Source organism: Astatotilapia calliptera, chromosome 5, assembly GCF_964374335.1.
Source record: "Astatotilapia calliptera chromosome 5, fAstCal68.1, whole genome shotgun sequence".
Taxonomy (NCBI): Eukaryota; Metazoa; Chordata; class Actinopteri; order Cichliformes; family Cichlidae; genus Astatotilapia; species Astatotilapia calliptera.
In genome coordinates, this window is record NC_137426.1 from 2,496,500 (window position 1) to 3,073,215 (window position 576,716).

A 576,716-nucleotide genomic window follows, 5' to 3' on the forward strand; every position below is an offset into this window, starting at 1 on the left:
ATATCATTCATGAAGCACCATGAACCAGGAAAAAGGATTCATGCCCTCGCTGTGCTTTTTACTTGAATCTTGTTTCCTTTCATGGCATGTAGCAGTGGTGCTAACCACAACAGAAAGTTCAGAGTTCCTTTAAAACCATTTCTTTGACTTAACTTTTTTACCAGCAGGAGATTTTCTTTCTGTCCCTTTTTATATGTTATAAAATATATCGGACTGTTGTTACTGGACACGCAGAGAAAAGCTACTCGTGTTTATGCAGCTACAAACATATCACTGGGTAAATTGTAAGGGTTTATTTTTGAGGAATGAACTTTAAAGTAACCTCATGTCTGATTGGCTCTTCCTCCTCTGAACATACATGTGATTAATAATGATTTCAGAGCTTCTCTTAAATGTTACATAATAGTCAGTATTTATTCTCACCTTTGACTTTGTGTTTTACTACAGCACGCACATCAAACTTATTTTAGTTGAGACCCAATCAGAGTGAAAATAAGACGGCAGCCTCTTTGTAACTAGAAAAAATTTGTGAATGTTTACCGGTGTGGTGACCGATTACTTACGACTGCACGGGTCACCTGGTGAGGGATACTTAGGCTACGTTCACACTGCAGGTCTTAATGCTCAATTCAGATTTTTTGATCAAATCCGATTTTTTTGTCTGCTCGTTCACACTACAAATAAAATGATGTCACACACAACGCGCTCTGTTCAGACCCAGAGCAAACAATATTGTTTGACTGATGGCCCTTAATATAAAGACTTCGGACTTTACGTTTCCCAATTTTTGCTTTAAGTTATTTTGTTATTCACATAATAATGTAAATAACCTAATAATGATCCTTATTGCTGTTTTAGAGGAGCGGTGCTTCAAAGGATAGCTGCAGATTTCTGTCAGAATCTGCAGATTATACAGTACAAATAAAATGTTCACGTTTCTCCAACGTTGTCTTGTCACTAACATCTACGCTGGATGTCCAGGAAGCGTTCGCGGTGTCTTCTCCGGCGCTGATAATTGGCGTCTGTCTTGTGTCGGTGACGTAAAAGACGGATTTAATGCGACGTGACCATCAAACAGCAGTCGCTTTCTGAAACATCGGATAGGTATCGGATTCAGGACCACATACGAAAGTGACCCAGATCGGATTTGAAAATATCGGATTTGTGCCGTTCACACTGTCACACCAGGATCGGATATGGGTCGCAGAGGGTCAAAAAAGTCGGATTTGATGCGCTTTCGCCTGCAGTGTGAACGTAGCCTTAGTATCCTCGTCAGTTCAACATAAGGAGAGACTGAGCATGAGCATTTCTGCAGGATGCGGTTAAACCAGATGCAACCTTCAGTCTATTAACACGATGGAAAAATGATTTGGTGGAAACTTTACCAAATTCGCAGAGATGTTTCTTCCAAAGCATATTTTCAGTTTTCTATAAATGTCATTAATGAAAGACTAATTACAGTGAAGAAAGGGAGGAAACACAAAGTTAAAGGAGAGGTTTGACTGCAGGGAGCTGGAGAGCGTGGGTCTGCATTAGTATGCCGGCTGCGGCGCCGCGACATTGACCAAGCTTAATGAAGTACTTCTGTTCACAAAGCTCTAATAGGGGCTACATGCCCTTCGCATCCCTCGCTTTAATCCGACTGTCTTTTCTCGCTGTCCTGCTGTAATTCTCCTCATCCGTCCGGCCTCTCGTCTCTTTGTCCTTCTAATCGTTTCCCCCTCGACCTCCTGAATCCATCAGGGCTCCTCTCCTGTCTTTTTTTTTTAGGATTTAAATCCATCCGTACGAAGGCCTCTGTCACGTCCAGTGAGCACCACTAACTCGATAAATTTGATTTGACAAGCGATTTCACCGTGGAGGCTACAGTGTGGTGTGAAAAAGTGCCAATATTCCTCTTCGTCTTTAGCTCTGACTTGGCAGGTTTTATGGTTTTAAACATCTTTACGTGTTAGCTTTGTGCAAATATGCTCAGTCAACTCACAATATGAAGTTATATGGATGCATTTAAAGTGGGAAGTTATACGATATGTGTTTGGGTACATTAAGGTTTGTTAGGACAGACTGAAATCTACATCCAATCTGTTTCCATTTTAATCCTTTGAAATGAAAAATTTTAGGGCGTAAGTTTGGACGTTTCTAACAGCTGCCGAGCGGGACGCCAACATAAAGATGTCTGTGCTGTTTGATGAAAAGTTTTATCCATCTGGCCTCGCAAAGGCAGCGATGTACCCTCAAAGAAGCAGATTTGAGTGCTGTTATGTAACACTCCAGCAGCGCTGCGGTGCTAACTATAAAGGCTGCTTTATTTAAACACACAAGCTGCTCATTTAAATGCCATTAACCCTCCTAACATGACTCATAATGGGTCGCGCGGAGGCCATTCTGCTCCCCAAAGGGGCTTTGGAGTCCCCCGTCCGTGACCTCGCACCTCCAGCTAAAAAACACCGCTGGGACATCCCGACTGAGTCACTGTTTATCCAGACGCAGCTGAACATTTATACAGGCCTGCTTTAAGCCCAGGCAAACACAATGTCCCTGTTTTATCTTGTTCCTAAAACACTTAATGATGTGATTCCTGCACAAGTAGGTGCAACAAACCTACTCGAGACCCCAAACATTTAAAAAGCTTTCCCTCTCTCTACCCTGCCTTCGTCGGCTCATCCACAAAGCTCTCTGTCCTGCAGTAATTGAATGTGTTCGCGGCGTATATCCTTGCAATTACTCGCTGCTGTCGAGAGCAATTCAGCACACGCAGCATTCAGCACAAATCGATGGCGTTCAATACCCCGCAGCACTATTTCGACTAGGTTGGAAAAGTGCATATCTGTTCCTTGAAGGTGTCCAATAAATGCAGAACAAGACATTCTGCTGCTTTTTTACCTTTAAGCCTGTTTACAGCATGCAGAAAAAGTCTGCTGGGAGGGTCGTGTAGCTAACGGAAACACGAACGTCTATCCAAAGAAAATTGCCTCCAGGACCAAACGCGTCTTTTCTCTTTGTGCTTTCTCAGCTCGATGGTTTGAACAGAGCTCCTCGGCGGGTGAAATTTAAAAAGAGGAAAATTGAAAAGCTGCGCTCTGAAAAGTAATGAGAACGACGGGGTCACGTGTGCTGTCATCAGTAGGTTGGGTGTTATCGGAGATTTCCATGTACAAATGCTGCAAAAGCAAACACGGCGGCTCCACTAAGAGTTAGAAACGATCACCGTTCTCACAGGCGTACAAGAAACTTTAAGGTTCAGAACGTGAACCAACTTCAGCGGCTGTGCGCCGACAGTTTGACTGCTTTTCTGTTGGGATATCACGAAGTACCGCAGTCGTGCAGAGGACAAACAGCTGGCTGTACAATGAACAGAAGGTTAACTTCGATACTTATTGATATTTGGTCAGATGACTTTATTTGTCAGTTCTTGATGACCAAAAAGGTGACTTACTGTTTTTCATGGTGCACTTCTGTGTAAAAAGAAAGCAAAGTTTCTGATGGCTGCCCGGGTTTGACTCGTGCAGACGTTTATGCTCCTCGCTGTGACCTCAGTAAACACTTTGTTGTTGACTCTGTGGTCACTCGTCTCACGTCTGAGTGATTAAAACACGTTATGGTCATTATATGGGTCACGTTGTTAGTCAATAACATGCAGTCAGATCCTCCTCTTGTTGGTCAAAACGTCTTGATAGCAACGAGGAAAATGCTCAGCTTGAGGCTTTTTCAGCAGGTCAGTGTTTAATACTGTTGTCACACTGAAATCTTAATTTTAAAAACGGAGCTTAAAGACATGCTGCACATGAACAGAGCTGATGAACTGTAAACTGCTTCGACGGGTATATTAGCTGGTTGCCTTCCTGACTTTTCTGGAGGAAACGTGGGGCAGATGTCGTGTGATCCTCGAGCTTGTTAAGCTGGTAGTTGGCTGTTTGTTGTGGTTTGTAAATAGCGTAGCTCCAGGCTCGGCGCTGTCATAGCTGCTCTGAGAGACGAGGAGGAGATAGAGAGTTGTAGTGTTCTTGCAGTGTCTTCACCTTGAGGGAGTAAACATTTCATGCCGCTAACACTAACGAGGGGTTCCCACCCCGCTTCAGCGCACACGCGTGTAATAATAACGGTCTCCTACGTCATTCTTCTCGCTCTCGGTGCTGATCCGCAGTCTCAGAGTGCTGTTATTTAGCTCGCACACAGCATTATTACTAATGTCAGTGTTGTTGTCATGTACTTACTGTATGTATGACGGTAGCAGGCAGATTAAAAATCTCTTTACATCTTCTTACATGTCGCAGGCCGCCGAGTCGCTGCACCGATGCAGTTGGGGATTAAGTGCCTTGCTCCAGGGCACTTCAGCAGTATTTGTTCATGTTGAGAGAAACACTTTTCATGCAGTTCTTGGTGCTGGTTTTTCAGCACTTTTCGGGTTAAAGCTGCCAGCTTTACGGTGGGTCGCTTGACTCGTATTTCTTTTTCAGGCTCCTGTGAAGGTTGACATGAGTGACTGAGGGCTGGTTTCACAAAGACAGACTTGTAGTCTGCTTACCTTTAACGTCAGGCTCAATTAGACCTCTGAATGCTGCCTCTCAGTCGGACTAATCAGATGTGAAAGGCTGAAAACTTTTAAATAAATAATAAATATTCTAATGTAATATTATGAGGTCAGTGAACGTGTCCATTTGAAATAAAGTCATACTGACACTAGCTAGTTTAATTTGCTAAAATTTGTAATTTAAAAATTCCTAAAATTAGATTTGTATTTAACTATTAGAGTTAATGTTCTGATCCTAAGAACAATGTTTTAGATTTTAAAGTCTAAGTGAAATATTTGGTTTAGTTAAATCTGCTTATTGTAATTATCTGGTGTCATTCCAGTTTAATTTTACACTCATGTTTATGGCTGTACTGTATTTACAGCTTTGTCTCAAAAGGTAAACTATGCATTAATGCAACGATACTTTTTATCTAAAAGTTACCTATGACTGTGATTTTACTTTTTCAACCACAATAAGATGAAATTTGCATCAGGCTTATATATACTTCTACAGTATAATCTCAGATTTAGCTTTCAGATTACTACAGAGTGATAGTCTCAGTAACTCAGATATTGTACTTTTTTAAATTTTCTGACAGGTATAAGGAGGTTAATTTGGATTTAATTAAAACTGGATCAACAGCTAACCTTAACTAGCTGAACAGTGAAATTTAAACGTTTGTAGATCTCATAGATTATTTTTTTTTTTTATTTAAAAATACAGATTTTACACTTTAACCATAAAAAAAGAAAATCTAACTAAAATCTCTTTGTAAAACCAGACCTTGTGTTCATTCATCCTCATCAGGTTGGAATAGTTGTACAAAACAAATTTTTATGGAGGTTTTTTCTCAGTTAAGCAGCAAGTTCAGCTTTTCGAGTGGCCTGCAGTACTTCAAGAGAGGATTCAGTTTTCACACAGGAGGGGTGGTGAGCTGGTAAATTTTCCATCGTATTTTACATGATTTAAAAATAAAGATATTTTTAAATCATGCACTCTTTACTAAAGTTTCACCACCACCTCTACTTTAATCCTCTGGGAGAAAAGTCTTTGTATATATTTACTGAGATTTACAGAAGAATAGCTGTTTACAGTGTTCTCAGCAGATGTCTGTTTGTGCAACGTGAAGAAGGATACAGGAAGAAAACATGCTGTTGTGATCAGATTATTCATATTAGTTATGGGACATGCATAGAGACAAGATATATGTACATGAGATTTTTAAAGTATGTGAAGGACACTGTCTGTCCACAGCTCTTTCAGTTTGAAACGTATTTATTCAGCTCAGTTCTGTGTTTGTCACAGAGGGCGAAAGGTCCTCTTTTATGGATATGCAGACCTGGGATAAACTGTCTTTGAATTGTGTCTCATTTCTGCTGCCGTTGTTGGATTTGTCAACTTTGGCACCTGGTTTCTCTTCTTTCCACATTCCTACTCTCATGACTGTCTGTGTGTCAGCTTCAGTTTAACAAAAGGAGAAACTTGGTCGCCAGGAATGAAAAAAGATCAAAGAAGTGAACAGAAGTCTGTGTCATGTTGTCCCAGGTCTGCGGACGATGTTCTGGTGGCTTCGGACAACAGTGAGTTGCCTTTAAAGGTAGACTTAGTTATCTGACACCGCCACTCCTGATCTGGGTGACACTCAGAGATGGTCGTTCAGAAGAAACGGCAGCAACGAGACGCTGCAAAGCAACATCTTTGATTTTTTAAAACGTTTCTGAGAAATGCAGCTATCGTGGATGTAGTAACACTTTATTTTACAGGTCCAACGGTTTCCTAACATTCCCTGAAATTAAATATAATCTGAAGATTTCAGTGCTGTACATATCAAAACACTGATACACTGTCTAACAACAAATCTATAATAATCTTCATATACAATACATAATAAGTATATCATTGCCTACTTATACCTCAAATAAAATCCAGGTCCGTATGCAGTATGTGTTGAGCATCAGTGTAAAAGTGGTCAAAGATTTAGACCAGGAAAAGCAACTGGTTAGAAAATCTGCCCACTTAATGGCTTAAAAGTAAATAATGAAACCTTAAAATTAATTTTAAAATAAACAGGGAAGTAATAAACTGATGCTGATGTAACAACATATTGAGACCTCCCTGTAGGCCGGTACACCACAGCCAGTGTTCGATGGTGGCGTCTGTGTCGAGTGTCAGCACACTGGCTGAAGTCATGCGCAGGTTTTTATTGCATGTTTGTTGAGTTTAGATCCTAAAAAATCTAAAAGCAACTGCAAAGAGTTTGGGTTCCTTTTGTGGAACAGATGATCTTACATTAAACACTGCCTCGATCCAGCTGTAGTTGTGATTTGGTGCTATATAGATGAAACTGAAAATTATTATGAGCTCTCCAAAAGTGGATCCCAGTGGGAGTGGGTGTAAAGAAAATCGAACCAGGCCAAGAATAGATCCTTGAGGGACACCACAGGTGACGGAGAACTCACCAAGGCTCACGGCTTCTTCAAATCAACGTCACAATATATTACAAAAATAATATTAATATATAACTTGAGCTAGAAGATGCTAAAGTCAGCAGGGGCCTTGCATATACTGATTGCACGAGGCTTTCACCTGCTCATTGACCTGTTTAAGTAACAAATCCACAGAGGAGGCAAAAACATAAGAAACACAGTAAATCGGTGTGTTTTTGCACCGAGCACACAAAGCTGTGCAAATATGCGACAGTTCAGGGACTCCAGACACACGGGGAGCAAAAGGCTCCTGAATTCACCAAACGCTCAGCAGATTTCAAACCCAAGTGCTGCAGCACCTCACACAAATCCCATTATAGGCCCAATTATTATAATGACCTCTACATGTTATCCATGCAGCAGTGCTTTAACTTAAATTCTACATTTGAGAAATTGAATAACAGGGAAGGCGGTTGGAAATTACGCAAACAATGCTATGCACAATATTTTCAATACATTATAAAAATATGGTTCCAAAGAATATCCATTTATTATCCGTACAGTGTGCAGCAGCTAAGGTGAGAGAACTGGCAAAGATGGCGATAGATAAAAGATTTTTTAAAAGATTTTTGGGGCAAAAATCATGAAACTTTTTGATTATTTTAGTTGACTTTGTCCCAACGACCATTAAAGTGATGTCAGATGTGTTTCAGCATGACTGGCTCCCAGAATAGCTTTGGTTTGGTCCACATGCCGAATCCTACAGAGTCCACGGCAGCAAAACAAATATGAGGAGCTGTAATAATATAGAAATGTACTCGGGTTTAAATCGATCTTTGTGTTTCCGATCAATAACACGTTAGCTGCTCTTTCTCCTGGAAATCAATCACAAGCTTAACAGCTAATGAGCTCCACTGTAATCCTCTCTGTGCTCCATCCTGACCAGCAGGAGAAGCCGAGGCTCCGATGAAGCTCTGAGTGAAGATGATGGATGGACGCAGTAACCACAGACAGCCTCCAGTTCCTGATTACAGGTTTACATCTACAAAGTCCTGTTTCATGACACGAGCAGAGGTTTAAAAACGTCATGGTTTATAACCTCAACCTGAAACTTTTTGATTATAAAATCTCATTTGTCAAGTTAATAAATAATAATGAGTTTAGATATCTGAAAAAGGATCGTCTTTATCCAAATATATATATTTATCTCACAATCTTTAATTACTTTGAGCAAACAGGTTTACATTGTAGCTTATTTTACATTGTTTATAATGTCAAAAATCAGCAGTTCTGTAAGACACTAAATGCTGCTTAGAAAGCAGCTGCAGTGAAAATACCTCAGAAAGGACCTCAAATATTTTTTATTTCTTTTATTCAATCAGATAATCCCATCGAGGCTCAGCGCACATTTACAAGAGCAGTTTCAGACAGTATAACAAAAAAGTTTGTATAATTAAATTCATATAAAAGGAAAATAATTAGCTGAAAATTACTCTTATTGATGGTGTCAAATGCGAAAATTAATTATAGATAAATATAAATCATATTTTTTAGTGCTGCTAACTTACAGGAAGTAGGAAATATTTATTTTGCTGGATTTCATATACATACGTTTATTCAAGTCAAATGTTTTTCATTCAGTGCGGCGCCTACAGCGTCGGATACGCCGCAGCTGATTAAGTCAAACCACTGAAATAGTTCAAAACAACCAGATAAATAAAAATAGGATGAAGTCACAATAACACGACGATGAAATGATGTTTGTTAGTTATGCTCACCTGATCTGTTCAAAAGAAAATGTTACAGAAACTATGAAATCTTTATTTTATGTGAAATATCTATTTAAATCGTTTCCATTGCAGATTCTTTTATATTTCTACTTTGAATGTTTCAGTGTTTGATTGACTCAGAATGAGCTGAACACACTTTATGTTGTGATTGAGACACAAATCTGAGTCGTATGAAGCTGTGGAGCCTGTAAAATCCAAAACAACACGTTTTACTGCATCCAGAACCGTTTTTATCACGACGAATGCAAAAACCTGCTTTCTTAAATTCCACCGACACAAACGCGTCGCTGAGGTCTGGGAGTGGCGTCACGTGGCTGAGTCTTCCTTTAACTTGCCTGTTGTTGCCTTTAGTTTCTAACGTTGTCTAAAAAATGTAGGAGAATAAAAACATATCAAAGGTAGTCTGGCAGACTTTTTGAAGATATACTGATGTTCTCTGGATAGTTTCACTACTACTATTACTTCTAGGGAGATTTTATCAGAAATAGCTTTAAGAGAGATTCGCTTCAGTTTGTTTTTCTTATAGAGAAAAAGACGTTTTCTGTAAATACAGTTTGGTTTTTCTTTGGATTTTTGGGTTTTTATGACTAAATGGGTTGATTATAAAATTAAAATGAAAAAAATCGGACCTTGGCTTCACTTCTTTACAAGCGAACTAAAGCACAGTTTGGTTTCTCTCGTGTTCCAGTCGGACATCCTGTAAATAGAACCTTTTCTATCTTTATTTCTCTCTTATTTAAGATGAACCTCATCATCCTTTGCACACGACGTTGTACCATTTTTATGACGATGCTTATGTCTGATAGGCATGTTTACGTTAATGACTCGAGAAAATTATAATTGCGGTTTTCTTATTTAAACACTTGACTGGAACAGAGATGTTTGTTGTTGTTTTTTCTATGTTTGCTTTGGTTTTATTGTCCACGCTGGTCATATACCAATAACACCTGTTCTGTTAACAATGAACTGTCAATAAAAGTGAAAACTTCATCGTCTAAGACGCGTCTTTTACTTTTTTGCAGATCAATAACTCGTCATGAGTCATGGATTACATCTCTGATGGGCCCAGAGTTACATTTGAAACCCATGAACCCTGCTTCTGCTTGAGGTCACTTCCTGTTAAAAGGGAGTTCTTCCTCCCAGCTGTCACCATTGGGGGATTGTGTGATTGTTGGGCTTGTCTCTCTGTTGTGAGCTTTTTGCTCTATAAAGCACATTATGAAGATAATGTTTGTCTGAGTTGAACTGAAATGAGCTGATTGGTGGACGCCCGAGTTTCCCGTGAACATGGTAACATTTCTGACTAACTGTGTCGCTGCCCCGCAGGCTGTTTGAGGGCATAATTTAATTTTTTCCTGCTGTGCTCCTTTTCCTTCTGTATATCAGGAACGTCGTTAATCTAACTTTTGATCTTTCTGTGTTCGCTTTAATGCCGTTTCCCTGCTTCATCACGACTGTGTCAGACAGCTGCTGCATAACAGACATATTTTTATTGATCTAAAAAGGAAAACAAGCCTTTTCCCTGTGTTTTCTGTACATGCATTAATCTGCACATTTCATTTTTTTTTAATAGTCCTGATCGGGGATGAATTTTTCGCAGGTTCGTTAACTGCTCCGGAGCATCTGCAACACGAGCAGGAAAAATCTAACAGATGTGCATCATAAATCTGCCTTGTGGTATTTTGCAGAAATGCCCCTTTAGGGACACGTATGCTGCTCTTCTGATGAAATGCAATATGTTCAGCCACCTGCCCAGTAATGTGACGGAGCAGACGAGCTCAGACACTGATGCCTTCCAACTCCGTTTTAATTTCATGGAGATTTAATGTGTCATTTGGAGAAAATTTGACTTCTTTTATTACGTCCAAATGGATCATTGGGTCGTTCATATGCTTTTGACTTCATACGCTTTATGGCTGAAACTGTAATTGCTCGAAATGGGTCAGTGCATCACCATTTAGCAAGTTAAGGGTTCCCCTCGGAGTCGACCTGCTAACGTCTCACAAGGACACGCGTCCACACTCTGCTATGGAAAGACTTACGCTCTGTCCTCCTGCCTCACTGAACAGCTGCTATTTTTCTCATCTTGAAGGTCAAATGAAAAGATGTTTCTTTAATTGTAAAATTAACTGAACCCACCAGGAGAACGTGAAGAAGCAACATCCATGATGTTCTGTCTAAAACAGATCCCCAAAGTTAAAACAGCACCAGGATTCTCTGGTGTAATGCCATTTTGGACCACAAGAGGAAGTAGTGAGTAAGTCTGCCCAACATGAGCGTTATCAAAGTTATTGTTAGCTTATATTTGTGCAAAATTCACATTTCTGTTATTTGTACCAGAACCGTGACACGTGAAAAGGGCGTCTTCCTGTCGTAATGTCTGTGATGTAGAGACACAGAAGCACGCGTTGCTACGTTATTGATCTGATTTCTCATAGTTCAGCAGAGGAAACCAAAAAAGTGCATTCTGGGTAAACTTTAAAAGTTCTACCACCATGTGAGACACTGTAGGCGGCTGCTCAGGACGAGTTAAAGCGCATGAAAGGACATTTTAATACCAGGCTTATCTTCTAGTCCTGATTCCTGCTTTCTGACACAGACTGGACCCATCAGCTGGGTGGGTTATAAAGCCTGTAAACCCCGTACAGGGTTAGGAAGGAGGAATCGATCCATAGCACAGAGTTTACAGGCACTGAGTCACTGCTGGAGCCTCAAGTGGTCACAGGAGGAACTACAGTTTAAGTTTGTTCATTCGTTTCCTTTTCTTCCTCCCTTCCATCATCTTCTCTAATGTCTTTCCTTCATCCTTTCTTTCCTCCTTTCCTTCCATACTTCTTTATTTCCATCACTGATTCTTAATTCCTTGCTTCCTTTCCTTTTTCATTTGTTCCTTTCCATTTGTTGTTCCCTTTTCAACTTCTTCATCCTCATACCCTTTCCTTTTCATATTTCCTTCCTTTCTACTTCTGTCATTCTTCCTTCTGCTTCCTTTTCCCCTCTTTTCTTCCTTATTGTTTCCTTCTTTATTTCCTTTACTATTTCAGTCGAGCTGTAATATCTGATATAATAACCAAACTGAGGCTCATGTTGTCTCCGGCTGGGACGTCATCCGTCTTGTTTCCTGTAAAATTCCCCGTCTGTTCACACCAGTCGGGGCTTTTGTGACGTTCTCCGAACGACTTTGTTGAAAAAAAGGAAAAAGGAGCCACTTGTGTTAGAACCCGAGCTCATATTCATTAAACTTAAATCATTCGGCGCCCCGTCCTCTCAAGCACAGATGATTTATAACCACCTGAAGACTTTCTCATAATTATGAGACAGTAAGTGTCAGATATGCAGCATTAATCTTATCACAGACTTGAATAATGATGTTCCTGATGAATCCATCACGTCTTCAACTGAAACGTCTTTAGGTCTGCTGATTAATGTCGTTCCTGCTGAACTCTGAACACGCTGCAGTGTGTTTGCATTTTTACAGCTCTGAGTGAAACAAATTAGACCCAAAGGTCTCCTTTTCTTTGTTCCCTTCTTTTCTTCCTTCTTTACTTCCTTTCATATTTGCTCCCTTCTTTGATTTTCCCTTTCCTCCTTCACTCCTTAATTCATTTGCCCTTTCTGGTCTCATTCCTTACTTCTCCTTTGCTATCCTTATTTCATCCTTCTTTCCTTCCTTTGTTCCTACCTGCTTCTTTGTTCCCTTTCCTTCTTAGTCTTCTTCTTCCCGTTTCATTCCTTCCTTAGGTACTCTCATTTCCTTTCCTTTCTTCCTTCCTTTCCTCTCTTTCTGTCATCCGTTTTCCCTTCCTTCCTGCCTCTTCCCTAACCCCCTTTCTTCTTTCGTTTTCTTCCTTCCTTTCCTTCCGTTGTCAGCTTTCTTCCTTTTTATGCCTCCTTCTCCTTTCCTTACTTCCTTCCCTTTCCCAATCTCCTTCTTTCCTTCCTTTCCCTCTTCCATCCTCCTTTCCTTTCCTTTCTAGTCTAATTCTTTTTGAACATCAACAGCTGAAGTGAGCAACCTTAGTTCAGCTCTCGCGTCTCTCTGACCCACAGAGCATGACGAGCAACACTTCTTTACTTTTGTTCAGTCTTTATTGGCATGACCAGAAATCCAAGCATCTCCCACACAGTCCACGACTCTTGTGACCCATCGTTTGAAATCCTTTTCCATCCCTTCCTCTTATCATTAGTCTTGTTTTCGAGTTGAAGGAAAGTGAAGTCCGGTGCATTTGTTGTTGTAGCAGCACAGACGCAGACAGATCCTCCAGTGTGCGTCTGTTTCATCACGAGCCCAACACACGGGGACCAGTTCAGTACCAGTTAGTGCACGAGATCATGAAACACATGCTGTCCACCCTCCTGTTTCCCATCCTGCACTGGGGCAGCTCTCCTGGCACCTCTGTGGAAGAGAAACACGTTTCAAAAATGTTGAAATTTGCATGACATTTCAGTGCGCGGTGACATTTTACTCCTGTAAAATGAAAATCTGAGTACGACCTCTTCTGAAAGGAAACAATCTTTTTTATAATTACAGGTCAGCAGTTACTAAAAATACACCAGATTCTTGGCGTGAACGCAGGAGAACAAACACATCGCTGTGCTTCCATCGTGGAGTCGAGCGTTTACCTTCAGGAGTCGCGTCCTCAGTTGTGTCACACTGCTCGTGTTTTTCAGTTTCCTTCTCGGCCTCCTCAGCCTTCCTCTCGTGGCTCTGATCACTTCCCATCTTTAGTCATGAAAAAGAGTCCCGCCTGAGGAAAAACACACAGGTGGAAGCTGAGGTTAAAGGACTTACAGAAGGAAAACACTAAAAAGATCTTTTGGTTTCAGTCAGAGCCGAATGAGAAGACGGAGCAGTGACTACCTGAGAAGTTTTATCATTTAATTGGGGTTAATAAATAGCAAATATGGCAGGTTGAAAGAAACCGCAGAATGAAGAGGGTGAAAAGTCAAAGGCTTGTTACCCACAAACTCTTCTTCTATCTAAACTGAAGAGGCGGTGCAATGTATGCAGTGGAGGGTGAAATGAGACGGGGAGAGGACAGAGATAGAAAGGCCTTGATAGCGAGGAAGAGAGCTACAGACGGAGAGGAAGCGGACAGCAGACATCACCGCCACTCCTGGTTATCAGCTCGGACATCCCTAATCCCGTCCAGGACACCAATCCAATCAGACAAACACAATCAGCTCGCCGGACGCAGCTCGAGGGATCATCTTACTCTGCTCAACACGATCGCCGCGAGCTGCCCAGGCTTTCCCGGCCATGTGTAATGCATGCTGGGAAATTACACATAACCAGAAGGGCTTTTCAGCATCGTGTTACCCTGACGATAAAGCACACGAGTGTGTCGGTGCTTCACGAGCTGGAACAGTAAGAAAACACCGCCATCATCAGCTAAAAGCATAAACGCTGCTAAGTTCATTAACTGTCTGAACAGAAGCTGTTTGGAGAGTCTGAATAAATCATGCAGTCTCATCCACTCAGATCTGAGAGTTCCTCTGCAGTCCTCCCCTGAAGGCCGAACCAGAGCCAGTTCTGTCTGGTAACAGGAAGCAGCATCTACACCTGCTGCTGACGTCCTGTGGAGCCACAGCAGCGCTGGGATGTTTGTGCCCTGGTTTGTGACGGTTGCTGGAAGCTGCTGGAGGATGGTGCTGTACCAATAACCTCCACCCGCTTGCTTTGGTTGGTGTCACCCAAATAAACTATGGGCAACCGCTGCAACGGCCGGCGGCTGCCAGATGTTTGCAGACCGGTCTGTGTGACCGAGTCCTACCGTTAAGAAGTGCTGATGTTAAATATGATTCAACCTTAGAGAAAAACAACTGAACTAATCGTTCAGCTTCTGATTGGTCGGCCTGCGGCTCCAGACGCTCCAGACTCAGACGCATGAGCACCAGCTCGGGGACAGCTGGGACGTTTCTGGAACAAACGAGAACAAAATGCTGCTGAATATTTTCACACTTTTCATTCAAGGCACAGAGACAAACGGAGTCTCTAACACCGCCGGCGAGCCAGTGGAAGAAACGGCGGCAGTAAAACAAGAAGATATTAACTGCCTCACAAATGTGTAATGACTGTGGCCTTCTGGCCGGACCCCGAGGCAGTAACTTGTGATAATTTTCACATAAATGTGATTATGAGCCTCTCCTTTGGCCCAGATCTAAATCTAACACCAGAGGAGGCTCATCTGCTGGATGAGCGTTAAAGTGGAGCACAAAGAAAGAAAGAGAACAGCTGGATTGTTTTAACAGTAAAAATGCTGATGGCTTCGTTTCAAACACCTTTCATCTGAACCAAGTAGATAAAAAAGAGCTTTACTGGAGATTTGTGTACTTTGGTTTGTTTTGCATATATTAAGAGTTGCTTGCTGCCATCAGGCGCCTCATAAAAGTTCAAAACGTGACTTCAGAAACCAACAGGTGACATCATGGCGGCGACCTCCATCAAAACAGCCATCGACTCCAGTTGGGCCAAGACATTCAGGCCCATTTCTTAAGTGATGGCAGCTCCAAGAAACAGATGTTTTGGGGACATGTTGTTGGTCAGTGAGGAAGCGGCTTCGAAACACAAAGTGGAAAATGCCCAACCTGAGTCTTCATATTAGGACGCCACAAACCAACAGGTGATGGTGCGGCGGCCACGTTCCATTTTTATAGAACTATACCACAAAAAAAGGATCATGATACTTGTTCCTGGATAAATAAAGATATTCATAAATCTGCTGTTTACTGGCTTTATTCACAGAGCTGACCTGACGATTCAAATAATCTGGCAACCCCCAAAGTTCTTCTCATTAATGGGTTAGAAATGAGTCATGTCAGAAAGCAGTCCCGTTAAAATGGAACAAACGAGCACCGAACAAACTCATCACAGCGACGTGTGTTTCATAGCTGAACTTCAGAGTGTCTTGATCAGCATTCAGAGCGGTCGCCTCGCTTCCCTCCTCGACTCTGTGCAGCACGGATCACAGCCGGAGAGAAAGCCGAGCTAAAAATAGCTCCCTCCTCTCAGATATTGTTTTGTTTTGACTTGTGCGCCTCCTTATCTCTGCCGCTGCCCTCTTCAGCTCACGACAAACCGATTCGGCTTTTCCACAGCCCGAGGGCTCCCATCTGAACACAAAACTACATGTGACCCACAGAAAGCAGCTGCTGGCTGCAACAGCATAACGCTGTGGCAGGTACCTCCGATCTGACAACTCCACAGAGACCAACGGTGAATGCAAAATGATTTTAAATGAGCACAAAGAGGCAAGCTGACTGAAAACAGACACAAAACATGCACAAAAATGATCACAATGAGGCACAAAATGACTAAAAACGGACAGAAACCAACATCAAAGACGACAAAGTGACATCTAGGAGACATAAAATGACAAAATGCAGAAAAACCACAAAGATTTTCTGTAAAACAACTTAAAAAAGAAAAAATGACACAAAACAGGTGCAAAAAGACCACAAAGAGACTGAAAATGACTGTGACGAAATGCAAAAAGACTCAATATTTCTACAAAACAACAAAAAATGAACAAAGTGACAACAAAGAGACCAAAGTTACACAGAAGGCCGTCTCTCTGAATGCTGCTATACTCGAACAAACCACGCTGACTTCAGTTCTCGCTTTTTTTCTGTCAGTAATGAAAGACTTTTGGCACGAATGGGGTCCACCCACTAGGAAATAATTAAGATAAATAATCTCTCAGCAGCAGATTAATTACAGCCTATCTGCATTACTGATTCGATTAAAGCCAGAGTGAGTTTGCCTCAGTTTTATTCTCTCTCTGCTCTGATGAACGGCTGTCACCGATTCAGGACTGTGTGGCGTTAGCTGACAGACGTTAGACGCTGCTTCATGCGTAATAGATCCACGACTTTAATATTTTTACTGTAAATGTGCTGAATGTTTCCAGCTTCTTTATTCGCTGATATACGATACGCAGGTTAAAATCCCACATCAGCCTTTTCTGTAAAAAACAAGACCAGAAATCTCTGATGTCTACTGGAAATACTGCAGCAAAGGTTTATGATTATAAAAGTGCTTAATGTTGTACATGATCAGATTAAATCACACATGCTGGCTTTGGCTCAGACTCGAACTGTCAGCCTGCCAGTTATCTCAAAGAAAGCAGTCTGTGGGAGGCAGAAACAAATGACTAAGAAAAAACAAAAATGATGACTCAAGAACTGAAAATGAGATGAAAAAGACTTTAAATCAGTATAAAGAGATACAAAAACAACTTAAACTGCATACAAAACAGCCAGAAAGAGCCTCAAAATGACTAAAAATTGGTAGAAATGACGTCAGGGACACAGAACAATTAAAAACTGGTGCAAAATCTGCACAAACAGACACAAACCGAGAACAAAGACACTCAAATGTCTAAAAATAGGCTTGAATGACCACAAATAGACTTAAAATACACGCAAAACAACAAAAACAGACCGATGACTGAAAAGATGCATGAAAACTAAAGGCGCGCGAACTCAAAGACCACGCCCAAGCTGCTGCAGGTTCATGTTTCCCTTCTGCAGGAACACCTGTGCAGATGTGGGCGGAGTCTAAGAGGACAACCCCGGAACCAGAAGTGTGTTTGTTTGTGTCTGTGTAGCTGTGCCTCATCAGACCTCCACGGCCTGCTCCTCATTACAAACACCAAACATGTCCTGACTGTTTAAGCATCGTGTGTCACCCATTATGAGGGGATCACGCGTGTTTCAGGCTTTCTAACTCCGTGTTGGTGACACGTGTGGGTCCGCTCCAGCCTGCAAACATGTTTACATCTGATCGCTTCGCCTGCAGAGAGCACAGGAGCTCCGACAGCCGCTCGGGGAGCACAGATTAATTTTAGCCCACCTAATCGACCCCCACGAAGCCCGCGAGACCGCTCCGTCTGTGTCGGCCGCCGGTTCCGATTAGTTTGCGATGTTTCCAGGCAGAGAATCCCGATCGACGTGTCGGCGGAGTGAAGGCTGTGGAGATCCTGATGGAGGAAGAAGGATCACTCCGCGGAAATCTCCAAGCCAACGCGGAAGTGCCGCAATCTGCAATTCCTCTTACGTCCAGCAGAGGCAGCAGCGTGGCAGCCCCATAGACTTCCACAGTAAAAGACAGAAAACGTATTGTTGTGATCAAAGATACAAACAAAGAGAAAAAAAAACAGACCAAGCTGAACACACAAAACACAAACAACAAAGTAAAGAACAAAAGGTTTCTGCAAAATGATCACAAAGAGACCAGAGTGATTGAAAATAGACAAAAATAGAATTTATGACAAGGACACGCCAACAACAACTGACATCAGACACTGAGTGATCACAGCAGTAAAACTCCAGACGAAAAATGACCACAAATAGCAAACCAGAGACCTGCAAAATGATACAAACAATGAGATGAAAACGGTGAAAAAATAGATGCAAAATAAGTGAAAATAGAAACTTAAAATATCCATAAACAGAGAAAAAGCTCTTTAAGCTCCTCTAACGTCTGCCTGGGCGTGTTTATTCAACCCTTCAGAGGTCCAAAGAGAGACTCTTCTCCAGAGATGGGCAGTAACGATGTAAGGGATTACCATTGCACAAAAGGTAATTAGATTACTGTTACTTTCCCGTAAGCACGCTGCGTTACTAAAACCGTGATTTTTTTTTGCAAGAGTGTCTGATGACAGTGACGTAAGCGAGTGGTCGTTCGTGACAACAGCTGTGTGCAGATCAACAATGGATCACATATCGATTGTGGGAGAGAGTATGAGCGTGCAGCGTTTAAAGCGTGGAAGTACTGACCTTACTTTGAGTTTGATTCCATAAAAAGTGACAAAAACATTAGTGTCCGCTGTGCGTGGGAAGAAAACTTCTTTTTACAGCGGAAAAAAAACCCCTAAACTTCCAAGCAAGCACCGAGTAGCTACGACGTAATGGGAAACTCACAGAGAAACTCGCGGATTCTTCCACTGACCGCGGCACACCTGCACCAGGGTAAACCTCCGCCTGCCCCACTCCTGCTTTACAGGTGAAAATAGAGCAACAGGACCGCTGAGTCTTTGACTTTATTTATTTTCTGCTGTGTTTTACTTGCATCTATTTGAAAGACTGAGTGTAAACACACAAAATATTTTATTTTATGAGCTGGAATGTGCAGAAAATAGGTTTAAATGTTAAACTAATTTCTTCCAGTCAGAGAATGTTGCATATAATTAAATGTTTGCTTGATGCATAAAGTTAAAAGATTAAAACTGATAAAACAAGTTTTAAAAAGAGACTTTTCCATTTGATTACATTTTGTATGATGGATTATGTAGAAAAAGTAGAATTGGGCTGAAAGATCTATCACTTTATCACCTCTTCAGGTTGTAAATCGTGTTTTTAAAAAGTAACTAAGTAACTAAGTAATTAATTACTTTTGAAAATAAGTAATCAGTAAAGTAACGGGATTACTTTTTGGGGGAAGTAATCAGTAATTAGTTACTGATTACTTTTTTCAAGTAACTTGACCAACACTGCTCTTGTCCAAAGATGAGGTGGATCGTTGGCTGTGACAGGTCCTCGGATGTTTTTATATTTCTGTGAGGAAACTTTTGGAAACACTTCACATGAAGATGGAAGTCTAAATGCACTCTGTGCCCGCATCAGGCACACTGGGCGCACCTGCGCAGGTATAAACAGACTTTAACGCTGGGGCGGAGTGATACCTCTTACTTCTCTCTGCCGCTCTTTGTTCCCTCCGCCCTGGTAACCCACCCCACACCCATCTCTACCAACCTGCTGCTGTGACGTCACGCAGGTGGTGAGCTAATGGAAGTGTCACCAAAACAAGACGTCACGCGGAGAGGCCGACGTGATAGGCTGAGAGAGCAAACCACGGCGCAGCACGAGGACGGAGGAGGAGGAGGATGGCGGTTGCTATGCAGGTTGTTGAGGAAGAAAAAACAGTTTAAAGATTTTTTTTCATGTTGCCTCCTCCTGTGCTCGTGCACGCGCTCGCAGGCACAGAGACATGGTGTAAAAACCTGCTGGAAAAATAACTAAATAACTTAGAAGGCAGAACACCTTCATTTCAGATCATCCAGAACAGCACAGATTATTAATATGAAATTAAAAAAACAAACCTGAATGTGTAATAATTTAGTGTCAGAAATGAATTCATAATTGACATGATTTTGTTTCTGTATAAAAACAGCTGCTCATCATGGGATGGGAAGAAGGGTCCACACTAAACACTGACTCTGCATACATTTCATTTAAATGACAATAAAGTTCTTTTTAAAAAAGACAATCATGATTATTCTTTTGATATCTCAGAGATGTATCAGAAACAATCTAGATTTAAAAGTGAAGCAGCAAAGTGTCTGAAACATAGAATTTGTGCCACCGACAAAACTTTAGCCCAAGACTGTTTAACCACAGAGCCTCGCTCTGCGTGAGGCACGGTGACAGTATGAGACAGTAACAGAGGTAATAATTATCATTTTAATACCACACTTATTATTTTGAATGTATCTTTCGGTGTAGTTTTGCATTTAATTTTGCAGTTTTCTGCATTTATTCCAGTTTTACATCATTAGTGTATTGTAGCTTTACACGACTAAAACTTCTCAGGACTTTAATTAATGTATTTAACGAATGATGGCATGTATGTGTATGTATATATATGTATGCGTGTATGCGGAAATATGTGTGTGTATGTATGTACGCATGCATACATGTATATATACATATGTATGTATGTGCGTGTATGTTTGCAGGTGTATGTATAACTTGTCCATATCTTTCTTGTGTAAATGTAAATTTGTCTGTGATTGTGTAAATACTTACGCTATTGTGTACTTCCCACACATAGAGAAATGCCAAACAGCCTTTCATTGTTCTTGTAACAGTGACAATGAAAGCTATTCTATTCTGTTCTATTCTAAAAGTAATGGGTAAAAGTCAAACTAGGGTCAAAGGTCAGAAACTAGCAATATTTATAAAGCAACAGATAATTTCATGCTTTGCATTGGGACCATAATAAAATGAATCGTCACTTTCAAAAACAATGAATAAAAAAAAAAATAATTTATTGTGTTTATTATTAACAAACAGCAGTTTGTGGACGTTCGGGAACGAAAAGAGACACGTCAGTGTTTTTGGACGGACTTTATGAATGAGACATAAAATAAAAAAATTAAAACGAAACAATAAAAAAATATTTGAATCCAGCTTGACAGTAAATAAAAACAAAGATATATTAAGATTTTTAAAGAGGGAACCGCTGTTTGTTTTAAAAGTGAAAAAAAAAAACACATGTGTTACGTCTTACGTCACCACGTTAACCCCGAAGCGGAAGTGAACACGTGGGGTTGAGGCACGGCACCACATCGCATGTTTGGAGGCCACGAGTCTGTTTCAGGTGATTTCTCCTCTTTTCACGTAAATTTTACCAAGTTATTGAAGAACTGACGTCACGGCGTGTGACGTTTAGGGTGTCCAGTGATTTTAAAAACGTTTTAATGAGACCGTTTCCGGTCTGAAAGCTAACCTGAGGGAAAGTAGCCGGTTAGTTAGCCAGTTAGCTGGTTGTCAGCGCTCGTAAATATCCAGGTAAACAGACAGACAGGTGTGACTTCGGGCTATAAACCGTCACTGCTGGTTTTCAGGTGTTTCACAGGTAAATCATCCACCTCTTCCTCCGTCTTCATCATGGCTGTGAGAGCCGCCTTTGAGAAAAACAACGAGATCGGCTGCTTCGCCAAACTGACCAACACGTACTGCCTGGTGGCCATCGGCGGCTCCGAGAACTTCTACAGGTGAGTTCACCTTTGAACAAGCGCCACACTTTGATAACTTTGAGGTGAAGTTGGGACCCAAAGTTACAGCCAGATGTCATCAAGGTGCGTCACATTCCTCAGCCTTTATATAACGAGGTGTGTTTCCTGCTACCGGAGTCAGTCCAGGTGATCCGGTCTCAGTCAGCTGTGTTATAATAATAAACTTAATAATCTCCATCCATCACCACTTTGGTAAACACCTAGGCGTTCCCTGGCTCCGCCCCCAGGCCTCCTCCCTGTAGAACGCCTCACCTGGCTCCTTTCAATGAGGAGGAACAGCGGCTCTACTCCGAGTCCCTGACCGTGTGACAGTGTGATTCTTTCAGTCACTACCCAGAACCTGTAGGTGAGGGTGGAGGTGTAGATCTGCCACCAATTCAACAGCTTCACTTTCACACTCAGGTCTCTGTTCACCAGAACAGACCGGTACAGCATCCACGTCGCTGCTAACGCTGCGTCAGTCCATCTGTCATCTCCCACTCCTCCCTCCTCTCACTTGTGAAGACCCTGAAATATTTAAGCTCCTCCAGTTGGGGCAGTAACTCCTTCCCGGAATGGGCACTCCGCCCTTTTCTTGCTGAGGACTGTGGCTTCAGACTTGGAGGTGCTGATTCTCATTTCTGTTGCTTCAGACTCTGCAGCTAACGCTCCAGTGTGAGCTGGAGGCCACCAACAGAGCCACAGCATCTGCAAAAAGCAGAGATGAAAGTCCAACAAAGTGGAAGCCTCGTGGCTTCTGATGGTGATCACTGATATCAGTGTTTCACTTGGTTCTTGTTGACGTATATTTTACTCGTCTGTTGGAAGTAATCTGATGTTGTGTGTTCAGTGTGTTTGAAGGGGAGCTGTCAGAAACCATCCCAGTGGTTCACGCTTCCATAGCAGGCTGTCGCATCATCGGGAGGATGTGTGTGGGTGAGTAAAGCTGGATAAATGTGTGCAGTGTATGCATCCTTCACAACACACCACTGCCTGCCTTCATCTTTAAACATGGCCGTCGCACTCCTCTGTGCTCGGACCGCTGCAGTCAGACTCACTCGACTCGTTCCCGTTTGTTCAGGAAATCGTCACGGCCTCCTGGTTCCCAACAACACGACAGACCAGGAGCTGCAGCACATCAGAAACTGCCTCCCAGACACCGTGAGGATCCAGAGAGTCGAGGAGAGGCTGTCCGCGCTTGGTAACGTCATCGCCTGCAATGACTACGTCGCGCTGGTCCATCCCGACCTTGACAGGGTGAGACAATCAAACGCGCCCCATCCCTCGGCTGTTCTGAGGGTTACATCGTTTTGTTTGGCTGGAATAATTCACGTTTTACTTAAATTAGTGAAGTAAAATATGAAACTCTTCTGTACTCGCCTGTGAAGCTTCTAACAACCTCATTCAGTTCACTCAGATATTTTTTTCAAGCTGTTTCGGTTTAATGTTTCAGGCTGTGCATTTACTCTACAGACACTGTATTCAAAATATTCTTCAGCTCATCCTCTTCCTTAAAGGTCACCACCTGCCACACTGCAGCAGGTTTAGTTCACTAAATGATTTTTCCAATTAGAATTAAAGCTTAAATAAATTCATTTAACTCTTTTTAAAATTTCACTAATTTTTCCAACTTGGAGGACAATCGTCATTTCAGTCCTGACCAAAATAGTCAAGCAGAAAAACACTTTATTGAAATTTAGCTGAGTCAGAGGTTCTTAGCTAACAGCCAGGCAGCTGGAAGTCCCGCCTCCCACAGCCCAGTCTGTGCACAAGCATCTTCCTCTGTTTCATATCGAGGATCCTCGTTTGGCTCTGAGCAGATTTCACAAGAAAGAGTCCAAAGTTTCCAAACCGGAAGGTTTCAGCTGAGGAGGGAGGCCAGGAGGAGGGGGAGGCCAGGAGGAGGGGGAGGCCAGGAGGACACCCGCCGTTTTTTATCTTTCCTCTGGGTTTGCATCATCGATTGAAGATGACAGTGTGCCGTTATCACTGTGTGCTGTTTGGTCTTTGTGTCCTGCCACACTGAGTGAAATTGAGTGGAGACTGACTCAGAGTCTGAACTCTGTCAGAGCTTCAGACACCGTCCGAAACCGTCACATTTACTGAGGTCTGCAGCAGCGGTCCCCGGGCCCCGCCCCCTCTGTGAGTCGTTTGGTGCCGACCCGCGAGAGTTGAGAGGTGTGAGATTTATGGGTTTCAGGGTTTTTATCGTTAACTCGGTTTCCCTGGGTCTTTTCCCGTGTTGTCTTATTTTGAAAGAAATATTCACATGTTACCATAGCGACCAGAGAGCATTAAGGGGCAGAGAGGAGGATGTTACCCTCAGTGTTGTTGGTGCGTTTCAGGAGGGCGCTGCTAATAAAGTTACAGTGTTTATTATTATATTTACAGAATACCACAGCTCTTGTCTCGGTCGTATCATTTTGTTTTGTTGTAATTATCCGTGACACCTTCAAGGCCGGTCCGTGAAAATATTGTCTGACATTAAACTGTCTGTGGCTCAAAGGTTGGGGACCGCTGCTGTACATCCTGTAGTTTGGTTTCTGGAGGGCGGACGTCTGCGCTGTAAATAAAGCGTGAGAGTGAGACATCTGAGGCATGTGACCTGAAACTCTGGCTCGTGCTTTCTCAGCCGGCTCAGTGCAGGAGCTGTGTCACGGTCCTCGCTGACGTCTCGCCGTATTTGTCCCCGTGCAACTTCATCCACTTCCCAAAAATGAAAATCAGTTGAGGAATCAACACTTGGACACTGGAGGTGATCCACTTCCTGTTGCAGAGGCGCAAGTACAAGGGTACATAACAGGACCTAAAAAATGTCTCAAGAGAGGCCTGATTTATCAGATAGTGTGAAACAGGTTTGCCTTGTTTTTAGCCGCCTGATGGGGTGTAATGTGCTACAGCTGCCAGAAGGTGGAGGTAATGCACCTGAAAGCTGCTTGTATGCTGCTCACACTGTGTGTTTGTACAGAGAGAGATTCAATAATGGCGCACTGAGGTCATTGAAAAAACCAAAGAGGACGACAGCCAGCGTTTTATGTCAAACATTAAATTAAAGCTTGAGAGCGAACAGCGCCGTGTTTGTGTGTGGTGGAAGTGAATACAACAATCTGTGGCTGTGAGAGCAGTATGGTTTTCCCCGGGTTCATGCTGACACTCACTCTGTTCCCAGGAGACAGAGGAGATCCTGGCGGACACGCTGAAGGTGGAGGTTTTCCGTCAGACGATAGCGGAGCAGGTCCTCGTCGGCTCGTACTGCGCGTTCAGCAACCAGGGAGGCCTCGTCCACCCGAAGACGTCGATAGAAGATCAGGACGAGCTGTCGTCGCTGCTGCAGGTGCCCCTGGTGGTGAGTGCAGCCCGCACGCCGTCACGTGAACTCGACGGTACGAGACGCATTGTAATTTTTGTCACCGGCTTCCTGTTCAGGCGGGCACGGTGAACCGGGGCAGCGAGGTCATCGCGGCGGGGATGGTGGTCAACGACTGGAGCGCGTTCTGCGGCCTGGACACAACCAGCACGGAGCTGTCGGTCATCGAGAGCGTGTTCAGACTCGGTGACACGGCGCAGCCCTCCGCCATCGCCACCAGCATGAGGGACTCGCTGATCGACAGGTAACGCACAAACACACCTGTACTCACACGACAGCGAGGGCTGGTCCTGCGCGCTTGAAGCAGGATCACTGCCTGCAGCTGTTCCTGCCTCTGAGGGACAGTAACTCTGATTCTGGAGCTCGCAGGTGGAAATGAGGTGACGTGTAAACCTTGTAGTCTGACCTTCCTCCTCTCTGCTCTGTTTCCCATCAGCATGGCGTAGACCCGCCTCCCGTTTGCCATTGAGGAGCTCTGCTGCCTGAAGCTCTGCCGCCGGACTTCATTTCTGCACCTCAAACTTCTCCTTCCACACAACACGACTCCCTTTAACTCCAACAGCCTCCTTCTGTTTCTCCTTTCGTACTTCCAACACCTTTTCCCGGGTAGAGTAAAACATCCTGGCAGCTGAAACGGTTTCACAGGACCGGGGACGGGCAGAGAGGGAAATGATGCAGAAATAATAACCCTGTGGTTACACAGTGACGATGTGCACCTGTGCTGGATGTGATTATTGACCCTGATGCTTCAGGTACAGAACGGCTCGATTAGTCTCTTAAAGTCAGTCAGAACACATTTGTATGACGTGTTTCTGTGCACTTACTCTGAAATGATTTCTGGCGGTAACGATGAGAGCGCAGTGTAATTAGCAAACACAGGAAACGCTCCTGCAGAGATGGATGTTCTTCCTCAGACTGTGTGACGAGACAAACTAGACACGGAGGAAGTTTCTTAATGTCTTGTGTGTCTTGTATAAAAAATAAAGCCCATCATCTTTTTATCTGTTTGCTGCTTTTTCTGTTTCTCCTTTCAAAAACTCACAGTGAGGATTAATAATAATAATAATAATAATAATTGACCTCACAGCTGCAAAACCTCCATAAGAGGTTTGTAGGAAGCCGGAGATGATGTGCAGCTCCTGGAGTGCATGGAAGTGAAGATTGTTTTAGAGGGCAAAGGTCCAAGAAGTCGAAGCTTTTCCCTCTAAAACGAATCTGATGACCCTCAGGAGGGACTCCACCCTCAGTTTGGACAAAATTGTCTAACAGGAAATGAGGGCGAGCTTTTATTTCTGCACAATGATTGCTTCTGTTTTTTAATACTTGGACTCACTACAACACACGAAGGTTTCTCAACAATGTTTGCAGATTTTTTTTCTTTCCTTCTCTAAAGTTTTCAGGAGTTTCGGTGAATTCTGACCTGAGGTGTTTACACCTGCAGCAGCAGACTGTCCAGCCTGAACCCTCAGAGCAGCTCGTTGTTCTATGATACGTTTCTGTTTTGTAGAGGTTCACACATTCACCTGATTCAATCCCAGGAGGAGCATCTGGTGTAAAAATCTGCTGCATCAAACATGGAGCCCCCTGCTGTGGTGACCCTTTCTAATAAAGCCATGCACAGCGTTCCCTTTATAATATGAAAACTGTGAGTGGGAGGACCTCGAAGTGCAGACAGGTTAGTTTTTCCCAGCTTTTTTGAGCCTCTGGGAATGTTCACAGTATGAGGCCAAATTCTGACTCGGGTGGGAACTTCCCTCTGTACAGAGCCCCCCCTGCAGGCTTAATGGTGACATCTTGAGCAGTTTATTATCATTATCAGTAGTTTGCTGTTACTTAGAGATGATGTGTTTTTCCCACTCGTCTCTTTAGTTGTTGTGCAGATGGTTTCATGAGGTTTGTACCTGCAGCTCATCTGTGAGAGGATGAATATTACAAACACTTTTTCAGCCAAACAAAATGTTTCGGACGATTCTGTTGCATCACTCCTAAAGGTGTCAGGTTTCTTGAAGTTCATCTGACGATGTCAGTGTTTCACCGAAGCTGCTCTGAAGTCAAACGTAAGTGGTCCTAATGAGCACCATGACATCACAGCTGTGTCGATGGAAGATGTAAATAGGGCTGGGCTATATCATACCGTTCACGGTAATACCGGTGTAATTTTGGGCAACGATAGGAAAATGAAATATCGCGATAGAATATGGGTAAAAAGCGCATGCGCAGTGCCTTTGTTTACATACGCACATTGCGGCGACGCAGAATGAGAAGAGCGAAAGCGGATCATAAAATGAAACGTTTTTTATTTTATTTTTTTATTAGTAATATAAACATACAAACAAAATGCACCATATATTACAGATTCAGAGAACAGATATTTCTTACATATTAGCAACTTTCATACATAGTGAAAATAAAATATAAAGATGGGGTCACATAATTTAACAGGTTATTAACTCACTAAATCAAAATCTCCCATAAAGGAAACAAAAAAAGCAGCCTTTTTCTTTTTAACTAAAGTCAAAGATTTAACCAACAAGTTTAAGTCGTTTTTCCAGTAAGCTTCGTAAAATGAAACGGATGAACCAAAACTGGTTTGTAAAAATGATGCAGCTTCAGTGGTGTGGAACTGGTTTGGCTTTCGTCCGTCAGATACACAACAAAGCACTATTTTTGGTAGCGCATGCTAGCGGGCCGGTATTACCGTATTGTTTGGAAAATACGGCGCACTTAAAATCAATCCTTTGATTTTTCTGAAAGTCGACAGAGCCCCTTATAATCCCGTGTGCCTTATGTATGAACTCTGGTTGTGTTTACTGACCTGGAAACGATTTTATGTGCACGGCGTTCGAAAATCTGTCAAATGTTTCAGTACGACTTTGCTGAGCTACGAAGCCGCACCGCTTGATGGATTGTCGGAGCATTACGGCTATCGTAGGCGGAGTGATACGTACCGTATTGTGTGTGTGTGTATAACCTCTTTTTAAGTTTTGTGCATATTATACATGGTTATGCTGAGGACATGTCGGCCAGTTTCCACTGAAATGCCTTTTGGTTAAACTGTCAGCGAGAAATTTGCACTGTTACATTTTTATATAACTTTAATGCACATAAAAAACAGCTGCTTGTTTAAGTGAAAATACATTGATGGGTTTTTTTTGCACTAATAAAGTTGTGGAGTTGTAAAGTATTTTGTCTGGTGTCAATTATATTGTCAGTTATATCGTTATCGCAAATTTTTAAATGTATATCGTGATAAATATTTTTGGTCATATCGCCCTGCTCTAGATGTAAACATCGCTTTAAAGGAGGCTCTGAAGTGAGGAGGGCACCACAGCGACTCATCTGCCTCCACCTCCTCCTGTCTCAGCTCATTCATCGCACTGACCCTCTGCATGTCCTCCTTCACTACATCCACGAACCTCCTCTGAACAGCTCCACCCTCTCCAAACCATCACAGCAGGTCTCAACACCATCTTCTAAACCTTCCTTTTCACTCTTGTTCCTCTCCTTCTGTCACAAATAACCCCTGATACTTTTGTGGACTTTTCTTTGGCTTTTAGAAATCTGGTACAAAGCAAAGACAGCACATCTCTCCTGTCTGAGCTCAGCTGCTTTGACTGACTGTAAAATAGACAATATGTGTTTTAAAGCCTCAGTTCCATTATATACCACAGGGTCGCTCTGCTGTTGTCCCCAGACTCTGGAATGGTCCAACAATTAAGTCAAAGCAGGTGGAAACAGGTGTTGAGGAACTTAAAATGACAGAAGTGAAACATGGTTTTTGTCCTTTGTGGATGTTTTCTTGAGGATGGGTGGGAGTCAGACGTGTCAGGATTACTTGACTATTAAGGGTAACTTTCCACAGCTGTGACAGGTTTAATTATAAACGGTGCTTCTGTGTAAATAGTCAGTGGCTGCTGAGCCAGGAGACAAGAACAGAGCTTCACGAGATGAAGTGAACTGTAAAAATCAGACAAAGGATGTAAAAAGTAGAGTTCAGTGTCTGACGAAGGAGTGGAGGATGAGTAGTCCTGCTGATTCCAAACCAGAGTCAGAGTAAACACAGTCAGACGACAGAGTACTGATGTTTCTGCCAGAAAGCAAAGAAAACTTCTCAGGCTACTTCAGGTGAAACACAGACTTCACAGCACGAAAGCAGCGAGATGGTTTCAACCCCCGCACAAGACGAGCCTCCAAACTTCTGCACCAAAGTGACGAGACCAGAACTGAACTTTGAGATGAGTCAGCACAGGCTGGAACAAAGCAGGGAGGTGCAGCATGTTATCAGACACTGCTGCTGGACGAGCCACAGTCCTCGGCCTGAAAGCTGCACGTAGCGGTGACACTGATCCAAAGCACGCAGCCGAGTCGACCCTTCAGTCGCTGGATCTAGTACGATGGAGACAACCCAGGACCTGCAGGCGAGTTCTCCCACCTGAGAAACTGATGCACAACTATCGCACAAACCTTTGAAGGGGGGTCGTCTCATCATTTATTGCTCTCAGGAGGAATAACATCACACAGAGACTGCTGGTGTCCTTCTACAGAGCCACCATTGAGAGTGTTCTAACTTACTGCATATGCATCTGGTACACTAGCTGCACAGGGGCTCAGAGGAAAGCACTCCAAGGGATCATTAACACCGCCCAAAAGATCACTGGCTGCCCTCTCCCCACACTGGAAGTTCTACACAACGCCCACTGTTTTAAAAAGGCCCAAAACATCATAAAAGACACCTCACATCCTGGCCACTCCCTGTTCGAACTGTTGCCCTCAGGCAGATGGTACAGGGCAATCAGAGCAAGGACTAATAGACTCAAACACAGCTGTTATCCAACTGCAATAACACATCTGAATACTACAAAAATGTCCATCACGCCACTCTTGTGTTAATCTATGCACGGTCTGAAGCATGTGTGTGGGAATGTATGTGAATGTTTTACTGTTATATCTTATTAGTATTTTAAGTATTCTATTTTATTTATTGAATTTTATTGTTTTATTTATATTTTGATATTGCTAGGGATGATGCAATGATCGGGGACCATTCTTCATTTCGTTGTTCTCATGACAATGACAATAAAGTTTCTGATTCTGATTCTGATACAGTCAGGTCCACAGTTTGGTGTCCAAAAACAGTTTCTATAGTCTTGCCTCTGAACACCATCGCAGTCAGCAGACGTCTGAAAGTGACTTCACACAACAAAGCAGAAAAAAGCCGAGTCATCATTTTAAAGGCAACTTTTTATTTATTTATTGGCAAATAATTTGAATTAGGTTGTAGCAACGCATCTATGTACACCCTCAGTACAGTGACAACGTCAGAAAGCCTAAAGAAACACACACTCTGTAATACAGCTCGATTATACGATCCTTTAAACGAACACGGGTCTTTTTTTTTTTCAGTTTCAAACATATTTTCACTTACTTTCAGTTTTTGGTTTGGGAGACATCAAAAAGGACTAAATGGAAACAATACAATCACATCCAGAGCTTAAAATCAACAAACATTTATAAAAAAAAAAGGAAAGTAAAACATGCAGGTTCGTAGTGCAGAACTTTTTTTGTCAGTGAATTCCTGTTAAAGACGGAAACGAGGAGCAGATACAAAAAGAGAGTTGTTATACAGCAATTACTAAAAAAACCTACACCAAGTCTTTTTTTATATATTTGTATTAATCGATGTGCAAAAGAAGCTCATTCAGATCCTACATTAAATACATTTATTATGTGAATGCTACCGTGGTGTTCTTACAGGGAGGAGGCGCCGCCGCAGCGCCTCAGCGTGTCAAAATAAAAGCATAACAGCCTCCCGCCGTGTCGTCCCTCCCGTCAAACACACCCTACTCAGAGTGTCTTCGGGACCTCGCGCCGTTGTGCTTACGGGGTCGTGAATGAAGACAGACGATATGAACGGCGAGTGTTTTTCAGCGTTAGTGTCAGGAGAAATATTGCACATGGAAAATTACTGTGAATGCTAACAGCTCGATGAGGATCACAGTAATCTTGAGCCCGATTGTCAGCCGATGGTTGGCCAGCGGCGGCGCGCTGAGCTTCGGCTGACAGGAAACAAACTGGGAGCTACAAACACAAACGAAACTACGTTTCAAACAACAAAAAAACAGATTCAAAATGAGTTTAAAAAGGAAAAAATGAAACTTCTCAGACTCTAATCTTCTAGCTTACACATCTGCTGATGCACTGATCAGCTTTGACTCCTTCAGGCTACACCCTGACCTCCGCCTGCCTGGTTTCAAGTTTGATACGTGTGTAGCGTAACGGAGGAAAAACCGATCGGTTAATCAATCACGCATCATCGAGACATCGTTTAAAAACTTCTTTATCACTAGTCGGTTTGTGTCACCCTTTCAAAATAAGAGAACTCAGCCTGTGGGGGGCCAACAGAAGAAGGGAGGAAAATCCGATCGGATTTTTTTTTGAAGGAGACACAGGATATTCTCTGGGTTTCGGAGCTACTGGCTGACCAAAGTGAAGAAGGTGCTCGACTACGACAGAGAGAAAGAGAGGGGGGTGGGGGAGAAAAGGCGCTGCTGGAGGCGGAGTTTCTGGTCGTCCGCCCTTTCTTCTCTCACAGCACCCGAGGACGTCCCCGCTCTCCCTCCCTAGCAGCGGCCGAAGGTCTCCTGCGAGGCGTAGACCATGTAGAGGAAGCCGTCCTCGTCTCTCTCCTGCTCGTAGATCTCAGAGATGGACGTAGACACCGACACCATGCTGTGCTGGTTGACCAGCAGGAAGAAGGCCTGCGTGGGGTTCAGCTGCAGTCGGCGCCTGGAGGAGGGAGAAGTGGAAAATTTATCCACCCATCACTTCACTTTTTAAGGTCAAGCTGGAGATAAGATCAGTTATCTGAACTCCTGCAACTGACATATCCTTCAGCCCTGCAGTGGGTCACAGAGGTGTAACCAGTGGGTGTGGCTTCACCTCTGCAGCAGGAATAGAAGTGAAACTGGGAGATGAAATGATCTCTGCGGGTTTTCCAACACTCGACTGTTTTTTCCAGCTGTGGCAGCGCCTCCTCCTGCTGCTGTTTCATAGAGACTGAGGGTTCAGAGGGTCGTACTACGGAGCGCGGTTAATGGCTCGCTGAGCGGTGCTGAGGTCAGAGATTTGTTTCATGAAAGCGGCTCTCCTTTCACCTGGCTAAATCACCATGGTAACTGATGCTGAGCACACCACCTGGTCAGCAGCAGGTTGTGTTCATAGTTTGGGTTCCTGACATGATGTACGAGGCACCGCCGTATAAAACGTCTACATTCTTGCCTCTGAATGACACGACCACAGCCGCCGGGCATAAAGCGCACACTTTAATCCCCGCCTTCCTCTCCCATCCGCTCGGCTCAAAATAAAGAGCGCCTAAAATCACTTAGAATTGATTGAGAAGTCGATCACGTGAGTCCTGAGAAGGTCCAGGATGAGCGAGCGCATTTTTCTAAAGGTCTTACATCGGCCGCCCGGCTCTCTGCGTATTGATTTTAATATCCTTTTATGTTCGTTTAGAGCTTTTAATCAACAAGCAGCAGCCGATTCACCGAAGGCTGAACCACAGATCACTTTCACCATCGATTCATCCGCTGATTATTTTTAAGATTTATTTTGTCCATAAAAGTCTCCAGTTAGTGAATTATTACTCAAACTTGCTGGTTATCATTTCCAAGACTCTTTAATCAAAAAACCTGCACATACTGAGTCTGCATCAGGAGCAGCTTCACACATCTGAGCTGCAGGTAATCAGCTGTTATCTCTTATCTGTGGCTTCTGGCTCTTTGATGAACCCATCTGACACTTCTGACTTTGTTCTGCTCGGTCCTTCGCACAGCTTCGCATCACACCACATCGTTTCACCAGCAGAGCTTTTAGGCTGCAGACTCTTATTTTGAAAATTAACAGGCTATATGCTGTTCCTGTGTTGGACCTGTCGTCATCTGCGGGGCTTCGGGCAGCACAACATTACAGTGAAATGAAGAGCCGTTGTTTCCTGAGCAGAGTCTCAGAGGAGATCGTCGAGGACCTCCCCGCTGCACCAAACCCCTACAGCGCCCCCCTTGGGTGGTGGGCCCACTGGGGTGCACCAAGCCTTCTTTAGGCTAAGCCCAGCTGTGGCTCTAGGGTGAGATCCTGGTGACCTTGTCCTGGGTGGAGTACACTGCACGCTTGATATTTTAGTCATCACAGGATCTCACACCGAGGCTGAGACAAACGTGTGCTGAGCACTGAACTGAACCCTGCTTCATTACAGAAACTCTGACGGAGCTTTTTCTAAACACTGAGGATGTTGAATCGAGGAACACTTCTGCATTATCATTTTTCACCTCCCTCCTCTTTCATTTTCCACCCTCAGCCTTCACTTTAGAGGCCAACACTTTCATCTTGTACAAACTCCAGCACGCTGACCATCTGTAAATCCACTGATGCACGACGGACCTACAGCTAATTCACTCTTATGGCTGATTGACATTAAAAAGATCTTATTTCTGCCTCCTCAGCATTTGGATGATAATTATTACCAGTGGCCTCACAAACCACAGATATATTATGGTTTATTATATGTCTTTACTGCTGGACTGTAAATTTTTTAATTTATTGGCCCATTATTCTGTGAACAGAATGAGCCTCTCCTCCTCATCAGGCAAACTGAACTGTGCCAGATCCACCGACCTGAAACTGCAGTAAATGTATTTTAAACACTACAGACTACAATGCACGCTCACTGACAGCTGCACACATGGCAGCTAATAACCTGCAGTGCTGATGCTGGTGCAGCTCTGCTTACCTGATGATTTTGACCAGCTCGCTCATGTTGACGTGGTCCGGTACCAGGAACTTGGTCTTGTCCAAAACGGGTAACTGTTTCTCTCCCTTATACCGTTCAATGATCACCTGCAGGCACAAAGCACACAGACGAGTGTCACTAAGACAAAACCTGCCCTACAAACATAGACTGTATACAAAAGATGCACACGGCCACCATGAAGTCTCTGATTGGTTTAAGTTCTGCTCTGTAGGCTTGATTTTAGCATTTTAGCTGCTGCCATGTTCTTTAAAACTACACATGACCGTATTTGAACTGAACCTCAGACTTCTTCTAGTCTAAGCATGTCGGACATTTTAACGTGTTCTTTCTAATGGCCAGCAGAGGGCGACTCCCCTGTTTGTCGCGCTTGCTAGCCTCAAGTCTGTCTAAAGAAAACACAATGTTCATTTTGTAAACAACAGTTGCACTTTGCTTGCAGACAGTAAAGACGGAAAACACTCTGCTTTAAAGTTTCAGAAATAGGACTCAACAACAGGTCACATGACGTTAATCATGTCCATCTTTTATGTACAGTCTGTGGTTGAAACCTGATTTTCTGGCTTTTTTCCTGCTGTATGGAAATATAACGGCACACAAATGTGTAACTACAGAGGGAGTCTGTGAGCTGTAAGACTTTGAGGTAATTATTTAAAGTCACATCTGAAATTTTAGCTCACAAAGACAAAATTTACAAAACTTGATTTCAGATTAAAACCTGTTCTGGGAAATATGATCTAAATCTTTAAATATAATCTCTGACTGGAAGACATTTTTAGTACAAGGTCAACTGTGGACCGAAGCATCACATCGATCGCTCTGAAGTGAAGACTGGTTTGATTCGCTGCTTTCAGACACTGCACCCTCTGCTTCCTGCACTCCGGTAACCTCCGGTTCATCCCAATGGAATCATCTTTATTTCCACTAACAAAGCTCAGTGAAGTGTGGTGTGATTCAGTGTGAAGCAGCTTACGGGGATCTTGTTGGGGTGCTGCTCGCGGATCTGCTGGACCTCTTTGCACCGGTCAGCTGTGGAGAAAAGACACAAATGGTCACAAAAACAAAGTTCATTTCTTGTTCAGTCGAACCAGGAACCATCCTCGCTCTTATTTTGAAAGTCCAGCCAATAACAACCAGCTAACTCTGACTTCATGTCTGCTTCCCTACAGTGAGGCTGGACATGTGGGTGTTGCCTCGAGTCCTGTAATCAGACAGACTCCAGCTCTACCAGCTGGTGATGGCAGCCATCCGTCACCTCTGTAGGGTCAGTTTAACCAGAACCTGCTTCATGTGCCGCTGCGCTGAGCTCACCAAGGATACTGTGGCCATGATGGTGAGTTCATCAGCGGGGCAGCTGGTTCCTGCTCTGTTGTGCTCCAGGATTCTCCTGGCTCAGTATGAGCTTTTATGAATGCACTGCACACATAAGCACGAATTCATTTATTATCTAATAGAATGTGACTTTGTGGAAAACACTGGATATTTTCATTATCTGTATTATTTAAAGTTCTCTCCTCTCCAGATGGAGACTGAGTTTGTGTTTTGTCAGAAAATCCACAAGATGTGACAAATGTTGCGTTCCAGATGAGGGAAAAATGGAACCGCAGCTCTACAAGGCTACAAGTTTGTGTCCTCGCTGCATCCCTGTTGTGTACTCTAACCTCCTGCTTCCTCGCCATATTGTAACGTTTCATTTCTAGTGTGATGTGTGAATGCATTCAGAGATCACAGAGCTGTTTAGTGCAGTGCAGAGAGCCATTCCCCCACACAGCTGCAACAATTAGTCAGTGAACAACACGGTTGTCAACTGGGAGACAACGAACCAGCGACTGAAAGATCATTTTAGTCGGTTTTCAGGTAAAGACCACTTAAAGCTTCTTAAAGTGATGAAAAAAAAATGACATGAGAGTAAACTAGGTGTAGTCAGAGAGGATCTGTTTAACCACGTGGTTAATTAGCATCAGTCTCTTTGGCTTCTTCTTTCACATTAAGTCTCTTTTATTTTCAAGGCAGAGCTCTGGTGTTTGCATCTCTTCACAGCTTTGCATATTATTATTATGTTAAACGTCTCCTTTAATGCCCACAGGCTTTCCTTTCAGTACCCATTTCAAGCTTTGCAATGTTTTTTTCTTTTTTTACTGCCTCACTATCTAATTTTACAGCATGTTGCCCTCTCTGAACCTCCTACTGGCCTATTTCAGAAAAACTGCTTTTCCTTTTTCAAATACCGGCCGGGTTCAAAGCTCAGGTGGCTCAGAGCAGCAGCAGCTGAGTGTGAATGGCTCCTTTGTTTATTGGGTGTTTATTGGAAGCCAGCTACAGTCTTGCTCCAGGTTCTGCAAGATCACCTGTCTTTAGTTTGAATGTAAATATTCGTACTCACTTGGCTCCTGGAGAGAGTCACACCTCCCACCTCTAAGATCAGGCTTCACATTTTCCTTTCTGATCAGTTTTATGAAGTTAGGGCTGGATCAGGTGACCCCGAACGATCAGCCTCGACTATACTTTTCACGTCCACGAGGACACAAGTGCAAAAAATTTTGGTATCAGACGGTGATAGTTGATTTTTTGTGATCGTGAAGACTCGTCCACAGAGAATTTGCATTACAATGCACCAACTACCATGCACCCCAGGCAGCGGCACAACAGGAATAATTACTCAGCCGTTGTGCTTCCAGCTGTGTCGGCAACTGAATACAAACCAAGGCTGAAGTCTGTCTTTATTAATCACATCTTCTTCTTTCTTCGTCTACCATCAAATTTCAGGAAGAGGATGCTGAAATAATGATACATCCTTTTCTTAATGGCTAGCAGAGGGCGACTCATCTGGTCGCAGATTTGCAGAGGTTCATGGGGAAACGGCCTGCTCCCTTGCTGTGACCTCAGTAAACTCTTTCCTGTTGATAGGCTCAATCCAAACAAGATGGCGACGGGGCAAATGCTCAGCTCAGGGCTTCATAACAGGATTTATGATGCTGCAGTCGCGACGCCCGTCTTCAGTAATGTTTACACTGAAATCTTAGTCGTCCGAGAGCGACTCTTTAATGACGCGTTTAAATATTTGCTGAGTGACTTTTTTGAAAACATTATTGTATCTGCTGCAATGAACAGACGACTGGCTGTTCTCTCTTCTGTGGTTTGCTTTGCCTTCCATCAAAAGGTGGAGGCAGATGGCTGCTTCTCCCTGAGAATGGTATCTTCCCGTTAAATGGGTGTTCATTCTCCCCACTGTCGCCATGTGCAATTCACAGGAGATCCTCTGATTGTTGGGGTTCTGGGGGTGTTTACCCTAACATGAACTGGTGCTATATGAATAAAAGTGAACTGGAAAGCGTATTATAGTAACTCCAAGTGTGGTAAACATGTCCCCTGTTGTGTAACACTTCTGTAATGTGTGTCAGTGTGACACAATTCAAACAGCTGCTAAACAAACAGCACGCACAGGTCTACGAGAGCGGCTGAAAGCAGGTTATAAGCACAGAGCAGAAGGCGGTGAATGCAGCGTTTCTTGCATCTCTGCTTCTCTGTAAATGGAAAGATTATGCAACGAGCCGGACTCCGGGCTCCTCCCTGCCCGGCTCTGGGGGGCTGTCTCTCGACCTCATATTTCAACATAAATCGCTGAACACGTGTGTTGGGATAATGTGTCAGCACATGTTGTTTTTCCTTTCAGCAAACACAGACCAGTGAGGTGATCCGGCCGTGTAAACGGAGGCCTAGCTGGCTGCGAGCTAGCCGGACAGTGACCCAGATGGCCCTTTAACACCTCTCGGCCCGGAGGCTGCTGCCTCACACAGTAAAAACGGGATTTTCACCTTTGATTCGCGAGTAAAGAAATACTCTGTTAGCCTATCCACCCTAGCTCCCGGACACTTGTAGCAGCTACAGTAACACAGCACCGACACCCTTTCACTGCACTTTAAATACAAAGAGCTGAGCTAGGCGGCTAACGGGCTAGCAGCTCAGCGGCTGTTTGCAGGCACTTAAGCCAGCTAAATAACACCTTTCCCGGGGCTTTCTTACCAAATGTCCTCCTTTGTTTGAAGGGTCTGTCGGACGGCATCTCGGTCCGGGTTATTAAACAGTTATACACAAATGAATAACGCAGTAGTTACAGCCAACAGCGCAGGTCCGTCTCTTCGGTTCGAGTCTCTGGTTCGTCTGAAGCCAAAACAGCTCCGGACAAACAAAGACAGTAAACCGAGCCTCTGACGTCACCCGCTGCATTTAAAGGGGCCGTGCATCGATCCCTGAACCCAGAGAGCAGCTTTGCATTCACGTTAACAGAAGTGCAAAGTTTAACTAGTTATACAAACCAGCCCGTGATTCACACGGTGGTTTAGAGTTTAACGCGACACAGCAGTGTTTTCATTTTGTACTGAGAGGAAATGACGAAAGGTTCGTGAATCAGCTGTAATGTCAGGCTGTGTTTTGCTTCAGCAGGGGCGTTCCTAGGTTTGTTTTAGAGGAGGTGGGGGGATGGGGTGTCTCAGTGATCTCTGATGGTTTTGTTTGTGTTCATTGACATTTTCATATACTTTTCATCAGCTGTGTTGATTTTATCCATTATTCTCCATCTATGATGATCCTCATCTCGTTGTGATTATGACTATTTTGTGTTCACTCGCTGTTATTTTTGGATGTTTTTTACTTTGTTTATACTTTGTTCCTTTGATGACTGTTTATAAAGAGAATTAACGAGATATGTGCTGTAGTGGAACGTAACTCGAGTATTTTACTAAAGTTTTAAAAGTTAGAATATAAAACCCCAATTAAACAATAAAATAAAATTGAATAAAACGTAAATTTGAAATAAAGAATGCAATCATTTGCAGATCTCATAAACTCGTACTTTATTCGTCCATGGGAGATGAGCAATGAAAGGCTGGGAAAGTGAGCGGTACTAAAAACACAGCTGGAGGAACATTTAGCATGTCTGTGAGTCACTGGCAATAGATCAGTAATATGTTTGGGTATAAAACAGCATTTAGGGAGGCAGAGGTTTACCTGCAACAGAAACTGCATCATAAAAACGTGGAACATTTTCAGAATGTTGCTCCTGATGTAACATTTGAAAACACTGAATATCTCCTCATCTAGAATACATGATATCACTGAAAGATTCTGAGAATCTGGAGAAATCTTTGTGTGTGAGGAACAAGGCTCGGAACATTTTTTCAGTTAAACCATATGACATGTTTTCTATCTTCTATTGTACAGAAAAAATGGGTTTGTTAGATCTGCAAATCATTGGATTTTACAGTTTCCCAGATTTTCTGGAACTGAGGTCATGGTTGAAGTCAAAATATTTCTATTATGTTGCTTTTGACTTTTCTTCTGTTATATTTTAGACGCAAATATTTTACTTTGTACTGTGTACAAAGCAGTGTGTAAGAAACGAATCTTGTAGCTGAGGATGATTTTAAAGCGATGCACAAAAAAATGAAAGGACTGTGAAATGTGAAAATGATTGCTTTTAGCAAACGCATCAGCTGAAACCTACCAGCTGACTCTGCAGTTCTTCTCTGCAGTGATCTGTCAGACATGAAGACTGAAACACGGCCTCAGAGTCCTGAAATCAAATCTTTGGCAGAACAACAGCAGCAGACTTTTAACTTCCAGAGGTTGAAAAAAGCTTTTTTTAAACTCTTGTTTTGAGGCACATCGAAGCATTTTTAAACCAGATGTAATTGCTGACTCTACACATGCACTCATGTCCTGTTATTTTCAATAATGATTCAAAATTAGTGTCCCTCCTACATTGTAACCCTAACACCAAGCATCATTCAGCTGCTGTTTTTCTGCTGGGTTGTTTTTGGATGTTTTTCCTTGAGGTGACACGTCGACCTCTTTTTGTCTCCTGAATGTGTAACCAAGCAACTGGATGATATTTCAAGTAGTTTTATCTGCTTCCTCCTTTTTACCAAAACACTCAAATGAAGCACTCTTAGCTGATGATAGATGCACGAGTCTCTTATTGAACAAGAAAAAAAAAACAACCCAAAAACCAGTAACGAGACAAAGACACAGGACAGTTTTCAATTGTTGTATTTCTTAATTGTTACAAATGAACAAACTTGACGCAAGAGCAGGGACGTGTTTGTAGTGTCGCTCTCTGCTCACAGGTGAAATACTGCTCCTTAACATTTTAACCATCAAAACAATAAATAACAATCTGCAGTTTTCCTTTAAGGTGAGCTAAATAAAACAAAGCACGTCCTTCGTTCTGCCTCGTATACTGGACCTGCAGACCAGCGTGCTCTGCTCCAGTCATGTGTCTGCGACTTCACTGGTTACTCGTGTATTGGCGTGCACGTCTGGCTGCTTGCTACACATGAAATAAACGGTGACATGAGACGCGCGTGCACGTAAACACACACACACACACACACACACACACACACACACACACACACACACACACACACACACACACACACACACACAGAGGAGCTGGAATGCTAAAACATGGAAAAAACACACAACCCAAAAATCCTCTGCAGGCCGACTGACCGTCCTCGGGATCACACATCCTGACCTTACAACCTTACTTCCCATGAAAAAGCTTCTGCTAAACACAAATTTTGATTTAATGAAAAAAAAGAAAAGAAAAACTGGGCCGTTTAGATGAGAGTGATAAAGTGAGCGAACAGCCAGACGTCAGCTCCTTCATCTTCAATCTGATGGATTCTGGATGACGATGAGGAAAAAGTCTTTATCTGTTAAGAAAAGGGCAAAAAAATTAAACGACTTCAGGAACAAAAGCATCTTAAATGTTCACATCCAGCCTTTTTAGCCAGGAAATAATCTGAATAATGGGCATTTTAATATTTTAAAATGTAGAGTTTTAATAAAAACAGCTGATCTCGAGTTTTACTAAACTGCTGCTGCAGCTGTAAAATAATCTTCACGGCCAGATGCCGACCTCTCTGGACTTGAGAAGTTTAGAAAAAAATCCTGCCCATTTCTGGTTCACATGGCAGGTGGCAAAACACAATTCTTATGGAAAGTTATGTAAACAGATAAAAGGCATCATTTGAATGCCCGACTTTCCCCCAGAGGAGGAAACTTGTTTCCCAAAAGCAGCGACTGCAGGGCTGAAAGATGAAACCGACACTGAAGAGCCACAAATTGCAGCTCACGTCCACCAGAGGCTCCAGCATTGAGTCATCCCGATACGAAAACCACTTCTATGGATAACTGTGGATTATAACAGCTGAACGGGGGCTGAATTTTTCTTATAACACTTCCATTTGGACACCAGTAAGACTCAAAATTAGGGCTGTGGCCTCTTTGACAGACAGGTAGATGGTGGCTGTCTGCTAGGCTTCAGCTCAGCTAATGGGAGCGTGTTTGAGCCTTTTGAAGCATTTATAAGTCAGGTTAACTGGAATAACAGCGTTTCATTTTTGGTGAATGGAATTCATTTAGCAGTAATTCCCAGCAGATGCTCTCACCTGGAGCGATCATGATCTCGTTCTTCTTGGAGCGCACGCGCATGAAGGTGAGGTCGTTCTGGGGGTCGATGTCTCGGATGGTGCTCCTGGCCTTCATCACCAGCTGGTGGATCAGCCCGGCGTACTGCACCGTGCTCGAGTTGTCCAGAGTCGACTTGATGGGGATTCCTGAAGGGAAAACATTTATGAGATGGACATTCACACGTGGACCCAGTAACCACATCACACCTTACTTTACTGGTTCTCTGCTGCTGAAACTGAAGCGTGACAGTAAAATAGATCTCAATTACTCAAAAAAAAAAAATTTTTTTTATTAAAAATGGGACGAAGAAGGAAAATACTTTTGTCTTCGGTAACATTTTGTCCTGTCAAGTTACAGGTAAAGTATTTAAATTCATAATTTGATGGGATTCCAGCTTTATTATGTACCAAGGAAAATGTAAGTGTGGTAAATTAAAGGAACAGGGGTGAATAAAAACCAGCAGACAAAAACAAACACATCATCAATAATAACGTCATTTCACAGAGTGAAAAACGTGCATGTGAAAGTTCATGTATGAAACAAGCATTCCTGGTTTTTATGGGATTGTCACAGCTCGAAGGATTGTTTTCCACGAATGACAATTATGTTTTCCTTATAAACTAAATGTTGTTTAACTTGTTATTGATCAGGTAGTGAAACAATAATCAATATGTGGAAGGTTTATTTTTAGTATTCGTGAAGATGAGTGAATGCTGCTGCAGCACTAAGGATGCTTCTCGGGTTTATTTTGCACTCTATGTGATGATTACTGTAGTGTCTGCAGACGTTGTGATGTTATTATCAACATACTTTAGGTTGTGCTGCTTTTAACATATGAAGGCAGTTTATTCAGGACAGAGCAGTGCACCATGTTTCAAGGTGCTGAGAACATTATTTAAATGTTTGAATTGAGTCTTTTACTCATCAGTGTGATAAAATCAGTCCCAGAAAGGTCTCTGCCAGTGGCCTCTGTCTCCATGCTGGGGGTCTCGGTCTGTGAGGGAGTTTCCTCCTCCTCACTTTGTTTCTTTCACTGTTCACTTCTGTTTTCTTGGGTTTGTATAAACTGATCATGAATCTGCTTCCCACACACGGCAGTGAGATTGCTCCTTTTTATCTCTACAGCCTACATGTGTTTGCTCAGCACAAACGGGTCATGTGACGGCACAACAACAAAACACAATGAGACAGAGAGGAGGAGGAAGAGGAGGAGCAGGAGGACCCTGTTTGTAAAGGGATGTCTACTTTCTGAGGAAGCACTCTGAAACTAAGTATCACGATCTGATACTGACACTGGTACCGATATATCAATATTTGGATCGATCCAGGGTCAGTCGGCTGTTTCAGGTGTAACGGGAGGGGAGGAGCCAGAGATAACACGTGCAGGGAGCAGGTTAGGACAGGGTCACACGGTCTGTTACCATGGTAACCGATTAGGGAAGGGTCACAGTGTCTTATCATGGTAACCGACTATAAATTTAAGTTAGGTTTTATTTTTCCCGATAGAGACCTAAAGTTTGCCTCAGTTTTAACAAACCCGGAGTTTATTAAACCTGAGTTCTGGATCAGACCCCGGAGGACTTATAGTTGCTAAACACACGGTGGCAGTCACAATAAGAAACACGCAAAGAGCGGAAAGGTCTTTAAAAGAGGGGATGAAATGACATCATTGTCGTCTCACCCTCTGAATTGGCGACGATGATTCCCTGAACCCCTTTCTGGCCCTGAATCCTCTTCAGGGTTTCTTCTACTTCAGCCTGAGGGACGGAGACAACAGTGATCAGTCATTTCATGTGAGCTGATAAACGGATTTAAATCGTTTAACACCGCAACAAACACAGAATTAAAATAATCTCCCAGCGAGCGCGTTTAAAGGTAACACAAAGGGAGAAACGGTTAAAAATAAACCGACAACGCCCGACTAGCAAAAGCAAGCTAGCTTCAGTTAGCAATTTATTAAATTCTGTCCTGTAAAACTGATAAATTACAGTATGATGGCCAAATATGTGAACAGTTTCACCAGATACTTGTCAAACTGTCCTCTTATCCTACCATTTTCGTTTTTTTGTGGAGAAATTCGTGCCAAAAAACCCTCTCAAAGCTCTGCAAACTAGCAGGCAGCACTCCGGTTTTGTTGACGGCAAGCGAAGAAGAAGAACCTCCGGGGCAACTGCTACGTTTACTGTCCAAACCGAAGAGTCGGATTTCTCAACTATATTTTTCACGGGCTCTTTTATTCCATTTCGCCTCGATAAATTCCATTTTTAAGCCCTTGTTTTTCTTTGTCATATAAAAAAATAACATTAAAAAAGTGGGACGGTCTGCATCGATACCATAAAAAAATCACACTGTTTAGTCACTTCGGTTAAAAACATAGCATGTGATTTCAAAGTACCGGGGCATCCCAGGTTAGATAAAACCGTAAAGTCACGCGGTTCTGATGACTCTGGTTAAGAAATACAGACAAGATAAAGCCTCTAATTCAAAATCATAATACAATAAAACAACAGAATAACTGTGATAATAAACTAACGAAACTAAACGCATTCGCAGTGCAGAAATGTCCCGTGTGAGAGACATGTTACTGATTTATTTCTAATTAATTAAATAATTGTTACCGTACTGTAGTTCAGTGCTAAAAAAACAAAAAACAAAAAAAGAGAAACATAGGTTATAGAATTGTACTGTACTCATATTTTTCTCACTTATTTTCATTAATTTAATCTCAGAGCGTCAGATTTAGTAAAGTTTAAACAGCAGATGATAATAAGCTGATAATAATAATAAGATAATAAACACATTAAATATTATATCATATATACTGCATATACAGTATTTTAGAGCGCTTTATAAACATGGGCTCAAAATGTATTAATTAATAAAGTAAAACTTGAACTTTAGTTTTTAATGTGGTAAAAACTACATATTCATATCCCTGTAAAATGTCGTGCAGTTCAACAAAAAAAGTATAATCTAGTTGGAAAACTCTGGAAAACTCTTTTATTCTATTTTATTTATTTATTTCTGAATGGTTTGCATATCATTGGTGGGCGCGGCCACCCTGTTTACAAAATGACAGCGTAAAGTGAGACCTGAGCAGCCAAGACTGGACCGGAAGCTCACAGAAGTAAAACCAACAGGAACGCGATGGACGAGTTTTAGTAGAAAATGAGAAAAGGAACTTTAAAAAGGCTTTTTGAGACCTTTGGAGCAAAGTCATCAAACACTTTAAGCATTTTCAACAGATTTGACTGGTGTTGTTATTCATGCCTTTATATAAAACAGCAGATCACTATTATTAAAAAACTAACTAGATAAATAAAGATAGATGTGGAAAACATTTTTATAACCAAAAACGATTTTGTGACGTATGCTCTCCATACAATAAAACCCACAAAGTTTAAAAGTGACACTGGAGCCAATAAAACGGAACTAAAACTAAACAGTTCAGACAATAAAAACTAAACTGAAACAATGAAATTTAACTGAAACTAAACCGACTTTAAAGAAAAGTCAAAACAGAATAAAAAACACTGAAATTATGAAAAGAAACACCTCTAATAAATCCGGCTGTAGTTCACACACTGAGCGCACACCTCACAGGAAACGTGACACACTGTATCCCACACAGAAGCTTTTCTCTTTGAAAACTGTAACCGGAAGTTGTGGTATATTGTTACCGTGACCGCGCGCGACTTGTTGTTAGGCGCTTCATTCACGTTTAACGACCGTGAGCAGCGGAGGAATGGACGAGAAAGAAGAAGATGTGGGTGAGCATGTTCAAAGGGAGCAGAGAGCTGCTTTTGTTCCAGCGCTCTGCTCCTCTTCAGCTCTTTGTGGTCTTTAAAGTTGTCAGGAGCGTCTGCAGGCTGAGAGCTCAAAACGCTCATGATTACCCGGACCTCTGCACACTACACACACTCACCAGTCTGCTCATTATCAGGGTTTGAAGATGTACTTGGACAACTCACGATAATCCAAATCTTACAGTATTATCGCGATAAAAGTAGAAAACAAATTACAAAACAAAACAATGCATCGTGTCTGATTCGTGTAAAAGTTTTACTGGGACAGGAAAAAAGTAAACAGGAGCACTGGGAGTGTTGGGGAGGAGAGAGGTGGAAAAGCCAGAGGCTTCCTTTCTGCTGCAGCGTTGGTGTCCGTCTGTAGAGAGGTGCGCCCCTACTGTACTCCAAAATCCCAACCACATGGTGCTCGACATGGATGACACTGTGTGCTGATTGGCTGATAAGTGGGCAGAACAGGGAAGTGAGAGACAGTGGAGTTAACCAGCAACGGGAGAAGAAAGATCTCAGATAAAAAGAACACACAGCAGGATGGCTGACAGCGGCTTTGGTTTGAACAACCAGCTTCACTCCAGCTGACTGATGGTCCATCAGCAGCTCAAGCAGCACATATTTCTGACACCACCTCCATCAATGACGGATGCGGACAGTCCAATGCTGCCCAAGGACAGCCCATAACCTCCCATAAATGACTCGTATCTATTGGCTCGATAGATGATTGAGCTTGAAAGGATGTGCAGCAGGTGAGGGTGATAACAGACTGAGCGTGTTGAAGAAAATCAGGAGGGAAGATAGTAAATTTGGAAGTGTTAGTAAAACTCTGAATTAATAGGGAGGAAGTGAGGTCAGCTATGAAGAAAAAGAAGAGTGGAAGGGTGGTTGGTCCATACAACATACCTGCAGAGGTATGGAGATGTAGGAGAGAGGGCAGAAACAGAAAGTTTCTGTTATTCTAATTTAAAGTATTTAAGTGCTTTAGATTAGAATATGTTGTGACACGGTAATAGACTGTTCTGTGGACGGTTCTAAAACTAGATGAACTTCAGCCTCCAGTTGGAGAAGACAACTCCCTTTACAGGTGCTGATAACGCCAAGGGCACAAAACAGCGTGGTATGATCAGTTTGTAACTTCCTCCCTCTTCCTTGGAATACATAAAGCAGTGGGAGCACCACTTCTGTTTCAGAACGCTCATCACTGTGAACCTGTGATGTTTTGGTGTCTGGGATTACATCAGGATCTGAGCCCCTTCTTGTTCGCAGTGATGATGGACAGGCTGACAGATGGAGTCAGGCAAATTAAAGAATTAAATAAATAAAAATAAATATGGTCATATTTTAATTTTTAATTACTTCAGGTTGTGTCAGATTACCACATGGACCTTTAGATTAGGTTTTGGATTAGATGTTGATGTTGCTGTGTGTCGCAGCTATAAAATGTTACTGGCGCATGTTGTTGTGCCATCAAACTATTTGCACGAGTATGACACTGTTATCATATGTATAGGGCCCGTGGTCATAACCATACATCCATGATAACACTGTTAAAAAAGACACAAAGTATCAAAAGTGAAAGTTCTAAAATACAAAAATAAATGTAGTAAATGCAGGAAATTAGGAAACTAAACTGCTTTTCATCAAAGGGTTTAAAATTAAAAATCATGTAAGGATGGTCATAAAAACAAAGAAAGATCTGTCATTATTATAACCATCGAAAAAGTGTTGTTTTTCTTGCTCCTACGTGACTACCAACGACTGCAGCAAAGGTCACGGGGACCTGCCTTCTCTCTAATGGCCAGCAGGGGGCGACTCTTTGGTTTGGACATTCCTGTCTGCCATATTGGATGTGATGCCATGAGCTTTGACATTGTCCTCACACATTGTTTACATATGAATTATCACCGTTTTTCATGCTAATGAATCTTTTTTTATTACTTTCCTACTGATCTGGATAGAAGTTTACGGTACGTTATGAAGAATGTTATCCCATTTATATAACCTGTACTTCATCAGTTACTATACTTAGTAACCAGTTGGCCCAACACAGCTGTAGGAGCCATATGAGTTTTTCTTGTTTTTGGATTACAAGGGTTGGTTTAGATCAGGGGTCCACGAGGGCCGGTGTTCCTGCAGGTTTTAGATGTGTCCTTGTTCCACCACAGCTGATTTCAATGGATAAATTACCTTCTTAACATGTCTTGAAGTTCTCCAGAGGCCTGGTAATGAACTAATCACTCATGTGATTCAGGTGTGCTGACCCAGGGTGAGATCTAAAACCTGCAGGGGCACCGGCCCTCGTGGACTGGGATCGGGGACCCCTGGTTTAGATGCACACTCTGTATTGGTGCATGGTTTTGAGGCGTGACTCATGGGTGTGTTTTAGATGATAAATATGGTTGCACACACCTGTTCACCACACCTGATGTTGCTGAGCAGAAAGGTAGGGTCAGCATGAGGGGAAACCTTCTGTTGACTGCAGCTTGATGTATAGCAGGGGTGGGCGTGATGAGGTGTAGACCCCAACTGGTCTCCTTGTTATAACTACTAGTCAAGCCATAGTAAAAGCCTGACGTAAGCCTTCAAAATAAAGGTTTTTCATCTGTGCTGTAGCCCAGCGGTCTCCAACCTTTTTTGCGCCACGGACCGGTTTATGCCCGATAATATTTCCACGGACCGGCCTTTAAGGTGTTGCGGATAAATACAACAAAATAAAACTAGTACCGGTACCGAAAAAAATAAGATTTATTCATAACACACGTGAAAAGACCCACGAAAACCGAGTTAACGATAAAAACGATAACAAAATAACGCTGAAAACTGATAAAAACCCTGAAAACCACACATTTCACACCTGAGCCTCAACTCTCGCGGCCCGGTACCAAACGCCTCACGGACCTGTACCGGTCCGAGGCCCGGGGGTTGGGGACCGCTGCTGTAGCCAACATGCTTTGAAAGGCAAACTTTTATTTTGAAGGTGAACCCTCCCTTGCACTGACTGGTCTCTTAGTGGATGCGAGTGATTTTTTATCAGTGTACTTCACAGTGACCGACGTCAACCTCCAGCAACCACTTTCAGTCGGATGGGGAGTACGTGTTTTTTCTTGTTAGATGGTTGCAGATGGTCTCTATTGCTGCTTATTGACCTGCAGTTATCAAGACGTCCTACCTACCCAGGAGTCTGGCAACAAGGCATAGGTTGCACAGCCAGTATAGTAACTGAATGCTTTTGGCATTTAACTGGAGAAAACGTCCAAGTTTTTGAAGCTTGTTTTGCGTCTCTAGTTTGGCTAACATTCTGCTACTTCAATGTGACAACATGTAAAATATGACCAGGCAAAAGGTTTTGGTCACAGCCTTGGTCAGGCATCATTAAACGAGCTGTAATAATGGAGCCTTTCAATCTGTGTGTGGGAGGTGTCGGATGGTGTGAGGAGGCCACGCTGAGCGGCGCCGTGTCACGAGACGCGCAGTGATTACGTCTCGGTGTTTATCTCACTCTGAGTGAGTTCATCTGTCTGCCAAAACCAGTTTCACTTTATCAGATTTACGAACCTAAACAAATTTTAATGAACCAAGCCGAACTGGTGAGCACGCGCAGTGTGGTATTCACATAGCTGAAGATAAACACGAGCTTCAGATCATTTAAATGATCATTAAAACACCAAATAAAGCATGTAGTAACTTTACTTTTGGTTCTGTGTGTGTTTCTGCCCCAAAGACAGATTGACTGTTTGTTAAACGTCGCCCTGAGACCAGCTGTGTGTCTTTGACGGACGATGTCACACTGGGAGCGTTTGGAAGTGGAGCGTAAAGCATTTATCGCCTCTGAAGAGTTCATTACCAGAGCTCATTATTTAGGCCTGCAACATTGTAACAGTTTAAACCGTATACGACAGACAGTAGGGAAAATCAGAGGAGCTTAATGAATGATTTATTTAAATGCTGCTAATGAATTCTGTTTTAAGGGTCAAACTGAGGAACCATCGCAGCTCCAGTCAACAGTAAATTTGTCTATTAAATTAAATGATCTGGAGTTAAAGCAGACTTTTAGAAACTGAGCTTCAGAGAAAGAAAAGGAGACGAAGGGGCTTTGGATGCATTGTCCAGCTAAAGCCTCAGTAATAAGTTGGCTTTGTTTTCACATTCCTTCTCCCCCTCTCTGACTCTATTTTTATTTTTCTCTCTCCTGCCTCCATCACCCTCCCTCCATCCTCCCTCCCTGAGAGCGTTCTCACACACTGAGACCATCTCAGCCCAGATCTTTTCGTGGCGGGAAACACCTTCTCGCTGATATTTTTATCCCTCAGCCAGAGGTATTGTGTACCGCTCGCCACGAGCTCGCTGCCTCTGTATTTTTATCTGGAAGCAAACCCGGCTCGTGAAAAACACTCAGAGCTGTTGGGTTGCTGACAAAGTGTTTGTGTCGGGCGACATCGTGACGCACATGTTAAATGGCTGCACGGTGCCGTGGAAGTGGTTTAATCGCATCTATTGTGTAAAAATATGCTATTTGTGCTTCTCATGGGGGTTATTATTGGTTATTATACTACCAAATACCAGCGTGGACATAAAAACTAACTTTAGCTGTGAACAGTAAATCTGAAAAACAGATGTTTAATTGGCTCCGTGTTTATAGATTTGTCTGTGTTTATATCTCTGCTGATTTATTGTTGTCCTATAAAAATGTAATTCTCTGTAGATCAACTTTAATTGATGAGATTTTTGAATTTTTGAATTTTTGAATTAATTTTCCCCGTGGGAAAATTACTCTCTCTGCATATGACCCATTCACTCAGTGAAGCAGTGGGCAGCCACTAAGGCGCAGCGGGGAGCAGTGTGTAGGGATTCAAACCCCCGACCTCCTGATCATGGGGTGACCGCTCTACCTGCTGAGCTATCCCTGCCCCCATCAATAGAAAACTGAGAATTCACATTCATAGTTTACTGATCTGCATTATTTAATGAACTTTGCATGTGTCATGAAGTTGTGTCATGTACAACATGAGTCCTTAATCAGTCGACTAAAAGGTTTGATAGACTTTAAAACATTTAGACAGGAAAAGGAAGAGCTCTGTGATCGTGTGGTTCACCTGTAAGAGTGAAACCATCACTTTGAGCTGAGATGTGCTGCTGTGACGCTTCCACATCTCTGTGCTCGTCTGTGGCTCCATATCTTGCACACAGCATGTGTGACTGTACAGTCAACAGCTGTGGCCATAATTAAGAATATAAAGTGGGCCAAATTTAGCCCGAGAGCCTTAATTTTGCGGCGTCATTTAGCTGAGCGTGCAGTTCACATATCCTAATGTGCATGAATCTGTTTAATAGTCACAGCTGTCAGGTCAGTAATAAGGGCACAAATGTATTTCTGATGAGAATAAATCAGAGTTTTCTGTGCTGAGTTCAAATGAGACGGTTTATTCAGAGAGACCTGTTTTTGAATCAGAGTTGATTCTACCTGAGGCTTTATGCACTGTTTAGGTTACTGATACTGAGGAACTGTGTAGAGTGAAGACAAACACTGAAGGGAATCACTAGATGTCCCGAGTCGGTGTGTTGACAGAAATTAAAGTGATCCGTTCAAAGCCAGGAAAAGATTAGCAAACCAGGCTGTGTTCAGATGGTGTTCATAGTGAAGCTGCTAGTTTGTCCTAACTTGCTTAAACTGTAGGAGGGAGACTTATTCCCATCAGCCACTTTGTTTCTGTTAGATAATGCTGATGTGCACAGCTGTGTGTTGAAATGGCACAGCTGCGTCTCAGTCGTTTCAGTCGTTTCATGGGCCGAAGCAGCTAAACTCTGTTATTCAGATGTTTTTGGTACAATTCGATTTCTATAGTGAGAAAAACCACGACTACACATGAGACAGATGCAGGCAGCAGTCTGAACACAAGGTTCAGACAGGAAGAGAGCCAGAGAGTAATAATAACTAATGATTACATACAGAGTGAAAAAAGGAGTGAAGAAGAAACACCCAGTGCATCATGGGAATCCAGCCTACGTCTATTGCAGCATAACTACCCATATGGAAAAGAAATAGTAAAAACTTACATGATTTACTCATGAAAGTGGCCACTTTCTCATTACTTTCATACATTGTTTTAGTAAGTATCCAAAACATACAAGTTTCATTATATAATTTTTCAAGGGATCTTATATCTGTTTTCACTCTTGTATGCTTTTCATACAAGTTTCACACAAGACAGATACAAACTTTATAAGATTTATAAATATATCTTTTCCATATGGGTAAGGGAGGATTCAGGGTCACCTGGTCCAGCCCTAACTATATGCTTTAGCAAAAAGGAAAGTTTGAAGCCTAATCTTGAAAGTAGAGATAGTGTCTGTCTCCTGAATCCAAACTGGAAGCTGGTTCCACAGAAGAGGGGCCTGAAAACTGAAGGCTCTGCCTCCCATTCTACTTTTAAATACTCTAGGAACAACAAGTAGGCCTGCAGAGCGAGAGCGAAGTGCTCTGATAGGGTGATATGGTACTACAAGGTCATTAAGATCAGATGGGGCCTGATTATTCAATTATTCAATTTCACACCTGTGTCCAGTTTCCCCATTATCCCAGTCTGTTAAACGTTTCCAGATTCACTGGATTTAAACTGAAGCCCTCCAACACAAAGCCTTTGCAGGCTCACTGACCTGCTCTGTGAAGCTGCAGCATCACTGCAGAGTCACAGATTTTGTAGCTGTTTCTACATTTTCTTCTGTTTTTGGTAGCACTTCATAATACAGAGCTCAGCTTGTAAGTTCTGTACGTTTCCTCAGGGAAAAGGACCACGAGGAGTTGCTGTGTTATTGACTATTCTAACTTCACAATATGTTTTGGGGAAGGAAGGAATATTCCCAATAATTAGTTTTCCACATTGTGCTTCCTCGTTGCCTTTGTCCTCCTTCCTGTCAGCTGAAATTTGAGTTTTAATGTATTAGCAGGACCGTTTCGTCACGTTCTCCCACCGATGGCTCTACGAACAGATGAACAGAATAAACTTTCTGGGATCATTTGTGGGTGTGAGCAATACAAAAATCTGAATTATGACATTTATTTTCTATTTCAATTAAAATCTATTTTAAAAGCAGCAGCAGACTGTAATAAATGATGTAAGTGACACTGCTTTAAACAGACAGCTCAGGAGGTGTGCGCCTCCATCCTCGTGTCTTTGAAACAGTTCAGACACTGATTGATCTTTAATCTGATTTGGTGGAGCCGGTCAGTCCAGCCTGTATCATTGAGATGTCTGCTGGAGTTCTGTGGAGGATTTTACCATCACATTTGTTGGGAGCTGGTCTAAGCTCCCACAATTATGAAACCCCATCTTATAAACTTCCGTGAAGGATTTTTAAGCCTTTCTTTATCCTGAACTTTCACAAAGAGAACTTTCTGAATAGTATTTCCTGTCTCACTGGTACCTGAAGCCAATCTCCCCCAACACTGCATCGCTCTAATGTTTTAATTGTTTGTGATAGACTGGCCTCTAACAGGAATGTGACTGCAAAGACAGAAGTGCACCAGTGTGCACACTCTTGCTGTAAAACCATAGAAGTGCATCCATCTGATGTACTGGCAGTGGAATAATGAGTTGGTGTGTAAATATTTATAGTGATATTTAATAATGCTCGTGTGAGCTGTTTCCTGAGGCTGGACCAGTTTCCTGACAGCCTCTGCTAAAGAATGCATCCTCCTTTCCTGCCACGCGGACAGAAACACTGGCCACTCCCTCGCAGCATGTTGCTCATTTTTACTCGAGCGCTCCACAGTCCAGAGCTTTAATCCAAAAACAGGCTTAGATCATTAACAGGTGATCAGTCAGTGAAGCAAACTCTAAAGGCTTAAATAGAAACAATCCCTGACGATCTACGTACACTTGAGGAACTCACTGACTGCTTGGAAACAGGTGTGACTAGAACAACACAGGTGAGACTAATCAGGTTAGAGCACAATTATCAAGAACCTGAAGACACCAAAGCAGAGAAGTAAACTGGCACCAGAATTTATGTCTGGCATAAAACCTCCCAACTCAAACATCACCACCACGGGACTTTCAGGAGACAGGCAGTAACTCTGGGAGAGCTGGGCGGGGTTGTAGAAGGCCTTCAACCCATCAGCAGGATGAACACTGCAAGAGCTATAAAACAACCTGCAGCAGGCTGCTGGGGTGAATCAGTAACAGCCTTCATGAGGGCCTCATGTCCTCTAGCAGGCCCTGTGCTCGCTGCCCACCACTGTGGAGCCCAATGGCCTTTGCCATAGAATACCAGAATTAGCAGGTCTGCCACTGTGCTTCTCAGAGATGAGAGCAGCTTCACCCAGAGCACAGGTGACAGACGTGAAATGCTTTAGAGAAGCCGTGGAGAATGTTATGCTGCCTGTAACATCGCTCAGCACGAGCGGTTTGGTGGTTAGCATATCCATGGAGGGACGTCTACAGGCCAGGCCTCGTACAGGCCACTGTACGAGGCCACGCTGCTGCACTGGGTCCTGGCTTCCTGCTTGTGACCAACAATGCTGCAGGCAGCTCCTGGTGAATAAACACTTGATACCATCAGTCCCATGCTAGAGAACAGTAGAACACAGTAGAAACAGAACTCTTCTGGCACTTGTGGTGTGCAAGGACACCATCCATCGTCTCATTAAGAGCATGCTCTGACGTTGTGGGGCATGCGACATATCATGTGGTATCAAAATGGCAACAGAGGAGTCGCCCCCTGCTGGCCATTAGAAAAAATGCAGGGGCCGGGGCACCTAGACCCGGTTTGTAGAGTACGCTTGGGGAGTGTGATCGTGTGTACAACGTCTCTTTATTTCTGTCTCCACGTTGGTTGAGTGTGGAGTAAGTGCATATGAGAGCATGAGGGTGGGAATGGATGTTTGTATATGTGTGTGCCTGTATGTCTGTGTCTATATGTCAGGTTGGGTGTCAGGCGCCACCTCTCTGGGGACATCTCAGGCCCTCCAAGGTTTGGAGGCCTATCTCCCCCCACCACCACTTCCCCTGCCAGTGGCGGACCCCCTCAGACATCGGTGCGTTGGTGGTTCTTTGTGTCCGGGGATGGGCGTCCAGGTACACACCGGCTCACTCCTTGGCGGCCGCTTATCGGGGCCTGGAGCCTGGGGCTCGCTCGGGCCACTTCGGAGGTGGGGTGCCCCCGGCCTCTCGGCCTGGGGCTCGGTCACTCAGGCACAGCTGGCTGACGGCGGAGCTCACGGGTGCGTCACTGCACCCCCCCCTGGCTTCTGCTCCGCGGCTGCTGAGTGAGCCCTCATCTGGGACTCTCCTCAGCTCTTTCTGGGACAGTGGTGCGGCTGCCCCTCTGTTGGTCTTCCTTGGTCTCTTGTGTTCTGGGGGCCTCTGGATGTCTGGAGTTTTGATCTCCTCCATACCTGCTTCATGCCCTGGAGGACGGGGCTGTGGCCCCCCCACACCCTCTAGCAGATTATTACATGAAGGAACCTTTTAAAAAAACAAAAAACAAGCGCGTCCATGCTCACAGGTGTACACACGGGTGATCACACCCACAAACTACACCCTTTTTGGCTCCTACCTCAAAGCACACTGTGTTCTGTTGATCTTATGTGCTGCACAATAATGTTTAACATTTAGTATTTACTGTCATATTCCCATATATCATTGTGATGTTGTTTATTCTATTACTCTTGTTCTCTTCTGCTTGTTTTCTTTTTTCTTTCTCAGCAGGTGACCCAGGTGATTGATATATGCTTTTTTTTTTCTCTGCCCGTTCTGTTGGTTTTTGTCTTTTGCCCTTCTCCCCCGTCCCTCTTCTCAGCTGTTTCTCTTTCCCTCTTTCTTTCTCCCCTTCTTTCCCCCAGTCAAGTCTGTCCCGTATTCAGCAAGTGAAAATAAAATAAACAATAAAAGGTGAATCAAATGGACCATTACGGCAAGGCTGGGATGGTCAATTTGGTAAAGTAAATCCGTTGGGCATCTTTCTTTGCCTTTAGACAACAATTCTGATGCAAAAGAGCCAAACGGGACAGGCAAAAAAAAAAAATAAATTAAAAAAAAAAAAAAAAATGCAGGTTTATGACACTTTTCAGACCTGATTTTTCCATGATTTCTACTCAAACTGTGACTTTACCACAGAAACAATCTTTTCTTCCCATCTTTTCAGGTACATTCGATCCAAACATACCAGAGGAGGGACCATCAGCGCCACCTCCTGGCTGGCTGGATGATATTCATGGGTATCAGGGCCTCAAAGGAGGAGGTGAGCCTTCTGTTCTACTCTGAGGTTTCTGTACACCAACACCACCTTCATTGCCTTTGTTTTTGTGTTTCTGTTCATGCGTTTGTCCAGATGACGATAACCCGCTGTACCCACCGCCCCCTGCCTACAATCCCCAACCTGAACAAAACAGAAGCACATCAGTGCCCGACGTCAGGTAACTCCTGCAGGTCATCTTTTTATTAAAGGCTTTGCAGATGATTCTTTGCTTTATCTCAGCCAAAATAGTCGCTCGACAAACAAATGAAGGCCCGGTGGGATGAAAGATATTTTTCTCCAGGGTCCCTTCGGTGTCAGAGGATGTAGCCAGAGATGCTCTGCTCAAATTTGTGGAATCCAAATGGAATTACAGCTCCAAACCTGCCAGGAACCTCACCTTCAAAGATCTGCAGCCCATCACAGTGTACAGGGTAGGTCTCATACCTGTGGCTTTATGTTTCCCAAAACTAACTCACACCAACATGACATCTGCAAGAAAACTGCTAATGATTTTAACTTCACTCATTAAAACAGTTTAACAACAACGATGCCTTTAAGAATGAATCATTGACCATAGAGAAATGAAAATGGTACATCTGATAACAAGGGGGAATAACAAAGTCTGGCTTTGATTTGTGTTGGGATGTGGAGCTTTAGAAATAAGACTCAATTAAATTGAACAACAGAGCAAAAACAGAGTTCAGATGTGACTGATGGCGTGTGTTAACCTCCTGGAATTAGCAGTTTAAGTGCCCCCTCCCACACGTGTTTCAGTAATTAGATATCAGTATAAGGGTGGAGGAGTGTAGAAATCTAATAAGTGTAAATAATACAAGAGCGTCTGCCAGTAATGCAATAAAAATGATCATAAAATAACATAATAAACATTTAATATACTTAAGACATGGTGGTGAAGATGGCTCTCAACTTTTCTGTAAAAGAGCTACTTGACAATTTTAGACCTCAGGTGTAACATCCACCCACCCATCCATCCATCCATCCATCCATCCATCCATCCATCCATCCATCCATCCATCCATCCATGCATGCATGCATCCATCCATCCATCCATCCATCCATCCATGCATGCATCCATCCATCCATCCACCCACCCATCCATCCATCCATCCATCCATCCATCCATCCATGCATGCATCCATCCATCCATCCACCCACCCACCCAACCACCCACCCATCCATCCATCCATCCATCCATGCATGCATCCATGGTTGCTGGGGGCGACTGGAAGTTATCTCAGCTGTCATAGTGGGAGAGTATCCTAATGCAGTGGTCCCCACGGACCGATTTAATGTCAGACATGGACCGGCCTTTAAGGTTTTGCGGATAAATACAACAAAATAAAATGATAGGACCGAGACAAAAACTGTGGCATTTTGTAAATATAACAATAAACATGAGTTCACTGTGTAATTGTGTAACTTTATTAGCAGCGTCCTCCTGAAATGCACCAACAACACTGAGAGTAACGTCTGCCTCTCTGCCCCTTAATGCTCTCTGGTCGCTATGGTAACGTGTAAACATTTCTTTCAAAATAAGACACACAACTACAACACGGGGAAAGACCCAGGGAAACCGAGTTAACGTTATCTCTCACAGCTCGGTACCGGCCTGTGGCCCGGTGGTTGGGGATGGCTGTCCTAATGCATTTCTGTTTAATCTCCTGAGACCTGAACTCTTTCATGGCACTTTTAATTTCGCTTTGTTCTTTGGGCTGATTGGAACCTGATGAATGTAAAAGCAAAGAATTACGTGATTTATTTTTTTTACCTGATTTTTGTTTCTGAGAAAAATGGGATCCACATATGAGGACATTCGCTTTAAATTTCAATAGAACAGTGACAGTACAACATCCTCGTAAGTGCACATCAGGCCCTTGTAGAGCAAAACTGAATATTTTGGTCTAAACAACCCAAAATGTGATGTCCACATATGTGGACGCCAGGTCCTAGGAAGTTAAAGAGGAGCTATTCTGCTCAGTTCCAGGTTCATGTTTTTATTATTTGCTCAGCTTAGAGCAGCTTTGCATGAACCCTGAGGTCCTCTTCTGTGTGAAACAAGCTGCTTTAGCTCCTCCCTGTTTAAGACAACTCCTCCTGATTGGCTGGCTGCCATAAACAGAAGGTTTAAACAGCAGGTGGTTGGAGCTGTACACCTAAGATAACATGACAATATTAGGATGACATCATACAGAGCCAGGGGTAGAAAAAACTCCTGGCTCTGAGCTTTTGGCTCACAGAGAGTGCCTGCACAGAAACCAGCCTCATTATCAGAAACTTTGATCATTGAACGTCCGCCTCTGAAACAGGAAATAAAGAACAACACCAAAGCTCCATGTTAAATGAGTCGGTGCTGTTCAACTTTAACGGAGTTTGATGTAAGGAAGCAAAGCTTGTCCAGGATCCACGGCAGCTTTAACAGCTCACAGCAAACATGATTTTAAAGCTTTTTAAGTTTCTCTTTAAAACCCAGTTTACTTGGTTTTGAATCCAAAGTGCTGCCAGTGTTTCCAGTCTGCCTCCTTTTCTTTCTGCAGTATCGACTGGAGACCTACACCGAGACCAGAGCCAGCGCCTGGCAGTTTGAGCCCTACAACGGTAAAAACAATTCCTCACATGATGTGTTTCCTGCATGAACAACAGGATTAGATCCACGTCTGTCACGATACAAAGGCAAGAGACCAGCGAAATGCAGAAACCCTGCGACTGCTGGCTGTATAACTAACTGCTGGAGTCCAGTAGGTGGTGGTAATGCAGCAGCTGACTACTCACCTAATCCAAGTTTCTTTATAGTTCCTGTTCTTCCTGTTTAAAGGCAGTTCCTCTTACATGCAGGGATTTTTTTAAGGTGGTGGAGTAATTTCCCGATCCTGATTCCTGTGCTGGAAGCAGACAGAGTTCCTCTAACGGTTCTTAGTTCCTGGGAAAAGTTCTCGAGGTGGGAAAGCAGCAGAAACCTGAAAACTTTCAGTTTGTTATCATTTCATCTTGTTGTTTCACCTCCTGTTGTATCTGTCAGAAGTATTGATTCGGGGGGAAAACACATCAGAAAAGCTCAAACTTGATGATTAAAATCTAAAGTGGAGAAATGTGGTGACACAGGATCAATCGGCTGAGGGTGAGGAGCGGTCGGTCACACGAGGCGGGATAACTCTTCATCAGTTATGTTGTCCTGGTGTGAAACAGGTCAGACGGTGGACGGTCCTCAGTACGGTATGAGCCCCGCGCCGTGGGACATCCCGGTGTCGCTGCCTCAGAGATACACCGACAAGGTGGAGAAGATCCGAGTGCCGCACTCGTCGTTCGTGAAGGTGCGGCTCTGCGCCTCTTAGTCTTTTTTCAGCTTCCTGAGCTGCTGTTTTATCACAGTAACACAAATTTGTGTTCCAGGTGTGTCACAAGTGCAAAGGCTGCGGGAGAACTCGCTGCACCGCCTGCTTCGGCCGAGGCCAGGTCCGGCTTTTAAAGCGTTTCATATTTTATTAAATTAACAGAACAAGTAGAAATGGGAGAACGTTCACGATTCGCTTCCAGCTTTAACTGCGAATTATGACACATGAAAAATATCTGCTGGTTGTTGATTTTTATCTCACTTATTTTCTGTTTGTTCATCTCTGCTTAAGATAAAACAGAAACTCTGAATGTTCAGACACATCCATCATAGTTTAAAATGATCAAACATAGTTTGCAGTGAATATGAATCTTTTTAATCTGTTCTTCTCGTTCTGCAGAAGCGCTGCACGTTCTGCCACGGCCGCGGTCGTATCAGGAACAAGCACTGCACTTCCTGTCATGGCAGAGGTCGAAAGAGGTGAGAGCCCAGTCTGCTGCTTTTCTGCCTCTTTCTCACTAAAATGTGCAGATGATCAGGGACAGCTAACAAAAGCACTTTGTGCTGCGACACACGTCTCTGCTTATCGGAGGCACGATTTCGTGTCAACCTGTAAAAGTCTGAGCTGCTTTCCCTGGACTGAGGGGAGACATGATGATGATGAAGAGCAGGCAGGAAGTGAGTGTTGATACAGAAAGATGTCCAGCAGGAACTGAGGACTCCAGTGGAGGGATAACTGTAACATACATGGGAGGTGTGGCAGTCAGGAGGCCGTTGGAGGCCACGCCTCCCCGAGGGTGTACTGTGCCTTTGACACAAACTGAGAGAGAGAGGGGAAGGGATGGTGAGGGTCATGTTTGTGGCTACGATGCAGCATCCGTGGATGAGCCTGCAGGATACAGGACCAAAGAAAGTCCACCATCTCGAGGCGTCTGAAGGAGAACCTCCTGGTGCTTGATCATGCAACAAGCCTGTTCACAGATTTTTGGCCAAACCCAAACAGTCTGACCTCCCTGTGATTTCATCGTCCTCCCTAAATGAAGTTGACATGATGAATGGGGAGCAGGGAGAGCACACAGATGGAGCTGCACGGAGCCTGCAGGCAGCCGTTGCAGCTCTGCTCTCTTTGTTTTTCACGCTGTCTCTGACTCTGCTGTCGGTCTCTCGCTCCTGAAGGTGTTTGAGCTGCCACAGCCACGGCTACAAGACCTGCTCCGTTTGTCTCGGCAGCCAAAACCTGCTGCATTTCATCCAGCTCACAGTGACGTGGTATCAAAATCACTCAAAATGTTCCCACGGCCCTCCGTATGACATCACTGCTTCAGCCGTTTGTGTTTATTTTTTAAATGTGTAGGAAGAACAACGTCAGTGAGTTCATTCCCGACCGCCAGCCCGACTTTCCTGACAGGAAGTTCGAGAAGGTGTCGGGAGACGCTTTCTTCGTCGATGAGAGTTTGCTGGTAACACATTTATTTTTCTTTCTTTCATTTGTGTGTTGGATCCACACCGGCTGCTTCCTCTGTCCTGCTGTGGGAGAGAGTGCAACCACACACCTGGATGTTTGGTCAGCGTGTGGATGAATATGAACTATATGAATGCATTTATAATAATACAGACTTCCTGCTGCTGCCAGGTGTATCCTATCCAGGGTTTCCCGGATCAGGAGATCTGTGAGGTTTCAACAAAACTGATTAACGAACACCTCGAGCGCTTCACCGCCACCAGCCGCATCCTGCAGCAGGTACAGATACGCGCACGCGGCCCTCTCGGCCGATCTCAGACACCTTCTTTGAGGTTTGTTGCTCTGTGTCGACTCTGAGCGTCCGATCTCCCTCCTCAGCGTCAGAGCATCGAGCTGGTGCCCCTCACTCATGCCTATTACACCTACAGCGGGAAAGACTACAGCTTCTTCGTCTACGGGCTGGAGAACAAAGTGTTTACCTCCAAATATCCCTCTGCATGTTCCATCCTGTAGGCAGCACGGTATCGATATTTAATCCCACGACCCATATAACCATTTTTGTTTTGTATGTTTACTTAAGAATCTTAAGCTCAGCTTATTTTTGACAGGATTCACCTCCAAATCACAGGGAGCCAAACTTTTAAGATAAGTGGCCCCAAAGCCGTCGCAGGTGTCGGTTCAGTTAAACATGTTGATGGATTTTCACTAGAAAAGTTTCCATATATCCGCAGATAAACTTTGTTATGCATGTTAGTTATTTTAACCATGAATCAGTATGAATTATACCTCTTTCTCTAATCTGCTATAATCCACCCACTGTGTGTGTGTGTGTGTGCCCTAACATCTACTTCCTGTTTACCAACCTGGTTATTTCCTGTTGCTGCTGGTGCTTTCTTTGTGGCATTCAGTGCTAAATGCTTTTGTTCAGTACATCATCAGGTCAGATCACAACCTGGAGTTTAGTTGTTTATATGTTCAGTCTTCAGACGTCCTGCAGTCACGCTCAGGGTTTATTCTCTTATTTTCTGCACGAACCTCATTTTACTGCTTTAAACACCTGAAGTTGCTGCTTTTGGTCTCAGATGCAGTCAGACTCGTTGCCACACTGTTACTCTCGTTACTGTTAGTACGAGTGCACTTACAGCGTCAGGTTCGACTCGAGATCTTTCTTGGTAATTCTCATTGAGTGATGTTTTTAAAAAAAAGTGATTAAGTGAGAAAATAACTGGCAGAATAATCAATACTGAAAGTCATTGTTAGAAGGAGCACCGCCCAGAACATCACAGAACACGAATGACCAAAGATTTTTAACCTTTCTGGACGTTTCATTTTGGTGTCTCGCTCTCAGTCTCTCTGTGATTGGTTTTGGTTTCTCTGATGGTTTTTTTGCATATTTTTGTCTCTTTGTGATTTCAGTCTGTTTTTTTGTGTGTGGTCATCTTTTTTTTATGTTTTTGTCATTATCAATACCCTTGTTGAAATATTTAGTCACGTTTATTCAGTTTCTCGTTATTTTCATATTTTTTTCTTTGGATTTTTCCATATTTGTCATCATTTTTTTTGTCTTTGTTGTAATTTTTAGCTTCTACTTTAAGTCTCTTTATTGGTGTTTTGAGTGTTTTCAGTCTTTTAGCTGAGCTCGGTTCAGGTTCAGGGTCTTCCTGCCTCCTTTCTTCAGCCTGTCCAATCATCCATCCAACGGTCCAGGTCTTGTTAGGCGAATAATTACAGGGATGGAATCGCTGTTATATAAATATGAATGATGGACTTCAATAGTAAAGTGTAAAGTTTTGCTTGATGGATAAACATCATTGAATTTAATCTGGTTGAGGATTTTTCTGGAGCTGTAAGGTGATTCGGTGCAGGTTCAGCGGGTCGAGCAGGCGACCCGTGTGTCGTACGGCTGTTGCCTTAAAGTTGTTGTTTTTTTTAAGTCTACATGTAAAAGAAGAGACGAATCTTCTTCGGGGCAGAAAATGAACTCCAGGCCAAATTCCTGGAAGATTAAGTGCAGCAGTTTACTGCCAGCGATGATAAAATGCAGCTTCCTGTCTGAAGCAGTTTGAACCTGCTTGTCCATTTCTAATGATGTCATTAGTAGGGACTGTTCGTACGTTTTCCCCTTACAGCTTCTGTAAAACCCGTCCAGTGTTTGGACATTTTTCCTGAAGTGACACAGAAAACATGTCTCATGCTGTATTTAACATTTGTACATCCCTACAGACTCTCATGTGTACAGCTAAAATAACATTTTGATATCTTTTATTGTTTTAAAAACTATAAATCACCTGCCGATGTTTGCAGTAAAGTTATCACACAAATAAAAATGTTTTTATCGTTACCCTGTGGTGTCTGTGCAGTCCCTGAACTAGAAAACCACCAGCTTGGATCCAAAAACATGTTTTATTGAAATTATTTATAAATGTTTTGGTATTTTATATTTTTAGAGTCAGATTCCTGCTCAAGAACTGAAGGTAAAATCACGTGGCTACAAACGGTTAAACATTGATGCATTTTATTGATCCGTTTTAGATTTGAAGCGTCAGGGCGGGAAACCGGCTGCACGAGAGGTATAAAGATCCGACATCTAAACATAAAACTGGAGAAAATGTCGTTTTTATTTCTGTGCTGATAAAATAACACCACAAGAGGGCGCTGCAGCGTGTCAGCCCAGGTGTGTTTACTGACACCGAGTGCTGTGGGAAAAACCACGATCCAAGGTTGACGGGTGAAAAAATGTGACATGCGTGCTGGAAAATATTTTAACTCTGGCAGAGATTTATTTATAATATATTTAAGTGTTTAAACTAGTGTTTATGGCTTTAAGTTTCATTTTTGTGTCATTTTAAGTCTTTAAGTCTGTTGTCCCTCTTTGTTGACGCCTTGGTGTTCATCTGAACAACAGACTGGACTGGGCTCATAACTCAGACGCCCTCTACAGGAAAGGGCAGAGCAGGCTGTACCTGCTGCGGAGACTCAGGTCGTTTGGGGTGGAGGGCCCACTCCTGAAGACCTTCTATGACTCTGTGGTGGCTTCTGCTATCTTTTATGGCGTGGTCTGCTGGGGCGGCAGCATCTCTGCTGGGGACAGGAAGAGACTGAACAGGGTGATCCGAAGGGCCAGCTCTGTTCTAGGATGCCCTCTGGACCCAGTGGAGGTGGTGAGTGACAGGAGAACGGCGGCTAAGCTGCCATCCCTGATGGACAACATCTCCCACTCCATGCAGCAGACTGTGACAGCACTGAGCAGCTCCTTCAGTGGGAGACTGCGGCACCCACGGTGTGGGACGGAGAGATTTCGCAGGTCTTTCCTCCCCACTGCTGTCAGACTCCACAATAAAGACTTTAACTGAACAAACACACACATCCACACATGTGCAATAACACTAAGTGCAATAATCCTTTCTGGCATCGTTGTATTTTTACTCAGTTGTATATATTATTCGTATTCTATTTTTATCTTATTGTATATTTTTATTCTATTTTATTCTACTGTATATAGTATATTATTTTATTCTATTCTGTACAGCTGTGTACTGTATTTATTCTTATTGTATTCTAATTTTTGCGTCATAACTTTTGCACTGTCCACTTCCTGCTGTGACAAAACAAATTTCCCACGTGTGGGACTAATAAAGGTTATCTTATCTTATCTTATCATTTTTAATTCAACCAAACCCTGAGTTTGTTTGTCTCTGTCCGTTTTTTGTTGGGTTTTTGAGTCTTTCTTAATGTTTTTGACTCATTTTGCATTTTTTCCTCTAACTGGCCTCCTTGGGCTCATTGTTCCTGTCTCATAAAGCCTCTTCAGACTGAGCTCGTGGACCGGGGGCCTTGGCCCTGTGTAATCTAGTGTGATAGCCAGAGGGGTGTGATTCATGGTGGCAGATATTAACTGAATTCTGGGAAAGAAATACTTTTTGCTGCATATTGCAAGTTATTAATTTTATTTTAAAGCTCGAACAGTATCTTTTCTAAAAACCGGATTTGCCATTATGTAGTTCTGCACTTTTATTGCTTTTCTTGTTGTTTAGAGTTTTGAAGCCGTTTGCTTTTCTTTCCGGTCAGTTTGCGTCTGTTTGTATTAATATTGCGTCGTATTTATTTTAGAATATTAAAGTGTTTTTGGTTGTTTTGAGAATTTATCTCTGTGTTTTTACTGGCTTGTGTCGTTGCGTTGTTTTCAGTGCATCAGTAATTAAACCCCTTCAGGCGCTGCCCGTCAGTGTGGATGGCAGATAAAAACCACAGACTCCAATCACTGTGAAATGTGGACGTCGAACGTTCCGAGTTGCACGTGAAGGCAGCACGTTCAGGGCGGGTGGGTTGAGGGTGCAGGAGTGGCTCAGCCTCCAGCCCGCACGCGCTCAGTGTGTTTATAACGTGTGAAGCCTTCAGGTGACCCGTCCGGTACCCGCTGCATCACCACCGGGATCTGCGGCGGCTCTGCGGAAGCGGAATAAAGTGAGACGGAGACAGATCCACGCACACAGAGAGACTTCTGCTCGGTGAGTTTGTGAAAGTTTCATTCTGCGTGTGGATGCGCTGCTGCTGTCTCAGGAGGAAAGCTTTTTTTAAGTGTGTGTTTTTAATTTTTACTGTTCTTATGATTTATTCCTGATGCATCGGTGACGTGTTTGGTCCACAGAGGACACGTGTGTTAAGAGGAGACTCATCCTCCCGTGTCTCCGCTCAGGAGGTTTGTGGGAAGTTTCCAGCAGATTTTAAGCTGATGAAAAGGTTTAATTTAATCTCATTCAGTCCCGGCAGGACTAACGACACCCGTTTAGAAGGTACAGTTCTGCTTATATAAATATCTTCTGGTGATGTGAGGAATCCTTGATGGGGAGGTTTCAGGCTGGGCACTGTGGAGGAGTTGTGCTGGTGCCTGAGGTGGCCTTAGTGCCCACAGAGGAAGAGTATTTTTGTCACTGGGGAAGTTTATAGGGTTTTGTTGGCATTTTGGTGGCAGCTGAGGAGGATCCAGGGAATTTTCATGGTCAGCGAGGACACCCCGTCTTGTGTCTTTGTTGGAGCTTTGGCCACTGAGGGTTGCAGAGTAGGAGCTACAGCCCATCATACAGGTTCGATGTGTCTTCTGGATGACTTTGCAAAGTGTAAAAATTGCAGACATAATTTATGGACTCTTCACTTTATTTTTACTAAGAAAGAGAGAATTTTAAGCCCGAGGCAGAGTTACTGCAGACTGAAAGTGGAAAAACTGAGACATGTTGTTGAAACTTCTTATTTCTGCTCAGCAGGCTGTTCTCCACCTGCTGGATGACTCATTACATATGAATGAGCTTCTCTTTACACTTAAAAACATCATTTAATGTCCATGAATTAACATGAGTGTGACAGCTCTGAGTTAGAAGCTTTTAGGGCTAAACTAAAGGAGCCCACAGGAGTTTTTCATGGACATTCGAGCTGTGAGTGGCCCTGTGAGCATGTTTGAGGCACCTGCAGCCGAGGCTGTTAGAGGCAGAACCACAGAAGGATCTGACGGTACAGTGGCTCCGTGTCTCTGCCGTGGGTAAACCTCCCCCCATTGTCCCGGCCTTTCCTGTTATGGACTTCACCCCCTCCTCTGCTGTACAGTGTGACCGTGGGGCTGCTGCTTCCTGTCCTCTGTGTGTGTTTGTTGTTTCCTGGCTGCTTTGTGTCATTGTGTCGCCTCTCAAACTGCAGCGCTGCTGCTGTGCAGATATCAGACACCTGTGTGCTCTGCGTGGGAGCTCGCTCTGTGACACATGACCTGCAGCGTGTCAGTGACCGACTGAAAACGCGACATTTCAGTTTTCTGGTTTTTATATTCTGTCCTGAAACGATGTGATTAGAGAAAATGATCTGTTCACTATTTTGTTTTTTTGTGCATTAAAATGCAAAAATTCTCTGATGTGTTGATTTGAGTGTTTTCTGCTTCGTTTGGTCGTCGGACTCTTTGCTGTGGGAACTCGGTGTTTGTCTGGCTTCCACAATAAGACGTCATCAGCTCATTCTACAGAGTCACCTATTCATTCCTTATTTATACCAATGGAGTCGGTCCTGAAACCAAATCAAACTGAAGGTGAATAATTCTCAGCAACAATAAATCCGAATAGACCCAACGATCATTGGACCTTAAGCAAACATGCAGACTGACCACCGACCAGAAGAGGAAACAGCTGCATGATAATCTGTTAATGAACTTAATTAAGAAGCTGAACATCACAAGGCTTTGCTCTGCAACAGGTAAGTCACCTGCAGAGACCTCAAAACCCCCAAAGTCCTCAGTGATGATGGGACGCAAGCGCTGACCTTTGTCCAAAGTTTTCAGGGGGACAGAGAGAATCAGGGGACAAAAAACTATTTGGACTTTTTTCTAGAAAAAGTTTAATAACTATCCCCCAAAAATCAAATCAAGTTCGGGTTTCTTTTGTGGGCCACGAGTCTGAGGTGACCAGAACAACACAAAAGCTGGTGGAGACGGATGCAGGGCTGAAGGAAGACGTGCACTGGCTTTGGTGTCCTTCTAGTTTCCAGTGTTTTAATGCATTTCCTTCACTCCTTCATATTTTTAAAAGAGGCTGACATTGAGATTAGTTGGGGGATTAAACTGTGAAGACTCTTGACTTCAGAAGGAAGAAATCTAAGTGGCCTAAAAATGAGCACAAATAACTTGTTTCTGCAAAATTAATTGGTTTAATTTAAAGGAAACTTGAGGAAGAGCCCTTTAAATCTGCAGGTTCGCTGAATCTGTGAAGCTCCTGAGTGGAGCCCGTTGAAGCTACTTGACTCCCTCTCGGTCAGGAGAGGGTTTTACTCTGTTTGTATCAAGCTGGCTGCTGAGTGAAAGGAGAGAAAACGAGGAAAAGCTCATGTCAGCGTGAGGCGTGGAGGAAAACTGACAGCAGGTTTTGGCCCAGAGATGGAGATCGGCGAGCACGCAGCGGGCTTTTTGCTCGTGTTCTTAAAAGCCGAGTCAAGCTCCATGAGTTGAATCAACAACGGCTCCTGATAAGTCTTATCTGATGGCTGCCGGCCAAAGAGCAGTGAAGTTCAAAGCTGGGCTGCAGCACTTAGGAAGAGCCTCACTTTCACTCGTGGTTGGAGTTTTTTGTTTTCGTCAGTCTGGAACATTTAAAATGAGCAGCAGAGAAACATCCAGAGACAAACAGGCAGACGCACTGATCCCAGCGGGCACTCGAATGACAAAGCAAGATGTCATCCGTGCACGTTACAGCACAGCGTGGAGAGCAGAGGAGAAAATCACAGTATTAGTGCAACCTGCAGCTGGTTAGTGAAAGTTACACATGTCAGGCTGCTGGGGGCTGAGTCAGCATCACCCAGAACTGAAACAGCACTTATTCCAGACTGTCCTGTCCTCAAATATCCTGAATTTATCTCTCTTACAGTTTGTTGAACTTTAAACATAATTAAAATGAAAAAAGTCCGAAAAGGCGAGGCCGAACTCTGACCTCAGGTAGCTGCCAACACGCGCGGAGACAAAGACGATCATTAATAATCCTTCCTCCAGAAACCTGTTTAGAAATGAGAAAACCACATGAAGGGTTTCATCCTGCATGGATGCTTCTTTCTGTTGCCTCTAACTTTTCCACGTCTGGGAATCATGTGAGCAGATCTTCTTGCTTTCACGGCGTGACAGGATGCAGCGTCCTGCGCTCTTGCTGCTGGACTGAAGGTGTAATCTGTCAAAGCATCCGTGCTGCGCGGTGCTTTCCGTGGTTGAAGCGGGCGTTCCGATCCTTTCTGTGTTTGATGCTGAAAATCAGTTTCTGATCCATCAGGGGTGTGTGTGTGTGTGTGTGTGTGTGTGTGTGTGTGTGTGTGTGTGTGTGTGTGTGTGTGTGTGTGTGTGTGTGTGTGTGTGTGTGTGCTTTTGTACATGCTGGTGTGTGTACTGTTGCACTGAGGCTGCCTCGCTGCAGTTTGGTATCAGCGTCTGTGCTCCTGAGCCTGCGGTGGGAACAAACTCATCAAAGCTGCACCAGGTGTCCTCCTCCCTGCATTATATCCCTCCTGCGTCTCCTCATTACCTGCAAAGTGTTCTTTACTTTTGGTGCTGAAAGTTTCATGTGGATCTCCTGAACGTCTAAAGTTCAAAGGACTCAAAAACGCTGGAGCAAAATGACTCGAGTTAAAGAGTTAAAGAGTCAAAGAGCGCCAAAGCTCAACTTTGAGGGCCTGAAAGGCAAAAATATACAAAATATACATGGTAATATGTTTCACATGGCTTCGTTCAACAAAATAGTAAATTTATTGTATGCAAAATAAATCTGCTGCTCCCGAGGGAGGCAGGTGGGACGTTTCTCAGATGTGGGATAATCCACATGTGTATTTGCTGTACTTGTAGCTACATTATGTTTAATGTTTTGGCTGCTGTATCAGAGGAATTTGGGGGCTAAATAAAGTTTATCTTCTCCTAAATTGTCCGAGAACCTGAGGGACTAAGAGGGAGTTTCCATCCACATTTCTCAGCACTCCCGATGCTTCTGTCTTATTTTTCCCTGCGATAACGTCAACGTGTCCTCTGAGGATGGAAAAAGTTTACGAGCCACGTAGCGAAAAGGCAACGTCGCTCATCCAGACTCGACGCGCGATGTCAGCTCCTCCATTAAAAGTGATGGAAAGTCTCCTTTTGTCCGCGGCCCGGCTCGGCCTCAAAGAACCAGACTCACCGGCCCTCGAGTCCTAACTCACTGTAACGGCCCACGTTAGTCTTCATCCCGAGGGGGGAGGTGATGAGATGTTTATGCACGGAGCAGGTCGAAGGTCAAATGAAAGCTTTGTGTAGATTTGCATTTTGTTATCGTGCAGTTGTGTTTGCAAATTGGAAAGTCTGTCTGTGCCAGTCAAAGCGTGAGCGCACACACATAATTATTATAGTTATTTATTATTATTTAAAGTGATTTAATGAGTCATATTTACCTGGAGACTGACTTCAGCTTTAAGTAAACTCAATATTTCTGCAGTTTTGACTTCGATGTGTCAAAAGAAGCAAATTAAAGATTTAATCTTTGGCTCCAGGAACTCGAGAACCTGTCGCTGTTCATGTGGACGAGAACTGGGGCGGCGATTAATCATAAAGCAGACAGAGGGCAGCTCCTTGTGTAACGTACACGAGTCATGCAGGAATATTATTTCTTAATCAGACGGATGATAAAGCAACATGAAGTGTTACACCCTGATCCAGCTGCACTCGCTCTGCTAATGAATGAAATAAGTGACATGAATTTTTCTCTCTTATTGTACTTTATAAAGAAGTCCAAGCTTCCCACCACGTGGCCTCCATGGACCCATGCGCACGAAGTCCTGTCCGCACTTTATGTCTGTATTTGTCGCTGAGCTGTAGTTTGATTATTCCCAAAGCAAGAGTCGGAATGATCCCATAAAGTTCCCTGATCAGGTTTTCATTCGTTTGTGCCAATCCCAGCAGCTCCTGATGTTTGTGTCACCGGCCGTCCTAACGAGGTGTTTCTGACGTCTGTCTCTGCAGCGGCCTCCACGTCTGTGCAGCGCCGGCTGGATTCTTTCTTTCTGTTGTAGTTCTGCTTAAAAGTAGTAGTTCTGACTTTCCATTTCTCCTCACCGTTATCACTTTTCTTTCTTTTATATTTTTCTGCCCCGCCCTGGTTAGTTTTGCCTGTGCTGTCTCACCTCTGACAACTCCAGGCCTCGAGGGCCGGTGTCCTGCAGGTTTTAGATCTCACCTTGGGTCAACACACCTGAATCACATGATTAGTTCGTTACCAGGCCTCTGGAGAACTGCAGGAGCTAATTTAGCCATTTAAATCAGCTGTGTTGGTTCAAGGACACATCTAAAGCCTGCAGGGACACCGGCCCTCGAGGCCTGGAGTTGCCCACCCCTGTCCTAAACCAAACCAGCCCCGTGGTGTTCAGCACCAGTGAGTGAAAATAAAATAAAATGTGCAACACAAAGCTCTCACCGCCACACTAACTTTGATCTCTGACTCACCGATCATCCTCATTTAGACTTTGTGCTTCTCTTGGAGCCGTTAGCGCTCGTTAGCAGCACTGACGAGGCTAACAACCAGAGAAACTGAACCCGCCACACAGGGCAGCACATGTGTGGCTTGAAGGCAATAAGACTTTTGGTTAATATTGAGATGATGATTATTTCAGAAAATTACCCAGACTTGTAAAAATTGTGCATTTATTAAGTTTAAAAAGAAGAAATGAGTTTTCCGAAGGAGGTGAAGTAAATAAACTAACCCTGCCTCCGCCTGGTGGGGAACAGAACTGGGTTTGATTTTGATTGTCTCATTTTAATAATCGTTGGAAGCCAAAATGATAAATTCAGTTAGGATTCAGCTGTGCTGTATGCTGGACCTCGGCTTGTGGGGGAAAAGGCCTGAAAACGAGCTTAAATGTCGATAACCTGTTCATTCCCAGCCACTTGTCAGGGGAGCAGTTACTCCAGAAATTCCCCCTAGCTCCTCTTGCCGTGGGGCATTCCCAGCCACATGGCATAATTAATCTATCCAGCATGTTATGGATCCGCACCGGGGTCTGCTTTCAGCGGGACGTGCCTGAAATACCTTTTGTCCAGGAGGCATCTCCTGCTGCTTTCCTGTGGTGAGGCAGCGCCGCTGCTTTTCCCTCATTTAAACCCATTTTGGTCGGACGCAGTTAATAATAGGTCCACTTTGGGGCAGTTTTGGGTCTGTGGTTTTGGAAATTGCTGAGAGCTGGAGTGAGTTTGGTTGCATATTAAACACACAGGTCACAAAGGCTGTTTTATATAGCTTGCTTGGTATAGCGTGGCTCTGAGTTCTCACCGCAGGGGTCCTGGTTTGATCCCACTCTCCGCTGTGTCACCCCTCCACTCGCTCCCTTTTCTTCTCTGCTATTGTCTCTTTAACACAAAGGTTAGACGCACAGAAGAAGGAAAAAGACCGTCCATGCGCTCGTGCATTTCTCTGCTGCTCGCTTAAAGCGCATTATCTGAAAGTGTTTATTTCTGTGCAACCTTTCATTCAGACTCAGACTTTTTAAATGCTTCCACTGATTTTGTTTTCTAAACTGCACGTTTTTGCATAGCTGAGAGCAAAAATCTGTCAGGCTAGAATAAACTGGTAATGTACCTTTTCACCCACTCTCTGCTGTGCACCACTTTAGCTCCACTGGGGAAATTTACAGTGTTTTGCTTTAGCAGTGTCTCAGTGAGGACTGTTCCCTCCTTTCCTCATTTTGGAAGCTTAAACTAAACCTGCACCATCACAGCAGGGGCCTGAATGGGTGGAGAAGTCTCCGCCCACTGCCGTGTGATTGTTGAATGAATGATGGCAGGTGAAGTTTTTTTTAGAGTTGCTCAGAGTTTCATCATCCCGCTGATGCCAGTTTAGGCTGATCCAGGGTTAGCATCACAAAATAAAACATTCAGGGCCGCGATTAAAATGTCAAAAATCTTTGAAACCACTGCTAAACACACAAATATGCAGACGTTGATGAAGAGCCCAGAAAAATATCCTCGTCTTCATCCGTGAAGGGTTTTGTATCATTAAACAAACCCCTTGTTCTTCCTCTGTTTCCTGCAGGATCCAGCTCTCTGGACACAAACACGTTTTTTTTTAATCTTTTTTTTTTTGTGAAGCTGAGAAATTCCCCACCTTTCAGTGCCACAGAGGACACAAACCACACAGCGAGAGAGTCCATTCATTAGTTCGTGTAAAATTTTATGTTGTTCTGTGAGCTCGACCCAGAACTCCCAGCCAGTCCCTCAGGTCAGGGCCGGGCTGCTGTGGTTAATGGACTCACTGACTCGGTGCTGGGAAAGTTCTCAGCCCTGCAGAACATGCAGAGCTGGTTCTTATACCCACTGTGCAGGCGGATTTACAGTACGCTGACCCAGAAACCACAGTCAGGTCAGCCTTTTATGTAATTTGGGCTGTTTACTGAGCTCCGGGGAGTCTGGCTGCCTTGAAGGGAATTTCAATTTCTCATTTCAGCTCCGTGTATTTATTCTTGGACTCTTCTAGAGTAACTTTGCATGATTCACAGTTTCAGATTTGCTCTTATTCATCTTTATTCTGCACTGGTGCAGGCATGAGCAGCATTAGCTCCTCCCCCTTTAAGTCACCTTTCTTCTTATTCGCTGCCATAAACATAAAGTTAAAGCAGGGGTGGGTGGGGCTTCTGTGCTTGGACTGTCTGATTTCTATGACATCGAATGGATCCAAGAATTAAAAAGTGTCAAAGTTCGGTTTACCTTACGGGAAAATTAAAGCTCATGGCGAACTGTGATTCTTTGCAATGACCAGCAGGGGGCGACTCTTCTGTTTGAGAAATGAAGCCTTTGGCACCTTAAGCTTACCGTAACTCTGTTTCCACGTTGAATGCAAGGAGATTGTTGTTCTGTAACACCTGATTTTCTCCCTTTGACTTGATCCGCTTCCTTCCTGTTCATTGGAAAAGTGGCAGCAGAAGAAGACGTGGCGTAGAATCATGCGTAGGATGAAACTGATCCGTCAGTATGGCTGTAGTTGCTTTTCTGTGGAGGTGCACATGGTGCAAGTTATGCCGTCTGATGTATATATTCAAATATTTTAGTTGGGTTTTAGCTGTCACCACCAGAGATGGGCAGTAACATGTTACTTGTAACGTGTTACTGTAATTGATTACTTTTTTCAAGTAACGAGTAAAGTAAGGGATTACTATTGCAAAAACGGTAATTGGATTACCATTACTTTCCCGTAGGAACGCTGCGTTACTGCGTTACTAAAACTGTGATTTTTTTTTTTTTTTTTGCAAGAATGTCTCATGACAGTGACGTAAGCGAGTGCGACGTTCGTGACAACAGAATCAGAATCAGAAAGGGTTTTATTGCCAAATGTTGAGCGGGTTTACAACATTAGGAAATTGCTGCGGTGCTTCAGTGCAAACATACTGTTATAAATTAAGCTTAAATAGACATGAAAATAAAAATGAGAATAAGAGTTAAAAGTGCTAAGTATATATATATATATATATATATATATATATATATATATATATATATATATATATATATATATATATATATATATATATATATATATATATATATATATATATATATAGTGCAGGTGGTGATCAGTGCCAAACATGGAATGATGCAGTGAGCTGTGTGCAGATCAACAGTGGATCATATATCGAGTGCAGAGAGAGTATGAGCGTGCAGCGTTTAAAGCGTGGAAGTACTGACCTTACTTTGAGTTTGATTCCATAAAAAGTGACAAAAACATTAGTGTCCGCTGTGCGTGGGAAGAAAACTTCTTTTTACAGCGAAAAAAAAAAACCCTAAACAAGCACAGAGTGCGCAATGATGTAATGGGAAATTCACTCGCAGATTCTTCCACTGACCGCTGCGGCGCACCTGCACCAGGGTAAACCTCCGCCTACCTCACTCCTGCTTTACAGGTGAAAATAGAGCAACAGGACCGCTGAGTCTTTGACTTTATTTTCTGCTGTGAGTGTCAACACAAAAAACATTTTATTTTATGTGCTGGAATGTGCAGAAAATAGGTTTAAATGTTAAACAAATTTCTTCCAGTCAGAGAATGTTGCATATAATAAAATTTTTGCTTGATGCATAAAGTTAAAAGATTAAAACTAATAAAACAAGTTTTAAAAAGAGACTTTTCCATCTGATTACATATTGTATGATGGATTATGCAGAAAAAGTAGAATTCGGCTGAAAGATCTATCACTTTATCACCTCTTCAGGTTGTACATCGTGTTTTTAAAAAGTAACTAAGTAATTAATTACTTTTGAAAATAAGTAATCAGTAAAGTAACGTGATTACTTTTTTGGGGAAGTAATCAGTAATTAGTTACTGATTACTTTTTTCAAGTAACTTGACCAACACTGGTCAACACTAACTGAAGTTTAGCCAGATGAGATCCTCCGTCTCTTCAGTTTAATAGAACCAGAGACGCTAACTTGTCTCGTGTGGTTTGTAAGATGACAAAAAACTGAAGTGTCTTTCTAGAAATGGTTAAACTGTCCGCTTTTATTCTAAACACCAACATGGGAAAAAATCCCAGCATCCGCCCATCAAATCAAACTTCTGTGAATAAATTCAAATTTTTTAAAAGGGACAAAAGTTAGATCACATTGTTCCAACATCACTTTCCCATATATATCGCTCCAGTCCTCCCCAGGTATCTCAGTATTATTGTGTGATTGTTCAGGAAGCGACTCCTTTTGCCTTTTGTGTGTGTGTGTGTGTGTGTGTGTGTGTGTCTTTCTTTTGTGGTGGTCTGTGCTGTCAATGTGGGACTCTGAACATCTCGTGAATGAGCTGCAGGCTTTGCACAATCGCTGCTTTGGGAGTGAGTGTGTTTTGCTGTGTGTGTGTCCATCCTGCAGGCGAGGTGCATTCACAGGCGGAGAATGGCTCTATTGTGGCTGCCGGTCGTTAGGATGCTCTGTGTGCATTTTGTTGTTTTTCCTTCCTCCTCTGTTGTTTCCTGAGTGTGTGTGAAGGAGACAAAAAGGGAGAAGACAGAAGATTTCTATTTAATCTGTAAAATATCGTCCCTGCCTCGGATTTTAGCTTCCATTCACTCACTGCTTCTTCATCCACTCTATTATTTTGTGATTAAACTGTCTAAGTTTCATTTTTTAAACTAATTTGGCACAAATGACATAAAGGACAAGAGAGGCTGATGCAAATCCTCACATTAGGCTGTGAAAATGAGATGCAGGCTTTCTTTCACCGCACACCTAATAAAACTTGGAGCTGCTCAGTTTTTGTAGTGATTAAACAAAAAACAAACAAACTGTGAATTAATGTCATGTGAAGATCACAGTTACCTTACCTCGGGGCGATCGTGGCTCAAGAGTTGGTAGTTCATCTTGTAGTTGGAAGGTTGCCGGTTCGAGCCCCGGCTTGGACAGTCTTGGTCGTTGTGTCCTTGGGCGAGACGCTTCACCCGTTGCCTACTGGTGGTGGTCAGAGGGCCCGGTGGCGCCAGTGTCCGGCAGCCTCGCCTCTGTCAGTGCGCCCCAGGGTGGCTGTGGCTACAATGTAGCTGCCATCACCAGTGTGTGAATGACTGAACGTGTAAATCCTTAGGGATTAAGTTACACGCTATACAAATACAGACCATTTACCTTTGGACAATCCTAAATGGCTCTAAATGGATAAACACAGTGATGGACACCATCAGGTTCTTCACTGAGTCGCTTACGGGAAATTAGAAGTAGAGCTGTATAAATCATTGACTGTTCATAAAAGATGGATACAGCCTCTGTTACATCATCACTTGGTTTGTGAATCAATCCAAACTTTATTTATGAAGCAAAGATGGAACTCAAAGTGCTGAACAAATGAAAAGCAGAAAATAAACACAAGTTCCTATCGTCACCCTCCATTCCTACACCCCAACATACACATTAGACCCCCAATTTTTTTTTTTTTCACTCTTGCCATCTTGCTGTTATGAAGGCAGATGTTACCTGTCTGTCACACAGTAAGGCAGACTCATCCATCTGGACCATGACTTCCAAAATGTCCATCCTGCTCTATTCAACAGACTCAAATTAGCACCTGAGGCCATAAAATGATGAGGAAAGTGTTCACTGAGGTGACAGTGCGCAGCAGCTCGGGTTTATTCTTCTTCTCTACACACAGCTTTGTTCTCACCTGCTGCTGGTTGTTTAAAAGGAATAACTACATACAGCAGATATCTGAAGCTTCAGCTCGCAGCCTCTGAGACCGAGCAGGCCTTCCTCAGAAAAGCTCTGCTGTTCATTCACTTTGCAACTCTTAGTGTTATTAAACTTTGCTGAAGCGCGATGTTCTCTGCTGTGAGCATAAAAGGTGTCAGTAAATGTGTAAAACCACTTTGTTATTAAAACATGAAATATCTGAATCCCCAACCTGCAAACTGAACACTAAACCAACACACACAGGAGAGTTACAGCCCTGAAGGAGAAGCAGATGCTTCTGTGCGTCTTTTTTATTGAGTCCTGCTCCAGGGTAGGAAAATGCTCCGCATTGTTTTGCAATGTGCAGCCCTCAGAAAACCCAGCAGGCTTTGATAAAAGGAATCTGACTCCAGAGGCTCGGAAAACTTGGAGCTGATGCCCATCCATCATTCCTGATCTCGTTCTCTGCCTGAAAACAAATACACGTCTTTTCCAAAATGTCAAACTGTTCCTCTGACAGCGAAGGAGAGAAACTGCAGCATGGCCACATCTGCCCGTCTGAGAGGGATCATGTGTGTGTTCATTGTTCCCGTTTCTCTCCAGAATCTATACAAAATAGATTTTTGTGCATAACTGACGTCCGACTGCATCCCGCTGTGTGAGTATTTACTCATGAGGACTCCTGAGTTTATTTCAGTTTGAGGAACGTTGTCTAAAGGCTGCAGCAACTAAGGAAACTTTGTACTTCTGAGGCTTTTCTCCAGTTTTACCTCATCATCAGAAGAGGTGAGAACATCAGAAGGTATTGAAAGTCTGTTTGACTGATTTGCGGTCAGTGTGAGACGTGTTCAATAACTCCAGCTTTGCCTTTTAGTGCCTGTAGGAAAAACATTTAATTAAGTCCAGGATTGTTCTTGGAGGATTTCCTGCAGCAGTGTGGGCAGCAGCAAAGCTCAACCACAGACACTCTGAGTTTTCATTTTGGTATCATGTTATCATATGTAACATTGGTCCAAGCCAACATTGTATTAGATGGCAAAATGTGGCTTTTGGGAGCAGAAAGTAGGGCAGATATTCTTATAGGAAGCAAGTAAAGCTCTATTTTCATAGCATTTTTTGCTCATAGGGAAAAGTTGTGTTAGAAAAGGATATTGAAAGTGTACACAGAGACTGAGTGACAGACGGACAGAGGACCACCCAGTCAGGCTTACATCAGTGTCTCAGCCTCAGAGGATGTCAGCTGAGCAGCACTGCGTTTATACATCAGCTGCCTCAAGAGGAGCCACGACAGCTGGGTCACGGCTGAGGATGTGCTGCCTCAGACCAAAGGTCAGGACCCGGTGTGGGTCACTGACCTGGTTCTAGTGGAGGCCCCTGCATGATAGCAGTGGAAGATTAGCTTTGAGAAGTCATGTTCACCATGAGAAAGAGCTGCAGCCCAGTCCCACGCAATTAATAACCCCGAAAAAGGAAAAGCAAGAGCCGGCCTGGTATTTATAGACGAGACCAACAGGCTCCTGCTGCTTACAGTTAGCATGGAAAGATGCTCGCAGTATCCGTGGTAATGTTTGGATGTTCAGGTTACCATGGATACTGTGAGCATTTTTCCACAGTTAATGAAAAAATCCACCCTCAGCAGCACAGTTCTGTGCTTTGTTGGAGGTTGATGAGGTCGCTCCCATTTCAGGGAGTCAATCACAGGATGACACAGCTCTCGCTCTCAGACATACCTGGGCTTGTCTCGTCGCTGTGTGTACTAAGGAATAGTGTTTCTGCAGTGATATAACGACGTGCACAGGTCTAGAAACAAGTCGCCAGGTTCGATTTGATGCTTAATTTTAGGAAATCTGCAGATAAGTGCGTAGTATGCAAGTGGTGCCTACTAATAGAAGTAAGCCCGCACACTTGGGTAAAAGTTTAGTGGCATCACAAAACAAAATATTCAAACATATTTTAATTCCGCCACATTACTATTATTACTTCCAGGCTGGACGACTGTAATTCATTATTATCAGGAAGTCCTAAAAACTCCCTGAAAAGCCTTCAGCTGATCCAAAATGCTGCAGCAAGAGTCCTGACAGGGACTAGAAAGAGAGCAGATTTCTCCTGTTTTGGCTTCCCTTCATTGGCTTCCTGTTAAATTCAGAATTGAATTCAAAATCCTGCTCCTCACATACAAGGTCTTAAATAATCAGGCCCCATCTTATCTTAATGACCTTGTAGTACCATATCATCCTATTAGAGCACTTCGCTCTCGCTCTGCAGGCCTACTTGTTGTTCCTAGAGTATTTAAAAGTAGAATGGGAGGCAGAGCCTTCAGTTTTCAGGCCCCTCTTCTGTGGAACCAGCTTCAGTTTGGATTCAGGAGACAGACACTATCTCTACTTTCAAGATCAGGCTTCAAACTTTCCTTTTTGCTAAAGCATATAGTTAGGGCTGGACCAGGTGACCCTGAATCCTCCCTTAGTTATGCTGCAACAGGTGTAGGCTGCTGGGGGATTCCCATGATGCACTGGGTGTTTCTTCTTCACTCACCATGTGTTAACAGACCTCTCTGCATTGAATCATATCTGTTATTAACCTCTGTCTCTCTTCCACAGCATGTCTTTATCCTGCCTTCCTTCTCTCACCCCAACCAATCACAGCAGATGGCCCCGCCCCTCCCTGAGCCTGGTTCTGCTGGAGGTTTCTTCCAGTTCAAAGGGAGTTTTTCCTTCCCACTGTCGCCAAAGTGTTTGGTGATAATAATTCTCCTTGTATTAGTGCCTCTGTCAGTGCGCCCCAGGGTGGCTGTGGCTACAATGTAGCTGCCATCACCAGTGTGTGGATGACTGAATGTGTAAAGCGTTATACAAATACAGACCATTTACCATTGTAGGATCTATCTTATAATACAAAGCGCCTTGAGCCGACTGTTGTTGTGATTTGGCGCTGTATAAATAAAATTAAATTGAGTTATAGTCACCCTAGTGGCACAAAAAAGTACTACAGCAGATATGCTTTTTTCATAGCTATTATTTGAATATGTATAATCTCTCTTTAATGGGTTTATCCAGTATAGCGGATGTTTGAACTTGTGGTGAAAGCCTGAGACACACAAAGTCAGCTGCATCTATCAAACTCTTTCTACACCGTGCTAAACTGTGTAGTTTCACATGCGACTGTAAACTTTGGTTTCCCATATTTTAGAACCTTATCAATCCCGACATCGATGTGTTTGAGTGTAGACGTGAGTTAACTGGCATTTATTACTGGACCCTCGGAGCCAGACGTGTCAGGAAATGTTTGTTTTAAATGTTCTTAAAACTCCTTTTTTGGGTCCCCGAATGTGAAGATGATCACAGGTGGGAAATATAAAAGTCAGTCTGATTTAGTTCGCTCACTGACTTTAACGTCATAATGAGGTAACAAAGCACCCATCAAGCCGAGAAATATTATCAAATGAGTGAGATAAGGCACTTTTGTTCCAAGTGTGATAAGGACTCAGGATGTGTCCTCAGCTGCACTCTCTTTATTATGATGTGACCTATCAGTATTTAGAAAAGAGGCTCAGTGCTGCCAAATTAAACACGCTGATAACCATTTAGCGCTATTTATCATTTTCATGGCTTTATTTTTTTTTCTTCTTTTTGTTATCTCTTGCTTTGCTGTTTCTGAAGAATTTCATCACTCTGTTGATGATTGATTCATTATTTATTCTGTATTCTGTAAAATTTCTTGGACATGCTCTTTTTGATAAGTCCTCAGAGGCTTTTTTTTAATACATAGGAGAGGCAACCTTTTCTTTGTAATAAACATAAACAGATATGTTAGATGCAGTTTTATTCGACTTTCTTCTGTTTTTCACTGTAAACACTACAGCGCCAGGTTTCCAACTGGAAGCTGCTTTGGAAAAGCTCCGTTTTCAGGAGGGAAAACTGCTGCTGAAGGCCTGAAGTGGAGCGCAAAGGCTGTTTTATGATTTCAAGTCACTGCTGACGTCGTTTAAAGTCATCTGGATGTGCTGCTTTTTCAAAACTTTGGCAGGAAAAATCGATTACGTGTGTCAAACGCATGCAATCACAATGATCGCTCCAATATCAGTGTTGATATGGGAGTCATTCAGAGCATCAAAAATTAAACTTGTAAAGATTCCTCTGCAGGCAATGATGCAGCTGTCCATTTATTTTTACTATCACTCTCTCTTCTGTCTTTATTAGCTTCTTGTATTGGACAGTGAACAAAAGACTGACGCACACAGACACACACACATCTGCAGACCATCTGGTTGTGTGTCTAAGTTGGCGCACAGACAGCCTCCCCTTCCCTACAGCAGCACTATCGGACTCTATTGTATTAGTGTGTTTGTCCAGTCGGCTAATTAATAACCGCTTATCAGGATCGAGACAACAATAAAGTATTTCTGCCAATCCGAGCGCTTCCTTCCCATCTGGGCAATCCTGGGAGCCGGCGCCAAGTGACCACACACACACACACACACACACACACACACACACACACACACACCATGTTTTCATATCTTTGTGGGGACATATAATTGACATAAAGCTTTCCCTAGCCCCTCCCCCTAACCCTGACCATGAAAAATGAATGCCTAACCCTGACCCTAACCCAACTGTAAGCCTGACACTAAAACCACATTTTGAGTCTCAAAAATGCCTTCAAACTCATGGGGACCAGGAGTTACACTGTACCTGCAGATGTATTGATATATTTTGTTTCTGTATATAACTTGTGCATATCCTTTGTTTGGATACTTATGTTATTGTGCATTACATACGTTGCCTGTGTTTACATACGTTGGCTGTGTACCTCTTAAACTTATTTTGTCTTTATTTATCTTATTCTCTTATCCAAATAATGTGAATGTGAAAACCTATAACCTGCCAATGGCGAGATGCCAAACTGTGTTTCATTGTTCTGGTAACAGTGACTCTGTCTGTCCATCTGTCCAGTCCCCATAACAACAACAACAATCTTTATTTATAGAGCACATTTAAAAGCCTTGGGCATACCAAAGTGCTTTACATAAAACAATAAAAAATAAAACAATTCACACATTAACATCATATACATAAAGGTAACGAATTATGTTCACAGATAAAAGCCACCAATAAGAGTAAACTGCAGCACATAGGTTATAGCAAGGTAAGACTGTACCACCATGATAAAAGACACCAATAATGGAAAGATAGTAGAGAATTTAATACAATAGGTCAATAGGTCACTGCAAGCAAGCCAGCATTTAACTGGTAGAAAAGGCAAGTTTAAAAAGATATGTTTTTAGCTGTGATTTAAAAGAATGAATAGAATCAGACGCCCGGATAAGGGCTGTTGGTCCCCACGAGCATAGTAAATTCCAATTTTTGGTCCCCACAATGACATGTAAACACAAACACACACACTCTCAGAGGCCCAGACAGTAAGAAACCTGATGATATTACACTTTTTTGGATGGGTCAGACTTTTATTTGGGCATGTGACGTAAAATTATTAGAACATCTTATTTTTTATAATTTATTCTTTTGTACTTTGTAGCTGGAGACGTTGCATGTTTCCTCAGTGTTAAGCACTGATGAATAAAGCACCAGCATGGACGAGTCCTTGCAGACTTGCTGAGATGCAGATATATCAGCAGTTTGTAGTTATTAGTCATTTAGACATTAATATCCAACTTTAATCCACTGAGCTTTGATAAATATGAGCCTGAGCTCCGCCTCAAATGTGAAACACCCATGAAAATAGCAGTGTATTTGTTTGTGTACATAACTTTGTAAGTACATTGATTTACTCTGTAGACAGCATGTTTTTTTATTATTATAATACAAAGTGTGAAAAAATGAAAAAGACTCATCCCATGATTTCTGGCGTGAGTGGTGTAATGAGTCACTTCACACCCACTGTTATCTTTTTCCCTTTGAAGGTGGAAAATATTAAAGTCATGTCGACAGCTCAGTTCACTCGAAACCAGACAGGGAGGGAAATAAGGGATCCTTCATTTCCAGAGACATGAGCGAACAGATTAGCGCCCGGCACCGTTTCACAAACTGGCACGAGACCGAGTTGGAAGCGCACATTGGAAGTCTTTGTGTAATTCTGCTAAAAAGACACGCATGATCGCAGACCTCCACCTCGGCTCCACCTCGGCTGGGAGAATAAGTCTTTCTCAAACAGAGATGAATACCAGGAAAGAACGGGGTGAAACCAAATTAGCTCTCCTGCCTCATTATCAGACTACGGCACCAAAAGTGTTGAGCACAGATTATTTTATTTGCCTTCGGATCATCCTTACTTACCTCATACTGTTTCTGACTGTGTCTTTCCTTCAGTGCAGCCACTTCAGGAAACTGTCTGCTCTTCATTTCCAGCTGTGGTACAGATGTGTCGAGTTTTGGCCCAATGCAATGCTTACAATCCTTCCACTGAAATGGAAAATGCTCCATAATGTTCATTTCTGGCCTTGTTGTGTATGGCGGGGTTGCCGTGCCTTTTTTAAAAGCAAAATTGTGATATGAAGAACACACGTACATGTTTAGACTCATCGTCTCATGTGCTGCTTACATTACAGCTTCCAAACAGAGACCAGTGTTGTGGTCATGTCCTCAATTGTCCTGCACATATTGTACAGTACAGCCAGCTGCCCACCAGGCTTTTCTTTGTGTGCATAAGTCCGTACATAGACACAGACACACAAAACAAACTCTTTGTTTTTCCATATCCTCAGGGGAAATGGTTATTTGACTTACAGCAGCACAATGTAGCTGACATAAAAGACTTTATTTTAGAGGCCATTGTTTCCTGCTGCTGACTGCTGGACAGAAAGCTAAAGGATGTGTGCGCGGTTACTAGAAATGGATGGTTTCTGGCACACGGGCAACACAAATCGATTTCAGACCGCAGGAACTTTTTCATAACTGTTTGTTCACACTGTGAGAAGAAGTTCCTTAAAAGTTCTTAGAACAACATTTTGTGTGGTCTTAAAAAATACATGAAGTGAAGAGAAAAAAGCTGAAGTGCAAAATGAGTAAGAAGGTTTTGCAGTGTTGGTGGAAGCCGCCCACAGGGACAGTGACACTCCGACTGTCTGCATCATGTTGGACGTTTCGTAGTTTCACACTTGCATTGTGAAGCATTACAAACATGAAAGGCTAATGCAATACTAGTTTTTTTTTTTTTTTCGGAGTCATTGTGGCGTTGAAGCGCACACGTCAGCTCCACAGTTTGCTTTCAGTGGCCATTTTTACACCACAGGGTTGAGTGTGAACGTGTCACCTAGGCTTAGCAGACTGTGTTGATAAAGTATAAAGTTGCAACTTGCAGACTTGCTACTTGGTGCTAAGTAACAGACTAATGAAATGCTAAAGTGTCACTCACTAACGCTGGAGCTCAGACTTTGACAGGCCATACCACACAGCAGGGCATATAATTTGTCAGATAATTGCTTTAAAATGCTCCACAAGTGCAGAGAGGTCCAGTTCAGGGACTCCAGTTAGCTGAGGTGAAGCCTTGCAAAGATCAGCTGGGAGTCAAACATTTTCAAGCATTTCACAAACTGAGCTACAGAGAAGTGAAGTCGCAAAAAGTTAATACTAATACTTATGGATACTTATGGATACAGTAGCTGTGTTAGTCTTCTTTTCTTCTCTGACACACATGTGAACATCGTCCCCTAATGAGACCGAGATGAAGGCAAATCCACGTCTCCCTCTAACAGGAGCTGGTATTTTACTGTGTTAGACTAAAATAACCTCTAATGTGATCTCTGCATTTTCTGGCTCTCTCACATACATACAACCGCACAGATCACCTCAGGGCGTGTTGCCACTAAGACATGTTATCTGGAAGTGCTTTAGTTAACGCAGGGGAAGAATCTCATAATGAAAGCTCCTCTGTTTCATTCTCTGCTTTGAAAACTGGAAAAAGTAAATAGCTTTAAGCCCAAATTACTGTTTGAAGGTTCTTTTTTTCTCTGTGAAGAAGAGGAGGTATTGCTTAGAGAAACAGAGCTGCTCATGTCAAGTTCAGTTCATGTTTATTTATATAGCGCCAAATCATCACAACAGCTAACTCGAGGCTCTTCAACCTGTAAGTAAAGAGCCTCCAGTAGTCAGGAGAAAACCAGCAATCAAACCAGTCAAACAACGCTTTATGAGAAGCACTCGGTGAAAGTGGGACAAATCACAATCAGAATACTTTATATAATTTCCTTGAGGGTTAATAAAAACTTCCTTTTAACTGGAAGAAGCATCTGGCTGAACCAGGCACAGGGACGGACGATGTTTCATGGTCAGATCAGGATGGTTCCATGTTTACGATTGCGACCTGTCCTGTGCCGCCGTTCATCAGCTTCTTTCCTACTTTATTTGGATTGGCAGTTAAGGAATTAAATTGATCTTGAAATGAATTGAAGTTGGCACAAAATCAAAATTCTGTGTAGATGTCCCAGACGGTTCTGGTCCAGCTGGACGCCGTTTTTCTGTCCTTTGTTGCACGCTTGTGTTGAATCTCCTTAATTCACTTTCAGATGACCTGATTTATCTCATATTGACTGAGATGATTGTGAATTTGATTTTCGCCATAATCAAGCAGCCCCACTGAGACGTCTAAGGTCTGTACTGTGTTCTGTATGGAAAAGTTACCATATTTTCCGCACTATAAGGTGCATTGAAAATCCTTTAATTCTCTCAAAAATCGACAGTGCGCCTTATAATCCGGTGTGCCTTATGCATGAACTCTGGTTGTGCTTACTGACCTCGAACCGATTTAATGTGCTACACGGCGCTCAAAAATCTGTCAAAAATGTTTTAGTACGACTTTGCTAAGCTACGAAGCCGCACCGCTTGATGGATTGTCGGAGCATTACGGCTACCATATCAGGAGCCTCGCGGAGTAATCTGGGTCCTAAACTCCGTCCCTTCAGGTCCCAAAGTCAAATGAACACTGCGACATCACTGAGAGTTACAAACTGTTAACTGGGTAGCTGTAGCTCAGGCGGTAGAGCAGGTCATCTACTGATCGGAAGGTTGGTGATTTGATTCCTGGCTTCCCCTAGTCTGCATGCCAAATATCCTTGGGCAAGATACTAACCATAAATTGCTCTCCGATGCATCCATCGGAGTATGAATATGGGTGTGAATGTTAGTTAGAAGGCACTAAGTAAATGTGCTTGAGTGAATGGGTGAATGCACAAGTTGTTTAAAGCGCTTTGAGTGCTCAGAAGAGTGGAAAAGCGCTACATAATAGAACCAGTCCATTTACCAAACTGTCTAATTTCTTTCATCTTTAATAAAATGATCATTGTTACACCTGGTAAAGCAGCAACAATCAAGTTTAACATCCAGGCATCCATGAAAACAGGATTTATTAAATTCAGCGGAGTTAGAAGTTAGCAGCAAGTTAGCTCGTTAGTTTCCACCTAAACATGATATAGCACGTTCTGACTGAGAGATTTCTGAAACATTAAAACGTACAGCTCTGCTATCACTTCCAACATAAATGAAGACAGAAAACTAAACAGCAGTGACGTTTGTAGGGTTACTGAAGTTGGGCTAGCTGGTATATAATGATGTGCTACGTGATCGCTAGCGACACAGCTATGTTAGCATAACATAAACAGTGAAGCTGGAGAATGAACGCTAACTTTTTTCCACTCGATAAAAGTTAACGTGAGGGTTCCCGATGGATAGGGACAAATGCAATCGCATGGCAGGATGCTGTAAACGGACCAAACTTCAGTCAGGAGAACAACTGAGATAATCCATCCACAATACGAGGTTAGTCGTTAATATACTGCAGCAACACGGGAATAGAGCAGCTGTGGAGAATTCAACATTAATGAATCAATGGTACAGAAGTGGAGGAAGCAAGAAGAATGAGTTGAGTAAAGTTTGATCTGATTTTGTTTCGCCTAATGCGCCTTATAATCTGGTGCGCCTTATGGTCCAAAAAATACAGTAGATGGATTCAGCAAATCTGTTGCGATCGATCACACAGGCCTAGAGACCTGCTGGGAACTATTTGGCAACCTCCAGTTGCCAGGTAGAAATATGTGTTCTGGTTACTGTGAAATTGGTTGCTAACACCATTCAGGCTGACCAGGCTACTTCCAGAGACCAAACTCTGAGCTTTCCAATGGTTTATAAAGTTTCGCTGTAAGCCAAATATATTTGTTTTGGATGGTGGACATTTCATTAACATGAATTTTGTGGATAAAGTTCTTCATAGCAGGAATTATACAGGGTCAGCAGCAATGAAGGCAGAGCTATTGATCCAGGAGCTGATTAATATTATAGTTAGGTTAAGTTTAGTTTGTGACCCAAAAAGTGAGACTACACCGATCCAAGCAGCCAATGAGGCAGAATATTTTCCCAGCAGTCTGTAACGCCACATCTTTAACCTGCAGACATTATAAAATCGCTCAGATGATGATAAGAATCAAAGCATCTCAAACTTTTGCACAACAACAGCGTGTGAGGGAGTTTGATTAGCGACAGCGGGATTGAGTTCCTCGGTCATCAACGAGCTATTAGTTCATTCTTTTCTACCAGGAAGTCAGAAGGACTTGCAGTAATTGCAGTCCCCTCCACTTACTGGAGATGTTTGTGCACATTATATTCAGTGCTGTTGGGGTTTTATCAAGAGTTTGAAGGAATGCGGGTTATGCTGTGGAATGAATCTTAACTGAATTTAATTACTGCCGTGAGGAAATGGAGGAACTGTTCGCCATTAGTTTGATTTAACGTTATATTTCTAACATCACAGGGGCACAGAACCTCCTCTCGTTCCACATCAGCGTTAAACTGGACCATAAATGTTTCCATAAGTTACTGACAAATTGTGTTTGGTCCTTTGCATCACTTTAACGTGCGCTGAAATACCGCTGTGCCCATTTTTAGTCACAGCTCTTTGAATTGTAACACGCTGCTGAGTTTCTGCCTCTAATACAGAAAAGGTTAAACTACTTTCTTCAAACTACTGATTCAAATGGAGAAAATAAATGCTTTGTTATTTTATGTTAATTGCTAAATGGCTCTGTTGGACTTGTAGTTTATCCTGTGAAACTGAAGTGTACACAGTGCTGTGCCACATTAAACCAGAAGACTGTAAAGCTGATTCAGCTGTTCCAGATGATCCAAAAATGAAAGGGCTGTGACTTCTGGAGCCTGCTGACTATAAGGGATACAGTCATATAATAGATGTTTAAACCAGTAGCCACGGTGACATCATCCATTGTTTTGCAGACTTGTTTCCAAAGCTTCTAATTGAAGGTTTTAGCCGTCGCCATCCAAGCTTTTTTTAAATTATGGAACTGAGCGAGGGCAATCGTACCAGGCTTCGTTGTCCCTCTGCACGTTACTGGAACTGTAACGCATCAAATAAACATTATTTTGTGTTTAATAAGGCTTGAAACTAGAGAAAGTGTTTACTGAGGTCACAGATCAGTTCCCAGAGGCAATGTCCCCCCTTTTATAAGCAATCTGTGGTTTAAACCCGGGACCCTTTGTTACCAGAGAGACTTCATCAAAGGCAGCCGAATTAAAATAAGTCAGTTAAACCTGATCCAAACACAGTGATCCTGAACACGCCCAAACACAGAGAGGAAACCGTGCACCCACTTTAATACTTTTCTTGGGAAAACAAAGGATGGCGTAGCTGTTTGGGTTGAGCTCTTCCCTTCTGCCTCCTCCATAAAAATCAAAGTAACCACCTCAGAGTTGTCCTTTATATTTGTTGACAGTTTGTATGTGAGATGTTAAACAGCTGATGTTTGCACCTCATCCTTTTACTCTAAACACGCTGACTAAAGACTCATTTCAGTCTGTTTAGGTCTGTTAGGGATTTAAAAGCCTGACGCACAAACTTAAGACCCGCGGCAATAAAACGAGATCCGGCCTGATTAGCCCGAACACATCCCGTATAATTACAGAACACGCCCACCCATTTGTACACCGACACACATCTCGTGTCTCCGGATGCTCAATCAGCTCCTCACCTTTGATATGAGGGGCACGTCTGATGACTCGTCTTCTATCTCTATTGTTACAGAGGGAATAAAAATCGTCCTCAAGCTCGACTCTGACGCGCTGCAGCTCTGGAGTTTGTTTCAGGCCCAGTTCACAACCTTCACTGACATGTTAGAAACAACCGAGCTGAGCCAGCAAACATTTATTCTGAGGCCGCGATGGTTCTAAAGAAGCCAATAATCAGAGGAGACTGCTTTATTTGGCTCAGTCACTTTCATTTATAAATCCAGTTTCTTATAAACTTCACAGGCCAAAATCCTGAGTCTTTTATTGGTAGTTCTGCTTGTCTTTAATTTACTCATTCAAATCGATCTCACTTTCATATTCCTGAGTGTAATCCATCTCTCACTTGGTGTTGCATAAATAACGTTTTATTCGATGTAAAATAACCATAATCTCAGCTCACCTCACTCTGAAGCGAGTTCCCATCCTAAAAATAACTGTTAGGAGATTTTATTACACTGTGTGTGTGTGTGTGTGTGTGTGTGTGTTTACCTATCTTTGTGGGGACCAACAACCCTTATGGGGACAAAAACCTGGTCCCCATGTTTGAAGGCATTTTTGAGATTTAAAATGTGGTTTTAGTGTCAGGGTTACAGTTAGGGTATGGGTAGGTTTAGGGTAAGGGTTAGGCATTCATTTTTCATGGTTAGGGTTAGGGGCTAGGGAAAGCATTATGTCAATTATATGTCCCGACAAAGATATGAATACCCGACGTGTTTGTGTGTGTGTGTGTGTGTGTGTGTGTGTACATTTGGATGCTGTCTGTGTGTAGAAACATCTCCTGTCCTTTACAACTTGAACTTGTCCTTTAAAAAATACCTTTTCTGTTTCCCAGGGAAACTTTATTTGCTTCCTGCTCCTTGAATCAAAGGACACAATCAGACCGACTGGACAGGTTTAATGTCAGGCACTTAAAAGATACAAAGGGTGCCGAGTTTGTGACACTTTCCCACTTCAGGGCTGTAAAAAACAGTTTGGCTTTTTAAAACTTTATTACAGCTGTTAGAAGAACATTTCCATCAGTAACTGCTTTCTCTTTAACATCATCGCACTTCAGAGCTCCAGAGTCCGGCTAATTTCAGCTCCATTGTTTCCTCCCATTATTCAAATAATAAAGGCCTACTGTGTGTTTGAGTTCCTGTAGAGAGTGTGTGTGTGTGTGTGTGTGTGTGTGTGTGTGTGTGTGTGTGTGTGTGTGTGTGTGTGTGTGTGTGTGTGTGCGCGTACTCATTGTTAAAGACTGAGTGTCCCAGGAGGAGTTTGATTTGGATTGAGCTGCATTTACTGTTCCTGCACGCTGAGCTGCTGTTTGTGAGTTTGCAGTAAACGGCCTCCTTATTGTGAGGACGGCTCAGAAAATGTTTCCGCTAATAGGAAACAGAAAGCGTGGAGAAAACACAAATCTCTGATAAATAAACGATAAACAGGAAGGTTACAGGTTGTTTGTGCTGGAAATCTTTTTCAGATGATTTTTGATGTATTTTTAGCTGTTAGTGGACCGAGGGGCTCTAAATACACAAACATTAGAAATCAGTAAACTAGAACTCTGCTGATGCGTTACCCATAGTTACATAGTTATTAGTAAGTTGTCACATTAGCTCAGGGAGGCAAGCTTGGTTTCTAAAGTTCAGGGAAGGTTGGCGTTTAAAGTCAAAGATCATTAAAACAGTCAACAACCTTTGTTTTGTAGAAACTGACAATTTAAGATAAAAAATTATGTTAAACATATTCATAGCTCTTCCAGTGGTTATAAACAGGTCCAGCTGTTTCTTTTAACTCTGTCACGGTGGCTTCAGTACTTTTAGAAATCCTCTGCCTCCACCAAGGGCTCGTGTTGGCTCATGATGACACTGAAACACACACCACACAGTGAAAAGCTGTCATCCTTTTTGATAAATCCCTTTAGCCTAATCTTTGTAGGCAGGCAGACAAAGGGCTAAAGCTAAAGTGTGTGAAACATATGGCTCCGGGTCCAGAAGTGACCTGTCAGAGAGTCCAGTGCGGCCCAATGGTTGCCTTTTGGAACATGTGGAAATGAAAGTGTCAATTTTGGTCTGTTAACTGTAATTTTGTCACTTTTATAACCTTCTTACTTATAGAGACAAAACTATGGCATAGTTCATAAATGTATTCATAAGTGGCTATATTTATTTATTTATTTATTTTGTGAATGTACGTCTTAAAACGTAAACCCAACGAGTCACATTGATGGCTTTCTTTGATTTACTTCGTTATAATGTATAAAAACAGCGCTGTATTGTTGAAGTTGCCTTTTTCTTCCATCATCTGAGCGATAAAATGTGTCTTTAAACTTCTTCTCACTGAAAGAGAAACAATTTGAAGGCGCTTTTGTTTAATAGGCTCTGTATTTAGTGAGCTGGCTCACTAAAAGTCAAATTAGGTCGAATCCGTCCCAAGAAGTAATAAAGCGCTTTTGCAGTCCTGGTCAAAATGTTCCTTTTAGCTCTTAACTCTTAAACCTTTGGTGGAAACACATGAGACAACATCCATGATGGAACCTCTGGGGCTGAAATATGAAGCAGTTGCCAAAACTGCAATTTCTCTAATGGCTGCTTGAGACTGGCTCCAAGAGTGAGTGAGTCCCCACAGACTGCCATGTTGGCGGATCAGCCTGCAGAGAAAATGTTTTTGCTCTTTCTAGCTAATTTGGTCCTTTTGTAGCAACTGTACACAGACTTGGATATTTTGTAACTCATGCATTTGCAGTCTTGGTGGCGTGGGCTCTTTGAGTGACAGGGGGTCCTGTGTTTGTGGAGCTTGTGCCTTCTGGAGCATTTATTCTTTGCACTGGTCTGTAGAGTAAAGTGTGTCCTTTTGGTAAATAAAATGATCTGTGGGAATGTTATCTATGGCTGATCCTCGGGTGTCTGTGTCTCTGTAGTCTGTGAACGTCTGGTAACCTGATATCTCTGCTTTTCATCGTTTCATCCTCAACACAAAGCGGCTCAGTGATGAACTCGAGGTTTCAGATTTAAACTTTATGTTTATAAAATCAATTTCATTTCATTTTTCCTGTTTATGTTCCCGGGAATATAAGCGGAGTGTCCTTTCCTTATTACTCCACGTTTCCTATCAGTGAAATGTGAGTATAAATATTTAATATAGATCTGGTGTTAATCGACCTTTGGTGTGTGATGTAGGGTGTGTGTCACTGTTTGTCCAGCTGTGTGTGTGTGTAAGTAGTAAAAGCCAGAGCAACAGCAGATATGGAGGCAGTGGGAGGAGGTTATCTCTGCTCCTCTCATACTTTATCAACACAGCAGAGATTCAAACCACAGATACACACCGTGGACGCACACGGGTCACACACACTGCATGGCAGCCCAGCTGGGAATGTCTCTGCTCCGTCTCTGCTGCGTTTCTCGGCACGTCTCAGCCTCTTTGGCAGCCAAACAACCTGCATTTGAAGGTTTAATGCGATTCCAGAAACTGAGCTTAGACCGATGTACCGGCTGGTATTCGGCCTGTTGGAACGTCGTCCACCCACCAGTGGAAGGATTGAGATTCTTTCCTGACCACAGTCATGTAAAAATGGCCTGTTTTCTTTTTCCAGACATGCTGGGTATTTATTAATTCTTCATTTGTAAAACGATCACAAACCTTTCTGTGTGATGTAATATTTTTCTGGTTAGCATGGCTTAAAAATGCTGAAACACTGAATAACTGAGCTCAGTCTGCTGCAGTGAACTCAGTTCAAATGAAGTGTGATTTAACAAAATGAAAATTAGTTACTAAGTAGACTTGGATATCTGTAATACAACCAGGTAATAAGTGAAGTCTGTGTATGGGGAAACACTGGAGTATGTAGCAGTGCTGTCACATTAAAGCTTCAGCGTTTCATACAGAGATCCAGAAGGCACGCTCCTGCTTCAGTTTCATCAGGAAGCATCAGGAATAACGGATATGCCCGACAGTCCGCTCGCTGTGAAGGAAACGTGGAGCTCCGATTTTGGCTTCAGGACAAATTTTCAGGAACATTTTTGCTCATGGCAAAAAGACTTGAGATCACAAACACAGGCAAGCTGCAATCCGTTTCCTTTATGGGAAATCTGTCCTCACGCTTAAAGCGGAGGAGACGAGAATGCCGAGTCGAACCTCTGCACCTACAAAAGGAGCCAGCAGAGGCGGTGTTATCAGGAGGCATCCTGGGCAGATTCCAGACTTTCCACCAGAGGATTTGTGGGCATATTTATGAGACCTCGGAGCAGATCCAGGGGAGATCCCGGGGAGATTACTTGTATCTGCACTTTGAGTTCTTCTGGATCTGGAAATCACTGGTGGGAAGCAGAGAGTTTGAATACCTTTCTTAACCTGCTGCCACTTCAGTCCTTCAGTGCATGCATGTTATTATGTTAAACTACTCAAATCACTGCCAGCTTTTTAAGTCCAACTTTTCTTATTTGTAGACACACTTTAAAGAAATATTGCAAATTTCAGATGTTTGCAGTGTTGCTGTGACTGCTTTCATTCAGACTATCTTTGATGCTGGATGAATTTCCTTCATCAGAATTAAAGAAGCCATTCGTTGCTCCTCACGGGGTGAATACCTCCGTTTTTAGCAAACCTCTCGTGTCTCACTGTGTGGACATGAGAGCAGCCTTTAAATTTATGTCTTTGTCACACCCTTAGCTGCGTAGCGGCTTTTAACGCTCCCCTCAGACTGATTGGAATCTTTCATGAACTTCAGCTCATCTGGTCAGACTGGAACTTTGCTGTCCTGGGGTTTGAAGCTTTTGGGGAGAAATATGGGCGAATATTTGAAGACTCATGAGGCGTTGTGGTACAGATGAAGAGTGATGATTCATGCAACTTTTTTTTTCCCACAGAGGGCTATACACCCTTAGACGCAGTATGCAAAGAGCCAACTGAGACAACAAAGACATTATGGAGACATTTTTCAGCGTCCTGCTGATGAAGATGTAACTTGTTGGCCCGTCATGTGGTCACTGACTCAGTCTCAGAATGATGAATGTTGATGTGTAATGAATAGAGTTTTAATGGGCTGTTTGGGCTCTTTGTGGTAAGAAATACATATAATATAACATTAAAAATAAAAACATGTTGCATTTGACTGCAGATTTGGATTATTAGAAATGAAAGTGGTTCCAGTGTTCCCCACAGATTTAGATTCTGTTTGTGGCAACAGGAGGTTGCACCAGCTTTTTAAAAATGTGTTATGAAATTATTCCATCTACAAGTTTCTGCTCTGCAAAGGTCCGAAGTTCTTTGTGGCAAATAACAGAGCTGCTCTCCACCGAGGCCGTGCACATTACCTCCAAGTCCACCTTTTGGAAGCAGAAATTTAAACCTGCTGCAGTTTCTAAGGTTTGTAGTGGAAATCCGGTCCAAGATGGTAGAATTGGAGTTCTGGATCTCCCCATCCAGTGAGCCAACTGAAAGGGAAAACCATGAGACAGGAAGGGCGCCAGACTTTAAAACTAGCCATAATATGCTCATATTAACAGCAAATGATGGATGATTGAAGCCCCTAAAATATTTGGATGTCTGATCTCTGGCAGCAGGTTTGGTGAATGATATTTATTTTATTAGTGGGGATAGGTTAATTGGATAACCCAAATTGTCACTAGGTGTGAATGGTTGTCTGTCCCTGTGTGTTGGCCCTGCGACAGACTGGCGACCTGTCCAGGGTGTACCCCGCCTCTCGCCCTATGACAGCTGGGATAGGCTCCAGCGCCCCCCGCGACCCTGAAAAAGGATAAGCGGAAGCGAATGGATGGATGGATATTTTATTTCCAGCTTCTCATGTATAAGTCACATGATATTCTTCAGCAGAGTCCAAACAGGTGAACGGTTTCACAGATACTGAAGCTTGAATATGAAAGAAACACATTTTCATCCGATGTCAGTGTGATATTTCCCAGGTATGAATCCATGTTCCAAACTCTTCTGGTGATGTTATATCCAGCATTTCCAGCAGTTGTCTCTCTCATTATCCCAGCTTAATAATGGATAGATTACATTGGGATTTAATGGAATTTTCATCCCTTGATGGCAGCTTGCTGTCACCTATCATCCAGTCTGCTTCTGGTTTCATCATGAAGCTAAAAACATCATTTTTATGTGCTGTTCCATAACATATTAATGCATACCCACTCATGGCGTTTCCCACAAAAGAAACCATTGTTTGAAGGAACAGATGCCTGTCCACACAGCAGCACGTACTGCATCTGAAATGTCATTGTTCTTCAGACCTGGTAGCTAATGTTTAAGTCACTGTAGCTGCAGCGCCGTCCTGCAGCAGCTCTGAAATCAGATCCGTTCTTCTACCACCTGAAGCATTAAAGGCAGTAAACTCGATGCAGAAGTTCTTGACTGCAGCTTGCAAAAATCTGCACTTCAAAGCTGGTTTCTGCCATGAAAACGTCTGTAAGTCCTCAGAAAGCAGCAGAAGTGAAACAGTATCCTGCCTCCGCTTCTTTAGCTTTACTGGTGGGCTGCCAGAGCCGCTGCTGCTCTGCACGCCGTTATCGGCTGTGCCGTGAGTGGCTGATGGGGGTTTGAGCTGCCCGTGGCCCGAGTGACAGCCGTCAGAGTAATGAAGGCCGCTTTTCTTTAAGAAGACAGAGGAGGGGGGATGAAGATGAAGAAGAGGTGAAAACATGAAAAAAGCGAGGAGGGGGGAAACAAGTTTTAGAAGTTTAAGCCTCACATGTATTCACGGCTTTGTCTCGGTGTGAGGAGATGTCGGCAGGGTCTGCTTGTGTGGGGTTGTCTCCCCGCTGGTTGGTTGTTTTTTTGCTTGGCTGCTCCCAGTGTTCCCACCGCATCCAGTGAATAGACGCTCCTTTCACTGCTCCCTAAGGCGCCTAATGAAGGGAGGATTACTTTATGTCTTACTCACTGTGTGTCAGTCTTTCAGATTGCTGTGCGCGGACAACACAGCTTACACTACAAGACAGTTTGAATCCACGTGAGACGACACTCAGACATTTCTGTCTCCAGTGAAGACTCGATCGATTTGCATGTGTTTGAATGTTGCAGTGACCCCTGCACCGAGGCCTCCTGATGCAGATCAGGGCCTCTGCAGAGAGCTGAACAGATGAAGATGTGCTCGTATACATCTCCATCACAGATTCGTCGTTTTGTGAGTATTTTTGGTGGAAATGGCTTGATTCTCATGTTAATGCTCTTTTTTTTGGGGGGCTGCACATTCTTCCCTCTTTTTTTATTTCCTGGTGCTTTTAAACGATGCTGAACATCCATCCTTTTCTCAAAATAAACGTGCCATTCATTGAAAGCAGAGGATTTTTCTATCATCCCTGTGAATGTGAGAGTGGCAGCCTGTCCAGGCTGGACCTGCCACTGAACTCAGACAGGCTCCAGCCTCCCACTGCAGCTCTATGCAGCTTAAACAAATGCAGTTGTTTTATTTGTCAGTACTTTCTGGAAATAACTGGGCGATAAGTAACCTGCTTGTACAGTGAGTCTCTCGTCCTGCAGACAGACTCTTTGTCTTGTATTTTATGTTGAACTCGTTCGACTGTCATGTTTATGCACTTTTTCAGCCATGCATTTGCACATTCTTCTGTTTTATGCAAGTATAGTCCTATCACAGAAAATACTTTCACATTCTGGTATTTTTATTGAGGAGGAAATTAGTTCTGGTCTCTCTGTAGGAAAATAAGGGCGTGGTCCTCGTCTTCCAGCAGAGACACCAGACCTGCCGCTAACTTTCTTTCTTTTACACCTTTGGCTGAATACCGAACTTTAAAGCTCCCTTCAGACTGATTGTAATTTCAGACCGTTATGAACCTGCAGTGAAGACTTACTGACTGCTCAGCAAACATATGGACTTGTGTGTTATTGCAATATGTCAGAAGTCAGGTCGTCTTTAAAGGAGCGTTCCCCAGACGGAAATATCTAGTCAGCTTAAATTTAAGGAATTCAGAAGTTGTTTTTACGGATTGATTCTCATCAAAATTCCTTTTATCAGGCTCAACAGCTAGTATTAATATAACCCGATGAAGCAAACGGAGTGGGGAGAATAATATGCAGGAGATTCACAGTCCACAGACTAACTGCATGTGTTTGGACTGTGGGAGGAAGCTGGAGCACCCAGAGAGAAGCCACGGAGGCAGAAATCTAAGAAACTACAAATACATAAAGAATACTAGATTTTTTTTAAAAGCCTATAAAAATGTACAAAAGATGCAGCAACCAACTATCCAACAATGACGTGCATAGAAAATCAGTTCAGGGCAAAAGACGAAGAATTAAAGTGTCTTTTTCAGACAAACAAATACTAAGATGTACTTTTCTCTATATTAACAGAACTGTTAAAAGTATTAAAGGGCCAGGTTTAAACTCTCTTCTGTCTCTTCTAACTGAACTCAGAACTGTGTAGACATGAAGACGTACGCTGGAGATCAGACTCACGGTAGGATGTGACAGATGTTTGGGTTCTTTTTTAATGGGCAGCAGCAGGTTGCCTGGAGGGTTCTTATTCAGTGAAAACACACAGACACACAAAACTCCTTCCTGGCGTTTGTTGAGACCATAACAGAGCTGGGTTTCCTGCTGGTCAGGTCTTTTTTTCCAGCTCCACCCTTCTCCAAAACCCCAGAAGCAGGAACATGAAAGCAGCCATCCATCGAACCAGACAAAGCCCAAACATCAGTGGACATGAGCGATTATACGCACAGGCAGAAGCACGTCTACCCACGCACCTTCACTCTGCACAAATCACACGGAGACATTTCAGACAAAAACATGAAAAAAATCACGACTACACACACACAGACACACACAGACACACACAGACACACACAGACACGGGGCGCCTCGCTCTCTTCACCCTCATTATATTGTTCGCTCACGCTAACAGAAGGCGGCCGTTTCCTTCTGGGCTTCTTCCAGGAACAGCTTCACTCCTGAAAGAATAAAAAGGCTTTAAAGAAAAGACTTGTTCACTCTGCACCTGCTGGATGACCTGAGCGGGGTCAGGCCAGCAGGTCTGATGGTTTCAGTAACAGTGTGGAGACAGACCAAACATGGAGAGGTTCAGGACACCGAGGTCGGCGCTGTGAACTACGTCTAAGCCCACAGCGAGTGATTTTTCTGTACTTGGTGCAGAAGAAGCAAAGTGAAAAAGAAACTTCAGCTTCACTTGGTTCACTACTCGGTCATTTAACGCATCTGTCTGTTTGTTGATGAGCAGAAAGTCTCTTTTTAAAGGTGTAATCACTGACAAAAGCTTCTGGTTCTCAATGGAAGCCTAAATATGGACAGAATAAGAGGGAAAAGGTGATGTTTACTCGTTCGTCTTTATTCCCGTCTCTGTGAACGACCTGACAGCCATCGATGGGATCCAGAGTATCTTCCTGAATCCACCTCTGTCCTGCTGTTTTGCCATCGCCGCTTCATCCTTTCTTGTTACCATGACGGCTAACTAAAGCACAATCAGCTGCTCCCTGGTGTAAAGAGAGTGAGCAGGGAGTTGCTGAGAAACGTCACTTGAGCGCAGTAATAGCAGGAAGAAACAGAACAGAGGCCTCCAGTCACGCGTGCCCTCAGATGGGACAGCGCCAAATACAGCCTGAAGCAACTACGGGGTCACGATCTTCAGGTTTCTTACCAAAGGAAAATGTTCTGGGATAAAATCCATGTTTGCATGTGTATGTATGTGATTCCTGCCTCAGCACTGATGGGTTTGGTGGTTGTGGCTCAGGTCTGGGGATTGATTAGTTCACTGGCATGTCCTGTACCTCTCCTCCATCACCTCACTTGACACATTCACGCAGTCCAGTGAACAATCCCGCCGCCTGTGTGCCTCTCTTATCTAGTTTCTACCGACTCAGTCGCCCTCGATACCATCGATGGGAATCCATCCAAAAGTGGCTGAGATATTCAACCAGTGTTCACAGGTCCAGCTAAAAAACACACCCAATCTTTAATATAGAGCAACTAATAACTATTAAGAACTATGTCCATCCATCCATCCATCCATCCATCTTCATCCGCTTTATCCAAGGCCGGGTCGCGGGGGCAGCAGCCTAAGCAGAGAGGCCCAGACCTCCCTCTGCCCAGCCACCTCCTCCAGCTTATCCGGGGGAACACCAAGGCGTTCCCAGGCCAGCCAAGAGATATAATCTCTCCAGCGTGTCCTGGGTCTGCCCCGGGGCCTCCTCCCGGTGGGACATGCCCGGAACACCTCACCCAGGAGGCGCCCAGGGGGCATCCTTGTCAGATGCCCGAACCACCTCAGCTGGCTCCTTTCGATGTGGAGCAGCAGCGGCTCTACTCTGAGCCCCTCCCGGATGGCCGAACTTCTCGCCCTATCTCGAAGGGAGAGGCCAGCCACCCTTCGTACGAAGCTCATTTCTGCCGCTTGTATCCGCGATCTCTTAAGAACTATGTTTTATTTAAGAGGAAGGATGTAGCCTTGATTTTCTTAAACGTTGAGTTCAGTCTAACAGATTGAATAACAGGCTGCAGGTGTTCAAGTCTCGCCTCTAACAATGCAGTTGAAGAAAGCATAACAATATATGACAAACTTCAAAATTATGGGAGTTGTGTAAGAATCAGGGGGCCCTGTTTCCTTGTCCTCGCTGTCCTTGTGTGGAAGTGACATCAGCTCTTTTCCTCTTCCCAGAAACCCCCAGAGTGAGAGGATATTTCCTACAGGCCTTGAACAGATAGAGGGACACGCAGTGATCATAGAAAGAGAGAAGGGGGGGTAAAAAAGAAGAATTTCCTCTTCCCAGAATTCCTCATCGAGACCAGCTCCGTTCCCACAATGATGTTTGTTTGTCTTGACTCTGAGCTCAGTCATCTTTGTGGAAAAAACAAGCCGTGCACTTGTCTCGGGTGCGGCTCCTGTGGTTTCACCTCAGAAAGGCTCCACTCTGGTTTCACTTTATCTGTGCGAGGTGGTTAATGAACTGTGGAATAAAAGGACTCCACGGTGTCTTTGTGGCGCACCGGACTGTGGCGTGCTGAAAGGAAATTAAAGCGATGGCGATCCCTCAATGTAATTCCAGGCAATCAGACATTATTCAAAATATAAATGTAGCGTGACCCCAAAAGACAAAAGCATGGTGGAAAATACACTCCAGAAACCATGAATGCAACACATAAACACACATTTAGACAGGAAATGCATGCAAAGGAAAGAATCTGGGGTGCCACAGTTCCTCGTTGAAACTAGGCCACATCAGTTACGCACAAGGTCTCCAATGGCTACAGTGCAGTGACACATCAGGTTATGACATCACTGAGGCGTGGCTGTCACCCCAAGCTTGAGCCGTGGGACAGAGGAGTTCACGGGCGACTGAGCGGCTGTCAGGTGCCCACGCTATCGTCGCTCCACCACCGTGCTGACAGGTCTGAGGCGTTAGTGCTGGTTCCAGACTCCGGTCTGGTCTGGACATTGTACCAGAGCTCTTGTGGTTTGATCAGATGCAGCTTTGCAAAGCTAAGGCGTGCTAACATCCTCTTTCAGAGAGGCGTTCCTCTGGTTTCCAGCAAGCCATACTTGTTTCTCTTCTCCTAACTGTACTGTCATGAACATCCGTGGAACATCTGTGGACAGCTCGGGTGGAGTTTTTCACACGACACGCACAGTTATAAGCACTCATTGCTCCAGTTCCACATTAATTAGTTTTTAGTAACTACGTCTGCTTCTCACAGGAAAACAATCCTGAACTAAAAAGCAGACGGTCTCCTTGGAGTCCTTAATGCCGACTGAAAACATGTCTGGACTCCCTGCTATGAATCAAACTGTTCCTAATAAATACCTAAATCAAATATCTGGTTTCCTCTTGGACCTCGCTCTAATCACCAGACTTCTCCCCTCATAACAAAAGTAAGTCCTTCTCCTGCCTTGTTGTTCTGAGCTCAGTGCTGGTTATAAATGACTCGTCTTATTTAAAAGAAAATCTCTAATTTCTCTAATTGGTATTAATGATGGCTAAAGTCACATTTAGCTTTTCCAGCACGATGTAGCAAACCAAAGTTGTGCCTTAGGGATTTTGCAATCTGTTCTCTATGCATCACACAGAGTTCACATGTTCTTGGTTCACATTCAACAAAACATAGCTCTGGAGAAACCCCCCCCCCCTCCCAGGCTGTGGTGTGTGCAGAGCAGAGTGGCAGCGTGGATGATAAAGATTCAGGGGAACGTCAAGCATCTTCCAGGTGCAGCTAAACAAGTCAGAGCGAGTCTCCTTTTGTTCAGAGCCTTCCAGCGAAAACTTTCACCATCACTCATGTTCTTGACCTCGATTCAAGAATTTTGTTTTCTTTCCTGCTGAGAGTCTGACGTCCGCCAGTCCAGCTCTGAAATCGTGTCTCAGAGCCGTGAAACGGGCCGGAGGACCGACTCCTGTAAACAAAACTCTAAAATCAAATCTCAGAGTGTCTCCCGTGGGCATCTGAAACGGCTCAGTGTGGCCATTCTGAATGCCTCTCACAGCAGACGCACTGAGCCTAAGAGAAATTTGTAAGATGATGAGAATGTGACGAACCTGTGAATGCGCACCTGCAGCACACTCGTATCCAGGGCAGGTCCTGGCTTTCACTGCTGGTTATATTTCTATTACTGCTGCTATAAATTCCATCCAAATAAGCTTTAACGGCTTTGACTCTGAATCAAGAATGCAGCAATAATTTTCTCTTCGCAGAAAAAAACGAGTCTGTCTGATTTATCACGACTTAACAGGCCGTAATGGGGGATCTCTGTGAACCCCGAGTGTTTTAAAGGATGAAAGGATGTGGCTAAATGTGCGATGACTGACGCACGCTCACCCCCCTCTTTTTGTCACATCTGCACTTTTTAATAAATCCTGAACAGCTGCTTCTTCAGCTGGTTTACAGCCACGTGGCGGGAGAACAAACATCAGATATAAAGCAGGAGTTGGGATAAAGACAGCGTGTTCTCCGTGACTTTTTGATGGTGGTTAATCTGCTCAGTGTGGTGCAGACAACTGAAGCAATGAGCCATTTATGTACTGCACAGATATTTTAACATCCACCAAAGGATATCTGTTTTTTTAATCCATGCAGAATGATGCACCCACCTCGCTTTTATTGTGAAGGTTCTGTTTGCTGCTGTTCAGCCCTGGCTCTTCCTGTCTGGTGTTTTCCTATCAGCTGATCTGTTGGCCTGGTTGCTGTTGTGCCCATCTCGATATCGTTCATCTCCCGGAGAGTCTCAGGAACCAGAAGAACGAGCCACAGCGCTGAGAAGCTGGGAATCACGCCACTAACACTTCACCCACGATACGACGTTGTTGTGATTTTTAACATTTTTGCGACATGCAGAGTATTGTAACATGTGTTGGGATTTGTCACCTTTTTCAACTGCAAATTATCTCCTCAAATTTAAACTTTGTCCGTATCTGTTTCATGTGAATGTAGATACGGTCACCACTTCGCTGAGATCTCAAAATGATCCAGAGGAGCATGAATCAAAGTCCTCGGAGCTGTAAAAAGAGGAACAGCAAAGTTAGAGGAACACAGCAGACCTTACAAATGGAGAAGGAAAATACGGCACCATAAATATTAAACATACATTAGAGAATCTTTCACAATAACACGCCTTGTTCAGCATCTGCTTTTGCTTTGTAAATGCTTTTACCTCGGCACAACGTGCCAGTCATGTCTGGCAACGCGAAAGCTTCAATAAAGTAAGTCCAAAGAGTTATGTGCTGTAAAAAACCCAAAAGAATAGAAGAAGAAAAGTTTCCCTTCCTTTTGAAATACCGAGCAATACTCTGCGATTTACTGCCTCCTGATGCTTTTGCTCTTATTATTTCCATCCCTGATAATCGTAGAACACGTTATCGTAAAGTGCCCAGTTACAGTACTTTACTTCCTTTGAATATTGCTTATTACAAATATGCAATGAAAGCACATGGAGATATTTAATATTGTTGCAAATATACTTTTGTGTTTAAAGAGACTTTTGTATTTTTCTCATCTCTTCAAATATAGAAATAATGTAAACAACTTCCCATTTGTAGAAGCCGGCCTAACACAGCTGTAATAACAGGGCTTCTTTACTGTGCCTCTTATTTTTATTGCTAATTACAATTAGACACACAGATCTATAGATTCTATAGGAATAGAATTAAGAGGACGGATGGACGGACGGATGGACGGATGGATGGACGGATGGATGGAGGGTTTCTGTCATGCTTGTGATGAACTCGATCTTGAAGGTGTTGTCGTTTAAAGGGTTTTCACACATTCCACACGTGCTCGTGTATTTGACTCTTGCATAAGCTGCTCATTCGTACTGTCAGCACCCTGCCCGTCTGTGTGACCTCAAACCCGCCGTCAGTAAACCAAGAATGTTGTTATGTTCTGCTCGCTAAGAGAGATAAATAGACGTTGGGCGTGTGTTTCAGCTGTACTGTCAGGTACCAGTGGGTGCCTGCTGGATCGGGGGCCCCGGGGCTGTGCACCTGCTCACTGAGGACTGATGTGAACTCCCCAACACCCACCGAAACACACGAGCTCATAAAACGCAGCTGAAGCTCTGTAGTGTATCTGTGACAACGTTTTCATTTTTGATTTAATCAGCAAATTATTTTGACCAAAACCCAGAAGTGAAGACGACGATAAATGTGTTTAGGTGTCCGACTTCAGGGGCGAGAAATGAAGCAAAGGTTGAAATGTCAACAAGCTGCACTCCTGTTATTCACAGTATCACTAATTAGCAGGCATCAATTTCTCTGAGATGCAACTATTCATTCGATGGGTGCAGCTCACTAACTGAGCTTATTTGCATCAGTTTATCCAAGCGAGTCACACGGACACAGACACCAATCAGAGATCGTCTGGATACCACCAGTCACTGGTTGGTAACCAGTGACATCACGGGCGTTGCCATCTTCTCTCTAGGCTTATGTGACTAAGGGCTAATTGAGCGCTCCACCCTTCTTGTTTAAATATGATCTTATATTTTTTATTTTGGGAGTTTAAAGTTGCAAATGAGGTGATTAGAACGAGGTGACAAAGGCTCCTTCTGTCATATTTTGCTTTATCTTTGTATAGTGGGAAGTTTAGTACACAGGAAACACTTTTCATTCTTTAAGTACATTTTGCTTTCCTGAGCCTGTTTTTGAACCAAAGACTTCTTCTTCTTCTTCTTCTACTGCAGAAGAAGAAGAAGAGTGTGGTCAGGTTGTGGAGCTGCATAAAACATGGGTGAAGGATAAAGATTATTAGATTAGGGATTTGTTGGAAATAAGTCAGCGTTACATGAAAGGGAGACAGACGTGGATTTAAGAAACAAAGATATTGCACTTCTCAGTGTTGAAGTATGAGTGGAGGGATTAGCGGGGAGGTTCAGATGGAAGAAGAGGAGTTATTAAATCATGATGAGGATTAGAGGGTTGGCAGAGAGATGTTGTAAAGCTGTCACCTTCGCTGGTTGACTTACAACAAGAAATATTAAAGTAAGGGAGAAGACTCGGAGGAGGACGGAGGGAGTAAGAGAAAAGCGATCAGGTGCTAACAGCAGAGAGAGGGAGTTTCAATAAAGAGGGTTAAAGGAGGGAAAAGTAGAGCAGTGAAGAGGAGGATGATGCAGAAAAACTCAAACGTGAAGGTATGAATTAAACGAAACCAGAAAGAGTAGAAGAAGAACAGCGGGAGTCCTCCACCTCTCTGCTGATAAATCATCCCAGCAGTTAAAATGAGATTTTTCAGCTTCCCTCAAGTGGCCAGCCACGTTTTCACCTCACCTCCTGTAAACATAATAAAACGACTTAATCCCCCGACCAGGAGCGAGACACGCTTGCTTCTACTCTGCGGGGAGATGAAGGTCACAGAAAGCATGTGAAGCATTCAGAGGCTCTGATTTTATAAGCAGGTCCAAAGTGTGGACGGTGCCATCGCACCAGGAGCGGCCGAGCCTCCCGTCTCCTCCTGCGGCGTTGCCTAATTCACTTGAAAAAAGAACCAAATACTTAACTTCTTTGAAAATCCAGAGTCTTGGAAGGGTTTTCTGTGAGGTGGCAGTGAAATCATCGCAGTGGTGCCTGCAGGATTTCTCTGCCTGGGCTGCAGGAAGGCCTGCAGACGAATGAACCGAATCAACAAGAACACAAAAATGTTTCTTTTCCTTTGAAGCGCGATGTGTTGGGAACCAACGGGAAGCCCGTTTTAGACATTTTTATCCTCTCATCATTCAAACAAACCTCTCCTTCAACTAACATAGGAAGCTGTGCACAAAGAGTGGATATCTGTGAGCAAAAACAGCCTATTTCAGGAGCTCCGGGTTTGAGGATGTGGGTTACAAGGTTACTGATACACAGTCTGACTCTTTGATATCACTCAGCTTTTCTTCTCTGCATCGTCCTGACCTCCATCAGCTCAACACAAAAAAGCATCGCAGGGTGCTTGTGCATTAAAACCTGCAGTGATTCCTGATGAGGCTGCAAACCGGGATGTGACACAGCTTGTTGTGTTTACTCATTGTTTGGCAGCAACCCCCACCATGCAGCAGGAACAGAAAATAAAGATGGATCCAGCTGATAACCATGGGAACGGTTCTCCACAACAATATCGCCCACTTCTACTCTATGGCTGCTTTATGGCTCCGATGCGTGATACTGGGACACAGTTCTTAGACCGTGTGTTTTTGTGTAATCGGTCCAAGAGAACAACCTCCGGGGATGGAAAAGAGCCCACGCTGGTGTGCCAAACGCTGCAGGTCCTCTAATGTTTACTTAAGGTTCCAATAGTGACTCATAGACTCCTGTGTTAATGTCCAATTTTAAAGCAGAGAAACAAACTTCTGTGTTCATAGGTTATGAATTCACTTTGCTAACCAAGCTAATTTATAATAGCTGATAAAGTTAAAATAAGTGTAGCCCAGCCATGCTGGCTATGTCCATATTTTATATATAGTCTTTGACTTGATCCCTGTTTCTTTTAGTGGGTTTTTCCATTCATACAACTGTACTGATTTATTAGTTGCATACTACTCTAAATGCTCTGGGTGGTCAGGTGATGCTAGTACAGCCACAGTGCTAAAGGTTTAACTCAAACTAACAGTTGTCTTTGACCTGCAGTTGAACTGAATCTGACCCCCACCCCTCAGAAAAATGCCATAAACATCTGTTTTATTTTTAGAGCCGCCTTCAAAACTTGGCCCTCTTATCTCGCTGGCTTTGCCACATTGTTTGGCTGTGAAAGAGACTGCGTAGTGTGTTTGTTTGTGCGTGTGTTCAGTCTGCGGGACTGAATCACACCGACAGACAGACAGTAGAAACAAATGCTGAGTTTCCTTCAGGGATTTATTTAGAGTCTCGACAACACCCAGGTCTCCTTGGGTACAAACACACGGACGGACGAGCGTCTTCACGTGAGATCTCTGCACTTGATGCTTCACGTTTCTTTGTCTCTGCTGCAGTACAGTTTCTCGAGGCGCTCAGTCACATGTTTGCATGTCAGACGAGCAGAGAGGAAGAGACGCTTTGTCCTCGTCTGTCTCCACGTTGACAGATCTGAAGAGGCCGCTTCCCCGAGTTTCACTCCATCGCATCTGTGTGTGCTTATATTTTACATGTATAATAACCGATGCAGAAAACCGCTCTCTCTGTCTGTTCCCTGGATTTTTAACCCTGGGGTGACAGCTTTACTGTTGTTTACTTGAAATTTCCCACACAGGCACATTTTTAAGTGAGCTCTCATCAGTAGGATGTTTGCACCGTTTTCTGCCTCACTGTGTGAGGATTCGGCTCTGAGAGGAGATTTCCTTCATCTAAAGAAACTTTTAAATGAGCTGTGTTTGTTCTCCGGTGTTTGACTGTCATTACTGTCAAAGTTTCAAACAATAAAAGGAGCCATTACAGCCAATAATCCGTCATCACCAGGAATTACACAGGAATGCTTTTCATTTGAAAAGGTTTTTTTGCAAGTCTACCATTAGGTGGATTAGAGTTGCAGGATATTAAAGGCTGTCATTAAGTCGAGAGTCATTCTCAGCTGCTTTGATGCGTGTAGTTGCATTAAACCTTCAAAACATCGTCTAATTAAGGCATCAGTTTCCCTCGATTGCATCTGTAAGGGAAGCCTTTTATTTTTCAGTGTGGCAGAACTGAGAAGCCAAGCAGAAATTCCTCAGGTTAGAAAAGCTTGTTAGTGCATCCCAGAGTGCATCCAGTATGGAAAAGCTCCTCCTCTGATGATACCAGTGAGCTCTTGAACGTTTTAGTTCTCACGTGCTCAGAGCGCTGCTGCCAAGTCGTGCTGAGGCCGAATTAAAACACGGCCGAGGGAAAAACCTTCAGCTGTCTTTCTTCTGTCAGCAGGCGTCTGTCCAACCTGTTGAGCTCTTTAAAACCAGCTGATGTTATCCAGCCATCCGCTCTGATAGATTATGACAAATTATGGTTTGATAACATGGGCGGGTCCTGTGCTTTACGGGCTGGAATAGTTTAGGTTAGGCTCTGGATAAAGTGGAAGGAATGAAATTAAGTTAGGACTGCTGTTGTTCTCGTTAATTTGTTACTAGACATGCTTCAATAAGCTCGATGAAATCGGGAGATTCTATTGGACTGGACAGCTGTTAACATCGAGTTTTATTGTTGCAGGTCCAAGCAGACACAAAGGAACTGTACAAAAAAGGAAATGTAACTGAAATGAGACGTGAAAAAAGGCCACAGAGAGAGAAAACGAAGATGACCACAAAGAAACAAAGGAAAAAACCACAGAGGAATGCAAAACAACAATGAAGGGCCTTTAAAGGACCACAGGATGCCTGAAAACATCTCCAGACACACTCAGACTACAGGCGGAGAGAACGACCACAAACAGGCTCACAGTGACTAGAAAGACTCAAAATAACGAAACCAACATATGTAAAACTACGGAAGACACAATTTATATATTATGGATTGATTTCACTCCTCTGTCCCGTCGTCTGTCCATCGCTGCATCTTATATTTTGCGGAGGACAATCAGATTGAGCAGAGTTACTAACAAGCTGCAGGTACCTGCCTTCCCTCTCTCAGCAGGTACGTCTCTGTTCATCCCTCAAACTAAAGTCTTGAAACCGGCCGTCACCATAATTTATGAACGGCACAAAGTGATAAATGGACCCGGTTCCCTCGTGAGCTACGTTCCCACATTAACCGAGCCGCCGCCTCGCTGTACTTCCTGCGTGCTGGAGAGCTATCCAGGTGTTTGTGATTTGCTAAAGATGAATCCAAAGTGCAGAGGAAGTTTGGGAATATGGGAAATAAAAAAAGAAGACTGGGTTGTTTGTTTTGGAAACGCGATTCGATTTTCGATCTGGACAGTTTGGCTGTTTCTGCAAAAATGTATTTAATTTGAATTTAATTATCTGTGAATATCAGATGGAGCCGCTTTGATGTCTTTATTTCAGGTGACTGAGTCCCAAATAACCAAACTGAAGTAGGTAAACAAACTGTTTCTTTGCTTCTTGTTCGACACACGTGACGCGAACGACGACCTCACGCTCCGACTCGTAACAGTCACGACGTCGGCCGAGCTTTTGAGTCTGTCTGCAAACACGCTGGAAGTGTTTACGTTGTCTTTCAGCATCCGTCTTCACTCAGCAGGCCAAGAAGAACCTGACACGTTATTTATGGTCTGCCTTTGGCTCTCTCTCTGTCTGTCTCTGTTTTTGGAGTGTATGAGCGCTGTTCACGTTTAGGAATGTTTTCTAAATGAGATATGCAGCTAGTGCCGTTTGCCAAGGGAACATCCAGTGTTTTCTTAGATTAAGATGCCAGTAAGCCCCTCTGGATGGATTCTGGGCTCCTCCGATATGAATGTAAACATATTCCAGTAATCGTTTATCTTTATCCTTCACTGTTGACTTAATTTAATGAGATCTGATTGCACAGCTTCTTCTCATAAACTGACACAACTCTTCTTTTCATGAACCGCTTTGTGACACTTCAGTGGCTTTAGAGCGAGTTTGCATCATCAGGTGAAATATTCAGAGGTTTTGGATGATTTGCTATAAAATGAGGCATGACTGATTTAGTACAGCCCGCTGTGAGTAATGTGATGTATTTTGATTTTAAATGGGAATGAACTGTTTAAACAGTGTTTTCCTGTTCCTTCTGACCACTCAGAGCGCTTTACAAACCACGTTCCCACAGCGCTATCTTCCATCGTCTTTCAAGCCACCCAGAGAAAACCTGAGCAAGCACAGGAAGAACATGCAAACTGCTCAAAGAAAGACTCATTAATGTACAGATAAGTCCTGCTGCAGGATAACTGCATGCATTACTGCCCACCAGGCTGCTGAGTGTTGGTGCTCTCTGTGCAAAACACTGCCAACGCTGTGGGTACGCTTATTAAAGGACATTAATGCAGCGACCACATCGTGTGCTGCAGAGCCCTGAATAGTCAGATGACATCATCACAGAGAAAACTCTGGTGTTTGTTTAGCCCACATCATTAGCTGCAAGTAGCTCAGAAGTCCTCTAAAGAGGTCACACACCAGCTGGTGCAAAGTCTGAGCTGCGCATCGCCCCCCCCCCCGTCCTCCTCAGTCATCCTGCAGAAGCTCCAAACTACCGTAAATCGAATAATTAAACTGAGCTCGACTGGAATAACTCAACAGTGAAGCTGCTTTCATCTGGTGTTTAAATAGACTGGCTTCTAGTGCTGCACATAACGTGCTCTCCTCTGCATACGTTTTAATTACCGAGTACTTCATCTTCATAATGATTAGCAGCCTCTCCAGTTTGCAGACAAACTCCACAGTCCTGCACGGTGACGGTGGTCCTCGTTCTGCTCCTGATACCACCAGCCTGTAGGTTAAACACCGATGCTGTGCGTGCAGCGTGATCTCACGACAAAGCCGAACACAGCAGGTTACATGTAAATGTTTCTGTGAAGGTGGAGCCAGACTGGATTCGTCTGAGGTGCTCTTGGATTATGAGCATTTTAAGCTTCTTGAGCTTCAAAAGCATATCTAACATGACGTGTCATCTCTGTCCTGTTTCTCATTTGTCCTCCTATCAGCTGCCGTCCTGAGTGTGATGTAACCGGTCAGACGGTCCTTCTTCACGATGATGCTGATTTTTGCTGCAGCCCTGCAGGCAGCAGGTGCAGTCAGGACCCGAGAAGCGGCGTCTGTGCACGCGATTTTCATGATGGTGTTTCTCGTCCCTCTGCTGTGGCAGCCTGCAGCATCGAGCGCCGCCCCCGAAGCCAAAACCTGGAGCCAAACAGGACCGCGGCTGCAGCTCTCCCACTCAGGTAAGAATCACGTCGAAACGTGCTGAGAACAAGTGCTGAGAACAAGTGCTGCACTTTTGAAACCTCCAGTGTTTGAGTGTTTGAGGACTTTTCACTGAACAAGTAGACGTAATTATTTTAAAAGTGTCACAAATAGGTAAAAAGATTGGCTCTTAGGTTCTCGGGCCCCTCAGCAGTTTCCCACTTTGCCCAGTTGGTAATCCATCCTTTGGGTACCAGTAAAAAGAAATAGAGCGACAGACCAGTCAGTGAGGATTAGACCAGTCTGAAAGCTGTGGGTGTTTCGTGGGTAAAACCCAACTTTCCAGCTGTTTAATAAACAGAATGAGTGAAACCAAAGAAAATCAAGTGCTAGCTGTGATGTTTGGATATTAGGACCTCACATCTGCACCACAAACACACCAATGACAGACATTTACATTTTCATGTCCACAGTTTATGTGACTCCTTTGGTCTCTAACTCATACAAACACTTTAGGCCTAATTTGCCAGTTTTGCGGACGATTTAAGCAGCACCATTAATCACGACTGTCACTGGTTGTAGCTTTCCACAGAGCTTTTCAGTAAACACATGAAGACTGAGAGTCAGAAGGCTTTTTAGGATCACAGTTGGCCATCGAATAGATTGTTTCAGGCTTTCTTTGGTGGCCAGTAGCAGAGCTAAGAAACAATATCTTCATAATTGAGTTTAACCTCAGAGGAGGAACTTTTCCATCTGTCATCTTCCTTTTTGTCTTTTACTATTTTCACATGAGAAAACTGTGACTGTTTCGTATCGTTGTTGGGTCGCTGCCTATCAGTTAACGTCCCCACTTGTACAGTCGAGACTTGATTAAGGTGCTGGTGAAAGTGGATGTTGGATTATTTCCTGGCTTTTGTGATGTGTGATGGTAGAACGGTCTGTCTGTATCCGGCTAACGCTTTTCAGCAGTAAAGTCATAATCTCTGGGGGCTTATTGCAGTCTGGAGAGAACTTTATAACTCTGTCAGTGAAGTAATGTCTATAATACACAAAGTGATCCGGGGACTTGTGTCGCTGTAAAAATGTCCCCCACGTACAGCAAAGTCACATTTTCCTTTACTTTCCCAGAGTTTTAAAGGACACTGATCTGCGACGCCCTGATTAATGTCGATAACAAATGCTTTTTGTCTTCAGTAAAATATTTTATGAGTGCAGTGAGCAGAATTAAAGTGGGAGACTCTGTTATGAGCTAACGGTGGCCGTAAAACACTCCTGATTGGAGTCAGCACCTGCAGGTCGCTGTCATCACCCACATTCAGACTTCGTACTGCAGCGTTTAGAAGATGCAGATTTTGACTTTTTTTCTTAAAGCTGGAGGTTAATCCTCAGCTTCACTGTTGTAGACATTAAACTGTGATAATCCTCCATCGGACACAGGTCGTTTTATCTCCTCTCCCGTTATCCTGTCTTTAAACCGGGCCCTGGATTATTGTTGGATTATAGGCTGGTTTAAAGATTTCGTTTCCCAGATAGCGAGCTTTTACTTTTCCTCGGCAGAATTATGAAACACCAAACAAATACTCCATTGGTTTTGAATATTTTGCGGATCTGTGATGATCTTTTTCTTTGTTTTCATCATATGTGACACCAAATGGACGCTTCCAGTTTTTGGATGTCAGATGAACCAACAACCTGTTGGGCGTGATTGACAGCTCAGAATAATCCTTCTGTATCATACACTTTGTTTCATTACCTGAAATGAGCAGCTTTAGCTCCTCCCACCTTTTCCTGATTGGCTGCCCCTCACCACAGAACATTTTGCTATGCCAGCCCTGCACTGATGATGCTCTCTGACTCACTTTAGCGTCACGTCTGATATTTTCTGTGTTGTTTTCTATTCAGATTGTTTACAGATACTTTGTTTTATTTCATGTTTTTTTATTGTATTTTACGTTATTCCGATTGTTTCCCCGTGGGCCCCTCAGGTAGTGAGGTTACAGCTCGGTGTGTGCTGTAGCAGGTGGGCTGCAGGGATACATTTTCCATTTTAACGCTGAGCGTCGCTGTGACGGTGAACGGAGCTCCAAAAGGTGATGAATGTGCAGTTTGTGGTTTGTTTTGAGTTGTTTGGCTGTCTGACCAATGTGAGCTTTTGTTAGCACGAGTTTGTGATTCCTTTGAGATTACGGTCAGTTTTCACAACCAAGAAAGACCCAAAAAATGTAAACAAAGTACAGATCCTAAAACAAAGTGCGGTTGTTTTTAAGTCTGGTTGGGGCCGTCATCAGATGACTCGTGGTGTCTCGGCATGCTTTGCCAGGCCTGGACTGCAGCTTCACTTCCTAAAAAAAAGTCCATGTCCACTTTCCTCACTGTGCTATTTCAAATCCAGTCTGCTATCCGGTCGTTAAGTGATGACGTGACGAATCCTACTTCCGGGCCTAAAGTAGTCTGTGTTTAATATGGCTTTTGTGTTGTTAACATGTTTAATGTTTTGTATTTTCTTCTATTTGATCTCAAAAAGCTCCTAAAACAGTCAGTGATCCCTGTTGACCTCCCTCGGCTTTTATTACCGCTAATCATTTATTTAAGCTCAGTTTTTAAAACCTTAGGATGTAACTACAGCCCAGCCCATGCAGCAGTATATGAATGACTAACCTCGTATTGTGGATGGATTACTGAATTTCCCAGAGGAACCCACCCGAGGGATTAATAAAATTTTATCTTATCTTATCTTATCTTATCTTATCTTATCTTATCTCAGTTGTTCTTCTGGCTGAAGTTTGGTCCTTTTACAGCATCCTGCCATGCGATTACATTTGTTCCTGACCACCGAGAACACTCACGTTAACTTTTATCGAGTGGAAAAAAGAGTTAGCTTGTTTATATTATGCTAACATGGCTGTGTCGCTAGCGGTCACGTAGCACATCATCATATACCAGCTAGCCCAACTTCAGTAACCCTACAAACGTCACTGCTGTTTAACTTTGTCTTCATTTATGTTGGAAGTGATAACAGAGCTGTACGTTTTAATTTGTTTCCAAAACCCCGCAGTCAGGACATGCTATATTGTATTTAGATAGAAGCTAGCGAGCTAACTCCCTGCTAATTTCTAACTCCGTTAAATGTCATAAATTCCGTTTTCATGGATGCCTGGATGTTAAACTCAATTGTTACACCTGGTAGAGCAGAACGCTGATCATTTTATTAAAGATGAAAGACTTTAGACAGTTTTTCAACTCTCAGTAATGCCATAGTGATCGTTTATATATATATATATGGACCTGGAGTTCAGGCCCAGACACGGCTAGTGACGTCAGACTTAACGACCGGATACAAAATATTACAAAGCCTTTTTGACTGTGCACATTTTTGTTCTGATGTTCTGAGTGCAGGAAAAGCAGCGGTTTATGTGACAAAGATTCATCTTAAAGAGATAATTTGACACGTAAATTGAAAATAAAAATGCGCTCCACTGCAGGAGCACAACACTTAAATCACCAGTGAAGTCATCTATCCAGCTCCAATCACACTAACACACTTTTCTCCCCCTGAATGCTTGCTTCCTCCTTGGCAACCAGCAACACCAGTAAAGCCAACAACTGCTTCCTATCCAGCGGTAATTAGTTCAGGGCGGCTGGTCTCATTGTGCTGCAGTTAGCGAGTGTTTGTCTGCTGAATGAATGAGTGAAGACATGGAAGACTGGAATTAGTGAAGCAGTGACTGTGCTGTTTGTAACAATCGAGTGATTGTGCTGAAGTGAGAGGGGAGGGTTTCGGAATAATCACCGAGGACCTGACGGGACTATCGAAGTCAGAGACATTTGAATACACTCAGTGAATGTCAGCGAGACAAAGGGAGGGAAAAGGAAAGACCTGAAAGTTATTTTGATGGATTAAAGATAAAAACAGAAGCACATAATACCTCAGTGGAAACTGCAGCTCTTACATGGAGACACTTATTCTGTATTATTGTCGGGTCTTACTGTACAGCACTGTTGTTGTGATTTGGTGCTATATGAATACAATTTAACCTATTGAACTGAAGTTATTTTGGCTGAAATTTTCTGGTAATAAATGATAAATAAAGAACTAATTTCCTGTTAAGGCATGTTTATTAATAATTAATAATAGTTAATTAATCAAAATTATTTATGTCATCAATTTATGATTTCTATACAAACAGTGACCTCTGGGCCTAAAACATGAAGCTAGCACTAAAGTGTTGAAGCTGCAGTTCCTCTAGTGTCCACTTGAGGCTCCACCAGTGAGCCAGTCCCCATAGACCAGCGGTCCCCAGCCTTTTTTGCACCACGGACTGGTTTATGTCCGACAAGATTTTCATGGACCTGCCTTTAAGGGGTTGTGGATAAATATAAGAAAATAAAACCAGTACTGGTACCAAAAGAAGATGTATTCATAATACACAGGAAAAGACTCAAGGAAACAGAGTTAACGATAAAAACGATAAAAAAAAATAGCAATAACAACCCTGAAAACCATCAATTTCACACCCCAGCCTCAAATCTGGTACCGAACGTCTCGGGGTTGAAGACTGTAGAGCAGAAATGAACATGTTTATAGTCTGTTTTAAGTATAACTTAGAATTGTTAGGGTGTGGTCTCTGACTGACAGGTGGGTGGAGACACAGGTGGCTATCAGCTTTCAGCGGGGAGGTGAGGCTTCACCTCAGCTTACTGGAGCTCTTTATATCAGCGGTCTCCAACCTTTTTTGGGCCACGGACCGGTTTATGCCCGACAATATTTTCACCGACCGGCCTTTAACGTGTTGCGGATAAATACAACAAAATAAAACTAGTACCGGTAGCAAAAAAAGAAGATTTATTCATAACACACGTGAAAAGACCCAGGAAAACCGAGTAAACGATAAAAACGATAACAAAATAACGCTGAAAACCGATAAAAACCCTGAAAACCATACATTTCACACCTGAGCCTCAACTCTCGCGGCCCGGTACCAAACGACTCACGGACCGGTACCGGTCCGAGCCCCGGGGGTTGGGGACCGCTGCTTTATACCATTTGCACTTATATCTCTCCGACAATACAGCTTGCTATGTGGTTAATAGAACATCCAAGAAACTTCAGCAAAACCACTGGTGCATCAAATCTATCTGTTATTGGTCCTGTGACTCAGGTGATGGAGAGACGTTTAGCTCACCTATGACTATGTGACACGTATCATGTACAGCAGGGGTGGGGGAGCTCCAGGCCTCATCATGTACAGCAGGGGTGGGGGAGCTCCAGGCCTCATCATGTACAGCAGGGGTGGGGGAGCTCCAGGCCTCGGGGGCCGGTGTCCTGGAGGTTTTAGATGTCCTTGATCCAACACAGCTGATTCAAATAAACCAACTGAGCTGCTTTCTGCATTATGCAGCTAACGCGTCAAATGGAACATTCCAGACATGTTACACACACACACACACACACACACACACACACACACACACACACACACACACACACACACACACACACACACACACACACACACACACTTTCACCACACATGTGGCATCACCTGCGAGTACAGACGTGGCTTTCTGTGATGCTTCTGTTGCCGTCTAAGAAGCTTCTGTCCCGTCAGCTGACGTCCATTTCAACGTTTTTACCCAAACAGTCCGATCTCGGAGGACGTCTCGCAGTATCACGCTGCTGCTGTGTAATGGGATTACATGTGTCTGTGTGTGGCGTTGGAAACAGTAGCAGCTCAGTGGTTTCACAGCAGTAAAAGGAGGCAGTGAACTCCATTTAATGAAGCACGCCGAGGTCCTCGTGCTGTGTTTGTAGCTGCAGGATGAACAGCAGACACGCTGTTAATATTTTATAAGGTAGATACTCAGACAGGACACACACACACACACACACACACACACACACACACACACACACACACACACACACACACACACACTGAGCTCTAAACTTTATAGTTGCTCTTTTTATTCACTGTTTTTGTTCACGTCAGTCAGTATTTATTGTGTGAACTCTTCAGCTTTCCTTTCTTCATTTCATTTTCCCACACACTTTGATCCTGGAGTAACACAGACAAACTCAAGTACTTGAGGTCAACCTTGGCAGCCAGCATGTGTCTGTCCTTAAGTGTGAAAAGTGAAGCAGAGCCTTAAACCTGTGTTCTTCCTGACAGGAGCTTTCAAAAGAATTTGATCAGTGACCTCAATGAACATTTCCCCGGTGAGTCTATAATCCACGTCTCTAGCTTCAGTGGGTGTCTTCCACTTGCCAGCCATCTTTAAATCAACCTTGGCTGTTATCTACCTCACTTTAATTTAAGTGTTTCCCAGGATACAAAAACTTAATCATAAGTCAAATTTGGACAAATAAACGGGTTAAATATTTCATGACTTTGTACCAAACTAAGATAAAAAACATTTCTTTATTATTATCGACTCTGCTGTTACAGAAATCTCCACAGATTTCATGTGTATACAAGTTGCTCTCGAATGATGTTTGATGCTCAGTGAGTATGACACTTTAACCACCAAAATGTGAAAAGTTATGTTAAATCATTTGAACTTTGAACAAACAGTTGGGTAAATAAACACTTTGATGTTGTCGTGTTGGGCACAACCCAATTATCACAAGTGAAATATAGAGGATCGTTGCTGCCATACTCAGTGTTTCCAAATAAGATAAGATAACCTTTATTAGTCCCACGCGTGGGAAATTTGTTGTCCACTACATGAGCAGCTACGTGGTGGTGAGGTTGGGTGCATCTATGAATCACGAGGTTGGTGGTTCGATCTCTGCTCCAGTGTGCGTACCAGAGTGGGCTGAAGTGTTCCTCTGATGTGTTCACAGACAAGTAGTTTATTCCATCACTTATACAGTCCAACACACACACAGACACACACACACTGGTCTTCGCTGCAGGATGAGGGCTGCTCTCTGTGGATTCCTGCTCAGGTCAGACGCTGGGTCAGCTGTGACGCATGCACTTTACCCCCGTGAGTGTGTGTGTCTGCAGGATGTGTGCATGCCTGATTGGCTTAAAAGTAAACCGACAAACGTTGCGGGGCCACGGCGTGCGTGAAAGCTTCTACCTCTAACCTGGATCCTGTTGTTTCCCGTCTGTGCTCTAATCTGGGATCGTCTTCGGGCCTCTGGAAAACACACGCAGCCAAACATTCGTCAGCTGCACCTCTGGTCTCACACACATGAACGCTCACGCACACGCATGCATCGACACATGCAGGCAGGGTTTGCTCTCACGTGTACAGGACGGACTCGGACTCTTCTCAGCCTGTCGACACATCACGCGGCGATCGTAAACGTGGACGTGATCACACGATTACACACAGGCGTGCGTTTACACAACATGTGAGGATTCCTGTCTGTAGAGACTTTATATATTTTTATGGTTTCCATCTAAAAGAGAGATTCTTTGCTGTCATTTGTGTAAAATGAAATAACCTTGCATTAGTTAAAAATGATAAACCAAATCTCAGAATAATGAGGAGTTTATTTTTCCCACAGTTACCAGCTTTATACTCAAGACGGAGCGTAACAGTGATCTGGGTTTAATGCCGGACTTGTTGAGTTATGAAAGTTTGGACCTGCTCAGCTGTGAAGAACACTGTGGTGTAAATATGTCTGACGCCCGGCTCACAGGGTGTTTATACTGCGGACATTTCGCTCATGACTGTGAGACATACATTAAGATTAGTCTATGTTAAGCTGTCTGAATTTTAAAACACAGCTTTGGAGTGTTTTTAAATGCATCGACGTTAACGTTTTACCTTTCACTGGTGATGAGGGAACTTGTGCAGGACTTGGCAACCAAAACTATGTGATGACATTATGTGATCACGCGACAGTTGCTCTGCGATCCACTCGTAATGGCATTAAGTGTAACACTTGCTCACTTGTAGAGGTGATCTTAACAAAACCTATGAAATCATGAACCTCTCTGTCCTCGAAGAGTGCTTTTCAAAAGGCTGTTGGAGGGAGACGGAGAGACAGAGCCTGTGAAAGAGAGGAGGTTTCAGAAGTTCAGACAAACGGTTGGTGTTGTGGAGTGTGAATACATGCCAGAGGTGGATGAAGGTGCCCGGGTGCAGAGCGAGACAGCTGTGCCGAGTGTGAGCACAGCCTGGAGCTAAACAGCAAATCACAAACAAACTTAAAACCCAGAACATAAACTCAAGTCTAACTCCACCACGGCATCTTCTTGTGATGACGACATTGGAGTTGGAGAGAAATGCACAGTTGTGGCCGCTTTTTAGCTGTAGTCATGGAAACAGTCTTTAGGTGGGGTTGGTGCAGTCTGAGAACGTTTCAGCAAGTTGTTAAATGTGCAAAACAAAAAACGAATCATTCAGGACAAAATTCAACATCCTCTCTGTTTTGAGTTCATTTACGAAAAGAACTAAATGTTTAATTCAATATGACTTGAAACTATTGAGCTCATGAAGCCATCACCAAACAGAACGCAGCCAGAGGAGTCGCCCCCTGCTGGTTATCAGTAGCAATGCAGGTTTAAAGTAATTCTGCACCGGCTTCACTCTTCAGCTAAAAGCTGCAAACTTATTTCCACTCACTGAGATAAAAACACAATGCAACAGTCACAGCAGTTGTTACAATCAGAATAACTGTCAGTGTGTGCAGTGATCTCATTCCTTCTGAAATGCTCGCCTTCAGGACGGTGCCAGATTGTGACCGCTCGTCATCAGTTCCTATCTTCACTTTGGAGTCTCAGAACTCAGTCAGTCTGAGTCGGGCTGGGACTGTTTGCAGACAGGTTGCCTTCCACCAGGTGATCAGAGGCTGAGGATGTTTAACCATCAGACTCTTGGTAACCAGCTGTTCGCTGCAGCTACTTGGAATCCAACAGTAAACAAATTCAACCACCAGCTTCTGTTAATCTAACAGAGAACAGCAGGAGTAACTGATCAGTTCTTCTTCACACAGCAAGTGAAAGTGTGTTAGACTGTAAGGAGACTCAAAGCTCGTGCATTTAAAAAATGAGGTTGTTACCAGTGAAACTGACATGTTACATCTCGAGGCAGCAAACCGAGTCTGTCAAACACGGAGCTGTGAGACCTGAAGGCTCAAACGGTCAGAGCCTTGATGTAAATGTGAAACTACATGTTAGCTGTCGGAGCAGTGTAGGGTTGTGCAGAGTATAAATAAACAGCTTTCAAACACTTTGTGAAATTTTGTGTTCTGTGTCAGAACTCTTCACCCATTCGGTGCTCAAGGCGAAGGAAAAACCAACGCCAAACGCTCACATTCAGACAGCAAAGTGAGAGAAACTCCAGTCCTCTGGAGTTACATTTCCAAAGTCATATGTATATAAATATGTATATGTATAAGTGTGTTTGGGTTTATTGTTTCAGGGATGGACGCCTGTGTTGGTTTAGAGCAGATTTAACATCTTCCTGCTGTTTCGCATTTTGACGAGGAGTTTTGACACTCGTGTGGAAAAAATCCAACTTAAACACGCTGACCTCATGTGGGACTGTGGGATGGGAATTTTTCAGATGCAACACAACACACACACACACACACACACACACACACACACACACACACACACACACACGCACACACACACGTAAAAGCACCTACTGATAGCTGCGACAGTCCAGAGCCAACGGGTGTTATCTCTGCACACATTATTGTGATAGCTGGCCCCTCTGACACATATAAAAACACCAACTGGCATATTTGAGTATGTACAAACATCCTACACATCTGCAGCCCACATGCACTTTAATCCGAGGTGTGTGATCAGATTTGTCGATAGAAATATTTGTTGCTGCGGGGAGTCTGTCAGCGCTGATTCACTTTGGCCACGATGGCAAAACATCCACAAAAAACCTGAACTGTTACTGAAATATCAGGTCAAGAATGCGGCCTGTGTGTGTGTGGGGGGGGGGGGACTGGAGGCGTTGGCCATACTGTAAACTTTGACCTTAGACCCTGCTGTGATTATAGCCGGTAGATTTAGGAGAAAAGGAAGGAAAAGAGCAGCAAAAAATGAAGAGAGAAGAAACACAAAGAGGTAAAAAGTCATGATAAATGATGAGACATTTTTGGAGGGTAAGGTGTCAGCGAAAGAAGGGAGGTAGAGAAAAGAGGACCTTGAAAGGAGGCAAGGAAGGAAGGAGGGGAGGAGGAGAGGGAGAGATGACACGTTGGTAGGTCGGTTTCCTGAGGTTAATGAAGCTGTCAACCACCTGAGACGAAGCAGAGCAGCGAAGGAACAGAGAGAGGAGGGCAGAGAGGGGTGACGGCGGTTAATTAAAACTGTGCTGGCTGAAGGTGTGTGTGTGTGTGTGTGTGTGTGTGTGTGTGTGTGTGTGTGTGGGGTTGTCGGGGTCTTGATGTGTTTATACAATCGCCTTATAGAGACACGCCTCTGTTTGTGGACAAAGACAAAGTCTCCATAATATACAGTGACCTGAATTTTAGGGGAAGTCTTGGTTTCCCTTCGGTCACAGTTAGCTTAGCTCAGACTGAACACTCAGAGTCATATTTAATAAACTCAAAAACTTGAAATGTAGATGAAAAGTGTCACCACAGCTGGAGGATCCCCTCTTAAATTTGGCAAAGTGAGTAAAAGGGACCTGAAAAAGAAAATCTTCATGACCAGGCAACGAAGCAACTGCTCATTTATTCTGTGAACCTCTGTAGCCGGGCGCTTCTGTATATATCCACAGGATGAAGGTAAACACCTGTGTAGCTCCTAACTAAGAAATGATGTTTTGAGCTGGTCGGGTGACTGAGACGCTGTAAAGTTTGGGTTGGTGTTAAGTTCAGATGAGGTTTGAGTTTGGTTAGATGTGTGGATTAATGTGTGAGTGGGAAAAATAAACATAAGGGTGATGAAACTGTGGTAATTGTTACTAGTTTAAGCAGATATGTGGCACACGTTTTAACGTGCACAGCAAAAACACAGGTTGAGTTTGTAATGTTCCTGTTCAGAGGACACGACGGACAGATGAACTAGTCCTCACAGGACGCCTGAAGTGTTACCAGAGGCTCATATTTGGCTTTTTGTTGCAGATTTAATCTCATCGTTCGGGTTGTTCTGGTTCTCTGTGCAGCTTTTAATACAAGTTCAGGATCTTCCTGTGCGGTTTTATAAAGCCGTCATTTCCTTGTTTTCACTGCTGGCATTGCATGATGGAAGGCGGAGGAGGGGGATTTTACACACACACACACACACACACACACACACACACACACACACACACACACACACACCTCATAGACGCTGGTTAACGTTGCACGGTGGGGAGCTGACAGTTGCCTTCGATCTTTAACTCGTTACCAGATAAGAGGCTGTGGTTAAAGATAACAGCGTCACAGTTTGTAGCTTTATGAGCTACATGTACTGATGGCATGGCTTTAATCTCACACACGTACACGCACGCACGCACGCACGCACGCACACACACACACACACACACAGACGTTTGTGGGGTTTTTTGCCTTTCTATAAGTGACTGAAGAGGGAGGGAGGAATGGGCAGCTGTTTGTTTCAGCAAACACTCAGAGTGATTAAACAGACACACACACACAGACACACACACGCACACACACACAGACACACACACACACACACACACACACACACTCTGTTATACTCGACTTGCTCTGACAGCTCACTCTGTTTCACCAGCAGTGTTTACCAAACACACTCTAACACTACAGCCTCCTTAAAAGTACGTAACACATGAGTGAGTGTGTGTGTGTGGTTATGTTACACAAGCACAGCAATATTCTCCCAGAGGAAACACAGCAAACCTCTGTATTCGTTGTGTAGGAGTTTCTCTCTTTCTGTCCAGAATATTGGCACATAATCCATTTAGCCAAAAACAAACTCCACGATGGACCGATCTCTCTGAGCTGGAGATAATTGGATTTTATCATTAATAAACTACCAGAGTCCAAATCTTGTGTTTGTGTGTGCAGCTGCAGCAGATTGGCAGTTTGGAGAACTTTAAAAAAAGAAAACACCAGAAACATGCAGACGCAGTCCCTGCGCTGCTTTTAGGCTCTGGCCTGACTTTTCCTTGGATCACTGACTGTTTCTATAATTTCTATAATTGATTCCCTGCTGATCAGCTATTACATTAACTCAGCAGAACTATGAAACATTAAAGAAATATTCCGACATGGAAGTTGGTGAGAACATTTCTTGTCTACGTGCTGAGACACAAACCCAGGTTTTATTTAGCTCAGCTTCGCGCTGAAGACGCATCCATGTAAGATTAGACCTGAAACCTGTGCCTGTTTGCACTTTTTTGCTTTCTGGACTCTCCGAGGCAGCTTTGCATGAAATTTAAAATAATTCTTCTTTGTCTGATACTGGGCCTTGGTGTCTGGAATGAGCAGTTTTAGCCCCTCCCCCTTTATGTCATCTTTAACAGTAATATTGATTGACGGCCCCTCACAAGCTGAACTGCAGGGCTGTGTGCCTGAGATGACCCTGTGGGGGGCCGTTTTAGGGATATCCTCTTTCTGAGTCCTGCAGAGTCAAGAGTGAGAGAAACTGAAGCTGAGCATTTAGAGCTGCTGCAACTCGCAGGAATTACTCGTTGATCTCATTATTTGAAGCTTTAGCCATATTTTTATGACCATCTAGCTTTGTAAACGTTTCTAAATCAGGTTAAGCATTCAGCTCCTCTTTAAGGAATGAGCCTGCTGTAAGAGAATGAGAGAAGCAGGAAGCTGTCTGTGAAGGTTTCACATGATATTCTTTCAGAATAAGAGAAGCGATGGATGAGGCAGAAGAGCTACTTTTGTACGGTTGCGTCAAGCCTTATAATATGAACTTCTACAGACGTACACATCATTGTAAAAAGGTTTAATTCACCAGGTGTGATGCAGGTTAACATGTAAAATGATGATTCTGTCATGAATCGCTGTGCGGCAGGCAGGAGTTGGACCCAAAGTGCAGGACTCACAGACTCAGGGAGGTGAACTCAAAACTCAGCTTTATTTGCAGGCAGGGAAAAAACATACAAACTAATCTAAACTGGGAACTTGGAAAACTCACAGAGCGACACAGGGAGATCCACACAGCAAGAGGGACGACGTCACGCCGAACAGAGGGAGACGCAGACAGAAATACACAGAGGGTAAACGAGGAAAGTGGGAACACACGGGGAACACAGGTGACACTGATAATCATAACGAGACAGGGCGGGGTGAACTGAACATGACATGTACGGGCGTGAGAGTCACAAAGTAAACAGGAAGTGCACAGAGGTTCAGACAGGAGGAGAGAGAGCACGGGGAAAACACAGACATAACGGGCTGGGGAAACATGAAACAACCACAAAGGGAGACGAGGGCTCATAAATACATAGAGGGCACACAGGGGGGAGAGAGAGCACGGGGAGAACTTGGACATAATGGGCAGGGGAAACATGGAATAAAACATAAGGAGAGACGAGGGCTCACAGATACACAGAGGGGCACACAGGGGGTAAAAGCCATGAAGGGAAAACACTTAGGGAACAACACAACAGGGCAACTCAGAAAACATGGCCTAAATAAGGAACAAAATACAAACATACAAGAAAACTAAGAACACTGGGCCAACATGGCCCAGGACCATGACAGATTCCCTCTCTGGTGTGTTTCTCAGGCTCGTTGTTGCCTGTGAGTTCAGTTAGTTTTACCTGTTATGGCTGAAGTCTAGGGATGGGTATCGTTTAGGTTTTATCCGATACCGGTGCCAAATCGGTACTTTTGAAACGGTGCCGGTGCTCAAACGGTGCTCAAACCGGTGCTTAAAGAATGGAGAACACAAACTTTGTCCAAAACCTCTCATGTTTAACTGTTTTCCACTTTTTCTTTGGTCATTTTAGCCTTTTTGGCCAGGGTGAAGGGAGCATCTGCCATCAAACAAGAAGACAGCCGCATGTAGCTATGATGATGTTTGCTAGTTCACCTTACATGCATTAATGTAATAACGTGGTTAGCCTACTCAACGTAAATTACACACGAACAACATTAAGCGACTCACGCAGAGAAGAACGGCTGCTGCTGCATCATCATCCTCATCATTTCTGCTACACTGGCAGGGCTAGGGGCCAGGACTCTCCTCTTCGGGGTTTTTGGGGGATATTGCTAACTCCGGGTCAGATAACAGGCAACCCACGCACAGTAGATGTGCTCGGTGTGAGGTCTCGCAGCAAGCTATCAAATACGGCGCATTTCTGGGCTTTTAAAAAAACGCTATGCGTCGCCAGGTGTTTCATCGGATTTGAGGTGTTACCTCCTTTGACAGTATCACAGTATCAGCTTAAAGCACTTGTTGCTGCTGAGTTTGCATATTTTGCTGTGAAGTACAGCCAGACTTTGACCGCTTCGCCTTGGACATTTTAATCTGTAGCTCTGCTCTAAAAGAACGCACGTACCTGGCCCCGCCTACTATCCTCGGAAACGTAAAATTATTGGCTAGAATCTAAAGTGTATCACAGCTCAGGAAAAAAAAAAGCACCGAAATAAAGCACCGAAATGTGCGCTGCTTTTCTGTCTGGTTACTACCGTTTATGTCAGAACCGGTACCATCATGGCACCGGACACCGGTACCCATCCCTACTGAAGTCACCAGATTTCATCAGCACGCTTGTTGCTCTCGTCCTTCTCATGAGTTTGTGCCGTTTTTGGACTTGGCACGCTCCGATGTTTGGAGATAACATCATAAACAAAGCTTTAATCAAATCAAATCAAATCACTTTTTATTGTCACATCACATGTGCAGGCACACTGGCACAGCACATGCGAGTGAAATTCTTGTGTGCGAGCCCCACAAGCAACAGAGATGTGCAAACACAACAACACAAACGAGCAAAATACAAGAATGGCCAACCTGAAACTAATAAATATATGTACAATATATAATAGTACAATATTATTTAAGTCTGGTATAAATTCTTCAGCTGAGCACTGAGACAGCACCGTCCCTTATCTGCTTCCAGTTCACCATGTGGCCAAACCTCAGTGCTGATCACATGCAGATGAAGGTAATATATACAATGTTCTCAGCAGAGTTTAGTAATTGGAAAACAAAACATTGCCTAACAAATGTGAGGATGTAATTCTAACCCAGTGATCAAGAGCTAATGGGTCAGAGTTAGAAATCAGGCCGCATTCCTGCAGTGATGTCAGATACAGAGCACATTTAATTTGAAGGGAATGTAAGAAGGTCATCGGCTTCCCTGTCGCTTCTTCCCATAAACGGCAGGACATGGGAGAGAAAAAACAGCAGGAATATTCCGGTTCAGCCCTCGGAGAGAGAGAAAGCCCCCAAGGAGTCCTTAAAAAAGTGTCCTCATTACTTCTTTAAAGTCACAGGCCAGCTCGGCCTCCACGGTGAGACTTTCCACTCATAAGACGCCTGCTCTGGTTTTAATCCTGCGTGGAAGCAGAATAATTCCTCAGAGCAGGGGAGTACACTGACCACACGAGTCAGATAAGTTAAACCACCAAGCTGTGAAGCTCGCCTGTGCACGGCGTGATGATCTTTCAGGTCATCAAATCCAAACCAGTGTTACTTTTGCTCTGTTCTCTCTTTTTGCTGCACGTGCATGAGTAAAGCTGCCCTTTATTCTGTGCTTTTTACCATCAAATAACAGAGATGTTAGCAGGAAGGATGAAAAGAGTGGCAGCGCCTCTCTGCGACAGGAAGCACCGGAGTTTATGAGGAATGTGCTCTTGATTTGGGGCGCCACAAAATCTTTAGACAACATGTTGTTAAAGGAAACTCCAGAACAACTTCCTGTCCTCTGCTTTTATCTCTTCGTGGATTCAGAAGCTGGATGACATTTACAGTAAGATGCTGTTTATTCACGGAGACGACCTTCTGTCAGGCGGGCTTGATGTTTCTTCTGTGTCTCTGATGTTCTCCCAGGTTTTTTAACTTTTTGATGCGGGTTTCTGCCCAGGGGAGAATGACGTGTGGCCACACCCACGCAAACAGTGATAAAGGCAGAAAAACTGAGTCATGGCAGCTGCAAGTCCTCATCCAGATGATAAATGTGACCAAAGAGATCACGAGGCATCGTTTAATGTGATTTGTAAGCTGCGGCCGTGTCACCACTGTGTGATGTGTTGGGTCAGATTTTGCAGAAGACACTAACGACTGATAGGTGATCATTTTTCTTCTGACTCGCTATGCTAATGATTTCTACCTCTGTGGTAATGTTGGCTCGGCTTTGTTACATATCACTCAATTTGTCCTCATTGTTTCGTCCTCTGACACGGAGACAGCTCTGGGTTACATTCATATTTCATTCTCTCTCCGAACACAAAGGACTCGACTGACTTCAGAGCAAATATGAGCTCAGACAAAGCTGCAGTCCCACATTTCCTCTTACTGTAAGTGTCACACCCTCGCATCATTTCCAATGTCTTTATCATTGTTTTGAATTTGGAGAAAAAGCGAGCAGAGGAAAAAAAGGGAGTAAAACAACAGCTCAGGGTGTGTATCGTCTTCTAGATGACTTACGATCTTGTTATGAAGCCGTTTGTGGTTTTAGTTTGGGGGCGAGGCTGTGAGTCCAGCCCGCCGCTTGTTGTGGTGAAGCAGCGAAGCCAAAGTTCACGTTTGTTTGTGCGTGCCGATGCAGATGAGCTCAGTCCTGAGAGGAGTTATCGATTACAGGTGTGAGCGGCTCGATGCCCGACACACGTGTTTCGAATCGGTGAGAAATGTGATCTTTCAAAAAGAGTTTAAAGAAAAATGGGACGTTTGTGTGAGAAGGATGCTTTTTGAAACGAGAGAGACGCCTTTTTCCACGACTGTCCTCCAGACAGCTTGTTTTTCTTTGGTGGCTGTTCCCAACTAAACCCTTTATAGATAAGGAGACACTGTTTAAGCTGAATTAAGTTGATTGCTTAACATCTTAAATAGACGTTAAGCAACAAACATTAGCAAGTTTTCAGGAATCACAAAAGTGAGTTTTAGTATAAATCTAAGAACTTTCTGATTAATTAACTGTACTAAGAAAAAACATGCGAACAAGAGAAAAACAAGAGCCATATGAAATGTTGGATTAACAAAGGATTTTTACTACAGTTTACTTGGACTCTTGTAACTAAATAAAACAGTATAATTTAAATCAGACTCTTGAGACTGGGTAAAGACTCAGAATGTGAAACGTCCTGCAGGATGTGATTTCTTGCCGTTTGTTGTCTCATTTAATTGTTAAAACCTCACAAACTGGTCACCAAGCAGGTAAGTGTTACTGGTGTTAGTCAGAAATCCACAGAGATGAATAAAAACAGGTCCTGTTCTCCTAAAGCAGTTACAAACACACAGTACTTATAATAAATCAATGTAAACATACAGTTTTATCCATGTTGTGTTTCCTCCTTTCTAAAACATCTGGAGATTTCACAGCAGTGCAGGTTCCAGTAGAAACACAGCATAATGTGACTTTTTGTATAAAATGCCTGAAAGTCTAAAAGTCACAAAAGATAAATGAGTTTCACACGTGATGATTTAAAGTGCAACGTGTATTTCCTCTCTCTCAGCCTCTCTGTCCCGAGGCCAGGACCAGTGTTTGAATGAATATGACTGTTTTTCACGACTTCCAGTGTAAAGCGTTAACAGCGTGAACACGAGGCGCCCGCAGCTTCACCTGCGTGCAGAAATGTCTCAGCACTCACACCGACGTGACTTCTTCAGTCTCCGCTGCCTGCAGGCTTCTTCAGACGTATAAAGCAGTACATTTGCATAATAGCAATGCTAGTACCACTGACTAACAACCAACTGTGAGCCCAGTTTCATGATTATTAATATTCAAAACTGTCATGATCATTGATCCATGAGCCTGAGTGCCATTTACAGAGAGCCGGGGGTGTCGGCAGTCCCTGGATCACGGTGGAGGTCGTCCTCACCGTCAGGAGCTTTTAATAAAAGCAGCATAATAGCAGGAAGATGTTGGCAGTCATCTGTTCAACTGTGTACACATAAACTTGAACAAACTAGTTAAAAAAATGAAGCTAAGTTAAATGTGGTAAATATGATGATTTGGTGAATGAAGTGAACTGTGATTGGTGCTTTTCCACTTCCTGTTTGGGAGGAATCCTCCTGCTGGAAACCTCAAAGTGCTTCTTTAAGTTTTAAAAGTGTTCAGTGTCTCACACGGATGGATTCACATGGACGCAAAGTTTGCTTCCCGAAAACTAACAGAATAATTTTCGATTTTTTGTAGACATAAAATCATGTTCACCTATTTTTCTGTAAGATTTTAACAGTGATAGTTTTTGTAATTTTGCGTCTGTGCTCTGTACACTGTGCAGTCAGTATTAAATCATAGATGCGACTGCACACAGCCGGACTGAAGCGCAGACTTCCTGCTTTAATTTAAGGGGTTCATCAAAAGTATTGCATTCAATTTGAGTAAATCTGACATTTTTATACGTAATCCTTCATTTTGATGTAGTTAAGTTTTGCAGGGAGTCAGGATAGATTGGTGTAGATGGTGGGAGATAAAGAACATTAATACTGATAATAAAAATTTTATTTCCCTTTCCAATTAACTGGATACACAGTGTAAAATAATTTGTGTGAAGGGTCATAATGCAAACACTGATCAGGTGCTGATTAGACTAAAAATGTCATAGGAGACGTTTTTCAGTCGTGTATTTAGTAAAACAACGAGAAGCGCTGGCAGAAGGAAGCCGGCGATGAAACCTCATCATCAGAGCTGAAAGTAAACGTCTGTCAGTTTGATTTCTGTAAACTGCTCCTGACAGCAGTCGGCTTGGCAGGCCAAATTAAGGAAAAATAAATGTGGCCCGACCGGTGAAATAATAGCTGCTGGAGTTATCTTAGCTATGCATCTGAGGTGGTTTTCATCATTTTAAAGTCCTGAAACTTGATCTATTAAATGCCTGCAGTTATCTGTGTCAAGGTTCAAAAGGAAACTCTTTAGCTGTGATTTAGAGCTTCGAGGGGCCGTGACGTGGAGGGCTTAAAGGAAGAAGATATGGGAGAAGGATCAAAGATGCTTAGAGAGAAATGATCCCGACGTTAAAGAATTTACTGTCAAAATCTGCCTTTTTCCTCTGATCTGTTCAGCTTCATGAGTTTAGACGAGTCTCGCGCCAAGATTCAGCACAGACAGTTAAACGATTAGGAGAAGAGGGTGTGTGAGTCGTCTCCTCATCCATCGTCTCCCGAATAAAAAAAGTTAATTGATTCATGTTGGATAACCCTGTGAATACATACACGAAACATCTGCTCATCTGCTCCAACCTGAGCTTATGCTGTAGGCCAACGTTTGTCTTTTCTTTCAATAAGCAAACATTTTGCAAAATCCAGTAACTCTAGCAGGATTTTAGACTTAATATCTTTATCAACACTGGATTAAATTACAGTTTGTGTTTACTAAGAGACGACCTTTAGAGGGAACATCAAAGTGCACCATGCTGAGATTTATATTGAGATTTAAAATCCAGTCATGGTTGTTTTATGTATGATTTGATCATATTTGTTTGTGTGTTTGAGTCAAAAACAGCTTTTCATGTCTAAAATCAGCACAAACATCATGTCTCGCCCTCTGGTGTATAAAAGGATGAGATTTCATTAAATGTTCTGAAACGAGCGCCTTTGTCTCCGTCCATGTGCTCCTTCAGGTAGACGATAGTGACAAACTGTGGAAGACTTTGAGTCTTCCTCCCCTCATCCCAACCAATCACAGCAGATGGCCCCGCCCCTCCCTGAGCCTGGTTCTGCTGGAGGTTTCTTCCTGTTAAAAGGGAGTTTTTCCTTCCCACTGTCACCAAAGTGCTGCTCATAGGGGGTCATATGATTGTTGGGTTTGTCTCTGTATGTATTATTGTAGGGTCTACTGTACAATATAAAGCACCTTGAGCCGACTGTTGTGGTGATTTGGTGCTGTATAAATAAGAGAAAGTAAAGGAAGCTAAAAAACAAAGCTGGAGCCTGTTGTTTGATCAGCTGTAAGAGGTGGTTAGAAGGAAGAGAAAGAGGTACGTGGGCTTCTTTGTGTCTTAAGTTTCTTACATTAGGTCGGAGATAAAAGGCTGAGAGGAGGAGAAAGGAGAGCGCTGAGTGCAGAGGAGGAAGCGAGGTAATCAAGAACAACGTGCTTCTGGGAGGAATTCTGAGAAATGACTCTAAAAGAGGGTGGAAGCCGGCGGGCTTAAGGCTGTGAGAGGTTTGAAGGACTCCACAAAGAGGCGGTGAGTGTTTGAGTGTGATTATCTTCAGTGAGTGAGGTCCTTCATTCACACAGCTGCTGCCAGCCATCATTCAGCCTTTATTCATCATCAGTACAAAAGACTTGAGCCTTCCTCTGAACCGGATCAAAGTCCTGGTAACACACCTGCTGCAAAGTGTGTGCAGGAACATGCAGAAGTTTAACACAACAGGTGGAAGCTGCACTGTGAAACACCTTAGTGGTACATGTACTGTTACAAAACCACCGAATTTACATTTCTTTCCAAACAGAATTTTGGGGGATACGGTGTTGAGGTTTCTTTTGCTGTGAGTTCAACTTTTAACCCTCGACGTCCTTTTTTGTGGCTGTTAATCTGATTCAGAGCACAAATCCTGATCAGGCGCAGAGATGAGGTCTGCCTGAGGACACATAAAACCTCAAACAACAATTCTGTTGTATCTAAATCATGGAAAACATCACACCGAAGCTGAGAAACTATAATTACTGTGGTGACAAACTGGTGTCAGACTTGTGAGCGCAGCTGCTTCTTTGATTTTACCATCACTGTTTCTGTTGTCCTTAAAGAGAAAAGCAGAGCGACAGCAGTACATGTGATAGCGCGACTTTTCCTCTTCTTGCATTTCCTGCACTACAAACAAAGACCTTGAATGTGCTCCTGGTTTACAGGTTACACAGTTTATTGTGGAGAATTAGAAAAATCTCATTAGTATTGAGGCCACGGGTGGGGATGAGAACTGAGGCGTGAAAATAGCGTGCTAGTTTGTTTTATTTGTCTTTTCAAAGATGCTTTTTTGGATGAGCAACACAGACTAATGGGAGGTTATTTCATGCGATCCAGACAGAGAACACGTTGGCGGACAGATGGCCATCAGCTGCAGTCTCCGTAATGCATTCAAGACCGAGTTTCAAAACATGTGAAGTCATGCTTCGAGGTCACGAACTTTCCTGTGAACTTTGTGTAGACAAAGCAGAGACAGAAAGAGAAGGACGGAGCTTTGAATGCGGCGTGCCGGTTTGTTAAACAGGACAGAAAATGCATCACCTGCTGCGATGCTCAAGGAGTTTAAAGGGTGAATATGTAAAGCTGCATCTTTTGGGTCAAGTTTTTAATAAAACTTCCTTAATGAAGTCACCAGAGGCTTTTTATCGTCCTGTGTGATTTGGAAATCTGAGTGAAAGAGACGCTGCAGACCTTAAGGTGATGATTCGATGGTGAAAGTCACATTTTCATGATTTCATAAGCAGCTTTGATGCAGAGGACAGGTCGAAAGGTTAAAGAGGAAAATGGGGTCGAAGTGATGGAGGGAAGACGAGGTGGTCAGAGTCGTGTCTAGATAAGAAAACACAGGCACCAATTAAGTTTCTGAAACTGTGACGTTCACTCTGGCTGACCCGCCTCACGTCCTTCACTCGAGCGCGGTGTTGGCCGACTGCCCGCCACCGGATCCGCTATGAAAAACAAACATCATCCACCGTCACCAGTTCTGACTGGGATTGAAATGTGAGCTGTGGCCAAACTTCAGTCAGTCAAACTGTATTTACATAACCTGTTTCCATGGAGACAGAAATACGAGCGCGTCTCAACTGTGGCTAGCTGCTAACAGCTAGTAGTTTCTTTACAGCTTAGCAGCTTAAAAAAAGAACATGAACAGAAAACACTGACGTAAAATGAAGTAAAGACCAAAGAGGGAGCTTTACACGAGACCTCTTTAATGTCAGAGCACGCTGGCCCGGCGGAGGCAGGTAAACGTGGCTTCTGGGGCGTTTTTTTCCACATGTGTCCCGTCACCGATGTCAAATAAACGGAGGAGAAGAGAGACGCCGCTACCTGACTTCACTAAAATAACAAACAGACGAGTCCAGTTTCAGAGCCCACCAGGAGTTATGTGTTACCCGACACCCCGATCTCATTACCAGGAAACACGTCGCAGCCTCTGTGGGTAAAGTTTGGTTCAGGGCCTGAACTTTAACTTGGTGCCCCAAACAAGTTTTTCAATGATTTTTCTCGCACTCGTGCAAACCTGCATTTTTGTTACTTAACATTTTATTGGAAAATAAAGTGTCTGCCTTGGAAAGCCTGCTGTACAGTTCCCATGTATGTACGAGGAGTATCCTGATGATTAAGTACCAAAAGTTTTTTATTAAGGAGTCATATAACTAATGCTCACAACCACAAACCACAAATAATTACAAAGAAGGCTCCGAGCTAAAAGCTAAACGATGAACAGCCTGTGACCTTTTTCAGAAGGCTGCTCGTTTCCAGAACTAGTTGGAGGATAAAATGAGGAGCACTCTCACCCTTAGAGCCTTTTCTCGTTTAAAACTGAAGCACTAAAATGCTCTGTTAAAACTAAGATGATAATATATGCATAATGTAACTAATATATAAAGATTTTAATCACATACATGGACTCTAATAAAGAAATTTTGCATGATCCACGCTTCAAAATAATCCCTGTATATGTTCTGCGGGCCTTTTGTGGAGTTCATCCCAGTCTGAAATAAACCATTTTAGCTCGTCTGCCTTTAAGCTAGCTCTCTTCTGATTGGCTTTCCCTTATAAATGGAGGGTTCAAACATCAGGTGTGTGTGGGGCTTGCAGGTGAAAGTGCCATATAAGGATATCCTCTCTCTCTGACGTCAGACTGATCCAAGAGCAGAAAAAAACGTGTCAAACTGAGCATTTGGAGCAAACTTCAGATTCATCATCCACATGCTGACCTTATTATTAGGAACTCGTGTTTAATGTTAGCGTCACGATTCAAACAGGACATACAAAGGAAATTAAAGGCAATCGTTACTGGTCCAACATAAATTTGCTACAAAGTCATCCTCAAAATCCAGTTGTAGTCTTTAATGACTGAGCACAGGAGAGAAAACACACACACACACACACACACACACACACACACACACACACACACACACACACACTCACAGAAACTGTATCATCAAAGGTAAAGATGACATACAGCCATTAATATTACATTTTGTAGTTTTCTCATTCCTATATTTGGCCTTTTCTCATTTTACAGTTTAATTGTTTGTTGTCAGTATTTTTTAATCTCTGAGCTATTGAATGGCTTTAAATATTAAATATGGTTTCCCTCGTTAGTTTTATAGACGCGAGTAGTTTGAAACACATGCCAGCATATTTCTCTGAACTATAAAATCTTCTTGTTATTTCAGTAAATTGCAGAATGTTTTTCTTTGATGCCTCCTGGGAGATGGATAATGTGAGATTTCTGCTCTTTAGTTCGCTGCAAATGTGTGTGTGTCCAAAAAACCCTGAAAAATGTGTTCACGTTCCGCTGGGAGGTACGAAAAGAGCGGCAGTTTCCTGTGCAAATGGAGAACAAGGCGGCCCTCACCGGCTCCGTGGCCAAGGTGTCGGGCTGGCTGTGGTTTGGTTTCTGTCATCTACAGACCTCCTTTCATTTGAGTCCAAACTCTGAACACGTGAGCGGTGCGATGGCCCGCTCCCCGGGGTCGCCTCTAAGTGTTAGCATGTGCTAAGTGAGGCGATGTGTTGCAGCTTGTGTGCGTGTACGGTGACGCTGCGCGCTGAAACAGAGGGATCACTGTGCTCTAGTCAAGAAACTGTCAGCACATCATTGTGTGCGTCTCCTCGGGGGAAATCATGCATTTGGACTCTCAAACACATTTGTGTTGTTTTGAAAAAGAACCTTTATGTGACCTTTCAAATTGATAATTTGTAGTTTGTGTTTATTTTCACAGCATTTGAATCTTTAACTGTCACGGCCCCTTTTCTTATTTGTGCTTATTTTTTATTGGAATCCTGTCATTTTTCATGTTTCCTCTGCCCTGCTTTCAGTTCACTTCCTGTTTTATTTTGAAGGTTATTTCCCCTCCTTCTCTCACCTGCCCTCATCAGAGTCTAATTGAATTCACCTGTTCGTAATCCTTCTCTCCCTGGTCTGTGCTGAGTCTCTGTGCAGGTGTGCAGTGCTGTCCTCTCTGTTGTGTTTGATTGTGAGTCCTCAGCCTGGCTGTGCTTTGTTTTGCTTTTTGTGGGGTGAAATTTCATGTTTCTGTGATTTCACTGAACTTTTCAATTCAATTCAGTTTTATTTATACAGCTCCAAATCACAACAACAGTCGCCTCAAGGTGCTTTATATTGTAAGGTAGACCCTACAATTAAACATACAGAGAAAAAACCTGACAATCATATGAGCCCCTAAGAGCAGCACTTTGGCGACAGTGGGAAGGAAAAACTCCCTTTTAACAGGAAGAAACCTCCGGCAGAACCAGGCTCAGGGAGGGGCGGGGCCATCTGCTTCGACCGGTTGGGGTGAGAGAAGGAAGACAGGATAAAGACATGCTGTGGAAGAGAGACAGAGATTAATAACAGATATGATTCAGCAGAGGTCTGTTAACACATAGTGAGTGAATAAGAAACACCCAGTGCATCATGGGAATCCCCCAGCAGCCTACACCTATAATAACTTATGTAATAACTAAGGGATCCAGCCCTAACTATATGATAATCAATACAATGCGTGTGACTCCACCAGATGTGTGGCAGCTGTTTGTCTTTACTTCGACCTCACGGTCGTTCATCAGCCCGTTAAACAAAAACGAGTCGAGGACTCTGCAAAGAGCACAGTTTTCTTTGTTTGCCTTTACGTTTTCTTCTGGACAGACCATGCAACATGCAGCATGATGCAGTTCAGCTCCACCCACCTGCGACCAGCTTCTGTTGATGTGGTCGGATCTCAACCAAACTGAGACTTGAGCTGACACCACTCTTGAGTGTGTCGGTGCAGTTTTTGAGTTTTGTGTTACTGCAGCAGCTGATTCACAGATATAAAGTTCAGTGCGGAGAGGCGAGAATGTCGAGAAGACGGTGATTTCTCAGGAGCTGAATTTAAAGCTCAATGTCTCAAACTTTGAGTAAAATCAAGAAGAAATGAACTGGACAGAGAACAGGAAGGAACCTCTGCAGATGGCTAACGTTAAAGAGATAAGATGCAGAAATTCTGACTAATCAAGGCGTTGTTTCAGAACACGCCAGCGTCCTTCAGGAAAATAAGAACATAGTTGTGGTAAATATTGAATTTTTGGGCCACTGCTGCAACTATTTATATCAATAATCCTTGAAATATGCTGCACATATGTGCCAGAGAGTTTCATAACCACAATATTACTGCTCTGAGTTATTGACTGGAATAACAACCTTCTGTCTTCATTTTAAATAAGTTACATTCAGCAAAGGTTTTCTCAGAGATGTTTAGATTGTGAGTTTTACCTTTTTACCTCCACACGTTAACCTTCCAGATGAACTGTGATATGGATGCTGTGGCTGTCAGGCCGGTCGGTGATGCTGCCAGACTTCCTGTCAGAGTTCAGCAGAGAACCAGATGTTTTCAGCGTGATGTGAGAAACACCCCTCAGCTGACACACACCAGGTTGTGCTCCATGAAAGCACACGTGCACGTGTAATCGCTGTCCACAGTGTCCTCAAGTGTGCGTTTGTCTGATCTTTGCCGCCGTGTTGTATGTGAGGCGTTTTTGGTTCTGTGATAGTGGGGAAGACACGATGCAGAGCAGGCAGGCCGCTCGGGCAGACGAGGAATCCTGCGAGTTCTTATCTAACCGCCACGTTTTTATCTGCGAGCGTTAACAAAACTCGGCCTCTCCCCCGTCTCGGCATCGGCGGGGTCACCGCCTCTGTGGGAAATTAATTCAGTGTTTTCAAGGAGCTCAAAGAGCTTGAGGGGTGAAAATGATTTAATCATAATAAAAATGTGTGACTAATGATTCTCTTTGGGCTCTCTCCTCATCCACTCTCCTTTCTGAGTGTTATTTGTGTCCTTTCCTAGTGGACACTTCAGCAGGAATGCAGCTTCAGCCGGAGTTTGAACGGACGGAGGTGCAGGAAGTGTGAGATTCATTCATCCTGATTTGCCTTTTGAGAATCGAGTTTCTCTGAGATACGTGAGCTTCAACAGCCGCGGGGGAATTTTAACGTTAATGCAACCCATGCAGTTTATATTAAAGTGAAAACTGCTCCAAGATAACTGAAGGAAACAGTCCATGAAACACTTTAACTGGTTTTTCGTTTTAATCTCCAGCTAAAGAGCAAAGCTGCCTCTGCTTTACACGAACACTTTTCACCCTTTTGTCCTGTTTTTAACTGTAACCGTTGCTTATGTCAGTTTGGAGCCTTGGATACACAAACAGAAACCCTGAAGAAGGAAACAGCCCGCTCATGAGTTTATATAAATGCAAAGATGGTAATTTAATAACAAATGATTGGTGTTGGTGGTTAAAAGCCTGCCAGGAGACGCTCACAGAGCAGACTGCTGCAGGTCAGAGGAGTCTCCTGTATAAAGATGTTTGAACACTGTTGCTAAATTTAACCAAACACTTACTGTTGATGGATTTCAAGGTGTTTTCATGCAAAGAGTATATTTTGAACTTTGTCGTGTTTCCCTTTAAGTTACGAACGCTCTCTGACTTCAGTGCTGATGATGTACCAGTCAGCAACCTGTCATTGCTCTTTGTGTGATACAAGTTTGTTTTTTAAATTCCTACACGCAGGAAAAGAAAATGTCACGTGTCAAATTCACAAAGAAGACAATTTAAACTTCCTCCTACTTTTCTATAGAAATAATGAATTTAGTAACTTCTTCTATCTTGGTTGTTAATGCACAAATGACTTTATTAGGAAACCTGTGGCTCCACGCTGTAGAGCAAACTGATGCCTTTAATGTGAAAAAGGCATTTCCAGAATAAGTTGGTCTAGAAAATGAATAAAAATTTGCAAGAAAATAAGGAAACACGACCCCACAGGACCCCAGAAGTGCTCACCCCCCCTCCACCGCCCAGTGCTTAAATTAAAAAAACACATTATTGACTGAATTATGGTGACAGTAAATCAAACTTGGGGACTCTGCAGCATTTCCTGGAGATAAGGAGCATATTTTTATAATTTGTAGTCAGATTTATGGACGTTTATTCACACTCAACATTTTAAGATGATATTTTTTGGAATTATAAGATGCAGTAAATCTAAAGTGTGTTTTGTTTTGTCACTGTGTCCACAGATGACTGATTTATGACTCTAAGGTTCTTTTCCCGCTTAATTTAACCCTTTTGTGAAAGTTCCCAAACTTCCCAAATTATGGGAATGTTCATCCTCTTTTTTCTTATATGATATTAAAACAAATATTTTTGCATTTTGACCTGTTTTTCAGAAAGGAAGTGGGACAATGGACAGATAATTCAGTAAAGATGGTGATGAATGGGATATTTGGAGCACTAAAAAGCATGTGATACAGTATTTGAGCAAGCTGAGCGTGTGACTGCTCTCAGAGACCTTTGTGAATCTTCCCTGGATTCATTATAACTCGAGGAAAAGCTTTGAGCTATCGGTGCTGAAATTAAAAACAGGATTTTCTTGCATGGGCCAATAAATTAGCAATAAATCTAATGGGGGGGATTTACAGCCTGAGGGCTGTTGGCCGCTGCTCTTTGGTTGCAGCTCCGTTGGACTCGGATCAAAGGTGGTTCCCCTGACGTCTGCTACACTGAACAGATGTAGTAGCTGTAAACAGACCTGACTTTCCTCTCCTACTAGGTGGTGTGTGCGTCTGTCTGAACAGATCACACACGAGCATGGATGAATGTGTGAAAAATCTTTCTGTGTTTGTATTTCTGAGTGATGGCGAGATGCAGCACTGAACAGTTCAACCTCAGAGTTACACTCAGGATGCAAAGTGATGGAGGAGACGTGAAATCACCAAATATGGAGGCGAACTCTGAGATAGTTTTTTTCCATTTGACTTTTTAATGAAGCGTGAAAGCTCAGACTAACAGAGCGTCCTGCTGCGCTGCAGGCGGGGAGCAGAGCTGCACATGGCGTGATTTGATCCAACCTGCCCCACGGCTCCCTCGGGCCATTCTCTTATCGAGTGATCGAGGGCTTCCAACTCTGAGTGAGTTATTTACTGCACTAATGTGCCAAGACTGTATCCAAAACAAACTTGTATTACCTCTATTTTTAGTTTGTTTGATGAGGAAAAATTAATCACGCAGGGAGGTACGGCCCGAAACATAATACTAAAAAAATACTTCTCTAAGAAACGACTTTGATTTCAGCTCTTCTTACATTTAAAATATATGACAAAAACTGAACAATGAAAGTCTCACAGATGATTCATTCTTACTTCAACCCAAAGATTAAGTTAATAACATCTTTAAAATTACTCGGTTACAGTTTTAACTGAGCTTGTTTTTTAGGGGTGCGTGAAAACGGAGCTCATGGAGAAACTTAAGGAACGAACCCCACTCGAGAGCCCTGCGTGGATTCCTGTTACCTGTGAGCCACTGTGCCTGTAATTAGAATGATCGATTCATTACCATTAATGCAGAAAGGTAAAATATATATTTGAGCCAAATTAGAATATTAACTTTAGTTAGTAACTTTAATGCAGTGACTCACTTGAGGAGCAGTCGCATGGAGATAAAATGTTTATTTTTTCAAAAAGGGAGCAAAATGTTTTATTAAAATTCTTCCTGAAGAAAGAAGTGAGGCAGGCGATGAAGTCGAGCTCAGATCTCTGATCTCATTGCCACCTCACATCAGCTGATGGGTTAGGGTCCAGTCAGAAAATTTCCACTCTGTCTACAGCTGATGCACATCTGCAAGCCACTTTACAACCCACCTCCATGCAGCTCCTCCCGTTCATGCTGTATGTGATTAATCAACATCATGTCTGTGTCACTACGGGGGCCCTCTATAGCTTTCTCTGCTGATGGAAACAACGATCTTAGACGCTATCTTGGGCCTCGTGGTCACTGAGTTCCTGGCGCTGAGAGGAGGCGGCAGCACCAGGACAGGGATCAGATGCTTTGTTTTGTTAAGCAGGTAGCGCCCTGGGTCGCTCTCACTTCCTATAGCTGTCACCTCGTGTACATGAAGACAGATGGAAAGGTCAGAAAAAGTCACTCTGGGTTTTCCCTGTATTTATTCAGACCGCTGTCATCCTCACTGAGAGCTGCCTGCATCTAAAAACTCACTACTTCTAACTCACTTGTGGACATTGTTCTGCAGGAGAAGCATGTTGCACTTTGGATTTCAGCAACTTGCTAAATGTATAAATGAGTTCAGCAGGCTAACAGAGGAAGCATGATCCTGAGCTCTGCTTTCAAACACAGGCCTGTTTTCTTTTCACTGCAGCTGAATGTAAAAATGCTCTCTGGGAGGCAGGCTCGTCGCTCCTGTGCTAACATGTCGTGTTTGGCTGAAGCAAGCATGTGTGCAAATCACGTTGCACCGCTCGCCAAGGTCTGAGCACACACGCACACTTTTAATGAAGCAAATCCAGTTTTAATCACCTCCCTGATTGCAGGCAATCAGCGTTCATCACAGGGAACGATCAATCACACGCACACACAGCTAAGCCACACACACAGATGTCACACAGGCTCGTATTCACTCTGACGCGCTTTCACACTTACGCACCTCACAGTGAAAATAAAATGCTCCAGACTTTAGACTCTTCTGAACTTTTCACATACAACACAAAGTATAGCAGCACTTTAAGTCTTCTCTACCATGACCAACATTAAACTCAGTAATGATGTTTCAGTAATAAGATGATGATACTGCAAGGAGTGAGTTTGCTAAACGGATGCTTTTATCTTTTTATGTAATTCATTGTGATGTTGATCAAATCCGACTGCTCAGTTTATTCTTTGGCGTCTTGACGTTTTCTTAGTCACTTGAATCTTGAATCAACTTTTTTAAAGTAAAGCCAAAACTAAGAAAATATGACATTTTTATACGTTTTACTGCGAGGAACAAATTTAACACTCCCACAGTGAGTAATCGTGCCTGTGCTCACTGTCCTGACGATAAAAGTCACTGCTGGTTAAATTGGGTAAAGAGAAAAAGATTGAATACATGTGAACCAGCTGTGCTGTTTCATGCTGGGACATACAGTCACAGTCAACTTCCACTGAATTGCAGCTTGAGAAGATTGCATAGCTGCAAAGATGGATTTGTGTTTTTTGGGTTGATGGAGGCAGATGATCCACTGAGTTGACCCCTAAAGGGAGCAGCTGTAAGAAGGAGGAGATAACTGTGCGTGTCTGAACAGGATTTTGGTGCATTGGTACAAAACACAGCTGTAAAGAACTGTGGCACAGCTGTGATGCAACAAAAGTGCGGTCCTGCATCATCAGTTTTTAAAGGAGCTCTTTATTCGTTGTTCTTTTAGTCAGTTCTGTTACATTCAGTCATTCTTTAGGTTAGTTTTCATTTTAACACGACTTGTACCTCCGTAGACGCATCATTGCACTGAACAGCGTGACAAACATGGTTTCACTTGTTGATGTGTGACTTACATTCGTCTTCTCGAGTCTTAATCTAACCTGAAACCAAGTGTGTAGGCAGATTTACGTCCCCGCAACATGTGCGTGCGCTCAAGGTAGCTCACACACCGATGTGCAGCACAAAGTTCAGCAATCAGCAAATGTTTGCCATTAATTCTCTGCTGTTGATTGGATGATAAAGTTAAACAGAGCGATATAATTATCTGATTATAGGTTTGGATACAGCTGGTACTTTTATATTAGCGATGAGGACGAAAGTGCTTTGAAGCATCTTAAATGGTTACAGTTGCACAAGTCTGTACATCTGATCTACAAGTAGAATCAATGGACATAATTTGGTGTAAAAACTCATGTGTGGCCAGTGCAGAAAGGACAAATTGACACTCTGACCTGGACTCACTAATCCCGACCTCGCTGACACACACACGCCAGTACACACTCACACGTGAATGGATTACCGAACCGGCCCTTTAAGCACAGGCCCGGGGGGCCGAGAGGTCAGAGGACCCCTGCAAAGAGCCTCTGTGTGAAGTAAGTGTTTGTAAAGTCACAGAGTTCAGTGAAAAGGCACAGAGGAGCACAACATAACCATAAAGAGACACAAAGTGACCTTAAAGAGGTGAGGACGACTACAACACGATGGAAAACAAAAAAAGGCCGCGTGCCATCATCGTGCAGTCGTTTTATGTTCAGCGCCTGTTGTGAAACATTTCTGGATGTTATGCGTCGCTTTGTGTTCTCATCTCTCTGTAGCTTTAGTAGGTTTTAGTAGTTTGGTGTCTTTGTGGTTATTTTGTATCTTTTTGTGGTCCCTTTTTCTTTGTTGTTGTATTTTCTAGCTTCATTGTCTCTGTGATCATTTTGTTTGTCAGTTCTTGCCTCTTCTTCGTCATTTCTCAGCATTTCCTTATTTTTATTCTCTTTATTGTTATTTTATACTGGAGTCCATTTTTTAATAATCCATGCAAACTCACCCACAAACATACACATGGACTCACAATGAGTGGAATACAAAGCTTTGCTTTATAAACCTCGAAGCTGTACTTGAATCAAGACGTGTCGAGGCTGTGACCTCTCGCCATCCAGCAGTCATGACGAATCCACATCACCTCTGGCCAATCAGAAGCACTCAGCATTACCTCCGGACTGTGATTGAAAGGAAAAGCAACATTTAGGCATTTAACTGAATTACATCCAGACTCAGTGAAACTTTGACCGGTCCAATGCACTTATGGCCACTAATGAAGACAGACAGACAGACTGAACCCATTCTTGCTTTTCTTCCAACCATTGGAAGTGATTTTAGTGCGGACGCTTCCTTGTTTTGGTGACTGCTGACTTTAAAACGGTGCAGGTCTGTTCAAGTTATCAGGAAAACAAAAGGAAAAGTTAAAGGGGAAGAACCTGGACGTGCAGCAGTCCTGTGTGACATAAAGCTTTTGGTTTCCTCTCTTCGTTGGTATGTCATGTCATATTTTTCATCGTGCCCCCCTCGGGGGGAGTAACTTTTCTTTCATCGTGTGGTCTACTTCCCATCCCCACTTCACTTGATCGATGGGATCTCTCAGACTCGGAGCCAAATGCCGCAGCTTGCCCTTTTCCAGCTCAGCGGCTCAGCCCCTGCTGGTATCTGTGGTGCTCTTACTGTAAAATCATTCACGGTGGTTATCGCTAGCAAAAAGTTTGAAATAATTTAATTAGAAAAAACAGCTTTATACTAATCTCAAAATTCCCCAAATTTTAAGAGAGGAAAAAATCTACAGAGGCCTGTTTGCTCAGAATATGAGCTGACTTAGCGCACGGCTAACAGTCTGGGTTAGTTTGATGGTGACCTGCTCTCGGCCCCTCGAGCTTTAAATGAGTTGATGACACATTTTTGTCTGTTTCTATGACACGTTTCATGTTCTGTTCCTTTAACCTCTATAAATCTGCCCACTTCAGTTACATGTGTGACGCCCTGAGGAGTCTCACAGCTGTGTGAGAGTGGATTATCTGAATGAGAAACGAGCTGTGAAGATCTCATTTAGGAGCCTGAACAGATGTGGCTGTTACGTCTGATTGCACACACAACTTTGCTGTGTGTGTGTGTGTGTGTGTTCAGTCTTTACTTGTATAAAAGTCCAGTTTCCTCTTTGGATGTAAAAATATCAGGATCCTGCTCAGATGGATAAAATCTGTGTTTATAGTTTCAGGCTGTTTTTGCACTTTTCTCATAAATGAACACCTTTCGTCTCAGTTTCTGTATTTTTACCTGCAGTGTGTCTAATCCACCATTGTGCATATTATCCTGAAGTATGCCAGTCTGTGATTGGTCCTATTACGAGTCACATCGAGGGTGATTTCCTGTGCAGAAGGAGAATTTTTCCGTTTTTACCTCACAGCTGTTCCTCGAGTCTCGCTCTGAGTTTTGTCAATTTCTTCATCAGACAAAGATGCAAAATAAACTGGAGGAACAATTAATCACAGAGGAAGACCTAAAGCAAAGTCTGCGCCTTTTCTGCCTTTTTGTACTTGTAGGACTGAGGAATCACTTTCATTCATCACTCCTTTTATTATTTTTTCAATGGGGGGCTCAGTGAAACTGCTGAAGACTACGCGTGATTAAAGGCTGTGCAAATAAACTTGACTGCACGGCTCTAGAGTTGAGCCTTCCTCCATTCTTCAGCCCTTTCTCCTCTGTTTCCACGCTTGATTAGCGAGCAGAAACTCTTGTGCGTCCCGTTAACGCGATGAAAGCGGCGTGATTGTCAGAGCGGTGATTTATTTCTTTTTAAATGTCCTCTGGTGCGGCTCAAGTGCAACAAATGTGCCGTGCTGCATTCAAAGCCGCTTTTGAGCCATCGGGACGCACAATCAGCGTGTCCGCGCACACGCCGGACTGTGCTGTGCATCCGCAGTGTGGGGTGCGCTCTGACTCGCAGGCCGGGCCTGAATGCTGTGACGGTCTTGTTGAGTTTCACGGTTAGTTTCCTTCGTTCGTTCAAGCGATTGTTTGCAGCGCAGGCAGGTCAGTGCGGCGGGAAGACGAGGAGGATTTCAAGGTTAATTAGCTGCTTTTACTCCAGTTAATATTTGCAGCGTGAGGTCACAGACTTACCCACCATGACCCTGATTCAAATGAGACGCAGGTGTTTGAATGAATAGAGGATCAGTTATGGAGCCGCCCGCCTGAAGCACTTTCTGTCCACGTTTAAACCTGAACGTTCAACGACGTGTTCAACATGTTGATGTTGCACTTTTTGCATTTCTATTTAAATTGTCTAACACATTATTGTTTTTATGATTTATACTTAGTGTTTTTACTTGTAACTGAATCATTTTTAATGCATTTAAATGTGTGTAAGCACGAAGCATATAAGCTTGTATTTATTATTATAACTGCAGAGTCCTACTCTTGATGAGCCTGTAGTTTAACAACAGTGGACTATAGTTGGAACTAAAAGTTGTTTTCATTGTTTTATCCTCGGATTATCTTTTGTTCACAGGGATGATGTTCGTGGATGTTTTGCCCCAGCAGCACAGAGAGTTGTTTGTTTTTGCTGTCAAATGACAGGAAACGGCACAAATGCATCATCATGAAATCAGTTATTAGGCGGGCAAACGGCTAAATTAAAGTCCACTGAGGAGCTTAAATGTGATTTAAGTCATGAAATGTTGGGAAAACACTTTTCATTACAAAACTTGCACTATTAGGTTTCAGACTGCATTAGGATTATTGAATTATTTGTCATTTCTCTGTAGACGTGTTGCATGCTGGTGTGAACCTGAGTCCTCTTCGATCCAGTTTCACTCGCAGCTGTGGAAGTTTCAGGCTGACACACTTTGCAGAGCCGAGAGGGTTTCAGGGTTGATTTGACCTGCTTGCTCAGGTCGTTTTCTGCCTGCTTTAGCAGCGACTCCCCAGAGACGAGCGCAGCGGCAGCCTGCAGCCTGACTGATGACCTGATGCTGCCGTGTGTCAGTGATGGCGAACGATTAGGAGAGATGTATTCAAAAAAACATATTTTATTGAAGTAGCAATACAAACTATATAACACTAATAAAATAAATCCATTCACAGTTTAATGGAGTTAAAATGCAGTTTTTCTGAGCATTATGGAAATCTCCAAACAGTTCACGCAGCTCTGGGTGAGACGATGAACTTCAAAGTGAAAGGTTTTCACTGTTTTCACTCGATTACTGATGAAGTTAAAGACGCATCAAATGTTTTCGGTTAATGTGGCTTATTGTTACTCACTCACACGTTTCATATTAACTCAGCCTTCTTGATGATATCTTGCAGGATCTGCATTATTTTTGTCTTGCAAAATTTTAATAGGAGACGTTTGAAGCTCATTTTGCAGACGTCTGTGTTGTTGTTGTCATTTCAGTTGAAGGATGTGTGAATTATGGTGCATTATAATTAAAGGCAGTGAAATTAAAAAAACACTTACGGCTGGTGAGAGCTGATGCTGGGTACAGGCGCGTTTGATTGAACAGCCTCTCTCCTCCGTCTGTGTCAGATGTGAGGAACGGTTCAGCTGTCTTCTGGGAGGAGGGGGTCAGCGGTGGGTACCAGGCCCTGCTGTTAGACGAGGATAAAGGCTGGCTGCTGGTCGGAGGGAAAGACCACATCTACCTGCTGAAGTCTGACAGCTTGGATCAGCCCTCGCAGAAGGTAAAGACACAAAGATTCATTGTTGCTGTATCTTAGTTGCACATGTTCACCAACAGCCTGCACATGCTGATCTGGAGAGATTTCACTGTAATCGCTTCCTCTGGCACAGAAAGCAGCCACAGCTCTGGAGCCCAAATGATTATTTGATCTGGCAGGAAATCAGTCGGTAACATTCGTAGTCGTTCGAGCTGCTTTGTTGCCAGCGTTGCTGATTGATGCTCGTTTCTTTCAGATCTACTGGCCGGCTGCCAGAGAGCATGTGGAGCACTGCAGGCTGGCTGGCAAAAGCCTGGAGGTAACACACTGAGCATATTTTAGTATGTGCACAGTTTGTGTGCATTTAGTTTTATTACACAAACAAACTCTAATCACAGTTTATCTGTACAGTAATAAATATCAGTTACTCTGGAGTTTTTGTTATCAGTGTTACAACGACTGGAATAAGTGAAGAATTACATTAGACATGATCCTGTTTTTGTCTTTTTGCAGACTGAATGTGCCAACTTTGTGCGGCTGCTGCAGCCTTTCAATAAGACCCACGTTTATGCTTGTGGTACTGGCGCTTTCCATCCACAGTGCACTTACCTGCACCTCGGACACAACACAGAGGTACCAGTTCATTCAGTCGTTCATTTAGTTCAAATAAATATGAAGTCACAAAGCTAAAGTGGAGCAGAGGGTTGGCTGTAATGGCATTCAAGACTTTAAAAATTGGATATTTCTGTTGTTTTATATGTGAAAGAGTAAATCTGCTCTGTCGCTTAACAAAGTTTTTATTTAAGCCGCTGATTATTTCCAAACGTAGAAACTGTGAAGTCAAATTCAGACGTTTTCAGTTCCACAGTTAGATGTTCGGCTCTGCCAGATCCAGGAAAAGCCAGAGGACCCAGTTCTTTGCTTGAAAAACAAAGCCAGCACTGCCATGTTGTCTAATGTGCTGACTGGAAACATACTGGTGTCACTGCTATGATACACCTGGTGGAGCAACAGCCAGTCAGGGTCTCGCTCCTACCTCGTCACTAAGGACACTTTGGGGTCACATTTAAACTCTGTGGATCAGTTTTTAGCTTGCATGTTGTAAATGAGCTTATTTTACCCCAAACCACGAGCTAAACATAACCAGTGTTTTTGTGGTGTCTGAACTAAAGTGACAGAAAGAAGGAGGAGAAAACCAAAACATGAACCTCAGTGTTTTGGCTCATGCTACAGCCCTCTGAGGCTGGAACTGTACCAGGAACAAGTGGTTCCTATTAAACTGAAGAAATAGTTAGTGCATTGTACTGTAGTGACTTGTTGACAGTCTGCATAGTCACAGAAAATTGGCAGACATGTGCCTCATGTACTCCAGTCCCCCCCAAGTGGACCCTTGTATACTTGTGGTCTGCTATCTTCAGCCAACGTTATCTGACACAATGTGATGGCAGTGTGAGGAAATGAAGGACAAAATAGTTATAAAACAATCATGAATGGAAACAGAAGAACTGCAAAGTGATAAAAACAACAAAGAAGAGACGAGAGAAATCCCAAAGGGAACACACAAGATAATCCACAGTGGGTTTTCACAGAGAAAACCACGTGGGGCCACAGAAATGTTGCACTTTTGGGCCCTCTGTTACACCACTGGGCTCCTATGGAGGTTTTCACCGGGCAGTCCACAGTGGCCACGCCCATAGAAAAGTCATACAGGTGTCCCAAAGGATAAAAGTGCTGCACACCCATTTGGGATAAATGTGGGTTTCCCTTCCCCCATAAACCCACAGTTCACCCACACGCACCCACAGTGGGCCCAGATGTGCATGTTTGCTGGCCCGTTATTTGTAATAAGGAAGGTTACTGCTGCGGAGAGGATGAAACCACAGAGCATGTTTTAAACCTCAGTAACATGGAAGGGGGGTTGAGTGGGCCCCCAGTAGTTCGGCCCACACCTGCTGTAGAGCGTGGTCCAATGGTCCCAACTGTAGGACCCTCCCTGCATGAGTGGGCTGCCCCACATGGGACCCCATTGGACTTTAGGGGGCCCATAGCTTTATGTTCAGTGGCCACCTCAACCTCAAAAAACAGGTTAAAAGATAAGTTTGGTCTAAAATGTGGATTTTTTCCTACACAGTCTGTGTTTGAAGCAAAAGGCCTGAACCAGAGCAGTACTGTTGACTGATAGGTTTCTGTTTGGAAATATGCTGCCCTGCTGAAGGGCTGTTTGCTCGCCTGTGTTGAAGGACTCATTGTTTCCTAATCCATCCACCATATTCAGACTTCTAAAACACTAATATTAATCATCATCATTGTTGGCAGTCCTCTAAAATCAGTCAGCCTCTCTAAAGAGCTTCTGTTCTGTAATGAAGTGAAGTGAAGGCAGCTTCATCTTTGCCCTTCTGTTTATCCATCATTCTGTGTTTGTGTGGTCTCCTCTGTCCTCTCTCCTGCAGGAGCCGTTGTTCACGCTGTCTCACACGGTCGAGTCAGGCAGAGGAAAATGTCCCTTCAGTCCCAAAGAGCCCTTCGCTGCTAGACTGACCGGTAGGTCCCGTCCACCCACGCGCACTCGAAGGTCTGGTCTGAAAGAGTGGCCATATTGAATCATCATCTGTCATTCTCTAAAAGCCGTGTTCACATTCTGGTGACAGCGGCGCTCTGCGGCGTACAATCCCACCACTGTGTGACTCCTCGCTGCAGAGTGTCCGCTCAGCCGCGGCGTGTGTGGTCCGCATGAGTTATTCCACGCGCTGACGTCAGCCGCTGCCCCCCATGACATAAAGGACATAAAACACATCGGCCATATTTGGATCACTTAGACAAAGAGAGAGCTCCATAGAAGAAGCCATAAGTTTTTATAACTGACGGTTGGGTCTGTGCTGACAGCTGAGGAATGAGGGTTTACCAGCGACGGAAGCACGATGTCTTTCCAGCACAACTAATGTTTAGGGGAGGCTGTGACTCAGGAGTCAGAGTCGGTTGGCTACTAATCTGACCCCTACTGGTTTTGTGCCCCCAGAAAAGTGTTTGCATGATAGCAAGAAAGCAGAAAAGGTTCAGTAAAGCGTTGCAAACCTGGTTTGTAAATATATTGTCACTATATTGCCAATTAAACCAGCCAGGTGCTCCCAGTTGCACCGATTAACTCCGCCTACCAGGAACCTGCAAGACAGCACACAGGGACAGAAACCCATCAGGCCCTGGCCGAGGCGCCTCTGCGTGGGGAGTTGTTAGTGTTTGTTTGGAATTCAGTAATTTTAATGTTAAAATAACTGAGCAATAAACACAACGTGATGCTTATTAAACAGCTTAGTCATGTTGTGAGGTGAAAGACCTTCATGTGAGCGCCCTCAGTCATTGGACAAGCCTAAGAAATCAAGATAAGGACATCAGACACGCTCTAAATCTGTTTGTTTAGTTGATAGAGTTGAAAAATGTGTTGATTTGGTGACTGATGAAAATCACTAAACTCTAGTAAGACTAGTAGAGCCTTTGCAGTGACAACATCCTGATCTTAAATGTGTCCTTCCTACATGAGCTGGAGGATCTGTGCACGCCGTCACATGTTTTTCGGATGTTTACGGTCTGAGCTGTTTATTAGAAAAAGCTGCTTAATGAGTAAAAGCTGTGTACGCTGAGCGGACTGCATGTGCTGTACCTGGACGTGTCTGAGTGCCGCGGGAGGTTAAATTACATGTAAACATGTAGTTAAAACAAGGAGTCAACACTGAAGTTATGGAGGTGCAATTAAGAGGACCAGACTGTTTTCATTTTTCACATGAAGGTACCCAGGGAGAGACGGCCAGTGTTTCAGTTAATATTCAGCTCCTTAAAACCACAAAACAAACACTGAGGACCAATTAAGTGATTTTTTAAAACCTTATTAAGACATTTTTTCAGGAAATGATGTCAGAAATATTTTGCTTCATTGTTTTCTTACAGATGAATGTTTTCATGAATCAGTTTTCAGATATTTGCTGTTCTGCTCTGGGCCTGCAGAGAATGCAGAGCCTTCAGTCGAAGGCGGAGCTATAAAACAGACGCTCTGTGTACTGGTCAACTCCTGAATGTAGGAAAATATGTTTCACGCAAATTTATTGTTCTTGTTCAGGCAGTCGTTCCTTTTCTTTCTCCCTAGACGGGGATCTGTACGCGGGTACCTCGGTCGATTTCATGGGAGCCAACGCTGCGATCTTCAGGACATCCATCCAGGGCAGCAGCCAGCATTACATCCGCACTGAAGCCTACGATCACAACTGGCTCAACGGTAAGAAGCTCCGTTTCTTTTGTTATCCGTTCGACACACCAGATAAACTTCTGCAACACATGGAAACACTTACCGGTTAATGGTCCCCTGGACAAACGTTTGCTACCGTATATGAACCAAACGGCCAATAAGTCCTGCAGAAGTAAAAAGTTATGTGCAAAAATTCAACGTTGAATACAACTGTGTGGCAATAGATTTAAACCCTAGTATGAAACCAGAGGTAGACACACGGTTCCACCAAATCTTTTTAAAGAATGGATGCAGAGTGCACACCGCTCACATTTTCTTAGACAAACCCAACCACTGATATCAGTAAGGATGAAAGAAAGCAGCTTTTAGGGCCTCTGAAGGGTGCAGACATCCACTTTGCCTGGTCGGAAATACAGCTTTGCATCCATCATCCTGGGGAGCTGCTCTCACTAAAGGTACTTTTAACTAATCAGGAGACCATTACTTAGTCTGTGGTTGTCATACATGAGCATTAATGTCCCTGCTCTGAGAGCCGAGACGATGAATTATTCTAAAGGTTTTAGGACTCCTGAGCTTTGAGCCTGTTTGGTTCTTTTTTTTGTTTCATTCCTTTTCTCATTTTGTATACTTGCTTATTGTGTGTGTGTGTGTGTGTGTGTGTGTGTGTGTGTGTGTGTGTGTGTGTGTGTGTGTGTGTGTGTGTGGTTTTAGTGTCAGGTTTACAGTTAGGTTATTGTTAGGGTTATTTTTGATGGTCAGGGTTATGGGCTACGGAATGCATCATGTCAATGGGATGTCCTCACTAAGATATCAAAATGAGAATGTGTGTGTGTGTATGTGAGACACACACCTAGCCTGGACTTATTAGTTGTGTAGTTTAATACTAACACCAAGCTGCTCTCCGATGCATCCATCGGAGTGAGTGGTAGATAGAAAGCACAAGACAAGAAAACTGTGAAAATTGTTAATAATTAATTTTTGAAATTGATAATAATAAGCTTGGATAAGGTACATAAGACATAAAACAAAATGCAGTAGCAGAAAGAAAAACAAATTAAAAGAAACGAAAGACACACGTTTTCTGACAGTTTAAGCTGATGATAGCTCCTCCTCCATGAGTCTTCTATTACTCCTTCACTTGTTATACCTGTAATTTACAAATAATCTATAGAAACAGAGAGAAGCTCACAGAGTCAAATGTGTACCGTCTCCCTCTCAGAGCCAGATTTTGTGGGCTCCTTCTCCATCCCTGACACGCGCAGCCCGGACGATGATAAAGTCTACTTCTTCTTCAAGGAGAGGGCGGTGGAGGCCGGGCAGTGGGACAAGAGGGTGTACAGCCGCGTGGCCCGAGTCTGCAAGGTAACGACGAGCAGCCTCGACGTGATTAAGGAATCCGTGACGGGGATCAGGGTTCTCTGTTCTGCTGTCCCGCATCACTGTTATAACTGTTAACAGGCTTTCTGACGCCTGTTTTGCTTCATGTGTGATTTATCTTTAGTTTTCTCAGTTAAATATAAACAGTTAAAAAGCTAAGCCCGTCTGAGACACAGATATTCAGTTTATTACCATAAGAACTAAAGAAAATCAGTTTTCATATTTAAAACACATCTGGGTAATAAATTTATTAAGTAAAAAGCACCAAAACAAGTAAATACATCTAAAGCTTTTTTAGTTTCAGAGCTTTAAATGAAGGAGTTAAGGTTTGTGTTCTTGAACTGAACAGAAATGCAGATCTGTGGAGACGGACGAAAGTTGTAGACGATGTCTCCTTTTTATGTTTCCTTCCCTTCCTCCCTCACTGTACTGCTCCTTTAAATCTAACCGTCATCCTTCCCTCTCTCATCTCTTCCTCAATCCAGAACGATCTCGGCGGGAGGAGGAGTCTCATCAACCGCTGGACCACCTTCCTCAAAGCCCGGCTGGTCTGTTCTGTCCCCGGCCCGTCTGGAGTCGACACGCAGTTTGATGAGCTTGGTAAAAAACTCCTCCTCCTCCTCCTTTTCCTTCCTCTCTGGATGTTTTCTTACGTGACCTCTCCTGAATAATCTTAGTACAGTACGCCTCGCCTGTGCTCTCGCCTTATCGTCCCAACTTTAAAACGCTGACGCTGTTATATTTGTCTCCTCCTTTCCTTCCACACACTGTCCTGTCTTGTCTTTAGGAGGCCTGAGGTTACAAAGGTTCATCCAAACTGTCACATCAGCCACTGATTAAAACTTTATTGGTACAAATTTGTGCAACTGTGAATGATTTACAGGTGAAGTGACGCTAACGAGGCAAATCTAAACTTCTTCCAGTCTTCCTCCCTCAGTATGAATAACACGGTTTTACTGCTGCACATTGTTCATGATTCTGAGTTTAAAAGCAGCCTCTGTGTTTCCTTAGAGGACGTCTTTGTCCTGGAGACCAAGGACCCTCAGAACCCGACCATCTATGGAGTCTTCAGCACGTCCAGGTGAGGGCGCGTTCAGCCGTGCAGTCACTTACATGTATCTGGTTTATTTCAGAGACCACTTTAACACGAGCTGCTTAAACTTTTATGTTTCTCAAGAAATCCTTTTAAAATGCACGATTTTAAAGATCTTTAAAAGTCACGTGATTATTATGTGGTGCCAGGCCGTGTCACTCTGTCCTCAGTGGTGCTCATGAGCTCGCCGCTGCACATGTTCATCACCGAACTTCTGATTCAAGGAGAACTTTATTGACATTTAGGCTTTGAAAACTGAAGGAAACAGTTTTCAAGGGAAGAGGGAGGGCGTCCTCTTCCTGTATGTGCACGCCCACTGCCAGGCTGGCACGTGCACACTCAGGGGTGCAAAGGAGCAGAGGTCAGATGTGGGAGGTGTCCAGGGTCAAAGGTGAAGAGGCCCAGCTGGTTGTGTTTTTGTAACCAATGTATGAAAGCACTCCACCTTTTTTCCCCTCGTGTCCTTCCTTTCCTGCTTCCTTCTTTCTCCTTCCTCTTTTATTCTTCCTTCCTTCCTGGCCTGTTTTGGGGTTCTTCTTTCCTCCGCTTCCCCTAACCTCCCAAACTCCATCTTTCTGTCACATCCGTCACCAACACCTCCTTTTTCTTCCACAGCTCCATATTTCGTGGTTCAGCAGTGTGTGTGTTCTCCATGGCGTCCATTCGAACTGCTTTCAACGGACCATTTGCCCATAAAGAAGGTCCCGACTATCGCTGGGTCGAGTACAAGGGTCACATCCCCTACCCAAGACCTGGCACCGTGAGTACTCCCGCACCAAAAGCCCCCAAAACAAACCACTGTAGCATGAAACATTTTAATATACTACAACACGATCCTTTGTTATATAAGCAGTGTAAAAATAAAGAAAAATCCCCAAACCTCCCTGCACTGTCGTCTAGTTTTGTGTCAGCCACATAACAGCTTCCTGAAATAAAGCTGAAGTATGCTAACAGATGGGATTAAAGATACGAAACAGAGGACAGCTTCACTGCTGGGAGGTTTGCACAGCACCTGTAAATCATATCTTTGCATACATGTACGCAGTTCATGTGTTTGCATTATTATCCATCATAAACTCCCGTCATGGAGGAATGTGATCCCCCCTTAAAGTCATCCCCAAATGCACAGACAGTCTTAAATCTTCAGCCAGAAGAAGAAGAAGGGCTGCACCTCACAGCTCCTCAGCAGGCTGCTCCCAGCACTGGACAGCCTCTGTCCACAGTGCAGAGCAGCACACAGCTAAGAGTCACATCTTTGCACAGTTCTCTTATTACAAAAATGTAGAGTGTATGAATGTGCAGTAAATATACAGGTATCCCCACATGAATCCTCCAACTTATACAGAATAAAGTTTTATTATAAAGTCCTGGTTCTTTAGAGCAAACATCTGTCTGCAGTCTGGATGGTTTTTACGTCACATTTTTATTCTTTTAGGCACTGATTTGAGGCCAGTTTAAAGTAAAATTAATGGCTTGAGATGGTGAAATAAATAAATTACTGTCCTCACATTACTGTGTCTGAAAACACTGCAGTATAACCTTCAGCATCTCTCGAGTATTTGTGGTGAAACGGCCCTTTAAGCACAGGGTAAGGTTTTGGTCAGGCTGTCACTTTAATGTTCAAAAGCTGCTCCTTTTAAAGCCTCGTCGCCCATAAATCTCTGCTAATATAGTGGCGACAGGACGGTATTTATGTTTGTGTGAATAACTAAGACTCTCCTGTGAGATCAGACTCCAAACACACACAACACCGCTAATGAAAACAAGCTGATGGCGCTGCGAGAGGAAAACCTCTGGTGATTTAACACCTGAGCTGTGAAGTCCTCTGGGAAACTTCAACCTGTCAGGAGGTGCTGGGGTTTTAGTGTGTGTCAGGTGCTATTTCATTCTCCCTGCTGGGGGACTCGGAGCTCTGCAGAGTGGTGCTGAATCATGTGGCTGATTGCAGAAGAGGTGAGTCGCATCAGAGCTGCAGGGGAGAAGTTTGAAGTAGCAGGATGATTAATATGATTAATAGCAATATGAAAACGTCAGTGCGATGCTGTGATTCTAATCCCCCGATCACTGACTCACTGTCTTGTTGACTTCAGCTTTTTCACTGTGCTCGACTCGTGTTTTCTCCTTTTTACAATCCTGTCTTCAGCATTTCGATCCCTTCTGTAATTCCTTTTCTTTCCTCGCCTCCTCACTTTTTCTTCAAACCACCAGAGTTGGCTCTAGACTGCTGGAGGTAGCCATCATGAAATCACCTACTAGTTTGTGAAATGTTTTAAAGCCTGGTCTGTACCATTTTTGTAGCACGTTTATTAGCTGGAACCAGCATCTGTAAACTGTGTAGGCTCAAATATCTGTTAGGCACCGACCAGAACTGGAGCACAAACAAAAATACACCAGCTGCACAAATACAAACCGATATATAACCGATATAAATGACCATCATTATGGATGGATGCTCCCTCTGACTAGGTAAAGTTATACTTACTCCACACTGAATGGTAAAGTCCGGTTAAAGTCCAAGCTGATGCACAAGCTCAGCTTCCAGAATTGTGACTCTGTTTGGTAAAAAATGCTCAACCAAATCTTTGACTTTGTTATTCTAGAAATAAAAACTCTTTAAATCCATGTAAACAATGATAAAAAGCACGACCTGTGTAGTAACGTTGAATAGAAAATCTTCTCACTACATGTTTCTTTCTGTCTGCTGCATTTACCAGACAAACATGAACCTTATGTTGTCCACTGCTCCCTCACTCAGTCGTTCGTCTTCCCCGCTGATGGTTTGTTCCTGTATTCCTCCCTCTGGTCCTCCAGTGTCCCAGCGAGACCTACGATGCTCTCCACAAATCCACCAAGGACTTCCCAGATGAAGTGGTGAGCTTCATGCGGCAGCATCAGCTGATGTGGGAGCCCGTCCTGCCTCTGGGCGGCCGGCCCATCTTAACCCGCGTCAACTCGGCCTACACGTTAAAGAAGGTTGTCGTGGACAGGGTGGACGCCGAGGACGGACCGTACGACGTCTTACACCTGGGCACAGGTGAGGAGGACGAGGGGAAGGAGAAGAGGGGAGGGAAGAAAATGAAAAGTATCGAGACTGTGGAGGAAAACGGACTCGGTGTGCAGCTGGGACTGAAATCTCATCAGTTTGTTACCAGACAGATCAGTTGAGCTGATTCAGAGTGCGATGGAAAGTGTGTAAATGAAGCAAAGAGAGTTTAGAAGTTTACAGAGTTACAAGGAGGCAAACTGGTGACGTTTTCTCTGGAACACAAAAAGGTGTTTTGTGGGTTTTACACTGAGAACAGAGCAAAACTTAATGTTGAGATAAAAGGTGAAAAGACCGTTTTGACTTTGAAACAGTAAAACGATAAAAGAAGAGGCAGGATTGACAAATATCGAGCTGTGAGTTGTCTTTTTTTGGCTGAATCTTCACCAAAGGAGGTTGTGGTGTTCTTATGGATGCACTAAATTCCAGTTTAATAGTGACATGTGAATTTTAGGAATAGCTGGAAATCTTTGAAACACAGAAGGGATTTCTAACACGTCCTGTTTCTAACGTGTTCTTTTAACCTTCTTTAACACATTTCCCTGATTTAAAATTTTTAATATTTTGTAACTTTTACACCCATGAATCATGAATAATTCTTCCTCTGTGTTTGAGCCGGAACATCTGCAGACTCTGGAAACATCAGCTTAGTTGGGACACGACTGACAGACCAGCAGAACGTTCAGATTCGGTTCCCGGTGAAACTTTGGACGCTCGGCTGTGAGATTTAAACCCGTCGGTAAAATAAGTTCAGCTGAGGCGGGGCCGAGCGAGCGGGCGTTTGAACTCGAGCGTGTGATTGGACCGTCTTTTAGAGCGGCGTACTGTGGCTCGCCTGTTGTGTGTAAACACGTTTTCATTCATTATCTGTAAGGCGGTGAAAAATGGCGAGCTTTTATTGTGACGGGGTGAATGATTTCCTGAGTGTGTTGGGCCTTTGTTCATTAATGTGCACACAAGTGCGTTTGCTTGTGTGTGTGTGTGTGTGTGTGTGTGTGTGTGTGTGTGTGTGTGTGTGTGTGTGTGTGTGTGTGTGTGTGTGTGTGTGTGCACGCATGATTAATGGCAGCGGTTATTTAAGTGCTGGCGACAGATCAGGGGGCCAGAGGTGCTGCGACTGCTCCATACATCTCTGCTGAGTGGATTCCTCTCCACCACCTCATCCCCCCGTTAGCTCCACATTCACCTGCCTGATAAATGCTCCTTCTAATCTTTCATCTAATACCACCAGGAGGAATATTTCTACATGCTTTCTGAGTGACAGATGACTTTTTTTATTGGTTTGTTATATCCCATTTTAAAAATATCCTACTCTTTAATCACACGCCTGCATCACACCGTTTCGTTTAGGATTGAAATACAGCTTTGAGAAGTCTACAGGTCACTGCGGCCGAGTACTCGTTTGGATTGTGGCTTCTAGTTTATCTGTTCAAATGTATTAAAGTGAACGCAGCTCTGTGCGCTGAAAGCTTACAGAAGCTTCTTTTATATCCAGTCCAGTTAAGTTCAGATTTAGCTCATCAGTCTGCTAATGGGCAGTAAATGGTGCAGATGTGTTTCATTTCTGCTGTCAAGAAAACATGACGTGGTCTGTCATTCAGCACTTTCTGCTCTGCTTCAGGTCACAAAACAATTTTTTCATCCTGAGTTGCAAATCTTAACAAACAGCTCACAGATACGCCGATAGATGCTTAAGTTCGTTTAAATCAAACACTGTAACTTTAAGCTGCTCTGTCCTGTAGCTTTTCACAGACCCTGCTGTGATTGGATGAATAGTGCATGGGTTTAGAAAAGGTTTAAACTGTACTGTGATAGGACCCCACTGTTACAACGAGACAGTGTGCAGATATTCCACAATCAGCTGGAGGTGGTGTTATTGGAGAATGGAAGCATTTAAGAAACGTTGTAACTCGTCCACGATGGCAGAGCGAGGTCACCAAGGTCACATAGTGCTTAAAAGTCACCACTCCAGACATCCTCTGAATTAACATCAGCACAAAAGCTGTGCACCGGGAGCTTCGTGGCATGGCTTTATTATGTTCATACCATCTATCACTCGGACGGACTATCAGCGCTCTTATCCGTCTGCTCCTGTATTCTGATAAACACCGAGGCTGACACGATGACGCCGCGGACACCTGCACATTCTCCCTATCGCCTTATCTGTGCATGTTTGTTTCAAACGGTGAATGATAACAAATGAAAGGTGGAGATGTCTGTGCCTGGGTTTGGTATGCAGGGGATCAGATTCATGTATGTGGGTCTCCCGGAGCGATGAACCCTGACCTCACCTGACTTAATGGAGGTCTTAAATATAAACCCCAAAGGTCAAAAGTGACCTGCTGGTTTCAGTTCAAAGCGAACACCTTTGTGCTGCTCTGTGAGGCTTCAAAGCAACTGTGGAAGTTTAAAGTTTGTTAGTGCTATTTCATCACTGATTAACAGAAACGTGCCTCTGAGAATGAGTCCATCTGTTTTAGTAAAGGTTAAGAAATCCATGATTCTCTCTGAAACTGAGATTTGACTTTTTGCTGTCCTGGATGTTTGTGACAATAAATGAGTAAAAAAACAAAAACTAGCGGCTGTCCTCGCTCTGCCTGTCGTGCTTCGTTTATGTTTGACTCTGGTTCAGTTTGAAGCAAATAAAGGACCCAGTGGGAAACACATACATTATTTTATAGAAGCTTGTTGGATTTGTTTCATCTCCAGGTTGTGCTGATTTGTGGTCTCGGTGTTTAGAGTCTAAGAAAACAAAAATGCAGGGATCAGTATAATCACAAAGCTACCAGATTACATTTTTTACTGTGAAATTAAACGTGGTGACCACAGGCATCGAAGCGCATCATTACTCAGTGATGAGGGCACACTTGTTTGACAGACATGTCTGCAGACACACACACAGCATGCAGTAGCCTCACAAACAGCTGCAAACACACACGGTTTCCCACAGCGGAGCTTTATGAGCATGCTGGCGTGATGCGAGCGAGCGTGTTTGAATGCCTGAACATGCAAACGTACAAATGCGCGCCCGTCTGCGTCTTCAGCAGTTGATTTGTGTGCGTTTGTGTTCCATATGGTTTTGCTGTGTTACATCCTAAGTGCAGTGTGTGGTTTCACCGTCACAGCTGGCACGTGTAACGACAAACTGCCATAGATTGTGCGCGAGGTGCCTGTTTAGCGTTGTTACCAGGGTTACCGCTGTGTCCCGTGCTAACGTGGGAACGAGCTTTGGTCGTGTAGCTTTGTTTTTCAGACGCGTCATCTCCCGAAGGGGCTTTCCTGGGAGGCTGTTGTGAAACAGAACTCCTGGCTCTGCTTCGGGAAAGATATAACGGGTCAAACTTTCGCTGTTCCTGCTGCAGTTTCTCTAAAGAGGGGCTGATGCATTCTTTCTGTTTCATCACGCCGGCATAAATCTAAGACCGTCTTTGCAGATGTTTTATTGGGGCAGAGTTTGGTTTCAAAGCTGAAATGAAAACGTGTGTTTTGCTGCAGGATTCCCACACGTCGGTCAAAAATCCTCTTTTATGTTGCAGATGATGGGAAGGTGGTGAAGGCGGTGTCTGTCATTAAAGACAACTGGGTCACAGAGGAGGTCATACTGGAGGAGCTGACAGTCTTCCAGGTGAGATGTTATTACAGGTTTGTGAGCGATGGAGAGCACTGAGGTGGTGATAATGCTTTCCAACCTGTTATATCCACATAGCTCTGTGTGATTAACGCTTTCCTGATGACAAAGCAGGTTTACTTTGTGACTAACAGCCCTCAGTTTCTCCATCAGAGAAAAACAGTCAAAATAAAAGGATGGATGTAGTTGCTGGGTCTGAACAGCTGATGTGGTTGCAGAAACGCTTCCTTCCCGTAGGCGTCTGTTGCCGGGGCCTCTGTAAACACTTCCCTGATGAGTTTGTGGGCTCGGTTGTTTCTTTCAGGTCAAAGTGAATAAATCATGAAGTTCACTTTGTAAATTTTGGTCATTCAGAGTTTCAGACGGGGCCGATTCTTCACTCAGGACTTCACAAAATCAGTTTCACAGTCAGGTCTGTGTCTCGCTCAAACACCAGATGCTAATCTGAAGATTTCAGGACTGGATTTCACAAACCAACAGGTGACATCATGGTGTTTATGCCCATGTTTTATATTGCCAGGCCAAACCCAAGTCTCCTTTAACAGCACCTTTTGATAAACTGGTCCAGTCGCTCAAGCGTGCGAGCACCCAGAAACTGAGCCGTCTGTCCTGCTGCAGCTGTCTTTGAAGCTCTCTCTGCACGCCTCACTGCCGGCACCACCTGATTTCAAACGAGTCTCCCACAGAACCTTTAAGCCTCGAGCTCAGAGGCGAACTACACGGGACTTTTATGGCTAAAACCACAGGGCTTGTTTCCGTGACTCCCACTGTCCATCTGCCAGGCCCGGACCGTGTGATCGAACATCGTTTTCTGGAAAAACTCCACTAAACACAAAAACAGATAGCAGGGCACATATTTCCCAAGGTCATCTGGGTAAATAAGCTAATGGGGACGGCAAAGAGAGAGAAGTGAGGGACGTGAGGAGGGATGGATGCATCAGGGTGAAAGGAAAAAATACAGCTGGACTAAATGTGGAAAAAAACACAGAGGACAGAAATAGAGTGAAGGATGCAGGAGAGGAGGAGGGGGATAAAAAGACGGGAGAGAGGGAAGGAAGCAGAAAGTTAAACGGAGAAATGAAACCCAGCCGGTGCTGGAGCTGAGGGCAGGTGAAGGAAGAGAAGCCACAAACAAACAGGATGCCACACACACTCGGCCTGTTTACTTCCAGCTGAAATTAAGACAGGAACAAACCCATTTCCAGCAGACTCACAAAACAGCCGGACAGCTGTGGGCAGCGTATGAAACGAGAGCTTTTATTTCTATGGGCTGAAGTCTGCGGGGGGCTGCGGGGGGTCGGGCTGCACCCTGACCGAGTTTCACACGAGCTCGTTCAGTTTCTGGCTGTGACAGAACGCAGGATAGTCGTATCACTGTAAAACACTTTCTCTCTCCTTCACTTCGACTCCTCGGCTCAGCGCGGTCAGGGGTCGTCGACTCCCTTTGTGAAACGCTTTACCCAGTCAGTGAGCCAGAAAAATGGAGCTGGGGGGTAATTTTACCCCCCGAAGAAGAAAGAGACTTATTAGATTTCTAATCTCAGTAGTTGCCCTGACCTCAGCCGCGAGTCGCTGCGAGGCATTCCTCAACCTCAAACAGCTGAATTATTGCTGCTTTTAAGGAGCAGCGTCTGTGGTTTGGAGTCAGCCGTGCGAGTCGACCTTTCCTCCTCCGTTCCTGCGGGTTCGTCTGCAAATAAGAACGTGTGTTTGTTCTTTTTTATATAAACTGGGTCGTTTTTGACAGGGAGTAACTAAGTTCATTTGTTCAAGTCCGTCACTTAAGTAGGTTTGGTTTGAGCATCGGGGAGTCTGGGCTTAATTTCCAGATGCTAACAAATTTAGCTGGACCTGCAGTCGCTGCTCGGGTACAAATAATATTAAATAAGCTGTGAAACACATATAAAGGTTACAAGATACAAGTACTGCCATTAAACGTGCGTATAGAGTCAAAGAATCCTCAAAACTATGCTCACATGAGTATCTGTCCACTATAACATCGATATATAAACGCTGTTAAAATATGTACGTAATAAAAATTAATAAGTGAACCGTGTTGTTTATATATCATGTTGGCCAGTTTTATTCGTCCACTGATTTACTGACTAATAATCTCATTTAAAAGTTTATCTGCTGCCAGCTGCTCCAGCTGTTAAACGCTGCTCGTCTTTGCTTTCTCCCACATTTATTCACCAATAAGAATTTTTCTGAGTTGTGCAACAGGAAACTCGAGCCCGATGAAGCCGGCACTGCAGTTACTCCTAAATCCTAAATTATTCCTCGTCTCGTTAATAATTCTCACCTATCACGCTGCATCGATGAACGCCGCCGTCTGTCATCGCGCGTTATCTGTAACTTCTTATATTTATACTTCTCCTCTTCATCCCACAGAGTCCCACTCCCATCCTCAGCATGGAGCTTTCCACCAAGCGAGTAAGTCTCTCTGTTTCTCTCTGAAGCGTTGGACTTGGATTACTTATGTATTTCTGGAGCTTTCTTAAATTAAATAAGTCATTATTTGGTTCATGTCACAGTGATGGTCCTGGTCAAAGAGGAAATGTGTGTTTTTCCATCTGTCCAGACGATTCAGACTAAGATATCTAAAGTATTTAAATTTGATCTAAATATTAGATGTTGACTTTTCTGCAGCAAAATCAGCTTTGAATAAATCATTCTTCTCTGTAGCATCTTTACATCTTTATAGATTTCGGTGACACGAGTCCCGGAAATCTTTCATTTAAAATACAAAACTGAGAGAAGCGTGAACATATATGAAGATTATGGGTGAAACAGGATGTTGAGCAACTTTTTTAGAGTTGTGCAACAGATATGAGCCATGAGGATGCACGGCCAGCTTACAGAAAAGCTCTCCTCTTCCTCCCCCCTCTGCTCCACAGCAACAGCTGTACGTGTCCAGCGAGCTCGGCGTGGCCCAGCTGGGGCTCCAGAGGTGCGAGTTATACGGGACCGGCTGTGCCGAGTGCTGCCTGGCCCGAGACCCCTACTGTTCCTGGGATGGACAGACCTGCTCCAGATACTTCGCCATGAGCCGGAGGTAACGAGGACGGAGAGGGAGGACGTTTATCAGCCCGAGTCACCCGAGTGTGAACACGCTGTAGGATTTACTCTTACTGCGTTCAGCCCTGCTTATGTTGGCTGTTGCTCAAAAATAATAGATGAAGTTCATCCATGTGGCACATTTCAACAACAACATGATTTTTTTTCATTTAAAACAGATAATTGTGCAAACATTGTAAACTTTTCAACACTACTGTAGCTTCATAAGAATCAGAGCAGACAAAGACGTCAGGCACCCAGCTAACTCTGATGGTGTAAAGTCTTTACGGCTCTTTGTGTGACAGAAAGCAGACCACAGGGACATTTCAGCGTACACACTCGCACCTCGAGAGCCAGATATCTCTGTGAAAAACAAGCTGACATGACTCGCATGCACCCCTGCAGACCACCGGGCCACAGAGCCAGTGCAGGTGGGCCGTTGGTAACCAGTTCAAAATATAAAATAAAAGTTTAATGCACACACATCTTCCTGGGATACATCGCCATGGTAACTGAAGCCGCATTCACTGATGGATGCATGAGGGACAGCTGGGGCTTTAGAGTCTTGTCCAAAGATAACATGCAACGTGCAAACTGGAAGAACCAGGGATTGAACCACCGACCTTCCAATTAGTAGATGACTCTGTGTGCACAGCCGCCCCCTAGTTTGACAAACCCCGTGCTGACTTATCGAGCTGACGACCACCTTCGTGTGACCTCTCATATGTGATTGGTCATGCCGGGGGAGCAGGAAGATCGACCTGTGCACGGTGCTGATGCCGGTAAACTGGAGTTTTAGCCGTTAAAATTTTGCAGTGTGAGAACCGAACTTCTTCTGGAGCTTTGACAGCCTCTGCCGTACAGTAAAAACATGCTCTGCTGTCCCTCTGATGGCCTTCAGGATAAAAAACAATGACACAATCTCGTGGATTTAAATCAAGAACACGTTCACGAGCCTTTTTTCACAGATATAAATGAAGTGGAAAATGAAAACTCCTGCATTCGCACTGCTCCAGGAGTAAGTTGGCACCTCCAGTGAACCGCGCTATGATTGAAAGTGATTTTTGAACCTCGGTTCTGCAGATCGTTGCTAAAATAAACATTAACTCATTTCTTTTTTTAATGACCATGAAGCAGTTCTGTCATGAATTTCTGCCATAAGAAGGGCGATAAAAAAGGTCAAATGGGCGGCGCAGCAGTGACATAAAGCTGAAATGACATCTGTATCAGCTGATCGTGCGCCTGCACAGCCAGTGAGGTTCTAAGACTTGAGTACACGCTGCGCTCAAGTTTCCTCAAACACTTACAGAGAGAAGGATGCAGGAATTGTGATTTTTGGAGTCGTGCAGATGAGTTAAAGCTAAAAAAGGGGAGGATGGGTGCGAGGGCTGGGGGGGTAACGGGGAGGCCGAAGCAGAACGAGACCTGACAAAAGTCTGAACAAACACTCTGTATTTTCACAGCCTGTTCTCACTCCATGTTTCCTCATTCATAATCTCAGTAGCTCCTTTTTCTGGCACCAGGGGAGCGCAGCAACAACAGCGAGGGGGAGGATTTAATGCACTTATACGAGTTTATCTAAAGGCACGCCGTTATCTGCTGCTGCCGCTGTCAGCTGTGCTTTAACCGATGAGTCTGACGTCTGCTCGCACACACAAAGCTGCTTTTAACATTTTCAGCATGAATTAAATCATCAGAGGACTGTGCAGCTTTTACAAAAACAAATAAATGCTGATATAAAGCATGAGAGAGGCTCAGTGCATCCATCCATCGTCCATGTTTGAACCAAACTCTGGCTAAAAGTCTTTATGTTCAATCGATTGCATGTTACTCACAGTATCCATGTGCTGGTATCGTCGCTGTTATCTGAATAAATCAAATAACAAATACAGTAAAGAGCTTTGAACCTTCTCGCTGTGAGTCAGGAGTGCAAACGACCAAAGAACGAAGCTCACGGATTCAAGTCTGCTCCTTTAAATTCAACCTAAATGAAGTGTTTAATAAATACAGATTCTAACTGTGTGTGTGTGTGTGCGTGTGTGTGTGTGTGTGTGTGTGTGCGTGTGTGTCAGGCGGGCGCGCAGACAGGATGTGAAGTATGGAGACCCCTGGAGTCAGTGTCCAGACACAGAGGACGGTGAGCATTTCCTCTGCTGATGTGAATAAACTGTTTAAAATATTATTCTCCTGGCAGCTGTTACACAGCAGACATGTCCACACTTACATGTGTACATGTGCTGCACTGTGACCAGTGGCAGAGTGTTAGTGTCACTGTGGGGCAGGAACGTAAACCTGCTGTGTGGGCCCATAATCGATCACATGACCTGATGCTCAGATACTCTGTGTGATCAGGGAGTCTAATATGACACCAGTCATGTGGGCGTTATTGTATTCTTTCATTTCTGCTTCATTATTGATGTTTGTTATTGATCGTTCCATATATTAAATGTGAGCCCCCCCCCCCACACCTGATAAATCAAAGCTGATTTATTTCGTACAGTAACTTTGTCATACTTAACGTGCAGAATTTTGTGATTCATGTCATTTCTTTCCAAACATGTATCAGACAGATGCCTACGTGAACTTTTCAGGAAAGGCATTAAAGTTCTGTTAAAAACTGCAAACAAATCGATTTTACACTCCAAACGTTTTTCCTGACAGATTTAGTCGCGTCTATCAGGACTGACCCATCGATTCACTCTGTGTGACACTCTGGAAGTTTCTTAAAGTTAGCCGATAAAAGTAGATAAAGTCAATTCTTACACTTGTGTGTGTCTGATATTTATCCTTTAGAGTCCGAAACCATCAGACTGAGATGAATTCTGTACATGATCCTAAATAACTGTTTAGCTTGTGTTAGAGAAAAACAGAAGTGGCAGTTTGTCTTTTCCTGAAACCTTTGCTTTTTCTTTTTTGTGAACAGAAAATCCACTGAATCACTCGTCTCACCTGAGAAGGAACATTTAATTACTGGTATTAACTATCAGGAGCTGACAGCACTTTTTAAAAATGGTCGCCTTGTATTTTTACAAAATAAGTGAAATTAAGGTAAAATGCCTGTTGTTACCATGGTGTTCTGAACACGGGCATATGGCGCCCTCTAGTGGATGTATCGCATAACTGCGGCTTTCTCTGTTTTGTGGTCAAAAATAACAGAAAACTCTTTTTTTTTTTACAGTTAAGGAAATCTTTCATTTTACAGTTCTATGCAAAAAAAAAGTGCTTTTTCCTGTATAATCTTTTATCACCTGTGCCGTCTCACATTCAAACGAACATAACTACAAAAGGAAAAGAATCATTTCCATCATTTCCCTGGGAGCATCACACCGTGTGCAGAGCTGTGAAAGCAAAAAAGCAATGCCCTAAGGGTTTTCCTGTGTCTTTGTCAGATTCAGACTCTGTGGAGGTGAAGGTGGTGTACGGTGTTGAGGGAAACTCCACCTTCCTGGAGTGTGTTCCTCGCTCGTCCCAGGCGGAGCTCAGGTGGACGCTGCAGGTCTCAGACGGCCAGCAGCAGACTGTCGGTCAGACACATGAAAGCAGAGAGGTGAGTTTACTGCTCTCTTTTCAGTTTTCAAATTAAAAGCATTCAGGTTTTTACAGATGTTGACAGTAGAGTCTTCTTCTTCTCTCTGCTGTGGCTCATTCACAAAAAACACTATCATGACTTTAGTCTCTGGATTTTCCCTCTAAACGTTCTCCTTCCTCTGGTTTTATTTGTATATATTTTTAGTCCCGAACCTCCAAAGGACAAGACATTAACAGACATTATTTTCTGGCTAAATCTGAGCAAACAGAAACAGTGTATCTCAGAAAGACTTTGTTTCTGCCTGACCAAGATTGGACGTCTAAAAGATGTTTAGAAAGCGAGGCCATGTTGCATATAAACCCACCAGTGGGCTGTAGAAACAGCTAAAATCCGAACTGTCCCACTGTCATTAACTACCATTGTTCCAAAATGCACTGCTGCACACGAGTGCACACAATATTCTGCTGCACCTCCTTGAATACAAAGAACAGCTCAGACTGAACTTTTGCCGTTCTTTCCTCAGCTGCCTCAGAGCGACGACGACCGCTCCTTCCACATGAAGCGAGGCTTGCTCATTCAGCACCTGGAACAGGCCGACTCGGGCCTTTACACCTGCACCAGCCACGAGCACTCCTACGCCCAGGTCCTGGCTCGATACCGCGTTCGCATTATCCCCAAGCACAGCCTCAACCCAGCTCGCTACATGCAGAGCCACAACCCCAACCTCCCGGGCCCAGTGATTCTGGGGAAAACTGGCCCGGCCGGAGGAGGAGGGATTGCTGGGTTTCTGAGCCAGCCGGGCTCCCCTCACGCACCGCCTTCTCTGCCAGGACATGGGAACTCGTGGCTGCCTCAGCAGCTCCCTCTGAGGAGCTACAAAGACCTGCACAAGGTGGGAAGCAACAGTCTGACCGTGGACGAGTACTGCGAGCAACTTTGGTACCGCGAGAAGCGCCGGCAGCAGAAGCTGCGGGCGCTGAAGATGAAACAGGAGAGCAGGAAGGCTCGCGTGAGGAGGAACAACCCTCCCGAGGTTCCTCTCTAGTCGCCTGGAGGATCAGAGACTGCCGAGGACAACAGATCCTGTACATGCAGAGGACACGCTGGGGTCAAGTCAAGAAAGTTTGCTTCCTGAGCAAATAAAGCCGGCCAACAAAGTGACACTAATGATAATTTACCATTAAAAACTAATATTCCAGAAAAAGTGATTCGTTTGTCTTCGTCCTGAACTCTTTAGTATTTAGAAAGACTTGGAAATGGAAATATAAGGATGTATGTAGAAAGATAGAAACCTGTATCTGTCTCTGAAGTCTTGTTTTTGTAGCTCATTTCATGCTTTTATGAGCTGTCGCTGATAGTTTACAGGCAGATAAATCATTTGGTAGAAAAGTAGTCCAAGTAAGTGTAAGTTAGTTTGCAGCATTCTGTGACAGATGTGCTGATAGATATGAGCTGCAATTAAAGTTCCAGTTATTCACCTATAAACAAAAAAAGCAAGGTCCGATTTAAATTTGGATGATCTCCCCTTCAGGGTCATCTTTGTGTGCAGCTCTGGACTGATGGCATTGCTGCTGTTCTCAGGTCAGCCCCTGGAAGTCTGTTTGAGCCTCTGTGCTGCACACTGGAGCTTGGCCTTAGTCATCGTTCACTTTACTCACCAGGGCTTTTTCTCTCTGTGACTTTGCCCAGTTTTCTGAAAATGACATTTAAGTGAAACGGTCGCTTCGATTTGTTGCACAGGACTTTGACCGATTGATTGAAAAATAGCAGCAGTTCTGTAATCAGTCTGGAGCTGCATGAGAAGGCGAGCTTAGAGGGGAACTCGGATTTATTTCAGACATGCTTTTTCATTTTTATGTGGTTTTTGCCCTGATGACAGCATTTAGTGGGCTTTCAGTGCAAAAAATGAAACAAGTAAATTAAAAGGTCCCTAAAACTGTTTCTTAATGTGTTTCCTTTTGCAAGTGAGGATCTATAAAAGCCAAAATTTCTGCCATGCATGTTTTACACACCTCAGATTGACCCTTTTTATTATTTTCATGTCTCTTCTACGTGTTTAAATATTCAGACCTTTAACACAGCTCAGTGGCTGGCGTGCAGTTTGCATCCAAACTCAGGTTTGACTGACAGTTGGAGGGGGATCTCAGACACACTGCAGACAGACGCAGCGTATTTATATGATCTAACTTGCTGACAGCAGACTCCAGTGTTTGCCCAGTTTACTGCTTCACATGTAACCCTGTTTATTAGAAACTATCGAGAGTTTTCAGCAGGCATCTATGTTTGTTCTGAGACGTAAGCTTCACACATACCTGACGGATTAAAGGCCTCGATGGAAATGCACACATGAAATGGACCTTGCTTGAAACATTATGTATAGCTCTTTACGTCCATGTATATTAAAGAACTCTATTTTTCTAGTTTCCTTTCTGTATCCTGTAGAATTTACTGCATTTTGTAAGTTTATATAAACCTGTGTTTTCCTCATAAGCAAATTTCAAACTTTTTTACTTCACAGCTCTAATAAGCTTCCAGACCGTGTAATGTCATCGTCTTTACTGTATGTGAATAAGCCACAAATGATAACTCAGTGAAAATAAAACAAAGAAAAACATTTGTGCATTTTCTTTTTTGTTCTGGAGTTTTTGGCTGAATTCTGGTTGAGCTGCACGGTCCTGGGCTCTAAGCACAGGTCTCCACACATCGCGCCCTCGTGTCCTCTTCTTGGAGTCTCATTCTGATAGTTGGAGCAGAAAGATGCACATGCGTGCCCTGCTGGAGGTTGTTTTGTAGCCCTACTGGCACCGTTTAGCTCTCCTGCAGTGGACCCTGTCCTGGAATGTCAATTGAGACTGTGCTGTGACATAAATAAAGTGAAAAAGTGAAAACACGTAAATAAAAACGTTTTGTAGAATTTAAGTAAAAAAAAAGTCAGACATAGAAAAACAATTTTTTTTCAGAGTACATAAACAATATTCGAGGATTGTTTTTTGTTTGTTTGTTTTTTTATTAAAAGAAGAATAAAATAGATTGTTGTTGGCCGGATTTACCTCAGACGTGCGCAGAAGGGATGGAAACGTTCGGCCTCTGAGGGAGAAATTGACATTGCAGTGCATGAATAATTCCAGCAGGTGGCAGTAATGTACGATAATACGATCATCAACCATCTGGAGTGAAGTAAAACACCAACGAAGAAGAGGAGAACCAGTGTAGTCGTATTTGAACTGCACTGATGGGAACGCGGTTTCTGGGGAATTGGCTGTAGTTTTGAAAAATAATCGCGAGAAAAGGTGAGACGGTGCTGATTTGAAAGCGGAGAATGTGTTGTGTGATTGTGACGTGTGTTGTATTTAATTAAAGGCCGATTTAACGACCATTACTCTTAGTTTAAGCTACTATTAGCTGTCTGTGCTAGCTCTATTAGCAGCCTTTGCTAGCCCGCTCGTGCTAACTTGAGTGCTGCTTTTGATGGATTGTCCTCCTGCTGAGGATTCCTTCAATGGCAGACACTGCAGTCTCTTTAACAGCACGGTTAGCATCCACTTCTGTTAGTGATAAGCCAACAAAAGTTTCCCCGTTAAACGTGTTAAAACTGTTAAAGTTAGACTTTTGATTAAAGTTTGTGTTATTGCCACTGCAGCAGGATCCAGGTGGACTGTACAGTTGTAGAAAGAAACATCGGAGTCCTTAATGGCTAATCCAACGTTACAGCAGCCCAGTTTCCTGCTGGTGAGTCTCTGAGTCCTGCATCTCTGACCTGACTTAGTTATGAAGTCATTTAAAGGTAATAACTCCTCTCTGGTCATGAATATGTTGTGACATGTGATGTTGTTTCAGGCCAACCTGAAAGCCGATGCTACCACCAAACCTCTCCTGCAGCGATGCCAGGATCTGGTGAAGATCATAGATGAGTATCCTGCAAAGGTATTTATCCCTGGATTCATTTTATTTGCTGTGAAAACAGTCGGTAGAATATCTGCTGGAAGGTTTGCATGAACTCCCACATGAGAAATAGCTGCAAAGATATTTTCAGACCGGGAGATACAGTAAGGGAATTCAGGCAGAGATCAGTTTAAGGTTTCACATTCACTAATTGCGTAGTTTCATTTTGAGTGTCATGGATTCCTCCCAGAAGAAATTTGAACTTTGAACTAAACTCTGAAAGATGTGCACATAAATCCAAGATAACTGAATTGTTGGAATGCAGCCTGCTTTCAGATGCCACAGTGTGACTGCAAGGCCCCGTCTGTCATGAATCTAATAAGTTTTGGTAGGACACGACATTGGATGCATGTAGCCTGCACAGTGAACCGGGACAGACGGCTGTTTGTTTGCATGCTACTTCCTCTCTGGTGTCATGATATCAGGCAGAGCATTCATCATACAACTAAACGTCCTGTTGACTCTTTGTTTTGTTTTTTTGTTTTCTTCTTTCTTGGAGGCACAAACATTTTGTTGTACATCTGTTCTTTTGTGTCATTCTGGGCAGTCCAACATTTTGTGCTGCATTTTGGCTGGTAGTAAAAGAAGATCACATTATGATCTGGTTACCCTGAATGCAAGTTTGAGGCACTTGTGCTTTGGCCTCACTTTTCAGGCCACAAATCTATTTCTGTCATCAGTCACAGCCCAGGGTTGTTCGGTGTTTGCGAGCTTCAGACATTTGTGCCCCAGATCAGTGGAGACCATTGTTTCCTGAGGCATGTGGGGGTCTCTGTGGATAGCTGGGGTTCTGTTTGCAAGCAGCTGTGGGTGTTTGCTGAGGGACACAAAGGATGAGTGCAGTTTTGTTGCTCTCTGTTGGCTCCACTGTAGTCAGGACTTGCAGTGTCACAGTGAGATGGAGGCCTGAATATGTTTATTTGTCAGGCAGACAAACGTTAAAGTGTGTTTCTTATTAGTGTGTGTGTGTGTGTGTGTGTGTGTGTGTGTGTGTGTGTGTGTGTGTGTGTGTGTGTGTGTTTCCTGCCTGTAGGAGCTGCACCTGATCTTTCCTTGGCTGGTAGAGTGTGTGTTTGGCAGCCTGGATGGTGTCATCGCTGGCTGGAACCTGCGATTGCTTCATTCACGGAGCAACGAGTACAACATTGTTATGGACTTCCTAAATCCCAGGTAGCTTCATATCAGCTGAGTGGAATATCATGGAAACCTGCTGAGGTTTTTAATCTGTTAATAAGATTCAAAATATTTAGTAAATTTGGCAGAAGGAGAAACTCGACCTACGAGGTCAGACGTGTTGAAGTTCTCTGCTTTTATGACTTTTTTTTGCCCCACTGAAGAGCACGTCTAGTATATTTTTAGATGTCATATAGCGCTTCCATTTGTAATCTTTTTGTTTTCTAGAATGTCATGCACTCGTATTTTTAAAATATTAAAATATTTTTTTATTTCTCTCTTTTTTTCAGTGGTCCAATGATGAAACTTGTGTATAAACTTCAGGCGGAAGAGTACAAATATGAAATACCAATCAATTATCTCCCAGTAAGAATATTTGCCTCGTCACCTCTGGCTGTTGTAGTCAGACGTTTGAAGTTAAATATTATCATTTTATGTTGGAGTGACTGTTCAGACACACAGAGCTGCTGTAACCACATCACTGGTCCTGTATGGATACTGCAAAATGTCTTTTGGGAGAGTTTGAGACTGTTTAAATTTTTCTAGGGTCCTGTGAAAGCCTGCATCCAGGAGGGCGTTCTCCCAGACTGCCCGCTGTTCCACAACAAGCTGCAGTTCCCTCTCTCTGGTCTCCTGACGCTGAACATCGCTTTCAGTATCCTTTGCAATGCAAACAGCAAAGTCTGAGTTTTCTTTATGGAGCTCTTGAAGGATTGATGAAACAATCACTTGTAGAGCTGCTGGTTTTAGGACCAGGTCGCCCACATGTATCTGGTCTCTGTAGTCTAACGGAAAAAAATCTTTGTTTCCAAACGTCTGAACCATAAATGTTTTCATTTCTGATTTCTTATGATTTCTTAATTAAAGAAGGAATGAATTATGCTCTTATGAGATCAGTCGGGTTGTTCCTTAACCTTCTTCAGACCCATTTGAATTCTTCATGTTCAATTTTGCCTACTGTCTCATCTCACCAAAGGTGAGGTTGCCACTAACACATTATTCACTTTTATATTTTTTTTATTGAACCACCTGATCAAAAACTAATAAGCCCTTTTTTATGATTTCAGAACTACCCTCCAGGCCAGTACGGGAGCTCCACAGACAGCGCCTACTTTGTGCTGGTGGACACTTACCTGAAGTACTTCCTCCCCACTGAAGGAAGCGTTCCTCCTTCCCCTTTCTCCGACTCCAGAGGCTCTGTTTCTGCTCCTTCACCGAGGTACTAGTGACAAGACGAATCTTTAATGGCAGAAACATTTGAATGTTTAATACTGTGTAACACAAAAATCCTGCATTTCCTGAAAAGCTTTGATTTCAGACTCTTCCTGTGCCTTCAACAGATCGTCCAGTGTTTCTTTTGCCAGTTACGGCATCCATAGCCCCAGTCTCCTGAAGCATCACATATTCCATCAGCCCTCAGTGAACGCTGACCCCGCAGCCCAGGAAATCTGGAGGTCTGAAACCCTGTTACAGGTAGGATGCAGATACAGCTCTGGGTCTGCCTTTGTTTGGACTGTGGACGTGGATATGACTGCTGTAACTGGTATTTTTAGGTGTGATTAATCAGCTTATTTCTTGTGGAAGTTGCAGGAACCGTCCCAAGAAAATCTAAATCATACTTGATTTCAATTTCTTCAATCTCCCCTTCAGGATCATCTTCAGCACCGCAGCTGTCTTTAGATCTCTCACTGCCACTTCTGTTCTGTCCCACTGGCTCTGTGACGGGCTGTGGATCCTTCACTGTGTCAGAACAGCCCGACTTTAAATCTGCAGAAGTTGTGGGCAGATAAATCTCAGGGGTGTAGTAAATTTAATCCCAGTTTTCTGAGTGTTCTCCTTCAGACTCCTCAGATTGTTACAGTGGACAGTCTCACCTTGGAGGACCAGTTCACGTGATGTCACGTGTCGGTTGTGGCCAACGGCGTCACTCTGCCTGCTTAAGTTTGAGTCGTGGTGAAATCAGAGACGGTGGTGTGAGTGGTCAGAACAGGACCACTGCCTCACTGAGGTGCAAGAAGATGATCTTCAGTGGAATTTGGCTAGATTTGGCTTTAATTATGACTCGTACTACACTTACTGTTACAAACAAAACATTTGAACGGCAGTGAAGAGACTTCACAGAAATGACTAATGATTAATCCTCAAAATATGTGTTTTGATCTTCCTCAGATGTTTGTGGAGATCTGGCTCCATCACTACTCCTTGGAAATGTATCAGAAGCTGCAGTCTCCTCAGGTAAAGGTAAGACATGTACATTTCCTCCCACACGCACACACCTGTCCACTTCGCACGGCTGATTGGCTGACCACAGCCCCTCCTTCACACCCATGAGGTCCCGTGATTTGTAAAATACATAAATCATGTTGTTGTTGTTTTTATTATTATTAGTTAAGCATCTTCAGCCTCGTCTCTGCGTATTCACTCCTCAAGCAGCTGCTCTGCTTGAGGCATCAGTTTGTAGTTGAATACTTGCTGTAAACAGCCTCTTCGGTCTGAGCTTAGAGCTCCTGCATAAAGCGATTGGGGCATGTTCCTGGTAGTAGTGCTTTTGCTTCCTACCACATCCTTTGCATGCTGCATGTCCGTGTCAGCAAGCGTGTTGCTGGTATGTTCTCCATGTGTATGTGCAACACAGCATAAAGTCACGGTGGAGTGGATCAATGTGTGCATAAATGTGTGTCTCAGTGCGACAGACGCTTATGTTGGTGTTTATTTCACCTGCACTGTATACAGTGTGCATGACACTGTAGATATACAGCATGTGCTTAGACCCCCTCATCTGTATTATTATTTATTACACGGTCAGCATGTTACCTACTTGAATATCCACCCAACTGCAGTTTCTTTGCAGCTGTGCTTTTGTCTGCAGTTACCTGAAAGTCAAAAGTGATGCACGTTAGCTAAGATAAGAGCTGTGGTTACAATGTAGCTGCCATCACCAGTGTGTGAATGTGGATGACTGGTTGTGTAAAGCGCTTTGGGGTCCTTAAGGACGAGTAAAGCGATATACAAATACAGACCGTTTACCGTGAGACTGCAGAGGAAACGGTGGACTCCCTGTGTGTGACATTCTGACCGTCCTGAAGAGTAAACGCGATTTTAATTGTTGTCTCCTGAACTTGTTAAACGCTGTGTGAGGTCACTGTGTCTGTTATATATAAGAGTGGAGTTAACCTGCAAGATTTTGGAGGCGTGCTGTGCTCATTTCCAGCACCACTTTTTCAGCTTTGCATAATTCACAGTTCAGTCCGATCCAGTCCAGTTTGATGCTAATAATTACTTTAATCTTACACACAAACCCCAAAATCTTACAGTGTTGAGTTCCCTCTGTTTGTGTTGAACAGTAGGAATGGGAATGATTTCCGTTTGGATCTACAGTGACGGGTTAAAAACACAAACTGGGATTTTTCCCGCTCGTTTTTTCACTCTTTCCTGGTTGATTTGGGGGTTTCAGATACATTTTCAGTATTAATGAACAAAGCCTAATATTTTGGAGTGAAATGATTCCCGTCCCTACAGTCACGTAACTCACGTCTGGTGTAGGAACGGCGTCTGCGTCGCCCCCAGCCGTTCATTTTGTTCCCAAAGTCACTTTGTTGTCTTTGTGTCTCCTCTCCTGTCTCCTGCTCTTTTTCTCCTGAATATTTCCGGCCAATTGTTTGTCTGGTTGCGCTCTCGCTCCTGTTTTTGCTGCCTCCTTTGCTCCTGTTCTCACGTGTAACTTCCTCCTGCCACCTTTTTCGTTCCCTGCCTCCTCTTCCTCACTTTTTCCCCCTCTCCCCCTCTCTTCACTGTTGCTCCTCCACCTTTCGTCGTTGTCTTTCCTCTTCCTCATCTTCCTCTACCCCCCCTTCCTGGTGGTTACGGGTGAACAGCTGGCGCTGCTGCAGTACCGCCTCAGTATGTCCAGCATGCCGTGCCAACCCCACGCCCCACCAGGCTCTGGGACCCTCCACACCTACCAAGTACTTTTACCTTTTCATTCACCCCCGCCCCTCTGGGGCCTCCTGGAGGTAAACCTCAGCCACTCAAGCTCACAGTCAAGGTTACTTCTCTGGTAACAACAACCAGACGATGTCATTCCAGTCACCGGCCTGTAGATGGCAGATGATAGCAGCGGCTGTTTAGCTTCATTCTGCAAGCGCAGCTCTCTGTTCATTTAAGATATTTTAATCATAGTTTCAGGGATTATTTCTACTTTAGAACTTAGCCATGCTTATTGACTTTCAGCTGATTATTAAAAGACAGAGATTGCCCACATTATACGGTAACAGCGTTTAACTCTTTGGCTGCTGTCGGTAAACCAGAGGATGATTGGCCTGTTTCCTTTGAGTCTGACTGTAAATTATGAATTTTACAGAGAAGTATCCTTGAAAGAGAAAGTAATCCAGGAATGAAGCTTTGAAAATGAATCTGGTTTGGTGTGGTTCTTGCTTTTTCTTTTTTTTACAGGCATGCTTTTTACACTGTCTGCTGTGCTTTGTTGTTTTTGTAGTGTTTCTCTCTATTGGCAGCATTAATCTTTTGAAAGCAAAGATACTACTACAATCAAATCAGAACTTCTTATTTTAAGAAATGATTTCTTATCAAATGTGACATTGATCATTTTTTCCATGCCAATCAGAAACATGTAAATATCATTACTTTCCTCGCTTTGCTTGTTTGTGTTTCCTGATGATGTCCAGACGAGGAAACGTGCAGCTGGTTGATGAAGCAGCTTCGAGCACTGAGGTCCCACCTCTTAGTTTCTCACAGTTTTAATATGTAAATAATTTTTTAATAAAACAGGAACGTTAGGGTCACTGAAGGGAGACGGTAAATAAATTAAGTGTTCAGGCGAAACATTTACAAGGAAAATATGCAAATTGCAAAGTGTGTTTAAGTTCAGTGTCAGCGGAAGCTTTTCATCCGGAGTTTGTGATGTTAGCGATCACACTCAGATTAAATTCAGTACGGTATAAATTCCTTCATGGTGCTCCAGAGTCAGTCCACACCGTGTGAAAGCCCTCCGGCTCCTGAGTGTGGGACCTCTGTTCTCTCTGGTAATTGTTTGGCTGCTTGTGGATTGGGACGCATTGCGATGGCTGCTTTTTCCATCAATCCTGGCTGCGATTGGGCATATTTGGCGTCATGTCCGAGCACTGTGTGTGACCGCTTCCCTCTGCAGGAGCCCTTTAGCCCGACGGAGGAGCACGTGCTGGTGGTGCGTCTCCTGGTGAAACACGTACACGCCTTCTCCAACAGCCTGAAGCCTGAGCAGCTGTCGTCCTCGCCCTCCGCCCACTCGCACACCCACACCAGCCCGCTGGAAGAGTTTAAGAGGTCAGTCACACACGCTGCTGTCAGACTTTGTGGAAGTAGAACATTTATTACTAAAATAAAATATTAAGTAAGTAAAGCAGATTTGATTGATTTGGTTGATGCTTTTAGATATGCATCATGTGTCAGCATGCAGTAGTAGCTTCTCTACAGCCCTGACTTTAAATAAAAGAACAAAAGCAGGAAGTGGATCATTAAATGAAGGTTTTAGTTAACTTTGTGTTTCCCCCACAGGGTGGTGGTGCAGCGCTTTGTGCACCAGAAGCTGTACCTGTTCCTGCAGCACTGCTTCGGTCACTGGCCTCTGGACGCGTCTTTCAGAGCGGTAGGTCTCTCACATCCTGACGTGATCGCTTGTTTTGCTCCATGAACACGCAGTTTGCTGCTACGAGCGTATTTTGTCCGTGTTCAGGTGTTGGAGACGTGGCTGAGCTACATCCAGCCCTGGAGATACACCGGGGAGAAGCCAAACCCTCAGCCCGACCAAAACAGAACCGTGCCTGAAAAATGGTGAGCAGAGTGGACTCTGAAGTGCTCGTCCATAAAATCTTCATCTTGTTTTTCCTCCCTTTGTGTCGTTGAGCCAGCATTTTGTGTTTGTTATTATTTTATGTTCTGGAGTTTGTGTTGTCAGTGTATACTTCCTGTTTTACTTTGAAGGTCTGTGTCGTGTCTAATTAGGAGACATATTTAATAGATTTTTAATGAAACCTGATATTTTGGGCTTGTCGTTCTTTTTGCTGACTGAGTCATAGCTCTGACTCGGACCCTCAGAGAGGTGAAAGTCTGGGGATTGTTGCTGTTTTGGGGTTCAGACTGACAGATGAGGTTCTGATGATAACTTTCTCTCCTGCAGGGAGTCCTTTGTTCATGAGAACCTGCTCATGTACACGAAGCTCTTCCAGGTGTTTTTGAACCGAGCGGTCAGGACCGATCTGGTGAATGCCAAAAATGCGCTGATGGTCTTCAGGGTGGCCAAAGTCTTCGCTCAGCCTAACCTGGCAGAAATGACCCAGAAAGGTGACGAGGGACAATGCTGGGCTCATTAGTATTGTTCACAAATCTGCATATGAGCATCTGAACTTTCCATTAGCTCATTAAGTGAAGTGTTAGTGTTTTGTTCTCACACTGGTTAAAATAAAACCTTGATGACGTGGATCTGTTTGGATATCTTTTAGGAAATATGATTGGCATTTTTCATATTTCTTGACACTAATATAGAAATGAATCATTACTTGGTGAAAAGTTACCACCAATGATGACCACGTGACTTAAGGCTGCACAGTGGCTTTGTCACTTTGTTGTCCCACAAACACCTGGAATCGTCTCCCTGCAGGTGAGCAGCTGTTCCTGGAGCCCGAGCACGTCCTCCACCACCGGCAGCCCCGCGGCTACCTGACGCCAGGACAAGGAGGCAGCTACCTGTCGTCACGGCAGCGGGTGGTGACGGACATGGTGTTCAAGGTGAAGAGCCACGTCTACGGTTTGGAAGGACAGGACTGTCAGTACAAGCAGATGTTTGGCACGGAGCTCAGAGGAGCGGTAAGTTTACCTGTGTAAACCACAGAGGTACAGAAAACACCTGTGTTGCTCCGAGTTTTCACCTCCTGTCCATCCCGCAGGTCATGAAGCTAATCCAGATCATTGTACAAGCCAGACAGACGGCCAAGAGGATATCAGATCATTCGAGTGAGGTGGCGGCTAATAAATCTTTCCTGTCCTGGTTTGGACTCGGTGCATCTGATCTGAACCACAGCTTCCCCGGAGCCGAGCCAGAGGAGACCGGAGAATATCTGAAAAAGACCCACGAGTTCCTGGACAGAGCTTTGGAAAACCTGTGCCAGATATTTAAGGTCAGATTAGTCTGGATATTTTTATTCACTCCCAGCTTGGAGAATGCAGCACGTTCATGTAAGCCTGTCCTTTGTTTGAAGCTGGGCTCTGTAACAGGAGGGTTTTTGTTGTTTTGCAGCTAAACCAGGGGCAGCTGAATCAGCTCATATCAAACCTGGGCTCCTTGGAGGATGATGGCAACAGCAAACAGCTGCCAGACTGCGTGCAGAGTGAGAACGGGCTGATCCTGACTGACCTGGGCCGGAGGCAGGTCAGTATGTGATCCTAAAAGAGGAAGACGTTAGGGTTATGGACGGAGGAGAACTGCCTAAAGAGATCGTGTGTGTTTTTCTGCAGATCATAAATGGACTGCGCAGGTTTGACATCCACTATCAGGGAGACCCGGAGCTGCAGCCCATTAGGAGCTATGAGAACGCCCTGCTGGTCAGGCTCTTCTACAGGATCTCTTCTCTGATTAATGAGAGGGTGAGTGCTGTCTGTAGGCAAGCCTGCAAGGGCGTCGTAAATACGACTCAAGAAGGGCTGAGAGTAGAACACAGTAGAAACAGTCGGGGCACGTGAGGATGGAGAGCAGCACAGCGACACGTAACAAAGGACAAATGTAACCTTTGTTTTTCAGCTGTCTTCAAACTGTTGCCGCCCTCACCCTTTCATATTTTTAACAGTTTCAGTTCTTCAAAACACAAAGTACAGCTTTTAAGCTCAGTAAGCAGCTGCTTCACTGTTTGTGCTCACGTGTGTAAATTTCATATTTGACTGTGAATGAAACACGTGCTCGCGTGTCTGTTGTTGCCCCCTCACAGTTTGGACGACACATGAATGCACTGTGCTCGCGTCCGGACTTCCTGGGCCGTCTGGGTCGTCACTACCTGACGAATCTCGATTCCAGCACCAAACTGAAGCACAGCCCGATGTCGCGGCACGTGCTGGAGAGGAGCCAGCGGCCGAAGCTGAGCCTTCGCCCGCTGGCCAGCTACAGGACCATACTGCTGCTGCTTCTCTTCTACGTGTTTGGAGCCCTCCTGTCGCTCGGCCCTATCTCCAGCACCGTGCTGCTCCTCGCCAGCGGCTTCCTGTACGGACTTCTCATGACGCTGTTTGCAGACAAACTGAAGACGCACTAAAGCTTTTGACGTGTCTGGGGAAATAAATCGTTTTAATCTCTTGAAAGAAATCAGACTGTAGTCTGTTCACAGATGAGTACAGCGAGCACGGAGGTGGATCGGCAGCTCTTCAGTTGTTGTTTTTCGTATGATTTGTGTCGTCCAGCCTTGTAAATAATTGGAGAACATCTCAGCTTTCCTTCTGTTTCTGTTCCTCCCCAACATCTGAGAACAGGTGGAGGCCGAAATAGTCAAAGTGCTGATGGAATAAAGAAGTTGAGTTTTCGTCTAAATGACTCATTAAACTGTTTGCACTCTTTTGTAGTTCTCGTTTCTTAACTGTCTGTGTGCATCACATCCACTCCTCCAATAACACCAGGTTACAAAAATAGAACCAGCTCCCCAATATTATATTTTACTGGGTCAAAGGTCTTTTATTTTATTTTATTTTTTTAAAATGTGCCGCAACAAACTAGCAGGCAGACAAAACCTTCAGACGATGATGAGTGAAATATAAAAAGTGATGACAAACTGATGAAACATGAGTCTTAAGACACAAAGGCAACAAATGAAAAGTTACAGTAAAAATACAGACTTGAAGCTTCTTGGCGTATCCTTGCTGTGTTGTTTTTGTTACTATTCTATCCACGTACCGTCGACTGGACTGATGCTGCGACGCCAGCTAAAGCGATTTTTCATTGCAGGAGTCCTGTGATCCCAGGTGTGTGAAGGATTCACTGGGTCAAATGTCACTAAAATTAATGTTTGATTTTTTAAAAATATGTATATTTATGTGAAAGTGTACTGTTCTTTACGGCGTAGTTTCAGTTCACTGGACTTTCATGGACTCTGGACCACTGCAGCACCTTGATTCTCTCCTTTTTCAGCCATTCTGTTGGAGATTTGCTGCTGTGGTCGGGATCATTGGCCTGTTGTATGATCCAAATTGGGTCTGTCAGACAGCTGGCCTCACATTTGACTCAGGAACGCTTTGTGGTCGACTAAGGTGTTATGGTCCTGGGGCTGCAGAACAAGCCCAAATCAGCCCTTCTGGACTATGCTGACAGTTAGTGTGGGGGTGCTGTGATCATGGACCAGCATCTCCATGTTGGTCTCATCTGTCCAAAGGACATTGTTCCAGAAGACTTGTGGTCTGTCCAGGTGGAGCTTTGCAAAGCTAAGACATGCTATCATTTAAAAAAAACAAAAAACCCTTCCACACCAGCCATACCTGATAATATTTATTTAAAGCTAATTACTGTATTAACACAATTGATCTAAAATCAGAAAAATAGAAAAAAAAATTTTTAACTGCAACAACCACAAACATGTTTAACGAATCATTTTCATAACTTGAAATGCAAATATAAATTGTAAACTTTAAAAACATATGTTGTCCATTGTTTACTGGTCATTTTCTGTGTGCTAAGGGCCGATTACTACAGGGCCATTACACCTGATGCTTCACAAGTAACGCAGGCCAGTTATTGCAATGGAAGTCGCCAGTAACACTGAACTGTTTTGCTGTGAGCCATCGGCCGCCATCATGGCAGCCTTGACCTCTAAGTTATTGAGTGCTGTGTCAGCTGCCATGGCGGTTGCCAGCCAAACCCATCTGTTCTCTGATTGGATTGTTAAATTTGTGATTGACATGACATTGGCCAATCAGATGAAAGGAAGAAAAATAGGGTCGAAATTCGTACTTGTAACTTGAAACTTGAGTGCAGAGTTTCACACGTATTTTTTCAGCAAAGTCCGCACACAAATCTTTTTTACACACACAAATCCTGATTTACAAGTACAAAATATTTATGACCACAATTTGATCCCATACAGCTGATACTAGAAAGTAATATTAACTCTGTTATTCCCATCACTGGTTGTGAATAAAATCAAATCCATCCAGGAGTCTGGGAACCTCTTGCTGCTTCATCACAGTTTGAAGTTTTTTTCTATCTTTATTAGCAATTCAAACATTACAGAATTAAATGAGCAAAAGACAATGTCAGGGGGTTTCGTGTAATAACAATTAGACACAGGGTAGGGGTTGAATCACAAGATATTAAACAAGAAGCATAAGTTTACAGTTTTAATTGCTTTTATATTATGGGAACATTGTATAGTTTTAAAATATTGTCTGGTTTCATTTAAAAATCACTGAAAAAGCAGCTTTGTATTTAAAAAATGGATTTATGTATATGAAATTTCTTTCAAAAGTCTTTTTATTAGACAAAGGTTTCAATCCATGTATACAATAATACAAAATGCTTCAAAATTTCCTTCTTTTTCCCACCCTAACCATTAAACAACAAATAATTGGCAGCCTGCTGCCCAACTAAACCAAAAACACAGAACCTGGCCAAGGACAGAGGCCCACAGTTCATCCGTAATATGAAAGGTAAGGTCCTGTTCCCATTTAGATTTGATAGCAGCTGGAGGAAACATTGGAAATTAAATTGTACAAGGCTGATATTATGCCCCTTGAGGTTGGGTTGACCATTAAAAAAATCGTCTACTGGATTGTGTGGAGGTATTTGGGGGAATTCTGCTGTCACAGTCTGCACGTAGTGTCTGGCCTGTAAGAAACAGAAAAACTGAGCTGCAGCTACGCCAAATTTGGTGGATATTTGAGAGAAACTTGCAAATTGTCCATCTTCATATAAGTGCAAAGGATTTTAGGCCCTTTCTAAGCCAGATATGAAAAGCATTATCTGCCATCGAGGGAACAAATGGGTGGTTTGCTGCAACTGGGCTTTGAAGTGAGAAAGCCTGGAGACACAGACTCTTCCTAAACTGAGACCAGATTCCAAGAGACTGCTGGACAACTCCATTGTTACTGGGTAGAGGCAATGCCAAAGGGAGTGATGAACCTAGTCACAGGTAGGGAACTTTCCCACTTGAATATGACTCCATGGCAACCCAACCTGGTGGTGACGGTTTGAGATTGTAGTGTCTCCAATACAACAAACACCTGATATTGGCGGCCCAATAATAGTACTGGAAATTAGGGAGGCCTAAACCTCCAACCAGCTTGGGCCTTTGAAGATGTATATGAAATTTTCAAATAAAATTTGTTAGCCCCATTTGCAGAGTAATCAAAAAAAGCCAAACAATAATAATAGATAAAAGAAACAACTAAACTCTTGCCAGAAATGATTAGTACATAAGCAGGACCAGAAACATCCTCTCTTTCTGACATGAACAGTTAACATCAATGTGTTTTTTAAACATCGTACAAGAAAAGTTATGGTGGGGTAAAAACGACGAATGACTTTCAAATATATTTCCTTTACTTTGTTGGTAATGTCCAACTTTTCTTCCACTCCAGGTCTCGGTATAAATTATTCCAGTAAGCAACGTCACGGTTGTCTTTCGTGTTTTTGGCGGGGACACCGATCTGTTCAACAGAGGAAACCGCAGGATCCAGCGGCAGAGGGGTCAGAACACCCGCAGGGATGGCGTGAAACATTGTGGCATAGTCCTTTTGGTGGAACAGGAATTTTGAACTACAAGTCCCAGGGAGAGCGTCGCCTGTGTTTCGTCATCTAACGTCGACTTGTTCTGTTGACGTCGCGTGCGGCCGCCGGGAGAAGTTTGAAAATAAACGTGAAAGTTTTTTTCTCGTGAAACGTTGAGTGTCGGCGCGGTTCGAGCTGCTGCTGTGAGGCTGAGCTGTGAGAGTTTGTACCGAGGAGGGAGCGGAGCGCAGAGGAAGCTGCTCCTCAGGTGAGTGACGTGCGAAACTCAGAGAAGCTAGCTGTGTCCGACATGCGGCTGCCGCACAGCGCCGCTTCCAGTGCGCTCAGAGGGGCTTGGCGCCTTATCTCACCGCGGTGGGACCCGGAGGGAGGGACAGGGTGACGGGGGGAGGGCAGTCGGACAAAAATAAAATAAACAAAAAGATGCGAGTCGAGTTAGAGCGAGTTAGCCGAGTTTGCTAACTGCTAGCCGGGCTGAGCTTACCCTCTAACCCCTGAGCCCGGTATCCGTGCAGAGGCCACCTGTTGGTGCACAGGTGTTTCCAGCTGTCACAGCTGTGTTTGTGTGTGAAGAAGCCTCCCGTCATGCCTCAGCGCAGAGCGTCTCTGAGACGGCGGCCGGTGAGTTACAAAGCCTGCCGTTGTTGGTCGGACAGCAGCAGGTTGGACTGTGCTTACAGCGCTCAAAGTGCGGTTTGACCAACAACACGCATCGTAGCAAATATAACATCTCCGCTCACCTCTGGATTTTTCCGCAGAAAGAGGCTTTTTAAATGACCCGAGTGCCTCCTGCGATATCAGTTTACATACACGTTTTGCTTGAAAAATAACATTTAAAAAACATTTGAAATGAAATTAAAAGCAGCAACTTCCTAACGGCTCTTTCAACACCTGTCTTTGAAGGTGTTGTACCTCAGTATTTGAACAAGCGCCGAGTGGATGTGATGACAGAAGAAGTTAGGAAGTTTGAAAAAGTCCTAAAAAAGTTAATTTTTACTTGTCTTTGTTATAATTTATATCAGACCTCTTCATAATTAAAAAGAAATGTCATAAAGATGCATGCTGGCTCATGGTCAGCACAATTAGGACTTAAAAAACAACTCAGGATTTTGCATACTCGTTAATCAGAAAAGGCATTAGCAGGTTTTTAAGTAAGTAAGGCTTATTTATATGCTGCTTCTCAAGTACAAAACTCACAAGTGCTTCACAATGCAGAACACATACAGCAGTTAATATGGTACGAAAACGAAATAAAGGCAAGCCTGCACAGGTGGGTATCAGCAGTGTCCACAGAGCTTATGTCCAATGGAAGCAAGTTCCACAACCACAAAACTGCGCTCTCCTTTTGTCTTTAGCTGGACCTTGGTGCAGCCTCCGAGCGTTAATCGTCTGACTTCAGACATTTAAACCACATGGATGGTTTTAGTAACTCACTGATATATGGAGGCTTCTGACCACGGAGGACACATCACCAGGATTTTAAACCGAACATTAAACTTTATGGGGAGCTGGTGTAAGGAAGACAGAATTAGTGACTTTTATTTCATGTGAACCAAACCAGGCCATAAACAGATATTATTCTAGTCTTTTCAATTAAATTAAATAGAATTTTGTATTTTTATCCACTCACACTTTCATCCATCCAGTAAAATCAGCAGGATTTTAATCAGTTTCTGTTGTTTGGGTTTAATTTAGTTTAAAGTCACATGCTTGTGGTTTTAATTAAATGTGATCCAGTTTTGCTCACTTGTTGAAGTCACGCTCCACAGTTCCACTTTGAATCAATGCTATTAAGGCGTCTCATAGCATCGACAAACTGCTGGAGACACTCCTCAGAGATGTTGGTCCATGTTGACACGACGGCGTCACACGGCTGCTGCAGAGTTTTGTGACATGGTGCATTATCCTGCTGGAATCAGCCATCAGGAGATGGCACACTGTGGTCATAAGGGGATGCACATGATCAGCAACATTACTCAGATGGTGTTAAGAGAAGAAATGACCTCCATACCATTACAGCACCAGCCTGAAGTGTCCATGATGAATAAAACTGCACAAAAGTATTTTTCTCTTTAACTTTAGCTCCACATCTAATACAGCACTGAATGATCTGCCTCTTCCTCGCCTCCTCCTCTTCCTCTCTTCCAGGCAGCAATGTCTTCTGCAGACGAAGAGCCATCGGCCGCCATCGTGGCCGCCTTGACGTCTGCGTTATCGAGTGCCGTGTCAGCTGCCATGGCGGTTGCCATGGCTGTTGATTCAAAGGCGGATCTCTCCGCGTTGCTCGACGAATGGGAAGAAGCACAGAGAGGCCCCACAGAGCAGCTGGTGTCCGTCTTAAACAGGTTTTGTTTTTTTTTTAAGCTTTTAGCGACGCAGATGACGTGTGACGTCAGAGCCTCTCAGTCTGCCTGAGTCTGTGGGTCCATCTTGAGTAGAAACCCTGTCTCATCAGTGTGTTTTCTGCAGAATATCGGAGCTGATTGAGAAAGAGATGGGAGAGTATCACAAAGCAGACCCGGATCCGTTTGATGACCGTCATCCAGGTGAGTCCTGGACCCTCTGGCCTCTATGTTGCATGTTTTCCACACTCGGTTCCGTAAAATGATTTCAACAACCAATCATTCAAATTGTTCAGACTTTTGTGACTCGTGTGTAACGTTGCAGGACGGGCGGACCCTGACTGCATGCTGGGACAACTCCTGAAGATGCTCTTTATGAACGATGACTTCACTAATGCAGTAAGGGCTGCTGCTTGTTTTTGTCCTCTTGTAAACCAAATGATGGCGTGTGGTTCCAAGGGTGGGCCGTCAGCTATGGCAGCCTTATCAGGCTTCATGCTTTGAGTACAGAAGCTCCACCCAGCAGCCATTAAAGCCTTTAGCTGGTGCCAGGACCGTATGGTATTGAATCTTTATTTTGAACATGTTGAAATAGTATAACAACAACAACAACAGAGGGAAAATGAGACAAACAAACAAAGCAAAAGCACTTTGTCTTCCTGTTTATGCCCTGCTCATCAGAAATTCTTCATTACAGTTTGTTACATGTATTATTTATTTATTATTATTTTTTATAACTCTAGTAACACATCAAAACATATACACATTTACATATATATTGTCATGCGCTGGCTGTGTGGAGGTAGATGAGGACCCAAACGCAAGCTCACGGAGGCAGGAATGAACTCAAAACAGCTTTATTGCTGGAGAGAAAAACCATACAAACTAAACTGGAAACTATAACATATTATACGGAGAACCACACGGCCATGGATGAGGGAGAACGCGACACAGAACTGAGGGAGACGCGGACATAAATACACAGAGGGTTAACGAGGGAAGTGGGAGCACACGGGGGAACACAGGTGACACAGATAATCGTAACGAGACAGGGCAGGAGTGAACGCAACACTGACGAGAGACTGTCAAAGTAAAACAGGAAGTACACAGAGGTTCAGACAGGAGGAGAGAGAGCACGGGTAGAGCAGGGACATGACGGGCTGGGGAAAACATGGAATGAAACAGAAGGAGGGGAGACGAGGGCTCACAGATACACAGAGGGGCACACAGGGGGGAAATCAAGGAACAACTTAACAGAACAACCTGGAAACCAGGGCATAAATAAAGAACAAAACACACGAAAACTAAGAATACTGGGCCAACATGGCCCAGGATCATGACACACACACACATATACACATCATTATTGTGAAAGTAGTGGCGAGAACGCCTGATCAGAGCCCCGCCTCCTCCCTGTACTTTGCAAAAACTGTATTTTTGAACCGCTGTTTAAACTGAGGCATGCTGGGACATTGCTTCAGTTCTTCACTTTGTTCCACAGCTTCACGCCACACACACACGTGCAGAAAGTTTTCAGTGTTGTTTGATACGGGGGGGATTTTTAAATTTAGTTCCCTCTTCAAACTGCATCTCCGTTTTGTGTGTTGCTTTATACATAATTTGCGCTGTGAGAAAATGAACCAGATCTGTCATTTTAAACTGGGCATCAAGCAAATCTGCTTTAATAGACAAAGTCTTTGTTTATACAGCCCCATCACGTGTCCACAGTTTAGAAATGAGGCCAGTGAACGTTGTCTCGAGCAGGTAGCTGCACAGTTTGTGCTACACTGTAAGTTTGTTTTTGTGTGTTTCGCAGCTGCTGGACACGTACATAATGACCAGCAGGGAACACAGCCTCAACACAGCAGCCTGCCGCCTGCTTCAGAACATTTGCCCGGGCCTGGAGACGGCCGTCGTCTTCCAAGAGAAGGTAAACACTATTTAGACATAAATCACTGTTAGATTATCGAGCTGGTGTGTGCGTTCAAAAAACAAATTATGGACACGTCTATAAAGTGTCCAAAAAATATTTTACTATGAGGGATCACATGTTTGGGGGTGGTCCATGTGGAGTTAGAGGATTTGGGTTTTGTTAGTTTATACAGTTCTAATAAATGACAGTATATGGATGTGCATATCAAAACTGAAATCCACCTTAATAATGTGCATTTCTTTTCATGATGGTACATTTAAAAAAGTTTTTGCTGTGTAGATTAAAGAGGAAGTGATGGTTGTTCTGTAGGAAATATGGGAATAACTAATTTGAGTAATTATCACAGAGACTTTTATTAAAAGGTTTCCGACTCCTGTGAGCAGAATAAGCACTGGTTTCTGATAGGCTGTTCCTGTGCTTCGCTCACCTGTGCTCTCTGTGCAGGAGGGTCTGGCTGAAAGGTTGTTTGGCTGGGCTCGTGAAGCAGAGCGCCCGCTGTGTGTCTACGCCACGGGTCTGCTGGCCCGAGCCATGAGCAACCAGGAAGTGGCGGCCAACTACAGAGAAGAGAACGCTCAGCTGGTGGGTGGCAGTAATTAAAGACTGTATGTAAAAGATGGACGTGGCTGTCGTGACATGATCCACAGGGTTCTAGATTCCACATTTGGATCCCTTTTAGCATTTTGTAGTTTGGAAGTGACCATGTTTGGATGAGAGGATGGCGTGCTACGTTATCAGCTAATGTTGGTTAGTTTTGTTAATGTGCTGTGTGCATAGACCAGCAGCAAACATGTTATTAGTGCATCGAGTGTGCAGCGTCCTACGGTTAAAAGTCTGTTTCACCACAGACTTCATGCTTTATGGCTGTAATCTTTTATATACAGTCTTTGCGCTTGATTTTTAGAGTTTTTGCGTCAGCGTCATAAAATCTGAGTTTCCTCATCCTCCAGGTGGCCGTTATGATCAAGCGGTTGCACGAGCTGCAGTCTCAAGAGGCCACGAGTCACTTTAGTGCCACCCACACCTCAGAGAATCTACCTCAGGACTCTCAGGCTGAAACTGCACAAACCTCAGGCGTCACAACGGCCCAGCAAGACCCGATGGAGATGGAGGCGAGAAATGAAAGAGCCGGGGAGAGCAGCAGGACCACGTCCAACACCAAACCCACGTCTCTGCTCGGCTCAGCTCAGAAGAACGGCGGCCGCAGCAGCAGCTCTGCCCGACTGCTGCCAGGCTTCGTTTACCAAGTCGCTCCGGACTCTGCGTCCAGGGAGACGGAAGACATGCAGGGAGGAAGAGGTGGAGGAGGAGGGAAGAAATGGGCTATAAAGGAGAACGAGAGGAAGGCAAAGCAGAAACTGAACATTACCAACTCTTCGGACAGGAGTGGAGAGGACGCAGAGAGGACCGAGGCCAGCGAACAGCCGGCCAGCACCTCCTCATGGTCTGAGATGAGCTCCGTGATGATCGGCACCGACTTCCGCCTTTCACCGCTGAGCCCGGCCATGGAGCAGCGGCTCATCCTGCAGTATCTGACCCCGCTCGGAGATTACCAGGAGGTAGGCGTGCAAATCTGAAACTGTTTGGTGAATGCAAATAATTTTAATAAATTCACAACTGATGACCCTCCTTGTGTGCAGCTGCTGGCTGTCTTCATGCAGCTGGACACGCGGTCGCTGCTGATGAACTACATCGACCTCAGACAGACCAACAACGTCCAGCTCACCTTTGACGCCCTGCTGGTAAGGATGACGGCGTCCCTTTGAAAAAATTGATGTGGAGGGAATTTTATGAAATGCTGTGGATGATTTAGTGCTTTGATGCACTCTGAGTGAAGCGTTCGTACATGCGTGTATATCAGTGGTGCAACGGATCACGGTTGATCCGTAATCCGAACCGATCACACTCCACGGTTCGGTACACACGTGATCCGAAGATTTGAAAAAGAAGGAAAAAAAGTATGCGTATGGTGCGCGTGGTCAGTCTGTCAAGAGATAGCTATGGTCGGTGCTAGCGGTCCAAGTGCAGGAGCAGAGGAGTTTGCGGTATTTAAGCAGCCCTTTGCCTCCCAGTCCGACCGGGCTAAAGCTGTTACAGAAGCTACTGCGATGTTTAGCTGCAGACGGGAGGCCGTATTCTGTTGTGCAAAACAAGGGTTTAAACTGTGATGAACGTGCTTGAGCCACACTATGAGATCTCGTTGCACGTCCACTTCAGTGACAAGATCGTTCCAGGCATGTATGAGTTATGGCTGAACTGTCCCAGGCATCTTCTGTTGCCCAACTACAAACGGTTGGAGCTCCAGGTCAACGGAAAGCTACGTGACCGTGACAGCTCGTTGTATCACAGCGGAGTGGTAGATACAAGCCCTGTACTGCACCTCAATTTGTTTTTATATAATTGCGTGGAATGAGTCTTGAGTTGAATGTTTTTAATAGGCAAAAAAATACTTAAAAAGTTCATAAGTAAATGTTAAAATTTTTTCTTTTTTTCTGATCCAAAAATTGATCCGATCCGTGACTTAAAACCGTGAAATCTTTGATCCGTTGCACCACTATTATATATTCTACTCATATATCATGCTCAGAGAGAGCAAGTCCTTCCAGTGTGTCAGCATCTGTTTGGTCACTTGCTGTCAGATGATTGTAATTCAGTTAGTTTGTTCCACGTTCAGCATTGATACATTTGTTACTACATGTTTGAACAGCTGCCTTAAAGCAACATGTATGTTTGTGTGTTCTGATTGTGTTACAAGTTATTGTGACAGAACGTGGTGTATGTTTATTTTACTAATGTAACTTACTGAGGGGTTTTTAGTGATCTTACAAAAGCAGTAAATCTTTATATCGAGATGCTTTAATGAGCCTCAGCAGCTCAGATCACGTTTCGCCTTGTTTGTCAGTGCAGCCCCTCCCCGCTGAGTCCGAGCGTCTGTGTGTGAAAGATAATCCAGACCTCTGTGGGTGGCTCTCAGCCCCATCACCACAGTTTGTTTCATTTTTAATGTGATGAAACTGAGTAGAGATATTTTTTCTTTTTTTTTAACAGTGTCGTGCATGGTCACATGGTCACATGTAGGGAGACGTGTTCCATCTCTCAGTTGTTTGTAGATCGTGGACACTGTTCAGTGCTTCCCGTGTAGATGTTTTGGAGGAACTAACAGGCTCTTCTGATAATGGACGGGTGTCAGATTAACTGAAAAGTTGATGAATTGATTCTCCTGTTTCAGCTCAATCGATCCGTCGTGTGAGTAGAGAAGCAGTAAAAGTGGGATTCATACGTCCGTGAGCTGATAAGTAATCATAGGTAATTGCTGCCTCTGGCGTTCAGTAATTCTTCACCAGAGAAAAAGGAAATTACAATTACATTAAAAGTAAATGTCTTATATTAAAATTTTAGCTGATGCAGAATCTCACGTAGGTGAAGCTGCGAGCCGTGAACGTTGCAGGGCTGATGTTGGAAGACTGCTGCATGTTTATTTACTCTTGTTTCAGTCGTAGTCGTGTGTGGTGGTGATGATTAATATTATTAATATTTTTGTCCATTTCTATGCCAGTTTAGGGATTGTTGATTAAAGCAAAGCAAACTGAAAAGGAGAACTTATTTTTATTTTTAGATACATTTTTATATGATTTCGTTTTGTTTTGAATGAGTAAATCTTATTTTTAAGATGAAATGAAATCATTTTCCCCTTGTCAATAAAAGTTTATCAGTAAACCCACTCACTGTGGTTCTTTTCACATCTACGTGAAACCTTTAAATCCTCCTCGTTATATTTGCAGCACCGTGTCATCTGATAAACTGATGTTCGCTGTTTGCAGCCTCACTGTGTCGTTGCTCTCTCGTCAGTATCTCGCCTCGCTGCTCCTCCATAAGAAGTTTGCTGCAGAGTTTATCGCTCACGGAGGAGTGCAGAAACTCCTGGAGATCCCGAGGCCTTCAATGGCAGCGACCGGAGTTTCTCTCTGCCTCTACTACCTGGCGTATAACCAAGACGCCATGGAGAGGGTAAAGCTACAACACTCTTCTTATTGTGTGCAGGATTATTACAGCAACCGTAGCTCAGTCATGGTGAACACTGTCCCGCGTTTGCAGGTGTGCACGCTGCCCGACGGCGTGCTGTCCGACACGGTGTCCTACGCGCTGTGGCTGCTGGAGTCGTCGCACGCGTCGGGCGTCTGCCACGCCACCATGTTTTTCTCCATCTCCTTTTCATTCCGAGCGGTGCTGCAGCTGTTCGACCAGCAGGACGGCCTCCGGAGGCTCGTCAACCTGGTCAGCCGTGAATCTTTACTCTTAAACTATTTAAACTAATTTCAGAAGTAACTATTTCTTTCGATCGGACACTTTTAGCATCGTCTCCTCTGCCTGTAGATCAGCACTCTGGAGATCCTGAACGTGGGGAGCGAGCTGTCCCGGCTGAGTGATGACCAGGTGTTCTCCAGCAGGCAGACAGCCAAACACACCTGCATGGCCCTGCGCAGGTGAAGCGATGGGTGGAGACACAAACACAAAAATTCTTATCTGACACAGCAGCCATGTTTTATTTAGATATTTGTACATATATAATGTATTTCTTTATTGTGTTGTCGGGTAGAAGTAAAGAAATACTCTTCACAGTCTGAACATGCAGGCAGTTCCTCTCTGCTTGTGTGAAAGTTTGGAAACACACTCATTGATTATCGATTACTTTGTGAAGGTACTTTGAGGCTCACCTCGCCGTGAAGACCGAGCAGGTGAAGCAGTCCCTGCACGCGTCGGACGGCGGTATCGTCATTCCCCAGCAGCCGTTTTACAAGGTACTCGATGGAGTTTGTGAGTCGTTGCTGTGCTTTTTTATTTAAACCACAACAACAGATTTCCCTTCTTGTCAGTGAAGATGAAATGCTGACGAGCCTCCTGCTTTTGTTGGTGAATCTCTGTGTCGTTTGCTCAGATTTCATTTTGATCTGAAACGTTGTGTTTTATAGTTCTGTGATCATCATGTGACTCGCTGCCTTTCTTAGCCTGGTTGTGTGTTTGTAAGAGAAGGACTGCCTTATAACGCAACTCTTAATCACATTTGTGATCTGGATTTAGATATGTGGATTTTAACATTATAATGTGGCTGTGAGCAGATGAGCTGTTTCATGCTCACCTGTAAGTAGTAGTGATGCTTCAAAATACGTAAAATGATAACCTCAGAGAAGCTGTTTGTTTGCTCTAAATGACAATTTAAATGTACAATGTTTATGATATAAATGCAAGGTGTTCAAACACTGAGCACAGACTGAATATAAAAGATGGACGTAGCAGCCGTGACATTTAATACGAGTCTTGGCTTCATATACAACTCATGAAAGTCTGCGGCTTCCTGCTTTCAGGCCTATTCGTACACCAGAGAGCAGATTATTGAGATGATGGAGTTTCTCATCGAGTGCGGGCCTCCTCAGCTGCACTGGGAGCCGGTCGAGGTCTTCTACAAGTTGGCCTGTGTCCCCTTAATGCTGCAGCTCATATCTACAGCCTGCGACTGGAGGACTTACTTTGGCAGGTAACCCTGCTCACACACATACCTGCACGCTGTGAGCACTCGGTGGGAGTTTTTATGACACAGAAAGGAGTCGGTGTAAAAGTAGCTTTGCTTGCGTTCTGTTTCTGTGTTGCTCGTCTTTGTACGCAGCACTGATGTGTAACTGGAGTCTTTTTCATGTTTTTTTCACCAGGAGCGACACTGTGCGGTACGCTTTGGACATCCTCTCCATCCTGACGGTGGTTCCTAAAGTCCAGCTGGTCCTGGCAGAAACCGTAGAAGTTCAGGATGAAGCCAGGTCCCCCGTTTCCACTGTGGGTCAGTAAATCTGATCGTTTTCTCCTCTAGTGCTGCTAAAACTGTTCTGATTGTTTCCAGCTCCATGTAACATTGAATGATTCAGGATTTGAAATAATCCTTATGAATCTTACACACAATCCAACTGTCTTCTGATTGGTTGCCACTCTCAAACAGAAAGCTTGGACAGAGGGTGGGTGGGGCCTCTGTGCTCACAGCTGATCGTTTTAAGGATGTCCTCCTGCTCACGGGCAACATGCAGATCCAAGAGTAGATAAAACTGGGCGCTCGGAGCAGCCTGGCTTACTCGATCTCTCAACCTTAAAATTATTAACATTCATAAACATTCATGTGACAGTAAATGAGGAAAAGCACAAAGGGTCCACTGTAACTGAGAGATGTTGTTAACCTTTGGGTGTTCTGCGCGTGACCGTCTCTCACCTCTGCTTCAGGTATGAGCATCATTCTGGGTGTGGCAGAGGGCGAGGTGTTTGTCAACGATGCTGAGATCCAGAAGTCTGCACTGCAAGTAAGGAGAAGCTCTAAATATCTTAATGAGACATTCTCCCGACTTTGATGACCTCCAGAAAAAGGGTTTGCCCAGAAATGTGCAGAGTCTGTGCAATCAGAATGAGAAGATTGCAGGTTAACAGCACATGAGCGCACATTCATGAAGGATCAGCACGTTATGACTTATTCAGAGCAGGCTGTGAGGTCTCAGACGTCCCTCCTTAGAAACAAACTTTAAAGGCGCATTTGCAGAGATCGGCTCACGAATCTGAATGTTTAAACTATTTTATCAGATAAAACTGTTTTAGATGCAGCATTTGTGCAGCAAATGATGAAAATTTGTCTGTCGTTTCCTCTCTAAAATCGTCGCAGGTGATAATAAACTGCGTGTGCGCCCCTGACCAGAGCCTGAACTCTATGGGGGCTTTTGCGGTTACCCCTCTCAAGCCATTACTCCATCCCCAGCAGCCCCCCACCCCTCACAACAGGGTGTTGGCCCACATGTGGCAGGTGGTGCAGAACAACAATGGGATAAAGGTAAGAGCAGCAGACGAGCAGTGGGAATTTTCCCGGTTTGATCCTTTTGGGGTATCTGGGGTAAAAATCTGCCCCGCTGTGGTGACCCCTGTTGTAAATAAGAGATCGCCTGAAAGCGAAATGCTTTTCGTGTTCCTCGTGTCGTCTCCAGGTGCTGCTGTCCCTGCTGTCAGTGAAGATGCCCATCACGGACGCCGACCTGATCCGCGCTCTCGCCTGCAAAGCTCTGGTCGGACTCTCTCGCAGCTCCGCCATCAGACAGATCATCAGCAAGCTGCCGCTCTTCACCAGGAGCCACATTCAGCAGGTGCGCACAGGTGTATCTGAGTGAAAGACCTTTTAATGCTTTTGTGGCAAAAAACAGACTGAAGTTTAGGGTGTCCGGACAGTGGTGACGAAGCCGCTGTATAAACTTGGATCTTTCCTCGCCTCGCTGTGCCCAGAAATCAGTTTGCATCCATCTGCAAACGGTCATCTTCTGAAAGGCTTCCCTGCCACCTTTTCATATGCACTTAAAGTTGCACACTGTGGCTAACTGCAGCTTATAATATAAAATATTAAAGCTATTGTTAGAAATCTTCATTTCATGGCTCGGACTCACAGTAAGTTATTTTATTGAACAGATGTCAACAACAGCAGAGCTTTACTAACTGTAGCTCACAAGTTAATAAACGATTACTTTACTATTACTAAAGGCTTTTCTGCAGGAAGTGAGGGTGTTAGCAGCGTTCAGTCCTTCCACAGCTGCTCGCTGGCCTGCAACACGCTGCCCTCTTTATAGAAACGTGGGCGGTAATTGGTGTCAGCAGCAGCATTATAACAAAGCAGACAGGCATGCAAAGCATAATGAGGCCCAAGTACAATTTAAATATTGGTGTATTTATGTTTTTTAAACTCTGTGGCCAGAAAATTTGAATCTTTTGAAACTGGAGAGAGAAAAAAATCGATTTGCATGTATGAGTCATTTCTGCTTCATCCGGCAATTTCATGTCGCTTATTCAGGTTTTTCAGGAAACTGATGACGTAGACGCCTCAAAAACTACACGATACATGAAGGTTTAACAGACTAGTGTGGTGCAGTTATAGTAATGCTGCAGTTGGAGGCAGGGTGGAGGATTTCCTCCGGCTCTCGTCGTGTTCATGCTCTGTTTTCTGTCTCCAGCTGATGAAGGAGCCCGTGCTGCAGGACAAACGAAGCGAGCACGTCCGCTTCTGCCGCTTCGCCGCCGAGCTGACCGAGCGGGTGTCTGGCAAACCTCTTCTCATGGGCACGGACGTGTCGTTGGCTCGCCTGCAGAGGGCCAACGTGGTCGCCCAATCGCGCATCACATTTTCCGAGAGGGAGCTCCTCGTCCTGATCAGGAACCACCTCGTGGCCAAAGGACTTCAGGACACGGCAAACACGCTGGTCAAGGAGGCCAATTTACCCGCAGCGACCCTCTGTCCAAACCCCTCCCCTTCCTGCGTCACCCCCCCGCCCTCCGCCTCAGTGGTACCCAGGACTTGCAGGTTAGCGGGTGGGATCGCAGCGCGTATCGCCAGCCATGTTGGAGCCTCTCCCGTGTCCTCGGGTGCTTCTGTTTCTCCTTGCCCCTCTTCTTCTCGACCCCTGGCACCTCCTCACCCTTCGTGCTCCTCTGCATCTACCTCTGCCCACCCCACTCCTCCTCCCCCTCCTCTTCCTCATCCTTCACCTCAGGGACAGGGCCCATATCCACTTGGCCGGATTTTGTTTTCACGGGAGCGTCCGGTGGCCCCGTGCAGCTCAGGGAAAAAGCTCCGTGCACTGAAACAGAAGTCGGATCACGGTGCTTTCATACAGGTCAGGGTTCGATCGGTCACCAGTATCATCGCCGTGCTCGCACACAGACACGGCCTAAGCTCAGCTAGTCTTTCTTTCCCTCTCTGTCAGACTCCAGCAATGAAGAAGCAGTTGGAACGCCACCTTCCTTCCCCTCCAACGCTCGACAGCATCATCACCGAGTACCTGAGGGAACAACACGCCCGCTGCCCCAACCCGGTCACCACATGCCCCCCTTTCTCTCTTTTCACGCCCCACCGCTGCCCGGAGCCCAAGCAGAGACGACAAGCCTCTCCCAACTTCACCGCCCGCCTGGGTGCCAGGGTGCTGTACCCCAAATACGGAGGTGTGGACCGAGCGTGTCTGGATAGACACCTGATCTTTAGCAGGTAAAGAACAGACTCACCTGTGCAGCAAAAACGGTTATTTAGCTTATTTTTGGCTGTTTAAAACGGACCTCTGCTTCTCCACCGCTCTGCCTGTTTTCCCTCCGTCGAGGTTTCGTCCAATGTCGGTGTTCCACGAGGGCGACGGAGACGAGAGCGGCTTCACCTGCTGTGCCTTCTCAGCCTGCGAGCGTTTCCTGATGCTGGGAACCTGCTCCGGCCACCTCAAGTTCTACAACGTCCTCTCGGGAGAGGAGGCGGCCAACTACACCTGCCACACGTCCGCCATCACACACCTCGAGCCCTCCAGGGTATCTGCACAAGCATTTAAACACACCTGTTGTTATCCTGCACAACGTTTCCCAAACATTTGCATATTTCATGCGTTTTTTTATCTGAGGCTACGTCCTCGACCGGGTCAGGGACAAATCTGCACTGAGTATATTTGAGTTTCTGATGTAAGAAGACGTCTGGTGGTGTGGATTTGTTTTCTTCTATAAGCTCAGCTGATCTGCAGGCACTGAGGCGACTGCCTGAGCTGACGTTATGCTCAGCTTTGATATGAATAGCGGCTGCAGCCTCAGCTCTTTTTGTGCCGTTGTTAGAAAGTAACCGTTTGTGCTTCTTAGGATGGGAAACTGCTGCTCACCTCTGCTTCCTGGAGCGTCCCTCTGTCGGCTCTGTGGAGCATGGATGGAGTCTTCATCAAAAAGTAAAACCGCCACACCCTCACGCTTCACTTTTAATTTTACACACCTGTGTATGCACTGCATAGACACCCTGAGGTGTGGACTGTGGTCTTCGTGGTGTCGATGTGTCTTTTTCCCCTTCAGAAACTCCTTTGCAGACGATCACTACGTGGAGTTCAGTAAACTCTCTCAGGACCGAGTCATCGGCACCAAAGACCAAGTCGCAAACGTAGGTCGCCCAAAATGTTCTGCTCTGCCTCCTCTCATCATAACAGCAGGAAGCAGAGTTGATGTTGATAAAACTGGGATCCCTTAAATTAAAAATCTTCATTTGCATTTAAACTACTGACAGCAGGAAACCGTAGATTTGGAGTTCATTTGATTCTCATCGTTTGTCTTCGTGTCCTGAAGATCTACGACATCCAGACGGGTCAGAAGACGCTGACCCTGAATGACCCCGGCCTGGCCAACAACTACAAGAGGAACTGTGCCACCTTCAGCCCCACTGACGACCTGGTGCTAAACGACGGCGTGCTGTGGGACGTGCGGGCGTCGCGGGCCATCCACAAGTTCGACAAGTTCAACATGAACATCAGCGGGGTCTTCCACCCCAACGGCCTGGAAGTCATCATCAACACGGAGATCGTATCCTCTGATGCTGCCAGGGGCCGTCTTTTCTGTCCTTTTCTTTCCTTTACTGCAAAAAATATAGTTAAAATGAAATGGGTCATTAAAAAACGTTCTGGGCCCAGTTAATGGCATGTGTATGCAAAGGAGCTGTTCAGTGCTGAGCCCTGCATGTTTCTGGTCTTCATTAATGCTGCTGGTTTAATGAAGCAGGAGAATCTGCTGCCCTCATTATTGAAGTGAACTTGCTGCGTTTCACCTGAGCAGGTGCATTTTTACAAATTCGGCCTCGTCCAATTTACCCTGCTTAAAAAAGACACGGCCTTTAATATTTTTAATGCATATTACCTGATGAACCATAATGTCAGTTTGGGTCTTACAGTCTCCAAAACTATAGTCAAAGTTTAAGATCAGATTATTGATCTCAGCTGTAATAACGACGCAACAAAGCGAGCTGCACGTGTTTCTGCGTCGCCCCCCGTTGTGTCGTAGTCGTGGGCCTTGACAGCAGGTGTCAGTGGGACCTGAGGACCTTCCACCTGCTGCACACCGTCCCAGCCCTGGACCAGTGCAGGGTGGTCTTCAACAGCAACGCCACCATCATGTACGGAGGTACGAGCTCATGTGTCCGAGTCATTACGAGCACAGCGAGGGGCCGAATCACCGCTCTGACGTACGATGTTTTTCCCTCCTCCTGCTCTCGCACACAGCTATGCTCCAGGCCGACGATGAGGATGACGCGATGGATCAGCAGATGAAGGGTCCCTTCGGCTCGTCCTTTAGAACCTTCGATGCTACGGACTACAAGCCCATCAGTAAGGCTTCACTTCCTCTCACTGTTGGTCAAACACAGTTTATATACTGGGGCTGGGGATCGTCACTGATTTCTAGAATTGATTTGATTCCGATTCACAAGGTCCCGAATCGATTCGATTTGATTTGAATCGGGGAAATTTTGTTATGATTCAGATCATGCATCAGGACATTTCCATATTTTTATATCTATAAAAAGGAAGCTGACACTTGTGAGACTTTATCAAAGGTGTGAGCATCACAGCAGAGGCCTTTGTGTCAAAGTAGCTGAGGATGAAACAGAAAAACATGAAGGTGATTTTCCTGGTCTGGATTTTATAAAAATATTCTGCAGTCGATCAAAAACGAAAGAAAACCATTAATCAGCATCTGAACATTACCTGATGCTGCTGACGTGAAGCAGAGCAAAGTTACAGAGGTTTGATTAGAGACGCAGCGTTTTGCAGTTTTGCATAAATTTAAAAAGTTTAAAATTGTCCAGAAGCCTGTTGAACAGCAGAAATGAAGTTTTCTCTTTGGAAGTAAGTAAAAGGAATAAAACAGCGGCCGACAGCGCTGTAAACAATGGTAGACTTGTGATAGTAAGCAAATAATGCAGAAAACAGATTTTTAGACAGGAAACTGTTGTTGAAGTACAGAGAGAGAGAGAGCTGTGCATGAAGTGTGATCAGCAAAAGTCAGAGTGAGTTCATGACGATGTTTATGTGAAGCGTAGTTTGGATCTTCTTTTGCTGCTGGTTCAGTCAATATTGTTTGGAGTGAGATCAAACCTGCAGCTTCAGAATCAGCACAAAGACGTAAACACAAAGCTCGACCCGCCGAAACATCAGGATCAGCGAGCTGTCGGCTTTCAGCCCCGACAGTGTCCGTGCCGTCGGGTGAGAAAGGCAACATCTCACTGATTCTGATGCGTCGGCGTGTCCGCGCTTTGTGTTCACGTCTTTGTGCAGAATCCGTGTTCCTGCTCTCATTTACTGTTTTAGCTGTTTGGTGGTTGTTGAAACTTTGTGAGGTTTAACCTGAGATTCTGGCGTTTCGGGCAAAATAAATTTATAATAAAAAATCGAATCAGGATTTTAATAATTCGATATCACGCTATCCAAGCCAGAATCGGTTTTAATCGATAAATCGATCATCAAAACCCGCCCCTAATATATACATATGTGTTTGATTTTATTTTAAAGGTCAGGTTTGTGCTGATCTGCCAGGCTTAGCTGCCGAGGTTCGAAGAGCTCGAGCTTCATGATGTTTTTGTTTTTCAGCCACTGTGGACGTGAAGAGGAACATCTTTGACCTGTGTACAGACACCAAGGACTGCTACCTGGCTGTCATTGAGGTACTTGAGCATCCGTGCTATCAGAGGGTTTATTGTTGTTTCCATGACAGCCCATGTGACCCTGTAAGGCCGCAGACACGCTAACGTGATGCGTTTACTCTGCAGAACCAGGACGCGGTGGGCTTGGACACGGTGTGTCGTCTGTACGAGGTGGGACGACAGAAACTCGCCGAGGAGGGAGACGACGACGATCAGGTGAGCGTTTGCTGAGCAGCTTTGTTTTCTTTTGTCTGCGATGACCCGACCTTCACGTGGAGGCTCATCTCTGATGACAGCTGGGTCTCTAGAGCAGCTGCTTTCAGGGAAAGAGTCCACGGTGTCCCCGTCACTGTGACCACAGTCTTTTATTTTTAATTGAAGTCTTGTGCGACTGCTCAGGGAGCGGACCTGAAGTGGAGATGAGCTTAAGCCGAGCAGTTTTATCCAAAAGCTTCTTCTTCTCTTACTTTTGATGCTTCTTTGTCTGCCGTTTCTTCTTCTTCTGCTTTTTCTGCTCTTTAATTTTATTATTATTATCTGTGAAACTTGTTTTACTGAGAAAACTTCCTTTCGTTGCTGTCGTCGTCGTGATTGAGTTCATTTTTTTTAAATTTATTTTGTGCTCTTCCAGGATGACGATCAGGACGATGACGATTCCTCTGACTCCGATGACGATGATGATGACGACGACGACGACGACAACGACGACTTGGACACAGACCCGCTCATAGAGGAGCTGGCCAATAACAACGAGGCAGAGAATGAGGAACAAGCCGACTCGCCCAGAGACGAAGAGGTACCCGACCCCCTAAATCCATCGTCCAATCAGCTTCTTTTATTTTTCACTTTTCTGTGAAAGGATTGATGAAGACAACACTTTGAAATGATAGTTTACTGAATATATAAATGTCTTGTTTTGTTTAACTTTATTTTCTTATAGTAAATATGATTTATAGAAGAACTTGTTGTTCATATTAGTAAAATTTACTTGTTACTCAGGTTCTTTGTTTATGGATGATTTATTCTGAGCTCACTCGGCGTTGTCACCATGACGACTAATATCTAAAATAATAGCAGTTACATTAAAACAATAATGCTTCTTTAGCTTCTTTCACATATTCATGGAAACTCAAATTAACAGAGACATTGAACGCACCTCACGCTAGGGCTGCTCAATTAATCGAATTTTAATCACGATTACGATCTGGACTTTCAACGATCATTAAAAATGACTGAGCCGATTATTAGCCCCTCCCTCATTTATCCGCGACCCCTTAAAGGCCGGTCCGTGAAAATATTGTCGGGCATGAACCGTCCGTGGCGCAAAAAAGGTTGGAGACCGCTGATTAAGAGGACCCGAGGGAAGCTCGGAAAGCTAAGCAGAAGTTATTTGGAGAGGAGAGAGTGACTGCTGTTGGTTGAAAAGTGAGGTAAAAAAACTTCAGTGGTGTTGCACACTATGTTATATTATTTTTTAAAGTCATTGTTAACCCTTTAAAGCCGGTCAGAGCAGCACGCTCAGTTTTGTGTAACTATTTTTGTAGAACCTGAACCGTGTAAGCTAGCGCAATAATTTGTTTTGCATATGAAACCGGAGGAGTTGTACTTACATCTGATGCCATCAGCTTGTCCTCGGTCACAGTTTCCTTCCACATAAAGCTTTGCAAAAATTGCATAAAAAGCGCTTGCAGGAACAAAAACATAATATTCCAGAAACACGCTTCGCCGATCCGATCAGCTGTTCGTAACACTTCCCACATTGAAAAAGACGTCAGCGCGAACTGTCGCATGTCCGCCATTTCCTGACCGAAACCGGAAGTGACGTCATTTTCGCGGAAAATGTAGTTTTTTACTTGTAGGCCTTAAAAGCCTATACTGGTGTTTTTATAAGTCATGTTTGACTTTTCTGAATAGTTTCTGGGATGCTTAGAACTCGAATTGCGCTGCTGGAAATAGTTTATTTTGATGCACCTGCTGTTTTCTTTGCAAATTTGCATCATAGGATTGTTTTTTGTTTTTCCTGCAGTATATAAAAATTGCTGTATCTCCAAAATAAAACTATGAAGACGCTCAAAATAAATTTCCTGTTGTTGTAAACTATTTTTTGCAACTTTTTTGTATTTAAAGTTTTGAGGGATAAACCTCTTACATTTCTCCAAGTAGAAATATATGTAAACAAACTAAACAAAAACGAATGTCAATTTTTTTGTAGTTTATTGCACTTTTTTGCAATTAATGTAGTTACTATGGACTTAATGCATACATATTATTAAAATATGGGCTATAACAGTTATTTAGCAACTTGAAATGCTCCCACAAATGGCACTACAACATGTAAAAAAATAATATAAGCTCTGGTGGACTTGGTTCTATGGTAGGTCTTAAAGGGTTAAATAAATATCGTCAAATAATCGAGATCTCAATTTCAGTGAAAATAATCGTGATTATCATTTTTTGCCATAATCGAGCAGCCCTACCTCACGCCTGTTGTAGTCAGATGGGAGAGAGCGTTCTTCGAGGCTGCGCTTCATCTCTCACAGTGGATTTAACGCAACCACAACACTGCGACGTGTGTTCTTTATAAACTTGAGTCCAGCTTGAAGGCGGTGCCACTAAAAACAGTCCGTGCTGGACGTTACTTCCAAACTGAAGTGATGTGACTGCTTCCCTCGCGTTAGAGGAGAAAAATCAGTTTGAGTGTTTAAAAAAAGTTCTTTGTTTTTCAGTTTTAGGTTTCACGTCTTCTCTGGTCCTCACAGTTCAGACTGCACTGGGGAGACTGATCTTTTTTTCCTTTCACGCTCAGATTGCTGATCTTCTGGCTGGTGACAGCGATGATGACAATGACAGCAACGACAACAACGACTCGGAAGACTGGGAGAGCGTCAATGATGGCTCTGAGCCGTTCGACGCTGACGGATCAGAATGTGAGTGATAATCCAGGTTTGTTTGCTTAAGTCTGTTTTACCTTCGAGGTTTTTACAAACTCACATCCGGGCGCCGAGGACGCCGAATCTGCAAAAACTGCCTGCATAAGTACAGTTCAGAATATAATATTGTTAAAAATGAGAGAGAACGGCACTGCACGTTCTGGGTTTAACACGGACAGAATGTTAATGTCTGGAGAGCATCACACCGAAACTGGATGAAAAAACCCGAGCTTTATTCCTTCATTTTTGTTCTTTGTAATGAGGCCGTTGATTTGAAGTGAACCGCGTGTGTGTGCGTGTGTGTGTGTGTGTGTGTGTGTGTGTGTGTGTGTGTGTGCGCGTGTGTGTTGCAGTTCTCTCTGGAGCGTCCGATGACGACTTGATCCAGTCCATCCGTGACCTCCATGACCGATGGTTCTCCTGACCTCAGCGTTCTCATTCGTACCTGTTTAAATGCTCGTTTCTCTTTTAAGCAGGCAGGTTGACTGTGAACACGCTCGTATGCAAATCAAATTTCTGCAATATTCTGTTTCTCTAATATATATTTTTTACATTTGATGACGTCATTGAGAGATGACGAATAAATATTTCCCAGAGTTTGTGGGGCCTCAGATATGCAGACTTGGTTTTCTTCCTCTTGGTTAAATATTGAGTTTGAAATTTTGGATTCTTTTTGGTATTTTTACCTGCTGTGAAACATCTTTTTCTCCTCATTATTGATCAGCACCAGCTTTGTCTGAACTACAAAACGAGACAGAAACACAAGCTGTAGTTTTTCAAGTCCTTTCAACTTAATATTCATATAAAAGCAGTTATTGACGTAAAAGAAAAAGAAAGAAAAAATTATTTTATATCCACAGTGTTGAGGTTGTTTTCTACAGATTTAAAGACTGGATGTTTTTAACTGGATGGATTTAGGCCAGCCTTCTTCTTATTGGCTGCTCCTGTCAAACAGATGGGTTGAACAGCAGGTGGGCGGGGCTTCTGTTCTCACAGGACTGTGTGCTCGAGCAGTACTGAAAGGCACTTCGTGTGTCAGGGTTCAGTTTGATTGTCCTGGTAAAAACTAACTGCAGAGTTGGAGGACCGAGGAAGCAGCAGAGACAGACAGGAGCAACGACCAGCAGCTTGTGCTGGACCAGCAGGAAAAGCCTGGTTTAAAGAGGGTTGTCGAGGATTCCTAGTCCTTTAAGTTTGGATCTCACTGAAGAGCGGAGCAGTGAGAAGCCGGGAGGGGAAAACAGAGGCCTGAAGATTTGGGGTAAGAGCCTCCCGATGGCTCTGGGTCAAAGAGAAGGACAATTGCTGGAAGCTGAGGCGAGAGCGGCCACCACAGCTGACCAGCCAACTTCAGGTGCTGTGGTTGAAGTTGAATCTGTATGATGGTTGGAGGAAAGCACCTCAGAGGATTTAATTCCCACACAAATGATCTCTAAAGGTGGTTGAAGCGTTGGAGGTGAATCCCGGTGAGGTTTAAGTCATTGCTGATGTGGAGGAATGAGCCCAACCTTTGGAGGGAACAGAAGGATTGCTGATGTGTGTCTATTGAAAACATCACTTTCCTGACAGCTTACAGGTGAGGATCATGTAGACCTCACACAGTTCATTAGAGTATAATTTAGATAATAACTTCCTCTACAGTCTTACTTTCATAGATCTTGAGATACTTCAGTAGTTAAAGGGCAGCAGAAACATCTGTAGGCACTTTTTCACTGTTCTCTGCCAACCACAGCAGCAGGTCATAAATCGAGTCACAGCAGCTGTTTCAGGCACAAACCAGAGCACGCTTTCTGCTCGGTGTTCAGGAGTGGACGAGTTAGGAATCCAGACGTGGTCGGGCACATGAAATAAAGCCTGCTGGCTGCAGACGCACAGAGTACACGCCCACCAAGCTCTTTATTTTCAAATCACATGACTAATCTTTTAAATTAATCTTTCTTTGTTTGAACATGCAGCGAGACTTTTAAAAAAAGATTTTCCAAGTTCGAGTGATGCTAAACAATCACCTGTTGATGAGGGAGAGATGCTGTGGTTTCTGCAGAGCCGTGAGTCCAGACGAGCGTTTCTCCTCGGCTGTGTTACTTTCAGGTCTCTGTGGACAGCAGCGTGTTGAAGTGAGTTCTTATTCGTGGGGAAACGTCGCTCGCTGTCAGTCTCCTCTCTCCATCCTGTTTCCTCCTCTTCTCAGTTTCATCTGTTCCTCCTTTTTTCCCGGCAGCGAGCTGACCCTGCCTGCGCCGACGCCTCCAGCATTCTGATTTGTTCTCTGAATGTTTTAAATCCTTTCATTCCGATCTTGAATGTGACATTGTGCATATATTGCCGGTGGGCTGTGGAACAAATAGTTGAATCATAAAGAGTCGAGCGTGGTCATCAGAGACAGAAAAACATGAAAGAGATGCAGGACTCAGGAAAACTGCTACAGCACTAGACGGTGAGGAATCCCATTCACAGGGCAGCTTTCTTTCAGTTAACGGATCATTTTTACTCCCACAGTATGTTTTGATAGTTTGTATAACCGGTGTGCCTTCTGTGGGAACATTATTATTCCTGCCAGACACACAGAGGTTGAGTGGAAACCATGGAGGGGGTGATATCAGGATATTTCATCTCCGAGTCTGAAAACTACAAATGTGAGCCTCTGTTTCTCTGGATTGGAAGAGCTGTCACGTCGTGAACACTTACGGGGACACATTAAGCTAATGGGTTCGTCTCGCTGGAGTCCACACGTGGAAATTAAATCTTCATTTTAAATATTTTTTGCATCCCATTCTCGTCCACAGGTGTAAAGTGTGGCAGCAAACAGAAATAATGTTGCCATGGATGCGCTGGGTTTAGTTGGGCTGCAACTTCTGTTTTTAACTTTTTATTGTTCATATTCTGTAAATATAAGTACGCTGAAAATACCGCCTACAGCTCTGCTTAGTTTGAGTCTGTGTGTACCACAAATTACTTTGAAACTGAAGAAAACCTTAAACCCTGATTCTCAGTGCAGCTTCTGAGTGCTTTAGTAGACGTCATCAGTCACTCTGTCCTCTGGTCATTTAAATTATCACCTCCTTTTAGCCACCAAGTTTACAAAAATTAGCCTAAATTTAATGCAAAATCCCCCAATTTGGAAACCTGAAGGTGTTGGTTAATACTGGCAGGTCCAGCTTGTTCTCTGTGAGCTTCAGACTGCATTATATCTGTAAGATACACCAAGACATAAAGATATTTATTGAAATCATAATATTTGACTAATTTTTTTCTAATCATGTGCTCTATTCAATTCGATTTAAATTTGGAAGTCGATTATCACAACAACAGTCGCCTCAAGGTGCTTTATATTGTGCAGTAGACCCTACAATAATAGATACAGAGAAAAACCCAACAATCATATGACCCCCTATGATCAAGCACTTTGGTGACAGTGGGAAGGAAAAACTCCCTTTTAACAGGAAGAAACCTCCGGCTCGGTGAGGGGAGGAAGACAAAAGACACGCTGTGGTAGAGAGGTAATTTTAAATGCAGAATTTCAACAAACATCAGCAAACACACAAACTGTTTGTGTGTTTGTCTCACAGTGTGTTGCAGCTAAAACTCCAGCTGCTTATTTCACCGGGAGAGAAAAGACAGAGAGCTAAGTTCACTCAGAGATGGAGAAAGATAAGAAAGACAGGAGAGGAGAGGAAGAAGAGAGCTTAGATTTAAAAGGAAGGGCTGCTCATTTAAAGCTCATATGTAAGTCCCCATGTTTTTAAATCTGTGCATGTGATATGTTTTTCATACTGTGAAACCTGCTGTAAATCAAAGTGAGGCAGTTTTTTAAAGGCTGCATGAGAATCTGCAGGATAAACAGCTTAGTTTGCTGCACTGTGATGGATTTGCAGTAAAGAACAGTGTGTGACTGGTGCACAGTGGCTGTGCTTCATGCTCACAGCTTATAGCAGAGATTCATATGAATGTTAGCTGATGATGCTGATATTCATTCACTGAATCTCACCTTCATACCAACTTTATAGTATCTAATGTAAAGACAGCATCAACAGTGTACTGTCAGTGCAGAGGATGGGCATCAGCCAGGACAACTCATAAAACATCTGCTCACATCTGGCTGAATTCAGGCATGTACACCCACAAAAGCAGCAGGTCAGCTGATCACAGCCTGTACACTAAGAACATCTACTGGAGCTCTCAGTAGAAGTTATTGTGAGTTATGATTGTTTTCCCCACACTGAGCCATTACAACCAGTTTAGTGTCCCCCCACCGGCTGCATCCACGTTAGCCCCTGACTGCTCACATTTTCCTGTTCAGAGGCAAAGTCACCCTCTACATTCTCTGCTCATGAGATTCAAGATGAGAATATTTATTAGAATTAAAGTTTAAACTGAAGTAAAGTTTGTATTGTCATCTGCTAATATTATTTAATTATTACAGTAATAAAGCACAAGGCTCAGTTAGCTTTGCATAAAAATAGCTGGTAGTAACGTCCTCCAAAGAACTACTTTTACTTTCTTACTTTGAGTACTTTTCAGAGGCGAAGTTGAATCAGTACTTCAACTTTGACTGTAGTATTTTTCAACACTAGTACTTCTTTTTAAGTACAGAATATCTGTACTTTGGCCACCTCTGATTGTTATGAGCAGTGCACTATATTACCCCCCCCCCCCCCCCGTAGATGGGTCGTTGACTATGATGAAGACAAATAAAAAATATAAATATTTATTGTGAAAATCTGCTCATAAGAAAAGGAAAATTAAAATGCTTTAAGGTTTCTTTCTCAACGCTGTGTCATATCACCATATTTGTGACACAGCTGTCACAGCGCGTGCTGCTCTGAAGTGTCCACGCGGGGGCGCAGCACGCGCAACAAACGCGCGTGGAGCTGCTGAGCTGCAGACGGCTGTCATTAGCGGATGTACACGCGTGTCAGTGACAGCACGACCGAGGCTGTGTCACAGTGCTGTAAAGTGATGTCACGGCCGGTGTGTGCGCGCGTGCGCGATACTGCACATGCTCAGAGTAATTCTAAGTGAGTTTATATATTATATATATATTTGCGTCTTTTATTCCCACTCGTGGTCTGAGGGGTCAGCCGCCGTAGGCTCCTGTGCGCGTGCAGGCTGTGCAGACCAAACGAGCCGCCCCCCCCCCCCTCCTGACCACCTCAGCCGCGCTCCACCCTGATCCTCTTAAACTGACGGAGGCTTCCCCGCTGCTGCGCACGCAGACGGGACTGAGCTTTTTCTTCATCTGCTCACGACAAGTTCAGCAGCTGCGAGGGAAGGAAGCGAGGTTCAGACGCATGGTTCAAAGACACAAGAGCACCAGAAGCTTCGCTCTGGAGGGATGCTCACTGAGTGAGGACAGGATTCCCGAGCCCGGACAGAACTTGACGGGAAACACGAGTGATCGTGGGATTTTCCTGAATGGGAAAGTCTCGCGCTCTAATGAAATCCTCATAAATCATAGTTCATCTGCTCCGGCCGCCTTTTTGCTTAACCAAATGCCACTCTAATGCCCACAGGTGGGGTTAAAAGCCCCCTGTTTGGCTTGAAATCGCCTTGACGCCCCTGTGGAGGATTTCTCTGGCGGTTCGTTCCCGAGGAGCGCAGCACAGCCGCTGAGATGGACCGACACACTGCGCCATGCGTCACCGCCAACCTGACAGGATACTAACCGTCATTTATTTAAGACAACTTTCACATTTTCAGAGTGGTTTAAGGTTGTTTTTTTCCCCCGTAGCCATTTTCAGTAAACTTTTGCTCCGCGGTCCTCCTCGTCTTTCTCGTCGTCACTCGGATTTCCATGAAGCGACCCATCGGGTGATTATAGCTACTTTCTTTAGAGGATTTTGCTGTGGGTGCAGCAGGACATCATGTGGACGCCGACAGAGGATGAGAAAATTGGAGTGGGTGAGTAAATCAGTGATGTTTGTCTGATGATGTCCTGGTACACAGCTTTGTTTTTTACGCAGAGGATGGTGCCAAACGCATCACCTCCAGAAACCGCAGTTAATGTTTGCGCACTTTATTTTCGTATAAAAGCATTACAGACATTCAGCTGCTCCTGCGCCTTCGATGTCTAAATCAGGTTTTAAGTGAATATCTGTAATCTGTGAAATGAAAGGGGTCATCTCACTGGAATCTGTTCCAAAGAAGCGCCTGTGGGTATGAGGAACTGTGCAGAGACTACAGGTTCTTATCTGCACACCGTCTACAGTATTCCCTTTGAGATGTGTCTGCGGCACCTGAGGCGCTGGAGGCTGGAAATGGTGTTTTGTTTTATCTGTTCTGTCAAGTCCTGTCTCCGGTCTGCGCGCCTGGTCTGTGGTCCTTGTCGTCTGTTCTGGTGTGGTAGAACAGATCAGAGCCTTACAGCAGTCCTGTGTAAGTGTGACGGGTGCGGGATGAGAGAGGGGCTGTGTCGTCGCTTCTGGTGTGGGTTTATAGTGCGTGAATGTGGAAAGTGGGTGAAGTGAAACTGAAGCAAGGACAGGAACAGGATGCGGTGATAATGGGCAGTGCAGGTAACTGAGACTTGACAGCAGTGATTGATTACGCAGCGTGCTGTGGCAGCACGATGACGGTGAATGTTTTCAGATGAGAGCTGGTGCTTTGGGCCCGTTAGCCAAAGATCCACAGTCCAATTATTCTCACTCCCCATTTATCTCCCGTTTATCTGCTGCACGTCTTTCAGGCAGCCACACCTAAAGGCCTGTTTGGAAAAACACTGCTGACCCAAAATCGACTTTCTTACCTCCACCAAAGAGATCATGTGATCCAAAAAGTTATAGAGTTGCATCAATGGTGTGGCTATCTGGGAAGTGACGAACGTCTGGAGTCAGCAAGGATCCAGGAACGACTCTAAACATTGTGAGATATGGTTAAATCATGTTGCCACAAGTACACATGACATTAAAGAGAAACGCTGAGTGACATCATCTTGATGTTCTCATGAAAATATCACAAAGTCATCAACGTCCTGGAAGGATATTTTAGTGTGTGTGGAGTATTGTTCTTGGTCTTGTGCTCCTGCTGTGTTGGTGCTTTTTAAATGTTTGTTGCGAATGTTGCTGGATCTCTAAAGATTTTTTTTTGTGTGCAGTCTTGTCACTAAAACTTCAGCCATGAACTCTTTACTGTCATTTTCAGGACTGCTTATACAATAAAATGATTGGTTATGGAGGACGGTCTCTGCCTATTCCCAGGCCTACTCTGTCCTACATGTCACGTTGATCAAGGAACAAAATCTTAATTTAATTTTATAAGAATTTTATTGACACTCTAATCAACGTATATTTATGAATGCAGCATAAAATCTCCTTAATAATAATTACTGCTCCCGGCTGCAGAAGTACCAATTATAACCTTTATTTTACTTTCTAATGGCACTGGCAGCATGCCTGTATCTAATGTGGATTGCTCAAATCTGATTGGTGCATGAGCATTTCCGGTACCAGTACCGCAGGTTGCACTGCCTCTTGGACCATCCTGCTTTATTTTACAGCTGTTCTTTACCTTCCCCTCAGCACTGCTATCTTTGTGGTACAGGTCATGTTCAAGGAGCTCTTCCTCTGATGGTTATACTAACTTTCAGTTTCTTGATTCTTTCATTGTGTCAATACTCTGAGAAGATTATTTTCATGCTTATTGTATACTTTAGTGAGATTTTGAGTATTTCATGACCCCCCCCCCCCCCCCCCCCTCGTTGTCTCTCTCTCAAACGATTAAACATTTCCTCACTAATTGGCCCCAAGACCACCCATGCAGGTGGAACACTGTGTACTCAGTGATCTTAACTTGGACAGTTCAAGAAAATTAGCATAGGTATTTCACATGAGGTGCCAGACTTCCTGTCCCCGATGGGCAGAGGTATCGGCTGACAGCTGCCAGGATCTTTCCGAGCGACCAATCCGGTGAAATGCCACACAATGTCTGCAGCGTGAGGGAGCGAGGCCTCTGCTGACAGGAAGTCAATTTGGGCAGTCATGACTCTGCCAATCTGTTAATTGGAAAGAGACATTAGCTGAATTTAAATGAGAGGCTGTGGGTGTTTTTCCTGCTTCCTGATACCTTCAGTAGACTCCAGCTGAGGATGCGTGCTGCGGCTGTTTGATTTACTCTGCTAGAAGCCTCTTAGCATCGAAATCAGAATTGTGCCACATCTTACAAGCCTTCACATCGCCCGCTGGTAGACTCCATAAAAGGAAAACGGCACCATAATCTGACAGTGCAGGAGTGTGGAAAGCAATCGTGAATATCACCCTTCAAAGACTCCATCACACAGAACATTAGGTGTTCGCTTAAAGTGCCACACATTTCACTCTGCAGGGTGGTGACACTGCTGGAAAAAGAGATCCACACGATAATGACATCGTAAGAGGAGCACAGGTGCAGTCGTCACCGCCCACATGTTCACAGTAAATCTGACAGCTTAGTTATCTTTTAGGAGAATCGTAAGAAAAGACATTCGGGAAATGGACTCTAAAGTTCTGTAAAAGTCCATCACGAAAACAACTTTGTTATTAAAATGATAATTGTCATAAATTTTCTATAAAGTTATGGAAAAGTCACCTGATTTGGATGTTACCCTCACACTGATTGATCATTATCAGTTATCTATCAGACCCCCACGAGCAGAACATGGCAACTGTGGGGAGGAAGAACTCCCTTTTAACAGAAAGAGATCTCTAACACCTGTTGTCAGAGACCTCTAGTGGCCATGTGAAAAAATGCTTGAGACATTTCCTGATGTGGTAAAATAAGAAAATGGAGCTTTGGGTTGGGAAAAAGATGATACTTACCAAGTACTAACGCAAACTAAACAGTGTAAAAAACTACATTGAATATTTTAATGAAAGCTCAGTCCAGAAATCCAGAGTCAAGTGGACCAAGCCTCCACTGCCGTCCTCTCTCTCTTCAGCAGTGTGGAGTCACCATCACGAGTGAGGTGATGGCTGCCGTGTAGAGGGTAGAGGAGGAAATAAGTATGGGACCGATAACATCTGATAACGGCCGTTTGGTGCGCTGACAATACGGAAACGTGGAAAAAATGATGTGTAACTGTGACTGACTGAGAGCTGAAAAAAGGAAAAGAAAGAGGAAATTCTTTATTTGCCACTGGATAGAGGGAAGAACGCAGAAATCCTAAAAACACCGTCCTTTGAAACTACAGAGTCGCGTATCCCTTCAATGTTTCCATGTAAGTATGCTTTGTGTGCCCTTTGTTAATCCAGCCATTTGTGTTTTTGCTGCATAATGCTTTGCATACCAAGGCAGGGAGAGTGGTAACTCATAGAGCCCTTCCAATGGAGTTGGGATGACTAGTGCCTGGTTGTAGAAAACAGCTATTCAGCTGCATGAATGCAGCTTTGTGGCACCCATAGAGGTTCCTGAATGCAGCTTCACCTCCCCCAGGGCTGCACAGCACAGCACTCAGTTCTCACACTCAGATAACACAGAACGCACACAGACAGACAGACAGGCAGAGAGGAAGACAGATGGACAAATGAACAGACGTTCCAGACAGCCTCCTTATGAAATGCACCTGCTGAAGATGAGAACTCTCTCTGTTAGCCACAGAAAAGTTTGCAAATCAGTCAGTGTGTGTTTAAAATTGCAAGAGCACTGAAGCTGTATGTGAAGGGTTTACATTCTGGGCCTTAGAAGTGATTCTTATTCAGAAGTTTTTTCTAATGGCCAGCAGGGGGCGTTCCTCTGATTTCAAAGGTAATTCTGACGGTGTAGAAATCTACGAGGAAAAAGTTCCACAGTTCACCTGAGCTGTCCACACTTTGTTAGGGAGTTCATGAGCCCAGTCGCTAGTTTGAAGTCTTATTTAATATGAAGTTATGTTATGTTTGTAAATCGTGATTCCAATTAGAGCCAAAAAGACGGATAAAGGAAGGCACGATTTAGGGCGGAGCTATGTTTTTATTAAGTCACAATTCTATGAGCACTCTGTGTCCAGTCTCAAGACATCAAGACAGTGTGGGGCAAATACCCTGCTAACAGGAACGCACTGTTCAGTCCGAGACGTCGTGGTAGCTACGTCCATCTTTTATGTACAGTCTATAATTCCTAGCAAATTCAACTGTAAATCATCAGGTTTCCTGATATCCAAACATCCTCCTACATAAAACACACAGATGGTTCATTGTTGTTTAGACACACTGAAATCAGAAAGAACTGACACACACAACACACAGGTGGGCAGGTGACTTTAACACAGACATGTCGTACAGCATCACATTCGTCACACCTCCAGCAGGCGTGCAGCAGCGTACACGGCGCTAAAACTGTAACACTGTGAAGGTGACAGAGGTGTAAAGGAGCGCGGCACCTTGTTTGTCTCTCTTTGTCTTCACTCTGACTTATTTATTCTGGACCAGCTTTTCATTTTGCCGCCGTCGCCTGTGCTCATCTGTCACTGCTGTGAACCGGAGGGTGGGGGGCTGGAGAGGGCTTCTAGTGTCAGACTTTATAAACCAACTTTAATGAATTCTTATGTCATTTGTTTTCCTCGCCTTTGAGTCAGACTCGGCCTATTTGTCAAATGTCATAGCTTCATCGTAAAAAACTTATCTTGACAAGACTTTGAAGGATGATGCGTCACTGGGCTATATCCGGTGTGAATAAGCGGCTTGATGGCGGTCAGAACATTGGAGAACAAGCTTAAGGATGTGAGAAACTTTTATTATCGTCAGAGGACATTTTTTGTACTTCTGATAAGTTTTGGAGGAAATCACCTCTTTTTGTGGCTGTTGGAGGAACTTGGAGGATAAAAGTCATCACAATTATGCTTTCAGGATCTTTATTTTTTGGAACGTTGAGCCTATTTTCATTCTGGGTGGTCAATTAATGCCATTTCGTCAAAGCGCTGAGTGGCTCCTTGATGTACTAAGTGTCCTCTGGCAGTGAAGTTCTGTCATTAATGAAACAAGTCTGTCATTTTTCTTTACTGACTGCTTGTGTGGATACCGCCCACGTGGACTTTGTACAACTCTAAAACCTTACAGTGGTCAGTTCTGCTGCGGCTGGTGTGTCAAAGCCCTGAAACCAAAGTGAAGCTTTAGGCATAACAGGGCGAGGCCGACACCTTTTGGAAAAAGATGATGCTGCATCTGCACAGGCGAGTCACCAAGTCTGTTTCTTCTGAAAGAGCCTTTTAACTCTTATTTAAATACACTTTACACATTTCTGCCTTCAGAAAAATTCAACTCCCTAAAGATAAAATCTTCATGTTCTTTAGAAATATTTGATGCATTTTTCCATAAACTAAAAATGTTTTTTGTGATGTGAAAAATAAACTTTCCTACATTCACATTATAAATGAATCCTCGCCGTATTCACTTCAGCAAGTCATTAATTTACTGCCTGAAAAATCTGCTTCTGTGAATGTGATAAAGTACAGTTCCATAAAAGAAAACATTATATCTGCTTTTATGTCCTTTTATGAGACGATACTTTTAATGTGGTTTGTGCCCAACAATGATTTGTACATCTGAAGTTTGTCTTTGAGGAAATACGTTCACTCTCTCTTCTGTCATGACTCTGCCACTCATGAACCATTAGGCGAGAAGAACTCAAGTTGGACACGATGAATTATCACCACTGCCTGTGGAAACTGATAGCAAGTCCGTCCATCCATTCATCCATCCAGGTCCATCACTCCTTCAGTCCGTCTTTTAATCCCACGTCAAAGCAACGAGTTAACAAAGACACAGATTGTCCTTATTAATATGGTCCTTTCTTAAAGGGCTTGTGTACTGTATCATAAGGTAAAGACAGTCCTTTTCTGTATCTCTTGCTCTGACTTTTGGAAAGTTTTAGTAAGTTTCTCAGATACGATTCAAGCACGATTGTTACTGTGCTGAAGGGACCTTAGGAACACACCCCTGTTCAGCTGCTCAACGTACCCAGTCCATCTAATTTCTCCACTGCTTATCCTGTTTGCGTCTCACAGGGTTAAAGCCTCTCAGAGCATTGGTCAAGAGGTTTATCTCAAAGAATAAGATTATTTCTGCAGACCCTGTTTTATAAATGCAAGCTTAATCTGTATTAGGAGGCCATTTTTCTGATTGCTTTGACCTGAAAACCAGCCTGTTGTCTGTTAGTGTTTTGGTGCCGGTGCTGATGTTTTGACAAAGCTGTGAACATCTCAAAGATACGCCCAAACTATTCCTCACTGATGTGGACGAGGTGATGAATGACATCAGTGCAACAGTAGGATGGGTTGCTCAGTTCGTCACATTTATGCTCTTGTAAGGGAACCCTTGGTGACACATTCTGACACACTGTGTTTGTCCTGTTTTTCATAATTTTCCATTGTGAAGATGTGCATTTGAAGTCAAACGTGGCTAAAGTCAAAAAGATACAAAATCCCAAATGGGACACAGGTGAGAAACCCGCAGCTTCCATCAGAATTTGACAGAAAAACAATATTTCACACCCTAGAATGAGAACACGTGGAGAAACACCAACGCCTGCTACATGATCATCGAACTGTGCTGCTCGTGAGCTTTGGAAGCGTCAAACAGTTGCACACTTATCAGCATTCACATGTTTGTGACCCAGATTTATAGCTTTGGTCATATGGCTTCTATAACATAAGTCTCAGAGGACAGAAGCATCAAACTGGTAGGAAGTCTCACGTGGTTTGCAGGATACTGAAACGTAAGCAGGTCAGGCTTCTCCGGGGCTAACTGCTGACAGTTTTAAGAGCCTATAGATGATCTCAAAGGCTTTCTATGGAATACCAAGCTGCTGGTGCACATGAGACGTTCGCCAAACATCAGTAGGTCTCATGGCTTTCAATGTGCGTAGCTTGTTTACCTACAGCGCACTGATAACTGGTCACTATGCACGTGTACTTGATTAATAAAAGTACCTGCTCTCACCTGTTCACGTCATCTGGTGATGGGGCGGGACTTGTGTAGATCACAGTGTTTACACTGAATAAAGCAGTTTGTGTTGTTTGTTCCTGATCTGTTCTCTGCATGAAAATGTTGCGCTGGGAAAAGATTATGCAGCACAGTGATATAAATACACACAATAAATAAATGTATTCTATTGCAATCAGTTCAGCTTAATTAGTTAATGGCATCCCGTAGCAAACCCCAGCAGCACTTTGCAACTGCATAAAAGATAAGTAACTAATTACACCAAATGAATACCGACTAACTTCATGGGTTAGAAAGAGGCAGAGAAAGAGAACACAGGCAGAGGGGAGTCAGAGCGGAGATACGGTGAGGTAATCAGACTGAGAGGGAGACGCTGAGCTGGTAATGTTGTGTTGTTTCCAGCTGACAACTAGTCGGCTAAACAGAAGGTGAAGTCATCACCGCAGTCCCCGACTGGCACACACCCAGCGCTCAGCAAGGTGCTTATTACTGTGTGTGTGTGTAACAAGTAACACTCAAAGAACTAATACTTATAAAACAAAGGTCATTTGATTACAAAGTTCTTTGCAGTTCTTAAAAATGATTGCCAGCATCTAAAGTGCACATTACATCAGCCTTGTGTTCTGGTTTTGCATTGATTGTAACTGCGTCTTTAGTGGGTAACATTTTCATAAAAGGTGCAGCACAGACGCTTTTATTCAGTCCTGTCATTCTGCATATAAGCAGGTCATTAATTTGCTTTTATGTTTTTAATTTTAATCAGAACGACTACAACTGTAATCAAGAGCAGATTCTTTTTTTCTTCCAAGGCCCATTAATGAAAACAGACACGACACCGGAGCAGCGTGAAGAGAACGCGTTGTTTTGGAGGTCGGTTGCTGGCTAAACCAACTAAGATTTATCAGATGGATAGGGTGTCATGGGATGTCAGCTGGCCTGAGATCAGCTGATCGTGGATGATCTAAACTAACAGAAATCAACAAAATACAAAAAGGAAGAAAGCCTTTGAGATCAATTTACTGGTTTTACAGGCTTTGATCTAACATGAGTGTTCAGGTTAAGCATGCCTAAACTGGTTAAATCAGTTACATTTGTTCACACGTACATTAAGAACAAAACACTGGTGTGTGTTTCATCAGGTAAAATGCTATCAGAGGACAAGTTTCCCTGGGAGGGGTGAAGTGAGCATGGCTGGATTCAATTGGCTGCTGCAGGGAGAGGCAGATGGCTTGATCTGCTAAGACACACTTCTCTGTGTAGGTGAAAATTGTGCTGGTCCAACCTTTTGTGAACTCTGGTGGGTGCTGTCCTTAGGCCTAAACATGACCAGTGCCAGTGTTAACACACAATACCGAGCGCTGCTCTTGTGTGAGCGAGGTGGACTCAGTGCTGTTTCTGTTCTCAGCCTTCACACGCGATGTGAGGAGGCTGAAAGATTAAAGTATGATGAGGCTTGAGAGCAGCTGGCTGCTGTCCGTGGTGCTGAAACACACCCAGTCGAGCAGGGATGGGGGGTGGAGGAGATCCTCGCCTCCACCACGTACTTTCTCCCTCCTCTGGAGAAACAGAAAGTTAAGTCACGATAAAGAGGTTGCAGCGTTTTCGCACGTAGGCGGGGAAGTTCATCACACGCAGCAGTAAGCTCGTGTGTACGATATGAGTCGTGCTTCATACCCAAAATAAAAACCAAGGCGGCCCTTACAAACTTGAAAATGAATTTTGGTTTATACTGAACAGCAGTTGAAGAGAAGAAGCCAAAAGCAAAGAGCTCAGAGAGGGATTACTCAGAGCCCAGCAGCGTGTTTAACGTTTCCTGCGTCCCGGAGTCATTTTGAAACGATTTCTTCAAAATAAGGATATTTTACATCGCAGTGTGTGTTCATGGATGCTTTGGGGATATGCTGATTTCTACTTATGTCCTCTGTGTATTTTATGTATTTGAACAAGTATGTATTTTTGTGTATTTCAGTGCAAGCGCACCTCTTTCCTTTTACAGTTTTACTTCCTGCTTAAAAGCCCAAACTCTCACACACACAGTGTTTAGTTCAGTCTGAGCCAAGATGGCGGATCTTCCAACGTAGTCCAGCAGAGGCGGTCTCTTCTGTCCTCATCCATGTCCATATGAACAAAACAAATGTTTTCCACTTTTAAAGGGTAAAAAGTGCATTTAGAGGCTGCAGGGTTGGAGGTGGTAATCCTTTACTATTTATCATTAAAACTTGCTTAGTCAATAAAACTACTGTGTTAGGACTAGAAGACAATCCAGTGGTTTCTATTCTTGACAAAATACACCCATCAGACCCAAACAGAAATCCATAAGTTTCAGAGACAAACTTATAAAGAATTAGCATCAAAAACATGAATTCATAGACTGAGCTGAGGGCCTGTCGTCCGGCCTGAGTTTGATGGAAGCTTCCAGCCCTGCAGGCCAGCAGGTATCACTCGTATGAAAGAAATCTGAAATTAAAATATAAACAAACAAATGAAAAAGAGGTGGACACACACCACACATTTTCATATTAAGGTTAACTTAAGAATTTGTGCTACACTTACTGACCTAAATTATCACGATTATGTTGCGTACAATAAAAAAGCATCCCTAGCTTTTCATGTGCTTCTGCTTTTCAGTCCAATAGATGTGTTAATGAAGCTCTCATTAAACATCCTCTGTATTCTAATGCCATCAGTGCGTGTTGATTCAGACTGAGCGTGTTATGCCCACAGAAACACCCTGTGGATTTTTTTTAAACTCTCCTCTCAAATTCTCTTTAGACTTGAGACTTTAATCTCGGTGTCTGTCACCGTCATGCTGCCTCTCTGTATCTTTCCCCGTATCTCAGTCTGCTGCTTCCATCTGCAACCCCTCCTGTTTTTATTTGCTTTTATGTGAAAATTCACAATCTCCACATCTCTGTCTATCCCTTACACCCCCATACACACACGTCTATCTTCACTGGCCTCCACTCAAATCACAGTTGGAGCTGGAAACACGGGTGCACCGACTGCACCACAAAGTAAAATTAGAAGAAGGATTCTCAGTGTTGGTGGAGCGACTGTTACTGGAACACGTTAGCACACAATTTGTGACACACTTCTTGCCATCCTGAGATAACTGGAGCTGAGGAACGGCTTTGAAAGTTACCGGATAACGATCTCCCCCATCTCACCCCGCCCTTGTCTGCTCTGTACTCTTCTCCCCACTCGGCCTCACCCCCCGTGGTTCTGGCTCTTGGGGAAGTGAGTTAGGTTGATGTCAAAGCACAGGCTTGTCGTCTAGTTTATATGCACAAAGAGGACAGCTCATCTTTTGAACTGGGATGGTAATTTTAAAAAAAAGAAAAGAAAAGTTTAAAAGAGAATAAAATCATAAAGTTTTAATTTGTGGTCCATGTGTCAGAAAACTCTGGATGTGGGCTGCATCTCCAGCTGGCAGTCAGGCAGTGTGTGTGTGTGTGTGTGTGTGTCTCAGGGGTTTTAAACACAGCAGCATTCTAGAGGAGAGTTCCGTTGTTGTTATGGTTACGTTCAGTTTCCGCGGACACCCTGGCAAGGCTGGTTTCTTATCGCCATAACAACGGTCCAACTTCCCAGCCTCCATCCAGAGAGGCGGACCACGAGCGGCTCCGATCACTGACAACATAAACATGTTGCTTCAGTAAAACCAGTTTCTCCGACACAGAAGCTCTGACAGTCACACACACTAACTTTTATCTAAAGTGCAAAGTTACGCAGCTACATCAGTGGGTCGTAGTTTTATCAGACTCTTTTGTCACTGATTGCTGGGTATGTTTACACGGTCACAAGCATCCCGGTGCACGTGTTGGCACATGTAAATATCATCTCCTGATTTAGAGAAAAGTTGCAGATGTTCATCTTTTCCAAAGCTGTAATGTTGCTGGTCAGAGAAAGGCCATAGACTTTATATACCAGATTTAGCTCCTGGGTCTTACAAACAGCATATGCTTGAAATCTGCACTTTATAAAACCAGCAGGATGTGAGTCCTCTGGCTGTAAAAAGAAGTTTTTGTTTTATTAAAAGTTTGAGAAAATGTCCCTTGGCTTCCTTGATTCTTGCACTTTTCTGATGATTTTTATGAACTCAGTTCTTAGTTTAAATTCTTTTTTAAAAGGACTTATGTTCATTTTGGTCCCTATTAGAGTCAAAAAGTAGAATAAAGCCTGAGACATGGTTTTAAAAAACGAAGTGATCAGCTCGAGTCTACAAAAACAGGGCCTGCCAAACCAGCAGGTGATGTTGTGCATCCCAAGCTCGGGGAGTCTTGGGCTGCTGTTCTTCATCATATCAGTTTCTATAACTTTCCTATCCTTTGACAGCCAAATTAAGCAGATCTCTAGACCTTGATTGTTCCATCTGCTATTCCCGTTTCCATTGGTGGAGTTCTGATTCCCACTCCGGAGCCAGTTCCATGCATTTCCATCATGACACCAGGTAACTAGACCGTGTCAAACTTTACAGATTTACTGTCATGAGCCGAATGCAGTTTATACATACGTACGGCCTCACTTACACAGTATTTCATAGTCGAGTCCTGCAGTGTAGCATATCTCCTCCTTTACAATCACTGTCATCTTAGTAGTTTAGGTAAAAAAGTGCAGCCTGCCCACGGTATCCACCTAAGGACCCAGGGTGATGAAGCTTTTCAGACGGTGGTTCCAGATGTGTGGACCTGAACTCACAAATCTGCTGAATTTTAGCGGTTCTGCTGGCACCAGGTCTGCGTGATGTTCTGTGTATCTGCTGTGCATTTGGTAATGCTTTGAATTTTTTGTATTTCTTTTGCTCTTAATTTTATTTTGGTTTGGTTTGAATGTCATCATTGTGTGTGGGATTCCTTGCAACAACACATTGGCCAGCATGAGGAAAAGATTACTTTGCTAATATCAGGATATTTGATAAGTTTAAAGCACTTATGATGCTTAAAAACACTGCTGTTTGGAAATGGTCACATGATCTGTGGTTTACTGTGCTGACCCATCCATTCGACTCTAATAACATGACCTCAGTTACTACGCTGTCTGGAGTCGCCTCCTGAGACTTTAAAAGGATGATTCTGTCATTCTTCTTGAGAATCACTGTCATCCATTTTGGGTGAAACATCCTTCAGGCTGGGCACATTCTTGTGATGCTGTTATTCTCTGTGCAGTCACATCTATCTCCTGTTCATCACTGAGGAGCTCCACTCAAGCAGTTTGTAAATGATTTGAGCGAGGGCTCCTGAGAGAGACAGAGAGGACTCTGTTTCTCTGTAGTTTCCATAGCTGGAATTTAAACTAGCAAACCTTCAGTGGATTTCCTCTGGCTCCTGGCTTTGGCTTCTTCTGCATGTCTCCCAAAAACCTGAAATTACAGAAGTTCTGTTTAACTATCTGTTCTCAATTTACCAACCAAATGAGTTATTCTGGTTTTCAAGGCTGTTTCATGGAATTTGTTTAAATGAAATTTTGTAAATAAGGGTCTTGAAGGTCCCATCCAGAAGCAGATGGCTGGACTTTCAGTGACACTTCAGAAAATCCTCAGATTTCTCTTGAGCTTCACAACTTATTGGTTTATTTTCAACCTTTCACTGTTTTTAGATTGATATCCATTAATGGAGGACATTTTTAGAACCACTGTTTTAATAAAAGTTGCAAACAGCACGATGGAAACACATGCCTACACATAATTGTGTAGTGAAGTGTTATTGGCAAATTGTACATAAAATCAAAATAAACGTAATAATTCTTCAGAAAAATGTTCCACATAATTGTTTTTAGATTTTTATTACAGGTGTTGTAGGTTGATGTCTGACCTGAACATGTATTGCATCCTCATAGTTTGACTTTTAGAAGTTTCTTTCTTTCTTACTCTTTTCAGCCCTCCACACTTTCCCTTTCCCTTGATGTGAATAGAAAGAGGTTGTCAGCCATTCTGGACACAGTTTCTGGAAGTGCAACGCCGGCCTGTCTGTCTCTGGATTTATTGATTAGTGCTTTTAAAAAAGGTCAATAGTTCTGCAGTCCTGCAGCTGGTCCAAAGTAAGTTCAACAGAGTTACACTTTTCACAATGTCAACAAATTCCTCCTCCTCTTCAAGTTTATTGATTACAGCTTAAGACTGGGCTGCTTGCAGAGTAGTTTTTATTTGACCTGTTGAGGCCAAGTCGATGAGTAATGAAAGAAAAATACAGCAGAACACGAAGTAAATGAGGGAATTTATTTTTAATCACACATCAGGGAGCAAGTGGGAAAAGCAGGCTTTTGTGTTGTTGTTTGGGTTTTCTAAAGCTTTTTAAACACGTATAAATAGTAGGAGTGCAACGATACTCGTATCGATATTGAACCGTTCGATACAGTGCTTTCGGTTCGGTACGCATATGTATCGAACAATACAACATTTTTAATTTATTTTATCAACTTTCCTTCTGACGATGCTGTCTGTGTGGAGCGCTCAGTGGATCTGCGCTCGACAGTGCAGCCTAGGCGGAGTAGTCGAACACAGATTTACTGAGCGCAGTGCAAGCTAGCGAGACAGAAGCTAAGCTCCTTGCAACATGGCAAATTGAACCTCCCCCACCCTCATTCAGATCTGGCGTTTGGAACTATTTTGGTCTTCATGTGAAGTATGACCCTGAAGGTAAGCGCGTCATGGACTAAAGTAAAACAGGATGTCGGATGTGCCACGCAATGCTCAATTACATGGGTGGGAGCTAGTGCATAAGCGCAGTTAGCTCGTTAACGGAGATTTGCCGTGTTGTGGCGTTAACGTCATTTCAGATTAACGCTGACAGCACTAGTGGGAACACAACGAATATGACTGCACATTTACGCCGACAGCATCCTAGTGCAAAGACAAGTGGAAGCAGAAAAAAAACAAGCAAGCATGCTACAAGCTTTACCCGAGTCATTTAGACAGCCGTTAGCACAGGATTCTCCTTATGGGGACCTGATATGTTTAATATGCTGCTGAGAATATAGCCCAGAAGAAGCGTATAGTATAGCTTTTATTTTGGAAAGAGACATTTCTCTGTAATAAACTCTCTTTTCCAAAGATGAGTGATTTCTCAATCAGATAGATTTATTATTTTATCACTTTGTTGTTTCAGCAACATTAAATTTAAAAACTGTACTTTTGAGTTAAAATATATATTTATAATTTTAATAAATGACTAGCCAATTTAGCTTCCACTTGGCTGAAGCTAAAGCCTAGCTAAAAGCCTACCAGCCATTTGGCTGGTGGTGGGTTTTAAAGGTAGAAAGGTAGAAGCCTGGGACTCCTAGTGTTAAAAAGGCATGAACATTTTTTTGTATCGAAAAAATATCGAACCGTGAATTTTGTGTATCGTTGCAGCCCTAATATATATATATCTTGTAGTTTTGATTGGATGATGGCTGCTTGTGTTGAACCTTCTTATTGTGTTTAACTTGTGGTCTGTGAGCTCCATGGATGAAACGAGAGAATCGAAATCAGAAGCTTCACTGAGCACAAAGTACATTTTTACAGCAAGTGAAAACATCACCACACAAAAAGCCTAAAAAGAAAGACAACAATTCAAAGTCAAAAAAGACAAATATAACTTTTATGAGTTTGCTTTTGATTTTATGAAAACTCCCTTTTGGACCCGGCTCCTACTGTACCACCCTGCATCCTCCGGCTTTCTGTGCAGTGATTCAGGCTCGACAGTGTCTCCACATACAAAGCCGGGGCTACTTTTTAATGAGGCCAGACCCCAAGGTGAGAAAAACAATTACTTATTCAGGCACCGAGGTGAAGAAAGTTTAACACCCCTCATTTATTCCATGTCCGTATTTACTCCTGAGTTGCTGAGGGAAGATTTCCTGTGTGTTTTGGTGATTTTCTGAGTGTGCTCTGCTCTGAGCGTCATTCCCCCTCTGCATGGAGAGGACACAAATGTTTGTGACACCATAGGCTGGGGGGCAGACGCCATGACCTAATTATCGGTTTCCTTTCAGTTTTCCAACATATTTTTTAGCTCTTCCAAAACGTCAGAGGTCTTACATCATTTCTTGCTCTCAGTCTCTGCAAACCTCTTATTTCTTCTAAACCTGTATTTTCCCCCCACCCCCTCCCTTCTATCCATCCATCTCCCACTTTGTCTAATGAATATTTCACATAGAAATGCTATTTTTAGATGTCATCGTTCCCGCGCTCCGTCCATCAGGCTCAGCTTTCTGATCTGCACAGTTTATTCAGCCGTTATCAGATTGGGGTTGAGTTTCATGTCACTTTCAATTAGCATCGATTCTTAGAACAAAGATGTTTTTTTTTTCATTTCATTCATAAAGGATGGAAGGTTCACCCTAATTAATTTTAGTGTAGAGCGGCTTTTATTAGTGTTAAGAGGAAAAGTGCTTCTCCCAATTTTGACTGGATGTCCTTCATTTGGCTGCAGCTCTCACTGTAAGTAGGGTGACAGGTGGTCACACCTGAGAGAAAATTTGGTTTTTTTGTGTTGCTTTTATGGAAAAGCTGATCATAATTGGAGCCTTTAAATTGGAAGAATGAAATCACAGGTATGGCCTAATTTCATGTCAGTTAAGTTCCTAAAATTTTGTGCAGCTTGTCTTTTAATCGTCTCATATCTTAAAGTTATGTCATTGAGAGAAGATATCGCCGATGTGGTTACCTCAAGCCCGTCGCTGGGTGGAATGCCCAACAGATCCACACTTGTTTTATATTCAGACCAATCAGAAGAAAGTTGGCTTAAAGTGGGAGGAGCTAAGGGAGTGGATGAACTGAAGGGCTGCAGAGGCCAGGATAAGATGCATTTTAACAAATATGGCAACGAATCAAGCAGCGGTACTTTACTAGAGTTCAAGAATAAAGACATGGAGTTGAAAATAGAATAGAGTGAGTAAAGGCTCATAAATCATGCAAATACTGTAACTGGTTTTACATCCTAGTGTAGCTCGTGAGATTCCAGTACGCACAAGAAATAAAACATCCCCTTTATTATATTTAAAGAAAAATAAGATTGTTGTTGGATCTTGATGCAGTTTTACATTCTCGATTTTACAACAACTGTATCTTCCTCTATGCTTGCTTACTTTGTTCTCCCTGTGATATTAAAGATCTTTACTGTACGGCACATGTGTCAAAGTCAAGGCCCGCGGGCCACATCCGGCCCGGCGTACATTTATATCCGGCCCGTGAGATCATTTTATACAGATGTACTATTATTGTTATGCATGGCCAGCGCCAGTGGGTGACTGAATATATGTTTACAGACATGCTGGTAAAGCCGTGCGTCTTATTAGTGGAGCTAATGTGGCTGTAATGAAGGAATTTAATATAAGACGGCACTACGAGACACAAAGTGAAGCTGTTGTGAAAGCAAGTTTTATTGTAGCAGAGGAGCCAAATGAGCCCGGTACCACTCTGAAGAGCTGCAGGATGAAGCTGTGCGACGTCTTGTGTCCAGACAAAACTTCATTGCATACTCTCTTGCTGTGGATGAAAGTACAGACATGATGGACATTGCACAGCTGACCATCTTCGTCTGTGGAGAGGAAATATTGGACATTAAATCGATGCACGGGACAACGACAGGAAAAGACATTTTTTAAAACGTATGTCAAAGTGTAACCGACATGAAACTGTCCTGGGACAAACTTGTTGGACTTACAACAGATGGAGCGCCGGAGTTGTGCGGTGAAAAAAGCGGACTAGTCCGCAGGATGCGAGTAAAGATGCAGGAGAACTGTACCGGTGAGTGAACAGCACATCACTGCATCACACACCAGGAAACGCTGTGTGGTGAAGTCCTAAAAATGGAGTGATCACTGTAAGGCAGACCGTACATTTTATCTGAGCTAAAAGTTTAAATCACCGTCAGTTTCAGTCTTTTATGTGGGAAATAGATTCAGAGTTTGTCGACATTCCTTCATGCAGAGCTCCGCTGGCTGAGTTGGGGAAAAGTTCTCAACAGAGTTTTTGAGCTCAGCAAGGAAACCTGTCAGTTCATGGACATGTATGATGCGGTGAAGGCGTTTCAAGTGAAGCTGTCACAAATGCACCAGTGCAGCCTGCCTCACTTCCCCTGCTGCCGAGTAATGCTGAACCAAGTCAGCTGAGCTGCACCTGTGCAGATTCAGATGGAGCTGCAGTGTAATGATGCACTCAGGGAAAGTACGACAGTGAATGGCCCGCACGGTTTATTAGCTCCACTCCTGCAGCAATGCACAGCTCCGTCTACATGCGGCTCCAACCTTGTGTTTGCTGTCATTTATTTTTTCTGGGGTTTTTGGCAGCATGTTCATATTTCTAACTTGCATAATTTTGACAGGATATATTTTTATCAGGAGCAAAATATTTAAAGTTAAAGTTTATTTTTTTAAGTTTATTTAATCTGGAATAATATTCCTGTCTGTTTTTATTCATATTTATGTTTAAAAAACATGTTTTAGTGTGTTCAATAAATATTTATCTTGTTTGGTCCTCGACCTAAAGTGTGCCTTGGGTTTTGGCCCCCTGTGCGATTGCGTTTGACACCCCTGCTGTACGGTATAAAGCACTTCTAGATGACAGTTGTTGTGAAGTGTTGCTATAAAATATTCACATCGCTGAGAAAAAAGGCAAAATAAAATGAATGGCTGACATGATGTTTTTGTATGAAGCGTTTCCTCCTCTGAAAGCTGTGAGCAGGAAATCTGAAAACCTCCCAGGCTTGGAGCTCTTTTCACTTTAACCCATTAAAGCTCATCCCCTCCCACCCCACTGCCTGCTCACTCAGTCACATGATTTGGATGCATGCTTGGCCATTCTTTGCTGTGTGAATTCGGGGTGAATGTGTTTGTGTTAGTGCGCAGACTGAGCATGCACGTAGCACGAGTGAGTGAGTGAGCATTTGCAGTGTTTGCCTCTGTGTTTGTTCAGCAGTAACAAAGACAGAATTGGACCTCAGAGACATCGCTGATGAAATCAAAAGAAACAGCAGCATATTTCAGCACATTTCTTATTGCACAGAACTGAAGACAAATATTGGCTTTGATTTGAGAAGGAAGCAGCACTGCAGTGGTTTCTTCACATCCTTCACAAACCTCTTTCTTCTTTCTAAAACTAACTCTCGTGATGTTTTTAAGGGTAATTATCCAGTATCACTGTCAAATACAAATGTTTGTATTATAAAATATGGTCTGGGTCCTTTTGTCACAAGGTTACATTTTCTGTTGAATGAATTTCTCATCCATTGTGCATTTTTCAGCATCATAGAAGTCTGCAGGTCAAATGCTGGCGCGTGAAACAGAGATTGGCGTGACGTCAGCATGTTGGTCATTTCACCTACATTCCAGCCTCACATATGACCGGGAATTCTGGACAGCGTCCGAGTGAGGTTGAGGATACAGTGAGCTTGCTCCATAGGAAGACTGGGAGCTGATAAGTAATGTGTGAGGAGCACATCTGGAAAGATGTCTGTGCTCCTCTGCCGACTGCAGAGGCTGGGCATCTCATTTGGGCTGAGAACACTGGCATGGGTAAAAGGACGTCTGGGGAGCCCAACCCTCAGATAAGGGGAATAAAATGGCTGGATTCTAGTAATAAGCTTTGTTCTGTGCATATTGTGGAGAAATGGATTATTGTGAGAGTTCTGCTGCTCTGTGTTTGGTGCTCATTCGCAGGTTATTGGCTGTGCACATGTAGTCACACAGTGGTAGCAAAAAATGTGATTAGAAGCAAGTTGGCAAAGCAAAAGCAGGATCAAAACCAACTCATCAGATCATATCAAGGACAGGTTGGATCTTTTCCCTTTGAGAGAAGCTCAGTGGGTTTGGGTAAACTGTCCAAACCTGATTTGAATCTCCACCTTTTTTCCGATTTGGGAGTTTATTACAAAAAGAGTTCTGAAAGTGGGAATACGAGTCCAAATTTTCTGTCCTGCTAAACAATTGTCTTTACATCTGCTGCCCTTAGTCTAATTAATGTAAATATACCCCCACACTGCAGTCTCCATGCATGTGTAAACAGCCACAGCTGGAGGTTTGTGTTTGCCTTAATGTGCTTTTCTATGTGTGCCCTGCAGGCCACCACGCAGGCAGCATCCCATTGAATTACTATAATGGGCTGGTAATGGGCCTCACTGAGTGGTTGGGGGTGAGGAAAGGACTGGGAACAAGTCAGAGGTCAGGGTGCTGCTCTGGAGCCCACAGCTTTCACAGTGTGTGGGTTTAATGGGTTTATGTTAGATCGAGCCTGCTGGTGGACGGGCCACTTAGAAACAAGATATTTTTATTAAACACATGGATGCAGCGAAAGTGACTTTTTGACCCAACAGCCAAAATAACCGTCACCCATCATCAACAGGCAAATAAGTCAAATTTCCTTTTGTGTGACATAAATTTGTCAAAGTACATTAAATTTGGATAATTATTACTTTGAATACAACCTTAAAAATGAGGAAATAAAACAGCGATCAGTGTTTAATCAGCTCAAACCGAAATACACCTCCACAAATGTTGGTATCAGAAATCAGCTGAACGTCTTTCAAACTAACTGCATGTGAAGATCAAACACTGAAGCAAATGTTAAAGGTTCTGTAAACCTGAGAAATGATTCATCATTTTTTCTTCCCCGTTTGATCTTCATAGTATTAAAACGACTTGTTTACAGTAAGCAGTAACCCTGCTTGTTGATAAATGATGAGGTGGGAGTGACCGATACCAGCTGACAGCCAGGCATCACAATAGACTGCATTATAGTCAGATGTTCACTTGGTTACACGTTTCTTAACTCGATTTCCCTCAGTGATGGGGTGAGGCACTACTTTAGGAGTGGTTCACAAAAAGGTCGTGGTTTGGATTAAAATATGACTCTTCTGGCCTGTATGCATAATCGTGCCGAGCGCCGTGTCCAAAAAGTAAAACACAGATGGGCAAACAGCAGCTGCTGGCTCTGTTTTATTGACTCGCAGTAATCTAACATCACCTCTCTGCTAATTGGCACTGAGATTATACATGCTGAACCAAGATGTGAGTGCATCTCCACGAGTAAAACTGGCATCCCAGAAATCAAAGCAGAATTATTTTCCCCCTCGTTCTGAACACGAGGCTAATGTGACGCTAATGCAGAGGGTCAGCAAACATGATTGATGGCGCCTCACTCGTCCCTCCAAAGTTGATGCACGTCTCACTCCTGAGTTGCAACAGATGGAGTTATCAGTGCAGAGCGTGTTGAGGAGAGCGTGAACGAGTGCGTAGGAGAGCAGCCTGCAAGACGGGGTCAGAATTAACATTAATTATCATAAATTATAGACCTCCATTTAAATGTTTTAACACTGTGTTCTTCAGCCTTTGCATAATTGCTTATTTCACTCTCACTCCATCTTAATTCTCCAGTCTGACCCACACTCCGTCACTTTCTCTCTTGCTTTCTGACCCCATCACATTTTCCAACTCCCCCGTGTCCTCCTGCCCAATCCCCCCCCCCAGCCCCTCCCTCTGATTCTAGCTGATGGACATTTACGTTGACCTGATTAGGCCGAGCACATCTGGCAGTGGTGTGTGTGTTTGTTTGTGTGGGGCTTACTGAGCGTTGTACTGAGAGTATGCGCACACACCCTCAGCATCTTTGTGTTGATGTGGGTGTGTTTGTGTTCTTATGCGTCTGATCACTGTCAGCTGCTTTTCTGGAGATTAACACACTTAAAGGCATCATTTGCTTTCCGCTGTGAGGCTCATCCTTTCCTCCACACTTTAAAACCCTTCTGCAAGATAACCTTTTTATTTTTAATGATACGTTTATTTTATGTTGGTATAACAGGATTAAAAAAGGCAAAAAAGCCAGGATTCATAAGAGAAATGCACTAATTAAGCTCAGGCAATATTGGTGACTCCTGCAGGCTGCAGAACTCTAACTTAATGTGTTTATCAAGACTTTTTCCCCCTGAAAAGATCTAAGGGCAGGTTCAGTGAACTGCAGTTTAATTTTAAAAATACTATGAACTGAGCTAAACATGCAGCAGCCTGGTGACTTTGTGCTTTTAGGCGTGCAGGATTCCAGCAGCGAGCAGGAAAAGTGACGTGCAGACACGACAGGATGAGTGCAAATCGCTTTGTAATGAAATGCAGCACAGCCATCATTTTCATCTCAATTATCTCGTTTCATAATTGCCTAAAGCTGAAATCATAATGAAAAATAACATTTCATCAACTTCTCATCTTTTATAACAAAAACATTCAGTTTATTATTATTGATTACGTTATTTAACCAGGAAATGAAACTCTTGATATTTCGACTCTCTTTGGCGAGTGTGTCTGCGTCACAGCGAATGCGTCCAGTGTGAACTCAGCTTCAGAGAGGTGGGTATTACAATACCGTGTCCACAGTATGAATGACATCACAGAATGATTCTACAATATACAATAACTTGCAAGGCAACCATCACACTATCTGTGTAACTGAAGTAAAGTCCCCCTAAAAGCAGCTGCAGGAATGAGTGGCAGGTTCAGTCATTTACGTTGCAGAGTCAAAGATCGGATCATGATTTGCAGTTTGTTATTTGATATTTTCTTCTGTGGATTCTCCACTTCTGTGTTTTTTCTCCTGCGTCTGTGTGTCGATGCTGTATAATCGTGGAACAGTAAAAAAAGCACCTGAGCAGTGAGTCGCTTTGCATTCATTTAGCACAATCGCAGATTTATAAATAATAAAGCAGAAGTGTTTCGGGGGGCTGTGGTCAGAAAATAGAAACAGACATGTGCCTGCATGAGACGTTTACTCTGCATTTGCGTGATGGCATTTTGAATTTCAGTGCTGGTGCTTCTGATCTGTAAGTATAACCGCGTCATAAATTACAGATTGTTATAATTAGCTAACAGTTCTTGTTAGCTTGAGCCTCTCCCCGTTTCTACACTTCCCCCGTGGGAGAGGTCGGTGTCATTTCTTTCCCAACACTGTAAAACACACATATACTGTATGTTTAGCCACCCTGATGTTTTCCGATTGTGTGTTTTTAGTTCAGCTACTGTCATCATTATGCCTGTCTTTACTAGATGCTGTGAATATGTAGTACATGTGTGCCACATATGTGTTATAGGCACAGTCTATGCTAGCATGAATAGATAATTCTTGCTAGTTTGGAAGTTGTGGTGGGTTGAGCTAACCCTCTAACCTGCGGTTAGGGCTGCCACAAACGATTATTTTGTTAGTCGACTAGTCACCGATCATTTTTGCAATTAGTCGACCAATCAGTACAGCTTATTGCACCAGCAGCATCTGCTCTTATATAACTATCATTAGCTTACAGCTTTAAGTGTTTCAGGTCTGTGCAAACTAAAAATAAAGACAAGATGATAGTTTGTTAATTTTTAATGAAATTTGCAGATTGTTTCGGTGAAGTTTAATCAACTCCTTGCTATCTAAAATATAACAGGACACCGGAGTATATTCTTGAGCATCTCACACTTCTGATAATCAGCTGTCTGCTTGACGTTTATTCAGCTGTGTAAAAACTATAACTTTAATCTCAGCCAAACCGATTTACTCAGGAACAAATAAAATACTAAAAAAAAGCCAAACAATAACATTTTGAAGTTATCTAAGTGACTCATATATCATGTTTAACCTGAGTAGCGAAAGACGGCGGTGGGTTTGAAAACGATTTGCCGGGAGTCCGGTGTTCTCACGGCTCTAGTTAGCCTAGCCCCCGGCTAGCTATCGAGCTAGTGGGTAACAGACGTCTCCGAAAACGTCGGAGCGCTTTTGAAAATATGTGGTGTCCTGATAAACTGAGCAGATATTTGAGGTTTACACAGCTACATTCTCGCCTGAAAATATGTGAAACGTTTATTTTGTGACCCAGAAAGAATAATAAGAGTAATATTAAAACTAACCAGCTGCCGCCATTGTTGGAAACTGAGCAGGGCTGCGCTATGAATTCTGGGACACAGCTTCTTCTTCTTCGGGGTTTAACGGCAGCTGGCATCCTTGTACATGCAGTGCTGCCATCTTCTGTTTCAGTCCGTTATTACACTCTTAAATCCTGCTACTTATTCCTGCGTCTTTTGGGATCTTACAAAGCTTCAAACGACGCGTCGACTATTAAATCAGTCGTCGACGATTTTGATAGTCGACGTAATCGTGACTAGTCGACCAATCGTGGCAGCCCTACCTGCGGTTTGTATTTGGTTGTAGGAGCTGGAGCGGGCAGGTCATTTACTTTGAGGCCTTTCTTTTTACCGACGCAACGCAGGAACACAACGGTTACATAAACTCTTTAAAGTCTAATCACTGCTTTTATTTTGTTAATTAGTTTCATTTCCTGTCTTTGTCAGTTTCCCTCCTTGGCTGTCGTCTGTCCCGCCCTCATCACATTCTGCTCTTACTTAAGCTTTCCAACCATTCCACTGCAGTTAGGACTGTGCAGTGTAGACTGTGTACTTCATACTGTAAGACCAGCATTTCCTGTAAGTATTTTTAAAGTTTGCTTTGGGAGGGACCATGTTTCTATAAACGTGCCATTATTTTGTGGTGGCTGTAGCTCAGGAGGTAGAGCAGATCATCTTCTGATTGGAAGGTTAGCGGTTTGATCCTTGGACACGATACTAATCCCAAGTTGCTCCCCGATGTGGCGTGTGTGTGAATGTTAAAGCATGGAAAATGTACTTTTGTGTATGTGGCATGTTGTATAAAATGCTCCGTACTATTAGAAAAGCGCTATATATAAGAACCAGTCTATTAACCATATTCATTATATAATATAAAAATATGAATTCATGCTATAACAGAGTAAAAACACATTAAGTTTAACCTAGAAATCATTTTCAACACTGAAAGTCATTTAGTTCAGTGCTTCTCAAGCTCCAGTGTGGGTGCTGAAATAATTAGACATCATTAGAAAAGTAACTTGCATGATAAGCTGTGAGTGTTACCCAGCTGTTACTAATTGACTCCATATATCAGGCTTCCTTCCCTGCATGCTGGAAACACTGCGGTCAGATTAGCTGGAAAAGCTGCCAGTGCGGCGACAGAGGTGTTAAAAAAGCGTAGGATTATTTTCCAAATTCTCGTGTGAACAATTTGTACCTGCAGTAGTTAACATATTGTGTAAGCAGCACTGAAGATGAGATTTGACAGCATAGCCTATATTGCTGTAAATCCCTGAGATGATGATGCAGCTGCTCATTCTGAGAATTAAAATAGTTTTTTGTGTTTTGATAGCAGCGGTGACACGAGTCAAACTTTGCCTCAGTATCCATATCTGACTTCATCCCTGCTTCCTCTTGTTTCATGTTAACTGTTGATCTCGCCTATTAAAGAGGCAAAAGCTGAACAGAAACATTGACGGCACAGAGGAGGAAACTTTGATTTTCTTGTCAGTGTTTGCTTTGTGCCAGAACCCCAATGCTGGATTATTCGTCTCTGTTATCCCTATTCTGTATTTAGATCACACAACTGCACCTTGATCGTGCTGATGTGATGTTTCAGACGCACACAGCCACTGCTGCTCACAGATGTCCTCGCCGTCTCCATCGCGAGGTCGTCTAGGCTCGCGTGATGTTGGGAAGTGTGTCCACCTCTCCGTGCTCATTCAGAGGACAGCTGAGTCGCTCTGCGTCTGCTGCCTCGCTGCAGGCTGCGTGTTGCAGTACTCCGGCTTACTTTAATCTGAGCTACTGCATGTGTGTACAGAACATGCAATGTTATGTGCATGTTTGTCACGTCATGGGTTCATGTACGTAGATTGAAAACTGTGGGCCCGGTTCACTTTGTCCGTTGGGATCTTTTATTTTGAAAAATCATTCAATAATAATGTTAAAAAGTATGTTTACTGAAAGACGAAGCCCCGATCGTGGTCGTGCATCCGCTTTATGATTTGACTTTCTGCATTTATCATCAAGACTTCAGACACAAAATCTTTGTGTCCACCGGTTTGTGTTAAATCATCCTTTTGCCCAGTTACAACACCAAGGTTCTTCAGCTTGTGCAGGTGTGTGAGTGCACGGCAGACACACAAAGATGATTCTGTAACTTCTTAAGAGGTGAACATCATCCCATCACAGTTTCTGGCTTTTTTCTTTAGCTCTGGTAGATTTTAATTTATTGAAAGGCAACTGCAGGAGCTATTTCCAAGCCGTCGCTGTGTTTGTATAGTTTTGGAAAATGTAACTCTCGGATTTAATTTCAGCACAATCTTTGAGGAATCAGTATTTCGCAGGCTTGTCCAAGAGCTTTCTCTGGGGAACTGCAGTTCCACAAAAGTATTTATTGGCGTCACTTTTCTGGCTCACTGGCCTTTCGAGCACTTTGAAATGTAATCAGACGAGTTACAAAACTTCCATATGGCAGCGATAAATTGAACTGCACTTTCCTTCAAACTTTACCAGCAGTTATGTTGCGAGTCACTTTGCCAGCGCGACGTAATTACAGCTGCGTCGGCCTCAGTTAGTGTGTGACATTCAAAACAACACAAGCAGTACAAGTTATCGAAAATAAGAACTTTCAGTGTTTATAGCATCATTTTCATTCTTTTAACTTAATGCTCCTCCAAAATCTTTATGGGCTGAAGGGGAAAAGGGCATTGTGAGTCAGATCCATTAAAGAGGAAAGCTCTTATCAAACAGCCTCGTGAAAGTCAGCTCGGTCTCTATTAAAGATAATGAAGGCGGTTACTGAGTCGATGTTTCGTGCTGCTGGTTTCAGACGTTCCCTAAAAACGTGGTTGATGAAATTACCTGTGAGTGTTTGCATTGTATCCTTTTCAGACGGCACTAAATGACTCCGTTTACATATCTGTGTGACTAAAGTCTGGAAAAAATATGCGTTTTCTTCCTTTTGGGCACAAAAAACCTGCAACAAGGAGGCAAGGCAAGGCAAGGCAAGTTTATTTGTATAGCACAATTCAACAACAAGGTGATTCAAAGTGCTTTACAGAGACATTAGAAACAAGAACAAATAAAAAGCATGATTTAAAGGAGGCATCCAAGACAGATGCCCAAACCACCTCATCTGAAAGGAGCAGTGGTCCTACGCTGAGCTCCTCTCACTGCCTCTTTCCTCTACATCTGTATTTTATTCCTCCCCACAGTTCAAGGGTGTTTGTGAGGGAACTAAACTTGGATCGACAAGCAAACTGACAGCATCGCCTTCGGGCTCTTTTGTTTTTTTTAACCACTACAGACCTGCACAGCGTCTGTAGTGATGCACTCATCCACCTGTCAGTCACCCACCCCACCCTGGCCTCCACTCAACAAGACCTCGAGGTGATTGAACTTCTTCACCTGAACTCCACCTAACCCCTCGCATCCAAAAACACCCCTGTGGATACAGATTGAGACGGTCCTGGCATGTCTGAGCAAATCCATCGCAAACATAATCTGCTCGACAAAACAGCAGTGGCACGTGTTCTGTGACTGACAGCGACTATTATTAGCATGTTCTGATATTCCACGGATGTATGCAGTAACAAGCAGGGGATGCTTTACTGTACTGTGTTTGCTGAACATTCAAGCCCCCCTCTGCAGTCACAGTTTTTGGGCTGTAATGTATGTGTGAAACGGAAACGACCACAGATGTGGCAACTTCAGGGTGGAGCCAGTCGGACTTCATTCGGGATGAAAGAGGGACTGCTGCATGTTTTGACAGAAGCACTTTACCCTCAGTATTGATTCACAGGTCGCCATCCTTCTAAGATCAGGGACACCAGTGTAAGAGGCTTCAGGTGAAAGGGCCGCTGTATTCATTAGACACAACCTAAAACACAGCTGTTAATAATTTATCACCGAGTGCTCCATGTCTTTTTAAAGCCTTAGCCTTTATTTTGAAGGGCCGTGCTCCTGGATGAGCGATGAGTCGCTGATCCAAACTGTTAGCTGACTCAACTGTGACCGCTAAGCTCACAATCAGTGAGATGTGCAACCTGACACCCATCCATTCCTGTAAGAGGCAGCGCGAGGCAACTGTGGCGCCAGGTGGAAACAAGGGCAAATGAAAGGTGACATCACTGATCTGAGCTGAGTAAGCTATTTTTTTCTTTCTAGGATGAGACGGTTTGGTAAGATGGCTCAAACCTGTAATATGCAACCGCCCGGCATGTGTAGATGAAGGACTTGACTTACGACCGAGGTCTCAGAGAGGCAAATTAACAGGGACAGCAGAGGAAAGTAGAGCAGGCTGACGCTCGCACGGGCTTTCAAAGATGAGTGCACACACACACGCAGAGGAAGAGCACTTATTTAAATACAACGTTGGATTCAGACAGTGCCTCACTGTGCTACTTCCTCCCTGGAGGATTTCACTATAGAAAATGGGAGAATAACAAGGAAGCTGTAGTTTTATAATGGTTTTTAAAATTAAAGTGTACCCATCTTATCCAGAGTATGCATCTGTAAGTGGGACTGCCATGAAATGAGTATGTCTTTATTGTAGCTGTATCAGATGGCATCCTCCTTACCTGACTGATGAACTGGGACTTTGTCTTTTTGATGGTGACACTGAGTCTAATTTACTCTCAACTTTTCCAAAACATGCGCTGAAAGAGGAAAGCAAAAATCTGTTCTCATGAGCACATTTTGTCTTCCTGATATCAGAAACACAACAAATTATGAAATTTTATGTGGTCGAATAACTACAGGAGAAACTATGAACTCATTCGTCCAATCACCAGGCGGCTCCTGGATTTTGAGCCTTCGGCGTTTCCTGACAAACTCGACGTTCACATGTGTTAAAAACAGTGACTGTGCTGCAAAAAGACAGGTTAGAGCTACACAGTGCCTCATTCAGGTCTGTGTTATCCACTGAATGAAGTGCCTTGCTCCCATTGGCTGCTTCTCACTGTCAGTCATACATCATCCTCTTCTTCTTTCAGCTCCCTTTAGGGTTCGCCACAGTGGATCATGTGACTTTGTCTTAACCTATCCTTGCTTCTTCCTTCACTACATCCATGAACCCCCCCTGAGGCCTTCATCTTTTCCTCCTCCTTGGCAGCTCCATCTTCATCCTCTATGCTCCTTCCTCTCCCTCCTCTGCACGTGTCCAAAACATCTCTGCCTTCCCTATCTAACTTTGTGCTGTCCCTCTGCTGTCCCCTAATCCTGTCCATCCTGCTCACTCACAGTGAAGATCTTAGCATCTCCAGCTTGGCCTCCTGTCGTTCTGTCGGTGTCACCGTCTCCAAACCGCACATCACAGCAGGTCTCACTACCGTCTATGCTGCTGCTACAAATCCGCCCTGACACTTATCTCCACCCACTCCACCCTGCCCGCACTCTCTTCTTCACCTTTCTTGTCCACTGTCCGTGGCTTTGATGTTCACCTTTCCACCTGAGGTCTGATTTAAGGCTACAGAGACTGAAACAGACCACAAGTAACTGAACTCCAAACCAGGAATCATCGCCAGTCGTGATACAAAAATCCATCTTTCTGGTACTTTTTTATGAACATGCAAGACTAACAGTAATGTGTTAAAGCTCCTATGATATAAGACAAGTCCGAGCTGACAATGTCCCACAGAGATGTTTGGTAATGACCTGTCATCATACTTCAGGCCACAGGATACCTCTTTAGTCGTTTTCTGATGTGCAGGCTCGTTTCAGTCGGTATTAGGAGACGGGAGAATCACAGGACTTTGACAGAGGACACAGGTCTCGTACAATGAAGTTGTAGACTTTCACCTTTTATTTCACGCTGGCTGATTGGGCAGATTTAGGCAGTGAAAATACTGACCGGTTTAAACGCGTCCTGTTTCAATGATAGCACGTGTTAAAGGGTGAAATTCCAACAGCGACAATAGCAGCAGGGAACATTTGGCTACAGCCTCACTCACTCTACAGGACATCTCTGCACACTGAAAATGTTGACACACTTTATTTTTGTACAGTTTTGGAAATTACTTCATGACAGAAACAGTAAAAAATGGTAAATCTATCCACTCACCCACAGCAGAGGCCCAGACCTCCCACTTCCCAACCAACTCCTCCAGTTCTTCCAGAGGGGACACCAAGGCATTCCCAGTAGTAGCTGAGAGACATAATCTCTCCAGCATGTCCGGGTCTGCTCTGCAGTTTCCTCCCAACTGAACGTGACCCAAACACCTCTGCTATGACACATCCCAGTCAGACACCCAAACTGGGCGCCTTTCAACATGGAGGAATAGCAGCTCTGCTCCAAGTCCCATGCAAATGACCGCCTGACCCTATCGCTAAAGATATCCGGGAGAGCCTAGACATCCTATAGAGGAAGCTCATTTCCACTCCCTGTATCCAGGATCTTATTGTTTTGGTCACTAGTTTGTGGCCAGAGGTGAGCGTATAAACCTAGATGGACATTTTCACATTCATGCATCAGACATTCATGTTTTCCAGGTTGCTCTATATGAAAATAATTTCTTACAGGCAGCTGAATCATTGCAACACAGGTGGAATTTCTGATCTTTGACTGTAAATAAATGCAGTAAGTCCAGTGCAACAAGCTGCAAGACCAGCGTTTATTTAGGGTCATGCTTCTGACCGCCGAGCGCTCACCCACACAAACAGCTGAGCGAGTACAATAGAAGCCCACGAGACAGCTGGGCACAGAAACAGGTGGTACACACTGAGTCATGGTTTGTGTGTAACCAGCAACGTGTTATTGCAGCTCTTTGTTCTGTGTGTGTGTCAGCAGATTACTGTGTACCCTGGGAAGTCTGAACTTGCTGTGTCAGGAAGATGATGAACGTTTGGATCTTATGCAGAAGCACTTGTGTTGCTCTCTGTCAAACTTTAAATTCCAGCTCACCTCATTTCAAAAATCACCATTTTTAGACTTTTTGCAGCCACGTTTCTCTACGGAAGACTCCGAAAAAAAGTGGGCACTGGCTTTTTGCCAGTAGAAATCCCAGCCAGTCAAACTAACAACAAATTTCTTATTTATATAAATCAGCAGCTAACTGCTGCAGCCGCCCACTACAGCACCACCCTCTCTTCGTGACAGGAAGTTATAAATGAGGACGCTGAAAAGTAAAAGGACGTCAGTCAATGCAGATCTGCAGTAATCTGATGTCAAAGTTCACCGCTGTGAGTAGGTGCGTCAGCGTAAAGTCATTTTCACCCAGGCTGCTCGTACTAGCGCCGCTAATGTTAGACGCACTTGGACAATCTGACGTCATGCGTGTGCACGATATCGTGTCACACAGTCAGCTTCAGTCTGAGCATCATTAGGGGTTTAAAAAGGCCTCTGAAATACATCTGCATGCGGATAAAGTTTAACCTCGTCCATTAGCGTGTGCTCAGTTTTAACCGTTTGAGTGTTTTTGCTGCTTTTAGATGCGTCGTTTTAATTTTCCTTCCATTTAATCGACTCGGAAATGAAAATGCCAGGACGATTCCCAGTCACCAGTGATGTAAGGATACTGAACGAACAGAGTTATTGGGACTGGGATGGAGATGGTGGGCGGAGTCTTTTCATTTAAAGTGATCATGTCTTTGCTTGCCTGCCATCAACTTTAATGACCTTTTTAGAGCAGTTTCCTCTCCCGGCTTTCCTGATAAATAAGGGCCTTTTTTGTGCTTTGCTACAAATGCATTGTGTGAGTCAGCGTGCAGGCCAGGCACCTGGGGTTTCCCAACACACACATTCAAACACACACACTCTCATTTAGTTGGATGGCAGATGAAGTTTGGCAGTGCCAGCAGCTCCTCGCTCTGCCAACAGTGCCCTCGGTGCAGAGCGGGTGTTTCCCCGCAGCAGCGCTCCTCCACTCTGACCTGCAGCTACGCTCATTAATGTGTTAATTGATGTGAGCTCTCGTAGACACGCTGCCAAGTCTGGATGGCTTCAGACGCTCGGTTAATAACTTAAAAACCTAAGTGCTGGGACTGAAGTCAACAGGGACGAGTCTTCCTTCGCTAAAGAGCTGCATTTAAATCGGCACAGCAGCAGTTTCCTGCTTCGCGATGACAGACTCAGCAAAGTAGTCCTGCCAGGAATTAAATATACTTCTGACTTTACAGGTTTCTCTCTAATCAAACATTGTTCATGGAAAAGTGGTGTCTGCCATTTAGCAGATTCGGAAGATGAAAAATTAATGAATGTAAGAAGCGATAAAGCAGTTTAAAGGTGGGTTCTTCCCTTTATGTACAACCATGTGTAAAGATGCTGCTGTTAATGCATTTATGCAGCAAGAAATGCACGGCCTTGGTGCAGTAATAGTGTGTGGAAGCAGAGAGCAGTGCTAAGATTAGACACACACATGCATCCTGGTGGCTTCCTCTAAAAGCAGCAGTAATGCAGAGTGCTGTTGGGTGATTAGTGTGTTTTTAAGCCTGTATAATGGAAGCTTAGCCCAGTGCTCCACTTTCAGGGCAGAACAGCAAGCCCGGCCATCTGGACACTCGTCGACTCTGATGCTGGTACGAGGGCCGTACGAGGCCGCGGCACAGAACAAAGGGCCGGGCTAGAGCAGCAGCAGTGTCACTGTCGGAGAGAAAAGACGCGCTCGGTGGCTGTGGCACGCATTTCTTTACTGTCAGCGTGTTTGTTTGATTTTTCTCACCATCACACAGGCTTTAACAACAATACTCACTGTACATCGTACTTTAAGACTTTCAGGCAGCATCGATGCTTTCTTATGCATGAGGGAACGTACAGTAGATGCACCTGGCCTAGGACACACACACACGCACACACACACACACACACACACACACACACACACACACACACACACACTCCCCTCCCCCATGCCTCACGCTGTCTGATGATAATGTGGGGCAGGCAGATCAGCCAGATGTTTCTGGGTATAGTGTGTGTGTGTGTGTGTGTGTGCGCACATGTGTTTTCACACCATGAGATATGCTTGTGTGTCACATTTTGGCGCGGTTCTCTTGAGCTGTCAGTATGAAATTATCTGGTAACAGAAAACTCTTCATCTGAGTTTGATCTTGAACGATTGAACCTTTCAGTATCAGCTCACATGATTTTTGTTAGTGCATCTCTGTCTCACCCTGACACACACACACACACACACACACACACACACACACACACACACACACCAAAAATCTGTCATTCAAAATGTCTTGTGTCTGTGGATATTGCGGGGTTTTGTTGCCTCGATGGTTCGGGTTCGATTCTGGTTGATATGAGGTTAAAAGATGGACGTTCAGGGCTGCTGAAGGCGATTGGAAGCGTAACATCACTGAGGACACTACCCGGCTCTGTCCAGGACTAGTTTCTGTGGGGGAGGGTTTCCAGATTAATCACCAGAGATGAACATATGCGTCAGGATGTGATGTCATTAACACGACAGAGTCCCGTAGCCTTCTCTGGTTTTGCTGAGCGGAGTACTCCTTCTTGACATCCTCAGAATACTTTATTAATCCTGAAGGAAATATTATTATGTTATTGTGTGCTTGCCCTCTCACATTCAGAGTTTATTTTGGATACATAATAACCAAGTTACTGGCACTGTGAGGGGTTTTATTCCACCCATAAAGAATAAAGTGAGAATTTCAGAGCACCAATAAAGTTCAGGGATGATTTTAGCATCGGTTTACAGCTGTTGGGTTTCAAAGCAGCAAAGACATGCATAAATAAATGTTCCCTCAGTGGTTGACGAAATGTTGGTGACAAATTTGAGCATTTAGTGAGTCCACGCTGCTCGCAGCCTTTAATATTTTTCTTTAATTTAGGTGTTTGAATTCTTCCCTTTTTATCTCAAATAAACCCAGAAACCTTTCTGTAAGCTAAAAGCTCGAGCTGCAGTCCGGCGTCATTAGACAGCAGGTCTCACACACTGCTAATAGATTTCTATTCTCCTCCAGGCTAAGACCACCGAGCCAAGATTAGAAACAAGGATTTATTTCCTTCAGAGTATTCTCCTTGTGTTCACTCCTGCTGCTGAATTCATGCAAATGCAACTGAAAGCAGAGAGCTAATTGAAACGCAATATTACACAACCTTAGAATAAGATTTACAGGTGATCAGAGTGGGACTGCAGGCAGAGAAAGAAAGAGATGTCATAATATGAGAAGATGCAACAGATGTGAGGTCTGTAAGACAGATACACTGCAGAGTGTATGAAGAAAGCAGAAAGATCTTACAACAAAAGGGAAGAGTGAAACGATTGAGAGACTGCAGGCAGGTGGAGAGATGGAAGATAAAGGGAAGCAAAGGTCGTCTAAATTGTCGGAGGAGAAAAACAAACCAGTGTAACGTGAGGTGACAGAAGCTGAGCTGAGGGAAGCAGTGTCACGGCTGCTGAGCCGTGTGGTGTTGGAGGAAAGGACCCAAAATGCAGGCAAGCGACGGATGATATGAGCGAGAGTTTATTTACAGAGTGGCAGAGGGACAAAAACGAGCAATGAAGCGCGAGTAGTTACTGAAGAAAACCTAAACTGGGAAAAACTAAAGAGCAAACCTGAAATCATCACGAAACGGCGTGAGGGGCAGAGACGCACGATACCAAGAAACACAGACCGACACCCACTATATACACACACACACAGGAGGGGAGAACAGCTGATCCTAATACACAAGACGACCTGAGGAAACAAGCTGAACACAGTGACAACAAACACAGACCTTCAAAATAAAACAGGAAATCCACAACACGAACAGGGCACAAGGGGAGGACACAGAATACCAACATCAGAATAAACTAGACAATAATCATATAAAACACAAAGCGCTGGGTCGACCCAGCACCACGACAAGCAGGGTGAAGAGGAGAGGGTGTGAGAGAGTGAAAGCCCAGAGCGTCCTCTTCAGCCGTCATTCAGCCTCTGCAGATAAGTGCTACTGACCTCATTCCTCTTCCCCCTTTCCCTTCTCCCCTTCGTCTTGTTGCCTGGCTGATCGAGGCGACAGATTGTGGAGTAAAATGATGAGGGGAGAGTAGAGGAAGAGGTAGAAACGGGGACAGCAGAGCGCTGCATGGACAGTGAATGCGCTTCAGTTTTTCACAGTGGAGATTTATTTCCTGACTTGAATTGCATCTCTTTTGGTTCCGGGTGCGATGTTCTCTGAACGATTCTTTCATTTTATTCAGTTTTTTAAAGTAAAGCTTAAGAGTTAGAATAGAATAGAATAGAATAGAATTCAACTTTATTGTCATTGCACATGCACAGGTACAGGGCAACGAAATGCAGTTTGCATCCATCCAGAAGTGCTTTAGTGATATAGATATATTACAATATATATTAGCAATAATATAGATATGTGAGTATATTACAGAAATGGGTCTATTATGGTATGTTATAATGTACACGGTATGAAGTATGTTGTGAATATTCTATAACTATAAGTATGTACAGGCTGTAGTGAGTACAAGCTATGTACAGGATATGAACAGGATATAAATATGAAAAACTATACAGAATATGAAATAAATAACTTTACAGAATCTGAGATATACAGCTATACAGAAATGGGAACTATGCAAGTTGTAAACAGTTGTAGGATTAAAGATTATCGAATGTACAGAATGATTATTTACACAGAGCTATACAGTAGTGCAGTTAAGATAAGTGAGGGTGTAGATAGTTTCTACAGAGGTATATAAAGTGCTAGTGGTTGTGAGTGGTGGTTCACTCCATGTTATTATTGTGTGTTTGAGGGTACAGTTGTCCATTGTGGGTGTGTGTATGTTCAGTCCATGAGTTAACGTGGGTCAGATGTCAGGAGGCAGAGTTCAGGAGTCTGACAGCTGTGGGGAAGAAGCTGTTCCGGTACCTGGTGGTCTTAGTCCGGAGGCTCCTGTGGCGCCTCCCAGAGGGCAGGAGGGTGAAGAGTCCATGTGATGGGTGACTGGGGTCTTTGATGATTTTCCCAGCCCTTTTCAGACACCGCTTCCTGTAGATGTCTTTTATGGCAGGAAGTGGTGCTCCGGCGATGCGCTGGGCAGTTTTCACGACCCTCTGCAACGCCTTCCGGTCCGAGGCAGAGCAGTTCCCGTACCAGACTGTTATACAGTTGGTCAGGATGCTCTCGATGGTGCAACGATAGAAGTTCACCAGGATGTCTGAGGACAGGTGGTTCTTCCTCAGAGTCCTCAAGAAGAAGAGGCGCTGGTGAGAGTTCTTGACCAGCTTGGAGCAGTTGGTCGTCCAGGTGAGATCCTCGGAGATGTGGACTCCCAGGAACTTGAAGCTGCTCACACGCTCCACAGCCGTCCCCTTAATGTGGATGGGTGGATGTGGGTCAGCATTCCTCCTGTAGTCCACGATGAGCTCCTTGGTCTTCTCGGTGTTAAGCAGCAGGTTGTTTCTGTCGCACCACTCAGCCAGACGATCCACTTCCTCCATGTCACTGATGAGGCCAATCACCGTGGTGTCATCTGCAAACTTAATGATGGTGTTGGAACCATCAGCAGGTCTGCAGTCGTGGGTGAAGAGGGAGTAGAGGAAAGGGCTCATCACACAGCCTTGTGGTACACCGGTGTTCATTGTGATGGTAGATGAGCAGCGGTTATCCAGCCGGACATGTTGGGGGCGGTTGGTCAGGAAGTCCAGTAACCATTTGCAGATGAGGGAACTGATACCCAGGTCTGTCAGTTTCCTGATGAGTTGTGAGGGGTGGATTGTATTGAATGCTGAACTGAAGTCTATAAACAGCATTCTGGCGTAGGTGTTGTTGTTGTCCAGGTGTGAGAGGACAGAGTGCATTGCGATGGAGACTGCATCCTCTGTGCTCCTGTTCCGGCGGTATGCGAATTGGTGGGGGTCCAGGGTGGTGGGGAGACAGGATTTGAAGTGTGCTAGGACCAGTCGCTCTAAGCACTTAGTGATGATGGGGGTGAGTGCTACTGGGCGGTAATCATTGAGGCAAGATGGGTTGGAGTTTTTGGGTGCAGATTTGCACTAAATTTGTTGTTTTACCTTTTTTCTTCTCGCTGAGTGCTTTTCTGCTGTCTTGTGCCAACAGGGCGAGATCTGAAGTTGTGTCAGTTATATAAAGAAAATGATGTCATGGCCTTCCATGTAAGCCTCCGGGTGCAGCCCCGCAGATGCTCTGCTGTGAGAGGACACTCGGCTCCTTCAGCTTCACTGACAGTTGCTAAATCATAAGATGAGCACATGGTCTGCATACGTTCTACATCACACTCAGTTTCACATCTTCTTGTTCATCACTGCTGCATCTTTTCCTGACGTCAGGTCCTCTGTGTTCAAACTCGAGTATTCTTTCCCTTTATGATATCAGATCACTGTCATGCATTTACCTGATCTGATTGCTGCTCAGTGCCTCTCACACTGATGCCTGACACATTTAAAATATTCCACTAATGCATGTATTTTAAATAAAGTCACTGATAAAGTCCAGGCTTTACGAACAGTAACAATGATTGATTATTGACGGAGCTGAAGATGCTGCTGAGAGCTCGTTCAGTATTTTATTGGTCTGGATTGTTTTTGTCATTTCTCAGATAGGATGTGTGCGATCATAATGTCTGTACCATCTTGCTTTCCTTCCCTTGTTCCTTTTCAGGTAACCTATAGCATCATATAGCAGTGTAGACTGTATATGAAAGACGGATGGAGCCAGTGAGGAAGCTAAACTTCTTCTAACAACCACCACAGTTTATGATGCTAATCAAAGGAGCTTGCAAAGAAAAGCGTCTCATCACTACTTTTATGTCTTATTGAATTCAACATGATGCTTATTTTGCAAATTAAGGCCCCGCTGCAGCTGCATTTGTTTAATCACCTGCTCAAATTAACAGGGTCAAATTCATCCACTGCAGAAAGTGTGTTTGAAATCGTTTTGAGTATAAAAGATCTCCGTCTTCATGTGCGAACAGCCTTTTACCCGCCACAGCCTTCCAGCAGCACAGATAACCTTCACAGGAAGCAGCAGGAAACTCTGCTTGTTCTTCCCGCTGCTTGTTTCGGCCGTTGGCAGCTGTCGCGGATGCAACCCCGACCGTTCTCCCAGTTGCTCATTTCCACATAACGATGCCATTTGGACACACGAGCTAGTTTGCACAGTGGTAGCGACTGTCGAAGTTCCTCTCATGCATCTGGTTGTTTTATTCTTCCCGCTGAAACACACGCAGACACTCAGACATATGTTTTCTACCCACATTCTCTTTATTCGCCTTAACTCTGTGGTTTGAATGCATGCATAGTGCACAGTAGTTAGGTTGTTCAGTACAGATGCACTTTTGTACCTTTTCACTGGTTTGAATCAAAAAGGCTCCGTCTCTCTGGTTCAGTTACGACGATGAAGCATTTGGAAAAATAAACCTCACATGAAAAACATTTTCTGTCTTTGAATCTGAAGGATGTGAAGCAGCTGGTGTTGACTGACAGCAGCACTGATGTAAAGAGTGCTGGAATAAAACACGACAGGTCCCACTGCAGTCCTGGAGAAGTCAAATAATATATTTAATGACCGTCTCCTCTCCCACGTCTCTCAGCTTTACGTATGGCGCGTTCCCTCTACACATGCCGGTCGTCTGTTACATTCACAGGAAAATTAAAAATACTGTCACCAGTTTTCTGTCATATGGACATAATGTCATAACATCAGGATATCAGATCTGACCTCTTCTTCCATTCACTGGTGAAAATTCTTCTTCTTGTTCTTAGCGGGCGACCAGCGGCGGTGGTCTGCCACGCAACCAGTACGCTGCTGTAGGTGCCGCAGGTTCTCTTGCTTGACCAACGATTATCTTCCACGCTTTTCGATCTAAGGCGATGGTTCTTGCCTGCTCGAGGTCAAGTCGAAGGGCCTTCAAATCATCCTGGATTTGTTTCATCCATGTCTTCTTTGGTGCATTTCGATGTACCCTCCAATCGGTGGGGCGGGTCAACCAGAGTAGGCCATGGGGGTAGCGGCTCGGGTCCATTCGACAAATGCGGCCAAACCAACGGAGTCGGCGGCGCTGGATTAGGTCGCCGATCGTCGGTTGGCTGCCGCAGCTGGTGAGGATGGTGTCATTCGAATGACGGTCGCGAAGGGAAACGCCGAGAATGCATCTAAGGCGACGCATTTGGAAAACTTCGAGCTTGCTCAGGTCGTGTTTGAGCATTGTCCACGTCTCTGCGCCGTAAAGTAGAATGGGCAGGATCAGGGTTCGGTAAAGGCGGATCTTTGTCGCCAATGAGATGTTGACTGGTGAAAATTAGAATCCAATAAAAAATTTACATTCGTCCGACAATCGGAACCTGCAGCTAAAGTCTAGGAAGGTATGTGTTGTTTTTAACCTGTATGTTGCGAACATCACAGGTGTTGATTTACCTTTATAACCAAGCTAAGCAGTGCTAGTGTTCACTCATAGCTACGACCTGCCCAACCCCCCCCCCCCCCCCCCCCCAAGCTTTTGAAGTTTTATTGTTAAACAAATTGGTGACATGCAAAGTTTTCAAGGGTTCAAAAGACTAGTCTGCAAGCCAGTTAGCGTCTCCGTGGCTATGTCCATCTTTTATATACAGTCAGTGTGTTTCATGTGTGGAGTGCCTACTGCAGCCAGCGTGGTTTGTGTGTCATTTACATGTCTGTGCACTGATGCATCAGGTTATGACATTAGAGAGGAATCTGTTTGCCCTAACTCGATCCTGGTATGAAGGGCGGTGCGTGTCTTTCCCTAAACTTCATCACGTATTTATTTCAAACCTGACCAGTGAGTGAAAGTGAAGATGCAAGGTGAGGGACCACCATCCCTGTCAGACCATGTTGTGTCAGAGCACAGAGTGTGCACGTGTGGGGAGACGCAGGAGGAAACGGGAAAAGTGGCATCAGATTACTCGGTCGCCGTATCCACTGCTGCAAACCGACGTCACATTGCAAATAGCAGCAGGGAACCACCAGTGAATATACGCTACTGACATCTCCATCTCAATCTGTTCATCACACTGTGGACATAATTACAGCGACCTCAGTGTGAACAGCTTCACAGAGTTAGAATCACGACAAAGCATTTAAGGTTTCTCGCCTCGTGCGGTCGGTGAAAGTCTGCAGTGTTTTTCACAGTATATCTTTTCAGCATTTCCAGTATTATGGGTTGTCCTGCTGTTCATCACTCACAATCCTCCTTCCAGCCTGTAAGGGCTGCATCAGTTTGCAGTGTTGTTACCACTAAACTCCAGAGTTCCCTACTGATCTGTATCCATTTAAAATTCTTTGTACTTATGAGAGCACTCACTGATTTTATGCTGTGTTTGGTCCTGTGTGTTTTTAGCTCGGAGGCATATGCAACAGCTGTAACCCCTGCTGCTCGCTGCCTTTTTGGTGCCAATTACATTTCTCTGTAGCTTGGATGGGCTTGCTGGAAAACATGCTCTTCATCCCCTCGATGCTGCCTCATTTTCTGCATTAGATTAATTTCACTCTGTTTCCGATTCCCTTGCTTTTGTTTGTTTTCCTCGCTTTTCTTTTCCACGGACAGCGCACACAGTCACGCGTGCACATTTTCTCTGTGCCCCTGGTGCTCCAGATTTTATTATGAATTCACTTCAGCGATTTGTCTTGACAGCAGATTTGGTTAGGGGAGTCCCCTTGAGTTTACTACATTACCTCTGCATTAACAAGCCTGCGAGAGTGTGCCTGCGTGTGTGTTTGTTCGCGTGAGGGAGGGAGATGAAGAGCTAAAGCGACGCAGCGGTGCCCACACAGAGGAAGAAGGTGGGAGAGAAAATGAAGATGCATGAGCGCTGCATAAAGAAAATATCATCCTACTTCCCTCTCCTACATTAACTGATGTAATTTCTAATGGAGAGAAGTGCAGATACAAAAATGTCATGATTCAACCGGTTCACTTCTACTTTCTTTTAATTACTCATGTCTTCTGTTCCTCCCACTTCCATCTGCAGAAGCTAGAGCAATAAAAATCTGTTTGCCTATCTGAATGAATAACTATCTTACACTGAATCCAATATAGTTTAAAGGGAAGCAGCAGCTCGTCTTCTTCTGCTGTAGCTCTGTCATGGAGGAGCGTTCCCTCCAGCATCTTTTGTCCTGGGTTTGTATTTACATTTTGTTGGTCAGTAAGAAGCTGGAGGCTGCAGTTTGGTGTTTGCGCTAAACTGCATTGCATTAGAAGGAGAAGTGCTTCTGTTGGGGTGACAAAAAGAACAATAACCTGTCAGTTTGTAGGCCATGACTTGCTAAAGAGTGCAGAGGAACAGAGAGGTGTGCCATGCTTTCAGAACAGAGTTCTTATGTTAGAACGAGACCCTCGATCGTGATGTAGCTGAGGTCATTTTCACACACGCATGGAAGCTTTGAGTGCTTTTCAGGCTTAACAGATGCAGGCGCACGAGAGAATGCAAAATAAACCATCAGAGGGACGAGTTCACATCATGTCAGATTTTATAGAACGGCATATATAATGATGCAATCAAAGCCGGTAAGTGGGAGACACATGCTTCCCTTCAAGCCACGCCCCTCATCTACTCACCTGAAACCAAACTTCAGTTAAGCTGTGAAATGTAGAATGGAAGAGGCGGGTTAAAGAGGGAGCTGTGAGGTGTGGTCATGATATAACCTCTGGTGTTGCTCAGATTCCCAGAAATCTAAATGATGCACACGGAGCACGTTCATGTCTACAGTCTGCAGTCGGTCTTCACAGCAAAGCATGTTTTTAAAAAAAGATGCTCAGCACTATAATTACGTCCAGCTTTTCCTGGGTGGAGACGGTTTGGATGCACTCGCAGCGAGAGTGGATGACTTGCAGATTTTGTTATTCTTTCATTTAAATGTGAGTGCAGCAGAATCTGTTGGTGTATGATGGCACAGACGCTGCTGGATGCTTTTCATCATGGTGACGGCATGCGATGTAATCGTTCACCTAAAGATTTGTTCTGTCGTTAGAACTTGTACTACGGACAAAGGCGAGTGCTGCAACGCTACAGTGATACAACAGGTCTGCACGCCGAGAGGAGTGAGCAGCCAGAATGACTGGGATCATCCAGTTCTCTGGAATTTAACTGGAAGAGTGAACACAGTTCTTCCAAAAAAGATATTTAGTCATCTCAGGCAGTGCAGATGTGCCATCGATGGTCAGCTGGGGTGAGATCAGGTGATTGTGAAGGCCACAGAGTAAAATCCACATCATCTTCACTCTGATTAAACCACAGAGCGAGCCCTCGTGCCCTGTGGATGGCACCATGTTCATCCTGTCCGCTCCAACCAGGATACAACGCTTTCATCGCTCACAACAACTTTGTATTATTTGCATATTAAGGCATTGCATGTTTCATTTGCTGACCATCTGTAAAGGAAGAGCAGGCAGGGAGGGAGAGACCAGTGAACGCTGCCTAACACACCTCTTTCCTCTTCTTTCAGCTGAACCATAATCATTTTGCAGCTCTCAGGTTGTCTGTGTCCTTGCATGATTTTGCCATAAGTTATTGACAGTTTGGAGAGAAACATCAATACCGCATCTCTTCTGATGGGTAGATTAATACAGGCGTATTATCAGAGGGAAACTTCCCTCAAAAACTCCAGTTTAGTTCCCACGTAAGATCCATGTTTAGAGGATGTGCAAAAATTGACCTTCAGTCAGCTTCTGCAGAGGAAAACGAGGCGTGCAGCACCTGCAACATCAGATATGTGCACCGTTTTTTACCCCTTCTCTCCGTTGTCCCTCCTAACTAACAAGCTTCTGTGGGCACTGCACATTTTTATAAAAGATTATAATTTTAGAGATTTTCATGGCATGTTTTGCTTGTTTTCCACATTGAAAAACAAAATCAGCTGATCTGTCTGCTTTGCTCATGAGGATGTTTTCAGTTTATACACAAGAAACATCTTCACACTGTCATGAACGACTTTTTTGGCTTCAGACTCGAGTGACCATTAGAGGAGCTGCACTTTTTGCCAGTTCTGTACTGGTGTCAGTTTTTCAAACCCAGAGTTCGTCATCCATCCTTTTCTTTTATGATCAGATCAAATCTTCTTATCTGTGGTTACGTTCTCTCTTCTGTAACTAACAGTTTGGGAATTAAAGGCGAGCTTTAAATATTGAATTACTAGATGTTTTCCCCGTGTTGCAGCCTCCCGCTTTTTCCAGAGCACGCACTGGAACAACGGCACAGTCACACGTGCACTAAACTCTGTCGTGCACTCGAGGGGCGGCGTATAATGTGAGTAGCTGTGTGTTCCAGTCAAGCAGAGTTTATCCAGGTCAGTAAGTTGATCTGATTAAGTCAGTTTAACAGTCGCCTGAGGGTCTCTCCCTGCTGCACGCCCCTTTTCCCTCGCTTCTCACCTCAAAGTGCTTTTCCCTCTTTCCCCCTTCATTGTGGGACTTTTGCAGTCTGTCCCACTCTCTCTTTCCCCCCCGTCATTTAAAATCTCTGCTCATGTCTTTCTGTCTCTGTACGCCTGAGATCTGGCGGTGTGCTGCTAATTCCAGTTATTTAATTCCAGTAATGGTGGAGGGGGATGAATGTCACTGTGAGATCAGGGCTGAGATTGGTGCACATTTAAGGCTCAGTCTGGTATTGTAGCGTCGTCCCTTTAAAACCACTTTTGTCCTTTAATCTTTATTTCAGAAATCCTTAACTTTGCTTCAGGCCCTCTCATTTCTTTCCCTTCTTGATGGTTTATCTGCCTCTGCCATGTCTTTCCTTTTTTCGATTGTTTTTATTCTTTAATTCCTCTGGAATAACTGCTTTTTGTCGTCCCTCTCTCCCATGTTATTCTTCCATCTTTTTCTTCGTATTTCCTTGTTTTTCTAGCGCATTGCTTCTCCTGATTTTCCCTTTTTCTTTGGCATCCATCATCAGTTGTTGTAAAAATTAGAACTGAGGACCATTTATTCCAACAAGCTTCATTATCTGGATGAATTATTTCAGTTTAAATGAAGAGAGCATCGTAAGAAAGCTTTCTCAGAATTAAGGATGGAAAATAATTCCTACCCGGGTTTCTGAGATAGTCGAGTCGATAAAAGTAAAACTGGTGGTTTGGTTTGACTCCCAGGCTGATTAAGATGTTTAATAAAGAGCTACTCACTAATTGATTTCAAACAAAGATGAAGATGAAGGTTTATAGATGTTAGAAGAAGAAATAAGGTCGAGTGTTTTTCTGCAGTTTTTCATTGTTTTGCACAAAGAACTGAAGAAATTGCCAGTAAATCGTTTTTTTCCTTGTTTGATTCTTTTCAGCTCCGTGAGCTTCGTGCCATCTCACTGTGGCTGCAGATTTGTTTCAAGAAGGCTGAACTTCGACCAGATTGTGTTTTTATTGTGTTGTTACAGACTGAAATGTTGCAACAGAAGTCGGGTTTGTTGGCCAGAATGACTCAACATTTGGACGGCGAGATGGGGTGGAGCACCGGTCCCTCTGAGTCGCTTACGCACGACTTTCTGAGCACAGAAACACAGCTGATCGGTGACAGGACCGCACACGGAGCCATAAACACAGCCCTCTCAGCTGTGGGCTCCACCTGCTAGTTAGCACCAGTGCAGTGTTATTTTAATCAGGAGGGCGGAGCGGCGAGCCTGCGTAGAGGCATTTTTTTTCTTTTGCTTCCCGTCCATCAGAATTTCTTCTCGTTAATCCCGATTAATCCCGACTAATGCTTCTTTTGTCCAAAGACACGTCACCAGCAGGCCTCCTCCTTTTTCTGCCCGACTTCAAACAAATCAATTACTGCAGGACGAGATGGCTCTGTGCCGCCGGTGGAGCGTTTTTGCTGCTGTTAACAGCCACGGACGGATTAGGAAATCATAATTAATCCTGAAATGCTGAAGCACATATTTCATGTCGAGGTGTTTATATATACAGCACACGCGTGCATAGCGAGTGGTCTAGCTGAAATCCCGTGGCTTGCTTGGAGGACGTTGGGCTGCTGTCACCGACGTCTGCGTCCCGTCTCGGCCCATATGTGCTCGCATCAGGCTGCATTTGATGTGTAATTGTGCATCATTTCCCCAAAGTCAATTAGCGACGCTTCTGAGCCCCTTAGAGTGAGATTTATCAGAGCCCACTCCACCCAGAGCAACAAGATGACATCTGTCTGTAGCTCACTCCCCTCACCCACCCCCTCCCTCTAAATCTGTACTGGAAGGACTGGTAATTCTGGACCTGTTCAGCTGTTGTACCATTTGTTAATGAGAAATAATTAATAAGCAGAGCTGGTGTTGTCGTTCTTGTTGGACCATCTGCTTTCAGTGTCACCACACAAACTTCATCCTGGTCACCGCTTTGTGCCGATGAGCCAGATTCAAGCTGCAGAATTATTGTTTTCATTTTTCTTTGCTGCTACACTGCTGATCAACCTCATATTGATTGAAGCGCAGTTTGCACCGCCTGTTCTGGAGGTGAACACAAAAACATGAGACTTCATCATTCGACAGCTACGCCCACCTCAATAGTTTGATAGCACACTAGTGATGAAAGACTCATTGGGAGTTGTGTTGTTTTATACAGAATAATTTATACCACCCACTGAAATCCACCAAGGAGGCTAGCTAGCAGAAGGCCAGAGTTTCAGCTTACGCTTTAAGTTGTTGCCAATCCATTTTTAGCTGGTACAGCATCTGAAAGTGTGCAAAAGAGCTTCAGTGAGACGAGTGAAAATATCACTTCACTTCAAATCAAATCAAATCACTTTTATCGTCACATCACATGTGCAGGTACATTGGTACAGCACATGTGAGTGAAATTCTTGTGTGCGAGCTTCACAAGCAACAGAGTTGTGCAAAATACAATAATGGAAACAAGCAAAATACAAGAATGGCTACATCTGAAACTAATAAATATATGTACAATATATAATAGTATATGCATTTCTGGATGTGTATACTAAATATTTTTCTACGTGTGTGTGTGTGTGTGTGTGTGTGTGTGTGTGTGTACACACATATTTTACAAATTAAATAGAGTAAACAATAAATAAAATATCTAAAAATATACAGAGTTGAGACGTGCAAAACAGTGGCATTACTGTACAGTGTGGAGTGCATAATGTTAAAGTTCCAGTAGTGAAGCTGAGGTGTCTATGACGTGTTCAGCAGTCTGATGGCCTGGTGGAAGAAGCTGTCTCTCAGTCTGCTGGTACGGGACTTCTACAATAACTGAAATATTTATTATGTATGATTTGATCCATCCAACATGTGCTGTTTATTCGGGTTCAGGTCGTGGGGCAGAGACACCTCAGACCTCCCGCTCATGTAGTTTCTCCAGTGTGACCTGCGTCTGCCTCGGGTGGGATACCCTCAGAGTATGCCGTTATTTTTGTGCCACTATTCTGAGCACATGTAAAAAAAAGTTTGCAGGTGCAAGTGTGGTATTTTGAGGAGAAATTTATTTTGAGTGAAGAAAAGCTGAATTTGAGTGAAGAAAATTCATTCCTGCGTGCAAAAAATGTATTTGTGTTTGCTATTATCCCGAAATGGATTCTGGGATATTGCATTTCGTCATTTCGAGCTGATTGGAGACCAGAACAGCCAATCAGATGTTTTTGCATCCAAGTCTGTGATTGGCTGGTTTTGTGGCACAAATATAACGGTGTACAGAAAGAGTTGAGCGCGCACGAGCAACACATTGCGAGCGAGCGCAAATGCAAAAACTGAGCGAGAGGGGCTGCTGTTGTGTGTGTGTGTGTGTGTGGATAATAGCAAACACTGAAATACATTTTTTGCATGCAGCAATGAATTTTCTTCACTCAAAATAAATTTCTCCTCAAAATGCAACACTTGCACCTGCAAACTTTTTTTTACGTGCGCTCAGAATAGTGGCACAAAGATAACGGCATATCAGAGCAGCTGACCGAGGAGGCGTCCTGATCTCTTTCATCACAGCTGACAGCTTGTGGACTGGATATAAAAGATGGTTGTACCCACAGAGCTTTCACACACTGGTTTACAAACCTCAGGTTGACACTTTGTTAGCAACATTGCTGCCGCTATGCTGGCTTTTCAGAGATAACGTAGAAATCATTTAGCAAAGAGCTAAATTTAATGTTAGTTTAGTTGTGTGGCTTCTGATGGTCCTTTGTGTTTGTGTGTGATTGTGTCTCACTGTTAAGATTGTAAATATGAACATGTGTGCTGTTTAAGCAGTCCATTATGCTTGAAATGCTTAAAATGAGCAGTGGGATGAAAATAGCTGGTTTATGGTCACGTACATGTTTTCCTGCTGCTTCAGCTTTGGATACAAACGCAGTGTTGAGTAAACTGCTGGAAAATACTGATAATGATAGAGGGAAATGACAAAAAAGAGACAAAGTTGCAGAAGTTTTGCTTACTTGGTAATTAAAGATAATGAGATGCCCTCGTGGAGAGAGAGTGAAGCAGAACTTACTGTAATTACTCAGTTTGAAACTTCTGTCTCTGACCGATGTCGCAGCTTTAAAGGTTTGAAATGGAGAAAACTCGACATAAAGCGTCTCTTTTCACTGTGATTCAGTCAGCGTTACAATCCAACGTTTTTACATCTGCATGCATGCCGTTATTGTACTTATTTATTGAAAAATGTTAAGAAAATAATATCAGTATTATTATTATTAGCTGATGTGTCTTTGAATTGGTTGAAAGGTGATGTTTGGTAATGATAAGCTCCTCCATCAGCACGTTCCTGTTATACCTGCTCTAGCAGGGGAAAAGGCAGAAAATGCTCCGAGTCAGGCTTTTACCGACCACAATGCAACTTAATGTTTTCTGTGTGTCGTCCCAAGGCCTCAGTCGGCTAATGCACTTATGCAACCATAGGAGCTCGACTCATCCTGCAGCACATCCTTCTTTTCCCATTTTCTCCCCTCTGTCTTTATATGTATGGATACTTTAGATAAATAGATGGCAGGACTCAGAATGACCCGAGGAGGGTGGAGCTAAACAATAAATCTAACTGTATTGCTCTTCCTCCCACCGCGACGCCTCAGGTTGCTCTCCTGGTGTAGAATTAGCCGCTCAGGGCTGGGCTTATGCAAGCGAGAGCTTCACTCTGACCCAAATGGAAAAGACAAAGCCTACAGCCGCTCTGCCACGGGTTACTGTAGCTCACAGATTTAGAAGTTGATGAATGATTCAATATAACACCAGAGGCTAGCAGCTGATCTCAACAGTTAGGATGAGCGATGATGTTTAGTCTGAGAGTATTTTTAACTAAACCACATCAGAAATCCTTCAGAGTTTGGTGGGTTTATCAAAACATGTCAGCGTACCTCACCAGGGTTTAAACCTTTCATGCAATGCAGCTCTGGAATTTAATGAAGACCCTTTTTGCTGTAGCAAGTATTAAATAGAAGTACAGATTTGTTTTTTTTTCTATTTACTTTAATATTTCTAATGATATAGAAGTGTGTGTGGTTCCCCAGCTGCACCAAGGCCGATCAGCAAGCACTCCAGCGGGTGGTGAAAGAAGCTGGCAGAATTATTGGAACAAGTCTGCCAGAGATCAGTAATATCTTCCCCACTCGCTGTCTGAGGAGGGTGCACAGTATCCTGCGGGACCAACATCACCCTGCGCGCCACCTTTTCCATCTGCTGCCCTCAGGGAGAAGGTACAGGTCTATACAGGCCAGAACATCCAGACTGGCCAACAGCCTGTATCCACAGGCTGTGAGGCTCCTGAACTCTCTGCCCCCCTCTCACGGACAATAACCATATCCAACTTCTTAATAGCAATGAACTGGTCTGCATTGGTGCATCATATCTTTATTCTCTTCCCCCTCCTGCCCCCCCCCTCTTTCTTAAATAGATAACTATCATATCTGATATCATATCTCACAGTACAATAATATTGAATGGGTTGCATTGTTGTATTTTGTCATGTTTCTCAGGTCTTTGTCTGAATTTCTACGAACATTATTGCTAAGGATTGTCTTATTGCATTGGAGTCACACTGGGTTAAATATGTACACTTGGGTTTTAAGGGGTATTTATTATTTTCTTCTTTTTTCTGGGTTGTATGGAAGCCCCAAACCCAATTTCATTGTTCTTGACAATGACAATAAATAAATAAATACTAAGATAGGAAAATTCTCCACTACATCTGACTGCCACAGTATAAAACATCCAAGCTGTATAGATGAGGAGGGTGGAAGCAGTGGGAGAACTGAGAGAAAATCCAGGTTTTGTTTAGTCTCAGGGCAACTCTTCGATTTTTAGATTAACGAGCTTCCATCCAAACAAAGTTTCACTAGTTGGACAATCCCGGGATGTTTGATAACGAGAAAAATCAGCAGCTTTCCAGGATTGATCCTGATTTCGGGGATTATTTTTGGCAGTGGGAGAAACAGATGACTACCCACAGCCAGCGGCAGCTGCACACGGGCCGAGCTCTCTGTGAAAATCTTTTTCCACTTGAAATAGAAGATTAATATCATTATGATGGGAACAGTTTATTATTGATGAATGAATGAGGTGTTATTTTTCAGCTGGAATCACCAGCTGATGTGGTGATGTTTTATTGTGGTCAGTTTTCACTTCAGTATTAAAATCCCGAGTTTAAAACACCTTGAATGTTATATTTTAGATCAGATTAGACTTTGGAACCAATCAGACTTTGATCAGGAGACTCGGCCGTCAGCAGTGAGTCGAACTTTTTATTTTTGATGTTTGAAAAAACTGAAACTGACAGCAGTCAGAGGCTTCTGAGTTCCTCTGTAGCTACACTGTGTCCATCTACAAAGTATGTAAAAGACAGACGTGGCCTTCATGGCGCCCCCTGCTGGGCTGTGAGGTCCTCGGGCTGAGCAGTTGGTTAATGTTTTAAATGCAGATATGATGAGCGATGTGAGGGATGCACTCATCACAAGTCATCTGCTTTAATTTAAAAAGTAAAAATGAATATTAGTGTTGAACCGGTCACTGGTGGAGATCATAAACCCACCAGGGAAGGGTTTTTATTCAGGTCACAGATCTGTGGAATCGGGCCCATTTTTCCCGCAGGTGTCTTTTGGCAGACTGAGGAGTTTCTGCACTGAAACCAAAGTTTAGCTGGAATTTTAAGATGACTTATTTGGAAACATCTAGCTGTTATATTCTGTCATGAATAGTAATAGGTGATCATTACTATAGGTGACTACTTTTAACACTTTAAGCAGGTTTTGCATGTCGTACTCGTGTACTTTTACTTTAAAGCGTGCATCTGATCGTATCATGACCATCCAGTCTCATCCCATCACTGACACGACTCCTCCAAGTAAACCTAAAATAAAAAGAGGTCCTGGGTAGATCAGCCTATTTTCAAGCACTTGAGCAGTGAGGTGTGTTACCATGTGCCCCATTTTCACTCTTCTCAGTGGTGTCATTTATCCAGCATCCTTTATCTCAGAATCTTACTGAGCCATCACCTGAATGAAAGCGCTCTCTAAGCCAAAGTATTTATAGCACCTCACAGAGTACAGCCATTACAGCAAAATGGATCCATGGATGCTGACTTTAACGATAATGTGACGCCTTATTGATCCACTATAGGAAGTTTGCCTTGACCTTTAATGTAAAAGTCCAGTGGTCAAACTGATGAATCAGAATTACAGATTACAGCAGTTATTTATCAGGGATAAATAGATCCTGGATGGTTAAACTATACCGTAAACACAAATCCCTGAGGTGGCAGGACGCTCAGTTCAAAAGCAAAGAAAGCAGAAATGCTGCTGAGGGGAAGGTCTCCTCCTGCTCCCTCAGCAGCCTCGCTCTTCCATCCGAAGGACAGTAGATGAATCTGTAATGAGGAATTCTCCCTCTGACTCGTCAGTCATGAATCAGTGCAGAAATAAATCGCTTCATGACACAGATTATATACACGGCCCTTTCCCTTCTGGGCTAATTTAGAAACCAGCTGTCGGTGCAGATGTGATCTCCAGCGGCTCGTGTGGTCCGAGCGCGCCCTGACACTCGTAACGTCAGTCGGGGAGGTGATGGGATGATTAACTTCCAGTCAAAACAGCACAGAAACCAATAAGTTGAGTTTAATACGAGCTGTCAGTGGTGCACACTCTGTATTACCTGGAACCCGATTCTATGAATATTTCAACCCCGTGGTTTGATGAATCTGGTGGAAAAAAGTCAAATATGAGCAGGTAGAAATGGAGACCACGCGATAAAGAAATATGAAGCAATTTTGAGGAGCGAGAGGTTGCGTGAAGTACTCATCCGTGTCACCGCGATCTTCAGAGGCTCCTCCAATCCCCACCCCACATGTTTTATTCACAGTGCTGAGTCAGCCGTCCAGTAGGCAAACACGGCCGTCACTGGTCCAAAGGTCTTTGCATTGAAGCAGCGTGCGCTCCAATAACATACTCCAGTATTCTGTATCGTGTAGAAAGAGCCTGCAGAGTCACTCAATATGAGACATTTGGAATATTAGATTATTATTAAATTAGCTGAAGTTTCCCGTTTTGTCAAGAGCTCACATTATATCCTCACAGATTCAGATTCTACTCGTGGCAGAGGCGACATGTATGTGCAATGAAAGAAATGAATTATTCGATTTACTTATGTGGTTTTCCTCTGCAAATATGCCCAGCTTTGATAAATAAATAAGAGCAGCATAATCAGCTGATTCTCCAGTGAGCGACTTTAACGGCACCGAGTGTAACTCATAAAACCTGTGGCTTGGTGTTGAGGTTATTTCATTAATGATAAGGTCTTGGATTTGTGAGGGTGAAAAGCTGGGAAAGAGGACAAAAATCACTAATATGAGGGGGAAAAATCATTTTCACACATCTGGAGAGGACAAAACAACAAGGAAGAGAGAGGGATGAATATTCAGGGCCACGATGCTCCGAAATTTGATCCTGGATTTCTGGATATCCAGTTTTGCTATCCCGGATCAGGCACTACAACTCAAACAGCCAGTTTTTCTTTTTTATCCTGGTGTTCAACAAAAACAAGAATGTTTAAGGTTCCTTTTGAATGTTTGGCAAAACCAGCTTGTTTTGTGAGGCAGTTTTGGGTTTGCTGTGTGTGGATACAGCTGATCTGTTCCTCTCTTAGACAAACATGTGTTTGCTTTTGTAAGAAACTGTTTGACTGGTTCTGAAGTGAAAAAAAGCCCGTTAGAAATAAGCAGATTTCTAAAAACACTGACAGCAGTTATTTTCACCTTATTGGATTTAAAGGTTGGCTGATATCTCTCATTGTACTTTATGTAATGACACAAGTCAAGTGGAAAATATAAATGTTGCTTTACAGCATAATGCAAGACTTTATGGGGTTTTGACCCATTTTCTTTGTTTATACGATTGATTCAGGCAATATTTCAGAATAAAAGTCATAATTTTTTTAATCACAGAAGAAAAAGAACAACCATTAAGATTTGATCAAATGTGATGAACTGAAATCTGAAAGACAAAAGATTTAAGCCCCAACAGCCAGAGAGAGGTCAGCCGATGGTTCACTCATGCTTGGATGAGGGAACCAGAGAACCTGCTGTTAGAGAGAGGAACATACCTGTAGTACATCTAACAGGTTAATTGACATGACAGGACAGATGGTGGTTACAACCTGAATTCCCTTCATCACTCAGTGCATTTCCAGAGCAGAAGCAGCACTTCCATCACCAGCTGCAAGACTGGAGACCACCAGCACATCAGCCCAGTCAACGAACCGGCTGGATCCAGGTCTAACTGGTTAGCAGTGACTAAACCTTCAAAACAAAAGCAACATGGTTCACCAATAGTAAATCAATGGTAAATAATACATTTGACCTGCCCAAGTAAACTCTGAAGTAGGAATCTTAAACATGTGACATCAGTGCTTATAGTCGATTCTGTTCATCTGGACGTCGCGTTTTCAGTGGATCGAGACTTTATAGTTGTACGTTAAACCTGATTTTTCAGACTGATGTGAGCAGGGTTGGTTAGTTGAAGTTTAAAAAAGTATTCTTGTTGACTGTTAATTGGAGATCTGAATAAAAAAAGACTATTACAGTCTCTGTGTGGAACAGTAATTATTGTAAATTACAGGTTTTATGTTGAAAAAGATGTTCTGTGGTTGCACAAAAAGCTTCCACACCTCTGGAGATCGGAGCGAGAATAATAATGTTATTGGTAACTTCAAGGAAAAAGCTCTGGTTAAATCTCACCTATAATGATCGTGCAAACAGGAGATAATAGAAGTGTTTCATAACTGCTCAGTTACAGCCCAGGTACTTAATAACATGTTGCATAAATGCTTTGGTGATTATTTTCCCCATTTAATTACCTATAAATGTAATTAGAGGCTTATAGGGAGTTAAGCATGACAGGATGGGAGGACAAACCCTCAGAGCTCTTAGATAAGCAGTACAGATACAGGTAGCAATTATCTTTATTATCTGCTTCATTTTATACAAATATTATTTTTAACACTAGATATATAGATGATGGATTTAAATGATTAAATCATTAGTTGTGAGTCAAATAGTTGACATGATGAAAAGTGGGCTTTTTTATGTTTAATTCATCAATTAAGAATAAAATTACAGTTTTCTTTTTTTTTTTTAATTTTCTAATTTTTATTTTTAGGTGAACCTAAAATGAATGAATGCACATCGTTACGTCAGGTTAATCCTCCCGTGTAAGAGTGTAAGAGGGCAGAGAGTCTGTGGTAAGCTGGCCTTAAAAAGCCATCTGAACGTGTGAACCCGACACACACTGTGTCAGTCTGTGGAAGCTGGTTCCACCAAAGAGAAAGGAAATGCCTGATAATATCGAGTACATGCTGTAATTAAATGCAGGTGCATAAATGCTAAAACCTGAGCTGACTGCTACGCTTCCACAAAGTACTTATTCATGTGAACAGATGATGGCACAGCAACAGTGCAGGCTGCTCCTGATGCAAATAAAAGTGTTTATTGAGACATTTCAATGGCATAAAGTTGTAAATGAAATGTCTCTGATCATTTTTAGACTGCATAAACTGACCTCAACACGTCTCCTGAGCAGAAATGATCCAACAGGCTGTTTTTCATCCGTAGTCCCTGGACAGATGTTACAGAGTTACCTTAAAGACAGCAAAACACACGATGTCAAGCATGCAGAACATCCATCCATTCTCTCCTGCTTATCATTTTCAGGGTCGCAGGAGCTGTCCCAGCTGTCTTAGGCCATGAGGCAGGCTACGGCCTGGACAGGCTGCCAGTCTAACACATAGAGACAGACAACCAGTCACAATTTAGAACGACCAATTAACCCCACTAACCCCACCAACTACCCCACGGACTGTGGGAGGAAGGGAGTACGCGGAAAGAACCCACACAAACACGGGAAGAACATGCAAACTCCACACACAAAGAGCCTGATGTGGAATTGACCTCAGGACCCTCTTGCTGTGAGGCAGCAGTGCTAACCACTGTGCCACTGCATGCAAATTTGAACTAAATAATCAAATATTTATTAGCAGTAGTGTAAATAAAACAAACAGAAATCAATGATATAAATAAAAGTAGGAAGTGAAAAAGTAGAAAAGTTGAAAATGCAAACATGTATTGGATTCAGAACACGTGACGATAAAGTTTTCTGTAGAATTTCTCCTGCTTTCCTCATCACTGACATTCATGTAGGCTGATGCTTGTATCCATGGTAGTGGGCACTGGGTGTTTCCTGGTGGGTCACTGGTGCACACAGACGAACAGACTGGTTCTTTTAATTTTGTCTGTTCGGCTGACCTTAATGAAAATGGACATTAAAAATAAGGTCAGAGTTTCTGAACTACTTTCTCACTAAACGTTTGCCGGGATAATAGTCTGAGAAACCCTGCAAATACAATAGAAATATATTTGTAGTTAGCAGTACTCCCCCAGACTCATCTTTTTACTTTGTCTTTCCTGCTGTGACCCACAGCTCCCACTGTGCTGGGTTCAGGGAATACTCAGGGAAAGGGCTTTTCCTTCTGAAGGTGTATCCTAACCTTGATAACACGGATAAATTATGATATGACCGGTGGTGTATACTGCATATTACAGTCAGCCACAGCAACAACAAAAAGCATTGAGCCGTAGTAGTAATGACAGCTGTGAGCTAAAGTACAGCAAATCTAAGCTCTGAGGGGTCGGGGTTCAAACCCCAACAGGCCCCTTCTGCATGCAGCTTGCATGAGAAGTCTCAAGAGTTTCACTTTTTGGCAAATAAAGGTTTCAGGGAAAAATCTGTGATTGATCGTAGTTGTTGGTAGTAGTGTTTTTGCTTGCATCTGCGTGTGTGTGTGTGTGTGTCACTGTCTGTAAACATGGAAGCTCGAAAACTTTTGGATGAGTTGTGGTAAAACTTTGTAGGGGTGTAAGTGGGGTCATATTAACAATCCAATAACATTTGGCGTACATCCAGCGAGGTCTTCAAGGTCAGGCTAATGATTGGTCGAAATCTGACAGAGTCTAATAACGTGTGGTGGTGTGTGCAGAAAAGTACCATATAAAGGTTTAACATGTCTGACCTCTGACCTCTCCTTCAGGGTCAGTAGACTGGTCTGCAGAATAAAATAATAATAATGCTACATAGTGCTACTCTACTAACCCGGTAGAGTAGTTTGTAGTACATCTACATATTTACTTGGATAAAGGCTGGAAAACGTGAACGTGGTCACATAGAAACTGCTCAGGGTGATTAGAACTGTTGTCTCACAGAAAGAAGGTTTTGTGTTTGAATCCACCGTCTGGTCGGGACTGTGGAGCGTTTGCGTGTTCTCCCTGCGTCTGCGTGATTTCTCTTCTCTCTGGCTTCACATGCAGTGAAACTGCACAGTTAGTGGGGTGATTCTAGTCTTGGTTGTCTCGGCCTTGGGGCCGACTGGCCACCTATGCCGGGTGTATCCCACCTCAGCTGAAACAGGCTGCAGTCCCTCTGTGACTGTGAATTCAATAAGCGGAAGAGGATGGATGGAGAAGTAAAGAACAAGTGTTCATTTAGATCTACAGTCTTGTGTCTTTAACCAGTCTCAGTTTGGGAGGGCGTTGGTTTCCCTGACCATTAACTGGAGAACCAACAGCTGGGCGGTAGCGTTGGTTCTGTGTGGGCTGCTGAGTAGCTAATAGTCCTCTTTGCAGCCACTGGACCGAACACTTTAACTGAAAAACTGCTGTTTCATGTCAGGATGCCAGATGGCTCAGTGAGCTGACTGGAGGTCTGGATCCAGGCGAGCTGAATCTGAGAGCAAGTTCACTTCAAGTACTCCACCATGAAAAGCTTAAACTTAGACTTCAGCAGGTCTAAGAGTCCTGTGACAGATTTGACGTTAATGCCATGCGAGGTTGAACAGGGAGGGCGGCACATGCTAGTCCTGGCATTTATTATGTCGATGAAATCCTTTTTCATCTCGTTTCAGTCACTTTGTTCTTCACTTTGCTCTCTCAGCTTCTTTGTACAGTTTCCTCCTCCCTCATTTACTTAATTTAGCCTCTTTTTCTCTTTCTTCCCTTCTTCATTTCTTTCCATGGCTGCAGGTTTTATCAGTTCTCTCTGGCTTAAATTCATTTGATCTCATGTAGTTTCTCTCTCTTCCTTTCCATCCATCTCTCATGGGGTGAAAGGGCTGGAGCGGAGTTAAAAAATTCAATCCTCCGACTTTTATTTCCCAAAGTGGTCTTTGTGTAACGATATTGGCCCCGCTGTTCTTCCTCTCTTGTTTTCAGCCGGCCAAATTTCATTAGACCGGTTGTTGCCAACAAAGTGTGTGTGAATTGGGATTGACCCTGTGCTCTCCTGTCTTTGTCTGGCAGGGAGATTATGAAGCCATTTCATATTTCAACTTCACCCATCAAATCCCCAACGCTCAGCTGGATGAAGCTTTGCCTCTCGCTGATAGATGCGCTCTCATGCACACAGCACAGACACACAAAATCACCGAAGCTCCGACCTGCACAAATCTGCGGGGTTGTGGCCACAGTTTAGGGCTCACTCTATCACAGCACGCAGATCTCAGATCAGAACAGCCTACAGTCCCTCCTGGCATCAAATCAGCTGCATAGTATTTAATTTAAGGACTCGATGTACATGCGGTGGTCATTCAATGTTTGCTTCAGATTTGATGAAAGCTGCGGCAAACATGTAGCTTAGCATGCTTTCTCTGTCCAATAGGCCCAAATACATGAGCATACAATATTTAATCAAATGGCTAACAATAGGAAGAATATAAAAACATTGAAATTGTTATTGGGCACAGCTCATGCTTGCACTCCATGTCTGCAAATAGCTGTTAATGCTGGGAGGAGAAAGGAGGCAGTGAGGCATTGGAGAGGAGGCCAGTTCATTACCGTTGTGTGTTTGTCTATTCAGGTATGTTTTTACTGCACTGGCAGTGTGTTTGGATCATTGTCATGCTGAAAAATAAAACAGTTGCCAATCAGATGCTTTCCAAGATGGTATTTCATGGATGGATGAAAATCTGATGATACTCTGCGTTCATAATTTCATCAATTTTGACAAAGTTTCCAAAACCACTGGCTGAAGTACAGCCATTTTATTCCTGTCAAACTGTTCTCTTTGTCAGTTTTCATCAGTGTAAGTAAATAAAAGTGTCAAAAGTTAATGGACTCTCTGGGAGAGCTTGTGTTCATGCTGCCTCTGCTCCCAGAAGCAGCCAATAAACAGCCAGCAACAGGAAACTGATCAGGAACCTGGTTTAGCATTGATGCAAGCACAGTATTTGATCATCAATAATATCAGTTTTGACTGTTATTCTGTTAAAATGTGTTCATGTTCACAGTGACCGCTGAAATTGATGTCACGGTTCACTTCCCAGTCATTTAAACGAGTGGGAAGTGAGGCGTAAATGGGAATCGAATGGAGAAAATAACTCCCCAGACAGACGCTTGGAGAGTTTCTAAGGTGGCTGTGGAAGTTGTAAATCTTGCTTCTAAGAGCTTTTCTTAAATTTAACTACAACTGACACTTTAAGTGGACAAAGACAAATCAAACAGTTCCATCCGTGTTGCTGCAGCACATCTGTCTGTGGACATGGTTCCACTGTCAGACGTGTTGTCCTGGAAGATTTTTTGGCTACAGTCCTGAGGTGCAGTGATTATTTCCCCAAGTATTGAAGTTTCTGCTCTCACCGACTTTTCTGGACATCTGATATGAAATAAATCCTCTCAGCTCGCCCAGCTTGCCAGCAGTGTTCGAAGAAAGTTATCGATTACTTAATGCTCCTACTTTTTTTAGCCTATATCTCATACATTTAATCCCAGACGATGCCATTATTTATTTTTCCTTCTGCCGTTCTTGACCATGATTTATTTACTCTTACTCTCACTGTCTTTTTTAATATGCTGGTTTTAGAGGAGTAATCTAGCCCACATGTCCCACTGTGTAGTGAAATCTTCTTAGTGTCATTGTTAAAGGGGGGTAAAGGGGGTCGGGGTAGCACAAAGCCGTCCCTCAGTCCGGTCTGTGAAGGCCAGCCTGTGTTATGCTGGTAATGTGAATGTATAACAGACTGACAGGGCGCAGAGGGCTTACAGCACACAGCCTGATGTCCTCTAACCTACTTTTACACGCACTCACAGATTAACATGTTTCTGAGCTTTAGAAATAATGGCTCCTGTTATGGAAGAGAGGGAGGGGGGAGCTGTGGGAAAATTCAATTACAGCTGTAGAAATATCACCAGGACGAAGAATGGAAATAGACAGATTTACATTACAGCAGTCCTCCCACTGCGCCTCTTTCCTGTTTTATATGCGTGGATGTTATTTTATTACAGCAGACTGAGACATACAGACAAGCCTTGAACATAAAGATATTCATAGTACAGAACTGTTTGAAGCAAGGCTCAAATATGCAGGCACATTTTTATTACAAATCACAAAGGAAATAGACACAATGTGTGTATTCTGTTGTAATTGGAGCCAAAAATGTGCATTTGTCCATGAAAACAGACACAAATGTGACAGAAACATTGTCTGTCTCTCCCATCATGCAGACGGGTCACTGCAGCTACAACTGCTAAATATAACATACAGTAGTTTTTCCATACTGTTGTAGCTTGAGACGAACTGTAAACTGAGCTCGAGCCTCTGAACTTTTCTTCCCTTTGCTTTGTAAATGCTGACGGAAAGAAAGGAGACGGTGTCGTTTCCTGTAATTCATCACATTAGCTAAAGAAAGGCGCAGCATTGACCGGCGCGCAGCCTCCGTCTATGGAGATGTTGCTACAGGGAGCACCATACATCACAGACACAACTGATCGATAAAATCCGTTGCCAACTGTTGCTACGATCAATTTTAATTGATTAGTTGCTGCAACCCTATTCTGTTTGCTTGTCTCCTCTTCGTGCACACAGAAACACTCTTGCAGCCCTGCATGCAGGAGTGAACACGTATGTGCTTAAATCCACACGTGGATGTGCAGATGCTGCCCGGTGTCACGCCACATTGTTTGTATACATGGACTCTGTTTATCCTGTGTTCACCCATCAACTCAGCAAGTTTGGAGTTTCATGGACTTTATTTGATATTTTTGTCTTTATTTCATTGTTAAATTAGATTTCATGCATTTGTTTATTTCTGTTTGAGTTCTTATTAGAGTTTATTTAGTGGCTTATGGGGTTTTTTTCTAGCTTTCTCCCCATGTGTCGTTGTGTTTATGGTCATCTAGGTTGTGAGATCCTGTTTTGTAATGTGTGCTTTCTTCTGTCTCTTGTTCCTAGGTTTACTGTCCCTTTCTTGTTACCCTTAATTGGTTTTACCCATTTCTTCTTGCTTCTGTTAGACCTCAGTGTGTCTTCGTATTAATAGCTGTAGCTTTTCTTTAATCCTTTGTCGTATCATACTGTTTCCCTGCTGTCAGTTTCCAGTGGGTTCCTCTGTATTCCCGAGATTTTTGTTACTTTGTGTCTTGGGCATAGTTTAGTTTTTTCTTTGGACTTTTTTCATCTGAAATAAGCAGCTCACTTTTTGTTTTTGGACTCTGTCTCCACAATCACAAATGAAAAGGCAGTTTAATGTAAAAGTAATCCCAGAGTTTACTGAGTTATTCCAGCAAAACATTCTCTTGTTTAAACATCAGTTCTGCAAACATAGATATATGAGACAGATTTTACTTGAGGGATCTTTGAGGCTGACAGATGTTTTATTTACTTATTTTTTGGTCTTTAACTGTAAAAGAAACATAAATAAACAAGCTACATTTTGTGAGGCTTAGTGGACAGATAATCCGAGTTATTGATGGAAATATGCTGTTTTGTATCATTTTCCATTAAACTGATATGAGGTGAAGCCCCAGAGTCATCAGTTATTGATGAGGAAAGAAAAATGATGTGATGCTTCCAATATGTTTGACTCAGTGGATTCTTCACACCTACACCTATATTGCTCCTCTTTATCAAGTTTACCCCTCCCCTCATCATCGGCCCCTTCAGTGACCGTTTGAACCTTTAGCCTGAGACGTGTTTGCCAAACCCAGCTTCACTCGTATTTAATCACAGCCTAATCCCAACGATGTGACATACAGAATTTATTCCACACTGAGTGTTTTTCAATTTATTTTTTAAGCGCCTCTACAAACTTAAATAAAAGCTACTGATCGTTGTTCCACTCATAATCCATTTCTAAGCCGTCCCCTCCACTGACCCCACACATGACCCCAAACTCGTAACTTTTCATTAATCCCACGTCTTTCAGACTTTATGCAGATGAGGCTACAAAACAACACAAATTCAGATTTCTAGTGAGGCTGTGAAATAGCGTGAGTCACAGCCTCTATTGTTAGGCAGTGGAAAATGCAACAAGAATAAGCCTCACAGGCCTGGAGGAACATTTGAATGTTGTTTTATGGAAGTGAACAAGTTCATTAACAAGATCTGGCAGAGTTGGTGCTGGAAAGCAACACAATGACTCGTCATTATAGAGCCTCTAATGCAAGGCCACGTTGTCACAGCTCACTGACTGATGGTATGAGGTCGTTGTTGTGCTTAGCACTCGTCTCCCAGCAGGAACTGTGTCACTGTATGAATAGCAATTTTCGAGGTACTGAAAAGCAGCCTCCATCCGTCAGTCCATCCATCCATCCTTCCATCCATCTGTCCATCCGTCCATCCATCCATCCACCTGTCCATCCATCCATCCATCTGTCCATCCATCCATCCTTCCATCCATCTGTCCATCCGTCCGTCCGTCCATCCATCCTTCCATCCGTACATCCATCCATCCGTCCATCCATCCATCCATACATCCATCCATCCGTACATCCGTCCATCCATACTTCCTCAGGAGGCTGAGGTCTTTTAACATCTGCAGGAAGCTCCTGAGGATGTTTTACCAGTCGGTGGTTGCTGGAGTACTTTTCTATGCTGTGGTGTGCTGGGGGAGCAGCACAGCAAAGAAGGACTCATCCAGGCTGGAGAAACTGATCAGGAAGGCTGGCTCTGTGGTCGGCATGAAGCTGGACACTCTGGTGACAGTGGCAGAGAAAAGGACATTAAAGAAACTGATGGACATTATGGACAATGCTGGGCATCCTCTGCACACGGCCATTAACAACCAGAAGAGTCTGTTCAGTGACAGGTTGCTTCTCCCCAAGACAAGAACTAACAGACTTAAAAACTCCTTTGTCCCACACGCCATCAGACTGTTTAACTCCTCTCTGGAGGGGAGAGGGAGGGGAAACAGGAGGACAAAGGAGGGGGGAACAACTAAGCTGTAGTGCCTCTTCACCTCACTGTGCAATACCTTTTGTGCAATACTTTTGTAAATAGTCAACGGTGCAATAGACTCAATACTTGAAATGTGCAATTCACTTGTATTTTTATTTTTATTCCTATTTATTCTATTTATCCCCTTCGTATATTTTATTTATATTGTCTCTGTATTTATATATATATATATATATATATATATATATATATATATATATATATATATATATATATATATATATATATAATATTCTGTAACTCTGTAACTTCTGTCGGTGCTGTGCTTTTTTGGAAATCGAATTTCCCAGAGGAACCCACCCGAGGGATTAATAAAGTTCTAACTAATCTAATCTAATCTAATCTAATCCATCCGTACGTCCATCCATCCATCTATCCGTCCGTCCATCCATACATCCATCCATCCATCCGTACATCCATCCATACATCCGTCCATCCATCCATCCGTCCATCCATCCATACATCCATCCATCCGTCCATCCATCCATACATCCATCCATCCGTACATCCATCCATCCCTCCATCCATACATCCATCCATCCATCCATCCATCTATATACCTTTTGTTTATGTGAATGCTGACTGTGGATTTCACAGGTAACTCATTTACTCTGTTAAATGTTATTCTTTTAATGCCTCGATTAAGAGATTTTTCTTTAATTGCTGAGATCAAGCATCTGTAAATGTCTTCTGTCACATATTAGCTGGATGTCACAAGTTGGGGAGAAAGTCCCAGATTAAGCTCCTTTTCCTTAAAATCTACTTTATTCGTCCTTTTGAAGTTCTTCATTTTAACACTCGGGGATGTCCAAGGGCGAGAAAGATTATACCACCCTCTCGTCTCAGGGGTCTTTGACCTCAGCTGCATGCAGTCAGGTCTGACTTCTCTTGAAACGTCCAATTTGGTGTGTGTGAGATGACCGTTAGACAGGCTGCACAGTGACTCGTGAGGGAAAAATATCACTAGGATGATGTTTCTGAGGCCTGGAGCTCAGGCCATTTCAGCTATTGTTCTAACAAGTGGGAATATTTTCACCCCTGGGTGAGGCTTGGCATTTTAGTGGGAAGCTCTTTTGGCTGCCTGTTTACAGCTGAGAGGATTATCATATGGGCCATTTTGCCCGGTGGTGGCTGCTGAGAGGAGGGGGGGCGTATAACAGCAGGGGGCAGCCTCAGTTGTCTGTTGTACTTTTTGTTCGTTGGCCACTGGTTTGGAACTGTACTGGGACTCTTTGTTTTAAGTGGCTGCCTGTTAACCTGTCGAGTATTAAAGAATATATTGTTTATTGAAAAAAACAATAAACAATATACCTCTCATGTGTACTATTGCAGTGGTGGAAGTTGATATTAAAAATACACCATCTGCCACCTCATAGCTATGTTTCTGTGGTTCCTAAAAACTTCCACTTTGCACTCTTACAGCTTACATTTAATCATGGACGACCAACAGTAGCATCCAATCACATCCTTTCAGTAATGTTGGTGAATGCAGACTGAATGGCTGGTGCTTGGTTTTATAAATGTGTGACAATCAAACAGAAAAACACCTGAAACCAAAGAGTAAGAGCTTTAGTCCAATACTTTTATCTATGTAATGTATGAAGATGAGGGCCTGCATGAAGAACGATGGAGACAGGATTACAGAACCAAATGTGGGATTAAACAAAGCAAGAATCCAGCAAAGCATGAGGACAGACTGACAGACTGACAGGAGGGCTACAGTTTGAAAAATATCAAAAGACATCTCGAACTAAGACAGATCCACATAGGAGACATAAAAAAGGTGAAAATGAAGAAATGCAAACTCAAGGAAGGATATTAATTAAACAAGAGGAACCAAGAACCACCCACTCGTCTGTTCTTGGCTCTGTATGGTATAATAGAGAGAGTGTGCATCTATATAGACATCTCCAGCACACAGCTCTGGCTATGGCCACCGAAGCCCCACCCACTTGTTTTTAAACCTTCTATTTGTGAGCGGCAGCCATTCAGAAGGAAGGTGGCTTAAAGGGCTGGGGTCAGTTCACCCAGACTGTGTGGAACTGATAGCCAAGCATTTGTTGAAAAAGGTCAAACATGAAGTCCAAAAAGGTAAAAACCAATTAAACGCACTCTACGGCAAGGAGAGCAGAAACTGTGAGGACTATTGAGGACTAATGGGAGGACAGCAGTATATACACACAGAGAAGCAATCCAGGAAGTGGAACCAGCCGGGCGAACAAGACACAGCTAAACTAAATCGCAGAGAACAAGACAAGAGAAGCAAAAATAAAACGTAAAGCACAATAAACAAAAAGCTGGAAGTGAGATAAGTAAATATGGATCATCAGACACATGAATGAACCAAATGTAGTAGGACTGACACAAGAGGATGGGACACTGAGGGAGGCATAAACTCTAAAGCAGCAGAGACTAAACACACAGAGACAGAAGAATACATGAAGTAAATGTGAACATTAAACAAACCATCCATCCTGTTGACATGACTTGGGCAGGGTACACCTAGGACAGGTCACCAGTGTGTCTCAGGACTAACACAGAAAGATAAACAACCACCCACACTCACAGTTTAGAATCACAGTGAAACCTAACCCCACTAACTGCATGTCTTTGGACTGTGGGAGGAAGCCCACAGACATGGCGAACAGGAAAAGTCCACACAGAAAGGCCTCGGCCTGATGGTGGATTTGCACCGTGCTGCCCACTGTTATGATAACATATTATTATAATACTGGGCAAAACTTTGAAGTCCCAAAATCCACAAACACTGAGTCAAAGCACCAGCCACCGTGGCACGTGTTCAGGTAGTGGATGACCTGCAGGGCTGCACCACCACACATGATCAGATAAACAGGGATTATTTTGAACTGTGAATCAGCCCTCGCTTGTTTTCATGGGTTTGTTTAGCCTCACTTTCTTTTCTCCATCTGCTCTCTCTGCTTCCAGCCCTCCATCAGCGACCTTTCAGTTTGATTTTTTTAATCTTATACTCCCTCTGTGCTCTTCCACACACAGCCATGACATATAAGACCTTCAATTCTGATCTCTGGGACCTTCAATTAGTTCAATTATTTCAGCCAAAATTCACCCGTCTGCTCGCCTCCCCTCTTTGCTCGCCTCTTCGTGGCGTATCTCTCTCCTCTCTCCCTGCGTCACTCGCTGAGCCGAAACGTTGGTGCCCGACAGCGGCTGTATTCTGCATCCTGAGTGACTTCTGCCAGAGAGCGCAGGGACGAGTGATGCGGTGCTCTCGGTGAGCAGAGATAAAAGCGTGGCTGCTGACCTTGTACAAGATAGGCGGAGGATAAATTTCTGAGATGAAAGCAGCAGCAGAGGGAACAGAAGTGTTCACAGCAGAATACTTCACTGCTTGCATCTCCTTTGGTCTCTTTTATCTTGTTATTTTCTTACCTGCCTTCTGACCAAATATAATTAAAGTAATCTTGGTTTTGATGCAGACTTTTAGTGTCCGAAGCTTTACCCTCCACGCTTTCCTTCTGTGTTTGTTGTCTCTTTATTTGTTGAGTCATTCCTTCAATGAGCATCCCTCCTCTGGTTTTCTTCCTTCTCCCCTTTAATTTCCCTCTCCTCTGATGACGCATTTTTCCTGATATATTCTCTCTTCCATCTTCTTCCTCTGCTCGCCATTGCTCACTCTCTCATCCCGATGGCATCTAATTCCCCGGCGTTATTGTCACTGTATATCAAGTTTCATGGGCTCGTTGCCCAGGCCTACACACACGTTTTATCCTAAAGTCTCCCATTAATTCATCACTCAGTCCTTGAATCCTGTATTTTCTTTTTTTTCACTGCCTGAAAATCTAAATCCTCAGTAGTTCTTCATGTTTTATAAAGTCCAGCCAAGGAAACATGACATTTCTCTCTTTAATCCAAAAGTCTCCTTTGTTTCCTCGCACACTGTTTCCTCTGCTGTGCACTACGAAAGGTGTGTTTAGACCAAATGCAAAAAAAAAGTGTGTGTTATTGTGTTTCAGTATTTTTGAACCAGTTCTCGTGCAACAAGATGTGAACAAACAATTGCTTAACAAGAAATCTGGCAGCTAGAATCCAGTAGGACAAATAAATGCTACGATTTCTTTTCTGTTTCTCTGAAACCTCTCAGGTTTTGCTCTCCATTTAACAGCACAGTTGAACTGTACAACTGTGGAGGGCGTGATTAGAATCCTCAGCCGAAGGCTTTTGTGACACAGCGTGAAGCTTTATTTTTGCCAAAGTTGAAACGATTCCAACGTATGAACACGTAATCCAGCCCGTCTCGTAAAAACATGCAAACTAGTCCAGAAAAAGCCAGTATTTGTTCATGGACACCAATTATTATGATTTTTGTGACAGTCACATGACTTCTTCACATCACAAGTTCACATCTGCAGCATGTAGTTCATCCAAACAAAGTGGTGATGTCAAAAAGGGAGCTTTAAAAGAAGTAGCAGCAGTTTTATTTTAAGACTAACCAAGTCGTGTTTTTACTTAATTGCCTATTAAAAATAACAGAAGTGTGAAAATCTGTGACTTGTGTGAGTCACTCCAGCACCACCCTCCCAATGTGGACTTTTTTGCCCTTTAACAAGGAGAATATTAAGTATGAGTCAGTTCATATAAAACTGCTGGAAAAACATATTGAGAAACAAAATCGAGTCAGTGGACGTCTGACTTTCATGGAGCTGCATTGTGTTCATGTTTAATCACGTTACCCACCATGCCCTGCTGTGCATTAACATCTAATCACAGACTTTGCTTTTAATTGTGAAACATAGAAACTTTGCTTCATGTTTGGTCTGAACATCGTCGTGTTTTTTCCAACTCGGTTTTTATCGCTTGTTTTTGGGTCTCGTCCGGTGTCACGTTGTACCAAGAAGCTGTTCCTTTGTAAATCCACGTTTTCTGTGAGTCACTGTATATTTAAGAAGAGTTAGTTTTCCTAAAGACACATCAGATCTCCCAGCGTGCTCTGTCCACGTCTCTCCTCCTGCGTTACACATTTCTGATCCATCTGCTGTTTGCTATCAGAAGTTTTATTTTTGTTCTTGGACGAGAGACAAACAAACTACAAGATTGTTTTGAATCAATCAGAAAATCTGTCTATCAAAACCCGATGTTGTTGTTTATATTCATGAATAATGGAGCTTGACGACCCCTCAGGACTGAAAAATAGTTCTTAAAATAAATTTGTGTCTCATTGTTTTTTCCCTTTTTTCATGGCGACTTATGACTTTGAGGAAAATGACCGCTGCGTGTGTGTGCGTGCGTGCGTGTGTGCGTGTGTGTGTGCGTGCGTGCGTGCGTGTGTGCATGTGTGTGTGCGTGTGTGTGTGCGTGTGTGTGTGTGTGAGTGTGTGTGTGTGTGTGTTTTCAGTGCACACAGATTCAGGAAAAAGCAAAAATCGGATGCAGATACACAAAGACAGTTGCAAAACAAACAGACTGCAAAAAAAATTAATAAAATTATACATGAAGAAATTGAAAAGATATGCATGGACACACACACACACACACACACACACACACACACACACACACACACACACACACACACACACACACACAGTTGCTTTTTTATACAGAGTCAGAGGGCGGGAAAATAAAATACCCTGTGCAAATCTCTTGGACTGAACATTGAAGGCCTTTCCTCTGATGGCCACTTGAGGCAGTCTCCACACTCACAGTGGAAATAAGCACAGCCTGGTGCAGTTGGGTTACGACTGTGGCTGCTGTTAATTGACAGCTGGATGCCAGCAGAGGCGGCTGTAGCTGCCATCTGTCTGCTATGCTTCATATCTCCTAATTGGAGTCCCTGAACTGGACCTCTCAACTCATTTGTGGTGATTGCAGCATTTGGACCATTTTAAATGGATTTATGTGGCAAACATGACTTTCTGTGCAGCTAAAGATCATCTAAGAAGGCTGTACTTCAGTTTTGTGAGAAAAATTCCACTGCCTTATTAGTCTGTGACTAACTGATGAAATGCTAGTTAGCAGGTCCACTGCATGGACGGGGAGCCCTACACATTACACCTGCTGAGCCACAGAAACTCCTCCCAGGAGGTTTCCAGTGACTTTTGGAAGTCTGCAGATAATGAGTCAGCAGAGTGTTGGTGACGCTCTGAAAGTTTATGTGGTCTGTGCTTCTTAAAACTCTCCCACTTTGCAATAAACACATTTATATTTCATGAGCACACTTGTTGCAACAGTGACATCCTATTACAGTGCTCGAAATCGGTGAGCGCTTTAGAGTGAGGCTGCATGACTGTGTTCGATTTTGCACACCTGTGGCAATCAGCTTGATAGTAAAAGCTTTCTGCCATTAACTGGTAACTGGCCACTTTGAGTTCCAAAAACCCAACATGCTGCCACAAATGTGCAAAATCTACAAAGCAGTGGACGACTTCAAAGTGGCTATGTCTACCTTTTATATACAGTGTGTGATAAATATGGACAGACATGCAGAGCGAGCGAAAATGAGCACAGAAACTAACAAAGGGAGAAGAGACAGTTTGTTCCGGTGTGTTTCGTCTGTCGGCACTGAGACATGCTATATTAATACTTACGTACATAGTCACAGCAGAAAACGCTGCTGCAGTCTTTGGGTGCAGTGATCCCAACGCTGAGCCTGCGATGACGTGTTACCGGGACTCGGCCTCCCTTTGGGCACGAAAAACAAAGCCGTAGGATGAATCATTAGATTTTAGGCTGAAGGCTTTGGGTTAGGGTTAGACAAGCTGTGATTATAGTAAGGGTAAACCTCCAGGAGATGAATGCGAGCCTGATGTCCTCTGAAATGATGAAACACAACTGTACTCGTGTGTTGCTTCATCAGTGTCATTCCCCGAAGCTCAGCAGCAGCCGCAGTGTCAGCGTGGGAGTGAGCAGTGTGTGTGTGTCTCTGCACAAATTAGTTGTATATAATAAAAACTGATGGGTATAATGATCATTTACATGTGAGCTGAGGCCTGGGGAGCTTCAATTTTCTGTTGTAAATTATTAGAAATGAAACTCTAATGATGCACTCGTATCTAATTGTTTCATATTGCGATGCTGGAGTAGTTCGGCTCAATAAAGGTGCTGCATCTTTATACTGTGAACAAATTTTATGGGATTCATGTCGTATTTTCCACACTAAAATCCTTAAAATCCTTTAATTTTCACAGAAATCAACAGTGTGCCATATGTATGAACTCTGGTTGTGCTTATTGACCTCGAACCGATTTTATGTGCTACACAGTGCTCAAAAATCTGTCAAAAATGTAGTATGTAGTACGACTTTGCTAAGCTACGAAGCCGCACCGCTTGATGGATTGTTGGAGCGTTACAGCTACTGTAGTCAGGAGCCTCGCGGAGGAATCTGGGTCCTAAATTCCGTCAACTTCAGGTCCCAAAGTCAAACGAACACTGCGACATCACTGAGAGTTAAAAACTGTCTAAATTCTTTCATCTTTAATAAAATGATCAGCGTTGCTGCTTTACCAGGTGCACCTTATGGTCCGAAATATATGGTACATAAAATCCTTTATGATACAATCCCATCTACATGCTTCTAGAAAACAAACGTGATTGTTTCTACTTGTAAACGTCAGAGTTACGACCTGCACCAAACAGTGAAACTTTTGAGATTATGATTTAAACTGAAACATTTAGAGTAATTATCTTTTTTAGGAGGACTTGGATTTATATTTATTTATATCATTTTCTGATGTCTGAAGTGTGAATGTGGTAAAATATAACTGAATATAATCAGTTCTGATGCATAAAGATTGAATGAGAGACCAGTTTTAAGTAGCGACGTGCCCTCTGCACTGATTTAGAAACAAATACAAGCTTCTGTTTTTCAAATTGAAGAATTGTTTCTTGTGTGTGTGGGCTGAAGTGCTCTGCTGACTGTCGATCACCCTACAGACAAACACAAAGAGAGATAATTTTAGTTATCAGTTATAAGAGAATAGATGCAAACATGAGACCTCTTCCAAATACTGCAAACATCTGGGAGGGCTGAGGACAGGAAGTGTGCTCTTCTTCCTGGGCCGATTTTCCACATGAACCCGCACCGAGTGCAGCAGTGAGTGTGTGTGCTGCTGTTTTTGTTCGTGTGCTCTTTTTGTAGTGCTGCAGTCTGCTGTGAATTAGTGAAAGTGGCTGGGAGGATATCAGCACCTGTCTCTTGCAGCTAATTACTCGAAGTACAGACGAGATGGTGTGTACAGTAAAGGACTTCAAGAATACTACAGAGTCTGTTAATTATTCAGAGATGTCTGACCCACATCTACAGTCGTAAACTATCCCGAGCTTCTCCACAGATGTTAACATTTTTTAGCCACACTTAAGAAGAACTCCACCTTGCAATGACATCGTGCCTCAAACAGATGGCCTTTGCAAAAGTGATGGTTCGTCATAATTCAATCACACGCTGACAGTGTGGAGGAACATCCAGTGATGCTCATCGCCCATGTTTGACTGCACATGCTGTGGTATCTGCACCAACCTCAATATTAAATGCAAGGCAAAGATAGTCCTGATATAAACAAAACAAATTGTCAGAGTCAGAGTGGAGGTTAATGTTAGAAGATCCCAACATTTTCCAAAAATTCCCAGTTTAGGTTCCTTGTTCTTAAGTTAAAGTTAAAAATCCAACTCTATCTTGAAGTATACAAGGACAGCAGCCAGAAACTGACCAGTCTTTGAAGTGTAGTTCTACTGTGGGAGCCTGTTTCCGCCACTGCAAAAAAAAAGTATCCATAACTCTTTCTTGAAATTTAGACTTATTTTCTCACAATTTTGAGTTATTAATTTGAAATTCTGATTTATTAACTCAAACTCTTGAGAAAAGTAACTCAAAAATTCTAGTTAGCCCCGCCAATCAGTAATCTGCGTGGAATGTGCACTCAAAACCGGATCGCAACAAATTGGCGCTTTCTAGAGTACGTTTGCTGATAGTAACGCCATTCAGCGAGTAACACGAGGATTTCATCATTTGTGAAGCCACACTGAAAATAATCAGAAATCTGTGCATTTATGACTAGCTGTAATACTGGCAGCTTAGCTATAGCATTTGTAGCTGAGGGCTTCAGCTTCTGGGTAACAAGGAAATGACATCATTCACATAGATTACTGATTGGCAGCACAAACTCGAAATTTCGAGTTAGTAAGCCAAAATTTAGAGAAAGTGACTCGAAATTTCGAGTTATGGATACAGTGGAACCCCGATTTACAAAAAATTCAAGTTACGAAGGCGCTGAACGGCAATATTTTTGCCCGTGTTACGGCAAAAAGCTCTGATTGGCTGAGCCTACAATGCCCACAATGCCTTCCGAATCATGTGACAACCCCTTGGCTTCTGTACTTGCGCTTCGCTGTTCCACTCGAACGACGTATTGTTGTTCTAGTTAGCAATTAGCCTATATCCTATCGTTCAGCATCGCCTCAGTCAAAACGCGCGATGGGTGCTTCGACTTACGAAAATTTTCAACTTACGAAAGACCCTCGGGAACAAATTAATTTCGTAAGTCGGGGTTCCACTGTACTTTTTTTTTTTTTTTTGTTAGTGGCGGAAACTGCCTTCCATATTTCTACAGATCTGCCTGTGCTGCAAGCGCCCAACCTGGTAGACAAAGCCACTGCAGAAGTGTAAAGAAGTGCAGTTCCTCTCATGGCCACTTGGCTGCTTACAAAACCGAGTGCCCGTGTAAAAATGTACAACGTGGATCAAACATGTTTACAGTTTGCAAAAGGAAAAAAAAAGTCTACCAGAACTCTCTGTTTGTGACAACAAGACAAGGACCTCTTTCCTTGTCTCACCTCAGTGCCTGCATTCAGTCACTTCTTGCAGTGATCTTGTTTTAAACGGTGGTTTAAAAGAAGTCAAAAAAAGACATTTATCTAAGTTTAATAAATAAGTAAGAATGTGTAAACAATCCAACGCTCTTGGAGTGAACTTTAATGATCCCAGCTTTTCCGGTCAATAAGTCTCCCAGCTATTCCAGATTTAATTATCTGGCCCAGGAGGACACAGATGGATGGATGCAAATCAACCTTCAGACTACATCTTTCCTCATCACAAGAACAGCACAGCATATTACTGATATGTTATCATTGTGGCCAAATGGCAGAGGACGAGTTTTTGAGACGTTTAAAGAGGACTTGTCGGCGTGCCGTTTAACATTTAGGCAGGAATTGGTTTCTAAATGACTGATGGTTTGATATTTGCCTCTATAATCCCACCCTATCCTGGAATAACCTACAGCCCAATAGCCATTATTATTATTATTATCACCACAATAATAGCCTGCTTTTGTTGTGTTGATTTCGCTGTGGGATGGAGTGAGCATGTCTCGGCTTCACACTGGACTAATAGCTGTCACATTCTCCTGGCATCGCCTCGGTGTATAAATAAACTCCTGGTATTTCTGTGAATTGACGCCGGCATTGTGGAGATAAGCGTGTCTGCTTGTGGCTTCATCGGTACGGAGCCTGACCTCAAAGGACATTAAGCCTTCGCTGGCTTTTTACAGAACGGAGCTCTGCAGTAACCCCGGGGGGAAGAAGAGGGGACGTGAACAGAAGGTCGAAGGTTTAGCAGTTTTGTCGCTGCTGGAGAAAAGCAGGGCAGGAAAATTAAAAGTAATGCTCCATCATCTGCTCCAGCAGAGCTACTCACAGTCATTATCTGAAGCCTTAGTCCTGGTACGGCTCCTCAATCTGGTGTTAATTTATATCCCAAATCTGGCTCCACTAATTAGCCAAAAACTTTAAAAGCAGGAGAAATGTATGGACCACCCGCCTGGACACTGCTGCACACTCATCTTCAGCAGGATAATGAGCTCACCCATATCTAGAAAACTGCTTAAAAACTCAAGAAATATGTTAAACTCACACAGGACAAATCATCATGTGACCCACAGGAACCCAGAGGACCTGCCAAACACCTCAGGAAACCCCGAGTGACCTTTTCCAGAGCTGTTTTGGTGGCATCAAGATCACCTCTGGTGGTTTACATGTTTCAGCTGATGGGTGCAAACTCTTCTCACATAACAGTGAGGCTTTAAACAAAAAATGAGCCTTTATTATGGCTGATTGACATGAACAAAAAACTAGAGCAAAGGCAAAACGGGAGCGACCACTAAACTGAAACCTAGACTGGGAAAACTAACAAACTATGAAAACTGAGACAAGAATGTGGAACTGTGAATCAACCGTGACGAGAGGAAAACAGACGACCTGACAATGAACAAAGGAAGACAAAGGACTTAAATACACAAAGGAGTTGATCTGGGGACATGGAAACACACGGGGAAACAGCTGACACAAATGAACCTAAACACAGTGACAAAGACACACCAGAGTCGTTCAAATTGAACCAGGAAAGACTGAGAAAATACAACAATCAAAGAATAAAACTAGAATACACAAAACACTGCGTCACAGACCCAGTACAGTGACAGGTAGGCTGTAAAAACTGAGCAGTGTGGGAACATTTTCAAAGCACAGGACAAAAACCTGGACTTTCAGACAGCTGTACAGCATTTCTGGTCTGATTTTCAGGATTTAGAAGTGTGGCTCAAAAGACTTTGTAAATACTTGTTAGCAGCCAGAGTACTTTAACTTTTTCCTCCTTGTTTCGGCTGTGGGTGCATCATAACTTAATCAAGGTGATCTCCGCCTAGACGAGCTTAGATGTCTGCACTTGGAAAAACCCGGAACCTGTTCAAATGGTCATCAAACCACAACTTTACTCAGATGTCAAAACTTCAACCTTATGGGCAAATATATGGGAGGTCATCAGAGCACCTTGAGGCCACTGTTGTTGTTACTTGGTGCTATATAAATAAAGTTAGTTGAATTGGATGTTATCTTTATGCGGGAAGAACCGTTAAAAGTATCATAAGCTTTGTAGTTACTTCCTGGTTCTGCCATAATCTGTAGTTTTTCTCTTCCTGGTTTCATTTTTCTCTGAATAGTTTGTCCTTCTTTCAGTTCACTTCCTGTTTTATTTTGGAGCTTAGCTCCTTGAGCTTTGTGTGTGTGTGTGTGTGTGTGTGTGTGCATGTGTGTGTGTGTGTGTGTGTGTGTGTGTGTGTTCGGTTGCAATCACATCAACTCCCTCTTATTTTGAAGCTTTATTTGATTTTTGATATAATAATAGGTTTCAGTTTAATGAGAGACGATAAATAAACTTGATTTTGAAGATTTTTAATTGTATTTATTTATTCTTATATATTTATTTATTTATTATTTTTGCTGTTCTGTAGATAATCAAGAAATCATCTGCAGGGAGAACGAAAATGAAAGTAATTAGCTCTGTGTCTGGAATGAACCTCGGGGTTATATGGGACATCATTAAGTAGATGCACGCCGTTTTCCATTTCAGACGTGGTATAAAAGCAGGCTCTGATTATATCATATGTACATACCTAAGTGTCTAAAGAGGTCGTTAAAAGGTCCCGTGATGTTCCCCCGGTGTGTGTGGGACATTTGATTTCAGCACTTAGACTGTACTCTACTTCTCTAATCGCTTACACCAAAATTTGAAAGCCCCGATAACGACGTCCTTCCACTATCGCCAGACTTCGCTCCCCGAAGGCTCTTAATGGCTTGATTAAAGGCTGTTTCCTATAAGCCATTACCTCGATTAAACTTTCATCATGAGTGCGATAATGACTTCTGTTAGAAGATAAATGTGTGTAGGTGTTTGAGCTCTGCCTGCGGCTTCATCCAGTTAACCCTTTGCCTTTATCTTCAGAGGAATAATTGCAGTGACACGCTGACATTTTACATTTTAAATGTCCCTCCTTCTCTTCAGCTGGCCATTTTTCCAAACAGTGTAAATAACTAATGGGCGCCCTTAATGCATAAACACTGAATCTTTTTAATTCTCGAGTCAAAAACCTTCCACTTAATAAACGTTCTAGAAAATTGGCTGTAGGTTTGTGCAGTCATCATTTTTCTTGGCTTACTGTGTCCATAGCATAAATCACAGAGTGTCCCAGCTGCATGGGGCTGCCAAAATAACAAATGACTCTTTTAATACTTCCAACAACTCTGAATGGGCTAAACGGTGAAGACAATGCCTTAAAAGTCAAGCTAGTTGTTATTTGATTCATTTGACTGGCATCCAGAAACCAGACCGCCGCCTCGGGAGCATCGAGAGGCAGCAGCTTTTTCAGTCAAGGACACTTTTCTCACTTCCTTACAAAAGATGAGTTTGTGAGATCATCACAAAGCCTTGAAAATGTGAGTAACCAGAGAGAATCTCATCTTGTGTTACTTTTAGAAATACTCAGTTTATTGGAAGATGCTAATAAACTGCGCAAAAGACACAAAATCCACTTTGTGTAAATTCTGTAAACTGGCACAGACGGTCATCACGTCCCTTTCATCGCGCCTCAGCTCTCTTCTCTTTCCTCTCACACACACCTGGTTGCAGTTATGCTGAAGGTTTCTTCCTGTTTAAAGGAAGGACTTTTGGCCATCGAACCGTTGGTTATAGAGACGTCTGTAGTAGATCGGTCGGGGAGAGCTGAGGGTAAAGTGCATCTGAGTAGTTTTCCTGTTTAGCCTATTAATAGCAGAGAACAGATCTCCAGGCTCAACAAGACATACTGAGATCCGTGTCCCATCTGTGCAGTACAGTTTAGCTCAGCTGTATGTGGGTTGGTGTGTACTGTCGCACTCACTACTGTCGGCCTAGTTCTGTTTGCTGCCACTGCTGTTGCTGAGAAAGACTTTTCTGTGCTCCGGTTTTACTCAAGCTGTTTCCTACATCACCCCCTAACACTTTGTTCGCTGCTTCTGTCTTACATTTCAGCTTGCTTTAGGTTGCAAAGCATGCATGCATGCAGACGCACAGTCACTGCACATGCAAATAATACAGGAACACATGCAACAAACCAGCACGATTCTCTGTCATCTCTATATTAGGCTCTTAGTGTCTTTACATTTATTCCAGCATCGTCAACCATACAGAGACCAGCACACACACACACACACACACACACACACACACACACACACACACACACACACACACACACACACACACACACACACACACACACACACACACACACAGATTTGTACATGCAGACAGAAGTACACTTACAGGAAATAAAAGCACTAATTGGGTCTTTGGTTTCCAGCATGTTAACCATATAAAATAATATTGCAATGTAAAAATATTCGTCTCGTTTCTTTCCACATGGAAACTTCTTGGCAGCAACATCTTTAGACATTTGACTATCTGCCCCTTTACTTTAAAATTGCCCTCTCTCTGGAGATCCCTTTCCCCCTCTTTCTCTTTTGCTTGCACACACAGTCTCCCTGTGGTTCGGTTCACACTTGAGACTATTCTGTCATGTGTTGTGTGCAGCAGGAGAGGAGGACCCAATGTGCAGACTCCAGGAGGTGAAAAGTACATTCCAACAACAGCTTTATTGCTGAGACCCAGCCTAACTAAACTGACTGGCAGGCTGGCACACAGTGTAACGTTGAAGACACACAGACCGAAGGAAACACAGGGCTTAAATCCACAGAGGGAGGAATTGGGGAATGGGAAACAGGAGGGAAACACAGCTGGGACAAATCAGGGCTAACGAGACAAGGGAAGCAAAACTGTGGAACAACTCTAACATAAACCACACGGAGAACCTAAACTTAGAACAATCCTATAACCCATTAGACAAAATGTTAGAATATAATGAAATAAACAAATTCAAAGAACCAAAAACACAAAACACTGTGTCGACGAACCGGGCGCTCAACATGTTCACATTGTTTATCTTTCATATCTGTGAACTGAAAGCACAGATGTGTAAATGTGTGATGCGTTCGTGGAGGATCAAGATGCAGAATACAACATTATTTGCATTCGACCGTTTACAGTGAAAGGAAAGTCCACTGGGACGCATATTGTTATTAATGTGGTTTAATCCCAGTATATGTGCCCACTTGGGGCCTGTGTCGGGCTGCAGACAGCACCCACTGCAGGGACCCCAAAGGTTCTCTCTCAAAATTCAAATTCAAATTTTATTTGTCACGTACACAGTCATACACAGTACGATATGTAGTGAAATGCTTGGACAACTGCTCGTGACCTAAAGAAAACAAAAAAGGAAAAGGCTATGAATAAGATAGGAAATAAATATGAAAAATTAAAAAGGGTAAATTTAACTAGGAAGGAATAAAATATAAATTAAGGTTAAAAATGAAATAACTGTACAACACAAATTAGAATGAAGGGTAAATTTAACTGGGAAGAATAAGATAAAATATATAAATTAAAGTTGAAAATAAAATAACTGTACAACAAAATACACAATATAGAACTATATAAGAATGTATGAAGAAGTATAAATAAATATATACACAATAACAGCAGCGTGATTTAAGTAATGAAGTGAAAACAATGTCCAGAATGTCCAGTGTGTGTGTAAGAACTGTATGTGTGGGTCAGTACTGTGTGGTGGTGTGATTGAGAGACCGTATCGCCTGCGGGAAGAAGCTCCTCCTCAGTCTCTCTGTGTTGGTCTTCAGGGAGCGGAATCGCTTTCCTGACCTCAGCAGAGAGAACAGTCTGTTGTTGGGATGGCTGAGGTCCTTCACCATCTTCCTGGCCTTGGTCCAGCACCGTCTGCTGTAGATTGAGTGCAGGTCAGGGAGCTCGGAGCGGATGGTGCGCTCAGCTGACCGCACAACCCTCTGTAGAGCTCGTCTGTCCTGCATGGTGCTGTTCCCGAACCAGGTTAAGATGTTTCCCGTCAGGATGCTCTCTATGGTGCACGAGTAAAAGTTCCTGAGCACCTTGGAGGGCAGTTGGAAGTCTCTCAAGCGTCTGAGGTGGTAGAGACGCTGTCGGGCCTTTTTCACCACGGAGTTGATGTGACAGGACCATGACAGGTCCTGCGTGATGTGAACTCCGAGGTATTTGAAGCTGTCCACTCTCTCCACTGGGCACTCGTTGATGACGGGGGTCTGGTAGTTCCTCTCCTGCTTAGTGCTGAAGTCCACTATCAGCTCCTTTGTCTTACTGACGTTTAGAAGGAGGTTGTTCCTCTGGCACCAGTTCTCCAGATTCCTAATCTCCTTCAGGTAGGCCGTCTCGTTGTTATCAGAGATCAGGCCCACCACGACGGTGTCGTCAGCAAACTTGATGATGGTGGTGGAGCTGGTAGTGGCCACACAGTCATATGTGTACAAAGAGTACAGCAGGGGGCTCAGAACACACCCCTGGGGGGCTCCCTCTCAGTGGCTCAAAAGGGCAAAGATGTCTACGGGCCCACACGAGCCCACACGAGGCCCTCCTGGGTTTACTGAAACCTGTACACAGGCTCCAAAGGGCAAAACAGCTGTGGTCCCTGTATGGGAACATCTACTCAGGGCCAACGTGGGAAGTGTGAGTTTGCCCAGCTCACTTAGTTCACCCACAACTACCCACTGTGGGGCCGTGTGGGCACGTTTTCTGGGTAGTTCCACAGATAAAATGTGCATCTTTGAATTTCCAAGTTACAGAAGCTCTTACAGGCCTCAGCCTCGCTGCAGTTTCACCTTTAGGCTTTGATCTTTCTGAAAAGTTTCAACAAGATCCTGCAGCTTGGTTTTCTTTTTATATTTTAAACTCAGCAGGTGTCAACAGCTGTTAAAATACAGATCAGTTAATGAGAGGATCCCACTTTAAACTTTGTCATCAAACACTGCTCTAAGCTCATCTTTTAAAATCTTAGGAAAATGACTCCAAACAAGGCGAGTTTTTAAAGTTATGCCTTCTTTTTACATTCATTCAGAGCTTTCTCCAAATGATTTCATTAAACAGAATTCTATTTTTGCCATGTTGATCTTTAATCCTTCTACTTCTTGTCTATGGATGTAATACATGTACTTTGTATACATATTGTAAACTGAGGAAAGCGTCTTTCAGCTGTTACCTTCGTCTCAAGCTGTTTACATGTTTCTGTGCCAAACGCCTGGACTAACACCACCCCCGAGGAGTTTGTTTCTCCTCCTTGAGAGGAGTTTATCGGGCAAATTTATAACCAGCTACTCTGTGGAGCCACTATCTTTCTGAACTGAAGGAGAAATGGCTAAAAAGAAAAGCAAACGCTCCTAAAAATGTCTGGAGGTCATCACAACACCTGTGTGATAAGATCATTTAAAAGCAGAGCTGCTTTGGTGAATGTTTAAAAGGTGGCAAAGAAACACTTCCTTGAAAAATGTGTTTTTCACACCAATTTCCAATTTTCCAGGCATATTGGCAGACGTGTGACCGGCCTCTGAGGGAATAACTGACTCGAAGGAGAAAACTGGAGTCGAGAAATGTGAATATAATAATGAATTCTGTGTAAGCAATGTGTTGTGAAAGTGATCCATGTCCTAATTAAGCAATCAGGGTCTCGTATAAAAAACTATTAAAAGGAAAAAAAGGAAATGATCACCTGAGGGGTGAACTTCTTATAATACCTGTGCGCCCTCCATGCAGTTGATTGGCTCAGCTGTTAGTGCTGTTAGCTCACAGGGATCAGAGGACCTTTATGTGATGAGTTTGCATAATCTCTGCACCAGTTTTCTTAAGTTTCTCCCACCATCCACAGACGCGCTCAGTTAATGTTGACCGTCTTCTCACTAAACAGATATTAAATCTCAAGAGTTTCACTTCCTTATATTAAAAAACGTTGTGCTGTATGTAATTAGCAAAACAATGAAACTGCAAAATAATTGCAGTGCTAAGCAAAGGCAGAATCGTCTCAGCGCTGAACAGCACGACTTCACAGACCAGAGGCTGAATCAAATCCTATATGTTCGTCTTTTATCTACAGTCTATATGTTCTATGTGCGCAGTTTCAAATACAGCAGCAGTTTGAAACGGTGCTTTTTGTGGAGCTTATTGGAGAAACTGCAACTTAGTTGGATTTACTGTACTGCACACCGTTTCATCCAACTTTCATCTGATGGCCCAAAACATTTAAACATCAGGTGTGTGGAGCTCACACAGACGAGGTTTGTAGCACTACAAACCGAGACCAGAACAAAACTCCAGACACATGTAGACGATAAAAAAGGACTTTATCACTCCTGTGCTCCTGAGGTCCACAATTTTAAGGGAATACTTGTTCACACACGGACCCCCATGTGGCCACTGTAGCAGTAGAGATGACAGAAAAACCTCTGGGTGAGGCTTCTTCCTGTTAAAAGGGAGTTAAAAGTGCTTGTTGACATTGAGTCATATGATTGTTGGGTTTTCTCTGTATTATTGTCTTTACCTTACAATATAAAGCACCTTGAGACGACGGTTGTTGTTGTGGTGTTATATATAAACGAAATAGAATAGAACTGAATTATATACCAGCTGTAATCATTGCTGCTCTCTGCTTTAAAATCTCAAAGAGGGGGTGGCAAAGAGAAGATACCCCTAATTGAGACCCTACGGATTAGCTTTAATTGCTAAAAAACCCTCTCATGTCCTATATGTGCAAGTTTTTAAAAACAAATGTAATCTTTCTTGTATATTTCTACTTGTGGGTGTTGAAATTCAAGTGTTTCAAAGTGTTTTCTCTGCATTTGGATCTGAAAACACGCAACGATGCTGCACTTAATAAAAGATGATAGGAGATGCGTTTGAACAAGTTTGCAGCATTTTCCAGCGCGAGCACTGAAGTGCAGTTTGTTGATTTCTTTTATCCTGTTCGAACTCTTTTTGTAGTTACTCATGAATCTTCAGTGTGGCACACGGCGCTCTGAGGTCCTTTACTTAAAAGCTTGTGCCAAATATGTTTTCTTCAAATGTACAACCTTTGTTCCACTGATGAGAAGAAAGTTCCTTCTTTAAATTATTCAGCGGTGAAATTTGTGTCATGTGTCTGGATCAGTTTGGATTTTGGTGGAATTCTTGAGCAGCAATTAAATATTGAAACAGAGCTTCCACAGTCACACTCCAAATTGAATTATTCTGTTCACTAAACCATCTGAGAAGTGGCGTGTGCACAAACACACGCACAGCTTTGTTTCCATCATTTGTTTTTTGGGACTTCCTTCATCCTCACAATCTCATTCATACACAAACACGCACAGACGTGGAAAGGCCACAGGCTAAGTGGTGTGACTGGCTTAACAGATGTGAGTCATTTGTCAGACTATTGACCCAGTCCGCTGGATAATCTAAATGCCAATACGAGCCAGATAGAGCAATGCTAATCCCCGTGAGTGTTCGGTGTGTGTGCCTCTCCTCATCGTCTCTGCTCTGCCTCTTGTCTTCTCTGGAGAGCTCTTAGCTTTGTGGCAGCTTCCCCAGAGGCACAGAAAGGAAAAAACCCAAACGGACGTCTCACCAACAGGATGAACCAGCAGCTCCAAGAGTTTCAGTTCCACCTTTATTTGGGGATATTTGTCCCTAACTTACTGTTTTTCAGAATTTTTTAATTTACATAAAGTTTGTTTAATGAAAACATTGCTGTTCCTGTTTGAGTGGTGCCGTGGTCGAGTGGTTAACACGTTCACGCCCTGTGGTGTCTAAAGAATAGATGCATGGAACCACTGAAGACCATCTGATTTTTCATTAGTAGGGATATTTAAAGTAAAGTCTTTCAGGGATTATTGGATGTTCCAGATCAACCTTCGGTCTGACTGGATAAAATAAACTTAATGTGTATATGAAGCACTTTCATTAATACTGACTCCCTGGGTCTCATCCATCATAATTTCCATCCACAGTCTTTTCCATCAGATTTCTATTTCTGATTCCAGGTTATGCAGAGTTCTGTGAATACAAGATGTATTGTGCATGAAATCCACTGTTTGCAGTGTAAACTGAGGTCATCATGTGTTTCCTGCCAAGTTTTATGTCGTCTACAAGCCCCACCCAGAAAATGTTGTGACGCTATATAAACTGAAAAATAACTATGGTCTGCAATGATTTGCAAACCCCATAAACTGACAGTTTCTCCACACAGAAACGCTGAAAACACGCGTTTAAATTGAGACATTTTACTATGCTATGAAAAATATGAGCTCATTTCAAATTTAAGGGTTGCCACATGTCTCAAGAAAGTTGCGATGGGGGCAACAACACGGACGTCTTCAGCACTAAAGAAGACGTCGACCATCAGGCTTATTATCAGCTAGAATGGGACAGCGTTCTTCTCCCAAAAGTCCGGCAGCTGCTCTGCTCGGGTCCCAGACGTTGATGAACTGTTGTTAAAAGACGAAGGCCTGTCTAACGTTTCTGACACATGTTGCTGCCATCAAACTCAAAAGAAGCCTTTTTTCTTAAACCTGTACATTTTCTCATTTAATGTGTAGATTTGTAGATGATTCCATTCTATGTTTTTAGTTACATTTCAAACAGCTTGCAAACATTTTCAGTGTTGCGTCCGAGTCTTATCCTGATAAATAAGATGAGTGATTATTAAACATCTTTCCAGAAAGTTTCATCTTTCTTAAATTATTATAATCAGCACTAAATTTGCATGCTTTACTAAAAGGGTAATGAAATGAGACAGACTGATTAACTGATGTTAATTTCAAACTTCTGTGATGATCTGTGAGTTACAGCTCTCCTGTGTACATTACAGTAAGTGAGACGCATGCTGTTCTCTTTGGTGAGCCAGTTCTTATAATCTGCAGTCGTGAGCCAGAACAAAAGTCCTCTGATCACGATTACATACGTTTGGATAACAGGTGGGAGGAGGAGGAGGATGGAGTCACGCTCGAGCAGCGTTCAGAGAAGATGAGGTCAAGAACAGGGTCCATCAAAGCTAACAAGCTATTTACAAAGAGAGCGTGTAGCATGGGAACAATGGCAGCCGTCTGTGTCGAGAGAGACCGAACACTGGTCGCTGCTTCGGCCTCGGAGGGCTACAGCTCCGTCTCCTGGCGCGCTCTTCACTGTGCTTCAGTGTTTTTTCTTGTTGTTGTTTTAACACAGTCAAATCCAGTTCTACTTGGAACATGACAACTAGAGGTTTGTGGGACATAAAAGGTAATTGAGCAGTGGTTGGTTGCATTTTACACTTGGTCAGGGCAAGACCGTGAGAGCATGACAGGGTCTCTGATGATGCCAGGGACTATGATGGACTGACGTTGAAAGTCACAGCCAACAAAGAGAGACACACGGGGATGAAGGGCTCGAGGGAGTTGAGATTGTCAGTGACACAATCCAAAACAGTGACAATCCCAACTGATCGCTGCTAATAGTGGAGACAGAGAGCATTACAGTGACACAGAGAGTGACAGCGACGGCAGAGAGCGAGAGTGACGCTGATGATACGGAGACAGATGGTGACAGCAACACAGAGACAAAGCCAGGCAGAGACAGATGCAACAGTCCCGTCGGTGTGAGCTGTGTGTCCTCGCTGCCACAGTACCAGACTGCAGTCGGCAGCTCAAACTACAGTTTGCTGTGTGCACAGTAGCTGATTTTTTAAGCATTTCCTTCAGATTACAATCTTCTAAAATGGTTATGTCGTCCAATGTCATCTTTGAACTGCAGCTGGTAATAGTCGTCCGTCTGTCCTGTTGGTCCACTGCTAGCTGGAGAGCCTCTCACACAGAACCTAGGACAGGCGGAGAGCTCGTTCATGAGCCGCTACGAGTGAGGCTGCAGAGTGGTGGCAACTTTTTTGCGAGCATCTGATTCATCAGCTGTTTGTCTCAAAGTATGGCAAAGAACAATAAACAATAAAAGGTGAATCAAATGGACCATTATGGCAAGGCTGGGATGGTCAATTTGGTAAAGTAAATCCGTTGGGCATCTTTCTTTGCCTTTAGACAATAATTCTGATGGCAAAAGAGCCAAACGGGACAGGCAAAAAAAAACAAAACAAAACAAAAAAAAAGTATGGCAAAGAAGAAAAGCCTTTAAAATTTCCATATCTCCACCTAACAACAATACAAGGTACTGTGTTGTCTTTGGGAAACACAACAGTGATTATTAGAAACCGACCTCCTGCCTGCACCCAGGTTTGACTAGAACAGCGTTACTTCAAAGTGAAAGGATTTGTGGGCATTAGCAGAAATGACTAATGCCTTGGACTCCTCTCTCGTCGTCTTTTTACAGGTGGCATCTAGTTTTCTTGAGACCTTTTTAAAGATTTGCTGAAATTTGAATTTCAGATGTGGCGCTGTGTTAATTCAGCTGTGTGTAAAAATTCAGTTTTCACTGTCTTTTTTTATGTGTTTGCTCCGAGGCGGCAACAGCTCTCAACCCTGCTGTGACATGAATAAGTTGGCAACATTATTACCATATCTGCAACTTTTGACAGCTTTTTCATGCTTTCCATCATTTTGATATCTTGTGATTCTTTTTCTTAAAAAGTCCTAATTTAACAACATCAGGAACAAAATGACATGTGCAGCTAAGTGCGACGCCTGAGCCCTGCAGAGGAAAACAGCACTGACAGCGAGACCTGCAAACGGCATGCACAGATGACACGTTGCGTAAACACCCAGGGACTAAATTTGGAGACTAAGAGTGGGATTGGTGACAGAAAGCATGATTGTCCAGCGTGAGCACGACTTGGTCTTAAAGCTGTCTTTGTCTTCAAGGTCAGTTCACCACAGACTCAATGGGAAAGATGTACAGTCTTTAAAAACAAAGAGCCTTTATCAAAGCAGACAGTTAAACAGACAAAGACAGTTTTAAGATCTCGTCTTGTTCTGCGTTCAGACACACCTGTGGCCTCCTGTCTGAACACCTACACAGACGAGAGGACAGTATTGAGTCGCCTCGTGGTCGACGCTATCGCTCTTAGAGATGCATTGAAATTGATTTGAACTGTACCCATTTTTACCTCGTGACCTGGAGACTGTGCTCGCATCTTTTAGCATTACAGCTGCATTTGTGCCTTAACAATAGTTATATTCATAATAATGTCCGCTGCCCTCTTAGCCAGTTTACTCATGATTAAGACACCAGTGAGACTTTAACCTGCACGGTTAGATTTCCTGATGATCAATTTAACATTGCAGTCCTGTAACAGAGCCGCTTGCACTGACTGCATCAGCAGGATGAGCTGTGAGGCCCGTTGTTTACTGGGTGTACTGGAGCAGTCATGAGGAATATGAACATCAACAGTGCCTGGTACAGCACGGTCTGGATGTGCTCAGTCAAGCTCTAATGTCTAACGTCACCCTGTTGTCATGGGACAGACACGCAGTGATGAAAGCAGACGAGGGCATTACTTTGTATTTATGTGCTTTGATAACATCCTTTGATCAGTGATGAAAATAAGCTGTTGCCGTCCAAAAGTTCAGACGCCGATCTTTCATGCCGTAACCTTTTTCTTGTATTGCGTGCATGTTCGACAAATGTCAGAGCGTCTGCAGCTGTTATCATTTTCTCTGTCTTCCTAGGATCTCATCTTTTCCCATCTCTCTCATTCTCTCCACAGTCATCTGCAACTTCCGAGGCTCAGTGACTCAGGGTTTGGCTCTGGAGGTGGGGGAGACTGTTCAGATCCTGGAGAAATGTGAAGGTAAGGCTTCTACCTGATTGATAGCTTCATGAGATGCTGCGGGGGCGGAAGTTTGATGCAGCGGTAATGTCATTGATCATCGTTACGACTGTAAGCATCAGTAAACATGGTAAATATCCCCCAGAGCGAGCATTTTCTTTGCATCTCGCTCTTCTGTTCAAAGGCGTTTGCATGCATATAGAATAGAAACGGTGAGAAGAGAAACAGTGCGTCTCCCGGCAGCACAGCAGCCAGCGCAGGAAGTCATAACTCTAATTTACAGTTATTTTCTGCAAAGATAAAACATGTATGTCATCGCTCAGGTAGATATTACATAATAAGTTATCAATTTATGTCCTGTTCCCTGCAACAAAGTTGTACAATCTCATTTCATACACGACTGGTTTGACTGCTGTAACCTGTAGTAACGCTAAACGTACCTTTCCAGGTCCTTATGAAACACTCTGGCTCCAGCCGTCCACTCCACTCCAGTCCTCACCGTAACCATAACCCTGTCACGCTTTCCACAGTGATTCAGGATCAGAACATAAAACACATTTACATGTATAGATTCATCCCAACCGGCTTTCAAGCCTCAAAACGCGTAACACAGATGATTCATCAGTATGTTGTAGGGGTGGGGAAAAAATCGATACTGTGTAGTATCGTGATATTTTGTTTGCTAATAATGTATCGATACAGGGACAGCAGAAATCGATATTTTGTTACAAAAAAGGTTTTTGTGCTCTGACTTCAGAGCATGTTGATCCTTTTTCTGAGCAAGAATCCTGACATTCCTTCACTGTCCAACTTTTTTTTTTGGCAGCAATAAACATGACAGTTTACTTATTTTAATTTAAGACATTTTATATTTTAATTAAGTTTAAAACTTTTTTATTTAATGTAAAATTATATTTTGTTTTAATTTACTTTCAAATTCTTCAGTTGCTGAATGGGCTGCATAGTTTTCATAAATTGCATAGTTCAGAATAGCTGTAATTGTACCAGATGGTTGCATTCAGTTCAGTTGGACTAGACTGTAATACAAACCGTTCAGTTTGTCAACAATAAAACTGACTGAGATGAGAGAAAGACTGAGTGTGAGACTTTGATATTAGATAAAATGAATATTGATAAAGTTTACCTTCATGTACAGAATCTGAATATCGCAAAAATATTTTTAAAAATTGCGATAATATCGTATTGTGCGTTAAGTATTGTGATAATATCGTATCGTGGGATGTATGGTGATTCCCACCTCTAGTATGTTGCTCGTTGGGATGAGAACGTGTTTTACGTTCTTGATGCTTGCATTGTCTGTACCATGTTCCCAGTATACTCTACATCCCTAAGCATGAGTCCATGCTGTTATAGTAATCAGTGTTATATGAACATAGCTACTAACAAGTGAATCATGCAAAAAACAAACTATTTAAAATCTTCTGGTTATGACAGCCAGTTCAGTTTGACTCGTTTTGTTTCTACTTCCAGCCAATAAAGATAACACATGAAATCATCTTCTACTAGATTATTGTGCAAAAGCGACAGTGTTTTATTTATTACCTAAAAAATGAAATAAAGAGGAAGAAAAGGTCAGATGTATGTGTGATGTGGACAAAGTTATTCTTAGACAGATTTTTAGGGTTCTTATCAGGTAGCCAACTACGCCAAATTTCCAAAGCAAAGCCCGACATACGACATACAGACCTAGAAAAGCTCATTGATGCTCTCATTACTTCGAGATTGGACTATTGCAATTCTCTTTATCTAGGCCTCCAACTTTCCCTCATCCAACGCCTCCAACCAGTCCAAAATGCCGCAGCACGTCTTTTAAGCGGCACCAGAAGACACGATCATATCACACCTGTCTTAGCCAACCTTCACTGGCTCCCCATCAAATCCTGTATCGTTTTAAAAATCCTTTTGTACACTTATAATTTTAAATAACTTGTCGCTCAGCTACTTAATCGACCTCCTTGACCTTTATATCCTCAAGAGAGCATTTAGATCCTCCAATCAATGGCTCTTAGTGCAACCAGTGTCCCGACGGAAGACTAGGGGGCATCGGGACGCGATTGCTGCACATAAACTTTGGAATAGCCTGCCGGTTGATATCCGTGTGTCGGAATCCATTCAATCCTTCAAATCATGTTTAAACCCACCTGTTTAAGCTAGCCTTCGAAACAAATTTGATTTTAACTTCTACCCGGTCCGCGCTTCTTACCTGTAACTATTCTGTATTTTCTTTGTTCTTCTATTGTTGTAATCCTGCAATGCGGCACTCGTGTGACGCACTTTGGTGTACCTTGGTCTTTTAAATGTGCTATAGAAATAAAACTGAAACTGTAGGTTGTTCAAAGCATTTCAAGCAGCTCACCACCGTTAAAGTTTTGAGAACAACTCCAAGTCTGTTCCAGTTATTGTCTTTATACCGAAGCATATCGATCATTCACTGCAACTGAACATCTTTAACAGTGTAAATAACCTTCGTGGGTGTTTGTGTTTAAGCTACTGTTTTCACTGGTACTTAACTAGAGAATGTAACCTAATTTGTAGGATTCAGAGCCCCCTCTCTCCATCTTATTTCCCTAAATTTTGTAAAAAACCACTGAAAGGAGTCCACGCCCTTCTAAATATTCTTCACGCGGCCCTCCTTTTAGTCCCTGTTATCTGAAAAGAGAACACTCTTGTCATTTTTCCCACTAGTTTTTGGTTAAAAAAGCAGCATTCAGAGCTGCAGTGGTGCAGTCTGCTGTTTGCTTCAGTGAATCACAGTCGGTCCATTTCCCTCCAGATTTTTATGAGGCCACCACACAGAAAAGCCTTCACGTTAATGCTGCGGCAGCAGCGGTGGCTGTGTCGCCACAAATGTGCACAGTAAAAACAAAGTGGCACTCATTGCTGCATTCATAGTTCCCTCAAATAATGAGTGTAAATAGCCTGTAATAGCCTCGTGCGGGCCTGGATGGGAGCCCAAGTTATTAGCTGCTGTTTCTCCCATTGTTATTTCTAGTTTGACTCACAGAAATTAACAACTCAAGCCAGGATGTGTGTGAAGCCAGAAAATGTTGTCTTTTGCAGATAATGAGTGAGTATGTGCTCCATTAGCCACAGCTGGGGAGGACGCTAGCATCGATCTAATGCCAGGGGCTGATTAGGCTTCTCTTTACCCCGAGGGGAAGATGTCCAGAGGAGGAGAGAGGAATAGACAGAGAAGGAAATATTCTGTTGATGGGTTCACTTTGTGCCTTCCTCACCCGCCTTGTTGTGAGGAACTACAATCTGCACTTGCCTTCATTTTCCTCCCGCTTCCTCTGAATTCCAGCATCCTTCCTTTACACTCCTCTGGTTTCTCTTACATACACTTCTTGTCTCTTGTCATCTATGCATATTGACCAGGCAGTCTCATATTCAAGGCTGAGCTAATTCCTTGGCATCCAATCGGCGTCTAATTTGATCGGGTTATGAAATGCAATCCTGCTGGCGAGGGACACGACTTATTATCCGAGCCCTTGTGGGAGAGACTGGCATCGCAGCTTCCCCTGTAGCACGCAGCGATTATCAGGGCAAACCAGGGCTAACTGTTGTCCAAGATCCCCGAGGAAATTTCAAGAACTCGCTCTGCAGCTTTGGTCATTAACTGAACGTGTAAATAGATTTGTAGAAAATACCCTCTAAACAAAGGGCTGCTACAGCAGGACCTACATTTATTAGAAGATGCACTAGTCTAACGTTTAGAGCGACAAACACAAAAGAACTGTTATTTATTATTTATCAGTTAATATTTTCATTTTTTATTGAGGTCAAAGTCCAGAAGTGATCCATCATTGCTAATTCTGCTGCTGCAGGAGGACTCGAGGTCTCGGTTAAAATTGGCTTCATCACAGTAGCCCCCCCCCCCCCCCCCAGACAGAAACTCAGGGGATATATTGACAAAGCCATGAAAGTGGCAGACGAACTGTTGGAGTCCAATCGTCAGAGTCCACTCCACAGATTACAGTCACAGCACTTAAGAAAGCATTAGAGTTCGATTAGAGGGCCAGCAGCCATTTCAGGTATGTGATTTTATTCTCAATACTGTCAGCGCTGCTGAAGCGCCCATAGTCAGCTGAGTGCTAATTATGTTGGAGAGGCTCTTCAGCTGTAAGATTTCTCTTTTTTTGAAGCAAACTTCTGGCACTGTGCAGAGAGCAGCTGTCAGCAAATAGCAGCTAAGTATGAAGATAACCTGATGTTATAATGTGACACTCGTTTGAAGACGAGTCATTCTGTGTGTAAAATGTGGTGGTTAAAAAGTCCAAATCTAGCAAAGCAGGGTTTTACCAGATTTGATTAGCTGGAGGGAAGCTCAGCTTTGATTGGTTATTATGCCATTGGTTGTATCTGACCTCGCCTATCAGAGCAGTTAGAGGCAGACTAAACGTTAGGAAACACAGTCAATGAACAAAAAGTCATTCGCCATGAGAAAATATCCACATTGTGATTCATACATCAAAATATGGCAGTTTTATTCTCTCTCTCAATGTCACTGCTGTGAGGCTGCAGTAAATTCCTTCAGGCTGAACACTCAGGTTTAGTCTCAACACTCCACTGAGGTGGCAGGAAAACCATCAAAGGAACCCAAATACGAAAAGACAGAGTAAACAACAACAGACAGCGCGAGGAAGATCGAGGAAGAAAAACCCAAACTAAACCCAAACACCGGTGAGAGCGAACTCAACCAAGGTAAGTAGGGCAAGGAAAGGAAAAAAGGCAGCAGTTTGCCACATTTGAAACGAACCTTCAAAATAAAAGAGGATGTAAAGATGGTGAAAGCATAAACTCGCAGAGACACACAGCGAGACACAGATAGACGTGGCATCAGGATGTAACAGGGGACAGGCGGGCAGGCTGTGGGGCGACCCTAAGCGACCTGGTTTAAAGAGCTGGAGCAGCCTAAGACAAAGACAGGGCTCAACACAAGGGAAATGAAGAATTTTCCAGAAAACCATCTTGTTTTCTGAACACTTTGGAGAAAATCCAGAACACACTGAGGGGGGGCTTCTTTCACTTCTCTAAAGGCCAACACCACAGCCTTAGAAAGCCCCCTCCAGAGTGACCACTGGTGTCATTGTAAATACACTGAGGTGGTGACAGTCTGCATCAGTGAGCCAGGCAAGCATTAATAGATGTATATTTAAAAAAACAAAACACGTTTTTTGTAGGCTACTTTAAAAATGACCTGATTTCCACTGGTTATGCAGCACCTATCAGATGGTTGAGCATTTAAATGGAAAAATGGAAGGGTGTGTAAATGTAGACAAAGTTTTTTGTTGCCAATAAGTCAAACACAAAGTATTAAAACAGCCTTACAAAGACACGGTTCTTCCTGTTAAAAGGGAGTTCTTCCTTCCCACTGTCACCAAAGTGCTGCTCATAGGGGCTCATATGATTGTTGGGTTTTCTCTGTATGTATTATTCTAGGGTCTACCTTACAGCATAAAGCACCTTGAGGTGATGGTTGTTGTGATTTGGCGCTGTGTAAATAAAACTGAATCAAAAATTGAATGTTAGAAGCACAGAAGAGCAGCCGTGCTGCTGCAGAAGCTCGAATCACCTCTAACGTTTGGATGCTGTTTTCAGAGCTTTTTCGAAATGCGGACTCATGACAGGGATGCTGTGGATCCTTTAAAAGTCCAAAATAAATGATCCTACATAAGGATCCAGACAGCAACTACTGTCCCCGGCTACAGAAAAGACAGTGGAGTTGGAGTAGAGATGAACAACCGTCACAGCAACGAGTGACTTTAGACATAAATGTTCATAGAAAAGGTGAAAAGTGACTTTTTTAAAGACCTTTAAAAATATGAGTACTGTAACTGTAACCATATATAACAAAAATATTAAGATGGGCAGGGTGATGGGTGACCACAGACACAACCACACAAATAATGAAACAAGCTCCGAGTCGTTTGATTTGATTCAGAATTTCAAGTTTTACTCTTTTTACTACTTGATTTTGCTCGTACCAAATTGCTTTCATAAAATTTACTGCAACTAAAGTCTAAATCGTGGACGTTCACCGTGGTCTTTCCTTGGAGCCTGCTGTCGAGGCTAAAACCATCCCAGAATCAACAAGTGCCACGATTAGTAGCAGAACTACAGGTGGAGCTGATAAGATTTGATCTGCAAGGCTATTAAGGTTACTTTTTATCAGGGTTAGCAGGAAAGACACCTGTAAGATTTAGAGGTAGTACGTACTGGGCGAGTCACCTTATCTCAAATCAAATCAAATCAAATCACTTTTATTGTCACATCACATGTGCAGGCACACTGGCACAGCACATGCGAGTGAATCGGCTCCAGAACTGTGCATTATCTATGGATCAGGGATTAGGACTTCTTTTTATCAGAGAACTGAAATCAACTTCCTGGTTTTGTGGGCCTACCAATCGACACCATCCATTGCAATGGAAGATCATTCTCCTATGGATTTACAGAAGGTTTGTGGAAACCTGAATTTCTCTGTGGACTCTGATCTCCAACTCAAAAAGCCTGATTGGTGCAAAGAACTGCGTAATCACAGAACAGCTTCAGGTCTCCAGATCTAGCGGCTAACAGAACAGACATCACGTTTCAGCCACTTCTCTGCTTCTTTTCAGTGAGTTTTTCCTGGGTGGGATAGCGCCAGTGTTGTATAAACTGAGGAGGCTGTGTTCCCATGGAGTGGATTGGTGGCTCAGCTGCAGCTCGCACTTCTATTGGATCCCTGTCAAAATTACAAAGAAAAACAGCCTCATGGGTGCTATTACTGCATCAACAAGCAACTTCTTTTTCATTAACTACCTTGAGGTGTGCTCTACAGGGTTACAGCAGCACTCAACACTCATATTTGACTGATTTTGTAGCTTGACGGAAACCTGCATCCACCGCGTAATGCAGTTTTGATAATGAGCGCAGACTGAACATGCATTAACTCGACAAAAGTGTTTTGCAGGGAATTTTATTGGTAATTATTTTGGTAACAGTGCAAAATGATTATTCTAATGACCACTTTGTGAGCTGTTTAGATGCAGGAGGCGAGACGATTGCTCTTCTTCAGAGTATGCTGTAATTTCAAATTACTGTATATGCACCTGCGTGTGCACCCATGTGCCACAGATAAACACCGGCTCTGTAGACGCTGTTTCCACCGCTATAATTCATCCAAATGTTTCCCCTTGTCACTCAAACCTCTTTCTTATCCCCTACAGATGTGGTAAATTTACTCTCTGTCTGTCACACACACACACACACACACACACACACACACACACACACACACACACACACACACACACACACACGCACACACACGCACACATGCACACACTACGTCAGGTCTTACGAATGGGCCGAGGCGCTGCTGGCCCAGCCCATGACTGATTACCATATAGATGAGAGGTTGGGGAGTAAACACAGCCGTCATAACGAGGGTGATAAATGAATCTTGATTGGTTATTAATTACTCAGCCAATTAAGCCCTCCTCCATATTCAGATCAGATGATGGGAAGCTGCAGAGAAATGGATCTCATGATTTTACAAGGAGATGTGATGAAAGTTAAAGGGTCTGATGTGCTGGACAGCACTGGAACATTTCCGAGTATTTAGTAAATGCGTGCTGATGTTTCACTGCGAGGGTTTCATGATGAGTTCTGTTATTTCGTAGTCTTACAGGAAATTTCTCCTTTATTTTCTGAACTGTTGTTGAAAGTGTTTGTCTCGGAGACATGCTGGCGATTCAGGTGATGTCTGCTCTGATAAATGTACAAGGAATTGCCTTCCTAGCTGTGTGCATTTGGTAGTCTAAGAAGGTCAAAGTAATGATTTGCATCATTTTGATGTAAATAAATGCTTCTTTTGGTTCACTCTGTCACTGACAGACAGTCGCCACCCAACCCTCACATTTCCAACGGCCAGAGGCACAATCATTTTTATTTCCACTTGGCTGGAGACAAATGATGTCCCCACTGACTAAGAGGATGTCTGGGTGCTTCTCCTGCACATATTTAGTCCCTGGATACCAGCAATTTTAAGCTGTCAAGATTTTACTCCAAGTCGAGTCAACTTTCATGGCAGCTTTCTGCTCCGCAGAAGCATCTGATGAATGTCCGTCCATGTGGAAAGAACGGCGGTGTGCTCTGAGCCCTGAAGAAGAAAGGGGTCCATCACTGTCACGCACGCGGGCATGTACTGTCCTGTAGGTCATACAGTGGTAAGAGAAGAAGTGTTGAACCGGTCTCTGAACCAGATCACGGACAGATATAGACCGAACTCTCTACTTCAAACACCTGAGCGAGCACCAGCCTCCCGTGCAGAAAAAACATGGTCACATAATGCTGGCTTCAAAAGTGAGACAGTCCCAGGACACTCGTGTTAAAATTTCATGATTGAAGTACTTGAAAAAAGGTTTTTAAAAACGTCCTCAAAACATTTTCAGTTTGAGAAACGCTTCGTCACTCATCCAGGTGACTTTGCATTATGACTCAAACTAGCACCGCTGAAGGTAAATGGCTGGGAGGTCAGCTACTTGATCATGAACGTTTCTCCCACTGAAAACGCTGCGTCCAGATGAACAGAATCAACTTTTGTGGATTTACTTACCTGGATTATTGAGCGTGCATCAAGACCTTTTACAAAAGTTGTTTTTAAATAATGCGGAGCCTACAATTAAATGCTGTCCTGCACACGTTCTCAGTCCCAAAGCGTAACATTTTACACTAGGTGACAAATCATCAACACATTACGTTTCCGGCTACCCACCACGTTCCTAAATGACGACCTCGGAAAAATGAGGAAATATGAGAACCGTCCGGACTCAATCTACACATGTTCACTCTTTTCCTTCAAATCGCTTCGAAACACGCTATTTAACGTCATTAAAGTCCTGGTTAAGGTCAGGAATAAGGTTAGGTTTAGGGCTACAATACAGGGCTGGAACGTCTATTACCGCGGGAGCGTCATTCCACTGGATTTCATTCATAACTCGGCGCGTACCATAACAACGCGGAAGGTCTCCTTCCGTGCTCCTCAGGAACGCCGCGGGACGTGACAAAACGTCACCCTGTTACGCCTCGGGAGTGAGAACGGGCTGATATAACATGAGATCTCATCCTGTACCAAATCTCCCCTTGTGGGACAATTAAAGGATTATTCTATTCTATTCTATTCTGTACATGAGATCTCATCCTGTACTTGGGATCTCGATTCTCCACATTAGATTTCCATCCAGTACAGCAGCGAAAGCCTTTTGCACCAAATCGCCCGGCCAGCATTTGCATTTTGCAGACAAAAAGGCTGAAATGACAGAGATACTGTATGGTTCTGATGTTATCATAGGGTGCATCACTTTGCAGTGGAATTTTTATTTTAGAAGTTATGATCCGAGCACATTCACACCGGCTTAAGTTCATGGACGACATCAACAGTTAGCACGAATGACTCGAGGCCTTCAGGGGTAAAACTCGTTCAGTGTGAACAGGTTTTGTGTGTATAATAGATTCAGCAGATATTCGACTTTATTGTCAGAACTTTCAAGTTCTCATAAAAGTCCTTTCAAAGACTCAGCATACACATCCACACACACACACACAGCTGAGCGCAGTGAACCACATCTGTCCTTCACAGCAGTCTGTCTGTCAGAGTCTCTGACTGACTGTCAGGAACCTTCAGAAGCATCAGCTGACGTGTGGACACATCAGCTGAAGACCTTCAGTCTGCACATTTGTGTCCGTGGCTACTGTTCTTTTTAAAGCAACCTGTCACTAAATCAAAATGTTCTGAACAGAAATCTGTGGAAAGATTTTTTCCCCCAAAAAGCCAATCATGTTGTTACGTTTGTAGTACAGAGGTTTAAATGTGCTGCAGGTAGACCTGTATTCTCTATGTGCTGCATGGCCTTTCCTCTTGATGATCATACTTACACTCTGTACTGAACCATGAATGAAGCCATCGGACAGAATAACATCGGGTACGGGAGGGTTGGGGGATTTTTTTGTGGTAAAGTTTTTCACGTATTTCTCAGTTATTTTGTAACTGGTTATGCTGGCCATGCAGTTAATGCCCCAGTAACAGTAAAGTTAATGTTATGGCTCTCTATGTGATGATGGCCCACAGGTACTGCCAAGATGGCAGCTGAATAACAAACCTGACTTTTGACTGAATGAGGACTTGAGATTTGCACGATCATTTTCCATCCATACTAAACCTGCAGAATCAAACTACAAGTTTGATTCTTGCTTTTCTTAAAATGTGCATTAACTGGAGGCCAATCTCTTTTATTGTTTTTGTGTGAAACGTTTGGATGTGTATGGGCGAATAGACCCACGTTATGGGCAATAACTACATATTACTACTATGTAATAAGTTCGTATCAAACCATGTGTGTTATGCTGTAGTGCTGAGAACCATAAACTGTTAATGGTGGAATTTCAAGTTTTACCATTACCTTCATTTTTTAGTTAGCTGTATATTTCCATTAAAACAGCTCCTGTAAGACAGAATTTCTTGAACAAAGATCTCTGTGTTGGAAAATGCTGAAGTCAAAGTCACTGCACGTTTCCTCCGGCTGCTGAGTCATGGCCACTTTTCACTCTTCACGATCTCCGTGTTTGTTCATCAGTCTTAGTCACTGCTGTTTGTGTTTTCTTTCAGGATGGTACCGAGGGTTCTCGACGAGGAAGCCAAATGTCAAGGTGAGCCAGGCTGACAGCTTTGGTTGTTCAAAGCTTTTCCCTCAGACCAACTTTTGCTCCTGATTTATTCATTTCTATTTATTTGATCAATGCTGAGAAAATTGCTGTTTATTTAGCTGCTGTCTGTAACTGCATGTGACGCAAACTTATGCAAATAAATACCAGATACATTTTTTCTGTTCATTTCTCCTTTTCAACATTTACTTTTCAGAATTTAAACTTCACTCTGGTAGATCGTGTTAGACACTCTGAAGATATATACTGATGAAGCTAATGTAACAAAATGCATAATTGATGAGAGTAGAGAGGTGAAATTATGGGAAACAAAGAGGTAAAAGTCGTGAGATGCTTTTATGGTTGGCACAGCTGCTGGTAATGTATTGAACTCACGTCTCACTCTCACCAGAACTCATATAGTGTAACGTGGAGATGAAGCCAGCCGCAGTGGTGTGCAGCTGGATAGCGAATGAGCGACTTCTAACTTTCCACAAGTACTCATTTATTTTAAATATCAAAAAAATAAAAGTGCCAGCTCTACTACACGTTACTTGCGTACATAGGGAAGAATCCGTTACAGAGACGCTACACAGTGAAGAAGAACAAAAAGGGCGTGACCTGCCAGTCACGAGTCAAGAGACGCCACCATGTGGTGCTACACTGCATTGCAACAGCAACTGTTATAATAGCCTACACTTGGGTGGGCTGCATAAGTTTTTAAATATCTGATTAAATACACTTGGCTACTCATTTCTTTTCTTAAACATTAAACTATGGAGCCAGAAGCACAAAGCCATCTTTAGTAGATCTGCTAGTAGACTGAACCGTCTCTTACTTTGAAATTTCCGACAGTGCTAACTCCGCCTCTCCAGAAATCTGAGGCATGTTCTTATTCTACCAAGAACTTTTGTTTGCTGATCGCCATGGCATCAATCTCTGCTTCTGTCAGGCTTTCCATACAAACCTAATCTAACAACAAACATCTGTTTCACAAAGCAGGCAAGAAGAGTAACTTTGAGCAGCACTTACTATTAGACATGTTTTTCTTTTGAAACACATTTGATTGAAGGATTGTGTCTCATCCTTGGCTGCTGTACTCAGATGTTTAATCTCTAACCTTTGCTCTGACAGAGTGCTACTCTGGCTCTACTTTAAATTATCCTGCTAAAGGTCGCTAATATAACAGCTAGCTGCTGGTTGGACAGACCTTTGCTCATCTGTAGTACCTTCCTGCACTGAGAATATAAAGCCAACATGGCTACGGGACATTTTTTTTAGCTGAAACTTGTAACACCTGGTAGTTGGTTCAGACTGGGGTTGGATCACATTCACACCATAAATGAAGCGCCTCCTCCAAAGGGTCCCGGTGCAGTCCTTTGGGTCTCCCTCGATTACTGTGTTCATATCTGCACACATCAACCACACCGAGGGGGAAAATGGACCAGAGTTCAATTTAAACGGACTAAACACTGCAGGTGGGAAAACACCCGTAGTACTACTTAGTTTAAGTTTCTTTGTGGTAACTTTTAGGTTTCTTCAAATTTTTTGAAAACAAAAATCTAAACTGCTGGCAGGCATTCTTTGAAACTAGGACAAAGATTGTGTGTCAATATTTTGTCCTATCAATACAAAGTGTTTCTTTCTGATCCAGCATCACATTACAGGAATGTGTTCGTTGCAGCCAGACTCCACAGAGACAGCGTTTTATCAGAACATGTATGAAGACCATGACAGCATGCTGTACGGGGAATTTCACCGCATGTCTGCAGAGAAAGTGATTCAGTGTTTTCACCCATTCATCTCACAAATATCTGACAGAGCAAACTCACCTAATTGACCCTGCTGCCCACACAAGAAGCCTTACAGCTTAAGCTTTATTTGTGCCATTCACTGGTATATACAACTCAAAGCATGCTGTTCTATTTTAAGTCTGTTTACTCGCCTCTCGAGCACTTCTGTAACACAACTGAGCTGCAGCCATGTTCGAAACTCTGAGGAACACCAGAGCTGCTGCTGCTGCTCCAGCTAAAGGCTGTGTTAAGACTCAAGGCAACCACAGACAGATAAACCACACCTGAAAAGCTCTCCTCCTAACAGGTTTGTTTGTCAGAGAGAAGAAGTCACAAACAACTAAGGATCTGGCTGAGATTAAGAAAAACATTTACCCGCATAGATCATTGGGAAAAAGATGTCAGTTTCCAAGTGAGAATAAAGATTTGGCTCTGGAGCGATGGATAAAGGTCAGGAGGTCTGAGTCCAGACTGACCCTGTAGCTGCATCAGCCAAGAAGAGAAGTAGATGAAGTGATGCACCCATCATGCCCAGTTAGTGCCCGTTGTACAAGCCTGTGTGAGTGTTATGATGTGAGGTTGCTTCAGTTGGTCAAGTCCAGGTTCAGGATATCAGCCGACCACCTAAATGTACTCAGTTACAGCATTTTCTGCTGAACCCCTGAGAATCTGTGGATGTGTTAGTGAAGACTTTTCATCGCGGTCAAACTGTCACATCTGTAAAATTTAACAAAGTTCTGGACAGAAACGAATGTTATGACCTTCTATGAGCTTGTTACATTATTACATTTATGCCAAATGCTCAATGTCATCAAAGCTAAAGGCAGTCCAGTGAAGCGCGTGTGTGTGTGTGTGTGTGTGTGTGTGTGTGTGTGTGTGTGTGTGTGTGTGTGTGTGTGTGTGTGTGTGTGTGTGTGTGTGTGTGTGTGTGTCTTTGCTGTTTTTCATGGCTGGCTTTTTACTGCAACGTGACACTTTGAAGAGCAAGAATTGTTTTCTACCAGAACAAAACATGATTTTGTTCTGGTAGAGCCACAGATTTATTTTATCTTCCAGAAAAACGTCATCAGTTTCTGTAACATTCAGTCAGTGCTTATTGCTGGCTCATGTTGAACGAGCAGCTTTCAATATAATGCTGCGTTCATGCTGTTACCTGAGAGCTTTGTGAGGTAATTTCTCTGCAAAATGAACGTGAGTCCGTAGAGATTATGTTTCTTTTTGAGGATATCTATTTAAAAATAAAAACAGAATGCAAAGATTTGCAAATCTCCTAAACCTTTAATTTATTCACACAGCACACAGTGGTGGAGTTCTGGGAGATCGATGCTGTCCCAAAATGATCTGCTCCACACTCCGGTTTGTCCCAGTCACACAAAAAGAAATTGGGAGACAGTTTTTTTTGTTTTTTTAACAAAGGTAAAACTCATATGTCAGCTTTTTATTATATTTTGTGGAATGAATTAAGCAGAGTGTTGACTGTTTAATCTAACAGATTTTACTGGAGCTGCTTCCCTGAGCCTGTGATTCACACCAAGAGCTTTGTTTCCATCACTCTCCCTTTTTAAAATCACCATGTCTGGCTCACATGCTAACAGGCTTGTAGCTTTTTTAGCCGGTTGTGTGTTTGGTCCTGGTCTGTCCATTTCCCCTCCTGTTTCATTCTCGGTCCATAAGAGGCTTTACTGTTTATCTGCTGCCTGCTCTGTGCTGCAGATAGGTGGCATGAAAGAGATCAGCTATTGCTTTGTTCTTTATTTTGTCTTAATGATGAGGCGGTGCCAGAAATAAAACAAGCCGACCTTCAGTTTGGATTTCAGGTGGATTTGAATGTCTCAGGAGGGAACTGTGAAAAACAAATCCCACATTTAGTGTCTGCTCTCTGTGTCGTTCAGTAATTTATTGATACGACCTTATTTCTTGTAATATCTCTGGCTGTGTTGTAATGCAGTAATGCACTGAGCAGCGATTTGTCACTTCTAAAATGTAAAGGTGATTTTCACTGAATATCTCATCATGGGGAGTTTGACTTCTGCTACTTGAACCAATACTAATGAACTTAAAATCAGTTTAGATTCATTTAAATATTAAAAAATAGTCTGATTTTTTTAAAACATATTCATTTCACTTTATTTGACTTTCCCATCTCTGTCACAGTTTCCTCTTCTGTACTCGAGTTTCTCTTGCAGAAGAAAAGTTGATCTCTGTGATTTAATAACTGGTTAAACTGCACACAGATTTTTTCCTGCATTCCTCTTTTTATCTCTTCAGGTGCGCCGGAGTTAATCGAGCTGCTGTTTGTGTGAGAGGATGGGAAACTGAAATAAAGTACACTCTCTACCAGCATCACAGCTTTCATATACACCAGGATGCAATTGTTCTCAGCCAAGGTTGAAATGCGATGAGCTGCATTTTCCAACAAATATGAGTCACCGAGGCTCGCTGTTTTCATAACTGCAATTCAGTCAGACAACTCATGTTTGAAATGACTTATTACTGTAGCAGAGTACGTTTGATTTGGCATCTATAAGCTCTCAGCCTATCACATCCTACAAACACGTCGTATAGAAAGTCGGGAGTGATGAGTAAATAATCCTGTACAGGTGGATGTTGGGATGGTGGAGGGAATGAAACGGCAGCAGCAGCACTCAATTGGGGGGGGGAGAGAGAGCAGCAGTGCAGCTCGAGCTGACTGCAGTCTGTAGCTCCTGAGTTTTGCTTCATTTCAATAACATCCATTTCTTTTTCTTGTGTGACTCACTGGTGACATGAAGCTTGCTAAATAGTGGTAAATGTGATGTTTTAGATATTGGGAAAATATCTTCAAAGTATTTTACAGAGAAACTTCACTGAACTCATCAGAATGAACATTTTAGGAGCATTGATGCTAATGAGTCATTTCACTCATTCTTACTATTGATAAGCAGAGATAAGTGAGATTTCCATGAGAGCGTGTCATAAGTTAACAGTTATGTTATATCTATATAATCCTTCCTTACGGCAGACCAGTCTAGAGTGGGCTGTTGTGTGGTGCTTGATATACGACCGGGCACTGCGCTGTATTTCTGTGATGTCAGTCCCATGATGCTCCCCAGCAGCTGATAAATGAAGCAGAAGGACCGTTCTTCTCTCTGCTGCAGATCTGGCTGTTAAACCACAGAGTGAGGTTTTAAAATCTCAGGTTTTCTTCACAGTGACTGTGTCGCAGTGCTCCGAGGATCCTATCGGTTTGTGGTTCCCCTTAAATAAGTCATACGTAGGGTAAGTTTTAAAAAGCTGTTCTTTAAAAAGCACCTCAGGTGCACATTAAATGTTATGGTTGAATCTGTGAAATAAGCCAGAGTGCCAGTAAAAATCAGGTCTTGTTGAGAGGTCGCATCTCCAGGGAAGCTTTGCCTTGACTTGCCGAGGACCAGTTTGGCTGTGGGCGATGCACCACCATTCAAATCTGTGGGTTGCAGCAAGGGCAATAGGATTCAGCACAGCAGGCATAATAAGAAAGAAAAAGTTGAAGCTCAGGCTTCCTCATGCAAATGTCAGTGATCTAGGGAGGCCTGCAGTAGAGCGCTGCTTATCAAAGACTGCTCGTCTCCAACCTGCATCTTTACACCGACTCTTAGTTTGGCTGCCACTGAAGCCAGGAAGAGCAAAATGGAATAAAACAGACGTGTCAGGATCCAGAACCCTGTTCTTTTAAATATTTGTTCATGTTTTTACTCAAACTCTGATGAATCGGAAGCTCCTGTAAAAGTATTTGATTTGACCCGTCATTCATAGCTAATCTGCAGACATGGTAGGTTAGCTGAACGGCTAACAGATTAGGTGCTTTGCAGCCCACCTCCACCACAGCTCCTTCCTTTCTTGCTGGGCGTAGTCGTAGCTGATGGCTGCTCCATCCTGCACGGAGCCCATGCTGCTGCTTTCCCACAACAGAACCAAACTAGCAGATGTTTCTGTTAACTGACGTGTGAATGCACTGCTAATGTTAAACAGCAGACATACTGCAGATGCATACGTTTGCATGTATGCATGTTTTTCAGTTATCAGACATCCAAAATGCTGCAGCAGACCACTCACAGCCTTACGCACATATTTGTTTATTACTTGCAATTAAACTGAGTGAAACGTAATATTCAGCGGCGCTGCCTTTAGCATGTTTGCAGCTTTTGTAGTGTACAGACTCCTTCAGTCAGTCAGAGTAGAAATGGGTGTCATGCTTAGTTAAACCTGAACCTCTGGCCTCTGGTTATGTCATCCTTGTGGTAGAAGAGTAGGTAGCTGGAGAAGAAGAAGTGATGGCACATTTGAGCAAACACTAGAAGTGAGAGAAAACATCCAGAGACAGCCTGTGGGCAGTCTGAGCAAGAAAGTTGGATTTTATATAACCTCAGTGTGGACAACTCCACACACATAAGTTAAAGATGATGGCTGTGCTGCGATTTAAGAGTAATTCGCTTTTTCTTACTTTTCTCTCTCACACACTGCTTCTGTCTGAGTGCAGCAGCTCAGACAGAAGCAGTGAAGAGCAAGGCCTCCCACTGTGATGCAGTAGTGTTCAGAGATTGTTCTGGGTGCTGGAAACAAATAAAAAGTTATTAAATGTGAGGAAGTTGCTACAATGGCAACATTAGATGAACTGAAGCCTGATGGTCACTGCTGTGAGTCTGAGCGATGTCAGACACAGTGATTGTATCAAAACAATAAAACCCATCAACTACGAAGTATTTGAATATTTCTGTACGCGTCTACTGAGAAACAGAAGCAGTTACAACGTTGCAGTCGTTGCCATCTGAGGTGCCGATTAGTCTGACTAAAAAACTGTCCGATGCACCTGAACAAGCCCCGCCCTTCAACCCAAAGCATCCACTCCCACCATCCCACTGCCAGACACTACAGATGGGTTTACACATTTTTGGGTGACACAATAGTGACTTACACTGGAATTTGGTTGATAGTTTGTCTGCTTTGATTGTAGTTAAACGCTACCAGTAGTAAAAGCTTTGGTTGTGTTAACAGTGTATGGAAAGTGTGTGGAAATTCATTATGTGTGAGTTTAGTGCAAATCTGTGTGACACGAGCTCAAAGAGCCAACGTGTGATTGAGCCCACTCGCGTGCATTCCCACCTTTGCGTGCCTTGTTGTGCTGTGTGATGGTTTCTGTGTGTGTGCACCGTCTCGTGTGTTTTCGCTCTCTCTCTACCAGCAGAGAGGCATCAGCCCAATCCTGTTAGTTCCACTCTAATCACCTGGTTTCTCCACAATGGGCTTGCTGGTTGAAACGAATCGCTGTGTCTCCCGGAGGAAATGCCTTCCTGCTCAGAGTCTGCTCTAATTCAGCTGCACTGTAAAAACTTCACACGCTGAGGTTCATCAGCGTTCAGATTACCGCAGCCGTCGGGGCCACAGAGAGGGCAGCTCGCACTCAGTGAAAGCAGCGTTTCTCAAAGCTCTGATCTGAGAGCTGCTGTGGATCGCTCTTTGTAAAAAATGTCTGATTTTCTTTTATTTGTTGGCAACAGAGAAGGGCAGTAACGTGTTACTTGTAACGCATTACTGTAATCTGATTACTTTTTAAAAGTAACAAGTAAAGTAAGGGATTACTATTGCAAAAACGGTATTTAGATTACCGTTACTTTCACGCAGGAATGCTGCGTTACTGCGTTACTAAAACCATGATTTTTTTTGCGAGAATGTCTCACGACAGTGACGTAAGCGAGTGCGCCGTTAGTGACAACAGCTGTGTGCAGATCAACAAAGGATCATATATGGAGTGCAGAGAGAGTATGAGCGTGCAGCGTTTAAAGCGTGGAAGTACTGACCTTACTTTGAGTTTGATTCCATAAAAAGTGACAAAAACATTAGTGTCCGCTGTGCATGGGAAGAAAACTTCTTTTTACAGCGAAAAAACCCCTAAACTTCCAACAAGCACCGAGTAGCTACGACGTAATGGGAAACTCACAGAGAAACTCGCGGATTCTTCCACTGACCGCGGCACACCTGCACCAGGGTAAACCTCCGCCTACCCCACTCCTGCTTTACAGGTGAAAATAGAGCAACAGGACCGCTGAGTCTTTGACTTTATTTATTTTCTGCTGTGTTTTACTTGCATCTATTTGAAAGACTGAGTGTAAACACACAAAATATTTTATTTTATGTGCTGGGATGTGCAGAAAATAGGTTTAAATGTTAAACTAATTTCTTCCAGTCAGAGAATGTTGCAGATAATTAAATCTTTGCTTGATGCATAAAGTTAAAAGATTAAAACTAATAAAACAAGTTTTAAAAAGAGACTTTTCCATTTGATTACATTTTGTATGATGGATTATGCAGAAAAAGTAGAATTGGGCTGAAAGATCTATCACTTTATCACCTCTTCAGGTTGTAAATCGTGTTTTTAAAAAGTAACTAAGTAACTAAGTAATTAATTACTTTTGAAAATAAGTAATCAGTAAAGTAACGAGATTACTTTTTGGGGGAATTAATTAGTAATTAGTTACTGATTACTTTTTTCAAGTAACTTGACCAACACTGGTTGGCAATATGTTTAAATCTGCAGTATTTTAATCTAACAGAGATGTTGTTGGAAATGTAGTCTTTCTGTTGCTAAATTATTACAGTTTGGTGTATATGTTTTTGGACAATGACACTTTTCTTCCTCACTTTGCCTCTGAACACCACTGCAGGGGATTTCAGTCCAAATTCAGTCCCAACTTTCAGCTTTAATTCAAGGAGGGTTACAAAAGTACTGAATTCACCATTTAGGAATTACTGTACACCTGAGTCCCTCACACTCAGGACTCATTGATATGTGTCTGTGTGTGAGGGTGTATTCAGGGACCGGTGTGTGTGTCCGGTCACCCTTCACAGCAGAGATTAAAGCAATCAAGATAGAGTTTCAGGGAAAAAGGAACCCAAACACACACTGACAGTGGGAGAGGCTTCTGGGCCTGCGCTCGCTGTGCATCAGTCTGGTCATGAATTTAAAAACAGCTCAGTTTGACTCTCTGCTCTCATGTTCTGCCCTCTGCTGCTCTCTGCAACAATCCAAAACGTGTCAATGAGGACAGTCGCGGTCATTGTACACTCTCATCTTCAAAATGTTGGTGAGCTTTGGAGCTTGTTTGGTTCGTCAGCATCCACTTCAAAGAGTGACAGCACTCTGTGTGCCAGACAAACATTTTAAATAAATCATATACAAATATATTTATAATATTCTTTAAGAAGTCTGAGCTGTGCTTGATATCTCTGATGCTTCTATACTCTGCTTTCAAGGCACACAGTTTAAAATAAATACATTTATGCATTTTTAATGCTGACAGCATTTTGACTTCTTTGGTTTTACACAGATTATCTCTTCAGTATGTGCAAGATTAAATATGATTCATAATTTGGAGATTTTTCAGTCAGCCAGTAGTTATTAGCATCAGTGCTCATCACAGTAAAAGTCACGGAAAGTGAAAAAGGATCCATAATATTAAAAACAAGAACTTCTGTAAATGTAATTCAGCCACACTTCAGTTCAGATACGATTCAAACATCAAGCAAAAGGAACAGAAAATCTAAACAGACTGCTCAGTCCATCAGAGGCATGATGGGAAACAGAGGCCGTCACTGCAGCCTGCACTTATTACACTACAGGACTGCTGAGTGAACCTGATGCAGTTTGTAACGTCTCACATGTCACGTGATCTTTTTGTCATACCAAACATGTAAAATATCACGGGAAGTTCTGTCAGTGTGGAAAAATGCAGTGACACCGCTGTCTTTAATATTTCTGTGATCTTTACACCACAGTGTTTTACACTGTATGCAGCAGGTGGGAACTCTGTGGGCCTCTGTGGATTTAGCTGACCTTTAATCTTCAGAGCATTAGGCCAGAGTTACTGAGCAGCTGCAGGATAAAAAACAGAGAGAAGAGGGAGATGCAGAGCTCCTCGCTGCAGCCGAAATCAGCAGACATAGAAGGATTCTCAGTGCGGGGAGATTACACCTGGCACAGTCCAAATATATATGCTCCTTCACTGTCTGGAGCTGCTGCTGGTCTCTGCTTGTGTTAGAGAGAAACAGTCAGAGTCATCTTTCAAGTGAAGTCAGAAAAACAACGAGAAACTGTGTCTGTGAACTCAGGACACATCTTTGTCCAGATGTTGACATTTGACCTGGTTTAAAAACCAAAGAATCTCAGGCTGGTGCTCACATTCATATTCAGTCACTCCTTTCAGCTTAATAAATTATTAAATTGACCTAAATTAAACCGTTTTTAAGGTCATCAAACTTTCCCTATTGGAAAAGTTTCATTGTGATGCTTTTAAATCGAGGGAAGAAGATTAAACATTAAATATCAGTAAAACACGTTGCACATCTTGCTCTCTCGTTCCTGCCACATGCATGATCATTTTCTGTCCTTTGTATCTCTGATAACTCTGAGCAAAGATGATGGCAGATGTTTTGGACTCAGTCACTCGTCATGATTGTTTCTCTCTGAGAGAGCGAAGTCGTTGCACACAGCGAGTCCTGAAAGTTTAAGGGTTCGGCTTTGTTGAAGCTTCATTGTCACGTGTTAAGTTCAAGAGTGCAGCGCACTGAAGACTGAACACACAGGCTGGCCCAGCACATCGTCCTCAACTACATCAGTTAGCATGGTTCAGCGGGAGACGCAGGAACAAGGAAGTGAACAGTCTTCATTTTTTTTTATTAAATAGAAGTTGAAGCCAAAAATCCAGGAAAAAAAGCTATTAAATGCATTTTTTAAAAACAGCACCACAGCATGATGTGGACTCCAAAACAGTTGGGACAGGCGCAGAGATGCAGCACCGACAACAGCTCAGCCAGCAGGAAAACGCTGCTTTGGGAATTTATGCGCCTCGGAGCTGATCCCAGAGGCAGAGGGTGCCAGCTTTATTCGGCTTGTACGATTGGTACAAAATTAAGTCATAAATGTTGATGGAGCTGTTTTTATGACTGCACCAGTGCGAGCTGTTTCTGCTTTAATTCCTCTGTATCTCACTTCATACCGTAAAATGTGACATGGCAGCATTCGCCCTTATGAGAACAAACATAAAATTCCACTTTTCCTAAAATGAAATTTGCAAAGGAGGCAATGACACACAGGATTATCCGCCGTAAAAGCCCATCGTTTCACTAGCTGGGATCACATCCACGGTAACGATGGGCGATGAGGGACGAGGAAGTGTGAAATGGTGCTGCGGTTTGGGGAAGCTCCCGGGCCGGCAGATCCTCATGTACTAACGAGAAATGAATGAAGGAAAGGAAAAGAGGAGAAGAGAGGGGAAATGATCGGGAAGGGTGGGGCATGAAAATGAGAACAGCAGGTATTGGTGGAGGGGGGCTTTTATAGCTTGAGGCCGGCGGGGGCGTGAAGGAGGAGTGGTCCGCTCCTGAAATTCAGATGATATCTCCACACAGTGACGTCTGCCGGTGTGTGATTTCATAAAGGTTAAATGCAGTAAATGACTGTGCCAACGTGGCAAACTGCTCCTTACAACATATAGTCATATTTAGATTTAGCTGCAAAGATCTAATGAAGTGAGAGAAAAATATAAAGCAGCTGCTGTATACTGATGCAGTTTAAATCCTGCCTGCTGTGAAGGGATTCACTTAAAATGCATTATTTACTTTTTAGTTTAGCAGGTTGACTCGCCCGCGTAGTCTCAGATGGATTTTTCCACCAAAATACCAACAGCTTTGTGCCTCTTCATTTGAACCAACCTTGCACCTGTTTGGACTTCTCCTCCCAGCGCTGCACCCTGCCCTTCGTGCTGGGCACCAAAATACCACGCAGATGCTTAAGGCGGATTTCAAGGTCAGGAAAATATCAAACGGTCAGAGCTGTCTTTGCCGGCTCGCTGCACTGCAACAAAAACGGGCCCTGAAGCTGCAGCACCAACAACACTCCACACTCTCTGTGGAAGCCTGTGTTTACACCGGTACCTGTGAACGTGTAATCATCCAGTCGACGAACGTAAGACGAACCTGGTGTTATCCAATGACGATATCACAGGAGAGATGTAGAGTGTGAATAAATGAGCGCTCGGGCTGAGGGCGAGGCGAGCTGTTCCTCTTTCGTTACAGATGTGATGTTTTCTAATCAGCTTTGGTTTGTAGTTGATTGATCACACTGGGCCAGTTAATGTAATTTGCCCAGTGAATAGAAACAATCCTTGAAGAGCTCGTCTGAGTCAGAGTGGGCTGAGAGAAACATTGCCTGGAGACGTTTCAGTCAAAACGCAGCGACTCCAACTGAAATGTGATGAAAAGCAGCAGGAAGGTGGAAAACTGATGTGTTTGTTTATTGTCACTCAGACCTTGTGCTTCTTTTGGACCTTGCTGTCAGGTGACATAACCGCCAAGTAAAACTAGATGCGACCGTCTTCCTAAAATATCAACCGCGAGTCGGAATTTGAATCCAATCAGGACGACCTGCACGGTTTAAACAGTCTTACATAAAGAGAGAGAGAGCGAGAAACCTTTGTCTGCTCTCACCTTCCTGAAGCTCGTCGCACCGACTCGCTGCAGTGGAAATCTCTCCTCCTCAGAATATTTAGAAAGACATTCATTGTTCAAGAATCAAGTAACAACAATGGCGGTAGATGTACAGTTCTGCAATTGTGATGTAATCACTGTTATTTTATCATCCGAGCCTATCAGAGCTGCTGTGTGAAATTATAGACCAGCGTGCTTTATGATGCTGCACGGAGCTCAGTGTGGGAATTGCACCATCCTCCTTTTTTTCTCTTTTCCTCTTGGGATCTTGAAAAGGGGCCTGATGCAACACAGGGGCTCATAATAGGACTGAATATATGGGTGTGTTAGGGTTAAGTTTAGAAGATAAACTCGCTCAGGACAATAGAGGAGGCAGGAGAGTGAATCATAGCTGCAGAGTCTTTTCTAGCTTTCAGATTGTTGCAGAAATGACTGGAAGACAATGAAACGCGGATTATCCGAAGCTCATCAGCAGGTGTGATAAGAATGAAACAAAAGAGACTGTAATTGGTGTACAGCAGCAGAGCAGTGAGCTGGAAACAAAAGACAGAGAGTGTGTCCTGTATGATGGCACGAAAAGAACGAGGAAGAGAAAAATGTCCAAGAGAGCAAAGGACCGGCTGAGATGAAACAAAAAGAAGGATCTTAAAAAGTATTTTAACCGTGTAAAAACATTTCCTGTGCAACTGATGATCCAGGAGCATCGTCTCACCCACTGATGCTAAGAGGCCGTGTTGAGATGAGTGTGCTAAATGAGCTAAAAAGTTGAAACCGGTACATTAAGAATGCTACAGAGTGCTAATGTTTTCAGCTCCGACATGAACTTTTGCAGCGCTTCGTAGCGGCGCGCTCGGCTGACTGCGGTGCAAGTTCACAGGTGCTTCAAACTCAATATGTCGACTTTTAAAGTGTTTTATTAATATATGTTCACCACCCACTGCTCAGTTTGCACGGAGCAGTAAGGACTTTCTTTCGCTTCATGCTGCACTCATTCCTTTCACACTGAGTGCTTCAACCGCTGAACTACGAGTGTCTTCACGAGTGTCTCTCACATGTAGCTCTGACTTGTAGAAGCTCTTTCAGTGGGTGTTGTGTGCAGACTCTCAGATATCTGAGCTCATTTCAGGCTCTGTGGCTTCTTAAACCCATCAACACTGAGAGTAAATGTAACCTGATTAATGTGGAATATTTCAGCCTTCCTTTTAGTTACACTGAGTGAAGTTAATATATTTTGGAAATATTTTAATTTAGTATCAAGAGCTTTTTGACACTGAGAGCTAAAGCTTGGCATGTTTGTAAGAAAGAATATATATAAATATAACCTTAATAACCCAAACTGCATCGCCTTATATTATCATGTTGTTCTTATATGTCTCTGTGCTTGGACACAAACAGGGTCTGCAGTTTTCTTTGGTAGATATTTTGGGACCTTTGGTCTAACCGATGAAGCGCATTTTAATCACATTACAGTTATGTACAAATTGATGACGACATCATAATCAGACAGACCTACAGAAAGTCTGAAAAAATAAAAAACTGAAAAAAGAAACCTCATAAAAACAGTTTGCTGGTAAAAACACCTGAAACTGTAAATGTCAAACAGCTGTGAAGGCTGAAGTTTAGCTTCAGATAAACTTCAGCTGAGCCGGGCTGCTGCGTCATCATCAGGTGACGAGGAAGAGGCCCGACATGTCTGCCACCTCAGGATCAACCCTGAAAACAACGGTCAAAATTAAACTGTAACAATTTAACAGTCAGTAAAGTTACAAGTTTGAAATGTCGGGAAGGACGAGCTTTACTTGTTTATGTCACGGCGGGAAACACAGATGTATTTATGGAACAGACCCAAACGCAGAGACAGGAGAAACCAACGAAGGTTTAACAATAAGTGAACCTTTATTGTGGCCGATACAAAAAGCTGAAGAACAAGGTGAAGTGAAACAAGGGCGAAACTAAACTGAAACCTAAACTGGATAAAACTCTGACTATGAAGACAAGACCCTGTACGACCACAACAGACGACCCGACCAGGAACAGACGGACACAGAGGACTCAAATACACAGGAGGGGAAGGAGGGAAGTGGAAACACCTGGAGACACAAATGAATGTGAAGCCACAGGAGCGATGGAGACGCGAGCTGTGGGATTCTAATCTCACATAAAATGTTAGAGACTGTGTGAGAGTCAGAGTTATGATGACACAACAGACTGACCATGACTAAGATTACAACTACAATACAGAAAGTCTGTGATAGTCAGTACATTACAAGTTAATTAATTATCAGGATAATTAATTAATTATCTTTTATTTATACAAATATCTGATTAAAACATACAGAAAAAAGCCGAGAACAGCTCTCCATGCTATCCTCCATTTTCCTCCTACAGGTTTTACTTGTGTGTGATTTAAGAAGGACCAACATTAAGAGTGTTAAGGCAGCGACGTTAGTGAATGAAACTGGTGATTCATCACTTTCTAACAGCTTGGCTGGAGCGTAGACACCAATATAGTGTGTTTCCATACTGCTGCGTCTCCACCTTCAGAGGTGAGCTGACCCTGAATGATCTTCACCTCTGACAGCTCCTTTGGCACAAATTGAAATTCCATTTATAAAGTCTGATTGTAGTAAAGACGTGTTGAACAGTTCGTCTGTTCCTCAGGTTGTCTCAGGATATTTTCACTCAATTTTCCTTAATGCGGACGCCACAAAGTAATCTCATCTCAGGCAGAGATGATGCGTCAGCATCTTTTTTGGGTGGGAAGCGAGGAAGAGGAGAGGGAGCTGCCTGCTTCCACACCTGCAGAATTAAAACATTTATGACCCAGAGCGCTTTCACCGCTGGTCAGCAGCACAGTTACAAAGACCATCAATTATTTAGTCTGGAGGGATAATGTTAGGCTGTTTTATTAAGAGCAAACATCAGCAGAGGTCACTGCTGGGTACGGTCCGGGAGTTTGTACCAGTCTGTGCATTTGCTCCAACTCTTTTCAACCTATGGATGTGTTAGTTTTAGTTTGGTGTAAAGTTGCTCATCCTTTGAGAAGCAACCTTTGATTAAAAGTTTTACAAGTCTGCTGTTTGTTGTTAGAAGTTTGCACCCCGAGGAGAACGAATGAGACTTTTCTTTGTGTGCTCTTTAAAGTTTGCACAGAAATATGGAAACAGAGCAGAAGTTTCTGGCACAACCAAGAGAATAAGGTCAGAAACATCTTTCAGTCTTTGTTGTTTTCTTGTTTTGTCCTGGACAGGTTTCGAGCTTCCATGATCCCAACTGTCTTGCAACTCTTGTGCAGCTTTTCTGAAGGTCTTGCAAAGTTTTTCTTTGGACGTTGGCTGTTTTTCACTCATTTCTTTGTACCTGATCATTTTCAGAGGGATGCATGTTTGAGTTTGTTCAGCCTCATCACCGAACCGATGATGTGTCTACACATAACAGGCAGTTTTAAATTGTATCTTTAGGCACGTTGTTACCATCAGCCGGTCACAAAAACATCATTTGTTCTAATTTCTTTGTTTGAATCTGTTAAAAATACTAAAGATTACACAGTTTGACATAAAATAATGTTTTTGCACTAACCAGGTGATTCCCAAAGAGCTGTTAGTTAACTAACAGCTCTGCATGCTGTGCAGCGGCTGCTTAAAACAATCTGAGGAAACTGGACAAGTGGTGGCATGTCAGGCCTAAAAACAGGACCTGAGACATGCATCTGGACCTTCAGCTGATCCCTCTGCTGTTCACTCAAAAGAAGTGGTCTCACTGGAAGCCAAGCTCGAGGAAGAGAAAGAGGCCTACCTTCAAATCGTTTAGATGTAGAGAGGATATTACTTTCTAGCTCCTCTAGTCCACACAGCGTTTCAGTCGCTCACTTTAAACACATACACGGCTTAACAAGAGCATCCGTCAGTGTTCTGAGCAGAGAGCACGAAGGAGGTCCAAACTGTTTTACAATGAAAGTCTGAGAAGTCAGGCTGTCCATTAGGAAACGAGGATCGAGTGTTGTAGATGGCGAGATGCTGAATAATTTACAGCAGCAGTAAAAAGAAAAACCCATATTAAACTTTAGAGACACGACTGACTTCTGGTTCCCGTCTCTCTGACTTTATTTAAGCTTGATGTCTGCAGTCTCTGCTGTTTCCGACCTCGTGCAGACCTCGTTTCAGTTCAGAAGCACACGAAGAAACATGGAACTATAAATGTTTTGTGCACCTTTTTCTCATTTGTAAGAAGCTTTAAACGTGCTTTTCTTTAGTGGAGTAAATTTGTGTTAGCAGAAAGTTACAGTTTTTCTTGCCAAGTTAAAAAAAGAAGGGCTAAATCACACTGCTGTGAACCAGCTAAACTTTATGACACGAACGCTCACATGAGCTCTTTTTAAATCGTCAGTGAGATGGAAGCACTTGAGCAAGGCTAAATCATATATAAGTAACAAACCATGAAATTAAACGTGTCACATCCAAGTTATTTTTCACGCAGAACGTCTTGAGCTGCCTCGTAAATAAGCCTCGTTGTACACGCTTGTATAAATGGGGATATAAGCCAACATTGTTTGCATAAACATGCACATTTACACACAATTGCACACACAAATATGGACAATAGAGCACCGTGGTGCTTGTGCTGTTTAGGATAATCAACCATTATTTGTATTTGCTCGGATTTGTCTCCTGGACATCAGTGCGAAGCACAGAATTGGCTCCTGTGTGGCTGAGCAGTAAATATCTGTGAAGGAAGGTGATCATGTCTGATGTCTGCGCAGCCGTCCGCTGTTTCCCTTTCTTTTAGTTTCTTATACCTGATGTTTCAGATTCCTCGTGTCCTATTGGCCTCTGGAAGGCACTCAGAGCACGGGTTAACGCGAGGTGACGTACAGTATTTGGGCCGGAGGCGTGCTGTTATTTTTGAGAGGATGACATTTTTCCTGCAGCCTCGCTCGCCGTCCTTGCGTTCCCCCTGTTGCTCGTCTCTGTGCCTCCGTTTCCTTATTATCCTCTCGTCTCCCTCACTGATCGTCTGTCTTTGCATTCTCTTATTTTTAACACTTCTCGTCTCGTCTGTCTCTTTTTCTTTCTGTCTCTGTAACAAGATGACCTTTTTAAGTGGACCGGTGCTTCAGCGCCATCAGCTAAATTAAGGACAACACTTTGACACTGGGACACACACACACACACACACACACACACACACACACACACACACACACACACACAGAAAACCTTGTTGCTGTCTCTGCCTAGTTAGCTGTGACAGTGAATGGCTGTTAACAGGTCAGTGCCTTCAGAACACCTCAGGTTCTCCTCTGATGATACCGAGCTCGAAGGCCTCGTGTGAGTCCGTGTGTGCACGTGTGCTTCATCCTTCTTGATGCATGTCTGGTGTTTCCATCCCGCTGGTTTACTGTCACATCAAAGTGGGGCACAAACAGAGGAGTTTTCGGTTTAGCATCATGAGCGTTGTGTGAAGGTGAGACAGCGAACAGAGAGCGAGCGCTGACCTCAGCACAGGTGATGAAATGCTGCTGACGCTGGCAGAGGTCCACATCTGAGCGGGTTCAGTCAGTCGCTGTCACATTTTCTCCTTTATTACAAAGGATTTATTACATCAGGTTTCACATATAAACACACAAAGCAAAGCTTGAAAACAGCACAAAGACACTTTAGAGCAACACAAACTGAAATCAGCTGACTTTACCGTCAAGACGCAGAAAGAAATAATTATTTTTCTTTCTATCCGCCCGGCATGGAGGTAACTGAAGAACCTCTGTAATGACATAATTGTAGCTGTAATCTGATTACTGCATTCAGTACAGTAACACAGTATATATGACAGGAAATAAGGAAAACCTGAGCAGGTCTACTGTAACTCATGTTCAAATACAGAATGTGCAATACTTGTGTAAATGTTATCCAAAGGTTAAAGCGATGAATCACCTTAAACAGCGCGGTGACAGCAGCTACCGAGTGCTGTGGCTTTTAAATGAGCAGCGGCGGAGCAGAGCTGTGAGGCGGTGCGACTGTGAAGAGCACATTTAGTGTTTATGGGCAGACAGGTAATTGAGCGAGTCCCGGGAGGCCCGACCAGCACCTCTGACCTGCTCCTGTCACATGCATGGCTGCCAACAGTTACTCTATTCGTCTACAGCCCTGTTATTCTCATTTCTTCCTGATTTTATAGGTTTCTCTCCCTCTCTCTCTGTAACACCGTCAGAAACATATTTAGACTTGAATCTGGTCCGCCGTGTTTTTCTATGTGATCTTTGACCTAAAAGGTCTTTTGACAGCTGTAGCAGAATCCATCTCTGTTGAAAGAACAAGCAGCTAAAGTGCTAGCTAAGAGACAGCAGGGTTATTATGCATGATAGCAGAGGGCTGCTTTCTTTCCCGACTGCCGGAAGCCTCATTTTCCGAGTGCACATAAGGCACAGACCTGCACACACACAGGAGCTGACATCTTGGCTTCTACGCTAATACCTAACATAGATTTTCTGCATCAGCATGCAGGCTGGCGGACAAGGGAAGAAGTGCATAAACAGGATACAAACCCACATGCATATATACATGTACACCAGGATGCTTAAGAACAAAACAGCCAAACACAAACTGGCACGAACACTTCCATTCCTCAGATAGACTCTGCTCTTCTTCTTCTCTGCTCTTTCCCCATTAAAACATGTAGCTGAATATGAATGAAATCCCCACAGTGTGAAGCCTTCCCTCAGTAGACTGCTGCAGCTCCAGCCACACTTTGTAAATTAAACAGTTTTTTTACACACTTGCAATTTACATAAAAATGTTCCCCAGTCACTGGAGATATAAAGATTTTGTGACACAAAATACCTCATTACTTCCACATTTGCAGAAGAATAGGAGAATACTGTAAGCAGCATTTCGAGCTTGTAAAACTAAAATGGGGGAGCCTCGAGCGTCCACAGCAGCTACCTTTCAAAGAGACGGCACCGCCGCTGCAAAAAGTGAAGCTTACTTGTACACTTGAAAAATGAAGGCACCCGCAGACTAAAGCTGGAAATCGGCATCATATATGTTACCCTGCGACTGCGCTGCAGCATAGGCAGCGGGTTTGTCGTGGTCTTGATGAAGACAGAAGATGAATCTGAGGCTACTGAAGATGAAGAATGAGTTTTTATACAAATCAGATTCTGTATTCTGACAATGCAAAGCTGCAAGGTGCAAAGCGATGCACCAGATTTCCAACACTGGCTTCACACTGGTGCTGTAGCAAACCAGCCTGAAATACTAGAGGACAACAGTCCTTTATTGAAGAGGTTCTGTTTTGCTTTACTCACTCATTAGATTTACTGGAGGTGCCAAAACTACTTGGTCAGTCTAGGAAGAAGCTGTGGTTCAGGTTGAAAAAGCAGAAATGTTGCTGGAGGATAGGCCTGTATATCTGTTATTCCTGTTTCATGCAACTGCGTCAGATTAAGCAACTATACAGATATAGTTTCTTTCCATGCCTACGCAGCTACAGCAGCAACAATAACTCCATCACTGACAGTCAACTGAGTTAGTGATGGAACTGAACCAAGAACCAGCGTGCACATGTCACTATGCTCCAGAACAGCATGGTTTCCATCCATTAGGCCAAGCTTCACACAATAAACTGATCAGCTGCCGTGCATGGCTCTCGCCTTCTTTGTGGGCCCAGGAAAGATTGGGCCTTGCCTTGTGTAACCTGTCTTTATAATTGATGCCAGCGGTTTTAAATGATGATTCTCTCATAATTATGTCGAAGGCCTCAATATTTCACTTAGAAATGTGAATTCTTAGTGCTTTAACCACTTTGGGAAGCCAAGCATGCAGAAGCTTGTTTTCCTAGAAAATGTTGGGTTTTAGTTGCTATGGCCACAGATGCAGAAAAGGAAAGAGGGCACAACTTCTTGAAGATTGCTGAAAAACCTCCACAGAAAGGCTGAAGATGCTTCACCTGCCCTTGGTTCAACGGTGAAACAGTAGAGGTGCACACTGTGCACATCAGGGTTCGGTGAGGGGGTACAGCCGGCTCTGAGACGCAGAACTCTGAACAATATCAATCAAAAGCCAATAAATATGTCAAATAATTTAATGGTCTAACTTCTTATCTTCTCTTTTCTAATCTTAAAGCTACACCCTGAAAAGAAGGGAATAGGAATTTAATATGTGCTTCATATCAGTTCAGGGCCTCTAGTGACTCGATATGTCACATAGTGTGAAAAACAGCCCGAGAATTTAACCCCAGAGGTAGAGCACAAACCTGAAAACGAATAAAATAAATATAAAACAAATAATAATAATTTAAAATTTAAAGACAATAAATTGAATATACTGAAATCTCTCGTGGGACACTTTCCTCACTGGTTGCCTTTCATGCCTGCTGGTTTTGTCTTATTCCAGCTAAAATGATCTCAGCCTGATTTGTTTGGATCAGAGGTTTTTTTTGCTTTTTTCCTCCCTCTTTATTTCTAAAGTTTTGCACATGTAATTTGACATATCAGGCCCAATACAGCAAGTACCAACCGATATAAAGACATATATCAAAACAAATTAGGCCATTAAAATTCAGATGATAACAAAAAAACACGAAAAAAGAAAGAAAAAAAAAAGGAAGAGAAACAAAAAAAAAACCCAACAACAGCCCACGCACAGAGAACAACAACAACAACAACAAAAAACCACAAAAAATAAAATAAATTTAAAAATCAACTCCCTCCCAAAACCATAACAAAATGATCAGAGTTTAAGCTGATTGGTCCAATCAGTGTTGCCCCGGGAACGTCACTGGATCAGTGTAATCTCTTTGCAGTGTGATCTTTACTGGACTTTAACACAGTTGAAACAGCTGCAAGTCCAAGCAGTTCATTTTATGCCCATCACATCAGAACAGGTGGAGACAGCGGGACCCAATGTTTCCTGTATAAACCCCACCCTTCCTCAGACCCTGTAGAGTCCTTCTTCATTATATACTTTTATTGTACAGCCCTGACCAAAAGTTTATGATCACCTGAAAATCATATTTTGCATAGTTGGATCTTAACAAGGTTCCAAGTTGAGCTTCAACATGCAGAAAATTTCAACATGCAATTTATTGAAAACAACCTTAAACTGAAGCGGGCTGTTTTACAGCTGATCAAACGTTTAGGACCAAGGAAAGAAAAGCGTCTGGACTTATTTAAGTTGCTTGAAGACGTTTCACCTCTCATCTGAGAAGCTTCTTCAGTTCTAAGGTCAAATGGTGGAGAGTCCCAGATATAAACCTAGTGGGAGTTTCCCCCCAAAGAGGGACAAAGGACCCCCTGATGATCCTCTACCTAATCATATGAGCTGTCTTCAAGCTGTCTTCGCATGAGTCTTCCAGCAACTCAAACAAGTCCAGACGCTTTTCTTTGCAAGCTCCTTAGACTACGATGACCTGGATGACTGAGAACCTTCACAGACGTTTAGGACCACGTGCCTTTAAAAGGCCAAATCTGTGCAAAAATGTGATTCGCTGTCATTTTCTGTCAGGTCACAGTGTCATGACGTTCTGATGGCAAAGGCAGCATGTATTTCTCCTCACTGGAAGATCTCCAATCAAAGACAAGAAGCGACCTGCCTAGCCTGCCATCAGCCTCCGTTATAACTTATTATTGTACATGAATGATTGAGGAGCGTCTCGCTGCTGCACACAGAGGATAGTCTTTACTCTGCATGTCTTTATCGTGATCTGTCTCTCGGTGTTATTGGATGGGAAGTAGACGGTGATTAATTATCTTTCTTCTCTGTTATTTTTTCTGTCTGTGTCTCTCCAGGGAGTTTTTCCTGCCAGCTACGTTCACTTGAAGAAGGCCATCGTCACCAACAGAGGGTAAGTGTGTAAACCTGCGACACTACACTGAGCCTCTGTGAAACCTCAGGCTCGGTTAGACTCACGCTTTCGATGAATTTAACACCTTCACTGACTCCAGCATCATGTTTCAGTTTGAGGGCTGAAAGCAGTCGTGTTGAACATAAAAACAGCAAAAAGCATTTATTGTCCTCTGAGCCTTTCTTTCTCTCCTGTTACTCATTCAGTCATTAGTGTCTCTTTTCTGTCTGAAGAGGATTTTAACCAGAGCTTCACAGACAGAGCGTCGCTAACAGCCTCTGCTGAGAGTGACAATACGTTATACTGCCAAACGTATTCAGTCAGCCCTGCATTTGTTCCAGTCACTTCCACAGGCTTTTAAAATAAATGCAAAGTTTCCTTATTGTCTGACTCACTAATGAAAGCTGCACATGTGGCAGCTAATACCTGCAGGCCAAAACGATCGAGTCTGTTTTTTGTCATAAAGTAGAGAAAAAGTGTATTATTCGTGCCACCTGCACATGTGGCGTGGTTTGCAGCACACACATGCACACGGTGAGCCACTGCAATCATCTGTGGGAAACCCAGTCTTGCTTTTAAGAGCACCAGCTCTGCACTTGTTTTCAAGGTACTAATGAGGTTAACATCTTGGAGAAGTTGCCACAGTTTTTCGGTGGATCCAGTCCGAGTCTTCTGCTTGTATGATCCTGGCCTGAGCCTGAGATGTTGATCTGGGCTCTTTGGCGCCCTGCTTCCTGCTGCAGGACTTGCTGCTCTGCTTTCAGCTGAAGAACAGTCTTTGTGAGTCTGGCTGCATGTTTAGATCGCTGTGAGTTTGGGGGCCGATCAGACTCCTTCCTGATGGTGTTGTGAGATAACAATCATCGAACATGCCAAAAGCCTTTTGCACCATACTGTATGTCATCATCTTTTAGTCACTCCAGATCTGATCCGATTTGAGTCGCCCTCGTGTACCGAATGTGGGATGATGCCACAGTCGGGTATATTTTATATCCGCAGTGCTGGGAGGCATTTTTCTTCTTCTGCAGCTAAAACTGTTTAGGAGGTAATTTGATGAAATCTGCTTTTCTGTTGGGATCAGTTGTTTTGAGACTCATTCTTTCTAAATAAGGTATAAACCTCCTTTTTTCTCATTTCCTTCCAAGTTCAACTGTACATATTTTAATACATTAGCATAATTATTTGGAAAAGCTTTAAAAACAAAAAACAAAAAACAAAACCCTCCAAAATTCAGATTAATCAGCGTTACAGAGCGTGTCGCGATTTGCATAAGAGTTTTTTAATTAAAGGCAGAGAGTAAATTAATTGGAATTAGTGAATCTTTTAGAGTTTCAAGTAGGCCCCCGGGGCAGAGACGGAGAGTTGGTGTATTTTACTGAAGGAAGATGGAGGCTGCTGCATGATGACAAACATAATTAAAGACTGTTGATCAAGTGGGTCTTAAAGCAGCAGAGCTTTCGATGTGCACGTGGGTGTGTGTGAGGGAATAAGAGAATTACACTGTGTGTGTCTTCACTGTACAAACAAATGAGCCATGTTCAGTATGAGTTACAGACACTCAAGGGGTGGTGTAGGTGGAGGCGTGTTGCTTCAGGTACCAATTAAAAGCCGTACTGACAAACAGAATAAAGCTAGTACTTCATGTTTTACCTCAGGGATGATACGCTGGACCGTGCATGCACTTGATTGGTCAGCTCGGCATTACATCAGCTCGTGTTGAGCCAACTTCAACTCTAAGTTTTCTTGCTGGAGCTCCCTGAGCACCACCTGCTCCCTGCTGCACTTATTCTAACTCACTGATGTTTCTTCTCAGTTCACGAGCACTGTGGTAGTTCAGACTGTGTTGAACCTTTACTGTAATTACAACACGGAGAGAACGTTTGGAAGAATGGAACAAAATTTACTGTGAGAGAAAATCTATTTGGTGATTAGACCCCGATGACCCAACGTGTCATTACGGGATCCCAGCGGTGGCAGGATTTAGGACGGGACCCCCGGAATCAGGACGCTGGTGATTTAGATGGAGGCTTGGATGGAGCTCTGAGTGATTCGGGGGAGGCGGAGATGGGGAGGAGGCTGGTTGCACATATGAGAGCCTGAAAGAGAGAATGACAATGAGGACCGAGATATAATGTAATGATGTAAGTGTTGCGTTTGAGAGCGTGGGAAAGTGGAAGTGATGTAAAGAACAGACAACCAGGAAAAAAGACAGACATATAACTTAGGCGTAAGCTTCATATAATTATTGAATTATGTACATCAATGTTTTACATTACTGCATTAAAGAAAACGGGATGTGATCACAGTAACGTGGTACACCCACCAACAGGGCTCGATCGCTGTGATTGGTCTGCTGGGTAAAAGGTGACCAACAAAGAGTTGACCATCCAGCACTGCTCACAGCACCAAGGAGGATGTCTGCTCTGCATGAAGCAGGCAGCAGGACATATGTACAGTAGATGCTTCTGAGCTTTAGTGAACCTTCTTTTCATAAAACTTCCACTTTTACTGTCCGGTGAGAATCAGCGTAGTCACTCTGCACCCTAGAAAATCTGACAGTGATCTTTAATGTCTCATGTGTTTGAGACGGCACGGAGAGATTTGAATATCCTTATGTAAAAACTGCAGCATGAGGTCAAATGAGTTTAGCGGATTTTAATTTGTTCCTGTGGAGTCGGCCTGCCTGCGTCCCTGTGTCGATCCACCAGTGTACAGCAGCCTGCAGGTTTGTGCCAGGAAGCTCTCAGAGCTGACATTTACAATTATCACAACCCTGCACTTCATTACTACACATGGAGAGAGAAACCTACTGTACAAGTGCACGCGACACATTTATAGTAACGGTACAAAAAGACTTGAACAGCAAAATGCACCAAAAAAACCTAACAAACAAAAAACACTTGCAGGCATAAAAGAATGAAATCAGGCTCATGTCTGAAGTTAAATGAACACTTTGTGTAGAGCCTGTGTGAGCTCCTCAGTGAGTCTGATCACCTGCTTACTGTTTGTTTGCAGCTCCAGTCAGACCCAGGACCCGACTCTCATCAGGTTTTCTGCACAGTGCATGTGAATCGATTATGAAGTGACAGATTTTTAACTCACCGGATCGTTTGGTCAGTTCTTTTCTGGCATTTTGGCTCCACCTGGACTGACGCGAGGTTTTGCTACATGGAAAAAAAAGTTTGTCCAAATGAATTAAAATGACTGTTCAATAGCAGAAGGTAGCAGCACAATGTTCCTGAGAAGCACTGAAGCATCTGAGGCTGGGAGTTTGTGTGGCTCCCTCTGCAAACAGTCAAACAGGCTGATGGGAGCAGCAGGTCAGTGAAATGCTCTACAGGCTCGTTTTTAATCCTTTATTCCAACAAGTTTAACAAGCAGAATAATTCAAACACTTCAGGCAAGTTCCACTTCCTTTCAAGTTTATGTAAAGAAACAACTGAGCTGACAACTCGGTCAAAACTACCAATAAACTGTCATTAAATACAATATACTCCCAACTGGGTTAGGGTTCATATTTTTATTGGGTTGATAATTTAGATGAAGATGTCATTTTCTTCCCTACAGGTCCAGTATACCCAGACTTTCTCTCTAATATTGAACCTCATGATTAACAGCTGAAAGTAACAGTAGCACGCTCCTGAAAAGCACCGAAGCCTCAAAAAGAAACACAGATGCTGTAAAACGTACATTTTTTGCACCATTTCTTCTACATTTGAAGGTTTAATACGAGGAGACGATCTGTGCTCCACCAAAAACAGAAATACATTTGTTTTACTAGTTTCTTATTACTTTTATGATTAAAAGAAAATAATTTCATACATTGCACAAGTTTTGTATTTGGCAGCAGCAGCATGGTGCTCCAGAGATCAGTGCTGCTATCTTTGAGTTTGAATCTTCCTGCTTGGAGGGTTTCTGCAGATTTCCTTCACACCTGCCTGTTAGCTGGACCTCATTGGTTGTAGGTGCATGTGGTCGCACGTGGACCCACTCTGCTCTGTGTGGACCCACTCTGCACTGTGTGGACCCACTCTGCTCTGTGTGGACCCACTCTGCTCTGTGTGGACCCACTCTGCTCTGTGTGGACCCACTCTGCACTGTGTGGACCCACTCTGCTCTGTGTGGACACAGACTAAAGCTGCACAAATGACAAAACATGCTTATGAACTCATAAATAATGAGTCGGTTACAAAAGACAAATTTTAAAAATGTGCAGTGCATTGTGACGTTGTGAATAAATGGCAGTATGTGCAGTTCACATCTAAATGAATAGTTAATGTTACATGCAGTGCTGCGTGTAACCTCTGGGCGCCGTGAACAGTGTGGACGTATTTTTAGAAGCAGTGTTGCGCTGTTTGCACGGTGACCCTCAGCTCAGCGATCGGTGCGGTGAAATGACGGCCGCCCTGCATTTAACCCCAAGTTAATGTCAGCATACGGAGCTTGATGGTTTTCATCTTTGACGCCAGCTTCATGTTTGTGATCCACAGATGGAAAAGAGCACATGTGTTTAAAAAAGAGAGAAAAGTGCTCCGTGTCTGCACGTGTACGCTTTTATCATTTCTTATCAGAGCCAATCATTTCTTTTTCCTTTCCCACTCTTCTGTCATCCTGCCTCGGTCCATTTTCTAACTTTTTGATTTTGAAGCTGTTTCTTAACAATTCAAAGCACCAAATAAACGAAAATAAGACGCTAAAACCAAATCCCTCGTTCTAACTTTGTCTGAGCTGCTTAAGCACCAGGCTGGATTTACTGTAGCTTATCACGTATCATTTAAGGGACAATTTACTCATTATCTAACTTAATAATGTCACATTTTCCCATGAATGCAGTCTTTTTGAAAATGCAAAGAAAAGCTTTTATACCAGTTTGGATTCGTGCTGCAAAGATTGTGGAGCATTAAATAAATTTTATGAAGCACAAAAGAACTTCTCATCTTTTCCGTGTTCGCATTTCAGGGTGACTTGAGCTAATGTAAAACCTAAGAGACCATCAACAGTGAGAGCGGTTTGTTGGGTTCAAAGTGTCATCATCTAATAACTGATTAAGCCATCAAGATTCAAATTAGTTTCATTTAAATACTGCCAGTTCACAAGAACAGCCACGAGGCTCTTTATATGTTTAGGTAATGAGCCTACAGGCTTATATGGAAAAACCCATTTGGTGATAGTGGGGGGGGAGAACTCCCTTTCTAGGTGAAAAAGCTTCCAGCAGAACCGAGCTCTGTGAGGGGAGAGGATAATACGAGAGACCACAAACAGCAAACGGGACAAATCACAAACTACGAGACAGAATCACACATTTGCTGGATCGTGTGAGCGCTTCAGTTCGCTGTCTGCTGGGAGTTCAGTAAATAGAGCTTAATACAGCTCAAGTACACAGACTGAGTCGGATGACGCACCAAATCAAAGCAGTTTAATGGCAGGAAGCATGACAACATCCCTGGAGACTAGAAGCTGGTAGTCATGGTGAAACACACCACAGATGGAGGCTCAGCTGAGGCATCCAGGTAAGGTGGAGATGTGGAGGAGGTGAGTTGCATGAATGAGAGTCTGAAATGCAGAATAACAGAATAGCAGTGAGATTTAAAGCACAGGGAACAGAGAGACTAACTGGCTCTCAGAAAACAGGCAAAAAGACTATTGGATCAAAGACGACAGAATTGAGTTTGACAGGGTGGGAAAGCGGAAATGACGAAAGAGCAGCAGCTCAAACACTCAGGGCTGCAGGCAGGTAGGAGAAAACAGAGCAGATGACGGAGGTTGGACAGCAGTGCTCTGGTCAGGATGTGCCAGCTATTCCGTTTTAATGGCCAGCAGGGGGCGCCTGCTCTGAGTACAGGAGTCATCCTGCTCCTTGGATCTTTGGCCTCAGTAAAAACTTGATCCTGATCAGTCCTGCTGCTCTCAGCCACGAGGCTTAATTCCTGCTGAATGTCCTTCATTTAGTGCAGTGTGACCCTAATAACCGCAGAGATAACGGCGGAGCGTGTCGACATGCTCGGGTTTGATTTTTGAGCTCAGAGCATCTGACTCACCTGACTTTTCTGTTTAACTAAAATTAAGAAAGACTCAGACTTTTGTGTCCATACTGTCACCTAGTGCACTGGTGTCCTTCCACTCTCACACATGATATCCATGAAACCAGAAGCTATAACTTAAGATGCACATTTAAGGAAACCAGTTAACAGTTAACAGAGTACTGCAAGAAAAACAATCCCAGTCTGACTTACATCGGCTCATCGCTCCAAAGTCATTGGGGGTATTTGTCTCTATCAGCCGTTTGACCCTGGTGTTGTTAGTCTCTGCATCTCCTCCATCACTGGTCGGCCAATCACGACCTTTAAAAACTGATCATTTATGAATTATTATTATTTCAAACATCACAAACACTTCAGTTCAACCTGTTCTTACATATTCATCAAAGCATATCTCTGCTGATCATCGTCTGAATGGTAGCTGGCTGTCAGGGCTGAAACCACATTAGAGTTTGCAGGAGGGCGTGGTCTGTGTCGCTGCTGCGGGGAGGCTGCATCAGTTCATCACGCCTCCCCTGCTGTACCGGGTCCTGAGTATGTGAGGCTGGCAGCTGAAACCACATTAGAGTTGTTTCAAGATGAAAACTGACGTTCACCCCTCGGCCATAGGCTGGTGGGGTACTGTCGACGCCCCGCTGGGCAGCCAGGTGTCCGCAATTAGTCGAGAACAAGGTAACATAGGATTTTCACATTCATACCAGGTGTAGCTACTAAAAATCTGGAATGAGTTTAAATCTCAGCAAACTTGACCTCAAGGCCAAGGTCAGAGGTCAGGTTTTTTGAAAATCTTGTGAACATAACAGCTCAATGATTTTGAAATTCATCCTATTAGTGCATCCACAGGCAGGCTGAGGGGTAGCACCGGGCCGTCAGTGTTTTTATAACATGAACGTTCTGGGTTTGAATCTGAGGGTCATCTGAGGAGTTTGTAGGGTGTTGAGGACGACACACTGATGCACACGGCTCAGCAGGGTTTTTCAGCTGCTGTGACAGAAAACGTATATAAACACACACCCGGTCCAAAGCCAAGTTCAGCTGTGGTCTGAGGTGGTGAGTGTTATGGACTACGGTAAGTGCTAAAAGTGCACTTAGTGGCTCTGTTGTTGAGGTCCGAGAGGTCAGGAGCAGAAAAAGCTCCATCGAACCTGTTTTTGCTGGACGCAGTTAGCAGGGTAAAAACATCAGGATGTGTTAGATTACAGGATGTGGTGGGGTTTGATGCACCAGCGATAGAAGGCGGGGGCCAGCAGCTCTTATGTGATGCTGTGTTTGCTGCCAGCAGGTGTAAACAGTAGGCTGGCTAAAGCCGTGTTTATTATCTACGTCCGAGCTGCCGGGAGCTGTCAAACTGCTTCATTGGAGGTGGATTCAGATGGGAGCAGTGTGCGCTCGATGTGCCAGTGACATTCAGCTGTCACAGACTGTAAGTGCACCACTGCGTAAAGTGAGAGATGGAGTGCTGCTGAAGTGCTGATACAGTCATTTATGCAGAGGGTGTTGAGAAATGGACTAAGGATACAACCACGAGGGGCTCCGGCATTGATGCTGCTACGCCTCTTCTGACAGCCTGCGATCTTTTAGTGAGACGCACTTTGCCATGCTAATGTGTCATGCAGTACACTGGAAGCATCATTGAAAATGTTTTCTGTAATGCACAAAAACTAAGAAATAAGAGGCTGGATTGGAGTCGTTTAAAGCAGCCCAGAGAATACAGAATATTAAATCGCTGTAAAGTTTTAAACACAGCTGTGGGGTATGAATATAACCAAAGGATGAAAGACAAAAAGAATTTCCCCCAAAAATCTCTTCTTCTCTCAAGAGTTTCAAAACAGAGGCAGCAAGTGTTTTTAAGAATGAACTGCATGGAGAATAACAGAGAATAATAATAAAGAGAGGCTGTTATGAGGCAGCAGATGAAAATATAAGTGGCTTGAGACTGACGGAGAAACACTGTGGCAGCTCGGGGCAGCGATGACTCGGGGCAGAGATAACCAGATGGAGACTAGTTGTGGGGCACGGTGAGAGAGGATATGGATAAAGATTTGCAAACAACAGAAACACAGACAGAGGTCAGGCTAGGAGACAGAAACCAAAGACTGTGGGGATGTGGGTGCAGAGGGAGAAAGAGCACAAAGAGGGAAGAAATGCAGGAGAGAAAGCAGAAAAGGGGGAATAACAGGAAAGGCAATACAGAAGAGGAAGAGGAAGCTGTGAAGAGGAGGAAGAGTAGAATGTGCAAATGGATGATGGAGATGTGCCAGAAAAGAGAGGAGGAACACGAGGCAGGGAAGCAGGAGGAGGGAGCGATTAGGCTGAGTGAAAAGTAGAACAGAGGCGAAGAGGAGGAGACGCGTCTGTGATACAAGTGTAACTAATGTGTGTGAAATCACCAGGCGGCCGCCAGCTACGGCTCAGCTGGGAGATCAGCTAATCTGGCACACTGGCTTTTATTAATTAATCAGTTACTGTATGTGACGGAGGGAAGGGGGGTACGTGAGCAGAGGGGTAAGAAGGAAAGAAGTGCTTCCCTGAGTGAGGGAGGGGCGAGCAGAAAGGTAGCGTGGGATGAGAAGAAGAACAAAAGTGTGTGTGTTGCTTTAATGCTCTTGACTCCAGGCTGGAGACGCAGCTTTCAGTTCTAGTGAAGAAATCCCTGATGCTCAAAACTATGTACAAGTGCTTAGGTGAAACGAGGTCTTTGTCTTCAGCTGCTTTTCTTTGTTCCACCTGAAGACGTGAGCAGGAGGTAGAGCAGGTCATCTACTGATGGAAGGTCGGTGGTTCGATCCCCGGCTGCTCCGGACTGCAAAGAGGCCAAACACTGAACCCGAGTTTCTCCTGAGTGAATGTCAGATAGAAAGACTGAGCTGTGCTGTATAAGGCGCTTGGCAAAAGTAAGACCCATTTTATCCAGGCCACATTTGGAAACAGTAATCCATGCTTCAAAATGCTGCTGCACTTTGCTGCTGGGAGGTGAGGTGAAGGCGCGTTGTCCTCCTATGCATGGGAGGACAATGCATAGGAGGATTGTCCTCCCATGCAAAGGACAGGTTCATTAAACTCAACCTGTCCTTGGTGCATTGTCCCTCAACCGTCCAAGGAATACATCGATTATTTCCTGGAGCTTTCAGCGATTTCTGGACCCTGTGGATTCCTGCCTCATCCCCGTGGTCGGCCTGGATGATGCTCCTTCGTGACATTTACCTCCTGGAATCTGGACTTTATGTGCGTCACTGAGATTTGGCTTTAACACGTGAGTCCAGTATTTTATCCGAACTTTTACCAGCGGCTTGTTCCTATTTTAACACACCGAGGACATCAGGGGAGGAAGAGGTACAGCGGGTGATTTTTTTTAAAAAGGATTTTAAATGTAAACTGTGATTTTTAGAGTTTTCATCTTCCAGCCTTGAGCTCACATGTTTTGAAGTTAATCACTCTAACTCAGTGATCTTTGCTGTTATTTATCGTCCCTCTAAATACAATAAGAACTTCATAAATTACCTTTCAGAACTTCGAGCTGGGACTTTGCCCAACTACGATCATGTTTTTATTGTGGGAGGTTTTAATATCCATGTCTGCTGTCCAGACAAACCTCTGGTGAAAGGGTTTTTAAGCCTGACTCTTTTAATCTGGTCCAGTCCATACCCGGTCCCACACACGAACACGGAAACACACTAGGCTTGGTCTTGTCACACAGTCTACCTGAGTCAGACGTGGAAATATCTGACGCTGTCTTTTCTGATGCTGTTTTCACGAAACCACCGCACATGTTCGCCACTGTTGGATCATTAACCCTTCCACTGCTGTCCAGTTCTCCTTTGCTTTTAGCCAGCTGTCTGTCCCCGCTGATCTCACTCCCTTGGACACAGAGGACCTCAACTCCTGGTTTGAATCTTCTTGCCTTACTATACTGGACTCTGTGGCACCATTAAAAACCAGGCAGCCCAAGGCTAAAACCGAGCCTTGGTTTAATAACACCACTTGGGCTGTGATGAGGAAGTGTCATAGAGCTGAATGCAGATGGAAGAGGGACAAACTGCAGGTGTCTCTTCAAATCCTAAGGACTGCTGGCGCCTCTATCAGGATATGGTCAAAGAGGCTAAAAGAAAATACTTCTCCAAGATAATTTCCTCCAACAGTCATAATCCATGTGTGTTATTTAACTTAATGACACATTAATATCTGGTGTAGTCCCTGCTAATTTTAAGCATGCATAAGAAACCCGCCCTGGACCACACTGTATTGGCTAACTACAGGCCATCTCCAAGCTGTCTTTTATGTCTCAAATCTTAGAGAAAATTGTATATTCCCAGTTGATGGATTTTTTAAATGAGAACGGCATCTTAGAGGTCTTTCAATTAGGCTTTAAAAACCTTCATAGCACTGAGTCAGCAGTCCTAAAGGTTTTAATGATTTCCTCCTTTCCTGCGATTCTAGTAATCATGTTGTTCTGGTCCTCCTTGACCAAACACCTGCCTTTGACACTGTAGACCACAACATTTACTGTGGCTTACACCATCTTGCAGACATTCGTGGTACTGCTTTGAATTGGTTTAGCTCTTATCTTTCTGACAGAACTGTTAGTGTTAACCTTTTAGGGCACGAGTCCTTTTCTGCTCCTCTTCAGTTTGGGGTCCCACAGGGCTCAATTTTAGGGCCTCTGCTTTTTTCATTATATTTACAGCCCGTGGGAACCATCCTTAGAAGGCATGTGATATCCTTCCACTGTTATGCTGACGACTGTCAGATTTATCAATGTGCATGTTCTGTACACCTGTTTTTGATAATAAAGCTGGCTTTGACTTTGACAGTTTACCTTATTTCATATGTTAGCTCGTGCTTTGTGTTTCCACCTGTGCATGAAGTGTGCTTTGTTGGTACAGGCAGTATAAGTGGATTCTCTGTGCTTTAACAAGATTAGTGTTTGGATTTCTGCTTCACTGAACTGTCAGTTCACTTTAATTCATTAGTGTAGAAACCTGACACACGTAACTCCACACAGTCGCCAAGTTCCTCTGGTGACAAAGCAGACCAAGCTTTTATTGTCTCTCTTACTTTTACGCGCGCTAATAATTTCACATGTAAAGGCTTTGTACTGTGGACGTGCTGCTCTGTGTGTCCTTAAATCTGCTTCAGTTATGGACATCTGATGCTTGTCCAAACCCAGCAGCTGTGAATTAAATGTGTGTGTGTCTGTTTTCTATTGCAGGCCACATGAGACTGTGGTGCCTCTTGAAGACCCCATTGTCACCGAGGTCACGTCAACACTGCAGGAATGGGCCTTACTGTGGAAGCAGCTCTATGTGGTAAGCAGCGCGGAGCATCCGTGTGCATCGTGCCGCTTTGTTGTCAGGAACAAAGGGAATGCAACAGACCGAGTCCCCCAAAGCCCGACATCTTTAGAAAGAATCCAGTCGCTGCTTAATCTCAGCAAACATCATTATTATCACATGTATTCTGAAGCTGTCCCAGAATCTGAAAGTGCTGCAGTTGTTTTTGTTTTCGTGAAGAACTATTCTTGGAGGTTAACTAAAACTAACCCAGCCTACGGTGTGGGGAGGCCTTCAGCAGCAATTGGTGCTTGATAAATCTCTGTTTTGAAGAAAGAAATACAAGTAGCTGATCAACCAATCAGAACGCTGCACAGCTGCAAATCTTAAAAACATCTGCTCTTCATTTTTCCCACACCTAGTACAGTTTTTCTTGTTTTGTGGGTTTATAACCAACTAAATAAATGAGAGACTCAGGTTAACTTTACTTTAGCTGGTTTTGTAACGTGGGTTCATCCCAGTTCACACAAAATCTCCAACTCAGATCTTTTCTCTGTGTAAATCGGTGAAAGTGAATATTTTCTGGATGAATTCAGTGGACCAGCTGTGAAAAAAGAAACTCCCGCTGCTGGGATCAATAGCAAAAATAATGCACAATAAAATAAATAAAACATGTTCATCTGAGGATAACAAATAATAATTACTACTTCTTATTGCACAGCTGTGTGAGAACAGAGAAATGGAGGATACTGATTCTGACCTGTATTAAAATAAAAATATTCTCAACCAATCAGATTTCTGAATTGCACCAAAGACCTCTGAATGGGAACACTGACTTGTGTCCAGCCTCGGCCTGTGCTGCCCACAGATTCATGTATTTTTAAGGTGCGATGTTCCTGAGATGTGCCTGGCTCTGAAAGCACAGTGAAGGCTTTCTGTACAAAAGTGCAAAGGCTGCAAGCAGTAACTGTGAGCTCGCTGTCACTCATATCTGCATCACTGTCAGCCAATCAGATTTTTCACTCACTCCACCCTCTCTGTCCAGCCATCAGTTCGTAGCCTTTTTTCGTACTTTTAGGCCATCTGTCTTCTCGCCACTTCCTGTCGCAATATGTGATCGGAAATCCATCTGTCCCTAAACGGATAGAGGGGAAAGTAATCCGTGCATTAGGCCTGGTTGTAATCTAAAACTGTCGCTGTTCTCCGTCTCCTGTCTCTGTTCCGATGGTTATTTTCATCACTCATCTTCCTCGTGTCCTGCCAGCCCCGTCGCTCTGTGCTTTTATTCTGGTTTAACAGACTTTTGTCTTTGCTCCCTGCCAGAGTTGAAGAGATGAAAGACAAAATTGTCATTGTCGGGTTCTGCGTGACAGATTTTCTATTTCCATCCTGACAGATCTGACATTAGCGAGTGTTTTGTCACTGACAAAGTGAATGTCCTCTTAAAGCAGATGAAAATCCAGCAACAAGGAATGCTCGTGCGTTGTGGACGGATGGAGAGATATAGGAGTAGATTAGAGAGAATGACTGTCTTTGTTGCAACACTGTCTGCTTATAGATAAGCACACATGCAGATAAGAAATAATAAGCCCGTAAACAGAAAAGGACGTGGAGAGGAGACAGAGAGAGGCATGCCGAGGTCTAACACGATGAAGCTGGTGCTGAGCATCAGCGCACTGCGGAGCAATTCTCTGGTTTGTTAGAAGGGAAAGATTTTTGGTATTTCATGGGATAACAATCAAATTTTCCATACTTAAAAAATTGCCACCATAAGTTAAATTGAAATTACTATTATAATGTAAATGCCAAAAAACATGACTTGCAGAAAAGAGTGTGCTCTACATGCAGACAGCGGGCACAGTTGGGCCATAATCTGGGCGACTTTTGGCACCGTTCCCTCAGTTAGGGCACTGACGAGTGTTGTGTGGAACAGACGATCTGGACTTTAGATGCCTGCTCTGCAAACTCAGATGTGCCCTAAGTCAGCGGTCTCCAACCTTTTTTGCGCCACGGATCGGTTTATGTCCGACAATATTTTCACGGACCGGCCTTTAAGGTGTCGCGGATAAATATAACAAAATAAAACCAGTACCGGTACCGAAAAAAATAAGATTTATTCATAACACACGTGAAAAGACCCAGGAAAACCGAGTTAACGATAAAAACGATAACAAAATAACGCTGAAAACCGATAAAAACCCTGAAAACCAGACATTTCACACCTGAGCCTCAACTCTCGCGGCCCGGTACCAAACGACTCACGGACCGGTACCGGTCCGAGGCCCGGGGGTTGGGGACCGCTGCCCTAAAGGCCACAACACACCTAATATTTGGACGTGTGGCTGAGCTGAAGCATACACATTTGACTTGAGTCAAGGCAAAATGTGGTCCATGGAAACCAAATTACACCAAAACAATGATTTAGAGCTGGGTATAAGGAACAAGTATCCCCCTTACATGTTGGACCTTTGATGGACCTCAGATATGTTTTATTGCAGGACAAATGTTGAAAGAGGAAATAAAAAATTTGAAGATGCTGTAAAATCATATTCATTATTAACTAGCAGCACTTTTCCTGTTAATGGTTATTGTTGTTATAACAGTGAGTTATCTCATGAACCAATGCAAAAACATGACGCAAAGACAACCATGACGTGAGGAAGTCTGTATCATCAGTAGTGAGGATGTGTGAGTGGATAAGTGCTGCGCTCCAGAACATCGGAGCCGCAGTTTAATAGAGAAAAAACTAAACCAGGTGCTTCCCGTTGTCCTGATGGTGTGCATCACCCACCTTCTGCAGTAGAGAGGAATAAAGAGAAGTAAGGAGAGCAACCAGACCATCACAGTGGAAAAAAATCCAAGTGCAAAACACAAACGGGCTGCGATCCAGGGTCTCCTGTCTGCTAAGCTCCCTCCTACCTCCTAAAGCAGACTGTGCAGCTCTGCAAAGCTGTTATCTCTCAGCAGCCAGAATCGCTGCGGACGCACCGACACCGATAGACACCTTGCACTTAACGGTGAAACACAGGTGGCGTCTGCCAGAACGGCGCTATGTGACGCCCGGGGAATGTGCAAATTTGCCAAAATGCTGCCTGGAAGCAAAATGCTGACACACTGATGTCAGAGCCCACTTTAAGCAGTTTCATATTAATTTAACGTTTTTCTAGAGCTTGTACAAAAATATAATAATTGGCAGTGAGTCATAGAAACCTGTGTGACTCCCAGTTCACATATTTGTGTGTATACTTGTTTTTTTCCCTCTCTCACATCCACACACACACACACACATAAAGATGCTCAGACGTGGCTGTCATCACTGCACGCATGAATAAATGCAGAAACATCGACATGCTGAAGTCTCAGTAAGTGGACATTTGGTGGGTCTGCAGTCTGTAGAGGTGACAAATGCAGCAGAGCAGGGAGGCCAAGACACACACACACACACACACACACACACACACACACACACACACACACACACACACACACACACACACACACACACACACACACGCCTCTGTGAACACACACCATCTCCTGTGCCCTCTCTCTCTCTCTAGTGTATCTCTCCAATTGCCCTTTGCACACAGCCACAGGCAGTTTACACATTGGTGGCGAAAGTGTGTGTGTGAAAGACGAACCCTAAGACGGTGTGTTAGAGACTGAATAAATAAAAAATATGAGAAAGAAAGCGAGGGCTCGGAGGGGAGAAGGGAAAAGGAGAAAGCATGTGAGACTGAATAAGAGATAACAACTGACAAAGGAGAAATGGAAGATTGCAGCAGAGTGAAGAGAAATACTGGGTTGGCTTCAGTGCTGTGTGGTACTAAATGCATATCAGAGTGGCAGATTATTGGATGCTCTGAGAATCAAGAAACATGGAAACACAATAACCAGTAATTAAACAAGCAAAAAGTGTCAGTGTTTACATGAGGAAAGAAGTTACGGTGCTACAGGGTCACACAAAGTCACATTTAAATTCTTTGCCCTGATGTGGTCTTTGGCTGCTTTCTTTATTTTGAGTGTCAGATTTCTGTGTGAATTGGATGTGGTTCAATTCAATTCAATTTTATTTATATAGCGCCAAATCACAACAAAAGTCGCCTCAAGGCGCTTCATAGATACAGAGAAAAACCCAACAATCACATGACCCCCTATGAGCAGCACTTTGGCGACAGTGGGAAGGAAAAACTCCCTTTTAACAGGAAGAAACCTCCGGCAGAACCAGGCTCAGGGAGGGGCGGGGCCATCTGCTGCTACCGGTTGGGGTGAGAGAAGGAAGACAGGATAAAAGACATTGTGTAAACTGGTACCGTGTCACTTCAGTGTTCCTCAGTTTCTCAGATCCATCTGTTATCGTCACATCTGGTTATCACTGCTTTTTTTTTGCCTTTGCCACTTTCCTTGAACAAGTCGAGGCCCAAAGACCTCCAGGAGGTCTGGAGAACTGTTGCTCAAGATACTCTGGCTCCTCGGAAGCTAATTAGAAGTCAATGAAGTCAATGAGAGGTGACTCAAGACTTTTGCACAGTACGGTGGCTGCCTTACGTTAATCACTGGGACTAAACCCAAAGTACCCCCAAGTCACTCTTTGTTGCTGTTTCACAGCTCACTGAGCTCACTGCTCGAGACTGCCCTCTGCTGGTAGTTTTGTGCAGAACAGTAAAACATTGGTTTACAGTTTTTTACAGACGCTAGGACACATTTCTCAATACTTAGGTCACGTTTGCAAAACTCTTCACACAATCCTCCTAACTGACCGTCAGCTTGGCAAAGCAGTTCATTTCACATTCAAAATGTACTACAACTACCAAAACACTTCATTCAGGTCTCAAATAAACTCATTCTTCCAGAACACTAGCAAAGGTTGACAGCCGACAAACACACTTTGTCACCCACAAAACAATGACCTAAAAAACACTAACAACATGTAGCATTACACAGTGTTTTCTTGTGTAAAACAAGGACACATCTCTGTTTATAATTTCAATATATGTTACTGGAATGAATCAGACATCATGCAGAATTCGTTAATATTTGTTTATGTATTTTTATTTTTTTGCACTACGTAATCCCAAAATACAAGAATTTGTATACACACCATCCACTGATACACATACAATAGTAATGCTATTCTACTCCATTTCTGGCTGGGTCCATGTTTACATCACAAAAAAACCTATTCAGCAGTTGTCTCCTTTTGTAATGAAATTGAAGGAGTAACATCTGTGCAGATGTTCATCTACAATGAGAATCAGCTGTGGCTGGTTAAACTGCATTTTTAGATTGGAAATATGTTTCAATAAAATATTGCTGTTGGATTTTGCTGTCTTATTCAGTTTTGCATTGTGTTATTGTTTTGGCCATAAGTTTAACAGTTTTGAAAACAGTATGTAAGCACATGCAAAATGTCCTGTACGTACAAAGAGTTTTGGCAGTTGTTGTGTCTGAGTGAGAAGATAATTCATGAAATTTGAGAGATGTAGTCATTGAATGCATTTTGTGCCAAAACAATGATAACTGGTCCTCAGTTTAGCCCACATAGACTTCTGTTGTGCTCACTGTGTGAGGAGTTTTGCAAACGTGACCTAAGTATTGAGAAATGTGTCCTAGCGTCTGTAAGAAACTGTAATAGATAAAGGAGCACGTGGTCACTCTTTTTGATGATATTAGAAGTCACACCAATCGGATTCTAAATATCCTGGTATCCTCTAATGCAACAGATACTTTGCATACAGTTGCATAATGTTTTTTACTTAATTATTATATAATTGGAGATTAGATTAGATTAAACTTTATTAGTCCCTCAGGTGAGTTCCTCCAGGAAATTCTTTTTCCAGTAGCACAGCACCGACAGAAGTTGCAAAACAATGTAAGCAGAAATAGAAATATATCATATATACACATATATTAATACAGAGTGTATAATAGCGATAAATAGGATAATAGGAATAACCAGGGAATTGCACATTTCAACTATTTTGAGTCTATTGCGCCGATGAATATAGAAAAATATTGCACAGTGAAAAGGGCACTACAGCTTAGTTGTTCCCCCCTCCTTTGTCCTCCTGTTTCCCCTCCCTCTCCCCTCCAGAGAGGAGTTAAACAGTCTGATGGCGTGTGGGACAAAGGAGTTTTTAAGTCTGTTAGTTCTTGACTTTGGGAGAAGCAACCTGAACAGACTCCTCTGGTTTTTATGGCCGTGTGCAGAGGATGCCCAGCATTGTCCATAATGTCCATCAGTTTCTTTAATGTCCTTTTCTCTGCCACTGTCACCAGAGTGTCCAGCTTCATGCCGACCACAGAGCCAGCCTTCCTGATCAGTTTCTCCAGCCTGGATGAGTCCTTCTTTGCTGTGCTGCTCCCCCAGCACACCACAGCATAGAAAAGTACTCCAGCAACCACTGACTGGTAAAACATCCTCAGGAGCTTCCTGCAGATGTTAAATACAGTCTGCTTCGGGCTTTTTTTATACAGATGCTGCTGTTGCATGACCAGTCCAATTTAAAGTTAATTTATTTTTGCTGGAAGAGGACAGAGAAGATGTGGAGGATGAGTGGACTTCTCCCTTCTTGTTGTCTCCTACATCCTGATGTAGGATTGAAATTTGTATCTGTGTGTGTGTGTGTGTGCGTGTGCGTGTGTGTGTGTGTGTGTGTGTGTGCGCGTGTGCGTGTGTGTGTGCGTGTGTGCGCGTGTGTGTGTGTGCGTGTGTGTGTGTGTGTGTGGGCAGAATTGATTTGTGAACAAGGAGGAGAGGGAGTGGTGACAACCAAACAATGATGGAAGGATGTGAAAACAGGGATAAACACAGAGGGACACATTTCTTTGCTGTGAAATGTGTAGACGTGTGTGTGTGTGTGTGTGTGTGTGTGTGTGTGTGTGTGTGAGGAACAAGAAAAAACCAGAAGAAGCGACAGGACTGGCAGGCAGTGGGTGGGGAATCTGTCCTTGTCCACTTCTTTCTGCTTTGCATTGAAATGAAATTTTTGTTTCTGCAACAGAAGAAAGTCAAAAGAAGACAGACGCACACTGAGTGTTCATAGCTGCAAGGCGCAGCGTGCATTCATCATGACGAGAAGAAAATTCATTCAAGTTCATCATCCAGTTTGTGAAGTTTACTGGCTGTCAAGTGGTTTAACGTTTTTATATCAAGATGCAGACGTGACTCAGCCTTTGGCGAGATCGCCTGAGCTTAAAATGTCGCAATTTTACACTCGCAGATGTTATATTTTATGTCTGAGTGGAGAAACTAGTTCTTTCATTTTTTAATAAAAGAAAGTGACAGCATACAAAAAGAAACATCAACAACAACCCAGAGAAGAAGTGCTGCAGTCCCACCCACAGCTCTACCACACAAGCTCAAGCAATAATCAAAGGCAAGGCAAGGCAAGTTTATTTGTACAGCACAATTCAACAACAAGGTGATTCAAAGTGCTTTACAGAGACATTAGAAACAAGAACAAATAAAAAGCATGATTTAAAATTGATTAAAACAAGCAAATAAACTAACTAACTAATTAACAAACAAACAAACAAACAAAACAGTATATAAAATCAAAACAGATAAAATCAGAACAGTAGATAAAATCAGTAGTTAAATGTAAGTTTTGAAATTTAAGCTTAAAGTGTGGATTTGGTGCTTTATTCAAATGCAGCTGAGAACAGGTGAGTCTTCAACCTGGATTTAAATAAACTGAGTGTTTCAGCTGATCTGAGGCTTTCTGGGAGTTTGTTCCAGATATAAGGAGCATAAAAGCTGAATGCAGCTTCTCCGTGTCTGGTTCTGACTCTGGGAACTGATAAAAGACCGGATCCAGATGACCTGAGGGATCTGGATGGTTCATACTGGGTCAGGAGGTCATTGATGTATTTTGGTCCTAAACCATTCAGAGCTTTATAGACCAGCATCAGAACTTTAAAGTCTATCCTCTGACGGACAGGCAGCCAGTGTAAGGACCTCAGAGCTGGACTGATGTGGTCCACTTTTTTGGTCTTAGTGAGGACTCGAGCAGCAGAGTTCTGAATGAGCTGTAGTTGTCTGACTGATTTTTTAGGTAGACCTGTAAAGATGCTGTTACAGTAATCAAGCCTACTAAAGATGAATGCATGGACTAGTTTTTCCAGGTCCTGTTGAGACATCGGATCTTTTATCCTAGAAATATTCTTGAGGTGATAGTAAGCTGACTTTGTTATTGTCTTAATGTGTTTTTCTAAGTTTAGGTCTGCATCCATCACTACACCCAAATTTCTCGCCTGGTTTGTGGTTTTTAGATGTATAGATTGAAGTTCTCTGGTGACCTGTAATCGTTTTTCTTTGGCGCCAAAGACTATTACCTCAGTTTTGTTTTTGTTTAGCTGGAGAAAATTGTGGCACAACCAGTCATTGATTTCCTCAATGCATTTACCAAGAGCCTGTACAGGGCCTCGGTCTCCTGGTGACATTGTGATATATATTTGTGTGTCATCTGCATAGCTGTGGTAGTTTATTTTGTTGTTGTTTATAATCTGTGCCAGTGGGAGCATGTAGATGTTAAACAGAAGGGGTCCCAAGATGGAACCTTGGGGAACTCCACATGTGATACTTGTCTGCTCAGATGTGAAGTTACCTATTGATACAAAGTATTTCCTGTTTTCTACGTATGTTTTGAACCAGTTTAGTACAGTTCCTGAAAGACCTGTCCAGTTCTCCAGTCGTTTGAGTAATATGTTGTGGTCAACTGTATCAAATGCTGCACTGAGATCCAGCAAAACTAGGACTGACATTTTTCCACTGTCTGTATTCAGACATATGTCATTAAACACTTTGGTCAGAGCGGTTTCAGTGCTGTGGTTCTGTCTAAAACCTGACTGGAAGGCATCGTAGCAATTATTCTGTTTTAAGAAGTAACTGAGCTGTTGAGAAACTGCTTTTTCAATGATCTTACTTAAAAATGGGAGATTTGAGATCGGCCTGTAGTTGTTCATTTGTGTCTTGTCAAGATTGTCCTTTTCAGTATAGGTTTAATTACAGCAGTTTTTAGTGATTCTGGAAACACACCTGATAATAAAGAAAAGTTGACGATCTGTAACAGGTCTGACTCTAAAGTCTTTGAGACCTTTTTGAAAAAACTTGTTGGCAGGACATCTAAACAGCAGGAGGAGGAGTTCAGTTTACCTAAGATGTCCTCCAGGTCTTTGCTGTTAATAGGTTGAAACTGTTTCATGGTGTTTAAACAGTTTTTTGGTGGACACAGTACATATCCTGGATCTGCTGTTGATGTACCAATTGCTTGTCTAATTTTTTGGATTTTTTCAGTGAAGAATTTGGCAAAGTCATTGCAGGCCATGGTCGAATGAAGTTCAGCTGCCACTGGCACAGGAGGGTTTGTTAGCCTGTCAACTGTAGAAAATAAGACCCGAGCATTATGGCTGTTTTTAGTGATGATGTCAGAGAAGTAAGACCTCCTTGCACTCCTCAGTTGTAAATTATAATTGTGAAGTTTCTCTTTATAAATGTCATAATGAACCTGGAGGTTTGTTTTTCTCCATCTGCGCTCAGCTTTCCTACACTCTCTTTTTTCATTTTTCACCAGTGTGGAGTTTCTCCATGGAGACTTTTTCCTTCCAGAGATAACCTTCACCTTAATGGGAGCAATAGTGTCCATTACATTTAACATGTTAGCATTGAAGCTATTGACGAGCTCATTGACTGAACCTTTGGACAGGTCAGGTGTTAATGGGAAGACCTGGTTAAAAATTGCACTACTGTCTTCAGTTATACACCATTTTGTGATCACTGTTGTTGATATATTTGTGTGGGCTGAGATTTTACTTTCAAAGAAAACACAGTAATGATCAGACAGGCCCAAAGAATCCTCTCAGAGGGTCACCTGACAGTAAAAGATGATCACCTCGCTGTGAAACAAACTCGAGGTTGCAGCACACTCACAGACTCGTTTACCTTTTATGAAGCCCTGTCATGAAGAGATGTTGTAGATTTTTAAAAATCAAGAATAAACATGTTACAAATCTGCACAAAACCTTTTAGAGCTCAGCTAAACACACATTTAACCTTAATCATGGAATAACATGGACATGTCTGCGTATGCTTAAATTTGCCCCCTGGGCAGGGGTGGGATGTGATGATCCTCAAGTGGCCTGGTTGATGGTTCTGCGTAGTATCTGGACTTTGCTATAGTGGACAGAGACTCGATGTTGTGCCTGGAATCTGCCAGAGCAACTTTCCCAGTTTCAGGGTTAAAGATCTGGAATTTACCTTCCACATCTGCTCCAGTTGTTCCTTCAGCATCCAATACCTCTCTGTTTTCTTGCACTCCTTCCTGATGTTGCTCTCTGCTGGGATTGGCACATCTGTCATATCTTCTGTTCCAACTAAGGTTGGTTAGCCAGCAGCTGCTTGACTGTCTGGAATTCGAGGTCCTGCAGGACTTTAGCCCTGTTGTTCTCAAAGAGCTTTGGTACTGGTTGTCCCATCAGGACTTTATATCCTGTCCCAGCTTTAATCTTACATCCTGCTACTACCCATGTGTTGGATATTCTCCAGGGTATGTATGCACAGTCTGCAACTTGGGATCTGTCCGCTGTGGATCTGGTGCTTGGTGCCATGGCTCCAGGGTTGTCTTCCACAGTTGTGTTTAAAAGTCCCACTGAGTTCCTGATCCTTATTAGTGGCAAGTGCCAAGCACTCCAGTGTCCATGTGTAGAGCACTGAGTCATAGGCTTTCTTGTAGTCAATCCAGGCGGTCAAAAAGATGAAGTTAGCTGTGTATTTATTCCTCCATTTGTAAAATGTTTTTGTTGATGTGCTGGTTCTTTCACATTATAGCTCATGAGCACGCATCCAGATAATAAAAATCTACAGGCCTACCTTTGTAGGAGGAAAATTTAATTGCCAAGAGTGGCTGAAAGTAGTTTCTATACTGCACATAGTTACTGTATAAAGTCTGAGGCTTTGTAAAAATTGAGTTTCCTTCATGTATCTTGAGAGATTTTTAGAAAAAATAAATCCTATAAAATAATTTCATCAGATTATGAAAGGCATAGGTGGCGAAGAGAAACAAATATCCTGAGGAAAATGGGAGAAAGATGCAGCGCATGAAGGCAGTAACGGACACGTGATTTAACTTAGAGGAAAAATAATTTAAGAGAGTCGTGGAGAAAGACTAACTGAATCTCATCTCTTCTGTCGAAGCCTTTAAACAATATCGTCACAGAATGAGAAACCGAACACAAAGAGAAAGAAAGACCAAAAGTTTAATTGGTGGCTGTAAGACTGCAGAGGAGGAATGACTGAAACAAGAAAAGAATTGAGATCCTTCAGCGCTTCACAGCTCCCATTAAAAAACATGAGTGAAAATCAATCAAAAGAAAATAGATAGTTTTCTATGCTCTTTGCCATGTGCTGTTCAAAGGGGGGAAATACACTACGCCTTAAACCCACACTCAGATACTGATGATTAAAAGAAATGAAAGATGCTCTTTGTTGATTGCTTATTCTGTGCTTTAATGGGGACTGCCTTCGCTGTGATGCTGGGAGATAATTGGTGTAGTGGAAAAAGCTGTTTAAGGATAAAGCTTTGTAGTGTGACACAAAATGATGGTAACTTCAAACTCTCTGTTTCTGTGTTGCTTTCTGTGTGTGTGTGTTTGGCTGTGATGATTGTTACTGGGTAGACACTGAGTGAATATTTAAGCCTATACTGGCAGCTGGGAGCACCAGAGGAGTCCATATTGGTGTTTGGTTACACTGCAAAGCTAAGATCTTAAGGTCTTAAATGATGACTCTAAGGTGTTAGCGTTTTTACATTTCATCTCAATATTTTTATCTTTGGACTCTCCTGGAGTAGCTTTGTTCACTTACTGTTCAAAATATGCTGTATTCGTCTTATACTGGGCTTTTTTACAGCCTCTGGCATCGTTCATGTCTGAAAATAACTTTTAGCTTCTTTCCTTTGAAGAACACCTCATTTATAAGCCAGCCTTCTTCTGATTGGCTGCCCCTCATGGGGCTTCTGTACGCCTACGATGATCTTACTGGGTGTATCTGCTCCCATTGACATAAAGCAGAGCCAAGTGGTGAAAAAGCTGTCTGCACTCGAGTGCTTAGAGCAGCGTTCAGCCTGTACCTGCACTGCTACTGACCTCCTTTTTGGAGGCTTTGGTCATGTTAAACATACGTGATATGAGAACAGTGCATGTATGATCAAGTGTAATAGGTCTCCTTTAATGTCAGCTCAGGTTATTAGTTCATATTTACATTGTTATTTAAATGTGTGTGTTGGCTTTTATTGAGAATAGCAGTTGGTATACACACATGTATTCATATCTTGTAGGAACATAAAACACATCCACACAGCAGCAGCAGTGACACTAAGCTGCTCTTTTTCTGACAATGTTGTATTTTACTCAGTTGTACATAGTATTTGTATTCTATTTTTATTTTACTGTATATAGTATTTTATTTTGGGCAGCACGGTGGCACGGTGGTCAGCACTGTTGCCGCACAGCAAGAAGGTCCTGAGTTCAATTCCACCATCAGGAGTTTGCATGTTCTCCCCATGTTTGCGTGGGTTCCCTCCAGGTACTCCGGCTTCCTCCCACCGTCCAAAGACATGCAGCTTGTGGGGATAGGTTAATTGAATAATCCAAATTGCCACTAGGTGTGAATGGTTGTCTGTCCCTGTGTGTTAGCCCTGCGACAGACTGGCGACCTGTCCAGGGTGCACCCCGCCTCTCGCCCTATGACAGCTGGGATAGGCTCCAGCGCCCCCCGCGACCCTGAAAAGGATAAGCGGAAGCGAATTTAATAAGCATTTGCAACTAAAACATGGCTTATTCACATATTCAGTGCATAAGGAAACTGTATATTTCAGAGCTTTGGTTCACAGGACAGCACCAAACCTTAAACACTTAGAATCTGTCCCACTTTACTTTATCAGAGCAAACATGCTGTGAGCCGAGCTTCTCGTACCTTTGGGACCTGCAGTCAACAGGTAGTCCTTTACTCCTATAACAATCCCACAGTGATGAGTACTCTTCACTACAAGTGATGACATAGAATCAGTATAATTAGAGTGATTCTGAGCACAGCTGTAGTGTGCTTTGTGGATCAGTTGCTGTGGTTCTTAAATGCTTCCACTTTGCAATAACATCATTTACAACTGATCATCAAACAGTTGTGGCGTCTTATTACAGGACTCTGCTCTTCAGATTAACCTGTTCTTTCCCTAAATTATTGTAAGGACGCTGTAATCGTGGCTCAAGAGTTGGGAGTTTGCCTTGTAATCAGAAGGTTGCCAGTTCGAGCCCCGGCTTGGACACCCTTGGTCGTTGTGTCCTTGGGCAAGACACTTCACCCGTTGCCTACTGGTGGTGGTCAGAGGGCCCTCTGTCAGTGCGCCCCAGGGTGGCTGTGGCTACAGTTTAGCTGCCATCACCAGTGTGTGAATGGGTGAATGACTGGATATGTAAAGAGCTTTGGGGTCCTTAGGAACTAGTAAAGCGCTATATAAATACAGGCCATTTACCATGACATGGTGCTGGATGCTGTGTACCTGTGGAAATGGGTCTGAAACTGACTGAAAGCACTGGAATTCAAAGATTAAGGAACATTTTTTACCTTCATGTAAAAGTGTAAATTTTCCTTTCGTACAGAATCATGACACCAAACTCAGTTAACACTTTATAAAAATAAATATAAATAAGAATGAAATAAATATTAGACGTGCTGTATGAAAAAGTCCAAATGAGCCTATCAGTGAAGTAAACGTATTCAAAGACTGCAGTGAAGACAGAGCTTTTCACAAAAAGGCTGCTCATTCAATTTTCACTGGATCTGAAAAGTGACAAAGGAGATGTAAGAGATTTAGTGAAATAGCATGTCATTTATTAAAACTACACAGACCCAAAGGATCAGCCTAATGGATAAATTTACATCAAGATTTTAATACCAGCCAAACTTTGAACTGCTTATCCTTTGAAATCAGTGAGATCTACATTCAAGAGTTTTTCAGAGGGTTCTTTAACGCTGCAGCGATGCACAAAACGGCCCAGTTCTTGTCACATGTAAACAAATATATATATAAAAGTAAGAAACATTGGGAGACTTCATGTTGATGTTTTTAAGGAAGTATTTCATTAACCCAGATATCTGTCTGCATCCATGGGTTATATTCATGCATGGATGCAGACTTGGTGAAGGTGCGAACACAAACGGAGGTTCGTCCTCGGTGGATACAGAGCCAAGTTAAGCTAGAAGCACCTCAAAATAAAACGTCACGCTTTGATGTTCAGTTAAATCGTTGAGACACGGTCAGAGTTCAGGCTGTGGCTTGGGTTTAATATTCCCTTCACAAAATTAACCCTGCACACTGAAGTGTGTACTTACTCAGTGTGTGTGCATGTGATGCCACATGGACTTTTACAAGTGTCCATATGTGACTAGCTGGCAGTAACAGACTTGCCTCATTTAGCCAAAACGTGGTGCGTCAGAGCCGCGATGCCAAAGGACACCTCGAGTGTATCTGTGAGACGTCTGTGGCTTTGATACGCTGGGAAGGGGCCGGGTTGGTTTTCTTAAGAATACCACAACATTAGTATCTGTCCTAGTTGTTTTAATACACAGTTACTCTGTAAGTTCAGTCTTGCATGAAGAGATGGTGGCTTTAGTGCTTTAGTGGATTTGTAATGGGCACAGATTTAGTCGGGGCACTTGATGTGCCGTGTACGACGATGTCCCGTCTGATCTGTCGTCTCCCCTGCAGGTCCGTATTGTCATTTTCTTCAACAGTTTGATTGACAGCTTTCAGTAGTGAGCTAACAGCATGGCATAAAAATGCCACCTCTGGTCTCGGTCTTTGACACATCTTCCCATGTCTGTCCGTCACACTGTATATCTGTTATATGTGTGACTGGATGTGGGGACAGGAGGCTGAGAGGTGCAGGGAGTGCAGCCATTACTAATGCAGCCTTCCTGACCCAAAGAAACGTACAAAGGGACGTCTGCACACATCCTCCCATCATCAATCTAATTATAAAGCTGCAGTGAAGCAGACAGCCGAGCACGTGGCTCATCAAACTGTCAGTTGTTGTGGAGTAGTTAATGACAGCGGGCACGTTGTCATTGTGCTGCAGGTAACAACAGATTAAAGAAGAAAGCGTCAGTGAGGGTGAACCACAGTTATGCTGCCAGAGCAGAAACGTCTACTTTATTAATCTTTACGTAACAATAGGAACGTTTTGTTGCTAACAAGCATTTAGTTAACCTGAGATAATCAGGCCCCATCTTATCTGAAAAACCACATATTACCTTTATCATAGAGCACTTGGCTCTCGCTCTGCAGGCCTACTTGTTGTTCCTACAGTATTTAAAAGTAGAATGGGAGGCAGAGCCTTCAGTTTTCAGGCCCCTCTTCTGTGGAAACAGCTCCAAGTTTGGGTTCAGGAGACAGACACTATCTCTACTTTCAAGATTAGGCTTCAAACTTTCCTTTTTCATAAAGCTTATAGTTAGGGCTGGACCAGGTGACCCTGAATCCTCCCTCAGTTATGCTGCTTTACACTCGGGCTGCTGGAGGAGTTCCTGTGATGCACTGAGCAGTTCTTTTCCACTCACCTCTTTTTGCTCCCAGTGGGCAGTGGGTACATGTACCACTGTTGTGTCTCTCCTTTTCTTTTCTCTTTCCCTGCCTGACTTTGCTTCTGCTGTTTAAAGGGAGTTTTTCCTTTTCCACTCAGTGCTGCCTCACAGGGGCCAGCTGATTGTTTGGGTTTCCCTCTGCTACTGTAGGGTCTTTACCTTGTTTCTCACCTGCAAATTATCAGATTTTGACCTGCTTTTAAATTTTCATAATAATAATAAACTTTATATATAAAGCACACTTAAAACCAAGGTGCTTAACAGGTAAAATAGAGAATAAAAGGAAGATGATAGAAATAGGACCAAAGCAGAGAGGAGAAGCAGCAGATACAGAACAAACAGTTAAATGAGCATAAAAGTGCATAATGTAAAATCACAAGTGAAATGTTAACTAGAAGCATGATTGAATAAGTGGGTCTTTAGTCATGATTTAAACAGTATGCAATACCTCATGCAGGACCTTTCCTTGCTCCACTGCCAGACTTGAACTTTGACTGGGAACAGTAACAATTATTCAAGTGAAAACAAGGTGAAACATGGTGGTATTTCTTTGCCCAGAGGCAGGAGATGACATACAGTGCTTCAACTCTGTATCTGTCCCACTCTCTGTCAGTCATTTTCTCTGTCTGCCCTTCTTATTTCTGACTGTCAGACGCACACAAATATCACACCGCACTTCAAGGCTCTCTGTGGGCAACAGCCTCAGGATATAAGCTCTGCTGTCAAATGTCTTTATCATCAAGTGTGCTGTATATCGCTGTTTTTAGAGTACACACCTAGCTCTATATATTTTTCTCTTTCTGTGCTCTCTCTTGCAAAAGTGGAGAAGAGCTGAGTGCTGCAGACCGGCCTGTGGGTGAGTGGGTGGCAGAGAGGGAGGGGGGGGTGAGATGAGAAAGATGGAGACGGGGAGCAGGTCAGAGGAGGAGAGAGAGGAAGAATAAGGTGCAAACACAGACGTATAAACAGCCAGAGAAAGAGAGAGAGGAGAGGGAGAGAGGTAGTGTTGCTACAGTAATGTTGTGAGTGGTTTGACAGGTTGTGATTTTCCTCTGCCGGTTTGGATCGCTGTTTAGTTTAGCTGCTCGCCAGCGGTAGAGTCAGAGAAACAGACTGAGGAAGGAGAAGAAAACAAGTGGATCCATCATCCCGTGTGACCCGTGAGTAGCCACAGTCATGTCCGACATTTGTGCGTCTGCTTGGAAAACCGGCTCCTGCCATTCCAGTGTGTGTGCGTGTGTGTGCGTGTGTGTGCGTGTGTGTGCGTGTGTGTGCGTGTGACGGGGAGACGGAGTTGTCCGCAGAGACACAAGTGTCCGTGTGCGTTTGTGTTGTATGTAGTCGCGCACTCTGTCTGTGTGGGATCTATAGGCTTCGATAAGTGCAGTGTCATATGTTTGCAATGGTGAGTCACCCATCGTTGCCATAGCGACGAGGCGATTGTTGGCACACTGTCTGTGTTTTTATTATTATCATTATTGCATCAATGGAAAGTGCATTTATATGCCCGAGCTTCTCATTCTTTGATAACATTTGATAGTAACTGTTGTTATAAACATTTGGAGGACAAACAGTTAAACTTTGAAGATGAATAATGTTATCATTTATGTTTATTATCGCTTTGCATAATTAAAAAACTAGATTTATTTATGAATTATGTTATCCACCATCCACTCTGGGGAATATTTACTCATCACTCCTCAATTTCTGTGTGTCGTGTTTGCATATTTGAGGTGATGAGCTCGGAGCGTAGACGCTAAACTGCTCTGGAATAGTGTTATTTAGGGTATAAAAGCTAATAAGCAGTGTTTTGTAATGAAGGTTTCTTTAGTGATCAGTGAATCGTTTCTCATTTCCACAGCAAATAATCCTGCAATACAAACGATAATTAGAGATACACACAAACTGTTCTCGTGTCAGTGTTGCTGCAGACGGTGGAAGTCGTGTGATTTACGCCTCCTCACCTGCTCGCTGATGCTCTCACCGCTGTTCCCCAACAAATGTGTTGGCTCTAGCTTTGAAAATGGTGTTCTGAATTTGTAGCAATCGGGGGAACAAAACGTTTTATTCGATTGATTTTTTTTATACAGTAAAAAAAACAACGTTTTCGATTTAATGTGCACCAATAATACTTACTGCAAAGTGCTAGCTTTTATTAAGAAGTTCAACATAACAGCGAGGGTGTGTGTGTTTATTACAGCTCGCCTGATGAGGTGTTGGTGGATGTGTGTATTGAAACAACTGCTTTCAAGAGTTCTGTTCTTGTTGTGTTAGATGTGCTGTGACATCTGCTCTCCATACAATAGTTTTGGTCTTTTTATTGGGTTTTTTAACTAACATTGAAACTAATAAAAACTAAACTTAAACGACACTGAAATAAAAACAAAAGCTCAAATGAAATCAAATAAAAACTAAGCTAGAATAGCTCTGCTACAGGCTACTGCTTCCTGGGGTGCACTCAGTTTTTCACGGGGCTACTTTTCTTTTTCACATCATTGCACGTACGGTAATTAAGTACTTCAACTGTAGTATAAAAACTAGCAGGTCATTGGAGAGCAGGAGGAGCACTTCTATATAATATTACAGACAATGTGTTTGTGTGTTTTGTTGTGACTTGAAGGACTTTGGTGAAATGGACTGTGTCAGCAGCGTTTTGTGGATTTGGCCTATTAGCTGCTTAAATAAGGATTGTTCAGCGATTGGCTCGTGACGCTGACTTCGTCCGTGTATTTTTAACTTTGTCCTGTGCAGAAATTTGTCTTCGCAGGCTTCCTTGGCTGCTAGCACTCCAATATCAGGAAGCATTTCATAATTTGCATCGTGGACTTGCTGACCTTTGACCTACCTCTAAAAATGTTGTGAGGGAAGCTTGTGCTTCCAAAGTGTGTATAGTGTGTAGACACTGCCCTTCTATAATGTGTCTTCCTTTACTAAATTTAGGCTCTGTGATTTTTATTTATCCGTCTCTCTCTCTACTTTTTAGCCATTTCTGCAAAACGATTGATCTGTGTATGAGTAAACTCACGATAGACACTGTGAGCAGAACTAAAAGTGCAACTCTGAGGATAAAATCCAGTCACCTTAAGAAGCGTTTCTCTTTCTTTTATATGTAAATAAATCTGTTTGTTAAATATTCCGAGCTCACCGAGGTGGGAATGAAGAATGGTTTTCCACTCGTTGTTATGGCAAATGCAGATGGACCCGGGGAGCCGAACACACGGAGGCAGAGTTGCGGTGAAGACAGTTTATTTACAGTGAGGGGGGGTATTTACAAGGACAAAGTATATACAACAGTGTATGAATGGGGACGCGGAGCCAGGACGTGCAGGTGACGGAAACACACACAGGTAGTGCACTCGATCTAAAAAAGGAGAGGGACGAGAATTAGGAGGGTTTTGCCCGATAACCGAGAAAAGCTTAAAGTAAACTTTACAGAGAGTTGGAGCGCTTACTTGGTACAGTTTAATGCAAAAACCTCCAGACGGAAAACAAACCAGTCGAGGCAAAATCCTGGGGAGGAAACAAAACTCCGTACAGTCACCAGAAATAATCCAACGGCTCCAGCAGGCAGGGGCAGAATTTCAGACTCTCCAAAAACGCCAATACTCGGACACTAGTCTTCTGTCAGGTAGCTCCTAAAGAAGACTTCTGAAGAATGCAGCTGATGAGTAACAGGTGTGCCAGGTTCAGTGACTCACTGCCCCGCCTACCTATACAAAACGGGAGGCACCAAAAAACACATAGAGACAAAAACACCACATAACCAGAACCCAGCTCCTAACACTCGTTGGTGGACAGTTATATAAACTGCATCGTGAATTTTCCTTTTATTTGTCATATGGAGTGTAGAAATCTCCAGCACTGGAAGACCTCGGTGAGCGTGTAAGGAGAGGGTCTGTTGGAGATGACAGGTGTCCTCGTGTCGCATGTTCTGTGGATCCAAACAGACTGGAAAACACATCATCCCACAGCTTCCATCACCTGTGGAACTGCACTCACAGAGGAAACTGTCCTTCCTGCATCCACCTCTTCAAGTACACGCAGCGTGAGGCGTGGCAGGCTGGCACCCCTGCTATCACATCCTGCTCCTGGCATCACTGCGTGTGTGTGTATGTCTCCAGGCAGGGTTGATACAAGGTCATAAGCAGATTTGAGATGGACTTTGCACCAGGCTAGCAAGACACACACACACATATTGCATGCTGCATGGCGCCAGACTTCCTGCTGGAGAGGGATGGCTTTCCCAAACTCTCTGACAGCTTGGGCTCGCTGGTGTCTTAGCTCAGAGTCGCCGAGTTTTGGGCTTGAGCGGTGACCACTTGGCCACGCTCCCATGCACTGTGGCATTAAAAAGGCACGAGACATTAATTAAAAAGCAAAGTGGTGTGACAGTCCTCATGGAGTCGTACAAACCCAGTGCGTTAATGTTGGAAATCCCACTGCTGTTATATTCATAAAAAATGAATATAAATAATTGTATATCTTTCGATGCTTTTTGCATGCAAACATAAAATATTATTATCTTACAGGTAAACTCACAGTGTGCGCTGAGAAGTTTTTAACTTTGTAATGAACTCTCACAACTGTAAATTCATATCAGATGACACTAAAGAAATTACAGCATTGTATCGTCTATATTTTCACACTGCGGACTGATCATGAAAGTCTTTAATGCAATCTTTTCAGTCCCTCCTGAGTACATATTTATAAAAGTTGTTCACATTCAGAATGGAAAACTTTTCCTAAAGAATCTCTTACATAACACTAAAAAATATCTGATACCAGTGAGTCCATCAGTGCTTTTCAGTCCCTTTGTGTCCCAGGAGCTGGATGTTCGAGTCACTTTTCTGTCGCAGCTTTGTGCTCCAGACTAAAATGATGCATTTTACATAAAAATCTTTCCTCCTTCAGATTCATCCTCAGGAAGCAGCATGTTAGCATAAGAGCTGAGCAGAGGAGACCAAAACGAATTCGGAGGCTCTTTGTTTGCGCTCCCCGGTGATTTGTCTGAGCGCTTTTGTTTTCAGGAGCGCAGCAGCCGCGCTGACAGGCATGAAAATGAAGCAGGACATTTGCTAATGCATCAGAGGTGTTGCGAGCGTCCCCTCTGATTGCAGACGTGCCAGGCTGACTCACGCCCGATTAGGGGGCCTCAAAATAGTAACTTCCCAAAGTAATCAGTTACAGATTACAGTTTACCCGATTAAATCTGCAGTCAAGCTTGTCACAGTTACTGCACGTTACGAGGCACCAAACACAAACCTGCGGCGCAGCTGGAGAGACAGTTTAAGACATGCAGGAGCTCTAACTGAAATCATACTTTCTCCACTATTTACTGAGTTATCTGTAAATATCAGCTGCTGTTCATCATGTTTGGTGACTGTAGAATATTTCGAGGCCTTTTAAAGGAAACAGGGTGAGTTGAAAATTTGCACTTTTAATTCGATTTTTTCGTCCAGTAATTTGGAGCCCTCATAACTTCTGTTTTCAGTGCAGGTAAAAGTATTTAAACTATGTTATGAGATGCAACCAAATCAATGTTACAACCACCTATGATAGCATCACTATCATAGGATATATCATAGTTTCAGTAAACTGCACCGATTTAATGTGTAAGACATGGAGGAACGGAAACAAGCACCAGGCTGTTGTTCCATCTAGTTCCTGATAACTCACTGAACCAAACACACAAAAATCAAGTCCCTGCTTTCACTTTGACACTCTGCTGCTCTCAGGCTGAAGCATCTTTGCAGGATGGATGTGAATAAACCTGGAAACAAAGTTCTTGACAGCTGTGGGACCCTTCTGTATTTGCCCCTGTATTTAGCAAAATGATTGCAGGAGGGGCTAACATGTCTTTTGTCCAGCATGTGGACTTCCTGAAACCTTCTTTTTAAGCACCGTGTTTACTAGACACATCTTTGGCCAGATGCATCGGTGCTGTGTTGGTGTGCATTTGTGAGGCTGGTGGATACGCTGCTGCTCTGCAGAGACTCACTGTTATGGGAGGTGTTGATGGAAGCATTGCACTGTTTGTCTTGGCCTCCATCAGACTGGAGTTTGTGGTGTTTTTCCAGGTGGTTAAAGAAGTTAGTTGTGTTGCATTACTGTGCCAAAACTGTACCAGACTCTTTGAACATGACGACCCTCCTGACCTCTCGTCTTCTGATGTGCCTGATTTTAGTGTATATATGTCTTTTGATGTAGTTTTACTTTTCCAGAGTACATTCAGGAAACTATAAGCTGCATGGCGGGTTAGGCAGCTGTGATTGGTGTGTGCAGGCACATGGTCAGACGCTGATTTAGGGAGCGCTTGATTTGCTTTTGCTTTGCTCCCTGCTGGTGAAGCACACATTTAAATGTTGCCTGATCATGTTCTTTTAACTCTGGGATGCCAAAAGATAAAAATGTGATTAATGATGCAGGTGTAGTTTATGACATAATAGGACAATTTGCATTGCTTTGTTAAATACTTTATATGCATTTCCAACAAAAGTTCAAAAAGCTCCCTGTGAAACCGAGGGAAACATTAAAATGTGGCTTTTGCTCTTTCTCATTTATCAGGCGTGAAAATGGAGGAAAACTCTGATGGAACAGAGGGGCTGCAAATGTACCATTAGACAGTAGAGCTGTCAGGCTGAATAAAGCCCTATTATATATTCATGCCAAACGGTGACAGACTCTTGCCCTCTGGAGACCCACCTTTGGTCCCTGGCCCACTGCTTGGAAACCCACTCATGTAGTTTAATGTTCTGGTAGAAAATGTGGAGGTGTTTGTTAATGGAGGGTGACATTATGGTGCCTTCCTAGTTTGTGGGCTGTCAGAGTGATTAAGATGTTATTATGTCCCTCTAAGTCTGAAAAGCAAAAGGCCAATGCAGCAAATAAAGAGAGATGTAAACGTTTGATTTGGTTGACGGCAGCGAGCGCGGCTGCTCTGCTGCATTTTAACCACGATCGGATCTTCCCTTCCTCGCGCGGCTCAGCGTCTCACTGAGTGGCCCGAAAGTAGCTTTACAGGTGATAGTGCTTTGTTATTTCTGATATCACAATGGTTCCAAACAGCATCATTATCTCAGATTAGCTCGGCTGTTTTTTTACAGTGCCGATGTGTTAAACCGCTTTAAGGTGAGTGTTTGTGCCTCCGTTCCCGCAGGATGTGAAGGTGCGATTACTCACAGCGGCTGGGGAAAGAGGCAGAGGAGGCAGTTAGAGGAGGGAGGAAGAGTAAATCTACAAATAGCCGGCCCAAAAGAGATTTCCACTCCGCAGCTGAAAAAAACATTAGTGCTCAGCTGTACCGGTGAGATTCTATATTTTCCCAGATTGGGCAGTTTCATTTCAAAGCAGCACACATCAGTGTTTGTGGTGTGGGTGTGCATATTTTGAGTGCTAGCAAAAAGTGGATAGGAGACTTGGTTTCTCCCCGATGTGCCAGCTGGTGCACCTGTTCCAAGTCTGGTTTACTGACTCAGAAAAAGGTCAAGTTCACAGCGGATCTACCCACTGACTTGGACAGATGTCCTGATTATAGCTACAGCCCAGGTTTTGAAGGTGGTTTTATTTGTGTGGAGTTTTCTCTGTTTGAGTAAAGTGCAGAAGATGCATGTCTGCGGTGACTCGGCGCAGATCTCATTTTTATTTTTCCATCGACCTCTATCCAGTCTGGCTAGCTGCATGTTTAAGTTACCTCCACACTGGCTTCACCCTTCAGTCCAAAAGGCAACCTCCATCTTCAGTATAGAGTTTACAGGTAACTTAAATTCCAGTACTTCTTGTATATGCCTAAAAGTGCACACGCAGCAGCATCCTGGCTTCTTTTTGGGTACTCGTGAAAGTGAATCCTTCCAAAAGCTGGCTGATAGCAGCTGGGACACGGTGACAACAATGAATGGCATAAAGTGTTGAAAGCGTGTCCCGAAAAGCATCGCTGGTGTGAATTGTTGGGTCTGGCAGACAGTAACGTTACCTGCCGCCGGCTCTGAGTTATCAGGGTAAACTGAGACAGAGGAAGTGAAGTGGGAGTCTTGCCGACTAAGTGAAAACTTATGGTTCTTTAATTCTAATCTTTTTATGTTGTCAGTCGTGTCTTTGTGTTTTCTTGTTGGTTGTTTTATGCAACATTTGAAATGCTCTGCTGTCTAAAGGTGCTCCACGACTCTTATTCTCAGACAGTTTCCTTAAATAAGGATATAAGCACCTCCTGTTAGTGCGGCAGGTTAATGAATATTCTCCCTTTGATACAAAAAATATATAATGTGGTCATAAATTCATCATAATGAAGGCAGGAGCTCTCCGTGCCCACTTTGCCTCATTAGTAATCTTGCTTTGTGAGGTTATGAATGGAGTATTAGTCTGCTGTGCCTCACATTGTGTTGACGTAGGGCTGCTGTTACCTTACCTGCTCTGCCACCTTTTACAGCAGTGTGCCTGCGCTCTAAAGCACTGAAGGAGAGGAACACAAGATTTCGCTCTTTATCTCAGCACGTTTTACCTCAGCGGCTCTGTGTGGCTCACAATAGGCACCGAGTGCTGGGCAGGTCTCTGGTGGAAATGTGTTTGTGAACCTTGGTCTTTGCATCGTCCTTTCTCAGTACTGTAAATAAGAGCAGTATGCTTTCGTGTCCTGCATGGCGCTGCTGTGTCTGCGGGGATCTGGGCCTTTATCGCTGACTCCTGTGCTGCTGTTTTCACTGAAGAGCACCCTCGGGAACAGGGCAACCATTTGTGCTGTAAATGCTTCTATATATAAGGTGTTATTTATGAACCCAGTGAATGAACCACCATTTGTGGGCTGTCTCTGGTTCAAGAGCCTTACTACACTTTGAAGGGCACGATACTGTTGGCCAGTAAATGTGCCTCGTGTTTATCACAGTGAGAGTTGGTGCAGTAAATAAATGGGAAAGACATCCTGAAATAAAATGAATACGATTAGTCATGATATGTAGTGTACACCCACCCAACTGGACCCTGTTCAATAAAAGCAAGTTTTAAATAATGTATATTATTCCTGCCTGAGGTTGACCAACGAGGTTGCAAGCTGAAAACTGATTATCTGAACATGTCAAATAAATTCATTATATTAGAGATTTGGGTTTTTTGCTTGCCGAATCATCCTGTTATATCAGTGTTTGCATCTTTATTTACTCTTTCTCAGATTGCTGGATTCCCAGAATAATAATGAAGAAAGGAAGCATTTTACCACAAACTTTCATTTTGACTGGTTGATCTGGACACTATGATGGGACCAGGATGCCCTCATGGAGGAATAAATATTCAGGATGTGCAGACAAACATAAAATATGAAATCATGTGCAAATAGAGCTTTAGTTTTTCTGGCTTCTTGTGTGGATGCTGAAGCCCTGAACCTCAAATTTACACTCTCAGGAAATAAAATATGTTACTGTGTACCTTTAGGGCTACAGCAGCTTGTCCCTTAGCCCTCTTTGAGTCTCTACCCACTAAAGGCTTTATCCATCTTAGCTCTACAACCAGCTCAGGAACTCTGTTACCTCTACGTGCATGAAAACCCATCGATGTCAGGGAGAAACAAGGCCCAAGAGGAAGATACATAACCAACCCCTAACTGTTCACCAACATGTGTGACGGATACAGAACAAAAACTTATCAGAACACCTTAATGATGCCTTGGTAAAGCACAGCTGTGCAGGGATTAGTACTGTCAGCTCACAGCAACAAAGTCCTGGCTGAGGATCCACTGACCAGCTGGGGCCTGTGTGTGGAGTTTGGCTCTTCTCCCCATGCTGGATGGCTTCTCTCTGGATACTCCTCCTAATGTTCAAAGGATTGCATGATAGTTTAACAGGTGATCCCTAATTAGCTCAAGGTTTAAATGTGAGTGTCATTGGTTTTCTTTCTCTGGGTATAACAGATTGATCGACCTGTCCAGGGTGCATCAGCTGGGCTCTAGGCTCCAGCACTGCACAGTGCTGAAGCAGCAGACGATGGGTGGATGGATTTCTGTACGGCTCTAGTGGATTGTGGGTTTTAGACACAGACATTGTCCAACTAATTTTGACTGTGTGGGAACATCGGCCCTTGAAACGTACATGCACGTACCTTGAGGTCCAATAATTAGGCACGCCTTGGGTTAAATGTATGTAGATTGGACCAGCAGGTGAAGAAAGAAAACTGTACTGTGCATCTGTTTTCTTTCTACTTGTTTGTCTTGTTTTTTAATTTTTATGACATTTAAATTGATAAGGAAAAAAATCCAATGCACAAATTATTAATGAAGATAATTAATTTGTACTTTTCTCTGTTTTTAAGAATGACGTGTAAAAGGTTTTACTCTGGAAGATGTTTCTGCGTCTCTAACGGTTATATTAATATGAGCTCTCGTAAAGCGCATATCAAAGCGCGTTAGCTTCTATGTCCACTGGGTATCTCCTGAAAAACAAATGCTAAACAGATGCTGAGGGGAACTGTCGTGCGTGACTCCTGTTGTTGCTAAGCAACTACCGGTTGAAATTTGGCACTCTTTGGCTAAAAGTTGTAATATTTTGAACCTCAAGCACTAGCTGCGCTCAGCGCCAAAATCATGCTAATCTCTCAACTCTGACGGGACGGTGCAACAAGGTTCCCAGTTGGAGCTTCTGAGGAATGGATGCCAGTACCGTAAACACATCGCCTCAGAGTTGGATTATGATTTATAAACGTCTCTTACTACAGGGAACTAATCTTTTAAATGTATACCGTATTTTAAACATCGTCTTGTGCACTCGGGTCCAAACTGCAGGTAGAACACAGATGGATCCATTATTTTTACCCCTGAAGGGAGCATCAGTAGTTTCACTCCCTCACGCCAGTTTTTAATATGCAAGTATCACAGTTGGTAACTTGTATGGGATAACTGTATCCACATTTTGACTTATTACTACATTTTCAGAACCAGGTCATGTTAATCCCTCTCATTGAAGGTGTATAGCTTTGATTGGCCGTGGTATCATTTGTGTGCTGGGAGACGGAGGTGTGCTGGGAAATCACCTGCTAATATTAGCTTTGTCTTCTGGTCCTATTTAGCCTAACTAGCTTGCATCTGAACAGTGCAAGTTGCTGGTGGCTGTCCTGATTTATTTTAGTCAAAGAATGCATGGAAATGGGTGTTTCTGCTGGTGTCCACCACAAGTCTGATGCATTTACTCAGCTGTGAGGCGTAGAGCCCTTCATCTCCAGCCTTCTGAAGTTGTTATAATCAACCAACCAACTCACTGTATTTAGGGATGGTCAAAAGGACAGTTCGTGATCATGCTTCAAGGCAACGATAAGTCAAATAACCAAGGTAAGCATCTTTGATTGGACAATATACCAAACCTTGAATCCAGAAGACCCCACTGGGAGTCGCACCTGTCAGCAAAAACCAGGAAACTGATAAACAATTTTCATGGGCTCAACAAAAGAAGATTGTAAAAATGTTCCTCGGTGTGAGTCTCAAATTCTGCTGGAAGAAGTTGTTGTAAACAGCATGAATCCATCCTGCTGATGCTTTTAGATTAGATACTAACTTACGACAGTAAAGATGCTAACAGTGGCATGTTTCCTTCCTCTGACAAACCGTGACACAGCTGTTCTGCAGGCAGGTGCACAGCCCTCCCCTCACGAGCAGCTGAAGCCGTCGCAGTTCAAATCTTCTATGTTATAAAGAACTGAGGCAGTTCTCAACATCTTTCAGGGTTAACGAACTCAGATCGTTCATAAATGTGTGTTTCAGCACATTTACAGTGAAGCTGCGTTCACACATGTGTGCGTAGATTCAAATAAACTTAGAACTAACAGGGACAACCAAAGCACCGGATGCGTCCCGAGGCTGCACAGTGCCCATGTCTGCTCAGGGCTTCAGTTCATCTAAAAACGTTCTCTGCCAGCTCACATCAGCAGAACAGCAGAGAAACCTTGCGGGCAGGTTGCCAGTTGATAGCAGAGCTGCTTCAGCTGTGTTCACCTAACTCTGGTGTATTTCAAGTTAAGGTTCTCTAAAACAGCTCCACCTCCACTACGACCGGAGTTATATAATGGAGCTCATCTGTACATAAACCCAAGACTGATGGAGAAAGGCAGAGAGATTTTAGCCGGGCTCACTGCCCTCCTGCTGTCAGCATATGTTTGCAACTTGCTCATGCATGTATAAGCACCTACATGTGTATGTGTGCATATAATATACTTGGAAACCCAAATGAAATCTTTGTTATAACATGTAACCATTGTATACGTGTGTGTGTGTGTGTGTGTGTGTGTGTGTGTGTGTGTGTGTGTGTGTGTGTGTGTGTGTGTGCACGCGCCTCTGCACAGCCTAATTTCTGCCCATCTTGCTGTTCTGCCAACAGCTGAATAGACATTTAACCCTTCTCCCTGCTGCTGAAGCCCTGCAGGGCAAAATTAAAGTGCTAATAATAGCATGCTATGGGAGAAGCAGGTTCCAGTTGTCTTGTGTTAGACGCACATGAGCTTTTGTTTCGTCTTTGTTTTTCAGTTGCCGTATGAATTTATTGATCCACTATATACAGTCTAATCTGTACAGTGGATCATAATAACATTATAACAAATAATTATTTTCTGTATCACTCATTTAATAAAGTTACATACTCTTAATGCCAGGCCCAAGCCTGTTGAAAAGATTTGGGCTAAATCAAACATAAACCATAAGAATAAGATTTCCATTCTGATCCGGTCGTGGCCCAGATTAACAACAGCTGCCTGCTGATGGCCACAGGGTGGAAACTGTGCATGTGATGCTAAAGACAAAGGACTGTGGGGTTAGGATGAGATGGAGGACGATGATCAGCTGTGGTGAAGCGGGCACATGTCTGAGGGCTGGATGTTTTCATGAAGCTGGGAATTAGCTAAAGAGACCAAAACTTTTAAATGTGCTTTTAATCCTGTAAAGTTGGACTTTCAAACTTGGGAGTCTCTGGGCATCAACTCATGTTTGGAGTGGATCACAAACTAGACCTGCTTTGCTGCCCCTTCCTCTAACTGCCCAGATCTTCCTGTGGTAGAAAGCATGTTAGTACTTGCATAAAGTTTTCAGCCCGATTTGCCAACCAAGCTTCTTCTGTGTGTGCTAAACATTTGTGAGGCAAGTACATGCAACGCAGTAAATACGCATGTTCATAAAAATCTTTTTTCCGTGTTTCCGTTCTTCATGGCCAGCACGTGCTGACACATGTCTCTGCAACACTAAACACAAATTGTCTGCTAAGGCTTTGAACTCGCTCACCTCAGCTTTATTCCACTGTGAGTTGTTTGAGTGCCTTTAATAAACAGCACAGAAATGGCCTTGCGGTGCCCTGCCAGAGAAGTACGGCTGAATCAGCGTATTGACGAGCTGAAGATGAATTCTAAGTGGTGAACGAACGGTGAATGAATCCTCCCTGTTTCTCTCTCCGTCCTTCAGAAACACAAGGTGGATCTGTTCTACAAGGTTCGCCACGTGATGATGGAGCTGATAGACCTGAGAAGGCAGCTGCTGTCCGGTCACCTGACACAAGACCAGAGCAGAGACGTCAAGAGACACATCACCGTCAGACTCGACTGGGGCAACGAGTGAGAAACCAAACAAATGTTGCATTAAGACACATTTGCACATTTCCCACACATACAAGTAATACACATAGTTTAAAGGGCAGCTGTTCTTTGTCTGACCCAGACGAGAGGTGCTTCATCCATTTCTGATGAAGCACCTCTCCAAACACGAGTATTCATTTACGTTTTTACGCTGTATCATGTGCATTGGTTGCTCATAGTCACGTAATGCTGCTTCAACCACCAGCTGACCAAGTGGGTCATTTATGACCTGAGCCTTATACACTGTACTGCCAAACGTATTCACTCGTCTGCATTCGCTCACATATGAACTTGAGTGACATCACGTTCCTAATCCACAGGGTTTCACGTGATGTCAGCCCACCCTTTGCAGCGATAGCAGCTCCAACTCTTCTGGGAAGGCTTTCCACAGGTTTAGGAGTGTTTATGGGAATTTTTGATCATTCTTCCAGAAGCACATTTGTGAGGTCAGACACGATGTTGGACGAGAACTCTCTGCTCTAATTCATCCCAAAGGTGTTGGGTTGGGTTCAGGTCAGGACTGTTCAGGCCAGTCAGGTTCTTCCACATCAAACTTGCTCATCCACGTCTTTATGGATGCAGCTGGTCACCATGGAAACCCATTCCATGAAGATCTCTGTGCACTGTCCTTGAGCCACATGAAGGTTGGAGGTCCACAGTGATTGAATCTGCAGAAAGTTGGTGACATCTGCCCGCAATGCGTCTCAGCATCCACTGGCCCCAACGTGGCTTACCACATCTTTCCCAATCACTTCCACTCTACTATAATCCCCCTAACAGCTGACTGTGGAATATTTCATAGTGAGGATATTTCATGACGGGACGTGCACAGCTGGCATCCTATCACGGTACCACACTGGAATTCACTGAGCTCTTGAGAGCGAGCCGTTCTTCCACAAAGCAGAACTGAATGATTTCGATGGGTGAGTGAATACGTTTGGCAACATAGTGTGTTACGTGCACCGTTGTGACTTCTGGCGTGAGGAGAAAGCGCTTAAATGCAGACAGTGGAGGCCGAGTGAGGTGAACAAAAAACAAGCTTTTATTTTGACCGGGACAAACGCTACAAACAAAACAAAGGCAGAACGAGCAAAGCTAAAACAGCACATGCAGCACATGGTTAGTGGCTTTTTCTTTAGAAAGACCCTTTAGATGTTTGAAGTTTGAAGTCTGTTTGCTGAATAATAATTCACACATGCTGCACTTACATGCTGATGGCAGCTCAGCCTGCTCCCCTGACTCCTACACGGGGCAAACACAAGTGTGATTGGAGGCAGGTGGATGAAGCCGTGGTTGTTAAAGTCTCATGAGAGCACGATGAAAGGCTGATGGGAAACAGATGAAATGGAGAAAAAATGGCCGCTGCTTCAGGATTGAGTTATTAATACTGGGAGTGTTTCAGAGGTTATTTAAAGCTTCGTTCTGCTGTCAGAGGGGACGAGGCACACTGAGGTGATATGAAGGGGGATGGCGATAAGTGCTGCTTTTATTATAATTAATAGTAAAAGAATTATTCAGGGTACCGCGGGGTGTTTCAGGTCATGTGACTGCTTCCAGTCATTACTGATGCTGCTTTAATCGAGTTCACATTTAGATATAAGTAGGAACTACTTACCGACGATGTGATTTTAGCACATCAGTGTAAAGCAGAGTTATTCGTCCAGTCAGTGGCTTTGCTAAAGAGAGAAGCAGCTCAGTGAATCATTTTAGGCTGCAAAAGGGCCAAAAAGGAGCTAATGAGGTGCTACTTATCTTGTTGCTCTCTGCTAATTCAGTCTCCAGCTGGTAAAAAGAAGTGACGTGTCATGTAACAGAGCAGCAGACGTAATTCATAGCCCGAAAGCCAGTTCATGGTGAAAGGTTGCATTGCAGGAAAACAAGCTCGCTTTCATCATTTCAAATAATGGCTCCATTGTTCCTGATGCATCACGAGCATGGAAGTGTGTGCATGGAGAACACAACTTATCAATGAATCCATGAATGGCAAACATTTGTCGGGTCAAGTGTCTCCAGCATGAGGACATTTAGTGTGTCTGAGGAGCCTGAATGTGAGGTTTCAGGGTTACACGTTTGATGCGTGTACGCCGATAATACTGATGTGGTGCAAAGACGCACTTCCTTCTGCTGTTTCGGTTCATGCTACATCCTCGGTGAGAACAGCTGGAGGGCACAAACAAGCTTTTGCTGCCACACGTGAACTAGACTTGACCTCCATCTATGCTGCTTCGATGTGTTTTACTTTGCTCCTCAGTGCCAGTCTCCAAATGATCATTGCTCAGTACTACATTCCTCTCTGGGTCGTTGCAGGACTGATATTCTGAGTCATCCTGAACTTCACACAGTGTCAAACCTTTGCCTCAGGCTGTCTTTAGTCAGACGACTGTCACAGCAGCCAACTCTGAACCTCTGTGTGAGGTGAAGGACCCTCGTTTGGATCAGAGATATCTCATCATGCTCCTGCTGGTGCAGCCCAAAAATGTGCAGCGCCTGGCTTCAGAGCAGCGTCAGACATACTTGATTAGATATGTACAAAGATGAGTAATAAGCAGTTAATTATAGTGTCGTTAGAAACCTTTAACAACCCATTCAGCTTTACCCTCAAACCCCAGGCTGTGTTTTTATTTTCTCTTTCCACTCAAGCCTTTACTTTCACTTGACATATACAAATACATAAACACCTGATTGCATTTTTGAAGCTGTGGTTGGCAGTGATGAAGAGTTTGGTTTTCAAACCAGATTTAACCCGATTTCAGCCTTGATGGATGCGCATGTTAACACATCAAAGATGGACGTTTAGTTTCTCATTCACAGTTTAAGAGGCCATCTTATTCATTCGGAAGAACATTGTGCACAGCGCCTTCGAGTGCGCGAGTCCACCGGCCTGTAACTGAAAGATGTGGTTGTTGAGATTGAACAGAAAATAATGCTGAGGAACAATATCCCCAGAGCCCCTCTGAAATTACTTTAATATACTCTGTGTGTGTGTGTGTAGGCGGTGCACGCTTGTGTGTGCAGAGGTGGCTGGAAAGGTTTGTGTACCTGTGTTGGAAATGCTTTTTGTGAAGGTTAAATGAAAGACGCTCTGCTGCTCTCCGTCTTTGTTTCTGTGTTTCAGACACCTCGGTCTGGACCTGGTGCCGAGAAAGGAGTTTGAGATGGTTGATGAAGACCAGATCAGCGTGTCAGACCTTTATAAGATGGTAAGTCAAGTCACACCTGCTCACACACTGGATTCATGACGGCTGTAGTGCACACAGTGATCCCACATCCTGGATACGTTGTGTAAAATAAGACAAAAATATCCTGCTGCTCATCTCATTTGTAGGTTGTAGCTTTTAATCAGGCATCCTCTAAAATCTGCATATTATTTGCAATTCTTTTAATTTTCGTTATCCGCAGATGATGAGAAGGATGTTAAATAACCAGCAGCAGGAGATTGAATTTGATGAGCAGGTTGTGCTGCAAACTGAGCAGTTTTCTCATTTTTCACATGATTAAATCATTTCAAGTATTAGCACATAAAAGTAACATGAAGTGAATTTTGTGCACATGAATATCAGTGACTGACTGTTTGCATTTGCAGGTCTCAGCTTGTCACCGTACTGATAAATTAATAAAGTCGTGTTACTGTGAAACTGTGAGAAAGCTTTTTGATTCAGAAACAAACGAGTGAACAGCTCTGACGTGGAATTATCGGAGATTAATGTTTTATTTGCTTTTCTCCCTGAGAGAGCACATTTTATTCCATTTTCTGGGTCTAACACAGACCTGCTGGCTGCACCTTGATGATTGCAGGCTGGATTCACTTCACAGTTGGAGGGAAGCTTTAGTTTCCAATCAGAGAGCAGGCTGGACCCCGAGGTTTAAACAGCAACAAGCCTCAACAGTTGGCAAAGTAATCGTGTGGCGACTGGTGAAGATCAGCAGATATCTCACTGAACCGTTCATTTTAGACTAAAATCTTTTGTCTATACGAGGATGAATCAGGAAGTTGTAACGTGAGTAATAACTATGAGCCGTTTGTTGTCTCTGTGGCTGCAGTGAATCAGAGTTTTGATGCTCGAAACGCGTTTCGATTCCGCGTCATGCTGCTCGTCCTTTTCCCTTTTCATCTTTTCTCTGGCCTCGAGCGGCGCCTGTTACCAGAAACAGGTTTCTCGCTCACGTGACCTTCGTCTCATGCACACGACGTTTGAAACTTTGAACACCAGCAGGAAATCTGACGTCGCTCTGCTGGTGGCTTCATCCGGATACCTTAAAACTGCTAATCTGATGATCTGAACCACCGACTGTAAAATTACCGTCCCGCCTCTGTTAACTTGTTCACAAAAGCATAAATTTGAATAGTTTCTCCTGTTATTGGAGCTATTGTGTTGTATTTGAGTGCTACTTTAAATATCATAAATGAATGGAGTGAATGACAGTCGTAGCCTGCAGACAGCATGAGAAATAAGAGCAGAGTCAAGGTCCTGAATAATCACAATTTCAAACCGTCATCATCTATGAGAAAACTCATAAATCACTATAAGTACAGTAAATATTTATAAATCAGAGTGAATATGTGTTGAATAATTAATACTGCACATGAAGATGTGAGATTTAAGCACATCAAAGTTAAACATTATAATCAATCTTCTGTTTTTTCAGAAAACATATTTTATAGCTTGTTTTGTATTTTTTTAAGTTAAGCTTTTAAATCCTTAGTGATAGTTTGTTCCCTGTGACTGAACAAAATGAGCACTTAGAACGTGTAACAGCAAAAGAAAAACCTCTTAGATATGAAAGAGTAAAGCTGTGATGGATCTGAACAGAAATGTCAAAGATATTTTCAGTTTCTTTCATCTGCTTTCCTTTCATCGTGACATTTGTCACATGTCAGAGAGCTTTGTGACATCATCAACTAATTTCACATTTTTGACCAATATTCAAATGTAAATATGTAAAAGGAACAATATCTTCCAGCAAGTTTTAATTCTGGACACTCGGGCAAAGAGAGGAGCTGAGCTGTCATCTGATCACCGGTGGTGAGTTGGATCGGGTGGCGTGGAAGGATGCTGGACAGACTCTGGTCCAGGAGATCTCCAACTGCTCCCTAAAGCAGATGTTTCACCTTCATTGCTGAGATGCTGCAAGGAGCTGGAGCCGGTTGGTGCCTGTTGTCATGGTGACAAACCAAATAGTGGACCCCGGAGGTGAAGGGAGCTTCTTCATCAAGCTGAAGAAGGCATGCTATCGGGCTTGGTTAGTGGGACTTCAGATCCAGCTGCTGGGTACCAGCAGGGCAAGCAGAGCGCCACTCGGTCGGTAGATGAAGCTAAAACTCGGGTGTGGGAGGAGTTTGGTGAGGCCACATGGAACAAGACTTTCAGACTCCTTGAGGCGAACGTTCCTCAGAGACTTGGGTCCATGTTGACGTGACAGCCTCACACAGCTGCTGATTTGTCAGCTGCATCCATGACATGAATCTCGTGTTCCAGCACATCCCAGAGGTGATCTGTTAGGCTAAGATCTGTTGTGGAGGCCATTAGAATACGGTCAAGTCATTGTTGTGGTTAAGAAATGAGATGATCTGAGCTTTGTGATGCTGTTGCCTTCCTGTTAGCTCAAATCACTCAGCCACAATCTCCTCTGACCCCTGAATTGTGTTTCTGTGTAAACCTTAGAGGTGGCTGTGCGGGGAAATCCCTGCAGATTTGAACCTTCTGAATGACTCAGCTCAGCCCGTCTGGCATCAACAACCACGCACGTGAACCGAAATCACCTTTCTTTATTCTGATGCTAATTTTACATTTCAGCAGATTTTCTCAACCATGTCAGACTTCCTAAATGCACTGAGTTGCTGTGATGTGATTGGTCGATCAGACAACAGGTGTAAAGCAAACTAATTAACAAAGATGAAGACAATGCCGCAGACAAAATCCTGTCAAGATTTTTTAACCTGTAATTTGCAGCACTCAGGACAATTAGATTGTGTAGGCTATAATAAGCAATAGAAGCGAACCAAAAACTAAACACTGAAACAAAACATGCTCACAAACGTATTTCATGAAGGTTAAACTTGTTGCTGGAAATACTAAAAATGAAGTGTTTATCTTTGTTATACTGGAGTCTGTGGATAACTTATAACCTGCGTCACATTTCCAAGGCTGCTTTAAAAAATATGTAACTATTAAATAACTCTAGCCTATTAATGGTAGTGTGCAGTGCTGCAGCATGAGACGCATTCTTTGTTGTTCATGGTCTGTCGGTAATACTTGATGTTCCCTTTCTTACATCAGTCCTGCTTTAAATAGCTTCACCAGCCAAACACCGTAGTCCTGGTGATTCCCCTTTGTTCTGTTGCTTGGAGACCGATCTGGAGATGGGACGTGAGAAAGGGGGAGAAACAGGAAGGGAGTGAGAAAAAGGTTAAGTTATAGATGGTTGGATCGAAGATGAGGAAGAGTGAGCATGAGAGAGAACCGCGAGTTCTTTCTGGTAACAAACAGACAAAGAAGGGCAGAGAAAGAAAGTTACAAAGTTACTGCTGATTGATTTGTTTTTGAGTCGTGGAAATGAATGTTTTTAAATGTGACATTTGAAAAGGTCGAGATGAAGAAGGAAAACAGAAGATGTGATGAGATTCATCTTTAATGATCTCAGTGATGAATTTGCATTAGTGCAGCAGCAGGAGAGTGCGAGATTCATCACGGGCGGAAAACAATCACGCAACGAGAACACAATGTGAGCGAGAGGAAACTTTCCAACAGTCGCATGCAAATGCACATCTGACATTAGCAGTTAATCGGCTGTTACATACACACCGCCAAACCTCTGAAATAGACACATGACTGTAATGGAGATTATTTAACAGTGCACCCAAAACATCTTGGGTTTGGATCCTGTGTGTGTGGACTGCATGTCCTCTCCAGGTACACCGGCTTCCTCCCACAGCCCAAAGAGGTGCAGTTAGCGGGGTCAGGTGTGAATGATTAGCCCTACAGCAGACTGGCAACCTGTCCAGGTGTACCCACCTCTCACATCAAGCTCAGATTAGCTCAAATAGGCTCCCCCTCCACCCTGAACTGGATAAAGTGGAAGAAAATGGACGGATGGATTATTTGAGAGTTAACTTACAGCCTTGATATGCAGGTTAAAAGCAGACTTTGAAATCCTACTATGACAACATATTAAAATGTTGAAATTTAAAGAGATAAGTGTTGAAATATATTCGCATGTTTAAAGAAATGTGGAAAAATTGCATAATGCTTAAAACACACACAGGAAACAGGTAACAGTAATAACATGATTGGCTCTGTCAGTCTGTGTGCGTGTGAGAGTTTAGCAATTCGAATTAGTTGGTAGCTGCTCTGTGTTTATATTCTTGGACTGCTGGTGGAGCTTTGCATCATTCACAGCTGAAAATAAATCATTACTCGTCTTATACCGAGCGTTGATGCATCACCTCAGGTTCATCCTGAAGTTTCAGCTCCTCGCCCTCTGAGGCCGCGCTCACTTTTAGCCAAACAGCAGGCTGCATGCAAAGACAGTCTGAGGCCTGAGCTTCTGCACACACTGACCTGATTATTTAAAGCAAGACAGCGTCTCTGTAGGCGCGTCTGCAATCCAGAAATGTCACCCACTGAAAACATTTGGCTCATTATGAGCCTGGAAACATGACAGAAAAGCAGCTATAAAAGCGTTTATCACAGAAGAGAGGAAAAATGTTCAGCGTTCAGAATCACAGTAACCAGTCTCAGTGCCTCAAGAGGAAATCCTGCCCCGTCCCAGCGAGTCTGCAATATGTTGCTGTCTTTATCCAAAAAGCAATAAAGCTGAGTTTAACTTTGATATTTTGTCTTTGTGCAATCTAAAGTCAATCCAGTGAGGATTGTTGTAGAGGTAAAGCAGGGCAGCTAGTGACTTGCAGGTTGCTGGTGCAATTCCTGGCTCTCCCAGTCTGCACACCAACGTATCCTTGAAGAAGGAGAACTCCGAGTCGCACACACACCCCAAGATGTGTGTGACTGATACGTGTTGTGTAAAGAGCTTTGTGTGCTCGAGTAGCGCTAAGAAACAATTTGTTTAAATTATTGCATGACCTTATTTTAATCGACTGTCCCAACCTTTTTAATAGCAGGTTTTAAAAATTCAATATAAAGAAGATGAGGAGATACGGCTGCCATCGTTTAATTCCCTCCTCAGGTTGTAATATTTGCAGATAGCTTTCAGCTGACAGTTATTACCCGGATTCATCAAACAGGTTTTTACTTCCTGCTGCTTCTCGTCTCACACAGACACTCGAGAGATTTAGGGAGACAACTCGGAGTAATGAGTCTCTGGGGCATTTTTATCTTCTGACAATGAGGGGAAGGGAATGGACCACGATAAAGTAGATAAGAGAGGAGAGGAGACGAGGAGACAACACAAGAAGGAGATGAGAAGAGGAAACGAGAAGAGAAAATGAAATCAGACAAGAAAGCAGATGAATACAGAAAAGGAGAGGAAACAAGGACAGAGTATAGTGAAGGAGAGGATATACAGTAAGCAGAGGACAGATAAATGAGAGTGGATAGGAAAGCAAGATAGGATAGAAAAAATAACAAAGGAGATTAGACAATGAAGGAGAAAAACAAGCCGATAGAGAAGGAAAGGAAGCAAGGAAATGGTGAAAAAAGGAGTAAACTGACAAGGAGATAAAAGAAGGAAACAAAATGATAAGAGGTTAATAAATGAAAGGAAACAAAGAGAAAATAGGAAAGAAGGAGATGCTAAAGGAGAAGAAGCAAGGACTGAGTGTTGAAGGAAATGAAAAAAGGAGGGCCGACCAATGACAGTCATTGGGGCAGACAGTGAAGAAGAGGAAACAATAAATGAGAAATGAAGCAAGGACATAGGATAGTAAAGGAGGCTAGAGACCTGAAAAGGCGAAGTGAAAATAGGAAGCAAAATGAGGCGAGGAAAGGAGGAGAGGAAACAGCGAATGATGATGAACCAAGGAGGGAAAAAGGAAACAATAAGAGGAGAGAGATGATCGACCCCTCAGCTAATAGTTTGTGTGTCTCTCTTTCGCAGCATCTTTCTAGCAGACACAGCGTACAGCAGAGCACCACACAGGTACGTGGACGTACTGCAGTAATGTGTCTCATTTACTTCTCATTTCAGAGGCCCAAACAGATTTATGGGACACAATTAAGATACTTCCAGCAGAAAAAACTGCTACAAAGTAGTAGTAGTAGTAGTAGTAGTGGTAGTAGTAAGAGTAGGAGTACATTTTACAGAGTAAAGAGCCTGAACTGGGTCACAAAGAGAATCCTTGAAAATATTTCCATATATCATTCATGTCACCAAGAAACTTTTCTCGTGCCTTTTATCATTAAAATAAATGGAGATATGAATTCAAAGCATTTAAACAGTTATGTTCTACAGTATTTACAAGCTTAGACCCACAGCTGTGCTCTGCAGCACTCTATCCTACTAATGCTGATACTTTCATCACAGAGTGTGAGTGTGACTCTTAGGCATCACGCTGAGACAGTGTGCAGATTTAAACTGCAGCAGCATCACTTTGATGCTAAAGAACCAGAAATTTGATGCATGTTTTTGAGCAGTAATATGTGTAAAAACCTTTTTATGTACTTACACATCAAGTTAAAGTTAAATAAAAACAGTATATTTTAAGAAGATTTCATAGTTTACAGATGTTTCTGTTCAGCCAGGAGGCTTTGGTGTATATGTTTACTAAGACTGTCACACAATGTCTTTGTATTCTAATATGTGTATTTATATATTTTGTTTGTTTGGCTGCTTTTTTTGTGTGTTTTAGGGCGACAACGCCCGGCAGAGACATGGGGAACCTTGTAGAGTTCCAGTACCTCATCACCTGCTGGTCAACCTGAAGAGCTTCACCTACAACAGCATAGGCGAGGACACGGACATATTCTTCTCCCTGTACGACCTGAGAGAGGGAAAGACCCTCAGGTAGGTGGCAGCTGAACAGTCGAGCACAGAGGTGCAGATTTCCAAAAAGTGTGGGTGACACTCTTTACTCGTTTGATGTTTCGCAGCACCGGCTCCGTGATGATTAGTCTTTTCATATTTGTGCTGTAAAGCTTGTTGCTGTTCGGTCAAGTCAAACTGCATAGAAACATTTTCCACAACAGTTTGTTTTTCACTATAATAATTATTATTTTTTAATTTAACAATAAATAAATATCCTACCAATCAGCATTCATTGCCATTTTATTCTTTTATAACTTCAATATTGATTTGTGGACAACAGTCAGAATTTTCAGTCCCATGTTTGGTTTCTTGACATTGTGACACGACGCCATCACAGGAGAAACACCCTGATTATCAGCAGCAGGTAAAGCTGAATGTCAGCAGCACAGCAGGAGATGCAATTATCCTTCAAATGAGCAAAGAGGAAACAGATGCAAGGAGACGCTTACAGAGACAAAAAGTCTGTAACTACGCTAAGCTAGGATGCTAACCTGAAGGAGACGACCTCAGCTCTATGTGACCCTGAAAAAGTGACCCTGTGTCCCAATAATGACATTCATATGTTACTGAATTGCTTTCTGTGGAGCCCCTCTGGTGACATGAGTGGGGAAAATTGTTAAGTTAATGATGCTTTGAAGTGAGACAGTAATAAATAAGTTATAGGACTGTAATAAATACACTGTGGCCATGTTTTGGTTAGAAATCAGTGTGTTGATCACACCGAGTGAGCACGGAGGCTGTTATCACCCAACAAGTAAGAGGAAATGATATTTAAACTTTATTGAAATTTTAATATGAATTCCTGTGATTTTCTTCATTGATGTTGTCAGGTGGGGCTTTAATGTTTTAGCCTGGCCCAAATTCTTCAACGTCATCTCAAGTCAACCGTTAGCTGAAACTTGGACACAGCTGAGTTTTCCAGCAGGACGATGATCCCACTCTCTGTTTAGGGAGAGATAACCTGGCTAATATTAACCTTAACCAAACATTGCTGTAGGTGTATGTATATATTAGACTTACATACTTTTGATCCAGTGTGGATCAGAGAAAATCCAAATTAAACTTGTTCAACCAATAGTTGCTTTTTAAAGCCGTAAATAGAAAATGTCATGAGAATATTCATTTATTTTTCCGAGTATTCGCTGTTTTTTTGTTCTGGGCCTACTCAGTGCTATAAAAAGTTCTGAATACAGGCTGACATATGAAAAAGTTTCACTGCGTATTTTGGGAATTTGATCTTTTGAATCTGTTGATGAGTGAATCACTGATGATTGCATGTGTGAGTCACAGTGATCCGGGTTAGAAACCTTTAAATAAACCAAACGCTAACACACATTCAGTAATACAGCTTCCTTTTGTTTGAAAACACATAACTAAATAATAAATAACAATTTGATGATGTTGACATTTAGTTTCTGTTGTGTATCTGAGGCCAGAGGAAGTTTTTAATCGGCTTTAATGGAAGAGTATGTGAACGGTCTGCCAGGATCATGAGGCTGAAGCTGGGAATCGCAGGACTGATGTTGAATGTTAATAATGACCCACAAGCTGGGTGTGAGTCAGAACAGTGAGAAGAGTTCTGGATTAAGTTGGATGAAGAGGGAGGAAGATAGGGCGGAGGAAGGTGCACACAGGTGGAAGGCATCTTAGGTAGAAGAAACAATCTAAGAGACTGCAAGGTGGTGTCGGGGAGAAGGCGGGTGTTCGGCATTGGATGGTAGACTGTAGGATGACTTTAGATACCAAGGAGAGGAAGCGAGGAGCCGAGGATTAATGTGGTGGAAGCTGAAGACAGAAAGATGCTGTGAAGAGTTCAGGAAGGACTTGAGACAGACTCTGGGTGGGAGGGAAGAGTTACCAGGTGAAGATCAGCGAGCAGCAGTTTGGCTTCGTGCTGAGACGACAGATGTTTGTTTCGAGTGTTTTACGGCGTCTTTGTGGATCTAGAGAGTTACGGGGCATTATGGGGTGCCTAACTCAGCAGTGAGTTAATTAACCGAATCCCTTTGGACTGTTGGAGGTGGGAGTAGCCAGACACACCGTGACAGGCAGAGCAAAGTCCACAGACAAAGTCTTCAGGCTGGATTCAAACCCAGGACCTTTACAGCACCACGCCACAGTGTGCTGCTGTAAATATTACATGACCCCCCCCACACCACCGCCTGACGAATACCCATCAATTATGCATTCGTGCAGAGATCTCAGTGCCAACATGAAGAAGCAGTAATGTCAATAAGGAGGCTGATAAAGGCCACGTTTATGAGTGTTTGGGGGAAATAAATGTAGAGCTGAGTCTGTGAGGATGTTGATGTTTAGCAGACAGGACGTTTTTGGCTCTGTGTGATGTCTGAGCGAGGCGAACGTGTTCCCTCCAGGGAAAGAAAGAAGCTCGGTGAGCAGCCCCTTTTCCCCATTCTGGTTCTCTCTGTATCATCATTACAAACTAGCTAATAGGCTCCGTCCTCCCATCACACCAACAGTCCAGAAATAAGTTGACCTTGGCAGCTTGTTTTCACAGCCAAGTCTGACTCAGCGTTAGAGTCTAATGACCAGAGCTGCTCCTCTGAGATGCTCAGATGACAGAGGAGAGGAGACCTTCAGCAAACTTTATTGGTTTCATTTTTCATCTACAAACATAACCAAAGAGACAGTTTAACATATGTACAGTCACAGCTCCCCGATCCTACACACAGGAACTAAATAAACGCCTCAGTGCCTGACTTTCAAAACATTCAAATCTGTTTACCTCCAGCTCATCTCTCTACTCAGTACTTACTTTTAAAAGTTTTGCTTTAACCGTCCACCATTTTTTCCCAGAAATTTCTTCAACCTTAGATTTGCAATGAATCCTGGGCCACGAGGGATACACCCGACCCGTCCTTCAAATCCAGGGAACAGGAGCACGCATTTGTAGACTGCATTTGGAGGAATTTGGACAGCCTTCATCGCTTAGCTGTGATGTAATCAGCCTTGAATTTGGACGTAGCCGTGTTCTGCCACTGTCGCACGTTGATGACGTATTTGGAAAACAATCCGGCTGGCAGGAAGCTTCTCTCTGAGGCACTTTTATCTGAGACTGTGTGATCTGATGCTGAGACTTTTTAGCCTGATGCCGTTAAGTCAGAAGTGTGACGGGGTTTCAGTGAAACGTGATGCTTTTTTGGCTACGGTCTCATGTCTGAAGCTGTTGATAGAAGTCTGACGATGTTTTCCGGAGACCTGAGGATGTTGCAGTTATGCTCTGATTTACGGCTTCAGCTCTCGTTCCTCCTGCCTGTCCACTACCTTCATTTCCTCCACTTCTCTGTCGGCTTTGCCAGACTTTAAGCATTTCACCTCATTGTTCTCAGCACTTTTCCTTCATTTTGCATCTTGCATCAGTTTTTGGGGAATGCCACCTCGTCCGTATTAGGTTGAGCTATTTCCAGGTTACCGTCAGCAGCGCGATGTCGGTGTGTGACGAAGGAGTGCTGACACGGAGGCAGGTGGAGGTTTAAACTAAGTGAGCCCTTTTATAGAGCTGATGAAAACACAGGCACCCCCAAAAATACACAAGGGGAACTAACAGGAACCTAAACTGGGAAGGAGCTCTGGGAAACAGGAACATGGAAACTGGGAGATGCATGAGGAAGTCTGATGTGTTTGAACAAGTCTGTTACTTCTCTCTCCAACGATTCATTCAGGCTGAAGCGACACGACAACCAAGCAATTAACCAAAGCCCCATTTTTCCAATAAGCACCGTGTATAAAAAAGAAAATCCAAAAGAAGAAGCGCAGTCCAAACGTCCCGAACTCTCTCCACAGCTCCACACGCTCACAACCACCTTCACACACTCACTCACACTCCCAGCATGCACTGCAGACAGAAAAGGAGACGGCGTCACAGCTGCCTGAAACGTTCTAAATAATGCTTCAGCTGCTGAGACTGTTTGCCCTGAGAGGAGCTCTGATCGGTGCAACTAAAGCACCAGCCTGTGTGGATCCCTCTGAGGTGGAGGCTGAGGTTTGTGATGTGGTTAGATCTCAGCAGGCGACGTCTCTTTTCTTTGGTTTTCATCCCAAAAGTCATCCCAGTGTCTCTGTGGGGATTTTTTGACTCGAAGCTGAAACCTTTCTTCCCTCCTCGCAGTCGCCACAGGCAAACTGAAGACTCCTACATGCTTTGGGCATCAGCAAACAGTGTTTTATTGTCAGGAAATCTAAAGTAATAACGTTTTTTTAAAAACAGTTCAGTTTTTAAAAGTTCAGGAAGCAGAAGACTCAAATTTCCTCCTTTTTAAGCTTAAGCGCCTTTCATCAGATTGCTGCTTTGGGGTTTGCAGATTTCTCGTTTGAGTTCAGGTCGAAGTGTTTCATCAGGATTTTGCAAAACTGGTGTTTTAGCAATAAGCAGACTAAACAGTTTCATGCTGAGCTCTGTGTCTGTGAATCTTTTCTCTCACACTCCAAAGTTGTGTTTGTTTGGTTCATTTGCAATTAGAAATTTGCAGGTAGGTGAGAATCTGAGTGTGAATGGTTGTCCTTCTCTAGCATCTCTCCATCGTGCACTCTTCCTCTCCATCAGTGTCAGCTGGGACTGGCTCCAGCCCTCCTGTGACCCTCTACAGGATTAAGTGGGTATAAGTGGGTATAGCTAATGAAGGATGGAGTCATTTGGAGTAATTTCTTGTAAACACAAAGGCTAAAATGAGGCAGATGGTGTGAATTTCAATTAGTTCTTATTCTTAATGTAAAACCGAAAAGTACAGAGTTTGCCAAGAAAAACAAAGTGAGAACACGAAGCCGACGGCTCAAAGCAAAGATGAGAAGAAGCTCAAAGAGACTTCAAAGTGATCGCCATGGTGATTGTACTCTAAAAACACGAACAGGTAGAAACCATCCTGACTGCTCACCGCTGCCTGTTACTGCTGAAGTTCAGGCTCTGGCTGCTGGGCTCGGCAGACGGCTTTAACCACACTGGGCTCTTTGCTAGCCGGCTGTCTGTGCAGACACTTGGAAAGAGCCGCTGTTGTGTTGGTGGTTTGATGCAGTTGTGTCTGTCCTGGGCACAGTTTGCACTTAGTTTGTCCGAGTCTCCGCTCCTCAAGAGTTGCAGACAGCTCTGCTACTTTCCTCCTTATGTAAAAAACTTGACCTGCTGTCAGCATCAATGCTGGAATTTTACCCAGAAGACTGAGGTTCAAGTCGAATGCTGGACTTTGACTGTTTCACTCATTTCTAGACATGTAGTTTTTACTCACTGCTTTGAGGGATCCTCATCATGGACATCAGTGTTGATTGTTGGTGCCACTGTTACACACTGTGTTTGTTCAGGCATCAACACCTTGACACGGTGGCTACAGTGGTGTGAAAAGTGTTTGTCCCCTTCCCTTTTGCATGTTTGTCACACTTAAATATTTCAGATCATCAAACAAATTTAAATATTAGAAAAAGATAACTCAAGTAATTTTATTGTTAAGGAAGAAAGAGCCAAACCTACACCTGTGTGAAAAGTGATTGCATGTTTTAGGCAGTGATGGAGGCACAAGTCAGATGCTGAAATTTCACTGTAAAGCCTGAGGTCCCCGTCCTGCGTCATTAAGGCTTCAGTTTAACATTCATTTGAGCGTATTTGTGTGGTTGGTTTGGGAAGAGATTATGATTCGAGGTAACTCGCTGCACTGGCTTCTGGTTACGTTTAAAATCAGTTTGAAATCTTGGATTTTACTGTTGTGGCATTACGAGGTGAGGCCTCACATATCGCGATCTTCTCCATCCTTATCTCCAAACTGGATCCGTATGTTTGCAGATAGAGGTCTTCTTGTGGCGCCACGTTCCCGTCTGAAAACTAAGATGGGCTGAACGTACAGCTGTCGCCTGTCACAGTGGGCTGTTCCACAAGCTTCTCTTTGCACTCGTTAATCGTGGGATCCTTCAGTAAACGTTTGTGTTTGCGTTGTTTTAATACCTCAGTGAAGCATTTTGTGACTGATTCTTGTGTAAAAAAAAAAAATTACTCACTTACTTAAATATGTTTAGCATGTTTGTTTACTGGAAACATGTTTTTTGTCATATGTTACAAACAAGTACAACATAAAACAAAACTAGTTATGAAATGCAGTGTATTTGTATGGGAGGGGCTTATGTTAGGAGAGAGGGCTGACTAATAACCATCTGTGATTAAAATGAACTAATGCTGTGCGAGGCATGACCCAGGATCCTGTTCTCACTGAGACATAATCGCGTTTGTCTTCTTCACACCAAATCAAAGAAGCCCACCCCTCTTTTATCAGCAGCTCCTTTAATGTCAGGCTGTTGTTCCTCTGTTGAGTGTCTGTTCTGTGTAATGATAGCAGTCATGGAAAATTGGCTGTTTCACTCTGAGTCACTTCGCTCGAGTCGATTGAATATCTAAAATAATACTGTAAATATATGCAAGGTGTAGTTAGAGGCCTGTGCAGAATCACTGGCTTAATGTGATGCAGTGAAATCAGCCGTTAAATCGGTTAAATTGAAATAGCTTCACTCTACTGAATTTGATGAAAGTAATAGAAGATAATTCAGCCGGGTCACGTGTTTGGATATTAATCCTTTGACTGGAAGGTTGTGAGTCGCTGCTTTTGCTTTTCTCTGTCCCAGATTGAGGAGCAGATACTGGGAACAGTGGGTGACCAGAGATTCCTCCTTTATGTGAAGTGAACTTTTCTCTTTTTTATTGTGCTTTTATTTTTTCTATTTATGATAGTTTTTACTCTTTTAATGTATTCCCCAGTTTATGTTTTTTCTGCAGTTTAAAGCGGTTTCATAAAAACCTATTACTGCATGGTTTATCATGTTTGATAATAATACAGACGATGCAACAATGATGAAGGAATATTAATTAATTGGATGTCTGTGTGACTTTGCAGAAAAAGGGTTGCATTAATGCTGTGAATCATACCACAGCACCAATACAGCAGAAACCTCGTTGCGACACAGAAAGATCGGTGGTTGCAGTGAATTATTTGTGCTTTCATGACAGATTGCAGTGACCAGCTGGTCGCCAGAGGAACGATCATTTCAATCTAACTTAGAAATGTAAAGATTGGCGACACGTTGGAAACAATCTGAGTCAGTCTGTGACAGTGAGCGCAACGCATGTCTTTGGGGAAAAGACAGAATTGTTTCCATCTCCGTGTACGTTGCTTATATTCCTCTATAAAAGGATTTTTGAGCATCCACATCAATTTACAGTTTTGCAGGAATTTACAGGAGTTTCTGTTCCATGTGTACGAGATGCAGTCTGGACTCTGAATTTAGTTTATTAGAGTTAATCACTGTATTAACACAAACAGAGTGCAGACTCACATATTTTCTCACTATCATATTGTATCGCTTTGAAGATGCAACTGGCTGCGAGTGGTCGCGGTAATTTCGGTGAATCCACCGTCTCCATCCAGTGTTTCCTCTTGTGTGATTACTGCATTAAATAAACTTGTTTCCAGATCTGACGAGTTCACCAAAAAAAGAAATCAGCTCCAGAAATGAGTCGGTGCCTGCAGACCCCTCAGATAAAATAGAAATATACAGAAAAATATGTAGACGCTGCTTTGCGTGACAGCTGGGACTACTCCAGCTGTCAGAGGATGTTTCTGTAGCTGATTTCTCTCATCGTAACATCTGTCCATCGCTGTCACTTCCACAGCTTGCTTCTGAAGCTTGGTAACATTTATAGGTAATGTAGGACTCCAGCCTCTGGTCCAAGACAGCGAGCGACTCACCAGACTTTAGAAACAGGAGTGCGCAAACACGGGACTGACGCGAGGTTATCTCCAACTTTTATACACCTGATTCATCTTTTCTCACATAAAAATAAATCTATAGACACAGTGGTTGATTCCTGTTAACGCTTTATGGACAGAAAGCTCATAACACAGTGATGGATCTAGTAAAAAAAAGACTAAACTAAAAGGTCTCAGTACATCAGGGGAAGAAGCAGTAGGAGATAGAAGTAGAAAATTACTATATTGTCCTGTTCTTATCAGATATTGAGAAAATCCTCATGACTGACACATTTCCAAGTCCCTGATGGAGGCAGGAAAGTGAAAGTAGGCAGTAAGATTCCAGTTTGGATCTCCTGACAGGTGAAAAATCTGTTCTTTCCCTTCCTCATGAAGTGTGTCTGCGGTGCAGTGATGTGGTAGCGGCCTCAATATGTGATTTTTATTAACGTGTCTTTGGACAAATTTCCTTTGATAAGCAAAGGTCGTCCTGGCTGTGAGTGCTGTCTGTGCTTGAGCCGAGACTCTTCTGCCTGTACAGTATGTTTATATTTAGACTGAATGTCAGTGGTGTGGAAATAGTAATGGATTTCCATAAAGTGCATATGTGTGTGTGGGTGTGTGTGGGTTACTGCAAGCCCACAAGTGCATGCATGCGTACATAAATGTGCAGTACAGCAGCTTATGTCTGCATATGCATGCAAGTACCCACATCTGTGTGCTGGGAGGAGTTTGGATAGGTCAGGACGTCTTCTGATTGCATCTGCATTGTTTATCTTCCCTCTTTCATATTGATGCAGCGATAAAGTTAATAATTCAGCCGTGTGTGTGTGTTTCTCCTCCTCTTAGTGAACAGTCTTTGTCATATGTGTATGATTCATTCACTTGTTCCTGCTGCCACCCAAAGGGATAGTTACAAATAACTTCGGTGGATAAAAATTCCCCTCTTGCTGATGTGGGCGGTCTTTTATCCTTGAAGCTCGGGTCCTCTGCCTGAGGCTTGGAAGCTTGAGGGTTCTGTGCAGTGTCTTTGCTGTTCCTAGGACTCTGCTCTTCTGGACAGAGATCTTGGATGTTGTTCCTGGGATCTGCTGGAGCCACTCGCCTAGTTTGGTGAGTGCCTCTTCTTTGAACCCTTGGTACTTCTCCAGCTACTTGTGTTCCTTCTGACTGATGTTGCTATCATTCGGATCACTACATCTATTGCTACAATGCTATTTTGTCAGTCTGTATTTGGAACTCACACAGGATCTTAGCATTTTGACCTCGGGACTTCCAGATTATACTCGGCACAGATGTTCCTGTACACTATGCCGGCCACTTGGTTATGGCGTTCCATGTATGCCCTGCCTGCTAGCATCTTGCACCCTGCTGTTATACGGTGGATTGACTCAGGGGCATCTTTACACAGCCTGCACCTGGGGTCTTGCCTGGTGTGATAGACCCCAGCCTCTATGGATCTTGTGCTCAGAGCTTGTTCTTGTGCTGCCATGATTAGTGCCTCTGTGCTGTCTTTCAGTCCAGCTTTGTCCAGCCACTGGTAGGATTTCTGGATATCAGCCACTCTTCATGGTTCCCATTTGCCTGTGGGATCCCAGGTGCTTGTAGTTGTCCTCTATGTCTGCAATGTTGCCTTCTGGTAGTTCGAGCCCCTCAGTTCTGACTACCATCTCTCTCTTTGTTATCATCCGACTACACTTCTTCAGTCTGAATGACATTCTAATGCTTTTGCTGAACCAGCTGCTAATTGATGAGAGACACCCGGAATGGCTAACTGAAAGCTGGACACTCTTAATCCCCAAGGATCCCCGGAAGAGACCGGTCCCATCCAACTAGCAGCCAATAACCTGCCTCAGTACCACACACGCATAAATATGAGGGAAGAACACGCCGTCTTCTTCCTACATAACATATAAACAAATAAAATGTTCTTATTTTGTCGATTATATCATTGTTTTCTTCCTTGAATCAAACTCTGACTGAATGAAAAAACAACCAGCAACAATATTTAAAGAAACAAAAACAGGATTTAGAGCAGAATGTAAAACCCATATCTCAGTCTTTCTTTGTGCCTCCTCACCCCCACATCTTCCACTAAGTCACAGCGTCCCACTGTTTGAGGAGAAATACATATTTATTGTGTTTTGTTGTATTTGTTTGGCCCTCAGTGTCTCTGGGGGATTAGAATAAATTGTTCCATTTAAAGAGCCAGACGCAGTGTGTGTCTGTGTTGTAGGGATTTGTGGGTCCTCGTTGTTGTTTGCGTATTACCTTACACTATAACCTCAGAGTCTTATCATATGTGGCGGGGGGTAATCTGCTGAGCAATAAAGACTATATGAGGAACAATGTTCTATAATGAGATACTGTATTTAGTTGGGCCGTTTATGTTAATGAGGAAGTTCAGTTAGAGGATTTCTAACGATTGGTGTGTGAACACATCGTCAGCCAACAGCTCATGTTTGAGATGATTTATTACAGCAGCAGAAAATAGTTTTAGTTTGTCATCAAGGCTCTGACCTCCTCACTTCAAACTAATATGGCAGAAATTTGTGAGCGTTGAGTGAATCGAGCGTACAGGTGGATGCAGAGCACCGGCACTTCATTAGACCCGTGAGCTGGGAGGGCATGTTTGATGTGTGACGACGTAGCTCGACGTGTCATCCTGATCACTCGCAGGTTTCACTCCATGCACGCAAACATTTCAATAGAAATAAGATCATGTAAAAACTAGAATTTGCATTTTTTGAGTTTATATTATGATTCATGTTGTTACAACAATCTGTCGCACAGGTGGCAGCATGTGCAATCTACTCTGTGATTGACCTCGTAATGTGATCACTTCTCTTCCCTGCACAGTCAGCTGATATCGGCAGCATTTCGAACCTCCACATAATCAGCATCTTCATTCCTTCATTCTGTTGTCTTTACCTGAGCTGAAAGCCAGCCGTGCCATTTCTGAGCATTGCTCACCTCAGTGTTTTGAAGCAGGTGCATCAGAAGCCAAGCTCTTCAGCAGACCCTTATTATCACCGCTGCAGAGAAGTTTCCCGATGTAAAGGCCATCGTCTCTGCCACCTCACTACGTGTGCTGAACACTGACGCAGGACTGCAAATATTCTACTAGTGCAGCTCAGAGAGAGACTGACTCACTGAGAATCGCTGCTTTCATTCTTCTGCTGTCTAAAGAAAAGGAGCCAGGAATGGAGGCAACATATTAAACAGGGAAGGGATTTACTTAACAGTGCTAACGAAGTGATGGCTTCAGTTGAAAAACTAATAAAATGAGAGTAGATAATACTCTAATGCATTGTCTCATAAACCCTTTTGCCCAGGACTGACTGTCAGAGCGTTCGTCCTGATTTTTCTCAGCTCGGTCTTGTCCAGAAGAATGAAGAACACGTTCTCCATCGCTCTTCTACTTCTTACACTTATTAATTTGCAGGAAACTTTTGTCCTATGCATTGTAAAATTGAGGTACAAACCGAACTTGAGCAGATAAAGGAACAGACAGAGAAAATCAGGCCCTCGCTGCTCCGTCTTTCATGCCCATAAGTCTGTAGGCGCATGAAGCAAATGGGAAATACAGAGAAGTGCAGCGGATGGTGATGGAGAGATGAAGGGCTCATTAGGTGGGTAAGTGCTCTCAGAAGTGGCAGCTGCTCAAGCAGTTTTTGAAGGCAGAAAAAAAGGATTTCGCTGACTGAACCCAGTTCAGAAACTCCACCAGGAGAAGATCGTGGATTGAGATTTTCTGGCTGGCAGTCGAAGAGCCGGACCGTTTTGTTGGAGGCATCCCAACTCAGACTTCTCTGCTGTGCTGTAAAAATATCAGAAGCTAAAATATAACCTTGGTCACTCGTTTATCATTTTCCTAAACAGGCATGACTGTGGTAGGGATATGTTGACTCGTATCTAATTATCTAACATCCTTTTAAATGTAACTCAGTTCATTACAGACTCTGGGGCTGTTCATGAAGCTCATAAGATAAAACTGTTTCCTCGTTTCTGTCATAAAGACGTTCTTACGACTGTGGATCCTTCATTGATGAGGATCGCCGATGTACAAATAATCGCTGTGAGCCAAAAACTCAGACTTTAGTTTGTGCTTAACACTCAAATATATAAGGCTGAATATCCCTGTCAGCTAATATTTGTATATTGATATTGTTGATTGATGTCGAAATATCATTCCCGATCTGGATTCCCGTTTTGTGCCTCCGCATCTCGATTTTCTGGCATCTGGCCTGAGGCGACCTCGCGTGATGTAAGACCTGCCTGCTTTAAGACTGACGGGCATCAAGAAGAACACGACAGTAAGTCAGCGAGTATCAGTGGATTTATGTGCGGCTCGCTCCTGTCAGACGTACTTATGATTTGAGAAATCTTCTAATGTGTCTGAGGCACGACGTGGCTGAACAAAGGCCCGTCAGCTCCGTCGCGTTTCCCTGGATAAATATGGGTTAAAAGAACAGAGTCGCTGACACCAGCAGACAATACTTTGCTGTTCCCTGAAGCGAAAAAGGCTGAGACATGCTGCTTTAGAGTTTCCTCACTGCTGGTACTCGCGGGGAAAAGGCTTGAGCAGAAATCCAAAAGAATTTTTATCTCTTTCAGAAATCCCTCGAGGAGACGGAGAGAGGGCGCCGGGGGTAAATTGCCAGCGGTTAGAGCTTCTCAACCTCAGGCTTGAGCAGCGTGTGCAGTTGACATGTGGCTGATATGAGGAACATTTAAAGAAAAACAGAAGTTTTTTAAGTTTTATTCACAGACTCTGCCAGATAAAGCCATCTGGCAGAGTCTGTGAATAAAGAGAGAGAGAGACGCCACACACTGTTTCCCGTATCTCCTTTTCTCAGGTCAAATATCAGCGATAAAGCAGCACAGAGGCGGTGACGACCTGATCTCACTGAAAGAAATCGTTTTTACTAAAACTAACCAAAGTGGCCGTTGATTGTGTTGTTTCAGTGAGAAGTTCATGGTGAGACTGAACAAGAACGGAGGTCCAAAGAATCCAGAGAAGGTGGACCGGCTGTGTGCCCTCTTCACGGTAACAACACACACACACACACACACACACACACACACACACACACACACACACACACACACACACACACACACACACACACACACGCGTTTAATGAAACTCGTGGTGCAGTGATGGTGTTTCGTGTAATTTAAGAAGGGAACAGTTGAAAAACTGAGGATCTAAAAGTGAGGAAGCATTGCCCCCTGTTGCTCTGCAGCAGAATCAGTCTGCAGATCGTTTGATGCATTTTTGCTGCACTAAAGCTCCCAACGTTCACTGATGCAGTTATTTGAATTCTTCAGTAATTACAAAAACTCAGTATTATAAGGTGAATGCATGATTTACATGTAAGTCACAGGGGAGATGAAACCAGACGTGCTTAAATGATTAAGCTGGTTAAATCTGAGCGTTCTTGTTTCAACCCGAGCTGGAATCAGTCCATATATGTCTAAATTACACACATATTTATAAAAGTAATAAAACAATCCACTGATGCAGCAGTCTAAGCAGAGCTTCTTAGTCCTCCTGTCTCCCTGGGCCACCTCCTCCAGCTCTTCCAGGGCCTTCCCAAACCCAGCAAACCCAGGACAACTGGCTAATTTTCATGAAGCTCCTCAAACTAAATATCTCTGAAGCTGAGCCCAGTCAGAAGCTAATTTCCTCTGAAGCCTTATTCTTAGCTCGGGAGCCATAAGTGAGAAACATAGACCGACCGATAACAACTTCACCTACCCGCTCAGTGAGTGGTACAGCATCCACATCAGTCTGTCTGGCAGTCTCCTGCTCCAATCTTCCTCAACTCATGAACAAGATCCAGAGAAACTTGAGCTTCTTAACTTGGGGCAGGAAATCATTCCTCTCCCGGAGTGTTAGAAACCACGATTTTCCTGCTGAGAAGCAGTGCCTCAAGGTGGAAGTGTTAATTATCATTCCAACTGTGTTGCATTTGGCTGCAAAACCTCCCCAGCTGGAGCTGGAGATCACCTCTGACTGGACCAGCAGCACCATCATCTGCAAAAAACAGCAAAAGATGTGATCCAGGAGCTCCTGGCTCCACATCGGAGTTCTGTCCATAAACGTTACGAACAGAAACTCAGAGCACAAACCTTCTTTAATTGTAAGAAAAGCTGAAGCTGGTGGATGATGATGATGATGATGATGATACTTTTTTCTTTTTCTCACAGGATCTGAGTAACAAAGACATGAAGAGAGATCTCTATATTGTCTCACAAGTTATCAGGACAGGTAAGTTATGTTATGTAGGTGGAAACAATTCCTGCAGAAATGCCTGAAATAACAGAATAACTTTGTCAAGTTTATAATGTGCACCTTTATTAACCTGAAATACCATTCAGATTAAAATAGAAAGAAATGAATGCTGTCGTATGAATGGAACAGGAGCCTTTCTCATTATGTGACGCACACGCTTCTGGTTACAGGTCGAATGCTGCTGAATGACAGTAAGAAGGGTCCTCCGCACGTCCAGTACCGTCGACCGTATGGCTGTGCGGTCCTGGCCATGAGCGACGTGCTGCAGACCATCTCAGAGCTCAAAGAGGAGAAAGATTTTGTCCTTAAAGTGTACACGTAAGTGTCTGCACTCGCAGATAACGAGGCAAGAGAAAAATACTGAAGGTTCACCGCAAGTAATGGCCTGATTAGACTCACAGCACAGGACTCGAACCTGTGGTGAAGCAGTGACACAGATATGAGTCGCTGGTGTTGACATAAGCAGACATATGAATCCTAAATGAAGTGTACAGATCTCAGGTTTAGTTGCTGGCACTTCATTGGACAGATGGACAATGACCCAAGTAAAAAAATTGCAAATGCAACCCTGGGTTTAGGAAGGTAAAGAATCAGCTGATCTCAAACCTGCCAGCATTTCGTTTACAGAGGAGAAAACTAAAGGCAGGAAACACAGCTGCAGTCAGAAGCTGGCAGAGTTACAAAGGAGGAAACACTCACTCGTAATGAGTTTGGGCTGGAGAAGGTCGGTACCTGTAAGGGGTTCTTAATAAAATATTAAAAAGTAAACAAAATGTTTACTTTTTAATATTTTGTTACGATTATGCTGATATGTCCGGGTACATGTGACCCTCGAAATAAGTGGACTGTTGTTTTTTTGGTAAAGTCCTGATATTAAAGCTAAAAGTCTTTGTTTTAAATCCATATTTATCATATTACTGTATGTTTGAGTGACCTAAAATAGCAAAAGTGCCCAAAAATATCAGCTTACAGCACAAACTCAACACACCCAGAGCTCAGAGATGATATTTTCTTTTTGGAAAATCATTTTGTCCTACTCCAAATATTTCTGGGCTGAGAGAAAAGGTCAGAGAGAGAAAGAGGAGAAGGTTAAAGATAAGCGAGCTGGAGAGACAGTAAAGAGTGGGGCATGCCATATATTTTTATTATAGCTTTACTTCTGTTCTTATCGCTCTGTCACCACCAGCCTCTTCTTTTTCTCTCCTTTCCTTATTTGTAAGAGAGACCGAGAGCGGCTGCACAGCCTCACTGTCAGTGCAGTTTGTGACGTCAGCAGCTGTTCTTTCACTCACACGCAAAGTCGATGCTCGGCATTAGGGACCACCCCTCAGCTGAACCTCTGAAAACGTGCCTGCAGGATCTGTGTGTGTGTGTGTGTGTGTGTGTGTGTGTGTGTGTGTGTGTGTGTGTGTGTGTGTGTGTGTGTGTGTGTGTTTGATGCCTCAGTTTTAGCTGAACTGCTCGGGTCGGTTCACGGGGGGTTAGACGTCTCCTTTTCAGGCTTGTGTTCCAGCATCGTGTGACGTTAACGGGACCGAAATCATCAGTTTGTTAGAATCAGCCGAGGAAAATGTAGATCCACACGTTCACTCTGAAGAAAGACGAGTAAATTAAGAGTGGAACGAGCGAGTTGTTTTATTGGATGGGGCTGTTTTATGTTAATACAAAAATCCAGCAGCTTGACACAGCGTGGCTCATCCACTGTATTATCTGCAAATAGGTCTGCTAGTTACTGCTCTTTTTCTCTTTCCTCCTGTTGTTTCCTTGATTAATCAGTCGATCTGTAAAACTGTGAAAATGCAATTTCCTGGCCTCTAAATGGCTCAAAGATGCCATTAACGGGTGTTTAATCTGACCTTTGGTCTAATCTAAAAACTGTTTTCCCTTTATGAAACAAAAAAAATAAATAAAATGTATGATTTGGCCGAGAGCAGCACTCTCTAGTGCACAGAAGTGTGCAATACAAACAGAGATGTTACATTTTCCAACAAAACCACAGAACCAAAGATGCGTTTGCACAAAAATGCGGCAGGTCAGCACTCGAAATGGAGAGTGGGTTTGTCAAGATACCAGCGATGAAGCCCAGGTGAAGATGATCTGCACACAGACAAATGTTTTGTTGCATTTTTGGAGTAGCAGCAGGAGTGAAAGGGAAGCCTACAAGATGGGAGTGAACCTGCTGCCGTGTGTCGTTTGGAGATGATGACACCGACAAAGAGACAGGAGGCCCGGCTGAAGATATTAAGATCCACACTGGGAGTGAGCAGGATGGAAGGGATTTGAAATGAATATGACGAAGTTCGAGCTCCATGCAGAAGAAGAGAAGATTCAGAGGACAGATGTTTGGTGCGACAGGAGAACAGACAACAGAGAGGGAGAGATGGAGACAGCTGATCTGCTGTAGAGACCAACGAAGACATGGAAGAAAGACCTGCTCCAATTTATCCGTGTATTTAACTCCAAAATTTCCCCTCACTTCCTCTGACATGTCAGCGCTGCTGCTCTGCCTTGCTACCTGTCATTCACCTCACCACCCCAGCATCCACCCGTAGACCACGCCCCAATTTTATATTTTAATTGCAATGATTGATGGCACGTACGCCCCAGAGTAACTGCCAAAATAACTAGATTTCAAAAGTCCATTATATCCAACCGAACTTTTGTTGTATAAAAACACAAGTTACAAATATATTCTTATCCTTTATAGGACATGATTGTTTTTTGTTGCTCTCCAGGTGTAACAATGAGAATGAATGGTACCAGATCCATGAGAACATCATCCGCAAGTCCAGCACCAAATACACGGCACCCAGCACCAACTACGGTAGGAGAGACCACGTGTTTGTGTACCCTGAGTTTGGATGATCGGACCCCAACAAACTGAGTGTGGGATAAAGAGCACATCTCTGATTTATGCTAAATACAAATACTGAAGCTCATAGTTACATTTAAGAATAAATAACTTGTTAATATCTCAAAGATCTCCACTTTCTTTCATGCAAACTTTTCTGGTTCTGAATCCTGAACAAGCCCCTAAACTGTTATGTTCCCTGAAACGGGCTACAGGATGAGGGGAGTAACAGTAGAGCAGCGGTTCCCAACCTCCAGGCCAGTTGTTTGGTACCGGGCTGCGAGAGTGGAGGCTCGGGGGTGAAGTGTATGGTTTTCTGGGTTTTTATCAGTTTTTAGCGTTAACTTGGTTTCCTTCGGACTTTCCCCGTGTAATGAATAAATCTTCTTTTTTTTTGGTATACTGGTTTAATTTTGTATTTATGACACCTTAATGGCCGGTCTGTGAAAATATTGTCAGGTATAAACCGGTCTGTGGGGACCGCTGGCCTACAGGATGAGGGGAGTAACAGTAGAGTATCCATGTGAAAGAAAAGGTGAAAAAAATTACAAACTCAATCCTGATTTTATTAAAAGCTCTAACTTCGCCTCTACGCCCTAAATAATCCAGAAATAAAAGAAAAGCATCAGCAAACAGATAATGTTGGGAGATTGGAAATAAAAATGAAGAATCTGCACCTCAACAACACAAAAGAAGAAAAACCCACTCTGCAAACAGGAGGTCACAGTTACTCACCGGGAGCTTGACATAATTAAAACACAACACACGGCTAAGGCTACTGTACGTCTGGCCCATAGAGAGACTGAGCTGCTCTCCTCCCCAGCTCTTACACTGTAGGCCTGGTTGATCGCTGAGTGCAGCCAGCTGTGCCCTCACTCCACTGGAAATGACGGGCAACCCAGCTATGGTAAGAGAGGAGGCATAAAGGTTAGCAATCAACACCCAAACAACACAGCGGGCTTGCTACACGTATATCGGAGCACAATTTATTGTCCTAAAAGTATATTTTTTTTATTCTACTGGATTTTTTTGTCCAGGTGAATTATTTTGGCCACAAAACCCAGAAGCAGATGCGTTATCCTTGCAGGGTTACCCTGCAACATTAGCAGTGCGGTGGTGTTTTTGTGAACACAGCAGCCGAGGGTGGAGGCAATTTCTAGCACTCAGTTATTGCTCCAGCCCGCTCATGTTCTGTGTGGACCGTTTCTTCCAGTCACTTTATTACTTCTGTCAAAGCACAGAGGGCAGGAGCAGATTCTAGTCCTGCAGCACTTGTGACTCGTTTTATTTCATTGCTGATGAGTCAGCCGACATTTCAGGAACACTGAACAAAAAAGAGTTCCCAGGAGCAACTTATTTAGAGCGTCTGACTGACACATGCAAGTCATCACACTGACATCAGCGGGAAAATCATATTAATTGGTGTCACTGTAGAGGACTCTCCTCTGCCCCAGTGTTAAAGTCTGTGAACTCCATGACCCCGCACAGATATGTGTCTTCAAAAAAACATAATCCAGCAGCAAACTTTCGTTTTCAGGTGAAGAGATGAACCCAGACTAACAGGCTGAGAGTCTGCTGGAAAAGCAGTTTGGCAACGTTTAGCATGCATTGAAATGTTTGTTCTGATTCTGGGGAGATCAAACGAGCTCTGCAGCTTCAAAACTCTGTTTAGACTTTAAGTTTATCTGAATTTTATGTGTGGCCTAAAGGCTGTGCTTTTTAAATAGGACACTTTGTTCTGTCTTCTTCCTTTGCTTTTCATCCATCTCTCTACCCATCTTCTTTTTCTGTCAACCCACTCGTTCCCATTTCTTCCCCTTCACATCCTGCAGGGCTGATCATCTCCCTGCAGCTGCTGAGGGGCGACATGGAGCAGGTCCGCAGAGAAAACCCGCTCATTTTCAGCAGGGGGGTGGCCATCACACGCAAACTGGGATTCCCAGATGTCATCATGCCCGGTGAGTCACGTATCCAGCTTCATGCAGGCCTACCCATCGCAGCGCAGCGGGCTGTCCACCTCAACACTTCTATTCTTAGTTTACGTAAGCACACAGCAGAGATGGGCTCCGTGAATAACACGTAAAATAAATAAAAACAACAATTCAGGTTTGAATCATGTAAATGGGTCAGACAGGAATAGAAAAAGTGCTGAATGTCTGGGCGGGTTTTGTACATCTCTACCTTCTGCTTTTGAAGAAGGGAGCAAAAACACGTACCTGTTGAGCTGAAGCACAGAGAAAAGGTGCAGTGTTGCAGGTGTTCTTCTCGAGCAGGCATTTTGTAAACAGTTTTATTTCTTGCAGCTATAAAAATCTTCAAAAGCTTTGTTTGGCTTTCAAAGAGGCCTTTGGATCAATGTCCAAGTTCCAAACAAAGAAAGAGAATTTAGATTTGAGGTCCAGGATCCCTGAAAATAAACAAGTGACTTCAAGGCTGGACAGATGGACAGAACCACAGAAGCTGATCTGCGCTCCTGCCGGGCTGCTGCTTAATTTAGATTCCTACATGGGAGCAACAAAGGAGTGAATCTGGTTTTTCCAGCAGGAACGTCTCCAAAGCACTGGTCGAAGTAAACAGTTTCCCAGAATTGGACCCGCTTTGTGATATTCCTGTGTTAGCTTCCTCTTCTGAGAGCTATAAATCCATTACAGGGAGACCGAATGTGTCAGTTTGCATCTCTCCACTGACTTCATTTTAATTACAGTGGAGCTTCTCCTCCTGTAATATGTTAAAATGTTTGTGAAGACCTTCAAAGCTGTAAATGTGTTATTATTTAATAACCCAATAAACTGAGTTACAGGCTTGTAGATATTTAAGTCCACAGATGTATTTTTCATAAGTGTGGAAATCTCTTTCAGCAGTACTTAGCTTAAGTCACTTTGATGATTTAATGTCTTGTTGTACAGCTTCCCAGCTGTTTCTGTCGGTGTGTAAAAGATAATTCAATCTTCTCAACAAGTGCACTGCCTGCTGTCAGAGACGTGTTAGGCATGCACGCTCATTTATTTATCAGTCTTAGCTCTTATCTGCCCCAGAGGACTGACATCATTTAGTCCAGCCCCTCTGCAGGAGACTGGAGCTCAAACTATCTGGTCCTGGGTGAGGAACCAGACAAAGAGTGATTCAAATGATTTGCCATGGGAGACCCTGCCAGGGGCAAATCCCCCCACCCCTGAAAACATATATATATATATAAAAATCTCCACCACAATAAAGTAGTGATCGTGGTAGTGAACATGGAAATGTCGAGTGTTAATCAGACCTTTAGAAATCATTGCTGTGGCGCTGTGAGCAGATGTACACACAGTGCAGCAGCTTCTGGAGGAAGTAAGAACCAGGGGGCAGAAAAATCTGGCAAAAGAAAATAAAAATGGCAAATGTTTGATAAATCTTAGAGAAAGCAAAACAAATGAAAATAAAAAATATATCGTGATGTCTCACTGTGAGGAACTCAGACTTCTTTAGACCATGTTGGAGGTTTTCTTGGTGCACTGTGGAGTTTAAATATGTGAATTTGTTTCCAACTTCACTTTGAAAAGTAAAATATTATAGTTCCTTAAGTTTTCTCTCATAAATTTGCAGCTGACACAAAGATTTTACATTTTTATGTTTGAGAAAACTTTTATTTCCATATCTGGATTTTAGGTTTTATGCCTCGTTTTTCCAACTAGCTGCAGCCTGATAAAGAAACCACAAAGATGGACAAGTGTGTGTTTGTGTGTGAATGCTGCAGCAGCCTGATATCACATCCAGGCAGCAGCTGGATTTACATACAAAAAGCATCTCACTGTTTACTTTTTGTATCCACTGCTTGCAGCTTCATTCAGTTAAAGAAACCTTACCTGTCCCACATTCATGCTTACTTTTTAGATTTAGCAGAAATACCAAACACTGATGCTGCTGAAGCTAAAGTGCTATGATCTCCACAGTCTCCTGTTAATTCATTTATGCAGCCTGTAAAATATGTGACCTCAGAAAATATTCAACATCCCGCATTTATGTGCTTGACAAGAGAGGCTTTCTTAGAGGCACAATTTCAGCCCCAAATATAATTTCTCCTCTGGTCTGTGGTGCTGCTTGTCCGGTGAGATAGTTATGATGCGAGCTGCCATGTTTTAGAGCTGCAGAAATGTCTGTTGCTCTTCAATAGACAGGGCTGAAAAATGAAGCTGAGGGCAAAAAACTGCAGTTCCTCTTAAAAGCAAGTCAGTCCCTTAGACTTCCTGTTAACTTTACAGCAGGAAATAAACATTCTTACAGCCTGCTACAGAAATTATTCAAAGCTTTTACCCCGTCGTGCCAGCTGTCAGGAGTTAATCTTTACATAATTACAAGAAGTGCTTTGAATACATCATCATTACCATAGATTCATCTTTACCACATCAGGTCCTTTTGTAGCAGCCCTGCAAGCCAATCGTTTGCTTTGTATTTAACTTTCGCCTTTAGAAATAAAGGACACGAGTCGAGCAGCTTCATAGTCCAGCTCATGAACCTGCTGTGCTGCTCTCATTGGTGAATACTCTTAATGATGATGAGCTTAACAGGTAAACAAATGAACGCTTACATTAAGCTTCCCTCTACAGCAAACAGGAAGAAAACAGCAGGGCTGCACATCCCACAGGCACCAGTGTCTTTCACACACATTAACCACTGCTCCCCTCAGGCAGTGATGGAGTGAGTGTTTAACTCCCATCTTTATACATTAAAGGTGACACCTCCTCTATGAGGACGAGCGGGGAGTGATAAATGAGTCCGCACACGTCCACACAGGTCGTTAGTCTTATGTGTGTCAGCTTAAAATGTGTGCGACACACCGCGCCTGCTTCGAGATTACGGACGTTTGCATCTTTGTTGCATCTTTACAAATAAAACAACCATGTGCGCTGGTGTTTGACACATATTAGTCTGCATTAACATGTCTCTGCTGGTCCAGGTGACATCCGTAACGACCTGTACCTGACACTGGAGCGAGGAGATTTTGAGAGGGGAGGGAAAAGCGTTCAGAAGAACATCGAGGTGACCATATATGTGCTTTACGCCGACGGAGAAATCCTCAAGGTAGGGAAACGTTCCTGCTGTAAAAAGCCTTCTTTTGTCCAGTTAGTGGCACATAATATAAACAGACGTTCAGCATCTTTCTTCTTCTAACAAAAAAACAAGTCTTTCATCAGTTTGAAGTTGTGCCTAATGTTAAACTTTAGGCTGGTTTATAGCAGTAAGTTTCTTTAAAGGCAGCAGAGAATTTGTAGCTCACAGCAAACATGTTTCTGGTGTTTTGATGGTTTAGTTCAAGTTTAGAGTAGAATTAGCAAACAATGAAAACACCAAAGTCACATTAAAACACACTAAGTAACAGCTGCAGCAGATGAACCACTTCAATGTTTTTTGGAGATGAAATGACCTGTTTTATTGGACTGTAAGAGTAAAGTAGTGAAAATGTTGTAAGTTAGAATAAATGAGCAGTATAATCCACTATCAGCTCTTTTATGTGTGTGAAATCCACGTTGTTGACCGTGCACACTTCAGTACATGCTTTTAGTTTCTGTGCCGGTCTCATGATTTCATGGGTACCTGCTGCCCCCTGTAGGTTCAAACCTCATATAAAGAAACTAAAACACTTTAAAGCAGTAAAACACCAGGGCAAACATCCGCCTGCTTTACAGGTGAAAATAGAGCAACAGGACCGCTGAGTCTTTGATTTTATTTATTTTCTGCTGTGTTTTACTTGCATCTATTTGAAAGACTGAGTGTAAACACAAAAAATATTTTATGAGCTGGAATGTGCAGAAAATAGGTTTAAATGTTAAACTAATTTATTCAAGTCAGAGAATGTTGCATATAATTAAATGTTTGCTTGATGCATAAAGTTAAAAGATTAAAACTAATAAAACAAGTTTTAAAAAGAGACTTTTCCATCTGATTATATTTTGTATGATGGATTATGTAGAAAAAGTAGAATTGGGCTGAAAGATCTATCACTTTATCACCTCTTCAGGTTGTAAATCGTGTTTTTAAAAAGTAACTAAGTAACTAAGTAATTAATTACTTTTGAAAATAAGTAATCAGTAAAGTAACCGGATTACTTTTTGGGGAAGTAATCAGTAATTAGCTACTTGACCAACACTGCACACAAGTAGTCTCAGTGATAACAAACAATATTACTTACAGATGATTAACAGAGGTGAAACTGCCCAATGCCAGCATACGACTGTCTGTAATAACTGTGTATTTTCAATAGTGTCTATAACATCTTGCAGGCTACTGTCTGCTATAACAGCTTGTATGTGGATGGAGGTCAGACCCTCCACTGAGCATCGTATGAAGGATTACACCAACATGTCATCCGCCTTCACTGTGCTGCCCAATAATAATCCTAGAGAGAAGGAAGCCCCCCCCCCCCCCCCCCCCTATTTTAGCCAACTTTAGGGTTTTATATCTAATTTGGAGCCTTTTACCTTGTCATATGTGTCTGACAACATTTTGTCCCATTGATTAAATTGTTTCTGGCTTATTTCTATTGGCACTGTTTGAAATAAATATAATAATTTGGGTAGTATATTCATTTTATTCCAATCTATTCTCAAATATAAACTTAGGTTAGATTAAATTCCATCTCGCTATATCTTCCTCGATTTTCTTTTGTATTGGTGAATAATTTCTTTCTAATAGTTCTGTGAGATCCTTATGTATTATAACTCCCAAATATTTAAAATACTGTGAGGAAAGGGCACAAAAGAACCTGCGTAGACCACATGATGGATTCAAACCCAGGAACCTTCCTGCTGTGAGGCAACAGTGCTAACCACTGCTTGGTATTTTTCTGGTGATTCCCAAAAAAATAGAATTTATGTTCTAAATAATTCCTGTACTAATTTTACATCAAATATGAGTGCTGGCTCATGACTTTTGCACAGACTGAATGTAAGACAGTGGTTCACATCTCCATCAGTCCCTGCTGTCCAGCTCTACGTCTAACTTTATCTCTCCGTTGGATCCTATTTCCTTGGCACGTTCTGCTCCTGGCTTTTCTTGAGTTTTCAGATGTTTTAGTTTCCCTGCAGAAATGAAAGAACTGGTTCAACATTAGATGTTCTTCATCGTCACTTAAGAACATATGATGAGCTCAGTGCACTGATATGACCTGACAGTGTGAAACTAAAGCCTTTTTTAAAGTATGCAGGCAGGCTGAAAGGCCGTCTATTTGAATTAGATATAATCTTCATAGCCTGCGACACGTTTCTTACATGTTACGATGAATCTGACTGAACTGATCACTACAGAAGAGTTGTGTCAGAAACAGCTGAGCCAACAAAGGCACAAGTGGAGTGTTGGACCCACTCTCAGTGACAGTAAATGCATTTCTCTGTGCTGACGATGAGATTTCAGAGATGTGTGATCAGGAACTGAGGTGAGCTTATTGAAAAGCTCATTAGCAGATGATCAATAGTCTGAACAGCCTGAGTCAAAAACAGAGAAAACTGCTGTTCTGCCAAAATTTAAAAAAAAAATAAATTAAATTTGAATGCAGTTGATCAGAGTAATCGCATCACTAACCAGCCGACTTCTGAGTGATGTTTGTGTTTGTCTCGTTGGTGGCACCTTTGTCCGATGTTTCTCCACACTGGCTCAAACTTACAGGCTCTGCAGTTTGAGGTTCACGTTGGAATGAGTCTGTAGAAATAAACAAGTTCATGCTTCAGTGTTTTTCATAAATGTTATCATTTAACTTCCAACTTTTCCACCAAAAACAAGCCAGCCTATCACACCTTTCTTAAAGGTTCCCATTCAAATACGTTTCCACTCCTTGACTTCGCTTACCTGGAGGACCCCTTTCAGTTGACCTTTGAGTATCACTCAAATGTGTTGTGTGCACAGCTGGCCCAGGTGTTGGTGCGTCACGGCTGTTGGGGCCGCTCTGGTCCACAGTTTCTCCAAGTGTTACTGCAGTGTCACTGATCTCATTGTTTGTCTGCTTCTGCACATGCTCCGTAGGACTGCATCAGTCTGGGTTCAGGTGAGCCCAACGTGCCAGAGCACCGCTCCTTTGTGCTCTACCATAACAACAGCCCGCGATGGAGCGAGGTGATCAAACTGCCGATTCCCATCGACCGTTTCAGAGGGTCCCACCTGCGCTTCGAGTTCAGACACTGCTCCAGTGAGTGTGTTACTTGTGTTAATACTGGGGCTGTCATGGCTAATGGGATGATCCGTGTGGAGAAAATAAATGAGGATCCAAGCACAGGCTTATTGTAAAAATAAAACCCAGAACCGTGTAATAAGATGACAGATGCATCTGCATTTCTTGGCATGCAGATGCAGCAGCTGGCTGCTCACTATAATCCTCCCAGACTGATTAGGTGCTGCTTCAAGCAGGTGGTGACATTTATAGAAAATATATCTAAATATAACATTAAAAGCATAACCAAGTTACTCTTTGACCTTCTTATATGCAGGCTGTATCACTTTGTCTACAATAGTGAAGTAATGAACTGGTTTTCTGAATACATCTCTAATAATCTGAGAGACATTTAACCTCGGTGCTTTTTGACCGAACACTCGGTGCGTTTCTCCTCTCACATGTTCCTTCTTCGTCATTTTCTCTGCAGCAAAGGACAAAGGGGAGAAAAAGCTGTTTGGTTTTGCCTTCACGCCTCTAATGAGAGAGGATGGAACTACTCTCTCTGATGAGAGCCACGAGCTGTATGTCTACAAGGTCAGCTACACTAGAGCTTTTCTGTTTCCTGGCTGCTACTCATCAGCCTTCATCACACGTTCGTCATTTATTCTGCAGAGGAGTCTTTCTGTTGGCTGATGATTGCAGCAGAAATGACAATATTTAGTTAGTATATATGTGAACTGTACTTCAGTAATCTCACAGTATAACTATAAAGTTCACTTTAAATGTTGTGTACACTTTGTACATGATATCCACAACACCTTTACTGTTGCTCACCAAAACTGTACAGCAGGTCCAACTCCAGGCCTCAGGGCCGTGTCCTGCAGGTTTTAGATCTCACCCTGGGTCAACACACCTGAATCAGACGATTAGTTCATTAAAAGGCCTCTGGAGAACTTCAAGACGTGTTGAAGGGGTGATTTAACCATTTAAATCAGCTGTGCTGGATCAAGGACACATCTAAAGCCTGCCGGCCCTCGAGGCCTGGAGTTGGACACTCCTGCTGTACAGTGTTCACACACAAGCTTCATGTTTGCAGCTTTTGACTCAGTTTTGCAGCTACACTTTGTCAATGAGGTGCACAGATCTATTGTAAGCGCTTTCCTTCCTTCCTTTCCTCCTTCTCGGTGTCTCGTGTCCTCAGTGTGATGAAAACACGACCTTCAGTAACCACGCCCTCTACCTGGGGCTGCCCTGCTGTAAGGAGGACTTCAACAGCTGTCCCAACATCCCCTCCAGCCTCATTTTCCAGCGCAGCATGAAAGAGACCTTCTGGATTTCCACACAGCTCTCCTCCACCAAGCTCACCCAGAACGGTACGCAGCTGATCTGCAGCCGGCGTTTGAGCCGCTCGTGGATAATGTGCTTAAATATGCACGATTACACGTGAGAATTTCAGACTGTTACACAGAAAAAGGTGTTTTTAATTCCACTGTCACCAAGTGTTTGCATATACGGGCTCGTATGATTGTTGGCGTTTCTTTCTGATATTGTAGTCGTAACCTGACATAAAGCAGCTTGAGGTGACAGCATTAAAGTGAGGAAAAACTGTCACCATCTATTATGGTTCTGGCATACAGACACCTGCTTTCAGCCGTTGTGCTGCGCTAACAGTGGCTTCCTCATTTATGACAGTTTTTACTCCGTTGTACATATTAAACGGCTGTTTTGCGGCTCACAGGCTGAAGTCTGAATATGAGCCTTTTTCCATTTTTCCTGGTGTTTGACATTCCTGTTGTCTTCCAGTGGACCTCTTGGCCCTGCTGAAGTGGAAGGCCCATCCCGACCGGGTCATGGACATCCTTGGACGGCTTCGGCATGTCAGCGGAGAAGAGATCGTCAAGGTGAGGTTTGAAGTCGAACAGGTGGGGAGATTGTTCTGTTTAATATGTGTAAACACTTGTATCGTGGATCATCATAATATTCTGTAGCTGTGCCAGATTTGCTGTGTAAGACATTTGCCATGTTGCTGGGCAGGACGTGTTTGTTGGTGATCTCTGAGGTGGTTTGAGGTGATTTTTTAAAGCATGTGTTAAAAGAGCTCTACAGGTGTTGTAATACTCCTGTGGTCCCATTAACATTAGCTTGTAGACAACCAGCAACTGGGAGGATACCATGAAAAGGTTTGATTCTTTAAAAATTGTCATGTGGTGTTCATAAATAACTAATAACGGAAAATTTCTTTCCGCCATTATGTAAGCCATTTTCCTCAGCAGGACTTTCAGCAGCTGTTTACTAAACTGAAGACATGTCATTGTGTGTGTGTGTGTGTGTGTGTGTGTGTGTGTGTGTGTGTGTGTGTGTGTGTGTGTGTCTCAGTTTCTTCAGGACATTCTGGACACCTTGTTCTCCATCTTGGATGACAACACAGACAAATATGGGCCGCTGGTTTTTCAGTCATTGGTGAGTGTGGCGTGGGCAGTGCACGAAGAAGGAGAAAATAAAGTAAACAAACAAAAGTAACAAATAATGAGTTTCATTAAATTTAATAATGAGGATTTAGAGACTTGCAGAAGAAACAATCTAATACAGATGAGGCTAACTGTCAGTTTCAGTCCCACTGATGTCATCCTCTGAGTTACTGGAAACAGGAGCTCTGACACACCCTAAACCCTGAAAGCTGAAAGACTTCTTATTCTGTCATTTTTTTTACTCTAATTTCAGTATGACTGTGCAACAGGAATAAGAGTTACAGTTAAATTTGGAAAATGTGGGTGGGTGATGAAAGAAGGTTACGCTGTAACAGGAAAATAAAATACTGTGGGGTCATGATCACATGATCACAAAGAAAGCACTAAAATATAAACAATAACCTGGTGCCTGCACATCTGTAAATACGAGCTGAACAACAACGTATGAAAAGCTCTGTCCAGTCAGAAGCTTCAGCAGGACAATGATCCCAAGCACAGCAGCAGACTGTCGATGACGATGAGAGAGATGAAGTCATTGCTGCATCGTGTGATAGACTTTCACACACTGCCTCTGCACTGTGGCTCAGTTTGTGTTTCATAAGTAATGACATGGTATAAAATGCTATGTGTTCAGGTTCCTCTGAGCTTCTATTTAACTGCTCCAAACATGAGGGCTAGTAGCACCATTTCCTTTTTAAATCTCTTTATAGCTAAACCCTTCGCTTTGAAAGAGGCCGTACTTTTTTCACTGCGACTGTAAATTATGATTCATTTTCTGTGCATTTAAGCGTCACTCAAGCATCACACTCACTGATCACAGTCTCTGTCTGTCTCACAGGTGTTCATTATAAACCTGCTCAGGGACAGTAAATACTACCACTTCAGGCCGGTGATGGACACTTACATCCAGAAGCACTTTGCTGGAGCGTTAGCTTACAAGTGAGTGTTGCTCTCTAACTAACAGCCTGATTGATTAAAGTGTGATTGTATATTCGTGTACACGTCGTTTGCCTTTATTGCAGTTTGACTTCTCCTGGATTTATTTCATCACGGTGGCTCAAGGGCATCAGAGATAAATACAGTATGGAAAACTGGCGTAGGATTGCATGCTTTTCATGCTCATTTAACTTTGACCTCATCCAGATATATTACATGAGAAGTTTTGCTTTTAGTAAGAGTCTGAAAATTAGTTTTGCACTGACTAAATATTTTATAGAGGATGAAACAAAGATCTCGATCTCGGGTCGACTGGCAGAAAATAAAAAAAGACACATATAGTTATTATAACTGCACAAATTTTAGTTTTTCAGGTCTTTGTGATGTATTTCCGTACATGTTTGGTCCTGCAGAGTGCTGCGACTATCACAACAAAAGGAAAATCTAAGCATTTATTTACAGAGCCATCCTGGGCTGAACGGGTCCTTTATTAAAGTAATGCTACGTTTGCACTCCTTCCAGTGCAGAGAATCAACCCTGTGTGGCTTTTTAAATGTGTTTCAGGGAGCTGATCCGCTGTCTGAAGTGGTACATGGATCGCTCTGCTGAGGTGGTGAGGCAGGACCACATACAGGAAGCCATGAGGGTAAGAGCTCAGTGCCACCTGGGTGGAGCACTGACCTGAACACTGAACTCCGAATAATCAAACACATGAAGGGCTGTTGGCATTTTTCATCTCTTCACTGAGTTTTATATAACAGTCTTCACCATAAAGGCTTTTTAAACAAAAAAACACCTTTTCAACTTTTTAATTCCTCCCACTGGACGTTCTTCTCAGGTAAAATATGACTGCATGCATTCAGAACTACATCAGTGACGTAGCAGAGCTGGGAATAGATGCACCATCCCACACAGATGTGCAGAACGTACCACATTTAGTAGACAAACGCTGCTCAGCACGTTAAAATATTTATCCGACTCAAGCATCCATCCCAAATGGGTCACACTGTCATGTAAAAAGTGGACGGCGTGAATTATTGAGGACAGCTTTGACACATGCTGCAGTCTCCAGATTTATCTTTTATAAACTGCGTCCAAGGAGTTTTAGCCTGTTTCTGTCTGCTTTATTCTTCCACTAACTTTCTTAACCATTGCTGTAAACAAGGAGCAGCCCAGATGCTGCAGATGTTTCTGTCCTGGTGCATCCTGGGATCTCTGTCCAGATACAAATAGGATCTTGTCTCCTGCAGATGTGATAAAGGCGTAAGCTCCAGATGAAAAGAACACTTTTAATTATCTGTAGCTGGTAGGTTTTGCAAAAAGAAAAGGAAAAAAAGAAAACAAAACTAGACTTAAAGCCAGCAAACATTTTGAGTAAGCAGTCTTCAGACTTCAGAATTTGATCTCACATCCTGATAACCACGCGTTTCACCAAACCAGCCTCAGTGGGGATTTCACAGTTTGTAACTCAGACATGCTTTTGACAGATTCCTGGCAGCGGACAGGCCAACTGCACTCAGGCCGTGGGTAAAACCAACACAGGATATCAGCACAAACAGCTCAGACAGAGGTGGAGCTGTGCATCAATGAGTCTCGCAAACCCACAAGAACAAGAGCACGAGCTAAATGAGCGGCCGAAGTTCCCCCACAACCATGTGACAGAGTGATGAGTTTACAGTTTTATGTCTTCTGTGCATTTGCACAGAATGGCACAATGTGGAAGTATAAAAACGAGATTAATACACTGAACTAAACTAAAAACGAAAACTGGTTGTGAAGCAGTAAAAAAAAGGAAACTAGAAAAACAAGCTAACTGAAAATAATGTCGTTAAATAAAATTTACAGGAAGTCTTTTTAAGTCTTTGTCAGTTTGGTCATATTTGTCACTAAAAGCATCGTTGGCGTTCATGTTATTAAAACCTGGACAAGCTACATGATTGTGAGTCAAAGTTTGTGTTTTAGTCTCTGTTCTGAACTCTGAGGAAACCCTCCTGTTCATTTAAAATAAGTAATCTGATGCTCGAACTAAGAGAAACTAAAGCTTAAAGTGGGAATATTTCATTTAACTTAAATTACCCATCCTTTAAAAAAAGTGTACACGGCTCCCTCGCTACATCGCGGTTCACTTTTCGTAGCCTCGATGTTTCGCCGATTTTTTTAGTGCAATTTTCACGTTGTTTTTTGTTTTTGCAGCGCATTGCGTTCTGCGTCCTGATTGGCTGTAGACCATTTTCAATCAATCTCGTGCCGTGTCTCCTGTACTGCACAGAATGCGTTCAGCTTGTCAATTTACATAAATCTTTGCAAGACAACAAACACAACAGTGTCGACGTCAAAGGATTCTAAGGAGCATTAAGTGAAACAAAGTAGTCAGATAAGTCAAACTTCACCCAACTCATTCTTCTTGCTTCCTTTACGTCCGTACCATTGATCGATAAATGTTGAATTCTCTGGCAGCTGCTCTGTTCCCGGGTTCTGGACCTGAAAACAGGGTTTTATCTTTGGTTTCTTTAGCATAGCATAGCATAGCATCTTTATTTATAACGCACTTTACATCCAACAATGTTGACCAAAGTGCTACAAATATAAAACAGAGAGGAAACAGTTTAAATTACATATATATATATAATACTGGACGTATTCTTCTACGAAGGTTTGAACTTTAAGAGTTTAAACGAGAGAAATGTGTGAAAATGTTCATGCCTGTCTGAGAAAAGTGTATAAAGTGTGTAGTGAGGCGGTTTCACAGCCTTAAAACATCTATGATAGTTGTAAAAAACAAAACGTTCGCTACTTCGCAGATTTCACCTTTCGCAGGTTATCAACATCCGTGATAAACGAGGGAACACTGTACTCCTAAAACATTTGAGGTTTGTGTTTCTTCTAGAACAAAAAAAAAGAAGAGTGAATATTTCATGCTTCTCTTTTCTTTGTTTGCACGTCCTCTCAGGCTTTGGAGTATCTGTTCAAGTTCATCATCCAGTCTCGGATCCTTTACTCTCGGGCCACGTGTGGCATGGAGGAGGAGCAGTTTCGCACCAGCGTCCAAGAACTCTTTCAGTCGATCCGCTTCGTGCTCAGCCTGGACAGCCGCAACTCCGAGACGCTCATCTTCACTCAGGTGAGGAAACCTGCTGCAACAAAAACATTTTTCTTCCTTGTTTATGAAGCAGACAAAAATCGTTTATTGTTGTGATTTTGATGTTGAAACTGTTGTGTCGTCATAGTTTACAGTAGACAGCTAACAGTAAAATGTACTTTAGTTTAGCTGCTTCCCATCTTCTTGTAGTTGCCTTAATCTGACTTTTATTTCACTTCTGTTCCTTTTTCCACTTGTACCTCGCATCTTTCCTTGTTTCCTTTCCTCATCTTCTCTTTCAATTTCCCCTAAATCTTTGCTCCTTCAATTGGGTCCCTATTATTCCTCCTGGGTCTCCTCCACACCCAAATACCACAGGGCCCCCAGCCTTGTCCGGGCCCAAATCAAGTCCCAGGTCCCGGCGCCGGGCTTCCCGCTCCCTTAGCACTAGCTCCTGCCCCGGGCCAACTGCAGTCCACTGTCCCAGGACAGGTTCCTGGCAGCGGACAGGCCAACTGCACTCAGGCCGTGAGCGCCAACGCTCTGCGGCCGACTCCGCTGTCAGTAAGTAAACGTCTGGAAGAAACCCACAGCACCCCTTTAACCCCGTGAAGCCCAGAGTCCCATTTCACCTCAGAGAGCTCTAACCACACACACACCTGTGGTCCTCCGCACACACGTCCCGGCTGATATAACACACAAGTACACGATGTCCTCTTGCACTCGCTGGTCACACACGTCCTCTGACTGAGAGCATGTTTGTTAATGACATCCATCCTGATAACTCTTCACTTCACTCGCTGTAGAGACAAAAATATTTCTTGGCTGTAAACGCGTCTCTGCTGTCCTTAGATCCAGGCTCACGTGGCCTTTACAGGTACTGCAGGATTTGGACTTTTTCAGCCTTGATTCACGCAATAAGAACAAACTCGTTGAAATAAATTAATCTCATGTACTTCTTCCTATTTTTCAATGAGGCCTCTAAACATTTTCCAAAATCCACAATTTTCACCAGAAGAACTCTTAAAGAAAACATTAAAAAGTGGAACTAAAACTGAAGTATTTGTCCAGGACCTCATAGGCTTAGATTATCTTTATTTTTAGAAGAGGTGAAATATTGTTAGTAAAAATACAAAGAGTGGAGAAGAAGTTTTCATCCAGAGTTCAGCAGCTTTCAGTTTTGTGCCGCTTTGAGTCCAGTTCACACCAGAATGAACCTGTTTGTCCAAAACGCCACGTCTGCTGCAGCTTCTTTGTGCTAAAATCCGTCTTTGTGTCCGTTCACTCTGTTTGAACCATGTTATTAATGATTGATACCCCTGACTTGCTAGTGTGTGTGCTTTGTCTTCCTTTTTTCAAACCTTTCACTTCCAGCTCTGGTTTGTTTTCTGCTGTGGAATAACTTCTGTGCCTCTTCGTACGAGCTGTTTTGTAAAAACTGTAATAGCTGAATCTGAACAGATGTCTACCTGCTGACCTGTGTGGATTTATGACTCCTCGTGTGGGTTGGCACCTCTCTCCTGTGGACACTCCAGTCACTGAAACCAGGATTGTTCCTTATAACCGACTCCTCCTCTCTCTCGTTCACTCGAACCTTTTTTTTTTGACTAACTCCCCCTGCTGCCCTCCTCCCTAAATGAACCTCTCCCCTCTTGTCATTAACACCTCTTCTGTCCCTAATTTCATTCTCAGGCTGCACTTTTGAACTCGTTCCCAGCCATCTTTGATGAGCTGCTGCAGATGTTTACGGTGCAAGAGGTGGCCGAGTTTGTGCGCGGCACCCTGGGCAGCATGCCGTCCACGGTGCACATAGGACAGTCCATGGATGTGGTCAAGCTGCAGTCCATAGCTCGGACCGTGGACAGCCGGCTCTTCTCTTTCCCAGGTAAATGTTTGGATTCATTCATGCGTTAATGTAATGCGCTGTGATTTTTGCCACAGGACTATTAAAATCAAAATAAAGGTTGTGAATGACTTTAAAAACAAACAAAAGCGAGTCAAACATGCAGCAACCCAAATACATCATCAACTAGAGGTCCATCAGTTCATTCTCTTAACAGCTGATAGTTTGGGGTCCCAGCCGTCACAGAGGGTCACAGGGCTGACACAGAGTGACAACAAACTCTCACATCCACCTGTGGCCAAATTAAAATCACCCGTCTACATAACCAACATGTTGTGAAACTGCTGTATGGTTCAGACACGTGTATTTGTCTCAGTGTAAAGTAACGTTACCTTTCCTCGTTTTCAATAAGGCTCATTTACATAGTGGAGATTCCTTACTGTCACCACAGCTCTGTGTGACGTGCTGCCACCATCTCTGAACAGGGAACGCTAATCTAAAGAGGTTATGTCCCCAGTTACAACCTGACATTTTCAATTTTGGGTTTCGCTCTAAATCGTGAACCCACACAAATGCAAAAGAGTCTCTCTATATGACTCAGAACTGAATGTGTTAATGTGAAGGTGAGACAAAATTAATGCCTGACAGTTTCAGTACCACCAGCTGATGCTGAATAGTCTCAAACTGACACATCAAAATTCTTTCTGGTGAAACTTTGTTCGAACCCTCCTGGGGGAGGACCTCCGCACGGCACGTCTGCTAACGTTGCTAAACAACATTTCTGCTGTGTAATCGGCCACGAAGCCGCTCAAATGCAGATAATAAGTGACTTTGTTATGTCGGCGTTGTCTCTGGTGTTTGTGTGTAGTTAACCCATCATTGCCTCCCTGTTTTTTTTCTCCCCACTGACATTAAATGTTTCTAAAATCTGTTTCATGGCACTAACTTGACAGTAACCTTTAACCTGTAGCTACAAAAGCTTGAAGAGCTGCACAGTTTTCAGATGGATTTGTTTCAGGACATGAACCAGACCAGAGGAGCAGGAGGCCGACTCCCTCTGAGCAGCATCGCTGCTGTTCCAGTGAACAGCAGCGATGTTGTTGGGTTACGATCCACAGACACCCTAACCGCCATAATGTAACGTGTGTGTGGTCCTTCTCAAATAAACCTGAACTGAAGTAAACTTGTGTGTCTGTTTTGTGTTCCCTCAGAGTCTCGGAGGATCCTACTTCCTGTGGTCCTCCATCACATCCACCTGCACTTGAGGCAACAGAAAGAGCTTCTCATCTGCTCTGGAATACTCAGCTCTATATTCTCTATCATCAAGACCAGCTCGCTGGTAACACGCACACACACACACACACACACACACACACGCTCGAAACACCGCTGCATTTAAATCTGAGTGTCATTGTGGGGTTTGAAAGGGCACTCACCCCAGAAGCTAGAAGAAAGAAGTCATTCCCAGCTGAGGCCAGTCCTGGCTTTGTTGAAGGTGAACCAGATGGGTCCTTTGTTTTCCCATGAGCCTCTGCTCCACCAAATGTCCGTGCCTTTGCAAGAAAAGTAAATCCATGGTTACAGCTGCATATTCAAAAAATCAATAAGCACCTTCTGTGTGTTTTCATAATGACTTTTCATTGACCTGAATAAGAAACATCATGAGGCTAAGGAAGGATTTGAAGGAGAAATCATACAGAGACAAACATGATGTTCAGACTGTGGCTGCAGTTGTGTGATGGTGGTCTTTGTTGATGTGGCGCTGCTGTGGTTAGAACATGAACAGGAAGCCCACCGTAAATACTTCAGACTAGCTGTTTCATGTGAACTGAACGAACAGAACTTCAATACTTAGAGTTTTATTGTCATTGTGCAGTTTCTTGCACAGCGAAGTTGGGTAGCTGGAGCACAAATGTGCAAAAGTAAAGAAGAGAAAACACTATGCAACGAGGGAAGAAAAAGCAATATATATGTGAGTGAACTACATACATGCTGTATGCATAGAAACACTGAAACAGAAACATTGTGGGGCTGTATACAAGGGCAGTTATATAATATAATACATAAATAAATAAGGGTGGAGGGGCTATGATCATTTAGGGTGGAGATGATAATTCCACTGAGACCTAAATATTACACATGCGCCAAAGAAATGTTGCACAGAACATGGAAAGACTGAGATATTGCACATAGTTGATCAACAGCAGCGTCAGGGTGGATGTGTTGGAGACGTCTGTGCACACTCTTAGTTTGCATTAAGAGTTCTGACAGCTCACAGGAAGAAGCTGATCTTTAGTCTGTTTGTTTTGCACCTGATGGATCTGAACCTTTTTCCAGAGGGCAGGATGTTGAAGGGTGGTGGTTAGGGTGGAGGTGGTGCTTTATAACTGCTCTGGCTCTGGGGAGATATCTTCAGCTGTTGCAGGGGTGCGTGGGGGTGCAGTCACCAAAGATGATGCTTAAGAAAATATTGAATGTAGTTCATCTTTCAGAAGTTTTATCAGGTAAAGTTGCTCACGCTGCCGTGTCCCTGTGCTGCGACGATGATTTACTTTAACTCCTAATTATCATCTGTGGCTGAAGTATAATTAATAAAAGATCATCAGAAAGAAAATGCAGAACAAATGCAGTAATGGAGACGTAACCAAGTAAATTAGAATAAAACCAGCACTTCATTTATTAAATGTTTACATGATAAAAAGTTTCACAGGAGGACAAAAACTGCCAACTCTAACAGGAACTTTGTTATCAAAGTAGTGAAACGTTCAAAGTTCCCCTGCAGGCCAAACAAACCGCTGTCAGGTTAAAACATATTAACGGCTCCTGAAACGAGTGATGTTCAGTGATGACACTCTTCTCTTCTGAGGCGTTGCTTTTGGTGCTGAAGTCTCTGAAGTATTTGGACACTTTCATCTGATCTGAACTGAAACTGAAATTCGTGAGCACCAGTGAGAAACCAGTGTTTATTTCCATTACGTACTGTGAATGTTTAGTGTTGCAGTGAGCCTTCAGTCAGGTTTGTCCTCTCAGGAGCAGGAATGTGTGAGACACAGCTGCAGCAAAGCTCCTAAAACCTTCAAAATTCATTATTGGACACTAACCTATATAAAAGTACACGAAACACACAGAGAGCAGCTGTCCTTATTTCTCTGCTCTGGTTTCCTTTTCTTTATGTCTCCTTTCCTTCGTCTCTTCTTCCAGGACACGTCGGTGCAGGAGGAGGTGGAGATGATGGTGGAGTCCCTGTTGGACGTCCTCCTGCAAACCCTGCTGTCAATCATGAGCAAGAGCCAATCGCAGGAGGCGGTAAGGGGTCAACGCTGTCCGCAGTGCACCGCTGAGATCGCTGTTAGTAACTAACAATACGACTACTACTACGTCACCTCCCGGCCCCTCATCCACCCTGCATCCGTCTGACTGTCTGTCTGCTGTAGGGCAGGGCAATATTATATTCATGTTATAGCTTTGTTGTCCCTTTATACTGTCGTACAGTTACATGATGGCAACAAAATAAGAGACGGGAGATCTGAGAGAAGCAAAAAGTGTTAAAATAAAAATGAAAACTGTTGGTTTTGTCAATATTGCCCTCTCCTACTCCACCATCATCATCACTGACCCATCCTGCTGTTACGTCTCTTTGTGCATGCGTTAAAGAACTTCCATCTTTATTTGTATTACTGTGCAGAACGATATCTTAGTTAAATCACAGATGTGTGAATCTGAGTCGTCTGGGTTCATTTGTATTTTGTAAATTTGATGCATTTTTGTTGACTGTTCACCTTCATTTACATTCATTTCATCTTTGGCTCAGTCTCAGTCTGCTCATCTGCTGCCCTCCTGTTTAACCAGGAAGCAAGAATAAATAAAGCAACGAATAAAAATAAGAACAAAAGAGTCCAAAGAAGTGTTTACAAACTGTTTTTGTTAATATTCTATTTATGTCATTATAAACGATAAATTGATAGTTAAAGTTTAGTAGATAGGTATTTAAAACTTTTATAGAAATTATAATTCATCATGTTAAAAACGTTCTTGCAACTTTATCGTTTATGTCATGCTTTGGTGTAATGCAGTTCATTTTATGCCTTATTGGTGTCGACGCCACACAGAAAGATTTTGTGAGTTTTTATTTTGGATCAGCTGCTTCGTTCTCCTTCGTCGTTCCTCCTCTCAGATGGAGGCGCCGGGTTTCCTGCAGGGTCTCACTTCACACTCATCATATTTTAATACAGACTACAATCTTTCTTTAGGTGGTGACAAAAACTAGATTCAAACACGAATCCATCCTCTGAACTTCAGCTTTTTAATGCAGTAGATCAACACAGAGGTTTGATGAAGTTTGCGTGAGTGAGAATTATTTAGCGCCCTTTAGAAAAAAGTGGAGTGAACTCGTATTTCCTCGTGTCTTGCGTGTGGCGCTGCAGATTTATCTTTACATGAAGGCTGGAAAAAGTTACTGAAACATAAAGTGGTGCCAGCAGAGAGGCTGATAAAGAGGGGTCAGTTTGGGAAAGAGCCCGACTCATCCTGGTGCATCACCTCACTGTTGACTCCTTTGTGTTTCCATGCACTTACATGACTGTGCCCTGCTTCCTGTTGGCAGGGAGAGTACGTGTCCTGCCTCCTGTCGCTTCTCCGTCAGATGACAGATATCCACTTCCAGCACCTGATGGAAAACTTTCAGAGCAAAGATGAGCTGAAGGTACGGAAGTCCTGACTCACTGTGAAACATGACAACAGGGAGAGGTTTCATCTTTAATCCACGCTCTCGTCTCTTTCCCTCTGCTCAGGAGTTTCTGCTGAAGATCATGTGTGTGTTTAGAAATCTGATGAAGCTCAGCATTTTCCCCCGAGACTGGAACATCATGAGACTCCTCACCAGCAAGTAAGACACCAACTTACCCGACAGGCTGGAAATACACGAGCGTTGACTGAGTCCGATCGCTGCTGGATCATTGGAGTAAATATCAAAGCGATGCATGTGTGTGTTTGTGCAGCATCATCCTGACCACAGTGCAGTACCTCTCTCCTGCTCTGCACAAGAACTTCACAGAAGCCGACTTTGACTTTAAGGTAACTCCTACTTTATCATTTACCTTTAACTCTCAGTTTAGTCTTTATTTCCTAGTTAAATTCTTAATTTATTGTTTACATTTGTTAGACCCTTTTTTATTTAACTGCAAATTTTTTACTGTAAATTTTATAAATCTTGTCAGTTTCTGTAGTTTAGTTTAATGCTCGGGCACAACATGTCGTACGGTGTATGATTATGTGTGTAACAAATAAAATTTTAATTTTGAGTTTGAACTTAACGTCACCCTGTCAGGTGCGCACAAACCACAGTGACTGATAACAGTGGAAACGACCACGTGTAACAAAACCCAACCAAGCGTCTGACAAAGCTGCCGTCCTCCCCTCTCTGAGTCTCCTCACTACTAACACTAATGTTGTTTTTCTAAATCATGAATATTATTCAGATTATTTCTTTTATATCGTCACTATTTTGTGGTTTCATGAAACAAAGCTGAAACACTGTTAGACTGAACTGAAGCCGCTGATTTACTGAAACAGACGTGAGGCTGAAGTTTTGTAAAATGTCAACTTCATAACTTCATTATGTGAAAACTGACGAGTGCAAAGAGTGAGAGTGAGGGCTGCATCACTGTGCAAGCTGCGACCAAAGGGCCGTTTGCAAAGAAAGAAAACGTGTTGTTAGCTGTGTGTGTGTGTGTGTGTGTGTGTGTGTGTGTGTGTGTGTGTGTGTGTGTGCAGGTGTGGAATTCCTACTTCAGCCTGGCGGTGCTCTACATCAACCAGCCCAGTTTACAGTTGGAAAATTTGAGTCCTGCTAAGAGGAAGAAGGTCTTAGACAAGTAAGGGGACACACACACACACACTCACTCACTCTCTCACACACACACACACACACACACACGCTCACACACACACAAAGAGAAGAAAAACATGGATAAGAAAAAAAATAAAACAGTAACAGCTGCTCCATCAGACAGGATGTAATGACAAATCTGACCTTTGACTGAAGGGTAAAAGATATTTTCTTGTTTTTTTTATGTTCTTTTGCTTTTGTAAGAAAACAAAATTCTTTCAGTTCATTCATTCAGTTTTTGTGTTTATGTCAGTGAACCAAAATAAATATAAATACCCAGTTTTCCTTTTTTTTTTAATTCACTGTAATAACTGTAAACTTGACACTTCCTGCTATGTTCCCATTAATTAAAGATTGACAGATTAAAGGAAAAAACAGTAGTGCCTGCTGTGTTGGTTTAGGTCCACATCGCCGTGTTTCACATTGATGAATATGTGAGGGTTAGATCACTGTCATCAGTGGGTGGCTGCATGGACAGACACTACGCTGCAAAGGTAAGCGCTGCACATGCAGGCTTGAAGGAGACCAAGTTGGTTATTTGTTGGGTTTTTGTGGACGATCGAAGTGAAACATCAGATGAAGCTGAGCTGTGGCAGCAGATGCTTGTTTGTTATCATGACCAAACCAGCGAGGACCTCTAATTTCAATTCAGTTCAATTTTATTTATATAGCACACAATCACAACAACAGCTGCCCCACGGTGCTGTTTGTTTCACTGATGTCATTGTCATTAAAATGCACCACACCGTGGATGTTCTTCTATTAGGTCCACAGTGTGGCTTACAGTCAGGTGTTCTAGGCGACTTTAAAGGGAAGGTGATTATAAATCGTTCTTTTCATCACTTTTATCTTATGGTGAAACCTTTCCTGATGTTAGCAGAGCAGGATGGTAATACCATAATCCACAGTGCCTGAAGTCTGACAACAATCTGAACGATGTGCTACGATGAGATTTTCCTCTGTTGGAGATTTTGCACTGTCCTCCAAACATCTTTTCTATTCTGTACGTGGCAACACACACATTCATACAGATGTTGGATGTTAACTGCTGGGAAAATGCTGAGAGCCAGTTTTCTTCTTTGAAGCATCCAAACATGCCAACTTACTTTATCAGTCCTGCAGAAAAACATTTAATCCAGGAAGAGCTTATTTCCCTTCTCCATTAGCTCTTTCCACAAAATATTTCCAGGAACCGCAGCGTCTCCTCGGGCTCTGGAAGTTCCTCCACTTTTCATTTTCACTTTCCAAGAATTGTCAGAATTAGAGCAAAACTAGGCTGATGCATATTAAGAAATGAGGGAGTCGAGATTAAAATTTTACTCTGTTTCTTTTTAAATGTGTATTTTTGCTGTTAAATTGTTTCAGTGTGGTCAGAAAGTGAACAGCTTGAGTCATCGGAAAACTAATTTAAACGATAAAATTAGATTTACCACTTCAAACAAATATAACAGCTGTTACTGAGTCAGAGTCAGTAATACAGAGACTGTTTGATCCAATAAGTAAAGTGACTGAAGATCTGATCTGTTTGCAGATACGGTGACATGAGAGTGATGATGACCTACGAGCTTTTCAGCATGTGGCAGAATCTGGGTACGATCCTCTCGTCGGGTTTAAACTGTTGTGTCCGACTTAAGTTTGACTGATTAAATGGTTTTGGATCCATGTTTGAAACGTGTTTCAGGTGAGAATAAGATCCACTTCATTCCCGGGATGATTGGTCCGTTCCTGGGAGTGACGCTGGTCCCGCAGGTGGAGGTGCGAAACATCATGATCCCGATTTTCCACGACATGATGGACTGGGAGCAGCGCAAGAACGGGAACTTCAAACAGGTACAGGAGCACACGCTCAGCTGTGCAGAGACTGTTCAGGTCGTTCATAGAAAACCAGAGGAAGTCAGCGTTTGTGTACGTGTGTGCAGGTGGAGGCTGAGCTGATTGACAAGCTGGACAGTTTGGTGTCGGAGGGGAAAGGAGACGAGAACTACAGGGAGCTCTTCGGTTTGCTGTGAGGAACGCAGACTTTGACTTCCCCGTGTTTCTGTTTTTAACCTGGAGCGAATCCCTCTGCCCTGCTGCTCTTTTCTCTCTTTGATAACAGAAATTAACTCTCAGTTTTCTGCTCTAACACTCTCTTTGTGTGTTTGCTTTGTCTGCTGCGGGACTAGAACCCAGCTGTTTGGGCCTTACCCCAGGTATGACACTCCCTGCACATGGGCAGATATACGCTGCTAACATTGACTGTTCTTATCTGCTAACCTGACATTGTTGTGAGTCTGTTGGCCCTTCAGTGAAGCCTTTGTTAACTCCCTGATGGAGAAGTCATGGCTCACAACACAGGACAAAAACGTTACACTAAAACACGAAACATCAGATTTGGCTTCATTTATTGCTCTTGTTGAACTTTTTGACGTCTTTTTAAAGTAGAACATTGTCGACACACTTTCACATGTGCTTACACACAGTATGTCCAGAGGCACGTGGTGGGTTTGTCCCCACAGTTTAAACTGTTTCCAGTGTGTAATTTGTTGCATGCTTCTTGCAGCCTGCTGGAGAAGATCGAGCAGGAGACGTGGAGAGAGACGGGCATCTCCTTCGTTACCTCCGTCACACGACTGATGGAGCGGCTGCTCGACTACCGGTACAGTAAAGCCTTTGTATTCATAGGACATAAATGATTCTGTGGTACTTTATGCTCCATAAGTCATAGAAAGTTTGGTTTTGTTGTTGTGCCTTTGAAATGTCTTTAAACTGAGCAAAGAAACTTTAAACACTGTGAGACCCAGGTCATATACGGGGCCATCATATAAAAGTCTTTGTCTGTAGAATACCAGCACTTAGTCACGTTCCCTGCAGTAACCCTCCTTTACCTGCAGTATCTATATTTATATCCGTCTTCAAAAACAGTCTTCTTGTTGTTTGCAAACTTGTTGGGAATCTTGTGACGTCTATCATAGGAAAAAGTGTCTTGGAGCTTGGGCTAAATGAGAACACCCACCCAAGTTAATAAAAGCGGAGGTTCATAAGTAAGTGTGGAAGGTTTAAGTTTGAAGTTTTATAAACTTGGTTTCATTTTTTCAGGGACTGTATGAAGGGAGATGAAACCGAAAACAAGAAGATTGGCTGCACAGTTAACCTCCTGGTAAGACTTTAAATCAGCGACATCACTAAAATACTGAGTTCAGAAAGTGTTCACATTTATTGTCTGTGAAGCTTCTCAGTCATCCAGGTCATCGTAGTCTAAGGAGCTTGGAAAGAAAAGCGTCTGGACTTCTTTGAGTTGCTTGAAGACGTTTCATTCGAGAAGCTTCTTCAGTTCTAAGAGCAACTCATCGAGTCCCAGATTTAAGGCCTATGGGAGTGACCCCCCAAGAGGGTCATGGACCCCCTATTGATCCTCTACACGAGGATCACTCCTCTTTCAAACCATCTGTCCTCTCTGTCCAGAATGTGAACATTGGCATCCTCGAGAGAGTGACCTTTGACCTTTATGTGCAGATGGACAGCTCTCCTATTTGTGCCAGGATCAGACCTCTGCATTGGAAACAGTCACTTCATAAACATGGCTGCCATTGACCCTCTTGGAGACGCCCCCATGGGCTGAAATCTGGGACTCTGCACCAGCTGTTCTTAGAACTGAAGAAGCTTCTTGGATGAAGGTGAAACGTCTTCAAGAAAACTTAAACAAGTCCAGACACTTTTCTTTCCAAGCTGCTTCACATTTATTAAACCGTCCAGTTCTAAATAAACAGCCTTCAAGAATAATTCTCATGTTTTCCACATTCAGTTGGTCTACACTTGATCCTTTACAAACAAACAAACTAACATATAGGTTTGGTACAGTATGCCATAAATAGGTCCATGAAAATGATGAAGATGATTCAGACCTTGGCCTTGAGTTAAATTCTGCCCTTCTTTAAGAAATTTCCACACCTATCGAGTGGGTATTTGCAGCGTTTGGCATCCCAGGTTTAAATCAGTGCATAAACACAGGAAGTGCATTAATTGTCTGTTTTGTTTCTTCTCAGAACTTCTACAAGTCAGAGATCAACAAGGAGGAGATGTACATCCGCTACATCCACAAACTGTGTGACATGCATCTGCAGGCGGAGAACTACACAGGTACAGCAGAATCAGTCACTCGTGGACACGAGCAGAACGTGTGACAAACACCAGGCTGACGCTCTCTGGGCTGTTTGTCTGCAGAGGCCGCGTTCACCCTGCTGTTATACTGGGAGCTGCTGCACTGGGACGAGCGTCCTCTGAAGGAGTTCCTGCATTATCCTTCTCAGACCGAGTGGCACCGCAAGGAGGGACTCTGCAGGAAAGTCATCCACTACTTCAACAAGGGGAAGGTGAGGGTGTGACACGGTCAGCGTGGGCTTTAGAGGTCACGAGCTGCTTCATTAATGGAGAAGCTCGCGGCTCTCCAACGGGAGATTGAGAGACCAGTGTCGGACTGTTAGAACAGCTTTGAAATTCATATGAGTTGTTCGCACTAAAGTAAAAAGCACCATCACTTCATGCGGATCCCCTCTCGGCGTCAGCTGCGGTCTCGAGGCTGGAGCTGAACAACAACACACTGTCTCAGCTGAACTCTGGACACACACACAGACATATACACACATGCAGATACACACTCATCCCCCTCCAAACGCCTTCGACGCTTATTCCCCGCCGATGCTGACGCTGGATCAAGGAGACCAGCGCACGCAGGCCCGGCTGTGCTGTCTACACTGGCTGTCTCTCACCCTTTACCCGCCCCTGTTGTTCGTCGTGTGTTTCTTTGGTGTATTAAGAGTTTTTTCATGTGCTATGTGCACATTTTTTTTCTCCTTATCTTTCCTCATGTGGTGCATTTTCCATTGTTATACCTCTCTGACCTGTCTTCCCCATGTGATGTTTGTGTAATGTATGTATGGTCGCAGGGTAAGATGGCGCCGCCATTGCGTGCAATAGGTCAGCAGCCTTATGAAATTTCCCCTTGTGGGACTAATAAAGGTATGTTCTCTTATCTAACACCGGGGTGCCAGTCTTGGTTTTACAAGGTGCCAGCAGCAACTACTTTCATATTAGACACTTGCTGCGTCTTCTCTGTTAATGACGGGGTCAGTATGTAAAGTGTTATCTGGTAACCAATCAGCTCGCTGCAGTTAAAGGCAGTTTGTTAGTTGTTGTGGTTTTGCTTCAAACATCAGTGCCTCCATGGTTTTGTGTGTTTGTGTGTCCTCAGTGTTGGGAGTACGGCATTCCTCTGTGCAGGGAGCTGGCCTTCCAGTACGAATCCCTGTATGACTACCAAAGTCTCAGCTGGATACGGGTGAGCCCCAACAACACTCACATCAAGAATCTTTTAGATCTTTAATATGATAAGGACATATTAATTATTAGATCTCACAATCTTCCCCCCGCGACCTTTACCTGCAGAAAATGGAGGCGGCCTATTACGACAACATCATGGAGCAGCAGCGCCTGGAGCCCGAGTTCTTCAGGGTCGGCTTCTACGGCAGGAAGTTCCCTTTCTTCCTCAGAGTGAGTGATGTCACTGTGCAGCATTTACACATGCACGTTAACTCTATTTGAAGTTGAGTAATTTTCCATCAGAAAAGAAAATGAAAGCTCTAATGGTTTCACTTCTCACAGAAGAAGACGTACGCCTTCCAGGAAAAAAGCTTTTTAAAACCTTATTTTGGGGCAAAGTGAACAAACTCTCTGAGGGTATTTCGATGGCTGCAGGGTGGATGGACTTGTTTCTAGAAGGACTTTGGTCAAGCTAATAATTGAGCTGCCACATCTGAATTCAGTGACCCAGTAAACAGCTGTTATGAAGCGAGAAGTAAACATGTTCACGGCTGCTGTAGAGCATTTTGGGATCCAGCCTCAAGTGGTCATTACAGGAACTGCAGGTTTTGTTACTTAAGAGGTGGCTTCAAGATTTCTGCTTTAAAAAATGAACATCTTAATCTTTTCTGTTCGTTTTTGATTCGTTCCCTCTAGAACAAAGAGTTTGTCTGCCGTGGTCATGACTACGAAAGGTTAGAAGCCTTCCAGCAAAGGATGCTGGGAGAATTCCCGCAAGCCATTGCAATGCAGCACCCCAATCAACCAGACGAGGCCATCCTGCAGTGTGATGCACAGTGTATCCTTCAGCAGCAGAGCTGATGTTCATCCAAAGACCGCTCGATTTAAATATTAATCCACGCCTGACGTCCATGGAAGCGTTTTGTTTGCTGTGTTATCGGCTCTCAGTTATATCTTTGACCTCCCTCCTCTCAGACCTCCAGATCTACGCAGTAACGCCGGTGCCGGACAGCGTGACCGTCCTTCAGATGGACCGAGTACCGGACCGCATTAAGAGCTTCTATCGAGTGAACAACGTTCGCCGCTTCCGTTACGACCGGCCCTTCCACAAAGGCCCCAAAGATCGAGACAATGAGTTCAAAGTGAGACAGGAAGTGCTTTTTCCTCTTATTCTTTTATTAGATACTCAGTGAATCAGCTCAACACACTTACTTACTGCAACCCAGCTGAACCTGCCTTTGTTTATATTCTTATGAATGACACGATTTACAGCATTTATATCCAGTGACTCATTACAAAAACCTTTTTTGCCTTGTTTATCCAAGATTTACATTTCTTTAAGTTCCTTCCTGTGAAATTTATCTGACATCTTCCTCGTCTGTCTTTGCTTTCTGTCATTTCCATCCCTGACAGTAGAGACATCGTTTCTCCTTCAACCTTCCTCGTGATTCAGCAGCTTACAGCATCAAACACTCTGCGACTCCCTCACATCGTTGTGGAGGGTTTTAATCCACCTCTTTTTTACAGCGTTGCTTCAGTTCATTAAGATCTGCCGGGTTTTTTCTGAAGCTCTCTGAAAATTCAGCCAGCATGGCTCATTTTGACTGAAGTTTAGATGATTAATAAACCGGATTCTCAACATTAATTAGATATTTCAGGAGATTTCGATGGCTGCTGATGTTACATCAAACCTCCTGAAGTCTGGACTGTTTGTCTCCCTGCTTGTCGTGTTTTTCAGAGTCTGTGGATAGAAAGGACGACTCTGATCCTCACCCACCCTCTGCCCGGGATTTCCCGCTGGTTTGAGGTGGAGAAGAGAGAGCTGGTGAGCACATGAAAGAGATCTGTAAAGATAAACAGGATCCATAAACTCACAACAATCTGTTATGATATATTCTACGAAGTAATCTGAGCGTCTCTCACTTTGGCTCCTCGTCGCTCTGCGTCTCTCTCTCAGGTGGAGGTGAGCCCGTTAGAAAACGCCATCTCTGTGGTGGAGAATAAGAACCAGGAGCTGCGCACTTTGATCAGCCAGTACCAACACAAGCAGCTGCACGGCAACATCAACCTGCTCAGCATGACGCTGAACGGGGTCATCGACGCTGCTGTTAACGGAGGCATCGCCAGATACCAAGAGGTCAGACAGACAGGGAATTTCATGTCATCGGCCTGCGTGAGGCTGAGTCACAGCAGTAAAATCTTACAGCGCATCACAGTGGGCAGTTTTATAGGCAGGTGAAGGAGGGGCCACAATATGATTAAACCACTGTTATTTTATCCACTCATAAAACACAAACGGTCCAGAATGCACTAACCTCAGTGATATGTTAGAGTTTCCTTTTATAAACAAAAGTACAGAACATGTATTTTATTACAAAGCACAGCAGTTTGTCTTCCGTGCGCATAATCTCTGAATCTGTGCGAACAAATTATGTATAAAATGGACTAAAAATGTTCATTTCTATAAGGTTTGGTGTTTTGGGATGATGTAATGCCACAGTACTGCTCCATAAATTTGACTTTGCTTTTTTCCTTCGTTTGCAGGCTTTCTTTGATAAGGAGTACATCACGAGCCACCCTGAAGACACTGAGAAGATCACACAGCTTAAAGACCTGATGCAGGAGCAGGTGAGGTGTCGTTTGCTGACGTTCCTGCAGAGCTTTAATAACACAGCTCTGCCTTTTTGTCCTGAGATGCCAAATAGACCAAGTTGGCTCCATATACTCAAATTAAAGCTCTATATGTGCTTCAGTGGAAACACATATAGAGCTGTAAGTGTGTTCAGATAGAACCATGTGGAGAATTTGACCTTTAGCGTGAGACAAATGTCACGATTGAAGAAAAACCTCAGAATCCTGTAATAGTTGAATCTATAGTTTTTGTTTTCATATATCTGCATGCAGACGTTATCATTCATGCTTTCACTGAACTGAAGGAAAGAAAATGACCATTAACAACAAGTCTTTGTTTTTTATAGTGTATCTGTTAACAAAATAACAATGTTTAAGTTTAATCAGGATATTTCATGGATACAAAACAAGAAAGAAATGAGTGATTAGCCCCGTGGCCATTAATAGTCACCGGGCTGTCAGGCTGTGATGTGTCGCTCTTTTTGAAAACAAACATTCACATGTTAATATTTTTGGCAACCCTACTTTTAACTATATTTGATATAAAGACTAAAAATGTATTTTATATTACAAAATGTCCCAAAAGCTACAGGTTTGGTGAATCTTTGATTATATCAAGTTTCATCAATGCTGCAAAAATTGGGAAGAAGTTTAGCAAAATGCTCCATAATTCCTGGGGGGCTAATACTTTCAGCCCCAGCTGCTGATAGGAGCAGATGCCCCCCCTAACCTCGCCCCCTCTCCCATGTCAGATTATTTCGATCCAGTAGAAAAACATTTGTTGACATGAAGCAGGCAAAAGTAAAGCAGGTGAAACACGTGCATTAAGTTTTCCAAAGGAAGGATTTGTCTGTAGACCAACGTGAGCAACAACCTCGTCTTCATTCTTGCTCATACTAACAGGGTTCTTCATCTCATCCGCTGATGTTTTCACACAGGTTCACATCCTGGGAGTCGGTCTGGCTGTGCACGAGAAGCTGGTGCACCCAGAAATGCGTCCCCTGCACAAGAAGCTGATAGATCAGTTCCAGATGATGAGGAGCAGCCTCTGCCATGTGAGCACACAAAATAATATAGTATTACAACCTCAGGAGGTACAAATACGTACGCGGAGCTGTTGTTAGATGTAGCTCATGAACCAAAATGAACGAGTGTAGAAGAAGATTCATTACGGTGTAAACATGCTGGAAGGATGGATGGATTCGTTTCTTCTTCAAAGAGCATGTTAGTGTGCACCAAGCTTAGAGACTGCAAAGAATCTCGTTGAACATTTCACCTCTGTTCATAATTTTACCTTTACCGTTCCAACCAGTGATTCTTCTGTCTGTGTGGACACCCGAGGGCAGTGTGAATATTCAGAGCAGTGCTTCTATGTGTCTCTGCAGGGTCTGCCTGGTTTAGACAAGTCCGGTTCAGGGCCCAACACACCCAGAGGAATCCTGGCCACTCACGGCCCCATGAGCCCCGAGAGCTTCAAACTGATGCACCGACACAGGTCAGCAACACGCAGAGACTTTTTTAAAGTGCCCGTTAGACTCTCCTGCTTTAATCTTATTCAGCTACACCCTGATACACTCCTCAGTCTGCACCACCATGTCATCAAAACCTCATTCAGGGTCTCTAAACATGTTGAAAAGGTTTTAAAAAATCCTCAAAGTCAGTTTCCTCTAAGTCTGCATAGAGGGTCGGGTCAAAGGGGCACGGATCAAGAGAGACAAAGCAGTTAATTACTTTCATCTTATTCTTAATTGAAACTGTTAAATGTGGTGAACACGGCAGAAACCATCCTTCACAGTCAGCACACGTCTTCTCACTGGCTTCACCTCCATCTGTGATTCACCTGCTGTGTCTCATTAATGATCTTTGAGAAGTTCCTCGCAGCATCTCTGCTGTCCTCTGCTCACATCGCACTTTCTGAAAGTCTGCCATTTTCTCTTTCTCTCCTTCATCCTTCACCGACACCACCCTGCATCGTGCTTCCTGCATGCTCATGGCTGACCATCGCTCTCATTCTCACCGCATCACCTCATGCATGCCGGCTGTTTGGTTTTCGCTTCTTCTTTTTTGGTTTGCTCGGCCCTTCCCCTTCCTGCCTTCCTTCCTTTCTTCCTGCCTTCCTTCCTTTCTTTTCTTCTACCTGGAATTTCCCTCTTCTCCCCCCGCCCTCTTTCTCTTTACCTTCCCTGTTTCCTCTCCTCTTTTTTCCTCCTTTCGTTCCCTCCTCCCAGTCCCGTAGCTGTTCTGACTCCTGTGCGCAACTCCTCCTCCTCTCTCTCCTCTCACAACTCCAGTGAGATGGGAAACGTTGGCAATCTGCTGATCCTGGCTGACGGCATGGTAGTGGAACACCCCGAGGACTTCTACCGCATGCAGGTCAGTGAAAAACGCGATTCGCAGAGAGGAAACGCACTTGTTGCAAGAAACAAGAAACACTCCATATATCACACATGAATATAAAACTCTGTAATATTATCATGTCCAGCTTTTTCTGCACAGCTGAGCATCACTGCTCAAATACCTCACATTATTCTAATCTATATGTACAATACTGCGTTCGAATTTCTTGGAACTGCAGGCGAGCCTGTCCTCCTCCAGTCTTAGCTCCACCCACTCTGCGCCTTCTCAGATGATAAACTCCGCCCCCTCAACCATCAGAGGTTAGCGGCCCATGGAAGATTTTTAAAGCTATATTTAGCTTTCTGATATTTTGTATTTCACACATGTCTCACTTCTGTAATCTGTCCATCTGCAGTCGGCTCTCCGTCTCTGCCTGACAAATACAGACACAACAGAGAGATGCTGATGCTGCTGCCGCCGCACAGAGAGAGGCCGAGCAGCGCGATGTACACCAACATCACAGACAATGGACAGGTAAAGCAGTGGAGGGGGGATCCTGAACGACAGCAGTGACAGTTGTCTGACGAATTTGATTTATTAGAAGTTGCATGTACGTCACATGCAGAGGGTAAAGTGGGATTTGACAGGAGAGGAAACTGGAAGCTCTTGTTTTGTGCACAAAGATTAGTTTTCTTTGTGCTGCACTGTGATCAGCTGACCTGTGATGCTGCAGGTGCTTTTCATGGATTCAACCTACCTTCAGATATTCTTCTAAATATTTTCGAATGCAATCATGTTCAGTTCTTTACTGAGCTGAAGACGGATTAAAGTCTGATTCAGGTGATCGCTGTGGTCCTCTCTAACGAGCTCATGGTCTCCTCCTCAGCCACCAAACTTCCAGCGAGCTTTGTTCCACCAGGTGATCGGTCCATGCAAACCCTGCAGCGACCCAAACCTCTCTGTGGCTGAGAAAGGTCGGCAAACTCACTCACACACACAATACAGAATATTTCTGTAAAACTCATCTATTTTTTTTCTCCATTCCACCCGTCTTCACTCTCTGCCCTCCAGTCCTGACCACTCCCAGCAGTTGGAGTTTGGACAGCGGTACCAGAGAAGCCCTCCCTTTCCTTTCCTCCCACGTTGGCAGTGTCATGGCACCACCTGTTCCACCACGCAACCTGCCTCAAGGTATGAAACTACTGTGTGTGTGTGTGCGTTTGTGTGTGTGTGTGTGTGTATTGTGCACTGATTTCCCACCAAGCATAAATCAAACTTTGCCAGATGCTGAAGCGTTAAATCTTTTTATGTCATTCTTTTACATCTAAAACCGTCTGAAACATGAAAGGACTTCCTCTTTAGTGGATTTGAACCTTCGTACTGTGAAACAATAATCCTAAAAACAGCTGCACGAGTGTGTCAGTGAGATGCAACCCAGGGAGAACCACACATGCAGGATGATCATGACCACCAAGAGAATGTACCGTTTGTCCCCCTCACACACAGCTCACAGCTACAGACAAACACTTCAGTGTTAGACTTACAGAATTAACGTCTAATGTAGACAATGTTTACTAGATATTTACTGAACTCCACTTTTTAACCAAGTTTGGACATGAAGCCATGCAACTGAACGCCTTTAGCCCAGAAAGTGTCATCCGTGGACGCCTGCTGGGTTTTTGTTGTGCGAGAGCGAAGCGTTGATTCTTGTGCATCGTTGCGTGTGTCGGTTTTTGTGTGTGGGGAATCCCCACAGGTTCCCCTGCAGTGTGTTTGTGCGGGGGACTCTGTAACGTTTTCCTGGCTGTGGAACTGAATCTGTTTTTTAAGCACCGGGTCAGAAGACATGACTCTGTTTTCTGAGCAGGATTCAGAGGAGATTCATGTTCATTAGTACCTCCGTTAGATTAGCTCCGCATGATTCATGATCCCCGTGTATCTAATGGTGGGTCTCGGTGCAGCCTCTCAGTTTGTCTTCTGTCTGAAAACAGCTGTTTTAGCTTTTTTCCCCCTTTATGCAAGCTGTGCTTTGATTGGCTGAGAAAGTATTAACAGAATAGCGCTGGGCCTCTCCTCTCCGTGACCTCTATGATCGGGGATTCAAAGCAGCTCTGCTTTTCATTCAGGAGTATTTGTGACGACGCAGACTCGTATTAGTCCCTCACAGAAACCTTTCAAAACCACCGAACACTCATTCTCGGTTTTGTAAATCGCGTTATTCAAACCTTTGAGTCCCAAGAGTGAAAGTTCAGGTACATGAAGTGTTTATGAAGCGTTTGGTGGTTCCTGCAACCTCAGAGGAGACGTCTGCAGGGCTCGAAGCACAGAGAGAAAGAAAGGAAGCGTTCTCTGAGAGTGAACTTTGGTTAATTTGATCTCGTTTTCACTGCAGACACACACAGACACACACTTTATACCACTGCAATCAAACAACTTAAATGCTATCAGAGCTGAACACCTCCCCTCCTCCACACACTGCTCCAACTCCCCCCTTTTCCTGTTTTAACCCCACCCACCTGCCTCTACCTTCTTGTTCTCCACTCTCTGACCTTTGTTCCCCCTTGCCCCTCCTCCCACCTCCTCTTCCTCTCTGGTCTGAAATGTGTGTGAGTGTGTGCGAGTTTCTCTCAGTCAGTCCTGCTGTGTCTCCCCCTGTAGGGCAACACCTGTCGATGCACTTTGACGCTTTCCACCACCAGGTCAGCGACCTCCCTCCAGCTCTCCCCGCGCGCTCTTTAAGAAAGGTACCCTTCTCCTCCTCCTCCTCCTCCTCCTCATGCCTGCTGTCTGTCTGGATGAAGTTTGTCTGTCCATTAGTGTGTGTGTGTGTATGCACTCACAAATCAGTGCACATTACTGTCTGTGTGTTTTTCTTTGTGTCCATGATTTTGTTCTTTTAAATGAAGCATCAGTGTTCACAGCTGAGTCTGCAACACCAGCTGGAAATAACTTTACAGTTTATCCACCAACAGTTACGACAAAGACAAAATATTTTCTGTTCAGTTGTAAACCTTCGTGTCCTGTTCCTAAGCTCATCAGCAATATTTGATTTATTGGCTTCATGTTTCCTTTTTCCTCTTTTTTTAACAAACACTCCAGAATCCTGCTTTCTGTGTTACTTGGTATATTTATAGTTTAAACTATGCCTGTTAATGTGCACTGTCATTGTTTTGCTTCTACACTTCAATCAGATGTGATTCTAGTTAAAGACATTCATTGTAAATAAGTTGTGATCTTCATGTTTATGCAGGAGAAAAGAATGTGATCGACCTGCTTTGTTAAATATTAACAGACTTTAAACATATTTAATAAAACCGCAGCTGTTAATCACAGACTCTGTGTTAGAGATTGTTTGTGTGACTCTCCCTCGCCTCTCTCTCCAGTCTCCCCTGCATCCTATACCTGCCTCGCCCACCAGTCCACAGTCCATCCTGGATGGCAGTAACTCCAACCTGTCAGGCAGTGCCAGCTCCGGAGTCTCCTCCCTCAGTGAGAGCAACTTTGGTGGCCCCGCCTCCTCCTCTGACCCCACCGCCAGCCGCACAGACACCCTGGAATCCGTCCCCAGCAGCCAGGCTTGGACCACCGACCAGGAGGACCTCGACTCACCTTACCAGCCCGTCAGGTACAGCATCTCCGAACCTGAAGTCCTGGATGGAGTCAAGCCCCCGCCCTGCCGCAGCCACTCTGCCCCGGGAGGCGTCACCCCGGCTCAGGTGGGGTCCCAAATCCAACCCCAGGCTCCGGGTTCGGCCTCCATCGGAGTTCAACAAATGCAGCAGCAGGATGTGCTGCCACACCCACAACACCCCCACTACTACCACCAACTCCACCATCACTTCCACCCACACTACATCCCCCACCACCCGCCTCTCTACCACTTCCATGAGCCTCCGGCGCTGCCCCCTAAACCCTACCTCCGAGAGGGCTGCATCCCTGAAGAGGACTCCCTGATCAGCCAGTCTGCAGCGCCTCCACCTCCCGCACCGCGGCCCATGCCACGCAAGATCTCCCAGCCCATAATCGCAGCCACCAAGGATGAGCAGGCTAAAGTGGCGTGGGAGCACGGCATCGGCGAGGAGTAGGACGCCCCCTCATGGTTTATAGGGACAGACAAGAAACTCTTCTCAAAAGAGAGAAAGAAAAGACGTGAGAGCGAGAGCCAAACTAAAAACTGGGTCATGAAGTTGAGGGTAGCTCTGAATCGCCCCCAGCTGTCCTCCAGTTACCGCTAAAGGTTTCAGTCTGCTCTCGCACGCTCCATCTGGCTAACGAGTCCTTGACCTCTGAGACGTGTTTCCTTCAACCAAACAGTCCTCACGTCACTGCATCCTGATTCTTTACTTCTTATATGTGCAGACGGGGGTTTAAGCTGAGAAAATGCTGCTCAGCTTTTTCACTAAATTCATGATTACACCTGAAACTGAACCCGTGATTTTACGAAGGGATTTCTAGTCAAATAAAAAAAAGCCTCGCTCTGAAGATTTAAAGGCAAACGGCACTTTAAAAACATTTTTATTTATGTACAAATAAAACCTATAGACACAGAACGGTCAAAGCAGGGATGTTATACTGAAGGATATTTAGATCAGTGATTCCTAAAGTGTGGGCCGCTGCCCCTTAGTGGGCTGTGACGGTACTGCAGGGTGTCCTCCAGAGGCAGGGTGGCCAGATTCCATGAACCTCAATGATACAACATTTTACAACAGCTGGAGTTTATTTGTGTGGGAATCTTCACATATCCTAAAAAACTATAAAAGGACAAACTGCAGGTTTGTGAAGGACTTTCCCTCCTGCCTCGCTGAGCAGACGCAATAAGCACAATAAGAAGTTTCATGTTATTGTCCGTGATATATTCTTTTTACTATATTTACTTTTGCTGTCCCGATAATTGACCTGTCACTTAATGTTATGTTTTCCTTTCTGCATCACTGCTGATTAACTAAGAAAGGAAAATCATTTCCTTTGTTTTGACTTCACCCAGTTAAGTAGTCTCCCTGTATTTCAGTTTTTTTAAAGCCACTGGATAAAAGCCAGACTTTAGGAAAGTGCCTGTCCTGCAGTGAACAAAATGTGGGACACTGTCTCGATGTGGGACGAGGGGACCAAAGGTCAGTCTCGTGTGGACTCCAGTTTAGCAGCTTTGAGTTTGGGAATCACTGATTTAGATGATTTAAAAAGATGAAAACAAAAGACCAAAATGAAAGCAAATAACTAATGATGATTATTTCTGTCACGTAAACAGCGGCTATAAAGGCATCGGGTAGAGGTACTTTTTGTAACGATGTAAATAAAACGTTCACCACCAGGGGGCAGCGTTTGAACAAAAAGGTAATACACCAAAGTACGGCCGGGACCTCATTTGACTACGGTTGACATCGTAACAGAAAACACAGATAGTTTAGGACATAAAGTCAAGCTGGTATTTATATTCTGTTAATTTTTGTTAATCTTAGAAAACAGGAAGTTACAAAAAGTACCTTTAAGTGATGCTTTATGCAAACAGAGCGACGGCTTTCGAAGATTTTCAGTCACTTTTTCCTGAAATGTTGAAGATAAACGACAGAGATGAGAAGTGTTTATATTTAAGTAAGAGAGAATGTAGATACATTTAATACAGTATAAAGAAGTATATACATATAATTTATATTCAGTCGTTATACTTTTGATTGAAGAAATGTGCAAATGGCTTTCTGAGCCGACAGTAGCCGCTTCATCAGACGCGATGTGCACTTCACAACAGCTGAAGGTTTTATTGCAGCTCCTGAAAACAGGAGCGAGGGACAGTTTGCTCTGAGGGTTTTTTAAAGCTGACGATGCGTTCAGCGGAGGAACCTGTAAATATGTGCGAGGCGTCCGACTGCTGGTATTTTTAGGGATGTTAGCTGAAGTACATATACACCTTTTTTGGCATTTTTTCTATGAAAGTAATGACTGTACATTTTTTAATCAGGGTACTGTTTTGTATGCATGTTCATTCACTGAACAGAGACTGTGAGGTGAAGCACTGGAAGCACTGGAGAAATACTGTACTGTGCACTGATGTCTTTGTAGTCTAGGAAACCACTTTGAACACCAAGGATGTTGAATCAGCAGGATTTAGTAGTAGACGTGTAAAAGTACTGCAAAGGGTCATACTTTTGTACTTTAGTGTTTTGTTTTAAATATTCTTTTTACATTTAGCACTCAGATTGCGAGCAGACTGTCATCCTGATCACTTCGCCCCCTTTTTTAGGTTGAACAGCCGTTAGCTCACATGGCTATTTGAAATCCTCGTTGTGCTCTGCCTGGTGTCTGATCATCTTCTCACATTTTGCATGGTGAAGCTGATCGTTGTGTTTGAGCTTTGTCCTGTTTTGGTTCCTCCTAAAGGTGCAGAAAACTCAGAATCCTGATTCAGTGTTATATTGTGTTGGTGACGATGGCTGGTGGCTCTGTAGTTTGTAGTTTCGAACTTAAGTCCAGCTACATTTAGATAAATCCAACACAGAACTGTTCCCCTGTGAGGCTAAATAATAATAACACGATGTCTTTGCAAAGTGCTTTGACAGAAAGGCAAAAATAGAAAAATACATTTCAACAGGAAGCTGGACATCGAAGAGCGAGATGGGACGAATTAAAAGTTAAGACAGAGAACAACGACGAAATAAATCAAATCAACATTGTCTACATAAAGGGCTGAAAGCAGAAACAATAAAATAGGGGACACAAGCATAAGTAAATATAGGCATCACATAAAAATATGTCGATGACAAACTGAGTCAGGTTGAGACATTTTAGATTTAAGGATTAGCGACCTGAGTGCGCACTCTGCCTCGAATGGCTTTCGCTGCTTTAGAGAAGCTGAAGGTTTGTTTTCAGTGAAACGACGAGACTGTGTGTGAGTGCGTCTGCACGTTTAGAACCATCACAGACTTTACTTCATCCATTAAATCATTTTCAGGAGTTACTAAAGTCGACCAGTTCTGGATTTTCTGACTCTGTCACACCAGGATGGATGTGCGCAGTAAACACAACCATAGTTTTGTTTACAAAGAGCAGCCAGTCTAAAGAGACGGGCACTGAAGCAGCTTGTTTCAGACACATTGCAGTATTATTTTTAACTATGAGTCATACAAAGCTCCTCTGGTAGAGTCCAAACATCAAAATATAGAGCTCGAAATGAGCAGAGCGGGTCCACTTTAAATATTCAGCTCCTGTAATGTCAGAAGAAAGAAGAAAGAAAGTGTGCTTTATTGGTCCCCGTGGGGAAAATCCCTCTCTGCATTTAACCCATTCACTCAGTGAACGTGTCTGCTGCATTCACTGACCCAGTAAGCTACATGGAACAACAGCCATCATTCAGACAGTTGTTGCACATGTGCATTTCCTGCCGCGACGCATGGCGTGAGCTGTGTGAGCAGTGATACGGGCCCGCTGCTTGAATTCTCCACCATAAACATACGAGTGAAGCAGTGATGGTTAAAGATGTTCAGTGGAAGTTCAGAGCTGGACTTTCAGTGGCGCTCTGTGTCCGGTGAGCGTTTCCAGTCTCTTTATTCCCCACTTATAAAAGTTAAAGCCATGAAACTGTCCTGCGGCTCACACAGAGGCTGCACCACAGCCCGGACAGTTTGCAGAAAACTGCTGAATTCATGAAGTCGGGTGTTTGGTGGACTGACTGATGATGTTACAGGTGAATTATGCAGCACGCCTCGAGTTACCTCCTTCAACCTGTCTGTTTTTAGATCTTTAGCTTCTCTCTTCTTCTACTTTTAGTTATAAATTTCATTTAAAATCATTTTAGTTCATTTATTCCCTAAATGATCAACTCTTTCATCCTTGTGCGAAGAGTTCGAGTTGATTGTTGTCCTGTTGAAACTGAAACCCATATTAACACTCAGTGCAGCTGATGGTGGATTCATGCGCTGTGTGTATTCACAGCGATATAAACAGTTGTTACAGACTCGCACTGACGCCTTTGTGTTTATGCCAACAACATATGATGTTTGTTTTAAACAGCTTTGAGTGCTCTCAAAGGTTTTCTCACAGCACATCTGTTATGCTTGTTGCCTTTGCAAAACATGAAGATTGATATTAATATGTATACGTTTATACAAAGCCAGATTTAGAAATCACCTTATTGCTTTTTCTTCCTGCAACCTTTACCTCCAGTTCACATAACGCACTGGAAGGTTGAATTTTTTATCACTTTTCTGTCATTCTGTGTGTTTATTTATCTGTAAAGCTCCGTGTGCAGTCGTGCTGAGCCGTTTATGTTTGATCCTTCTGAGCCTACAAAGCGCTGTGAGCGGGGATGCTGTAAATACATGACGCAGGCAGGTTAGAGAAGCTTTTCAGCAACGAGAAACTGCAACAATGAAGGTGTGCGCTGTTACGGCAGTTTGTGAGAGTGTGTGTTATATCAGGATCGAATTACACCAGAGGGAGAGAGAGAAGTCACACAACAGTTTACTAAAGAAAAGTTCACAGCAGAATTAAATGTACTTTATTTTCTCCTGATTTTTAGTTCTGTTCATCCTTTTAGAACATTTTGACATCTGCTGTCTTTTAAATATATCTGAGCTAAACTGAGAATCTGAGATCATTGATCAGCTACTGAGAAGTAAAGAAGCAGCAACAACCTATTGAAGATGTTTCATGTGGGAACTATTTTCTTCTCCCTGAACTAAACCTACTTTACATGCATATGCTGCAATCACACGTGCATAGATTTTCTTTTGCCTTTTGTGTCGTTGCTCCTTTGTGCTTGTTGCGTTACAGTTTTATTCTGGTGCTTTTGTTTCTTATTCAAATTCAAATTCAAATTTTATTTGTCACACACACACAACCATACACAGTATGACATGGGGGTGAAATGCTTGTAGCTGTACAATGCCCGACCATTAAATGACAGAAGAAAAGTTTTACAATATTTACAATTTACTACAAAAATTTACAAATTAACTTAGGAATTTACAGAATTTATCCCGGTAACAGTCTGTTTCGTCCTGTGAGTGGACACTGGGATTGGGCCTGTATATAAAGGATGGCTGTAGCTTCCACGTCTGAAAATTAAAACAAAGCTGGAAGTTGCGTTCTTTCCAGTGGCCACTAGGGGGCAACTGTTTGTCCTGCAGAAAAAGTCTGAGAAAACAACCCCCGCAGCTTGAACTATGACCTCAGTAAATATTTACCTGATGAGTCTCACTAGTGTCAGGACTTTAATTTTATCAGCTGTCGTTCTATTGGAGGCAAACAAGTGGATAAACCAGGGTGTAATTGACAAGTTGCTGCTATATGAATGTGCAGCATCCTTCATATCCAACGGGACGACCTCGCTGGTGGGTACGGCATCTTTTATGTAAAGTGACGGCCTACTTTGACCAGCTTATATTAATTATTTGCTCACTAAAGAGAGACCTGGCTGCATTTTCCTTTGGCTGGCGGATGTAGACAGTAAAAAGAAAGAAGGCAGAAATCTCTGCACCTAATATCTCCAAAACTGAGTCATTCCCACCAAAACAAAAGAGATGTGTAAATGGTTACTACGGTTACCACAGTTAAAATGACATCTTTGATTTTGCTGTGAACTCTTGCTTTAAACAAACGGTCCTGCATACTCGGTCTGCAGCGATGAAGTGTTCAGATTTCAGTGAATCAAACTCGAAGCAGGTGAAGATGAACTATGCAAATCAGAGGTTTGTTTGTAGGACGTTCGGTTCATTCTTTTGTTCTTTGGCTTGAACGTGTCGGATGGCAGGAAAATTAAAAGTAGTTTGGTGCTTTTTTAAAAGAAAGTAAGTTTTGTGTGAGACTAAAACCACTGACCCCACCCAGTCTGTGTTTCCTTTAGAAGGAGGAGCGTGGAGGGAAATCCGACGGAGCTCACAGAGGAGACGCGTTGATTTCTTTGTACATAAACGAGGAGAGGGCGTATTTATCGCGGGCATGAAGGGCAAACCTCGTATACACGTAGACTGTGATCGTCTCGCCTCGTGTTTTCTGATGTAAACCAGTTTTTAAACCCGGTCCACAGCGATCCAAGTTCATTCTGTCGAATTATCGCGATCACTTCAGGGCAGCTGAGGAGACGTTTATTATGATTTTGTGTATTTTGCATCAATGACAAATCTAGATAGTTCCAACGATGGCGCTCCTTTGTATGACGACGCTAATGGTATTTCTTGTATATAAAAGTCTTTGTTGTGTTAGCATGGGTATAAACTGTGACGTGTATGATGGTAGATGTAAATACTCACGTTTTTCCTACTCACTAAACAAACTGCTGTGTTGTGGATTCATGATTAATGACAAACATTAAACGATAAACTTTTATTGACTCGACTGGATTCAGCCTGTCGTTATTTCACGTTTGCTGCTATAAAGTTCAGTTTTTGTTTAATTCATGCAGTCATGATCACAGATAGTCAGTTAAATTTATAACTTCCTCCATTAAATCTGAAACTCATTAAAAATACACTTTACATCACTTTTAAAGTTAGTCTTAAACATTTTTAATTTCACTTTTCCAGGAAACGTTCAGTTCATTTGTGAGATTTTCACATCTGTCGGATGTGGTTTAATGGCTTTTATTAGTGTAATATTTTGTCACTAATAAATAACCATAAAAGGAAATGCAGTACAAAGGCAAACACAGAGTTTGTACAAACACTTCTTGTTGTTTTTAACTCTTTTGTGCAAGGTGAACTTGAGTGTTTTGAAAGACAAATAAAATAAAATGTCATTTTATCACAGCCACCATAGGCTGAGAGGCGGGTTACACCCTGGACAGGTCGCCAGTCTGACGCTGGTCTAACACAGCGAGAAGGACAGCCATTCACACCATGAGCAGTTTAGCGTTACCAGTTAACCCACAGACCCCACTGTCAGTTTGGCCGGTGGTCATGTGTCGATTCAACCAAAATGGCGTGAGACTGAGAACCCAACCCCTCTAAAAGCAGCTGGCTTCCTTTTATACTCGACCCGATTCAGGTCAGCATCTGGAATAGCCCAAGTCTGAGGTCAGCAAACCAAATGAACAAATAAACATCCACACGAGCAAACACGTGAAAGACATATTTATATTTGTACCACGTCCTATAAATAATTCAATAACATATAGACTTAAACCTTAACCAAACTCTTGAGCAGGTGAGTGAGCTGCTTTTACTCTTTTGCTCCACATCCTGAATAGGAAGCAACCAGGAAAGGTGAGTACTGTTAACACACTTCTCTATTACATGTACAAAGAATTTAGGTTCCAAACAAATTACACTGATAAAATGTGAACTAAGGTTCTTTTTCCTGACGCAGGCAGAATGGCCAGTCCCCCTGTCTCTTCACCTTCCACAAGCAGTCAATTAAATATTAGCTAATGAACGTAATGAAGAATCACTAACCCACAAATGCATGTCTCTTTTTCTATTTTTAAATATAGGTTTTGGCTCATTTAGCAACTAAAACATAACACAACTTACCTTTAAACAAGCTTTAAAAAAAATGAACATTAGTATTTATTATATTTGCATTAAGACAGACTGCTAAAGTCTGATTTTCCCACACAAACATCTCCAAGATTCACAGGAAAAGGTCCAAAAATCCAGAGTGACTGTTTCCTGAGGTCAGAGGAGAACGGGCAGACTGCTTCAAACTGATAAGAAGGCAACGGGAACTCAAATAAGTGCTCAGTGGAGTCAACAAAGCACCTTGTTCAGACTTTGCAACAAAGAATTAAGGCAGAAAAGCATCACATTACAACCAGTCCATTTAAAATGATGTTCATGATGCTCATTAAATAAACATCAGCAGAACATTTGCACTACTTATTGAGAGAGCAGTAAGTAGTGTAAATGTTTGCATCAAATAAACAGCAGGGGGAGCCATTGCTCTACTCAGTGTTATATTAAAAAAGGAAGAAGAGTCCACCAAGAATCCAGTCAGTGGTTCCAGGGAGCCTATCCAATCGTTCAGTCTGACGTCACTAGCCGTGTCTGGGCCTAAACTCGGCTGCAGGTCCATATATCAAACGATCACTATGGCATTACTGAGAGTTGAAAACTGTCTAAAGTCTTTCATCTTTAATAAAATGATCAGCGTTCTGCTCTACCAGGTGTAACAATTGAGTTTAACATCCAGGCATCCATGAAAACGGAATTTATGACATTTAACGGAGTTAGAAGTTAGCAGGGAGTTAGCTCGCTAGCTTCTATCTAAATACAATATAGCATGTCCTGACTGCGGGGTTTTGGAAACAAATTCAAACTACAGCTCTGTTATCACTTCCAGCATAAATGAAGACAGAAACTAAACAGCAGTGACGTTTGTAGGGTTACTGAAGTTGGGCTAGCTGGTATATGATGATGTGCTACGTAGGGTTGCCAACTCCCTGAAAAATAAATAAGGGACACCTCGTGGCCAGGGCCGGGCGACCCAGTTGTCTTCACCCTTCCCAGTGTGGTGAATTTTCTAGCTCTTTTTTTGTGTGTGAAATTATTTTTTTAACCATTTGACTTGAAGTTGATTTAAGTAGATGCATATTCTATTCTTTGTGGTATGAACACATGTGAAACAAATGATCATTTAGCCATTTATTTTTAGCTCAAAATGACAACATTAACACATAAAACAGGTCTCTTTCTTAAACAGAAGCCTGTCATGCTTAACTTTTGAGAATATAAGTAAATCTTTCTTTAAAAGAACTCTGTCCTGCTTAACTTAAAATAATAGAAAACAATAGAAAGAAAAATATTCTTGTAACAGTGCACATTTAGTGCATTTAGTACAATTGGCTTCAGTTGAGGTATTATTTCAGCTTTTCTAATGCTAATCAGCTGCTCCTGTTTGTAAACCCGCTTGTTCCCATGATTACGCATCATAACTCATCATCATTATTCATCTATGTATTACTTTTATGTATTAGTCATCTATTTGTTGTAATCATCTATCCTTGCAGTCGTTTATTACACAAAATAAGTTATATTATCACACTTCTGGCCACATAGCGCTGATATTCACTGCACATGCCCATATTAACTTTTTCCAGCCAGGTGTTTTCCTTTTCCCATTCTTCCCTTTCTCTGAGGGGAACAAACATTGCTGCTCTAACGCTGGGCTCACACTGTGCGGTTTTAGTCCCATTTCGAGCCGATTTTTGAGTGATCGGACCGATTTTGGCCTTCATCGTGCGTCGTGTAGTATACGTGGGGTAACGAGAAGTGATTAACACCTCACGACCAGCTCCCGATCATCAATCGCTCGTGAGGGTGTCACCACAGCCGCTCACACTGCTCGCGCGCAAACACGTAAACGTCGGTGAAAAAGATGGAGCAGCACGGCTGTGCAGCGTGTGATCTGGACACAAGCGATGGAGGCACAACTTGTAGAACTTTGGAAAGCTCATCCGAGCCTTTTCCATGTGGCATCACAAAATGATCACGACCACAACAACCGTGAAAATAGTTGGATTTACATTGCTGCTCAATCACAGCTGCCTGATCATGTTTTTCATTAGCAATTTAGCAAAGTTGATGGTGGTGGTGTGTCTGTGTGAGTGAAAGACAGAGAGAGAGCGCGACAGATTTTCTGTTATAACCTTCATGTTATGGAGGCACAGTGTGAGCACTCAGGTCGCATCAGAGCATCGGGCGGTATAGTGTGAGACCTGCATCGTGACCTACCAACTTCTAACCCCTGCGAGTCAATCGTGCAGTTTGAACAGGAGCTGAATAACGTGACTGAAAAAATCGCACAGTGTCTGCCCAGCTTTAGGTGTACTGTCATCTGAGACTTGCGCCGCCGTGTCTGCGTTTGTTTCCCTGTTGGCCATGCTTGTTGTTGTGGTCATCTGTTGTCTTCCGGTATTTTCTCCGTAAGCGACCTTTCCTCAACCAATGAGATGAGCGGTAATCTGAATTGTCATACTCGAATTGTCATAAGTGTGCTGTCAGCTCATTGGTCACAAAGCAGGAGAGGGGCTGGGAATTATGTTTTCAAACAAACCGTTAATTCCATTAAAAGTTATAGACTACTTTTGATTCTCACTGTATTACGGGACAAAGTGCGTCCCTTATTAGCTCAATACGGGACGTGTACTTTTGTTTCTAAATACGGGACGATTCCGTATTTTAAGGGACGGTTGGCAACCCTAGTGCTACGTGACCGCTAGCGACACAGCTATGTTAGCCTAATATAAACAAGCTAACTTTTTTTCCACTCGATAAAAGTTACCGTGAGTGTTCTCGGTGGTCAGGAACAAATGTAATCGCATGGCAGGATGCTGTAAAAGGACCAAACTTCAGCCAGGAGAACAACTGAGATAATCCATCCACAATACGAGGTTAGTCATTCATATACTGCTGCATGGGCTGGGCTGTAGTTACATCCTAAGGTTTTAAAAACTGAGCTTAAATAAATGATTAGCGGTAATAAAAGCCGAGGGAGGTCAGCAGTGATCACTGACTGTTTTAGGAGCTTTTTGAGATCAAATAGAAGAAAATACAAAACATTAAACATGTTAACAACACAAAAGCCATATTAAACGCAGACTACTTTAGTAGTCTGCGTAGGATTCGTCACGTCATCACTTAATAATCAGATAGCTTTGGTTTTACCTTTTTATTAACCAGTGAAGAAACTCCCTAAGTAGAGATCCTGAGTCGAGATGAACAGGACTAACCTGGGATGTTTTTTTTAAGTGCAGGAAAAATCATCATGAGGAGAACGAGCAAACTCCAGGCAGTAGGTTTGAACCCAGGACGCTCCTCCTGTGATGCAACAGTGCTAACCACTGAGGCATCCTGCTGCCTCTTTTATATTGCAGACCGATCAAAGATAGTTGAAGACAGCATACACAAAAGGTCGGTAAAGGTTGTAGAAAGTTTGTCATGGTGATGGACGTGAAGCATGAAATCACAACAAGCTACATCTCTAACCTGACTTTAAACATTTTCACCAACAAACCACAAACTTCAACACTAGATATGAACTGTGAAACTGCCTGAAATCAGAGATGAGTCACTGTCCTGATCAAAATCTCATCACTTCAGTCATTTAAAGTCCTGATCTGTATTAGTGAGACAGACTGTTTCTGTTGGAGGATCTGCAGGAAGGAAACACAATTATATTCAAGGATTTGGTCCATTAAATCCAAACAGAACAGAATATGAACACAGCTGTCAGTTATGAGAGACAAAGGCTGTTAAATGTTCACTGTGTGGGTGTTTTTCCACTCACTCAGTGAGACTGAGACTCCTCACAGTGTTACGGGAGGCCGAGGTAATGGCATCCAGAGTAAGAGAAGCTCTCTCTGTGGGACGGAGACAACACCCTCAGTCACTGCGCAGCTCTTTGATTAGGCTGTAGTGAGAATCCAGAAGGCTGTGATCACATGAACTCAGTCAATGCTTCTGTATTGATGTGAACTGATTATTGGGATCCATGCAGGCTGACATCGTGTGATGAAGGTTCAGACTGGGCTGCATGCTGATGCCCTCCTTATCCACCCTCCACTGATAAACTGCAGTTTCCAGAGTCCACTTGTTCCAGCTGATTCCAGTCCAGTGCGTCACGCAACAGTTTTCTTACCGCTTTGATGTCCAAACATGACTCCAGACAAAGTGAGCAGACAGACACGCGAGCAGGAGAAGACACTCCATCACCGTGGAAATCATCTCCGGAGGAAACATCACTAACAGACACGCTTCTGACAGAAACACGCAGCCCAACTGACTGTCAGCTGCCGCCGCCACAATAAGAGCTTCAACTGTAATATTATAAAGTCAAATCAGGACGAGAACTGTAATATTATGAATGAGTCAAACACATTTAATAGGGATCATTGGTGCTCTCCAGGAAGCGAGTCCTGTGGGTTTAAATGTGTCGCACGCTGTGGATGTTTCCAGCTGTACAAGGCTTGAGTCATAAACATCAGTCCATAAACAAATGAAAGCTCTGAAACCAGATTTCTCTGAAATTAAGCATTTCCTTATTTTTCATGATATAAAAACCTGTGTTTTAATAAATCACGCTCCAGCTCAAAGGATCATTTTTCTATAAATCAGATGATTATTTTTCTTTGGGGAAACCTGGAACTTCTTCGTTGTGTCAAACAGGGAGAAAAACCCTTCAAATTTTAAAGAATTTAATAAATAAAAAAGTCAAACTTAAAAATGATCAAGAAGGAAAGGAAGCTGTGCTAGCATCTGTTTAACTTTAGAGGGTAGTGGTAAAAATGAGCTATTCAATCATTTCTGTTTGAGGGACAGGCTTTCTATTTAAATCACAACAATAAACACTGCCTTTATTAAAATGATGCTTTATTTTTGTTTTTGTTGCGTTTTTATGCTTCTAAATGTACAAACACGTGGTTGGTGTGGCTTAGAGTATCTGACGTGCCATCCAGATTTAAACAGAAGGCTGTCCGTGATTTTGTCCGTCAGTTATGACGTTGTTGCACGTTTCTATTGCACTTGTGTCTGTGTCGTTCTGTTCTGTCTGGTGTTGCACTGCTGTCGTTTTGCATTTTTGAGTGGAGGCAGCCTGAAGTTTATGAATATCTGAAAATACACAAATCGACACAGACACACAACAAGAATCAGGAGTGTTTTATTTAAAGGGTCAGAAGTTTTTACAGGATCAACCAAATCTTCTTCCCCTTTGCGCACTCGTCATAAATACGTCCGTCCTCATCATGAAGAAGTATTCTCTTTTAATTTTCTATTCAGGAGCATTCATGTAAATATTGCATTTTCCACACACAAAATCATACTTGTTTGAAGTGCTATGACCTTTGGTGCTTTTATGTCAGTCCAAAAAAAGAAGAAAAAAAAATCATGAAAATTACGATTATGAAACTTGATGTAATCAACATGAATCAAAAATAAGATAATATTTGTATCACGCTTATTAAAAATCAACATAACAAACTGCTCTACAAACATAAAATAGACATTGAAAATATGATTTTGACAGCAGCTTGGTTCTTAAATCCATCATTTTGAGTTTTAGCAGCACAAACTTCATCACTGTGAACGGAACAGCTGCTGATGACTCTGACAGTTTTTCTTCCTGAGAGATTTTAAAAAGAGACGTGAACACCTCAAATACAGACAGCCTTCGTGTCGACTCGACATGAAGACAAAAGTAAAAACTATCTCTGATTTCTTCAGAGTTACTGTTTGTGGTTCGAGTCCCTGAGATTTTGGAGTGAGGAGGAGGCAGGGGTAAGGGGGACTGGATGAGGGACGGGGGCTATGTAGAGCGTGGCGGGTTATTTCCAACCATGACCAACTCAGTTGTACTTTTACTCATCTTAAAAAGCTCTAATATTCTTACATTCTTCTCATCCACCATCTTTAGCCAGTCCTGAGTTGGAATCCGAAGCAATGTGCTGAAAACACCGGAGTGGGTGTTTGTAAGGTCCAACATAAAATCATCTGTGCAAGCTCGATCGCTTGTTTGTCGACTAGCTCCATCTGCAAAATGGAGTGCTCTTGGTCTCCCACTGGGTGTATGTTTGCAGACCGGTGCTGATTGGGTTCTTGGGTGAATGGTGGAAACGAGTAGGCCTCTTTGAAAACTGGATACTGCTGGTCTCTGGTTCGCGGTGCGCTCGTTTCCCGCAGGCTTTTCTGTATTTCAGGGGTCGTGATGAGCGTGAGAACAGCCCAGTCAGAGCAAGTAAAAGCGATCCGCGATGTGAGCGGACCAAAACTTTCACCCACTTTGAGCTGGTAGAAAAAGATTTCACCCTCTGGGAGGCTGAAGGCATCGCCCCAAAACCCCCCATTGTTGAGGCTGAATCTTTGCTCCAAACGGTTAGCAGCTGCTGTTGGCTGCACTCTGCAAAGATGTAATCGTCTGAGTTCTGGCGGCGTGGCGGAGGCTATAGCTATAACTATAGCTAGTTACGGGCGTTTGAGAGACCACAGTGAGGTTGGTAGGTCTGGCGGCCATGTTTGTTTGTGAAAAAAAGAGAAAACTTGCTTGTTTTTTCTGAGAGAAAAAAACCAGTTAAATTTAAGCTTAAATGTTAGATTATTTATCCTGAATGCCAGTAAGAGAATAAACCTATCGCTGAGAAGGTAAATCGGACCTGTATCCGATTGGCTAACCGGGGTGCGAAGGGAGCCGCCCCATTGTTATGTGATTGGCACCGGGGCGAGTTAGGCACGCCTGCGAGGCGGAGTTGGTCTCCGGCGCAAATTTCGAACGAAGAGCCCGAATCATTAAGCAGCAGATGTGGAGCGATCAAGAAGGAAAAATTGTGCGCTGGCTGCGGCTGCATCAGAGTCAGAGTCAGAGCGAAGGGAGAACTTAGACTTTGCTGAATTTGCGAGAGAGCTAGTAAGAGGGATCGTTTTGAAGAAAAAAGACTAAGGATTTTTCAGGATTTTTCCCCTGTTTTCGAATATAAGGTTTTGGGAATAGAGGGGTCCCTACCAGGGTTTTTTTTGGAGAAATATACGGAGGGTTTTCAGGAGTTTTTCCCTGGTTATTTTGTCTAAGGATCGGGGTGGGAGCCGCGGGGCGCTGAATTTGAGAAAAAAGACTAAGGATTTTTTCAGGTGTCTTCCCCCTGTTATCGAATATAAGGTTTTGGGAATAGAGGGGTACCTAACAAGTTATTCTAGGGTTTTGGAGAAAACGCGGAGGGTTTTTTTAAGGAGTTTTTTTTTTGCTGGGAGCCGCGGTGGGATCGTGAGAGTTTTTTTTACGATTCTGAGTTTGATTCTAAATCTCCTTGTTCGTATTAAACAAATGCATATAAATTGAAATAAAGTTTTCCCCCGAGGCATGCAACCTGTATGTCTGGCCATACTGAACGTTACAAAAGCACAAGTTTAACTAAGCAGTTTTACTATTTTACTATATATTATTAACACATTTTTAAACACACAAGCACGGACCCGAGACACACAGGACAGTCCCAGACACAGGCGCGCGCAGAAGTGCGTGTGGCGCATAAAAAGCATAAAAAGTAAAAACTTTTAAACTGGACATTTAGATGAGAAAATATATATTTGACATAAAATAAAAATAAACAAAATAAATGTTCCCTTTAGAAATTTTGTTGCTCTATAAAATAGTTATGTTCTTTTAGAATCATTCATCTTAGCAGTAGGATATACATGAAAAGAGAAACAAATTAAGTTTGAGTGAAAATGTACATTTTTTGCACTCTCTCGTCAACTGACTCAGTGAATCAAATGACTCGAAAAACCCGATTCACTTTGGTGAGTGACTCATTAAAACTCGATTCAGTAAAAAGAATCAAATTTACCATCACTACTTGCTACTGAAAACAAGAAAAAAACCGGTCCTGCTATGGGCTGAACCATTTGTTAATGGTGGAGGGGGAAACACTATGCAATATATATATTCAGTTTTAGCATTTATATTCACTGTTGACTGTAACTACGCTCAAACTGTTAATGCTATCTTATTTTAATAAACAACACTGTCATATGCAAAACTGGGGTGGCAAGGGATCATTTTAGGGTGGCGCTTGCCACCCCATGCCACCCTTCTAGATCCGCCCCTGTCTGGTTAGACCACAGGATAGGCGTCTGCTTCTACATTAATAGTGGCTGGTGCACAGATGTAACAGTGATTGCTCAGCACTGCTCTTCCTCTCTGGAATACCTTTTTATTCACTGCAAACCGTTTTATTCTCCGCGGGGGTTTGCATCATTCATCTTGGCCGCTGTTTACATCTAGCCAGATGCGGATGTGCAGGCAGCTCTGGCATTTTCAACTCCTCACTGCAGGCATGTCATGTGCCTGTCTGCTTCAAGTCCTCTACCATAATCCCTGTCCCCAAGAAACCAAGGATCACTGGACTAAATGACTACAGACATGTGGCTCTGACATCTGTCATTTGAGCGCCTGTTTCTCTCCTACCTCAAGACCCTCACGGCCCCCCTCCTGGACCCCCTCCAGTTTGCATACAGAGCCAACAGGTCTGTAGACGATGCTATCAACATGGCTCTGCACTTCATCCTGCAGCATCTGGACTCCCCAGGAACCTACGCCAGGATCCTGTTTGTGGACTTCAGCTCTGCCTTCAATACCATCCTTCCAGACCATCTCCAAGGCAAGCTTTCCCAGATGAAGGTGCCTGATCTCATCTGCCAGTGGATCACTGACTTCCTGACGGACAGGAAGCAGCATGTGAGGCTGGGAAAGAATGTCTCGGACTCCGGACCATCAGCACCGGCTCCCCTCAGGGCGAGTACACTAACTGCTGCACATCCACCCACCAGTCTGTCAATCTAATCAAGTTTGCAGATGACACCACCGTTATTGTCATCTTGGACGGGGATGAGTCTGCCTACAGGAGGGAGGTTGAACGTCTGGTGTCCTGGTGCTGAATGCCCAGAAGACAGTGGAGATTATTGTGGACTTCAGGAAGCACACAGCCCTCACTGCATCATTCCATGTTTGGCACTGATCACCACCTGCACTCATGTATATATCTATCTACTTAGCACTTTTAATTTTTATTTTTAGGTTTATTTAAGCATTGTCTGTCAGTATGTTTACACTAAGTACCGCAGCAATTACCTAATGTTGTAAACCTGCTCAAAATTTGGCAATAAAACCCTTTCTGATTCTGATTCACTTACTAAATCTGCGAGATCTACAGAATATTGTATTTGGTTTAATTGTTATGTTGTTATGTGGTGCATTTATTTTTGACTTTTGCTGCCATGATGCCAAGTCTCTCTTAGAAATAAGATTTTTAATCTCAATGAGATTTTTACCTGAATAAATAAAGGAATAATAAAAATAAAAATGGTAAATGGTCTGTATTTATATAGCGCTTTACTAGTCCTTAAGGACCCCAAAGCGCTTTACATATCCAGTCATCCACCCATTCACACACACATTCACACACTGGTGATGGCAGCTACATTGTAGCCACAGCCACCCTGGGGCGCACTGACAGAGGCGAGGCTGCTGGACACTGGCGCCACCGGGCCCTCTGACCACCACCAGTAGGCAACGGGTGAAGTGTCTCGTCCTTTCTCTCCCTGTTTAGGATTTCTGTGACTGCAGTGAAAATTTCCTCCAGCCGTCACTTATTCCAGCTGACCTGGACTAAAGTAAAAATTAATCCTAAAGCAAAGGACATTACTAATGAACACTGATTATACAGAACAATAAATATACTTTTTTTTATAGTTAATATAGATTACAATCTTGAGCTTATATAGTGTTTTGCCTGCTACAACAACAACTCAGCAGTAAGAATAAATATCACACGAGAGTTCAGCTGAGAGTTTAACAGACTGTTGTTAAAACATAAATATATCAGCAGCTTATGGGTGAAACAGAAAACGCAGTTACAATGAACATTTACATGATCTGGGCAACTTATGTCGCTGGTTTTCATAAATAGTCAGATGATCCATCGCAATGAATTATGGGACAGCATTTTCTCATCCCTTTTCATAAAAGATGGCCCCTTGTATCCTACGCTACAGGAAGCAATAAAGGAAGCATTGAAGCTCCTTTCCTCAGTGTTTGGAGAATTGGAACAGCTCTTACTGTGGCCACCACGCGGGTACTTCCGCGTCACGTCTCTCAGTAGGAACCTTCCGAAGCAAATTGGAACGCGCCCCTGGTCAATACTTTCACTTTCATTAGTGTTGGTGGCGCAGTAATAAGTTCCGCTTTCAAATCAAATCAAGCTGAACGTTTCAAAACGAAAAAGAAATATATAGACGAAAAGCTGGATGAAGTCAGTGCGTTGGATATATTGATTGAGTTTAATAATAATTGATTACCGGCCGCACAAGAGGACAAATTAGTCTCATGACCGAAGAGTCTTGGGTGAGTTTGTGTTCAAGTCATTTTTGCTGATAAAACGGTGCATGTGCTGCAAACAGCTTTGTTAAACTAAGAGACAGAAATAGGCTTCTCTATCTCACTGAACTCCTGATTTTAAGACGTCTTTATGACTTCAGGTTTAGTGTGAGTTCAGATAAATGCGGATTTGACACGAAAATGGCGTAGAGGTGTAGTTTTATCCACTCGGGCACGTCCGCGTACATATTTGACTGACATATATTTTAGCACACCCAAAATGCGTCCACTTTAGTGCTAATATTTCCATTTAATTTATCTAATATTGTTATTGGTTATTTTCAGGAACTGCTAGAACTTCTAATTTTGGAAAAATGATTAATATTTGTGATTTATTATTGTAACATGGCCTGCACCGAAAGACAGTAAAGTGGAACAACCCTGCAGCTGCAGCTGTTGATTTCAGGGCAGATGCACGTCAGTTGCTGGGCTGAACTTCTGCCCACTACTGAGATTTAATCAGGGAGGTGAATTGAGTACACTGTATCTTCGTTGTCCCTGAACTTTACCCGTATATACAGGCATTTCATATTTGTCATTATGGCGTCTCTGGAGCTTGCACACTTACATGCTGCTTACAAGGATGGGCAAGTGTGCAAGCCTCCTGTAAGTCTTATTTTCATTCTTCCTTTTGGATAGTTGCTTGCTCTCTAACTGTGTTGCCATCTCTTCTATGGGCTCAAATTGTGGTCATAAATATTTTGTACTTGTAAATCAGGATTTGTATGTGTAAAAAGAATTTGTGTGTGCGTAAAAAAGATTTGTGTGTGGACTTAGCCAAAAAATACATGTGAAACTTTGACCCTATTTTTCTTCCTTTCATCTGATTGGCCAATGTCATGTCAATCAGAGAACAGATGGGTTTGGCTGTCGGAGGGGCGCTTGTTTGAACTGCAGGTCCTTGAAGGGTAATACAGTTTTAAGCTGGAGGATCTCTATATAAATATCCGAGAGATGCTAGATCCCCTAACTTTCAGTAGCTGTTGAAAGGATAAAGTTGTGGTATATCAGTGGTTAGAAACACCATTATTACTTTATGATTAGTTTAACACAAAGTCAGGGCTGACCTGGGACCATTGCTGTGAGTCACAGTGCGCAGCATAAAAGTCCTTTCACATCGGACGCAGGATGTGCTGCTAATGCTAACTGCTAACTAAAAGCAAAGGATCCAGAATTTGTTGCTGGCTGCTGGGCTCTGTGGGTTTTTGCAGCAGCTCTACCTGCACTAGATGCACCTGCTCCTTGTCTTTTCCATCTCTGACTTTATGTCCTCTACAAGAGTTTGTTTTTTTTGCTGGTTCTTCAAATGTTCAATAAAATCATGTATCCCCTACCCCTACCCCCCAGAGGTCCGCAGCGCTGTTGAAAAGGCTCTGGAGGTCCCTGTATTAAGCACATAAACCTGTGACAGAAAAATCACCAAACTGAGACGACCACAGACTGTTTTCCTTCCTGGTGATGAAGGAAAACGCTGAGCTGGCATTCAAAAGGGCATTTATTCCCTTCAAGGACCTGAAGCTCCATAAAGCACCCCTCCAAAAGCCAAACCCATCTGTTCTCTGATTGGATAGTTAAATTTGTGATTGACATGACATTGGCCAATCAGATGAAAGGAAGAAAAAAAAAATAGGGTCAAAATTCATACTTGTAACTTGAAACTTGAGTGCAGAGTTTCACACATAAGTCCACACACAAATCTTTTTTACATACACACAAATTCCTTTTACACACACACATATCCTGATTTACAAGAACAAAATATTTATGACCACAATTTGAGCCCATACTCTTCACCTTATGTTTTCTCTGGTGAATTCAGAGAGTTACAGATAGTGTGAAAAGGTGTTTCCTCCAGATTTCCCATTTTTTGTACATTTTTCACATTAACAAAAAAATAAAATATCAGACAAAATTAACAAAAGTAAACACAGAATGCAGTTTCTAAATGAAGGTGTTTATTATTAAGGGGAAGAAAATGCAAATCTACATGATGCTGTGTGGAAAAAGTGATCGCCCCCTGATGGCCCTTTGTTGGGCCACCCAGCAACAACTGCAATCAAGTATCTGTGAGTCTGTCTGATTTAGGTCAGGACTTTGACTAGGCCACACTGAAGTGTTCAGAGAAACTGAAAATACACCTGTGATACACCACAGTTAATTCACGTTTTAACATTCATTAATGGTAATAGTAAATTTATTTATACAGCATATTTCATTATACATGAACTCAGTGTGCCTAATACAGAAAAACGGGAGGGAGTGAAAGGGAGTGAAAACAGCAAAATAAAACTTAAAAAAAAATAAAAATAAATTGAGTGTAGGCCTATGTGAACAAAAATCTTTTGAGTCTGGTTTTGAATGTCAACACAGATGGAACCGATCTTGGGTCAGCAGGCAACATTTTCCAAAGAACAGGACAATTTATTAACACACGGATGGCTGATAATTTGACAGTAAAGAATGTTTAGTGTGCTTCTACACATTGCACAGGTCAGCTGCTACAGTCACTTTGCTTACAGCTTTATTGCAGCACTCTTATGTGAAAACTGAATTTCAACCAATGTAGCTGCAGAACATTTTTAATGAGCAGTCTGTTTTTCCATTTGGCTTGTCAGCTGACACTGAACTTGACCAACTACATCCATCTGTGTGCACATATAGTACTATATGTGTGTACTATATGCATGTGTGCGTGTATACTATATGTGTGTGTGTGTGTCTCTCTGTCTGTCTGTCTGTTTTAAATTCTGTGAAAATAGTTAAAAGTCGGAGGACATAGCTTCATAGGTTGTCCAGATCACAGAACACTGACATAAGTAAAAGTTCCCTTTTGTTGTTTTAAAACTTGCTAATTATGTTATTAATAATTCTTTCTTGAAAATGTTTTTAGGGGTGAAGGTCACACAATGGCAACTGCAGGAACTGGTAAGTCCAGTCATTCTTTAAATCCTTGTAACAAAGCATTATTTAAAAAATAAATCAGACTGAAGGTGGATACATAAGCTCACAGAACATCTGATGGTGTGCACATGTAAACACAGGTTTTAGAAGGTTGTTCTAAAAGATTTATTTCTAACAGCTGGTTTGGTGGATGGATGGGGTTAGTTGGATCAGTGAATGGATGATTTCTTTTCTGTACATTAAATAATTACAATTAAAAACCAAACCAAACAGCACTACTATAAGCTGTGCAAAGCATAAAATTAGTATAACATCAACTTGCATCACTAACGCATCCACCATCTTGGTATTTCCATTTCTTTAAAGTTAACCGACATCTAGTACATTTGACTAAATATCCCTTTCGACTGAGCGGTAATCAGATAATTGGAAGGTTAAGCAGAGTCTTCTAAAATTATAGGGTTCTGTTTGTTCGCACTCTGATGGTAAGGAGGTAAAAGGCCTGCCAAAAACAAAAATATATTCATGAAACTTGTCATACCACGCCTCTAAGTAACCTCCTGCTTGTACTTGATTGTTGATCTAGAACTTTCTGATCAACCATAGTGGTAGCAATATGCTAGTGTCCAAAGCTGAACCTCTGAAGGAGGTTTTTCCCAGCTGATTTGGGAAAACACATGTTTTCATAGCAACAGGGGCTGTCAGGGAGTAACAGATGGATGTGACTGGGACTTTAACAATAATTTTCGTAGGGACTGCCATCAACCTCCAGGAATCACTCACGAGTGCTCGGTTACACCAGAAACGTCAGAATCTCAGGTTAAAGCTCACAAAACTATTTCAAAACCCACCAAACAGCTAAAACAGAAAATGAGAGCTGGAAAACAGATTCCGCACAAAGATGTTAACACAAAGTGCAGATTGTTTACCTGACTGCACGGACACGCCATCGGGGCTAAAAGCCGACATCTCACAGATTCTGAAGCTGCAGGTTCCGTTGCGCCGACCAAAATTCACTGAACCAGCAGTAAAAGAAGAGCCGAAACAAAAATAGTCTGGTAAGCAGAGTCCCAGTCCAAAACATTGCAAAACCCCAGCTGCGCCTCCAGCAGCGGCGTCACAACAGTACCCCAAACAACGTTCAGGCGGCCTACCTCGGGTCTAGTGACCACAGTAACACAATCTGGCAGCAGCCACGGGTTCGGTGGCATTGTTGTTGCAGCTCAGGGGGCCTGCCACAGGTCTGGCAGCGGCAGCATTGCAGCTCCGGTGAGCCACAGTGTAGAATGGCACATGATCGCCGATGTGCTGGTCGTGCAGGACGTGGGTGTGGAGAGCGCGCTGGACGTGGAGGGCACGCTGGACGTGGACGACGTGGAGGGCACGCTGGACGTGGAGGTCCCTCTGGCACACAGACCTCAAGCTTTGGCGGAGCCGGTCCCTCCCGCTTGCTGAGCTCCTCTGCCGGGAGTGAGGGCTCCTCCCGCTCGCTGAGCTCCGCCACTGGTGGAGCGGGCCCCTCTGACAGTGCTGCAGCTACAGATGGTCGAGCCGAAGGTGATGTAGGTGATACGGCAGCTGCAGGCGGTGGATGTAGTGTCAGAGTAGCGGATGTGGATGGTGGAACAGATGACAACTGAAGCAGCCCCTCTGACCTTCCAGCGGGGACTGATGTGGGACAAGCAGGTGTATCGGCCCCTGGCTGAGGGTGTAAATGTGTGGCTGACTGGACTAAGGACTGAGCTACAGGTAGCAGAGTTGCAGTCTTACACGCCTCTCTGCAGCTTCTCTCCTCCTGCTACCCCCCCCCAAAAACCCATCTCCATAGAGACTGTGTCAGCTCCCAAACAGACAAAAAACAAACTAAAAACCATCAACAAACAACTTAAACATAAACAATTACAAAGAAAGAACAATACAGTATCCACCTCTGAACCAAAGAGTAAAACAGTGAAATGTGGATTATTAAACATTAGGTCTCTCTCCTCCAAGTCTCTGTTAGTACATGACTTAATAATTGATCAACAAATTGATTTACTCTGCCTTACAGAAACCTGGTTGCAGCAGGATGATTATGTTAGTTTAAATGAATCAACACCCCCGAGTCATTCTAACTACCAGAAATCTCGAAGCACAGGCCGGGGGGGGCGGTGTGGCAGCAATTTTTCACACCAGCCTGTTAATTAATGAAAGACCAAGACAGACTTTTAATTCATTTGAAAGCCTGATGCTTAACATTGTCCACCCCAGCTGTGAAACTCAGAAACCAGTCTTACTTGTTATCATCTATCGTCCACCTGGGCCTTACACAGAGCTTCTGTCTGATGTCTCAGACTTTATATCTAATTTAGTTCTGAGCTCAGATAAAATAATTATTGTGGGTGATTTTAACATCCATGTAGATGCTAAAAATGACAGCCTCAACATGGCCTTTAATCTGTTATTAGACTCAATTGGCTTCTCTCAAAATGTAAAAGAACCCACCCACCACTTTAATCACACTCTAGATCTTGTTTTAACATATGGCATAGAAACTGAACATTTAACAGTGTTTCCTGAAAACCCTCTCCTGTCTGATCATTTCCTGATAACATTTACATTTACAATAATTGATTACACAGCGGTGGAGAGTAGACTTTATCAAAGTAGATGTCTTTCTGAAAGCGCTGTAACTAAGTTTAAGAATATAATCCACCCACTGTTATCATCTTCAATGCCCTGTACCAACACAGAGCAGAGCAGCTATCTGAACGCTACCCCAACAGAGGTCGATTATCTTGTTAATAATTTCACCTCCTCACTACGTACGACTCTGGATACTGTAGCTCCTGTGAAAACTAAGGTCTCTAATCAGAAGTACCTGACTCCGTGGTATAATTCTCAAACACGTAGCCTAAAGCAGATGACTCGTAATCTGGAGAGGAAATGGCGTGTCACAAATTTAGAGGATCATCATTTAGCCTGGAGAAATAGTTTGTTACTTTATAAGAAAGCCCTCCGCAAAGCCAGAACATCTTACTATTCATCACTGATTGAAGAAAATAAGAACAACCCCAGGTTTCTCTTCAGCACTGTAGCCAGGCTGAGAAACAGTCAGAGCTCTTTTGAGCCAACCATCCCTTTAACGTTAACTAGTAATGACTTCATGAACTTCTTCACAAATAAAATTTTTATCATTAGAGAAAAAATTACCAGTAATCATCCCACAGATGTAATATTATCTACAGCTACTCTTAGTACCATTGATGTTAAGTTAGACTCTTTTTCTCCAATTGATTTTTCTGAGTTAACTTCAATAATTACTTCCTCCAAACCTTCAACGTGTCTTTTAGATCCCACTCCTACAAAACTGCTCAAAGAAGTCCTGCCATTAATTAATGCTTCAATCTTAAATATGATCAACCTATCTCTAATAATCAGCTATGTACCACAGGCCTTCAAGCTGGCTGTAGTTAAACCTTTACTCAAAAAGCATCTCTAGACCCAGCAGTCTTAGCTAATTATAGGCCAATCTCCAACCTTCCTTTCATATCAAACATCCTTGAAAGAGTAGTTGTCAAACAGCTAACAGATCATCTGCAGAGGAATGGTTTATTTGAAGAGTTTCAGTCAGGTTTCAGAGCTCATCACAGCACAGAAACAGCTTTAGTGAAGGTTACAAATGATCTTCTTATGGCCTCTGACAGTGGACTCATCTCTGTGCTTGTCCTGCTAGACCTCAGTGCAGCGTTCGATACTGTCGACCATAATATCCTATTAGAGCGATTAGAACATGCTGTAGGTATTACAGGTACTGCACTGCAGTGGTTTGTATCATATCTATCTAATAGACTCCAGTTTGTTCGTGTAAATGGAGAGTCCTCTTCACACACTGAGGTTAATTATGGAGTTCCACAGGGTTCAGTGCTAGGACCAATTCTGTTTACATTATACATGCTTCCCTTAGGCAGCATCATTAGAAGACATAGCATACATTTTCACTGCTATGCAGATGACACCCAGCTCTATCTGTCCATGAAGCCAGATGACACACACCAATGAGTTAAACTGCAGGAATGTCTTAAAGACATAAAGACCTGGATGGCCGCTAACTTTCTGCTTCTTAATTCAGATAAAACTGAGGTTATTGTACTCGGCCCTGAAAAGCCTAGAAATATGGTATCTAAGCAGATTCTTACTCTGGATGGCATTACCTTGGCCTCCAGTAACGCTGTGAGGAACCTTGGAGTCATTTTTGACCAGGACATGTCCTTCAACGCACATATTAAACAAATATGTAAGACTGCGTTCTTCCATTTGTGCAACATCTCTAAAATTAGAAATATCCTGTCTCAGAGTGACGCTGAAAAACTAGTTCATGCATTTATTACTTCCAGGCTGGACTACTGTAATTCATTATTATCAGGATGTCCAAAAAACTCACTGAAAAGCCTTCAGCTAATCCAAAACGCTGCAGCAAGAGTCCTGACAGGGACTAGAAAGAGAGAGCAGATTTCTCCTGTTTTGGCTTCCCTTCATTGGCTTCCTGTTAAATCCAGAATTGAATCCAAAATCCTGCTCCTCACATACAAGGTCTTAAATAATCAGGCCCCATCTTATCTCAATGACCTTGTAGTACCATATCACCCTATTAGAGCACTTCGCTCTCGCTCTGTAGGCCTACAACAATCAAGTACTGTATGTGTCTCTTGTGAGGATCTACCGTCCAGATTATGCTCCGGCAGTAACCCCAGAGCTGTGCGAGCGTCTCCTCCTCTGAGGTGACACTTGAGTCCACTGGGTCCATTATGGCTGGATCGTTCTATCACGGTCTGTGGGTGGGGAAGGAGGACCCAAGATGCAGGACTCTGCAATGCAAACAGTCCATTTATTTACAGCGGAGTAAATAGTACACAATAAATTCCTCTTGCGTCTCCTACTCCTTCTCAGTGCCCGTGCTCCGTGTCTCCGCTCCCGTGAAACTTGTGCTCGCTGCTTTCCCGTTCCCACACTCCTGCTGGAAAATCCACAGAGGCAGCCGTTAACACACAAATACAAGGCGACAGACTCGCACTCACTGATTTTGCCAACGATCCAGCGTCGAGGAGCTCTCAGTCACACTGCTTTGTAGCTCCTCCAACGAGGCTTGATCAGCGCCAGGTGTGTGTGTGAGGATCCTTGGGTGTGACCGGTCAGCTGGCAGGGCCACACCCACCAGGCCTGAAGGTGCCTGTCACGATGCCAATACACAAACATGGACCACAGGAATATCAGCAGTGCAGAACACACACATATAATATAATAAGTCCACAACTGTTCAGGGATTCTAGGTCACTCAGACCGGAGCAATGAGAAAATATTTCAGCTTCTGCTTTGGTGCTGCTCCACCACACAAGCAGTATTAATCCCCCATAGTTGTTTAAATCATAATTTAAAAACCAGTGCTAAAAATGTGTCTTTGTCCTTGTGCTCACAGATGATATGAAACCACTGACACGGAGTTCCAGCAATGAATTCCTGCCACCTTCCAGTAAGTCTGTGTAAAATGTATATCTATGTGTGATGGAGGTGTACCATGTAATGTTTTTATCGTTGGTATTAAAACAACTGTGTAGTGAAATGAATGCATTTATTGCGAGAATTATTGATTTTAATTCCCTGACTTAAATGGTCTGTATTTATATAGCGCTTTACTCGTCCCTAAGGACCCCAAAGCTTTACACATTCAGTCATCCACACATTCACACACTGGTGATGGCAGCTACATTGTAGCCACAGCCACCCTGGGGCGCACTGACAGAGGCGAGGCTGCCGGACACTGGCGCCACCGGGCCCTCTGACCACCACCAGTAGGCAACGGGTCAAGTGTCTTGCCCAAGGACACAACGACGAGACTGTCTAAGCCGGGGTTCGAACCAGCAACCTTCTGATTACAAGGCGAACTCTCAACTCTTGAGCCACTCTTAAGGGGGAGAAAAAAAACCTTTCAATTAATATCTAACATGTAAGTTTTTGTAATGATGCATGTTTAATGTATCCATTGCATTTACACTATAGTTATAACTTCCCAGTCAGTTTGATATGCCTGTTATGTGCACCGGTTTCCTTCTGCAGGCTGTGAAGAATAGCAAAGAAACATTTGCCAGCATCAACTTATATATGGCCCAGTTGCATATCTGGTAATACTTGAACACAGAGGCCTTCTCTGCGCTGATGTAAACAATTTGTCGCCAGCATGAACACATAAACCCCCCCCCCCCCAGTGGTCACAGGTCACACGTCATACTCTCTGAAACTGTACTAACATTGTGCATTAACCTCTCCCTAAACACTGATACCAAATCCACATGTGGACACTGTTTCTAAATTGAAATTTATACGTGAATGTAGGCATATGTGTAACTCATGTGTCTGTAGAGTGTCTAGTTTTGGGGGTGCATGTAGGCATGTAGCTTGGTGTGTGTTACATGTGCATGCGAGTCGGGGTGCAGGTCTCTGTATCTGTTCTTCTGTGTCCGTATATGTGCTTCTACCTAAATGACTGTGTGTGATAATGTATCTGTTATTTGATGTGTATTTTTATAGATGTGTGTGGAAGAAAAATATCCCTGTTGTGGAATGATCTGCCCTTGCATGTTAAGCAGGCTTCTTGTCTTTCTGAGTTTACAACTCTTCTCTTCTCTTTGTTTATTTATGCTATTTGTATATGTACAAAACTTTGTGACTTAATTAGATAAATTAATTAATTTCCTGTTCTGCTTCTCTTCAGTTAATTGTCTGGAAATAAGTGATTTACTTTTCTTCCCAGTGTCCGAGCTGAGGGTGGTTCTGCTGGGGAACAAATGGTCAGAGATGAGAGCAGTGGGGAACATGATACTGAGACAGGAGAAGTTCTGTACTGAAAAAGCACCAGACTGCTGTGTGGAATTCAGGACACCCTTCAAGGAAAAACGAATAGTTGTCATTAACACCCCAGACCTGTTGCTTCCCAATATTTCTGATGCCAAACTGAAGGAGCATGTAGAAACCTGTGTGAGGCTCTCTGCTCCTGGACCTCACGTGTTCCTGTTGGTTCTACAGCCTGAAGACTTCACTGAGGAGCAAAATCGGAGGCTCTGCAAAGTCCTTGAAGAATTCAGTGATCAATCATTTGATCATTCATTGGTTCTGAAATCAACTCCCAGAGAGAAGAGCTCAGCTTTCATGAAAGAAGATCAACCCTTAAAGGACTTTATCAGAAAATGCAAATACAGACATTTGAAGCTGAAGAACCTCGAACGTGCAGAGCTGCTAACACGCTTGGTTCAAATTGCAAAAGAGAACAATGGACACCTGGTCTGGGATGTATTTGAGGATGCAGCAACAGGTCTGACTTTGGATCAGGAAAACCTCAAACAAGAAAAAACATCAACCTTTCCATTTGGTCCAACAAAGGGAATTGGTAAGTTATTGTTTATGTCATGATCCCTGGGTCTAGGACCCAGTATTTTAAGTTTTGTCTCTTGTCAGTATTTCCTGCGGTTTCTGTTTATTTATGTTTCCCAGGTTTGGTTTTCCTGGTTTCAGTTTATATTATATTTCCTTGTATTTTTGGCTCCCTTATCTTCCCATGTCTACCCTAGTCTTGTCTCTATGTTTATTTACTTCAATATATCAAGACTGCGTTTTTGTTTCTGTGTTAAGTTCATATGTAAGTGATTCTGCCATCTGTTTACTTACATTCTGTTTTACTTTGGTGGTGTTTTGTCCTCTGTGCTTTTGTTAACTCCTTTTGTCTTATCTCTGCTGATTTATTCTCTTCTATGTTTCCTGGCTTCCTGGTATTTTCTGTACTTGCATTTTTTCAAACAACAAATTTAGGAAACTCTGCACACTTGATTTGATGACAGGTGCATAGGAGAGAAAAAATCTTAGTGAAAGACGTATATTATAACCTCACCAAAATGCCCTGCTTATCATTATTTGTATTACACAGTTTTGGTCCATGCAACCTTCGTCAGTGCAGAGAAACAGGAAATTGTAAAATGACTATAAATCACTTTGGAATCATACTTCCTGTACTGTTGAAATAAGGCTGTGTTGTCTTTTACAGAACTCAAAGCTCCCAGTGAATATTCCCAACAGTGTAAGTAAATCACATTTTATATATATGTGTATATATATATATATATATATGCTTGCTGGTATCTTAATCTTAGTATTTTTGTTAATTTACAGCACCTGGACTCAGAATTGTGATATTTGGAAAAAGTGAGGACAAAAAGAAAACGCTCTGCCAATTCATCATGCAGAAAAAACACTTTCAGTTCTCTAAATTCAACCCGAACAAGCAATGTGAGGTGGCTCGTGGAGAATGGAAAAGAAAACCAGTAACAGTGGTGAAAACCCCAGACATGTTTAGTATGACTGTGAAAGCAATTATTGAAGAGATGAGAAGCTGTGTGAGTCTTTCCCTTCCTGGACCAAACGTTTTGCTGCTGTTAGTGAAACCTTCTAATTTCACTGAAGAGAACAGAAGAACTCTGAAGGTCATCCTGAGTTTGTTTGATCAAAATGCCTTTAAACACTCGATGGTCATCAACACACATGACAACCCAATGAGTTCCTGTGTGAATGAACTCCTCTGGGACTGTGGAGGAAAATTCTATAACATGTTTGAGGAAGACCACAAACAGTTAATGGTGAAGATTGAGGACATTGTGAATGAAAATAAAGGAAAATTCCTCACGTTCACTGAAGAGACCACACAACTGACGTCTGAACTCATCAAGCCAGCTCTAAACCTGGTTCTGTGTGGGAGGAGAGGAGCAGGGAAGACGTCAGCAGCCAAGGCCATTTTAGGTCAGACTGAGCTTCATTCAGACTCCAACTCATCAGAGTGTGTTAAACATCAGGGAGAGGTGTGTGGACGTTGGGTTTCCCTGGTGGAGCTGCCTGCCTTGTATGAAAAACCTCAGGAGGCAGTGATGGAGGAATCACTCAGGTGTATCTCCCTCTGTGATCCTGAGGGTGTCCATGCCTTCATCCTGGTCCTAACTGTGGCTCCCCTCACTGATGAAGACAAGGGAGAGTTAGAGACCATCCAGAACACATTCAGCTCTCGAGTCAATGACTTCTCCATGATTCTGTTCACTGTGGACTCAGATCCTACACATCCAGCTGTAGTTAACTTTCTAAAAGACAAGGAGGACATCCAAGAGCTCTGTGAGAGCTGTGGAGGAAGATCTGTTGTTCTCAACATTAATGACAAACAGCAGATCCCACAGCTGGTCCAAGCTGTGGAAAAGGTGAGAGATAAAGGACCCAAATCCTTCACAAAAGACATGTTCATATTAGCTCAGATGGAGAGAGTGGTAGAACAGAAAAACATTAACACAAGACTTAAAGCTGAAATGGATTTAAGAAAAGAAAGGGCCATGTGTGTTGATGATAGAAATCAGAACAGGGAATGTCTCAGGATGGTTCTGATTGGAAAGACTGGCAGTGGGAAGAGCGCAACTGGAAACACCATTCTGGGGAAAAAACATTTTAAATCTAAGCCCAGCGGGAGGTCTGTGACAAAGTTCTGTGAGAAAGCAGAAGGAGAGGTTGATGGACGTCCTGTTGTTGTGGTCGACACCCCCGGTCTGTTTGACACGAGTCTGTCCAGTAATGAAGTTGAACAAGAGCTCGTTAAATGCATCACCATGTTGGCTCCTGGACCTCATGTGATCTTACTGGTGCTATCAATCGGCCGGTTTACAAACGAAGAAAAAGAAACTGTTGAACTGATAAAGAAATACTTTGGGAAAAATTCACAACATTTCATCATTGTTACATTTACCAGGAAAGATGAACTGAAAGGTCAAACATTTGAGAGTTACATAGAAGATGATTGTGATGAATTTGTACAAAAACTGATTCATGATTGTGGAGACAGATATCATGTCTTTAATAATAATGATGCAAAGAATCGGGCTCAGGTCAGTGAGCTGCTGACAAAGATTGAGGTAATGGTGCACGAAAATGGAGGCAGCTGCTACACCAGCGAGATGTTCCAAGAGGCTGAGGTGGCAATAAAGAAGGAAGTGGAGAGGATCCTAAAAGAGAAGGAAGAGGAGATGAAGAGACAGAAAGAAGAGCTTGAACAAAAACATGAGGAACAAATAAAAGCAATGGAAGAAAGAATGGAAGAACAGAGAGCGGAAACTGAATGGCAGAGAAAACGGATTGAAAAACAACTTAAAAAAATGAAGGATAACATAAAGAATGAACGTGAACAGAGAAAAAGTGAACAGAAAAGGCGAGAAGCAGAGGACCGCCAAAGGAAAATACAAGATGAACTTCAACAACAAGAGTTGGAACAAAAGCGTATAGATCTGGAGAAAAAACTAAAGGCAGAATCAAAGGAAAAGGAAATAACTGACCGACAGCTGGAACAAAGCAGAGAGGAGATGAGAAACCAACGAGAGAAGTGGGAAAAGGAAAGGAGTGAGTGGTGGTACAAACGACATCAAGAAAATGAAGAGAAACAAGCAAAACTTACAAAAATGCAAGAAGAATACGACCAGGAAAAAGAAAAATATATAAACAAGAGAAAAGAAGAGGATCGAATGAGAAGAGATCAAGAGGAGAGAGAGCGGAAAGAACTGGAGGAAAACTATAAGAAAAAACTGCAAGAAATGAAGACAAAATATGAAGAAGAAGCCAGAAAACAGGCTGAAGAGTTCAACGAGTTCAGACAGAAATACACCAAAGACTTTACAGCTCTGGTAGAAAAACACATGGAGGAAATAAAAGAACTGAAACAACAACATGAGAGAGAAATGCAGCAGACAGACGTGAGACACAGTAAAGATTACAAACAGTTGGATGAACTCTCCAGTTACAAAGAAAAATCTCTCAAAGAACAAATTAAGGACTTGGAGAAAACGCATGAGGAAGAAATAGAGGCTCTAAAAAAGAAATATGAGAGCAGCTGTATTATCCTCTGATCATGAACATGATAGCTCTTCAGTACTTTTTCATATTTTTGTCCAACTTTTTTTCCAATATTTTGGAGATTGATTCAAATGTACAGGACTCCATGTTCTTGACAAGTCTGGCTAAATATTTAGATTATGCACAGTTAATAAGACTAATAAGAATGTACATCTGCAGTATGTGTGACATTGGCATGGTGGACGATGTTAAGTAAATTCTTTGATGTACAATATTTAATATGCGGTAAAATTGTCACTCTCTTTCATAATCAATTTTCTCCTCATTTGGAGACTGAAATAAAAACAGAATTAAAATGTCCATACGTTCTTTATGTCATAACAACCCACAGCTTTACTGTGTTCCAGCAAAGTATCCAATAGCAGTGACAACTCCTCCACATTAGCAGGTGGTATTCTTCGTTTTTGGGGACGGCTCCTTTTATCTTTCAATATGGATGGTCTGTTTATGTTTTGATCCAGAGCAGGGGCGGAGCGTGGGGGTGGCTTACTGGGCTTAAGCCCGGGTTGTTTTGTCAGAAGCCCAGTGTCTTTTGGAGTGAAATTTTTTCATAGTTAGATGTCTGGCTGACAACTGTATAGAACAGAAAGTACACACAATATTCGAAGCACATAGTGCACACTGTGGGAATTTACGACTGTGCGTGAATCCCCCCTGATATTGGTATGATCCGAGCTCAGGCACTAAGCGACTGAGCGAGAGGGCGGGGCAGCTGCTGCCTGTGTGCGCTGTTGTAGAGACGGAGCCAGCCATACTAAGGAGAGCTTAAGTTTGAGCAGGTACCAAAGCAAATCATTCGTACCGTACAAATAATGTAAATATGACGGTGCATCACGAAAGATTGATATCAAACTGATCACTTGACCAATATTACGTTACTTGCTCTTCAAGTGAATCAACAAATGGCGAAATGAAAAGCCGAACAAATGCTATTTTTTTAAGAGATTCTTAGCTTACGTGTGTTTATTTCATATTTTCAGTTCTTACCCTCCCGACTAAATCTGTTTCAGTTATGTACTGAAATATAAGAATGGACATTCGAGGCTTCTTTCAAAGAAAAAACTCAGGTAAATGTTATTTTATATATTATGCTTTGTATGTTGTTCAGTATATTTCTATGCAAAACAAGAAGAATTTCAGTACACAGCAGGATATTCACATTTGTAACCAGATATTTACACTTTAGGGAGAAAACATTTTTACTGTACAACATCAATTTAGAGTAAACTTTTGTTTTAGATAAATATTGAAATATATTTTGAATTAGTTAAATGTCAGAATAAAGAGACAGAGCTGTCTATTTTTTATCACTTTGATCAAATGTAGGAGTACATGTACACTAAGTTTATTGTTAATTAATAAGAAAACTGCAGACGATTCCATTCTGAGCTGAAGAAGCTTCTGATTGGTTAGTAGAGTCCATGTGAGTAAACTGGTGGCACAGCTGTGGATGCATATAAGGCAAAACACAGAGCCTGTTTCTGTGACATGGGAACATCAAGAGATGTCAACCAAAACACCAGGAACAGAACTGTGGAGCTTCATAAGTGTGGCTCAAGTTTGAATACAATTTGGTGCCATTTGCAATTAAGAAATACAGATAGTTTCTCTCTTTACTCTTAAAGTTAACAAATATTTTTTTTATATTTATCAATCTAAAAAAATAAACATTTAGTCTGATTTGATGTTACAATTAAAAAAGTGTTTTTATCTGAAGAGTAAATATCTGGTTTCAACTGTATATTTGATGATTGTCAGCACAAAGAGGGAGAGAGAGGAACAGAGATGAACAAGAGCAGGTGAGACACACATGTTAGTCAAATGGTTGTTTACCAAAGTATCACCGTATCACAGGTCCTCATGTATCTCGTACCTAGTGTTTCTTTTTAGGTTTGCTATTTTTCAAATTCTATATTAAGTTTTGCAGGCTTGTTTGCACAACAAGGCTGAATAATTATATAAACTTTTCTCAATCTAAATAGTGGACTTTGGTAGAATTAAACAAGTGTAGTGCAGGTCTATGATGATTTTTAGTGCTGCTATCATCTAGTTCTGATTCTGGTTCTGTCTTGGTTAAGTCCTCAGTAGTCCTGATTTTGAACTGTTGCAGTCCTGTTTTAATTCTGGATCAATTCTGGGTCTGGTTGAATTGGGGTTTAGTCCTCATGTCTTGATACAGCCCTGACTTTGTTCTGCCTTGCTGCTTAATTAAAAAACTAGATTAAGGTGTCCTGCACATGTGATATATATCTTTCCCTATATGAAGTCATTCTTTTTTGAACAAAACTCAAAACAGAGCCTATTAATCTTTCAGTCATTTCTACCCCCCCCCCCCCCCCCCCCCAAAAAAAAAAAAAAAATCCCACATGCATGCATGAGCCCCGGGTGTTTCAAATGTCTGGCTCCAGAGCCGTTTTTGGGCAGCTGAAGAGGAGAAGTCTATCTTATGGCCAACCTCTGGCTGTATCTTGGTCATATTACCCAGCAAAACCCAGTATGCAGGTTTATCTGTAACAGTCCTTGTGCCACAGATACACACTGCTGCTTCTACTTTAAACAGAAGAGCAGTGACATGGCTGCAGGTCTCCACAACTCCGGCCTTACAGGTGCAGTGGGCGGCTTCAACCTTCCTTGTGATGCTCACAGTGACCCATGGCTGCAATGCTGGTTCATTCAGTCTTTGAGAGTGCAGGACCTGAAACATACAAAGTTAATTTAAAGACAAGGACTCTAGTGAGCCAAGGCCGACATAAATGTGTTTTATCTACTTTCAAATCCATTTTATCATAAATGTAACAAAGTATTTAGAAACTTAGCACATACATGTAATTTTTCATTTTTTTATGTATCCATCTATAGAACGCTGCATGTTATATTCCAAATCTGCCTGTTCTCTCTCAGAAACCTGCCTTCAGAAAATGAACCTAAAGTATCTAAAGCAAGGATGTCATCACTTTCAAGATGGAGAAAGCATAAAGTTTGACTTTAGGTGACAATTATGGACACATAATATGATAAGGAGATTCTGCAGGTCATTAATCAATGTATTATAAATGGCCTGCATTTGTATAGCGCTTTTCTAGTCCATAGGACCCCAAAGCGCTTTACACTACATTCAGTCATTCACACACACTCACACACTGGCGATAGCAAGCTACATTGTAGCCACAGCTGCCCTGGGGCGCACTGACAGAGGCGAGGCTGCCGGACACTGGCGCCACCGGGCCCTCTGACCACCACCAGTAGGCAAACATGGCGTTAGTATCTTGCCCAAGGATATTTGGCATGCAGCCAGGATGCAGCCTGGGATCGAACCACCGACCTTCTGATTAGTGGCTGACCTGCTCTGCCACCTGAGCTACAGCCACCCCAATGTAGTAAAAAATTAATTTTTGTGACACAGGACACAAACATGGAAGCAAGATATATAATTAGGATTATTTATAATAAATATGAATAAATAATTGCAATTTCTTTAACCATTGAGAATAACTAAATCCTTCAGGACAATGTCACATCAGTGCACTGAACTCACTATGGCTACGTTCACACTGCAGGTCTTAATGCTCAATTCTGATTTTTATATTTAAATCTGATTTTTTGTGTCTGCTTGTTCACACTACAAAGAAAATGTGACATGTACTGACAGCGCTCCTTTGTGAACTCTCAAAGTGGCCCGCATGCACAAAAGCAGACGTCACACACAACACGCTCTGTTCAGACCCAGACCAAACAGTATTGTTTGATGGATGGCCCTTAATATAAAGACTTGTTTCAGACTTTGCGTTCTCCAATTTTGCTTTAAGTTATTTTGTTATTTATATATGGCCTAATAATTATCCTTATTGCTGTTTTAGAGAGGAGCGGTGCTTCAAAGGATAGTTGCAGATTTCTGTCAGAATCTTCAGATTATACAGTATAAATAAATGTTCACATTATCTTCCCAACAGTTTCACTAACATCTACACGGGATGGACATGAAGCGCTCATGTGTTCTCAATGTCTTCTCGGGTGCTTCTCCAGCGCTGATAATTGGCATATGTTTTGTGTCAGCGACATAAAAGACGGATTTATTGCAACATGACCATTCAAACAGCAGTTGCTTTCTAAAACATCAGATATGTATCGGATTAAGGACCACATATGAAAGTGACCCAGATCGGATTTGAAAATATCGGATTTGTGCTGTTTTTACACTGTCATACCATGATTGGATATGGGTCGCATAGGGTAAAAAAAAGTCGGATTTGATGCGCTTTCGCGTGCAGTGTGAACTTAGCCAGAGCCTCCACATGTTCTCACTGTAATTTGCCCCTCATGAATGAATTTATGATTCCACTAATTTGAATGTTCAAGAGAAAATCAAACGCATTTTACTCACAGTACCCTACAAACGTCACTGCTGTTTAGTTTTCTGTCTTCATTTATGTTGGAAGTGATAGCAGAGCTGTACGTTTGAATTTGTTTCCAAAATCCCTTATTTAGATGGAAGCTAGCGAGCTAACTTCCTGCTAATTTCTAACTCTGTTAAATGTCATATATTCCGTTTCGTTTTCATGGATGCCTGGATGATAAACTCAATTGTTACACATGGTAGAGCAGAACGCTAATCATTTTATTACAGATGAAAGACTTTAGATAGTTTTTCAACTCTCAGTGATTTATGGACCTGCAGCAGCGTTTGAGCCCAGACACGGCTAGTGACGTCAGACTTAAAGACCGGATAAAGAGTGATATGAACATATCTATAACTTACCGGAATGAAAATGTCTGGAGCACACCAACAGATATTTGGAGATGGAAGAGAACTGGATATCAGCTGGTCTCACAGCTGCTATCCAGACTAGACGCCTTCTTTCGGTAACATCTGATACATGAGCTGCCTCATGTTGCTTCCAGGTGGGGAAAGAATGAAAAGATAAACCATTTTCAACCTTATTCGCTTGCCGGTCGTGCGATCTAACTTTACAACCGACCGCACAGCAAGTACGAACCATAGCTGGTGTTATCCGTGTACTTTCGCTCCTCTTTCGCTAGCGCTTTGTTCGGCCCAGAAACATGGCGCCTCAACCAAAAATCATGGCCACGCTCCCTCTCGTGATATCACGCTCCAAAAGCCCTATTAGGCTAATCGTTGCGTCACTTCCTGTATTTCAGACAATCCCTTTCTGTCAAGGATTTTTAATTTGTTGTGGGTTTTTGTAATTTGTTGTGGGGTTTTGTAATTTGTTGTGGGGTTTTGTAATTTGTTGTGGGTTTTTGTAATTTGTTGCGGGTTTTTTAAATTTGTTGCAGGTTTTTAATTTGTTGTGGTTTTTTAATTTGTTGCGATTTGCACTTCCCAGCCACCGTACTAAACGTTGCTTATTGACGACAAGAGATTGCTGCGGAAGAGCCTGTTGTCAGTATATATTTCCAAAATCACTTTGTAGTGATGTATACTGAACACAATAAATTATATGTAAACAACTACCTGAGAAACAGCAGATAAATTAAATACAGGCTATTACTTTTGTATCGTTTATTGCATTTATGGAGGGAGTGGTGTATGCTGGGTAATGGTACAGCTAGCGACTGGGTGACTTTATTCATCTGCTTCAGATGTTATCAATCAATACTAGTGATATGCGATACCACTGATTTCCTTTCCGATCTGATACCAAGTAAATTCAGGGTGGTATTGACGATACTGATCCGATATCAATACTCTGTAATGTAATGTTTCATTGTATTTCATAATACAATATATAATTGTAATATGTAATTGTAATAATGATATAATAATATAGCTTCATAATTATAACAGGACATCAGACTAAACCTGAAGTTGTGCTTTATTTGAACACGTTGCCTGCCTGCAGCACTAAAGAAGTCCGCAAGAGACGTCTGTCTCGCCCTAGCAGCACCTGTCCCGCTCGTCCTCTTCAGTTCGCCTCAACATAAGCTCATCATATTCTGTGATATGATTTACTCTGAGGTGTTTTACGATGTTAGTGGTGTTGCCACAACACCTCACTATCTTGCCACATGTATGTGTGGCAGGATGAATGTTATCCCTCGGTCCAACCCACTTTCAGCCTGGCCCATTAGGGGGCGCTGGTATAAATAGTGGCCATTTGAGTGTCTCTGCATCGCTTGCCTGTGATCTCCTTTTTGGTCACCTGACTTCCTCGGTGTGGTAGAGATCGTTTGTGGGTTACTCCTCTGAAGTCTCCATCGCGGCTGGTCGTAGCTATAGAAGCCTCCTGAGCTATTCTGCTTACGTTCTATGACACGGCTTACTTGGAAGTGTGGGCCTTAGTTTTGCGCCAAGCTACGTGAACTGAAGTGCTGCTGTTTTGCCTTGCTGTGCTTTTACCGTCTGTTCCCGTTGTGAGATTTCTTTCCCCGCTGCTGTCAGCTTTTACAGTGGACGTCGGCGTGGACAACGGCCATATGCATGCCAGTTATCGGAGTCAGCTGGCGTGCATATTGATTGACTGTTAACTTGTTGTCGTGTGACGGCAAGTTGGAGCAGTACGGCGATTCCGTTTGCTCCAGATTTTAGAGTTTTATCCAGATTGTATGTTGTTTTATTGCTTTTTGATTTGTAGTTTGGATTTTTGTTACACCACTGGTGGTGAAGGAAATTGCCTTCCCGGGTTTCCTCCGTGGCGTGAGCGATAAGCAGAGTTCTGTCCTTTCCTTCTAAGATTCCTAATTATTTAAAGTAACACTCAGGTATGCCATTCAGCGTGTTAGTACGAGCTCGGGAGCAGCTTGGGAGAACAAGAAAACAGAGACTGCTTTAGGTTGCCTTCCCAAATCGACTCAAAGGTTTATTTGATACACAGCAGTTTATATAGATGAAAAAAGGTTCGTGTGTCAGCTTTCCCAGTTCAAACCGGTACAGACCAAATAAGGAAATGTCTTCCTGCCTTGTGAGCCAAGAAGTATCCTGTGTGTAGTTTATCAGTTCAGCTATAATTTATGATCATCCCAGCAAAATACACTCCTAGACATAGAATACAGAGTTCTTTCATCAGTGAATTCTGAAACAAACCACCTAGCCTTTAACGAGCCTTTTCCAGGAGATAAAGAAAAGGGAGGATGGGAGTAAAGAAGTGGTCTCATCTCTGTGGTGTTTTTGACCTTCAGGTACCAGCTTGTGAGTCCTACACATTAATTCTTGGGTCACAGAGAAAGAGAAAAACAACTAGTAGATCGGCCTTATTGAGTAACAGTTTTCCTGTATAAAACAATATCCTGTAAATGCTTACCGTGGTATCAAAATATCATAACAGTTCCCCTCTTTTATTATTTTTTAAAAATAATAACTCAAATAGAAAGGAAAAATCACAAATGTAATAACATAATATAAAAAGCAAATCATAAAATGTAATAGTTCACAACCTAATGTTCAATATACACATCAGGAACATCATTGATGACATCTGACACATAATCTGGGTCAATTTGTGCCAATTGCAAATACATTGAAGTAGCTGTACTAGTAGCTATACGGGTTATCATTGAACGTACACAGGATACCACACAACAGACAATAATCATCAAAAACATGCTGCAACGGTTACAAAGGCTACAATTAGTTCCTTCCATCTTCCAAACGTGTCCTGTAGCCACTTATGTAGCCACTGACCGTGACCTGTATTGGCAATTAGTTCTATCTGCAATGCTTCAAGTTTATTCATAGCTTGTGTGAATGAACCGTTAGGAGCGGTATTATTGGGAATGAAAGTACAGCATACATCAACGGTTACTAGACCACAGGTACCGGTCCAATTAACAGGTAAAGCTAATCTAAGAGTATTATTGCACAACCAATAAGCATGTGGGATTGGTCTAGTTAGGCGCGTGACCATGTGTGATTTAACTAACTCCCCCCAGTCAGTATCATTTAAGACACCCTCTGGGGGAACAATGATCGATTCTCTGCTCGAACTTGAACTGTGTGTGTGTTCCTCCAGATATGATACAACTTCAGCCATAGAGACAGCTAGCCATGTCTCATTACAGCGTGCACCTGGGGAGTCAGAGAAGAATGTGTAGTTATCCTTTGTATGTGTCTGGGCCAGTTAACTTTAGTCTGCGCAGACATATCATACTAGTATTAAAATGGAGAGGGATCTGTCCTAAGGGCAGTGAGGGTTTTAACCTATTCTTAGGGCGTTTCATTGGGGCGCAGGTCCCTGCGGTGTCATTAGATAACTTCAATAATTCGCCTAATGGAGTCTCAGGGTTAGTTGGTGTGTGTGTGTGTCTAAGTAGGCAGTCGAGAGGGCTCAGAGTCAACTGTAAAGTGTCTTTAAAGAGAGCATTATCTCCGCCGATTTTCTCTAGTCCCTCAGTGAGGGGGAAACCGGATATGGGGTATCCTACTATTACCTGTTCTGGATTAGCCTTTGAACAGACATAACAGTTACTGTTTCCTAAATCACGAGTGGCTGTTCTGGCATTTTCATACCAGGCGTTAGCTCCTGTTCTAGAGGGCGCATAAGATGGTTTATTAGTGGCGTCTATGTTGCTATTTACTGATTTTAGGGAGCGTGAGGAGTGCATTAAGTAGGTGTCTTGCAAAATGGAGCATGAGGTATAGTCAGCAAAATATGACCTGCAGAAATGTGAACATGGTTGCAGTTTACAATACAAAATAGCAAAGAGAAATCCTAAGGTTAATGCGATAGATATGATAAATAACCTAAATATATAAGACAATATATAAGAAAAACAGTTCTTCAGTCGTCTCCTGGCCTGGTCCCAGGTTCGAGAGACATTGAATAAGCGTCGTATGATGACAATGGGCATTTCATTTTCTCCATTATCAGGATGGAATGAGTCTAGCTTTATCAGGTTAGACATCATGTGGTACTTTTGGCTTTCTGTTCCTGCTGGATGTTTGAGTACCTTGTTGTTGTTCTTTCAGGCGTTGTGTGTTAATCAGTGATTGTGTGTGTATGTACATTGGATCCTGGCGCTGGCTCGCCGGAGATGTCATCTACCCGTGTGTGTTTATTTGCTCTAGTTCCGGGCGCTGGCTCGCCGGAGATGTCGTCTGCTTGATCCGACGCCTGAGATGGTCCGATTGGGCTGGTCTTAACCCTGCTGGCATGAATCCACTGAGGTTGTCCGTCTGTGAGGATGCTGGTTCTTCGTCACTGCCAGTACAGTCTGGGGCTGGAACACGCGCGGCCTCCCAGAGTGTCCTTGGTTTTAGCAATTTCTCCAACATGCATCTCCTTGTCTCCACTGGTGGAACTGTGGAGGGGAAAGGCTGAGAGAGACAAACTTTCTGATAGTTATTATTCAGTTTTTCTACCAGGTTGTGAACATCAGTGGACAATGCAATATACATCACCTTCTACTAGCGGTGCCCCTCTGGAAGCTGACCATGGTCTTGGAAATAGTCTTATTTCAAATGGAAATAATTTGGTTACTGCAGATTGAGTCATTCTAATCTCACACAGGACTTGAGTAAGTAATTTGACCCAGGTCATTAAAGTTTTAGCACACTTTTGAATTACTTCTAATGTGAATGAAGGTCCTCTATCACTGTTAATTTGGTGAGGTATTCCGAATCTGGGTATTATTTCATTGCTCAACTTTTGACAGACTACTTCTGCAGTTTCTTTTGAGGTTGGATAAGCTTCTACTCATTTACTAAATTGATCCACTATTACCAGTAAGTACTTGATGCTTCCTTGTGCTGGCATATGTGTGAAATCAATTTGTAATGTATGAAATGGAAAATCTGGTTGTGGTAAATGCTGATGTTTTGCTTTTGAGCTACCTACATTAGTTCGCGCACATGTTAGACAGGTTGCTAATATGCTTTTTACTGCATGTGATGTTTTCTCAATTACAAATCTTGATTTTATTGCCCCTATTACCCCTCTTTGTCCGACATGACTCACACCGTGAAAATGTCGGACAAGGACTGGCAGCAGGGAATATGGGAGGGCAATCAAACCCTTAAGATTTTGTATAAGCCATCTCTGTCATCTAAGGTACAGTCATTATTCTCCCAATAGGTGTAATCACATGCAGAGGCTTGCTCTTGTATGAATTTTAAATCAACATTTGTTTCTAAATAGTCTGGGAGTGTAACAAGTGGCAGCTGTAGGGGCACAGATAATACTTCCTGCGGAGGTGGGAGCTGTGATGCAGCTGCAGCCTTGGCTGTCACGTCTGCTAAGGCATTACCTGTTGCTTCGTCTGTGTCAGCTGTACTGTGTCCCTTCGTTTTTACAACTGCAATGGCCGATGGCAGCTGTATAGCCTGAAAAAGTCTTTGAACAAAATCAGAATTTAGCAATTTATTTTCCATCAGCAGATCTAAATCATCTCTGTCTCCACAATGTGCCAAAGTCATGCACAACGCCAAATGCATAGCGGCTGTCTGCGCAAATTGTCACATGCTTATCCAAATGTAGCTCACAGGCGCGTATTAAAGCCATGAGCTCTGCTTTTTGTGCTGAGTGAAATGGTAATGAGTGAGCCTCTAGTATGATGTCAGGCACTGTTACCACTGAATAGCCACAAAGAAATGAGTTGTCACTCGGCCTTGAACAGGACCCGTCCACATAAACCGTGGCTGAGTCTGGGATAGGTGTTTGCTCTAAATCTGGACGTGGTGCTGTGGGTTCCTGTATACGTGTCATGCAGTCATGATCATCAAGCCTGTCTGAGCCATCCTGTCGGTCAGAAGAACACAGCATAGGATCAATAAATGTGCTGGCGAATCAGGTGTGCTGCTCGCTTTTATAGTGAGATTTGCATATGTTGTGTAGTTATGTTTGCTAGAATGGTCGTGACCTGGTGATTGGTGTATAGAATAGTGTCATGTGAGAGTGTGAGCTTCTCGCAGTCCCTTATCATGATAGAGCAAGCTGCTACTGCCCTCAGGCAGGCCGGCATTCCTGAACAATTCAGGCAGCACCTTTGAGTGGCGGAGGTCAGCACTCCCTTTAATGCATTGAAAGAGGCAGTCATTTCTGTGGATCACAGTATTCGAGGAGGCTTGTCTTTTTTGCAGCATTCACGCAGAATGTGGTCATGAAAAGAACAGTCTGGTATCCACTGTCTGCAATAGTTCACCATGCCTAAGAAGGACGACATTTCCTTCTGTGTAGTGGGACGAGGGACGGAGGTCACAGCTTTGACCCTGTCTGCAGTCATGGAACGTTTTCCGTGAGACAGTGTGAATCCCAAATATTGAACAGAAGTCTGACAGTACTGCATTTTCTTTGCAGATGCTTTGTGGCCAGTCTTTTTGAGGTGCTGGAGAAGCATGTGTGTAGCAGTTTGACATAGTTTTTCACTTTCAGCACAGAGGAGGAGGTCATCCACATGTGGATCAGGGTGCAGCCCTGGAGGAGTGAAGCACCATTGAGAAAGCAGCAGAGCTGTCTATCATGCCTTTGGGCAAACGAGTCCAAGTGTACTGCTTATTTCTATGTGTGATGCAATGCATGTCAATATGCTGTGAACATCTGAAACGAGAGGTGGCAGAGGAATGTTGACTGCATTAATTTGCCTTAAGTCTTGTATGAAACGCCATACGCCAGGTTTGTTAGGCTTTGGCACAGGATTGACAGGAGTGTGGGCTTTATTACTCCTGTAGTCAATAAATCTCCTATCATGACATCTAGGGCTGCGGCTTTTTCGGCAGAAATGGGATGTTGCTTGACATATACTGGCTTGTTGTGTTTTAATAGGTGTACGTGATAAAGTGTACAGTCAATAAATCCTATATCATTCTCACTTTTTGACCACAATGTCATATTCTGGTATTCAGCTGGCAACATAAGTGCAGAAATAGTACAGTGGATAGGATAGGTTAGATCTATGTGACGACATGGTGTAGTTATATCATAACCTATGTCTGAGTTATGTGACAAAATCACTGTTTGACCTTCACTTGTGTGAGCAGTTATCATGTTGTTGAACAGTGTGAGAGAAACAAAAGTGTGGCTCCCAGTCATGGGATTACCTGTTAGTGGCGTCTGTACACGTTTTTTTTTGGCACAGTGTGTGACATAGAGTACCGGACAAAAAGGATGTTGAGTTCATTCTCTGCTGAGGGTCCAGCTGACACAGAGGATGTTCCTTCTCCATCATGTCGGTACATAGGGCAGAGAAAACATAAGCTGTTATCAGTGTCAGCAAACATTTCACCCTTTATGTTAAATTAAATACACAAATTCATTTTTGCTTTGGGTGTCTGCGGCTGCTGGAAAACTGAGCTGAATTTGCACCTCTAGCTTGTCCAACAGTGCATAAAGCGTTTTATGAATACTAGGATAGATTCATCAGGCTTCTGTTTACACATAGTTACTGCATTTAAGTCACTTTTGTCTCTGGACATTGTTAGCAGGAATTTCTTTAGATTCTTAAAGAAATCGGCGACTTTGTCATTATTTACCCTCCTTTTGTCCATAGCGGTAACATTTGATGCATCACGTCGTGGCATTCTATCATATATTTTCTACAGGACTTTTTAAGCAGACTACTTTTCTTATCACAAATGATATTCAACATTTCTACTGACCTGTTTTCTGGCGATAATCGTTCGGGATAAGGCTCCGAAAAGAAATTAGAATGCATTGAACTTCTTAAGTTGTAAACAAAGTCAGTCACATAAGCACTCCCGCATGTTCTGGATACGTGATCATGGACGTCTTCACCGATTCGCGGACGTGGGTTACACGTAACCGGAAATGGGAGTTGTACTGAGCCGTTATTTGAGACTTTATTTTGTATTTTATTAATTTTTGGTTTTACAGGTACTTTAGATTTTTTATCGGACCTGTCTGTGGTCTTTGAATAATTCTGACCCATGTTCAGTGATTTCCAGAGGGGTTTACACGCTAGGAGGATTTAGGTTAGTATTTTCGCTGCGGCACAGCTGAGGTCACTTTAAATTTATTGCTAGCAATTTTTTGTTTGTGTGAGCAACTCTCACTTAGCGAGCAACTTCTCGCTTAACGAGCAACTTCTCGTAAAACAACAGGCAACTTCCTGTGTCTTTCTGCTTTTAATTTACTGCTTTTAACCCTTGTATGGTAATCGGGTCTGTGAGACCCGTTCAACTTCTCCCTGTGTCACTCTTTGGTGAGCAACTTCTCACTTAACGAGAAGTATTTAAGACAACAGGCAACTTCCTGTGTCACTCTTTGGTGAGCAACTTCTCACTTAACGAGAAGTATTTAAGACAACAGGCAACTTCCTGTGTCACTCTTTCTGAGTGAGCAACTTAAAATATTCAAGACAACAGGCAACTTCCTGTGTCCACCAACACCACACAAGGGTTAATTTACTTTATTCGGGGACTGAGGAAGTCAGTCAGTGTATCTCTCTGGATCACTAAGTGAAACTTCGTCAGCATATCCCGTTTTTTTATGGATCGATCACTGAGAGAGGTATAATAGGTCTTTATATAAATATGAAAGACGCATATTTACCTTCTGTCAGTAATCCCACTTCTGACACCAAGATTGAAGGAAATTGCCTTCCCGGGTTTCCTCCGTGGCGTGAGCGATAAGCAGAGTTCTGTCCTTTCCTTCTAAGATTCCTAATTATTTAAAGTAACACTCAGGTATGCCATTCAGCGTGTTAGTACGAGCTCGGGAGCAGCTTGGGAGAACAAGAAAACAGAGACTGCTTTAGGTTGCCTTCCCAAATCGACTCAAAGGTTTATTTGATACACAGCAGTTTATATAGATGAAAAAAGGTTCGTGTGTCAGCTTTCCCAGTTCAAACCGGTACAGACCAAATAAGGAAATGTCTTCCTGCCTTGTGAGCCAAGAAGTATCCTGTGTGTAGTTTATCAGTTCAGCTATAATTTATGATCATCCCAGCAAAATACACTCCTAGACATAGAATACAGAGTTCTTTCATCAGTGAATTCTGAAACAAACCACCTGGCCTTTAACGAGCCTTTTCCAGGAGATAAAGAAAAGGGAGGATGGGAGCAAAGAAGTGGTCTCATCTCTGTGGTGTTTTTGACCTTCAGGTACCAGCTTGTGAGTCCTACACATTAATTCTTGGGTCACAGAGAAAGAGAAAAACAACTAGTAGATCGGCCTTATTGAGTAACAGTTTTCCTGTATAAAACAATATCCTGTAAATGCTTACCGTGGTATCAAAATATCATAACAGGTGGGAGGCCCTTTTTCTAGCTGTAGATCACCAGTGTGGTCCTGCAGTTGGGTTATCCCCCGGTGCTACACATTAGTTTGTTGTAATATATTAAAATTTTCTTTGTTTCTTTTATTCAGATGCGGAGTGCCGACGTGGAGGAGACTAGGGTGCCTTGGTGGTGGGATCCCTTGAGTGTACACACCTGCCTTGTTTAGTTTATTAGTGTGAGTGTGTGATAGTGTGTTGCACTTGTGTCTTGGTGTGTTTTCTTTCTTTAGTTTGTGTGTGGCATCCCTGCCCCTCCACTGGTAAGCCTCAGCTCTGAATACCTTTTTAAGCATATTTGTACTTGAATATTTATGATTGTGCTTTTATATGGTGTTTTAAATAATTATTAATAAATTGTTAATTTGTTGATCATTGAACCTCGTCTCTGGACTGAGTATAGCGAACTTAAGTGCCTTTTCGGTGATTTAGTGTTACTTACAGTATTCTCTGGGTGAAATTCCCAGGGTGGCGTTGTCATTCTTTAAAACTGTGAAGAGCAATTACTTTATATCCCATCCTCGTCTCGCCACATATGCAAACCGTGTCTTGGCTGTTTTTGGAGGTAAAATACGTCCACACATGACTCCGTTTACGCTCAGCCATTGTTGTGAGTGCGCACGCCAGAGGCTGCCACACATTTATGCAGATGTATTTCTCACATGACTATGAAAGGCAGAAGAGGAAGTAGTTCCTTCCAATGTAGACAATCCGAATGTTATAGTTTCTTTCCACTGTGTTCCTGTTAATGATAAACTAATTTGCCCTATATTACTAAAATATTGATATTTTAATATGAGAATCGATTCTAGAACATAAATTACTGGTATCGGAGGACTCGATATTTCAGCATCGATTCGCAAATCACTACAGTTCCTCTTTTTACCACACCCAACTCTGCTGCCGCCTAACTTCCCCTAAAACTCCTAAGTTTCATACACATACGAGTCATTTTTCTTTCATGTTATTACTCTTGATTCATATACATTCATCATGTCAACATCATGATTTATTGTTAGTTAGTTAGTTTATTGTTAGTTCAAACTATAATCTATACATATGATTCTGTTGTATAACGCCCATAACATTTACTCTTCATACGTACCCCCCCCCCCCCCCCCCCCCCCCTCGTTCTACTCATGCTGAATAGGCCGGGGGCTCTCACACTCACAGTCTCACAATTTATCGACAGCTGAGAGGAAGAAGTTGGATAAACTCATCAGGAAGGCCAGCTCTGTTCTGGGACGCACCCTGGACCCAGTGCAGGTGGTGGGAGACAGAAGTACTCCGGCCAAAATAGCATCTCTGATGGACAGTCTCCCACCCCATGCATGTAAATGTTGCTGCTTCAGTGACAGACTGCTGCATCCTCACAGACTTCATTTCAACAAACTGAAAGAAGCAACGGCAGACCGACCGACTGCGGTCTACAGCGGGGAGCCAGTGTTGCCAACTCCTCAGTAAGGAAAATCGCTATTGGCTGTCCTAAAAGTCGCTAGAAGTCGCTAAATGACGTCATCGCCTAATTTGCATAATTGGTCATGGTAAAATGGTAAATGGCCTGTATTTGTATAGCGCTTTTCTAGTCCCTAAGGACCCCAAAGCGCTTTACACAACCTGTCATCCACCCATTCACACACAGGTGATGGCAAGCTACATTGTAGCCACAGCCACCCTGGGGCGCACTGACAGAGGCGAGGCTGCCGGACACTGGCGCCACCAGTAGGCAACGGGTGAAGTGTCTTGCCCAAGGACACAACGACCGAGACTGTCCAAGCCGGGGCTCGAACCGGCAACCTTCCGATTACAAGGCGAACTCCCAACTCTTGAGCCACGATCGCCCCACATGCTAATATAATTGCAACCTACGTTGTTGGAGAGAGAAATAACATCGTGGAAGAGACATAAAGTGAGTAAAAAATGTCCTAAATGCGTTTAGAGTTTATTTAGAACTACAAATTAAATTTCTTTGAGCAATTATTGTTTTTTTTTAATGTCACAATTCCAACCCTGCTCCTTTACCCGGGCTTGGACCGGCAAAAGTGACCTGAAATAGGCGCTCTGGTGGAGTTACTTTGTGTGTGTGTTTATAAGTAGTTTTAAACCTCGTGATCCACAAAACAGCATAACAGTAAAAGAAGAACTGACTGCGTTACAGTCAGTGCGGAGCAGCGGCTTCGCTCATGCGCGATTCATTTGCAGTTCAGACGCACAGGCGTGAACATCTCCTGCCCTGATAGCAGCGGGGGGAGGACTATCCTCCGCCCGTGAGCGCTTTGGAACGGGCGAGGTGCCCACGGCAGCACCGCTGCTTGTTGAGAGTAAAAGCGATCCGCGCTTTCATGTCAAAAAGTCGTCATAAACAAGTCTCCAATAACACCAGAAAAAGTCGCCAGATTTGTCGCTAGTCGCTTTTTAGAAAAAAAGTCGCTAAGGGGTCTGAAAACTGGCTAAATATAGCGACAAAGTCACTAAGTTGGGAACACTACATGGAGCTGGTCGGTCGGGGAGATCGTTGGTCATGAAAGGGGCGGGCCGTGGGCCGTCGTCGGCCGGGGAAAGAGGCGGTCCGTCGTCGGTCGGGGAACATTTCTGTCGGTCGGGAGCTTTTTTCGCCGTATATAAAGCCCGGTCAGCTCGCGCTCTGTAACTCTCCTCTCGTCTTCGCTCGGAGCAGCTCCCCGCTCTTGGCCGATCCGTCTGCCGTTGCTTTTTTCAGTTTGCTGAAATGAAGTCTGTGAGGATTTTGTGCATCTGTCTCCTGACTGTATCTGCAGTTATAGGAAATGAAAAGTGTAAGAAAACTAATGACAGTAAATATTTAAAGCTCTGAGCGAAAATATTCTAAATTTCTGCAGGAATGAGGAATTGGATCCTTTTATCGCTCACTTTAAGTACATCTGGGTGGTCTTACAGTACTTGGAGTAAAAGTACTTAAAGAAAACTTCTGTCTGCAGTTTTTGGAGCTCATTTGAAATATTCTGTTGCTTTCTGGTACAGTCAGCAGCGTTTAGTTTAGACTGATAAACACGGATCAGTAGAATACAATAGAATAAGGATGGAGTTCAGTGATAGTTGTTGGACAGAAGCTGCTCCAGCAGCAGGTGAACCTTCTTCAGTATCCTGAGGAAATAAAGTCTCTGCTGGGTCTCTTTTTTTACAATAGCAGCAGCTTCTCTGATCATTGAAGCTCCTCTTTGATGGAAACCCCCCAAAATTTAAAGCAAAGCACTCTCTACCTCCTCACCCCCTACACCCCTCTGTGTCGCCTCAAATCTTTTTTTTGTATTGATTATAATTAACACTAAAATAGTGCTGTGACTGACAAAGTGGGGTTTCTGTTTCTAACAGTGTGTTAAAGCAGTGCAGAGAAGCTGTAATGACTGTAACGTCTCCAGGAATGTGTTTTGACAGACATCAGTATTATTGATAAGATTATGAGGATTAATGATGGTACACATAAATGTTAATGTGAGGAAAAATGTTATTTCACAGTAAGTTGTTTTATACATTTACATGAAACATAGTATGATAGATGGGCAGAACTTTGTAATTTGAATTGAACTTATTTAAATTCACTTTCTAATGGCACAAAGTTCTGCCCACAGCACAGCTTCTATTTAGAAGTATTAAAGCAATGAGGACATGCCTTAAACCTGTATTCTATCAGAAGCAACCAGATGGCAAAAGTTTATCCCAAAAGGTTGATTCTGATCACCTGTTCACGCGCTTTCAGTTTCAGTTCAGTTCTCCCACTGAAAACGCTGCTTACAGATGAACAGAATCCACCTTTTGCCATCTGCTTACCTGGATGACTGAGCAGGCATCAAGACGATAGAGCTGATCCTATCACAGTAGATTGTATGTTGGACTTATCAGTGACCTGAGCTACAGACAAGTGAAGTAAAATATCTGAACACACTGAGTCTGAGCTACAGTCAAACTATGAACTGCATATTTCAACATACTGAATCAAACATGCTTCATTCTTCAGGTCCAGGAGTCACAGTGGTTGTCTCAGAAGAAAGTGATGTCATCTTACCCTGCTCCCTCAGCACCAATCAGGACCTTGAACAGAAGCTCTTTGATTGGAGGAAAAAAGCACCAAATAAACAGGAGGTGTTCATGTATGATGGAGGCCTTCATTACAATAATGGACGTCGAGGTCAAGACGAGCACTTCAGAGGACGGGTCTTACATTTCCCACAAGAGCTGCAGTTTGGTAACGCCTCCATCATCATCAGAAACACCACGGTGGCTGACAGTGGAGACTACACCTGTGATTTTCCACATCTGCAGCCAGAACAAAGGTTCTGCATTAAACTTGTTGTTGGTGAGTAGAAAGCATCGTGAAAACAAACCCTTTAATAACTCTGCTGGAAGCTGTCACCTCATCAGTTTGTTACCTGAACCAAGAGATGCTCACAAAGGTGATGCAGAAACATCAGCTCCATCATGAGTTCATGATGCTGTGTGAAAAAACACACGTTTAATTTTTGCCTTTCAGAACTCACCTTGAAAGATCGATCAGGAGAAATCCCAGGTGAGTGATGATGTCACTGATGTGTGCATCTGTAACCTGTTATAAAGTTACGTTGAAACCAAGCACACCATTGTTTTTCTTGTGACATTACCAATAAGTCTGATGTGTCACATGGCCCTCTTCCTATTGAAAAAACAAAAGTTGTATCCAAGATGGCCGACTTCCAAATGGCCACCGTGGTCACCGCCCATCTTGAGGAGTTTGCCCCTCACATATACTAATGTGCCACAAACAGGACTTTAATATCACCAACCATTCCCATGTTGTTACGGAGTATCCATATAAATGGCCCACCCTGTACATCAGAGGAGTCGGTGCTGAGCCTGACTCTGATGTCACTGAGCTCTACATGTGCCGTTTGTAGAGGCTGCTGTGTGGGCTGGGATCAAACCTGTGCTGGTGTCCAAATGTGTGAGTAATGGTACGTTCCCTCTGGGGCACAGAGTCGTAGCACACAGAGCGCAGATGTAGAAATCAGTGATGTTCTCAGTCAAGCCTTCAGATTTCTCTGATCAGTCTGTAAGGTCACACTCTGGGTCACAGTCTAACAAATCAACCTGTCTGAAAGCTCAATAATGATGACATCATTTTTACTTCTGTGAAGCTGGACTCAGGACGTTTCCTGTTTGTGCTGATAAATGAAAGTCATCCAAAAATCTGCTGTAACATGTAGTAAAGGTTGTTATTTCTCTGCTCTCACACACGATGTGTCGACATCTCCATCAGGAAAGAGAAGGACATGAGAGCATGACAGCACATTTGTGCTGTAACTGCAGCTTCATGCTGTGTTCACAGGTGCAGCTCCGAAGCCGTTTGTTGGGATCCTGAACATCAGCGAGGACGAGGTGCTGCTGAAGTGTGAGGTCAGAGGTGCTTCTCCAAAGCCTAAAGTAGAGTGGAGGGACAGCGATGGGAACATCCTTCCTGCTGAGGAGCCACAGGTGTCACGCACAGGAGAGCGCTATGACATCACCCTCCTCACCACGGTGACCAGGACAAACAGCAGCCTCTTCCACTGCGTAGCCACGCAGGAGGAGATGGGCCATGTGACCCGTGATCAGATCGACGTGCGTTACTGTGGTAAGATCTTATTGTGTCGTTGTTTAGACTGTGTTTAATGTTTGTGTGTATCCAGTGTGCTGTGTGTGGCGTCCTGCTACAGTCCTGCATGAACTTTCATGTGTTTCAGAGAAAACGTCTGAGGTGAAGTCCTGCTGTGGAGTCGGTGTGCTCATAGGTTTGTGGTTTTCTGGAGTCGCTGCAACTCTGGCTCTATCTGTAGCTGCAAAGTGCATCAGAAAACACAAGAAAGGTGAGTCAGAATAATGGATTTATGATTTATGATTTATTTCATATACCTGTAAGGTTAGACAGCCATATAACAGATGATTTGATCAGTGTCGAGTTCACATTCCTGACATTTTATGTTTGAATCTTTTGCTTTAAACAGGAAAATAAAAACTCATAATTATTAATAATTAATAATCCTGGTGTACACACTAAGTCAGAGTGTGCACAGCATGATTATTCTGATAGTTTCAGGCACGTTCATGTCAACATGGAGCTGTTCATCTTCACATAATGCCACCAAACCTAAAATCATAATTTTATTCTGACTACATGTTTTTGTACCACAGTTACCACAAACTGCTGCTTCTCTCCATCTGTGAGTAAAGCAGAGACATGATGTTATAATCTCATCCTTCATGTTCTCACGTTTTCTGCTTTTGCAGCTTCTCAGAGAAACCAGAGAGACGATCCTTCTAAGGAAGCTTGTAACGGTGACGCTTCACTCACAGACTGTTTAACGTCACAGCTGTAGTGTGTTTGTGTGGTGGGGGGGGGGGGGGGGGGGGTCACCGTTACTTTTTTAATATTTTGTTTTTTCATCCCTTTTATTATTATTTTTTTAAATCCGTCTCGTTGTGTCTCCATGTTTCACACTGCAGTCTGTGATGAGTCAAGGAGATCATATTGATTATGTCAACTGTAAGTGTTTCATTCCAAAACCTGCTGCAGGTGCTGGTGATCCTGCACAAACTGGTTCTACTTTTTAGATGTCAGATGGTAAAAGCTGCTTTGACTTCTTCAAATATCACTCAGCTTCACGTTGTTGTCAGAACAAACCAAAGTTTCCTGCAAACCTTTGACTGTATTTAAACTTGATGAGATTGACTTTTTCTTTTGTCTTCCTGTCGAGTCGACTTGTTGGAGGAACGTCTGTCTGTATTGGAGGTGTTCACATCTGTTTTTAACATTTCTCAGGTTGAAATCTGTTTTTACTCAGAGTCATCAGCAGCTGTGCCTTTCACAGTGATGACGTTTGTGCTGTTAAAACTGGTATTGATGTATTTAAGAATCAAGCTGCTTTCAAAATGATGGATATTTGTGTATTTTATGATTTTATTAAGCATTTTGACACAGATTTTATAAAATTTGCATCACACTTTTTAAAGTATTCTAAATAAACACTTTTAACTTTAAACTCTGGCATCTTTTTCTGGCTCAGCACCGGGAAGCTTTATTATCACTGTCCATAAATATAGAAATCATTTTACATTCGTAAATTAATTTCTAATAAAAAAATAAAGATTTTAAATGTCTTTTTTTTTTTTAAATCTTGTTTAATAAAGAAGTGGAAAGTAGTCGTCTCATATGGAAAAACCATGTGAAACAACTACAGCATACAGTTAGGTCCAAGAGTTCTGGGACTACTTTTTTGGTAACCTTGCCTCTATTGTTGGACCTGTCAGCAGCTTTTGACAAGGTGGACCACGACGTCCTGTTATCACGGCTAGAATTTCATGCTGGCCTAAAAGGATCTGCCCTTCAGTGGTTTCAGTCCTATTTGTCAGGAAGGTCTTTTCACATCAATATGGGCCCCCATAACTCCAAAATAGCCCCTCTTAAACACGGTGTACCTCAAGGCTCTGTTTTGGGTCCTGCCCCGTTTAATACACTTTTTCAATTTCTGTGAAAATTCCTGTCCCCCTTGAAGGGAAAATCTATCTCTGGAAATTCTGCTTTAAAGACTGAATGCTAAATGTGAGTGATCAGTTTTCTGTATTATACTCATACTGTATTCTTATTAATAAACTGATGGCAGCCTTGCAGTGTTGCAGCCTCGAATAGACGAGCTTGTCGTCATCATGTGCGAACACAAAATCTTTACAGCCAAAGTATGTCACAGTTTGTTTTAGCTGGATGTGATGCATGTTCTAGCAAACAAATTGAAGAGTCTGGATTCTAAATATACACAGTATGTGAAGGTGCCTTTTTTATTATTATTTACAGATAACAACAAGAGACGACACAGAATTCCTAAAGTCATCTTAGGCTACGTCCACACGTACACGGGTATTTTTGAAAACAGATTTTCCATTTTTGTTTAAAAAAAAAAATCCCGTCCACACGTAAACGCAAAATTGAAGGAAAAATGTAAATGCAAGAGACCGAGTACGCAGCATGTGTCGTACCTGACTGTTGATCCAGGGTCTGGTTGGGGAAAGACTGCAGCAGTGCAGGAGTTGGGTTATTGGTCTTTAATAAATTCCCACAGAAGAGTTGTTTGCATCAAAGTGCTTGCCAGGCGGTGCAGCCATAACTGAACTTGTCGTTTACGTGTCACAGATAACTATGATCACAATACAGTAACTCCATCTTCTCCACACAACAATATCTCACAATGTCCACAAGGGGTCCCTGTAGACCATAGATAAGCTTTTTAACACGTGTCTTACAAGTTGCTCATATTAAGGCACAAATACGGTAAAACTAGCAGCAGTTAAACTAAACAGTCGAACAGTCCTTTAACTAATACAGCTGGATGTTATTATTGTGGGGATTATGGCCGCTGCTATTAACTTAGTGCTAAATATCTTATATTAAATATCTTAGCAACATAGTATCAAAGTACTGAGACATATAATCTTAACATGCACGAACAATTATAACCAGAATCATTACAATTAACCTGACAAAGAAATAACAACTCAATCACACCATGAACTGAAATATGTGAAGTCCAGAAACGACTGACTGGATGTATGATTATAAAAACAGCTGTAGTACACACATACTTCCTGCTCTTCTGTTCTGGATAGTCTTGAGGGACCTGAGAAGACACTAATTATGTGTTTTGGACCTCTGACATTTAACAAGAGGATTTTTGTCTGATTCTTAATTATATCTGGATTAATTTGAGTTGCTCCAGTTTCTGAAACGTGTTGATGTTTATTTAATTCATTTACTGCACATAATTAACGTACTTGCTGCATACAAATCTACTACTGCACATAATGTCCCCCATGTATATATTCTTAATGCACATAATGTTCTTCTCTCCCTCTTTTGCACAGTCGAGGAGCAGGTCAGGATACATTTCACTGCGTGTTGTACTTGTATGACTATGCATGCAACAAATAAAGAGTTTTGAGTCTTGAATCTTGAGGGAATCTTTGAGTCGTGGCCTGCCAATATGGTGCTGCGCTCCCACAATGCATTGCGGCGTTACGTCAACTCCAAAGCCCTATAACGACTCTAAATCCCAGTAACGATTGACGGGTTCCTGATTTTGGCATAATAACTAGTTACCGTGCTCGTTACCACAATAATAATGTAGTTACTGTAACGCTTTACTTAACAACACGTTAGTCCCTGCACTGTAAACGAATCAGTGAAAACAAAACGAGGGAAATCATCTGAGTCTGGAGTTTGGGCTGAATGTATGAGACTGCGTCTGAGCTGCAGACACACAAAGAGAACAATTTATTTAAACCTTCAGATTTTATTTATTTATTTTTACATTTTTGATCATCATTAGTTTTTCTTTGATCAGTCAGTGAAAAACACAGAAATGCCTTTGTCTGAACTGTTTGTAGTTACATTTTTTGACTTTTGGGAGTTAAAAAAGAAGTGTTATACCTCAGAGATAAACGTACCCATATACACACACACGGTTACAATTTAGGCTTGAAAGATTCACGGGTCAGTCATACGTGGCTTAAGTAAACGGTCAGGTGTAAGGACAGAAAATGTCTTCTTTTAAAGACTTTAGAAAGAAGAATACAAGTGATAGACATACACATATAAGTCAAGACTTGCTCAGTAAAAGTACAACTTCCTCATTAGGAAGGATGCTTCCATCACTGGCCTGCTACTCTACTTCAGGTTTCTGAACAGCAGCAAATAATCTTTAAATTAGAAGGAAAGATTTTATACAAAATTTCAAATCTGCACATAGAGAAATAAGAGAATGAATAAAAGATGATGGCCATATTTGTCTTAATTAAATGAAACAGCACGAGAGTCTGCTGTGATGGTTAACATTATCTGACTGCAGATATAAGACGTAGCATTCATAAGGTAATGACAGTGTGAGAGCACAAACATTAAAGTGCAGAGCAAAGCTGGACGTTACTGCAGCTTAGTGTTCATTTCCCAGTAACAACAGCCATGATCATGTTTCATGTGTCATGATCATCATGGAAGTCACTGCTTCATTTGACAATAAAAAACATTCATTTCATCATGAGCCATCATTTTAAAATAAATATAAAACAGCAGCATTTACTTCACGCTGACTCAATATGAGACAAGAGTAAAAGTAAAGATTTCATTTCACTGACGCATGAATCTGTTGTCCTGAACTTAGAATCAGTAAGTTTCTTCTGAGTGTCTGATGTGGCAGCTCGGTGTCACCGTTACAAGGATCCTTAGAAGGATCATCACTCTGGTTTCTCCAAGAATCTGCAAACAAGAGATCAAAGTAAATATTACACAAAAGCAACTTTTACATCAACACATACATGTGATGAATGGAGCTCCCAAAAAGATGAGTTATCAGCATCTCATTTAAAGCCACTGGACTGTGAGTGAAACTCTTTAACTCTAAAGATTTTAATGTTAACAATGAACTCAGTGAGCAGAAGCAGCTGTGAAGCTTATTATTCTGCATCTATAATATGTTCATGACTCCAAGTTTCAATAAAGAAACTCAACAAGTCACACATCACCTGTTAGCAGGAGAAACAACTATCCCTCCTCCTCTGCTCATCCTCCTCAGAGACGCAGGGGGTGGAGTCTATCCCAGCATCCATAGGCCGAGAGGCGGGGTTAACCCAGAACAGATCAGCAGTCTGTCACAGGGCCAACACAGACACAGACAACCACTCACACTCACACCAGTTAACCTCCTGTCCCCATCATCCCTGCTTTAAACACATCACGGCACGATGCAAACTTCCCGAATCTGATACTTTTCATTTTGGTCATTAAAACAACAACAAATAAACCAAAAATGTGATTTTGCAAAAAGAGCTCGAGCTTAACATAAATATTTTTCTTTCTTTGGTCATTTAATCATTCACATAACTTTTCTTTGTTTCTGTAGCAACTCCTATTTTTCCTGGGTTCACGATTAAAAACGTACAAAACATCAACGTGTGAAACTGCAGACAATCAACCTGAACCTGAACACATCAAGTTCCTGCTTTACCTTCCAGAACAATCAAACACACAACAGAACAAACTGATGTGAATATGCTCAGTGAAAGTTCCTCATGACAAATAAATTATATTTAAGGCAACATCACTCACTCACACACACACACACACACACACACACACACACACACACACACACACACACACACACACACACACACACACACACACACACACACACAGAATAAAAGACCCAACAAAAAAGAAGCTGTGAATAAGATAATAAAACAAAAATTAATATCCGCGGTACAGTCATGTCTGCAGATTACAGACATGTTGATATAATCCATCTTTCAAACGCACCTTCATGGACGATTAGACAGTAAAGTAGAGGAAACACACGTACACAGCTATCAGCACGACCGCAGAGAGAATTCCACAAACAAATGAAACTATGAGCACGATGTCTCCACCGCACGACTCAAACAGCTGGTCTGAAACACACGACACCAGCCTGCTGTCAACACGAGTCTCCATGACATCCACAATTTAGTCTGTGATCAACGAAAAGCACATTCATGAAAACAGCATCATTCACAGACTGAAACATGATGAGCGGGAATCAAACCTGGAACAAAGATCTCGTCAGCAGCTCGGTGGCTGAGCTCCTCCTGTGTGGCTACACAGAGGAAGAGGCTGCTGTTTGTCCTGGTCACCGTGGTGAGGAGGGTGATGTCATAGCGCTCTCCTGTGCGTGACACCTGTGGCTCCTCAGCAGGAAGGATGTTCCCATCGCTGTCCCTCCACTCTACTTTAGGCTTTGGAGAAGCACCTCTGACCTCACACTTCAGCTGCACCCCGACCTCGCTGATGTTCAGGATCCCAACAAACGGCTTCGGAGCTGCACCTGTGAACACAGCAGCAGGAAACACGAGTCACAACAAGCAAATCAGCTTAAAACTGTCTTCAGTGAAACAGGGAAAAGTTCTGCGTTGTTGTTGTTCCTGCTTCATGACACGTCTGAAGTGGGTTACAGGACACAGGACTGTTGAATCTGAGGAATGTAGAATAAGATTTGTTTCTGCTGATTTGTTTTCCTACCAGCCAGCCTGTCTGAACACACCCTGTTCTTATCCCGAGAACAAGCAGAGGCATCAGGAGATAAATATCTGCGGTCACTTTCCCCACAAAGGGTTGTTTGAGCCAACACTAACAGCACTAAGAGTGTGGAGCATGATCGATACACTTTTGTCATTAACAGCAGAAAACACCAAATATTACTGATATCAAATCAGTATAAAGTTTTTATATCAGTATTGTGGTAAAGAAGGAATATTTCACCTCTTGTCTGTTATAAAAGTTCACGTGTGCTTCGCTTGTTACACTTGGTCTTTGGTTTGTTTTCAGAAATGAAAGACTCACCAACAACCAGGGTGACGTTAAATGTTTCTCTGTCCGGCTGATGAAATGGAAAATCACAGGTGTAGCCTCCACTGTCGGCCACCTTGGTGTTTCTGATGATGATGGAGGCGTTACCAAACTTCAGCTGGTCTGAAAAGTGTGACACGCGTCCTCTGAAGTGCTCGTCTTGACCTCGCAGGCCGTTGTTGTAATGAAGTCCAGCGTCGTACACAAACACCTCCCTGTCGTCGCTTTTCCTCCAATCAAAGCGCGTTCGTTCGAGGCTCTCCTGGGAGCTGAGCGAGCACGGCAAGATGATGTAACTTCCTTCAGATGCCACCACCACGACGGTTCCTAAAGAATGAATCACAGTTTAAACCTCATGAGAACAAAACATGAATAATTCAGAGCTAAATCTAAAATAAGTAGCTCGTAAACACGTCATCTCAACTGCAACAACAATTTATAACCGAGTTAGAAAACAGTTTTATTCAGCATTTGAGTCACATGACCAAATCATTTAAGGAAGTTAGCATGAGATGAAAAATAAACTGGATGCACTCCTGTTTATTTCAAACATGCCAAACACCAGGACAGGAAAACCATCAAGCACACAGACTCCTCCTGTGCTCACTTCATGTTCGTCCAACCCCAGGTGAAGTGAACAGGCGAGTGTGATCACCTTTACCTGTGGAGCACACACCCCACAACCAAACATAGAAACCAAACATTAGCAATCCACAAAGCATGCATGCCTCCTACAGCAGCTTTATCAGGGAAACCTTGCTCTTATTCAGTTGGACCGTCTTTACCTTCAGAGCTGTTAATGGTGCAGAGTCAACAAGCTAACTTCTCAGAGGTTCTGGTCCATGTTGACGTGTTAGCATCACACAGCTGCTGCAGCTTTGTCAGCTTTTCTTACATGATGTGAATCTCCTATTATATCACAGCCCAAAGGTGCTCTGCTGGACTGAGATCTGGTGACTGTGGAGGTCATTCGAGTACACTGATCTTATCGTCATGTTCGAGAAACCAGTTGGAGATGGTTTAAGCTTCTTTAAGCCTTAAGTGCTGTCCTGTTCAAGCAGCCATCAGGAGATGGTGCACTGTAGTCATTCATCGATAAACACGGTCAGCAACAAAACTCAGGTAGGCAGCGTGGAGTTGTAATGACGCTGGTACAGAGACCCACACCACCAGCAGCTGGAACGATACCAGGAAGGATGGAGCCATGCTTTCTTTTATTTACGCCATATTCTGACCTGCCATCTAAACATGGCAGCAGAAATAAAGTCTCATCACACCAGGCAACGTTTTTCTATTCTGCTGTTTGCTCAGTTTAGCCTCAGTTTCCTGTTCTTTGCTGACAGCGAGCCCCAGTGTGCTCCTCTGCTGCTGCAGACCATCTACAAGGTCCAAAGTGTGTTCAGAGATGCTCTTCTGCCCACTTTAGTTGTAACGAGAGGTTATTAGAGTTGCCTTCCTCGCCATTCTTCTCTGACATCATGAAGGCACCCAGACAACTGCAGCTCACTGGATGTTTTAATGTAATTATTCAGGTAAGTAAATCCCAAAATTTGATCCTGTTCATCTGACCTTTTATTGAATTAAATAAAATTGAATTTTAAAAGTGGAATATAAAACAGACAAACTTAGACTAAGACTCATTCTTCCCTTCTCTCTGAAGTGAGCATTTATTATATGTGACTATAAATATAATGTTTTAATTAATATTTACACCGTAACAAAAAGGCAGGAAGGCTTGTGTCTTTGACTGCAGGTGAGTTTGAACCGTTGCTGTGAAGCTCTGAGTTTGTTCACTTAAAAGGAGGTCGGAGCAAACTCTCAGGGAGACGCTGTGATCACAGCTACTGATGATTTCTTACCGTTTTCATGTCCTGCTGTTACCGCAGACACCGTCAGAGGGAAGAGGCTCAGAGATAAAAGCTCCGATAAAAACATGTTGCTGAATAAAGTCTGTTCCTCCCTGCGATCCAAACAGCAGCAGCTTAAATCTCTAAAAGTGAGTGAGCACTTCCTGCAAATCCCCAAAAAATGAAATCCAAAAAGATCCCAGGAGTTCACGAGTCGTTGAGTCCAGTGTGACTCAGGCTGGAGCAGGAATGTGAGCAGGTCTTCCCTGGTGTGTGTGTGTGTGTGTGTGTGTGTGTGTGTGTGTGTGTGTGTGTGTGTGTGTGTGTGTGAGAGAGAGAAACTCTGCCTTAACAGACTGGAGAGAAGAATCTATGCAGTGCAGACCATCGTCACCCGTGGAGTCAACCTTTCATTACTTCACATTTTTCATGCATGCATCACGTTAGAGCTGTTACATCCTGTCCGTCGGTCGAGCTGGTTGGATGACAGAGGAACATGCAAAAACCGCCTGTTTCCAGAGAAGTGCAGTTCACTGAAACAAAACAGCATCACATTTCCTAGTTCACTGTGGGCATGTCACGTTTAAACATGCGCAGGCCCGTTGCAAGAATTAATGCAGGGCGCCGCCCAATAAACACAGAAGGCATGAGTCCAGAGAAGATTTATACCTGTACAGGTTCTGATCAGAGTCCACCTCCAGTCCTCATCCTTCCAAAACCACAAACAAAAACCACAAATATCTTAAATATCTGACCAACATGTGGACGGCCGAATGAAAGCTGCTGAAACGTGATTCTGTTACTGTTACATTCAGACAGCAGCCCGACGCTGTCATTATCAAAGTCATTATTTAAACTCAGCTGAATAAAATCAAGGAGGATTTTGAGGTAATGAAGAACTCAAGCTCCACGTGTCTCCCACACTAAGGCAAAAAAAAAATGTAAGAAGGTGGAAAGAATAAAAATACACATTTCATTTATAGTACTTTATTCTTTTGTGTGTGTGTGTGTGTGTGTGGGGGGGGGGATGCAGAAAAGAATTTAAGAGTGAGCAGCGCTCGGCTCACATGACAGTAATAGGTTGGGGCGTCTGACAATCAATGTTATTTTAAAGCATCATTCGCCACCTCTCCATTTTTTTTCTCTTAGCTCTTTATACAGTACACTGGTGTAACACCTGGTAGTGTGGTAACTTGTCCTGCATGAACAACTCCACCCCGATCAAGCTCGCCCAAATCACTGGAACACAAACACCATAAAGCCCAGAAGCCCCAGATTGGTCGTGACCAATAGCAAAGACCACAAAGCCAAGAAGACCAGATGTCTCTGTTTTTTCTGAGAAACAATGAAAGTCTGCACCAGTGTCTAAAGTCACCACAGAGATCAAGTATAAGCCAACAAGCACATCCCCACCCCACAGACGTAGTAAGGGCACCCAGAGAGAAGGGCCTCGAACACCGCAGACACCAAGGGACAGTGAACAGACCCGAAGGCCAGGTAGGGCACCAGCCAGCACAACCCAGGTGCCAAGGCCCACCCCCAAAGGCGGAGGATACCCGAGCCCCAGACTCCCGGACCCCCAACAATCCTGGAAGAAAGAGGCACCCACCCCAAACCAGAGAGCCAGGTGAAGGGACAGGACAGCCTGCAAGGAGGACCGCAGGACACAGGCCAGCACAACTCACAGAGAGAAGGAGACTTCAAGTCTTTCTAATGGACCAGTAAAGGCTGCATTTAATTCATTAGCTCATTGTTGTTTGCTGCATGCTGGAGTTTTGGACACTAGAGGGCGCCAGAAAAGCACTGCATTTACAGTTTTTGCCCATTGCCTGAACACATTTTGCAAAACTTTGCTCATTGTGCCAAAACCCTACACAAGTAAACATGACACAACACTGGGAAATATACCATTCACATCTGCACCAAATTGAAACTCTACTCTCAAAACCTAAACTCTGCTGTCAAAACCTAACATTCCTTTGTCAAAATGTAACTCTGTTGACAAAATGACACATACTTGCATCATATGCAAACACCTACAGAGCAGGAGGAACACACTAGTCTACTTTATATAAAGCACTGCAGTCTTTGATTTCCATTGTTCATTCAGAAGGCATATTTTCAGGAGACACATTTGCAAACAACCAAAAAAGCAAATAGGCCTACTCAATATTGTACATTGCAGTACCATGAATTCAGATAAAGCAAAAAAAACAAAAAAAAAAAAACAACCCATAATACAGTAATAGAAAAAACACTATACTGTAAACAAAAAATCATGACAATTGTGCATACGTGGGCTCATGGATCCCGCCGTCTGTTGGGGTCTGGCCACAGGACCTCATCAACATCGCAAGCAATGTCTTCTCCCGCTAGGCACCGGGGAAAATATCCTCTTCCATGTCAAAACCATCCATGGATTGCTGTCACCTGAATGTCGCCGCAGGCCTGTTCCATTGCCTGCAGAAGAGGCATGCAGGCATGTAGTTGGCGGTCATATACACGCCATCTCCAAGCCGAAAAAAATTCCTCTATAGGGTTTAAAAATGGTGAGTAAGGGGGCAAGCATACCACTTCAAGTTGACTGTGGTTGGAGAACCAGGCCTGGACCAGAGCAGCCCGATGGAAACTGACATTATCCCATATCACCACAAACCTGGGCTGATCTGGTCTGTTCTGTACAACTATATCATGGAGATCTAGAAATGTGAGTATATGTTGGCTATTGTATGGACCTAGTTTTGCATGATGATGCAGAAGCCGTCGAAGGCTTATGGCGGCACACAATGTGATATTTCCCCCGCGCTGCCCTGGAACGTGCACAATTGCCCTTTGGCCAATTACATTACGACCCCGTCGTCTTGTTTTGCACAGGTCGAATCCAGCTTCATCAATGAAAATGAATTCATGAGGCTGTGCAGCTCCATCCATGGCCAAGATTCTCTGTAAAAAAAAAAAAAAAAAAAAAAAAAAGAGAGAACATATTACTGTACTACAGTGCTACACATACAGAACCCTCACCCCATCACACGGGTACCTGTGTAGCTCTCAGAATGTATTCATGTGGTACTGATATGGTACATATTCAGCTCGAAGTCCTTTGACCCTGTCACTGTTCCTCTCAAATGGTACTCTGTAGAGTTGCTTCATGGTGATGCTGTGTTTTCCCAAGATGCGTCTGATGGTGGTGATGCTCACATGGTTTATGTTGTTGAACACTTGCCTGTCTGCAAGTATTTGCTTTCGTAGCTGGTGGAGACGGATAGCATTGTCTGCCCTCACTAGGTCCACAACGGCAAGTTCCTGCCGTTGTGTGAACAGGCGTTGGCGTCCTCCCCCAGAAGGTCTTCGAGTCATTCTAGAGAAATACAACCACATATTGTCATCGGTTTGCTTATTTTTCTTACAGTACTTTACTGTATATACTGTATCATCCACTGTACAACACTGTACTTCAATATAAGTAATCATGGTATGTTTCACAGAAACTACCACTTTGGCTGCAAAAGGAGCATTAGCACCCTGCAATACCCTGCACACTTGATATGGTAACTGTAGAACAGTACTATGAAAACCATCTGAGTAGAGTAGAAGGCAGTGAGATGAAGACAGACCTGTTTTCTAGTCTGAATGTTCGTATTACAGATGCCACTGTGAAGCGGCTTAGATGTGGGTGGACTCTCTGCCCAGCTTCCCTCATAGTCAGGCCGTGGTTGATGACATGGTCCACCAAAGTTGCTCTTATATCATCAGAAATATGGGTCCGTGCATGGCCTCTTTGACCTCCTCCTCCTCTTCCTCTTGCTCTCCCTCCATCCATGCTTGCAAAGTTCTTGAATTGGCTAAACTGAGGGCTTTTTGTGGTTGGCTAATTGGTGTTCAGTTTTGCAAGTAAGTGCCTTCAGGTGTATATTTGAGTGGTTGCAATTACCCGATGTGTTTTGTATTTTGGATACATGTGTTTTCCAAATGGCACCCTGAAATTTCATTTTTGAACGAAGTGTCTTATGTATGAAATAGAGTGTAGTATGCAGGACCATGTGTGTTGCATAAAGGAGTAAGTGTGTTGCATAATTGCAACCAGAGTGCAAAGCAGCACTTTTGTTTAAGGTATGGGTACATGTGTTTGAGGTATGGTAACAAAAGCTTCAAGTTGTGTTACTTTAGTATAAGCATGGGTTTATAGTGTTCAAGCAACGAGCAAAAACTGTAATATTCATAAATTCATTGAGTGATGTGCAGAAGTCTGAGTAAAATCAAACTCTAAATAAAGCGAACAAAGCAACATTTAGTCAGCCTGTGATGTAGAGTTGAGATGTTTTACAGCTGACTGCAGGATGAAAGATGGAATAATCTTCAGCATTTAAGAACAGACGCTAAAAAAGCTGACACAGCTCTTTGTTCTAACAGAAACATCAAGAATGAAAACTAACTGTAAAAACGAAAAGACAGAGTTTGGAAAAGGTTTTATTTTTAAGTTGAGACAATGTTTCATGTTTTTTCATGAGCATGAAGGCACTAGTTGTCCCACAAGAAAGTTCATTCATTCATTTCACCAACAAAAAGGAGAAAACTAATGTTTAAAAGTCCTGAGCATCAAGCCTCCACAGAGTGGAAGCGAAAGTATCAGCACAGACTAAATAACAGTAAAAAACAGGGACGTCGCTCATCCTTGGACCACATCAAGCTTGCATGTGGAGCTCTGAGCGTCTGTTTCTCTGTAAAAACATAAAACTGGAGCTGATGTGATCAGGACGACATCCGTGGCAACACAAAGATCTCTGGCACAACTTCACTTGTACTCAAGGTGCATGGAGAAGAGCTATAGCCTAAAGAAGGTGAAGCTCGAGCAGCATCGTGGGAACAAGAACGACTGAATTACTCAATCGACATGTTTCTGCTCGTTGCCTTCATCAGAAAAACACTGGGCAGAGGATGGGAGGTGGGAGGGGCAATGATGATGATGAGGAGGAAGCCTCTAAAACGTGTTTTGAAAAGAAGGTTGTACATTACACAGCAGAGGTACATTTTGCACACAGCCACAGTTAGTTACTGTATATGTGCACATTTGTAAACATGGCTCTGTGAATATGGATCTTTAGGAGTGGGGCTCCAGTCGTTGCATCAGATATTAAATTTAAAGGATCTTGAACAGTTTTTATAGTGACAGAATTTTAAAAAGGCAATTCAACATAGACCCAGACACGTCTATAAACAGCACAACGTTCATGTTTTCAAATTGTTTGTTTGTTTGTTTCTTTGATTTGAGATGGGACGACCTGTGAAACGATCTTCTGTGTGACTAATGACCGAGACCGTCTGTCTGCAGACATGAAACATACAATAATAATAATAATGAGAGCAGTAGTTCTGGGAGCACAAACACTAAAAACATTCACAGACGTCCTGTAACAGGACCGAACAGAATTAAAACCAGCTGCACTTTCGCCTGCTTCACAGTTCACTTCCTGATAACAACATGTCAAATGCAGTGTCTGTTTTCACATTTCATGATCATCATAGAAAGCACTGCTTCTCAATGCAATTAAAAAAGATGGCATAAATTAAAGCAAGAGTATTTCCTTCCCTGTAATAAGCTGGATCAACATAAAGACAAAGGAAACGTAGGATTTCAGTTCACTGAGGTATGAATCTGTTTTCCTCAGTAACTTTGTTCTGGAGCCTGGAGTCTGCTGTAAATCAGCCTCACAGAAACATCGTGTCTCTGGTTTCACTGAGAAGCTGCAAAAAGGAAATAAAAGTACTTATTACATAAAGTCTGCTTTTAAAATCACACACATACACATGAAGAATGTTGGTCCTGTGAAGATGAGAATTTTTATTATGTTAAAACAACAAAACACAATAAATTCTGTTGGTCAGAATAAAAACATGTTATCATGAATACATCTGTACTTCAAACAGGAACTCTGCACACCATTCCCTCACCGTTCCCTCACTGTTCCCTAACCGTTCCCTCACCGTTCCCTAACCATTCCCTAACCATTCCCTAACCGTTCCCTCACTGTTCCCTCACCGTTCCCTCACTGTTTGCTAACCATTCCCTCACTGTTCCCTAACCGTTCCCTCACCGTTCCCTCACTGTTCCCTAACCGTTCCCTCACTGTTCCCTCACTGTTCCCTCACTGTTCCCTCACCGTTCCCTAACCATTCTCTAACCATTCCCTCACCGTTCCCTCACTGTTTGCTAACCGTTCCCTCACTGTTCCCTCACTGTTCCCTAACCGTTCCCTCACTGTTCCCTCACCGTTCCCTCACTGTTCGCTAACCATTCCCTCACTGTTCCCTCACTGTTCCCTAACCGTTCCCTCACCGTTCCCTCACTGTTCCCTAACCGTTCCCTCGCCGTTCCCTCACTGTTTGCTAACCGTTCCCTCACTGTTCCCTCACTGTTTGCTAACCGTTCCCTCACTGTTCCCTCACCGTTCCCTCACTGTTTGCTAACCGTTCCCTCACTGTTCCCTCACCGTTCCCTCACTGTTTGCTAACCGTTCCCTCACTGTTCCCTCACTGTTCCCTAACCGTTCCCTCACCGTTCCCTCACTGTTCCCTAACCGTTCCCTCACTGTTCCCTCACTGTTCCCTCACTGTTCCCTCACCGTTCCCTCACTGTTCGCTAACCGTTCCCTCACTGTTCCCTCACCGTTCCCTAACCATTCCCTAACTGTTCCCTAACCGTTCCCTCACCGTTCCCTCATCTGATACTTTTTGGACATTAAAAAACAAAATAAACAAACTCAGTGTGACTTTTGTTTGACAGCTTGAGGTCAGCTTTTCTTTCTCTGGTCATTTATTCATTCATGTCTCTATTATTTGTTACTGCATCATTCTTGACGAGGTCCACAGGTGTGAATATGTTCAAACGTACCTTTAAAGGCGAGTTACGCTGTAGTGTAGATGAAACACACACAGAGAGACAAAACGACGAGCGCAGAAAGAATCCCAGAAACAAATGAAACTATGAGCACGGTGTCTCCACGGCAGGACTCAAACAGCTGGGCTGAAACACACGACACAATCCAGCTGTTACACTAAAGGTCAGGTTTAGTTTCAACCCACAGAAATAAGATCAGCGTCTGTGATCAATGAAAAAATACAAACACGTCTGTGAAAACGTTTTTTTTCCTTCCTGATGTTTTATTTTATAAGCCGAGTAAACAGAAAATAAGATTTTTTAAGTGATGTTTTTATTTATTAAAGGAACAAAAACGTCCCACCCTGACCTTTAACCTGTGTGAAAAAGGAGTTTCCCCCAAACCTAACAGGTGCTTGTATTTCCCTCTGCAGCGCTCAGGCGTCTGTCATAACTGATGAACAGTGCGTCACACCAGTGTGGAGGATTTTCTGGTCTGTTCTCCTAAACTGACACAAGTGCTGCCTGTTGTTCTGGGTTCTTTACTGACCTCCTGGATGAGCCACCGATGTGCTCTCAGAGTAACTTTGGAAGGTCAGCGACTCCTGCTTCACCACTTTTCCAACTCCTGTCTGTTTGTAGATAATGACTCTCTGTGTGAACCATAAAGCCTTAAACACGAGTTTGTACCCAAACATCACCGATAGATGTCACTGACTTGTCTCAGCTTCTCTTTCATGATGCGCTGCTTTGTCAGATTTTGGTCTAATTCACTTTTTCAGAAAAGTTTTTTGTCTTTTTTTATTCATTTCTGGTTTTCAGCTCTGGCAGCATTAATGCTTAAAATAGGAAAATTAAACTCAGCTTTCCAAAAGATTTGCCTAATCACAGTGTGTGTCTGTGTTTGGATAAATAATCTAAAAACTACCTTTTGTATTACTTTGTTATTTATATTTGTTTGATGATCTGAAACATCTAAATGTGACAAATATGCAAAAAACAATGAAATCAGGAAGGAAGATAAATACTTTTTCACAGCATTGTTTAAAACATACAAACATCAGCATCACAGACTGAAACATGACGAGCGGGAATCAAACCTGGAACAAAGATCTTGTCAGCAGCTCGGTGGCTGAGCTCCTCCTGCGTGGCTACACAGTGGAAGTGGTTTGTGTTTGTCCTGGTCACCGTGGTGAGGAGGGTGATGTCATAGCGGCCGTCTCTGTGTGACACCTGTGGCTCCTCAGCAGGAAGGATGTTCCCATCGCTGTCCCTCCACTCTACTCTCAGCTTTGGAGAAGCACCTCTGACCTCACACTTCAGCTGCACCCCGACCTCGCTGATGTTCAGGATCCCAACAAACGGCTTCGGAGCTGCACCTGTGAACACAGCAGGAGAAAGTGGACACTCCATACTGTTTCAGGTTGGAATAACTTCTTAGGATGATTGCAGAAATGAAAGACTCACCAACAACCAGGGTGACGTTAAATGTTTCTCTGTCCGGCTGATGAAATGGAAAATCACAGGTGTAGCCTCCACTGTCGGCCACCTTGGTGTTTCTGATGATGATGGAGGCGTTACCAAACTTCAGCTGGTCTGAAAAGTGTGACACGCGTCCTCTGAAGTGCTCATCTTGACCTGAACGTCTGTTATTATGATGGAGGCCGGCGTCGTACACAAACACCTCCCGCTCATCGTCTTTCTTCCAGTGAAAGCGCGTTCGTACGAGGCTCTCCTGAGAGCTGAGCGAGCACGGCAAGATGATGTAGTTTCCTTCAGATACAGCCACCATGACGGTTCCTCGCCCTGAAGACTGAAACATATTTAAATCATTATGTTTAAACACAGAACAAATGCAGATCATTCAGAGATAAGTATTAAAACATCACATTCCTCCAGCACATCACACACACTCATATTGTTCCTGCACAGGCTTCACTGCTGAAGACATCTGCTAGTGTGTTGATCCACTCGTCTGAGTCTCACAGCTCATCACAACAGTTTGTTTTTTCAGTCAAAACCATCTTTTGCAAACCAAATGTGTCACTTTGATGATGAGTTTGTGCCTGTGTCTTAACTGTTTGGAAAATTTGGACTTTTCTGTCATGCAGCAGGCAAGTCAATCAAGAAAAACTGTAAATTCAATAAAAAAATTGTCAACATGAATTCTTTCGATGCTTTGTTTATTGCTCGGATCTGTAGCAAGTGTTTAACCCGTATTTGTGACTAAAAAACACACCTGCAAACATATTTTTGGGCAGCTTGTCAGAAAAAGGTCTGACAACATCAAACCCAAACAGCCTCCACTTATAAACAGAAACACTGATAAGCAGTAGCAGTGATGATGAGGCTGCGATAGTTTAACGTGGAATTTACACACAGTGAAGACTGAGACGAAGAGCTCAGGCTGATTTAAAGATACAAATCTGTTCTGTGACCAACATTAAAACCTTTAAAGTCCTTCATCAAAGCTCCTGATCATCAAACTCTAACATGCAGAAAAGCAAACTTTGTAGCTGCTCCATCCTCCGATGTTTGTTTTACACACATGCAGATGACCTGTTCCCTCAGTCTTTGAGACGCTTAAATGATGCAGCTCGCCGACAGCAGCCGTCCTGTTTTACATGGAGAACAGGGGCGAGTCTAAAGGGGGGCATGAGGTGTACTAGACTATATTTGTCTTTCATACCATTTTTTAGATTAAAAGTGAAATTAGTTAAAATATTTTATTGATCAAACTGCGTGAATATTTGAAAATATAAAATAAAAGTTTGGTTTTAAAAGCCAGTAAAAATGTAGACAGATGACTCTGAGACACTGAGCTGAGGGTTGTTAAATTGGATACTGAAATATTATTATAAATTAATAGTACTTGACTCCAATTAATGTCAGCAAGCTTTCTAAGAAGAGTCAAGCTACATTTTTATGCCTTAGTTCAGATTGAAGATATATTATTTTATTTGACTTTGACCTTTGACTGTAACTGAGATCATTTATATATTTTTTCATTTAAGAAAATGTTTTCTATTTTATATTAATACAAAGATGTTGTATGCAGTTAAACTATAAACATTTCTTCATTTCTAAACCGGAAACCAATGAGCAGTTTGTTCTGAATCTGTGACACAAAGAATGAATCAAACTCTGAAAAGCAAAAATGGGTGCTACCCAACACATGCCAGGTGTACCTAATAAAGTGGTAGGTGAACATATATATATAGCATATAGCATATGCTCGTGTGTAATTGCAGTGCCATGTCAGGCACCTGTGACACAAGACTGAGAGTCTGTGTTTCTATTTTTGCAGCTGCACCTCTTCTGAGAACGTGTCAGCAGCACTTTAATAATGTCTCTCTATTAAGCATCATTAAGTATCATTAAGTTATTAGTAAGCTATTAGAAAGTGCTTAATTCATCATTCACCAATTCACAGAGGTGTGGCCTCGAGTCACATGACTTGGACTCGAGTCAGACTCGAGTCATTAATTTTATGACTTTAGACTTGACTTGAAAAAATGTTCTAAGACTGTGACTTGGACTTTTACACCAGTGACCTGGGACTTGAATTGGACTTGAACCTGTTTACTTGAAAAGACTTGATATTTCACCCCCATCTCTAAAATTTAACACACATAGTATATAGAAAATGTGCACCATCAATTCAATTCATTCATTCATTTATTCCAACCACACTCCGTACGTATGTGTGGGTGAGCTGTAGCACAGCCAATCAAATTAACCAGATTTTTTTTAAGAAAAAAAAAATGCTCAAAAATGCTGCAAGGAGTTATTTTTTTCAGGTACATAAACTATGAAGTAGTCAACAAAAAAACGAAATGCAATATGCAAAACATGCAAGCAGAGAATCACAGACAGAGATGGAACAACTTCAACTTTGTCCGACAGCTGAAGTTGCATAAAGAACGGTAGCTTCTCTTTTGCTACGATGAGATCATGACTTCATCTAACTAGCAAATGTTGTCCAGGCTACGTTGATGGTACTGTCTGGTTTTAATGTGTATAATTTTTTTGTCATGCTTTTTTAAAGCCGGTCCTACAAGCGCATCCAAGAATAACATGCAGCTTATCTCAGAACTGTCAGTGAAACTTATTCTAGGAGCTAGGTTTAATTGAGCTGCATTTTATAGAGGTGCAATTTCACAATTTGTGTATATTTTCTAAGTTCAGTATTTCGTCATGTGTTGAGAAAAACAGATTTAAAAATCACATGGTCTAATATTTACATTTACATATAACTGCAACTTTTTTTTTGTTGTTTTTGTTTTTTAAAGACTCGAAAGGACTTGAAATTCAAAAAGTTTCAGACTTGAGACTTTACTCGGACTTGCCTGACATTAGCCTACTTGAGACTTGACTTGTGACTTGCAAAACAATGACTTGGTCCCACCTCTGCCAATTCGTCTATAAATCACTCCTCCTCCTTAATATGTCGCCTCTAATTACAGATGTGATTATTCATCTGTGGTAATGATCATAGTCAGAAAACAATCTGTATTCATAATGACATGCTACAGAGGAGTATGCTGTATAAACAATGAATGACCTTAATGATGCTTAATAGTGTGACATTATTATAAACGTGTTTATGTTGCTTTGCTCTGAGAGGCAGTTTCAGCGCTAACACTGACAGCTGCGCTCTGTCACACAGAAGTTTAAAGTGATTTGACTGGAAGCACAAATGTGATGCTGGTAAGTATTCAGGAACGTGATGGATCAGGATCTGTTTCTAATGAGAAGTTCATTCAATTCAATTTTATTTATATAAAATCACAACAACAGCCGCCTCAAGGTGCAGTGACGTGTGTGGAAACAATGAGAAAGGCTAACGTGATTTGAGAATTGAGTGAGAGCTGAACAATGCACTTAATAAAGTGTCCAGTGAGTCACTTCAGATTAAAGTTTGAATTCTTTTCTTATACTTGTTTAAATCCACCGATCTTAACAGAAGAACATGAAATGAATGTAAATAATCCCGTCACATCTTTGGGAACGATCACAGAATCAAGTCCTTAAAGAAAACTTTCATCATAAAACAAATGTTAGAACAAACGTCTGACGTTATACACAAACTAAATCTCAAAAACAAAAAGAGAGCTCATAGATTATGTCCGGTGTCTTTGACTGTAGGTGAGTTTTTTCACTTGGTCAGTTCACATCTGGAGCAGCTGGATCCACAAACTGCTGTGAGAGCAGGCAGTTCACAGCACGCCATCACATTTTAATTACATGTATGGGAAACAATAGTCTGGATTCAAGGTATTGCAGACATGTACAGCTGGTATAAATTATAAAGGAGGTCAGAGCACAGAATCAGGGAGACTCTGTGAGAAATGATCAGAGTTATTGAGGATTTCCTACCGTTTTGATGTCCTGCTGTTACTGCAAACATCATCAGAGGAAAGACGCACAAAGATAAAAGCTCCGCTAAAAACATGATGCTGAATAAATCTGTTCGTCCCCGTGATCCGAACGACAGCAGCTGGTTAGGAGGTGAAATCTCTGCAGTTAAAGCACCAAATAAAGTCGGAGCAGTTCCTGCAAACCGGAGACCAAAACCTGAGACCTGGGAAGGCTCGCACACCGAGATGGTCGGACACAGACTGCAGCAGGAACCAACAAGTCTTCACTGTCAGTGTGTGTGTGTGTGTGTGTGTGTGTGTGCGCGCGCATGCGTGTGTGTGTGTGTGTGTGTGTGTGTGTGTGTGTGTGTGTGTGTGTGTGCGTGCGAGTGTGTGTGTGTGTGTGTGTGAGAGACACCTAACTCTGGAAGTAGAAACAGCAGACTCACTCAGCAAGTATTCACATGCACATTAAAACTTTCATCACAACTTTTCTGTGAAATCGCAGCTCTCAGGAACACGATTGTATCCTTTTTCTGATGAACAGGTTCAACTTTCAAAGACCTGCATTCACTGATAAAACAAAGCAGCTGCGCCACATTTCCCAGAAGTTCGTAGTGGGAGTGGCGGCTTTAAGCGTGCGCGGTCCTGCTTCAGGAGCTGTGGGCTCACGGCCATAAGCAGAGAAATCACAATGAGCGCAAACACAGACACACACAGAGAGGCAGGATCAGTTTATCTACACAACAGCCTACAGCCTGAACGACTGTCTATCCAAACTACATCTGCTGATGTTTGGTGGTTGAAGCAGGAGAGACAGCAGTGATGGAGCTGCCAACCAGTCCTGGCTGCTGTAAAGAGTGTGCGTCATCATATTTATAACTTACAACATAACAGGGGACCAGATACCAACAAAGTAAACGTGAAGCAAACACTGTGTTTGTGAAGCTCAACTTCTTTTCTCTTGCTCCTCATGAAGCTCTTTAATGACTAATGGCTTTATTCCACCTTGATTTTTATTTTACCCACAGTTAGATTCATTAGCCTCCAGCATGGGTCTCATGCGCTCAGGAACCCCTCCATGGGGAGATCTCCTCTAGGGCTTAAAAACCTGGGACTCGGGATAAAATGAAACAGCTTGATGAACCCAAAGGAGTCCAGTGCCCTTCATTTCAAACTCGTGACCTGACCTGAGCATACACAGACAGAGCTGTTATAACCCAGATAAGCTCAGGATAAAGGATGGACGTCAGTGTTCGCTGATTAGGAAAACCCAGAAAAAAGGCCAGTGAACGCACCCTTTTGCACCCGGGGTCACTGTTACAGCCCACTCTAATCAGCGAGGGGTCCACAGTGAATGGATATGCTGTGAGCACGGTAAATGTTGAAGCATTACAGGTGCAGTTTGTGTAACTGCTGACCTGTTAGTTCTGGGCATGATCAGATCCAAACGTTGTGTTGCACTGTTACACGTGTTTCAGATGAGCAGAGTTCTTGGCACTGACTGGATGAACTTCCACGAACATCTTCTTCCTTTCCTGTTCGACCAGCACACCTTCCACAGATGACGGCACTGATTCACGCGTCCGTGGCAGGACTGAAACACACCTGCTGTTAGTGCTACACGTGAGGACTTAATCTGACTGATTACACACCAACTGTAGATCTGAATAATTAAATCTGTAAATCTGTGAACAACTGCTCACCTGACTGAGCGATCACCGAGCTTATGTCATGGAGAAGCTCATCATCTGTCTGTCCACAGCTCACAAGCATCACTCCTCTTATGATCCGTGTGTTTAGTCAAACACTGATCACCTGAGGGGTCCAAACAGTGCTCGAGGTCACGGTCAGATTTAGTGACCTCTGTTCGCTCACACAGGCAGCATTTTAGGTCTTCAGTACACCAGCGCCTGATGTTACAGACCTGTTCGTATCCGGGGTTTGTCCTCGATGATCTCCCCGAGACTCACGATTGATTTCAGGTCCAGACTCTGGGTTAGCCATTTCATTATTATTACCATCATCTTCATTATTTCAGGGTCATCATTGTGCAGTCAGGGTTGTAGTCGTTATGTGGTGTTAAAAATCTCTGGCTTTTTATAAAATGTGTGAAAATCTTTAGTCAAGCGACGATGAGACCCTTAAAGATTCCCGTCCTGTTCTCTTGCATCTTATGAGGATTTTCAGTGAGTTCATTAGTGTCAGTATTGACTTCCACTGCTGGAAAATCAAACCTCGCTGTTAGTGAGAGGATCATCTCTTCAACCATAACAGCCATCGAGGCAGCAAAAAGGTTCACGGGTTGTTGTCCCTGTAAATTCATCTGAAAATGAAAGAGTTAACAGTGAGTGTCAGATTGTCAAATCCAGTACGTGGTTAACATGTCAAGTTTCTGCGTGTCACATTAAAAGTGTGACAGCACTCAGTGCATTAAACCTTTTATAACTGTGATATTTCCTGTTATGAAAACCACAGCTGGCAGGCAGCTGGAAGCAGAAACATAAACAATGACTCTTTTTATGCTTTCGTCTGTTGAGCCGGTCGGACGAGAAGTCAAAGCGTACGAACGCTTTCATAGAACAGCATCACATTTACCAGGACTGCACAGTGGCAGTGGTGGCTGTAAGCATGTGCAGTTTATGGTAAATGGCCTATATTTGTATAGAGCTCTACTAGTCCCTAAGGACCCCAAAGTCACCCTCAAACTGAACACTCCTTCAGTTTCAGATAATATACTTATACTTATACTTAAGTTCAGACCCGTCCTTGCTCCAGTTTTACCCTCAGCTGGTTTACATAAATCTCCTCTCCACACTCAGCTGCTTCCAAGGAAGGATCTCATCCTGCTGCTGGACTCTAACATCAGCCTTTACCTGCTCTGCGGATGTTGAGACCTGAACGGTCACTTAAACCAGGACCAGGAACACTGAGTCAGACCAGCTGCAGCCTGAAGTGGAGTCAGCAGGATTAGACTCTCACAGCAGGGTCGTGTGGTCGTGTTTTAGTGTTCAGAAAGCTCATTTTCTTTTTGTTGCAGTGCACACCGCTCACCCCACAGAAAACATGTAACACTGAACGCTGTGTTTAATTAGGACCTCAGCAGGCGAGAAAAGATCCACAGGTGCTTTGTGTCCTGAATCATCCACAGCTGTGGAGCTGTGTGGCCTGCTGCCGTTTCTCACTTTGCTGCTGTTTGTCTGACAAAAGTGTTCAAACGAGCAGCGACTCGTGGCCCAAAGAGTCGTCCCTGCAAGTTTTTGTAATGTGGACGGTTATAAGAGGCTGACGCAGCAGCTGAGCCGCCTCATTACTTAAGCAGCTTAAGTCTGAACCGTTTTAGAATTACAGACAGTTTTAAACACAGTTCTCATATTTCAGAGGCTGGCCTTTCACTTCTAGGTTTGATTATTAAAGATGAGAAACATGCACAACAGTGATCAAAGATTTAGCATAGTTAGCATGTTGAAAACACGCTCAGGATTCACACAGCTCCTGTGGGTAAATACTGTGTTTTTATTTATTGTATATCATCACGCTCCATTATAAACAGCCTCCATCTCTGCTGGATGTCATCACAAAATATCCCACAGACTCTTCTGGAAGGACACAGAGACTTTCCCACGCCAGCTAAGAGGCATAATCAACACTGCGTCTGCCCCGGAGGCTCCAGCCTCACCCACAAAACATGCAGGGGGGGGGGGGGGGGGGGTTTCGTCAGATGTCACCTCAACTGACTTCTTTCAATCTGTAGGACTGATAACTCCAGAATGACTGAACCCCTCACCCTGATACCTTTTGTAGGAAGCTTATTTCTCAGAATTTTTTCCTATATTTATCATCTAGATCCTCACTGTTAGCAGACAATAATATGTAATATTTAATCTTCAGTGATGCATAATATTTTTTATAATCATGTTTGTGGTGGCTGTCCTGTGAGGAACCACGTCTCTCTGAGTAAACAGCTGTTAATGAGCTCAGAGGATCAGGCCGACACTCTCATTTACGACTATGTTAAACATTTGACTCATTTAAATATCACAGCTGACTTTAAAGGCCTGAGCAGTGATGCAGGTAACTGTCAGCATCTACAGAGGGATTACAACCGAATGTAACATGAAGGCAGTGTTTTAGTACTTTTATTGAACTTGGCTGTTCAATGAAACTGGACCTGGCAGCATCCCTCTTCCCTCTTCATCATCACAGCTTCCATTACTGACAAGCAACAAGTTATTAAACGTTTCATGTATCACATGTGCTGGATTCTGCGTTTAGTAAGAAGAAACTGTTCTGATTACAAAATCTGATCATCAACCGTGACTGACTGTGTCGACCGCCTTATGCTCAAACACGGCGTTCTTTATGGAAAAGCTGCGGTTAGCTCAGCAATAAAACACCCAGCTCTCACTGCCAGTACCCACAAGAAGTAGTAAAAATAAGACTCTCCAGCTGCACCACCTTCAAGCATCCACCAGGAACTCCAAGCAGGTCAAGTACTCGGAGCTGATTTTCATGTGTACAATTATATGTGACACTCAGGACCTCCAGTATAACCTGTAGGAAAACCCCAGCTCACATGCACCTAACCAGGGTGATACAAGCACGCCCTCCCCCACCCTTTCACTCCAGGGAGTTCCTGAACCCAAGCCTTGAGGCGAGCCCAGGCTCCCTCCCAATCAGAGAGGTGATATTCGTATACCAAAAACCAGTTTTAGCCACCGGGGATCAGTCCACCACCCTGCATCTGGCCATTATAAATACAGCTCTGATATCAGGATTCATCATAATAATGAGCAGATAAAGGGCAGAGCCTCAATTTGTATCCAGTGGGGATAAAAACATGAATGTGTTTCAATGTGAACCGTGATGTTTAAACACTTTTAAAGCAGTTTAGCATGTTTTAAAACCTTATCCACATCCATATCCACATTATCCACTGAGTCATCATTTACCCAACTTTATTTTTCATTAATACAATGTTGGTATAAATAACATATCAGCCTTAAAACCAGAGGAAACAGAAGAGCAGAGAATAAAAAAATACAGATGAAAGTATCTGCTGTCTGTTATCAACAACATTTAACACAAGCTGAGAACAGCAACAGAGACGCAAACACAGCGACAGAGAATCCAGAAGCAAATACAGAAACGATCACACCGACTCCATCGCAGGACTCGAACAGCTGATCTGAAACACATTACAGAAGCCTGCTGTTACAAAGATAGTTTGTAAACACACTAATTACAACCTTTAGCAATCAAATCAGTAGGGGTGCAACGATACACAAAATTCACGGTTCGGTTCGGTTCGATACTTTGGTGTCACGGTTCGATATTTTTTCGATACAAAAAAAATGTTCATGCCTTTTTAATTTGTCATTTATTAAAATTATAAATATATATTTTAACTCAAAAGTACAGTTTTTAAATTTAACCCTAACCCTTGTGCGTGTTTTTTATTTTGACAGCGAATGCGCACCTGCGGACCACTTATGTGCAGCCCTGGTTATTTAGCTCATCATATTGCAGCCACAGAAATTCTTTTGTCCATGGAACCATAAAGCTGCACTTTCTTTTTGCCTTATAGTCTGATTTGTCATAACTTCTCCGTTTTGTGGTAAGCTTTTCTTTGGCTGTCACTTCTTCACCCTGACCTGTCTTATTTGGCTCAGCAGAACTAAAATATATATCTGTCTGTGAAGGTTCTCAGTCATCCAGGTCATCGTAGTCAAATATAAATCCTGCTGCTTTTACACACGGACTCACATAAGCTCAGCGATTCTCTGCGCGATCAACCTCTCACATGTTTAAGCTGCGGGAGATTTCACTTGTCATGTTTGCATAGTAAGCTAACGATTAATAAGACGATGTCAGAGGAATTGGTGCACAAATTATCATCACTCACAGATCAGTGCTGTCATTGCAAAGTGAAAGCAAAAAAACAAGCGCAAATTCAAACGCGATTTCAATATGTCACATATTGACAGTGGCTCACCGATGCCAATGACATAATTACCCAGCTACATTTCTGAAAGAATGCAAAAGCATTGACATATATTTTTCCTTCCTACAATAGCCCGACGGCAGGGCAGAGATAGATTTTGGTAGCCCGACTGAAAAGATCCTAGCCCCGGGACGTCGGGCTAGCGATATTGCGAGCCCTGTATCTGATTGAGGAATCACTCATCTTTGGAAAAAGAGAGTTTATTACAGAGAAATGTCTCTTTCCAAAATAAAAGCTATACTATCCGCTTCTTCTGGGCTATATTCTCAGCAGCATATTAAACATATAAGGAGAATCCTGTGCTAACAGCTGTCTAAATGACTCGGCTAAAGTTAGTAGCATGCTTGTTGTGTTTGTCTTTGCACTAGGATGATGTCGGCGTAAATGTGCAGTCATATTCGTTGTGTTCCCACTAGTGCTTTCAGGTTAATCTCGTTGAAATGACCTTAACGCCACAACACGGCAAATCTCCGTTAACGAGCTACCGCCGATCACTCCGTGCATGGGGCTAGACGGCCAACACGTTAACGAGCTAACTGCGCTAACACACTAGCTCCCACCCATGTAATTGAGCATTGCGTGGCACATCCAACATACTGTTTTACTTTAGTGCATGACTCGCTTACCTTCAGGATCATATGTCACATGAAAACCAAAATAATTCCAAACGCCAGATCTGAATGAGAGTGGGGGAGGTCCATGTTGTAAGGAGAGCTTAACTTCTGTCTCGCTAGCTTGCCCTGCGCTCTTCCTTCTGATGATGCTGTCTGTGTTGAGCGCTCAGTGGATCTGCGTTCGACTACTCCGCCTAGGCTGCACTGTCGAGCCTAGGCGGAGTAGTCGAACGCAGATTCACTGAGCGCTCAACACAGACAGCATCATCAGAAGGAAAGTTGATAAAATAAATTAAAAATTTTGTATTGTTCGATACATATGCGTACCGAACCGAAAGCACTGTATCGAACGGTTCAATATCGACACGAATATCGTTGCACCCCTACAAATCAGAGTCTGTGGCCTCACCTGGAACGTGGATCTCTTCTTCAGTCACATGGCCGATCTCCTCCTGTGTGGCCACGCAGTGGAAGATGTTGGTGTTTGTCCTGGTCACCGTGGTGAGGAGGGTGATGTCATAGCGGCCGTCTCTGTGTGACACCTGTGGCTGCTCAGCAGGAAGGATGTTTCCATGGCTGTCCCTCCACTCCACTCTAGGCTTCGGAGACGCACCTCTGACCTCACACCTCAGCTGCACCCTGTACTCCGTGATGTTCAGGATCCCAACAAACGGCTTCGGAGCTGCACCTGTGAACACAGCATGAAGCTACAGCACAAGGAGGGTGATGTTTCAGCATTCAGGTGAATTTTAAGGTGGTTTCTGGTTTAGTGACCTCCCAGTGGCATTAGCCTTCAGCTCACACTGAGGTGGTTTGGCACAGTGTTGAGTGATGGTAATGAGAATGTCACAGACTGAAAAGGATGAAGAGTCCACTCAGAGACCAGCTGCTGTGTTTGAGCTTGCTGTGACGAGCCGACGTGCCTGAACTGCTTCTGCTGTCATCACGATAACAAACAGCAGCACTGGAAGATAAGCTGTCACTCTCCTCCCTCTGCAGAGTAGAACGCTGTTAAACTGAAGTGTGCTGAGCATGACCTGCAACATCTTCATTGACCTGCGATTTGTCCAATGATTTCTTCTGTGTTTAATACCAGAAGACCAATTCTTAGTGATATCTAGTAGAAAGAAATGTCTTTGTTGAGTTTTCACACCAACATCGTGGTGATTTGAGAACTGAATTTGTTTGAAGCAGTAATTACGTCTCCTTCATTGCTGTTCAGCAGATATTTCAGTGTTTCTCTCCACTGTGACAGGACAGCTCGGACCGCAGTGAGGAAACACTCAACACTTGTATCTTTAAATCTAGTTGTTGTTTACCTCATCACTGACAGTTCTGAACCATCTAAAAATGAGTGGGGAAAACAAATCAACACCAACATTAAAGGGATAATTCACCATTTTTGGATACATCTCGCTGCTGTGTTAAATCAGTAGAAGAGCTTTACTGTCTCAGCATTAGTGTTCTTACCGTTTTCATGTCCTGTTGTTACTGCAGTCACAGTCAGAGGAAAGAGACACAAAAATAAAAGTTGCAGAGTTTTTGTCTTAAAAACAGAAGAAAACATGACGCGGAGTAAAAACGTTCCTCTGTGCTGCGTCGATCACGCTACTGACGCTCTGCAGCGGATACTCTGGTCGAGTAAGTTTAGGAAACAAGCCTCAGTCACGAGTGGGAGGAGCGTGTGTGTGTGTGTGTGTGTGTGTGTGTGTGTGTGTGTGTGTGTGTGTGTGTGTTAGTTCTGTTAAGCTTTGCATAAAAAACATCAACATGTTCAACAATCCAGGTTATTAATGAGTGCATAACGACATAAATGCAGACTGATGAATGAGAACTTCAGCTCTCACACTTACAAGCATAAAGTGTTTAATATCAAACGTCAGTAAGAAGAAAACAGACATGTTTCAGCGCCGGTCCTTCCTCAGAGTTCCATGAAACATGTGAACACACGTCCTGGCTCCAGCTCTCGCTGTAAGAACCACAGATTACAGATTAAAGCCTTCGAGGTCTGAACTCGTTTCTCTCCTGTTGACTCTGAGCTGTTTCAGTGTTCCTGACCTGGAAGCTACAGCGTGAACGACACCATGAACCTGTATTAGGAGGAACGATCTGTGGCTTTCAGTGTTATGAAGGAGGTTCCCTTTTCACTGGTGCACATCACCAACATACACTGAAGACCTAACCTGGGGCAGGCTGGACGAGATCCAGAGATTATAGAGATCACAACAGCTTACTGTGAAATCCTAGGAGGGTCCAAAGACTTTCCTGAAGAGCATCAATTTTAAAAAAAAGAATATTTTCAGACCTGCTTTTCTCCTGTTAGCTGAAATTCTGTCTTCAGGCTAAACTGTATCACCAACACAGCAGCTCTTTTCCAGTTTTACTGACCAAAGCACTCAAAGCTCACACTCTGCTGCTTTTAACTTGTAATATAAATAACAGGAAAACCTTCATTTATCCCATATTTAGGAAATTTATTTATTTTGTTTATTTTTTTTTATCTCTTCATATTTTTCTGAAGTCATAGTTTTACTTGCTGTGTAAAATCTGTCGCTCTGCTATCAGTAGACCTGTCCGTGTCTGTGATTGGTCAGAGATTGTCAGTGACACTTCTTAACACACTTCTCTTTGATAAGTATTCAAATGTGACAGCAGAAACTGAGACTCATCAGTCCAGGCAACATTGTTGCAGCTTTCTATTGTCCAGTTTTGGTGAGTGTGTGTGTGCAGTCTCAGTTTCCTGTTCTTAGCTGACAGGGTGGCACTTAGTCTGGTCTTCTGCTGCTGTGGCCCAGCTTCTTCAAGTAGATGCTCTTCTGCACACTTTGGTTGTAACAATAGGTTATTTTACTTCTTGTTGCCTTCCTAGCAGAGAAAGTTGCATAAATATTTTTTCTTCCTTATTCCGATGCTAGCTGTGAAATTCAGCAGGTTGTCTTGACCATGCACATGCTTGACTGCATTGAGTTGTATGTAGTGTGATTGGTTGAAATTTGCATTAACACATAGTTGAGGAGGTGTGCCTAATAAAGTGGCCAGCAAGTGCACACTTTGTGTGAGGTTCAACAGATTTTTTTAAAATTCAAAACTGTTCAGTAAAAATGTAAAAACTGTAATTTTGCCTGCCTCCAGGTTTGACGCTATAATACTTTAAAAAAAATAAACAGCTGTCTGTGCAGTGAGTTGAAAGTGAATGATTCATCTATAGCAGGAGTGTGGAGTAAGTACCACAGGATGGCGCACTTTAACTGTGTATGGTAAGGTCATGGATCGTAGTGATTCAGACAAAAAACGAGATGGCAAATGGACTGATTCTTCTATGGGACTTTTCTACACTCAAACGCAACACAAGCACTGTCTTCTATGCTGCTAAGTGCCTACTAACTACCATTTACACTCTGATGGATGCTAATTGATGCATCGGAGAGCAACTTGGGTTCATATCTTGCTCATATATCTGGCGTGCAGACTGGGGGGAACCACCAACCTTCTGATCAGTAGATGACCTGCTCTACCTCCTGAGCCACAGCCGCCCCAGCAGTGAAAGTTCCTCCAGCGTTTACTGTTATCTCAACTGTCGGTCACGAAATGGACTCACACTAATTTGTGGTAAAACAACAAACAAACTACTAATTAAACTGAACTGATTAAAGATGGGCAGCTACTCTAAACCAAAACTAGCCTCAAAGTTACATCAGTTTCAGAAAAAAACATTTCATTTTCTCTCACAAACAAAATAAAAGAAATTATTGGCCTGTCTGGAGGCCTTATACCACTTAAAGATGTCTTTCTTTTCCTTGAGTATGAACTCCAAATTCAGTGAAGATGTCTTTACAGCTGATCAAACTGCTGGGAGTATTGTGCCAAAGATGGTTAATTTTATTTCTTAACCAGCTCCACATCAGCCTGATTTTGTCATTTTTAAAATGAAAAAATAATACTGTTACTTTTTTAAATCTTTCTATTAAATTCGTGTCATCCTTTTGTTTCTGCGATGTTCCACATTTGATGTTGACGTTATTTTTGTTGTTACCCAGCAGTTTGTAATAAAGGTCGTTCAGTGTGACGGGAGACTGCAGATTAAATTTAACATCCATCACTTTTTCTGTTTCTCTCTGTGATGATGGCAGATTAACAACAGTTAAAATGTTCCTCTAAGGATTTCCTCACTTTGCTGTACAACGCGCTGTTTGTTTGTTTTTACTTTTGCTGCTTCACGCAGCATCACAGCTCAGTGCTCCATCTACAGGTGCATCCACAAGAAGCTGAAGGTGAAGAGCAAACAGATGTAATGATGGACAGTTTGAAGATAATATGGTTTCACTAATAAACATTACTTCTGCACAAAACAAATGTACAACACAGAGCAATTATTTAGAAAAGTATCTTTATTGAAAAAGGTGCAAAGATCCACATTCTATTTACGAAAATATACAAGAAATGTGGTTTAGAAAAAAAAACATTTTAAAAAATAAACTTGTCACAATCATATATGAGCGACTGTTTATGCACCAATTCATTTTTCAGTAAAATGACAAAAACTGTCATTATGAATTCTTTTACATGTTAATATGATGCTGTTATGATAGTTTTCAAACACTGATCAAAAAGATAAAAAATAGAATAAAATTTGAGAATGAAATCAAGGTTTAGGCTACGTCCACACGTAAACGGCGTTTTCGGTCACTGAAAATGGAGATTTCTAAAAACGCCTGTCAGGGTGAATATTTTCAAAAACTGAGTTTTTGCGTTTACGTGTGGACAAGAAAAACGGAGAAAATGCAGCGTCAAAGGTGAGAGTGCAGTGTTTAAATGCTTACATGCACACACAGTTACTGTCCCTCCACACATACGACTCTGCTTCTGCTTCTATGCCCCAGCTTTGTTTACTATTTCCCACCGAGGCTTCTAGACTTCTGTTGGCCAACAACATCTACACGGTTAGGAATATAGCGCCACCTGTTGCTTTGACATGTTCTTAGCAGCGTTTTCCTTCATTTCTGCCTTTACATGTGGACGGGATTATTTTTTTAAAACGAAAACGGAAAATCTCTGTTTTCTTTTTTTTTTTTTTTTTTTTTTAAATGACATCAGAAACAGCAGTATGCGACATTACGTGATGGCAGAGCTTCAGTTCATCCTTTGTCATTTTTTTTTTTTTTTTTTTTACCATAAGAAGAACTGGATTATAAGGCGTATTAAGCGAAACAAAAACAGTCAGATACATCAAACTTCGCATTTGCGATAATATCGCGACATGATCAAGTGCAATTTTCTAACCGCAAAGGCTGCGATTATACTGCGATTATATTATACAATTCATGGGCTGCATCCTCCTGAGGCCGCATTTGTAGACCGATTACGTCACAGCGACGCGCCGAAGGCTGTCCAAATTACTACCATATCCCAGAATTCATAGCGCGGCCCAGCCAAACTCCAGTTTCCAGCAATGGCGGCCGCTACTAAGTTTTAAAATTACTCATACTAATCTTTCTGGGTCACAAAATAAACTTTTAACATATTTTCAGGCAAGAAAGTAGCTGTGTAAACATCAAATATCTGCTCGGTTTATCAAGATATCCCATATTTGCAAAAGTGCTTCGACGTTTTCAGAGGCGTCTGCTACCCACCAGCTCGACAGCTAGCCGGGAGCTCGAGGGTTACTGATGTGGCCGAGAACGGCACAACTCCCGGCACATCATTTTCAGATCACCGCGGAGTTTCGCTGCTCGGGTTAAACATGATATATAAGTCACTTAGACAACCTAAAAATGTTATTGTTGGGCTTTTTTCAGTGTTTTGTTTGTTCGTGAGTAAATCGGTTTGGCTGAGATTAAAGTTATTAGATTAGATAAAATAAAACTTTATTAATCCCCCGGGTGGGTTCCTCCTTGGTTTTCACACAGCTGACTAAACGTCAAACAGAAAACTTATTAAACAGAAGTATGAGACAGTCGAGAATTTACACCAGTGTCTGGTTATATTTTAGATAGCAAGAAGCAGACGGCCGAGTTTATTAAACTCCACCGAGACAGCGGTGACGCTAATCAGAACTAGACCGTCCAATTTCACGCCTTTAAACTTTAAAGGCGTGTTTGTGTGTGTGTTTATACAATTGCTATTATGTTTGCACTTTATGTGTAATGTTACTGACTGCAGAGATCAGTAAGATGTGTGTATTTTTTATTTATTTAATATTATTTTTTAATTGAATGACTGTCTAGTAGTTCACAGATGTCGAAAAACTGAGTGTGGTAAAGCCACTGATTTTGTTTATATACATTTCTGCAATCTGCACATTGTACTGACTTTCATTTTAATGTTTACACCAGGGTTCCTTGTCAGCACTTTATGCTCAGATGTTTGTAAGCTAAAAATAAACTATCGTGTATGTTCAAATATACTGTTGTGATTGAAGAAGTTAAATAAAAATGTCAGTCATCAATTCATGCATCACCTCATGTCATCATAACAGAGGTCTGTCTTCCAGGAAAGAACAGTTTAAAATTAATGTAATATAGTATTGGCCATACTATATGATGTATTGCTTGTCTTTGTTTAATAATACAGAAGACAAAGACCTTAAAAAATAATCGCATATCGCATCGCAATCGCAATATTGGGGCAAAAAAATCGCAATTAGATTATTTTCCATAATCGTTCAGCCCTACTCACCACACGAGGATCTCATTAGCATCCATCAACACACATTATGCCAACTTAAAAACGACCCATCCGCCTCAGCTACAGACCATCATTAACAAATTGTCTCAAACCTCTTGCCGAGTTTGGTGCCACTTGTTTACTATGTGCAACTCCCAGCCTGAAATGCTACAAAAACAATAAAACTTTACCTGTCTAGTCTTCAGTGGTGTACCGGGCTCGAGGCAACTTTAAACGCAAATTCAAGGGTACCGAACCCTCAAGCGTACCCCCATCCAGGATAACCACCAAACACAATAAACTAAAACAACAAGCAAAACAACAAACAAGTGCTTCCAGCTGAATGCTTGGAACGGATGCGAGGGAATGCACAAAGCACCACATACAAACACTGGGACATGAACACACGGTAATTATATATGCATAAATGCTGACAATGACAAAGACTTATAATAATAATAATGGATTGCATTATGCCCTCAAAGCGCTTTATAATTCCACTATTCATTCACTCTCACATTCACACACTGGTGGAGGCAAACCACAGTTGTAGCCACAGCTGCCCTGGGGCAGACTGACAAAGGCGAGGCCGCCATATCGCGCCATCGGTCCCTCTGGCCATCACCAGTAGGCGGTAGGTGAAGTGTCACAACGACCGAGATTGTCCGAGCCGGGGCTCGAAAAGGCAACCTTCCGATTACAAGACGAACACCCAACTCTTGAGCCACGATTTCTCACAGAAGCCTAAATCAAACCTTAGTCTTAAAGGTATCAACATTATTAGTGTTCCCTTTGCAGTTCTCCAAAAGCATAGCATAACACAATGCTTCAAGGATTACAGATATTTAGACCTTTTAATTCTTCTGGGCCAGTCTCAGAACCTGGTGCTGTTGTCTTCTCTGAGGAACTGTTTGCCCTCCCAAGGCAGCCTGAAAACACATTTTCATTAAGTTAACTTTTAGAAATCTTACAGAAATTATTTGCTATTCTAAAAACATTTTAATTTCATTCTAATTCAACACACACAGACAGAAACTGACAGGAATCAAAGAAAACCTGCAGCTAAACGGTATTGGGGTGGCTGTAGCTCAGGTGGTAGAGCAGGTCATCCACTGGTCGGAAGGTTGGTGGTTCGATTCCTGGCTTCCCCTAGTCTACGTGCCAAATATCCTTGGGCAAGATACTAACCCCAAATTGCTCTGTATGAATGTGTGTGAATGTTAGCTACAAAGCACTTAGAAAACTGTGCTTGTGCGAATGGGTGTGAATGGGTGAATGCACAAGTTGTGTGAAGCGCTTTGAGTGCTCAGATGAGTAGAAAAGCGCTATATAAGAACCAGTCCATTTACCATTTACCATAAACCTATAAAATTAAAAAGTTATTGAAGCAGAATAAATGCAAAACGAGCAGAAAGCATCACTCTAAAATCAGATTAGAATACTTTAAAAACCACATACGAGGGCAATCCCAAAAGTAAGATCTCGAAAACAGTGGTGACGTAGAGAAACTGTACAGCTGTTGGCCACATTGTTGTAGTTGTTGCTTCCTCCACTCCCAAATAAGCATGCGCGGCTTTGCTGGGAAGCAGACCAGGAGTGACATGTTTAGCCGCATGTTCTCCTTAAATTGCTGGCTGTCTGAGTGGTGTCCCAGAAACGATGTGGGCTTCATAGATAATTGGCAAACCTTCTGGAGGAAACCTGGTCTTGTTAGGAGAGACGGCATCCATCCCACTTTGGATGGAGCAGCTCTCATTTCTAGAAATATGGACAAATTTATTAAACCCCCCAAAATATGACTATCCAGAGGTTGCGGTGTGGCAGCAATTTTTCACACCAGCCTATTAATCAAGTAAAGACCAAGACAGACTTTTAATTCCTTTGAAAGCCTGATGCTTAGCCTCGTCCACCCCAGCTGTAAAACTCAGAAACCAGTCTTACTTGTTATCATCTATCGTCCACCTGGGCCTTACACAGAGTTTCTCTCTGATTTCTCAGACTTTATATCTAATTTAGTTCTGAGCTCAGATAAAATAATTATTGTGGGTGATTTTAACATCCATGTAGATGCTAAAAATGACAGCCTCAACATGGCATTTAGTCTGTTATTAGACTCAATTGGCTTCTCTCAAAATGTAAAAGAACCCACCCACCACTTTAATCACACTCTAGATCTTGTTTTAACATATGGCATAGAAACTGAACATTTAACAGTGTTTCCTGAAAACCCTCTCCTGTCTGATCATTTCCTGATAACATTTACTTTTACAATAATTGATTACACAGCGGTGGAGAGTAGACTTTATCAAAGTAGATGTCTTTCTGAAAGCGCTGTAACTAAGTTTAAGAATAGTTTTCATATAAAAATAGTTTGCTGCTTTATAAGAAAGCCCTCCGCAAAGCCAGAACATCTTACTATTCATCACTGATTGAAGTAAATAAGAACAACCCCAGGTTTCTCTTCAGCTCTGTAGCCAGGCTGACAAAAAGTCAGAGCTCTTTTGAGCCAACCATCCCTTTAACGTTAACTAGTAATGACTTCATGAACTTCTTCACAAATAAAATTTTTATCATTAGAGAAAAAATTACCAGTAATCATCCCACAGATGTAATATTATCTACAGTTACTCTTAGTACCATTGATGTTAAGTTAGACTCTTTTTCTCCAATTGATCTTTCTGAGTTAACTTCAATAATTACTTCCTCCAAACCATCGACGTGTCTTTTAGACCCCATTCCTACAAAACTGCTCAAAGAAGTCCTGCCATTAATTAATTCTTCGACCCTAAATATGATCCATCTATCTCTAATAATTGGCTATGTACCACAGGCCTTCAAGCTGGCTGTAGTTAAACCTTTACTCAAAAAGCATCTCTAGACCCAGCAGTCTTAGCTAATTATAGGCCAATCTCCAACCTTCCTTTCATATCAAAAATCCTTGAAAGAGTAGTTGTCAAACAGCTAACAGATCATCTGCAGAGGAATGGTTTATTTGAAGAGTTTCAGTCAGGTTTCAGAGCTCATCACAGCACAGAAACAGCTTTAGTGAAGGTTACAAATGATCTTCTTATGGCCTCTGACAGTGGACTCATCTCTGTGCTTGTCCTGCTAGACCTTAGTGCAGCATTCGATACTGTCGACCATAATATCCTATTAGAGCGATTAGAACATGCTGTAAGTATTACAGGTACTGTGCTGCAGTGGTTTGTATCATATCTATCTAATAGACTCCAATTTGTACATGTAAATGGAGAGTCCTCTTCACACACTGAGGTTAATTATGGAGTTCCACAGGGTTCAGTGCTAGGACCAATTCTGTTTACATTATACATGCTTCCCTTAGGCAGTATTATTAGAAGACATAGCATACATTTACACTGCTATGCAGATGACACCCAGCTCTATCTGTCCATGAAGCCAGATAACACACACCAATGAGTTAAACTGCAGGAATGTCTTAAAGACATAAAGACCTGGATGGCCACTAACTTTCTGCTTCTTAATTCAGATCAAACTGAGGTTATTGTACTCGGCCCTGAAAATCTTAGAAATATGGTATCTAAGCAGATTCTTCCTCTGGATGGCATTACCTTGGCCTCCAGTAACGCTGTGAGGAACCTTGGAGTCATTTTTGAGCAGGACATGTCCTTCAACGCACATATTAAACAAATATGTAAGACTGCTTTCTTCCATTTGTGCAACATCTCTAAAATTAGAAACATCCTGTCTCAGAGTGACGCTGAAAAACTAGTTCATGCATTTATTACTTCCAGGCTGGACGACTGTAATTCATTATTATCAGGATGTCCTAAAAACTCCCTGAAAATCCTTCAGTTAATCCAAAATGCTGCAGCAAGAGTCCTGACAGGGACTAGAAAGAGAGAGCAGATTTCTCCTGTTTTGGCTTCCTGTTAAATCCAGAATTGAATTCAAAATCCTGCTCCTCACATACAAGGTCTTAAATAATCAGGCCCCATCTTATCTTAATGACCTTGTAGTACCATATCACCCTATTAGAGCACTTCGCTCTCGCTCTGCAGGCCTACTTGTTGTTCCTAGAGTATTTAAAAGTAGAATGGGAGGCAGAGCCTTCAGTTTTCAGGCCCCTCTTCTGTGGAACCAGCTTCCAGTTTGCTGTGGTGGTGTGGAGAGCTTACAGCCGGTTGTTTGGCATGAATTTCAGTACAAAGGAGCGGGAGACCATCAATTCCCCAAGAGTCATGAAGGTTGAGGAAAAGATCGGCGGATTACTCTGGATGCTCACTGCATTTTAGTTCTTGAGGTTTCCCAAAGCACCATCCACAGGATTTTAACAGACAAGTTGCAATATCGGAAGGTGTGTGCAACACGGGTACCACGAAGGCTGACAGAAGACCATGGCAATGAGTTGATTCTTCCCATGAATTTCTTCGCCGCTATGCAAATGAAAAGGACATCTTCTTGGACTCGATTGTCATTGGTGACTAAACCAAGGGGTTCCACTTTGCACCTGAGACCATACAACAATCATACAAGTGGCGGCATACCTCTTCGCCCAAGCCGAGAAAATTCGAACAAACACAGTCCGCTGATAAAGTCATGGCAACTGTGTTTTGGGACCGAAAGGGGGTATTGTTGGTCGACTTTTTAAAAACACATCTTTTTAAAACTGCCTTTTGCTAACTTTGTTTGTATTTGTATTTTGTCTTTTTAATCTGTTATATCTTGTAAAGCACTTTGTGATCTCTATCTAGAAATGTGCTATATAAATAAAATTTTACTTACTTACTTACTTACTTACTTACTTTCTGCCTGCTGGGACCAGAATAACTGCTGACAGGTACTGTGAAATACTGAAAACAACTCAGAAGGGCAATACAGAACCGGAGAAGAGGAATGTCTTCTCCGGTTCAAGCGTTGTCGTAAGCATTTTCCACGACAACGCTTGTCCACAAGTTGCCTGTCAAGCCGTCGCTGTCCTGCAAAACTTTGGTTGGAACCTTATCACCCACCCTATAGCCCGGACTTGGCACCCAGTAACAACCACCTGCTCCCCAAATTCCCCAAGAACATTTGCCCGGAAGGCGATTCTGCTCTGACGAAGAGGTGAAAGATGAGGTTCAAAGCTTCATGAAGGACATGACAGCGAGCTGGTATGACATGGGCATTCTAAAACTGCCACAGCGTCTACAAAAATGCATTGACTGAAATGGTGATTATGTAGAAAAATAAATAATTCGTCAACCCTTCAAATTATGTAAATATTATGGAAAATAAATGGTTGTTTGTATTTCTAAAACAATAGGAGACCTTACTTTTGGGATTGCCCTCATAATAATACAATTAATAATACAATATTAATGTTACAATTTATTAATATATTTAACATATTGGTCGCTTTACACAGCATATTATTAAATAATTACTTCAACTTACCTCTGTTAAAGTGTATTGAGATAGTCTTTGTAGCCACAAGCACAGGCAGAACTAAAGCAAAACCTAGCATTCCAATGAACCATCCAGCCAATCCAGTGATAAATTGTCCACATGTGCCTTTAAACAGGTTTTCTGAAAGACATCAAAAACCTTGTGTGATGCAGAGAATGTATTTAAATCATATAATTAACTGAATAAACCTCAAAAGAAACGCTCCTAAAAGCTTTGAAACTTTAAATCCAATGAACACAACCAAACACTGTGAAGATTCTCATCTGACAAATTGATCTTTTGATCAATCTGTCACACACTAATATTTTGTGAACCTGCCTTTAGCTTAGACTTAGCACTGAAACACAGCATATTTTCAATGAGCTTATGCAATGTCACGGCATGTACAGCATGTGAGGTAAATCCCCTGTTGAGTTTGTAAGTTTGCTCAGAAATAAACAGTGTCTAAACTTTATGGTTGTTTCATTTTATGCAACACATGACTTACTACATGGTGGAGAAACCTTTGCTAGCAAGCACAATAATAAGACATTTCTCATGGTTTGTAGTCACGTTTGCACACATCTCAGGAGGTATTTTGGCCCGCTGCTTTTTACAAAAACTCTAAATCCTTCAGGTTTCTTCACTTTTACGTAGCATCTCCATGCTTGAGCTCCCTCCTCAGATTATCTAAAGAATTGATGTCTGAAGACTGGCCAGGTCACTCTACAATCTTAATTTTCCTTTTCTTTAGCTACTTTTTTGTTGTCTTGGCGATACGTTTTGGGACATTGTCATCCATCTACTACTCATCTTCGATGTTCTTGCTGAAGAAGAGAGGTTTGGGGTGCCTGGTCCCCTCTACTGGCCCCTTGGTGAAGTCATCCTGTACCCTTCGCAAAAAAAAAAAAACGCCCCAAAGATGAATGTTTTCACCTCTGTGTTTGACTGTGGGGATGGTGTTCTTTCGGCCATTCTCAGCATTTCTCTTCCTCCAAACATGGCAGAAAAGCTACATTATGGTTTTATCACACCTCAGCACTTTCGCCCGAGCCTTCTCTGACTCACTTATATTTTCAGTGGCAAACTTAAGACAGTCCTGTAGTTGCAAGATTTCAGTCCATTGCAGTCTAGTGTGTTACCAGTGGTGTTGTTGGTGACTGTGGTTCCAGCTACCTTCAGATCATTAACAAGCTCCTCCTGTTTAGTTTCATCCCTTTCTTGTGATCATCTACGCCCCATGATAGGACTGGACCAAATCATACCATTCACGGTAATACCGGTGTAATGTTGGGCAATGATAAGAAAATGAAATATCGCGATAGAATATGGGTAAAACGCGCATGCGCAGTGCCTGTTTTCATACGCACATGGCGGAAAAAGCATGGCAGCGACGGAGAATGAGTAGGGCGAACGCAGATCGTTGAATGAAACAGATGAACCAGAACTGGTTTGTAAAAATGCTGCAACTCCAGTGGTGTGGAACTGGTTTAGCTGTCGTCCGTCAGATACACAACAAAGCACTATTTTTGGTAGAGCATGCTAGCGGGCCGTCGTTATTACCGATATTACCGAAACGATTTGATGTGCTACACGGCGCTCAAAAATCTGTCAAAATTTTTTAGTACGACTTTGCTGAGCTACGAAGCCGCGCCGCTTGATGGATTGTCGGAGTATTACAGCTATCGTAGGTGGAGCCTCGCGGAGTGATACATACTGCGCTTCAACATAATATTACCGTATTGTGTGTGTATAACCTCTTTTTAAGTTTTGTGGATATTATACTTGGTTATGCTGAGTTTCCACTGGAAATGCCTTTTGGTTAAACTGTCAGCAAAGAATTTGCATTTGCACTGTTAAATTTTTATATAACTTTAATGCACTTAAAAAACAGCTGCTTGTTTAATTGATGGGGTATTTTTTGCACTAAAAAAAAAAAGTTGTGGAGTCGTAAAGTATTTTGTCACGCGTCAATTATATCGTTAGTTATATTGTTATCGCAAATTTTCAAATGGTAAATGGACTGCACTTGTATAGCGCTTTACTCAGTCCCTAAGGACCCCAAAGCGCTTTACACATCCAGTCATCCACCCATTCACACACTGGCAATGGCAAGCTACATTGTAGCCACAGCCACCCTGGGGGCGAGGCTGCCAGACACTGGCACCACCGGGCCCTCTGACCACCACCAGTAGGCAAACACGGGGTTAGTATCTTGCCCAAGGATATTTGGCATGTAGCCAGGAGGCAGTATGGGATCGAACCACTGACCTTCTGATTAGTGGCTGACCTGCTCTGCCACCTGAGCTACAGCCACCCAGATATATGTCATGATGAATATTTTTGGAATACCTTGCCCTGCCCTACCGCATGAGGCAAGATCTTGCATGGAGCTCCAGGCCAAAGGCAAACAATGGTCATTTTATTCCATTTCCAAAAAACTGCACCAACAGTTGTCAGGTTCTCACCAATCTTCCTCTTGATGGTCTTGTAGCCCATTGCCACCTTATGCCTGTCTACACTGGTATCTTTTGATAGCTCTTTAGTCATGTTTATGGTGGTGGAGAGATCAGAATGGAAGAAACCGATTCTCTGGACAGGTGTGCTTTATACACATAATGAGTCAAGATCAGGAGAATCTGTGATTGACTGATGTAATCTGTGTCTCAAATGGCCATAGAGCTGGTCTGGAGGAACAAGAATTCTGGTTGGCATTCCAATGACATTCAAAATCAATTCATGACTTTCATGTAATGATGTAGGAACCAAAAATAAAATTCACATAGATTCCACTGAATGTCGTAGCAAATATGGAGGAAAAGCACAGCTTTAAAATTAGCTTGAAGTTTTAGTTGAATTAGTTTTTAATAATTCACTTACAACTACGACATCGCAGTTGTAAGTTTCTTGTTCGCGTGGCCGCCATCTTGGCTCAGTGTTTACTGTGATTGCTTTGCAAGGGCCAGCAGTAGCAGAGTTGGAGTGGTTTATGCCCCAGTGTCTAAATAAATGGTGCGGCAGTCCGAGCCACAAATTGAACGCCTGTGTCCGACTGGTCTCTCTACAGTGCACCCCAATCAATCACAAGATCACACAACGCAGACCGGGGAGTCCAGTGTAGGGAGGCCCCTGCACTGGTTAAGGTTTGACAAACAAGTCTAAGTCTGCAGCTTCACCTCCTCAGCTCAGGCCTGAAAATCTGTTTTCTGCTCTTGATTTCACTCTTTATTAGCTCAGATTAGTTCTCCACACTCTGGACTCTGTTCAGTTCAGCTGCATGCTCTGCAAAGCCACCAAGCCACCCGCTCTTCGCACATTCAGTCCCACCCTTCCTGCTCTGGCTCTGCTCAAATCTCATCCTCAGCTTGACAGTAATTATTCATCTTTTATTTAACTACAGTCCCATATGTGTTCATTTATCAATCTCATATAGAGAGCTCTGGCTCACATTATAGCAGCCTTCAATGTCTATAAACAATAATGTTGCTAGGCAACCAAGCATTAATTTCTATGGGGTCAAAACGTCGTCCTCGGCAGTTCTAGGTAAATGCGGTCATGTGTGCGTTTTTCCTTTTTAATCCCACACAGCGAATAATTCAATATTTGAGGAATAAGCACATTAAGGTTTTAATTTAACAGAGTTACACAATATTTAAAATTCCAAAAGGGTCAAAACAAAGCCCTTATCAACTCTGATGTTAAAAAAGGAACATCAAATAAATATTTGCTGTGGTTCAGTAAAAGTTCTCCCACGTAGACAAACCTACAAGTTACTTAGAAAGTAGGTTCTTCCAAGCGTTCTGTCAGAAACAACAACTACAGGTATTTGTTCTACAAAATGCCAAAAAACAAATCTTACCAGAGAAAGTGACGCAGAGCTCATGCTCAGTCTTATGGCCGATCTCCTCCTGCGTGGCTACACAGTGGAAGGGGCTGATGTTTGTCCTGTTCACCGTGGTGAGGAGGGTGATGTCATAGCGCTCTCCTGTGCGTGACACCTGTGGCTCCTCAGCAGGAAGGATGTTCCCATCCCCGTCCCTCCACTCTACTTTAGGCTTTGGAAAAGCACCTCTGACCTCACACTTCAGCCGCGCCTCGTCCTCTGTGATGTTCAGGACATGAATGAGTGGCTTCGGAGCTGCACCTGTGAACACAGTAAGGCTGTGTTAATCACTTGATCAGTCTTTATCACCTCCTTTACTGTCTCAGAAAGAATAAAGAATCAGCACCTGCTTAACACCACAGCACTACAACGCTGAATACTGCAAAGAAATGTTTGTATTTGTTAAGCTAAATTACAACGTGAATAACAAATTAATGTGTCACTGCTCTCAATTACTTTGAATATAAAAAAAATGTGTGATCTCTTCTGAAGAAAAACTACAATTATAGTAATTGGTCTTTAAACTGACTGATTCATCAAACATATGTTAAGAAACAAATCGATCCCAGCACCTCACAAAGTCCTTATAAAAAGAAAAACTAACACTGATGTGGGTTCACATTAAATCAGTCGTCGATGATTTTAATAGTTGACGTAATCGTGACTAATCGTGGCAGTCCTAGCTGGAACATCATTAAAATGGCAGGAAAAACAAAATCCTACACTCGTGTGATGGTTCACTGCAGCGGCCGTGGCAACAACTTATTAAGTTGCAAAATCATGAGACCAGCGGACGCACCACAAAGATTGTGTTGTGTGACACATGATGTGATGTGAAAATCAGTGCACAACACAACGGACACGTCGAGCATAACCAGCATAACTTAGCTACACAGCATGTGCCTGACACCAGGACCTGCACTGCCATGTTCAAATCCACATCACAGTTATACTAATTCTCAGGTTTATAATATATTTGCTGCTCTCAGGTGTTTACAGTGCAGGAGAGTCATACGTGCGTCAGCTTAAACATGACGTGCAAATGCAGCAACAGAATGATGATATACCATGTTTGTACGCCACAACACTTTCAGCAACAGCCTATTCACATTTTTAAAAAAGGTCGGGTGCTGTGTCAGTCTTCAAGGCGACAACAATAAACAGTGATACTGAAGTCAGGTTCAGGACAGATTTCTCCTTATCTGTCATTACTGACAGGACCACAGATTTCAGTGATATCTTTAAAATTGTTTATGGCAAGTTTAAACATGTTTGACAGGTGCTGAGGCTAACAGATGTGTAGCTACACAAGTTACAGATGTAGACAACAGCATCATCAAGACAAATAATAGGCACATGACTATGGGCTCAAATTGTGGTCATAAATATCTTGTACTTGTAAATCAAATGTGTATTTGTGAACTGAGTTTTGTAACCTTGTGAGCTAAAATATGTGAACATTTTATGTTTGTGCATCTACAGATGAGAATTTGTGTGTGAGTAAAAAAGATATTTAATAAATAAATAAATTTAATAAAATATTTACACGAGTTACACATTTTTTGTTAAGGTCTGGTTACAGATACAAAGCAAACTTTAAGAAATGAATATAGCCACTACAGTGACCATCAAAACGATGAAAAAATATTGCGGTAAACAGTTTATTTTGCGACACCACGAAACAAACGATAGCGTAAAATGAAACGATAGACATTTTTATATCGTCATCCGATATATATGTTATTGTGGTGGAAACAAAACAGCAAAATAAGACATTTATCAAATGTGAATCGTAGTTTGGATCTTCTTTTGCTGCTGGTTCAGTGAATTTTGGTTGGAGAGAGACAAACTCTGCAGCTCAGAATCGAGCACAAAAAAAGACGTAACCACTGCGCGGACCCGACACATCAGAATCAGTGAGCTGTCGGCTTTCAGCCCCGACGGCGTGTCCGTGCTGTCGGGTGAGAAAGCTGATTCTGATGCGTCGGGTCCGCTCTGCGTTTACTTCTTTGTGCAGAATCCGTTTACCTGCTGTCATTTGCTATTTGGTGGTTTTAGAAATACTTTTGTGAGCTTTAACCTGAGATTCTGGTGTTTCTGGCAAAATATATTTATATTTAAAAGTCAATTCAGGATTTAATGAATCGATATCGCTTTATTCAAGCTTCTCACCTCCCTCGCTGGGGCTGATTTTTAGGTCAAGAGCCTCATGATTAAAAGTAGATTCTTGATCCCAACTTAATCATTGACTGTTTGATTGACTTGAATTTATGATCCTAAAGCAGAGACCCTCTTTGCACTGTTAGCCTTTATTTCCAATTCACATGTAATCTAAGTCTGCATGCAAATTTGAATTCGTAATGAAATTGTTGCTGCGTTTGCACCCACTGTTTAATAAAAGTACATTTAAGCAAATGTTAGTGTATAAGGAGTGAATTGTATTTTGTTTTTCCACATACTGTACAACTGAGTGTGGACAAAACAACATCAACATTTAAAAAAAATTGAAATATGAGTTTTTAGAGAAGGTTTTTTTTTCCAGATGCATTAAAACTAAAATACTCACCAACAACAAGTTCAATGCTGAATGTTTGTTTTTGTTGCAGAGGTAAATCACAGGTGTAGTTTCCACTGTCAGGCACCAGGGTGTTTTTGATGATGATGGAGGCGTTACCAGACTGCAGCTCTAGTGGAAAATGTGACACCCGTCCTCTGAAGTGCTCGTCTTGACCGTCATTGTGATGATTGCCTCCATCATACCTGAACACCTCCTGTTCATTTGGATCAACTTTCTTCCAGTTAAACAGCTTTAGTTCAGTCTTCTCCTTGGTGCTGAGTGAGCAAGGCAGGACGGCGTCACTTCCTTCTAATACAACCACTTTGATCCGTGAACCTGAAGGACAAAACATTTTTTAATCATAATGGGGACCAAATGGGGATAGTGAGCAATGGGGTTCCATTGCTCTGTAAAAACAGGTTACATGTATGTTAAACAATAGCCTGGCTGCTGGCTATTATTTTTTAAAATAATTATAATAAAGTACATTTAAGCAAATGTTAGCCAAGAAAGTTCTCCACAAGACAACAATGAGACCAGATCTATTTAAAGCTTACTTTCAGAGTAGTTTAACATTTGTTCAATTTTTATTCCATTTACAGAAACATTTCACCGTCCTTTTCTACAGGTTTAGATAAAAATAGAATTACTGACTTGCCGTTGCACTCCTGAAAAGTGTTTCAAAAGAACTTTACAGTGAAGATGATTTCAGAACTTTTAGGTATAAAAATGCCGTAATATGACTGTATTACTGTTTTGGATCACTCTCTCTTTTCTGATCTCACTACAGTCAAAGTCGCTTTCAGCTGTAAATGCAACCTGTTGCATGTGTGAAGGTGATTCGTTATGTTGTTATAACCTAAGTAAGGAGGCTTAGAAAGGACTCCTCTCTTTAAAATATTTCTTAGCCGGTTTAGAAGCTACACCACACAGAATACACCTGAATGAGATGAAGACAGGTGTGAACAGTGAAGGTGCAAGGAGGAGAGGTAGTGAAAGTAGAGTTTAAAGACTTTAGGTCAACCTTCCAAATGCATCTGACAGTGCAGGCGGCTTTTTATCTTAGTTAACTTTACTAATTAACTAAAACTGGATGATGATGATGTTTAGCGAGGCTTTAACTCTTTTTTAAGCAAAATGTGCCCTTTAAGGTTGAGTTTTTAGTGACACAAGTATAAGAAAGCCACTTATATAAAAATGTAAAGTTTAAAATATCCATCCATCCTCTTCCGCTTATCCTATTTCAGGGTCGCGGGGGGCGCTGGAGCCAATCCCAGCTGTCATTGGGCGAGAGGCGGGGTACACCCTGGACAGGTCGCCAGTCTGTCGCAGGGCCGACACACAGGGACAGACAACCATTCACACCTAGTGACAATTTGGATTATTCAATTAACCTATCCCCACAAGCTGCATGTCTTTGAAATATATACAAATATATTTGCACCAGTAGTTCAGTAAGACATGAAAGCATGTAGTCAGACCCAGCATTCATACTACTTAGCTACCTTAGCATAAGTTAGCTAAGTAGTATGAATGCTGGGTCTGACTACGAACTTATATCCGTAAACTAAAAATTAGCATTGGCATCCTTACCTGGTTCACCTTCAGCTGATGCAGATGGTATCAGAACGGCGAGACACAACCACAAACACTCTGGTGCTGACAACATCTTTAAAAGATTCATTGTCCGACAGGTCTCTTAACGTTAGCGCTTATGGCTACAGAAGCTATCCTCCGCCTTAGCTATCAGGCTGAATATAAGTCAAAGTGACTGTGGATGATTTTGGAACTCCCGATAAGCCATCCCAATATAGAAAAAGTTAGACTACAAGTTAAACTAATTTCTACAGCTGTAGGGCGTAAATGGCACCAAAACAAAAACTTCGTGTTTGTTTACGATTTCCGATTGTATTTCTTTTCCTCCTCCTCCTTCTTCTTCTTCTTCTTCTTCTTCTTCTTCTGTATAGGTTTATTGGCGGTTGGCAAACAGCAAAATGGTGCATTACCGCCGCCACTGGTGTGGAGTGTGGACCGAAATGACAAAAATAAAATAAAATATTCAAATTCTCCCGAACAAATGGGTCTGCCTTAAAAACCAAGATACAGCCTGATAGCTTTCACTTATAGAGCTCACGCGGAATAAATCAAACAAGTCCAACTCCACTTTCATATCGTCCAGCTTTTTGATCAGTTGTCTCCTTTCCATATCCTGACAATGCAATAAAACACGTTCTATTGTTTCCTGTTCCCTACTGCAGTCACACTCCCCTGTACAGTGTTTACCTATTAAAAATAATGTGCTATTTAAGCCAGTGTGTCCAAATCTCAGTCGAGATAATCGTCTCCTCTCTCCTGTTTTGTCCTGTACTTCTCATTTCCCCCATTTTCCTTTGGTTGTTGAACAACCATCGCCCTTTCCTCTCCTCCTCCCATTGCTTTTGCCACCTTTCCTTCCTTTTGTGTCGTATTCTGCTCTTGAGCTCCGTCCTACTCACACTAATAACCAGGGCTGGACTGGGACAAAAAATCGGCCCGGGCATTTTGACTAGAGACCGGCCCACCAGGTATTATAGGAAAAACCATAAAGCCTTTGAATGAAAACAAACGCTGTTGTCACACTGATGTACACTGTCTTGTTGGTATATAAGTATCAGTCTAATAAACGTAAACCTACACCATCCTCCCTGTTCTGGTATTCTAAACAGTACCCGAAAGTAGACTGTTGGTCGAGTTAACCTCCTAAACCATCTACAACACATGGTGAAAACCTGAAATTAAGACAGAGGAGAGGTGAGACATGATCATTACTGGGGCGATCGTGGCTCAAGAGTTGGCAGTTCGCCTTGTAATCGGAAGGTTGCCGGTTCGAGCCCCAGCTTGGACAGTCTCGGTCGTTGTGTCCTTGGGCAAGACACTTCACCCGTTGCCTACTGGTGGTGGTCAGAGGGCCTGGTGGCGCCAGTGTCCGGCAGCCTCGCCTCTGTCAGTGCGCCCCAGGGTGGCTGTGGCTACAATGTAGCTGCCATCACCTGTGTGTGTGTGTGTGTGTGAATGGGTGGATGACTGGATATGTAAAGCGCTTTGGGGTCCTTAGGGACTAGTAAAGCGCTATATAAATACAGGCCATTTACCATTACTGATGACAGATTTAGATATATTTTCATAAACCATTCATTTGCCACATGAATAAACAGCACGGCAGGGCAAAATATTTTTTCTAACATGGCAACCTTTAAAAAGTGAAAGAAGACAGAAAGACAGGTGAGAAAGAATAAAACTTAATTGACTTTTTGATGGCATTTTACACACAGTACTGGTGCAGTATCTAGAAAATGTAAATGACTGTAAAAAGTCAGCACAACGAAAATAAACTCCACCTAAACTTGGTTTATATCTGACCCAGATAGACTGCAGGTCATAACTTCTTACCTGAGGTTCAGTTCACCGCCTCGGGTCTCTGCTCCTCCTGCGTTTCCATCATCCACCTGCCAGCGTGTTGCACCTGCTGGCCTCCACCACGTGCTAATGTTACTGAATCTGTGGAAGCTCTGCAATAGCCACCACCAAACAACTGAGTTATTTTTACACATCTCCCAGCATCTGGCCAATCCACCACCTTTCAGTGTTTATACCGTTACGGAAAAAAAATGAAAAAAAAACCATCAGCCCATAAAAGCGAAAAATCACCATCCAGGCCAGTCCAGCTATGCCAGGGAGGGAGTTATTTCATTAGGCTGCTCAGGAAAGCTGGCCTGAACCATTACCCTCTCACCCAGGCCCACAGAGGACTGATAGAGAGCATCCTCACCACAAGCATCACTGTCTGGTATGGGAACACCACACAGGTAGAGAGAAAGGCTCTGCAAAGGGTCATAATGACTGTGGAGAGAATCGTAGGGACAAAACGTCCATCCATGGACTCTCGCAGACCACGCCCCGCCACACACATTAACCTGGTAAAATATTTAGGCAGAATTTTGCAAACATCTATTTTTCCTTTTTTAGCAGCATAGTGCTTTATTTCCAATTATTTTTTAAAAGTCAGGTCAAGGCTCCAAAAGCCCAAAGGCGATATAAGGGTGGCGGCTCACAACAGTTTTGTTTGCTACATGGATCATTTTAGTTCAGCTGGGTGTCTTTGCTTTTGTTATATTTCTTTAAGAGTTCAAAATGTGTTAATTACATAAATAAAATGTAATTTTCTCTGTAGCACTTCATGGATTTCATAAGCAACTCACATTACTTGTCCACACAAAGCATAAAGGTAAAAAACAATATATACAGTGTTATCTTCATTTTACATGTCACAAAGTTTTTGCGGCTCCCAGTGTTTTCTTTTGCGTGGAAACCGGCTCCAAATGGCTCTTTGGGTGTTAAAGGTTGCAGACCTCTGGTCTACACAACCCACAATGTGACGTCCAAGTATGTGGACCCGAGGTGCTAGGAGGTTAAAGTTAAATCTTTGTGTATAAATAAATATCAGGATCATGATCAGTGTTAACACAAAGTCTTGGCAAGCTTTAAACGCATTCTGACTTGTCTTTGGGTCAAAAAAGTTTTTTCCAACTTAAAACTCTAACTTCCAAAATTGCACCTAAAATTAGAAAGAGGGAAATATTGCCTTTACATTATTTTCAAACCAATCCAGTCTCAGTACAGGTGGTGATATATTCATACATGTTATTTTGAACAACAGGATATTAAAGCAGAGTGAAGCTGACCCCCCACCCACTTGAAACGTAAAGGCAAATAGGCGGAGCGGTTAGTGCTACGTTTGTGCAGATTTGTGCAGGTAAAATTAGCGTTTGTGCTGCTACGGTTTTTGAGATATTAAACATTATTTTATAGGTCATTCAAAGGTCACCATCCCCCCAGACTGCTCCAAAACGGGCCAAAATGGTCGACTTTTTTAGTGCTACGTTTGTGCTGATTTGTGCAGGTAAAATTAGCGTTTGTGCTGCTACAGTATCTGAGATATAATGATTTTAATTATCACAGCCTACGCTGTATAACACCAGTGTCTGTGGCAGTGAGTTTCAGCAGCTGTGGAGTTTTGCACTTTTTCTAGGCTTGCTGCATATTAACTTTTATTAGCTTACACTTTAGTAACACAATTTATTCAGCGGAAAGGTCGATATTTCTTTTGTTACCAGTGTAGAAACGTACACAAGGTAGGCTAAAGTTTTTATTTTTTCTGTGGCAAAACTGAGTTTCATGTGAAGTGATTCACGTATACCTAATTATTATTATTTTTTACATACCCAGTTGGCCTCTATGATTTTGTTTTGAATTATATATGTTCATTATTATTAATGTAGCTGTCTCAGAAAAAATGAAGTGTTTGCTTTGATAGGTTGTTACCTACGTGTAGAAAACTGAATATTCCACAGCACCCAGGCGAGGGATCTTCAACCTGCGGCTCTAAAGCAACATGTGGCTCTCCGGCCCCTCCACTGTGGCTCTTATAAGACCAAGTAAGTCATTTTTTTATTATAAAGACAACAAGAAAGGGTTCTGTTAACAGTTTGTTTTTTTTATGAAATATCTGCATTGACTATTCACTGAATGTACAAGGCTTTTAAAAGTGATTTAATGTTTCTTAGGTTCAAATCTGTTTACTGTAATTTTCAAGTTGGTTGCCCATCTTTCCTAATTTTCAATTATTATGGAAAGGACTCACGTAGCTGGCTTCATTTTAACAAATACTTTTTTCCGATATAAAGCTTTGATGATTCATTGTCTTATCAAATCTAAAAATAAACATTTTTATTTACATTTCCATAGCTTACACGATACAACAACTCATTTTCTAGATATTTATAGGCTCTTTCTTTTTTAGGCTCTAGACAGGTTTTGTAGCAGCAGGGGTAAAAGGGGCCCTTTGAAATGAAAAGGATGCTGACCCCTGACTTAAGCCACCAGGTAAACACAAAACAAATACAGAAAAATTATTGACAGAAAAATGGAACGGGTACTTTCAAGGCTACGGGTGAAGGTGACTGGGTGTGTAAACGCAAATATGCATCAGACTGACAAAGAAAAGAGCGTTAAAAGATTTTTAATTTAGAACTTTAACTTTATGTGCAAAACTGAACTTACTGATAACACACACTATGAACACTTTGAACACATGTAACTGTAATGAACCAAATAAAACAGAAAAATGCAGGCAGCACTCATTATACTGTGTATAACACGGCATGGGGTTGTATTTTTTTCTTTTCAGATGCTCCTGTCACTCCATTTCCCAGGTCATCGTAGCACTCCCACACACATGGAGCTCTCCTGCAGTATGCAGTGTAATGCCCCAAACCATCAGTGGTCATCTTTCCATGGAAAGCAATTAATGCCCTCAAAGTGAACGACTTTCCTTGGAGAACCAGGTTGGAGGGAAATTCATTCAGTGGAAATTCTGTTTGGTTTGCAAGGTCAGTATCAATCCACACGATATCTCCAATGTTGTAGCTGTGAGTAACTGTCCCTGCACAGAGCTCATTTCCTGTGGTGCTGTCTTCTGTTTTGAATTCTGATGGACACAGAGATGGATTGGAGAGTGGCCTGAGGCAGGTAGACTCAGGTAGGCCAAGTCCTGCTTCCACAGCCGTGCCAAGATGAGCCATACCAGACTCTTTGAGGACAGAGATGGCAGGAGAAACAAATGGCACTTCCCTTGTCATCCCTTTGCTGAGGTAGCAGTGCTGTGAAGAGCAGTGTTTGGTAAAATAAACACTTGAGATGTTCCTCATTGTCTTAGCAATTACAGCGGAGATATTGCACTGAGCATCGATTTGGATCGCAGCAGACCTCAACGAGACAGCTTCAAACATTACACTAAGCAGCTCTGCTCTCCTCCTGTAGGTTTGTTGGGTCACACCATCTGTGGCAATGGCTTTCACCAGCTGCAGGACTGGGTTTTCACTGTCTTTCAGAACAGCATTTTGAAATGTGGAGCTGTCACAGAAGGCACAACATAAGCACTGAAAAAATGCATCAAATGCACAGGTATTGAGCACAGAGATTGTCGATTCCCTTAATCTAATAGGCTTATGGAGGTTTCCATTTTTTAATAATCCCACTTTCACTCTTTTGGCCCCAAAAGTTTCATCTGCATGGAGCCATTCGGTACATGAAGAGAGGTAGGAAGTCCTCTTCCTTTTTTTGGGTGGAACAGCTAGGCCCCTCCAGTTCTCAACTGCATCCCCATCAGCCGGAAGAATGTTTGTGGCAGCATCAGATCCCACAAACGGGTGAGCATCCATTTTTATTTTGTCTTCTGCATTGTGAGTCGTCATGGATCCAGAATTAGCATCTGTGACTTTCAGTGATCCCACTGTTGCCTCATCTTTGACCTTTTCTTTTGCAGAACAAATCCGCATATTTCCCTCGATGAATGGATGAATGAAAGATGACGAGCAATGAAGCGATCGACTCAAAGAGGCAAGTTGTCATGTTTGAAAAGGCCATGTTTTATGTTTTTGAACTCAGCTTCAACAGTGGCTGAACTTGCTGTGATGCTGGTGCTTTGGAAGAGAGGGACCATTATTCCTGTCCAGAGTGGCAAGTAACTTGCCAAGTCTTATTATATGAGGAATAATCTCAGGGAGGAAGTGAATATTATCTCTATCCCCGTTTGCTGCAGTAAGTGACCTGCTCTCCTCACATATTTCTGTTACCCACTGTCGTAGGTCAGTCTGGATCTCATCCACTGAATCCACTCTCTCACTTTCCTCCGTCTGTTCATCTGGAATGATGATGGAGTCTTGAGCAATTTGGGCTTTCAAGTATTTCTTGCACCTTTCTGAAGGAAGAGGGGCTCCAGAACTGTCATCACCTTCTGCCTCACTGAGGGCCACAACAGTGATAGCATGTAGGAGCTGTTTTGCATGGTCCAAACATTGAGACCGAAGACGTTTTGCTAATGACCTGACAAAGAAATCTTTAACACGATGTGTTATTTTCTTTTCTGCCACCTGAGCTACAGCCACAGGGGTGGCTGTAGCTCAGGTGGCAGAGCAGGTCAGCCACTAATCAGAAGGTCGGTGGTTCGATCCCAGGCTGCCTCCTGGCTGCATGCCAAATATCCTTGGGCAAGATACTAACCCCGTGTTTGCCTACTGGTGGTGGTCAGAGGGCCCGGTGGCGCCTGTGTCCGGCAGCCTCGCCTCTGTCAGTGCGCCCCAGGGCAGCTGTGGCTACAATGTAGCTGCCATCACCAGTGTGTGAATGTGTGTGTGAATGACTGAATGTAGTGTGAAGCGCTTTGGGGTCCTTAGGGACTAGAAAAGCGCTATACAAATGCAGGCCATTTACCATTTCTTCAGGCAGTCCCACTGGCATATCATCTTGATGCAGTGCGCAACATCAACCCTGATATAACAAGGGGGGAGTTTGGCAGACTGGGTTCCAAGAAGGACATGAAAGCATTCATTAAGGTAGGACTTCAGATCAGGATGAGGAGTGAAAGCCTTGACCAGAGCTCCCAGAATTGCCAGAGAAAAGTCACTCACAGTCACTCACAGCTTCCTTTGGCATTAACATCATGTTTCTCTGACAGCATTTGCACCACTGGGACACTGGGGCAATTGTTTTCTTTCAGAATACCTTGATAAAGGAAGATATGGCCAGATTTGCCATTTGGTCTCAGCAGTTTTTTCACAACTGAACCGGTTGCATCAAAACACACAGTTGGGGGAGATTTTTTTGACAATGTCTTATAAACATGCATCTGTGTTTGACTCCAGTAGTGACAGAAAAACTTGTCCAGTCCAATATCTCGGATGCTACCACTGTGAGGAACACTATATTTTAACAATTGCAGAGATGCAATGGGGTCCTTATCTCCTAATTCCAAGTCTTTTCTCTCTTGTTTGGCTTTTCGCAGAGTGGCCAAATTTGGAAGGTGGCTTGGCTCAGGATCTCCAACATCCATCAGATCTGCTGCCCTCGCTGACCTCCATACAGCTGGTTCCATTCTGCCCTCACACAGCTCTTTAGCGATCTGTTCACGCAGGTTTCCAGACATGAACCGCTTGGAGTGGCCAGTGTGCAGGGAGAAATCTGTATTTCTCATGAAACACTGGAGCACCATTGGACTATTAATTGCTGGCTGTCTGTCACATGACATTTATAACTGGCCATGACACTCCTTACAGTCGCCTCTGATGTCCAGATAATTATTGTTGACAGTTGGATGGACCTTTGCTCTACGGAACACAAGTGTACATGTACACTCAACAAAAATATAAACGCAACACTTTTGTTTTTGCTCCCATTCCCCATGGGATGGACGTAGAGACCTAAAATTCATTCCAGATACACAATATAACCATCCCTCCCAAACAGTGGTCACAAATCAGTCCAAATGTGTGGTAGTGGGCACATCTGCTATATTGAGATAATCCATCCCACCTCACAGGTGTGCCACATCAGGATGCTGATCTGACATCATGAGTAGTGCACAGGTGTACCTCAGACTGCCCACAACAAAAGGCCACCCTGGAATGTGCAGTTTTGTCTCACAGCAAAATGCCACAGATGCCACAAGCAATGAGGGAGCGTGCAATTGGCATGCTGACAGCAGGAATGTCAACCAGATCTGTCGCCCGTGCATTGAATGTTCATTTCTCAACCATAAGCCGTCTCCACAGGCGTTTCAGAGAATATGGCAGCACATCCAACCGGCCTCACAACCGCAGACCTCGTGTAACCACACCAGCCCAGGACCTCCACATCCAGCAGGTTCACCTCCAAGATCGTCTGAGACCAGCCACCCAGACAGCTGCTGGAACAATTGGTTTGCACAACCAAACAATTTCTGCACAAACTGTCAGAAACCGTCTCAGGGACGCTCAACTGCATGCCCGTCGTCCTCATCGGGGTCTTGACCTGACTCCAGCTCGTCGCCGTAACAGACTTGTGTGGGCAAATGCTCACATTCGATGGCGTCTGGCACGTTGGAGAGGTGTGCGCTTCACGGATGAATCATGGTTCACATTGTTCAGGGCAGATGGCAGCTGAGAATGTCCCAGTTCTTGCATGGCCAGCATACTCACCGGACATGTCACCCATTGAGCATGTTCGGGATGTGCTTGACCGGCGTATACGACAGCGTGTACCAGTTCCCACGAATATCCAACAACCTCGCACAGCCATTGAAGTGGAGCGGACCAACATTCCACAGGCCACAATTGACAATCTGATAGACTCCATGCGACGATGTGTTGCACTGCATGAGGCAAATGGTGGTCACACCAGATACTGACCGGTTCTGGGTCCCCAGACCCCCAATAGCGCAACAAACTGCACATTCCAGGGTGGCCTTTTGTTGTGGGCAGTCTGAGGTACACCTGTGCACTACTCATGATGTCAGATCAGCATCCTGATGTGGCACACCTGTGAGGTGGGATGGATTATCTCAATAAAGCAGATGTGCCCACTACCACACATTTGGACTGATTTGTGACCACTGTTTGGGAGGGATGGTTATATTGTGTATCTGGAATGAATTTTAGGTCTCTACGTCCATCCCATGGGGAATGGGAGCAGTAACAAAGGTGTTGCGTTTATATTTTTGTTGAGTGTATTTTTGATCTTCTTCCATATAAGATCGTTGATGATATGAGTCCAAGTGCCAGGTTTCAAAATTGTGTATTCCCTTTTTTGGGTAGGAGAAAACTTGTCATTGTATTCAACCTTTTCAGGAATAAATTTAACCCAGTCCTCAAAAGGGACTTCTAGTTCAAAAGCTTGACAGTTTTCTTGTCCAGGAGAAATGCAATGTGAATCTAACTCTCCTTCACTATTACTTTCCTGATCACTGATTTCCAAAGCTGACCAGATGTTGTGTCTATTTAGCTTCACAAAAGTGTACAGGGCCTTTGCTGACATCTTGTCTTCTAGCTGCTGACTCAGCTCTTTCCAGGCTGATGCAGCTGGAGTGGCTATTTTGCCATTTTGGACTATGGCCTCTTTTGAATTGCAAAGAACTGCAAAAATGGAAACCTTGTCTACAGATGGCTTTCGAGGCATCTAAAAAAAACCACACTGATTATGATGGAGCAAAATGTGATTTCTGAACTATATATACAGCCAGGAGTAACCCCTCCCCCAAGTTCTCCACCAATCTACACTTTCATATTTTGTGGAATTATTGTTTTTAAGATGGAGCTATTGAATTTGTGAGTTTATTAAATTGAGTCTGAGTATTTAACCCATGTACTGTACAGCATTTTAGTCCAGTGTGCTACATGTTTTAAAGTGCTTTAGAAACTTTTTTCTTGGACATTTTTGAAAATGTTTAACATTGAAAAAAAATCCTTTTGATCCAGACAGTTAGCTATATCATGTATTAACTCAGTAACTAAAACCTCAGTATTTTAAATGTAAGCTTACCTTGTTCAGAAATCAGATGAACGCTGTTCTAAGAATCCTTCAGACACAGTAACGCCAAATAATAGTTTTTTCTGCCAGAAAATGTGTATTTGATACAAAAGACTGCTAGCTTGTTCGTTTCTCAAAGTGTTCATGGGAGTGTAAAATGTTCAAATGTAGTTTTCAATAAAGTTTTTTTAATCCACTCCACTCAAGCATTTGCATCGTGGTTTTATGAACAAAAAGTGATTGAAGTAAAGAAATTGAAGTTAAAAAAAAAATACACTCATTACAAATTTAGCTGATTAAATACAACAAGAGGGTTTTTTTAGGAGAACTTTATTGAACAAGTGAACACAAAGTGAAAGGTCATTTGAAAAAGACATTTTTCAGCAGTAAACCATAACAGGATATCTCAAATCATAGCAGCACAAACGCTAATTTTACCTGCACAAACGTAGCACTAACCGCTCCGCCTATTTGCCTTTACGTTTCAAGTGGGTGGGGGGTCAGCTTCACTCTGCTGGATATTAAGTGTTTTCAGTGCAAAGTTCCCAACATTAGTGACTCGGAGGACACCTCATCTTCTTATCTATCAAAGCTTATTCATTTTTACTAGCTCAACATTCAGCAACAAAAAGATGTTTTTGTAAATAAACAATACATTTTTACAAAGCAGTGCATTAAAACTCAAACGAATGGACAGATTTGGTGTAACAATCAGTCATGATACCATCACATGGCAATGAGGCAGAACAACCAGTGCTTCTCCAAAATAATATAATACACCACTGTACACCACACATAAGCATAAATAATATAAAGCAGAGCAACAAATTTTACTAAGGGGCTACATGAGAAACTCTTTCGGAGTTCTAAACCTGAACTTAATACTGCTCAATATTAATTTCATCCCTTTATAAAGTGCTGCTGGTGAGAAAAAGTGGAATAAATTGATTTTGAACTTTCACACTGATTAATTTTCCTTTTCTTTTTCACATCAGTGACATGGCTCATTTTTAGTACCGACTTATTGTACTGCTGGTTTAAAAATACAAATTTCAGTTCTGAGTTCATTTTAGTCACTTTACCTTTCATCTGCCTTAAAGGTCTGATATTTTCCAGTGAGAACTATCATTGTTCGTGTACAAAGATGAGTAACTTGGCCTGTGTCTCAGGCATCAAATTACAAGAGCCAAAGTCAAAATTCTTCACTTTGTTCTCAACTGAAGACAGACGCATTAGCATCACAGTCCTCCAAACACACATTAGAGAATATCATTTGGGTTTTGTGGAAAAAAAAAGAAATCTCAAAGCTGGTCCAAACTGCTGGGTATGTGTAAAGCTTGGTCCGTCCTACTTTTGCATAGAAAAGATTCAGATGTTCCCGCTCTGACCTCTGAGGTAAACTCAGTGGATATGAGATACAATCCATTTCCCTTCGTTGAGTTTCTCTTTTAGCTACATTAACTGGAAGTTTAACTGGAAGTTACTGGAAAATGGAAGTCGTCATGTAAAGCTTTTTGTGATCAATCTTCTGGATCCTTTTGGTTTGAGCTCATTCACCGGTATAAAACACTAAAAATATGAAACTTTTTGAAACTTCTTTCACACACTGTAAGTGGTTTTGGATTTAGTAAATTGTTAAGTTAAACTGCATCATTGTAATGCCCATTTGTCAATACTAGAAACGTATTTACCAAAACCAGTATGACAAAGACAATGTTGTTGTTTACAAAGATCTCCTATGAATGTATGTCTATATTTTTCTATATATAAAAACTCCTGAGGTTAAAGTGGATATCCAAGTCACGCCCAAAATAACAGCAAAGATTTTCCAGTAGCACATGGAGTATAGTTAAAATATACATTTTTCCTCTTGCATAATTTCACATGTGACCCTGAGTAAGACTTTAAAAAAAAAATTAAAAGAGTGCTTTGCTTTGCAAATTCAGAAAACATCAAACAAAACAATAAGTGTAACTCAGCACCCTTTCAGAAGTTCATTGTCTACAGCAGTGCAGTCCTATGCAAAATTGAACTTGATTGTAAAAGCCAAGGAGAGAGGAAGGCACTTTTTCTCACCACAGATGCTCACTGGCTGTAAATGTCATTGAAAGCTCCAACTGTGGCAAGTAAACTAAAAAGCTGGCACAGATTTGATATCCACACACACAGGATATCAATTATTTTCTCCACACAGAAGGCAGATCTTCTGGCACTTTTAAAGTTGAAGTGGCTGGCTTGATTCCCCATTACACGAACCGTTAGTCTTCGGAGCAGAAACTGCCAGGGGAAAAACAAAAGAATAAAACAGAAATGACATAACATCAGCACCTTTATGTAATACAGAAATCATTACTGGTTCTGTCAATAACACTTGCAAGCATCTTTCAACTGTCTATTCTCAAACATGATGAGTGAATGGAGACTGAAGAGTTTCCCTGGGTTAAAGCAACCACGGGATTTCTTTTGTGTTTAACAGCTGATTTAAGACCGAGTCTGACTCTGGAGTCAGTCAAACATACATGAGGATCAGGTTGCTAGTGCAGGTTCTAATGTAACATCCTGCGGTATCTGATGGAGAACATTCAGTGGAATCTGAATCATGGTAGATTCCATCACACGGTGAACTGGGAATCCTGGTTTGGTTATCTGGCCACATGAACACAATTTGCCCTCCAATGCAATATTTTATTCACAATCTCATTTAAAACTCAAAGATTGTGCTTTGAATGTAAATTTCCTATTTAAAAAAAAAACTGTCAATGTCTGACAGTGTGTATATTAGGGCTGTGCGATATGACCAAAATCTCATATCCCGATAACGATATAAATCACAAAAATGTAACATTTTCTGTAAATTCTGTGAATCTCGGGCAGCTCGACTTGCGTGAAGTGTTTCCAGCTGGGCGTCATGTAGCTGGAGTCGAGTGTTTTAACCGATGCATGAAACGATACATTTTTAGACATAAGTTGTAACGGCCGCCGTTTTCTTTGTATTTATTACACGGCGTGCTGCGGGGAAAAGCCTGTTCTAACGTTTAAGTCTAAGGTTTATTTTTTTGAAAAAGACCTCCAACACCACTGGCTGAAATACAGCACCAAACCATGACAGAGCCTCGTCCATGTCTCCAGACCTTGTTTGAACACATTGACCATGATGCTTGAAATGAACATGGCTAAAACACACACCTAGATGTATAAACTAAATATGAATCAGGAAAAAACAAAAACACCTATGAAGAATATTTAAAGAAGAAAGCTTAAAGTATCTGGTATATTTATGTCTACATGAGACAAAAACATTGTTACAATTACCATAAACTTACCTTTCTTGATGTAGTTCTTTCTGACGTACAAAACACAAAGAACTAGAACTACAGATGCACCAGTAACAAATCCAGCCCAAAATAAAACTGCCAGCACTCCATCTCCACAGGAGGACTTAAACTGTTTATCTGAAACACAGCAGTTAACATGCTGATTATAAACTCCACACACTCACAACGTTGCACATATAAAATTATTCACAGATGAAAACATGACGAGAGGGAATCTCACCTGGAACACGGATTTCAGCATCAATCACATGGCCAATCTCCTCCTGTGTGGCCACACAATGGAAGAGGCCTGTGTTTGTGGCAGTCACAGTGATGAGGAGGGTGATGTAGTAGTGGTCTCCTCTGTATAACACCTGTGGCTCAGCAGGAAAGATGTCTCCATTACTTTCCTTCCACAGTACCTCAGGTTTGGGAAAGGCGCCTGGAACCACACAGTGCAGCTGTACTTGGTCCTCTGTGTCTTTAACTAGCCAGACAATAGGTTTTGGAGCTGCATCTGTAAACACACAAAATAAGCTGGTCAGACTTTATTATTCATTTATGCATGTATGAATGAGATGATATAGCCTTTATTTGTCAGTTGCCCACAACCGAGATGACAGACCTTGCCACCGTACATACAATACACAAACATCACATTGGGGAGACAGGTCAGGCTAAGTAGCAAAAGGAAAAACAATGTAACACAAAAGGATAATTCAGGAGAAAAAGAATGCACACATATCATCACACCGTAACACATTAAACCACAGACAAGCAACGTGGGAGAGTATTCCAGAGTGTACAGCTGATCTGGGACCGCTGCAATCTTCGATTGCGCTCCGGCTGATCTGGTGTCCACATCGGACGGGAGGTAAGCATGGGAGGAGGCATTGGATTTGGGGGAGGGAGGGTGACAGTGCGTATCAGTGTACATGTTTCGTGTGTGTGCATGTGTATCCCATGTTCAGCTGAGAGAAAGAAAAACACACTCCATGAACAGTGCCTGAGGTCCTGAAGTTTAACTGTGTCTTACACTGTAACAATCAAGCGGTACATATAAAAATAAATGACCAATTTGTTTCTTCACTGATACGGATTATGTCATTTAACACAATGATTCAAATGACGATCTAGAGCATCTTAACTGTATCATGTACATCAGGGGTGTCAAACTCAAATACACAGTGGGCCAAATTTCAAAACTGGAACAAAGTCGCGGGCTAACGTTAATATTTATTGAAATATATTTATTCCTCCAGATATAAGAATGAATCTTTTCTTATGGACTCAAACACGTTTTGCTGAAAAACTGAATATGGAACAAGCAAAGTTTAATACTAAACAATATATATATTAGCTGTATAATACCAGTAGGCCAGCTCTAATAGTAATTTGGTGTGGCTTCGCGGGCCAAATGTAATTAGGCTGCGGCCCAAATTTGGCCCGCGGGCCAGAGTTTGACACCTATGATGTACATCATCATTCAGTCAGTGGATGAGTGGAGAGAAAATGATTGATGATGTCATTGATTTCTACATCTGCAATGAGTGCTAGAACTCTGTTTATAAACTCTCAAGGACATACGCACTGATTATTTCTAAAATGTGATGTGGTGATTTGAGGTTTATACTAAGAAATAACTTTGACAAAGACAGGTATTCTTAGTGTCAGCCTCAAGAAAACCAGTCAGACAGAACAGGTATGACAGTGGTCAAGAATTTTATTTGTTAATTTGCTTTCCTCTGTTGTTGAGAGAATTTTATGAAGTCATGCATTTTAGCACATTTAACTGTTGTTTATTTCTAACCTGGCAGGTGCGTGTTAGAGCTCTGAAGCTCTAAACTTTAGAGGTTACCTCGGTTTTTCAGGTCTGACAATATTCTACAGTCTGGTGAAGGGCAAGTAGAAATCACTTTAGTTTGAGGCTAGAGCAAAGTTAAATTTAATGACTTAATTTACTCTTGACAGATCTGTTTGACTTGCTGGAGTTTCAGCTATGTTAATCAAATCTGATAGCAGTCTGGGATCAATCTGTTACAATAGATATTTATGCATTTTCTGCATCACTAGCTAAATACATGCGATTCCTGTGATCATGCAATTTACACTGTTTGCGCTGCTGTAACTTTAAAGCATGGCTTCATTTCTTTGGTATTATTAATGTACAGCTCAACAGCTCAAAAACGTCTCTTCAACAGAGAATTTGTATCAAACTTGGATCATGTGCCCGAAAAATAATCTGATTTGGCTCGTAAAGAGTGCAGACGTAGAGATCAGTGACATCATGGTTAGGTCTTAACATGACAGAGCAACACAGATCTTACTGATATCTCATTAACCCGAGCCTTTTATCTGTTAAACAGACTTTTATGCATGTAGCAGGTTTGCAAGGTCACAAACTACAAGACATGGAGCAAATGCTGTATTTCAAAAATTCCTGTTAACCCTGAAAGAATAAGGGTGTAAATGTGTTAACTGTGGGCGCTTTATGTTAAACGTTGGCGCTGAATCTTTTAAACGTTTTTTTTTTTTTCCAGTGTGAAAGAAAGAAATTTAACATGAAAATATATTCTTTTTGGGTGAGGCCTACAGAGTTGCAGCACAAACAGGTGTAGACACCAGTAACATCATCACTCACGTGCATTTTCTCTTCTTCTGTCTTTTAAACTGTATCCTGAAAGAAAGAATAAAAATGTAGTATTACAAACAATAACTTCTCATCCTTACAGTGCCGGCAAAATGTTTTTTCCAATGCAAAAACTATATGCAAATCTAATCATATAATCTGCTTTTAAAAGCCACTGGGTCTAAGTAGCAAATAGATAATTTGAGAGGTAGGAGGCATGTTCTTCAGTTTCATTTATTTTAGGATTCCTAAAAAGAAGAAGGAAAAAACAATACTTACGAACAACAAGTTTAATGCTGAATATTTGTTCTGGCTCCAGATTTGGAAAGTGACAGGTGTAGTTTCCACCGTCGCTGATCGTGGTGTTTCTGATTACAATCGAGGCGTTACCAAACTGCAGCTGTTGTTGAAAATGTGAGACCCGTCCTTTGAACTGGTCATGTTGACCTTTAAGGCCGTTGTTGTTGTAATGACTGCAGTTTTTATACATGAATACATCCTGTTTATTCTGATCCTTTCTCCAGTCAAAGAGCTGCTGTACAAGGCTGGTGCTGACGGAGCAGGGCAAGAATGCGTCACTTCCTTCTGATACAACCACTGTGACGACTTCTGGCCCTGAGGAAGAAGCAGATTTATATCAGTGTTTAAACAGGGAATGCAACAGATTACATACATGCTATGCTTCCTAAATTACCCAGAATCCCCAGTTTACCTCCCACTTTACTGTTCAAATGTATTTCGATTTTAAATTCCTAAATAAGCGTATTTACACTAAAAGGCACTTTATGAGGTACATAAATCAACTATCGTTAGAAGATTTAGACCTTTAGATATTTTAGACTAAATGCTTAGTGTGTGTCACTGTGTAGATTTGGCCCTGGGTCACTAAATAGTGTACCGATCATTTCTCCCCCATGACACTAACACACAGTTGTGAAACAAGACAGAAAGAAGTTTGTAAACGAGAAAAGGAAGAGGATTCATTCTGCAGCTAATCAACTCTAATTCAGGAGGCGGGTGTCAAAAATCAGGACACAGGAGTGGAAGGAGAAGAGCAGAAAGCAGCTTTTACATCCAAGCACAGTGGGCCTGCATGAAGCCAATGCAGCTAAATAATAAAGCACAGCACAAACAACAACACAAGAACCAAGACAGAGACACCTAGCTTCTAGTGCTTGCAACATTCTCTTCTGATAATATTTAATTGTCCCATGCTCCTTGTGTGGACTCCAGCTATATGTGCATAGCAGTCAGCTCCACGAGCGTCTGGCAGCACAAATGAACCAGCTGCTAGTTAACGAGAGACACCCGGAATGGCTAACCGAAGGTCAGACGGTCCTGATCCTCAAGGACCCCAAGAAGGGACCGGTCCCCTCCAACTACCGACCAATAACCTGCCTCAGTACTACATGGAAGCTCCTGTCAGGCATCATATCGGCTAAGATGAACAGGCACATGGGTCAATACATGAGCGGGACACAGAAAGGAATTGGCAAGAATACCAGAGGCACAAAACACCAGCTACTGGTAGACAGAACAGTCAGCCGAGACTGCAAGACCAGACTGACCAACCTGTGCACTGCCTGGATTGATTACAAGAAGGCCTATGACTCAATGCCCCACAGCTGGATACTGGAATGCTTAGAATTGTACAAGATCAATGGGACCCTAAGAGCCTTCATCAGGAACTCAATGGGGATGTGGCGTACAACACTAGAGGCCAACTCCAAGCCCATAGCACAAGTCACCATCAAGTGCGGGATCTACCAAGGAGATGCTCTGTCCCCACTGCTGTTCTGCATAGGCCTGAACCCCCTCAGTGAGATCATTAACAAGACTGGCTACGGATACCGACTACGGAACGGAGCAGTTGTCAGCCACCTCCTGTACATGGATGACATCAAGCTGTATGCCAAGAGTGAACGAGACATTGATTCACTGATCCACACTACCAGGCTATACAGCAATGACATTGGAATGTCGTTCGGACTGGAGAAGTGTAGTCGGATGGTAACAAAGAGAGGGAAGGTAGTCAGAACTGAGGGGATTGAACTACCAGAAGGCAACATTGCAGACATAGAGGACAGTTACAAGTACCTGGGGATCCCGCAGGCAAATGGGAACCATGAAGAGGCCGCTAGAAAGGCTGCAACCACCAAGTACCTGCAGAGGGTCAGGCAAGTCCTGAGGAGTCAGCTGAATGGTAAGAACAAGATCCGGGCCATCAACACGTACACCCTGCCCGTGATCAGGTACCCTGCTGGGGTAATAGGCTGGCCAAAGGAGGAGATAGAAGCCACTGACATAAAGACAAGAAAGCTCCTTACCATGCATGGAGGGTTTCACCCCAAGTCCAGCACCCTGAGGCTGTACGCTAAGCGGAAGGAAGGGGGCCGGGGACTGGTGAGTGTCAGCACCACAGTCCAGGATGAGACAACGAACATCCAAGAATACATTGGGAAGATGGCCCCAACTGACAGAGTGCTCAGTGAATACCTCAGGCAGCAGAAACCCAAGAAAGAGGAGGGAGACGAGGAACCATCATGGAAGGACAGGCCCCTGCACAGTATGTACCACCGGCAGATAGAGGAGGTGGCTGATATCCAGAAATCCTACCAGTGGCTGGACTGAAAGACAGCACGGAGGCACTAATCATGGCAGCACAAGAACAAGCTCTGAGTACAAGATCCATAGAGGCTGGGGTCTATCACACCAGGCAAGACCCCAGGTGCAGGCTGTGTAAAGATGCCCCAGAGACAATCCAGCACATAACAGCAGGGTGCAAGATGCTAGCAGGCAAGGCATACATGGAACGCCATAACCAAGTGGCCGGCATAGTGTACAGGAACATCTGTGCCGAGTATAACCTGGAAGTCCCGAGGTCAAAATGGGAGATGCCCCCAAGGGTGGTGGAGAATGACCGAGCTAAGATCCTGTGGGACTTCCAGATACAGACGGACAAAATGGTGGTGGCTAACCAACCGGACATAGTGGTGGTAGACAAACAGAAGAAGACGGCCGTAGTGATCGATGTAGCGGTTCCGAATGACAGCAATATCAGGAAGAAGGAACACGAGAAGCTGGAGAAATACCAAAGGCTCAGAGAAGAGCTCGAGAGGATGTGGAGGGTGAAGGTAACGGTGGTCCCCGTTGTTGGGACGATAAATGTCTTATATCGGGATATGAAATTCTGGTCATATCTCACAGCCCTATGTGCAAGTATACCATCAACACTGACACATATACAAGAAAATAGCCTTTGAATGGCTGTCCACTGTAGTGACCACTATGCGTGAAAGGGTTAATAATCAGAAGCGTGGATGGGATGTGGTGGATTAAAAATTCCCATCACAGATGCAGCTGATAAATCTGCAGAAACTGTGTGATGCAATCATGTCATACGGACAAAAGTCTTCCAGCAATAATACTTCATGTTAGACATACTGTCTCATTAGCAGAGGTGGGAAGTAACAAAGTACAAATCTACCTTTGGCGGCCCATACACTCCACCTTTCACCTGAGGGTGAAAGGCAGTAGTAGTAGTGTACTTTGAATAGTTTTCTTTCCTGACTACTTTTTACTTTTACTCCCTACATTTTTAAACAAATACCTACTTTCTACTGCTTTCATATTCACCCTCACTTATCTTAACTGCACTACTGTATAGCTCTGTGTAAATAATCATTCTGTACATTCGATAATCTTTAATCCTACAACTGTTTACAACTTGCATAGTTCCCATTTCTGTATAACTGTATATCTCAGATTCTGTAAAGTTATTTATTTCATATTCTGTATAGTTTTTAATATTTATATCCTGTTCATATCCTGTACATAGCTTGTACTCACTACAGCCTGTACATACTTATAGTTATAGAATATTGACAACATACTTCATACCGTGTACATTATAACATACCATAATAGACCCATTTCTGTAATATACTCACATATCTATATTATTGCTAATATACACTCAACAAAAATATAAACGCAACACCTTTGTTACTGCTCCCATTCCCCATGGGATGGACGTAGAGACCTAAAATTCATTCCAGATACACAATATAACCATCCCTCCCAAACAGTGGTCACAAATCAGTCCAAATGTGTGGTAGTGGGCACATCTGCTTTATTGAGATAATCCATCCCACCTCACAGGTGTGCCACATCAGGATGCTGATCTGACATCATGAGTAGTGCACAGGTGTACCTCAGACTGCCCACAACAAAAGGCCACCCTGGAATGTGCAGTTTTTTGTGCTATTGGGGGTCTGGGGACCCAGAACCGGTCAGTTTCTGGTGTGACCACCATTTGCCTCATACAGTGCAACACATCGTCGCATGGAGTCTATCAGATTGTCAATTGTGGCCTGTGGAATGTTGGTCCACTCCACTTCAATGGCTGTGCGAGGTTGTTGGATATTCGTGGGAACTGGTACACACTGTCGTATACGCCGGTCAAGCACATCCCGAACATGCTCAATGGGTGACATGTCCGGTGAGTATGCTGGCCATGCAAGAACTGGGACATTCTCAGCTGCCATCTGCCCTGAACAATGTGAACCATGATTCATCCGTGAAGCGCACACCTCTCCAACGTGCCAGACGCCATCGAATGTGAGCATTTGCCCACACAAGTCTGTTACGGCGACGAGCTGGAGTCAGGTCAAGACCCCGATGAGGACGACGGGCATGCAGTTGAGCGTCCCTGAGACGGTTTCTGACAGTTTGTGCAGAAATTGTTTGGTTGTGCAAACCAATTGTTCCAGCAGCTGTCTGGGTGGCTGGTCTCAGACGATCTTGGAGGTGAACCTGCTGGATGTGGAGGTCCTGGGCTGGTGTGGTTACACGAGGTCTGCGGTTGTGAGGCCGGTTGGATGTGCTGCCATATTCTCTGAAACGCCTGTGGAGACGGCTTATGGTTGAGAAATGAACATTCAATGCACGGGCGACAGATCTGGTTGACATTCCTGCTGTCAGCATGCCAATTGCACGCTCCCTCATTGCTTGTGGCATCTGTGGCATTTTGCTGTGAGACAAAACTGCACATTCCAGGGTGGCCTTTTGTTGTGGGCAGTCTGAGGTACACCTGTGCACTACTCATGATGTCAGATCAGCATCCTGATGTGGCATACCTGTGAGGTGGGATGGATTATCTCAATATAGCAGATGTGCCCACTACCACACATTTGGACTGATTTGTGACCACTGTTTGGGAGGGATGGTTATATTGTGTATCTGGAATGAATTTTAGGTCTCTACGTCCATCCCATGGGGAATGGGAGCAGTAACAAAGGTGTTGCGTTTATATTTTTGTTGAGTGTATATTGTAATATATCTATATCACTAAAGCACTTCTGGATGGATGCAAACTGCATTTCGTTGCCCTGTACCTGTGCATGTGCAATGACAATAAAGTTGAATTCTATTCTATTCTATTCAAAACAGGCTTGTTACTGCATTTGCAGGAAATTATTATTTTACATCACTTTGAGCTTTCAAACATCAAACTGTGAGCCTGCACAGTAACACATGTGCCAATGTCAAGGGTTAAAGATTTTCCCTTCCCCTCCACATCACCAGAATGACTGCAGGGTCTGTAAGTTGCAGTTCTTCCGAATCTTGCTAGTGCTACAGAAGAGGAGCAAGCAAGGGAATGACTTTAAGTATTGGATAATTTGAAATGCAGAGTTTCTATCAGCTCAACAAACATCAGCAAACAAACTATTTGTGTGTGTCTCACATGTGTCGCAGCTACAGGTCCAGCTGCTTATTTCACAGGGAGAGAAAAGAAATAGAGCCAACTTCACTCAGAGATGTAGAAAGATAAGAAAGAGCTTAGATTTGAAGGTGAGAACTGCTCATTTAAAACTCACATGTAAGTCCCCATGTTCTTAAAATCACACATTAGGTCTGTACATTTGACATTATGTTTTTTTCATATTGTAAAACCTGCTGTAAATCAAACTGAGGCAGACTGTGTTATTTAAAGGCTGCATGAGAATCCTCTGCAGGTTAGTGCAGGATAAACAGGTTAGTTTGCTGCACTGTGATGGATCTAAAGTAAAGAACAGTGTGGGATTGCTGCACAGTGGCTGTGGTTCATAGTCACATTTGTCTCACATCAAGTGTAGCAGAGATTCACATGAATTTTAACTGATGGTGCTGAGATTCATTTACTGAATCCCACCTTCATACTAACTTCATAGTGTCTAATATAAAGACAGCATAAACAGTGTACTGTCAGTGAGGATACAAATCAGCCAGGACAACCCATGAAACATCTGCTAACATCTGGCTGAATTAAGCTGTGTACATTAACAAAGAGCAGTAGGTCAGCTGATCACAGCCTGTACACTAAGAAAATCTACTGGAGCTCTCCATAAAGATTATTGTTAGTTATGATCCTTTCCCCCACACTGAGCCATTACAACCAATGTAAGGACTGAACCCATGATTTAACCTGTGTACAATTAGAATTAAAATGTAACTAAGTTCTTATTCTGAACTTCCAATACGATTCCATTATTACATTAATATAGAACAAGGCTCATTCAGTTTTGCATAAAAATAGCTACCTTTACTTTCTTACTTTGAGTATATTTCAGTGCCTTTGCTTATTTTTTTAATGTTTCGTTTTACTTTTACTCGAATAAAGAAGTTGAATCAGTACTTCAACTTGTACTGGAGAAGTTTTTAAAAGTAGTATTTGTACTTCTACTCTGTACTTTTGGAACTTCTGCTCATTGGCATGCTTTAATGTTATAAATGCAATCTACATAATAAGCAATGATCTTTCTTACCGTTCTCATGTCCTGATGTTCCAAAAAACAGGGCAAGAAAACACAGAAAGTGTGAAGCTTTCCATCCACAGAAACAAAACATGGTGAGATAGACGTACGCCAAATATGCTACAAGCTAACGATGGAGACAGCTAACCCTACAGCCAATGAATTGCAATATGAAAGCCCTGTAAAGTAGCCTAACACGGCACTACAAGACAATCTTGTAAAGGCTTTCAGCAGCCGATGGCACTAAATGCTAATAAAACCTCGGTTATACACGTTTTTGTAAGTAAGCGAGGCCTCCCCCTCCTGCCTTGATATTATTATTGCTAATATCTACCGGGTTAGGTTTCACGTTAACTACAGTAAAAACAAAAAAACAACTGATTTAAAAAAAGCACAACATAAGGAGCTCACACAGACTTATGTAAAGGTCCAACTTTGAGGCGACGTTATTAAATATAAACTAAACATAAAAAACCCCAAAAACGAATTAGCACTACAGCTTCTGGTGAAAGCAATGGCACCTGGAAGGTAGAAAAAAACAACAATGTGCTGCATTAGCGCCACCAACTGGCTTGGAGTGTGGACCGAACACCCTCATACCCAATTTAAAAACAAACAAACAAACAAAAAAACAACAACAACCACCACTCAGGGTTTTTTCTTCCAATCCAGAGCAGAAATGTTTTTGTTAATAAACTGGCTGTTGTTTCTACTAATGAAATTAGTTTGCTAACAGTAACAGGGATAAGTCAGTGAATGAATCAGTAAAGTGATTCTGTCGTCAAAGTCATAGCGACTCGTAAGATAATTAACAGCTAAAAAAATACTACTATATTTGTACAGTCAGTGGGGGACTAGTCCATTGTTCGTCTCACAATTTCAGTCTGGTAGAGAAGTGTTTCTTTCTTTGAGCCTGGCTGATGCATAGAGCCGACTGAAGGACCTGTGTCTGTCAGACTACGCAACACGACACAAAGCCCCGCCCAGCTTTCAATTCTGCACCCAACAGTTTCATCGTTTCATATACTGATGTAATCTCAGTTACTTTAGTAAAGCTTATTCACTTTTCACCCCAGCTTCCAGCAGCTCACAAAGGGAAAGTTAATGCTGTGTCATAGATCCTAACCCCCTATGGTCGCACCATGTTACATAAAAGAAAGAGGAATTTGGTGACTTTGGCCCATGACAAGTCCATAACAAATAACTTTGATTGGAGGAATTTGTATGAATTTTTGGAAAGAGAAACAGGAGACTGTTGTTGTAGAGTGGATTGAGGAGTAAGGACAGTGGAGCTGTTCAGTTGCAAACAGAGTTCAGTTCCTTGCGAAACAAACAAGCTTGAAACAAGACAAAAAGAAGAAGAAGTTCAAAAGTTGCGTTCTACACAGTGGTTTGAGCACTGTAGGAGGAGACATGGTGAATTAAAAAAAAAAAAAATACTATACCAACACTTTTTAGTTTTGTAAATACTGGCTATATTGAGAGGTCTTGTTTTATTCCTACTTTATTTTGAAATTTTATTTGAATTATGCCATCCAATTAAGATAAATTTTATGTTGTTGGTTGTAAAGATCAGGATGGATATTTTTATCTTTTTTTCCTATTTTTCAGATTTTTTTTTCCAAGACCTAGTGAATTGACTTTTATTTTTAAAAACTTGGCCTACCCTTTTTAGTTTTGTCAATATTGGCAATAGTGTTATTGCTGGGTTCGAATATATTTAATATAGGCCATCAAATTAAGGTAAATGTCATGTTTTTAGTTTTTATTAATCGGATGAGGACTATTTTATTTTATGTTATTTCATCTTTCAGTTTTAACCCGAGGAATTACCACCTTAACGTGGTCAGGGGATTTGCGTGGCTCAGTGTCCCTAAGAGCTAGACCAGCAGAAGCCTTCAGATGGGCCAAGTTGGTCCGTTCTTGAGGTAGAGGCCTGACAAAGCGTAATCCAATTACAGGACAAAAGCAGTTCTTCAGAGTCTCCCAAAAGTTGATTCTGTTCATCTGGACGTAGCGTTTTCAATGGGAGAAACGTTTCGTCACTCACCCAAGTGACTGCTTCAGTCTCAGCTGGCTCCAGGTTTCCCCAAATCTTATAAACAGGACATTTGCATAATGACTGAAACCAGCCCACTGAAGGAACAATGGGCTACGTCCAGATGAACAGAATAAACTTTTGGAGATTTACTTACCTGGATGATTGAGCATGCATCAAGACAGTTATTCAGAGTACCCCTCCCGCCTCTCCTTTACATTTCTGTCTGTCCCTCGCCTGTGTTGAAACGGCCCAGTGAGATCGGTTAAAAAAGCCTTAAGCCATCACGATTGTGTATTATTTTAACCACTTTTACACAAAATACCATCAAAAACTGAACATTTTTTATGGTATTTTCAATAGTGCTCTAAAACCAGCATGTTTTACCAAATAAAACATGAACAGCATTTCAACAAAGATATAAATTATTTGGCATAGCGTCCACTTTACAAGCCACATTTACTTTTATCGAGCAATGTATTTTATTACTTTTAAAGCACTTCATCTACTTCATATCCACGTCTAACTTCGGAACCCGGTACTCAGCACTCGGGATGTTTTCGTCAAAAACGGTTTGAAACAATGAATAAAAAGGATCAATAAGAATGTAGACTTATGCCCTGAGGTCTTGTGACCAGGGCTTGCTTGTTGTCCAGCATACAAGGTTACAAACATAAGGTGACAGAGCATTCGTATCAGTGGCTCCCAGACTCGCTCCCTTCAAGTTTGAGATCTGTGGACTCAGTTATTTCTTTTAAAAAGCAGTGAAAAACCCATCTTTTTAAACCTGCTTTTGGTTGATTTAGTTTGTTTCAGGTTGTATGTCCGTTCCTGCTTCTGTGAAGCACTTTGGGACTTTATCTTGAAATTACTCACGTCCATGCGGTCTTCACGTGTTCTCCATTCACAGCTCAGCTTCTGATCGTTTTTACCCATTTTGTCTCAGTAGGATCTAATGTTTAGGAACCACTCCGAGGTTTGAATGTATTCTTCCAGTAAGGCAACTTGTGTCGAGCCAACCTCCAATTCGAGAATTGCAGTCAAGCCAGCCTCCACTTTATTTTACATTCCCTGTGTGGAAACAAGATTTCAAAATAAAGGCATTCGAAACCTAATTTCAAAATAAAAGCTAACTTCGAGTGAATTAAGTATACAATAACAAATATCATTTAGTCTTGTTTACATACTAATGTTGGAACCAAATGACACACCCTTGTATTCTACTAGCATGTCAATATTAGAGCCATCTTCTTTTGTATTTCAACATAAAAGCCTTCTGAATTTTTATTTTTGAACTACTCTTTCAATGAATTCAGAATTCAGGGCTTAAAAAGGAAATAAAAACATGTTTCCACAGACCAGCTGCAACTGGTATACCACCTCACAGGGACACCATGTCATTATCAACTCAGTTTGATTTTACCTTTCAAAGTGATGGCTCTTTGATATTGCCCATATATCATTTTGTTTTCAGTGATTTCAGAATGCGCTTGAAAAGAAAATTCCTGTTTTCACAGGATAATTTCACTCTAGATCAACAGTATCCAACCTCACAATGATACCATGTCAATATCAAGTCAGACTAATTTTGCCTTTCAAAAAAAAAAAGCCTTTTGAAATTCCCCACATATGGCATAATCTTTCAGTTACTTTGAAATGATGTTAAAAGATAAATCTGTTTCCACCGGATGGCTGCATTATCCACTCCCAGATGTTGTGTATATGCAAACAGCTGCAGGTCAATAGATGTTTTCAATTTCAGTCTCAGATAAATGAGAATTTGGCTCTTTGGCACCTTTATCTAGCATGATCATCATTTTTAGAGAATTCTGAAATCATTAAAAGAGTAGGTCATATATGAGCAATTTGAAAGGGCTTTTATTTTGGAGGGCAAAAACAGACTGACTTGAAATTAATAGGGCATCACTGTGAGGTTGTATACTGTCAATATAAGCTCCCATTATCCTGTGGAAACATTAATTTTCCTTTTAAGAGCATTTTGAAGTCACTGAGAAACACACTGATATATGGGCAATTTCAACGGGCCATTACTTTGAAAGGCAAAATCAGACTGAATTGAAATTGACATGGTATTACTGTGGGGTTGGATACTGTTGATCTTTTTTTTTTTTTTTTTTTTGGTGCTTCTTGGGCTCTTGCTCTCTGGGGGCCTCTGGATGTCTGGGACCTGATCTCCTGCATGCATGCTTCATGCCCTGGGGGACGGGGCTATGGCTCCCCACACTCCCTAGCAGATCGTTACGTGGAGAAACCTTTTGAATCAAAGCGTGCTGATCCACATTGGTGTTTACACAGGTGGTCACAGACACAAACTACACATTTCTTGGCTGCTACCTCAAAGCACACTGTGTGTGTTCAGTCTGTAGATGTGCAAAGCTGGTAGAGACAGACCCTAAAAGACTGGCAGCTGGAACTGCAGCAAAAGGTGTTCTACAAAGCATTGACTCAGGGGGCTGAATAATTACGCACACCCCACTTTTCAGTTATTTATTTGTAAAAAATGTTTGGAATCATGTGTGATTTTCGTTCCACTTCTCACGTGTACACCACTTTGTGTTGGTCTTTCACCTGGAATTCCAATAACATTGATTCATGTTTGTGGCTGTAATGTGACAAAATGTGGAAAAGTTCAAGGGGGCCGAATACTTTTACAAGCAACTGTAGTATTTACACTTAATCAGATTATTGTGATCGTGTTGGGTTTATTATGTTGCTCTTTTTTGCTTGTTTTCTCTTTGTCTTTCTTTGAGAAAGTTCCCTTTCTCACTGTCACCTCTTCCCCTCTGTTTTTCTTCCCCTTCCTCTCTTTCTTTCTCCCTTTCCTATCCCTCAGCCAAGTCTGTCCCATATTTAACAACTGAAAATAAAATAAATAATAATAACAAAGGTCAATTAATAAACCAATACGGCAAGGCCGTGATGATCCACTATATCAGATGGGCATCTTTCTTGGCCTTCAGACAATAATTCTGATGGCTACAGAACCAAACAGGACAGGCACAAAAAAGGGGATACTGTTGATCTGGAGTGAAACTATCTTTTGGAAACAAGAATTTTTCTTCTCAGAGCATTCTGAAGTCTTTGAAAGTGTAGATCATATATGGGCAAATTCAACAGCCATTACTTTGAAAGGCAAAATCAGACTTAATTGTTGGATGTTTGGTTGGTCAAGTAATCGCCACTACAAAAGGTATAACCTGAAATAATTGGATATACATGATGGTTAATATTTGATCTTTTTGGGGGAAAAGAGGTTAATGAGCTCATTTTAAAAACAAAATATAAAAAAGAAACAGCTTGAAAGGATTCTAGAGAACCCAGCCCAAATTAGATTCTGTATGATTGTGAAATGGTGTGGCCAGCAATATGAGCAGATTATGGAGAAGAACTGAGGCAAGCTGTGCCTTGGACTTCACATAAACACTATGCTCTATTAGTCCTACCCAGGTAGTAGGTAGTAGACAATAGGGTCTGCATACTGACACCTCCTTACAGTAGTGCTGTTTGGGTCTCAGTGAACATGGGATGACGTTAATTTGTTTTATTTATTTAATGGAGTTCCAATACAATTCAATACAACTGTTCTCATTTCAGTTTCTTTTCTTATTTTGCTATTGACCCCCCCTCCCAGGAGAAAAAACACTATTTGTATGGAAACTTGTTGACTGTGACTGTTTTTGTTGACAAGTTGTACAGAGGCAATAAAGATCCCAGTTGTTCACTTTCGAGATAACCCCTTTTGTAAATCTCTAAATCAAAACCACCTCAATGTCTAGGATCTCTATTGTAATCGATATTGTACTGGTCCTGACTAGAGGCACTACATATACCAGATATTATTTTGTGGATGAAATCAGTGAATAGAGGATAAGAGTCCTGGATTTATATTTTTTATAAAAAAGTTTTCCTGGCCTCGAAATGTCTTATATCAAAGCACAACTGCTTCAAAATAAGAATAATTTTCAAATTTGACTGAGACATTAATATATTTCCTCTCTTTATGAATATTTTAAAAAAACACATACACCAAAAACAATAGTAGACACAATAGTTTGTTGTTTCATCTCTTATTCAGACTTTCTCTGAAATGGCATGAATATAAAAAAAAAAAAATACACCAACAATTAACAGCATAAATATAACTTGTAAAAGAATAAAAATATATCAAATGAGCCAACAACTACATACTCGAGCACAAGTGTATCTTGGCAAACAAAAATATTTTTATATCTGCAAAATATTCACATTGATTTACATGAGAAGTGCTGAGGGTTCAGTTTAATCAAGTATTCCATGAGTACAAGTTTAAATAACCTGAGTTAAATATGAGTCGAGAAGTTTAGATTTTTCACCATGTGTATGACAGCTTTTGACTGACAAAACTGATATTTTAAGTTCTCTCTAGTCATAACATTAAGGGTCCTTTTTATCTTGGGTAATTTTAATTTTGCATTTCTCATTATTTATCAAATTCTGTACGAGTTACAATTATCTTAATCTATTATGATGAAAAAAAAACCATCACTGTCCTCATTAAAAACATGAATGTCAGAGAAAGTTTGGTCAGCAAATTACTTATAAAGCTGCACACTTTTATGTAAGAACAGATATCATGATGACATGAAAAAGTCAAAATATATTATTCTAACAATATCTCAGCAAGACAGTATAATTACTGTTAAAGTCATGTTTGGAAGCAAGTTCTGATTACTGTAAGCTTAAAGTTAGGCAACTAAAGTAAAACCTTATACTGTCTTGGGTGCATTTAAAAGAGGATTTCTTGAAACATCTTCATGTCATTAGCAAATCTGGAGTCAGGAGGAGGAGCCATGAAACTGCAGCAAAGGAGGAAACACTGAGATGATCAGTAAATGATCAAACTAAGGTTTCAATGACGGAAACATGTGCACTGCATATATTAACATGGGGACGATTACAGCAAGAAGGTTCTGAGTTCAATCCTGCCATCAGGCCGGGGTCTTTCTGTGTGGAGTTTGCATGTTCTCTCCGGGTACTCCGGCTTCCACCCACAGTCCAAAGACATGCAGTTAGTGGGAATGTGAGTGTAAATGCTTGTTTGTTTCTGTGTGTTAGCCCTGCGACAGACTGGCGACCTGTCCAGGGTGTACCTTGCCTCTCACCCTATGATAACTGGGATAGGCTCCAGCATCCCCCCGCGACCCTGAAAAAGGATAAGCGGATGGATGGATAGACTGTTACTGTGGAGTGAGGAGGACATTGTGATTTTAAGACTGAAAATACCATAAAACATGCCATGTCCATATTATAACCAAATATCGAGGCCTGTGAGATAAATCAGTAATTCAGTACAATGAAAAAAACAAAAACAAAATACAACCTATTAAGATTATAAATACAAATAAAAGCGCCAACTTGTTTTCCTCTCCTGATTAAATTAAAAAAAAAAAAAAAAAAAAAAACAGGTTAAAAAGACCACTACTTCACAGTTTTTAAGGTTGTTCAGAGTCAGAGGTGAGATTTCTCTCCAGCTCTGAGGAGGGGCCATTTTCCATTCTTTGTGAATCTGCAGGAAGGAAATGACAATATTCAAGAAACACAACTACACTGGTCACACACTGAGTTAATATAAATAAAGTATTTATCTTCTTCAACAGAAATCAAAGGATAAGACCTAACATGAGGGAGTTATAAAAAAAAGTTGTGATATCCCTGGCAATAAATGATGAATGTTAAAATAGTACATTAGTAAAACTCACCTTTCTTCAAACTGTAGCCTTTAACCTTAAGCACAACACCAACACCAACAGCAACAGCAACAACAATAACGACAACAATAAAACCACCGATGAGTATGGCAGCCCATTCAGGGAGCCCTGAAACAGAAGAGAAAACATTTGTGTAACTCAGAATGTGACTGCATATCAGGAACTGACAGCAGGTTTAAATAGCAAGCTCAGTGATGCCAGCATGGATCTAACATCCTGTTTCCTCTTGCCCGTCTCCCCAGCTAACAGGTTGGTTCTGATTTTGCTCAAAGCAGCGATGATGATGTTTTTGAATCTCTGGGCTGCTGCTCAGAGACTCCTGCTTTCCTCCTGCTGAGCCTCAAATCTGAAAACATGTGCAAGTCTGTAATCAAGGTTGTAATCTGAGTGAGCCTGTGATGGACTTACTAGATTCTTCTGTGAACCTGGTAATGGACAAGGAAATGACCATAGTTAAGCTTTAACGTTAGCACCTCCTACAGTGTGGGTGTGTGTAGGGGTGGGCGATATAAACGGTATGCGGTAGAAACAATATGAATTTGGCCAATGGTAGAGATTTTGACTATACCACCCTAACGCGATAGCCCATGTTGATCAATGTGTCATCAAGCTGATCCTGTTTGGTCGAAAGCATCGCAGCGGCTGCAAGCATGGGGAGGAGGAGGTGTTCATAAAGAAAACCGGTGTGATGTTGGTAATATGCACCTGGTTTGGGTTTAAGCAGTTGGATGTTAATCTCCTGAGACCCAAACTCTTTCATGGCATGCATTTTTAATTTCTCTTTGCTATTTGGGCTGATTGGGACCTGATGAATGTAAAAATAAAGAATTATCTTTTTACCTTATTTTGCTCTACAAGGGCCTGATATCCACATATGAGGCCATTCGTTTTAAATTTCGATAGTACAGTGGCAGTATAATGTCCTTGTAAGTGGATATCAGGTGGTTGTAGAGCAAAATTTATTGTGGTCTAGACAACACAAAATGTGATGTCAACATATGTGGATGCCAGGTCCTAGGAGATTAAACAGAAAAATATCATCTGCAAATTATGCCGGGCGACAGCAATAGCGAAGAGACGAAGAACGTTTTGGAATATGAGGAAAGCCAAAAACCGTCCTTCCTCCACTTCCGTAACATTGATTCATTAATGTTGAATCCTCTCGCAGCTGTTCTATTCCCATGTTGTTGCAGTATATTAATAACTAACCTCGTATTGTGGATGGATTATCTCAGTTGTTCTCCTGACTGAAGTTTGGTCCGTTTATAGCATCCTGCCATGCCATTGCATTGGTCCCTAATCATCGGGAACCCTCACTTTAACTTTTATCGAGGGGAAAAAAGCTAACATTCATCCTCCAGCTTCCCTGTGTTTATGTTATAACTAACGAAGGAGACTGGTTTCATCTGGATCCAGTATAAGTTTTTGGACCTTGTTGGTGAATTCAGTGGAGTTTTCGATGTGTTGGGGTTCTGTATTACAGTATGTTTATATTGCTAAAATGGGGCAACACCGGCCAGAAGAAGTTTCTTCTAAGGAGCGCGCACATAAAGAAAGCTCTTATAACATGGTGGTCTGACCTTCTTTACCGTGCATCTTTGCTGATTTAATGAAAGCCCAACTGGGATAACCAACTAGGGAGAAACAGAAGGACAAAGGGAACAACATTGTCAGCCCCTATATATAGCAGATTTATCAGAGAAACTCAGGAGAGAATTCTCCAAGCATGACCTCTTAGAGACCTCTACATTGGAGAGACCAAACAGCCATTCCATAAATGTATGGCACAACATAGAAGAGTCACTTCGACAGGACAAGATTTGGCTGTCCATCTGCATCTAAAGGTCAAAGGTCACTCTTTCGAGGATGACAATGTCCACATTTTGGACAGAGAAGAAAGATGTTTTGAAAGGAGGGAAAGGAGTTGCCTACTGGTGGTGGTCAGAGGGCCCCGGTGGCGCCAGTGTCCAGCAGCCTTGCCTCTGTCAGTGCGCCCCAGGGCAGCTGTGGCTACAATGTAGCTTGCCATCACCAGTATGCGAATGTATGTGTGAATGGGTGGATGACTGAATGTAGTGTAAAGCGCTTTGGGGTCCTCAGGGACTAAGTAAAACACTGTACAAATACATCCCATTTACCATTTCATTTATCTTTGTACAGAAAGGGTGGTTTACGACACCAACTGTCTGCCACCTACAATCCAGCTTTGAGATCCCTTTCCAGACACCTTTACGCCCACTCACATCTTTTGTCATTTCACTTCAATTCAATGGGTCACATGATAGGGTGAGGCAAGGTCTTCACGATGGTTTCATCCGATATTGACCCCCACCTGTTTTCATGTGATTATGTACATGATCAACAGTGGTTAAAGATCCTCTTAGGGACCACTCCCACTAGGGCTTAAATACCTGGGACTCTCTACCAATTGGTCTTAGAACTGAAGAAGCTTCTCGGATGCATCATCACAAGAAACTTTAAAAAGTCCAGTTACTTTGGTTGTTTTTATTTTCTTCAATCAAAGATGAATAGTAAGTAGGGGTGGGAATTTAACGTGTTAAATCACACTTTGTATTTCAAGCAAAAGGGAACTTTTGTCAACGCACAATTTCCTGGTATACCGATTAGACTGATATACACATTAGGGCTACAAAGAAACAGAAGAAAGCGTGTTTCATTTCATTTGCCTCCGATCAGTCCTAGCCCAACTGAAACCTTGATAAAAGCGTGGTTAGTGTTAGTGCTAGCAGTCCCAGTTCGAGTACCAAGAAAAGGTGTCTGTAGCCCAAACTTGATAAATTACTCGTTTCAGTCAAATAGATTGCTCTGGACTGTAGACCACTATCAGTGGTAGAAGATAACAGGTTAGAAAATGTGCTACAGTTAACGTCAGGTAATCTAACTTTCCAACTACCTTGTCAAAAGACAATTTCAAGTAAAGTTCCACAGCTTTATGATACTGAAAAGCAAGCAAAATTAGATGCATTACAGAAAGCAGACTTTGTGGCTACTGGGAATCAGTGGACTTCCATTAGTAATTCCAATTACATGGGAGTCAATGTACATATTGTTGATGTCAAAGATGGCACATGGAATCTACAGTCCTGACTGTGCGGAAGACAAACACCAGAAACTATGCCAAAAACTTCGCTGAGCAGTTTCTCGCTATGGCAGAGGAATGGGGAATTCAACAAAAGGTCACCACAATTGGAACAGACAGTGCACGAACCATGGTGGCTGCCGTAAGACACCTCCCATTCCAACACATGCCTTGTGTTGCTCACATCTTGCAAAGAACCATCACTGTTAGCCTTGCTGATAGTGGGTTTACTGCATTAGCAAAATGTTGCAAGATAGTCGGTCACTTTAAACACAGCCCTGCTAATATGGAGGAACTACACCAGGAGCAAACAAGACTGGGGGAACAGAAAGAGCCGCTCATACAGGATGTTTCCACACGGTGGAATTCAACGCTGGATATGGTTTCGCATCTACTAAAGAATCAAGAGTCTGTTTTTGCTGCTTTAGACAAACAAAGCACAAGCTAGTCATTTTAACTCCATCAGAGCTGGTAAAACCCCAAAAGCTGGCAACTGTCCTTGAGCCATGCAGGTAAATAAAACAATTTTTTAACTAATTGTTACTGTTTCTTTAAAAAGCTCTATGGTTGACAGTCATCATGTAGATTAATAATTCCTTTCTGGAACTGTCTCCTACAGGTTTGTGACTGGGCTTCTTGGAGGTGAGATATATCTCTCATGTTCAGTGGTTTTACCTGCTTTCTGCCACCTGCATCACACCATGGAGTTCTCCGATGATGACTCAAACTACATGGTGAAATTTAAGACTGCCTTCACAAAGGACCTATCCTAACGTGTAGCTACACTTAACCATCAGTGGCTCAAGATAGGTACTGTGCGTGACCCACGCTTTAAGGATTTAAAGTGTCTTGCAAGGGGAGAGCAATACGAGGTTTGGGCCAGCCTTTAAGCCCTGCTGCAGGAACAGTGTAAAGATGCCACCACAAAGGAGCCAGCAAAGACAAAGAGCCTCTTCTGTGATTGTGATTCAGATGAGGAAGCCCTGTGTAACAGGGCTCTGAGTTTGTACAGAGCAGAATCCACCATCAGCCTGACAGACTGCCCAGGTGATGGTCCAGTCGAGCAGGGACCTACATGGATATTAAAATTACCCACAATAATTATTTTATCTGAGCTGAGCACTAAATCAGATAAAAACTCTGTGTAAGGCCCATAGTTGATAACAAATAAGACTGGTTTTTGAGTTTTCCAGCTAGCATCAGGCTTTCAAATCAATCTTGTGGTGGCGCTGTCACTTGGTGTTCGCTCACTCTGTGGTAGAGTATCACTTCATGTTCCTGCTCAAACACAGTGGTGTTTCTGAGTAGCTTATCTGCTTAGCAATTTAATTAAAAACTTTTAAATACATTATTTTTTCATAGTATAATCTTTGCGTGCTTCATCCGAAGCACACTTTCTGTGTACCCACTACCTAATTTATAGCCAAAGTATTCACTCACTGTGTCTGTACTGTTTCGCTAGCTTAGCTTAGCTTGTAGCCGACTCGTTAGCACCATGGCTACTTCACCTGTCCCTCCTGCACTTTCCTGCTCATTGTGTCAGATGTTTAGTTACTCCTCGGCCTCCTTTAGCAGTAATGATACTTGTAACAAATGTAGCATATTTGCAGCTCTGGAGGCCAGGATTACTGGATTACTGAATTGGAGACTCGGCTTAGCACCCTTCATTCACCCTTGGCTAGCCAGGCCCCTGTAGCTGGTGCAGCCGAAGATAGCATAGGCCCCGCTAGCTGTTCCCCGGCAGACCCCAGGCAGCTGGGGAAAGAGGGCGGCTGGGTGACGGTGAGGAGGAAGCATAGTCCTAAACAGAAGCCCCAGGTACACCACCAACCCGTTCATGTGTCTAACCGTTTTTCCCCACTCGGCGACACACCCGCCGGGGGTCAAACTCTGGTAATTGGTGATTCTGTTCTCAGACATGTGAAGCTAGAGACACCAGCAACCATAGTCAATTGTCTTCCAGGGGCCAGAGCAGGCGACATTGAAGGAAATTTAAAACTGCTGGCTAAGGGTAAACGTAAATTCAGTAAAATCATAATTCACGTCGGCAGTAATGACACAATCAGTATTGAATCGGTGTGTAACTTTGCCAAAACATTGTCGGACTCTGTAGTTTTCTTTGGTCCCCTCCCCAATCAGACCAGGAGTGACATGTTAGCCGCATGTTCTCCTTAAATTGCTGGCTGTCTGAGTGGTGTCCCAGAAACGATGTGGGCTTCATAGATAATTGGCAAACCTTCTGGAGGAAACCTGGTCTTGTTAGGAGAGACGGCATCCATCCCACTTTGGATGGAGCAGCTCTCATTTCTGGAAATATAGACAAATTTATTAAGCCCCCCAAAATATGACTATCCAGAGTTGGGACCAGGAAGCACAGTTGCAGTCTTACACGCCTCTCTGCAACTTCTCTCCTCCTGTTACCCCCCCCCCCCCCCCCAAAAACCCATCTCCACAGAGACTGTGTCAGCTCCCAAAAAGACAAAAAACAAACTAAAAACCAGCAACAAACAACTTAAACATAAAACAAATCAAAAAGAAAGAACAATACAGTATCCTGGTTGCAGCAGGATGATTATGTTAGTTTAAATGAATCAACACCCCCGAGTCATTCTAACTACCAGAAATCTCGAAGCACAGGTCGAGGGGGCGGTGTAGCAGCAATTTTTCACACCAGCCTATTAATTAATGAAAGACCAAGACAGACTTTTAATTCATTTGAAAGCCTGATGCTTAGCCTCAGAAACCAGTCTTACTTGTTATCATCTATCGTCCACCTGGGCCTTACACAGAGTTTCTGTCTGATGTCTCAGACTTTATATCTAATTTAGTTCTGAGCTCAGATAAAATAATTATTGTGGGTGATTTTAACATCCATGTAGATGCTAAAAATGACAGCCTCAACATGGCATTTAATCTGTTATTAGACTCAATTGGCTTCTCTCAAAATGTAAAAGAACCCACCCACCACTTTAATCACACTCTAGATCTTGTTTTAACATATGGCAGAGAAACTGAACATTTAACAGTGTTTCCTGAAAACCCTCTCCTGTCTGATCATTTCCTGATAACATTTACAATAATTGATTACACAGCAGTGAAGAGTAGACTTTATCACAGTAGATGTCTTTCTGAAAGTGCTGTAACTAAGTTTAAGAATATAATCCACCCACTGTTATCATCTTCAATGCCCTGTACCAACATAGAGCAGATACTGTATCTCCTGTGAAAAAGAGAGTCTCAAATCAGAAGTACTTGATTCCCTGGTATAACTCCTTAAAGCCAGAACATCTTACTATTCGTCACTGATTGAAGAAAATAAGAACAACCCCAGGTTTCTCTTCAGCGCTGTAGCCAGGCTGACAAAAAGTAAGAGTACTGTTGAGCCAACCATCCCTTTAACGTTAATATTAACAACAACATAAAACCTGGATGAGAGGGACCACATTTCTGCTTCTCAATTCAGATCAAACTGAGGTTATTGTACTCGGCCCTGAAAAGCTTAGAAATATGGTGTCTAACAAGATTCTTATTCTGGATGGCATTAGCTTGGCCTCCAGTAACACTGTGAGGAACCTTTGAGTCATTTTTGACCAGGACATGTCCTTCAACGCACATATTAAACAAATATGTAAGACTGCTTTCTTCCATTTGTGCAACATCTCTAAAGTTAGAAATATCCTGTCTCTTAGTGACGCTGAAAAACTAGTTCATGCATTTATTACTTCCAGGCTGGACGACTGTAATTCATTATTATCAGGATGTCCTAAAACTCCCTGAAAAGCCTTCAGCTAATCCAAAATGCTGCAGCAAGAGTCCTGACAGGGACTAGAAAGAGAGAGCATATTTCTCCTGTTTTGGCTTCCCTTCATTGGCTTCCTGTTAAATCCAGAATTGAATTCAAAATCCTGCTCCTCACATACAAGGTCTTAAATAATCAGGCCCCATCTTATCTTAATGACCTTGTAGTACCATATCACCATATAAAGTGCCTTGAAGTGACTGTTGTTGTGATTTGTTGCTGTATAAATAGATAAATAAATTGAATTAACTGAAATGCTGTTAATAATGTGAATGCACAAATTGGAGCAGCATCATCTGAAAACAAGTCAGAAGACACAAAAACTAATCACTGTGGGTGTGTTAGAACTCAAAAAAAAAAAATTTGTTCTTGGTTTACTTTATTTTTTGGGGTTATTTATAAGGTTTGTTTGTAGGTTAATAAATGGTTAATTTTGTTTTGGGGTTTTTTTTGTTGTTTATCTGTGTAAGTCAGCCAGAAAGAACTGTAGGGCCATTTTCTATAAACAAAGGGACTGGTATGGGACCAGCATACACTGGGGTGGGCCTACTTTTTTTCTGTTTGTTTGTTTTTTTTAAAATCACACCAGGAGAAGCAGCAGGAAACAACATATAATGAATCTTTGTTTACTGCTCGCCAAACTGGATAAATAAACCGTAAAACGCAACTTTCACATTTTGGGCATTTTGATTTATGGATCTCAAGGATCACCATCGGACTAAAGTTATTGGATCGTCTTTTGGGGAATTTAAACGGACTTGCTGCTTGAGGCCTGGATTAACGCGCCACTCATTCATCAAAACTGGTGAGTGATATTATTGTTTAAGCTGTAAAGGAAAACGGTGAAGCTATTAAGAGTTTGAAAAAATATTTTCACTACAAAGACTGATGAACTGAGTTTTGATGTCCCAAATTGATACATAATTGGATAGCTAACTGAAATATGCTGACACGTGTTGTGGAAATGTTTGCTCCCTGGAATCAACATCTGTTAAAAGAAGACATGTTTGTCGATTAGGGCTGTGCAATATGATGACATTAATACATCAATCGTTTCACATTATACGCTATCGATTGTTTCATGGTGTTGCAAAATACACTGTTTATGGTCATTTTTTCCCCCTTTTCTACCACCTACATAAGAATCATATGAGAGAGAGTTTACGTATGAGAAGGAAAAAAGAGCCGCCAGGTGCTCAAAATAAACCTTAGACTCAAACGTTAGAACAGGCTTTTCCCCGCAGCACGCTGTGAAATAAATACTCACAAAGAAAATGGCAGCTGTTACAACTTATGTCTAAAAATGTATAGTTTCATGCATCGGCCACTCAACTCCAGGTACACGCCCAGCTGAAAACACTTCACATAAGTCAAGTTGCCCGAGATTCACAGAATATACACTATTTTGTGAGATATATCGACAAATGTCTTAATTCAAGTTCGAGTTCAAAATATAAACAAGACTCAAAGTACATGGAGAAAATCTCTGCATTAATGACATCACATAAAAATGTCAATGAAGTGTCTTGTGAATTTGTCAAGTTTATTAAATGCTACCATGATGCAAATGATTTGCAAGAATCATCAAGTTTGCAACTACCAGAAGAAGTGAAAAGGTTAACTGTGTATTTTCAGTCCAAGGTGACAGGATTCTTTGTTTTTATGTATAATGTAAAGGTTTGGTTGCAGGAAGTATAGCTTACTAGGGTATATTAGACTTAACAGTTACTATATACAGTAATGGACTTCTATACATTTTACATCAGATTAAAACTTTGGGTGTAAGATTTAGATAATTAATTATTAAAAGCTAGACATTTTAAATGAGAATAAGAAAGAAAAGTATGTCTTTGTGCCCCCTCTTCCCTGTTAATGCCCTATCGGCCCCCCTGGCTAAACTTTGCTAGATCCGCCCCTGCACAGTTACCAGCCGTCAGCTGCTTAGAAAAGGATCCTGGTGTAGAAAGTAATAATAAATAAATTCTAACAACAGCTTATCAAGCTTAAACGTGCTGCTGTTGTTCAGCCGGAAAAAGCCGATCAGCTGATCATTAATCAGTTTCATGATTGAAGTAGCAGCAGGAGAGGGAGGGGGAGAGGATGAGAGGCAGTCGCTCCATATATCAGTTGTTAAGCTTAACGCTGGAATGCTTTACAAACATTCAGAGATGAACTTACACACTTGCTTTACTTCTGTCTGGGATCACTTCGGAGATGAAATGCCGGTTTGGTAGCGAGGCTCCGAATGCTCAACCAGACAACAGGTCTTGCACGCCACAGCCGCTCTATCTCCAATATCCGATCCAATAATTTAGGTCAGTATTGGACCAATACCGATACGTTATATCGGATCGGTCCATCTCTAGTAATAAATACTGCATCTGAATCACAGGCCATCATACCCAAACAAAGTCAAAAATAACCTCAGATGGGTGAGATGATGGTAAAGAAGGTTGATGCTTCAGCTCAAGCAACGCAGCAAACACAGCTTCAATCTCCTACTTTGACTGAGAACTCTCAGAATGAGATTGTTAACAACATGCAAAGACAAAATGACATTGCTACTCTACTTGTAAAACAAAACTTATCTTCTGTCCTCCCAGCCAGAAACATCCTTGTGTTTGATGGAGACCATTTACAGTATAGATTATTTATGAATGCCTTTGAAAACAGAGCAGAAGCTAAAACTGATAACTGGAGTGATTGTTTGCACTTTTTAGAGTAGTTCATTAGAGGGCAGCCTAAAGACTTGGTGCATAGTTGTCAGTATTTACTTCCTGAGCAGGGCTATTCCAGAACTAAACAGCTTCCTGAAGAACATTTTGGAAATGAAAGTAAAATTGCACACATGAAGATTATGAGTTGGACACCTATAAAAAGTGAAGATGTGAAAGGTCTTCAGTCATTTTCTCCAAGGATGTTCAAATCTAACACAACAAATTGTTTATATGAAGGAGCTGGATTTGCCTTTAAACATGAGAATGATTGTTTTGAAACTCCCATACAAACTGACTGAAAAATGGAGAGTTGTTGCTTATACGCTGCCAGAACGAAATGTTTACAGAGCAGTGTTAACTTATCTGGTTGCCTTTATAATAAAATAAGTGAAAGTACCATCATTTCCAGTGTTTGACAATATCCAAGACTCACAATCTGGGAGCTCTAAAGTTTCAAGTTCCAGTTTTTCCACAAATTTCAGCACAGTTCCAGGAGTCAAAACTCAATCAGCTAAAAACAAGACCACCTACACTGTCCTCCATAGTTGCTTGTTTTCTTCACAGAGTAATCATTTATTGGAGAAATTTATGCCATTTAAAGCTAAAATGCATCAGGATAAGTTGATTTTTATCAAGGAAAGGGGAATTTGTTTTGGTTGTCTGAAAGTTGGGCATACAATCAAAAAGATTGTAGGAGTCATTTGGATTGCAATATGTGTCACCTAAAGCACCCAGGGGTTCTTCATATAGCGCAAAAGGAACCAGGTGCATCCTCAGAACAAACCCAACAGACGACAACCTCCCATGTCAACTTCTCAACTGCAACCTGTGGTGGCAGATTTCTTTTCTCATACATTAATCACATATTTTAATTGTATCACATTAGTAAGAGTAATATCACTTTCTCACTTTCATGTGCACTACAAATGGGCCTTATGCTCTACACACACACTTGACACAGTGAGGCCATTGTTAGTTCATGGGAGACATTAAACAGATAGTGAGACTCCTGTTTATAAGGGATGTAAACCCTTAGGTGAAAGCCAAGCAGAAAACAAGGTCATAATTCTCTCTGAGAGGGAGAAGATTTTAAGGATGGGGCTGAAGGTATAGCCCCCTGGTGAGAGGGGCCAATATGTAAGAGTTCTTTGTCTGTCTATGCATTGAAAGATGTTAGGGTGGGGAAATTTCAGAGATGATCCTAGTGTTTTGGCTGGGATGTTTCTCTCCATATTGCAATATGTTATTAAACCATTTCAAAACGCTCACTGGATGTGTTGCAGGTTATTTAAAAGTTCCACAACATTTCCCAATTATCTATGAAGCCCACATCGTTTCTGGGACACCACTCAGACAGCCAGCAATTTAAGGAGAACATGCGGCTAAACATGTCACTCCTGGTCCAACTGGGGAGGGGACCAGAGAAAAATACAGAGTCTGACATTGGTTAAATTTCCCTCAATGTCACCTGCTCTGGTCTCTGGAGGACAATTGTCTGTCTTTACCTTCGAATGTCTCAGAACAGAATCACCAATTACCACAGTTTGATTCCTGGCAGGTGTGTCACCGAGTGGGGAAAAATGGTTAGATACATGTACCTGGAGCTTCTGTTTAGGACTACGCTTCCTCCTCACCATCACCCAGCCATCCTGTTTCCCTGGCTGCTCAGGACAATATGCTGGGGCCTATGCTACCTTCAGCTGCACCGGCTACAGGGGCCTGGCTAGCTATGGGTTGTTCAAAGCTGCGACATCGAGTCTCCAATTCATTAATCCTCCAGAGCTGCAAATAGGCTACATTTATTACAAGTATTGATTTTACTAAAGGAGGCTGAGGAGTAACTAGACGTCTCACACACTGAGCAGGAAAGTGCAGGAGGTACAAGTGAAGAATCCATGCTGCTACTGAGTCAGCTACAAGTCAAGCTAGCAAATCCCTAAAGACATAGTGAGTGAATACTGTGACTATATTTAGCGAGTGAATCAACAGAGTGCTTCAAGTTAGGGCATGTGAAAATTATACTATGAAATAAGACGTTAGATATAAGTTTTTAATTAAACTGGCTACACAGATAAGCTACACAAAAACACCACTGTGTCGTAACAGCAACAAAAAATGATAGTCTAGAGAGAGCCAACACCAAGTGAGAGCACCACCCAGAATGTGAATATGATGTCATTAACATTTAAAAATTAAAAATAAAGCAGAGTAAGATTTACCATGAGAGTGTTATTTCAAGAGCCCGTGAGCATTCTCAGGTTTAAAAAGACATCAAGATATTGATGTGAGCTTGGGGCATCATGTGAGAGTTCATAAACAAATCAGTCACAACAGCAATGTTCATATTTTATAATATACAGTATATTTTTGTGAGTTTAGTTTTTTAACATTAGGTTAGGAGCTGACCGCTTTTTTTCAGCATGCACATCGTCTCTACTGAAGCCAAATCTTTTTTTTTTTTTTATGTTCATGTTTTCATAATTTAGCTTTCAGCCTTTCCTCCCAGACCACATTCTTAGTGTTCAATCTAAGCACATATTCATACTTTGATCTTCAAACTTCTTTGAAGAATTATATCCCACTCACCATGATGCACACAGATCTCTGAAGAAATCCGATGCCACTTTTCCATCTGTGTGGCTACACAGCGATAACAGCCAGGCTCAGTCACAGTAGTCTGGACGATGACGTGAAAGCGACCTTGTTGTTCTTCATCCTGCACCGTCTTAGAAGGAAGTGTTTTGTTGTCACTGTCCCACCACTCAACTGTAGGTTTAGGAGAAGCACCTGGAACTTCACACTCCAGCAGCCCATTTTCTTTAAGTATTGTGACATACGGTTTTGGAGCTGCGCCTGTGAGCACATCATAGACAACAAACAACAGTGTTAACAATGTAACAATATGACATGTTGTCATCAATTGTTTCTACTGTTTCTGCATAAATTAGTTAGTTTGAGAAAAAGCAAAGCAGAGTACCACCTTAATCCTCCAGCATTGTTAACATGGGTCTGTAAAGTTTTTACCGTACATAACACTCATACCTTATAAAGAGATGAGTTTGGGCAAATTTGCAGAGAAAGAGAGAATGCTGCATTACAGCAGCTAGTCTATATATCCTTTGGTTGCAATCAGGGGCGATTCTAGGATTCCTTGCAATTAATATTAACAGAATATGCTACTTGCAAATCCAGTCTTTTTCAGCTTTGAAAAACTTAATTCAACTTTGTAAACATCAAAATTTTACCTTTGAAAATTATATAATCAGTTAAATGACCTATTGTCAGAATTATTTTGAATGAATAATCACAATTTTCAATATAATACACCACAAAGGCTCAGTTGTGTTGACCACAATTTTCAAAGTTATTTTAAAAACTATTTGTACCATATAAGAGAAACAATAACAGTGGAGCTACTCATGTCATGTTTATGTTTGGAACTTTGATTTATTTTTGGGGGGTTTACAGGGTTTGTTTGGAGGTGTGGTCCTCAACTTTTGATCAGCTGTAAAACAGCTAGTTTCAGTTTAAGCGCTGTTTTCAATAAATTGCATGCTCATTCCCATGTCTTGTTGCATGGTCTACTTGGAACCTTGTTAAGAAATATGATTTTCATAAATAAATAAATAGATAAAAAAAATCAATCAAAATATGATTTTTTGCCCTTTTTCAAGTGGTCATAAACTTTTGATTGGGACTGTATGTTGTGTTGTTATTCATCTCAGGTTGAATTTGCCTAATTTTAAACTGTTTCTGTTGTTACACAAACCTTACAATTGAGGGAGTACTGTCTTTTTAACCATGGCTTCTAATAAACAAAGGAAAAAAAAACAACAGTAAAATAAAACTAGCACACGAGTCTTAAAAGAGATGTGATCTGTCCCATGTTCTCTAACAAGGCAATGCAAAAAAAAGTTTCAAAAATATATGCATCAAATAATTTAAATGTAATATTACAGCATTAGGTTTGATTATGCTGCCCAAACATAAACCAAATCATCAAATAGAAGCTGTAACTTGGGTGCAAACAAAAGCAGAGGAAAGACTTCATATCGTCTTTTTTCCATTTCTTTGCCTTTTGTTTTTTAAGTAGAAATAAAAATTTTATTTAACATGAGAATAGAATAGCCCTTTGCCATTGTACACAGATGACGAAACTGTACATGTAAAATGGCTGAAACATCTGAAAGGTATTAGAGATTACAATAAATACTTTTTAAATATAAAAAAATACAATCCCCGTTAACTATGATTGTATAGCACACCAACATTGTAGCATAATTTTTTTTATGTGCGGATAAAAAAAACAATATCATAAACATTTTTGCTTTAACCGTGGACTGTTAATAAAGATAATCTTTAGACCTTATGTAGTTCTCACCAAAACAAGTACCTGTTTGTCTTTTCCTACTTACACGTTCACATAAACACAAACGAGCATGTTATCATCAGTATCGGCACAAACAGGACTCACCTGGAAAGTTTCGGCTCTTTAATACAGGCTCTGAAAAGGAAAAAGAAACAGGTTAGTAGTGGTAGGTTCTCATTAAGTTGGCAGTCAAATAAATGCAGTGTTTATAGCTGCATTCACAGAGATTTTATTTTTTTTTAGGGCACCTCAGATTTTTGATATGGTGCAGGCACAGGACCAGCATGATTATGGGAAGGTCTCAGTTTGTTTTCACTAAATATTGCAAATATCACTGCAGGTGTGCTGTAGGAGTGAGGCCCTGCCAGTAGTGCATGCTGACTGTTTCATCTGTAAATAATCAGCTGGTTTATAACAGCACTCACCAACAACAAGCTCAATGCGGAAGATTTTTTCTCTGGGCTTTATTTCTGGGAATATACAGGTATAGGTGCCTTTGTCCTCCAGCCTAGTTTGTTTTAGTCTTATGGAGGCGTTTCCATACTTCAGCTCTTCTGGATAATGTGAGACTCGACCTTTGAACTCCACATCTTGACCTGGCAGACCATTATTGTAATGACTGCGATTACGATACATGAACACCTCCTTTCGAGGGACTTCTTTAACCCAGTCAAACAGCATTGACTCAATGTTCTCATTGGTGTCGAGGGAACAGGGTAAAATAACATCATCATCTTCTCGCACAGTCACTCTGGCCACTGGTGTCTCTGAAAGACAAAGCATGTTTTAAACAGGGATAAGGATAGAAGAAAGTCAGGTATGAGGCAGGGGCAGCCAATCAGAAGAAAATTGGCTTAAAGCTCAATGTTTTTATTTCAGAAACTAAAAAACAGTTCAGACTCGATTTGTAGCTTTCACGAAGATTAAAAACATATAAACATCACAATGCATTCACAATTAAAACCCTTCTTTATTTTTTCCTACAACAAGAATTCATATTTATTTAGTTACCCTTCATATTTTCCTGTTGTCATCACAGTCCCACCTGTAGCGCCACAGTTTGTATGACTGATTTAAATAGAAGCTGAAGGAGCTGAAGAGCTTGTTACAGAGAGGACTAACTCAGAGGCTGCACCAAGGCCCAGACTGGGATAAACTGTTCCAGTAGTGTCCAAGAATAAAACATGGAGCTGGAAATGAGTATGATAGCTCATCTTTACTGCATGTATTACATTTCTGTTTACAGAAGTCAGAGGGTGAGGTCCATTAAAGAGAATAAATAAGAATATTTATTTCTGCTAATATGACTGCATCCACATGAAATGCTCCTCCATCCTACCAACACACAGCTCCACCTGAGTAACATATATGTGATGACGCTGTATAAATTTTTTTCTGTAAATAGAAATATCGGCTTATTCATGATTACTTTTCTAATCTTAGAAATATTCTGAATCCTCAGCAGCTTTATAACTGTAACAGTTTTCTATAACATTACAGCTGACAGCAGCCCTGACATGTCTGTGAGCTGCTGCTTGGTTTTCTTTGTTCTGATTTTTGTCTTTCTGTTTTTGGCCACACTCATCAGCCGACCTACAGGCATTTACTCTGTTATCATACTGTTGTCATGTTGTACCAGCTGTTAGCATTTGACTGCAGCATTTGTGCTGTTTTCAGCCTCCTCAGAAGGATTTCATTTTAAAGTTTAAGGCCCCATCAAATACTGCAAGTTACTACAAAGCTGTGTGGAAAGATTGTGAAATAATTTCTGGTTTGGGGCAAAGATCTTCACATGATTAAGGAGGAATTTATCAACCTCTTAATATCCAGCAGGTCACCAGTGAACCACATGTGCTAGTGTTAGGTGTAGACTGGCTTTTAACTACATGCTAAACAAGCAGGGTTTCAGAAAGTAGATGTTGCCTCTCAGTTCAAGTGTCTCATGAGCATTTTGGTCTTGCAGTTCTTCTCGTATGATATTTCTATTTAAGTGTGGCAAGTACATAAAAAAATTCATATAAAGAGGTAGAAGTGAACATAATCCTGCCCCCGACCAGCTCACCAGGACCAGGTGGCTCATCAGAGGTTAACACAAATTCAGGCAGCAACAGTGTCAACACTGTGAGGCCAAACATTTTTCACTGATAAAGATTGGAAACACATCCAGTCTGCGTCCTTTTCACCAGCTGAGCTCTCAAAAATCTGCCAGTTTGAAGCTGCACATCAGAGTCAGTAACAGCCTCATGTTAATGGGCCACACAGTGTTTTAACTCTGACTGTAAAAACCTCAGGAAATGGAAACAGGGTAGAGCCACTCTCCATCCTTTTGGGGCCTGGCTGTGCCACTCCCTTTAAAACTGGCAGCAGGTGGAGCTGTAGTAACACATACAAGGAAAAATGAACTTTATATACTTGCCTACTTATGTGTTTATGGATGACTTCTGCCCTCATTTTACTAATTAAGGATAATAATAATAATTTTATATCATTGTTGATGTATCTGAATCTCAATTGTTTCAGTTTGTAAAGAAAAAATAAAACACACGTGTGTTTGCAGGAAACACAAACCGCTAACAAATACGCCACACCTGAAAAAAAGTCAGGGTGAAATAATGAGATAATCTGATCGTAAAAAATAAAAAGAACATTTTCACATTTATCTGCTCATTATTTCAACATCAAAATCCGGATGCGTTAAACGCTGATGTCACAGGTGTAGATGCCGCAGTCATCCACCCGCTACAGCAGCAGCGTTAAAGCTCCATCCGCTGCTGTGAAACGTGACAGCGCCTGCACACATGATCAGTCTAAATCAATGAGCTTCTTACCGGATTCAGCAGCAAACGTCCGTCCGGACAAAGTCAGGAAACAGAAGCTCAGAAACAGAAGTGGTGGAAGCTCCATGTCTGCAGAAACCCTCTGAGGATCAAATACGGCAATTATTCAGTGTAACCAAGATCCGAGCCACCCCTCTCCTCTCAGCACTGACGCAGTAAAAAAACAGTTTCAGTTTCTAGTGTCTTAAAGCACTCCGCCATATCTGCCATAGTTTCCGGTGTATTACGTCACAACGTCATGGACTTTTAGATTTCACCTTTATAATATCAGTGACAGTTATACAGAAACAGTGACAGGAGGAAGATTAATGAGCAGAGTCTGTTTATAGAAACAGATACAGGCTGATGTAAGAGAGGAGAGGACCATCTCCAGCCTTTATGGTCAAAGCCAGCTGCAGTTTTTGACTCTTGAAGATTACTAAAATAAAATAAAATAAAATAAATAGTTAAGCGTTACTATATTACCTTTGTTGGTTGTTTCCCCCCCCCTACATCTGTATGAAATCTGCATAAAACAAAGAAAAAACGATGGCAAGGTTAGCAATTAGTAGGACTTACCTCTGACTACTTCAAAATAAAAATGTAAATCATTTAAGATAATTTTATATAATTTCCAAGGATTTTGAAAGTATGATGTTGTGGAGGTATGTAAGAGAGATCCCAAGTGATACACTTGATTAATCAGGTCTTAATTCAAGTTTTTGTAAGAAAAAAAATAATTATGAAGCTTATGAGTAAGTTAAATAAGGAAGATCTATGGTCTCACATCTGTCTGCTCCCAGCTGCTGGCTAAATCTAAGCTTCACACCACTCCACTTTCCCACGCTGTCAGGCTGCCAGCCACACATAACGTCACACAATGAGCCATCAATAACAAGAGCCAAACAGGTAGCACTACACCTAATCAATATTTTAAAATTTTTCTCAGTCACTTTGGCTCAATTCTCACAGCAGGAAATTCTCCACTCTTCATGCAGTTCTCACAAACATCAGGGCATTTTTCATAACACAGTCTCACCTGCGCAAAAGACTCTCCACCAATCAAAACCAGTCAATCACTCCAACTGTGTGATGAATGAATAAAAACCTTTCATCAGACTTTAAAGACTGAGTCACCAATGTGTTTAGTTTTTGTTTCATGAAACCTCACTGCCTCTGGAAAGAGTTCTGCACACATGTCAGCCTCATGTAGAGGAAAAACCTTTCAGACACAAAAATGAGATGTGAAGGATTTTTTATAACACGGAGGAAAGCAGAATGATGCTCATGAAACCATATGCATCAGAAAACAGACAAAGAAAATGATCTGAGAACATCAGCAACAACTGTACAGTCCAGTAAAGTCACACTTACATGCATTCAGCAACCATTTTATTAGGTACACCTGTTCCACTGATCATCAAGTGACCTTTCACCTCAGCAGCAACTCAAAACATTCAGACATGTAGACATGATCACCACAGCCTGCTGGAGTCCAAACGAGCATCAGAATAAGGAAGAAAGATGTGGTGTGGTTGTTGATGTCAGACGGGCTGGTGTGAGTATTTCAGACACTGTTGATGTGCTGAGATCTTCAGGATTTACAAGGAATGGTCTGAAATGAGAAGCTATCCAGTGAGCAGCAGGGTGGAAATACTTTGTTGATGTCAGAGGAGAATAACCAGATTACTTTGAGCTGATAGAAAGACAACAGCAACTCAGTCGACCACACTTCTTAATGAACCACGCAGAAGAGCATCTCTGAAGGCACAACACATCTGACGTTGAAGCAGATGGGCCACAGCAACAGAAGACCACACTGAGGGCAACAGCTGTCTGCTAACAACAGAGGCCACATTTACATCTGCTCACCAAAATTAGACAACGAAGACTGAAAAACACCCCAAAGGCCTCCACAGTCACCACATCTCAGTGCACTGAAATTTGAACGTATATATTTGTATTTGTTGCAAGTAAACCTCTGACAGTGTGGATCTGTATTTGCGCTTTTAAACATATTTGAATAAATATGACATGATAGAATAAGTGAACTGAAGAGCTGTTTACTGTAGTTATGAGCAGTGAGAAACGCTAACATGTAGCAACCTGTCAGTCACACATGAACCCTGCCCTGGTTTTAACAGGACCATCATTTACAAAATAAACATGTTGTGTCAAATAAAACTTGAAACTAAGACCAGTGATTGAAGAATAACATCTGGCTTTCAGTGTGTTGAAGTTCATCTCTACAGCCAATCAAAGCTAGTGAGGAGAGCGTGGAGGAACCGGTTCTCTAAGCTTCAAATCTGTGTTTGGATTGGTTGGTTATCACAAAGCTGTAAGTCAAACGTATTCCAGAGAAAGTGTACTGAGTGTAAACAAGATTAAGGGATACAATTATCTGCTGTCCATCAAACGTGGGAGCAGCATTCATGTGGGAGGAACTGCTTTGATTTGTGCTTTGATAATGACTGCAGAGAGCAGGGTGTGCTTATAGTGAGGGGTAAACTGTGAGTCAGCAGAGGATAAATCCTTTATGTTGATTATTCTCAGAGTGTGGACCCTTAAGGTTCAGTCTGTGGACATCATGACATCATTTACAGTTAAAAAAAATAAGCTTGAATAGTGTTTGGGACCATAAAACAGAATCAATTATCAGATCTACGATGGAAGAATCCGCCTTCAATTATCAAATCATCGGGAGCTCAAAATGATCCGCTGACAACACAAAGACTGTCATGAGTGGGCGGGTTGGAGCTAAATGAGCACAGGGTAGGGAACAAAACACAAACTTTTATTGAGGCTGAACGCAGACAGAAGCAAAGACAAAGGAAACACAGGACCATCAGTGGACATGAACACAGCTCAGGGGAAACAAGGTGTAGGTGAACATAGGCCAACCCACAGGTGAGGAAATAAAGGTAGAAACCAGACACAGGAACGACTAACTAACTAAAAACAATTCAATACAGGGGGAAAGCTCAGGAAACACTCTCATGTAAACAGCAACAGCTGAGAAGTAGAGGTGAAAAATACAAAAGATAAAGAACAAAGCTGGAGGAGGAGGTGGCTGAGGGCTCCTCTGCTTAGGCTGTTGTGCCCACAACCTGACCGTGGATAAGCAGAAGAAGATGGATGGAATTTCCTGCCACTGCTCGTGAATGAGTCTGAATGAAACTACATGAAATAAAGTCACCATTGGTGCATCCTGAAAGTGAGCCAGAGGATGAGACCCC

The 576,716-nt window shown here is 42.8% G+C and overlaps 15 protein-coding genes and 6 long non-coding RNA genes across 58 annotated transcripts; 11 read left to right on the forward strand and 10 right to left on the reverse strand.

Annotated features, from left to right (window-relative positions):
* Nucleotides 1-12,800: 12,800 nt before the first annotated feature.
* Nucleotides 12,801-17,778, reverse strand: LOC113021797 (uncharacterized). The gene is made up of 3 exons (XR_003272357.2): nucleotides 17,585-17,778; nucleotides 13,354-13,478; nucleotides 12,801-13,126 (listed from the first exon to the last, which is right to left on the reverse strand). It is a non-coding gene; the product is annotated as an uncharacterized LOC113021797 (long non-coding RNA).
* Nucleotides 17,779-20,992: 3,214 nt separating this feature from the next.
* On the forward strand, nucleotides 20,993-25,877 carry eif6 (eukaryotic translation initiation factor 6). The gene is made up of 7 exons (XM_026166539.2): nucleotides 20,993-21,112; nucleotides 21,360-21,509; nucleotides 22,360-22,445; nucleotides 22,591-22,766; nucleotides 24,679-24,855; nucleotides 24,936-25,120; nucleotides 25,313-25,877. The coding sequence occupies exons 2-7, from the start codon at nucleotides 21,403-21,405 to the stop codon at nucleotides 25,320-25,322; spliced, it is 741 nt and encodes a 246-aa protein (XP_026022324.1). The 5' UTR covers nucleotides 20,993-21,112; nucleotides 21,360-21,402; the 3' UTR covers nucleotides 25,323-25,877.
* A 4,225-nt stretch (nucleotides 25,878-30,102) lies between these two features.
* On the reverse strand, nucleotides 30,103-37,884 carry map1lc3a (microtubule-associated protein 1 light chain 3 alpha). Its single transcript, XM_026166537.2, has 4 exons — nucleotides 37,706-37,884; nucleotides 34,656-34,711; nucleotides 33,665-33,771; nucleotides 30,103-31,662 (listed from the first exon to the last, which is right to left on the reverse strand). Exons 1-4 carry the CDS (start codon nucleotides 37,743-37,745, stop codon nucleotides 31,497-31,499), a joined length of 369 nt encoding a protein of 122 aa, XP_026022322.1. The 5' UTR covers nucleotides 37,746-37,884; the 3' UTR covers nucleotides 30,103-31,496.
* Nucleotides 37,885-39,714: 1,830 nt separating this feature from the next.
* Nucleotides 39,715-43,554, reverse strand: dynlrb1 (dynein, light chain, roadblock-type 1). The gene is made up of 4 exons (XM_026166538.2): nucleotides 43,214-43,554; nucleotides 42,843-42,918; nucleotides 41,140-41,307; nucleotides 39,715-40,401 (listed from the first exon to the last, which is right to left on the reverse strand). Exons 1-4 carry the CDS (start codon nucleotides 43,214-43,216, stop codon nucleotides 40,358-40,360), a joined length of 291 nt encoding a protein of 96 aa, XP_026022323.1. The 5' UTR covers nucleotides 43,217-43,554; the 3' UTR covers nucleotides 39,715-40,357.
* Nucleotides 43,555-44,801: 1,247 nt separating this feature from the next.
* LOC113021793 (protein SSUH2 homolog) lies at nucleotides 44,802-60,761 on the forward strand. 6 transcript variants are annotated; one of them, XM_026166534.2, is made up of 12 exons: nucleotides 44,802-44,931; nucleotides 55,105-55,200; nucleotides 55,291-55,375; nucleotides 55,499-55,628; nucleotides 57,753-57,813; nucleotides 58,402-58,526; nucleotides 58,606-58,668; nucleotides 58,947-59,026; nucleotides 59,723-59,815; nucleotides 59,901-60,006; nucleotides 60,180-60,287; nucleotides 60,387-60,761. In XM_026166534.2, exons 1-12 carry the CDS (start codon nucleotides 44,907-44,909, stop codon nucleotides 60,519-60,521), a joined length of 1,107 nt encoding a protein of 368 aa, XP_026022319.2. In that variant the 5' UTR covers nucleotides 44,802-44,906; the 3' UTR covers nucleotides 60,522-60,761. The 6 variants fall into 6 exon arrangements, 5 of the variants coding, with proteins under 5 accessions (XP_026022319.2, XP_080157240.1, XP_080157242.1 ...); XR_013908956.1 differs by lacking the exons at nucleotides 44,802-44,931; nucleotides 60,387-60,761 and adding an exon at nucleotides 58,051-58,153 and having other exon boundaries at nucleotides 54,885-55,200; XM_080301114.1 differs by lacking the exon at nucleotides 44,802-44,931 and having other exon boundaries at nucleotides 54,885-55,200.
* A 3,512-nt stretch (nucleotides 60,762-64,273) lies between these two features.
* Nucleotides 64,274-166,676, forward strand: LOC113021792 (semaphorin-3D). 2 transcript variants are annotated; one of them, XM_026166529.2, is made up of 18 exons: nucleotides 64,274-64,516; nucleotides 108,687-108,923; nucleotides 143,971-144,125; nucleotides 144,358-144,420; nucleotides 144,615-144,734; nucleotides 146,552-146,642; nucleotides 148,237-148,365; nucleotides 149,555-149,697; nucleotides 150,198-150,312; nucleotides 150,724-150,793; nucleotides 151,421-151,565; nucleotides 153,617-153,839; nucleotides 157,385-157,473; nucleotides 159,868-159,909; nucleotides 160,374-160,531; nucleotides 162,606-162,670; nucleotides 163,923-164,080; nucleotides 164,586-166,676. In XM_026166529.2, exons 2-18 carry the CDS (start codon nucleotides 108,734-108,736, stop codon nucleotides 165,105-165,107), a joined length of 2,478 nt encoding a protein of 825 aa, XP_026022314.2. In that variant the 5' UTR covers nucleotides 64,274-64,516; nucleotides 108,687-108,733; the 3' UTR covers nucleotides 165,108-166,676. The 2 variants fall into 2 exon arrangements, with proteins under 2 accessions (XP_026022314.2, XP_026022317.2); XM_026166532.2 differs by having other exon boundaries at nucleotides 163,929-164,080.
* Nucleotides 166,677-167,215: 539 nt separating this feature from the next.
* On the forward strand, nucleotides 167,216-177,777 carry smpd4 (sphingomyelin phosphodiesterase 4). 7 transcript variants are annotated; one of them, XM_026166521.2, is made up of 20 exons: nucleotides 167,216-167,352; nucleotides 167,703-167,791; nucleotides 167,900-167,986; nucleotides 169,038-169,174; nucleotides 169,468-169,543; nucleotides 169,724-169,832; nucleotides 170,101-170,153; nucleotides 170,245-170,396; nucleotides 170,518-170,650; nucleotides 171,347-171,418; nucleotides 173,053-173,190; nucleotides 174,345-174,499; nucleotides 174,731-174,821; nucleotides 174,909-175,006; nucleotides 175,353-175,516; nucleotides 175,833-176,038; nucleotides 176,119-176,349; nucleotides 176,469-176,600; nucleotides 176,687-176,815; nucleotides 177,154-177,777. In XM_026166521.2, the coding sequence occupies exons 2-20, from the start codon at nucleotides 167,753-167,755 to the stop codon at nucleotides 177,472-177,474; spliced, it is 2,523 nt and encodes an 840-aa protein (XP_026022306.2). In that variant the 5' UTR covers nucleotides 167,216-167,352; nucleotides 167,703-167,752; the 3' UTR covers nucleotides 177,475-177,777. The 7 variants fall into 7 exon arrangements, with proteins under 7 accessions (XP_026022306.2, XP_026022310.2, XP_026022309.2 ...); XM_026166525.2 differs by having other exon boundaries at nucleotides 173,053-173,142; XM_026166524.2 differs by having other exon boundaries at nucleotides 171,347-171,412.
* Nucleotides 177,778-180,835: 3,058 nt separating this feature from the next.
* Nucleotides 180,836-201,237, forward strand: LOC113021789 (DDB1- and CUL4-associated factor 1-like). Of its 3 annotated transcripts, none has more exons than XM_026166518.2 (30): nucleotides 180,836-181,179; nucleotides 183,081-183,277; nucleotides 183,402-183,478; nucleotides 183,600-183,673; nucleotides 185,091-185,204; nucleotides 185,652-185,789; nucleotides 186,158-186,766; nucleotides 186,848-186,949; nucleotides 189,057-189,215; nucleotides 189,303-189,482; nucleotides 189,582-189,691; nucleotides 189,907-190,006; nucleotides 190,571-190,740; nucleotides 190,913-191,037; nucleotides 191,469-191,545; nucleotides 191,899-192,063; nucleotides 192,215-192,370; nucleotides 193,226-193,885; nucleotides 193,976-194,253; nucleotides 194,363-194,561; nucleotides 194,880-194,962; nucleotides 195,084-195,168; nucleotides 195,351-195,584; nucleotides 196,085-196,178; nucleotides 196,277-196,381; nucleotides 197,642-197,715; nucleotides 197,821-197,910; nucleotides 198,326-198,490; nucleotides 200,501-200,621; nucleotides 200,978-201,237. In XM_026166518.2, exons 2-30 carry the CDS (start codon nucleotides 183,087-183,089, stop codon nucleotides 201,046-201,048), a joined length of 4,806 nt encoding a protein of 1,601 aa, XP_026022303.2. In that variant the 5' UTR covers nucleotides 180,836-181,179; nucleotides 183,081-183,086; the 3' UTR covers nucleotides 201,049-201,237. The 3 variants fall into 3 exon arrangements, with proteins under 3 accessions (XP_026022303.2, XP_080157244.1, XP_080157243.1); XM_080301118.1 differs by lacking the exon at nucleotides 180,836-181,179 and adding an exon at nucleotides 181,276-181,553 and having other exon boundaries at nucleotides 200,501-200,637; XM_080301117.1 differs by lacking the exon at nucleotides 180,836-181,179 and adding an exon at nucleotides 181,276-181,553.
* Nucleotides 201,238-205,806: 4,569 nt separating this feature from the next.
* Nucleotides 205,807-433,567, forward strand: LOC113021787 (dedicator of cytokinesis protein 3-like). 12 transcript variants are annotated; one of them, XM_026166506.2, is made up of 55 exons: nucleotides 205,807-206,522; nucleotides 290,337-290,420; nucleotides 301,072-301,112; nucleotides 323,184-323,239; nucleotides 334,487-334,583; nucleotides 363,602-363,750; nucleotides 366,887-366,971; nucleotides 372,826-372,867; nucleotides 373,577-373,731; nucleotides 386,460-386,541; nucleotides 387,708-387,768; nucleotides 387,963-388,110; nucleotides 390,528-390,616; nucleotides 392,476-392,601; nucleotides 395,577-395,701; nucleotides 398,636-398,798; nucleotides 399,250-399,356; nucleotides 399,964-400,135; nucleotides 400,566-400,663; nucleotides 401,139-401,222; nucleotides 402,069-402,169; nucleotides 402,731-402,812; nucleotides 405,117-405,287; nucleotides 405,624-405,809; nucleotides 406,938-407,130; nucleotides 408,300-408,427; nucleotides 410,290-410,436; nucleotides 411,692-411,790; nucleotides 411,879-411,973; nucleotides 412,086-412,161; nucleotides 412,861-412,961; nucleotides 414,507-414,565; nucleotides 414,657-414,805; nucleotides 414,895-414,980; nucleotides 415,141-415,167; nucleotides 415,518-415,613; nucleotides 416,054-416,114; nucleotides 417,001-417,094; nucleotides 417,179-417,327; nucleotides 418,206-418,292; nucleotides 418,400-418,504; nucleotides 418,970-419,111; nucleotides 419,249-419,415; nucleotides 420,012-420,098; nucleotides 420,231-420,410; nucleotides 420,818-420,901; nucleotides 421,843-421,959; nucleotides 422,269-422,399; nucleotides 423,133-423,277; nucleotides 423,480-423,561; nucleotides 423,657-423,775; nucleotides 424,128-424,215; nucleotides 424,313-424,432; nucleotides 425,900-425,985; nucleotides 426,625-433,567. In XM_026166506.2, the coding sequence occupies exons 1-55, from the start codon at nucleotides 206,486-206,488 to the stop codon at nucleotides 427,324-427,326; spliced, it is 6,543 nt and encodes a 2,180-aa protein (XP_026022291.2). In that variant the 5' UTR covers nucleotides 205,807-206,485; the 3' UTR covers nucleotides 427,327-433,567. The 12 variants fall into 12 exon arrangements, with proteins under 12 accessions (XP_026022291.2, XP_026022296.2, XP_026022292.2 ...); XM_026166511.2 differs by having other exon boundaries at nucleotides 423,196-423,277; XM_026166507.2 differs by having other exon boundaries at nucleotides 422,290-422,399.
* Nucleotides 222,862-235,795, reverse strand: LOC145428810 (uncharacterized). Its single transcript, XR_013909131.1, has 3 exons — nucleotides 235,398-235,795; nucleotides 223,156-223,294; nucleotides 222,862-223,029 (listed from the first exon to the last, which is right to left on the reverse strand). It is a non-coding gene; the product is annotated as an uncharacterized LOC145428810 (long non-coding RNA).
* Nucleotides 433,568-444,874: 11,307 nt separating the features above from the next.
* LOC113021786 (uncharacterized) lies at nucleotides 444,875-459,250 on the forward strand. Of its 3 annotated transcripts, none has more exons than XM_080301531.1 (6): nucleotides 444,875-445,057; nucleotides 447,057-448,015; nucleotides 453,447-453,500; nucleotides 454,779-455,411; nucleotides 456,063-456,095; nucleotides 456,188-459,250. In XM_080301531.1, the coding sequence occupies exons 2-6, from the start codon at nucleotides 447,997-447,999 to the stop codon at nucleotides 458,941-458,943; spliced, it is 3,495 nt and encodes a 1,164-aa protein (XP_080157657.1). In that variant the 5' UTR covers nucleotides 444,875-445,057; nucleotides 447,057-447,996; the 3' UTR covers nucleotides 458,944-459,250. The 3 variants fall into 3 exon arrangements, with proteins under 3 accessions (XP_080157657.1, XP_026022290.2, XP_080157658.1); XM_026166505.2 differs by having other exon boundaries at nucleotides 447,981-448,015; XM_080301532.1 differs by lacking the exon at nucleotides 444,875-445,057 and having other exon boundaries at nucleotides 446,835-447,156; nucleotides 447,981-448,015.
* Nucleotides 459,251-459,392: 142 nt separating this feature from the next.
* Nucleotides 459,393-479,524, forward strand: LOC113021772 (butyrophilin-like protein 1). 3 transcript variants are annotated; one of them, XM_080301533.1, is made up of 7 exons: nucleotides 459,393-459,729; nucleotides 459,931-460,017; nucleotides 477,129-477,467; nucleotides 477,642-477,677; nucleotides 478,473-478,757; nucleotides 478,867-478,989; nucleotides 479,411-479,524. In XM_080301533.1, exons 2-7 carry the CDS (start codon nucleotides 459,981-459,983, stop codon nucleotides 479,497-479,499), a joined length of 909 nt encoding a protein of 302 aa, XP_080157659.1. In that variant the 5' UTR covers nucleotides 459,393-459,729; nucleotides 459,931-459,980; the 3' UTR covers nucleotides 479,500-479,524. The 3 variants fall into 3 exon arrangements, with proteins under 3 accessions (XP_080157659.1, XP_026022271.2, XP_026022272.2); XM_026166486.2 differs by lacking the exons at nucleotides 459,393-459,729; nucleotides 459,931-460,017 and adding an exon at nucleotides 475,122-475,929; XM_026166487.2 differs by lacking the exons at nucleotides 459,393-459,729; nucleotides 459,931-460,017; nucleotides 477,642-477,677 and adding an exon at nucleotides 475,122-475,929.
* LOC145428812 (uncharacterized) lies at nucleotides 460,364-473,514 on the forward strand. The gene is made up of 2 exons (XR_013909134.1): nucleotides 460,364-465,566; nucleotides 473,108-473,514. It is a non-coding gene; the product is annotated as an uncharacterized LOC145428812 (long non-coding RNA).
* On the reverse strand, nucleotides 467,083-472,228 carry LOC113020977 (uncharacterized). The gene is made up of 2 exons (XR_003272250.2): nucleotides 471,498-472,228; nucleotides 467,083-471,055 (listed from the first exon to the last, which is right to left on the reverse strand). It is a non-coding gene; the product is annotated as an uncharacterized LOC113020977 (long non-coding RNA).
* Nucleotides 479,525-482,443: 2,919 nt separating the features above from the next.
* On the reverse strand, nucleotides 482,444-487,931 carry LOC113021781 (putative butyrophilin subfamily 2 member A3). 5 transcript variants are annotated; one of them, XR_013909132.1, is made up of 5 exons: nucleotides 487,409-487,931; nucleotides 485,544-485,876; nucleotides 484,750-485,028; nucleotides 484,485-484,675; nucleotides 484,277-484,389 (listed from the first exon to the last, which is right to left on the reverse strand). XR_013909132.1 is itself a non-coding variant. In XM_026166497.2 (5 exons), exons 1-4 carry the CDS (start codon nucleotides 487,482-487,484, stop codon nucleotides 484,497-484,499), a joined length of 807 nt encoding a protein of 268 aa, XP_026022282.2. In that variant the 5' UTR covers nucleotides 487,485-487,931; the 3' UTR covers nucleotides 484,277-484,389; nucleotides 484,485-484,496. The 5 variants fall into 5 exon arrangements, 3 of the variants coding, with proteins under 3 accessions (XP_080157660.1, XP_026022282.2, XP_080157661.1); XM_026166497.2 differs by having other exon boundaries at nucleotides 484,485-484,615; XM_080301534.1 differs by lacking the exons at nucleotides 484,277-484,389; nucleotides 484,485-484,675 and adding an exon at nucleotides 482,444-483,425.
* A 3,914-nt stretch (nucleotides 487,932-491,845) lies between these two features.
* LOC113021773 (butyrophilin-like protein 1) lies at nucleotides 491,846-501,148 on the reverse strand. The gene is made up of 5 exons (XM_026166488.2): nucleotides 499,650-501,148; nucleotides 495,738-496,076; nucleotides 495,371-495,649; nucleotides 494,286-494,417; nucleotides 491,846-493,138 (listed from the first exon to the last, which is right to left on the reverse strand). The coding sequence occupies exons 1-4, from the start codon at nucleotides 499,723-499,725 to the stop codon at nucleotides 494,299-494,301; spliced, it is 813 nt and encodes a 270-aa protein (XP_026022273.2). The 5' UTR covers nucleotides 499,726-501,148; the 3' UTR covers nucleotides 491,846-493,138; nucleotides 494,286-494,298.
* Nucleotides 501,149-504,571: 3,423 nt separating this feature from the next.
* LOC113021779 (butyrophilin-like protein 1) lies at nucleotides 504,572-526,942 on the reverse strand. Of its 3 annotated transcripts, XM_080301536.1 has the most exons (7): nucleotides 526,351-526,942; nucleotides 524,767-525,093; nucleotides 522,177-522,461; nucleotides 518,327-518,458; nucleotides 508,102-513,840; nucleotides 506,658-506,936; nucleotides 504,572-504,818 (listed from the first exon to the last, which is right to left on the reverse strand). In XM_080301536.1, the coding sequence occupies exons 1-5, from the start codon at nucleotides 526,439-526,441 to the stop codon at nucleotides 513,740-513,742; spliced, it is 936 nt and encodes a 311-aa protein (XP_080157662.1). In that variant the 5' UTR covers nucleotides 526,442-526,942; the 3' UTR covers nucleotides 504,572-504,818; nucleotides 506,658-506,936; nucleotides 508,102-513,739. The 3 variants fall into 3 exon arrangements, 1 of the variants encoding a protein (XP_080157662.1); XR_013909135.1 differs by lacking the exons at nucleotides 508,102-513,840; nucleotides 518,327-518,458; nucleotides 522,177-522,461; nucleotides 524,767-525,093; nucleotides 526,351-526,942 and adding an exon at nucleotides 507,719-507,897 and having other exon boundaries at nucleotides 506,658-507,365; XR_003272355.2 differs by lacking the exons at nucleotides 508,102-513,840; nucleotides 518,327-518,458; nucleotides 522,177-522,461; nucleotides 524,767-525,093; nucleotides 526,351-526,942 and adding an exon at nucleotides 507,719-507,892 and having other exon boundaries at nucleotides 506,658-507,241.
* A 4,016-nt stretch (nucleotides 526,943-530,958) lies between these two features.
* On the forward strand, nucleotides 530,959-532,020 carry LOC113034487 (uncharacterized). Of its 2 annotated transcripts, XR_013909102.1 has the most exons (4): nucleotides 530,981-531,185; nucleotides 531,297-531,446; nucleotides 531,616-531,759; nucleotides 531,857-532,018. It is a non-coding gene; the product is annotated as an uncharacterized LOC113034487 (long non-coding RNA). The 2 variants fall into 2 exon arrangements; XR_013909101.1 differs by having other exon boundaries at nucleotides 530,959-531,185; nucleotides 531,297-531,759; nucleotides 531,857-532,020.
* A 389-nt stretch (nucleotides 532,021-532,409) lies between these two features.
* Nucleotides 532,410-533,969, forward strand: LOC113035167 (uncharacterized). Its single transcript, XR_013909103.1, has 3 exons — nucleotides 532,410-532,624; nucleotides 533,079-533,189; nucleotides 533,639-533,969. It is a non-coding gene; the product is annotated as an uncharacterized LOC113035167 (long non-coding RNA).
* Nucleotides 533,970-537,075: 3,106 nt separating this feature from the next.
* Nucleotides 537,076-549,486, reverse strand: LOC145428811 (V-set domain containing T-cell activation inhibitor 1-like). Of its 2 annotated transcripts, XM_080301529.1 has the most exons (6): nucleotides 548,886-549,486; nucleotides 542,359-542,694; nucleotides 542,092-542,127; nucleotides 539,692-539,967; nucleotides 539,460-539,588; nucleotides 537,076-538,413 (listed from the first exon to the last, which is right to left on the reverse strand). In XM_080301529.1, the coding sequence occupies exons 1-6, from the start codon at nucleotides 548,965-548,967 to the stop codon at nucleotides 538,352-538,354; spliced, it is 921 nt and encodes a 306-aa protein (XP_080157655.1). In that variant the 5' UTR covers nucleotides 548,968-549,486; the 3' UTR covers nucleotides 537,076-538,351. The 2 variants fall into 2 exon arrangements, with proteins under 2 accessions (XP_080157655.1, XP_080157656.1); XM_080301530.1 differs by lacking the exon at nucleotides 542,092-542,127 and having other exon boundaries at nucleotides 548,886-549,485.
* Nucleotides 549,487-568,331: 18,845 nt separating this feature from the next.
* On the reverse strand, nucleotides 568,332-574,031 carry LOC113021755 (butyrophilin-like protein 2). The gene is made up of 3 exons (XM_080301544.1): nucleotides 573,493-574,031; nucleotides 571,090-571,431; nucleotides 568,332-569,148 (listed from the first exon to the last, which is right to left on the reverse strand). The coding sequence occupies exons 1-3, from the start codon at nucleotides 573,566-573,568 to the stop codon at nucleotides 568,835-568,837; spliced, it is 732 nt and encodes a 243-aa protein (XP_080157670.1). The 5' UTR covers nucleotides 573,569-574,031; the 3' UTR covers nucleotides 568,332-568,834.
* Nucleotides 574,032-576,716: the final 2,685 nt, after the last annotated feature.

What these genes read in the sequence shown, in the direction of transcription:
- eif6 (XM_026166539.2), top strand. Translation starts at nt 21,403, where the DNA reads ATGGCTGTGAGAGCCGCCTTTGAGAAAAACAACGAGATCGGCTGCTTC. An exon ending in CATCGGGAGGATGTGTGTGG is followed by an intron (nt 22,446 to 22,590) that starts GTGAGTAAAGCT and finishes CCGTTTGTTCAG; the next exon opens with GAAATCGTCACGGCCTCCTG. An exon ending in TGCTGCAGGTGCCCCTGGTG is followed by an intron (nt 24,856 to 24,935) that starts GTGAGTGCAGCC and finishes CTTCCTGTTCAG; the next exon opens with GCGGGCACGGTGAACCGGGG.
- map1lc3a (XM_026166537.2), bottom strand. Translation starts at nt 37,745, where the DNA reads ATGCCGTCCGACAGACCCTTCAAACAAAGGAGGACATTTG. An exon ending in CAAACAAAGGAGGACATTTG is followed by an intron (nt 34,712 to 37,705) that starts GTAAGAAAGCCC and finishes TTTTCTCCACAG; the next exon opens with CTGACCGGTGCAAAGAGGTC. An exon ending in AGCACCCCAACAAGATCCCC is followed by an intron (nt 33,772 to 34,655) that starts GTAAGCTGCTTC and finishes TTGTGCCTGCAG; the next exon opens with GTGATCATTGAACGGTATAA.
- dynlrb1 (XM_026166538.2), bottom strand. An exon ending in CATCGTCGCCAATTCAGAGG is followed by an intron (nt 41,308 to 42,842) that starts GTGAGACGACAA and finishes TTTTCCCTTCAG; the next exon opens with GAATCCCCATCAAGTCGACT. An exon ending in CGAGATCATGATCGCTCCAG is followed by an intron (nt 40,402 to 41,139) that starts GTGAGAGCATCT and finishes TTTTCTTAACAG; the next exon opens with ATAAAGACTTTTTCCTCATC.
- LOC113021793 (XM_080301114.1), top strand. Translation starts at nt 55,017, where the DNA reads ATGACACTTTTCAGACCTGATTTTTCCATGATTTCTACTCAAACTGTG. An exon ending in GCAGTTTGAGCCCTACAACG is followed by an intron (nt 57,814 to 58,401) that starts GTAAAAACAATT and finishes GGTGTGAAACAG; the next exon opens with GTCAGACGGTGGACGGTCCT. An exon ending in CGCACTCGTCGTTCGTGAAG is followed by an intron (nt 58,527 to 58,605) that starts GTGCGGCTCTGC and finishes TTTGTGTTCCAG; the next exon opens with GTGTGTCACAAGTGCAAAGG.
- LOC113021792 (XM_026166529.2), top strand. Translation starts at nt 108,734, where the DNA reads ATGATGCTGATTTTTGCTGCAGCCCTGCAGGCAGCAGGTGCAGTCAGG. An exon ending in TGGATCAGCCCTCGCAGAAG is followed by an intron (nt 144,126 to 144,357) that starts GTAAAGACACAA and finishes CGTTTCTTTCAG; the next exon opens with ATCTACTGGCCGGCTGCCAG. An exon ending in GCGTGGCCCGAGTCTGCAAG is followed by an intron (nt 149,698 to 150,197) that starts GTAACGACGAGC and finishes TCCTCAATCCAG; the next exon opens with AACGATCTCGGCGGGAGGAG.
- smpd4 (XM_026166521.2), top strand. Translation starts at nt 167,753, where the DNA reads ATGGCTAATCCAACGTTACAGCAGCCCAGTTTCCTGCTG. An exon ending in GTTTCTGCTCCTTCACCGAG is followed by an intron (nt 170,397 to 170,517) that starts GTACTAGTGACA and finishes TGCCTTCAACAG; the next exon opens with ATCGTCCAGTGTTTCTTTTG. An exon ending in ACCTGTGCCAGATATTTAAG is followed by an intron (nt 176,350 to 176,468) that starts GTCAGATTAGTC and finishes GTTGTTTTGCAG; the next exon opens with CTAAACCAGGGGCAGCTGAA.
- LOC113021789 (XM_080301117.1), top strand. Translation starts at nt 181,518, where the DNA reads ATGCCTCAGCGCAGAGCGTCTCTGAGACGGCGGCCG. An exon ending in CCGTCGTCTTCCAAGAGAAG is followed by an intron (nt 185,205 to 185,651) that starts GTAAACACTATT and finishes CTCTCTGTGCAG; the next exon opens with GAGGGTCTGGCTGAAAGGTT. An exon ending in CCAGGAGCCACATTCAGCAG is followed by an intron (nt 192,371 to 193,225) that starts GTGCGCACAGGT and finishes TTCTGTCTCCAG; the next exon opens with CTGATGAAGGAGCCCGTGCT.
- LOC113021787 (XM_026166506.2), top strand. Translation starts at nt 206,486, where the DNA reads ATGTGGACGCCGACAGAGGATGAGAAAATTGGAGTGG. An exon ending in CCTGCAGTGTGATGCACAGT is followed by an intron (nt 419,112 to 419,248) that starts GTATCCTTCAGC and finishes CCCTCCTCTCAG; the next exon opens with ACCTCCAGATCTACGCAGTA. An exon ending in TGAGGAGCAGCCTCTGCCAT is followed by an intron (nt 421,960 to 422,268) that starts GTGAGCACACAA and finishes TATTCAGAGCAG; the next exon opens with TGCTTCTATGTGTCTCTGCA.
- LOC113021786 (XM_080301531.1), top strand. An exon ending in TGAATTCCTGCCACCTTCCA is followed by an intron (nt 453,501 to 454,778) that starts GTAAGTCTGTGT and finishes TTTTCTTCCCAG; the next exon opens with TGTCCGAGCTGAGGGTGGTT. An exon ending in CAGTGAATATTCCCAACAGT is followed by an intron (nt 456,096 to 456,187) that starts GTAAGTAAATCA and finishes GTTAATTTACAG; the next exon opens with CACCTGGACTCAGAATTGTG.
- LOC113021772 (XM_026166486.2), top strand. Translation starts at nt 475,863, where the DNA reads ATGAAGTCTGTGAGGATTTTGTGCATCTGTCTCCTGACTGTATCTGCA. An exon ending in CTGCATTAAACTTGTTGTTG is followed by an intron (nt 477,468 to 477,641) that starts GTGAGTAGAAAG and finishes TTTGCCTTTCAG; the next exon opens with AACTCACCTTGAAAGATCGA. An exon ending in GATCGACGTGCGTTACTGTG is followed by an intron (nt 478,758 to 478,866) that starts GTAAGATCTTAT and finishes CATGTGTTTCAG; the next exon opens with AGAAAACGTCTGAGGTGAAG.
- LOC113021781 (XM_080301534.1), bottom strand. Translation starts at nt 487,484, where the DNA reads ATGTTTTTATCGGAGCTTTTATCTCTGAGCCTCTTCCCTCTGACGGTG. An exon ending in AACAGCAGGACATGAAAACG is followed by an intron (nt 485,877 to 487,408) that starts GTAAGAAATCAT and finishes TTCATTCTTTAG; the next exon opens with GAACCGTCGTGGTGGTGGCA. An exon ending in TAACGTCACCCTGGTTGTTG is followed by an intron (nt 485,029 to 485,543) that starts GTGAGTCTTTCA and finishes CTGTGTTCACAG; the next exon opens with GTGCAGCTCCGAAGCCGTTT.
- LOC113021773 (XM_026166488.2), bottom strand. Translation starts at nt 499,725, where the DNA reads ATGTTTTTAGCGGAGCTTTTATCTTTGTGCGTCTTTCCTCTGATGATG. An exon ending in TAACGTCACCCTGGTTGTTG is followed by an intron (nt 495,650 to 495,737) that starts GTGAGTCTTTCA and finishes CTGTGTTCACAG; the next exon opens with GTGCAGCTCCGAAGCCGTTT. An exon ending in TGACAAGATCTTTGTTCCAG is followed by an intron (nt 494,418 to 495,370) that starts GTTTGATTCCCG and finishes CGTGTGTTTCAG; the next exon opens with CCCAGCTGTTTGAGTCCTGC.
- LOC113021779 (XM_080301536.1), bottom strand. Translation starts at nt 526,441, where the DNA reads ATGAATCTTTTAAAGATGTTGTCAGCACCAGAGTGTTTGTGGTTGTGT. An exon ending in GCTCTGCGTCACTTTCTCTG is followed by an intron (nt 518,459 to 522,176) that starts GTAAGATTTGTT and finishes GATGTCTTTCAG; the next exon opens with AAAACCTGTTTAAAGGCACA. An exon ending in CTCAATACACTTTAACAGAG is followed by an intron (nt 513,841 to 518,326) that starts GTAAGTTGAAGT and finishes ATGTGTTTTCAG; the next exon opens with GCTGCCTTGGGAGGGCAAAC.
- LOC145428811 (XM_080301529.1), bottom strand. Translation starts at nt 548,967, where the DNA reads ATGTTTTGTTTCTGTGGATGGAAAGCTTCACACTTTCTGTGTTTTCTT. An exon ending in CAGAAGAAGAGAAAATGCAC is followed by an intron (nt 539,968 to 542,091) that starts GTGAGTGATGAT and finishes GTGTGTTTACAG; the next exon opens with ATGCAGCTCCAAAACCTATT. An exon ending in AAAGAACTACATCAAGAAAG is followed by an intron (nt 538,414 to 539,459) that starts GTAAGTTTATGG and finishes TTCCCCTGGCAG; the next exon opens with TTTCTGCTCCGAAGACTAAC.
- LOC113021755 (XM_080301544.1), bottom strand. Translation starts at nt 573,568, where the DNA reads ATGGAGCTTCCACCACTTCTGTTTCTGAGCTTCTGTTTCCTGACTTTG. An exon ending in GACGTTTGCTGCTGAATCCG is followed by an intron (nt 571,432 to 573,492) that starts GTAAGAAGCTCA and finishes TTTGTCTTTCAG; the next exon opens with AGACACCAGTGGCCAGAGTG. An exon ending in CCGCATTGAGCTTGTTGTTG is followed by an intron (nt 569,149 to 571,089) that starts GTGAGTGCTGTT and finishes ATGTGCTCACAG; the next exon opens with GCGCAGCTCCAAAACCGTAT.